The sequence below is a fragment of the Orcinus orca genome, chromosome 3, assembly GCF_937001465.1.
Source record: "Orcinus orca chromosome 3, mOrcOrc1.1, whole genome shotgun sequence".
NCBI lineage: Eukaryota > Metazoa > Chordata > Mammalia > Artiodactyla > Delphinidae > Orcinus > Orcinus orca.
In genome coordinates this window covers 119,086,481-119,663,196 of record NC_064561.1, presented here as the reverse complement: position 1 = coordinate 119,663,196, position 576,716 = coordinate 119,086,481, and the positions used below count along the sequence as shown (strand labels likewise).

General features: G+C 37.2%; 3 protein-coding genes, 2 non-coding genes and 2 pseudogenes across 9 annotated transcripts; 5 read left to right on the top strand and 2 right to left on the bottom strand.

Moving 5' to 3' along the window:
* Nucleotides 1-47,274: 47,274 nt before the first annotated feature.
* Nucleotides 47,275-47,381, top strand: LOC117197372 (U6 spliceosomal RNA). The gene has a single exon (XR_004477951.1). It is a non-coding gene; the product is annotated as a U6 spliceosomal RNA (small nuclear RNA).
* A 60,183-nt stretch (nt 47,382-107,564) lies between these two features.
* Nucleotides 107,565-107,956, top strand: LOC101289435 (cytochrome c oxidase subunit 6A1, mitochondrial-like). Its single transcript, XM_033409058.2, has one exon. The coding sequence runs from the start codon at nt 107,565-107,567 to the stop codon at nt 107,868-107,870; it is 306 nt and encodes a 101-aa protein (XP_033264949.1). The 3' UTR covers nt 107,871-107,956.
* A 69,089-nt stretch (nt 107,957-177,045) lies between these two features.
* On the bottom strand, nt 177,046-209,981 carry TMEM167A (transmembrane protein 167A). Its single transcript, XM_004281639.3, has 4 exons — nt 209,840-209,981; nt 190,469-190,578; nt 186,067-186,101; nt 177,046-178,385 (listed from the first exon to the last, which is right to left on the bottom strand). The coding sequence occupies exons 1-4, from the start codon at nt 209,840-209,842 to the stop codon at nt 178,315-178,317; spliced, it is 219 nt and encodes a 72-aa protein (XP_004281687.1). The 5' UTR covers nt 209,843-209,981; the 3' UTR covers nt 177,046-178,314.
* On the bottom strand, nt 188,703-188,837 carry LOC117197370 (small nucleolar RNA U109). The gene has a single exon (XR_004477949.1). It is a non-coding gene; the product is annotated as a small nucleolar RNA U109 (small nucleolar RNA).
* A 53-nt stretch (nt 209,982-210,034) lies between the features above and the next one.
* Nucleotides 210,035-472,068, top strand: XRCC4 (X-ray repair cross complementing 4). 5 transcript variants are annotated; one of them, XM_033409084.2, is made up of 9 exons: nt 210,128-210,245; nt 211,595-211,708; nt 237,224-237,372; nt 244,157-244,332; nt 325,784-325,950; nt 333,097-333,249; nt 334,137-334,234; nt 377,140-377,287; nt 471,432-472,068. In XM_033409084.2, exons 3-9 carry the CDS (start codon nt 237,234-237,236, stop codon nt 471,541-471,543), a joined length of 993 nt encoding a protein of 330 aa, XP_033264975.1. In that variant the 5' UTR covers nt 210,128-210,245; nt 211,595-211,708; nt 237,224-237,233; the 3' UTR covers nt 471,544-472,068. The 5 variants fall into 5 exon arrangements, with proteins under 5 accessions (XP_012392832.1, XP_033264974.1, XP_033264975.1 ...); XM_012537378.3 differs by lacking the exon at nt 211,595-211,708 and having other exon boundaries at nt 210,035-210,133; XM_033409083.2 differs by lacking the exon at nt 211,595-211,708 and having other exon boundaries at nt 210,114-210,245.
* On the top strand, nt 403,794-406,166 carry LOC117197369 (cytochrome c oxidase subunit 2-like; annotated as a pseudogene).
* On the top strand, nt 404,571-412,692 carry LOC125964067 (ATP synthase subunit a-like; annotated as a pseudogene).
* Nucleotides 472,069-576,716: the final 104,648 nt, after the last annotated feature.

Below are 576,716 nucleotides of genomic sequence, written 5' to 3'. Positions count from 1 at the left end.
TAATGGCTCCACGAAGGTTCTCAGTGAGGTCAGATGAATCAAAGTCAACAGGAGACAGCCGATAGCAGTGCTCTGCAGTCTGACAAATCCTGGTTTTAAAAATCAGGCTTCTCCTACATAGTGGAGAGGTCGGTCAGCATATTGACCAGGTGGTCACAATTAAAATATCAAGGAAGGGCAGACAGAATTTGGTGCCTCTGGGTGTCATATCCTGAGAAGCACACGACCTCATCTCGGTAGTCGTCTGAACAGGACGTGCATAAAGTTGACTCTAATCATAAGGAAACATCAGAAAAATAATTTTGGAGCACTTTATTTAAACGGGAGGAGTGAGGCTGGAGGCTTCACAAATGACAATGTGATAAAAGGCAATGAAAGGGTAACATGTGATCTTAGACTGGCTCCTGGATGGAGGGGGAAACGCTATAAAGAACACTGTTGGGCTAATTGAAACATCGAAATATTAATTAGAGATTAAAGTATCCAATGTTAAATGCCCTATTCTGGTTATGTGAGAGAACATCCTTGTTCTTAGGAGATACACACTGAAGTATTTAGAAGTAAAGAGGCATAATATATGCAATATATTCTCAAATAGTTCAGAAAAAAATGTATATATGAGAGAGAGAGAGAAGATGGGACAGAATGGAAGAGAAAGAGAGAATGAGAAAGGAAGGAAGGGAGGGAGGAAGGAAGGAATTAAGGAAGGAAGAAGAGAGAAAGGAAGGATAGGATAGGAAGAAGGGAAAAAGTGATTGGAGCAGAATATGAACAATAGGAGAATGTTGGTAAATCATATAGCGATGTTCTTTGTGCCATTCATGCCACTTTCCTATAAATTGAAATTCATTCTAAATAAATAGATTTTTAAAAAAGCTTTTAGGATGTATACAAGGGTGTCCTTTAAGAGAAGGCAGATTGGTTCCTCTATGTGTTCTAGTTTATTTCAGAATCTTCTCAGATTAAGGGTGATTAAATGATGAAGGAAGACATACATGACATCCAGGCATTAGCTAAAACCTATATGAAAGGTTAAGTGAGTCTATTTTCTGATTATGATATTTGGTTAAGAAGGTATTTGAAAGACATTTAATAATTTTTTTAAACAAATCAACAATACTATAATAGAGCATTTAGTAAACATAAATCAGTTTCTAAACTTAAAGAAAAAAAGCAGCCTCTAAAGCTTCTTGTCCAAGATACTCAACCTTTCTGGGCTGTGGTTTCCTTAGAATAACATGGAAAAAAATGCTACCTCGACTTCTTCTAAAGTTTACATGAGATAACATATGTATCGGTGTACATGTTTTACTGTAACTAAAAACATAACTCAAACTAGTTTAAATAGTAAGGGAATTTATTATCTCACAGAAGAAGGTGTTCCAGATCAGGATATTGTCTCAGAATAAATATGCTGAACTTACTCTACTCCCTCTTTTCATGTCCTGCCCGTGTTCCCGTTGGTTAGAGCCAACCAGAAGCCAGAGGACAAGACAGCCCATCCATACAGGTCCAGACAAGTCGGCCTTTCACAGCAAAGAGAAGGGTGAGAAAAGTAGATGATGGCTATGCAGGGTGAAAGGAGGATATCTGCCCAGCTCAGTCTAGGTTTGGTTGATTGATTTAATGACTGTGACATCAAGGATCTAGATCCTTCCATTAGTCTGCCACCCAGAACTTTGGCTTCTTCCCCCCAAAAATGGAAAAACTCATTCCTTTCAGTCAGATTTCCCAGATTAGGTCTCATGCCCGGCCTAAATCCAATGACCCATTAGGTGAGTGTAGTGCTCTGATGGGCTTAAACCTGGGTTTTCAGAAGCCCCTACAGGAGAGAGAATGGAATTACTATGAAGGGATTAGCCTGTTTAGAAACCATTCCTTTGTTGCTGCACAAAGGAAGGGGTTGGAAGGGAGGTCAGAGAGTTAATCTCAGCGTCTACTATAGATGTAAAGCACCCCTACAATTCCTGGCACTGACTGGGTGCTTAATCATTTTTTTTTCTTCCTGCTGGGCAAGGCCCTCTGCCAAGCACTTTTCTTGCTCCTAAACATTCTGGGCATTAGAATGTGATACATAATTTCTCTTTTTAGAGGATTGGCGATCCACACGAAGAAGATGAGGAATATGAACATAAAAAATATGTAACCGAAGAATATCAGTGCAAAGTGGTATATTAAGTGCTCGCCTGGGGGCACTGATTTGGGGCATTTAGAATAGTGGTTTCCGTGACATGGTCTCTTGTAGAGGGGTGGAAAGAGTAAAGCATTACAAGAGTTTGGGAATCCAAATGCTCATCGAGCATTAACCCTGGGTTTCAGGCTGTATGTGTTAATAGAATAAATACACACCCGAGTGCACTCACTTTTCTTGGTGGTAGAGCAGCCTTCAGCAGTCTCCCCTGCAAATGGGTTGGGTGGTCTAGCACCACCAGTCCCTTACACACCGGGGCTTCTGTTAGCCACAAGCGGAGCATGGCAGCCATGACCTCCAGCAGCTGGCTCCTGGCTACTCCTTAGACCAGTGCTGGTGCTGCCTGGATCCCCTTTCCAGTAAAAGCTCCTGCAGAAGTGACAAGTACCCTGGGGAGCCATCCCTCACCACCCAGTTCCCCCCAAGGCAGGCCCTGGTGAGCCAGCTCATTCTCCCCTCCTGGCCATGGTGTTGGAGTCCCCAGAGCTCTCAGACTCTCCCCAAGGCTCTAGTGGCGTGATCCTCTGTGAACTGCCTGGGGAAGCCAAGAGGAAGCAATTGGGTGGCTGGCAGGGCACAACTGCAGTCACCAGCCTCCGTGTCAGAGGCAACAGAGCCCTAGCTAGGCAGGCTGCAGTGAGCACAGAAGCAGTTGGGTTTCTTTTTGCATCAAAACACCAAAAATGGGGCTTCCCTGGTGGCGCAGTGGTTGAGAGTCCGCCTGCCGTTGCAGGAGACATGGGTTCGTGTCCCGTTCCGGGAAGATCCCACATGCCGTGGAGCGGCTGGGCCCGTGAGCCATGGCCGCTGAGCCTGCGCGTCCGGAGCCTGTGCTCCGCAACAGGAGAGGCCACAACAGTGAGAGGCCCGCGTACTGCAAAAAAAAAAAAAAAAAACTAATATTAAATGAACAACCATTGTTGTAACACATCCCTGAAGTGCTTTTCATGCTTTTGAGATATCAAACTGGAAAAAGTTGAGACCCCTGATTTAGGAGTTCTTAGTTGCTTTTACCTTAGTTGTTTTACCCTCCTCCTCCCAGCACACGTTCCTTGTCTTCCTCTGGGGATCATACGGGCTACTTCATTCTTGTCAAATGTTCTGTGCCCCGTGAACTTTCTGCTGGAGTTTGTATTAAAGAAAGTACTGAGGAAAGGGAGAGATGTGCCTGGCAGGAGAACCTGACCCTTTTATAAGCTTCTGCTACCAGATCCCACTCACTCTGGCCTGGGCTTCAGAGCATCCACTCTTCTTTCTGGACACAAAAGTGCTCTGTCAGAACTCTTGGGTTGGAGACCCATCTTGCCAAGGAACGATTTTCCACTGACAAATCAAGAACCACATGTGTGAATTTTCTGAGGAAGGACATCTATTTTCCCTCATTTCCCATTCTCAAGAGAGCAAGGTAATATTTTTCCTGTAGAGACAGTATTTCCTCTATTTCGTTCTCTCTAAGGGATTTGAAATTAGATAGACTTTTTCCAAATCCTAACTCTGTATTTACTAATCGCATGACCTCAAGCTGTATTTTACCCATCAGTAAAAATGGCTTATGGTGAAAGATAGGATATTCATCTTTACACCGTCAAATACATATAGGAAGAATTCAGTAAACTGTTGAGTGTATGGAAGGATAAGTAAATAAATTCCTAAACATCCCTGTCCCAGCCAAACTAGACCATGATCTTCTTTAAAGCCATAGAAATAAAACCTTAAGTGACAAGTACAGCTGGAGTGGTCTTGGGTGACCTGGAGAAGACATTCTCTTAATTGGAAACCTCCAGCTATTCCATTCTTGGTATATATCCCAAGGAGGTGCTCACACAGATCCAAAAGGACTTGTGCAAGGATGTCCACTGCAGCATTACATGTGGTGGCAGAGAGTTGGGGCAACATGGGTGTCTATCACTGGGAGTGTAACTGTCAGAAGAAATGGATTCAATATACACATGTCAACATGGATGTATCTTAAAACAATGGTGCTTAAGGACAAAAGTAAAGCACTCTACACACAGGCACACAAAACAGCAATACTCATTTTGCCAGGAAAGCATGCAAACAAAAGATTCACAATAAAAGCCATTGCCTTTCTTTCTTTCTTTTTTTTTTTTTTTACTTACTTTCATGGCAGGCAAGGTATAAAAGGGGAAAAATCAGTTTTATTAATCAGATGTTACAAAAACAATATACCATTCCTTTTCACACAAGAATAAAAAGCAAATCCAAGAAATTAGTTTGTTTAGTATTTCTTCAAATCACTTGACATTGGCAATAAAACATTAGCTGAGCTGGTATCTATTATAATTATGCATGCTGATGTATGTTATTTCTTATTCCATGGAACAAATGGCAATTCTCCAGAAACTCTTGGTCTGCTACTCTCCAGAAACTCTTGGTCTGCTATTATATTGTAATATTCTTCAATACAGAGGAAAACTTTTTAAAAAACTTTTTCCACTTTTGTTTGAAATGATTTCCCATGCCTTTCATGGACCTTGGTAATGTTCCAAAACTTTTCTAATCAATCTAACTTTGTAAGTTGTCAGAGCAGATTTTCTTCCCTAAAATTTCTATGACACTATACATTTAATATCTTTTATACATAAATCCTTCTATTGTTTTTTCTTTGTATTGTTTCCTTTGTTTCTTGAGTCATTTTTTAAAGATCTATTGAGTTATCTCCAATTTTAAAAGCTTTATTAAATAAAGTAGCTCTAGAATTCTATTTTCAGAAAAACTGAATCTGCAAAATCTTTTTGACAATTTTCTATCATGTTACTTGGGGTTTGTGACTCACTTCATTTGAAAAGTTTCTAAAAAGAGGGGCGTTAGAACTTTGAGGAGTATGAGCTGTTTTGATTGAACTAGTTGACAAATTCAGTCACATAACCAGAGAATTCTGATAAGAAGTTTGATGATTATGGGATTGTTTTGTTGTTCTTTTCATATATTGAGTGGCTGCCTTCATGAGTTTACCAAAACAGAATTTTTGTTTGTTATGTTTTTGCCTCATTCTAGTCCATAATCAAAAACTAACTATATCGGGCTTCCCTGGTGGCGCAGTGGTTGAGAGTCCGCCTGCCGATGCAGGGCACACGGGTTCGTGCCCCGGTCCGGGAAGATCCCACATGCCGCGGAGCGGCTGGGCCCGTGAGCCATGGCCGCTGAGCCTGCGCATCCGGAGCCTGTGCTCCGCAACGGGAGAGGCCACAACAGTGAGAGGCCCGCGTACCGCAAAAAAAAGTAAAGATTAAAATTAAACAATAATTGTAACTTGATAAATGAAAGTTCCTTCTTCATGTAAACAGTTTACAAATCTCCCATGTTCAGAAGTTTTCATTGTCTTCTTTGGCCATTAGCATCACTGACATAAAAATATCACACTGCACAAGCTCTTTCATCTATCCACATGATATTGGCCTCCATTCCTAAAGAAAATCCTCTCTATGGTTTCTGTGGGCCATTGGATTTGATAATGTGAATAGAAAAATAACTATTGCCTGAAACAGAACATAAGGGCTGCTTATGGTGTATTAAAATAATAGATCAGTTTATTGTTATTGGTTTGTTTTGGAGATTTTGGGTTTGTAGTCGCCGTCATCCTTTAATCTCCACCTGCAGTGCAGTGTAATTTAGGAGGCGCTGGGTGTTGGTTCCATGTGGCTCATTTATGTCCCTGCTACTCAGTGTGGTCTGGGGGCCAGCAACATCAGAATCTGCTGTTGTTTTTTGGTTGTGCAGACTCAAGCCCCAATATGCACTTGAATAGACTCTCCAGATGCTTTGCGTGCACTTGACAGCTTTGACCTTCTAACTGGCTTCTCCTTGCATTCATGTTCCTAACATGACTTCAGCTTCTGGGATGAATTACTTGTTTGTTGCTTAATGAAAATGATTATAACCCCACCAGCAATACTGTTTATTTCTGTGGACCTCTTTTTCACTGTAAGCAGTAACACAAAAGCAAACACATTGACTTTCTCCCCCAAGTTAATTAAATCAGTAGAGTCCCATTTAAATGCTCTTTACCTGAAGTTCCGTCTTTAGGAACTGACCTTCTCTAAGATGTGGCCTCACTAGCAACTCAGCTCACCTCAAACACGTCTGTTAACAGATGTTAAAGTTATAAAAACCAAACAGTAAAAGTGGGTCAAGGAAAGAACGCCTGCAGGAAGGAGGAGTGCCTCAGAATGTTCTACTCATTCCCCCTTTGGTCCAAGGGGATTTCGCAGGTATCTTAAAGGCAGAAGGATCTGGCTACTGCAATTTCTGCACAATAACTCTCCTTTGCTCCTTCCTTGAATTTAGCTCAGCAGTTCACAAACTCTAATGTGCTGAAGAATTACTGTACAGCAATCTTATGCAATAATATACATCTTGGCCTCGATGGCCTAGTGAGGAAATTTAAGGGTGGGTTTGACTTCATGAAATTTTTATCTTATGTAGTCATTTAAAACCTAATCTCCATATAAAATGGGCCTGTACTTTATTGTTTTAAACATCAGTAACTGAAGTTCCTGAAGTGTTTGTATCATGTGATTAAATATTCAGAATTACTAGATTATTTTGGCATCAATTTACCAGTCTTTTAAAGTGCATATGTTATATAGGTAAAATAACTGATAATTCAGGGAAATGCTCAAATGTTAATAATGGATTATCTGAGTGGGATGTAAAAGTGACATTATATAACAAATTAAAAGTGGAAAAACTGAGTCTGATATTCACCACATAAAATACTATCCCTCTTTATATAATGTTACCTTAGCTGTCCAACTACAGTTAAGATTTGAGTTGCATATTATATTTCAGTATTGTATTAACTTTGTGTGTTACTGATTGTTCTTTCAAGAACATACATTGGAGAATATATGCAGAATTCTATATATTGTTTGCATCTCTTAAAGATCCACCAACCATTGGGAAGATGTCAGAATGGGTATGTGCTGACCTTGGAACCACTTACCTTTGTGTTACTCCTGTACGTGCCATGTGGGGAAAAAAGGACTGAACATTAAAGAGTATGTGATTGACTGAGAACAGTAGAGACCAGCCAAGTCAGTGCTCATGAGATAGTAAAAATCTTAGTTATTTTGCAACATGAACCTTTCTGTTACTTTGGGTTTAAGGCTAAAGAAGCATTATATAAATACGTTGACATTAGACTGCTGACAAAGTAGAAATGTTTTGTTTTCTGAAAACACCACAGACTATTTCTGAAATGTTTAGACTTTGGCATTAACCAAATGTACTTTCCAAGTACCTTTCCCCTATTTATAAATATGAATACATATAGTCCATATGTTTCTGATTAACTTGCAACTAATTTATCAAAATTGGCAAGACCTATTTGCTAAGCACAAGGTCTAGGGAGTCCATGAAAAAAAAAAAGAAAGTCTTTTAAAATCTTCCTTTTGGATTCAGTTAATCCAGAGGGGATTCAAACTCTGATTATGAGAGTTTATTAAAAGTTGAGAAGCCATTGCATGTTTCTTTTCACTTTATTTTTTTTCAAACTTTAAAAAAAATTATTTATTTGCTCGCGCCAGGTCTTAGTTGTGGCAGGCAGGTTCCTTAGTTGTGGCTCATGGGCTCCTTTAGTTGTGGCTCGAGGGCTTCTTAATTGCTGCTCGTTGGCTCCTTAGTTGCAGCATGCGAACTCTTAGTTGCGGCATGCATGTGGGATCTATTTCCCTGACCAGAGATCGAACCCAGGCCCCCTGCATTGGGATCGTGGAGTCTTACCCACTGGACCACCAGGGAAGTTCCACTTTATTTTTCCTATCTTATCTCCTTTGCTATTCTAAGAGGTCCCCAATTCTCCTATTGTTTGCTTTGCTCTCAGGATAGGTGGGACATGTCCATTAACAATATTAACAATGATAAATCCCCAAAATGTGTATTATGAACATGAATGCTTTCATCCCCCTTGATTCTTATTTTCAAAAAGAAAAAGTTGTTTGAAGTCAACTGTATAGTAAATTCAGCACATGTGCTTTGAGTTTCTTCCATACTTAACTGATGGTGTGTTTCAGTCTAGATGTTCTCCACTTAAACATTCCCTAAAACCCAATACAGAAGCTAAGTGTGCATATTAGCAATTGAACAGCTGAATATCTACACATCAATCTATCTGTTAATTAATCAGTTAAGAAATATTTCATATTATCCAGTCTCCCAAATGTGCCTTATCATAGGACTTACTTGAGCACTTCCTAAACACACAGAATCCTAGGTCCCTGCTCTGGAAGCTGCGGAATGGGTATGTTTAAACAATGCCCCAGAGTGATTCTTGACAGTCTGGTCCCCACAGACACTATGCAGTTAATTATGCTGCTATGAAACAGAAGTTCTCAAAAGGCCTTGATTTGGGGTCATTTTAAACTTTTCAATGAAGATTACATTTTAAATGTACAATTATATGTGATTTAGTATTTATATATCATAAGACCTTTCCTATTACTATATTTATGAACTGGAAGATTTCCTGTATGAGACCACTTGTCTCAATTTTTCCTTTGGAAAAATGATCAACATAATGACCATAAGTATGGACAAAAAGACCATAAGTATGGTCTTTTTCTTCAAGAAGTTTGAAGAAGCTGTTTAGACAGGGGATGTAATATGATGGTGACAGCCACAAACTAGCTTTGTGATTTTGGACAAGTTACTTCATGTTTTTGAAATTTATATTTGGCCACAAAGGCAAATATCAAAATTAGAAATGGAGTTGCATATACTTTGAAAACAAAGTAGCGCTATGTCATTGTTTTTACTTTATTTGGTCAAAGTATTTATTTTTACTTTGTATTTTAGGTAACATTAAAAGAGTGGTAAATGTGTAAGTTTACTGTTATAAAATGGGGGGCATGGATTAAAACAGGTTAAGTATAGGTTTAAGCAGTGCATTTGTTTTCTATTGCTGTGTAGCAAATTATCACAAACTTAGCAGCTTCAAAAAACACATTTTATGTCCTAGCTTCTATGGATCAGAAGTCCAGATATAGCTTAGCTGGCTCTTCTGCTCAGGATCTCATCAGTCTGTAATGCTGGATTGATTTAGAGCCTTGAATAGGGAAGAATCTGTTTCTAAGCTCATTCACATTGCTGGGAGAATTTATTTTGGTTATAGAACTTTGGTTATAGGACTGAGGGCTCTTGCTTCTTACTGGTCATCAGCTGGAGGCCACCCACAATTCCCAGCCCTCTCCATTGGCCGTTTACACCATGGCCATTTGCTTTTTCAAGGCCAGCAGGAGAATTTCTCTCTCCAGTTCACTAAGATGGAGTCTCATATAACAAAACAATCAAGGAGTGACATCCAGCACCTTTGCTATATTCTACTGATTAGAAGCAAATCATAGGCTTTATCCGCTCAAGCGGAAGGAATTCTACTAGAGGCATGAATCATGTGGGTCACCATGAGTGGGTCCACTTCAGTGGTGTCAACTAGATGATCTCTTGAGTAAGTTATTTACTTAGAAAATAGTGTGGCTTGAAATATGGTCCCTAGACCTCATACGTGAGAATCTCCTGAACTGCTTTCTAAAAATGCAGATTACTAGGTCCAAAGCCATACCTGCTGAATCAGAATGTCTTGGAACAGGTTGAGGGAATCCTCGTTTTTCACAAGCTCCCAGGTTATTCTGGTGCATATTAACGTTTGGGGACATGATGATTCCTATGATTCTGTAAGTTAATTGTGGAAAAGTAACCTTTAAAAGTCAATGAGGATACCAAAGAAAAAATAAATTGGACTTCATTAAAATAAAAACTTTTATGTTTCAAAGGACACTGTCAAGAAAATGAAAAGACAATTCACAAAATGAATAATGTACCTAATAAGGATCGATTTTCCAGAATATATTCTTACAACTCAAGAAGACAAATGACCCAATAAAAAAAGGGGCAGAGAATTTGAATAGACATTTCTCCAAAGAAGATATAAGAATCTTTCCATAGGCATGTGAAGATACTCAACATTATTAGTCATTAGGAAAATGCAAGTCAGAACCTCAATGAGATACTACTTCACACTCATTAGGGTACTAAAATAAAAAAGATGAACAATAACAAGTGTTGGTGAGGACATGAAGAAATTGGAACCCTTACGTATTGTGGGTGACAGTGACTCCCTCCTTGATCAGACTTAAGTCAGGCTTCTCTGAGCCCTCATCTCCACTAGACATCATCCTTGGCCTGCACATTCTTGGATTGATGAGCCCAGTTCAGCAAGAATCCTGCCAAGACAGTTTAGCAAGAATTACCCACCTTGATACCCAACGCAGATCCTCTTAATGATTTTCCATCCACCCACTCTCTCACCCTGCCACCTGGCTGTAAATTCTCAGCTGTTCCTGTTATATCTGGAGTTGAGTTCAATCTCTCTCTCCTGTTGCAATAATTTTGAATAAGTCTTCCTTGCCTATTTAACTCCATCCAGTGCAATTTTTATATGACAATGGTGAAAATGTAAAGTGGTGCAGCTCTTTTGAAAACAGTTTGGCGGTTCCTCAAGAGGTTAAATATAGAGTTACCCAGCAATTCCATCTCTAGGTACATATCCAAGAGAACTGAAAAGGTACCTTCACAAAAATAATTTGCACACAAATGTTCATAGCATATTCATAATAGCCAAAAAAACAGAAACAACACAAATGTCTATCAACTGATGAGTGGAAAAACAAAATGTGGTATATCCATGCAATGGAATATCGGTCATCCATGAAAAGAAATGTAGTACTAATAGATGTTAAAACGTGGATGATATGAAGACATTTTGCTTAGTAAAAGAAGCCAGGTATATAAGGCTATGTATCATATAATTCCATTTATATGAATGTCCAGAAGAATCCATAGAGACAGAAAGGAGATGAATGGCTGTCAGGGCTGAGGGAGGAGGGGATTGGGGACTGACTGCTAATGGGTACGAGGTTTCTTTTCAGGATCATGTAAATTCCCTGGAGTTAGATAGTGTTAATGATTGCACAATCTTGTGAATATACTAAAGGCCACAGAATTTTACACTTTAAGAATGTGAACTTTACAGTATATGGATTATATTTCAATTTTTTGAAGTATATTTTAAAAAGCAGTGAGGAAGAATCATCTTCTAAATGAACTTGCCTCGTGTGTGTTTGTGTTGTGTGTATGTCTGAGTGTTGAAAATGAATATTCATTATGAGACTAAAATAGAAATACTGAATGTTAATATTTCAAACAAGTACACCATCAGAATCCCTTCTCTTTTCCCAGTCGCTATACCTAACCTTACATTAAGCTTTTAAGGATTTGTCATCCCTAAATAATCAATAGAAAAGACACAGGGAACTAATATCCGTGAATAAACCTTTTCTGCATCACATTATCAGAGATACACACATCTTCTCAGGTACATAGCTTATCTCACCTGTGCTTCTCTCAAGCTTTATGTTATCCAGGAAAGGGGGAAAAAAGGAGAAGGAGGGGAAGGAGGAGAATAAGCAGAGGGAGAAGGAAAAGAGATCAAAAAAGAAAAGGAGAGGAGAGAGTCATCAACGTGCATCCCCGAAACTAAGCTTTCTGGCTTCGTGCTTTGAAGCTACTGCTGGTTTTCTCCAACACCTTCTTGAGATCAGGCATTTTGGCTGCAGAGCGTGTTATAGTACCTTCCATAAAACATTCTGCAATATTCATTTGTAGCTGTTGAGTTACATAGCCAGTAGTTTGGAAGGAGAGAAATAAACCAGAGAGAAATAAACTGCTTTGCATAAGAAAGAAACAGGAAACTCATGGGTGAGAGACAAGCAATTAAAACAGCCTAAGGAGGGGTGGGAGAATCTATTTAAAAGACAGGGTCCCAATAAAATGGTGAGATGTCCAGCTCCACGGCAGGGATTAGCCATTGAGAATGCGGAGAGACTTTTTAAGAACAGGATTCTCTAATACTATTGAAAGTCACTTTCTGAGTGGTGCTATAGTAAATACCACTTGCTTTCCCTCGAAGTCTGCTGAATGCACAGCCTTGTGCACGTGGTAGTGTGAGGGGTGAATAAAAGCCAGGGGTCAGGGAGAGACTCCAGTATACAGGTGAGGCAGTGTGTGGGTTGCAAATGAACTGCACATATAATGAGGTGAGAGAGTAGGGATGTGTAAAAAGCAGGAGATAGACCTGATGAGGGGATATCTTGACTGTATCAGAAGGACCCCTGCATTTCCCAGTCTGTGTTCTGCTCATCTTTCTTCTCAGAAGAGATGGTCATAGGGCCTCCTATGAGTCAACAAAGAGTAAAACTGAAAATATTAAGCTTATATGTTTCTTACCCTATGGACCAATTGTGATTATTTCTGGTCTGATCTTGAGTAAGGACTTGTAAGAATTCAATGTGCAGCATGTCACATACAGAGAATGACCCAAGTCCCTGCCAAAAGACCGGGTTTGAACCGGTACACCCTGGCCTGCCCATCCAGCCATATTCACTGGGCAACTACAAAGTGTTCAACGCCTTGATCCATGTTTTGGCATGAAGATCAATAAAAGATGGTCTCTGCTATTAAGGAAATAGCTGATCTGTGTTTAAAATGCAAATATAGCGTTAATGGTGCTCAAGTTCAGTGCTACTCAGAGTGTGATCTGAACACCACTGCTAGTCCACAGATGTTTATTGTTTCAAGATAAGTACAGAAATTGAAAGTAAGTGTTTAAAACTTTTATTGTACATTGACAGAGTAATTTTGTATCTGTTGAATCTAATGATTAATAATTGTGATTGTATTTTACATCTTTTTATTTCATTTTTCTATGAATTTATTTGTATTGTATTTTACAAAATTATTAGTCCATGATAGATTGGAGCTAAAGAAAATACTAGTCCTTCACCACTGATACTTTGCGAAATTCTGTTCTAAAAGAGAGATGTGGGATGCACTATAAACTTTCCCTGGAGAGTCAGGGTAAACCTCCCAGAGGAGATGATTCTTCAGGAGAAACCTCAAAGATAAATAGATTTGTCAGTCAAGAAAGGGAAGAAAGGCATTGCAGGAAAGAAGAAGCGCTTATACCAAGGTAGAGAGTCATCAGACAGCAAGGTGCTCTCAGAGAACTGCAAATATTTCAGCATGGTTAGCATGGGTGCTGGGTTGGGGGGCAGGGGAAATTACCAAGATGAAATTGGAAAACGGCCTTATACCTAAGTTTGAATTTCATATTGCAGGCAATGTGTGAGGGTAGCAGGTAGGAAATATAGCTTGTCTTGGTCTGCTTGGGCTACCATAGCAAATTACTATAGGCTGGATGGCTTAAACAACAGATGTTTATTTCTCACAGTTCTGGAGGCTAGGAAGTCCAAGATCAAGGTGCTAGCAGATTTGGTTCTCGGTAATAGCTTTCTTCCTGGCTTGCAGACCACCACCTTCTCACTGTGTCTCTACATGGCAGAGAGAGGAAGCTAAGGGCACTGATCTCATTAAGGGGGGGTCCATCCTCATTATCTCATCTCCCAAAGGCCCCACCTCCTAATACAATCACATTGGGGGTCAGGACTTTACACATGAATGGGGGTGGGGGGCACAAATGTATCTCCAAACATTCAGTCCATAACATAGCTAATGAGTTGGCCATATCTTATTAGAGTAGTAATTGTACATCCAGAAGAGCTGTCCAGTAGGCAACTATGTATACCAGCAAGGTACACTGCAGAGACTCAGCTAGGTTCAAGATTCGGTTTGTAAAGTCATCAACCTAAAGGTGACAGTTAAAGCCAAGGAAGCACTATGATGCTACAGATAAGAAATATAGAGTGAATAAAGAAGAGGGTCAAAAACCACGGTAGCTCCAAGGTGCAGACAGGGAAAGAGGAGTCTGCTTAGGATTCCATAACACTCTGTCAGAGAGGGAGGAGGAGAATGGGAATGCAGAGTCAAAGAAGCAAAAGAGAATTCCAAGGATGGGGAAGGGCTATTCAGGAAGCACTAAGAAATTGATGTACCCCCTAATGCCTCCTATTGGCTGGCCTTGTTGCTTAAAATTTCATCATTGATCATCCCAAATGATGGCAACCTGGTGGTGGAAAGAGACAAGAGTATTTTGACTCGGCTTAGTTTCAGTTCAGACTTTGCTACTTATTGTGTCACCACCAGCAAATCATTTAGCCCCTCAGAACCATAGTGTGGTCATCTACAAAAATCAGGATACTATTGGGTTGGCAAAAAAGTTCATTTGGGTTTTCCCATAAGATGTTATAGAAAACCCCGAACGAACTTTTTGGCCAACCCAATATTTCTAGCCGTCTTCTCCTTCATGGAGTTGTCAGTATTGAGTGAAACCATACGTGTGATTATTAAAATGCTATATCTGCAAAGTGATAATATTTTAAAAGTCTCCTGCTAAGCTGCAACATCTTAACTGAGAAGAGTTAATCCATAATCATATTTATGGATAATTAGTCCTCATCAGCTTCCTCTCAGTGATGGAACATATGCTTAGGTGATCATAGGAAATGTCCACAGCAGGAAATACAAAGCTGGGCATCAGAGGGACACTGCGGAGATGGATGACAACTAAGGACAGGGGCTGTTGAAGAGGAAAATTGTCCTGGGCGAGAATCACTGGCAATAGAATGGGTCATGAATTCACAGCATTCCAAAGTCCCTGCAATCTGGTGAAAGGACAGGTGGTCCTTTGAACTTAAGTTTTAAAGTTACATTTAAAAGGCACATGCAGTAGAATAGGCCCTTTAAAAGAAATAATAGCTTAACTGTTGGCACAATTACCAGGAGGTTTTCTAGTGTTAAGTATACATTCTGAAAATAGAAAGGACATTTCATAAAACTTCCTCTCTAGCCAAACAATCAAAAGCAAGTGTTAAAACTCTCAGACCTTTGGATGACAGAATTACTGAACTCAGGGAGGAGATACATTTCTTACCCTGGGACCTCTAAAATTACTGGTAACATGACTATGGAAAACGTGTCAAACGAAAGCACCAACTTCAGACAACGTAAGTTCCCAATTTCCCCATGAAGAATATCAAATGTTTTAGACTTACTGGGCCAAACATATGCTCAAGTTAGGTAAAGAGAGTGTGTTATAATATTTTTCATTTCTCTTGCTATCCATTTATCGTTAATATATTACAAGGAAAATGAAGGTGATAAGTTGACAAAATACAGACTAGATGTCTTGATGGTCAAATTTAGTTCTGATTAAGGCACCTGCTATTAGGGAATTTCCCATAAAGGGACTTAAGTCTTCCAGCCTTGGGCTTAAGGAGAAAAGAAGTTATTGATGTAGAAATAAATGAAATAAAAGAATAGGGAGATGCCCTGCCAAGTGAAAGATTCTAAAGGGAGACAACTTTTCTTGAAAGCATGTATTCATTCATAAAACAAATTACACTACAATTATTAATTGAGCCCTTTTATGTGCCAGACATGTTGCCAGTGCTGGGGAGAGAGCAGGAAGAACTTGGAAGGGGCCCCTGCTCTTATGAAGTTCACAGTATTGTTGGGAAGACTTAGATCAATCAAGCAATTAAACAAAGCATCACCTAACTGGACAGACAATGCAGTGTTGGTTGGAGATGAATGAAAGGTCATTTGAGGCTGTGGATGCTGTTAATGTCTATAGCATCCCCTTTCCCTCCGATTGCTATTTGCCTCACACACTGTGACTCTGTTCCAGCCTTCCTTTGCTTTTAACAAAAAAATCTGAAAGGTTTCGGTTGCATGTCAGAAACCGAAGAAGCTCCTTGGCTCATCATAGAATCAAGTGCAGGTTCCCTCGCGGCAGCCAAAGTTAAGCTGTCAAACTAATGACATGCGTACTACCTATTGTGCTTCATAGTAATTAACCTAAATGGTTCAGGTAAATCACTTTAACTTGTATTATGCTGACAGACTCAAACTACTTTTTTTGCTATTTTTCTCTTTACCTTTTAGTTTAATCTTGTCTGTTGTTGACATCATAGATCATGCTAGGAGACATCACTGTTTCTCCAATTTGCTACTGTCTGAAATTCCTTCCAAAATGATAAGAGAAAGGAGTGGTGTCTTGTATCCCATCAGCAGGGCTGGAATGAGTGAAGTTGAAGAGTCAGAGCTCCATATGCATGGGCCCTTCCAAGCAACTTTTTGTATTTGTGTATTCTTTTTTCTTGAAGAGTGTCCCCCAAACCTGGATCCACCCTCAAACAAGATTCAAATTAAAAAACTATATGCCCCTGAGAATAAAAAGTGTTGACAAAGTATATTCCTATCATATCAACGGGGCATCACAATAAGAGACGTATTTGCAGGTGGGTCAGGACTGTCCAGGGAGGGAGGAAAAGGTATAGAAATAAACTTTACTGGTCTTCTTTACTCTTGCTTGGGACGGACACTGTTCAAACATTCAATAATTCAACAAATAGTTATTGTGTGCTCACTCTGTGCCAGGCAGTGTCCTAGAAAATTGGGATTTATCAGGAAAATGAAACAAATAATAATACCTGACTTGTAGAGCTTACGATCTAGCAAGGGAAGACAGACAATAAACAGTAAGCATAATAAGTAAACATCTATTACCTTAGAAGGTAATAAATACAACAGGGGGGAAAGGTAGAGCAGGATAAGGGAGACTGAGAGTGTAGAGTGAGAAAAAAAGTTCCACACTGATAGGAAAAGACTGGTTATTTTTGTAGCTCTAGTAACAAGACAACTTCAGTGAATCAGGGCAACTCACCTCTGTGAACACACTTTTACAAGCCAAGCAATCAGTGTCAATCCCTTTCATCTAAAAGTCAGCCAATCAGAAAGGAACTCCTTCCAAAAAAACATACCTCTGAGTGCCAACCCACCAATCAACAGCAGTCTCTTGGAGTAATCTTTCTTCTACCAATGAATCCATGCCTCTGAAATTCTGCCAATCCTTAAACTTCATGTTTCCCAAAACTTTATGGAAGATTAACATAACAGTCTGCTCTCTGCTTTGCTTGGAGAAGCTGTGGGTGATCTACATAGCTCTCTCTGACCATAGTAAGCAAAACAATTGAGCTTTGTCTTTTTAATCTCTGAGATCCTAACAAATTGATGGGTAGACAGTATCATGTGGTGGACAATTGGACAGAGTAGATCCCATTGAGAAGATGACATTTGAGCAAAGATAAGAAAGCTAGAGAGTTGGCCAAGCGAGTAACTGGAGGCAGTACTAAGAAGGGATGAAAAAGGAGTTCACTCTTCCCTAGATCAGTTCCTGAGTTCTTCTCAGCAGGAGGTTAATGTTTAAAAACATGGACTTTTTAATGACATGGTTCTTACATGCAAACTTACTACGCTACTTGGTGTTTAATCGGAGAAACAGGAATCTATTCCAATATTGAAAGAAAAATTGACAGTGTTAGACATATTGAGAGATGGGCTGTGGGTCTCCAAAAAGGTAACTTCTTGAGGATTTTCATGGAAAATTTGATTATATTTAAATATCACTTTACTTACTGATTTTCAAACCTTATCACCAAGTAACATACAATTCCATTTGTATGGAGACATAATGCTGCTAACACTATATTTCAGGTACTATTAAGTAAGTTAATTTATTTAATCCTCATAATAACTCTATAAACTTATATGCATGCATCCCTATACACATACATAAAAATCCTATAAAGATTTCATTTTACTTATGAAGGAACTGAGGAACAGAGAGGTTTAGCAACTTACCAGTGTTACGCATGTGGTAATAGCAGAGCTTGGGTTTCAGACCCAGGGAGTCTGGCTCTGGAGTCTGAACTTCCAGAAGACATATACTACATATACTACATATACTACTACATATACTACTCTCTGAATGCTTTTATGATTAAGTACTGACTTTTGCAAACTCAAAAATGGTTACTTTCTTCCAAGCAAAGGAAAAGTGTCTTCTCACCAGGCAATCTGAAGTCACTGAATTCACTGTGTAGCCAGAAAGGTGGTTAAGTGTTGAGAGAGTCAAAAGAAATGTAGAATGTACAGACCCCTGATGTTTAGATAAAACAAAACTCTCTAAGACAATAGAGAAACCTTCCTTGGCCTCCCCAGGTACATGGAGGTAGCATTTTCTGGGAATTAATAATCTGCTCATTCACCATTCTCCATGCCCCTCTGTACCTGCTGCATCCACCCTGCCCCTCCAGAATGGGGGCATCTGAGAAGGTAGAAATCTGCTGTCTTCCTCATAAAATCCTAGGTGCCTAGTACGGGGCCTGGCACAAAATAGAGTCTCAAAGTTGTTTTGAATGAAGTAATTAAATGAATGGGGAAAAAAAGGAATAAAATTGTCATTTACATGATGATTGAACTTTCTGTTCTTTTTTATATCTATGTATGAGTCAAACATGCAACCATATATTATTCAGTAACCTTGAGGCTGCTGCTTGTCACTTTCATGGAGCCCCAGGTAATTATGCTGTCCTGAAAACACCCATTACTTATGTAAAATCTTCAGATGTTTATCTCTAGGGGCAGTCAACTTTAGGTGACCTAAGGCAATTTTTGGAAGCAGTAGCTACTAAAACTAGTAGAGAGTGGTTGCTCTCTTTTATGTATATGGTAAATTTGCTGTCTTTAGTGTTGCCTTCAGAATAAGAGAAAGTATGTGCTTTTAGGCTGAAGAGTAGAGATAATTAAATGGTGAGGAAAAGGCCAAATTCTTTGCTGGCTTCTAATGATAAGCAATAAAGACAGTTAAAGTTCAAGGGTGTGCTCTCTGAGGCAGAGTCTTTCACCTCAGGGCAATCTTTGCTTCTTTGTGAAACCAAACTGCCTAATTGGTACCCTCCTCTGGGTCCCAGGAGCCCTGTAAGTATCTAGGGCTCCCAGCTATCTAGCAATAATGGGGACAAGAGGGGAATAAATTATCATTAAAGACTCATTGTCCTCCAAAGCTGGCAGTTTCAGCATTTGAAAACAAAATGTGCTAGGTCATTTAATAATTCACTTCCTGAAGTGCAATCTAATTTTAATTGAAGTGTATGTTCTAATTAGCACTTCGTGAGAAACCTAAAATAGAACCACACTTCTAAAGGTACCTCTTTGAGGAAGCCTGGCTTTCGTTTTATTGAACAGCTTTCCCTTCATCTTCATAACTTTGTAGTTCACATAGATTTTATAAAGATAACTTTATTTAAAAAAAAAAAGATAACTTTATTTTATAAAGATAAATCTAAGGTGGGAGTTTTTCCTTAGGATTTGTTCTCTCTCAGAATTCAGATGCCCGGCTCTGGAACAGAAAGTGAACATGAGTGTTTTGCAGATGATTTTTACTTATACATATGGCTATTATGTTGTACATTCTAAACATTATATTTAATGCAGTAAATGCAAGTGCTTTCCATATATTTTTTTCCCTCCAACTCCATGTGGGTTAGTTCTTCCTCTACTATTTCATAACCTTGAGGGATATATTAATAGGCCAAAGAACGACCACATACCAGCTGCAAATTGTATATAGTTAGGACTCTTTTGGCTGCAAGTAACACAAGACAGGTTAAACCATTAGGACAAATACTGTCTCATTAAATGGAAAGTCCAGAGTCAGGGCAAACTCCGAGTTTGACAAGCAGCCCAACAATGTCACCAAAGCCCTAGGTTCTTTCTTTCTCTCCTCTCTACTTAATTCAGTGTCAATGTCATCCAAAGGCTGGTTCCTCTTGTAGTACCAAGAAGGTTGACAGTGTTAATCAGGCCTTTATTCTTTCTTATTCTTGTCCAGCAGGAGAGAGAAAAGAGAATCTCTACCCACAAGCAAGGTCTCTGCTGTCAGCCTGGCTGGGCAATCTTAGGCTCCAGACGAATTATAGTTTCCAAGGAAATGTAGTCAACTTAGACCTTCAGTGACCAATATGGTGGCTGCTAGTCACATATGGCTACTGGGCACTTTGAAATGTGGCTGGTCTAAGATGATATGTGCTGTAAGTGAAAAAGATACCCTGGATTTCAAAGACTTAATATCAAAATTATATCACATATCTCAATAAGTTCTATATTGATTATATATTAAAATGATGTTAGATAAGATAAAATATATTATTAAAGTTAATTTTACCTGTTTATTTTTACTTTTTTTTTTTTTTTTTTTTTGCGGTACGCGAGCCTCTCACTGCTGCGGCCTCTCCCGTTGCGGAGCACAGGCTCCGGACACGCAGGCTCAGCGGCCATGGCCCACGGGCCCAGCCGCTCCACGGCATGTGGGATCCTCCCAGACCGGGGCAGCCCTATTTTTTAAAAAATGTGACTACTAGGGCTTCCCTGGTGGCGCAGTGGTTGGGAGTCCCCCTGCCGATGCAGGGGATGCGGGTTCGTGCCCTGGTCCGGGAGGATCCCACATACCGTGAAGCGGCTGGGCCCGTGGGCCATGGCCGCTGAGCCTGCGTGTCCGGAGCCTGTGCTCCGCAACGGGAGAGGCCGCAGCAGTGAGAGGCTCGCGTACCGCAAAAAAAAAAAAAAAAGTGACTACTAGAATATTTTAAGTTACATATATGACTCTCTGTATTTCTTTTGGACAGTGCTAACTAATCTGGATTCCGCCTGGGGGGGTGGGGAGGTGGGCAGGTATACATTAAAACAAAATTCAGGGGTTTTTTAGAAAGAGAGAGAATTGGTGTTCAGTAAACATATGGCCTACTACATCTGGAGAACTATTTCTTTAATTACTCTCACTATTTTTATTCTAATTGCTAATTGGTGGCTAGAGGATATAGGAAAATCAGTAGCCAAAGGTGGGTTTCATTTGGGACATGACAGTTTTCTCTAAGCATTCCAAACCTACAACCACTGTCCTGTCCGGGAGTTCCGAGAGAGCAGAGATTTCGAATACTCTTCCTCATTTACCTGCAAAACCACTTACACATGGGAACAAAACTGGACTGAACTCATAGGCTTGAGTTCTCTTTGACTACTGATGCCGAAAACTCGGCCTTTGTGCACCAGTGCCGAATTGAATCTCAGAGATAGAGTTTGGGGTGAAGTAGCAAAGAATATCTTTATTCTTTGCCAGGCAAATGGGGGACACAGCGGGCTTGTGCCCCTCAAAATTGGGTGTCCCAACCCAGAGGGTATTTGGTGAGGAGTTTTATCACGATGGTTCCAGGGTGGAGTTTCTGATAAGGATCAGGGTGTGAGCAGGGCCTGCACGCCTTTAATCTGGCCTCAGGTGGTCTCCGGATGAGCTTCTCTGGTTCCTTTAATCTGATCTCAGGTGATCTCCTGCTAAGCTTCTTGAAGTTATCAAACTGTGGCCTTCTCTGGAATGAAGAATGCTAACATCTTCCATTTCTTTGGGGTTTAAGTTCTGTAGAAGAGCTCAGAGATATTGTTATGTGTATCCCTTGAGGCATAACCAGGACCCTGCGGCAAGGTTGCACTATTGTTTCTTGACTGCTCCTGCCTTGTCTCTGCATCCCCTCCCTTCCCTGATTAGCAACAGTTGGAATCTGCCTTTTGGAACTCAGGGAAGGTCATGGAGGCTGGAGTCTATTCCCTACAAACAAGAAACAGGAGACAAAGAAAGGCTCCCAAGCCCAGGAGCCCCACAGGATCCTGCTCGGTTTCACTACTTAGTCCTAAACAATTTTATTTTGTTCATATGCAGTATTTATTGTTACTAAAGCTATATGTAACAGCAGCACCAAATGCATAACATTGATTAAAATGCTGTGGGGACAGGAAAATCATTGATGGGTATTGCTTCCTGCTTTTCTCCTCGGCACTATTTCTCTTTCTCCCCTTCTGTTTTCTTTCTCACACTCATAGGTAGAAGGGTTCTTTTCCACACTTACCTTATTATGAGGTTATCCTTGTCTCTCTGACAGCTAATTGCACAACTGTTCTAAGAACAAATATTCAAAAGAATTTGTAATCAGGAGAACTTTAGAAATTGGCAAAGAAAAATCAGTGTGAATTCTCAACAAATTATATGTTATGGTCAAGATTCTCAGTCATAAAGTGAAGACACTTCCTTTGAGAAATTTTCCCCTCTCTCTTCATTCAAGAAGTGCACATGGAGCAGAACAACATTCTATTTTAGAGTCAACTATACCCAGAGCTGACATTCAGCTGGTGCAGAATACAGCACAGGCTATTCCATGAGCTACAATACTGAAGTATTTGTGTAGTAATCAGTAAGTAACCATGGCCTCAAGCCCCCAGATGCCCTTTTTGCCAGCCTGACTCTCCTGGCCTCTCCCCTGCAACCGTGTTTTTTTCAAAAAACATAATTAACTTCCAAGATTAAAAGAGACCTAGTTAACCATGAGCATATGAATGCTGTAGACTCAGGTCATGAGGCCATAAGAGCTTCCTCATAGAGCAGGCAGACAGCTGTAATTAGAAGGAAAAGAATCAAGTTCTACAAGTGTGCATGCCAACCTAAGCCTGCAAAATGATGGCCAGCGTCCCAACCATACTTTAGCTTTAAAGTTGGATTGAGAATGAAGCAGCTTTTTGTTAAAGCCAAAGTAGAACAAAGCAATTTTTTTTTCAAAGCATTTTTTTTAATCATGCTTGATGTAGATAACAAAAGAAATAAATCCAAATTATAGCATTTGGTTGACCTTTTTTGGAGTGGGGGTGAGGATGGAAGTTGTTGAATGTAGACTTTCCAAATGCATGTTTGTTGCTTAGTAATATAAGGAGCAGCTTTTTACTAGAGGGGGAGGAGGATGCAGGTGGGGAAGGCTTGAATCTGCTTTCAATAGGAACAGACAGGATGTATCTTCTCTGACCTCTTGCTACTCTCCTATTTATGTCAGGCCTTCTGGGTGATTGTGCTCAGATTCTTATTTAAATCCAATTAAGTCTGAGACTTGAGTAAACACACATGTATATCATCCAGAAGATAGTATTAAAGGATTCTGCACTTAGGCCAGAGCAGCTGTATCTTTTCTTCTATTTAAGATTTGTTCTTTTTCTTGGGATCTTTGGGGGAAAAAACTTTGCAGTAAATATTGGGGGTTTTAATTTCATACAAAACCAAAGTGTTGCTCTTTTCTGGTCTTTCCCCCTTTTTGATCTAGGCCAGACTGATTATATTAAAACAGAGTCTGATTGGGTCTCCCTTTTCAGAGTCTCCCCATCACCCACAAAATAAAATCCAGCCTCCTAGGGGAACTTCAGATTCCCTTTATGTTCTAGTGTCTCCTTGCCTGTCTAGCTTTATGTCCTGCCACTTCTCACATAGAATATTCCATCAAACCCAGACTCTTGCGATTTCCCCTGCTCAGAGCTATTTCATACCTGCATGCTTTATCAGCCTTGTTTATCTTACCCACATTATTACCATGTGTGTTTGTGTGTGACTGATCCTCTTCTAGCTGGTGAGCTCTGTAAGGGATGGTCCTCCCTCCTAATTGCCTTATACTCCTCAGTGGGTAGCAGGGTAACCAGTACATACATGGTTGATGTTCTGTGAACGTCTAATGAAAGAATAAGGAATCATGTTCCTGAGGTATAGAAGCCTGTAGACACTTTCATTATTATTGGATAGTTTCTAGAAAGAAGATGATTGAGGGCTACCTGTGAAGGGCAAGACTTTGAATTTACGATACTTGCTTACTCGCTTTGTGCCAAAGTAAATGATAAAAGGTCATCAGAAACTACAGGACTTTAGCTGGCATACAACTGTTTTGCCCTTCATGGACATGGATGTGGAGGGTATCAATTAATCAAGAACTAAACAGGGAGCATAACCATCCTGAGAACCAGCTAAGTGACCTTGGGCAAGCTGCTTAATCTCAGTATCATCTAATCTGTAAACTGGGAGCAATGATAGACTATTAGCATTCCCCACCTTAGGTGGAGGTGTTAGAAAATGAGAGAATATAATTTTGGTGGACATTTCTGAAAATGTAAGTAAGGCAATTCCTAGCAAGGAGTGATCTTGCCCCACCCCCCAGAGGATCTTTGGTAACGTGTGGAGACATTTCTGGTTGTTGCAACTGTTACTGGCAGTGGTCACTGATGCTGGTAAAAAAAAAAAAAAATCCACAATTCGCAGGACAGTCCCCGGACCCTCAAGAAATAATTACCAGGCCCCAAATAACACTAGCACTAAAGTTGGGAAATCTCTGTGTAAGGGGCACTGTGACATTTCTTAACATTTGGTTCTGTTAATATTTTTTCTTACATCTTTATTAAAGACAACAAAGGATGACAATAGTACTTAAGTTCTACCACCTGTAACTTGGAGACACGCTGGATTTATTGAATTGTAGATTGTCAACATGGCATTCTCTGCCACCTTGGTTAACTAGCTGCTATCATTGAGCCAGGTGCTATTTTAAGCACTTTTCCTGTATTAACTCATTTAATCCTCACCACAACCCTATAAGGTAAATAATTTATTACCCCTCTTTGACAGATGAGGAAACTGAACCAAACTGACAAAGCCGGGTTCGAACCCAGTCTTGCTCCAGGCGTCATGACAAAGATTCAGCTACGACTAAGTCTCTCCACCCTCCACTACAAGTATCTCACTTCTGGTCTTAATTTTTTTTTTTTAAGCTTGTGTGATTTTCTTTTCATCGTCACCTTTGGCAGGGAAATTAACTCTGGTTTCTCAGGTCTTCTTAACGGAGGGGACCTACTGGTTTGAGGTGCTTGACTAACTGGAGAGGAAAACAGCAACAGCACGGAAAAGGACATAAGGAAACAAACCTCTGAAGAATCTGGGGTTTGAGCCTGGCAATCTATGGAAAAGCACTTCACAAGTGGCAGGGCAGTGGTTTTCAAACTATAGCATGTTCAAGAATTACCGGGGGAGTTTGTTAAAAATGCTGATTTCCCAGCATTACCCTAAGAGCTTCTGAATCAGAGGATCTGGGAGGCTCCCAGGAATCTGCCTTTTTAACAAGCTCCCACGTGAACCTGATGCAGGTGGTCCAAGCGCACACCTTGAGAAACACTCTGGTATATGCAGGGCTTGGGAACAAGCACTAGCTGATCCCAGAAGAAGACTTGGGTTTGCCTGCACATTAATTCAAACCACCTGCAAGGGAGCATATTCGTGCTGTTCTGGTCCTGTAATTCGCTAGCTTTAGGCCAAGGACGTTGATTGAGAGGGCAGGGATGGGGAGGACGGAAAGGAGAAGAAAGGAGTAGGGCAATTACAACCACTTCCAGGGAGGTGATTGTTTCCCTGCTGACAGGGAAGGACCTGTCACTGGAGACCCTTCTTCCTTCAGTATCCCCCTAATTGGCTGTTGTGACTATCGTTCTGCCCCAAGGGAGTTTAATAGAATCAAGAAGAGAGAAGAAAAGGATGCCAAATAACTTGGAGCAGGAACAAAAGAGGAGCAGGGCTCATTTCCACCAGCATGGAGAGAAGCCCTGATTGGTCCCTTCGCCCAAGGTCCTCTTTCACACCATCTCTGTCCAAGACCTTTCCCCTCTTTTTTCTTTTCTCCCTCCCAGGGACCAATAAATGCAGGTTGTCTGGACAAGCACAGCTTTATAATTATACAGGGAAAAATTCCGATGGCCCAGAATTCTGCCATAAAGTCATGTTGTGCTATTGCAGCAGCAAAGCCCGGGACGTTTTAACCTTCTCTCTGAATCACATTGTTTTGCAGATGAACACCAGGCAGAGGCTTTTTTATTCTGAGCATCTTTTCAAAAGATCAATTGAGTTATTTTGATTTTAATATCTGAGCAGTATATGACATGCGTTAACAATGTAGGCAACTTCCCTTTCCCTGAACTGAGTAATTTAAAGCCATTTCAGCAATATAGTGTAGCATAGTGATTAAGATTGCCTGGCTTCATTCCTAGCCCTGCAAATCCCTGGCTGTGTGACATTGAAGATTACTTTACATATCTAAGTTGCAGGTACTAATCTGTAAAACTGAGATAATAATAGGACCCCACTCCCAAAACACACAGGCGCGCGCGCGCGCGCGCACACACACACACACACACACACTTCAGTGGATTGTTGTGACCACCAGATGAGACAATATATTTAAGATATTCTTCCTCTTTCACAATAAACCCACAGTGTTTGCCTCCATCATTCAACTTGTTTTCCCTGAATTATTAATGTTTGATATTTTAATCCCATCTCTGGACAAAAATCAGCAGAAAAACATAAGGAAAAGAGAAACAATGAGAAAGGTGTTTCCACTCTCTTCGCATTGAATTTCAAATGCTCGTTACTCACTGTGAGCTGGACAACAGATGACTTCCATCCGAAGGGAAGTACACAGAACTTGAGAAGCAGACAGAGGAGAACAAGATAAATCACTCAGTTGCCTACCACACACATCGTGAGATATTCAGTGTGGATTAGAAGTTTCTTACCAACAGTTTGGCCTCCATTTCTTGAGTGGTTTTATATTTCCAGACTGCAAACAAATGATTATATGTGTGAAAAAAATATGTAATAGGCTGGAGGACAGATTCAAGTGAGCCAGAAGACCAGGGGCTCTAGAGTTGCAGCTCTCTGCACAAGAAATCCTCTGAGTGCAGTGTTGCCGCCAGGCATCTCATTCATGGGCAGCTTCCTCCGGGTGGTAGCTCTTGAGAGTAACAGCCCCCAGTCAGTGTTGGGATTAGCAAGCAACTCATTCCCACTTCGACATTCCAGGAGAGAAAGTCTTGATTTTAAAAACAAAAGAAAACCAAAAAGCCCTGCTGAGCAGACTTAATAATACACACACACACCCTTCTCCTTTAAGTAAATTAACCCTCTATATTGTACCTTTACCAGATAGCACAACCTCCCGGGGAAATCGAGTTAGAAAGCAAGCTGCAATTTTACAAAGTAACTTCAAGCACTGTCCTAAATTACTGCTAATAAATTTTATTTTAAAGTGGAACCTCTTCTAGTGAATTATATCATATGCCTCATGGGTGCCTGAATGAAAAGCAACTATCGTCTGAATAATAGTTTTAGCAAATCAATTAGCCAGTTTTTACTTTTGGACTTAAAATTGCTCTGTTTTTTTTTGTGTGTGTGTATTATCCAAGTCATACATGCTTATGGCAAAAATTATTACATTTAAAGTAGTTAATGCACAGATGATAACAATGAATAGTTGACTGGATCATGAGCTTATTTTAAGAATTATAAATAGATCTGTACATATTTGCATGTTCCCTACATACCCCCTTAGGAGGACACAATGAAACATTTTTGTGTTCTAATTCTCACTTTGATTAGCGTTTATTAAGCATTGATGTGTGCAGAGCACTGTGCTGGACTCTAGGGTTGAAGTGGGAAAAGGAAGAAGAGACACCATGTAATGACATAAGGTCCAGCCACTCTAGGAAGTGTACATTTCAATGGAACAAATAGACTCATGCATAGATAAAGCAAGAGGTGGTGGGAAGAGGAATGAGAACGCTCTTACTTATGTCATAGTAATTGAAATTCCTAGCTTCAAATAGCCAAGTGATAGCATCACTGTTCTAACCCTTCCCAGGATTGGGCAGGAGAGCAGTACAGAGGGAGTGGGAGAGAATTAGAACTCCCAAGTAGAAATGAGCCTGGGCCTGACAGCAGGCTGTACCTTCTGACCTTTTTCACATCATGGTATATTACGTAAAAAAAAACACACAAAAAAAACCACAAAAAACCATAATTTCATTTTTACAATGTATCGCGGCAAAAGGACTTGTGTTGGAGGAGAATGAGGCACCAATGACCCAGGTCTTATCCAGCTGCTTCCAGGTCACCTCTGGAGCCAGACATACCCATGGGAAGCCCTGCATATTCAAGACATGCTGCTTACATGGCTTTGCCCACTGGGGAGCCAGAATCTTCAGCATAACATGAAGGAATGTTGTCCCTACAGAGCTAACTATGGTCTGTGGGATGTAGTGTGCTTAGCAAGGCAAACTGAGCTGGGATGGAACCCCAGCCTGAACACTCACTAGTTTACATGACCTTGGGCAAGTTAGCTCACGTCTCTAAATTTAGGAAAATGTCTAAATTTAGGAAAATAATATGTAGTGCCCTGTTGAGCCATGTTGGGGCCTGAAACAAAAGGAAGAATATACCCTACTACATACACTTATCAAAATACCCTTCCATATTTTGAATCAAGTAGAAAAAGTTAGCAGAAGCTCTCCAGCGAAAAAACATGTCTTTTTATAAAGCTCTGTGTTGCCCAGTCCACTCACGCCATTACTAACTCTAATCAAGTGGCTGGTGGAGGATGTGCTGACCGGGAATGACTGTTCCTATTGCATAATAGTACAGGGTTGTGAGACACAACCTGAAATTTTTATTTAAAAAAAAATTTTTTTGAATTTTTTAAAAATTAAAATTTTTTATTTCAAATTATGTTTTATTCTTCATGGAGTTTTTGTATTAGTTTTGATTTTTAAAAAAATATTACATGAAAATATTTTGTTAAGTACTGAGTTTTTTGATGCCCCCTTAAATTTTGCTTCTGCAGTGAGTACATCACCTGCCTCATCGTGGTCCTGAAAATAGGGACTTGGAAGGACTATTATAATTCGGAGTAAAGACTGTGAAATACCTTCACAAAATCAGTACTTAAAAAGAGTAGCCATTGTGACTGTATTTCTACAAGACCTGCAGAGAGTCTTGTAGCTATCACAGGACACATTGGCTGGGAATCCCTGAAGCAGCAGTGTGAGAACCTGCAGCTTAGTCAACAGCCTTGAGAAGATGGTCAGTGAGTTCTGCGATCAGCCCCCAGACCCTGCTCATCACGGAAGTGTTGATGATTCTTAACCAGAACCTGCAGGAGACGGGGTTTGGACCAGCTGGGATTTCTCTTAGGTTCTGGGGAATCTCTTGTGGATCCCAAGCTGCATGCACACCTGTCACTTTACACCGTAATGATTACACTCAGAGAGCTCTCAGTCTTTGCACCCAAAATAGTCTTAAGTACTGAGTTTACCAGTAGACGTCTATAAAAAGCTCTGCTTCTCTCGTTCACATTCAGCAGAATGCAGACGGCCTGCTTGACTCTGCTGTAGGCCCTCTGTCTCTCCAGCTAGGGAACTCTGCTCTCTGGCCCAATATTGGGTCTCAGTGGCAGACCCGGGGATTTTAAATCCCCCTTTGGCAGGAGGAACAACTCCCTGCTAGGAGTCTGCCCCGAAGCCTTCCCTGTTGGCAGCACTGGGCCTCTTCTTCCTCAGCAGGGGCAGCAACTCAACAGCTCTCCTGTCCAACCACTTCCCTTCGGATGGCGTGAAAGCTGCAGAAAACAAACCGACGCAAAACATCACTTACCTTTGCCTCTGAGAATATATTTTGGGGGGATTTGATGGAAAGCATTGTAAAAGCACCAGTGTGCAGTTACATTCAACAAACACTGGAAAATTTGCACACTGACTGCCTCTAACTACCTCCACTTATTCTCTAACGTGGTGTCTAGCCAAACAGTTCCTGGGTAATTTTGCGATACGCTACTTCCAGCTTAAGAAGGCAAACAAATAGGTACTTTAACTTTTCATTCCCTGGGTTGTTTGCAGAGAGGGAAAAAAAAGAAAAAGTCAACCTATTCAATACTGAAAAAATTTTAAGCATCAAGAGAAAGCGCTTACCAAAGGAAGGCCTTGACAAAAAGTAATATCTAGACACAACACAGGCCTTCTCGCTTCTGATGCATTTGCAGCCTAAATAGTAAAATATGCTCTTTCCCATTTCACCTTGTTTCCTCAGAGATCAGGCGCACAAACAGCCCATCACCAACAGTTATCACACTTTGTCTGCCCCGGATGCCGAAGGCTCTGTAAGCAGAGAATGAACAAATGTGAGATAAATGTTAGCTGCTGATTTCATTCTCACTCGGAACCGTCTCTCTCTCACTTCTGAGTCACTATGGAGCTCTCAGATTTGCCTCAATCGGACTCATTTTACACTCTGGCTTTTCTGCGATCTGCTTTTTTCTCTTGGTGTGCAGTAAAGATAAAGTGCACTACAAGATGGTGCTGTGTTCTGCATTTGCTTGTTTACATTTTAATTCCAATTCCTTTATTATTTATTCTCTTTACGAAGGCAATCTATGTGCTATAAGCTATTCCAATATAGAAAGATGGAAAGAAAAAAGTGGAAAAAATCACTGATAATCTCATCATCAAAAAATAATCACAAAAGGGCTTCCCTGGTGGCGCAGTGGTTGAGAGTCCTCCTGCCGATGCAGGGGACACGGCTTCGTGCCCTGGTCCGGGAGGATCCCACATGCCGCCGAGCGGCTGGGCCCGTGAGCCATGGCCGCTGAGCCTGCGCGTCCGGAGCCTGTGCTCCGCAACGGGAGAGGCCACGAGGCCTCTCGCGGGCAGTGAGAGGCCCGCGTACCGCAAAAAAAAAAAAAAAAAAAAAAAAAACCACAAGCAACATTTTGATGTACTTTCTTCCAGATTTTTCCCTACCTCCGCTTCCTTATTTATTTATTCTCTATCCATTTTCTTCCCCTGCTTATTTGAAATGCTAATTATATTACATAGCAAATTCCCAACGATTTGTCAGTGTGTTTTCTAGACTCCGTCCCAGTGATTTTTTTGTACTGACTCAGAGTTCTGAGGGCTCTTCAGAGCCCTTGGGGTGTGGGCAGGAAGCAGATCCGTCTGCTGAGAGCTGGAGGTTCTGGGTCTCCCAGTTCCCTTTTACCAGACCGATTTTTTTTTTCCCAGACATTTGGGCTTGTGTGTGAGATTTTGTTAGAATAAACAATTACGTGGCAAAATCAAATTCAGACTTCACATATTCTGCTCCATTTTCCCATCAGGGTAGACTCTGATACTATGCTTTAGTAGCAGTCATTTTGGTGTGACTGCATTGATGTGACGATTTTGAAGTGAGGATGTTTCTCTGTGGCCTAAAAAGCAATCATTCCGTGGATAACTCATCAGTGAGTACTGTGTGAAATAGACGTCCTCACCAAATTCCTGAGCCATCCCTGGGCACGGTTGTCCTTTTCTGATGTCCCCTGTTGGTGCCTCTCTCCATCCCAGGGAAAGAAGAGTTCTCACAAGGTCTCTATTCATTCCTAGCTGCTCTCCCTTCCCATTCGTGGTGGTGTGAAAGTTGGACACACCCCATAGGACTAGAGGCCTCCACAGTGGCTGAACCTGACTTGCTATCCGGGGACTACCCACCTGATACACTAGTTTTCTTGCTGTAGTAACTGCCTCCATGCACAGATGGGACTACAGGGCCCCAGTTGCTCTTTGTCTGTCTTCATAGGCCAGGGACAGCTCACCAACCCCGTTGTCATACCCTCCCCCCTCACATTCCTGCACTCGCTAATGAAACCTCTCGATGTCTCACTTCTGACCCAAGAGTAACCGTTTCCCAGGATTACTGAGAGTAGGAAAGAACCCACTTTTATCAACCAGGATGTGGCCTTGCCTCATGACCAAGAAGGAAAATAACAGACAAGTTTTACATTGGTATATATTATATATTTAAAGTGTGGGTTATCTGTCCTACCCATGACTACTTCGTCACGTAAGCAAAGTAAGCAAAAAGTTTGTACATTTTCTGAGAATTTATTTGTATATTAAATGGTCTGCCTTTCAATACTTTCATTTCTCTATTTACTATGGTCTTATTCATGTACACTCAATTGATAAGTTATTGAACTGTTTACTAATGGCACTTATTTGAAGATCTAAAAGATATACACCTCTTTTTGTAGACTTTCTCCTTATTCTAAATCTATCTAAATCAACATAAAGTAGATACAAGAGAGTAGGTATGAGAAGGGGCGGAGGGGGACTCAGACCTAACACTAACATTTATACAATGCCTCAATGATATATGTGAATTATATGAAATTTATAAATGTGGTTAGAAGAATAGGATTAATATATTTGGGGAGGCTGGCTTACTTATAACAGGCTTTTGAAATATTTTATTGAATTGATATGACTGTAAAATTAATGCATATGTAATTTTTAAAATCCCAACAGTGTAGCACTGAGTAAAGTAAAAGTTCTCCATTTTTGGTGTAAGGGTTAGAGATAGAATAAGGGTAAAACATGTCTTTGGTACAAATTTCTTGGAAATAAAAGAAAAAAAGTAGGATCACTTTTGTAGGATCATTTTGGTGCGATTATGCAAGAATATTTCAGATTGTAGGTCTACACCAAAACCACACAGTTTTCATTACTGTAGCTTTATAATATGATTCAATATATACCAGGTCAAAGACCCACTAAATTACTCTTGCCCCCCATCCCCCCGCCCTCAGGATTTTAGTGATGACTCTTACTTGTTTATTGTTCATTTAGAATCATTTGGCTAAGAATTGAATTAAACTTTGACTTTACAGAAATAGCATTTTTAGCAGCTAAGAGAAAAGACAATAAAGTCCTAGTCTTTCAATGCAACTCTATTATAGGCTATAAGCATTTTGCTTCTGTGAGCATCACCAGAAACTATCTTGACCTTTAATGCTTAACATTTGTCCTCATGATAGATTAGAATTTGTGAACACAGTTGGTGGTTCATTCTACTTTTACACTGTTTTTTCCCCCTGGGAAGGTTTGAAAGGAGTGAGTGCATTGTCCTGATCAATTAGCACTTTATTGGCACATAAGTCGACTGCAGCTCTCTTAACAGGAATCGTTGGTTATAAACTGTTGCTGGGGAAAAGAGGAGGAAGAAACTTCACATTACAAAGTGGGAAGTGGTCTCTTGAAGGCTAATTTTGTTTTTCCTGCGGCTTGCTCTTTGTAACTTCAGAAAATTTATTCAAATGTATCTATACACACAGTAACTAGGTGGCAACACAAACGTTTCACCCATTCCCCTTCCTCTTCTCCTTTATCTTATGTTCTTGTAGGTTGCGATGATCAGAGACCCACTCAAAGTACTCAGGTTATGGGATTTTATTTTAAAGATATATGGGAAAATGAGGACTCTTTAAGCTCTTTCAGGTTACAAGGAACAGAGAACCTTGCCATGGGGGTTAAATATAAGGATGCCCACTGAAGTAAGAATAACAGGGGGAAAAAAAAAAGTTTTATATCGGCATATATGACATATTTTGAAGTGTGCATTAGCTGTCCTACCTATGAATATTTTGCTGCATAAGCAAAGCAAGCAAACAAAAGCATGAATTTTCTGAGAATTCATTTGTTTATTAAATGATCTGCCTCTCAAATACTTTGATTTCTCTCTTGATTTTACCATGGTTTTATTCATTTTTACTCAACTAATAAATTGTTTGAATGTTTACTAATATCAGCTACCCATTCAGGCCTCAAGGAGCCAGAACAGGTTCTAAAATGGCCTCAGAATATAATGCTTCCTACTCTCATATGTCCTTCTAATAGGTCTCAAGTTATCTCTGCTTTCACTTCTTCTGAGACAACTTCACCACTTCAGACCAGCGCTCTCTATTTTTTTTTTTTTTTTTTTTTATGGTGCGCGGGCCTCTCATTGTTATGGCCTCTCCTGTTGCGGAGCACAGGCTCCGGACGCGCAGGCCCAGCGGCCATGGCTCACGGGCCCAGCCGCTCCATGGCATGTGGGATCTTCCCAGACCAGGGCATAAACCCGTGTCCCCTGTATTGGCAGGCGGACTCTCAACCACTGTGCCACCAGGGAAGCCCAGTGCTCTCTACTCTTATCCTCTTTGCTTGTGAGCACCTTCTTGCTCCTGGTACATGGCATCTCCCTATTGCCTCCTTTCTCTGTCTTCCTCAACCCACGCTACTCTACACTGCCAAGTCTCTCTGGATATCTGGCGTTCAAATTCACCCAGAGGGAGAATCTGATTAGTTCAGCCTGTCACCATCCTTACTAAAAAGCTTTTGTAGTAGCCTCTAAACGGACTGCTTTTGTATCAGGCATCAGTCCCTGGCCCAGTTAACTGTGACCAGGGCAGGGTCACCTGGCAGAAAGCATGAGTCTCCATGCCCAGGGAATCCCCCTGCAGCTGCTTTTCTCTGAAAGACATCATGCGTATGACAGGCCTTCAGAGTGGAAGGGCCTGATTAGTATGGGAAAATTTTAGATTTTTATTCATGCTCACTAAAGGGGTCAACACTTATACGGCCACAAATACAGGTCTTGACATTGGTCATTGAAATGATAGAGCACCACGAATGCAGCTCAAAGTCGCACATGTTGGCAGCAAAGATTTCTTGGCCTTTACCACTCAAATACAGCAGTGAGTGATTCCAGCCAGAAAGGCGTAGCTGGTGGGGAGTATGGTATGTGATCTAGATTTCCCCAATCATATCAGCCTGGGGAAAAGACATCAATACCAGTAGCCAGATAGCATTTGTCAGAGTCCATCGTTTTGTGCTCAGAAGGAACTGTATTTTTCACCAATGGAGCTTGCATTTCCCGGAGGATTTCTCCCATGTGCTAGCAGAAATAAGCCTCTGGACTACTGTGGCGTATTTGAATTCTGTCCCTCTTTTGTCGTGACTCCTTGTGATGAAGACCCTAACTGCAGCCGATGCCAAGAGTAGCAGCTGTGCTGCCTGCCAAAAACACCATTGCAGCTGCTTCTGCTGCTGCCACTGCCTCCCAAACAGAAACTGCTCCTGCCTGCAGAAAAAGACGTCACTACATCTACACCAAATGTAACTCTGCCCACTGTAAAGTCGTGACAAACAGCCACAGCTGCAGCAAACTCCACTTCCACTAATGTTGCTGCTTTCATTGCCAGCAATGTTGTCACCACCACCAGTGCTACTCTTGGTGTCTATGGGCCAGGTGCCTTGCACTCTTAACGTCCCAGAGAGATGTAAGAAAAAATAGCTTTTTAACTTTTACTTCTTAAGTAAAAGTAACTTTTACTTTTACATTCAAATTTTATCCTCCATAAACTTGGCCATGAGTCCATAGGAGCTGGGCCAGGGCATAATCTAGGTGACAGATTGTGTCCAGAATGATCCCTCCCTTCCAGTATCAGCTCACTGGCTCCTCTCCATCTGCTCATTGCTTTGGGATGAGCTCTTTCCCACAAACTTCTTCGTGCCTCATGTGTATTGGAGTATGATCGGCCTCAGGCAGCCCACAAGCTGCAGAGTAATTAGCCACTTCAGAGGAATTAGCTATACCTTGTTATGTGATTAAGTAATTTAGAGATCACCCAGACTAAAAGATATCGTCTATAAGCATGTGTTTAAGGAGATTAGGGATATCTTAACATATATGATTGATGTGAACAAGAATTCGAATTTCATCAGCTGTATTCTTCCCAGTCTAAAGAAAGAAAGAGAAGGTAGGTGGTCTCCCTGCATTACAGAAATGGGAAGACCAAGATGCAGAATTTTTGCGTTGATTCAACATCTTTCAAAGGAAGAAGGCACTGAATCTGACAAAGATATCCCAATCATTACGAATGCGTAGTCTATTTTAGCATAAAAATATCTTCTTCTTCACCATAGCCTGAGTAAAATATCAATACTTCCTCAAGATTATTCAAGTCTTTGCTCTACTTCTGTGTTCATCAAGACATTCTTGTGGACTATTAAATACATTCACTTTGAGCATTAATAAATTTGGGACTCTGCAGGGAAATCCATCCTCATGTTTAGTGTTGGACACAGTATTAGTTTTCTGTATAATATTGAGTAAGTGTACACTATACTTACTGACGATATCATACTTTAAAGTTTTAGAAAGTTACTCAAACTAAACTCTTTACTGCGAATTACAGGCACTCTTGATTCATAAACATCGTTATCTCCCTAAATTCATGTTCTTGTATATGATACTTATTTTAAATGGGAAATTAGAGAGGCATCACTTAGTTTCTTTAAAAATAATAATTTTTCTGAAACTATAGAGAATGTGTCTTTTGTGAAAAAAAGTACTTATGCTGTCTTTTTATTTCCCCTAGGGCTATTAAACACTGTGTGCTAGTCCTTTATCAGCAGTGTTTATACTGCATGATTTTGTTTATTTAGATGCTTGTATAGAGTGTAAAATTATGGGTTTGGTGGTTTGCAGCTAAAATTTGCTTCCCCACTTCCATTCTTGCTTTTACTTGAATTTTGAAGGTTTTTTTTTTTCTTTTTTTGTTATCTTTTGTTTTCCTCTGTAAAGCAGATAAAGAGTGTGTAAACTCCCCAAGGAACTCTCTGCAGATTGATAATTGGGGAAAATTCCTCTCCATTTGGGAGGTGCACAATTTTCAAGTCCAGTGATATCAAAGGAGCATAGCTTGGGTCAGGCTGGGAATTGGCCTTGTAATGTCTGTATCTTTTCCAGACCAGGGTAGTTCTGCTTGCCCTTCACCTCTCCCAGAAGAGATCCTATTCTCTTTTTAGTTTAGGAAGCAACTTAGGAAGGCTGATTGGCTCAAAGCTGTGGAGAATATCAGTTTTCAGTTCATTTATTCTTTACATGAGTCAAATATAAGCCTACTTTGAAAGAATAATCTAGAGCTGGGTTGTTCACCTCTACTCCTTTAAATGGGTATTTGTTATGCACCCTCTGACGGGAACACCAGCCTTTGTCAACTTCTTAGATTGTTCTCAGCTCATCCTGATTTTGTGACTTCTACACTCTTAAGTCTCATGGACTCTTCGGAGCTAAAGTCAATTTGGCTTTCAGAAGTCTACATGAAGTTACAATTATTGAACCTAACTCAATCAGGCACAGCTATACAACATCAATTATATTAGTTTTTATTTTTGTCTTGTTTTGGAGGGCTGGGAAGGTCTGTTTTTGTTTTTGTTTTTGTTTTTTGGTTGCAACTAACAGAAAATCAACTTGAACTAAGCCAGACAACCATAATAGGAAAGGGGATTTATTGGTTCATGGAGACTAAAGACTGAAGAAACAGAAAGGATACAAATGCATCTGGGTCTTAAGTCAACAGGAAACCTCCATCTGGATTTTGCAAGGTCTCTCTCATTCTCATTCTCTCTCTCCCGCTTTCCCTCTCCATGACTCACCCTGGCTCTTCTCGGGGAGTTGCCTTCATTCTCTTTCATGGAAGTGTTCTCCATGGGGCAAGAAACCACTGATGGCTTTTCATTTCCCTGTGCGGTTCCTATATACCAGAGAGGGGTACTGAGTCTCTTCTTGGTGGTTAACATTGCTCAGGGAAGAGTTCGGAATGGCTTAGCTGGGAAGGTGCCCACCCCTGGACTAATCAAAGGACTAATCAACAGTATTGCTTTGTAAGAATTTGGTGGTTTCCATGGGAACCACGGGTTAGATGGGGAGGGAAGGAAGGAGGAGGAACAAGTCCCCCAGAAAGAAAGGGAGTAAGAGTGCATGGTATCCACAGAAAGGAAACAGTATATGCCCATTTGAGATATGTGGTATAGCTGTATGGACACAAGGTTATTCCTTTTCCTTATTGGAGTAAACTGACATATGTTTATTTGTCACTGCTCACATTCACTCCCAAGATTAGATTTTCCCCCTTTGCAGTATGTGGGGACAATAGGCTTATTTGTGTGTACTTAACAATAATTAAGATCTTTTTTGTATTGTGAGATAAGTTATCCGATTAAATTCAACTTTTTACTTAATGAATTTGTCAGCTGATTGGTTGATCCTGCATCCACAAAGGAGTTTGAAGTGGGTTAAAGGAAACACATTCAGACTCCTTCCATTGTGTGTGATATGCCGAAAGTAAAACAAATTTTCCACATAGCCAGTGCTGAAAATAAACTATGATTTCAATCGCAGAATCAAAGCGTCATCCAGAAAACCACCCTTTAGAAGTCTCATAAAATTGCAATTTGAGTTACTTTTTATTTTCTTCTGACTTTAAAGGTTATGTAAGCATTGTGCAGCCCATGGCTCATCCAAATATTGGACAAAGGAAAACTTCAGAAATCTCCCAGGAATTTCCTCTGGTTGTAAATTAATAGAAAGGATGGAATTTTTGACAGTCAATGGATAAATTTAACAAATGATTACTCATTAAAAACACAAACAAAAAGAAACCAAAGCCACCCTGGCTTTGAGCATTGGCCTCACTAGCAAGATATTTTTCCCATTTTTTTCCCCTTTTGCTCTTATTTAGATGGCTTTAGAGCAAAATGCACTGTTGGAAACTGAACAAACCAGTTATCTCTGCATACACTTCTTGCTTCCCTTTTCCCAGAATCCATCTTTGAATGCATACTTGCAGAAAGGGTCTGTCTTGATAGGCAGAGGGACATTTTCCACCAGAGGACAATTTGGCAATACTTCAGCCACGCAATCTACAGACACTTATTGAAAGCCTACTCGGTCCCAGCGACAGTACTAGGTGCTGGGTTACAGCCCTGAACAATCAGGATAAGGACCAATCTTCATAAAGTGCATAATATTATCCAGTTTCTCTTCTTCCTCCTGCCATCAAAGTTCTGTCCTTGAATTTCTCTTTTTACTTGATCTCCTTTGATCATCACACGTAATGTTGCAGTTGTATAACTTCCGAATCTATAGCTTTGTGTATTAAATAGAGTCCCATAGATCTAATGGCACGTAAAACTTGTCTGTGTTTCTTTTTACCACCTCACATTGAATATGTCCTGAAAAATGAATCATCGCCATCTGCCTTCAGTGTCCTCCTTCCTCCACTTCTGATCATTTCAGTCCCATTATTCCCACCCCATCACTCAGACTTAAAATCCCAAACGTCATTGCAGTGGGTTTAACAGGTCTTTTGCTCCCAATATTTCCTCTTTCTTTGATCCAGATTAAATTTTGATGTCAGAGGAAAATTCATGACTAAAAACCAATCATTAACTCTGATCACATATAGCAAAGAACTTAGTAAATTACAAAAGTGTACCGTGTTAGTTGTTTTCCATGTTCGTTATCATGTTACTACTCAGCTGAGGAATTTTCAACAACTACCTACACTTCTCAAATTCTAAACTCTTGGACTGGACATTTGAGGCCCTATAAGATCTACTCCTTGTCTATTTTTCATACTTATTTGCCTTCGATTTTTCTGTGCATTGGGCAACTGGAATTGTTCACTGTTCCTTCACAGCCACATTGAAGAGCCTCGTCACGCATGCGTTTCCTTTGTCCTGGAACACACGTCTCCCAGTCCGTCCCTTCATGTCTCTCTCCTTGTGACCAACAATTGAACTCTGCCAGGAGGAGAGGCCCTAACATGGGAGTAACGGAATTCCACAGGGCATAGGATAACTGTGGCTTCATGCACCAGTTAATATAAACCTTTGTTTGAAAATGCCAGACATGAAAAGCTACGAAGAAGTATTGTAATTCAGGGAGGGAAAACGGGCAAAAATTTTATGGGGCTTGAGGAGTAGGACGACAGTCAGCATATGCTACTTTCAGAAGTGGGAATAGAGGGACTGATCTTGGAGTCTGGGTGTTTGGACAGTCTGGAGTTTTGATATCAAGAGCTGTGGAGAAGATGAGTTAGGGGATACAGTCATTTGCGAGGGGATATAGGGGTGGGGAGGAACAGCTGCAGGGACCCAGGACATGTGAGAGCTGCCGTGGAAAATTCTCAAGCCACAGGTCCTTCCGGGTCTCTCCCAGTAGACTCATATCTACTCCACTGTGGATTTGCCCTAGATCTGAGAGCTAATACGGCCTCCTCTGAATCACATAAACTGGCTACAAAATTTTCAGTAAAGAGAAAGATGAATAAATTAAACTCTACCCTTCTTTGTGTGTGTGGTTCATTTAACTTGCACAAAGGACAACTGAAATCTGGAAACTTCCCAAGGACTTATTGTTTGTGCTTGTCAGCACACCTGAGTAAAATCAAACTCCTAAGAATTATCTAGTCTAACTTTACAGGTGGCTACAGGGAGGAATAAATATCTAAATGCTTAGGGGCAAGTCAAGTGTAAAATATGCTTTGTGAAAATGCCTGATGAATTATGACATGATATGCTTCATTATAATAATGAATGATCTGAGAGTAAAGGACCCTCGGGCTTTTGAAGCTCATTGGTGTCAATTTGGGGAACAAGGGTAAAAGATTTAATCTTCAAGCTTTGCTGTTACGCTTTATATTGGGGTCTTTTTAGAAATGTTTATAATTGTTATTCAATAAAAACAACAAAAAATAGATCTGCTATAGAATTTTTATATGAAAAATTATCAAGCTATAAATTTGTCTTGTGATATTTAGTCTATGTCAACTCAATTTTGGAAAATAAATATAGAAAAGTTAGAAGTTTATTTCTTGATTATTCATATCAACTTTCCATTTGTAGTTGTGACAGATTTCTCAAATTTGGTATTTCTTACACTGAACTCCTGATCTCCCTCCACCAGCCTGATCTACCTGAATACATACATGTCCAGCTCAGTAAATGGCGACTCCATCCTTCCAGTTGTTCAGGCCATGATCTTGGAGTCACCCCTGACTTCTCTCTTTTTTATATCCCAACATTCATGTGATCAGCATATTCCATTGATTCTATCTTCACAATAGATCCAGAATCCAATCAGTCACTCCTCATGTCCTTCATCACCACCTTCCTGGTCTAAGCAACCATCATCTACTGTTTGTTGCCGTAGCCTTATCCTTCTTTCGGCTTTCCTGCTTCACTCTTCTTCCATATAGTCTACTCTCAAAAGGGCAGCCAGAGTGATCCTCTAAAATCTCATATTCTTCTGCTTAAAACTTTTCAATATTCTCCCATTTCTCCCAAAGTAAAGATCCTTCAAAGTCTCTCAGAACCTCCAAGGCCCTGCGAAACCTACCCCCTTATCTCATATCCTGTTTACCTCTCTGACCTCACCTCCTGGGACTCTCTCCCCTGCTGAGCTTCAGCCACATTATCTTCCCCGCCCTTCTTCCATTCTCAAGGTGCTAGTGGTAGCCTCTGGGACTCTTCCCTCCAACGTGAGTTTTCTGTTCCTGACCCCATAGGAGATGCATCCCCTGCATAAGAACTCCAGCCTTGAAGCTAGCAGTGGACAGTCATCAGGAGAAAACGGTTCCTACCATACTCCTTTAAATTTCTTCTATTGAAGTCACATGTTTACTCTAAGTATGAAGAACAGCTAAATCATATGTGATGGAAAGAAAAGAAAGGGAAGATGAGGAGACCTCATGGAACTATAAATTTATGAGAATGGAGCCTTAAGCCACAGCTGAGATTAATTCCCAAAGTACTTCATATTATTTTATATTCTTACCTTTCATTAAAACCAGAAATTTCATATGAACATTTCTGTACCATTTAGAAGAGAGACATGAATATGTAAATGTGTAGACTGTGGTTCCTAGGCACCCGACTAAAGCTGCCAGAGTGGGTTCTCTTCCAGATTCTGAGAAACACTGGTCAGCTTTGGAAGATAGAAATATTTCATCATTGATACCTCTAGCCTAGGCAAACAACTGAATTAAGATTATGGATTTTAAGGTCCTAGACACTGACCGAAGAATAAAGGAAATCAAAAAGCAAAAAAAATGCATGTTCTATGAGGTCCAGATTAAGAAACATTGATGAAATTGACAAAGCAAGCCTTGCTATTTTAGCATGTATTACACATTTTCTTAATAAAATAAGACTGTCCACATGATTCATCTCAGGTTTCCAGCACTGACTGCAAATATGTTCATCCTTTGGGAAAACAGGAAAGGACATCTAATGATGCAGAAATAGTCATAGAGCAGCCAGGAAAGAAAGAGACCAGAAGGAGAAGCGTGAACTGGATGGCAAAAGCTACACCCAAAGAGCTTGAAGACAGCAATCAAACACCTCCTCAAACTATGCTTGATGATTTCAAGGGGTGGGGGAAAAAAAAGAGTAACAGACATTGAGCCTCACTCGTTTTTCAGATGTACTGTGATTTTTGCTTGACTCATCAGTAAAAGTACGCATTACCTTTTATGGTCTTTTATGGTCAATTCCTAGACTATTTTAAACTGATCAAATTTTGTCCAGAAACTGGCATTCTTTTCCTACGATTTCCATATTTTCCAAACTCCTGGAGTTTCCTGAAATTCCTACCAAGAATTCTAGATATCATAGTATTAATTTTACTTCTTGTTAAAAATATTTTGCTCCCACCATCCATCCCAAATCCCCTTCACATTCCGTTTTTTACTTGTTTGTTTTATTGAGTTTTTGGTTTTAATAGACAAAATTTTAGGATATTGAAAGGTAAAGATATTTACCTTCCTTGATTCCTGAATAGAAACACTTTTATCTATTTTTTGGTTCTTCTATTGTTTCTTCCTGTATCTCTAGATTATAAATTTACCTGCTAGCTTTTCATTTGTTCATTATAGTCATAATCTGCTATTAGCTTCCTGCTATGATGCATTATGATTTAACACATTTACATAATTATATTGCCAAATTTTATTTTTCTTTTAGTTTGCCTTTGTTGTTTATTTTTGTTTCTATCAACTACGAACAGTATTCTTGACTCTGCTTCACTACTGTTCTTCCCCACTTTCAACCATCTGTACTTATACATGTATATTGTCACATTTAATAACATTTCATTTTGTTCTGTGTCAAGAAATACTTCTATTTTTTTAATTTATGGTTTGTTATTGTTTGGCTAACACCTGTTGAGGACTTTCTATGTGTTCAGCACTGTTACAAGTGCTTTGTGTAAATTAACTCAAGCCTCACGTGACTATAAAATAGATAACTTATTATTTCTATCTTACAGAAAGGAAATTGGGTAGTATAGAAATCAAGAAAATTTCTAGATTCATATAGCCAGTAAGAAATTTAGAGATGGTGCTCGTAACAGCTGTGTAATACTATCTCTTTAGGTTGTCTGTTCAAGTTGACAGTCATTAACCACTATTTACGTTCTAGTAAGAAATCAAACGGAATCCATGGCAATGCCAAGTAGTGTGCTAGGATTATACTTAGTTTCTTATCTGGTCTGTTTTCTTAGAGTTCTTAAGTGCTTTTTTTTTTTTCTTACTTTACCTTCCTTTTCTGTCTCTTAAACTGTTTTAGGATCTCGAGAGTAGTATTAAATCTTTTTTTCCTTTGATACCTTTTCCCAAGCCTTCCATTATTCTGCTCCAAGTTGTTCTGATTTCTCTCTGGGATGGATCATCACAGCCCTCTCACAGATGACTGGATCATCTGTTTGCTAGATATCACATTTTCCTCTTTCTTGGTTTACTGTCTCATTGTGCTATAGCATATTCTCAAGTAATATCCTAAGAAATAGGATAGTATCTTTCAGGGGATGTACATTTTTGAAGGTTTTAAAAATGTGTCCTTCTTTGGACAGTTGATTTGACTGCTTTTAGGATTCTAAGTTGAAAATAATTTCCATTCAAAGCTTTGAAGGCTCCATTACCTTCTAGCATTCAAAATGGTTGACTGGATAACCAATGCCAAGCTTAAACTTATTATTTTTGTTGATATGCTGTTTCTTCTCCTTGAAAACTACTAGGATAGTCTTTCGCCATGGTATTCTGAAAATCTATGACAATATGACAATTAATCTGGGCTCTAATACGTGAGGCACTTCTGGATTCACTGGACTTATTTAGTCTGAAGACTTTTGTCTTCTACTCTAGGATATCTCTGTTTTTGTTTCCTCCCTTCTATCTTTTCTGTTCTCTTTCTAAAATTCCTATGAACAGGCTGTTGAGCTTTTGAATAATTATATATGTGAATATATATCTTAAAGCTTTTTTCTCATATTTTCTTTTTAGCCTTTTGATTTTTATTCTAGAAAGTTCACTCAATACTCTCTTTTAACCCTTCCATTTTTTTGCTTTTCTATTTTTTAGCTTCAGACAACATATTTTTAAGTATCTAGGGATGTCTTTGGTCTCTGATTTTTCTTTTTCATTGCATCCTGTTTTGTTTTATGGATGCAGAATCTTCTCTGATTTCTCTATATTAATTAGAAATGTTTTGGGGTTTTTTTCTGAATTAACTCTATCTCCTCTAGGATCATGTTTTCCTGTTTGTTAATTTTGACCTTTCTCTTTTTTTGTTGCAGGGTTTTCTCATGTTCAGTGTCCCTTGTTTTTCATTTATAGTTAAGCACGAGGCCACAGAAGACCCGGTCTCTCTGGGGTGAGTGGGGCTAGTCAACTGGCCAGCTCTCACACCAGAGGACTCTAAAATGACAGAACAGAGGCATTTGCTCCAGTGCCCTTCTTGGCTGTCCTGGTTCTCCTTAGATTGTTCATTCAATATGATGAGAAAAGATCTTCCTCCTTTTTTCATTGGTGGGTTTGTTTGTTTAAGGAGTGTGTGCCTAGCTTCCAGGAGTGCTGTGTGCAGGGGAAGGGAAGGCTGCAGCAGGGTAGTCTATATTCTGTACTTCAATTCACTCCCTATTCAGTGCCCCCTGCTTCACCCCTACTCTCCACTGTCCCTGTGATTCTACGAGCCACATTCTCTAGTGCTGTGAGAGCTGATGAGTTTCCATCTGACCTGCAGCTCTCCCTCCCCTTTCAGGCTTCAGCCTCCTCTCTTCCACATCAACAAATCCCAATCATCCTTGCCCTTCCAGGAAAGTATTGAAATGTCTGTTCCGATGATGATGGCTCCCTTCCCATTCTCTTCAATGTTGAGAGTTTATACTTTCACTATTAATGTTCAGACCCTGCAGTCTTCACTAACAGAATGTGCTGAATGTTGTGGTTTGGCTATTAAGACATTTTATGTCGGCCCTTTTTTCTCAAAATATACCTCTCTTCAGCCTTGCAGGACTGAAGATATTCCTTTCTGATTCTTCCACCACAGTGTAATGAAACCGGAAGTTCTGGAGTGAGCCTTAGTTTTGGGTGTTTTTAGGAAGCTCTGAGTGACCAGAACATGCAGCTGGGGCTGGAAGGACTGCTCTTGCTGGAAGCACAGAGAAGGCAAGCTATAGTCCATCTTAGTGCTGATAGGTGTCTCTGCGTGACCTATTTCAAATTTTCTGCTTTGGAAGACATTTTTGAAAGACTTACTTGATAATATATTAAGTCATTAACTAAAGTTGAGAGAGTGCCATATCAAGCTACTGAAGTGTTATCATCAAGTTCTGCTACTTGTCACGTGCAAGTAACTGTGTATGTAATAGTTATAGGATCAGGACGTTGCCGACTCCTACTTCTCCGTGGTGCAATGGGACAGAAAAGCCTCCTGTGTTGCACGTCCACTAGAATGCAGGTCTCTGTGGGCGCTCATGCAATAAAGTCATGTTATGTCACTTTTAAACTTCCCATAAGGAAAAGTATGTATTTCTAAGTTAAGCATCTATCCCAGTTCAATCAATCCTGCCAGTAAGTTACCAGTATGATAAGTGCCCCCCAGATACTATTAGAACTGTTCATTTTTAATGTGCAAGTTTATAAAACTTCTTGAAGCGTGATTGTGTCCCCTTGGCCAAAAAGCTCTGAGTTCCCTGCCCATGCCCCACTTTTACATTAAAGCTGCCACTCCTTGGAAGATACGTTTTCCCAATATGAAAGAATTTTGAAATTCTAGTGTGTATCACCTGATGAGTTTATTAAAAATACAAAATTCTGGGCCTTGAGCTCAGAAATACTGATTCAGTAGATGTGGCCCAGGAATCTGCATTGAATAAATTGTGCAGGTTATTCAAATGCAGGAGGTATTGAACCTTCCTTTGAGAATCACACTCTGAGGCATAGAGGAGAAAGAGGCAGATTAATTAACAAGCCAGTGTCTTTTGATAAATACTTTAAGAGGAAACAGAGCAGAGAAAATCAGTATGTAAAGGTCTGTAAAGGACCTGAGTCCCACTAGAGCTAAATAGATGGTAATTCTTCACATTATACATGTAAATGAATGAAAAAGATACGGAAATCATTATCAGGTTAATTTCATTTTTTAAAGAAAAACTCATTTACTTAAGTAAAGAACTTTTAGTTATCAAAATGCCAAACTTTGAAATGACAGTATTTTCATTCGCTTGGTGAAACCCTAATTCTACAGAATCATGCTTCTTCTGCATGCAGGATTGATGTGTGTCTCCCAAACACTGAAGACACACAACCTCAACCTGCTCTTTTAAAATAAATAGCAGTTTTCATACTTGTCTCTTCCTAAGAATATCTCTTAGTCTCTGAACCTCTATGTGTTTGCTCGTTGTGTCAGGGCAAACCTCAGACTCAAAGACAAAAGTGAACAGGTGAACATGTTGAAACTGGAGGCCTTTCTTTGCTGTCAACTATTTCACTCGGAGGAAAGATCACCAAAGGGGGCTAAATGGTTGAAGACAAGTATTCAGATGAAGTCAGTATTACATTCAGGCCGCTCTATTCTTTTTTTAAAGAACCTGAGCTATTTTTCACTATGTTATCATAAATGTAGGCAGGTAGAAACCTGCAGACTCAAACTGTGAGGGAAGTAAAAGTGACAGAAGTATTTGTTAGATACTTAAGTAGCTTGGCCCATCTTCCTCTAGTGTATATCCACCAGACAAGCAGTTATGATTGCTTTACAGATATTAAATTCTGCAGGAAAGTGACTCATTCTGATTGAAAAGCCTAGCATGATGGGGCCCAAAATAACCATGGCCAGATGCCAAGTGAAATTTCCCCTAAACATGACTGTCTTGCCCATTTCCACAATCCCAGACAAGGGTTGCTTCAAATCGATTCACCACACACCCCATCCCTCTACTGGTTAGAGCAAAAGTCCTTGACTTACCTTCCCAGTCCCCTAAATTGTCCCTTCTAGCCTGCATTTCTCATCTGGCTGTAAGTTTGTGGCCAGTATTTAGTGGCTGACCTGTGGACGGACTTAGCAAAGCTCAGATCTGCTCATCTTGCTGTTTTAAAGATATTTTGATTCCCAAAATGATTAGCTTCTTTTTATACATAGAAATGTCCTCAATTACTAGGCTTGTCACACAAGAGGGAGGAGAAAAGAGAGGAGGTAAAGGGAAAATAAAGGGGTCCCTGGAAGATGTCTGGTGTGAGCCAGCACTGGTTCTGCCTATGAACCCTTCACCCTCCTCCTTCAATAGGGTTTGGAAATTGGTACAAGTCTTTCCATTCTATTATTTACCTTGTGATTCATATTTTTTTTTTTAAAAAAGGATCAGTTTACCTATAACATATTGTGACCAAAAATAAAACTAAAATCAAGAGAATTTTGCTAGTTGACTTATATTTTATAGGGTGATGAGAATATACTATGCCTTATGCCAAGTGAGTATCAGTGTATCAACCATCTTCATTAATTAAAACTGCATGTACTGATGGCCCATTCTGTGCCAGGCACTGAGTTGAAATAAAGGTCCCACTGTGCTCGCTTTGGCAGCACATATACTAAAATTGGAAGGAAACAAAGACGATTAGCATGGCCACTGTGCAAGAATGGCATACAAATTTGTGAAGCATTCCATATTAAAAAAAAAAAAAGCGGTCCCACTGATCATTACATACATATCACCCAAACTTAAAAAAAAAAAATGCAGTCTTAATTTCTACATGCCACTTGAGTTTATTTATTTTAATTTTTATAAAAGTTTTTCATTTCTTGCCCTTTATTATCACTAAAGAATATTTTCAATGTTTTCAAAATCTTCTATGATGGTTCATATGTCATCAGACTGTGGTTGGTACACACTGGGATGGAACTGCCATCCAGGGGCTTAGAGTCTGGTTGGCGAGAGAGATTAATCAAAATATGATGATCTAACGCAGTAACCATGTCTGTGATCCTAAGTTGAGATTTCACCTAATAAGTAATAACAATAATTATTTCCTCATTTTTTTCCTGGGTATTAATGGTCAACTTTAGAGAGATGCTATATTAGTACAATAACACAAAACACTCAAAATATCTCCATTAGATTTTAATTTTTTTCTTTTAATTACAGTAGAACATAGGTTTAGCTTTCTTCATTTCACAATACTTTAAATTATAATACATCTAATGAATGAAAGCAGGTGGTTCTCCCTGGCTCTGTGATTGAGTTTTCTGGGCCCAGGAGTAGAAACAGGCTACCCTGTGCAGACAGCTGAGAGCACCACAGCAAGTGAAGCTGAGAAGAGGAATTGAGGAGATAATTAGGCCTATGAGAGTGAACCAAGTAGTGTCAAGTAAATAATTTAATTCTAGCCTTTTTTCATTAATATTAAAAAATTAGACGAAAGGAGAGTTTTGGCTGTCTCCTTCTAGTACCCATAAATTACATGTGTAGCATTAAAAATGTCTATTGCTGGTCTAGGCTTTTAAAAAGTAGCTCAGGGATTAGATTAGCTATAGGAGGTCTGAGACTAATACCTAGGATTCTGACTCCTAAGGCAATGTTTTTTCACTACCATATACAATAGCCTGATCGTCAGCAAGAGATATCTTGCTGAAAGGGACTTTCTTGTAGGACATAAAGGCAAATAATGATCTGTTCTGGAATGCCCAGCAGAATCCTTTAGCTTTAGTCTTCAAGATTCAAGTGTGGGCAGCTGTCAAAAAGAGCGAGTTCTCAGCAGAAACAAGGGCATGGGCACAGGGTGAGGCAGTGGTGGGAGGGGTAAGGATTGTCTCTTTCTTCTCCCCTGTCCTGCCCCAGGCCAAAATGTTCCCTTGACTCTCATTTCAGAATCAGAAGTCAGAGGCAGCACTTGTAGAATGGCTGGATATTCACAAAAGCACTGCTCTTCCTTTCAGTACCCATCCAATCTGAAAACCAGAATGATTGTAATCTTTGATCTCTGGATTCAGCCACGGGGTTTAGAAACAGCTGTACGTGAAGAGAGACGCTAAGCTGATCAATTATTTTTCTAAGTCATTTTCTAACAGTCATATGAGAAATCTCATGACAAAACCCGACACAATTTAAACACAACTTTAAAAATTGCTTTCAGATATTATTATAAAAACACATCAGTAATTAGTTGATAAAACTAACAATGTAATAGGGAGGTCAGAAATTGAGTTTTTACAATTAATAATAGAAATCACAGAAAACACACCATTCAAAGAAGGTAAGTGCTATTTAACACATTTTTCTCCTTTTCTGGAAATGAAGGATGACAGTCTCAGAACTTCAAGAAGTAGAGGTATTTCTGTGAAAAACAATCAATTAGATGGGTCAAATTAAGCTATCAATCATTTACATCTAGGTATTTCCATTAACATTTACAATCTGATCAAAGTTTTGGCTCTCCAGCTGGTCCCCATAAATTATATTCACAACACCCCAAATTTGTAAAGTGTTCAGTCTCAATTAAAAATAATTTGAAATTAAATTGGCAAGGGTGTGGTGGGTGAGGATTGAAATGCAAAGCAGTGCAGGCCAGAGGGTACAGTTAAATTTGAACCAAAGCCACAGCATCTTGTTATAAATATGCTTAAAATGTAAAGTCTTTGTCTTTGCCAAATGATGTGGGAAACTGAGAACATTCTGTGGGGATAATTGAAAGAAAGTAAAGAGAAATCCAAAGTTACTTTTGATTTGAGGTATTCAGAAAATGCAAAGCCAAAAAGATTTTTGATTTTGTTTTGGCTTGAATTATCTAAACATAATTGCTATAAATTTCTCCACTTCAGTTATTATGTTTCCCTTAGAATAAAAGATACAAGGATACTATTTAGAAGCATGTTTGTTGAACAACAGCTAGAGTGAATTAATAAGTATAGTCTATACAAACACGTAAATCCCCACAATATTTCCTTTCTTCTTCTCACTTCTTTCTTGAGAATATCTGGAATTTTAATTGCCAATTATTCTTTTTTAAAGTAATCAAATACTATTTACATTTAACTATAAGTTCTATAGTTTTCCTTGCTCACTTATTATTTTTTTAACTCATAGTTTTTCTTAGACTCATTTTTTTATTTTGCTGTAACCTATCCTCTAGAAATTCTTTCTGAGAAATTCTGTGGGTGGTAAACTTCATGACTTATAGGTCTTAGCATTAGTTTGCATTCTTGATTCAAAATTATTTTCCCACAGAAATCTTGAAGAAATTGTTTCACTATTTTCTTGCATTCAGTGTTGCTGATGAAAAGTCAGCAGAACATATTAATCTAGCACCAAGTAGGTAGGTTCTGGAATTTAAACAATGAAAGAGATAAAGGAGTTCAGGGTTTTTACAGTGAGTGATTAATCTGAGCAAGGAGTGAAGGGTGGACAAAAGGGGGGTGATGAGAGTTTGAAAGTGGTAGGATCAATGGATTGGACTTCTTGACAAGGTCAAACGATAGATGGAGTGGGCATACAGAGGAGGTTTGATTGTTAATTTTATGTGTCCATTTAACTGGCCCATGATACCCAGATATTTGGTCAAACGTTATTCTAGATGTTTCTGTGAGAGTGTTTTTGGATGATATTAACATTTAAATTGGTAAATTTAAGAAAAGCAGATTTGAGTAAAGCAGATTGCCCTCTGTAATGTCTGTCGGCCTCATCCAAGCAGTTGGAGGCCTTTGGACTTGAATTGCAACATCAGCTCTGCCCTGGGTCTCAAATCTGCCAGCCTACCCTGAAGATTTTAGACTTGCCAGTCTCCATAATTGCATGAGCCAGTTCCATAAAATCTCTCTCTCTCTCTCATACCTATCTATCTATCTATCTATCTATCTATCTATCTATCTATCTATGTATCCAGGTTCTGTCTATTTGGTTTCCCTGGAGAATCCTGACTAACACAATAGGTGAGCTGGAAGGAAACACAGAAAGTCATGGTCAGAAGGTAAAATTGAGGATTTCTGATTGAATTATCTGAATAAATATATGTAATCTCTGATAGATTAAAAACATTAGTGAAATTTTTCTAAAATGCTTAACCCATTCACAGGGCATTAATAAAGCAGAGGGAGTGTTTAGTTATACGCAGTATCCCATTTCCTTAGGATGTACTTAAGGTTAAGCTCTGTTCTTAAGGTTATACTTCAGATGATAAAAATAAATAATAGTAACAGTGTTAATGGTGATGACATTGGTAGCAATAGTGATATTAACAGCTAACAATAACAAGTGTTTTGTCTATGTCAGGCTCTATGTTAAGCACTCCAAGTGCATTACCGCATTTCAGCTTCACAGTAATTATGAGGTAAGCACACTAGTTAGCGTTATTTTAGAGATGAGGAAACTGAAACGTATAAAGTTGAAACAAATTATCTAAGACCATATAACAACTAAGTGGCGATGTGGTCCTGGAAACCAGATCTGCTTTATCACTCCACTTACCTCTTTGTATATTTAACTTGGACACTAAGGTAGAATAATCTAGAATCACTACCTTATTCTTCTTCCCTTCCCCTCTACCATATCTTGCTCACGTGTTATTCTGTCCTCAGTCTTCTTCCTGGACCCTAGTGAGCTCGTGTCACTAACTAGATGCTCATCCTCGGGCAATTCACATCAGCTATGCAGACCTCGCCGTCTCATTCTACAATGTGAGGCTATCTTGGCCTCTGTGCCCCTTCTTGCCCCTCATCTTGTGAGCCTGTGCATTTGCCTAACATTTATTTCAGTAGCTGTACTTGTTTTCTTTCACTGCGTAACAAATCACCACAAACATAGAGGCTTACTACAACACAAAGTTATCATCTCAGTTTCTGTGGGTCAGGAATTTTGGCAAAATGTAACTGGATGCTCTGTTCAGGGCCTTACAAGACTGAAATCAAGAGTCACCTGGGGCTGTGAGCTCATCTGAGGCTCGGGTCCTCTCCCAAGCTCACCAGTTGTTGGCAGAATTCCGTTCCTTGTGGTTGTAAAGTCCCTGTTTTCTTGCTGGCCTGTGGTCGGGGATCACACTCAGCTTCCAGAGGCCACCTGCACTTGCCTGATATGTGGCCTCTCCACAGCCACAGTTTGTGTTTTCGAATCCACCAGGAAAATCTCTCTGATGTGTCTCCCTGTCTTCTAGAACCCCTACTAATAGGGCTCATCTGACCCACCCACACTCAAGGAGAGATTTTTTTTCCCCCAAGCAATATGATTTAGAGGGCCATCCATTCTGATACATGTTGTTTTTGCTCATTTATTTTTATTTGCTATATTGAATCCCATTGTATGAACATACCAGTCATCCTTTGGATCTTAGTTCACACATTTCTTCAGGAAGGACTTTTCAGATCTGACAAACTCCCCCCAACACCTCATTGCCATGTAAATAGATAGATAGATAGATAGATACAGATCAATCAGTTCCCCTGATGAGGCACTCTCATAGCACTTGGTAGTTTTCTTTGTAATGCATTTTTACTACTCATGGTTATTTGGATTACTTGGTTAATTTCCCTCTTCCCCACCAGTTTATAAGCCCCATGAAAGAAACAATAATGTTTATTTTGTTCACTATCATGCCCTCAGTTCCTAGCATGAAGGAGTTCAAGACGTATTTGTTAAGACTGTTCTGGTGCAAACGTTTCTAACAGCGTGGTTCTGATAGAATTATATGGCCGTGGGCATTGGTGAAATGTGGAAGAGCACTTCAAAGTCAAACCCTCTGTCAGTGAGAGCAGGAAACTGGAGGTTGGTGCACACAGGGCAACAGACTTTGGAGCTGCAATAATGCTGGATTCCTGCAGTGGAGGGACAGTCATTGCTTTTCTTTTCTCCGTCAATAGAGAATTAAGTGTGTGTTTATGGGGCTCAAGGTTATTTTCTTTTGAGAGAGTTAACTGATGGAAGGTCAAATAAAGCCACAAGTTTTTACTTAAAGAAAACAGAGAAAATGAAGAATTACTTTAATTATGAACAATGTGTCAAAAGACATGTTTCCGAAATTAATCTTTTTTGGGAGTGTAAAAATTCTTCCTATAATTCATTTAACTCCTCTTAAAAAAGGAGGGGGCTACGTTCTACCCAATCCTTCTCTTGTAGACACATACACACACACACACACACACACACACACACACACACACACACACACATACAGTGTTCAGTTAGCTCCCGCTCAGATTACAACAAACAACATGAATTAATTACAGGCATTAAAGCTTTTCTTTCCAAGGTGTTTGTTTTCCAAAGATTAGTTTTTTCCGTTAGCTGCAGGAGGTACCCCTTTATGGTTAAAGAAGAGGCTCATTCTGGAAAGTGACTATAAAAGCCTTAGCACTGCTCCCCTCCTTCAAAACACCCCAAACCCAAGAGGTCAAGGGTCAGAAATGTTACACATCCAATTGTGTCTTTTAAAGACAGCTCAACTGAAATTCTCCTGGAGGAAGAGAGCAGAACAATCTTGGAATGGCTTGACTGTTAACATTTGTTCTTAATATATCAAAATTCTCCTACTCCTGTTCACAGAGTTTCTGAGTATTCTGTGAAGACTTTTCAGTTGAAAATCAGTCCGATCCCAGTAGTATTGGAGGATTTAAAAGAATGGAGAAGGTGTTCCGTTGGATTTCTTTTTTCCCTTCAATGTAGATTAGTGAGAAAACTCTGACGTTGTTTCTTACAGGTCAGGGTTTGTTTGTTTGTTGGTTTTTCCTTCTTGGTCTCCCTAAGGGGAATGTGTTGGTAGGGGAGGAATTGTAGAAAAACAGGAAGGAGGAAGCGAAGTGTGGGAAGAGAAGGATCTAAGATTGAAGATGTTAAGTGTAAAGTGAAATTGTCAGGATTTAAGTAGCTTCATCTAACTAACCTGCCATGAGCTCTGTGTGGTGACATTATAACGGTCCTGCAATCTGAAACCCAGGAAAGGCAAGGAAAAACAGGGGGAAATTTGAGGTTTCCTATACAAATTCTGGCCAAGAGCCAGAAGCTTTGAGGGTTTTGCAGTCATTTTCAGACTGGTCATGTTTCTTTTTTGTTTTAACTTTACACTCATGCAGATTTTCTGGAAGTTCAAGGAGAGAGTTCACAATATATTGGCCTTGGCTTCAATGATTTGTGATAAACAGTAACCTTCTGCAGGGTTTAACAACGGTGGGACAAAGCACACTGTAAAGAATACAGGGTAACTTCATATAGTATTAAGGAGTCATCGACATAAAAGTCCATGAAATGTTAGGTCTGTGAACAATGGCAGAGCAGAGTAGCAGAAAAACAGTTACTGAAGATAAGTGGCTAAACCTAACGCTGGATGTAAGGCAGGCAGCAGGGGATACAATGTCAAAAGAAGCAGGTCACAGATCTCTATCTCTTGTCTCAGCAGAGGAGGTCAACCAGATGTATAAAAACAACTAAGGATTTGGAAAGAGAACAGTGGGTCCTTTCCTTCTCCCCACATGCAAGGGAAATGGATGTAGTTTTAATAGAAATAAGTGAGGAATAGATATTCCCAGCTCCCCACATACCAACCCATTGTACTGACACTGATGATTTGCTCAGGGTCAGATGAATATCTTTAGAAGCTCTTAACATGGAAAATATTATGAGGTCCTTCCCACTGGCAATTTAAAACAATACCTAAAGAGTGAAACACAACTTGCAGGAATGCTGAAATTAAAATAGCCTCTTTCTAGATCTTTTTTTATAAGAAAAATAGCTTTATTGAGGTGTAACTGACATACAATAAACCAGATGTGGGTTTTTTTGTTTTTTGTTTTGTTTTGATTTTTGCGGTACGCGGGCGTCTCACTGTTGTGGCCTCTCCCGTTGCGGAGCACAGGCTCCGGACGCGCAGGCTCAGCGGCCATGGCTCACGTGCCCAGCCGCTCCGCGGCATGTGGGATTTTCCCAGACCGGGGCACGAACCCGTGTCCCCTGCATCGGCAGGCAGACTCTTAACCACTGCGCCACCAGGGAAGCCCAAACCAGATGTTTTGATTGCAGAATCTGGCTGAGTTCACTGGAGCTTGACTTCTCTTATTGGTGTGGGGCTGGCGGCTCAGCTTTGTTGGTGCCCTGGGCCCACAGTGAGTCTGCTTGTTGGTTGACCCACCCCTGGACTCCTTCCAGATCCAAACAGGGGCTGGAGAAGGCAGAGGGAGAGGACCGGGGCACAGGAACAGAGCTTACACTGGATAACTGTGGAAAGCCTTCCAGAATCATCTTCCCTCTGAAGTGGTCGCTGGTCCCAGGTCTCAGCCCTCCTGGCCAGTGAGGAGGGTGTGAAGCAGTCCTCTTCCCTACATGGGCTGGGCTGCTGCATCTGAGGTGGGGTGAGCGAGGGGAGAGCCCTGATAGTGCCATGGTGGTCACTTAGCAGTTGAACTTCCAGGCTGCAGAGTCAAGCCACTGAAGGGAAAATGTCTGTACTTGAAGTAATCATAGGCTTTCTCCTCTAATACCAGCCTGTCCTGCCAGAGTGTCAGCAGCACAAAGGGCCCCAGTATTCTTCCTCCATCACAGAGTACATGGCACATCCCCCTGCCGCTTGGCTCCCAGCTCCCTGTCTGGACAGGAACACAGCTGGGCTTTCATCTAATAAGGGGCGGATTCAAGCTGATTACTTTTGTTTGGCCTTCACTGAAGACAACAGAGCAGGAGGCATTTTACATTTGCCTTGTATTCGAAGCCCCAATGCAGGAAGACTCAAGAACATTTTCTTCTCAGAGCAAAGGCTGCTAAGAGGCTGCTAACATTAAGAAAATGCTCAGAATTTTGTACAGAAGGCATGTATTACTTGCATCATCAGAAAAATAAAACAGGATTCATTTAAAAGAGGCAAAAAGAGAAAATCATCTGAATATTTTCAGTAATTGCCCAAAAGATAAATTGCTCTCTTTTCCTTACTCTCTCCTTGGCAATATCCTCTACCCCCATGGCCCCAACATTCCCCATAGGCTGATGATTCCCCAAATCTATATCCTCAGCCCAGTCTTTCATATGAACCCCAAACTCATATGTATCCAACTGACTGTTTGTTGTCTCAATATATAAATATATCACAGCTTCCTCAAACTTCACACCTGAGACACTGAAATTCTTTATTCTTTCATGACCTTCCCCAAATCCTCACCTCCTTCTATATTCTTTCCTTATTTATCATGCACTCAATCAATAATCCAGTTGTTCAAGGTATCCTTCTCTCCTTTTTTCATTTCCCTTTATCCTAGCATTTCCTATATCCCATCAATTTTCTCCTTCTGGTAAAATCATACTTTCCTGTATAATAATACTAACACTTACTTAGCACTTGTGTTGTTCCAGGTACTATTCTAATTGCTTTGTATGTATTAATTCATTTAACCCTCACAATGACTCTAAGAAGCAAGTACTATTTTAATGCCTATTTTACAGCTGAGGAAACTGAGGTACAAAGATGTTATATAACTTGCCATATAATATCATACAACAGGTAACTAAAGGAGGAAGGGCTCAGACCCAAGTGAGTAACGCCAGGGCCTATGCTCTCAATCCCAGTGCTGTTCTGCCTTCTCAAATTATCTATTATATACATTATATACATATGTATTTACATATACACCCTCCTCTCCATCCTCACCGCTTAGATAAAGCTCTGACCATAATGTATCTGAACGATTCCTCCTTCCTAAACCACAAATGTGCCACAGTCCTGCTTAATCTCAATGGATTCTTAGGAATGATTCTCCATCATTTTCTCAACTGGTCATTCTCACAGATGTGTTGCTGAATTTGAGGCAACATGCACATATTTTGCCTTATTGGTTCACCAGGGCTAATACTGTGGCAGTGACATCTGTCACACAGAACACTGAATTGAGGTGATGATGAAATGATGGAGAAGGGATGTGCGTTGCTATGTAGCCTAGAGAAATGTTAAGTTGGGCCAAGGAAAGCACATGTCCACGGAACACGAGGGAACTTTGCCATCTTTGTATAATCAAGGCAGGATGCAGTTCTACTCAAACAGTTGACAAAAAAGATCTGCTGTAAATATGGATGCAAGTTCATTTCTCTCAGGTGCCACCAGAAATCCAGTGTACAAACAGATGTGAGAAACTCAGACCTGTTAGGAAAAGCAAGTCTAGAGGATAAAGTTTAAAGTCCTTCTCACATCGACAACGCCATTTGTCTATTCTCTGGTCCCATCTACCATCACCCCACTTCTCCCTTCACCCCAAACTCTGCTGCAGCTGTAAGGATGTTATGTCTGAGCACATATTCCTCCTTCATGCCTCCCCGCCTAAAGATTCTATCTCCTCTGCCTAGACGGCCCTTTCTTGTCTTTCTGGAAGGTGTGTTTTTGTTTTCTAGGGTTTCACTCAAAGATCATCTCCTGTGCCTCGCCTACACTTTGCACTGCATAGATAAGCTACTATTCTCCCCTATACTGTGTTCATATACTCACCTAAATCAAATTCGATTACAGTGTTCCACAGAACATCGTAATCGTTCATTCTTATGTCTCCCTCACTAGACCGGGAGCTCCTTAAAAGTAGGGTCTTTGCTCTGGTCATCTTTATATAGCAATTCCAAGCATACTGAATAACATATTGTAGATGCCCCATAAATACCGGAATGGAGGAAGATACACTGTTTCTAAACTATTTAGTGAATCAGGTCACAAATGTGTTGTTTTGGCTGAAATGACCTGTATAGCACATTCTCTTTGAATTTATCATTTTTATGCTACGAAGGAGAAAACACCAGAAAGCTTTATTTCAGCTAGTTGTCCTTTTTCCTCAAATAACATGGGAATACCTATTATAAAAAGTGCCAGTGAAGGGCCAGAGATGCTTTAATGGAATCTGAGGATGAAGGGAAGGAGTTTCCGTGTGCCAGCAACTTAAGATTTTCCTGCTTCAGCTGTCCTGCCAGAGAGTATAATTCGGGAACTGATCTCAAGCTGAGCAGAGGAAAAAATTAGTTGCTTCATGAAAATGGCCAAATGTTATCAACAGCTATTTTGTGAGAGGAGCTGTGTCAGGAGCCATCCCCAGGTAAAATGGACTTCTGCTGAATTCCAGCCATCTGCAGGCTTAGGAAGCCTCACAGTACATCTCCTGAGGGAGCCTTTTCAGTTTTGTGCTTTTTCTGATGCTAAGAAATCAGACCCTTGTGATTTACTACAGGGCAGTTATAGGGATGAAGTCAGCTATTTCCTAGGAAATCTAAAGACTGAAATGAGAAATTCAGAAAATCAAAATATTTTCTATGTTAGAAAAATATATATCAGAAAGCTTGAAAAGTAGAAAAAAAATAACTCTGCTTAATAAGATGTAGAGTAATGAGAGTCTGAAAATCCTTTTGTTTCCAGTATATTTTTGAAATATCTAAGCTGTATTAGTTTGCTTTTTTGCCTGGGGAATTACAATATTGTGACTGTGTAAAAGAGTATCATTCTAAATAAATATTGTTAATTTCATTGAATATATCTTTGAAGGTTTAGTGTTTTGATGTTTGAGGTCTCCATAGCGTATTATAGAGAAGGAGTGTAGCACAGAAGAAGTATTAAAGGGCTCCAAGTAAGAAATGCTAGAGTCTGGCTTTATCATTTACAAATTCTGTGACCTTGAGCAAGTCAGTTAGTCCCCGCAAAGTTTCAGGTACTTCATCTATAAAATAATTTTTTAATAGTGTTTTTAATTTAATTTAGTCATTTCTGGCTGCACTGGGTCTTCGTTGCTGTTCATGGGCTTTCTCTAGCTGCTGCAAGCGGGGGCTACTCTTCGCTACAGTGCACGGGCTTCTCATTGCGGTGGCTTCTCCTGTTGCGGAGCACGGGCTCTAGGCACGCAGTCTTCAGTAGTTGTGGCTCGCGGGCTCTAGAGCACAGGCTCAGTAGAAGTGGCGCACAGGCTTAGTTGCTCTGCGGCATGTGGGATCTTCCCCGACTAGGGCTCGAACCGGTGTCCCCTGAATTGGCAGGCGGATTCTCAACCACTGCGCCACCAGGGAAGCCCCTATAAAATAATTTTTAAAGATATCCCTACCATTCCACTCCCTGTGTTCCTATCTCAGCTCATAAGGTGGAAATTGACCAGTACTTCTCAACTCATAGGCAATTCTTTGAGGCCAAACACAACTATTTTCTCTGCATTTTACTTTTCCTTCCTCTGAGAGGAAGAAGAGATGTAATTGATTGATGCAATTAGGGAGAGTCTAATATCTATTAGCCTTGGTTCCTTTTTTGGAAGGGATAATGCCTTATTTTTTTCTGTTTAAATGTGGCCACTTTTTCGAGGTGGAAGGCTATTATCTTTATTTTCAATTGTTTCAGAATCAAGAAGAGGGTATGCATAATTAACTGGTAATCTCCAGGGATTCCCAACAATAATACTTGTGATGTTAGTTGCAGATCAGGAGGGCAGAACGAGCAGCAAACCTGCCATTGCTCTAAGGACTCGATGGAAATCCCAGTGATTTTAAGATATAATACAGCAGTACAAAAAAAAAATAATAATCTTATTAACAGAGAAGTTAGTGAGGGGTTAGAGGTGGTAACATCAGAACAGAGACTCTAACAAATTTTTGAAAATCTGAAAGGGTATAAAAGGCAATTGACATATGAAATAGAACACAGCAAAATGCAGGTCCAAATCTACTAATCCCAGACTGCAGTGGAGATGGAAGTGGGAGTCAGTTTTCCCATTGGAGGCCCCAGGCTGAAGGTGGCAAATAAGGAAGAGTGTGGGAGAGAGAAACAGAGGAAACAAAGATTATCTGGAGGTCTGTGAACCAAATCACTGCCCAGTGTACCTCTCATCTCTCCTTCCTCGCACCAGAAATAGAAGGTCAAGCAGCCTAAATTGCTTGAACTGCTAAGGCTTGTGTTGTGGTATACAAGTTTGAAACCTCTTTGTCCTAGCATTTAGAGAAACTGCAACCTATCAGCTGATGTCCAGATCACTCACCCTGAATCACCAAATCATTTTATTTGACACACCCTTGTCCACATACATAAAACTGTCAGTCAAATTTCAATGTAGTGGAGGGTGCTTTTTGGGAAAGAAACCTATTCACACACCAGCAGATGACACTTATACCAATCACTTAAAATAAAGAGCCTCATTCTTTTTTTTTTTTAAATAAATTTATTTATTTATTTATTTTATTTATTTTTGTCTGCATTGGGTCTTCATTGCTGCACACGAGCTTTCTCTAGTTGTGGCGAGTGGAGGCTACTCTTTGTTGTGGTGCGCAGGCTTCTCATTGCGGTGGCTTCTCTTATTGCGGAACATGGGCTCTAGGTGCACAGGCTTCAGTAGTTGTGGCATGTGGGCTCAGTAGTTGTGGCTCATGGGCTTAGTTGCTCTGAGGCATGTGGGATCTTCCTGGACCAGGGATCGAACCCGTGTCCCTGTATTGGCAGGAGGATTCTTAACCACTGCACCACCAGAGAAGTCCAAGAGCCTCATTCTTTATTCTTAAAGTGGTTGAATAACAAAAAATATAGGAAAACTAGAAGCAGAGAAGTAAAAGGACAAAATAATAAAGCAGAAAAATCAACTTGGCAGAAAACAGAAGAGAGTTTAGTAACAGCACTTGTATAGCACTTGTTTGATGTCAGGCATTGTTTTAAGGACCTTATGTATATTAACTTACGTATTCCTCACAACTACCTTGCCAAGTATGTATCATCACCATCCTCATTTTACAGATAAGGAAACTGAGGCACAGAGAAGTGCGGTGAGTTCCCCAAGGGCATCCAGCTGGTACGTGGTGGAGGCATGATTCTAACAGGGGAGCCTGGTCCCAGAGTTTGCTCTCTTAATCAGTCTGCCCATTCTAATTAATATCCTACTGTGATGTGAGAAGACATTATATTCATGTAATAACAATAGAATGCAATATTTTAAAGGAATCTCCCCAAAAGTTGTCTAAAGATACAGAGGCAATCATGAGCAAGAGATACTGCAGCTCCAATCTATTTGCCCAATTATATTCACAAAGTGAATGTACAGACATTTTAGAAAAATTATGAAGTACTCTATTTAAACCATCCTACACAGGTGGAATCCATCCTAATATGGAAAGGTTGCCACAGAAGGAAATTCCACAAATTTCCTTTGTAAACCTTTGCGATATTTAACAACCCATATTATTAAGAAATTCTTCTTTATATCTAACCTAAATCCCTCTCGCTACATTTTTAAACATTTCCTTGTTTCCTTATTTGGTGGAGATGGAGAACAGCTGGCCAGCATTTTGCATATTTCGCCTTTAGGCCAAAATAATGACAGTTGTTTTAACTCTTCCTGGAAGGCTGTGCTCTCTATCCCTTTATTCCATTTTCTTAGATCTCTTCTGAATCCCCCTTCCATCTTCTCTGCATTTTCGATTCACCTTTAGGGCCCGTCTGGGAATTGAGCAATGCGAAAAAATTAACTCAGTCCTTTTTCAGCATTATCAACACCAATTTCTAATTTGTAAACAACACTGTTAGAAGTACTTGAATTCACACTGAGTCATAGTGAGTAAGTTACATCCTGAGAACACGGATAATGAAAGAGAAATTATACTGACGCCTCCAGGACATGGGAACATTATTAAGGGGCAAAACGGACAAGAGGGCAGCAGGAAAGAGCAAACCGTGGGTGTAGAGCAAGGACGATGAGTTGTGTTGGATGGTGCTCTGCTGAAAGTGGGAGCAAAGCTACACTCCTATGTCCTGGGTGTGTGTGCTTAGGGAGGGAAGCTCTGTGTGTGGTGAGACAACTGGGTCACTTCCCTGGGGTGATAGCATCTGCTCACAGCAGATGGGAGCTGGCAGAGGTGGGATGAATGAGCCATTTGAATGGGAAACACCAGTTCTGAGGATGACTCTGTCTTCCGGCTGCCAAGGAGAGGGCTCTGCTCCTCTGTTGGGGTGAGAGCAGGTGTAGACGGTGGTGGTGTGGAGAGACTCGGATCAGCCAGGCAAGGGCCTCCGTGGAATCCAGGACCAGTAACACCTGTGTTTGCCCAGCACAGGATGGCCAACAAAGCACTTCCACATTCTTGATTTATGTCACACTTCGCCCTGTGATGTTAACAGGCCACACATATTATCACCGCTCTACTGGGAAAGAGAGGCACGCACGATCACATGACCAGAAAAAAAGTGAGGAAAGCCCCTTGCCTTTTTGCCTCCTACTCTGGTGCTGTTTGCTCCACACCACCCTACCTTTCCTGCGAGAGTTCTCAGGGCAGGTATCAGTGAGCATTTTGTTGAGATTCTTCTGTAAGGAAGAGGGTGCCGCTTAATTAGCTAAAGACTTCCGGTACCTGAACCCAAGATGTGCAAAGGGCATGCTCCATAAACACTGAAAGGAGGTAATAATTAATATGATGAAATGGCAAGGAGGAGGTAGTTGTTTCATTGGCACGTTGAATGGCAGCCTGTAGACTCCCCCCAAACAACTGATTACCCTCAGGGGACACCGTTTACTCTGGTTCAGGATTGGACGAAGCTACCTTAACCACTGTTATACTCCTTGGTGAATAAACACTGAACAGAAAGAAGACAAGTTCTTTAAATACATGTGCTCTTTAATCATTTAAAAGAATATATTCAAAGAATTATTAACGTTATTTCCTATTCACAATACCCTAAAACCAAACATTATCCCCATCAGGGTAAACTGTGTACATTGAATTGTTCATCAGTCAAGTAAGAACTGAATACTGTGTTGAAACCAAAGCAAAATTAGTGTTTTTTTTTTTCCCACGGTAAGAAAGGGCTTCTTCTTCCCACTCCCAGAGTTTCCACACAGATTAGAGAATGGTCTATTTTATTTTAACAAAGCTTTTGGCAAAATGTTAACCAGCCACAAATGTGGCCTCCAAGCCCAGGCACCAAAGAAACTGATACTGTTCCTTTGAGAAATACATAGTTTGTCCAACAGATGAGAGAAAGTAGAAAACCCTAGTTTGTAACACGTAGTAAATGAGTAAATCCAACTATCCCAATTATGGTGTGAAATTTCTCATAAAGCAGCGGCCGTTAAGTCACGTTACACAATATCTCTTTTTATTTTTACCATATTTTGTGATGCTTCCCAATGTAAATTAATGACTAGCTTAGTGTGCTCAGTTGTTTATTCATTCAGTACTCTTACAGAAACATGGAAACATTCGGCCTGTACAGGTCAATTAGACCACATGCAACCGCCAGTAAAGAGCAAGACAGATACATCTGGTCCCTGCTCCACAGGGCAGTCACATAGGTGGCCAGATCCAGCTCTTCCTGACCAATCAGAAAGAACAGCTATTAGACATCTTGGAACCAACCATGGAAGTATAACTATGAGCAATAGAATAGAAAACTCATTCTAAATCCCATGAGGCTATCCATGGAAAAGTACAGACATTTTTTGTTTTGTATTTGACTTCATAGTTCTGCCATTTTAATCAAAAATATATTCTTGGTCCTAAGAATATAACTTCTCTAAATGATATTCCTTATTCTGTACAAATGTTCTTCATGTATTCTGATTACTGTAGGCTTAAAACTTCAATCATGAGATGATGGTGTTTATGGTGGTTTGTGGACCTACGTTCTCCATCTCATATATGTCTGAAGAATATTCAGTCTTATTTGCTCAGGGCGTCAGTAGTTATAATCTGTCTACGCAGTGTATCAAGGCATTCATTTATCTTAGTTCATGGTATAAATAAGGCCAGGTAGTATGTTTGGTCCCTCTAAGAGTCATTCATGCGTTTTACACAGTGACAAACTCCTGCTTGGTCACCCTTGAACAGACCACAGAGGGAATTGGGCATCTTTGGATGGTTCATTCCAAGACCTATTGCCTGCCAATGAAAAATGAGCTCTTGGGATCCACTAAATGTGGATTTTGTTCTATTATGTTCATCTGTAACCTTCTAATCTGCTTGTGTAGCCATTGAAATGTTTGCCCATTTCACACAGCCAGTGACCTCACAAGGAAGGCCCTTGGAGGGACCAGGAAATCAGTGTGGGTCCAGAGCTTCCAGAAAGAGCCGTCTTCACTGGCTGCACCACTCCTCTGTCCTGGCCTGGACTGGGTACCCTTTTTTGAACTTAGGCTGGGATGGCAGAGTTTCTCATCCCCTGTGATTATTTTTCTACACAGCTTTTATTAACTGAGCAGAGCAGAGAAAAGCAACTTGCATTACAGCCAAACTAATATGTGGTAGAAATTCCCTGAGGGATTAAGGTGAACATGCTGTCCCCTCCCTCTGAGAGACAAAGTCAGGAGAGTGACAAATCTGAGTTCTGCTTCATTACGCAAAATATACAATCCCCAAGGGCTTTATCTGAAAGGAATCTAAAGACTAATGAAATATCTTAAAATTCCACCCTATAAATGAAGAAACTGACAAACCAAGAAGTTAGCAAAGTGATTAATGTAGGTCGGTGGTGGAATAATGTATTAGCTTCTTATTACCATGAGCTTAAAATACAAATTTATTTTCTTAGAGTTCTGGAGGTCAGAAGTCTAAACTGAGCTGGCAGCGTTGTGTGCCTTTTGGAATCTCTACAGGAACTTTTAGAGGCTACTGGCATTCTTTGGCTCATAACCCCACAGTCCCTCTTCAAAACCAGCTATGCAGCATTATCAGGTATCTTTCCTCTCTGACCTCTGCACCTCTTGTCACCTCCCCTTCTCTGAGTCATCCTCTTACAACGACCCTTAGGGTTAATAATTTCCCGACTCAAGATCTTTAACTTAATCATGAACGCAAAGTTTCTTTTACTGTGTAAGGAAGTATATTCACAGATTTTGAGTATATGGGGTGGGGATCGGGGGGGAGGCAGGATATTATTCTGCCTACCACAAATAGCAACCAAAAAGCCTAAACCTCATTAGTGACTAAGGATCTAGCAAATACATGTGTTAATTTTGTTTTAAAAAGTTTAATAATTATTTACTAGATCTAGAATACTGTGATTGACAAACATGGCAAAGCAAATAATAGACCTGAAATTCTCTTTATTTACTTTGCAAAGGTATATTTTAAATGTAATTCGCAAGTAGAGAAGCCTTCTTAAGATCCTTAGAAAGAAAAAAAAATTAAGAATAAAACTGTGCTGACATATAGGAAACAAAGACCTCATAATCCCAATATTTTAAAAAATGATCTTACAAATCAAAAAGAATGGGATGGGGCTTCCCTGGTGGCGCAGTGGTTGAGAGTCCGCCTGCCGATGCAGGGGACACGGGTTCGTGCCCCGGTCTGGGAAGATCCCACATGCCGCGGAGCGGCTGGGCCCATGAGCCACGTCCGCTGAGCCTGCGCGTCCGGAGCCTGTGCTCCGCAACAGGAGAGGCCACAACAGTTAGAGGCCCGCGTACCGCAAAAAAAAAAAGAATGGGATGAACAACACAATAGAAGACATGGATAAAATGAGCAATTTACATAATAAAACACACAAATAGAAAATGCATATATAATAAGAAATCCTGTTTTACTTCTCAGATTGGCAAGATTAAAAAGATAGGTGAAAATAATCTTTACAGTGGCCTACAAGACCCGCATGATCTGCCTCCTGTCCCTCTCTCTGATCTGATCTCCTTCTCATCTCCACCTCACTTGTTTGCTCCAACCAAAAAAAGATGCCCTTTCACACACTGTAATAAAACAACCTTGCAATATCTACTAAAACTCAAATCTATATACCATTTGACCTAGCAATGCACTTATAGGAATTTAACTTTCATAAATATTTACACAATGAGGTTATATTACAAAAGTGTAACTAAAAAAACTTGGAAACAACCTAAATGTTCCTAACTAGAGATTTGGTTAAATAAATTAATGTAGGTTCATAAAACAAAGTACTATGTGACAACGAATTTGAGTAGGTGCGTGTGTATGTGTGTGTGTGTAAAATATTTCTCAAATATACCGGCACGGGAAGATTTCTGAATTGTGTCATTTAATATAACTAGTAACATGTCTGTTTTAGTCCTTCAGGCTGCTATAACAAAATATCGTAGTCTGGGTGGCTTATAAACAACAGAAACTTATTTCTCACATTTCTGGAAACTAGAAGTCTACGGTCAGAGTACCAGCACGGTTGGGTTCTGGTGAGAACCATCTTCCAGGCTGTAGGCTGTCCGTCTTCCCATTGTCTGCTCACACAGTGGAAAGAGAGATGAGAGAGCTCACTGGCATCTCTTTAATAAGGGCACTAACCCCATCCATGAAACCTCTGCCTTCATGACCTTATTACCTCCCAAAGGCCTCTCCTCCTAATACTATGTCATTAGGGGTTAAGATTTGAAATTATGAATTTGGGAGGGGTACACAAACATTCAGTTCATAACAATGTATGTTATGTATTATATACTTATTATACTTTGTATTACTTATAAAACAACTGTATCCTAATACACGTCCTTTCCAAAATACCTGAAAATGGCTGTAAGAGGAATGAATATTGTTTTCCATTTAGCTGATTATTGACATATATAAACTGTCTTAGTCCATTCGAGTTGCTCTAACAAATTGCCACAGAATGGGTGGCTTATAGACAACAGAAATTTATTTCTTACAGTTGTGGAAGCTAGAAGTCTGAGATCAAGGAGCCAGCATGGTCAGGTGAGGGCCCCCTTCTGAGTGGCTGATTTATCATCATATCCTCACATGGCAGAAGGGGCTAGAGATTCTCTGGAACCTCTTTTATAAGACACTGCTCCTATTCATGAGGATTCCACCCTCATGACATAAGCATCTCCCAAAGGCCCCATCTGGTAATACCATCACATCACTTTTGGGGATTCGAATTTCAACATGTGAAGTTTGGGGGGACACACACATTCACACCATAGCATAAAGCCAGAGGAAACATTTCTTCAAATCATTTTTTTAAATTTTCCCTTCCAGTCAGAGAGAAAAGACCTAGCAAAAACTGGCTTTGTCAAAATATTGGAAGAACTCATTCCTTGTAGTCTCTGTTTTACTAGTCAAAGTCACCACCGTCTGTTATACACATTATACTCAAAGCCCTTTGGATGTTTTTATTACATTACGTATTACATAGAGAAGACTTAAGCATCCTTAGAATTTTTATAAGCATATGTTCTTCCTTCCTTATGAGGAAATGTAGATCTCATTAAAGTAAATTTTTCTAAAATGAAATGTTTTGATGTATAAGCTTAGCGAGACTGCATCTGAAAGCCACAACTTTTGCTACAGTCTTAAGTATGACCAAATTGACCTACAGCAGATTTTATTAAAGACAGAGCAAAAACAACTTTGTCTTATTCTTTAAGAAAACTCAAAGACAGTGGTCTTTGTGTAATTTCTTCTAGTTTTCACATGTATATTATTTTTGTTCTCACTAAAATGGTTTCTAATCATTAGTGTCACCAGTTAAAATTATTTTAAATAACCAAATTCTCTATTTTTACATTTAATGGAGTCATTTCCAAACAATAATTTTCAAGGTTGTTTTTAACTTTTTTTCCCTGCAAATCCATACATGCAATGTTATAGACAGTTTCCCTCTGGACAACATCCTCCTAGCCATGCATGTTCGGTTTGGTCTCAATGTCCTAAAACAAAAAAACCACTGTGTAAGGTCAAGTTGAAGCAGATTAAATTTGAATTAGAAGCACTTCTGTATTAACATGGAAGTGTTAGTCATATTTCCCCCCTTCTACTCTTGGAAATCAAAGAGACAAGAAATATAAAAAGAACCCACAAACTCCATTTTGGCAACACTAGGTAGCAGATTTAAATTACAGTCTCAAAAATAAATGTGAAGGCTACCAAAAGCAGCCAAGACCAGGCAGAAGCCACACATAAAACATGAGGAAAATAGCAAAGAGAGTCACGAGATGATCCAATGGCAGCAGATTTCAAAAAACACTTCCTGCAGGCGAGAGGTTCATTGAGAGGTGAGGAAGCTGTATCCATGTTGGCAGAATTGGATGTAGGACCTGTGTGAGTAGGGCTGGCAGCAGAAGTCTTCATGAACACGGTTAATTAGAGAGAAGCAGAGAAGGCAGGGTTACATAAAAAACAACCAGCTAAGCCATATTAGAAGGAAGAAGTCTGTCTCTGAGGAAGCAGAATAGGAGAGAGCACTGCATTAGGAAGCCTGAAAAGCTACAGTTGTGTTTCTTCTCCTATAGGAGCTTTCTATGAAAAGTTGCTCAGGAAAATTCAAATGGTTCATTAATAAAAGGAATTGATACAGTATTGATACAAAGGTTACATAAGAGAAGATATGGAAAATAGTACTAAAACCTTCAAGTACAAGTAACATTCACCAGAAAATGTTGCCACAAAGCAAATGAAAGTTGTAGCCAAATGCTTCGTTGTGAATTTAAAAATTTAATAAATCAGTTTTCTCTATGAAAGAAAATCATAAAGCAGAAATAAATAAGTAAATAATAAAGATATGGAAGACTGAAGTAACATGATGAATAAGACATCTCGTCAAATCAACTGATAAAGTGCTATATGCAAGAAGAAATTTCTGACTATGGTAAACAAATGACTAATCTTTCTTTATATCATTTAAACATTTTTTCAAACATCTGTTTTGTTCATTAGATTATTTAGTTTTCTCAACAAAGAGAATTATTTTTAAATAGTTAATATTTCTGTTTGGTTTACCATCACTTTGAGGAATTTGGTGCACCTAGGTCAGTGTTTCTTGAATTTCAGTAATATAACATTTTAAATGAAGAGAAAAGTTCTTGAAGCATTAATGTTAACTATAATTTTTATTATATTCTTTAATTGTACATATACCAAAAAATGAACTGTAAGCTTGTTGTCTCACAATTGTGCTACAACTGTAAAACCAAAGCAGACAAATTAATGTAAACAAAATTACAAAAATGAAAAAGTCAAAATTGAAATTAACAGATTATGTGATAAAGTACATTGTGTGGAAATGAAGTCACCATTCACAAGACCAATAGAGAGTTCACATGCCAACACCTCTGCGCGCCTTTTGAAGATTTAAGTTTCCTTCCAAGTCTTTTTCAATTTCAAATTATGCCTAATGCTGTAATTTGTTCTTTACGTAGTGGGAAGCCATCATTTCTAAATTAAGTTATCTTTTGTTCTTTTTCTAACTAGCACACAACAATGACAAGGTACTTTTTGGTGCCAATAAGAACGTTGAAAAGAATGCAACTGTAAGCACTAAAATCAGATGGTGCTATTCAACTATAATCATTCAGAATAGCAAACTAAGCTTCTACTAATTTTATTTTAGTTTTTTGTTGAATACAAAACAGAAATTTGAAAGTTATTTTTAGTGTTCTTTCAAACCCCTGTTTGAGAAACATTATTCTAAATTTTTTAGAAACCTAAAAATTCCATATAACCACCTCTAGATAACCATACTTGGTATGTTCTTGGCAATCCAAGTGTGATTTTATAACATCCCAGAATTCTTGCTGCCTGAGTCTCACATTACACACAAGAGTACTGTTTTGTGGCTTGTTATAAGACTTAACATCAGTGTGGAAATCTCAGGAACTTAATGTTTCACCTTTTCTGAGGGTAATAAAGACTCCAAAAACTCAGGGTATGATTCTTTAGATTTAAGGGGGAGTCAATTAGAAGACTTCAAGATTCCAGAATACGTAGTTAGGGGTCAGAGTCTGAACCCAGTGGACAGATGGAGAACTTTGGAGCTGGGAAAGAATGAGAACATTAAGAACTATAAAGACATATGGTTTTATCTTCAGTACATATTACATACTATAGATGTAGAAGGGGAGATATGCAAATAATCAGTGGTAGACTCAGAGTCACCCCCCAAAATAGATTGAGATTCCACCAGTCTCTTCTCCAAGCACTGAGGCTATAGAGCCTCTAAGCTTTCACAAGGTGCCCTCCACATAGAAAATTCCCCTGGATACAGGAACTCACAAATCACTTGCTGGTCACCATTAAGTTTTCAAAGATGCCTCTTTATGAGAATTATCATGCCCTCTTCTTTACCTCCCATACTTTCTCTGTCCACTTGTTCTAGAAAGAACTGTTCTGGAAATCCCTTCAAGGTACTGTCTTTTCTGAAGGAAAATGGATAGCAGCAGGTGCTTGAGAGGTGTTTTCCCCATGAGAATAGATGGGAAATATTCCAGGTCTCTCTTCAAAACTATAATAGAATTAAGTTAACATTTAAGGCGTGACTAAGAGCTATAGGCAGAATCAACTAGTTCTTGACCATATTCTACATGTGCTTGTAACTGACTATAAAAAAGAAAAAAGTGTGCTCAGGTTAAGAGTTCCAGGAACTGGTTAGTCACTGCTTTCCATGCTTTGTCATGGAGAGCACTTTTAAGCAATGAGAACAGATAAAAATACTGATCCCACACCATATTGTTTTTATCATAAAAATATGGTAAAAACAGAGCCAGTGCAGTAAAAGTGAAATAACTATACAAATGTTATCATGCGACTCTGGTTTATTGAAGGAAAACCTCAACAAAACTATCACGTCTAGATCCAGAATCTAGGTTTCCTAGTCATAATGCACTATAACTAACAGAAGTGAGGGTTTATCCCTGCATTTGCTTAAATTTGCTACACTAACTTAGCTTTTTGTTTTTTTTAATGGTGTATCAAAATAGGTTTACTCGCTTTGGGCTTTATCTCCAAATAATGGTATTTAGTTCAGTGCTATACCCAGCCTATAGTACACTAGCAATAACATGTGATGTACTGCTAATATCCTGGAGAATTCTACTGGCTGTGTTCTTGAAGCAATGTAGCAACTTAGCACCATGCATGTTGAATAGTTATGGATCACACATGGGAGCAAATATTATCCTGTTACCTTTTGTTCTACTTTAAGTTTTTTCATCATGATGTCTCAAGAAATTTTACTATGAACTGCAAGTTTTCTTCTTTTCCTATTCTAGATGAGGAGATATTGTATGACACAGGTGTTTTCAGATGCATAAGTACACACATATATTTCTCATCGCCACAATCATTTTAACTGTCTGGATGGTATACTACCCCTGCACTTTACTCTTGGAAGTGGTCCTTGCTAACTAAGAAAATAGCTTTGGTTCATGTATTAGTCTGCTAGGGCTGCCATAACAAAATACACAGACTAGGTAGCTTAAACAGCAAAAATTGACTTTCTCACAGTTCTGGGGGTTGGAAGTTTAAGATCAAGGTGTCTGCAGTATTGGGTTATCCTTTGGCCCTTTTCCTGGGCTGGCAGATCCTCCTGCTGTGTCCTCGAGTGGTCTTCTCTGTGCATCTCTGGTGTCTCTTCCTCTTTCTGTAAAGACACCAGTCCTGTTGGATTAGGGCCCCACCCTTATGACCTCATTTAACCTTAATTACCTCTTTAAAAGCTTTATCTCCAAATACAGTCACATTGAGGGTTAGGGCTTCAACATGTGAATTGCTGGGGGCATACAATTCAGTTCATAACGGTTCATAACCTTAAAGAGATAATGGGCAGGTGTCTCAGTAATAGATAAAAACAGCCACACATTTCTCCTCTAAAGTCTCCAGATCTTTTCATGATATGTATAATCTTTTTTTTTTTTTTTTGATATGTATAATCTTAACCCCAGGGTACCGCATCACGTCATGTGTCTTTCCAACCAACGTTATAATGGACACAAACACTTCCAGATGTTCACTGCTGGCTGAATCAGCCTAGAGCTGGATTCATGAGCCCTTTTCATGCCAGAGATTGGAGAAATAATTCTATTCTGTGCTCCAACTGGATCAATGCGTAAGTGGCTGGAGTTATTTCAACTGGTATCATTTGGTCTAACCAAAAATTAAAATATGGCCTCATGAAACAAACAAACAAGCAAAGAAAGTTGAAACTACTCAGGTTAGAGGCTATAGACCACTTGACAGCATGATCTCTGATGGAAGGAATGCTCAGGCAAGCAGATAGAGCATCTCTAATTATGAGGGTGTTATAATATCACTGTTATAATATCACTGTCTAATTATGAGGGTGTTATAATATCACTGTCCTAACAAGTGTCCTTTAAGTTAGAACTGGAAAGTCTCCTCTTGTGAAAATGGAAAGTTTGCTGGGATTATTAAATGTTCATAACATGGTAGAGTTAATCCACTTGTTCTAGAGGGCAGGGACTGGGTAAAACATGAAGACAAGGATGAAATCACTCAGTAGCCTGACTGAAGTCAGGAGAAGAAATCTGCGCTCTAAAATAAAAAATTTTCTCTGAGTACCAAAAAAATGTAAACTCTGTAGACTCCTTCTATCACTTATCAAAGTCCACTGGAAGATACACAGTGGACAGAACAGGTCAGGAAAACAGAAAAGAACAAAGGCAAGACTTCAGTTCCTCTTTATTAACCACCTGAGTTTCATTTTGAAGTAGAAGAGAAGAGGAACCTCCTCCAAAACAATTTCACCATTGTCGGTGACTCTTCAGATCTCAGCCTGATTCCCTCCTCAGTTCTCTGAATCAGAAAAGAGCCACATAAGACCGTGAGTGCAAATAAAATCACACAGACCAGTAGGCTGAATGTTGATTTGGTGTACTTAGGCAGTCCTGAGAGCTCTCAGTAGAAACTGCTTTGATTTTTGACTTTTAGAAAGTTGTTCTACCAAAGGATTATTATGGTAATTGAAATTAGGAATAGAATTATGGTTGGACCCTAAATAACACGATGTGCATGCTAAAGCTGCTATTTAGCTGTTACACTGAACAATTTGGAACAATGGGAGGGACAGAGTGTACTCGTCAGGGCTCTAATTTTAATTTGGGGATTGCCAATTTGTTAGCGTTTCACTGTTTCCTTAAAGGAAATGCAGGGTCTTAAGGAACTTGCTCAAGACCTATATTTAAGTAGAAAATTATGAGCTTCACTTCCTAAGGAGGAGATACTTAACTTTTTCTTTCTTTGAGGGTAGTTCACATTCACAGTTTTCAAAATCTCTGCTACAAAATGAGAGATACTCTATGATAGATCAGTTGTAAGAGCTCATTACTTTGGGAGCAATCCGTTTTACAAGTGTTTGCGTAACCCATTTTTCTGCAAGAAGGGGGTACATAGGGGTGCTACTATAAAGACATTATTTATAGGCAAATGTATGATAGAAGATCAAGACTAAAATTCGCTTGTCATAAGGCATAATTCTGACAGTTAATTTGCTCTTATCTTCACCTGCAGACATTTGAATGAATGTATATCAATGGCAAAGAGTTGTTATATATCTTCATTAGATGATAAAGAGGATTATTATGATAATTGAAATCAGGAGTCACAAAGAATCAGATTAGAAATTAGAGTCACAAGGAGCAAATCAGTGAAAAGTACGGAACATTTGTTTTGAAAAACAGAATAGGCGTGGCCTGTTATGTTTTCCCCAAATTGACAGTGCATCTCCCTTTTGTCCCTACCTTTTAAAATAATAAAAAAAAAATACATTCATATTGTGATATTCATACACAACAAAGCTAGGGGAGAAGTCCTTGTTATCTCAGCCTCTGAGAGAGAAGCACTATTAACAGTGCAGTGTGTTATTTTTTCAAATTTATTTTATGTATATACTATCATATTACTATTGCTGTAAGAATGGGAGCATATATAGTACATGTTGCTCTGCGATATTTTGTCACTAAACGTATCATGGGTGATTTTCTATGTCATTTGATGAGAGAGAAATGTACAAATCACAGACATGTGCTAATAAATACATTAAAAGTTTTTGGATGGGCTTCCCTGGTGGCGCAGCGGTCGAGAGTCCGCCTGCCGAGGCAGGGGACACGGGTTTGTGCCCCAGTCCGGGAAGATCCCACATGCCGCGGAGCGGCTGGGCCCGTGAGCCATGGCCGCTGAGCCTGTGCGTCCGGAGCCTGTGCTCCGCAACGGGAGAGGCCACAACAGTGAGAGGCCTGCGTACCGCAACAAAAGTTAAAAAAAAAAAAAAAGAAAGTTTTTGGAACAAACACAGGAAACTATAAACTGTGCTTTGCTCTACAAAGTGAAAATAGAGATGAGGACAGTGACCGCAAGACTTTTAATTCTCCATTTTGTTTTCTTTTAAATTATTAAAGTTTTATTTATAGCCATGAATTATTTTTATCATAGAAAGCTAGAAAAGCAAGTGAGCAAGAAAGAGAAAAAGAGAAAGGCTAAATTTAAAAGGATAAAATAGAAAAACAACCCAAGTTGATTGGTTGTGATTTTTGTACTAAAAAAAATAATGAAAGATCAAATATTTAATCTATTAAATCTTTGACTACTTCTAGAAAAGTCCATAAGCAGTAAAATTTTATCCAAACTCCCAGCGCAAAGCGTTAGCTTTGGTACAAACCAAATCGATACCCCTCTCGTCCTCTGAGATGTGTTTTCATCGTGAGCTGCCCGATCTTGCTTTATTCATGTACTCTCCATGACAGGGAGGGATAATTCTAATACAAAGCATTGTTTTTTTGTGGCCAACCTAACTAATGACTCTAATGAACAGAAGGCCCAGTAAATTCCCTGAGAAGTTTGATTTCTACAGCCTACTTTTGGGTTCTTTTTTATTCCAGGGTAATGCCTGGACCCAGTGGAGGGAAATCTTTGTTTATTTCCTTTGATCTTACTAAGAGCTCATTTAAAGCAAAGGTCCCAACTGGGGACCTGCATGTGAGGACATATATACTAAAAAGTATGATTTCTTGGCATTGTGCATCTTTCCGGTACATTGCACAGCGTCTCCTCTATGAAGACTCCAGGGAGAAATTTCCTTCTGGTCTCAAGAACAGTTGAAAGCACCTGAGCAATTGATTTGTTTTTACATTATGGACAATGTGGATTTTCCAATAAGGCCTGTTTCTGGTTTTTATATTATTTAAAATATGTAACCTAGATGTCCCTAGATCACACTAGCCTGGGGCACAAGTGAGTCACATTAAGATTAACTCCCAAATACTACTGGCTGATGAGCCTCAACCCATTGCAGAGAAGACCCCATGCTCCAAGCATTTCTGCGTATCCCTCAGGGGGAATCACATGTGTTTACATTCATTGATTTTTAAGTAGAAGAAACCAACTCTGTTAGTTTAAGCAAAGAAAAACAAATTTATTACAAGCATTAGGACATGACCCGTAGAACCTAAGGGCAAGAATGCATCCTTGCCTCAGAAAAGACTGGAACCAGAGATTCCAGTGTCATCAGGATGTTCCCTCATCTCTGTTTCTTGCTGCCTAATATTCTCTCTCTCTCCCTCTCGCTCTCTCTCCCTCCCCTGCCCCCAACCCCTCTCTTCCTCTCTCTCTCTCAGCTTCTCCTGCTGATCCAACTCAGTAACAGAAAATAAAGACAACTGAGGGCTCCCAGGTTTATATTATGCGCATCCAGCTACCTGGAAAGAGACTGAAAAATATTTCTGTGTCCCAATTCTGAATTTCTGGGGAAGGGATTGAGAGCTGATAGTCACAGCTTGAAGAGAGTACTCACCTTTGTTTGCTCACTGTGGCAATGGTGACAAGGACATGTGACCTTGCAATGACCTTGTGGTTAGGTGGGTGGGAGAGTAGTTCCCAGAGAAGGGGATGAGCAGAGCTATGCTGACAGCAGAAGACAGCTTCGGGGGAAAGAGACTGCCGTCTGGGTATGGCCACCCTGCCCCATGGCCCCAGAGTGAGCTGCTGGGCTCATGCAAAACTCTGCTCTGCATTGCTCATCTGATCCAATTGCTGAGCAGTTTTAAAAGAGATTTTTTTTTAAATGAAAGCAATATTTACTGAAGATGTGACCTTTGATACTGCTGATTGGTGAAAAACCTTTCTGGAAGAAAATTTGGAAATAGGTATTTAAGAGCCTTAAAATGCAAAGATCTTTCAACCCATTTCTGGAAATTTATCTAAGAAAACAGACAGATATATGTAGAGGTTTATCACATAATGAAATTGTTTATAGTGGAAAATTGATATGATGTTAAAGTGTTATAGTAGTTGGATAAATTATAGCACATTCGTATCATGGACTATAACATCCATCTAAACATACAGTATATTTATTGACCTGGAAAGATGGTTGTGTATAATAATAGATATGAAACAGAACAGAACACACAGCACAAAGTTAAATAGTCATTTCAGGTTGAGCAAGTATAGTTGATTTCTATATATTTTCTCCAGATTGGTTTATTTATGTTTTCTAATTTGTCCTCAAAAATCATGTCACTTGTATAATATTTTTTTAAGCTTTTGAAAAATCACACTAGTGATACAAGTTTTTTCAACACATAAATGTTACCCCAGCATTAGAAATAAATGTTTGTACATCCTTCTTCAAAAAACAGAAAGGGCAGCTCTCATAGTTATAGAGACTATGCTATGTAGCCCTCTGTATATTAATTTCATAGTCAGCATTCAAAAATAGGAGAAGGAGGGTGAGAATAAAGAAAAAGTGAACAGAGATCTAAGGAAAAAACTTCTCCCTTTAACACCTTTGTCAGCTCTCCATCCTTCCATGGTTCTCCAGCAGGGGTGGTACCACTCCTAGGGGCTGTTGGGAGATATTGGGCAGAGGACATTTTTGGTTGTCCAGGGACTAGTGAGAATGACTGACATTTAGTGGGTCGAGGGGAGAGAGGCTGGCTACCCTACAAGGCTCGGAAAATCCAGAACAAGAAAGACTTGTCCTGCTCAAATGTCAATCACACCCTCCACTGAGAAACCCTGCTACACTAAACCTCTCTGAATAAAATCCAAGGCCTTCACTCGCTAACCCCTGCCTATTTTTCTAATCTCCTCTCTCCCAGCTTCCCTTCCTGTTTTATACCCTGCTCTGTCCCACTTTAATTCCTTTTTCCTCTGTCCCATGCCTTAACCATATCAAATTTCTGGCAATTCTCATAGAGTGCCAAGAAGTATTATGCTTCTCAGCTTTCATTTGGTTTAGATTATTTGCTCTGCCTAGAATACTCCTTTCATAAAGTCCTACTTATTCTTGAAGATTCAGCTTAATCATCTCCTTTGTGGAGCCTTTTTTGGATCATAATTCTTCCCCTTTTTTGCCCTCATTGTTACTTCTGTGCATCGCTATTGTAACACTTAAAACACAGTACAGTATTTCATGTCCGTATTCTCCTACTAGAGGTACAAGTTCCTTGTGGGCAAGGAGGGAATACTTCTTCATGGCTTAACCCCAAACAAGAGGAAAAAATCTCATGTTGCTCAACAAATGCTTGTTAGCTGGGAGAAAAAAATGGAAATCAGCTTTTCTTTCTGTTGCCATTGAAAAAAAATAGAAAATTAATTCAATCAGTAAAAAAAAAAAAGTTTGATTTCTGCCTTCAAATTATTTTCCATTTCAATAAAAATAATGTTGACATCTGCTTCATTACCATCGCACAAAATGATTGGGGGAAAGAAAGGCAAGAAAATATATTTATTGGCTCCAAATGTGTCCAAAGGCTTAAATGCTAAGAAATCCACATTTGTGTATGGTATGTGATATATATATGTATCATTCTATTGGTAGTACAGTTTATTCTATTATAATGTAGACCTGCTGGCAAATGCAAAGCAAGTTTAGGCTAAGAAGAAATTTCAATAATCTTTATGATTGAAGTTCAAGGAACTCCGAGGAGATTCATTTTTACTGACGCCTCTTTTTGCTTACAGAACATATGCTATGTTATTGTGATCACTGAATTTAGGGAACTGAGCTATAAAAACATATTGAGCAAATTAAAATTAAGAGTCGGGGCCAAAGACAGTGATCTCACTTTTGTTTTATGTGTCTTGATCTTTAAGGTTAAATGTTTTCCTCCTTCTATTAATATAAAATGTTTAGAAATATATTAGTCATTTATTAATAGGGCATCTATTAATTATGTTCATATTTTAGGAAACAAACACAGTTCTCTATTCTTTTTTTTTTTTTTTTGCAGTACGCAGGCCACTCACTGTTGTGGCCTCTCCCGTTGCGGAGCACAGGCTCCGGACGCGCAGGCTCAGCGGCCATGGCTCACGGGCCCAGCCGCTCCACGGCATGTGGGATCTTCCCAGACCGGGGCACGAACCTGTGTCCCCTGCATCGGCAGGCGGACTCTCAACCACTGCGCCACCAGGGAAGCCCCAGGTCTCTATTCTAATTAACAACTTGAAGCAATTAAAACATCAGATTTGTGAAGGGTGTCATAACCATCTAATGTTTCAACTGGCTATTTTATTCCACATCAGACACCACTCTTCCCCCTTGAAAATGATATAACTACAATGTACTAAGCACTGTGTATATTACTGTGGCAGAAGCAAAAAATAAGAATCTGAACCCTCCCTTCTAACTGTTCAAACTTTAGTAGAAGGAAGAAAATATACACATAGATAAAGTAAAAAGAGTAATGACAAATCAGAGGAGAATCTTCTGGTTGCAGGAAACGTGAGAACATCTGAGGTAAAAATTGAAAGGTGGATAAGTTTTGGACTGCTTCATTCATGTGGATGAAGACTATGACAGATTCAAAAGAAACAGTCCTTGCAATCATAAAGATTTCACAAATAGTAAATTATTTTATTTGAAAATTAGGATGTATCTGTTCTTTATTTTAAAAATTATGAGTAGGATTTTTGCTTCAGGTCAAAATGGAATAACAAGGACTGGATCTACCCTCCTGCCTGAAACAACCAAAAATCAGAAAATACCTGAAACAATGGTGTTGAAGACACTGAACATCTATCAATAAAATACAAAGATTCCTGAGAGATGGGAAAGAAACAAAGTGAGCAAATTGCCCCAGTTTACTGCCAGGGACCACAGCACAGAGAAGGAGAACTTGGGCGGAGTACTGCAGATTCCCTGAGTTGAGGAAATAATGAGAGTCTGGGGAAATAAAAGCAGCAAGACCTTGAAGGACAGAAAAACAAAGGAGAAAATTTTACAGAAAAAGAACTCCGGAGGCTCTTCAGAGTATCTCCATTGAGTATTCAACAGAGTATTGATAAGTGCATGCATGAGGAAACCACCCGGAGCTAGGGAAAAAACTACCCCCAAAATAAAAAAGAATAGTACGTGGCACTCACACAGGGCAAGAAGTATTGTCTGTCCCACCAGTCAGACAGAAAAAACTCATAATTCAGAGGGCATCACAGAATACTTAGAATAGTCTTACTAAATGAGTGAACAGTTAGTCCTAGTTTAAACATGGATCTAGTCCTGTTAACAAATCTTAAAATCAAGACCCAAAGGGATCATACTATTTCCTAAGTAACTTAACAGCACCCCAGAACAAACTTCAAGAATATTCATAGGGGGCTTCCCTGGTGACGCAGTGGTCGAGAGTCCGCCTGCCGATGCAGGGGACACGGGTTCGTGCCCCGGTCCAGGAAGATCCCACATGCCGCAGAGCGGCTGGGCCCGTGAGCCATGGCCGCTGAGCTTGCGCGTCCGGAGCCTTTGCTCCACAACGGGAGAGGCCACAACAGTGAGTGGCCCGCGTACCGCAAAAAAAAAAAAAAAAAAAAAAAGAATATTCATAGGAATATAAAAATGTCTAACGCCAAACACCAACTTGACCTAATTAATATATGTGAGATGTTGCTAAGGAAAATATATATACTTAAATGCCTATATTAGAAAAGAAGAGAGGTCCATCTTGGAAAAAGAAAAGCAAATGAAACTGAAAGAAAATGATAAGAGAGTATGAGAGTGGAAATCAATGAAAACCCAAAGCTAGGTTTTTAAGGTGTTTTTTTGTTTGTTTGTTTGTTTGTTTGTTTTTTGCAGTACGCGGGCCTCTCACTGTTGTGGCCTCTCCCGTTGCGGAGCACAGGCTCCGGACACGCAGGCTCAGCGGCCATGGCTTACGGGCCCAGCCGCTCTGCGGCATGTGGGATCTTCCCAGACCGGGGAATGAACCCGTGTCCCCTGCATCGGCAGGCGGACTCTCAACCACTGCACCACCAGGGAAGCCCCGGTTTGTTTGTTTTTTTAGGAAGATCAAGAAAAGTGAACTTCTATCCAGACTGATTAGGGAAAAAAAGAAAATATAGATATTACTGATACAGATATTACCAATATTCTGACAAGATTTGCTCTTTTTTTCAGTGAAACTGTTACTTCTTACTTGGTAGTACATGCTAAATGATCTTTGAACACAAGTATTTTCCTACTTGTCTTGCCTCTTATTGAAAACAGAAATGTCTTTACGTTTGTGTGTACTAAAAACATTTAAAATATATAACAGATTGTCTTATCAAAGAAACTGAAATCTCCCAGCACCAGGAGATTATGTCTGAAAATGAAACTGCTTATGACTACCATCATTTCAAAAAATAATTGCTCTTCATCAAGTGACGGTAGTTGAAACCTGATTTTTCTTTGAATGTACATATGCTTTACCTCAAAAACCTATGACACGTTACTATGAATTGAAGAAAGTCTTTAAGTGCTCAGACCTCAAGTATAAAAATATGTCCACATTTTCCTCTGATCTTGAAGATTGACCTGTACATCTTCTAACTGTGCTCTAAACATTTCTATCTGTATTTGATTGCTCCAAATAAAAAAAGAAAAGAAAAGAAATCCTCTGAGATTAGTTAAATAACAGGCAATCTGTTTAGGGTTTATTTCCGTCTTTTGGGCTTTGTGAGGATGGAAGAAGCTTGTGATGTAAATTTCTCAAGTAAATATTCCTTGATTATCAAAATGAGATTTCTCACCAGCATTTTGCTTTTAACATCAGAAAGAAAGATGAAGGGAAGAAAGGCGATGTTTATACAGGGAAGCTGGGCAGTTGTTCAGGAATGAGTTCCAGATGCTATGGCCTTGAAGACCTTGGCTTCCATGGAAGGCCTTATGTCTTTCATGGTATGAGAAGCTCAGGAGGATAAATTTCCTTTCAAAACCAAATAACTCAATCTCTTCAGTAGTTGCAGCTTGATGGAAGAGGGTTTATTTACCCTGTCAGGTAATGTCAATACACCGAACAGGACCATGGTGCAGGCAGGTTATCGGAGAAATTGGAACATCTCCAAGGAATCTAGATATATATAATATCAATTATTATAGATTCTGCTGCTATTTCATTCATGATGCTAATTTATCACAATTCAAAAGAATGAGAAGTTTTCTCTAAGCTTATGTATGAAAAATGGGAAAATCCAGACTTTTTTGGATGATATAAATCTTCAAAAATTTTTTGAAGATTTTTTCCTTAAAGAAGAGTTTAATGGCTCTATAGGTGCTTGTTAAATAAAAGATTATAATAGATACAAACACATTGAAATGGCAAAGACTTAATCCTATGAGAAACTTTCTGTGAATTATATCTTGTCTACTATGAATTTTGTGTATATTATTAGGTTTAGATGAAACATTCTTTGTGTGACTCTATAATTTTGTTAAGAAGAAGGCTTTCTGTTATCAGTTTTATACTGCCAAATCATGACAAATGTACTGAGCAGTAACTGTGTGTGGAGCACTGACCCTTGAACTTGTAGCTCATCCCTCATCTCTCAGTTTCCACCACTGCTCCCTGACAATTGATTCTCCAAACAAAAACAGTCAGGGGCTTCCCTGGTGGCGCAGTGGTTGGGAGTCCGCCTGCCAATGCAGGAGACACGGGTTCGTGCCCCGGTCCGGGAAGATCCCACGTGCCGCGGAGAGGCTGGGCCCATGAGCCATGGCCGCGGAGCCTGTGCTCCGCAACGGGAGAGGCCACAACAGTAAGAGGCCCGCGTACTGCAAAAAAAAAAAAAAAAACCAAAAAAAACCAGTTTTTAAAAATTGGTTTATTTCTTATTTTATGTTATATAGATCTTTTCTCAGTGGTTTATGTCTACCTTCACAGATTGAGATTCATTCCATAGGGGGATGGAAATAAAGATTTTGAGAATCCTGGCCACATTACTCTCATATTATTTACATTCTGACTGGTTTGCATATGCTTACATATGGGGCTGGGAGAGGAAAGGGCAGTGTCAATTTGCCTTTAGGTTCATTTCTTCCAACTGCAAATATGAAAGATACCTGTCTCCACATTTGTATTTTAACATGATCTGTTTTGCTATTTTAAGTTTCCTATACATTAAACAGCAAACTTCATTTTTCAGTTCAATCTCCACCACCACTTCCAACTGTCGATTATTGGGCACTTGCTTAGAACTGGAATCTGACCTACGTGGTTTAAATGAAGCAGCTCACAAGTGTCCTGCAAGGTCAAATTGTGGTGGCCCTTTTACACTTGAGGAAACTGAGAGTTTAAGTGGTTTATCCAAATTCATGCATCCTATAAATACAACTGGACTGAACAACCAGGGAACTTTCTTTTGTCTTGGCTGGTAAAGTATTTGTGGCTGGTTAACTGGTTCCCTAACAGCTGGTTAGAGGTTAAAGTTCAGTGCTAATGAGTTGAAAGTCATAAACGGGAAGTTTAAGTGCAGGCTTTCCTGTGATTCATAACTGAAAGTTCAACATTTAACCCTAGGCAGTCAACGTATACTGTTATTCACAAGGAGGACAGAGTGAAGGGTGGGTGGCTTAGTATAATTCCATCACAAATGCAGGAAGCAGTACTCAGAAAACATGTTTCCTGATGAATAGCCAAAATCGTCCTCTTTTTCCAAAAACAACAATAAGTTACATTTAAGCTAGGAAATCATTAATAGTTTTCACTCTAGTAGCCAGGCAATGGAAAAACCAGAGAATGGTTGAGCTGGATGCTACCGGCAGATCTCTCTGGTACAATCCCTTCATTTGACAGATAAGAAAACAAATTAAAATTCAAGAGCAGGGACAGGGGCAGGGATTACTCGATTATTTCCCCAATGTCTCTAAATCAGAAGTACAGAGCGGAGAATAGAACTTGATTTCTCTGACTCTTGGTTTATGGTTCTTTCTACCAAACTAGGGAGAGGGCGTGCTGTAGCCCCAGCCTGAGCCTGAGAAAAAGTATTTTCTGGCTACCTCCTGAATGTGAAGAACACACAACTAACCTGCCTCCAGATGTAAAAGAGAGAATGGAATGCATTGTTTCCCTCAGGGAATGGCCAAATCTAGAGAACACTTTTTTTTTTTGATTCCCATCGAAAGCCTTTACTTTTCCCTTAAAGCTTATTGAAATTTACATTTCAAATTTTTCTTTCTTTGCCTCATTAGTTCCCCTTTCTTCCTCTCAGAATCCTAAACCACACCATTCTCTGTGAGCAATGATCCCAAGGTTGTCTTTCATGGATAAAACACCAACCAGCCTCTCCTAAGGTCTGTGGGCACTTCAAGAACAGTGCCTGTTCCTTGTAGATTTCTTCTCTCTCTTCACATAGAAAATAAAAGAAATTTTCTAGAAAGAGATTGACTTTCATAGAAATACTGATTTCTAGTATATGTCTCTCTGTGTAGGTAAATTCTCCTTTCACCTTTAAATTGTGTAACTTGGCAGGATGTTGACAAAATAACAAACACGGAGACCAGGAAATTGTATAGAAAGAAAAATAAAGTAAAATAGGAATCTAAATATTTAGTATACATATATGATTCACCCTGTTTTCAGCCAGAGTCAACTTTTTATTCTTTGACTAAATTGAAAACAAGTGAAAAGAAAGCAATGTGATGGTGTAATACAGTTAATAAAGTATTTTGTTTATATCACCATCACACTTTTAAATTATACTTTCTAAATTTGACTTCACATCTCCATGTTCCCTAATGAAAGCTGTAAATCAAGTAGTTGTGTAGATTTTATTCAGAATTATAACACTGTACTCTTAATATTACTCATAAGCTTAAAACAACTATGATGGAATTCTTTGTGATTTATTTAGACCAGTGGTTCTCAAATGTAGTGAGCATCAGGGTCACCAAGAGGGCTTGTTAAACACAGATTGCTGGGCCCCCATCCCCATATTTTCTGATTCAGTAGGACTATGTGATATCTGAGAATTTTCATTTGTTAAGAAGCTTCCTGGAAAGGCTAGTCCTGCACACTTTGAGAACCACTGATTTATACCAATACAAGTCTGAAATTCTTTCTTTATGTTGGTGTAAAGAGACACCTTAACACACAAGCAACCTCAGACACAGACCATTTAGCAAGAATCAGATTTGGATTTTTCAAGTGTCTGGAGAAAATGATTGTGGACAATTTCACTTTGCCTCTTTTCAGCAAAGTCTCTTCATCCAGGTGAGCCTCGAGTGACTCCCAGCCAGACTGTCAAATCTAATTCCAAATCCTAGGGTACTTGGAAAATACAATAAAATGTTTGTAAATGCAATTGATCTTGTGACTACATAGCAAGTGTCCTTAGATACTAGCAGTTCATAGCTCAAATTATGTAAATGCTGCTCAGTGTTCATAATGTGCAAATGAGAAATACTGAAAGAAAGAAGCCCCACTCAACAGTTTGGTTATTAGGAACTACCTGGGTGGCACCCTTCATTCAGCCTTGTTCTCATCCTGAATGAAGTCAGTCCCTTTGCCCAGTAGTCAAAACAAACATTAGCAAGACAAGAAAAGAAGGAAACAATGAGGAAAGACGTAAATAATTACCTTATAGCTACTTGTAACATTGCTGCAGTTTTTATGCACAATAGAAATAGTCCCAGTTTTTCTTCCATTAAAAAAAAAAAAGACCTGAATCATAAATATAAATCGTGCTCATTTACTTCCTCCGTGACAGAGTCAGCTTCAACTACACAGCTTGATGAGATTTATTGCGCTAGACAACTGTTTGAGATCCATGGAAGCCCTTTGGGGAGCAGATAAGCACAGCCTAACTAGAGAAACACTAGGTTTACTTCGGTGTGGTCTAGTTGGTTACTCATTCTTCCTGGACTATTTCCTGAATGGAAGTAATCTATTTTGCAGTGGGTCTGAGTACCTTTTGTGAGAGACACTCTATGTTCTGAACCTTAAGTGGGAACTTCAGGCTTCACTGCCATCAGGCCTCCCCTGAAAGGCCAGTAACAGCTATGAAAGTACTTGATAATTTAAGGTGAAAAGGCATGATTATGAGTCTCTAAACGCTAAGTGCCAAAAAGCATTTAAACAGAAGACTGACAGGTTTGTCAAGCAGTAATGCATCTGTATTTGCATCTGACCTGAAAGTACTTTCAACATCTGCAAAGAAAAAAAAAAAAATCAACTGAAGAAAAGTTTTTTTGGAGCAAAAGGTCACCCCAGCTCTTCAGTTGTCACCCAATATTAGACGTTGTTTGGAATAGCTCTGTCTTTAGGGTTATATATTTGTTTTCTTGAAGGATAAAGTAAGAGCAAGAGGGACAAAAAGAATGCATTTCATGTCCTTTAAACTGCAGTGGATCCACAGGCACTGGTTCAAAGATGGAGACTGAGCTGTCTGTCAACTTGGGTAGACATGTCCTCTATCAACACTTTTGTCACCAACTTCCGTCTGGTCTGCTCGTAGCATTTGTAATCATTTCCTAGTATAAGGGGTTGGAAAAAGGTCTCAGTTTCATTACATCAACCGTAGGTCAAAGTCTCCGTTGATAAAGTGTGGATATTAGAAGCCAAAAATATTTTAACCTTGGACTTTTAATTTTGTTCCAGCATAATAAACCTATGTATGAAATCAATCGAATGGGTGTAGCAAAGGCCTATGCCAATTAGAGAAAAAAAATTAAACGTTTCTCTTACTGTTATCAGCCCATTATTCTCAACTGGCATTGTGTCTGTAACATAATGTGGATTCACTGGGTTTAACTGGGAATTTGAAGGTAATCTTATTACACTGTATATTGTAAATGTTGTAAATTGATCAAATATATATGCCTTTGAGCATATATATTTCTCTTAAGAAAGAGAACCTTAGAGTAATTTTACACTATTTTCCAGATATGCTTAAGTCCATTTTCTGTTGTAATTAACATAAGGAGAGCTCTCTTGAAGCTATTTACAGAATGCAATGTCTCTAGGGGTTAGTAAATTGCATGCTTTTGAGGTAATTTCCTAAGGAAGAAGCTTTTATACCTCATGATGAAATCTCCTGGACACCTCCCGTGGAGCTACAGTCGACTTTCATATACAACATAATGACTACATGTCAAAGAAAGAGTGATAAACTGTACCTCTTCAAAGAAATAGGAGCCCATAAGCTTGCTTTCTTTCTTTCAACACATTTAACATAAAGTTAGCCCTCAAAGACATTTGAAAATGTATTTTCGTTTGCAAAGGTGGGTGATTGTTTTCAACATTACAAAGCAACTGTAGCTTCCTTGTTTAAAATGTTTTGTTTATTACTGTTTTGTTGGGGAAGAAGAAAATTCTTCAACAAAATAAGGATTTTGTAAAAATATAGACCTTAATGAAAAATCATATTATGTTTTATGAAGAAAACAAGGGAAAAAAATCTCTTGGTCAAAGTTCCCAGGAACTTAATAATTATAGGCTATTTTTTATATATATATATATATATATATATATATATATATATAATTTATATATATGAGCCCAGATCCTATATATCAGAACTTTGGAAATCTTATCATTCTTCATGTTTTCAACTAGCATCATGATGCAGCTCTGTCCTATCTTCTATCTGTCCTTTCTGCAATGATTTTTAATTTATACTCATTAGTATAAATGAGTGTCACTGCTATTCATGAAATGTTTCAATATCTGAGGGTAGCTTAGCGTAGATACATATATATATAGTTATATTACAGGTCTGAGAGTTTTGTTTTTTTAATTACTGAGCTGTTCTAAGCATAACCAAATACTGTAAAAGAAGGTTTTAAGAAATAAATTATCCTGCTAAAAGCAATTTATATAAAAATATAAAATATTTTGAATGACCTTGCTCAATAGTAAATATTTCTAGCCATAATAGAAGCCAAAGAAATAATCATATTTTCTTGGGAAATTAAGTCAAAATAGGATAGGTTTTAGCTTCCTGAAGTTTAAAAAGAAAGTTATATTTGGAAACTGGGCATCATAATAATATTAACTTTCTGTAGTGCTTTTTGAGTTTGCAAAACACTTTCAGATATATTACCTTTTCTATCTTCATAATAGCTTCATAAGACAGAGAGTGCAAGTCATCATTTTCCAGATTGGGAGATTGATGCCCAAATTAGTTACCTGTCCAGGTTTACGCAACTCTCAGCCATGCCTCTGATTCCAGCCAAGTCATGGTGAACACTTCAGTATAGATTTTGACCCACTTCCTTCTGCCAGTGCCCATCATCAGATATAAGCTCCTGAATGCTAGCTTCCTTCCAGGGGCTTCTCTGACTCATGTGGGATGTCAGTTTCAAGGGAGTCCACCCAGCATTGAGTTGAACCACCAGAAGCATGAGGGAATAAACACCAAGTGGGGCAATTCTCAACAAATGGGGGAAGGCAGACAATGGATAAAGCCTCTTCCTTTCATGCTCTGTGTGGACAATTCTGAGAAGCCTTTTAGAAGGAGTTTTGTGTGAGCCTTTATAAAGCTCCTGAGAAGACCAACGCAACATAGCATTCTCCAACACCCTTAAAATAGCATTCTCTCCTTCCATTTCCCCTCTGCCTGGTCTCCAACTTCTGTTCACATCCCCAAATAAACTACCCTGTCTCAGACTCTACTTTCCAGAGAGGATTCAAGTTAAAATAATCACCTACATAGTCAGAGTAGGTAGTGGGAAGTAGTATGGTTTTGGACCTCAAGGGAGGAATAGACATTTGAGATACGTAGTTGGAAATAATTGTTTAAAAGTAGTATGTAGGGAATTCCCTAGCTGTCCAGTGGTTAGGACTCCGTGCTTTCACTGCCGAGGGCTCGGGATCAATCCCTGGTCGGGGAACTAAGATCCCGTAAGATGCGCATCTTGTCCAAGAAAAAAAAAACAATAGTGTGTAAAGCCTTAGGAGTACATGGCAGAAGAAGAGAAAGAAGAGGGAGAATCCTGAAAAGAGAGAAGAGCTACAGACAGAACAGTAGGGAAGAGCATCAACAAGAGACATAGAGGAAAAATATCTAGCAAAAGAGAAAGAGAAAGAATAGTCAGGGAAGTAAGAAAACCAGAAGAAGGTAGTCATGGAGGCCAAGAAAAGAATTTCTACAAGGAGCCATTTTCCACCTGGTTCAGTGCTGTGTTCCAAGATGCCCAACATGAAAGATTAAAGAAAAGTAGGAAAGATACAGAAAGGGGAAACAGTGTGCTATACTGGACACATGTTTGGGTTTTGTTGCACTACAGAGTATAGCACATGAGCACACAGACGATTCCAGTGCTTCTTCCCAGTGGCTGGTAGATGAGTTTCTAATTGTGACCTCCTATAGCCTCAAGCTGAAAAACACACTTCACAGTGGGTATCTCTATGTATTTTCCTGAGTATCCTTTACAAAATAAAATGCCAGTTGTCCAGGGAGCTTATCATCCTATCTGGATAACCATAAAATGATCTAGAATACCATAGCAAAATAATTTTTTAAGATTATTAGTTTTCTTCTTAAAAGCATTTGCTGCAATCCTACGTGTGTGTGTGTGTGTGTGTGTGTGTGTGTGTGTGTGCATTTAAAAAGTTTGGAAAAACATATGCCAACATAACAGTGGCAATCATTGGGTGTTGGGATTACTGGAATTTTTTAGTTTTAGAAAATATTTTTATTTATTTTCTGAGATTTGTGGGAAGGGTATGTTTTTCTCTTAGAATTAATACAAAAACTATCAAAAAAATTTTAACCTAAATTGAATTATGTAAAAAATATTTCCTTCATAAATTGTTGGCTACTTAAACCATCTCATCTTCAATATGTTGTCAACTCTTCTATTTGCAGCCCAGATAAATGGGGTTTTCTTCCAAAGTAGTTACCTGTAGATGGAAGTTAAAGTGGTACAGAAATGTCTCCCTGCTGGCTTAGTGCAAATAGATCAAGGCAGGAAAACTGCACACTAATGCAGCTCTTGTTGTCTGTGGATTAAAAGATATTACTCTTTATTGTAAATATCTGGGACATCAACTGTGTATTAATTTTCCCCTTTAAGGAGAGGTGTGAAGGGAAACTCACAAAATTTAATCCTAAAACTACCTAGTTCTGAATCAGAGGTATTCTCCTTAGAAAGTGATGGTTGGATTTATTTTGGGTTTTTGGTTGTTTAATTTCATTTCCTTAGGCTAACAGATGTGTCAACTTTCATGCTATCATTTGAAATATTGAATGGATTCAACAGAAGCTGGTTTTTCTCTGATAGGAACCTGAAATGTTTTCTCTTTTGAGGGTTTGGAGTATATAAAATTGATTATAAGAAGGAAAATTCTTCAGCAAAAGGCTTTAATATATAAGAAACAACTTGCATCTCCAAAGACATAACTTTGAACCCTGCTAAAGATTTGGTGTTGGGTGAACCCTGAGGGCAATAAGAGTCTATCTGGTTTACTGTGCAGGGCACCAAATCCCTTCCATCAGTGGTTTCCAACTCCCCAAGGTTAAGAACTCATTCTACCAAAACTAAAAAAAAGACAAAACTCTCTGTAATAGTTGCTGATTAGGGAAATATATAATGTCAGAGAGCTATTATAAATTCATTATGTCTTTGAAATAAATGTTTTATTTTTTAAAATTCCATCAGCATCCACACACATTCGAATATATAAGTCATTTATCTGGGAGTCTAAACAAAGAAAGCATCAAAAATGGAAATTTCCAATTTTTCTTTATGACCATAATTTTTTTAAAATCTCCATTATAATAATTGAAGGACAATTTGTTATAATGCATAATATGCAAGGAAGACATCATGCTATAGGAGCAAATGAGCAATATTGACAAATGTGGTATGATTCAAACAGGTGAAATGCCCACACACTGGTCTTGCTGTTTGTATATTTTGGCAAGTAACAAATGTTTTAAAGATTTAAACTGCAATGGTTAAAATGCTTATTATTATGCATCTTCTTTCTTAACCTATATAACAGAAAGAAAACCCAAAAGAATACATCCAGAAAATTTGGGGTATACTTGTTTTGAATTGACGTATCTAAATTTTGGAAATGTCATTAATTTGAAAGTGGTTATTTACATTTAGTCTGAATAAACACCCTTCTACTGGGAAGATGTATGTGGAAGGGTAATTTTTTGAGATCTTAGCATCTGTTTTGTGTACTCTTTGATCTTTCCCTCCCCTGCATTGTGATCATGAAGCACAGTGTATCAGTAAAGACCATGAGTAAGGACTCTCAGTCACAGTGCAAAGTGAAATCACCACAAAAGCTTACAGATTGGTTTCCCTAGAAAGTCCAAGCATGGCTAGAACCAAAGCTCAGATGTTGCTACCTATCTCTGCCTATCTCTGCTCTGCTTTTCTTTGGACTGTTTCCATTGTCTTGTGAGCTCGCACCCCAGCTCTCAGCAGCTCCAGAAAAAAAGCCTCTATCCCCATAGTTTCATCTATCCTAGATTGGGTCTTACTGGCCTGGCTTGGGTCTTCTGTGCATCTCTTACCAATCACTGTAGTTAAAGAGATAAAATACTCTTATTGGTCAGGATTGGGTTATGTGTCCAGCTCAGCAAAAATTCTTCCCATATAAGCCAAACAAACTAATATTGGGGAAGAGTTGTATTCCCCAAGGAAACCAAGGTGCTGTTACCAAAATAAGGAAAAGTTAAAGGGCAGACAAACGCAAATATATTCAAATCTCCCTGTCTCAGGAATTTTTACAGAGATGAAAGCAGATATTGCTTGAAGACCACATTCCGGCAGGTCCTGAGCCCTTAGGGATCCAGGCAGCCTGGAAGCCAGAGAGCAGTAAGCCTTGCAGGGAGACCAGTGAGAAATGCAGGGGCCTCCTCAGGCTTTGGTGCTACACAAAGACTGAGGACTCTGATACAACCAAGGGGAAGGAAACCCAGTGATGATTATGACAGAATTTCCCATCAGCCTAGTATGTTGGGTGCTTGGTATTTGATGACTAAGATTTATGTGACCACCCATATTATTCAGGAAACAGAAAGTACTTAGAGCATATGGACTCATGCCATCTTTGACAAAACTATGACACTCTAGGAGCCTGTGAGCTCTGGGTTGGAAAGTAAATTCCAGATCCACTTCAGCAGTATTATGCATAAACACACTGTTGTGAAACAGATCTCCAGAACTTTTTCATTTTACAAATCTGAAACTGTACCCACTAAACAAAAACTCCTCTTTTCCTCCTCCCAGCCCCTGGTAACCACAATTTTACTTTCTAGTTTCATTCCATTTGTGATTGAAAAAAATACTTTGTGTGATTTTAATCTTCTTGAGTTTGTTAAGATTTGTTTTGTGGCCTAACATGTGGTCTATCCTCGGGGATGTTCCATGTGCACTGAAGAAGAATGTGTATCCTGTTGTTGAACGGAGTGTTCTGTATATTTGGTCTAATTGGTCTTTCCTATTGTTTAAGTCCTCTATTTCCTTACTGATCTTCTGTTTGGTTGTTCTAATTAACCTTTGTAAGTCTCAGTTCCTCATCTGTAAAATGATGAAAAAAGCAGTACCTACCTCACAGGTTGATATAAGAATTAAAAAAGCTACTCCTCATTAAGTGTTAATACTTGACATGTAGTAACTGCTCTTTAATGTCAGTTACTATTATTAATCCCAAAGAAAGCATGAAAAGGTCAGAGTATATCCATCACCATATTTCAAACATCAGTGCAAGATGCTTGGCCAAAAGACCAAAAGGTACAATTAGTTGAATTATTGAAGGACAGATTTGCCAAGCAGTGGAAAAGAGGAATATTACAAATTTCGTTTGTATTTATTGTAACCCAGTTGTCAGCTGGATGCCTTCCTACCTCCACCTGCAGCCATCTACCAATCAAGAAGTCTCCCTGCCCTCACCTATATGTTCTCATCACAAGATTTAGGAATACTTGACATAAACTCCTTATTTTCATGATCCAGAAGGGTCCAGAGCCCTCCGCATACTATCTACCAATTTGTAACAATTTGAATTCTAATATTTTCCCTGAAACTGTATAGGATGCCTTGTTTCAGCCTCTGCTGACCTAGATCCAAAATTCAATTTCTTAGCTGATGTCCACAAAAGATCAATTTGAGCTAACAATTTCATGCATTCTAAAACTTTCCTAAAGTTTCACAAGGTCATGGGAAGAGGTCACATCTCACTCTGCCATTTTGCTAGACCTACCCTGTTCATTCTCTCCTTCCTTTGCTCCAGCCTCTCTAGAGTAATAAGCAATCCTTACTCATATCCCTTGGAATGAACTTTTTACTTTCAAGTACAATTACCAAGATATATTTTCCAAGCAAATGTAGTTTTCTTATTGAGGAATTCTATTGCAAATGTTAGACAAATAATATTTTTAAGCCCATAACATTCAGTTAGGCTCCATTATATACTCCCATTCAGGAGACAGAAATTGTGCCCATTCTTCCTAAAAGTTATAGTGCAGGAGCGAGACCTTTTTTTTTTTGGCCACACCACTTGGCATGCGGGATCGAACCCGTGCCCCCTGCAGTGGAAGCGTGGAGTCCTAACCACTGGACCACCAGGGAATTCCCAGGAGTGAGACCTTGAGCAGAAATGCTACTACCTAATCTACCACAAATGAAATAACATTACATCACACTGTACCAGTAATGAACACCAGGAGTGTAATGAATCTGCAAGAATTTTAAAACGAAATATTACTATGTTTAAAACTCCAAATTATTATGACTATGTGTTTATAATTGCAGAATTACTTTTATCTCTATTTTCAATGCTGATATTTTTGTATAATTTGCATTTATTTCATTAAACTCTGGGGATTGCAACTAAGACAAAGAACGTGATTTTCTGGTCTATAAGAGATTAAGATTCCTTCAAATTATCTGTGTTTCCAAGAGAAGATAACTCTCAGATTACAGAAGTATTTACTTAGAAAGTTAATAATAGATATAAACTCCAGGAAGGCAGGAACTTTTGTTCACTAAAGTATCCCAAGCTCATAGAATAGCATCTGGCAGGAACTCACTTCACTCTGGAAAAATTAATTAACATGTAATAATTTATAGAACTTCATTTATCCAACTTACATTTATTATGTGCCTATTTTATGCATGGCTGCTTCTAGGTGAATTAGACTTTCAATTTATCCAATTTTATTTTATTTTATTTTATTTTATTTATTTATTTTGCTCTACGTGGGCCTCTCACTGTTGTGGCCTCTCCTGTTGCGGAGCACAGGCCCCGGACGCGCAGGCTCAGTGGCCATGGCTCAAGGGCCCAGCCACTCTGCAGCATGTGGGATCTTCCCGGACCGAGGCACTAACCCATGTCCCCTTCATCAGCAGGTGGACTCTCAACCACTGAGCCACCAGGGAAGCCCCAATTTTATTTTTAAGGTCCCCAAATATTGAAACTTCCATCACTTTCTTAGAGAGATTAACAGCTTTTATAGTTAGGAAGCTTTCCCTGACAATTAAATATTTTATTTTTCTTTTTATTCTTTCACACAGCTCAATCCTTCAATTTCCTTCTCAGGTGATCTTTACTGACCTGTGTGCAGCATCTTTTCTGCACTGTATGACTTGTGCTAAACAAAGCATCATGTTCCAGATGTGAACTCTTGAGTCATTTTGCAAGGAGCTATCAGTTCTCTGTTAAGCACAATAACTAAGTGTAGTTTTTTGTGGCATTCAATTTTTATATTTTTATTGATATAATTGCTACTGAGAATTACCTTTCTTTTTTTCCCTTCATTTGGAACTTTTTCAGGATGACTGTCTTTTGTGTTTTCATCAGTATATTACTAAAGCTAATATCTAAAAAACTTCTACAGCTAACTTTGAGAGTCATTTTACCTACATTTTCTCATGTAATTCTCACAATAAAATCTCAGTGACATAAATATTATGGCCACGATATAGGTGGAGGATGGGGTCACATAGCTATATTGAACTGAGATTTGAATCTGTCTGTTGTGACTCAAACTCTTAACCACTCTGCTATTGTTGTCACATGTTAGATCGAGTTTATTTACACTTAACTACTTTTGGTTTAATATTCAAACTTCTCTGCTTATTGTTGGTCTATATCTCAGGACAAAATCTTGGGATGGAAAGGTTCTTATTTTTCTCCACACTCGGTACAATAATACACGTTCAATTTGGAAGTAGATGTTTATTGGTAGCCTATCAGGTATCCATTCCTGTCTTTCCCCTTCCTAAGAGCAACCAGATTTTCCTCTTGGGGATCAATCTTCCCCCATTGTGCAGCAAGCATATGGTTTGAATGAAATTGACCCCACTTCCTGTTCTAGGTGTGGACTGTGATATCAATCCACCTGTTCATCCAATCCCTGATGGTTGAGGAAGGAACAGTCATTTAGGTTAAAGTCAATCAGAACATGACATTCATTTGACTTCAGAGACTGGTTTAGCTTGGTCCAGGGTGAAATTCAGGTGTTTATGATATGGTGGAGGGAAGAAAAGCCCTCTCTCTTGCTTTGGATAGTGTCATGAATGCCAATGAGACCTGGAATTGCTGCAACTGTTTGGTTATCATGATGGAGGCCAGTCTAGACAAACCAATGCATAGAGTGAGACTGAGCCAGGTGAACTGATGGGAATTTCAGCCAACTTCCTGGTTAAACCATGACTGAAGCCCACTCTGTACAGATGAACTAATAGTTATATATGCCAATAAATTTCTTCTGTCTTTTGTTGCTTGGAACTGACATCATCCAAACGGATAGAACTACTCTCATTTTTATTTCTTCTTAATTTTCCTTTTCTTTTACTTGACCAAGAAGTTTCTCTCAAATTTCTACTTTTGAAGGTTGTATTCTGTGTTGAACTTTGTCCTTGGAATAACATAAATTTTAAGAACTCATTTAAATTAGTTTCTAGATTTCTCTAATTTCATAGTCATTTCCTTTTTTGGTGCTTTATTCACTGGAAATTATTTCCCTGAAGCCCATTTATTAGTGTACTGAATTATCACAGTTCAAGGTCACCGTAGCAAAGTTGCCTCTTAACTTCACATTGCCAATCAATTAGTTCCTGCCAGTAAGCTGTAAATATACTATAAATATTCCTGTCAATCAGCTGTGGATACAATATGGCTTTGCATCCATTCAGACCACAAAAACCATATAATCTTAGTGGTGGAAGGAACCTTAGAAGGCATCTACTCCTGCTTAATTATTTTACAGATTGGAAAATTAGAGCCAAAAGAAATTAAATGACCTGCCTAAGGTCACACAGCTAATGGTAGGTCTCCTGTGATTCCTGGTTCTTTCCATTAAATCATGCCTCCCCATGTGCAATGAAGCCTACCAAAATTATATAAATATAACACAGTATTTCAGGAGACTAGTATAATTCCGTAATGTCTCGTGTAACCAGTGTGCCATAAACCTTGGAAGCAACATAAAAAGGGCACTGAATTGAATTGATTTTCAAGTCTCAGTGGAAATTAATTTAATTTTCTGTGGTTAAAACTCTATTTGAAATTTGACAGTCACTGACGATTGATTTTCAATACATTTTGGATTATAAAGTTGACCTCTTAATGCTAAAAAATTTCACTGAAGATACAATGTAGATTGTTTTCATAAAACAACAGAAATTTTAAATATGAAAGAACATGATTTTGGGTGGACTCTTCTTTCCCTACTTGAAGACAGCGATATTTATATATTAAAATTATTTTTCACATACTTCCCATAGAGCAGATACATTCCTCTGTTGTTCTCCTCATCTGTAGCATGGCTCTCATCAGAATCAGCCTGGGAGAGTTCTAAAATTACAGATTCTCAGATGCATCTAGAACCAGAAACTCAGAAGGAGAGCTCAGATATCTGTATTGTTTTCAAAGTTCCTCTGGTGATTCTGCTAGTTGGTCAAGTTTAGGAAGCACAGCTCTATAGCATTCTATAAAATATGTGTCTAGAAATGTTTTACTGTAAAAACAAACAAACAAAAATACTCCAGTGTACAAACACACACACTCATTCTGTGAACAGTGGATGATGACTACAGTACTTAACAAGATAAATAGTCACATCTTCTGTGTTGGTGAAAATAAGCATGCAAAACAAAGCCAAATTTCATTGACTCCAAGATACCATTGACTGCAAGATGCACCATTATTTATGTACCACTTGGGGGAAAGGAAAGTTACTAAGCTGACATGCCATCAGTTGTAACATGCCTTGTGATTTCAGAGATGATAAAAAACATGCATCTTAAAGTGGATGAAGTACAGTAAGTTCTACTCTTGTAATTGGAGTTAGAATGGTGCCTGCCAGGTTGAAAGTGAACAAAAGAGGGAGATTAACTTCTAGAATATTAGGATAAGGGGAAACCATATTAATGATCCTAGCAATGCTACTAAGAAATCTCTGTGGATCTTATATGCATCAACTTCCAAGGCTTTTCTGATAACCAGAAATCCATCCTGCTGAGATATGAGCTCGCATGACGTCTTAGGGAGCTTTGGTTAAAATTGATGGTGGGACAAGGCCCTTCATCTACAGATCTGACTCGATGCACACCACCTCCACCCACACCCTGCCCCCCACATTCTTCTCAGAGGGGCACAGAGAAGCAAAGCACTGAAAGCAGAACATGCAAAAGAAAAAGAAAGTGACTTTTCATAAGGGTGGCACTCAATTTTTATTGTTCATGGAGGTGAGAGAATCTAATTTTAAAGGGTTTCATATTATTGTTGCTTGCACCAAAATTGTAGTTGTATTTTCTGTTAGGCTGCTCAACTTGGTTCCTATAGCCAACTCTAGACATGCTTTTAGTTTGTCTCACAAAAGAAAAGCCAAGATTTATTGAAAGTTTTTGGTGTTAATAGGTGAATAGTGACTGAAAAATATGGACTGAACTTATATTCTAACCAAAGTAAACCTCTTATCCTTCTCCCTCCTTGATATTCATTGTAAAGAATGATGCATTTGGATTTATCTGTCTTCTTTGTTTCAAAACTACCTATACTAATTTCATGGACGTAATATCCTTCCTTGTTTATCATATTAATGTCATATATTTTAGCATTCCCTCTGGCTGCCCTGCTGACTCGGTTTCCTTTGGTCCCGAGAATACTGCCTCCCTTTATGCTGTTGGCTTTTCTTAAGTGTGCCTTAAGAAAGGATTTTTTTGGATTGTGCCTTTATGTTTACCATTGGGAGTCCTTATTAGATTGTCTTGACACATCTATTCATGTAGTTTCTCTGGGAGAATGTGGGCACTGCTGTTGCAGTTTGCATGCCACACTGCTTTTAGTGAGAAAGGGGGTAGGGCAAGATATGCCACTAGGCAGAAGCTGTTTTCGTGATCTGCAGTGATTCCTCCTGTAATCAGAGTGCCCGTTTTCGTTGTCCCTGACTGGAGGCAGACTTTATGTTTAGATTTTGTGGTCCAAGGTAGGAACGTGAATAGAGCTCAACATTCATTTCTACTCCTTACGACTGACTCCAAATAATGATCCTATCCAATGTCCCAACTATGCTTGGCTTCCTCTCACTCTGTCTGTGACCCACCACTAAGTGCTCCCCTGCACGCATCCTGGCCCACAATTTCTCTATTTAACTTGATGTCATCTGCTTTCTAACATTCATGGGTTCATCACAGGTTTCAGTCATCTGAGTTTTATGTCTTATTTTCATGAGCAGTTATATATTTATGCATGTTGTATGTGTAATTTTAGAGGTTTGGTAAAGGAGGGTTGAATGTTAGTTTGCCAGATTGGAAGATTGGAGGAGGGGAAAAGTCAGGGTATTTCCCTTCTGTTTCCTCTGAGTTTTTTGGGGCATCTCTAGCAATAGTTCTGTTTACTCTGTGGCTTCAATACCCATTTACCCCACGTTTAAGGATCCCAGACCAAGGCTAGACCAATAGCTATATTGTTCTACCCTCTAAGCTCTGTTCCCAGAGCTTGTAAATAGTGGTTTCCTGCTATCATATGCCTTTTATTTCTCTTGCCATCTCCTCTTTTCCTTGTCTACATTTTGATTGTGTGGTAACCAATCACCTGTATTAAATTCCTTTCATTTAAAATGCCTGGGACTTTCCTGGTGGTGCAGTGGTTAAGAATCTGCCTGCCAACACAGGGGACACGGGTTCAAACCCTGGTCTGGGAAGATCCTACATGCCACGGAGCAACTAAGCCCGTGAGCCACAACTACTGAGCCTGTGCTCTAGAGCCCACGAGCCACAACTGCTGAGCCCGCATGCCACAACTACTGAAGCCTGTGCGCCTAGAGCCCATGCTCTGCAACAAGAGAAGCCACTGCATTGAGAAGCCCGCTCACAGCAACCAAGAGTAGCCCTCGCTCACCGCAATTAGAGGAAGCCTACAAGCAGTAACGAAGACCCAACGCTGCCAAAAATCAAAAAATAAATAAATTTATTAAAAATAAATAAAATGCCTAGAATGGTTTGTTTTCTTGCTAGTCCCTAAATGATAGCGTGGAAGACCAAAGCACATTCTCAATCACCATATTAAAATAAACATTTAGAAATGTTAATAATATTTTAAGAGCACAGTTGAAATGCTATTTAAAATCATCTAGGAAACCACAGATCTATTTTCTGTACCAGGTCCACAACTCCCTAGCTGAGTAATTTGACAGAGCAGTTGGGACCATTCTGGTCATTACATAGTCCGCCATTTCCAGGCATACCTGCAACTGTGCTTTAGTGACAATGATTATTGTTTATCTAATACTGTTTACTTCCATTTTTAATTTGCAACCAGAAAAACTGTTTTCAACCTGCACTGCACCTGTTTTTATGTTCAAAAGAATTTTGATGTCAACTCCAGCCAGCTGATGCAGTTTGGTGTTGCCATGCTTGCCATGAAAGACATTTCTTCAGCCACCAAAAGCCTTTAATTGTCTACATATTTTAATTTCTTTGGCAAAGCACTTTGCCCATTTAACCCAAGAAATCAAAATTCTTGTATTTTCTTTGTCCAACGAGAATTTCCTCCCTGCATTGTCCTTGTCTCATGACAAGTGAGGAAGAGACAGTTACCAAGGAGCCACTGTATGCAACTCATATTTCTCCAAGGCCCTGTTCTTCTCAGGAGCCATCAGTAGCTCTTCTCCCAATGTACTCCTTGCTTTCAATTAAAATTTTAGGTTTAGATCAGTAACTACATATTATTTTATATAGAATGATTTAAGATTACCCATTAACAAGTTCAGCATGATGTTTTTTAACAAGAGACTTTTACAAGGCTTAACTTCTTTTTTTCTCATGAATATTTATACCTCTGAACTAAACACAAGAGCTTTAAGTCATCCAGGTGATGGTTTGTTCACAGGTAGTTGTAATTAAAGCAAATCTATTTTTTTTTTTTTTTTTTTTGTGGTACGCAGGCCTCTCACTGCTGTGGCCTCTCCCGTTGCAGAGCACAGGCTCCGGACGCGCAGGCTCAGCGGCCGTGGCTCATGGGCCCAGCCGCTCCGTGGCATGTGGGATCTTCCCGGACTGGGGCACGAACCCGTGTCCCCTGCATCGGCAGGCGGACTCTCAACCACTGCGCCACCAGGGAAGCCCTAAAGCAAATCTATTTTAAAGTGGCCTTCCATATGTGGACACATCTTGTACCTGAATTATAAACATTCATTATAATTAAATAGGACAGCTAAAATTTTCAGTTTGGATCTTCCTTCTCTAAATTTCTAAAGCAACTCAGATTTTTTTTATAGGCCCTGAGAAAATGCAGTTTGATAACCACATAGCAGCTTTTGAAAAATAGGCCTCTGACAAAGCAGATTCCAAGCACAGTTTCGCTAGAGTTTTAAGAGGACCATCATTTCTTTGTGAAATCACACACACAAAAAAAAGAAAACCTCAATCTAAAATATTTCATAAGTGTAGACCCTTTGAAGATGGATGAAGAACAGCTACAAGGCAAGAAAACAAAGTTTTCATTTCTTCTGGAACTTAGAATAGCTGCTTCTTCGTTCTGCACAAGCTCACCCGCTAGTAGTTTCACCCACTGGTCTGACTGAGGCTAAATAAGTCATAGGCTGTATCTCAGATATTTGTTCTGATGGTCAATGTCTTACTTCTCAAATAAGCTAAAATAAGGCACCATGAACTCTCTACAGAGGAAGTAGACAATATATATCACCTCTATACTGGTTTACTCACCCTTCCCCAGTTTTCCATCTGGAAGCACCATTTTCAAGCAAGCATCACAGATATGTGGAGAGCCAAATTGGCTGGCTGTGTAAGTACTTATGCCTCAGAAAACCCTTTTATTCATGGCAAGGCTGGATTCCACTGGGACAGCCAACGTGGGCACATTTAGCATTGGCTTTTAGTCCTGGCTCATTCCTTCCCGCCTGAGTTTCTGAGCCACATATACTTTAATCATTCCAGCACACTGATTCATTGAAAAATAAACACTGAGGCGATAATTCATTAGAAAGGCTGCATATTCTTCTCCTACAGCAAGTTGAGTCTCTTCCTGCCAGAAATTGTCGGGAAAGGAGGTGTGTAATATCCTTATGTTTTGGTTTACATTGGTTCATTTTTCATCAGATTCTCCAAGCTTTGATACCTGTGGCTTAATATTCATAACATTTTGCTTGGATTTTTGACTTTATTCAAAACCCATATAACTTCCACAACCAATTGAGACAAACCAGATGAAAGATTTCAACCACATCCACTCATCAAACCAATTTGTTGCTGTTTTCTTAGGTTTCTGATTCCCCCATCTGTGTGGCTTGGTTCATGTGAGGCCAAATGCAGAAATGGGTGGGAACATATTGGCTAACTAAAGGAGTGTTAATCATTTCCACTAATAGAAGGAACCTTTTTATTGCTACTTTACTGATGGAATCTTTTCCCCAAGGCAAGAAACAATAACAAAATCCCTCCTACCTTCCTGTCTCAAAAGAATTATAATCTGTCTGGGAAACAGCCATCCCCAAGAGCTGTTTACTGAATGCCCTCAGCGGGTGGTACTCCTCTGGAAATAAGCAGCAGGTCAGAAAAGATTAAGCACTGCACTTGGAGGCTCTGGGTTCCAGTTCTGGTCTGCCATTTATATCCGTTCTGACCTTGGAGAAGAACAGTCATCATTTACTGAACAGCTCAAATTTGCCAGGTATTTTCCATCCCTTTTAAAAATGTCAGTAATGCTACAATAATGATTAACCCCCCCTCCATTTTATAGACTAAAATGAAATAAGGCACAGAGAGGTTCAGTGACCTGCTCAAGTACTAATAGCTAGCTAGCAATTTGCAGAGCCAGGAGCTAGCCCTGGGTTTGATTTTTCAGACAACAAAGCCTGCTGCCGCTTCACTATACTATGGCAAGTAATTTTCCTTTGCTAGGTTTTAGTTTTGATTTATTTTAATCTGAAAAAATAAGATGATTGGACTAAAACTTAAAAACCCCTTTGAACATGGATACCATATGATCCTATAATTGAGCCTAAGCTTTAAACGTGTAGAGATTATAGTTTGGTTCAGTTCAACCCAAACAATACACATATTTATAAAATAAATTTGGGTGGCGGTGGGGAGGGGTGGTATGAGATTAAGGGTCTGGTATTAATCTGGGAAAGCTTCCGGCCTAAAGGGTTTTCATCTGGTACAGGCAGGAAGAGACACGATGTAGGATGGCAGATGGGAGGAGGTCAGCTCCAGCCTCCGAGGGTCTCTGGGTAAACACGGTCGGGGAGGATTCAAAGTAAGAGAACATTAGCAGGTCTGACTGGCTGAATGACAGAGTCTCTGGATCAAGGCATCCATGCTGAGGAAAAGGAAAATGGGTCCTTTACTCAGTATTCTTCCCTCCATGGGAATTCAATAAACATTACTGACTGACTAGCTGAGGTGAACTGAACTGCCGAATTGCTTTGAAGCCCACAGTTACAAGCTATAATTGAGAAACTGTCAAGAGATTCAAATTCATGGAAAACGAGGAAAGAATAATGTTTCCATGTTTCAGAGCTTGCCAAAATATAGTTTCCTTTCTGCTGTTCATTTCCTCCCCCGCTTCTAATTCATTTTTTAAAACTTTTCCATCAAGGAGAAGTCTATTTTGTAACTATGCATAATTAATGTTTAGCATCTTTCTTTCTTTTCAAAATGTTGGGAACGGTAACTTTTCTAGTACCCTAGGGGGAAAGGGGCACTAGTTGTAAAGACTGTTCTATTTGTTTTCCCTGATAAAGGACCCTATTAAGAAAGGAATACTAATATCCACAGGATCGCTAGCTACCAAATAACCATAAATAAATGCAGGTTGAGAACTATAGCCCAACTCTGTACAGTGAGTTCTTCCAGTCTTTTTCCTCTAACACAGTGTTAATCGTCGGCTCCTGAGTGGCTTGAAATATGCGATCTTTGAACCTATAAAACAATCATATATACTATATGCCAGGCACCTTTTGCTAGACACTTTATGTATATTACCTTTAATCTTTGAAGCAATTCTTTAAGGAAAAGGAGATGTCAGGGCAGAGTAACATGCCCATGGTGGTAAAGCCAGGTCCCAACGCTGGTCTTTTTGACGTCAATCCCTTTCTCCTTCCCCTCTGCACCTTACAGAAGACAGGTATCGACCAGCAGGTACCTGTGCTTGTCCTTCTGACAAAATCACTGATGTGATCTTTAATCATTCTTTCAGAATATCTTTGGACTAGTCCTTTACAGAATCATGTGAAATGTGCCATAAATCACAGCCACTTATACCCAGATATGTCCCACACCTTAGTCTGTAAGGAAATTTTCCATTTTGAAGTTAATGGGTGAAATTTTAAAGAAAGGGCATAGGTGTGAAGAACTGTTTACCAGAAAGTTAAAATTACTGTTTAAACAGACCTCTTCGTTAAGCAATAAAGGCAAACCTTGAGATGGGTGAGATCCTGCTACATTCTCACGCAGATTAATAATTGCCTTACAAACGGAGCACAGCACACCAACACTCAGTTGCTCCAGGTGAATTTCCTGCAAAGATAAACAATGACGTGGGCACTACTAAAATCAAATGCATCTGCTTAAACATATATGCTTATATGCCCATAAATGTGTACATATGGTATATTAGGTTGTTTTCATTCGACAATTTTTTAGTTAATAAAATTCACTCACAATTTGACTCTCTAAGGAAAACCCAATGATTGATCATCTTCTAGGTTATCTAATTAAGTAGGTCTAAATAAAAGTTTGCTTTTCTCAAAGGATCCATGTAATATAAATATTAAGCAAAGTACAGAGTGGATTTGTCAGCTAACTCATCTTAAGTGAAGGAACAAGAGGTCTCGGAAATCACAATGATGTGTTCATTTCACTTTGTTGAATAAAAATGATAGACGCCATGGCAATTTCAACAAACAAAGCTAAGGAAACACAGTGTGAGGGCAGCCCATGAGGAAATTAGTAGAACATGGAGAACAGTCTTCTTGATCTCCTGATTTTTGATCCATTGCAATTTACTATGTATCTTCATGCTCTTTGAATCTGTGATTCTCTGTGAAAGTTGTTTCTTTGTTCTTAAAGCAGAAGTTAGGTGCAAATACTAGGAATGAGACAGAAGTAAACCGATGTGGTTAGCCCATGAGCTCAGGGCTGAATCCCAAGCTATAAGTTTTTCAAGTCAAAACAAATGTGTAAACTAAGAAAAATGTCTTGGTAAGTGCCACCAACCCAGCTATTCCCACAGGCACTCAAAAAGCCTCAGCTACAAAACTACTGCGGAAGAGTTGAGTATTTGGAGACGTTAGCTAGGATAGCCTCAGTCAGCAGATAGTATTTGGATCAATAATCACTCCAAAAATAATCACTCCAAACGCAGCCAAAGGCTTCTTATTGTTTATATTAGATTTATTTGTGTATTCGCACACTTACTCTTGCCACTAAAATAGCAAGTCTTTTGTTCAAAGTAGAAAACTGCCATTATTTTATTTATTTCATGCCTTCATGATTAATACATTGTCCTCCTTCTATGGCACCACTAAGAAACTTGGTATGTTCTTTTCTGGCAAATTCTTGAAGATAAAAATTCAATAAAGACAGAAATGTTAAATTTCTTGAAATCAGTTTGGACCATTTTTCAGTTCTCTTCTCTATAATTCCTCCTTTTTCTTGCTTTTTAAAAAAACATGACGCAAAGCTTAGACTCAGAAGAATTTTATTTTCAAATTCCAAAATTTAATTAGAAAACCTTACTTATTAAACAGTAACTGGATATCAGTTTAGAACCATTTTCCCCCAAAGGGCTGGCAGTATACGTGGGAGTCTTTGAAATTTTCTGGCACATCAAACACCTAACACCTTTAGCCTTTCCTTTCAGGGGAAGAACTTGCCCATAGAACTGTTTCACTACAGTTTTATTAAGCAACTAGTGACAAATAATATTTTTATATCAACCCAGGGAGATAATCTAAATACCTTGAATTATTGGCTCACTGTTCTGAAAATGTTAAACATATATTGCCCTCATGTTTTAAAATGTATCCTAAGAAACAGACTTGCCTGGTCATTGCAGTGGACAATCTCTAGAGTGTGGGCCACATTCACAGAAGTAACTGATATAATTGTCTGATATCTAAGTTATTGGTAACCTCCACCAGTAGCATACAAATGAACTTATTTACAAAACAGAAATGGACTCACAGACATAGAAAACAAACATGGTTACCAAAGGGGATGGGGCGGGGGGAGATAAATTAGGGGTTTGGGATTAACATATACACAGTACTATATATAAGAGAGGTAGACAACAAGGACCTACTATATAGCACAGGGAACTCTACTCGGTATCTTGTAATAACCTATAATGGAAAAGAATCTGAAAAAGAATAGATAGATAGATGTGTATAACTGAATCACTTTGCTGTACACTTGAAACTAACACAACATTGTAAATTAAGTATACCTCAGTTTTAAAACTGTAATTATAAAGAAGAAAACCAAACCTTCACTTTATGTTACTGGATTAGGCACCACACAATCATGTGCAATAGACACAATCTGTTCCTGCCACTAGCTCCAGAAATAAAAATGACTGTGTCTTCATGTTATCACATATAATGTATGTTAATTCCATCGATGTGATTTGAGTCCTGATTTCTAGTCTGCCTTAGTATAAGAAAAAAAATGAAAAAAAAAAAAATTGTGTTGACCAGAATTCTTTTCAGGGAAGACACTGAAATTCTTCAGAAAAAACTTTCATAGACTCTTGGGATTAAAGGTACAAGTAAGGCTGCTCTTCAAACTGTTCTGCAAGACCAAGTGGAAGAATTTCCTAGTTATATCAGAGTGGTATGGACAGGAGTGGAAATTAAAGGAAAATGGAAGAAGAGGAGAAAAAAGAGTGCTAACAAAAGTCTGTCACTCCACAGTGAGACCCCATTCACCTAATATCTTCCATAAAGTTACAGAACCCCAAGCTGCTTCAGTTCATGTAGATGAATCAGTAAATTTATTCACTTTTTAACTTAGTTATTAAAACAGGTGACAGGAGGGCAGCTGGGACTGCAGGTTTTAACAGAGAAGTGAAGTAGACAAAGAAAGAGGAGATAAACTTTAAATCAAATTTTACTAATACCCCAAGGGGAAAATAGGCCCCAAATGGAGTATGGGTTGCATACGGTTTTTCCAGACCTTTCCAAACACTGCACATTGAACTTCCCAAGCACAATAAATAGTCTCATACTGTATATAGAAAACTATCTCCTGAAGGACACTGCCGTTTGCCCTAGTCTCATATGAACTTTTTTACTGAATATTCCTATATCATATAGACTTAACTTTTATGCCTATAATCCTGATATTCTTCAGTTAGATTACAGCAGAGTTATGGACAAATAGAGGTATTTCAGGTGTCCTTTTACACACAGATTTCAAAATAATGTACATCTTTCAAAATGTTTAGAATTTATCATGAATTACATATTTTCAAAGTATGAAGGTGAAGTAAATTAAAAATTCTCTTTATGCTATTACCATGTGGAAATCCCCACATAGGGGCTGATAAAGAGAAATGCTTGTCACCATTTTTGAATGATATGGGGAAATTAGTCTTGAATAATGCAGATTATTCAGGGTAGTTGGGAATGTTTCTTTGGCATAGAGTATGATCACCCTGCTGTTAAAGAGATTGGAAGAAGCATCAGAGAGTAGCTGGCATGAGATATGGAACTTGAATGACAGGACTATAACAGGCAGAAATGAGAAGATATCATTTAGAAAGAGGGAAGACATGGGGACAAGAAATCAGATGTGTTTGGGGGAAGAGCCTACAGTCCCATTCATCTGTAGGGTGAGGTCCAGGAGTCAGCCTTGGGAGCCAGCTCTTGGCAGGAGTGTCAGTGTTCTCATGATTGAACAGTGGTCAGCTCCTTCATTGAGCTTTTTATGAAGCAGGCGTTGACAAGACGAAAGCAGAAAGGAAGAAGTTGGAAGATGCTAAGTGTTGACTACAGCTGGAAATGGGTGTGATTGGGCTCAAAATTATTAATGTATGACTGTTGCCAGCCTTTCCCATCCACCAACTGGCTCAAGAGGAGTCTTGCTTTTCTATGCCATTTCTTCCCTTTCTCCAGCCACCTAGGAGGCCCTTGTCTTGTCAGTTTCATTCTGTAGGTTCTCACAATCAAGAATGGAAAATAGACAAAAGAGCACATAATCAGAGAGGCAGAAGAAGGCCTGTGCTATTGTTATTGGAATATAGCAATCTTCAGGAAAAGCCCATACACAAGCTGAAAACAGCTTTCTTTTTCTTTTTCTTGTTTTTTTTAAATCCAAAGCAAAGTTAGATAATAAGAACCAGAAGTTTAAGGAATATCCTCTGCAGGGGGTAGCTCAGCACCATTGTAATTTGGACATAAATATAAATTATATTCATTGGTTAGTGGGATCAGGGCTATTATGGTAGGCATAAATAACAGACTGGGGAGATTTTGCTTAATTAGACAAAGACTAGGGAGACATTGAGGGCTCCTGAACAAGGTGGTGATGTGATTAGTATTCTTCTTTAGGAAGAATTATCTAACAGCTTTATCCACATAAATGAGAGAGGAAAAAAATTGAAGACAAGTAAAATCAGATAGACTTTGCAATATGCCAGGTTAAAGGGAGTGAGGAACTAAAAGGGGAGAGTGAGGACAGAGAAGAGAAGATGGCAAGGTATTTGGAAAGCAAGCTCAACAGTACCATTATGAGAGGAAAAGGAAAAGAGATGACAATTTCAAGTTTGAGGCCACAGAAATTTAGGGAATAGAAGTGCCATTAACAAAAGTGAGGATACCAGAAGGAAAAGCTGACTTCAGGGCAGACACCATTAGGTCAATTTTACATACATTGTTTTTTATGTACATCTGGGTGAGACTGCCCCGTGGACAAATGGAAATGTAAGCTCCAAGAGGAAAGGCCTGTGTCTGTCTTGCTCCCTTTGCCCCATGGTATCTCTGAAGCCCAGCATATAACAGGTGATCAATAAACACTGCTGAATAAATGAAGAATGGCTGAAAGTCTACCCAATACTCTGAGTTCTTATGATACATGATTACAGTTTTTCATGCTTGTTTCTCTTTATTTATAGATTCTGCTTTACACACATGCGTCTTAGATCTCCATTTCTGAGTGCCCTCAACCCTTGTTTGTTGAATTAATGTTAGTAGATGCTCTTTAGTCGTAGTTTATGTACAACCCCATTCACAATTCTCATCTGCTTTTAGCATATTCAAATAAGATAAAACTCACTAAATGCCATATTAATATAAATAGAGAAATATACATATCCCTAATACTTAGTTTAAGGAAAGAGCAACACATATAAGTAACTACAGGTATAACTACGTAAATAACCATCAGCATTTCAACATTTGGTTATTCTGTTTGGTTAAGAGCCTACTTGAAGTTGTCAAATATTACATTTCCTTTCAACTACAAAAAGCCTGAAAAAGACTGTTGGGCAACAACCTGGAAAAGATTATTTAAAAGGTAAATATGGGTCCTGGTCGAAGATGGCAGCGGCAGCTGGAGCCCAGGTTTCTGGGCTACTAGGTCGTTCCTGGCTGTCGAGCCAGCCTATGTCAAGTGGTGCTCACAGTGGCGCCCACAGCGAGGAGGGCTCAGATCGCCTGTGGAAGGCTCTCACCTTCTTCGTGGCGCTCACTGGGGTGGGAGTGAGCATGCTGAATGTCTTCCTGAAGTCGCACCACGGAGAGGAGGAGAGACCCGAGTTCGTCCCCTACCCCTATATCCGCATCAGGTCCAAGCCCTTTCCCTGGGGAGATGGTAACCATACACTTTCCATAACCCTCATGTGAATCCGCTTCCAATTGGCTATGAAGACGAACAAAGAGAACCTGGACCACTACCCAGTGAAGACCACAGCACTGGTTTGAACCATTACTCTGCACACATGGACCAGAAAATTGTACGGGACCTTAAGCTCACCTCCTTGTATCCAGTGATGACCATTATACTGATCTTCCATCCCTTTGCTTATAGCAGGAGATGGCTTAAATAAATAACTTAGTCATGAGCTGAAAAAGAAAAAAAAAAAAAAAGGTAAATATGTTTTAATTTCATGAATGGCTGGAGATTTCCTATACTCAGCAGTAACATATGACTCACATTTGTCCATGGCACAAACTTGTAGAGTAAATACAGATCACAAAACTGACCGTCTCACAAGCCTCCTGTGATACAAACTTTTTCCAAGGTCCTCTCTCTCCTGCTGCAGTGTGTGAGGGCCTCCATAAGGAACATGGTGTTTCTATTTCAGAAAAACTGCACATCCCATATTCTATTTTAAAAAATTTGACAATGTATGAGCAGTGTATATATTTATATTGAAAAGGTCTCTTTGGTCATTATGGATGATTCACTGGAGATGTTCCTCATAAGCATGGTTTAATAGTAAAATATAAATTCAAAATTTTAATCTGCAGTGATTCGCCCTACCCCTTGGACTGAGATGGCTTCATGAAAGTTAGGGTTTTTTTTTCTAAAGGCAAACCTTGAAAATAACATCTGGTGTTGAGTTCAGAAATTAGAACCAGATATGCTTCCTTATCCATATTTCGGTTCACATGAGTAGGCTGCCAGAATGGTGAAAGGGAAAAGGTTTGCTAATTTAATTTTTGTCTTGTTCTTAAAGAAATAATAGAAATATTTTTATGCTCAAAGTAGTTATGGGTCTTTTTAAGTATACAGACCATCCCTGAATATACATAAAGAAATATTAGAATTAATATAAATTTTAGGTAATAGTTAGCATTGTAACAATTCACATTCAAAGGATTCGCCAAGGGTTTCCTCTAAGTAACAAGAGCTAGACAGTATAAAGGCCTCATAGATTGCTTTTAAAACCAGTTTTCCAAATAATTTATGGTATATGTGTTCCCCAAGAAAACTGAGACAGCTAATAACTATTTGATTCAGCTATATTTTGAGCATTAGTATACATCCCATTCAGAATGCCAACATGAAAGAGCAACTAGAATTTTTGTTTTCAAAAACTTCAACAATAACTAAAGGTATGCACAGAAATGTTGGGGATGGTGATTAATAGAATTCTAATTTGGTGTTTACAATTTACCAAGCACTACAGAGCCTATTTTATTTTGCATTTATAATAAGCTTAAAGTAAACCAAGCATATATTGTTATTTCCATTTAACAGATGTTAAAATTGAAATCTTCAAACATAATGTGTTACATAGTTACTTTCGTAGATCCAGTAAGTACTAGAACCTAGATCGTCTGTATCTTAGAGCTTTTTCTGTTATTTCATAATAGCTTTCTGCATGATGATAATCCAACAAACTGTATCCCTAATTGGCTGGTATTTGAAACCTAGGTTTTAACTGCACTCAATTCTAGAAAAATCAATCTGAGCGAAACATCAGCATTAAAAAACAGACATACTAACATTGCACTTGGAATATCTGTGTGGTAAGGAATCCATTAGATCCGGAACTCATTACTTTGACAGGATATCTCTATTAATGAATTGTTCTAATTGACTTTGTAAGTATGATTTTTATCTTCTACTTTTTTTAATTGTTTTACATGTAAGTTTCTCCATAATCTTTCCATTTCAAGCAATTCTACATCATGAAAATATGTCCTTTGTTCATCCAAGTGTAGAAAGGGTATAACATTGTCTAATGCATTTGCTACATCAATAAGATTTATTTTCCTTTTTTGGTGGGGTGGGGGTGAAAAGGCATCTTTTAAATTCTGCTCTACATCTTACAAATGAGAAAATTGAAATGGAATGTTTCCCTTTTTGAAAATAGGGTTTTTCTTGGTGGCATAGCCTTTTGACTATTCTGTTGAGGTCAAAGTCTTATTCCAGCACTAGATTATCGGGTTTCCCAAAATGAGCATGAACCCTGGAACATTTTGCCTTTTTCTTACTCCCTCCCCAAATAATGGATAGTCAATCCGTCTCTTTATATGTGATTAATAGCAACAACAACAACAATAATAGATGTCTTTCATTATAAAATTTAGTGTTTCCAGGTGTGGAAAAACAGTAAGAAGGGATGAGAAAATTACAAAATAATAATGATAATGCATACTTTTTTTGTACTTTACAGTTAATACAATTTGGCTGACTCCTCAAAATCTATGATGTAGACAGTGAAATTTTTATTCTCTCCATGCTCAAGAGATAAGTAGGGGCTCAGAGAAGATAAATAAGGTGTGCAAGTTGATATGCTCAGTAAATGGCAGAGGTGGATTAAGAATCCAAGCAGCTCTGCTCTGCTACTGATTTGCAGTGTTTATGCTACCAAGTTCTCTAATTCTGAAGCTACATTCACTTTGAATAGCCAGATGAGACAAGTGCAGACCGGTCTGAAATTCAGGAGCTCTGAATTCCTGTCTCCACCCCATTTGGCCTGATTTAGTATTCTCAAGTAGCATGACATCACAGTTAAGTGCATGGGCTCCAGAGGCACCCAGACCTGGCCTTACATCCCCATTCCTCCACTTAGCATCTCAAGGAAGCTTCACAAGTTAGTTTCTCCAAGATTTAATTTCCTCATCTGTAAAACAAAAATTGTTATGAAACTTAAATATAAGAAATGTAAGTCTTGGCCACAATAAGTATTGGATAAATCATTGCTACTAGCACTTCACTTTATGCTGATTTCTCTTTTCCCATTAATACATATATTTCTTGGAGGAAAGAAAGTGAAAACCCATATAGGTTTCATCACACACAAAATGCTGACCACACACAGAGAGCCCTCCCCCAGGCACTTATGTTCTACCTTGGACACCTTGGAAGTATTGCAAAGGTTCTTGAATCCAGATGTACAAGAATAATTTCTTTGAACTGAATAAGTAGTATGTCTTACAGAGCTATGTGACTCTATTTCTTTTATCTCTAGGGTTTTGATCTCATAATAAATAAACTGAAAATTTACTAAAAAGGTTTATTGAATTCCAGTATAGATTTTCTTGATCAACAGATGGTTAGAGCATTACCATAATTGTAGATGGGGTAGGAAAGCATTGCTTTGTGAAAATATCTGACATTATTCAAAAGGGATGGGAATCAATGTTAGCTTTCAAACCTCAATCAGCATGAATTCATAAGTATTTCTAAAGTCAGATGGTACAATTTGATACTGATTCCTAGAGGTGAGAGGATTCCTTTTAATTTATGGCTTGGATTTGTTTCCTTGAATGTATCCCAACGACTAAAAAAAGATCATGTTTGATGAAATAATCATAGGTAACAATGAATGCCCTGTTTTTTCCTTGTCTCCTTTTAATTCTGTTACCATTCCAAAAATGTAGGATTGGAATACAGTAGTAATAAATGTAAAGGTGAGAAACTCAATTATAATTCCAAGGGACTCATTCAAAGACACCCCAAAATCTTTACACAAATATTAGATGTTGATAACTGCATTAATATACTTATGTACATAAATTCAGAGTATTTCTATATCATTTACCATGTTCTCAGTCACAAGTAATAGGAAGCTCAAAATGGATTAAACATTAAGGAAACTATTGGCTTTCATAGCTGGAAATTCAGAGGTCAGGTGAACTTTGGAGGAGGCATTATCCAGTGGTTCTGGTTGGGTTCTCCGACAGTTTTCTCAGCTCTGTCCCACTCCTCAGGATGGAGCAGAATAGTTTCAGAAGATACAAACACCACAACAGCAAATGACCACAGCCAAGAGAAGAAAAAAGTAGCTTTCAGAACTCTCTCATAAAAGAGAGAGAACTTCTTTCTGAATCCCCCAGCAAATTCCCCCTCAAATGTGTTTGGTTGAAATTGAGTTGCATGCTCATTTTTGTTCCAGTGTTTGAGGTGGTAGAGTGATGGAATTATGGCCACTCAAGGTCAACTTTCCCTGAGGTACTTGGCTGCATAATAAAAGGGTAATGAATGAAACAAAACTGAGATTCTCTTGGGTAGGAATAAATGGAGAATATGTACCTCTACATAGGCAACGATCAGTGTCTTCTGCCTCTTTCAATATCTACCCATTCATTTTTCTAAGAGGTATTAACTGAGATAGTTAACAATATCTACCCATTCATTTTTCTAAGAGGTATTAACTGAGATAGTTAAGATCCTGAAACACAAATACTCCTTCTGATATACTCTTGGAAGAAAAGTACAAATATTTTAAGTATTAAATAAATTGGCTTGAGCTATGAAATTCTTATATTGCTGGCAAGCAACCATGTCACAAGTCATGGACAAGATTAAACTTTAAGTTTAATGGCTGGGATAAATCCAAGTATAAGAAAGGAGCACTCTGCAAATATGTTTCATGCTCATACAATGGTGCATATCACCTCTTAAAAATGTAAACCAGAAGATTTCATGCAAACTAGCATTAAAGAGGAAAAACACATTTTCTCGTAGAAAGCCCTCAGCTTTGGGATAGGCATTCAGGAGTGGGATGGTATTAAGATTCATATAATGCCAGATGCTACTATGATCCACAAATTAATTTTAACCAGTGATCTGTCCAGAACCCAGTAACAAAAATACTTCCCTGGAAATGAGATTTTACTTACAAAAAGAGTTGTATACCACTGTTTGCCAAATGTTTACCGCGATTTTTAAAAATGAAAAATGAAGATTTTCAGAGGTCTAATGAAGCCAAGAGGAAAATAAAGACTTTCTGGAAATGGTATTTTGGATAGTGTTGACTGCGTCAAAGTAGGAAATATTTTTTTTATTTTAGAATTTCTTTTTATTCATGCCCTATAATTGTTCTTAAAGCACTTACAAATCTCTTCCCCAAAGAATTTTGGGCTTTTCGTTATATATATATATATATATATTTTTAATGTGACTTTATTTGGAAATAGGGTCTTTTAATTTATTTAATTTATTTATTTTTGGCTGCACTGGGTCTTCGTTGCTGCACTCAGGCTTTCTCTAGTTGTGGCGAGCAGGGGCTACTCTTCCTTGCGGTGCACAGATTTCTCATTGCAGTGGCTTCTCTCGTTGCGGAGCATGGGCTCTAGGCACGCAGGCTTCAGTAGATGTGGTGCTTGGGCTCAGTAGTTGTGGCTCACGGGCTCTAGAGCTCAGGCTCAGTAGTTGTGGCACACATGCTTAGTTGCTCTGCAGCATGTGGGACCTTCCCAGACCAGGGCTCAAATCTGTGTCACCTGCATTGGCAGGCGGATTCTTAACCACTGCACCACCAGGGAAGCCCTGGGCTTTTCTTTAAAACTAATTTAACTTTGAAAAATTATTGTTTATATTAATTGATTAAGTATTTATAAAACGGGTACTATACCCAGAAATAATTAAAATGCATAGTCCTGCCCTCAAGAATTTAAAATCTATTTGAGGACATCAATCCAAAAATATAAGAAACAATTAATAAACAAGATATGATAGCATTTAATTAACCACTAAATTGTGAATCAAGGCATAGTCATATAGAAAAGACCAGATGAGGAAAATCATGTACTTCAGAAATATTACAGAAGCCTTATTAACATCATACTAACATCTATTGAATACTCACCATGTATCAGATATGTTTAATAACATATCATTTAATCCCACTACAACCCTATACATTCCAATCATTAGCATCAATATTTTACAGACAAAGAAATTGAGGCTTAGAGAGATTAACTTGCCCAAGTTGAAAATTTAGTAAAAAGCAGAATTGGGATTTGAGCCCATATAGTCAAATCCTACCATGTGGTTACTTAGTTACTAAGGTATTCTGCCTCCATGGAATATGACAAACTTGGTGAGCACTTTCAAGACTTAGAGGTCCTTCTAAATCAAGGAGGATAGAGAGAGGTATTTTAGGAAGGAGGACCAATACCAGTGAAGGCATAGTTGCCGGAGTGTCCATGGTATATATTAGGGCTCTTAAAAGAAACTGTGCAGACTGAGTCTAAAGTTTGAACCAAGTCAAAGAGAAGAAGAGATTGGACAAATTCAGTGGAGTTGGGTTACAGAGATTAACAGAGGCATTGATGAGTTTTACAAAACAATTTCTCAATATAAATTAACCGTTTGAAGGACTTCCCTGGTGGCGCAGTGATTAAGAATCCGCCTGCCAATGCAGGGGACACGGGTCCAAGCCCTGGTCCAGGAAGATCCCACATGCCGCAAAGCAACTAAGCCCATGCGCCACAACTACTGAGCCTGAGCGCCACATCTCCTGAAGCCCACGTGCCTAGAGCCCGTGCTCCACAACAAGAGACGCCACTGCAATGAGAAGCCCGCACACCGCAACGAAGAGTAGCCCCCGCTCGCGCAACTAGAGAAAGCCCACTCACAGCAACGAAGACCCAATGCAGCCAAAAATATAAATAAATAAATAAATTTATAAATAAAAAATAACTTTTGAACTCTTTCCTCCCCTCTCTTTCTCTTCCTCAGCTGCATCTTCAAATTCCAAAAGACTTGAAATGAATCACCAGAGACCACCCAACATCTTTCAGACATTTAGATTAAACTCAAAAGCATAGAAGTGTTCATAATAGCTAAAAGGTTAATACTTTTCAAATCCTGGGTCAGCCTACCCCAGGGAGAAAGCAAGAGACATCCTGGTGACCTGGAAAGCCCCCAGGCCCCCAGGTGACCTTCCAGGGAGCTCCTCCACATTCCACATATTTTTCAGTCTAGCCTTGCCTTGTCAGTTCGAAATGGAATGCAGACTCACACCGTGTCAGAGTGGAGGGTCTCCTAAACTGAAATGGAAATAGCTCTAAAACTGGAATAGCTTATACCTGCGTGTTTATAAATACGTGGTTAATCTCTGGGATAAAAACTGGCCATTGTGATTGCCTCAGGGAAAGATAGCTGGATGGTTGGGGAACATTCAAAGAGAAGAGACTTGCTTTCCTTTTCTCTACCAACGCCTTGGACTTTTTCAATTTTGAAGGCTATACATGTTTATGCAATATGTCTATTGCAAATGAATTAACTTTTTAGTGGCCTTCTTGCCTGTCTCACAATGCATTCAAAGCACCATTGCCAGCCAAATTCCCAAAAGCACAGTTCCCATCACATCCTGCTCCTATCCCAAACCTTCAGTTCATGCCCATTACTAATAATAACTAACTCACAAGGTTCACAAGAATTGATTTACTGACATCTTTTATGTTTCACACCACATTTTGAAGTAGGTTATGCCTCATATGACAAGTAGTAAAATGGCATGTAGTGAATTTAAAAGATTTGTTCAGAGTTACACAGCTAACCGGTAAATGCTGCTGAGACTTGAGCTTTTAATACATGCCACTTTCTGTGATATCATGCAGCCTCTCACATACAGCACAATCAGATCAAACCTCTTTAGCCTACCATTGATTTCTAACCTTCCTTAGAAGTTTTCTCATGCAAATCCCCAACACCTATCCTTTGCTCCAGGTAAACTAGTACTTAAACACTGGTTCCCCAAATAACCTCTCACTCTTCTATCACTGTATCTTTTCTCATGTTCTCTCTTTCCCCTTAGAATGTCTCCCCACTTCATTTGTCACTGAAACTCTTCCAGTTAACCACAAATGGTCCCCCTTAATGAACCTTTCCCAGATTCCCCCAGTTTTCAATTATTCTCTTCTCAATACTTTATTATATCTCCCACAAAACTACATGTTAGTCTTAAATTGTAGTTGAATTGGTGTTTGTCTTAACCTCACTACAAAACTGTAAACGTTGAGAACAAAGATCATTGCTATCCACGTTCGTTTTTCCAAATATCTAGGAAACTATTTTCACTTATTAGAGGCTCAGAAACATTTGTTGAATTCAGTTTGATAACTGATTTTTCTGGAACACCAGGGGTGCGTTTTAAGATGAACCAAACTTTGGAGAGAACCTAGAAACTGATTTTATAGTAGAGATCACGAACTGGTAGTTTGTGACACTCTGAAAGACATGTGTGTTGTTAGCACAGGGTTTGTTTCTTTGGGGGTTTAATTTTTAATTTGAATTATTTGCCAGCATTTAAAATCAGAAGATCTCATGTAAAAATCTGAATTTCTAGCTTTTCTTGAAAATGGGAAAATCTAGCAACACTGAGACTGCCCTACCACATGACAAAATTGGCTACAGTTGGTAAAACCTGCCCGTTTTCAATAAGATGCAGGCTGTCTGGTGTGCCACAGCCCACCATTCATGGTTGTCTCACACCGAGGGGGCTATACTGATTTGTGATACCTGTTGGATGCTATACATTTACGTTTGCAATTCCTACCAGAAATGTTGATCCTTTTTCCTTCAGAAAAAAGTCCCTAAGGCTCATTACCTCTACCCAGAGCTCTACACCTATTTCAACAATGGCCTGGTGAAAGCAATTTTCTCAACCGTCTTTGAAAAAGTAGCTTACCCTCCTCATGTAGGAAAACCTCAAGGAGAAGTTAAGTCAGTTGTTGCATTCAGGTGTATTAATGGAAATACAGAGAAATTCTATACACAGAAAGAAAACTGTCGTTTGAACTACAGGATGTCACACTGAGACATTGCCAGGGAAGCTATTTACTAGTGTCCCACAATCGGGGGGAGCAGAATACAATGCAGGTTATGGAATCCCATAGCAAGAAGGGATCTAAAGAAAGGCAATCCAGTGCTTTATTTTTATGATATTCCTACCAAATTGATTTTTTATATCTTCAGCTGTCTGATGAGGGCAAGCCCATTTAAATTTTCACAATTTGTACTTCATAAGCATTCTTTTTTGCATGTAAGGAAAAGATGATTTATTGTAACTTTCCCCCATTAGTCCTTCAGTTTCCCTCTGGGGTAACAATAATCACATGTGACAAATTTTTTTATATTTAAAGACAATGATCATAGTTTCCTCAAAGTCTTCCATTCTTCAGGTGAAACACATTTGGTTTCTGGTTAGTAATACTCTCTTCACCCTCTGGTTATTTCTTCTCTGGTTCGTTATATTCCATCAAAATTCTTGGCGCCCCAAACTGGCCAGAACATTACAGGTATTTTCTGGTCCAACAGAGCATAGCAGAGAATACTGAATCACTTTGTTACAATAACTTTATTTATGCAGTCTTGAAGTTTAATTAGTTGTTTTGGCAGCTACAAATCTCTGTTGACTCACATGTGGTTGCAGTCGACTGGAACCGAGTTGCACAACCAAGTTCTGTTAAAGCTCATCTTCACCATCGTGTGCTTCCACAATTAGCCTTCTGGACTTCATATTTATCCCCATTAAATCTCATCATGTCTATATTGGCCCATTATTCCAACCTCTCAAGGTTTTCTTGGATTTGATTCTAGAACTCTCTCTCCTTGATTTCTTTTTTTTTTTTTAAACATCTTTATTGGAGTATAATTGCTTTACAGTGGTGTGTTAGTTTTTGCTCTACAACAAAATGAATCAGTTATATATATATATACATATGTTTCCATATCTCTTCCCTCTTGCATCTCCCTCCCTCCCACCCTCCCTATCCCACCCCTCCAGGCGATCACAAAGCACCGAGCTGATCTCCCTGTGCTATGCCGCTGCTTCACACTAGCTATCTACCTTACGTTTGGTAGTGTATATATGTCCATGCCTCTCTCTCACTTTGTCACAGCTTGCCCTTCCCCCTCCCCATATCCTCAAGTCCATTCTCTAGTAGGTCTGTGTCTTTATTCCTGTCTTACCCCTAGGTTCTTCATGACATTTTTTTTTCTTAAATTCCATATATATGTGTTAGCATTCGGTATTTGTCTCTCTCTTTCTGACTTACTTCACTCTGTATGACAGACTCTAGGTCTATCCACCTCATTACAAATAGCTCAATTTCGTTTTTTTTATGGCTGAGTAATATTCCATTGTATATATGTGCCACATCTTCTTTATCCATTCATCTGATGATGGACACTTAGGTTGTTTCCATCTCTGGGCTATTGTAAATAGAGCTGCAATGAACATTTTGGTACATGACTCTTTTTGAATTATGGTTTTCTCAGGGTATATGCCCAGTAGTGGGATTGCTGGGTCATATGGTAGTTCTATTTGTAGTTTTTTAAGGAACCTCCATACTGTTCTCTGCAGTGGCTGTATCAATTTACATTCCCACCAACAGTGCAAGAGGGTTCCCTTTTCTCCACACCCTCTCCAACATTTATTGTTTGCAGATTTTTTGATGATGGCCATTCTGACTCGTGTGAGATGATATCTCATTGTAGTTTTGATTTGCATTTCTCTAATGATTAGTGATGTTGAGCATTCTTTCATGTGTTTGTTGGCAGTCTGTATATCTTCTTTGGAGAAATGTCTGTTTACATCTTCTGCCCATTTTTGGATTGGGTTGTTTGTTTTTTTGTTATTAAGCTGCATGAGCTGCTTATAAATTTTGGAGATTAATCCTTTGTCTGTTGCTTCATTTGCAAATATTTTCTCCCATTCTGAGGGTTGCCTTTTGGTCTTGTTTATGGTTTCCTTTGCTGTGCCAAAGCTTTGAAGTTTCATTAGGTCCCATTTGTTTATTTTTGTTTTTATTTCCATTTCTCTAGGAGGTGGGTCAAAAAGGATCTTGCTGTGATTTATGTCATAGAGTGTTCTGCCTATGTTTTCCTCTAAGAGTTTGATAGTTTCTGGCCTTATATTTAGGTCTTTAATCCATTTTGAGCTTATTTTTGTGTATGGTGTTAGGGAGTGATCTAACCTCATACTTTTACATGTACCTGTCCACTTTTCCCAGCACCACTTATTGAAGAAGCTGTCCTTTCTCCACGGTACATTCCTGCTTCCTTTATCAAAGATAAGGTGACCATATGTGCATGGGTTTATCTCTGGGCTTTCTATCCTGTTCCATTGATCTATCTTTCTGTTTTTGTGCCAGTACCATACTGTCTTGATTACTGTAGCTTTGTAGTATATTCTGAAGTCAGGGAGCCTGATTCCTCCAGCTCCATTTTTTGTTCTCAAGATTGCTTTGGCTATTCGGGGTCTTTTGTGTTTCCATACAAATTGTGAAATTTTTCGTTCTAGTTCTGTGAAAAATGCCAGTGGTAGTTTGATAGGGATTACATTGAATCTGTAGATTGCTTTGGGTAGTAGAGTCATTTTCACAATGTTGATTCTTCCAGTCCAAGAACATGGTATATCTCTCCATCTATTTGTATCATCTTTTATTTCTTTCATCAGTGTCTTATAGTTTTCTGCATACAGGTCTTTTGTCTCCTTAGGTAGGTTTATTCCTAGATATTTTATTCTTTTTGGTGCAATGGTAAATGGGAGTGTTTTCTTGATTTCACTTTCAGATTTTTTATCATTCGTGTATAGGAATGCAAGAGATTTCTGTGCATTAATTTTGTATCCTGCTACTTTACCAAATTCATTGATTAGCTCTAATAGTTCTCTGGTAGCATCTTTAGGATTCTCTATGTATAGTATCATGTCATCTGCAAACAGTGACAGCTTTACTTCTTCTTTTCCAATTTGGATTCCTTTTATTTCCTTTTCTTCTCTGATTGCTGTGGCTAAAACTTCCAAAACTATGTTGAATAAGAGTGGTGAGAGTGGGCAACCTTGTCTTGTTCCTGATCTTAGTGGAAATGCTTTCAGTTTTTCACCATTGAGGATGATGTTGGCTGTGGGTTTGTTATATATGGCTTTTATTATGTTGAGGCCTTTATTATGTTCCCTCTATGCCTACTTTCTGCAGGGTTTTTATCATAAATTGGTATTGAATTTTGTTGAAAACTTTCTCTGCATCTATTAAGATGATCATATGGTTTTTCTCCTTCAATTTGTTAATATGGTGTATCACGTTGTTTGATTTGCATATATTGAAGAATCCTTGCATTCCTGGAATAAACCCCACTTGATCATGGTGTATGATCCTTTTAATGTGCTGTTGGATTCTGTTTGCTAGTATTTTGTTGAGGATTTTTGCATCTATGTTCATCAGTAATATTGGCATGTAGTTTTCTTTCTTTGTGACATCCTTGTCTGGTTTTGGTATCAGGGTGATGGTGACCTCATAGAATGAGTTTGGGAGTGGTCCTCCATCTGCTATATTTTGGAAGAGTTTGAGAAGGGTAGGTGTTAGCTCTTCTCTAAATGTTTGATAGAATTTGCCTGTGAAGCCATCTGGTCCTGGGCTTTTGTTTGTTGGAAGATTTTTAATCACAGTTTCCATTTCAGTGCTTGTGATTGGTCTGTTCATATTTTCTATTTCTTCCTGATTCAGTCTTGGCAGGTTGTGCATTTCTAAGAATTTGTCCATTTTATTGGCATAGAGTTGCTTGCAGTAATCTCTCATGACCCTTTGTATTTCTGCAGTGTCAGTTGTTACTTCTCCTTTTTCATTTCTAATTCTATTGATTTGAGTCTTCTCCCTTTTTTTCTTGATGAGTCTGGCTAATGGTTTATCTATTTTGTTTATCTTCTCAAAGAACCAGCTTTTAGTTTTATTGATCTTTGCTATCGTTTCCTTCATTTCTTTTTCATTTATTTCTGATCTGATTTTTATGATTTCTTTCCTTCTGCTAACTTTGGGGTTTTTTTGTTCTTATTTCTCTAATTGCTTTAGGTACAAGGTTAGGTTGTTTATTCAAGATGTTTCCTGTGTCTTAAGGTGGGCTTGTATTGCTATAAACTTCCCTCTTAGAACTGCTTTTGCTGCATCCCATAGGTTTTGGGTCGTCGTGTCTCCATTGTCATTTGTTTCTAGGTATTTTTTTATTTCCTCTTTGATTTCTTCAGGAATCACTTCGTTATTAAGTAGTGTATTGTTTAGCCTCCATGTGTTTGTATTTTTTACAGATCTTTCCCTGTAATTGATAGCTAGTCTCATAGCATTGTGGTCGGAAAAGATACTTGATACAATTTCAATTTTCTTAAATTTACCAAGGCTTGATTTGTGACCCAAGATATGATCTATCCTGGAGAATGTTCCATGAGCACTAGAGAAAAATGTGTATTCTGTTGTTTTTGGATGGAATGTCCTATAAATATCAATATAGTCCATCTTGTTTAATGTATCATTTAAAGCTTGTGTTTCCTTATTTATTTTCATTTTGGATGATCTGTCCATTGGTGAAAGTGGGGTGTTAAAGTCCCCTCCTATGAATGTGTTACTGTTGATTTCCCCTTTTATGGCTTTAATATTTGCCTTATGTATTGAGGTACTCTTATGTTGAGTGCATGAATATTTACAATTGTTATATCTTCTTCTTGGATTGATCCCTTGATCATTATGTAGTGTCCTTCTTTGTCTCTTCTAATAGTCTTTATTTTTAAGTCTATTTTGTCTGATATGAGAATTGCTACTCCAGCTTTCTTTTGGTTTCCATTTGCATGAAATATCTTTTTCCATCCCCTCACTTTCAGTCTGTATGTGTCTCTAGGTCTGAAGTGGGTCTCTTGTAGACAGCAAATATATGGGTCTTGTTTTTGTATCCATTCAGCCAATCTGTGTCTTTTGGTGGGAGCATTTAGTCCATTTACATTTAAGGTAATTATCGATATGTATGTTCCTATTCCCATTTTCTTAATTGTTTTGGGTTCGTTATTGTAGTTCTTTTCCTTCTTTTGTGTTTCTCGCCTAGAGAAGTTCCTTTAGCAGTTGTTGTAGAGCTGGTTTGGTGGTGCTGAACTCTCTCATCTTTTGCTTGTCTGTAAAGGTTTTAATTTCTCCATCAAATCTGAATGAGATCCTTGCTGGGTAGAGTAATCTTGGTTGCAGGTTTTTCTCCTTCATCACTTTAAATATGTCCTGCCAGTCCCTTCTGGCTTGCAGAGTTTCTGCTGAAATATCAGCTGTTAACCTTATGGGGATTCCCTTGTGTGTTATTTGTCGTTTTTCCCTTGCTGCTTTTAATATGTTTCCTTTGTATTTAATTTTTGACAGTTTGATTAATATGTGTCTTGGTGTATTTCTCCTTGGATTTACCCTGTATGGGACTCTCTGTGCTTCCTGGACTTGATTAACTATATCCTTTCCCATATTAAGGAAGTTTTCAACTATAATCTCTTCAAATATTTTCTCAGTCCCTTTCTTTTTCTCTTCTTCTTCAGGAACCCCTATAATTCGAATGTTGGTGCATTTCATGTTGTCCCAGGGGTCTCTGAGACTGTCCTCAGTTCTTTTCATTCTTTTTTCTTTATTCTGCTCTGCAGTAGTTATCTCCACTATTTTATCTTCCAGGTCACTTATCCGTTCTTCTGCCTCAGTTATTCTGCTATTGATCCCATCTAGAGTATTTTTCATTTCATTTATTGTGTTGTTCATCGTTGTTTGTTTCATCTTTAGTTCTTCTAGGTCCTTGTTGAATGTTTCTTGCATTTTCTCTATTCTATTTCCAAGATTTTGGATCATCTTTACTCTCATTATTCTGAATTCTTTTTCCGGTAGACTGCCTATTTCCTCTTCATTTGTTAGGTCTGGTGGGTTTTTATCTTGCTCCTTCAACTGCTGTGTGTTTTTCTGTCTTCTCATTTTGCTTATCTTACTGTGTTTGGGGTCTGCTGTTTGCAGGGTGCAGGTTTGTAGTTCCCATTGTTTTTGGTGTCTGTGCCCAGTGGCTAAGGTTTGTTCAGTGGGTTGTGTAGGCTTCCTGGTGGAGGGGACTAGTGCCTGTGTTCTGGTGGATGAGGCTGGATCTTGTCTTTCTGGTGGGCAGGTCCACGTCTGGTGGTGTGTTTTGGGGTGTCTGTGGACTTATTATGATTTTAGGCAGCCTCTCTGCTAATGGGTGGGGTTGTGTTCCTGTCTTGCTAGTTGCTTGGCATAGGATGTTCAGCACTGTAGCTTGCTGGTCATTGAGTGAAGCTGGGTGCTGGTGTTGAGATGGAGATCTCTGGGAGATTTTCACCATTTGATATTATGTGGAGCTGGGAGGTCTCTTGTGGACCAGTGTCCTGAAGTTGGCTCTCCCACCTCAGAGGCACAGCACTGACTCCTGGCTGCAGCCCCAAGAGCCTTTCATCCACACGGCTCAGAATAAAAGGGAGAAAAAGTAGAAAGAAAGAATTAGTAGAAGTAGAAAGAAAGAAAGAAAGAAAGAAGGGAGGGAGGGTGGGAGGAAGGAGGGAAGGAAGGAGGGAAGGAAGGAAAAAAGAAAGAAAGAAGATAAAGTAAAATAAAATAAAGATAAAATATAATAAAGTTATTAAAATAAAATAATTATTAAGAGAAAAAAAAAAAAAACGGACAGATAGAGCCCTAGGACAAATGGTGGGAGCAAAGGTATACAGACAAAATCTCACATAGAAGCATACACATACACACTCACAAAAAGGGGAAAAGGGGAAAAAATCATAAATCTTGCTCTCGAAGTCCATCTCCTCAATTTGTGATGATTCGTTGTCTGAAGGAGGGAAGGAAGGAAAGAAAGAACGATGATAAAGTAAAATAAAAGAAACTTATTAAAATAAAAAGTAATTTTTAAGAAAAAAAAACTGATGGACAGAACCCTCGGACAAATGGTGGAAGCAAAGCTATACAGACAAAATCTCACACAGAAGCATACACATACACACTCACAAGAAAAGGAAAAGGGAAAAAAATCATAAATCTTGCTCTCAAAGACCACCTCCTTTATTTGGGATGATTCGTTGTCTATTCATGTATTCCACAGACGCAGCGTACATCAAATTGATTGTGGAGCTTTAATCTGCTGCTTCTGAGACTGCTAGGAGAGATTTCCCTTTCTCTTCTTTGTTCTCACAGCTCCCAGGGGCTCAGCTTTGGATTTGGCCCCACCTCTGCATGTAGGTCGCCGGAGGGCGTCTGTTCTTCGCTCAGACAGGACGGGGTTAAAGGAGCAGCTGATTCGGGGGCTCTGGCTCACTCAGGCCGCGGGGAGGGAGGGGCACGGAGTGCGGGGCGGGCCTGCGGCGGCAGAGTCCGGCATGACGTTGCACCAGCCTGAGGTGTACCGTGCGTTCTCCCGGGGAAGTTGTTCCCGGATCCCGGGACCCTGGCAGTGGTGGGCTGCACAGCCTCCCCGGAAGTGGGGTGTGGAGAGTGACCTGTGCTCGCACACAGGCTTCTTGGTGGCGGCGGCAGCAGCCTTAGCGTCTCATGCCTGTCTCTGGTGTCCGCGCTTGTAGCCGCGGCTCGCGCCTGTCTCTGGAGCTCCTTTAAGCAGCGCTCTGAATCCCCTCCAGGTACGTGGGGGGTTTCTTGCCTTTTGGGAGGTCTGAGGTCTTCTGCCAGCGTTCAGTAGGTGTTCTGTAGGAGTTGTTCCACGTGTAGATGTATTTCCGGTGTATCTGTGGGGAGGAAGGTGATCTCCACGTCTTACTCTTCCACCATCTTCCCGGAAGCCTCCACTTATGCTCTCTCCTTGATTTCTGTCTCTGCAAATTTCATGTGTAGTCAATTATTTCCTCCAAGTCACTAGAAAATAAGCAGAGCAGGAATGGACTTTGCTTCAGGTCCTCCTTCCTGGTTTCCAGATTCAAGCTGGTCCCTCAGTATGTTTTGAGAAGAGTCATTTACCTGTCAGTGATCCACCCAACTCTATTGTTAGTTTTTTTTAATCTGTCTTTAAGAATACTGTGGGAAAAGAAATGTTGAATCCCTCAAGTGCACATGCATACACATAAATATATACTTTTCTCGGGAGAGGATTCATAGCTTCCACTGGATCGTCAGAAAGTTTCCTGACCTAAAAAAGATTAAGAACCATTAACTTATTAATTCTCCAGATACACAATATATTAAAATAGTTCTATTTTTTAAATCTCTGATGATCTTTATTTATTGAGTGCCTACATTGTGCCAGGAAAGCTCTAAATATTGAGATATCATTGTGAACATAATAGACCAATCCTCTGCCCTCATGGAGTTTATATTCTAGTGAGGCAGAACGTTGGCCATAATGACCAAGATTAATAAGGAAGCCAATAGTATGTTTAATAGTGATTAGTGCTAAGGAACAAAAATAATATAGAGTGAGGGGATATGAAGTGTTGAGTGAGAAGGCTGCCTCACTGAGAAGATGACATTTGTGTAAATACAGCAGCAAGTGCAAGGCACCCTGTTAGCAAAGTTCTTAGTCTACCCAATGAACAGCAAAACTGCAACAGAGTAAGCCAGGGGAAATAGTAGAGATGATTTAGGAGAGGATTGTGTGTAGGGAAGCCAAAATATTTTTCCGACGTGGAGGGAGTTCCCCCTTAGGGTGCAGCTGGAAATGTGGGAGAGAGGTTTTTTTAGTTGTCACAAGGACTCCGGGACCCTACTGGCACTTAAGGAGAGCAGAGACACTCTGTAGGACTCTTTTTTATGGTGGAAAACTGTTTTGCCCATTGGCAACAATGGCCTTTACTCCGAATGAGATGGGAAGCCATTAGAGATCTCAGTGCAGGAGAGTGAGTGGTCTAACATATTTATCAAGGCTCAGCCTAGCCGTCGTGTTGGAGGTGAAGAAGACCACAGCAGAAGCACAGAGACCAGTTAAGAGGCTGTCACAATAATCCATGTAAAAGATGATGATGGCTGAACCAGGGTGGTAGAAAGGAGGAGATGACAACTGTTTGGATTCTGAATAAATACTTAAGATTGAGTCAACAGGTATGCTGATGCAGTAGAAGGGGCGTGAGAGAAAAAGAAAAGTAGAGGATGAATCCAAGATTATAGGCCTGATTAGTATCTATTGTTTGGAAGGATAGAATCGTCATTTGTGGTTGTGATGGAAAACTCAGAGGGAACACAATTTTGGTTGGAGGCGGAGGGATTAGGAAGAAAGGCCATATGGCATAGCCACTTAGACTGATGGACGAATGCAAGTATATAAGGATTTGTATTGTACGTAGATACAGTTACAGAGAGATAAAGATACAGATATGAGTACTGACACGGAAAAAATATAGAGATGGGGATGTAGGAAGAAATCTAAAAGAGACCAAAAATGTTAACACCAGCTATCTCTAGCTTTTTACTTCTTATGAAGATTTTTCTCTTACATGTTTCCTAGATTATTTACATTAAGCATGTCTTAACTTTGTGAAATGTAAAAATTTTGCATATCTACAGCACTCATTTATGAAAGCGACAGAGCTCTGATGTGATTTTTCTTTTCAGTAGACTCTACTCCTCCCTCTCCAACTGCTTAGGCATCAGTTAGCAATGGACTCCCCACTTGCGAGGCCACTTGTAGGGATTTTAAATCTCAGCCTTACTCTACTGTGGTCATTATAACCATGCAATACATTTCCAGACCCCCAGGATTTTCATTTCGGGGAGAAACGGTGGAATTGTTAGCAGCTGGATCCTCTTTGAAGGAGCAAGCCACACATATTTATAGAGCTTTGGGGGATTGTAGGAGGAGCGAAACAATTGTCACTCAGGTCCCCTTTCCTGGCAGCACCTCAAAGGTTACCAAGTGAGAACAGCAGTGCCCAGCTGCCCTGAAAATCCAGAGAGAGTGAAATTTAAAACTTGAATTGCCTCTCTCTTCTCATTATGTATTATTTGTCAATCATGGATAAAAAGTGGTTTTTGCCCTCCAGCTGCTAGCCCTGGGGTGCACATATCACTCAGTGGTGCCACTTTCTTGTGGAACATTGCAAGAAAAATCAATGATTACACCTTTCTTTGAAAGGAAATGTGGTCTTTCTTTTCCTCATTTTTTTTTTTTTCATTTTAACCTGATGGCTTAAACTAAGAAGGCAAGTCACTTGGAAAAATATAAATAAACTTTGTTGTTATGGTGCTAGACATCTTAGATATGGAAATAATGTGTATTAGAACACATGCACATTCCTTTTTCCTATTGGAGCCAACATGTCTGAAATGTACTGAATGACTACAGCCTGGTGGGAGAGGGATACTGTACTCCTTTGTACCGGACCTTGCAAATGAGCAATAAAATGCACATTATCACTCTGTATGAAATTCGGGCCTTTAAAAATAGATTCATTTTGATGCCTGCCTTTCAAGCTTGTTTTACAACATCAAAACACATCGCCCTCATTTGTACATTTCACTCATGTGACGATGGAGTGCTTTTTAAAATTTTTTAGGACTCAGTAACTTTTTATTGTACTATGCAGGGGGTGAAGATACAAAGCTCAAATACGTTTTCAGTTGATGTGATAAATACACATTAAGCCATACTGCACACAACTTTCTGTCTAATGTTCTTAAACAAAGTACCAAAGCATCATCTCAGTTATTCAGGCATATTCAAATAAGAAACATTAGCATCTGTTTGTTTCTAAAATTTGCACCTTTGGCTTGTATAAAGGAGAAAAGTCCCAATAGAGGCAATGCTGAACTTTTTTAAAGATTTATTAAGCCAGGAAAAGTACACTAAAGGCATCAGTTGTCACAGTTTTATTCTTTTGTAAGTTAAATACCACTCACCAAACAATTCAAAATTGTGGTTAAATGTACACATTTTACAGGTGAATCAAAATGCTAACATAATTGATAACCTACAGTGAAACAGATCCTGTGAAATTAAGATAAGACGATATCGTCTCCCTCTCATTCTTTTCTTTTTGTCATAATTCCACCTAGGCACAGACATTGATGCCAACTGGAAAAATCCAATAATGGAAGCCCCAGCAGGTTCAGCTTCCCCTTTCATGCTCTAATTTACATGGAAATGTGAGGTGATCACATATGTCATAAATTTTACAGAATGTAGGTTTGGGCAGTAAGGACAATCCAATAGTTTGGACCCACCTATTTCTTCAAGCTTCTTATTTTCTGTGGGCAGGATATGCACCCTGCAGTAAGCTCAGGTTCAGATGGAACACACTGAACTGACTGGGCTTCTGGCCAAAGCTGTGCATTGCCATGACATTTCATATGGTTTCCACCTGAGTACTGAAGGATGTCTGTCTGTACCTATGAATGTATGTATGCAGGCTTCCACCTCAGCTGGTTCTGATTTACACCTAATTCTCTACAGGATCCCTAGAAGTGAACTTTGGTGAACTTTGTACAAGTTCGACCTTCAGAACAGACCTGAAATCCCAGTTTTGTCTGGGATTCAATTTCAAAGTGAGGACGTCTTTCCAAGGTACGTGTTTCCAACTATTGTTGATTATTTGGCCCCAGTATCTATCATGTTTAATATTGTACATTCCTGAATATCTAGACAGTGTAAGAGAATTGGAACTTAGAGGACCAGCCCCATGGAATGGGTGGCTATAGAACACCTACAGTTTCAATGTGTGTCTCATTAAAGAAGCTTCCAAATACGTGACGATTTTGTGGTGGTCCATGACAAGTATCTACTAGTTGCTTTTAATGCTCCTCTATTTCTCTTTATACCTCTTTACTCTTCCCAACTGACCCATCAAAACTGAGATAAGTCAGCCAAACTGAATGCTTGCTCTTGCTTTGTTGATTGTCTCTGAGTTCCCAATTTTATGTCTTTGTTCTCCTGTCCTTTACATGGGCTGCCTTTCTCTTTTCGCCATGTGTTCATAACCTCACTAATCATAAGGCTACATTTACAGCCTTCTTCATCCATGAAGACTTTCCTGACCCTGTCAACTGGAAATAATCCCTCCTTTATCTGAACTTCCATAACTCGGATGGAGTGGTATCATCATCATCATGTATATACATATATTATCTCCCACACTAGACTATAAGATGCTTGAGGGCAGGACCAATTTAAAAAATGTTTTTAAATTGAAGTATAGTTGATTTACAATGCTGTGCCAATCTCTGCTGTACAGCAAAGTGATCCAGTTATACACATACACACATTCTTTTTTTTTTATTCTTTTCCATTATGGTTTATCACAGGATTTTGAGTATAGCTCCCTGTGCTATACAGTAGGACCTTGTTGTTTATCCATCCTATATATAATAGTTTGCATCTGCTAACCCCAAACTCCTAGTCCATCCCTCTCCCTCCCCCCTTCCCCTTGGCAACCACAAGTCTGTTCTCTATGTCTGTGAGACTTTCTGTTTTGTAGATAGTTTGATTTGTACATATTTTAGATTCCACATATAAGTGATATCATATGGTGTTTGTCTTTCTCTTTCTGACTTACTTCACTTAGTATGATAATCTCTCGCATCCACGTTGCTGCAAACGGCATTATTTCATTCTTTTGTATGGCTGAGTAGTATTCCATTGTATATATGTACCACATCTTCTTTATCCATTCATCTGTCGATGGACATTTAGGTTGTTTCCATGTTTTGGCTGTTGTGAACAGTGCTGCTATGAACATAGGGGCGCATGTATCTTTTTGAATTATAGTTTTGTCTGGGTATATTCCCAGGAGTGGGATTGCTGGATCATATGGTAATGCTATTTTTAGTGTTCTGAGAAATTTTCATACTGTTTTCTATAGTGGCTGTACCAACTTACATTCCCACCAACTGTGTAGGAGGGCTCCCTTATCTCCACTCCCTCTCCAGCATTTATTGTTTGTAGACTTTTTGATGATGGCCATTCTGACTGGTGTTAGGTGGTACCTCATTGTAGTTTTGATTTGCATTTCTCTAATAATTAGTGATGTTGAGCAGCTTTTCACATGCCTACTGGCCATCTGTATGTCTTCTTTGGAGAGATGTCTATTAAGGTCTTCGAGGGCAGTATTAATTCATCTTCCTATCACTCAATTGTTAGAAAGATGATAGAGTCACTCAAATGATTTGTTGAAAGAATAATGAATGGATAGATGAATATTCATTATATTCAAATATAAAGTGACAGGAGGACTTAAATACAGGCAATAAGTATCATAAGAGAAGGTTGCAGTGATAAAAAGTATTTAAAGAGGAAAGACATTTTCAGGGCCCTCACTGTTCTTGTGTAGTGTCAAGTTAGTGCCAACATCACCACCACTGTGAGCCTCAGAAGGACAAGCACCTCATGGTCCTCATTCAAAGCTACATCCCCAGTCCCTATGCCCAGTAACTGGCATATAACAGACACTCAATAAATGTTTTTTTTTGGGCTTCCCTGGTGGCGCAGTGGTTGAGAGTCCACCTGCCAATGCAGGGGACGTGGGTTCATGCCCTGGTCCGGGAAGATCCCACAGGCTGCGGAGCGGCTGGGCCCGTGAGCCATGGCCGCTGAGCCTGCGCGTCTGGAGCCTGTGCTCCGCAACGGGAGAGGCCACAATAGTGAGAAGCCCGCGTACTGCAAAAAAAAAAAATTTTTTTTCAATGAATAACATGTTGAATTTTTAAAAGCAAAGACTCTTTATATAATGAGAAATTTTAGGGACATCAGAAGGAGAAGATTTAAAAAAAAAAAAAAAAGAAAAGAAAAAACCTAAAGCATCTTAAGGCAAAAAACTAAAAATGTTTTCCCAATTTTTACCTGTCTGACCTTGTCTGAGCCTCCTTGAGCTTTCAGTTCTCCCCCTGTTCAATGTCAAGTTGATGAGACAGCCACAAATGATAATCTGTGTAAACTCAACCACTCTCTCATTAGCCCAGAAACAGATTAAAAAAACTGATACCGGCTCTTGAGAGTTCTTCTGTAGAGCACTCTCTTATTTCCAGAGTAGCTCCAAATTTGATAGGATCCAAGCCTTTGGAGGAAAGATTAGCATCAAGCCCAGTGGGGATTTTTAATCACATTAAAACAAGATAACATGTTATCTGAGAGAAAATTAATCCTCACATCTAGGCCATGTTATTTATGCAACTTGACACATGGGTATTCTTTTAAACAGTTATCTGGTCCATTTCATTTCATAGGCTTTATTGCCTTGTCACCTAAATATCTTTAATTTATGAGCATTCAAATGTTTCTTGATTAAAATAAGTAAAAATTTTATTATTTCTTGCTTCATAAAATAAGTCATATAATCAAACTCCTAAAGAGAGCATGTTGACATCATGTTTCCAGGTTTATAACATCAGGTACCCAAAACTGACAACATAAATTCATTTAGTTCTGCACTTACAATTGAATATTAGCTGGAAAAGATCTACAGAAAATTACCTGGTGGCTGGTGCTTATTCATGAAGTGATGAAGAAAGGTGTGTGAATGAACTTTGTAAAACAACTAACTGCTTATTTTGGTATCATATCCTATTTCAAAATATGCAAAACCTTTATTTATGTATTGAACTAGCTATTCAGACCTCTTTCCACAAATGACTTTATTTTTTTTTAACATCTTTATTGGAGTGTAATTGCTTTACAGTGGTGTGTTAGTGTCTGCTTTATAACAAAGTGAATAAGCTATACATATACATTTATCCCCATGTCTCCTCCCTCTTGTATCTCCCTCCCACCCTCCCTATCCCACACCTCTAGGTGGACACAAAGCACCAAGCTGATCTCCCTGTGCTATGAGGCTGCTTTCCGCTAGCTATCTATTTTACATTTGGTAGTATATATATGTCCATGCCATTCTCTCATTTCCTCCTAGCTTACCCTTCCTCCTCCCCGTGTCCTCAAGTCCATTCTCTACATCTGCATCTTTATTCCTGTTCTGCCCTATGTTCTTCAGAACCATTTTTTTTTTCAGATTCCATACATATGTGTTAGCATATGGTATATGTTTTTGTCTTTCTGACATACTTACTGTATGACAGTCTCTACTTCCATCTACCTCACTGCAAATAACTCAATTGTGTTTCTTTTTTATGGCTGAGTAATATTCCATTGTATGTATGTGCCACATCTTCTTTATCCATTCATCTGTCAATTGACACTTAGGTTGCTTCCATGTCCTGGCTATTGTAAATAGAGATGCAATGAACATTGTGGTACACGACTCTTGAATTACGGCTTTCTCAGGGTATATGCCCAGTAGTGGGATTGCTGGGTCATATGGTAGTTCTATTTTTAGTTTTTTAAGGAACCTCCCTACTGTTCTCCATACTGCATCAATTTACATTCCCACCAACAGTGCAAGAGGGTTCCCTTTTCTCCACACCTTCTCCAGCATTTATTGTTTGTAAATGTTTTGATGGTGGCCATTCTGACTGGTGTGAGGTGATACCTCATAGTAGTTTTGATTTGCATTTCTCTATTGATTCTCTAGTGATTAGTGATGATGAGTGTCCTTTCATGTGTGTGTTGGCAATCTGTACATCTTCTATGGAGAAATGTCTATTTAGGTCTTCTGCCCATTTTGGATTGCATTGTTTGTTTTTTTGATATTGAGCTGCATGAGCTGCTTCTATATTTTGGAGATTAATCCTCTTTCACTTGCTTAATATGCAAATATTTTCTCCCATTCTGAGCGTTGTCTTTTTGTCTTCTTTATGGATTCCTTTGCTGTGCAAAAGCTTTGAAGTTTCATTAGTTCCCATTTGTTTATTTTTGTTTTTATTTCCATTTCTCTAGGAGGTGGGTCAAAAGGATCTTGCTGTGATTTATGTCATAGAGAGTTCTGCCTATGTTTTCCTGTAAGAGTTTTATAGTGTCTGGCCTTACATTTAGGTCTTTAATCCATTTTGAGTTTATTTTTCTGTATGGTGTTAGGGAGTGTGCAAATTTCATTCTTTTACATGTAGCTCTCCAGTTTTCCCTGCACCACTTATTGAAGAGGCTGTCTTTTCTCCATTGTATATACTTCCCTCCTTTATCAAATATAAGGTGACCATATGTGCGGGGGGTTATCTCTGGGCTTTCTATCCTGTTCCATTGATCTATGTTTCTGTTTTTGTGCCAGTACCATACTGTCTTGATTACTGTAGCTTCATACTATAGTCTGAAGTCAGGGAGCCTGATTCCTCCACCTCTGTTTTTCGTTCTCAAGATTGCTTTGGCTATTCGGGGTCCTTTGTGTTTCCATACAAACTGAAATTTTTTGCTCTACTTCTGTGAAAAAGGCTATTGGTAGTTTGACAGGGATTGCATTGAATCTGTAGACTGCTTTGGGTAGTATAGTCATTTTCACAATGTTCATTCTTCCAGTTCAAGAACATGGAATATCTCTCCATCTGTTGGTATCATCTTTAATTTCTTTCAGCAGTGTCTTATAGTTTTCTGCATACAGGTCTTTTGTCTCCTTAGGTAGGTTTATTCCTAGGTATTTTATTCTTTTTGTTGCATTGGTAAATGGGAGTGTTTTCTTGATTTCACTTTCATATTTTTCATCATTAATGTATAGGAATGCAAGAGATTTCTCTACATTAATTTTGTATCCTGCTACTTTACCAAATTCATTGATTAGCTCTAGTAGTTTTCTGGTAGCATCTTTAGGATTCTCCATGTACAGTATCATGTCATCTGCAAACAGTGACAGTTTTACTTCTTCTTCTTTGATTTGGATTCCTTTTATTTCTTTTTCTTCTCTGATTGCTGTGGCTAAAACTTCCAAAACTATGTTGAATAGCAGTGGTGAGAGTGGGCAACCTTGTCTTCTTCTGATCATAGTGGAAATGGTTTCAGTTTTTCACCATTGAGGATAATGTTGGCTGTGGGTTTGTCATATATGGCCTTTATTATGTTGAGGTAAGTTCACTCTGTGCCTACTTTCTGGAGCGTTTTTATCATAAATGCATATTGAATTTTGTCAAAACCTTTTTCTGCATCTATTGAGATGATCATATGGTTTTATCCTTCAGTTTATTAATATGGTGTATCACGTTGATTGATTTGCATATATTGAAGAATCCTTGCATTCCTGGGATAAACCCCACTTGATCATGGTGTCTGATCCTTTTAATGTGCTGTTGGATTCTGTTTGCTAGTATTTTGTTGAGGATTTTTGCATCTATGTTAATCAGTGATATTGGCCTGTAGTTTTCTTTTTTTGTGACATCTTTGTCTGGTTTTGGTATCAGGGTGATGGTGGCCTCACAGAATGAATTTGGGAGTGGTCCTCCATGTGCTATATTTTGGAAGAGTTTGAGAAGGATAGGTGTTAGCTCTTCTCTAAATGTTTGATAGAATTCACCTGTTAAGCCATCCATTCCTGGACTTTTGTTTGTTGGAAGATTTTTAATCAGTTTCCATTTCAGTGCTTGTGATTGGTCTGTTCATATTTTCTATTTCTTCCTTGTTCAGTCTCAGAAGGTTGTGCTTTTCTAAGAATTTGTCCATTTCTTCCAGGTTGTCCATTTTATTGGCATATAGTTGCTTGTAGTAATCTCTCATGATCCTTTGTATTTCTGCAGTGTCAGTTGTTACCTCTCCTTTTTCTATTTTCTATTCTATTGATTTGAGTTTTCTCCCTTTTTTCTTAGTGAGTCTGGCTAATGGTTTATCAATTTTGTTTATCTTCTCAAAGAAACTGCTTTTAGTTTTATTGATCTTTGCTATTGTTTCCTTCATTTCTTTTCATTTATTTCTAATCTGATCTATATGATTTCCTTCCTTCTGCTAACTTTGGGGTTTTTTTGTTCTTCCTTTTCTAATTGCTTTAGGTGTAAGGTTAGGTTGTTTATTTGAGTTGTTTCTTGTTTCTTGAGGTAGGATTGTATTGCTATAAACTTCTCTCTTAGAACTGCTTTTGCTGCATCCCATAGGTTTTGGGTCGTCATGTTTTCATTGCCATTTGTTTCTAGGTATTTTTGGATTTATTCAGTGATCTCTTGGTTATTTAGTAGTGTATTGTTTAGCCTCCATGTGTTTGTATTTTTTACAGATTTTTTCCTGTAATTTATATCTAGTCTCATAGCGTAGTGGTTGGAAAAGATACTTGATACGATTTCAATTTTCTTAAATTTACCAAGACTTGATTTGTGACCAAAGCTATGATCTATTCTGGAGAATATTCCATGAGCACTTGAGAAGAAAGTGTAATCTGATGTTTTTGGATGAAATGTCCTATAAATATCAATTAAGTCCCTCTTGTTTAATCTGTCATTAAAGCTTGTGTTTCCTTATTTATTTTCATTTTGGATGATCTGTCCGTTAGTGAAAGTGGGGTGTTAAAGTTCCCTACTATGATTGTGTTACTGTCAATTTCCCCTTTTATGGCTGTTAGCATTTGCCTTATGTATTGAGGTGCTCCTATGTTGGGTGCATGTATATTTATAATTGTTATATCTTCTGCTTGGATTGATTCCTTGATCATTATGTAGTGTCCTTCTTCATCTCTTGTAACAGTCTTTATTTTAAAGTCTATTTTGTCTGGTACGAGAATTCCTCCTCCAGCTTTCCTTTGATTTCCATTTGCATGGAATATGTTTTTCCATCCCCTCACTTTCAGTCTGTATGTGTCCCTAGGTCTGAAGTGGGTCTCTCATAGACTGCTTATATACGGGTCCTGTTTCTGTATCCATTCAGCCAGTATATGTCTTTTGGTTGGAGCATTTAATCCATTTACAGTTAAGGTAGTTATTGATATGTATGTTCCTATTACCATTTTCTTAATTGTTTTGGGGTTGTCCTTGTAGGTCTTTTCCTTCCTGTGTTTCCTGCATAGAGCAGTTCCTTTAGCATTTGTTGTAAAGCTGGTTTGGTGGTGCTGAATTCTCTTAACTTTTGCTTGTCTGTAAAGGTTTTAATTTCTCCGTTGAATCTGAATGAGATGCTTGCTGGGTAGAGTAATCTTGGTTGTACGTTTTTCCCTTTCATCACTTTTAATATGTCCTGCCACTCCCTTCTGACTTGCAGAGTTTCTGCTGAATGATCAGCAATTAACCTTATGGGTGTTCCCATGTATGTTAATTGTTGTTTTTCCCTTGCCGCTTTTAATATTTTTCTTTGTATTTAATTTTTGATAGTTTGAGTAATATATGTCTTGGCATGTTTCTCCTTGTATTTATCCTGTATGGGACTCTCTGTGCTTCCTGGACTTCATTAACTATTTCCTTTCACATATTAGGGAAGTTTTCAACTACAAATCTCTTCAAATATTTTCTCAGTCCCTTTTTTATTCTCTTCTTCTTCTGGGACCCCTATTATTCGAATGTTGGTGCGTTTAATGTTGTCCCAGAGGTCTCTGAGACTGTGCTCAGTTCTTTTCATTCTTTTTTCTTTATTCTGCTCTGCAGTAGTTATTTCCACTATTTTATCTTCCAAGTCATTTATCCTTTTTTCTGCCTCAGTTATTCTGCTACTGATTCCTTCTAGAGAATTTTTAATTTCGTTTATTGTGTTGTTCCTCATTGTTTGTTTGCTCTTTAGTTATTCCAGGTCCTTGTTAAGTGTTTTGTGTATTTTCTCCATTCTATTTCCAAGATTTTGGATCATCTATACTATCATTACTCTGAATTCTTTTTCAGGTAGACTGCCTATTTCTTCTTCATTTGTTTGGTCTGGTGGGTTTTTGCCTTGCTCTTTCATCTGCTGCATATTTCTCTGTCTCCTCATTTTGCTTAACTTACTGTGTTTGGGGTCTCCTTTCCACAGGCTGCAGGTTTGTAGTTCCCATTGTTTTTGGTGTCTGCCCCCAGTGGCTAAGGTTTGTTCAGTGGGTTGTGTAGGCTTCCTGGTGGAGTAGACTGGTGCCTGTGTTCTGGTCGATGAGACTGGATCTTGTCTTTCTGCTGGGCAGGATCACGTCCGGTCGTGTGTTTTGGGGTGTCTGTGACCTTATTATGATTTTCGGTAGCCTCCCTGCTAATGGGTGGGGTTGTGTTCCTGTCTTGCTAGTTGTTTGGCATACAGTGTCCAGCACTGTAGCTTGCTGGTTGTTGAGTGGAGCTCGGTCTTAGTGTTGAGATGGAGATCTCTGGGAGAGCTTTTGCTGTTTGATATTACCTGGGGCTGGGAGGTCTCTGGTGTATCAGTGTCCTGAATTTGGCTCTCCCACCTCAGAGGCTCAGGCCTGACACCTGGCCAGAGCCCCAAGACCCTGTCAGCCACTTGGCTCAGAAGAAAAGTGAGAAAAAGAAAGAAAGAAAGAAAGAAAAAAAAACTTAATAAAATAAAATATAATAATTAAAATAAAAAATATTATTAAAAATAAAAATATATAAAAGTAATTAATAAAAGGAAGAAAGAATAACCAAACCAAAAAACCAATCCAACAATGATAACAAGCACTAAAAACTATACAAAAAAAACCCAGAAACAAAAAAATGAACAGACAGAACCCTAGGACAAATGGTAAAAGCAAAGCTATACAGACGAAATCACACAAGGAAGCATACACATACAGCCAAATCAATAAACAAATCTACCAATGATAATAAGCTCTAAATACTAAACTAAAATAAAGGTAAAACCAGGAACAAATTAGATGCAGAAAGCAAACACCAAGTCTACAGTTGCTCCCAAAATCCACCACCTCAATTTTGGGATGATTCGCTGTCTATTCAGGTATTCCACAGATACAGGGTACATCAAGGTGATTGTGGAGATTTAATCGGCTGCTCCTGAGGCTGCTGGGAGAGATTTCCCTTTCTCTTCTTTGTTCGCACAGCTCCCAGGGGCTCAGCTTTGGATTTGGCCCCGCCTCTGCATGTAGGTCACCTGAGGATGTCTGTTCCCCGCCCAGACAGTACAGGGTTAAAGTAGCAGCTGATTAGGGGGCTGTGGCTCACTCAGACTGGGGGGAGGGAGGGGTACTGTATGCAGGGCAATGCTGCAGCAGTAGAGGCCAATGTGACGTTGCAACAGCCTGAGACGTGCCACGTGTTCTCCCAGGGAAGTTGTCGCTGTATCACGGGACCCTGGCATTGGTGGGCTGCACAGGTTCCCAGGAGCGGAGATGTGGATAGTGATCTGTGCTTGCACACAGGCTTCTTGGTGGCTGCAGCAGCAGCCTTAGCATTTCTGGAGTCCTGACTGATAGCCGCGGCTCATGCCAGTCTCTGGAAATCATTTAGGTGGTGCTCTGAATCCCCTCTCTTTGTGCACCCTGAAACAATGACCTCCTGCCTCTTAGGCAGGTCCAGCCTTTTTCACGGACTCCCTCCCAGCTGGCTGTGGCACACTAGCCCCCTTCAGGCTGTGTTCATGCAGCCAACCCCAGTACCCTCCCTGGGATCTGACCTCCGAAGCCCAAACCTCAGCTCCCAGCGCCCGCCCGCCCCAGTGAGTGAGCAGACAAGCCTCTTGGGCTGGTGAGTGCTGGTTGGCACTGATCCTCTGTGTAGGAATCTCTCCTCTTTGCCCTCCGCACCCCTGTTGCTGCGCTCTCCTCCATGGCTCCAAAGCTTCCCCCCTCCACCACCCGCAGTCTCTGCCCGCAAAGCGGCTTCCTAGTGTGTGGAAACCTTTCCTCCTTCACAGCTCCCTCCCAGAGGGGCAAGTCCCATCCCTATTGTTTTGTCTCTGTTTTTCTTTTTTCTTTTGCCCTACCCAGGTACGTGGGGAGTTTCTTGCCTTCTGGGAAGTCTGAGGTCTTCTGCCAGTGTTCAGTAGGTGTTCTGTAGGAGTTGTTCCACATGTAGATGTATTTCTGATGTATTTGTGGGGAGGAAGGTGATATCCATGTCTTACTCCTCTGCCATCTTGAAGGTCCCTCCCACAAATGACTTTAAATGGATTCTTCCCTGATATGATTTCATTAGAAGTGAAAGGGAAAGTTTACTGTTATTTAACAAACTTTACCTGGTTAGTGAAAATGAAAGGTATAAATGAGATTATAAAGAAAGAGTTTAAGATATGTCAATACCTCAAATACCTTTAACAATTTAATAAATATCATTCATATATCAACTACCTAGCCAGGAAACATTTCTCAATCACTAATATTAAATGAAGCAAGTACAGCCAAAAGCTGTTTAAATCCAATAATATGAAAATTAACATTATTACATTATAACCAAATTACATCCAATGAACTACCAGTTATTCTTATTTACTTATTATAAAGAAAGCTAGTCCCAAAAGCTCTCTCTGTTACCTGGGTTGTTACTATTTATAACTGTAGCAATCAAGCTCCTATAAAGTCACTTAAAGCATATTTAATATCACATTCTCAAACTAAAATTTTACAACATCAATTACCAAAAAGGTGAGAGTACAAACAAATTTATTTAGTTTACTCACTTATTTTACTTTAAAATGTTCTGCTTTGTGTATGATATGCATTCTAGCAAGCTACTCATGGGATGCATTCTAATTTTCAGATACAAACTACAAAGGCCTGCATAATTACATTTCTGATTTGGACTAATACAGTAAAACAGTTTCAAAATTCTGATAAGGAAATCATTCACTCAATATTTTAGGTAATCATTAATTTTTCACCTGAAAACACAAAGTGACTACCTCCATGATGAGTTCAAGCTTAATCATAGGTTCCAAAGTGTTACGTTAGTTAAAACATGACAAACAACCACAAATCAGCGTTTCTTTTCTACCCTCCCTTATTCATGGAAATGCTATGACCAGGCCAAAACTACATTATCACATATTCTCTCTTTTTTGAAAATTAAAACCAATAAAGTAGGCAGAACAGGCATTCTCACTCCATTTAACATATGAGAAATTTGAGACTCGGAAGATCACACAGTTGGTAAACAGCAGACCCAGAGAGCCAGATTGCTGGGGAAAGAATTTGCCAGCAGAAATTAATGAAGCATTTTGCATTCAGGTCAGCCATAACCACTAGCTCTTCATTTCCTATATTTTTTCCAAGAACCCTTATTTGCTTTCCTATGGATCAACCTAATTTGTTTCTACTGTACTCATACAGTAGCATGTCTTCTGTATGTGATCCATTTATTCCAGTCAGATTTCTATTTTCCATTGTCCTTGGACTCAAGTGTTGGTATCCTTACACAGTTTTGGGTTTTTTTTAGGTTGTCAATAAAAGGTCTTATAAGTTTTTCTACCTTTCAAAGTACCCTGTACCTGAGAAAAATTAGAAGAGCAGAAATAAAATTCAGCCAGGTCAAAAACATATCTTAAGAAGAAATTTGCTTTGTGTACTGCCATTTACCAAGTACTTACTTGATTCCTACCATGTATCTGACAATGATTGAGGGAGTCAGTACCTAACAAGGAAGACATATAATAAGCCAAAGATGACTACATGTACCATGGTGTGTGCTCTAATAGAAGCAACGAGTTAGAGAGCTTCCAGGAGTGGATATGTAACACTGGGGGAGTTAGGGAAGGTTAATAGAGAAGGGTCATTGAAAGATGAAAAGGAATGAGCAAAGAAGGCCAATCCAGGTGAAGAAGAGAGTTGCCCAACCTGGTGTGGCACTTTTAAGAACCTGCCCCTTTCTGGCAGAATGTGATGTGTCCCACAATGTAGAATTTCCCATTGCATGCTCAATTTTACTAAACTTTTCTTCTTGAAACTCCACTTTTTGCCAGCTTTGTATGACCCATCTGCTACTATTCTGTACCTTGACCTCTACCCCGTTGGCTCGATAAAGGAGCCAATCTGTCTTACACTTTGACCCTAGCAATGGTTCATATCTCAGCATAATTGTGGAAAATTCTTGGACAACACCACCTCCATTCAACCCCAAGTCTAGCACCTTCCAATGATCCATAGCTCCTTAAATCACTTCTCTATCAAGTCTGCCTCTTCCTCCTGGGCAGGACCTGAAAAATGGTGGGAAATCACAGGATATCCTCCAGAGACAGACAAAAGTTGAATACGGCTAGAAAATGTTTGGGAAAAAACAAATACTAGAGCTAGAAAAGTAAAAACAACAACAGTAATAAAATTTTTCAAGTATTGAGCAGTAGCTATCTGTCATGTCAAGAATTTTTGTGTTATCTAATTTAATCCTCACAACAATTTCTTAAGGTAAATCCTGTTACTTTCCCTATTTTACACACGAAGTGACTGAAGTTCAGAGTGGTTCGGTAATTCCTGAAAATCACACAAATGGTAAAGGAAACAGTCAAGCTCACCCACACTCCAGAACCCACACTCTTAAGCTATATGCCTCCCAAATGTAGATCAGGTTACCTTGTAAAACCCCATTTCGTGCTTCATTAAAAATCTGAATTTGATTCTTATGCAATGAGCCATTGAAGGTTTTTAAGCAGGGGTGTGTTTAGACTTGAATTTTAGAAAAGATCATTCTGGGGACATAGGATAGGATAGAGAGAATGGAGAGAGTTCAAAGAGTGCTGCAGGACCCCATGGTGATGAAATGAGGCCCTCAACTTGTATGGTAGCCATGGCAAAAGGAAGTGACAAGAAATATTTGAGAAGTAACTTACCATGTGTGAATGGTTGAGGAAGGGGAATCAAAGAACATTCCAAAGTCTTTCATCTAGCTGGCTATTGGTGGCTGTGAACAGTATCAACAAAGAGAGAGAACACAGAAGGAACTGGTTTAAGAGACAGGATAAGGAGTTGTATTACAGCCCACCACCAGACACACTTCCCTCCATGATCAAGCTTGCTTGGTCCAGATTGTTCTTCCAAGTCAATTTTATAGCTGAAAATTTTTTTTTAAATGTAACTTTCTTGGAGATCTTTCAAAGAGTGTAAAATCCATGGAGACTAAGAATTTGTGGACAGTCTGTTCTGATGGGTCTGGCTTCACATTCCCTTCCTACTCCATTTTCTAGAATATTTGTAGGCACCACAAAGAGAATCCGCTACTATCTTCCAAATTAGCATCCAGGCCTTACAGGAAAAAGCCCACCCAGCAGGTTTTTAATTACCTCTACATCTAACCACCCAAATATCTTCCTTATCTTCTCTTTTTTTTTTTTTTTTTAAATGCCATGACTCATCAGACCACCAGGTAAAAAGCCTCAGGTCAGCAAGCCAGCAGCCAGGAAGAGCACAGAAAGGAGAGAGAATGGCTCTTAAAGTCTCTTATTTCAAAAAGCTTTTGTAGCTTATTCTTGCAGAGCAGAAAGCAACTTTTGAGTGGTCCAATTTATTGAGATACCACAAGGCTGACACAGTTGAAAATCAGTCCTTATATGAAAATATAAATTGGCTTCCCATGCTGAGAAAAACATTTCCACAGAGCCAAATATTTCATCACAAGAACTAAAGCCTCTGTCTTAGTTCTAGGTCATGTGTCAATAAGAGGGTTGCTTATTTTTTAAACCTTGTGTCATGTCACCCAACTGCACCATCTATAATAATTTTCTGGAGTGAAACAGACAACCAAGACCCTCTCTCAAACACAAATACTGAGGCCAAGTCAAATCAGCAGCTGCTCTGTTTCTGAATGAGCTGTTGTAATTTAAACGTCTCATTCCATTGGGAACTAAGGGAGGTGACATAACCCAGAAGAAGCTCGGAAGTGAGAGTGTTTGTGGGGGTGGCTGAACTATGTGACCTTTAAGGTCACCTTTAAGGTCTGCCCTCCAATTCTGTCTTCGGGAGTCAATGAAAGTACTTCAGGAGTTTTTGGTGCTCAGGACAAGCTCCTTGAGAGTTTAATTTGAAAGAAAAAGAAAAGTGAGGCTACAAATAGGTGGATATGATGAAAGGTTTTTCTTTACATCACCTTCCATGGAAAGTATTTTTAAGTAGCTAGTTAAACCATGGATGTCTGTTATGCTCTGTATTATGAGAAAACAGGAAGTTCATTTTCTTGGACCAAATCCATACTACAATGAAGAGTGCTTGAGCAGCAGTAACGGGCAGAGATCAAGTTGATTCTAGGACTTTGCTTCAACTCAGCTAAGACTATCACTAAGCACTCTCTATATTCTATTGTTTAAAAAACAAAATAGAGATAGTTAAAATGGACTTGGAACATGATACACAGACTGTCACTTCAGTACTATGGTCAAATTTTCTCATGAAAAGTGGATCTCAGTTTTTATTCTAAATTGTACACTGAGTCCGTTTTTCTGTTTACTAAGTGGTATCATTCAGTTAGCATTCAATAATGCCTAATTTAAAAGATCATATAATTAGCTCAATAGATGCAGAAAATCATCTGACAAGATGATAGGATTCAACACCCTTTCAGGATAAAAAACTTCAACAAACTAGAAATATCATGTAGTCTTAAAAAGAAGAAAATCCTTATTGTTTGCAATAATATGGTTAAAACTGGAGGACATTATGCTAAGTGAAATAAGCCAGACACCGAAAAATAAATACTGCATGATCTCACTTATATGTGGAATTTTAAGAAGTCAAACTCTTAGAAGCAGAGGATAGAATGGTAGTTACCAGAGGATGGGGGTGGGAAAAATGCAGAAATGTTGGTCAGAAGGTACAAAGCTTCAGTTATGCAGAATGAGTACATTCTGGAGATTGAATGTACAGCATGGTAACTATTGTTAACTATTGTTAACAATACTGTATTGTACGCTTAAAATCAGCTAAGGGGATAGATCTTAACCTTTCTCACCAAAAAAAAAAAAGATAACAATGTGAGGTGATAGGTATGTTAATTAGCTTGATTGAGTGTGGTGAACATTTCACAATGTATACATTTATCAAAACAGCACATCGTACCCCTTAAATACATACAATTTTAGTTTGTCAATTATACCTACATAAGGTTGAAAAAAATAACGGAAAGAATGGCTAATATACTTCCACTTAGAATTTGGCTTGTTGTATTATATTCCAGTTTGGAGAGGAGGGTACAGTATAAGATATAACTCTTCTTATTGACTAAACATTCCAAGCAGGGTTTTTACCATTTATTTTTAATATTCTTTAGAGAAAATTTATCAGCGTGATCTTTTAGTTGAGCCAAGAGCATTTTATAGATTTATATTCATTACATTGAACAGTAGTATGTACAATAAATATCTTAGAAATTTTCCAACTAGTTTAGGCCTCTTATCCTAAAGTTAAGATTGCTATCAAAGCTAACATTTATGGAAAGATCACGATGAGATTAAGAAAGTATTGAGATTCTGTCTTTGTAAAAGCATATAAGGTCCCTGGGTATAAGGGTCTAATTATCATGGTATAAGGTCATGTGCCATATCCTAGACCTTACCATGAACTCTGAATTTATGTCTCAAGTGATGTATAGTGCTAATTTCAATTCCAAAGGATCTAGAAGTTACTCATATTTAATCATTTATGTTATATATTGAACCAATTTCTCACCCTCTATGAGAACTGCCTGGGATGTTTTATGAGCCTGAAATTCCCCCATAGGCCATCTAGTGTGTATCCAAGTGTTCTGTGTTACTTGGATCAAGGTGCTCTATTTACAGCCTTTGGAATACCACACAGCTTCCAGTGATTTCTGACCTTCTGTGGAAGTTTGGATATGGGAGTGCTTGTCAAATTTGTCTAGTGGACACCCCCTAGACGTGGGGTCCAGTCCTGCTCTGTCCTTGCCCTCCCTTGACCCCCAAATCCAGGATTGCTGGCAGGGTAGTTCATACATAGCTCAGCTTGGAAGTGGAGCGCACCCATCCAAGCCTTAAGGACTGCTTTCAAAATGGCATTTTGAGAGTAAATTTGGGAATCATCTGAGGCCTTCAGCTGGGACTCTTTTCCAAACTGCTGCTGCTGCTTATTTGGTGCGCTCGAATTGGAACAATTTCTCAAGTACTCTGAGGCTGTCTTTGACCATGAGGAGAGAAGCAGAAATGAAACCACTGCCTCCACTGATCTCAAAGACAGAAGTATCCTAACCAGCAGAGATGATTCAGCCGTACCAACCTCTTCCTACCTCTTCTGGCCTCTGATTGGCTTTAGTCTTGGGTTCTGGTTTCTTTCTTGTTTGGGCTTTGTTTCTATTTCCTAGCTCTCAGCTTAGCTTGGCCCTTGTTTTTTATTGCTTAAATAGAGCTGTTTAAAGAACACTGAGTAATGGATTAATGTGAAACTGGAGGGAGCTTTTCAGAAACCTATTGTCATATTCACCTATTCCAATGGCTTGGATAAGACATTATGCTTGTCAAAATTTCAAACTCTACATGGTAGAATTGATATTAATATTCTTTATATTTATTCAGGGCTTTGCTGTTTTAAAAAGTTTCTGCATATAGTATCTCATTGGATTCTAGGAATGATGGGTGCAGACGATAAGATAAATTTCAGTTCAGTATGAAAGACAGCTTTCCATAAATTGACCTGTCCAAAAATGAAACAGCAAGCTTCACAAAGAAATGAATTCCAGGCAGTGGAAATGTTTGAGTAGATGGTAAACAGTCAACTCTCAGGGATTTTGTAAAAAGATCCTTGGTTTGGGTGAAATCTTGAATTAAATGACACTATGATGAGAAAGAGAGAAAATGAGAGGAGATACATATTAATTCAAATATATTGTCTCGGGAGAGAGAAAAAAATGAGAACACAGGCTACAGTTTTCTTAAAATCTTTGCTAGATTATAGAACTCCCAAATACAGCTTTAATATAGCACATGTAGTTGAACAATTCATCATTTTTTAGGTTTTGTTTCAAAAGTTCAATAAGAATCTGAAATAGTATAAGCTTAAATCATGGTCTCAGGATTACAACAGGGATGTGTGATTTACTTCTCCTCAGACCAAAATGACCTAAAACTGAAGAGTTAATGGGAATATCTGAAGGGTTAAGTGTAAGTGGGAGCAAGATGCATGTGAAGACTAAAGACACTGCCCGGGTACAGATAGAAGGAATGGGGGTGGGAAGGGCAGCTGGCTGTGGAAAATGCTGGGGTGGCCAAAATGAAGAGTGTAGAATTACCAGCCCAACATAGGGCAGGGCTAGAATGAGGTCACTGCCCTTTTGAATTAGAAGCAAAGGAATCAAACAAACAGCAGAACTGGTTTGCATTAGTGCTTCCATAGTTGGAAGAAATGCCTCCCTTCTTCCCTCCAAGACCAGCTCCAGTGGAATGTTTTAGTAAAATATTCACTTGGCCTAGTCCAACGTTACCTTAAGAAAAAAATCTTTTTGTAAGTTCTTAGAAAAAAGTTCTTAATGATTGTGTGGTACTGGGATGGGCAGGTAGGGCAAGGGACCAACACATTTTCCTTTCTATTTTACTGAGGTGATTTTTTGGGGGGTGTAATATAATGTAATGTAACATAAATAACATTAAATTCAAATCACTTGCTGTCTTTCATATCTGACTCACATCACACACAAAAAAAGATTATGAAAAGTGTTATTTGCTTGGCTTGGGTACATTTTCTGTCCTACACATGGATTGCCATTGACAGGAATGCCAGGCTAAAGATGCTCTTCAAATTTTACCATGTGTAAATGTGTAACTTGGAAAACGTTCAGGATAGTTGCTCACTTTTTTCAGGGGAAACTGATTATAAATTACTAACAATGCTTTATAAAATGATAAGTACCTAGCAATCAGATCTTGTTGTTTTTGTTTTGTGTTTTACCATTCTCCAATAGAAGAAACCAGGGCTTCTCGGAGGAACATCTGATTCTAGGACTAGGACAGGAAATATATAAAATGATCCTGGAACGTAGTGCCAGAAAGTAAGGAAGTTCTCAAAAACAAAACAAAACAAAACAAAAAGAATCTAAAAAGACCACAATGATGTGGGGGACGTCAAAGAAATACAGACACCAACTGAAAGCTCTCCCAATAGCCCAGCCAAAGCAGAAATGATTTGAGCAGCCAAGTAAATAAAGTTGTATTGGATAATAACCCAAAGTATAAAATAAATATTCATGAGTCCAGACAGCTATAAGAAAATAGGGTTGGTTAAAAAACAATAATAGGGGCTTCTCTGGTGGCGCAGTGGTTGAGAGTCCGCCTGCCGATGCAGGGGATGCGGGTCGTGCCCCGGTCCGGGAAGATCCCACATGCCGCGGAGCGGCTGGGCCCGTGAGCCATGGCCACAGAGCCTCCGCGTCCGGAGCCTGTGCTCCGCAACGGAGAGGCCGCAACAGTGAGAGGCCCGTGTACCGCAAAAAAAATAAAATAAAATAAAATAAAATAAAATAATAATGATAAATTGGGTAAAGAGACAAATCTTTCATGCAAAAATAATTCCAAATAATTTATGAAGCTATTCTGCCCTCAGGGAGGTGGAGCATAATTCCCTACTATTTTAGTTTGGACTACACATAGTAACTAACTTCCTGCCCAAGTGTACTGTATGGAAAAGGTAAAAAAGAGAAGCTTTAGAGTGTAGAAATCTGACAAACACCGCCTGAACCAAGTGGTCAAGGTTAACATCACAGTCATAAGTCATATGCATAGTGTGTGATGAGAAGGGCACTTTACATCTGTGCTCTTCCTCCCCCAAACTCATAACCTCAGTCTAATGATGAAAAAAAAAAAAAATCAAAGAAATCCTAGTTGAGAGCCATTCTACAAAATGCCTGACTAGTGCTCCTCTGAATTGTGAATATTTTTAGAAACAAGAAAAGCCTGAGAAACTGTCACAGCCAACAGGAGCCTAAAGAGACATGAAGTCTAAATGTAATGTGGTAGACTGGCACAGAAAAAGGACATTAGGAAAGAACTAAGGAAATCTGAATAAAGCATGGACTTCACTTCATAACAATGTATCACCATTGGTCTATTAATTATGACAAGTGTACCATACTAATATAAGGTATTAATATTTGGGGAAACTGGGTTCGAGGTGGATGGAAGCTCTCTGTACTATCTTTACAATTTTTCTATAAATCTAAAAATACACCCCAAATAGCTGGAATTGTGCTACACTAAAGCAATTTCTCTGAGATGCTCTTTGCTGCCATGAAAAACCACCTACAGAGATAAGAAGCTTTCTTGACTTTTCACGCTTATTAGCTTGAAGATTACATGTAAAAAGGGACGCTGGAGACCCACTTCTTGAAGGACTTGTCAGTGAGAAAATTTAAATGTATAATGAAATATGTGCCACTGTGTAGAGCACTTATACCAGTGCTTTTATGGGTTTACCTCTGAAGTGGAGATGTAGCTTCTTTCATATTCCACTTGCAACATTTTTAAAAGCATGAAAGTGTTCTAAGGCAGTAGTATCCATATTACAGCAAAGCAACCTGTCGAAAAATAAAATAGTGACATATCAATTGTTTGGACTGTAGCAGCTATCAGACAACCAGGGCAAACAATTAACAAGAGCCAGCTTAGTTTGCTAAATGTAAATTTCTTCTTGAAAGATGAGCGAAGAACAGGCTTCAGCTGGTATGCAAGGCAAATGTGTGTGCTTTTTCATTTTGAACAAAATTTTGGCTTTTAAATTATTCTTCCTTGAGTGCATTCTCTTGAGAAGAAAGAAATGAGAGCCACACAGAATGTTTCAGTTTTACATAGCAACATAGGTAGATCTGATCATAAAATTTCTAAATTTAATTAAAGTTTATCACTGTAAGCAAGATAAATCAGTTGCCAATAAATATGGTCACCCTCTGCTCTGAGCGGCTCTTAGAAGAAAATTATCCAAAAGGAGAGAAAGCCCTGTCTTTTTGTGGAAGAGCCTTGGGAAAAGAGGTTCAGTGAAGAATTTGTCTTACTCTGATGGGTAGAACTGAGCATGAGACGTGAGAAGGGGACAGCATAAAAACATAATTTATGTTACAATTTATAACCTGACTATTCATACAATGGCATCTACACTGGCACTGCAGGAGATTCATCTTGAAATTGTAGGCAGGACTACAAGACAGTCTTGTAACCAAGACTAGCAGTCTGTGTACCTAACACATACAGGTGAGAAAACAGGCACAGAAAGCCCAAGTTATTTGCAATCATACAGTCATGCAGGGGGTCCTGGACTGGGGCTCTGTGACCTTGGGTTCTTCCTAGGAACGATCCCTGCCTCTTTTACAAATATCAACCTCAGCAGATAGACCTAACTAGTGTTCTGGGAGACTACAGAACACCTAATGTCAGGTTAATAAAAACCTGCTCACAAAATTCAGGTTGATTGATCCTGATTCTTTTTTTTTGTTGTTGTTGAGTGCAGTGACTTTATGAGGTAGGCACTATTGTCCCTGGTTTACAGCTGGGGAGACTATTACTTTTTTTTTTTTTTTAAGAAGATGTTGGAGGTAGGAGTTTATTAGTTAATTAATTTATTTTTGCTGTGTTGGGTCTTCGTTTCTGTGTGAGGGCTTTCTCTAGTTGTGGCAAGCGGGGGCCACTCTTCATCGCAGTGCGCGGGCCTCTCACTATCGCAGCCTCTCTTGTGGAGCACAGGCTCCAGACGCGCAGGCTCAGTAGTTGTGGCTCACGGGCCTAGTCGCTCCGCAGCATGTGGGATCCTCCCAGACCAGGGCTCGAACCCGTGTCCCCTGCATTAGCAGGCAGATTCTCAACCACTGCGCCACCAGGGAAGCCCCGATCCTGATTCTTTTCTTGAAGCAGGAGGAAGAAAAGATGCTTCTACCCTTTCACTGTGTCTCTCACTGAGACCTCAGAGTTAGGAAAGCTCTGTCTGAATGGTGTCACTCTGCCTCAGAAGTTCAATTTGATCAGCTCATATACCTATGCAAACCCCACCAAGCTTCTGAAGCAATCACACGAGGGAGTCTAGGCATGTTCTGATGCACACGAAGAGCAGGAAACGTGTCCTGCGCATCTCAGCATCTGTGAGGGACGGATACGCTCACTACCTCTGGCAGAGCCAGCTCAGCGTGCCCCCTCGATTCCAGCTCTGAAACCCAAGTCCTGTGTTAAGGGCCAGAGGAGGGGGGCTCCGTGCTGCATTAGGCCAGCCCTGCCGTGCACGGCTGGAGAAGCACATCAGTAATAATTTAGCACTCAGCAGCTGCAAGAGCAGGGGTCCCTGCCAAGTGCCAGTCTTTGATTCTCCTCTCTACCAGGCAGTAGCTAGTTCATTTCCTGGGCACCCAGCCACATTTCAGAGAGAGCAGGACTGGTGATGGCTGGGACAGCACAGACGCACAGCCCCCTGAACAAGTAACGGCTATGAACCAGCCTGCACCATTAACAGTGTTGAAGAATTGAGCTATTAGCCGTAACTAAGAGGATACAGGGAATGATTCATTTAAAGAATTGTAGAGTCAGTAAAAATGTAAAAAGTTCTAAATAAACGCATTATAATAAGCAGAACATGATTTAGAGCCCCAGCTTACAGGGTGGCTTCTAAGGTAAGATCCAATTTTGTTTACATGGATTCTGGAGCTCAACTGGTTTTATAATTAAAAAATAAACAATCCACCATTTCCTGTCAGATCCCAGGGTGGTTCCTCGGAGTCAAAGGGGCATCAATCATTCCAAACATAAGATAATCAATGGATAGGAGTGTGTATGTGGGAAGTAGGGTTTATGAAACAATGGCTGCCTCGGCAGTGTGTGAAAGGCTCCTCGAATTACCACTGCCCAATGGAAAATCTCATTCATGTCTTCCCTAGTTTTTCACCGCCAATCTCATCTAGATCAGATCTGTGATTTCAACATCAAGTCCTGTTCGTGGTGGCATTATTGCAGCACTCTGTTTTTATTGGAAATGGCAGCTCTTATTTCAACAGACCCCCTGGCTTCTGTTTGTGGCAGTCTGGGTTTGTGTTCGTTGTCAGCCTAAGGGGTTAAAATTCATTTTAAATTACAGCATGATGGATGCAATCCTTCTTTCCACTTGCTTCAGGAACCATTTGGTAATTTGCATTTAAAGTCACAGACTCTATTTGGGTTTACAAGCAAATTGTATTACAATTAGACTTTTTTTTTGAAGGTACAAGGAAAAATAAAATCATTATTTAATCGACAGTGAGCTAACCTGGCGTGTTGCTGAAAAGTTTTTGAATACTAACGATAAGTTAATTCCGTAATTTAAGATAGATGACAATGCTATTGCAGTCACCATGTTTTGAACATCTGTATGCATATTTTTTCAAGAAAGAAAGAACCTTGAATCATCCTGGCCTTAACCTCTTAGAAGTCCTAAGGGATGCTTGAGCCAATTAATAAGGAGCCCCTTCACTTGAAGTATTTGGAAAGCCAGCATTTGTGGTTAACAGGGAACATCAGTTAATCACATATTAGGGATGATTCCTTTGTTCACTGTATAAAAGTGGTTTCTAGCAGATATTCTTATATTCCCATACACAATATTTATCTTCTCAAAGCCAAACAAATTCCAACAGCCAATGTGACCTTTAAATAGTATTTTTTTCTGTCTCTTAGAAAACAATTTAAGGGGTTTCACTATATTAGTGGAATTTTCCCTTTTTTTCCTAGTCTTCAAAAGATTTTACTTTCATCTTCTTTTGCTTTCTCTCCAGCTACAAAATGTGCTCATTACGGGCCTGTCTGCCAGCTACAAAAGGGAGGAGACTCCTATTTCAGCAGGTCTGAATCTCAATAGCCACTTTCATCTCCCGAGAGTTCAATTCTGCTCTATTTAATAAAACCCAACACTTCAGCTATCAGAGTCATTAGGAGGAAGCAGGATTGGAAGAAGGAAAGCCTTCATTTATTTCAGTGCCATATATAATTACACCATTTATTTCCCTAATGGGGTCTACACTTTTCCACTACCTTTTTTTTCCTTTCAGAATATTTCTAAGGAAAGCTCATCGTTTAGAAAACAAAGACTAAGCAGTAACAAAATTTAAAAAAGACACTCCTTCAGAAACCAAAGTAGTTCTAGTACCAGGCAGTTAACACCAAGTAAGTGCCAGGATGCTATTCAACCCTAAATAAACCAAATCCCCCTGAATATCATTGTCACTTTGTTTATTGTCTTTTCCCTTCAACTAAGGTGAAGTATTTTGATGAGCCAAGTTTTCCCTATGACACAGAATAAAAGGGATTTAAGTTTGATAACTCTAAAGGGCTACAAGTCTCCGTGGACTGCAGATATGACCGATAAAAGTTATAAAATGCAGCTCCTGAAGGTGCAATCAGAAATCCAGTATTACATTAGCACATGAAAACCAAGCTCAATTAATTAATTACTTCTAATCAACCATCCTTTGTTTAAGAAACTAAAAGTTACAATTAATTGAAAGTGCAAAATATCCTGAAAATTATCTGTTAGGTCTATAGGGAAGTGGTTTTCAATGGTTTTCCACCAAGGTCATCCATATCCTGACTCCCCAGAGTTCTGTGAGCTATGAGATAAGCCATCAGCTCTTCCTGATTGATATTAACTCAGATGATTTTAAAAATGAAATCACATCATCCTAGAATTTTTTAAGCAGAAAAAACCCCCAAAACCCATATAGTTTGGAAATTGCTAACCTGGAGCTCATAACCTCCTGAATATATAAGCATAATAGTTTATAGGTATGTGCATACTTTTGGGAAGAGGATCCTTGGGTTTTGTCAGCTTTCTTAAAAGATTTATGACCCAAGGAAATGTAAAAATTATTAATCTAGTTCATTCTCCATCTCTGCAAGAACTTGCTATATAATAAGGCTGTATTTTTTTCTAATGTTCTAGGCTAATCCATGATTGATGATCAATCTGCATACTGTCAGCCAGAATTGTGTAATATTCTCCACATACAGTTGTTGGTTCAGTGCATTTAATGAACAGAATCAGAAACGTTGCGACACAAAGCAAAATGTTCTCTAACTTGCCCTTGGTCTCCTAGGTCAAGAGCTTTATTATAGTCGTATAGATTAATCCGACAATTTTCTGTCTTCAGAAATCATTGCTGGTACTTATTCAATCTCTCTATAAAATACAATAAAAACTAATTTTTGTACCTTTTTCATATTTTTTCAAAGCCTTTTAAAGGTATGCCGAGCTATAATTTCTAGTCTTGATGGACTGAAACCGGAAATGTGAATTTCATTGAGGAGTGAACTGGAAACCTGTAAAGATTATGGATGACATGTGCACCATATGGAAAACATTGTTCAAAATTCAAATTGTCCCTTTCAAGTGTCTCTCACATCTCAACATGGCTTTGTTTTTCTAATATAAAAAGGTCAGATCCCTGGTATGAGGTGTCTTTTGCCTAGATTTGACATCCTGCAGCACCAAGAATCTTTTTTTGTTTTGTTTTTCTACTTCTACTTTTCCTGGTGTTAGTTTACTCCTCATCTCTTCCCCACCTTCTGCATCGCATGTATTCTCCCCTTCTTACTCAGCCTTACCGACCAGAAAAAGAAAATAAAACTTGTAATGTCATGTAAAAGTAGACCAAAATGAACTATCCTGACAATTATGTGAAAAACAACAAAATCATAAGTCATTACAATCTATATAGTAAAGTCAAAGTCAAAGACTCCCAGGCATCTGAAAATGAAAGGGAGGGAAAATCTTACTTTTTAAACTTATGTGAAATGTAGGAAGACAGAGAAATAGATTTTAGCTGGTGGTCACAAATGGTGGTGGTTTCCTCTGGATTTACTCAAGAAAAGGCTACATGTCTGGTTTAGCTGAAGCTAGTTCCCTGGCAAGAAGAGAATGGAGTTATAAGTGCCTCTACTTTGTATAAATGTATACACTGATTCCAAAACTGATGGTGTTCATGTGTCACTTTACTTTTTCAGTAACACTTCCATTTATCTAGCTTACAGAATTCAGAGTCATATCACATGAAAATGTCTAACCCTGGTGTCAAACCATCTAAGTCTCAGACTAGAGCCACCACTTACTAACACTGTAACTCATCTCTTAATCTCCTGAAGCCTTCATATATTTAGCTACAAAATGGGGATAATAATAGCAACTACTTCACAGACTTTTTGTGAGGTTTTAATAAGATCATGAATGTAAAGCAAAATGTCTGACGCACTCAAGTTTGCCATAATCATTACCATTATTAGTACTGTTATTTTTATTATTATTAAGTTCCGTGCCTTGTGCTCTTATTTCAGAAAACAAGCCACAGTGCCCTTCTCATTGGGATTCCGTCATTCAGATCATTTTCATCTTAACATCCTTCTATACCAGTGGTTCTCAAACTTCAGCCTGAATCAGAGTCACCTATCTGGCTTGTTTAAAAACACAGATTGCTGGGCTCTATTCTCATTGTTTCTAATTCAGAAAGCCTGGGTAAGCCCAAGGCTTAGCATTTCGAACAAGTTTCCAGGTGGTAATGATGCTGCTAGTCCTGAATCATACTTTAAGCACCAATGCTTCTATATCGGGGTTGGCAAACTTTTTCTATAAAGCACCAGGCAGTAAATATTTCAAAAGCAACCCTGGACAATCCATAGATAAATGAGTGTGACTGTGTTTTGGTCAAAGTTTATTTAGGCACAGTGATACCCTGCATTTTATACAAGGAACTTGAGCATCTGTGGATTTTGGGATCTTGAGGGGGGGGCGGTTTCCTGGAACTAATTCCCCCGTGGATACAAGGGATGACTGTACTTGAATTTTATATAATTTTTATTTCATGAAATATCGTTCTTTTAAAAATGTTTTAGTCATTAAAAAAATTAAAAAACATTCTTAACTTGTGGGTCATGTGGAAATAGGCTGGGGGCCATTTTTCGCCCGTGGGCCATAGTTTGTCAGTCCTTATTCTATGGAGACCCATGTGCTCTTTACCTGCCCAGTCTGAGGCAGAGTCATCGACCTTCCTCCCTGGCTCAGCCTGAGCCTGGTGGTTTACTCACTACCAGTTGGCATCTCACCAGCAGGTTGGATAAATTACTGGTGTTTTAGCCTGCTCACTACTGCCCTTCCTAGAAAGTGCTACTCCTATTACTCTAGCTTATTAGCTGCAGCTTTGGCCTCTCAGAGCCTATACTTCAGTATGTGTAGAGGAATCGGTTGTCTCTCCAGCACTGATATCCCTCGTCTTTTAACAAGTTTACACTAATGTCCTTTAGGGTGTGTGCTTAATTTCCTCCACTGGTAATGGTCCTGTGATCTGGGTAGGTTAGGCCAATCAGAGCATCTGATTTCCCCTGGTCATGGTCATTGGTTTAGGACCTCATTCTGGCCAATGAAACGTGAAAGGACTTTTGCTGGGGAATCATGGGAAAGGAGTCTATCCTCTCTTCATCAGGAGCTAAGGAAGAGGTTCTTTCTTTCGCTGTGGACTGCATGGTAAGGAAGCAAATTCTGTAATTGCTGTAGCCATTAATGTTATTATGAAAGAAATAAGGGTGAGGCAAAAGCAAAAATATGGAGGATAGAGCTGAGAAAACTATATGTAAACAACCAGAGTCTTATTCACAGTTCTAGATCACACTTCTGGATCAAACCACATCTGAATCAATTGGATTACTTATTAACTGTGATTAAGGTTTTTTTTTTTTTTTTTGCGGTACGCGGGCCTCTCACTATTGTGGCCTCTCCCGTTGCAGAGCACGGGCTCCGGACGCGCAGGCTCAGCGGCCATGGCTCACGGGCCCAGCCGCTCCGCGGCATGTGGTATCTTCCCGGACCGGAGCACGAACCCGTGTCCCCTGCATCGGCAGGCGGACTCTCAACCACTGCGCCACCAGGGAAGCCCCCTGATTAAGGTTTTTTATAAGATTCTCTGATTTAAGCAGCCATTGAAAAACTTCATCAATTTTTCCCCTCCTCTTTTCTCTTATGGGATATACTTCAATTAGGCGTTACACCCAGGGGTAAGGGATAAAAGAACAAGTAATTAAACCATTGCTATAATCTTAATTACCGCTAATTGAATGAACCCTTGGTGTGGCAGAATAAGATTGTTTCTTGCAGTCTTTTATATCAAAAGGCTATTTGATGGAGTGGATGGATAGTCAAGGCAAAGCTGGCAGGAATTATAAGTATCCTTTGATTCCTTTTCTCATTTGTTTCTCATTATAGAAAGATGACCTATGACTTATTTAGAAACACCTGGGTATCTTGAGGCATCTTCTAAGAACTCTCTTAGAAGGACTGAATATATACAAAGTGCTTGAGAAATAAGAAGCATAATTATGACTAGAGTCATAAGTAGCGTAGATACCACTTCAGTCATGTCTTATGTTTTCCAGTGTTTAAAAAGATAAGTTAGCTGTTGTTTGACTTCATCTGGGTGTCCCTGTCCTAGTTAGAAGATGGGAAGCGTTCAACCAGCCACGTATTCTGGAGGATGTTATTAGAAGGAGCACTTGACAATGAGCTCTTCCTGGATTCTTTAGTGGGTATAAAATAACACTGTGTAATTGTGAGAGTCTGTGGGTAACTTGCATGTCCTTGAACCCCAAGAGGAATGTGTTGGAATAGTTACTTTAGTTTCAAACAACAGAACAAAATATAGCTAATTTAAGCAAAAATAATAATAATATTAAAATAAAAGGAGTAGGAAAGTTACTAGAAAGCTTTTGAGGGTTTTCATGAGGATCTCACCGGAATGCTGCCATTAATGCACTTTAACTCCACTTACTCCAAGACTCACTGTTTCTCCAAACTAGATTTCAGATACCTGGGGGAAAAGAATCTGGAAGTCTCTCCTGGCCAGGTGTCATCCGTACCTGGAAAATTCAGCCCTTTGTGGAGTATTCCCAGAGAAGCAGGAAAACTAAGCTAGGCTGGCAACCAGATAGGGTCTAGCTCAGGTAACTTGTGTCAAGTACACATCACTCAAACTCACCTGATCTTCAGGAAAATGCCCGAGTTGGGGGCAAAGGTCTAAATTCCATAGAAGGAACAAGTCTATTTCTTGTCGAATTCAATCAGACTTAACATGTTTGGTTTTCTGTGGGGGTGTTTTTGTTTGTTTGTTTTTGTTTATTTTGCTAAGGAAAAATTCAGTATTAGGCATACATCTGCATTTTGATGGCCAGGCCACAGCCTGTTCCTCATTGCCTTGGTGTTCGGTACCTCATGTCCATTGAACTGGCAGAAAGATAGAAGCTGTTTAAGATGCTCCTTAGGAAGTGGGTGATGTTAATGAAAGTTTTGAGCCTATTTCCTACCTAGAGAAATCAGTATAATGTGTGGTCATCAGTAGCAATAGCAACGGCTACTTATTTACAAATTGACCTCTCCATGAGTCACTTTTGCCATACCAGTAGCACTATAATACCTGGCCCATCTCTAAGCCTAGCAGTATTTTCCAGTGAATGACCCTGTAACTCTCTCCAGCAACAAGCTAGGTGGACCTAATCCTGATGGTGGGGAAATGATCTGAACTCAACTTCCCGTGGGAACTTGGATCTGCAAAGTCTCCAGGAGCTGAGCAGCTAGTATCTCTTAGATCCTAAACAACTAATGGCTTTTTTTGCTTGGCAGCTGAGTCCAAATCATGTGATTCTCCAACCAATGTTACTTTCAAACCTGACCTATGAGAAGGAAGAGCAACAGGGGTCAAGGTCCCTTTCCTGGAGCACCCTTTATATTAGCTATGCACCAGCCCAAACATGCCCCCCTGAAGGATGTGGGGTAACTAGTTACCCATGGACCAGCTCACCTTTCTGCCTCTACATTCTTGTCTTCACCAAGTAATACCACTCGAGTTAACCCTAAACTTTTTTCCCAACACATAGATATGCCTGAAGTTACATTCAAGAAAGTTGTAGAAGTCAAGAGACTAGAGGTAAAATCAGACTAGATTTGCCCCAGATTTGTTTTCGTTTCTATAGCGATGCTATCAACCTAATGATTGTTAAAATTCTTAAGAGAAAAGTGGTGTTTGGCGTTTTTTTTAAGGAGTTTAACTTTTGCTCCTGGGATATGTGCATGTGCAGAGAATTGAACACCTTCATAAATGAGAGTGTTCCTTTCTTTCCTTTTCACATATATTTACTTCCAGTAAATCACTTGGGGTGTGAGGATGAGAGAAGAATAGCATATTGATTCAGGATTCTATGTAAAGACAGGGCAAAGGTCTTACAAGTATGATCATATATATCCCCATATCTCCACCCTCTTGAGCCTCCCTCCCACCCTCCCTATCCCATGCATCTAGGTCGTAACAGAGCATTGAATTGATCTCCTTGTGCTATGCAGCAGCTTCCCACTAGCCATCCATTTTACATTTGGTAGTGTATATATGTCAATGCTACTCTCACTTCATCCCAGCTTCCCCTCCCCCCCCATGCCCTCAATTCCTTTCTCTATGTCTACGTCTTTATTCTTGCCCTGCCACTAAGTTCATCAGTACTGCTTTTTAAAATTCCATATATATGCGTTAGCATACAATATTTGCTTTTCCCTTTCTGACTTCCTTCGCTGTGTATGACAGATTCTAGGTCCATCCACCTCACTGCAAATAACTCAATTTTGTTCCTTTTTATGGCTAATACTACATTGTATATATGTGCCAGATCTTTATCCATTCATTTTTTGGTGGACATTTATGTTCCTTCCATGTCCTGGCTATTGTAAATAGTGTTGCAGTGAACATTGTGGTATATGTATCTTTTTGAATTATGGTTTTCTCAGGGTATGTGCCCAGTAGTGGGATTGCTGGGTCATATGATACTTCTATTTTTAGTTTTTTAAGGAACCTCCATACTATTCTCCATAGTGGCTCTATCAATTTACATTCCCACCAACAGTGCAGGAGGGTTCCCTTTTCTCCACACCCTCTCCAGCATCTATGTTTGTAGATTTTTTGATGATGGCCATTCTGACTGGTGAGAGGTGATACCTCATTGTTGTTTTGATTTGCATTTCTCTAATGATCAGTGATGTTAAGCATCTTTTCATTTATTTGTTGGCCATCTGTATGTCTTCTCTGGAGAAATGTCTATTTAGGTCTTAGGTCATCTAAATATCTATTTAGATGTCCATTTTTGGATTGGGGTGTTTGTGTGATATTGAGCTGCATGAGCTGCTTGTATATTTTGGAGATTAATCCTTTGTCAGTTGCTTCAGTTGCAAATATTTTCTCCCATTCTGAGGGTTGTCTTTTTGTCTTGTCTTTGCTGTGCAAAAGCTTTTAAGTTTCATTAGGTCCCACTTGTTTATTTTTGTTTTTACTTCCCTTACTCTAGGAAGTGGGTCAAAAAGGATCTTGCTGTGAGTTACGTCATAGAGTGTTCTATGTTTTCCTCTAAGAGTTTGATAGTGTCTGGCCTTACTTTAGGTCTTTAATCCATTTTGAGTTTATTTTTGTGTATGGTGTTAGGGAGTGTTCTAATTTCATTCTTTTACATGTAGCTGCCCAGTTTCCCCCACACCACTTATTGAAGAGGCTGTCTTTTCTCCGTTGCATATTCTTGCATCCTTTGTCAAAGATAAGATGACCATATGTGTGGGGGTTTATCTCTGGGCTTTCTATCCTGTTCCATTGATCTATATTTCTGTTTTTGTGCCAGTACCATACTGTCTTGATTACTGTAGCTTTTTAGTGTAGTCTGAAATCAGGGAGCCTGATTCCTCCAGCTCTGTTTTTCTTTCTTAAGATTGCTTTGGCTATTCGGGGTCTTTTGTGTTTCCATACAAATTGTAAAATTTCTTGTTCTAGTTCTGTGAAAAATGCCATTGGTAATTTGATAGGAATTGCATTGAACTTGTAGATTGCTTTGGGTAGTACAGTCATTTTCACAATATTGATTCTTCCAATCCAGGAGCATAGTATATCTCTCCATCTGTTTATGTTATCTTTGATTTCTTTCATCACTGTTTTATAGTTTTCTGAGTACAGGTCTTTTGCCTCCTTAGGCAAGTTTATCCCTAGGTATTTTATTCTTTTTGTTGCCATAGTAAATGGTATTGTTTGCTTATTTTCTCTTTTTGATATTTTGCTTTTACTGTATAGGAATGCAAGAGATTTCTGTGCATTAATTTTGTATCCTGCAACCTTACCAATTCATTGATTCATTCTAGTAGTTTTCTGGGGGCATCTTTAGGATTTTCTACATATAGTATCATGTCATTGGCAAACAGTGACAGTTTTACTTCTTCTTTTCCAATTTCTATTCCTTTTATTTCTTTTTCTTCTCTGATCACTGTGGCTAGGACTTCCAATACTGTGTTGAATAATAGTGGTGTGAGTGGACACCCTTGTCTTGTTCCTGATCTTAGAGGAAATATTTTCAGTTTTTCACCATTGAGAATGATGTTTGCTGGGGGTTTATCATATATGGCTTTTATTATGTTGAGGTAGGTTCCCTCTATGCCCACTTTCTGGAGAGTTTTTATCACAAATGGGTGTTGAATTTTGTCAAAAGCTTTTTCTGCATCTATTGAGATGATCATATGATTTTTATTCTTTAATTTGTTAATATGGCATATAGCATTGATTGTTTTGCATATATTGAAGAATCCTTGCATCCCTGGGATAAATCCCACTTAATCACAGTGTATGATCCTTTTAATGTGTTGTTGGATTCTGCTTGCTATTATTTTGTTGAGGATTTTTGCATCTATGTTCATCAGTGATGTTGGTCTATAATTTTCTCATTTTTGTGATACCTTTGTCTGGTTTTGGTGTCAGGGTGATGGTGGCCTCATAGAATGAGTTTGAGAGTGTTCCTCCCTCTGCAATTTTTTGGAAGAGTTTGGTAAGGATAGGTGTTAACTCTTCTCTAAATGTTTGATAGAATTTGCCTGTGAAGCCATCTGGCCCTGGACTTTTGTTTGTTGGAAAATTTTAAATTTCAGTTTCAATTTCATTACCTGTGATTGGTCTGTTTATATTTTCTAATTCTTCCTGGTTCATTCTTGGAAGGGTGTACTTTTCGAAGAATTTGTCCACTTCTTCCAAGTTGTCCATTTTATTGCATATAGTTGCTTGTTATAGTCTCTTATGATCTTTTGTATTTCTGTGGTGTCTGTTGTAAGTTCTCCTTTTTCATTTCTAATTTTGTTGATTTGAGCCTTCTCTCTTTTTTTTCTTGATAAGCTGGCTAAAGGTTTATCAATTTTGTTTATCTTCTCAAGGAATCAACTTTTAGTTTTATTGATCTTTGCTATTGTTTTCTTTGTTTCTATTTCATTTATCTCCACTCTGATCTTTACGATTTCTTCCTTCTACTAACTTTGGGGTTTCTTTGTTCTTCTTTTTCTAGTTGCTTTAGGTGTAAGCTTAGATTGTTTATGTGAGATTTTTGTTGTTTCTTGAGGTGAGTTTCAATTGATATGAACTTCCCTCTTAGAACTGCCTTTGCTGCATCCCATCGGTTCTGGAGCATTGTCTTTTCGTTGTCATTTGTTTCTAGGTATTTTTTTAATTTCTTCTTTGATTTCTTCAGTGATCTCTTGGTTATTTAGCAATACATTGTCTAGGCTCCATGTATTTGTGTTTTTTACTGTTTTTTTTTACGGTAACTGATTTCTAATCTCATAGTATTGTGGTCGGAAAAGATGCTTGATACAACTTCCATTTTCTTAAATTTTCTTAAATCACAAAGGTTGATTTGTGACCCAGGATATGATCTATTCTGGAGAACATTCCATGTGCACTTGAGAAGAAAGTGTATTCTTGTGCTTTCTGGTGGAATGTCCTAAAAATATCAATTAGGTCTATCTGGTCTATTGTGTCATTTAAAGCTTGTGTTTCTTTATTTATTTTCTGTCTGGATGATCTGTCTGTTGGTGTAAGTGGGGTGCTAAAGTCCCCCACTATTATTGTGTTACTGTAGATTTCTCCTTTTATGGCTGTTATCATTTGCCTTATGTACTGAGGTGCTCCTATGTTGGGTACATAAATACTTGTAATTGTTATGTTTTCTTCTTGGATTGATCTCTTGATCATTATGTAGTGTCCTTCCTTATCTCTTGTAACATTCCTTATTTTAAAGTCTATTTTATCTGATATGACTATTGCTATTCCAGCTTTCCTGTGATTTCCATTTGCATGGAATATCTTTTTCCATCCTCGCACTTTCAGTCTGTATGTGTTCCTAGGTCTGAAGTGGGTTCCTTGTAGACAGCCTATATATGGGTCTTGTTTTTGTATCCATTCAGCCAGTCTTGTCTTTTGGTTGGAGCATTTAATCCATTTACATTCAAGGTGATTATCGATATGTGTGTTCCTATTACCATTTTCTTAATTGATTTGTGTTTGTTTTTACGGGTCTTTTTTTCTCTTCTGATTCCTGCTTAGAGAAGTTCCTTTAGTATTTGTTGTAAAGTTGGTTTGGTGGTGCTGAATTCTTATAGATTTTGCTTATCTGTAAAGCTTTTGATTTCTCCATTGAATCTGAATGAGATCCTTGCTGGGTGGAGTAATCTTGGGTGTAGGTTTTCCCCTTTCATCACTTTAAATATGTCCTGCCACTCCCTTCTGGCTCGCAGAGTTCCTACTGAAAGATCAGCTGTTAACCATATGGGGATTCCCTTGTATGTTATTTGTTGCTTTTCCCTTGCTGCTTTTAATATTTTTTTCTTTGTATTTAATTTTTGGTAGTTTGATTAACATGTGTCTCAGTGTGTTTCTCCTTGGGTTTTTCCTGTATGGGACTCTATGCTTCCTGCACTTAATTGACTATTTCCTTTCCCATGTTAGGGAAGTTTTCATCTAAAATCTCTTCAAATATTTTCTCAGGCCCTTTCTTCTTTTCTTCTTCTGGGACCCCTATAATTTGAATGTTTGTGCATTTAATGTTGTCCCAGGGGTCTCTGAGACTGTCCTCAATTATTTTCATTCTTTTTTCTTTATTCTGCTCCCTGGCAGTTATTTCCACCATTTTATCTTCCAGCTCACTTATCCATTCCTCTGCCTTAGTTATTCTGCTATTGATTCCTTCTAGAGTATTTTTAATTTCAGTTATTTTGTTGATCATCACTGTTCGCTCTTTCATTCTTCGAGATCCTTGTTAAACGTTTCTTGTATTTTCTCCATTCTGTTTCTGAGACTATGGATCATCTTTACTATCATTACTCTGAATTCTTTTTCAGATATGTTGCCTATTTTGTCTTCATTTATTTGGTCTTGTAGGTTTTTACCTTGCTTCTTTGTCTGTAACATATGTTTTTGTCGTTTCTTTTTTTTTTTTTTTTTTGATGGGTGGGGCTGTATTCCTGTCTTACTTGTTGTTTGGCCTGAGGCCTCCAGCACTGGAGTTTGAAGGCAGTTGAGTAGAGCCAGATCTTGGTGCTGAGATGAGGACCTCCAGGAGGTCTCACTCTGATTAATATTCTCTGGGGTCTGAGGTTCTCTGTTAGTCCAGTGGTTTGGACTCAGCGCTCCCACCATAGGAGCTCGGGCCTGACCTCCAGCCTGGGAACCAAGATCCCTCAAACTGGTAAGAAATGGTGTGAATAATTTTTCTCCACTGGAAGTATAGCTTATTGTCCAATATGCCAGCTACTAGCCACATGGAGCTATTCAGCATTGAAAGGTGGCTAGTTCAGATTGAGATGTCCTTCACTCTGTTCAGTGGCCACCAACTGGATCCTTAGTTTCACTTAACTTCTTGGAAAATGCATGTTGTTGCTCACAAAGAGAACAGGAAGGCGTTGAGGAAATGTATCGCTTCTTCTAACTGTGCTCCTGTCACTGGAATCCCTGCCTCACCCCGTGGGCGGCCAAGCAGGCCCCTTATCTAATTGTTAATACTTAGATGCCTTTTTGATATGCTAAGAACTCCTAATGAGGAAGGTGGAATAAATCATTAAGTGAGAAGGAAGGCTTCAATCATTAGCCACAACTTCTGTATAATAGGCTTCTTCAACATGCCATTCATTAACCTGGTTTCAGTAATTAACAGAATTATAGAAAAATGTTTTAAATGTCCAAAGCTATACATAACTGCTACAAAATCATTCATGCTCAGATTTTCTTACTAAGACTTGTCAAGTGCTTCATTTTTTCAAAAGCCTGAAAGTATACATAATTGGTGTAATAAATACTAAATTCTCTAGTATTGTATTATGTAATGTAGATGGAGATATGTTTGCCATTATTTTCATAAACCAGAGAGTCAGGAAATTTTATAAAGTTGACATCTTTGTGTCATGTAATTGCAGATAGATGCATATAATTCCATTTAAGATAAAAAAGAATTGAGTTTCATCACTTAAAAAAATAAATTCATTTACTTAGCATGAATTTTACATTCAATGCAAGGCATTTATTTCTGGAACTTGGATCACACTCACTGTGTTGTATATGTAAAACCTTCATTGACTAGTATATACATTTTAAGTTTATTATCTTTTGCCTTTACACAAAACCCTTGGCAGACTAGTCTTAATGCATACATGTTGGAGATAACTGAGTCTGTTTCTTGTCAGTTCTAAATTTAAATGATTTACTTTTCTTGATGGTTGAAAATGCTTGAAGTTGGGGCATTAGGGGGTAAATTCAGGCCATTTGTGCTTCTTCAAAGAATTTAGAATTTACATGATAGATGAAAGGTTACTAAATACTGTTCACATTCTGGATTTAGAGAGGCAAATAGGAGTGCCCATCCTTAAATACATTAAATTCATATGTAACATCTAGTTTGAGAAAATGAGCGTGGGAGGAAGTGGGAAAAAGGGAAGATTAGAGCAACAGATTTGGAGATAAAATGACAAAGACCTTTTATATTCTCATGGGAATGAAACAAAGAGGGGAAAAATATCAATAAAGCAAGTTGCAAAAAAAGTTTGATGGCCTGAAAATAAAGGCATGAAGAAAAAAAGTAGAGCATGAAATTCAAATGTACATTTGTTGTCATTTATTTTATCATGTATGTTTACCATAAAAATGCAGATTTAAAAAATAAAAGGAAAGAAAAAAACACTGTCATTCCTACCCCTAGAGAAAGTCATTCTTAGCATGTTGGTATATATATTTACAGTCTTTTCCTAAAAATGTGTGTGTGTGTGTGAGAGCACACACGCACATACACACACGTAGAGGACTTTTTACACTAAGGAATCTCATTCTGTCAAGTGTTTTGTAACATATTTCATCACTTAATATATTGTGTGCATCCTTTCATGTCAAAAATCGACTTCAATATAAATACACTTAATGGCTGCATAAATATTCCATTTTGTAGAATAAACAAATAAATGAATTCTATCAAAATATTCTGTAAATTGATCCCTCACAACTTCCATTATTAAAATGGAGCTACAGCCCCCCTACACCCTGAATGACTGAAAAACTGTGGAAGCAGAGGCATCAGTAGGCTAGAGTGCTGTTGCATCCAGGAGTGCTTTGCTTAGTCTGAAGGATCTACAGCACTCCCACAGCCTCAACTCACTGTTCAGTTTCCTGTGTCTGATGTTATTCAGTCTCTCTCACTTCCCAGATGCCTAATTTCTTTTGCCCAGCCTGGGGAACATCTCTGTTTTTCTCAGTGTCCTGCAATGTTTGATAGAACTGGATTCAAATATGGTACTTCAGTGGCTGATTCCCCCATCTAATGCATGCACGTACTTCACTGAAGACCCATGGTCTTGGGGGAGGGAATAATTTAAAATCCATCCTGTCCAACTCTAGAGAAAACTGATAAAATATGAATGTTAAGCTTTTTAACGGTGTGATTTCAGTTTGCAGGTAGAGGTGAAGTGAGGAGATATTTCCAAGTGCCCTGAAATAATCAGAAGTAAGCAGTCAACTCTTTTGCATACATGTGTCTCTTATCTTGAATAAGAGACCTGTTCATGCAGACCTAAGTGGAACTTTGGAATATCCATTTAACTTAGGTACCTGTGTAATATACATTAATCTTAGAGGACACTGATATGATTTGTGCCATGCTGTCCTTTTAAATATGTCATGACCAAAGTGGAAACAATCCAATAACAGTCTATGGGTTAGATAAATTATGTTGTATTCTATAGCAGAATACTCTCCAATTATTTTTAAATGGTATAATAGCAAAAATCTATAATTTATGTAAAGATGTTCATGATGTATTTTTTTATGTTTTAATTTTTTATTAAAATTTTTTAAATTGAATTTTCATTTTATATTATAGTTGATTTACAATGTTTTGTTAGTTTCAGGTGTACAACAAAGTAACTCAGTTATACGTATACATATATTTATTCTTTTTTTAGATTCTTTTCCTATATAGGATATTACAGAATATTGAGTAGAGTTCCCTGTGCTATATAGTAGGTCCTTGTTGTTTATCTATTTTATATATAGTAATGTGCATATGTAAATCCCAAACCCCTAATTTGTCCCTCCCCCCACCTTTTCCCTTTAGTAGCCGTAAGTTTATTTTCAAAGTCTGTGAGTCTGTTTCTGTTTTGTAAATAAGTTCATTTGTATCATTTTTTTAAGATTCCACATATAAATGATATCATATGGTATTTGTCTCTGACTTACTTCACTTTGTATGATAATCTCTAAGTCCATCCATGTTGCTGCAAATGGAATTATTTCATTCTTTTTTATGGCTGAGTAATATTCCATTATATATATGTACAACATCTTCTTTATCTATTCTTCTGTTGATTGACATTTAGGTTGCTTCCCTATCTTGGCTATAGTAAATAGTGCTGCAATGAACATTGGGTTGCATGGATCTTTTCAAATTATGGATTTCTTCAGATATATGCCCAGGAGTGGGATTGATGGATCATATGGTAGTTCTATTTTTAGTTTTTTAAGGAATCTCCATACTGTTCTCCATAGTGGTTGTACCAATTTACATTCCCCACAACAGTGTAGGAGGGTTCCCTTTTCTCCGCACCCTCTCCAGCATTCACTGTAGACTTTTTTTTTTTTGGCGGTACGTGGGCCTCTCACTGTTGTGGCCTCTCCCGTTGCGGAGCACAGGCTTCAGACGCGCAGGCTCAGCAGCCATGGCTCATGGGCCCAGCCGCTCCGCGGCATGTGGGATCTTCCTGGACCGGGGCACGAACCCGTGTCCCCTGCATTGGCAGGCGGACTCCCAACCACTGCGCCACCAGGGAAGCCCTCACTATAGACTTTTTGATGATGGCAATTTTGACCAGTGTGAGGTGATATTTCATTGCATTTTTGATTTGCATTTCTCTAATAATTAGCAATGTTGAGCATCTTTTCATGTGTTTTTTGGTCACCTGTATGTCTTCTTTGGAGAAAAATCTATTTAGGACTTCTGCCCATGTTTTGATTAGGTTTTTGTTTTTTTGACATAGAGCTGCTTGAGCCATTTGTATATTTCAGAGATTAATCCCTTGTCGGTGGCTTCATTAGCAACTATTTTCTCCCTTTCTGAGGGTTGTCTTTTGATCTTTATGGTTTCTTTGCTGTGCAGAAGCTTTTAAGTTTAATTAGATCCCATTTGTTTACTTTTGTTCTTATTTTCATTACTCCAGGAGGTGGATCAAGGAAGATGTTGCTGAGATTTATGTCAAAGAGTTTTTTGCCTAAGTTTTCTTCTAAGAGTTTTATAGTGTCTGGCCTTACATTTAGATCTTTGATCCATTTTGAGTTTATTTTTGTGTGTAGTGTAAGAAAATTGTCCTAATTTCATTCTGTTACATGTAGCTGTCCAGTTTTCCCAGCACAACTTATTAAAGAGACTGTCTTTTCTCCATTGTGTATTCTTACCTCCTTTGTCATAGATTAATTGACATAGGTGCGTGAGTTTATTTCTCGGCTTTCTGTCCTCTTCCATTGATCTATATTTCTGTTTTGGGCCAGTACCATACTGTTTTGATGACTGTAGCTTTGTAGCATAGTCTGAAGTCAGGGAGCCTCATTCCTCCAGCTCTATTTTTCTTTCTCAGAATTACTTTGGCTATTTGGGGTCTTTAGTGTTTTCATAAAAATTTAAAAATTTTTTGTTCTAGTTCTGTGAAAAATGCCATTGGTAATTTAATAGGGACTGCATTGAATTTGTAGATTGTCTTGCATAGTATAGTCATTTTGACAATATTGATTCTGCCAATTCAAGAACATGGTATATCTTTTAATTTGTTTGTGTCATCTTTGATTTCTTTCATCAGCATCTTACAGTTTTCAGAGGACAGATCTTTTGTCTCCTTAGGTAGGTTTATTCCTAGGTATTTCATTCTTTTTGATGTGATGGTAAATGGGATTGTTTCCTTAATTTCTCTTTCTGAACTTTAATTGTTAGTGTATAGGAATGCAAGAGATTTCTGTGCATTAATTTTGTATCCTGCTAACTTTACCAAATTCATTGATTAGCTCTAGTAGTTTTCTGGTAGCATCTTTTGGATTTTCTATGTATAGTATCATATCATCTGCAAACAGTAACAGTTTTACCTCTTCTTTTCCAATTTGGGTTCCTTTTATTACTTTTTCTTCTCTGATTGCTGTGGCTAGGACTTCCAAAACTATGTTGAATAAAAGTGGTGGAGGGGACATCCTTGTGTTATTCCTGATCCTAGAGGGTATGCTTTCAGCTCTTCACCATTGTGAATGATGTTAGCTGTGGGTTTGTCATATATGGCCTATATTATATTGAGGTAAATTCCCTCTATGCTCACCTTCTAGAGAGTTTTTCTCATAAATGGGTGTTGAATTTTGTCAAAAGCTTTTTCTGCATCTATTGAGATGATCGTATTGTTTTTATTCTTCAGTTTGTTAATATGGTGTATCACATTGATTGATTTGCGTATATTGAAGAATCCTTGCATTCCTGGGCTAAATCCCACTTGATCATGGTGTATGATCCTTTTAATACATTCTTGGATTTGGTTTGCTAGTTTTTGTTGAGGAGTTTTGTGTCTATGTTCATCAGTGAAATTGGCCTGTAATTTTCTTTTTTTGTGGTATCTTTGTCTGCTTTTGGTATCAGGGTGATTGTGGCCTCATAGAATCAGCTTGGGAGTGTTCCTCCTGCAATCTTTTGGAAGAGCTTCAGAAGGATAGGTCAGAAGGATAGGATAGGATAGTTTCAGAAGGATAGGGTATCAAACATTTATCTCTTCTCTAAATGTTTGATAGAATTGGCCTCTGAGCCATCTGGTCCTGGACTTTTGTTTGTTGGAAGTTTTAAAATCACTCTTCAATTTCTGGTGGGCAGGGCCATGTCAGGTAGTGAGCTGTGAGGTCAGTAAGGCTCTAGACAGCCTGTCTGCTGATGGGTGGGGCTGTGATCTTATCCTGCTAGTTGTTTGGTCTGAGGTATTCCAGCACTGGAGCCTGTAGGCTGCTGGGTAGGGCCAGGTCTTGATGCCAAAATTGCGACCTCTGGGAGAGCTTACGCCCATCAATATTCTCTGGGGCCTCTGTCACCAGTGTCCTTGCTGCCCCAGTAAGCCACAGCTGATCCCCTTGTCTCCAAGCGACCCTCCAAGACTTATAGGTAGGTCTGGCCCAGGATCCTATGGAGTGACTTCTTTTTGCTGGGTCCCAGTGCACATGAATCCTGTGTGCACCCTTCAAGAGTGTATTCTTTGTTTCCCCCAGTCCTGTGGAGCTCCTTTACTCAAGCCCTGCTGGCCTTCAAAGCCAAATGCTCTGGGGGCTCCTCCTCCTGATAGCAGATCCTTAGGCTGGGGAGCCTGACATGGGGCTTAGAACTCTCACTCCTGTGGGTCAACCTCTGTGACACAATTATTTTCCAGTGTGTGGGCCACCCACCCAGTGGGTATGGGATTTGATTATATTGCAAAAGCACCCCTCCTACCATCTCGCTGTGGCTTCTTCTGTGTCTTTCTTCGGGTGTAGAATATCATTTTTGTAGGTTCAAGCTTTTTTGTTGATGGTCGTTCAGCAGACTTTGGTGTTTTCATGAGAGGAGATGAGCTCAAATCCTTCTACTCCGACATATTGTCTAGGAATCTCCCATGATGTATTGATAAACGGGGAGGCTACAAAATAGCATGTGCTATTTTATAAAAATAAATTGCATGCTTTATCTTTACATGGCTATCTTTGCATGAATATCTTTACATGAATTGTTAATGGTGGTTGTTTTAGACTGATAGGATTATTGGAAACTTCTGTTTTTTTTCTTTTTGTGTATTTATATTTTTTAAGTTTTCTGTAATTCATAGATTTCAACTTTGTAGTGAGATAAAAAAATTTGAAGGGGCTCATTATACCATCTCTCAAGCAGATGGCTTGTCATTCAGAGGTTGCCATTCTCTTAAAAGGCAGAATCAATAGCAGAAATTATAAGTATCTCCTGCTGAGTGACTCATACTGTGCTAGGGTGATGAGAGGTAAGGGGCAGCTACATTAGCATGTTTCCTTGGATTATCATGAGTAAAAACATTTGGACAGCAGAGAGTAGGGGGAAGTGATTAGCAATTCAAGGCCTAAAAGTTATTTTCTTTCTATTTTTCTCCTCCTTTTCTTTCAAGTTGATGAGGACATTTCCCTTTGCATGGTGTAGCTAATGGGTGAGCTGATTCTTGCTGATATTCATAGATTAGGTTAATCTCAGGATTAGGTTAAAAAAAAAAAAGGAGCAACAAGCACATGCTCCTTGAATATTTCCTACTGAAATAACCACTGTTCAAATCACAGAATGTCTGCTGTAAGTCTTTAAAATGATCGAGTGAGTCTTTATAGAATTTCTGGCAAGGTGAAATTCCTGGGTACATTTCACAAAGTAGAATTTCCAACCACAGTGGGATTTCCAAGAATATGCCTAGAAGAAAACAAATGAATCTTCATTCTCTAAGAGCTCTTTTTCTTTGTTTAACCAACTGCTGAGAAATATAAGTGGGGGCCAGTGAAGAACAACTTGTACTATGAATACAGGATGGTCATCGGGTTTTAGAGCTGGACAGGCTTTTAGAGATCATCTAACTCAAATCTGAGAAAGATGAGGAGACTCGCCCCAAAGTTTTGTATCTATCATACAGATGGCGGCTCCCTTCTCACCACTTTCCCATTATATAAGTGGAAAATGAGGACTGCATTCACTTTCTTAGGCTGAAGCTCTGTTCCTTACTCATATTTTCTCATTATGCCTTTTGGCATTTGTGCCACAACTGCAACTACATATGCTTCAGTTGATGGAAGAAGTGGGAGTAGGATTTGTAACATGAGCTATACCTAGATTATGTGGACGAGAATATTAAATAGAATGTACTCAGAGATATTTGTCCCCTTTCAAAGAAAATTAAGCATAAGAATTCAGTTTCAGTTTTAAATCTCAACAGGTTTATTCTCTGACAGCCAGTTTCTCTAGATTTCCGTGACATTTTCGGATGGAGCAGAAAAAGTCCCTATGGAATAGATTAGAGAGTGTTAATATGCTTAAGTAGAAAGAAAACCTCTATAGAAGAATTAGTGTACATGACTAAGGTTCTGTGAAGTCTGCTGATTGTACCAGCACCAGCTCACCAGTACATTCCAATGACCACTTCTTTCCTTGTAACTCCATTGGGTATGATTCAGATTGACCAAGATCATCTATCATTTCGTTGGACTTCTTCACAGCCCCTCTGCTTCCTAGCTGAGTTATTTATGTAACATTATTCCACATGGGAAAGCCCAGCTGTTAAAGTTTTAGAATCGGGAATAAGAACAGATTTTTATTAGATCTTTCATCTTGTCTACAGTGTGTTTTTCTTGGTTTAAATAATGATAACAGCATGCTAGCACCTCTGCCATAACTCACTCTCCTGTACGTGTCTTTGGAGGGGAGAATGCCCTTGTACTTCTGGGGTTCCAGAATGAGGCTTTTATAAAACTGAATCTGAAATCAATGTGTGGGATGGTATAGTCACCTGGTGAGTCTGAACTCATATGCCTGGGATGGGCACTGCAGAGGTAAAAATGATAGAACTAAACTACAGATTGGCGGGAGTAAGGGAGGGATATGAGAGAGAGAAAAAAAAGGTGTTTAGGGGGTTAGAAAGTTTCTATCATAGAAGGAAAGTTGTACTGTTTACAAAAATAAGGAGATCCAGACAGAAGCAGATTTAGAAGGGATAAACAGTTTTGTTTGGCATGTTTTTGACTTGCTGGGAGGCGATCCAAGTGGGTCTTTAAGAGGATGTGAGGCCCCTGTAATGTGTCAGATTGGTTAGGCCGTCCTACATTTCCCAGAACTCCATTTCCTCTAAGGTTTGGTTAGAGTGGGCCACAGGAGAGTCTCGTGTGAAGTTTGAGGGCAGAGGTGCAGCAACCACCGTTTTGTTAGCTCACACGTGTTGTCCCAGGTGTGCTAAACTTTTTAACATGAGGCAATGGCTGGGCCTATAACTATTCCACTTTCTCCTTCAGTTTTTCTCTAACCCTTGGCCAGATGTGTGTTTAGCTCCAAGGTGAAGGGCACTGGCTTCTTTCTGCAGGACGTCTACAGCACCAAGATCAGAGCAATAATAACTGATGGGTTTCAGTCCATCCTGAAGCTTCTAGCCTTTCCTTCCCAATTACCTGCCCTGTGGATTTCAGTTCCAATACGAGATCCAAGGACAGCCTGATAGACACTATACCTGCTCCAATTTTGCAAGCAGGTATTGACTCATCCTTTGCATGAGTCTGCCAGTCTTCTCTATGGCTCAAAGCACTGCATAATTTGGCTCATTTTTCTATCCAACTTATACCATTCTTTGTCTCATTTAGTTCATGCTAGTTTCCTATCAACTTCTCCACTTGCTCCAGAGCAAGTCCCAAGCTCTTTCCCATCTCTGGGTCCTCAAGTATGCTGTTCCTTCTGCCTCCTGGCTCAGGCTCTTTTCGTCTGCAGGTCTTAGCCTAACCCATCAACTTTATGGACTGGCCATCTCAGACCACTCCATCTAAAATCATCCTTTGTTTGGTGTCTTCAAGGTCCTTACTAGAGGTTGTGTATGCCTATCTATTTTGGTTAGTTGGTCTTCATTAGAATCGAGGTTCTGTGACAGGAGGAGCTGTCTTGTTCCACATTGTATACGCTGATGCTGGCACTGTGTCTCGCACACAGCCAGTTCTCAAAGGATTCTTCTAGAAATAGAAAGGAAGATGTGGAGGAACCTACTTTGTGGGACAGCCATGTCAGAGGGATTAATTTTCCATTCCTTGGAGGCATAAAGATTATCCTGAATTCTACCCTTATTTCTGTTATTCATGGCAAGTCAAATAATTGCCTAGGGATTCAGGAACCATCTCAATAGTTTCCTATGTCCAATTTCTCTTAACAGATTCAATTACGCCTCTTTGAAAGGATGCCTGTGATGGTAATACTTAAAAATAAAAACAACTAGGATTGGAGTTGCCAGTAGTATGAATGCAGTTTTAAGTTATGGGTTTTAAATTCTGTTACTGTATGTTATTTTGGCTTTGATTCACTTAGAGCTCATAACAGTGACCCATTAATAGAGATCTGAATGAGGTTTAGATTACATACTCATAAAACTAACTTTTCTGAAAACTCATCTAACTTTATTACCCTATATTTTGTGTTCTACAGCTCTCTTAATTTCATACTGTAAACCTCTTAAACATATTTTATAAAAGTACTCTCATCACTTTCCAAGATTTAATAGAGGTTCCTCCATTTGTGAATAACATTAGCTAAAAAGCAAGCAAAGAATAAACAATACTTTTATTAAATAAAATCAAAAGGAAAATCCTATCTTGTTTTTCTAAGGCCCTAATGAAATGTTATTGAAAGAGTGTTCTATCTTCCTTTCAATCTCCAAGATCAAATCTTTTGGTGTTACCCTGAGTCTGCAGATCATTTTTCTTTAAAACTTTACTGCAAATATTCCTTCTTTGAGGCCAGCCTTCTTGAAATCCTTCATGCCTTAAATGTGTCCTTATTTCTTTTTAAGCAGTCTAATATCTTTGCACATTACTTTTCCAGCATTTAGCCTACACATACTACGTGATCAAAAGTGTTGAAGTGGCTCATAAATTAGACGTTTTTGGCAATTTGGGTACAAACCTTCAATTACTACACATTTGCTCCCAGGCTACTTCCCTTGCCAAATAAAGCTCAAACAGTAGTGGTGTCTGGGTATTTTGAAATTCCTAAGTGCTCTCATCCTCTACAGGGTATGTGTGAAGTGACATACCCTATTTCCAATATTTATGTTTCTCTCTTTTTTTTTCTCCCAGCAAATCTGTTATGGTTCAGGATATTAATGCAAACCCTCCGAATAGAAAACAGATTTTGCTTTTCTACTGTGTTAAACTAATGGTCTCAAGCAAAGCCATTTTGAATTCTTTTGATCTAAGTTAGAAATCAGAAACTTAGTAATTTTTCTCTATAGTCTCATATCAACTCGTAGTTACAATGGAGCAGTGAGGGAGGTTTATAATATACACTGAGGATACAACTAAGATACTGTTTTTCTATTCGTATATGAAGTACTTTTTGAATTCAAAACTCAACTAAAAATATAATTGTTGCAATTCACTTGGTTAAGTCAATTATTTCCGGTAACAGGTCTAACGAAGGTTTGTCTGTGTTAACTGGGTGCTGGGAAGATAACAGAAAGACCATGCTACCCAAAGCAAGGTACACAGTACATATATTTTTTTTCATATTTCTCAATAAATGGTATAAATTGGCTAAATAATCTCACTCTGATGGTCACTGCTCACAGATTTTGATAGCTACTTGCCAGAAGGCTTGGGCATCTGAAGGCTCTCAGTTGAGGACAAGTTGAAAGTCACTGTCAATAATTAATTGTCACTTTCACTCAGAATCAGATTTCCACCATCTCTGGAGGGAATTCATGACTTCACATCTAAAGCTCATTAGACTCTTGAAGGCTCACTCAAAGAAACAGCAATATAATAGATTGAACAGCTTTAAGATGCAAAACAATATAAAAATAAAACTTCCCCAAACCAACCTCGACCAGCCATGACTTAAAATGCAGGTAAAACAAATAGAAATATTTCTCTATTCCCATCTTACTCAAAACATGGCCATTTCAATACTCTAACCAACCCCTAAAAAACCTTTCACTCATCTGACAATAAGACAAAACTAGGAGGCTCTTGCAAGTTCATTTTGATTTTTATTACATACCACAGACATATGCACTAACCACAGAGTAGGATGATTTTTTGTACTCTCAAAACCACAGGAAATATATTTCCACCTACCCTTTTTTTTCTGATATTGGAGTGGCATTTCAGATTACCATTTTGGGACTGGTTGAGGGCAAAGTAAAAGAAACTGTGGAAGGCAATGTATAGATTACATAATCATGAAGCTATTTTTGGAAGCTAGTAACTTGCTGATTGAGAATAACAGGGCTGTGCAATACTCACAATGCTGATATATTACACAAGTACTTATATTTTGTACATCTACTGTTACTGGATACCAAAGAAAGTAGAGGGGTCCCTAAGAATCTTCCGTTCTTGTTTTCAGTTTCCTATGATCCAGTACTTCTCAAAGGCTTTGAAAGGAGCACATGTCCTTGTTTATTAGAAATCTTTTCTGTGCACCCAGGAAATGTAGAAATTGCAACCACCTTCGCTTCTTATGCACATGTGTGCTTTAACAATCCTGACTACTTTTGGCACTGATAGAGTATGAGCTACTCAGAGTTCCTGAAAATATTTGACCTGACTGGTAAGTTACCTTGGCTTGCCTCTGGAGAGGACAGTAATGTATTATTCTTGGTCCAAAATAAGGTTGGCATGGATATATTTAACCTTGTTTACACATACACCAAGGGAGAATTTTATTTTTATTCTTGAATTTTTTTGTCAGGCAGGAGGAAACATATTGAACTTCAATTCTGAGGTAGATAATAGACAGCAATGAGAAAAATACAAGACCCTCTAGGATCTAACCTCTCTCCACCTTTCTAGGCTTATATCGTAGTGTAGTTGACCCTTGAACAATGTGGGGGTTAGGGGCGCTGACCGTCTGCGCAGTCCACACTCCAGGGATATCCTACAGTCAGCCATCCATAAGCGAGGTTCCGTAGCCACAGATTCGACCAACTTGGGATCGTGCAGTACTGTAGCATTTACCACTGAAAAAAACCCAACATATAAGTGAAGCTGCACAGTTCAAACCTGTGTTGTTCAAGGCTCAGGGGTACTCCCCAAGTGGCTGGCACGACAAGCTAGGTACTGATGGTCCATAATATACCCCTGGTGCTTTTGCATATTGCTCTTAAATTCAGCTTAAGCCTTGCTTCTCTGGAAGGAAGTTCATATCCCTGACTGAGCTGTCACCTTTTTATTTTCTTCTAGAATCCTGGTGTTATCTCAATAATAAATGCTATCACACTGCACTTCATATAAAATAACCTAATTTCTCTCTCACCCACAATATTATGAACCACTAGAGGGAAGAAACTGTGTACTTGTGTTCAGTGATAATAGATTGAATGCACTCTCTTAATGCCTCTTTAAAATGCTGAAATATAAATATTCTATTTATAAGTGGTAGGTCTTTTTCACAAAACCAGGCAGAGATCTCTTCATTTTTGACTTTGTGAACTTGAAGAAGTTACTTCACTGAAATCTCAATTTTGTCCTAGGTTAGAACTAGACTGACCTGCATTTTACTAAGATGATGGTGTCTGTTACAAGTTACATATTACTACTTTTCCCAGCATAGGACTGTTTTGAATCTGACGATGTAAGAACATTAAGGATAGTAGTGTCTGGCACAGCAGCATAGGCATTAACAAAATACTGGACTTGAATCTAAACTTTTTTAAGCCACAGAGGGAATTCAGCAGACTATGTCTTCTTTTGATTGAACATCTTTTAAGACTGCCTGGAAAGAAGGCATGCTTCTGCCATTGGCACAGCTGAGGCCAATTAGGAACTAAACATCAGCACAAAACAAATTCCAGGCAAGATGGAATCAAAAGATTTTGGAGCCAGGAAGGAGCTTAGGGAGGGTATTTGAATCTAGCAAGCTGTGGACTTTAGTGCCCATCATCCCATCTGGCCTTGCACCAAGACTGTGTGACAGAGGCAGTCCATCTGATGTTTAAATTGATCCTTAATCCTCTTCTGCATCTTACCACCTCGCCAAGACCACAAAAGGAATATCTGAATATTCTGTGGGCTTAAAACTACCTGTGCCGCCCTTTGGGTTAGAGAATAGGATTTAGTGGTAATTCTTTGGAAAAAAAAATACATTAAAGAAAATGCTCATTGGGCTTCCCTGGTGGTGCAGTGGTTGAGAGTCCGCCTGCCGATGCAGGGGACATGGGTTCGTGAAATAAGAAATAAGCTGCTTCCTATTCTGTTCAGCATCTACACACAGTAAAATGTTTATATGTTGCCACAAATTTTCCAAAAAATTATTTCTTCCTCTACTTTCCACCTACCTCCTCTGAAATGCCAACTTAAAAGAAATGTCCTAGAACTGATTATCTAGAATAGTCCTCCCTTTTTCATATTAGATTTGTGTTAGTATATAAAAAATTAGTTGATATAGCTTTTGGAAAGTCTACTTGGCAGCAGAGTTGGACAACAGATGGCCATTCAAGAAACTAGACCCAGAAAGGTGACTTACTCTGCATGTATATTCTGATAAGAGTCCTATTTTGGGGATACCCTGAAAATCCTTGACCTAATGCAAAGCCCAAGAGACAGTGCAGAGTAGGAACAATTATAACCTGATTAACCTGTTTAAGGCAAAATATACCATTTTAAACCAGCTATAGATAAGCCAGAAATGTACAATAAACAAATATACTGACAGCCAAACAGCAGCTTTTCTCTTTTGCAAAAAAAAAGCAGGCAATGTGTAACAAGATTTTCTTACGTTTCCTAGAATTCTAAGTACTTTAAAGTGGTCCTAAAAATAGGTAACTTTCAGTTCCATACTTTGTTTCTGCAGAAACAGCTACTGGCAGGCTCATTTAAAAATAATTCTAAACAATTTTTTTTCTTAAAAAAAAAAGTTTATTCTTTTTATCTTTATGGGGAATTAACAGCCAAAAACAATATCTAATTAATACTATGTATAATGGGCAATTTTTAGTTAAGAAGTTTTCCTTCGCTTTGAAACTTTAACTGAATTTGAAATGTTAACCATAAATGTGTAATAACTGCTCTACTACAAAATTTGTGTCACATTTACAATGTTCCTCTTGCCTCAATGAAAATTACTGAAGGTCCTCCTTTATCATCAAAGCTCAAAGACATTTATGCCATGGCATATGGTAAGTAGATGTGAAAACTGTTTATCATCATGTAGTAAGTTACACAAGATTCCAGTTCAAGTTTATAGGCAAAACATAAACTAGATTTAAAGTGCTGTATTAAAAAACAAAAACACAGTTTGCATTTTGGGGTAATTAAAATGTAGAGACCTAACACTAAAAAGAATGAAAAACGTGTATAAGATTATCATTCCATTTAGCTCTTTTTTACTCTAAGCATGTAGCCTTATTCCAAAAACAACAGTTAGCTGGTCAAATTTATGCTTAAGACATTTATCCATACTTAACCAGAGGTTTCAGAGACGATAACACCAGTCAGGTATTCTGAATTCTTTTATGTTAAATAGGAACATTTTCTCAATAGCACTCTTAAGTCACTTCTCATTTATCTTCCTCCTTAAGAACTGCATAGGCTTGTTTTAAATAGTTTAAATACCTGTAATAAACTACAGTTTGCTAACAGTAGAGGTACTCTGGTTAATGCTCAAAATGATGTGGCCAGAGGAAAAGCAAGCAATATTAAATATGAATGCAGTCCTTACCAACACGAATTGAACCTTTTTTTTTTTCCAATAAAAAAGCTAGTCCAAAAAGTCTCATTCTATAAAGATTTATCGTTTCCAAATCACGGTGAAAGGAACTTAAGTAATTTACCAATTTTGTTTTCTCCTATGTGCCTTAAAGATACCTCACTAAAAACTGGTATCTGACATAATAGAATGACATATGCAGAATGTAATATTGTAGTGACAGTACTGAGGTTGATGTTACAGACATATTTAAGCTCTGAGTATTAAATGGTTACATCCTAATTATTTATATAGAACATTGGTCCAATAACAAAAATAGAGAACAGCAGCTGAAAATTTATCTCATTCAATGTTCAAAGATAAATGGGTTAACCATTCTTTCCATTATTTTCTGCAGATAAGTCCTTTTTTTCATATTTAAATCTGATTGCAACTGAATTCTGGCATTTTTCCAAGCTACTGTATGAAGAGGATGCTGAAGGCCATCACAATACAGCATACCGCAACATAAGGACTCTTCCGTTCACCTGTTGGAAAAAAGGTAGATATATTCACGTTGATTAACTGAGTGGTTAGCAGTAAGGTTATTACTTACTACAGGAGAGGGGCATATAAAAAACCAAGATAAAATTCTTGCCTATGAAGCCCATATATTTAGGGGCAGGGGTGGGCAAAACAAACTACATGCAACATAAAAGTGAGTATACTCCAGAATGAGCTAAACTATACTGATCTATTTCTAAGACCACCTCCTTTTCATGCCTTTAGAAAACCTTTCATGAGCCATTTCAGTGTCACTGCATAAACCCAGATATTAAAAAATATAACACAGAATGTAGGCTAAAGATCCAAATGAAATTATCTCAAAAACTCAATTAAAACCAAAGAAATATTGCTTGTTTTTTCCCTATAAAAAAGGGAAATTTCCACCTATAAAGAGAAATTCAACATACAGTTTCTAGCCATACTTTTTTTCTTCATTGATAGCAATTCATGACAATTATAAGGGGTAAAAAATCAGCATTCCTAGATGAAAATAAACAGGGTGTTCAATCAAACTGCATTTAAAAAATCAACATAACGTAGAATGCTTAATAAAAACATATCAGAGAAAACTAAACTATTTCTGAAATGGATTTCATATCAAATCTTTTACAGTATAATTACTCTGGGTTAGAGATGTAGAACTTAGAACAACCACTTCTGTATTAGTCAATTTTCACATGTGTTTAAGGAGTGTTTGTTTATACTTGGAGACTTTCCTTTGCATGAAGTAGATCTGGAGTTGGCTTGTGAAACTCCTATAAACAGAGATCCTGTAATTGTGAGCTAACTCAAACTCATCTTGTTCTTTCCTGTTTCTTCAGTAATTGCAAGGCTGCACAAAGCAACAGGCATTTTTATGCTGCCTTGAGGGCACATAAGAAAGGAAGAAGGAGAAAGAGTGATGTGCTACTTCTAGGAATAATCCTGGGTATGTACCTGGTTCCTTTACAGAGATGGTTTATACTCACCTCACCTGTGTTTTTCTGTGATGTTTAAAATAATCTTTTCTAGTAACTAAGTTCCATATTTCACTAGCAAGTTCAGTTAACTACTTCTGGAAAATGTCAATCTTGACCACTCTTATCAACTAAAACCTTGAAGGTCATCTTCATTTTCAGAGCTTCCTCACTGAGATCATAGTGATACAGTCAAAAAGTTTATATATTTGTTCAATGGCAATATTCACAGAAGACATTACACACATACAAATAAAATAAACATTTGGTGTTTTTCTGAAAGTTTTTTCTATCCGTAGACAGACATTTGATGGACTGCATTCCAGCTAAAGGAAAATCTAGAAAGTGAGAAAATACAGTGTTTTTACAATATTATCTCAACTGGAAAAAAAAAATCTTTTGAAACTAAAAAATACCGTGGTTCCTCATTTTTTAGCCATGCTGATTCTTTCAGGGTAAAAAACTCAAGTTATCCAACAAAACAATCAGACCAAAATTTCTGGTAGATCTCATAAGGAAGCCTGTCACTCACCACAGGGCTAGACACTCTCACTGTCTAATATAGTCTTCTTAAACACTAAAAGAAGAAACTAATATTGTCCTAAATTTTCCATCTGCTGGAAATTAATTTTTGAGGAAGTTCTTCTCTTCCTCATCCTCCAACTTAGAATGCTATAATTTACATATGGGTTTCATTTTCCCGTTTTTAATTTTCTTAAAAGAGACTGCCATGTGGTAGAGGCTAAACATCTTTGGTTGAACTTGGGTAAGAATGTTACTTCTTGTCTGGTCTTAGGTCTCTATAAGTGAATGTGAAACAGTTGCTGTAATGTGATGTGTAACATGATAAGATGATTTGGCTGGGCCTTTTCCCATTAAAACTGTTTCCTTTCTTTGTGGATATATTCTGTGTCAAGATAAGAGAGGAGCATGTGGTTGAGAAAGCAGCATATCACCATCAACATTTTCTAAACCACTTTGCCAAAATGAAAAGCTAATGCTTTCCACATAATTGGCAAAAATGAATAATTGAACCATTTAACCTATGGTATTCATATAGTCAGGACAGGAAAATGGAAATACATAGGCAAGCAAAAAAAGGCACAGTTTATAATTAGACCAAAAAATAGGTAGTACTATAGGATAACATGAAGAAAGCTATAAACTAGATGTCTGAAAACTTTAGCTATACTTTCAAGTAAAAATTGTGAACAAAAGGATCACCTGGATTGGCTACTAAATGGAGTTGTACATCGTTTTCTAATTTATTACACAAAAGATGGATTTAAAATACCTTAATATTTTATTCATGAGCTAGCAACTTTAATGTTAGTATGACTCTAATCCAGTGATATTCTCTACTTCCTCAAACTGTCTTGCTCTTCCATATGTTCTCTCTCTTTTTTTATTGAATAGTTGACCCAATGTTTCAGGTGTTCAGCAAAGCGATTCAGATAGATACACACACACATATATTTATACATATACTCTTTTTCCAGATTCTTTTCCATTACAGGTTATTACAAGATATTGAATATAGGTCCCTGTGCTATATAGTAGGTCCCTGCTATTTATCTATTTTATATATAGTAGTACATATCTGTTAATCCCAATTTCCTAATTTATCCCCTTCCCTTGCCCCTGCCTTTCCCCTTTGGTAACCATAAGTTTGCTTTCAATATCTATGAGTCTATTTGTTTTGTAAATAAATTCATTTGTATCATTTTTTTTAGATTCCACATATAAGTGAGATCATATGATATTTGTCTTTCTCTGCCTTAATCTCTAGATCCATCCATGTTGCTGCAAATGGCATTATTTTACTCTTTTTTATGGTTGAGTGATATTCTACGACTGCAATGAACATTGGGGTGCATATATCGTTTCGAATTATGGTTTTCTCTGGATATATGCCCAGGAGTGTGATTGCTGAATCATATGGTAACTCTATTTTTAGTTTTTTAAGGGTTCTCCATAGTGGCTGCACCAATTTACATTCTCAACAACAGTGTAGGAGGGTTCCCTTTTCTCCACACCCTCTCCAACATTTATTATTTGCAGACTTTTTGACGTTGGCCATTCTGACCAGAGTGAGGTGATACCTCATTGTAGTTCTGATTAGCATTTCTCTAATAATTAGCGATGTTGCGCTTCTTTTCATGTGCCTGTTGGCCATCTGTATGTCTTCTTTGAAGAAATGTCTATTTAGAGCTTCTGCCCATTTTTTGATTGGGTACAAACAGTTTGTATATTTTGGACATTAATTCCCTGTTGGTCACATCATTTGCAAATATTTTCTCCCATTCCATAGACTGTCTTTTCGTTTTGTTTATGGTTTCCTTTGCTGTGCAAAAGCATGTAAGTGTGATTAGGTCCCATTTGTTTATTTTTGTTTTTGTTTCCATTACTCTAGGAGTCGGATCCAAAAAAATTGCTGCGATTTATGTCAAAGAGTGTTCCGCCTATGTTTTCCTCTAGGAGTTTCATAGTATCCAGTCTTAAAATGGATTAAACACCTAGATGTGAGTTTATTTTTGTATGGTGTTAGAGAATCTTCTAATTTCATTCTTTTACATATAGCTGTCCAGTTTCCCCAGCGCCACTTTCTGAAGAGACTGTCTTTTCTCCATTGTATATTCTTGCCTCCACTGTCCTAGATTAATTGACCATAAGTGCGTGGGGTTTATTTCTGGGCTTTCTATCCTGTCCCACTGATCTATGTCTGTTTTTGTGCCGGTACCATACTGTTTTTGACCATACCCTTGTAATAGTCTGAAGTCAGAGGGCAAGATTGCTCCAGCTGTTCTTCCTTCTCAAGATTATTCTGGCTAATCGGAATTTTTGTGTTTCTATACAAATTTTTAAATTATCTGTTCTAGTTCTGTGAAAAACACCATTGGTAATTTGATAAGGAATGCAGCTGAATCTGTAGATTTCCTTGGATACTATGGTCATTTTAACAATATTGATTCTTCTAATCCAAGAACACAGTGTATCTTTCCATCCGTTTGTGTTATCTTCAATTTCTTTCATCAGTGTCTTCTAGTTTTCAGAGTACAGGTCTCTAACCTCCTTAGCTTTATTGCTAGGTATTCGATTCTTTTTGATGAGATGGTAAATGGGGAAACTATTAGAGCTCATCAATGAATTTGGTAAAGTCGCAGGATACAAAATTAATATACAGAAATCTGTTGCATTTCTATACACTAACAAACAATGAAATATCAGAAAGTGAAATTATGGAGACAATCCCATTATGTTCTCTCTTTGTAGTTTACGTGAGGTATTCTTACCAGCCTGTTCCTTAGCGAGATTACCTTTTTCCTTGAGTGACCTGGATCTTGAAGCAAGGAGTTTGGTGTATATATATTTACATTTACCATTAGCTATCAGCATTAGCCCTTGAGGGTGCTTTTTTGTCTCTTTCTCTCCCTCTTCTTGGTTACTTTTGAAGGGCTTAAGATTTCTTCTGTTGTTTCAGGGTTTGCGTTGGGACTCTGCAAATGTGATCTAAAAGCATCAGAAAATACTATCTCTTGGGGAGACTGGCCAAGATGGTGGAGTAGAAACACGCTGAGCTCACCTCCTCTCACAAGCACACCAAAATCACAACTATTTGCAGAACAACCATCGATGAAAAAGACTGGAACCTACCAGAAAAGATCTTCTACAACCAAAGACACAAAGAAAGAACCACAAGGAGACAGGTAGGTGGGGAAGACTAGCTGTATAGTCAAGTCCCATACCACTGGGTGGACAACCCACAAACTGGAGAATAATTACGTTGTAGAGATTCTCTCAAAGGAGTGAAAGGTCTGACCTGAACATAAGGCTCTCCAGCCTGGAGGTCCTGCACTGGGAAGACGAGCCCCCAGAGCACTGGCTTTGAAGGCCAGTGGGCCTTAATTTCAGGAGTCCCATAGGACTTCGGGGAGAGAGACTTCACTCTTAAAGGGCACCCACAAAGTTTCACACATTCCAGGACTCAGGGCAAAAGCAGTAATTTGATAGGAGCCTGGGTCAGACCTACTTGCTGGTCTTGGAGAATCTCCCGGAGGAACAGGAGGCAACTGCAACACACCCTGGGGACGTAGACACTGGTGGCAGCCATTCATAGAGCTACTTCTACCATGGGGACACTGGTGCTAGCAGGCGCCATTGTGGAATCTTCCCTCTAGCTTATTAGTGCTAGGACCCAACCGTGCCCTGGCCCAACAGTCTATATAGGTGCCAGTACTGGGACACCTCAGGCCAAGCAACTCACTCAGTGGGGACAGAGCCCCACCCATCAGCAGACAGGCTGCCTTAAGACCCCCTGAGCCCACAGCTGCCTCTGGACATGGCCCTGTCCAGCAGGGTCCCAGCACCCAGTTCCCCAACCAGTGGGCAGGCACCAGCCCCAGAAACTCCTGGAGCCCAGCCCTGCCCTCAAGGAAGCCTGTTCTAGCCTCTGGACCAGCCTCACCCATCAGGTGGCAGACACCAAATGCAAGAAAACCACAATCCTGCAATCTGCAGACCCAGCCTGCCCACACCTCCCAGTAGGCCAGACCCTGCCCTGGGACCAGTTGGGACATGGTCCTGCCCACTAGCAGGCCAACACAAGTTTCAGGACACCCTGGACTCCATACAAAACTGTGTCAGGAACCGCTCCCCACCCCTCTCAGTGATGCTGAGAAAACAGCTACAAAGAATGAAAACAGCTAAAAGAATGAAGTCAGAATAGTTTCTCATACCACATATAAAAATAATCTCAAAATGGACTGAAGACCTAAATGTAGGACCGGAAACCATAAAACTCCCAGAAGAAAACATAAATGGAACACTCTTTGACATTAAATCATATTTTTTTTGATCTGTCTCCTAAAGCAAAGGAAACAAAAGCAAAAATAAACAAATCAGACCTAATTAAACATAAAAGCTTTCGCACAGCAAAGGAAGCCATCAGCAAAACAAAAAGACAACCTACACAATGGGAGAAAATATTTGCTAATGATATGACTGATAAGGGATTAATATACAAAATCTATAAACAGCTCATACAACTCAACATCAAAAAAACAAACAACCCAATTAAAACTGGGCAGAAGACCTACATAGAAATTTTTTCAAAGAAGATATAGAGATGACCAACAGGCAGATGAAAGGATGCTCAACACTACTAATCATCAGAGAAATGCAAAAATGAGATATTATCTCACACCTGTCAGAACACCTGTCATCAGAAAGAACACAACAAATGTTGCTGAGGGTGTGGATGGTGGTGGGAATGTAAATTGGTGCAGCCACTGCGGGAAACAGGATGGAGGTTTCTCCAAACAGTAAAAATAGAGCTACCATATGACCCAGAAATCCCACTCCTGGGTACATATCCGACTAAAACAAAAACATTATTTTGAAAAGATACATGCACCGTAATGTTCAAAGTAGTATTACTTAGTATTACTTACAATTGCCATGATATGGAAGCAACCTAAGTGTCCATCAACAGGTGAATCGATAAAGATGTGGCATACACTCACTCACTCTCATTCTGTCTCTCTGGAATACTACTCAGCCATAAAAAAGAATGAAATTTTGCCATTTGCAACCACATGGATAGACTTGAAGGTTTTTATGCTAAGTGAAATAAGTCAGTCAGAGAAAGACAAACACTGTATGATATCACTTATATGTAGAATCTAAAAAATAAAACCAAGTAGTGAATATAGGAAAAAGTAAACAGATTCACAGATCTAGAGAACAAACTAGTGGTTACCAGTGGTGAGAGGGAAGGGGGGAGGGGAAAGACAGGAGTAGGGGGTTCAGAAGTACAAACTGTAATGTATAAAATAAATAAGCCACAAGAATATATAGTACAACACAGGGAATATAGCCACTATTTTATAATAACTATAAATGGAATATAACCTTTAAAAATTATGAATCACTACGTTGTACACCTGTATCTTATGTAATATTCTACATCAACTATACTGCAATAAAAAAAGAATACTAGCAAATAAAATGCATTTTAATTCATTTACTTACCAATCATTTGAGAGTCTACTATGTGCTGGGCACTGTGTTAAATGTTATTGTATATGTAGTGTTATGGGACAATGTATAGTATATACTGTTATCTAACCATAAACACACTTAAGGTGCTACTAATCTTATTATGAAAAGTTAGAAGATATCCACATTTACACAAAGCTCAAGTATGACCACATACATGGATTCAAAAGATGAAATAGTTCATGTTTTCTAAAAGCAACCAATAAGATTCTATGACCTAGCAGAGGGCAATTAGATAGTTGCTCAGCAAGCCTTTCATTAAATGGAAAAATCATCCTCAGTTATCAAAATGGTACACATTATACAGAATTGCATGCTCTATACTAAAGTATGTGTGCATAAAACTATACACATTTGTCTGAAATCTCCCCAAAGCCAAGAATGCATAGTATTTGATATCTGAATTAGAGAGACTTTTGTCATATTTTCCATCTCCCTGCTAATGAAGTATTATTAGCTATCTATGAAGTCTAGTTTTAAATAGTGTCAGGAAAAGAGTTAGGTGGAACTCTACAAACTACTGCAAAATGCACATAGTTGAGAAGGCTGCACTTTAAAAACTGACATTTGATTTGTTTGAACACAACAAGTAAATTGGCCAACAATTTACAGATGAAGAAGTGGAGAGAGATTATAGATAGATACTCACCAATTCTGGCACACTTCCAAAATATACCCAACAACCTGCATAGAATAAAAAAAAGTATCTACTGTTTACTGGGAAAGGTGAATTATTCAGAACTATATGGAGAATTTATTATATACTAGTATTTTAACTGCTGATGCTTTGCTTTAAACTGAAATGTAGTTGATGTTGAGCCACCACTTATGGAGAAAAGTAGGACACAGTAATAGCTTATCAACCATCAATGTATAGAAACTGTCAGAAACTGAACATATGTTGTCTCACAGGTTAAGCCCAAAGTAAATTAATGTGACAGTGGCAAAAATTTGCACCAGGGCTTACTATTAGAAGATTGATTCCGTCAACTTCAAGTGCTTTACCTTCAAAAGCAGAAAATACATATGCCCATTTAAATAAATGTTAACTTTGAGAAAACAGTAAATGGGAACAGTTGGTTCTGGATAAATTTTTACATTAAAAAATAAAACTCTCATACTGAATAAACTTCTTACTGAATATAGTTCTTTATTTAAATGATCTATAATCATGAACTCCAATGATAGCATTTACATAACTATAACATTAAATAAGGAGGATTACAAAAATATGAGCCTATATTTCAGTGTAATATATTCAATATATTTCAACATATATATTTCAATGTAAGTGGAAAACCCTAGTTTCATATAATTGTATATGCAATTAACTAAATATGCCATTTAAAACACATATACTCTGGAAATAAGAAAAATTAGACTAATATGTCCATTTCAATTCTATGAATGAATATAATGAATACATATTATATGGATATATCACTTATTTTGCATGCATTAAAAAATACCAGCTCAAAAAAAAGGACAAGTCATTCAATGAATAGAGATATTTGGGAAAAAACACACATTGTAGACAACTATTTTGTTGGTGTGACAAAAGAATTATAAATAGTGTTACACATGGTTACAAATCAAGATAAATTAACATTACTTATTAGGATTGGGATAAGAAAATCATAATGTTTAAATTACAGGGAAATTTATAATTTTTTTTTTTTGCCCAAAGAGATGGCTGGCAATGAATCACTGTATTTGAATGGTTAAGACTGAAAGAAAATGCTGATTCAATCAAGTTCTATACACTTTCCTCCTTTGAAGTATACAGTGAATTCCTGACATCAAAGCAAGAAGTCTCTTAGTACAGATTAAATGAAATGGGCAAAAATACAAGTTTATTGTGAGGGATGGGCATTCTGACAGGTGAAACAATTTTCTTCTTATAGGAATAAAAAGGACAAAAATCGTAAGCACTCTTGAAAGCAAAGGATCAGGGCTAGATTGTGCCTAAGTTCAATCCTACTTAATTGGTTGCATAACTGTGGGCAAGTTATTTTACCTCTTTTCTCTTTATCTCATCCTCATAGGGTTGTTACAAGGATTAAATGAGTTATTACACAGAAAGTCTTTAGAATAGTGATTAACATGCACTGTGTTCAGTATTACACAGGCTAAAGGTGTATGTGACATGACTCCAGGTATCACTTACATTGGCTTACATTTCATCAAAAAATGAAAGACAACTGGTTAGTGATCTGCAAAGCCCTGGATGCTTGATTCTAAAAGTCTATTGATTATAAAATGCATTATTGACTTAAAGCTCCTCTGGCTGAGGTACTCAGAGGCAGGACACCTGAAGTTCCTCTATGGAAAGCTTAGGGCCCCACAGAATAATCTGAAACCACATGACCATAGTCAAGGTCTTTTCAGGTCTTATAGTCTAGAAATAACTAAAAGCCTCATTAGGAAATTGGTATAACACACTTAGCATACTGAAAGCTATTTAAATGAAAAAAATTTCCCAACTTGGCAACTTAAGAGATTAATTGGTACTGCTTTGGCCTTTTTCACATATTTCCCTACCTAGACATTTCTGTAATATCCCAAATGCTAAAAGGAACTTTATTAGCTGGTAAAAACCAATGCAGATATGCTGCTTAGTTTCTAAGGATATAAGCCAATAAGTCTATCTGCTGATAAAACTATTAAGTCTATGAAAATATGAAGCAAGACAAAGTAGCAATCTTTCTTTGCTGCTTTTTAGTTCTATATTATTTGAAGCAGCAAAAAATTAATTTGTTATTTTCAACAGTGAAGTTATCAAGAACTCATTTTATCTAATTGGTCCAGATTATCTTCACTTTAGCATGGAATACTCACTATAATGAAAGGAAAGCTTTTTTTTTTTTTTTTTTTGCGGTACGCGGGCCTCTCACTGTTGTGGCCTCTCCTGCTGCGGAGCACAGGCTCCAGATGTGCAGGCCCAGCGGCCATGGCTCACGGGCCCAGCCGCTCCGCGGCATGTGGGATCCTCCCGGACCGGGGCATGAACCCGTGTCCCCCGCATCGGCAGGTGGACTCTCAATCACTGCGCCACCAGGGAAGCCTGGAAAGCTTATTTTGAGTCTCATAAAAATACGTATTACAACAGAACAATGACCAGTAAAAATTTCTTCTACAGAAAATACTTCATATGTACAAGTCAAAATAAAAGGGGCTTAACATTTATATAAATAGAAGCAAAGTTTTAAAAAAAAGCTTTGAAACGGTTGACTATATCATTATATATTTTAAAATGTGAAAATAGGCGTGTTATTTCTTTGGTTTTTATGTAGGAGAAATATACTACTACTCAACCTCTACTGTAAGGTTGGCAGCCCTGAGAACTCCTTTTTTAATGTAGCATGTTATGGATGTGTTCCTGCTTCCAAAGGAATGAGGAGCAGACATTTCCACATGCAATCTACTTTTTTTGTCGCAGCATCAGAAAAGTACAAATACACTGTTCTGCCACTATGAGATTATTCTTCAATGACATAAACACTTAAATTTCTTATTAGACATTATGTATTACATTAGAAATCTAAACTAATGATCAATGATACTGTTTACTGGATTCTACCATATGCTTTAATTATAAGTTAATCGTTGGGGGTTGCAGAAGAAGGGTAGGAGGAAATAAAACTGGCTGGCTAGAAAGGCTTCAGGCACAACTAAGCAACAAATAAGATTGTATAATTTCAACAAAGGGACAAAGTATTGAGTGCTGAGTTCAGAGAAAAAGGTGGACTGATGAGAAGATAATGTCTACAAAGGAAGTGAGGCATTGTCAGAAAAACTGATGGACAAATAACATCTATTTTCACCTTCAGTAGGTTAAATAAAATCCCTCATGCCAATAGAGACAGACAATCAGTTTATTGGAACAGGATTATAGATTTTCATTATTCAAAACTGGTTAGGGGTTCTATTTATATCTTTATAGATGTTCAAACAAACCTATGTAATAAAAAGAAAGGAATAGTAACAAAAGCCAAATGATTTAGATAATAGGATGTTTGAATAAATGTTAATTATGACCCCAAAGATATAATGGAGTTGAAGAAAAGAGAATTATTTCCTCTCATGCTTGAGTATCTACTACCTGGCCTCTTGTAGGGGCTTTTTATTAGTGGAAAAGCAGAGTTTGACCTTGCAGGATCTTAATTTGGCCCTTTTCCTTTCATCAAAAACAAAAAAGGTGCTGGAGATAATTAATTATTCCTATGTGAAGTATTCTACTATTTCATCCTATTATTTCTTAAGATGATTAAGTGAGGTACAGGATCTTACCACAAAAGAATTAAAGACAATTGTGAATTCAAGAAATTAATAAATCTGTAAGGTGAAGAAAGTCTGCATAGTTTTCACCACATGGTCTCTGTTTTTTTACATACTTGTCCTGGTTGAACTCAATATGTATTTCTGTATTAGGAACATGGCACTTAAAAATTTTAAGTCTTTGTGGTATCATATTAAGCTTAAATGTTTTTTGGGTGTGAACATATAATTAAAAGTGATGTGACATGCCCAAGACTGAATTTTCATTACTTTTTTAAGTAAGCTAAATAAATTTCTCCAAAGATGTTTGCTTTATGATACAGATGAGGAGCCTGTATGATTAGACCAGTCTGGGAATGAAGAGGCAATGTCTATATTATTATTTTTATGGACACAGTGCTTATAAGATGTTTAATGCTTTCAAAATATGATAACCAATTTTACTAATATTCTATTAAATACTAAGGCCAAACACTGTCTTTGAAAGTACTAAATTGTAGCTTCAATCTCAGAAAAAAATCTATCACATCTTTTAAAATACACTTTTTTTTTCAGTCCAACACATTTCAGGTCACTTCTGATATTTATATTTTTATTTAGTAAGCTTCTGTGAATATAAAGATTTGGATTTTTAAAAATAGGGAAAAAATAATGTAAAAAGTTATTATAAACTAAATTACATATAGGAATTAAATTACTTAATGACTTTCAGTAACTGACATTCAATATCTCTAAGAACTAATTTGGGTGATTAGACATTATTAGTGACATACCCAGTTTTATTCCTGTCCAGGAGGCTGGGTGCCAAGGATCGGATATAAGCACAGGTACATATAAGCAGCAAGATTACAGTCAACAGACTCTGAAAATTGAAAATGGCAGACTAAAAAGAGAAAAAGAAAAATTAATGTTAGAAGATAAACTGCACAGGTAAAAAATGTCAAATTCATATTAAGAATCATACTTTTTTCTTCAACAAGGCAAACAGATGTGTCTGAGAACACTTTAAAAGCAAAATCACAAGGTATTTTGAGAGCATACTTTCCTCTCCATTCTTTGGGCTAAGGAATTCAGAAGATGCAACAAAAATTCTAAATTCAAGAACTTAAAAACACTACCAAAAATGTCATGAATCCAAAACAGCTCACCAAAGCTTAACCAATAATTAATAGAGATATTCTAGGATCCCAGACTACTAGGCAGGACATGGGGTCTCCAAGCTCTGCAAGTAAGCTGGTTATATGACCTCAGTTGAATATTGGCTTCTCTAAATCTCTGTTTCACATCAGTAAAACTGGGTGGAGAATGGGGAGACAGACTCAATGCTGGCTCAAGTTTCTTTCAATTCTGAAATTCTTTTAGAATAAGAATGCTTTAAATTTAAGTAATCATGTTCCATTTGTTGACTAATACTACTAGCCTATTAGATTTTGGTGAAAGAAAAGCACTTGCTCATTCACTGCTGATTTTTTAAAAGTCATTAAAATAAAATTTAACACAGGATTCTGTTCCTGAAGAAAACTGTTACATGTTTATCACAATACTCATCCCTGAAGAGTGGACATTGTCTATCAACTCTGAATCTCCAGCACCTATGTGCCAGCCGCACAGTGGGAGCCCAATAAGAGATGATTGAATAAAATAAAACAATTTTTAAAAAGTGCAGGAATACTACTGTACGTATAAGAAAGAATAACATTTCCATTATATACAGGTAGCTAAAATATATCAGTCTCACACAGTAGCCAGCAATATGCTTATTTAGTAAATTCAGAAGTACTTCCCGAGGGGGATCACGATGGCAGAGTAGGAGGATGTGAAGCTCACCTCCCCCAACAAACACATCGAAAATACATCTACATGTGGAACAATTCTCACAGAAAACCAATAGGAAATGGGCAGAAGATCTCCTATATAACCAAAGCTGCACGAAAGACCTCCATGTAAGCAGGTAGGACAGGAAAAGAAAAAAAAAGGCATCAGGATGGGACCTGAGCCTCTGGGGGGGATGTGTAAAGGAGAAAAGGTCCACACAGGCAGGCTTAGGGAGCCCCCTTGCCTGCTGGGACAGACAGAGGGGCTAGAGAAGCCTGGACTTTACTTGAGAGGAGTGTGCGCAGACTGGCTTGCTAACAGTCACGGTGAAGGGAGACTGGTGCTGGCACCTGTACCTCACCACACTTCCCAATCAAAGTGTGAATCTGGTGGGGCTACAAATACCTACAGCAGCTAAGCAGTGAATCTTGGCAGACAAACCCTAGGGAAAGACTCCATTTAGCTGCAAGGAGCTAGTCCTGAGGGTCTGGGGTGTGGTCCAGGTCTAACAACAGAGGCACTGTTCCGATGTCAGCACTCCTAAGGTGGGGGTGGGGGGAAAGGGGGTGGGTCTGGGCTTTGTCAGCAGCACCTGGTGGAGCACAGAAAGGCATGTATCTGGTACAAAGCCTCTAGGGAGGAGTACTCAGTGCTCCAGTTCTGCCCACCCCACACCTCTGCTTGGAGTTGGATCTGGGGTGGACAGGTCCTGGGAGAGGCCTGCCACAGAGGCAGTCAAGGTCCCAGGCAGCAGCCCAACCATCTCGATTCATGCAGCCACAGCACCCTGGCCCCCAGCGCCAGCCTACTCCGTATCACTGCCTAGCACTACATCTAGGGCGAACACAATGGAAAAAGGGAAGCAACTTTGGACTGCATGGGAGGCACATAGGTTCACCGTGACCACATGAGCCTCACCTGCTTCAGTGGTCACCTCCTTTGGGACAGGACACGCACTCAAGGGCAATGGAGCCTCATCAAATCCAACCCTCAGGGCTTCTACTCCAACAACTGGGGAGGAGGCCCTGACTCCAACAGGCCACGGAGCAATGAGGGGGTTCTGCCTAACACCCAGTGCCGGCCCTGGACACCAAAACACCTATCACATCCCCATCAAGGGGATAACAGCCAGCAGACTCTGGGGAGAAGAGGTGGCTGGCATTCATACCAAAACCAGCCCTCACACCAAAAATACTGGACTCACACAGAGTACACATGATGCTCCCACGTTGAAAACACCCCCTCAAGACCACAGTAGAAAACGTTTCTCCTAAACTCAGACAGAAGAAGTTAAGCAAAATGAAAAAGGAGAGGAGCTACTCCCAATTAAAAGAATGACAGACATCCCCTAAAAGAAATGAAGCAGACCTCACCAGTCTCCTAGACCCTGAGTTCAAAAAGAAGATAAGGAAAATGCTAAAGGAATTAAGATTATCAATAGAAATGCAGATCACTGTAACAAGGAACTAGAAACTACTAAGATGAAGCAATCAAAATTAGACAACTCAAGTGCTGAGATAACAACCAATCTAGAGCAATCAACAGCAAACTAAATAACACTTAAGAACAAATAAGTGATCTGGAGAACAGAACGATGGAAATCAATCAGAACAGCTAAAGAAAAACAAAATTAAAAAATGAAAACAACTTACAAGATTTCTGGTATAACATTAACCATACCAATGTTCACATTCCAGTGGTCTCAGAAGAAGAGAGGTAAAAGGGGATTGAAAATTTATTTGAGGAAATTAGGGCTAAAAATTTCCCAAGCCAAAAGAAAGAAATAGATATCCAGGTACAGGAAGCACAGAAGGTCCCCCAAAAGATGAACCCAAACAGACCTATCCCAAGACATATCATAATTAAAATGGCAAAAGTCAAAAACAAAGAACTCTAAAGGCAGCAAGAGAAAAACAAAGAGCTATATACAAGGGAATCCCTATCAGGCTATCAGCTGGATGAATTCTCTGCAGAAAATTGCAAACCAGAAGGAAGTGGCATGATATACTAAAAGTCCTGAAAGGGAAAAACCTGCAACATACTTTACCCAGCAAGAATATCATTTAGAATAGAAGGAGAGATAAAGAATTTCTCAGACAAGTAAAAACTAAAAGAATACAGCAATACTAAACCTACCCTAAGGTCTCCTCAAAAGAGAAAAGGAGCAAGAATTTATACGAAAGTGAAAATTACAATAGGAAAGGCAAATATATAAAAGGATTGAAGATCATTTAAATAAGACATTACATTGATTAAAAACAAGAAGGGACTTCCCTGGTGGCAAAGTGGTTAAGAATCCACCTGCCAACGCAGGGGACACAGGTTTAATCCCTGATCCAGGAAGATCCTACATGCTGCGGAGCAACTAAGTCTGTGTGCCATAACTACTCAGCCTGCGCTCTAGAGCCCGCGAGGCACAACTACTGAGCCTGCATGCCACAACTACCAAAGCCCACACACCTAGAGGCTGTGCTCCGTAACAAGAGAATCCACCGCAATGAGAAGCCCATACACTGCAACAAAGAGTAGCCCCTGCTCACTGCAACTAGAGAAAGCCCATGTGCGGCAATGAAGATGCGATGCAGCAAAGACAAAAACAAAAACAACAACAACAAAAATTGTAAAAGCAAGTAGAGATAGTTATGGTCAACATACTTGAAAACCCAGTTAACCACAAAATAAAAAACATACGATAGATTCAAAAAGAAAGGAACTCAAGCATAATATGAAAGAAAACCATCAAACCACAAAAGGAAAAAGAAGAAGAAACTAACAAAGTACAAAATTAACTGGCAATAAGCACATACCCATCAATAACTACTTTAAATGTCAATAGACTAAATGACCTGATCAAAAGACACAGAGTGGCAGATTAGATAAAAAATAAGAACCTATAATATGCTACCTACAAGAGACTCACTTCAGGGCTAAGGTGACACATAGACTGAAAGTGAGGAGATGGAAAAAAATATTTCAGGCAAATGGAAATGACAGTAAAGTGGTGGTAGCAATAATCATATCAGACAAAGTAGACTTAAAGTCCATAAAGAAAAAGAAGGACATTAGACAATGATAAAGGGATCAATACTATTAGAGGATATTACACTCATTAACATATATGCACCCAGTATAAGCACCTAAATATATATCAACAGAACACTAACATAGAGAAACTGGCAGAAATACAATAATAGTAGGAGACTTTAATATCCCACTGACACCAATGGACAGATCTTCCAGACAGAAAATCAGTAAGAAAACAGATGTCCTAAATGACACAATAGACCAGTTGGACTTAATTGACATCTACAAGACACTACATCCCAGAAAACCAGAATACACATTTTTTTTCAAGCGTACATGGAACATTCTCTAGGATAGACCACATACTGGGTCACAAAACAAGCCTCAACAAATTTAAGAGCATAGTAATTATTTTAAGTATCTTTTCTGACCACAATGGTATGAAACTAGACATCAACCACAGGAAGAAAAATGGGAAAAGAACAAACATATGGAGACTAAACAACATGCTACTAAAAAAACCAATGGGTAAAGGATGAAATAAAAGAAAAAAAATCAGAAAATACCTTGAGACAAATGACAATAAAAACATAACCTTACACAATCTATGGGATGCAGCAAAAGTGGTTCTAAGAAGAAGTTCATAGCAGTACAGGTCTTCCTCAAGAAACAAGAAAAATCTCAAATAAACAACCTAACCTACTACCTAAAGGAATTAGAAAAGAACAAACAAAACCCAAAGTGAGCAGAAGGAAGGAAATAAAGATGAGAGAAGAAATAAAGATTAAAAAAAACCCAAACTAACAGAAAAGATCAGTAAAACGAAGAGCTGGTTTTCCGAAAAGATAAACAAAATCTACAAACTCTAGCCAGGCTCACCAAGAAGAAAAGAGTGGGCCCAAATAAACAAAATAAGAAATGAAAAAAGAGAAATAACAATTGATACCACAGAAATATAAAAAATCATAAGAGAATACTATGAACAATTATATGCCAAGAAATTGGACAACCCAGAAGAAATGGACTAGTTTCTAGAAACACACAGCCTGCCAAAATTGAGTCAAGAAGAAACATAATTTTAACAGAATGATCAAAGTGAAACAGAACCTGTAAGAAAATACTCCCTGCAAACAAGAGTCCATAGGACTGGATGGCTTCACTAGGAATTTCTACCTAACCTAGAAAGAACTTAAACCTATCCTTCTCAAACTGGTCCAAAAGGTTGAAGAGGAGGGAACTCTACCAAATTCATTCTATGAAGCCACTATCACCTTGTTACCAAAGCCAAAGACACTACAAAAACAGAAAACTATAGGCCAATACCTTTGATGAATATAGATACAGAAATACTCAAAATGTTAGCAAACCGAATCCAACAATACATTAAAAGGATCATACACCATGATCAAGGGGGATTTATCGCAAGGATGCAAGTATTTATCAATATCCACAAATCAGTCAATGTGATATACCACATTAGCAAATGGATGAATAAAAATCACATGATCATCTCAATACATATAGAAAAAGCAAACAAAATTCAACATCCATTCATAATAAAAACTCTTGTGAAAGTAGATACAGATGAAACATATCTCAACACAATAAAAGCCATTTATGACAAACCCACAGCCAACAATACTCAACCCTGAAAAGCTAAAAGCCTTCCCACTAAATTCAGGAACAAGACAAGGGTGCACACTCTCACCAATTCTATTCAGCACAGTACTGAAAATCTTAGCCACAGCAATCAGACAAGGAAAAGAAAAGGTATCCAAATTGAAAAGGAAGAGTAAAACTGTCTCTGTTTGCAGATGATATGATTCTCTATTCAGAGAACCCTAAAGTCTCCACACAAAAATTAGCAGAATAAATGAGGCTTCCCTGGTGGTACAGTAGTTGAGAGTCCGCCTGCCAATGCAGGTCTGGGACACAGGTTTGTGCCCCGGTCCGGGAAGATCCCACATACCGCGAAGTGGCTAGGCCTGTAAGCCATAGCTGCTGAGCGTGCACGTCCGGAGCCTGTGCTCCGCAATGGGAGAGGCCACAACAGTGAGAGGCCCGCATACCGCAAAAAAAAAAAGCAGAATAAATGAATTCAGCAAGGTAGCAGGATACAAGATTAATATACAGAAAACCGTTGCTTTTTTTTCTCTTCGTTGCTTTTCTTTACACTAACAATGAACTATCAGAAAGAGAAAGTAAAAGAACAATCTCGTTTAAAATCATCTCAAAAAGAAAAAAAAAAAGAAAACCCTAAAAATAAATTTATCCAAGGAGGTGAAAGACCTATATGCTGAAAACTATAAAACACTGATGAAGAAAACTGAAGATAACTCAAAGAAATGGAAAGATGTCCCATGCTCTTGGACTGGAAGAATTAACATTGTTAAAATGGCCATACTACCCAAAGCAATCTACAAATTTAATGCAATCCCTATCAAAACACCCATGACATTTTTCACAGAACTAGAACAAATAACCCTAAAATTTACGTAGAACCACATAATTCCCAGAATTGCCAAAGCAATACTGAGGAAAAAGGACAAAACTGGAGACATAACACTTCCAGACTTCAGACAATAGTACACAAAGCTACAGTAATCAAAACAGCATGGTACTGGCACAAAAACAAACATACAGATCAATGGATAGAACAGAGAGCCCACAAATAAAACCACACACCTATGGTCAATTAATCCAGAACAAAGGAAGCAAGAATATATAATGGAGAAAAGACAGTCTCTTCAATAAGTGTTGTTGGGAAAGCCGGACAGCTACACATAAATCAATGAAACTAGAATGTTCCCTCACACCACATACAAACTCCAAATGGATTAAAGACCTAAATACAAGACATGACACCATAACTCCAAGAAGAAAACATTGGCAAAACATTCTCAGATATAAATTGTAGCAATATTTTTTTTTATATCAGTTTCCCACGGCAAAAGAAATAAAAGCGAAACAAACAAATGGGACCTAATCAAACTTAAAAGTTATTACACAGACAAGGAAACCATCAACAAAATGAAAAGACCACTTATGGAATAGGAGAAAATATTTGCAATGGATGAGACCTACAAGGGGATAATATCCAAAATACACAAACAGCTCATACAACTCAATATGAAAAAAACAACCCAATCAAAAAATGAGCAGAAGACCTAAAACTAAATAGACATCTCTCCAAAGAAGACATTCAGATGGCCAATAGGCATATGAAAAAATGCTCAACATCACTAATTAGAAAAATGCAAATCCAAACCACAATGAGATATCACCTCACACCCATCAGAATGGCTGTCATCAAAAAGTCTACAAATAACAAATGCTGGAGAGGGTGTGGAGAAAAGGGAACCCTCCTATTCTATTTGTGGGAATGTAAATTGGTGCAGCCACTATGGAAAACAGTATGGAGGTTCCTTAAAAAAGGAAAAATAGAGCTATCATATGATCCAGCAATCCCACCCCTAGGCATATATCTGGAAAAGATGGAAACTCCAATTTGAAAAGATAGATGCACCCCAGTGTTCATAGCAGCACTATTTACAATAGCCAAGCAATGAAAACTAGTCAAGTGCCCAACAACAGTGGATTGGTTTAAGATGTCATACATACACACATACACACACACACACACACACACACAATGGAGTATCACTCAGTCACAAAAAGAATGAAATACTGCCATTTGCAGCAACATGGATGAACCTAGAGAATATCACACTAAGTGAAGTAAGTTAAAGACAAATATCATATGACATCACTTATACGTGGAATCTAAAACATAATACAAATGAATCTATATACAAAACAGAGATAGACTCAGAGACACAGAAAACAAACTTATGGTTACCAAAGGGCAAAGGGACATGGGGAGGGATAAATTAGGAGTATGGGATTAGCAGATGTAAACTATTATACATAAAAGACATAAGCGATAAGGGTTTATTGTATAGCAAAGGGAACTATATTCAATATCTTGTAATAACCTGTAATGGAAAAGAATCTGAAAAAAAATATATCTGAATCACTTTGCTGAACACCAGAAACTAACAGAATATTGTAAATCAACTATGCTTCAATTAAAAAAAAAGTATTTCTTGTAAAGTCAGGAGTTAGACAAAAAGTAAGAGTTATAAAAAAACTATTTTAAGGTGAAATTGTTACTTGCAAATATAAAGCGTTACCTGAAAAGCCAAAAAGAATCTAGTGAAAAATGATTACAGACCATAACAGAATTAAAACTGAGTAAGGTGGCTAGGCACATATTTAAAATACTTAAATCAACAATCATCAAAATTACAATATCAACCAGTTGAGAAACAAAATGGAAAAAAAGGACTCCATATATAACAGCAATTAGAACAAAACGCTAAAATATATAGGAATAATCTTAACAAGAAATCTGTAATATTGGCATCAAAGACCAATTGACAAAGCCTTAAAACATACTGAAGCATACAATAGTAGAATGGAGTGTATGCCAGGTTCTTATATTGAAAGGCAATACTGTAAAGCTAATCTATAAATTTAAAATGAACCCAACTGCAACAAGTTACTTTTGTTGAAATTGACAACTGATACTGAAATTCATATGGAAAAATAAGTAAGCAAGAATAGCCAAGAGATCCTAAAAAAAGAATTAGCTATCAGAAACTGTCATAATATTTTTTAACCTTTTACACATTTAATGATTTTTATTTACTAACTATTCAAAACATTAAAAAAATTATACATGTTATTTGCCAATATTTTAAGAACCAAAAAATGCTTCTGTACAATGCTAAGTGATGGAAAAACATAATTTCACAATCGGTATATCTGTAGCTATGTAAACCTTTATGCAAAGAGAAGACAATGAAGTGATTATCACTGGAAGGTTTTCAACCTAATTATCAACTTTTCTGGATTTCTCAAATTTTCTAAGTGTTACGATTATGGTCTGAACAAGGTAAAATTGATTTGTAATTACTATTTTAATAGCTGTTCTCTGTGAAAATCATTTCTTCATGGATATAATAAGGATAAAGTTTAATATGTCTTGTTTTTAATTGAACTGGATTTTAAACTTGCATCTGTGAAAGCAAGTAATATATATTTTTAAACTTGAAATAAATCAATAAAAGAAATGGTGATCAACTCTAGAGAGAAATCATAGTATCTCACAGTGCTTATTTTTAAAGGTCATATTTTGAACATGTATATGAATTCGTCGATGAATAGTATTTGATAATAATCTAATGAAATATAAAGCACAGGTTTCCTCCTAGCCAACATAACTAAACATGTATTTGATATCTACTTTGTCTGGAGCATGAGGGTAGACACTGGATTAAAAAAAGTATATAGCAAGACAGGAGACAAGATGGCAGAGTAGAAGGACTTGAGCTCATGTACTCTCACGAAAACACCAAAATCGCAACAAACTGCTGAACAACCATCGACAGAAAATACTCCAATCTACCAAAAAAGATATTCTATATTCAAAGATGAAGAAGCCACAACGAGACAGTAGGAGAGGTGCTTTTGGCAGGTGGGTGACCCACAAATAGGAAAATACTTATATTGCAGAGGTTCTCCCACAGGAGTGAGAGTTCTGAGCCCCACGTCAGGCTCCCCAGCCTGGGGGTCTGGCAGTGGGAAGAGCAGCCCCCAGAGCACTTGGCTCTGAAGGCCAGTGCGGCTTTAATGTAGGAGCTCCACAGGACTGGGGGACAGGACTCGACTCTTGGAGGGCAAACACAAGGTTTCACGTGCACTGAGACCCTGGACAAAGCAGTGACTCCGTAGGAGCCTGGGTCAGACCTACTTATGGGGATTGGAGGGTCTCCTGGGGAGGCAGGGAGTGGCTGTGACCCTGAATATTCAAAGCAATCTTGAGAAAGAAACAGAGCTGGAGGAATAACTTCACTCTACTACAAAGCTAGTCAACAAAACAGTATGGTACTGGCACAAAAACAGAAATATAGATTAATGGAACAGGATAGAAAGCCCAGAGATAAACTCATGCACCTATGGTCACCTAATCTATGACAAAGGAGGCAAGAATACACAATGGAGAAAAGACAGTCTCTTCAATAAGTGGTGCTGGGAAAACTGGACAACTACATGTAAAAGAATGAAATTAGAACATTCCCTAACACCATACACAAAAATAAACTCAAAATGGATTAAAGACCTAAAGGTAAGCCCAGACACTATAAAGTCTTAGAGGAAAACATAGGCAAAACACTCTGACATAAATCACAGCAATATCTTTTTGGATCCAACTCCTAGAGTAATGCAAATAAATACAAAAATAAGCAAACGGGACCTAATTAAACTCAAAAGGTTTTGCACAGCAAAGGAAACCATAAACAAAACGAAAAGACAACCCACAGAATGGCAGAAAATATTTGCAAACCAAGTGACTGACAAGGGATTAATCTCCCAACCTAAACATCCACCAACAGAAGAATGGATAAAGAAGATGTGGTACATAGATATAATGGAATATTACTCAGCCATAAAAAAGAATGAAATAATGCCATTTGCAGCAACATAGATGGGCCTAGAGATTATCATACTAAGTGAAGTAATTCAGACAGAGAAACAAAAATATTATAATATCACTTATACATGGAATCTAAAAAGATGATACAAATGAACTTATTTACAAAACAGAAACAGACTCACAGACTTTGAAAACAAACTTATGGTTACTAAAGGGGAGAGGTCGGGGGGAGGGATAAATTAGGAGTTGGGGATTAATATATACACACTACTATGTATAAAATAGATAATCAAGAAAGACCTACTGTAAAGCACTAGAAACTCTACTCAATATTCTGTAATAATCTATATGGGAAAAGAATCTGAGAAGAATGGATATATGTACATGTATAACTGAATCACTTTGCTGTACACCTGAAACTAACACAACATTGTAAATCAACTGTACCCCAATATAAAATAAATATTAAATTTAAAAAAAGGACATAGCATGATTCCTTCTTTTCAGTTTATAGCTGACAACAAAAATAACTGATATTCACGGAATTCTTTTTTTTGGTTATCTTATTTATCCTCATATTTGAGGCAGTTGTTATTAATATCCTTCTTTTATACATGGGACAACTGTAGCACACAGCAGTTATAATTGAGTTAGAATATTAAACTTTAAAAACTCAATAGCAACTCATAGCATATGTAAATGATAACTCAGCAATGCTCACAAAAAAAGAAAAAGAAAGAAAAAACGGCCATTTTCCCAAAGAAAAGTCAGGAGAATCTTCAAGGAGAAGGCAGGAACTAAGTCAAGCCTTAAAGGGCTCAATCACATGGCAAAGAATAGAGAGCAGGCTCCATAGGAGACAAAAGCATGGAAAACGTCCACACAGAATCAGGAATTAGCAAGTTCAGGGAATAATGAGCAGACTTATTGTTTTAAGCAAAGGATTCACTTAGTTAAGTGGTTGGAAAAGAAATTTGCAAAGTAGGTTTATCATCTTCCTAATGGAGTATCTAAATTCATGATTTTGCAACGTATACTTTTTTTATTCCTTGAATGTCTTGTTAAAGAAACATGCTTAAATGAAATGTCTGGGATTGGTTTCTAAATAATCCAGTGTGTATGGTGGGAGGCGTGGGGCTGATGATGAAACTCTAAGTATCTGAGACTTAGTTACACTCTTCTTTCTTCCTTTGTATGTTTGAATTTTTTCAAAATAAAAGATTTTTAAGAGGCACTTAAAAACATACTATTATTAAAGAAGTGGGGTATGTATATATACATCTATCTGTGTGTGAAACCGTTTACAACTGAAAACCATTTACAAGTATGCACTATATGATACATACAACTTTGTTCCGGGGGTTTACAGACCCTTAAATTTAAACAAATAATCTTAGGTGGTACAGTCTTTTATACTCAGTCTCTGGTCAAGAGTGTTTCAAACTCACGGACATTAGCCTACCACTGCTTAGCCTACCTAAGCATTCCTCTTAATGCTTAGCATCTGTTGCCGACTGATAAAATTTTAGTCTCAGAGTTAAAGGAAACAGATGTTACTGTTCTTTAGAAAAATAATTGAGATTTTCAATATGAAAATGTTATTAAAGGGAAGGGAGGAAGCTAAGAAGCAAGCAAACATATTCGATCACAATATAGAGGGAAAGATGATTAAAACAAAGGTGATAAGGGAAGTAAAATTCATTTACTATGTTTTTTTCTCAGATCCTTCAAATCATGCAACCTTTTTCAAGGTACTCTGTGTTTCTGTACATGCTATTTTTTTCAACCTTCTGGTCTCAACTCAAGAGTTATCTCTTCTGAAAAGTGTTCCTTGTCCCTACTCTCCACACCAAGCAGAGTCTGGATCTTTGTACACCTATGTGTTACACACATACCTGCCACCCACCAAATTGTAGTGTAATTGTCTCCTCTATTTTACTGAGGTTCTTATCAGTCCCCTGTGCCTATTAAACAAAATAGTGCACAGTAGTCACTGAAAAATGCTGAAATAACAGGAACTTGACAACAATTGCAAATAATGAGCATTTTAACAAATACAAGAGAACATTTTAACAAATTCAAAAGCACACTTAGATTACAAATTAAAAATGCATGCTATGTTTTCTTTATTTAAGAGAAACCGCCACACATTGCTTTGTATTTATATTTACTTATCAATGATATTTTGGAAAATTCAGAATGAAGAAGCAAATATATTTATGTTTATGGTAAAGGACCGGGCTGTAGGGTAAAATAAAGGTCTGAGAGAATTTCTCCTCAGCATCCAAATCTTTTATCACTAACTGGAATTCGGAGGAAGTTCAATTGAGCAGCCAGCCTCGAGGTGCCTGCATATGGGACAGTGTGTGTTTTTCTGAGTCCACTTAATTTGTAAGAGAGACATCCTCAAGAGTTCTGGATGCCTGAGTAGGCAAGCTGGCTGGCAGAAAATTCTTGGACCTCAAATAGTTCTCAAACCTAAGGTTTACCTAATTTTCATCGAGTACACCCTGTGACAATGCCCTGTGACAATGCCAGGGAGTATACAATGGCACGCTATTCAGTTTAATAAATTTAGCTAACTATTAAACATTAAATAACACACATTGGAACTAAGGAGTTATAAAACACAAGACAACTTGTTTCTTCTGGAGGCTGTAGGGAAGAATCTCTTTTCTTGCCTTTTCCAGCTTCTAAAGGCTGCCTGATTCCTTAGCTTTGTGACTTCCTGATCACTCTGACCTTGACAACTTTTGTTATGACTGTCCCGCCTCCCTCTTACAAGGATCCTTGTGAATAAACTGCCCTGTCTCCCCATAATTCAAGATAATCTTCCCATTCCAAAATTCTTAACTTAATCACATATGCAAAGTCCCTTGTGTCAAGTAAGATAACATATTCACAGTTTTTTTTTTTTTTTTTTAAACGGGGTTGGGGAGAGGGGCATTGTCTACCACACCTACATTTCCTTTTTATAAAGAGGTATCCAATAACATTCCCTAGACTCAGGGTTGCCTGTAGCAACATCTGGAGCACATCCTCAAATACGATCAGAATGGTAACCTTTGGGGTCCTGGAATACAGGAGCCCTGCCCTGACCCTAACTGGCAATGAAAATCCCAAACTTTTTTTCTCCAAAGGCCCCTTTTACTATCCCTCCATATTCCAGACCCATCATACTACTCCTAGCTGATTAGAGCTTCTGATATGCTTCAAATCATTGTACTAAACTAACTTATCCAAACCAGAGGAAATACACTTAATGACTTAGTCATTTTGTATAATCAATCTGAAGTAAATCGCAATTTGTTAGGCCACTGAAATAAAAATAATTCAGACTTTCAGTTGGTCACCACTAGATCAAACTGTTCATCAATGAAAGATAGAGACTGGTCAATGCAAAGCTTAGTTTCCAAACATGAAATAACCTCTAGTGTTGACACATCTCTTTAAAATTCTCTATTCTCAAGTCAATTTGAAAAGTTAAGAATATTTATTTCAGATTCAATTTCTATCATTTTATCTATAAAGATATAATTTCTTATTTTCAGAGTCATTCCTGAACGTTAAAACTATATTAAGTATGGATATAAGGGCAAGAATTCAATACAGAGTTTTGTTTTTAGCTGTATAAATAAAAATGCGTCTAAGTAAAAGAATACCCAAAACATTAGGAATAGAGGAAAAAACAGGGAAAAGATCCAAGCAACAGAACATAACAAAGAAGGAAACACTGAGAAAAACAGAAGAAATACACATATTGATATGCTAAACAGTGCTCTGCCCAAGAGGCTAAATTACTGGTTGCTAACTGTAGTTAATCTGCAGAAAAGACTTCGACTAAGCCTCCAGTATATTCATTAGTCCTGGATCACTTGAGCTTCACGGAGCTTATTTACTTATTTTTAGGATTAGCAACACAAATTATTTAACCAATGTATTGATTAAGGCCTGCTTTTAGGCATATGTCTGGGAGCTTCAAATGTTGACTATGTGGGAAATACATTTTTACTGACATATTAACTAATTCTTCCAGTTTAACTGAATACCAAAATTTTTTAAAACTCCAGACACTAACAATTTTACTTTTTTAAAAACCTACTGTTTTTACACAAAACTAAAGTCATTGATCCCTTTCTGGAGGTGGAAGGAAACCCAGAAATGACATTCCTGACCTAATTGTGATAGAAATTATACAGCACTGGAAATGTGGGTCAGCATTTTATCATTTACAAATCTAGGTCAGGTCAGCATTTCCCAACTAGTTTCTACTTGTAAATTCATATGCACCACTATTATCTCTTAAAATGGAGAACGTGGAAATACAGGGACAAATGTAAGGTAATATGTGAATGTGCAAAGACACCCAACACCCCGTGTGCCCAAGATAAGTGACCACAGGTGACTGAAAAGATTTCTAATAACACACAGAAATAATAACATTTTCTTTTGCACCTCAACTCTGTTCTCCACTGGCAACATCCGTGGTCATTTGTGCCTATTTTCATCTCATTGTCATGGTACCTAGAGTGCATTTGCTATATTTGTGCTGCTTAATTTGAGCTATTTTATGGACACCTCACATCTAAATATGAAGCAACAAGAGTGTCACAGGTATTAACAAGAGAAAGCATACATATAACTATGATTAACAGACTTAAGAAGATGAAGATGTAAATGCTTCACATGTCCTTGATAAATGATTGATAAGAGAAACTATTCTGAAGGAAAAGTGCAAATTCTGCTATGAAAAAAGTACTCTGATCATGCAGTCAGAAAGAAAGAATGACAAAATGGAAAAACCTGCAAAAATATCAAGTCAGGGTACTGGCTACTCATTAGAATCACCTAGAGCTTTTAAAAACAATCAATGCCCAGAAATTTGGACTGAATTGGGTGGGCATATAGTTTCTCAAAGTTCCCTGGGAGTTTTTACTTGCAGTCAAGGTTACAAGTCACTATGCTACAGAAGACCAGAATCTACTTCAGATACCTACCTAATTAGCCTGAGGTAGTAGTTTTCAAAGTGTAGTTTATGGAATGTTTTCATGGGTTTATGCAGTCAAAACTACTTTTATAATGCTAAGAAAATACCTGCCTTTCTACTGTGATGCCATTTGTATTGATGGTGCAAAAGCAATAGTAGCTACAGAATTATCATCTTAACAAACTCCCTCCACCCTCAACCACTGAGGCATACAAACGCTGCTTTTCCTCTTGAATTTCCTGTGGAATTATCAGCATTGTTGTATAATAAAAAGGGCTCAAGATTTGGTGACAAACAGAGCTGTTAAGTTTAAATTTGAGCTTCACTATTTATCAGCAGTATGGTCTTGGGCAAGACACTTAAATCATTCTGCGCCTTTTTCTTCATGTGTACACTGTGGCCAATAATGCAAGTTTTCAATAAAGCTCTGTATGTAAAACACATGGCAGAGTAGGTGCTTAATCAATATTTCCTTGCAATCCAAACAATTATCTAAACTGGAGTTGTGCTTCACCACTCCTTACTAAGCACCATCAAAATGATTTTATTTATCTTTATCTTTCAAACCTAACTACTATTGTCAAGAGTTAAGGCATTCAATCATCTACTATCACTGTATTTGTTTCTAAACTAGTCTTCCAGATTTTAATCTTCTATGTAAATAGACCCTGCATTGTTACCAGTTGGTTTTCCAAAATGCACACCATTCTTTTCCCTGCTCTAAGTCTTTATCAGGTACACAAACATCATCAAAATATAAAGGCCTTGAAATGACTTCAAGATCTGGCCCCAATCTTTCTTGTCTCATCTCTCATCATTTCACTGCTTAACTTCTATTCCTGCCAGTCCCCAAGCAACTATTCAACTTCACGCACTTTGTGTCCATAACTACCATTTCCTTTATCTGTCTGAAGGATAGAAAATGCTTTCCCAGCTCTAGCTAATGATTCCTTCCCTAATCCCTACTCACTCCTTAATATACAGGTCAGAGTGTTACCTCTTTGGGGATGTCTCCCCAGCAGTTCTGAGCCACAATTACTCTTTCCTCTGTTTCTAACATATTTCCTATGTATCTCAGCTACAAGATGAGGGAAACTATCTCACACCCTTTCTCTGATATTTGATTTAACTATAAAATGGGGGCAATAGGTCCTACTTTGCACGGTTTATGAGCATTAAATGAATATATCTGTAAGTCACGTAACACATCAACAGAGGAAGAAATGAAGACAAACTTCCTCAGGTTGATCAAGCAAAGGCTGGGCACTGGGAATGATTCTAACCCTGTTTGGCTCAGTCTAAAGCCCATGTTCTTTCCACCACACATGTAGTCTCTCTACGTCCTAGCAGCTAACACATAAAATTTACTTATTTAATACTCTCCCCCACTGTACTGTAAAATCCTTTAAGACAATGAGCACGTTTTACATGACTTTGTATCCCCAGCCTCTCATTCATTTGAGTATCAACTCTGACACTGTGATGTAGAGATTAAAAGACGTAGTTTCTACTTAAGAGCTCTGCCTAGAGAAGGGAAGAATATAGGCAACACCTTACTGCTGTTTTCTATGCAAGAGAAACACTGCGGGTATATACGTGGAGTACAGATGTCCAAATAGATACCTAAAAGGAGTAGAAGTAAACAAGGTACAGGGAAGGCCTCTTGGGAAGAGACGAAATTAAAAGTATTAATTCATAAATGATATAATTATCAGACTGTTTATGCTTTGATAGTTGTAAATTATTGCTGATAAACATTTTATGGTCTGCAAATGCATTTTAAAAAATGGATTCATTAAAATGCAGTAATTCAGATTTAAGTCATTATCACGGGGCTACCTCACAAATATACCAAGTGTAGGTACAAACTCAGAAAGAAACCTCATTGTGTAGCTCTTCCAACTACAATGTACATTTTCTGAAATGTGGACAACTTAAGCTCACAGGAACAGGGCAGGAATGAAAAATTAACCACCGGGCAGTTGTTTCTATTTTCCCCCATGTCTCATTGACATGTTATATTTGAGAGCAACAAATCATTACGACATATTTTATCCTCAGTTATGTTGTTTTTATTAACAACAGCATGAGGACTTCTGGCATCTGGACATTAAAATAAGTTTGAGTTCTGGCTTCACTACCTACTAGGTGTATAACCCCCAAGCACGTCAGTCTCCTTGTGCCTGACTTCCATTGCCTGCAAACATATATTCAGTTTCGAGCCTGAAATAAGACAATGCTTATAAACTGATTTTTCAAATGCAGCCTGGCACATAGCAAGTGCTAATAAACGAGAGCTATTATAGTTAATTTGAAAAAACAAGTATGGCCAGATGATTCAAATACTAATAATCTTAAACACACTATGTCTTGCTTCTAGATAGTACATAAGACAGTAAGGTGATGAAAAGAATAATCTATCTCTGACTGTACTATGAGCAAAATAACCCAACTTCAGCCTCGAAGAGCATATGCAAGAATTAAGAGTAACAGTCTCTCTACTCTTTTTGAATTGAAAAAGGAACTATATTTTCTAAGTTAAATAACCGCTCACTCATGACACAAGTGTATCCGTCCTATCATGTGGTAGGTGGAGAAAGAAGCTGGCCAAGGAAGGAATAACCCGGTAATAAACTGCCATCTCCTCTATAAATGGTAAACTTCTCCTGGGAAGACATTGTGACTTATGCCCCAGCTATACCCAAAGTAGCTGGCATAAAGCAAACAACAATTAATGAGTTTTCGATTAAATGTCTAAGGGTTTTGTGCTGTATGGGATTCTGCAGGAACTTCTGGGAACACAAGCTCAGCAACTTTTCACTGTAGAAGAGCTTTTTTGTCATGGTTGCTTTTGATACCATAATAAAAGGCATGCGTCTTTTCCCCATAAATATGCTCATAAACGCAAATCTGGCACATGGACCTCATACATTCACCGCAAGGCCTGGTGTAGAGGCTGTTGGCATTTACCGTAACAAAGGTGAAATGCCTGCAGACATAGCTTGGGAGCTTTTTGCTGTTACTACTGATTATTACATCTGTCCTCTGCCTATGCCGGCTTTATTTTTCTCAACCTGGAGACGTAAGCATTTTGCGAACTTTTGTGACGCATTTCAAGCTTTTCTAAAAGACCCAAACTATTAAAGGAATCTGCAATAAGACGAAGTAACACATAAAACCTTCTTAATGTGTGGAAGGGGAGGAAGGCCCGAGGCCAGACACACTCCAAGCACATTAAGCTCCTAGAAGAGAAGCCACCTCCGCAGACAACTCCAATCATTAAAATATAGCTCATAAAGTAAAGTAGCATCTCTAAAGTTGAGAGAATGGAGTTGGAGGAACCTAAAAGGCCACTAATTCAACATGTGAAAATTAAGGTGTAGCACTTGGGGTTTATTTGACAGCAGGGAAATAAAAACCTGGATCAGGCCCGCAGAGAGATAAGGCGCCGCAACCTAACAAGCGCAAACCCGGGCAGCTCTAATGCCTCAAAATGACCACAAAGAGTCTAAGTAACTGATGGGTTAAACCAACCAGCGCACTTCTTCGAAACAAGTCAGGAAAGTGGCCTCGGCTTGTGAGGAGGGGTTCCGCGGCCCCGGGGTCTTTCTTGGGCTGCCGGCCCTGGTTCTCCCTGTTTGGACGTGGAGGAGCCACATGGCTCCCGGGCCTGTGCATCCTCCGAGGCCCGGGAAAATCAAGTTAGTGACAGGGTTCCCTAGCCGGGGACCCGGGATCGCCGCCCAACCCTCCAGCCCTTGTGCGGGCCCGCAGCCCCTTCACAAAGCTCAGCCGCGACCCCGAAGCCCCAGTTCTTACCATAGTGAGGCCGGCGAAACCCCAGCCACATCACCCTTCCGGGCCCTGGGCGGAAGAGGCGTGCAGGCCCGACTTGCCTTTCTCGCTCCTTCCGCAGTCTGGTTGGGCCTGTCAGGGTACCTCCTCCGGAGTCGCACGTCTCAGACTCTACGATAGGCTCCTCTCTACAGGAAAGGGCGGGGTGTAAATGACGTCATTCAGCCCCGCGGAAGTAAATGACACTCTCATTGGCTGCTGGATGTCTGCCTGTGGAGCGGGCCTTTTGGAGGAGACCGGAAGTGGAGTTACTGACAGGTAGGGTCCGGAAGTGGCGATTGCCTCGGTAGTCCAGTTCTTTTCTTTTTTAGCTTTGTAGAACTCCGCAGCGCGCAAATTTATTCCTGCTTGGATTCCCCCCCCACGATGTGTAAGCTTTTGGCCCTTCTGTTTATGTACTCTTTGGGAACACCTGGGTCCCCTGGGCTTACACGCAGGGCGTTCATCTCCTGGGCTCCCTTTTCAGTTTCTCCCTTTGCACCTGAGAGATTCTTTGGAATGTAAAGCGCCTTTGAAATGCCCTGTAAAGTTGTGGGATTAGGAGGACACTTGAATTCGGTGGGTTGTGTTGAGAAGGTGTTGGATCATTTCTCTAACATTGGCGTTTTGTAAATGGGTTCCATCTGGGGCTGAAACGTACTAGGCCCGTTGGGGTCAGGAAAGAACTTTCTGTGGTAACAAATGGAAAGGAACTGCGTTTCCTGAGTTCAGTAGTTGATTAGGTACTCCAGAGAAGGAGTCCAGCTGCAAGATCAATAACATGCCAACTTTTTCTTTTAATCAGTAGTATTATTCTTTAGCTTTCTCTAATTTTAATAATCCCATTAGATAAGGCTTTATTCCCCCCCACCCCGAGATTCTTTTTAAAATGTTATCAGTTTTTTAATGCTTTGACTTAAAGTGGGATAGAGAAAAAGAGGAAAGGAAACTCACATGAGGTGTTGATTTATGTGCTGTTCTTGGCCAAACTATGAGACCCTTCTATATTTAGGGCAACACAGTGATTAGAACATTTGGGTTTCTCCTGTGATTACATCGTTGGCCACAGCCCAACACGTTTTCTTTTCTTGTCTTTTTTTAACCATAACTAACTTTACTTTTGAATCTATTGAATTGTGAAGAGTTGGTCCAAACACAAATTTAGCAAATATTTAACTGAGCTTTATTCAAGGGATCATGAGAGTGCAGCAGAGGAATAAAGATGGCCTGTTCCTTCCAGAAATTTAATGGGCATGGGAAAGAGGGGAATAAGAAATGTATAAAAACGTACTGTACCCTCCTCCTATCAAAAAACAAGCCATAATGCTCTGGCTTGTGATTGCTTTAGAGTATATCTTGCAAGTCTTGCCATTCAAATTAAATAACCTTGGCTTAGTTATGGAAATTATGTTGTGCAACTCATCAAGCTTGGCTTCTAAAGTAGTAACTGTGTCTGCAGACGTTTTGCTTTCATGTGAAGATTGTCTTCATCTTTAGGAACGCTTAGGGTAATATGTAATACCTGAAGTGCACCAGGAAACTGAAGTTGTTAGAGATCACAATTGATGTACTATATTTATGGATTTGAATTAATTTTAGGCCATGGGCTCTTATGTACTTCAGCTTCAAAACAGGAAAGAACAATGTCAGTTATTTTAAAGTTACCCATAGAGGAGCCCAAATAGCAATAGATAAGGTTGAACATACATAAATGTGTAGTTTGTTTTTCATGTATCACAGCAAACGAAGTTAATCTGATGTGTGGCAAGATCTCTACTGGCGGTGGTAATTGAGCTATATGGTCATTAAGCACATGAACTCCCTGCTCTTGGTTTTCACTGCCAGTGAACTAATGTAAGTACTATCTTACACTGCTGTTTCAAAAGTCTACTTTCCATAGCTGTGCTGTGGATTCTCATTTCAAACTATCTTGGATCATTTTCTTACTTACTAAAAATGAAATCTGACTCTATCATTTCCTTCTTCAAAAATTATTGTCTCTCCTGCATCCAGAAGAGTATTTTTAACTTTGGTTTCATGGGTTCGGTAGGATTGTATGCAAAAATAGTATGTATTTATGTTTTTTTGTGGAGAGAATGCATAGGCTTCCCCAGTATTGTAAGGATTAAATGAGTTATTACAAGTAAGTCATCTAGCCAGGTATTGGACATACACTAAGCACTCAGTAAGGGTTGCCTGTTGTGTGCCTGGCTTGCTTTCTTCACTAAATTAAAAACTCTTTGAAGGGAGGGATAATGGTGGAGGGCTGATTGACTTGCATGTTAGGCACTCAATAAAAGGTTTTTTAAATTAATGGTTTTTAAAATTAAATTGGTATCACTTTTATACCACCAGACCACTTTCTTCCCTCTTCTCTTTTTACTTTGTGTCTAGTATTGATAGCGTTGATTATTTCCTTTTATCTGACTTCCTTTTTTTCCCTCATTCAATGATATTCACATATATTAAAAGACAATGGTTTTACTTAACTCGTTTTCTTTGATCCTCAACTAGTCTCCGTAGACTGAGGTTGAAGTTCTTTGTTACCTAGTGTTCGTCTTTGTCCTTTTTTTCCTCCCTCTTTTTTTTTTTTTTTTTTGTGGTACGTGGGCCTCTCACTGTTGTGGCCTCTCCAGTTGTGGAGCGCAGGCTCAGCGGCCATGGCTCACGGGCCTAGCCCCTCCACGGCATGTGGGATCTTCCCAGACCGGGACACGGGTTCGTGTCCCCTGCATCGGCAGGTGAACTCTCAACCACTGCACCACCAGGAAGGCCTTCCCTCTTTTTAAATTCTCTTTCCCCATGGCTCTTAGATTAAGACCCATAAAATTTTGATTGACCTGCATGTTCTTTCTTTCACCTTAAGAAATGCTTCTTTTAACTTTTCTCTACTTCCAACCCCATTTATTTGCTCCTCTGAGCAAAAATCCTTTAAGGAGTTTCTATGCTCCAAGTCCCAATTTCCCTTCTACTGTTCTTTCTTGAGATCCCTTCAACATGGCTATTGCTCCCCCAAATGCTCTTGTTAGTGTCAGCAGTCAGTCTGAAACTGTGAATTGTTCATTTCCATATATCATTGCTATTTCTTGTCTCCAAGCCTTTGCTCGTGCAGCTTCTTCTGCCTGGAATGTGTTTCCTTATCTTTTTCCTTCCACTCCTAAACCTTTTCCACCTTTTAAGATTTACATCAGATATAACTCAAGGAAGCCTCCCCTGAAATTTCAGGCAGGTTAACGTGCTACTTTTCAGATGAGCTCCCACCCTGCCTCTGCACTTTACAAGCTTGTATAATAATTCTCTTTGGGTGTTTCTATCTCACCAGAGAGCTGGGGATATGTCTTACTCATCTTTGAGATATGAAAGCCTGGTACATAGGATGTAGTCAGTGAACATTTTAATGCATTGATGGCATGCCCAAAGTCACTCAGCTACGAAGCCCTAGAGTTTTGATTTCAATCTGAGTCTTCTGAGTATAAAATCAGTGCTTTATTTGCAATACCTTGTTTTCAAGAAAGAAGGTGGCTATCTTCAAGCTAGTTCTTTTTGTACTAGTAGGAGGTAATTAATGCATTTTATAGCCCTGGGCAGTTTGTTCCTTGTCCTTTGTGAAGCTGATGAGAAAGTGAGTTGTGTCTTTTTCTAAAACACTGGCAGAAATCAGTGAACAGAGGGTTATTATAGTCAGCAAATTTTTTTTTTTTTTTCCGCGGTACGCGGGCCTGTCACTGTTGTGGCATCTCCCGTTGCGGAGCACAGGCTCCAGACGCGCAGGCTCAGCGGCCGTGGCTCACGGGCCTAGCCGCTCCGCGGCATGTGAGGTCTTCCCGGACCGGGACACGAACCCATGTCCCCTGCATCGGCAGGCGGACTCTCAACCACTTCGCCACGAGGGAAGCCCAGCAAATTTTTAATATTGATAAAATTGGGCTCTTTCTAGAAGAAAAACACCACTGAGACTTTCGTTGCCAAAAGAAAAAATCTGTGTGAGAATTCCTAACTGTTGATGAGGCATTCATGCTTTTACTAGATGCCAGTATTGCCAATAGCTTTAAATTAAACTTTTGCTTTTGTGCTATTGGGAAATCCCAGGGTATTTACAAGGTAGTGCACAGATTTTCTCCCAATGATGGAAATTTGCTCTTAAGATTGAGTTAATGATGGTTAGTTTGTTAACATGATTTCTGATACTTGGCACAAAAGTTAGGTACACTAATTTTGCATATAAAACACTGTTTAATTCTAGATAATGAGCCAGACTTTCCAACTACCTTTTATGGCAGGCATTCTGGATTCAAACTTCTCTCTGAATCTCATCATCATTGTTGCAGTCTGTAAACCAATCTTTTATAAATTTGTCTAGCTTTTAGGACTAACAAAAAAGGAAATAATTTAATTCTATAAATTATGAAAAGGCTTCGGCAGCTTTCACCCTTAGCAATGGGGTTGAAAATGATGATTAGGCTTGGAATTGCTGCAGTCAAAAACAAGTATTACTTGGAGTACACTCCTGAATTTGTGCCTTGTTTCTTTGAGCTTTACTAACCCTGCAGAAGTGACCAAAATGTTGAAATAAGCAAGGAGTTCAATCTGGTCTTTGTGTGAGAGGATGCTATTAGCTTACTTGTAATTTTGTCTGAACAGTTAGTGAGAATTTTATTGAATAAAGAAAGATCTTGCTCAGTTGGAACAGAAACAAGTGGCTGCCAAGAAATAAGATGCAGCCATTGTTGAAGAGGCTCATCAAAGTGTCCTGACAGTATAAATATTGACATGCTGAGATATGTCAATATTTACCATAGAATTTGGAAGTTGCCAAGTTCCTGTTTAAGAAATGTGACACTAGCATTGAACACAGTATATCAATAAATAAGGAGCATGTCCAAATGAACAGCTGCTCAGAGAAAATCTCAGAGAAAATAGGATAACATCTGTCTAAACTTTAGGGCACTTCAAAAGTTAAATTTAAAAAATTTATTGATGCTTCTTTGATAATTTGTAGGTAGATACATGTATAATATAGTATATTAATATAGTTCTATATGTAGGTTTAACAAGTGTTTTTTTAAAAATTACAGCATGGTTGCAATTTATAACTTTGTAAATTAGTGGTGCTGTGATACTCATCTCTAAAATGAATAAAAAAAAATCTTGCCATAATATTGTGTTTAGGAACCAACCTCTTCATTTTAAGCATTATTCTTACAGAAATTGGCTCGTCACGCCTTAGGTATTACTTTTGGGAACAGAAAGTTTGTGCTCTGAGAATTTAGCAATAGAGAAAACATGAGCTTCTGAAGTTTAACTGTAATGAAGAAATTTGTCCTGGTTATTATCTGAAAACTATGTCTCAGAAGAAAATCTGTAGGGTAATGAGCAAGTAAAGTCAGTATGTTTGATTGAGTATCACAGGTCACTGCTGTTAATTCCCATATGAATATCACTGTAATATAACAGAGCACTCGGTGAAAGATAGATGCTTGAAACCTTTATATCAAGTCATTGGAACCACACAAACAATGTTACATCTATTTTGCAGACTTTTAGAAGGTTAAACTTAACATTCTTAGAATAATAATAGTCCAAGCAGTCCTAGAAGAGCATAAACCATGGGTATTGGAACTGGTCCTCTCATTGCTTCTCTTTTCTGATAGCAAAGATTGATGGCTTTTGTACAGTAATCTAATCATGTTACCATATTGTAATGTTATGTTTATATTGTGAACAGTGAATCCAAAGTACAATTGAGGTCATGTATTCTTGCAGAAGCTACATTTGTTTCTATAAATAACTTGATAAACATGAAGAAACAGCTTTACTTAGAGGTTCATAAAAGGCTTTTGATCTAATTTCAGTGCATTAAAGACAGAAGCAAAAACACAATTTTAAAATTTAAATTGATTGGATCCCTCTTTTGGGGAGGCTTTGCCAATATTTTGAGGTAAGATGTTGAGTTTTAAGGAGAAAACATTAGAATATTAATTAGTGATTTTTAAAACTTGGGAAACATTTTTTGCCCTGTAACCAAGACTTGAACCTTTGTTTTGAATAGACATATTATGATTTTTTTTTCTAGAATCATTAGCGCCTTATGCAAAATATTTACCAGTTGTCTTCTTGAACCACCTGTTTACTGGTTATTTCTTATGTAGTGACAACAAAGTCCCAGTGTTTTTGAAATGCCATGTGTTTTGGATTTGATAAGAATGGAAGCATATAAAGCTGAAAATGTAAAACTTCCTGTTTGGTATTGAATATTATGTTTAATAGAGTGTTTCCCAAAGTGTGTACTTATACCACTGATGGAGTATATACATTTGCTTACTTACAACTGTTTTGCACGTACTTTGAGATAATTCACATAACCAATGAATGACAATGAAGATTTGTCCTGAAATATGCCTGATTCCAAAGACTGACACAGGTAGCTTAAGGAAAAAGGAATTTCTTGGCCTCACACCTAAAACATTGACAGTTAGATCTAGATTCTGGTGATGCTGAAATCAGATCTGACCACCCCTCAGTTCTACTTTCTGCTCTCTTGGTTTTGTTCCCAACAGCTCCAGTCTTACAGCATCATAACACCAAATCCAGTAGAGAAGAGTATCTATCCTTTATATGCAAATAAAAGTCCTGAAATTGAGCCTTACTGGCCTTAGTTGTCCTAACTTGAATCACGTGCTCATCTTTGAATCAGTTACTGGGGATTAAAATGTAATGTTGGTTTAGCCCGGGTCTGTGTTCTGCTGGAACTTGGGGCCAAAAGTCAGCTTGCTCATAGCCTGTGGATAAGAATAGCAGATGTGAGGGGGGTCACTCGAAGTTTTATTGCTACCAGTAGGGAGTCTGTATTGGGTAACAAAAATCAACAAATTCTCTCTAAATGTTGGGTGAATGAACACTTTTAACCTGAATTGTGGTGGGGCATGGACCAAGACACTGATGGCATTCTCTGACCAATGTTTAGTGACAGCTAATAATACAGAACTCTTCAGTTGAGAATGGAGGAGGAAAAGTATAAACTAGAGTCATTCAAATTGGTACAGATTAAATGAATTCAGCCATTTAAGTTAGAATCGTTTATTGATTACGAGCCAGGAACTATAATAGGTATTTGACTTATATTGTTTAGATAAAAAAATCAAAGATGTCATGAGTCTAATGATGTGCCATAGGATGGGAAATTTTGGAAAGTTTCAGTACAATTATTACTTCTGGTTTCTTTATTGTGGATATTCTGTGCAATCTTGGAATATATTTATGATTCATATTGAATATTTTGTTCAATTAAAATTTTTTACACATTTTGGCCTTAAGACCAAATTACTATTTTTTAAAATATTTGTTTATTTTATTATTTATTTTCTTTTTATTTTTTGGCTGCGTTGGGTCTTAATTGCGGCACGCGGGATCTTCGTTGAGGCACGCAGGATCTTTTTCGTTGTGGCGTGCGGGCTTTCTCTCTGGTTGTGGTTCATGGGCTCCAGAGTGCATGGGCTCTGTAGTTTGCTGCACGCGGGCTCGGGCTCTAGTTGAGGCGTGCGAGCTCAGTAGTTGTGGTGTATGGCCTTAGTTACCCTGCGGCATGCGGCATCTTAGTTTCCCGACCAGGGATCGAACTCACGTCTCCTGCATTGGAAAGCAGATTCTTTACCACTGGACCACCAGGGAAGTCCAAAGACCAAATTATTAATGTATAGCCGATAAATATTGAAATAATTTAGGTATTTTTATTATCAGCTTTTCAGTTGATTATGCAAAACAGATTTTTTATCCTTAGTATCTTTGATTCATTATTGTATAATAAAATTCAACAATGCATTATGCACTAGTATCCCTAGTGTAATGTTTATCAGATAGGAGTATTTACTAGGACCAATAATGAGTTCCATACTTCTTTAGATAGGCTCCTAAATTTTGAAGTATTAAATTATATATGTAAGAATAAATTTCTAATAGATGACTTTTTCTTTTTTACAGAAGTACCCTATACAAACAATTATCCTGATGGTCAAAGAACACTTTTTTGAAAACACTTTTCTTTTTCCCTCTTTTTCTTTTATTTTATAACATCTTTATTGGAGTATAATTGCTTTACAATGGTGTGTTAGTTTCTGATTTATAAGAAAGTGAATCAATTATATATATACATATGTTCCCATATCTCTTTCCTCTTGCGTCTCCCTCCCTCCCACCCTCCCTATCCCACCCCTCTAGGTGGTCACAAAGCACCGAGCTGATCTCTTTGTGCTATGCGGCTGCTTCCTACTAGCTATCTATTTTATGTTTGGTAGTGTATATATGTCCATGCCACTCTCTCACTTTGTCCCAGCTTACCAATTTTCTTTTTATACATTTTATTATGGAAAATTTCAAACATATGTAACAGTAGAGAGAATAATGGGTTCCTATTATCTAGCACAACAATTATCAACTCATGGCCCATCTCATTTCATTTATATCTTACTCAAACTTCACTCTTCTTTTCTAAATTATTTTTAAACAATCCCTGACATCATATCACCTGTAAATATTCTAACATGTATCTTTAAAAAGTAAGGACATTGTAGAAAACATAACCACAATTCTATTAACATAGCTTAAAAAATTAACAGTAATTCCCTAGTACTACCAAGTACCTAATCTGTCTTCAAATTCCTCAAATTACTACTTCATAAATTTTAATAGTTTGTTGGTTGAGTCAAGATTTAAATAAGATCTTTAAATTGCAGTTGCTTGTGGCTTTTAAGTCTCTTTTAACTTAAATAGTCCAACCCTCCTCTCCCTTTTGCACTGAAGTTTATTTGTTGAAAAAACTGTCAGTTGCCCCATGAAGTGTCCCACTGTTTAGATTTTGCTGATTGCATCCCTTTAGTGCCATTTAACATGTTCCTTCATCCCTTGTGTTTCCTATAAATCGGAGGTTTGATCTGATTCTGTTGAATTGTTTTTTTTTTTTAGCATGAATATATCATAGGTAATCCTATGTAGAGGTTTATGGCTTTTACCAAGGCAACCAATGGGCTATGAGTTCTTTTTTGTATTGGTTAAGCCAGGGGGTTATGAATTCTTTTCTATTTATATCTCAAAATTTGGCTTTAAGACAGAATTTGTATTAGGAAATAAAAGAAGTCAGAATGTGGGGAAAGGGAAGAGGAATACTTATATATATAGATATGTTTACTGGCCATAAATTTGTCATTACCCTAGTAACTCTTCACTTCTCTAATTTTAAAACAAGTGATGTTAGGAGTTCCTGTCTTGAACCATATAGACTCAAAGAATGTTTTTCTTTAGAATTTCATGAGTTCTCATTAGTAGAAGAAGGATTGGCTCTATACTTTGAAAATTCTGTTTGTGGTTAGAATAATCTAAAATAAGGCAGTTGTTTGTAGAGAAGGTATAGTAAAGTTGTATAAAGAACTTTCCCTCTACTATTTGAAGTCTGTACCTGGGTTATTTTGGGTTATACATCGGGTCATGATTTAGATTTGTGTTAATACATTGTGATACTTTGTTCGTAGGTTAAGGAAAAGCAATTCAGTACCTTGATAGTATAAAATGAGAAAATTCAGAGAGAGGCTGAGAGCTAAGAAGTAGAGTTAAATATGAGACTCATAAAGAGGCTGTCTAGGGTTGAGACACTTTTAAGGCAGTGTGTTGGATAGACCTAGTTTTGAATACACATCTATCTTTACTACACCTGCTGAATTTCAGTTTTCTTGTTTTTAGAATGGTTCTGAAGATTAAAACAATATATGTAAAATTCTCAGCACAGTTCATGACATATGCTTAGTTCATTTTTGTTCCACTCCCTCACTGACAACCATATACCTTGAGTTTTTAGGATAAATTAATGACTTAATAAAGCACTATCTGTATCGTACATTTTAATTAGCTATATATGTACCTTCATTTTTCTGTGTTTACCTAGTTGTTTTTGTTCTCAGATTATTACCACCTTCTTTTTCATTTTGTCCTGAGTCTAAGAACCTCCTTAGATATTAAACCAGATATACCTGAACTGAATGTTTTCATCTAACTCTCTAACCATGATCTTCATGTCCTAGAATAGTCTAACTTGATTGAATCTTATTGGCCATCAGTTAAATAGATATCTCTATTACAGATAATTTCCAAACAAGGTTTAACCAAAAATTAGGCATTTCCAAATAACAGCAGTTCTGTAAAATTGGTCATGGTCATCATTTGTCTGTGTTTTCTGAGCAAGCAAGATACCATACTAAAAGACACAAAAAATTTAATATGATTTTGTTTTTGAAAATTTGATCATTTATTTTTATGTACATCTTTATTTAGTTTGGAGCTAGGTCCCTTTTTAAAAACAAAAGCATTTATATCAGTGGGCATCTTCGTGGATATTTTCTGTTATGTTTCATTGGACATTCTTGTATCTTGGCCGAAGAGGAGTATTCATGCAGGAAGAAATGAATTTACTAATATGTGTTTCACTTTTCAATTAAAGATAATTTTCAAGGCATTGGATTACATTGTTGTTGTTTTTAGTGAATCTACTAGTTTATTATTGGAATTTTATTTTATAAACATTGGATTCCTCATATGGACATATTCTTAATATCTCTTGTTTTTGTTTATTCTGGGCCTGTAATTTTTTTTTTTTACATTATAAAATGTAGCAACTTCATATATCATCTTCCATGTATTTAAGGTATCTCTTCCTTACTTTTTTATTATTACTTTAGTTCCCATCTAGCAAAATTATATATTACCTTGTATTTTAGTTATAATTTTGTAGAACTCTATTTTATCGTGTTCTTGTAACTGGATTAAAAGCTTCTGAGGGAAGGCATCATTCCTTTTTTTTTTTTTTTTTTTTTTAATCTGCTGGAGTTCTTATTTGGCTTCCTCAGTGAATGTTTGACTGGTAATGGAATGGACTTTTTTTAACTGGCTTCCCTCAAATTGATGTCAGTTCATTATTTCAATTTATGGAAAAGTTTTGGTTTTGTTCTATGTACTAAGTGACTCTGAAACTAACTTTGAATGGCTTTTCAGATCAGCTTTTTAAATTCTTCATTGCAAAATTAAACTTCTCTTCCACAAAGTAGCTTCATTTGTTACTATTTTATTAATTCTTTGGGAAAAGTGTTTGTTTAAAAAATAATTATTTCTTTTATTTTCTAAAGAATGTGATATTTCCAACTTCTTCCTAATGAGAAAAATCATCACTGATGACTCTGTAGTTTGAATTTTGTTGATGACTTTCATTATTTTATAGGATGAACATCTCTGATTCAGTGCTATTTCAGAATCTTTTTAGGATTTAGTTTCAAAATTGATGTTTTGTTGTAGTCAGAAAAAGACAATGGATTGATTAATCTTTGATTAATATGGTAATGCAAAGAGGCTCTTTCTTAGCTATGTGACCTTATTTTTTTGCTGCCTGCTACAGATATTGGCTGCCAGACACTGCCATTCCACACTGTAGGAGCACAGCCTCCAAAATTCTGATACCTTAATAACAAATGACTTTTAATCTAGGTCAACTTCATTGCTTGCTTTATTCAAATGTTGTAGAGGTCAAACCATAGGAAGTCAGCAGAGTGGTACTAGAATTCTGAAGCTATCAAAATTCCATTTCAGAGTCAGAAGCTATATACTCAACTCACTGTTGAGTGATTCAATGGGCATAATTCAGCTCAGGCCCTCTTCCATCGGGAGGAAGAGCTGGAAGAATCTCTCTGAACATGATGATCCTGATATCTTCCCTATATTAGACCTTCTTTCTTTTTTCTCCAGTTGGGGAATAAGATGATTGACAGCTGGGATCCTTGGAGGCTGATCATAACTGCTTTCAATGCTTCTGGACCTTGAAAGGATGGATAGATATTCACAGGTATAGACTAGAGGTAGATATTTTAGGAGAGGGAATAGCATAAGCAAAAGGGCAGTTGCAAGGGTGGATTCAGAATTCCTACTCAGCCTTTAGGTCTTAGATCTCATTTCCTCTAGAAAGCTTCCCATGACTGGCAGTCTGGGTGTGTCTGATCTGGGTTCCCCTGTTGCCTCTTACTACCTCTTTATGGCTCTTAACCTCAATGTTTTGTAACATGTGTTTATTTGACTTTCTATTCATGAGAGTATAAATGTTCTGAGGTCAGGGGATATGGCTATTTTATTCATAGGTCTATTCCCAGCACCTAGCATAGTACCTGTTGTCTGGCAGGATCTAAATAAATATTTATGCATGACTTGTCATATTTCAAAAGTCACTTATTTTGTGAGAGGCCAATCTGGGCCTCTTTATCCAGTGACATTAGAAAAGACCAGATTTCTCAGGTAAAGTTTCCCTATTCCAAGAGCTTGGGGACAAAAGACTTGATTTCCGATTTAGTAGAGGATATACACCAATAGCCTTAAATAAAGCTGGACTAAGGCTATTTTGTTTGGCACATTAGGGTGTTTTCCAGCACCAATAACCAATTCTCCAGTTCTCCAATACCAACTAGGTGTCCAAAAATTCAATTTAATTCTTACACTGCCTACCTGGAGTTAGTGTCAGTTTTCATAGGTTAAAGGGTTCAGTCCCACAAGACTGCCTTCACTTCAGATGCCAGTTGCAAGTCCCGGGTCATCCATACTTCTGATCTGCCATAAATTGGGGGTTCCCATGACCATCTCCTCAGGTTTGATAATTTACTAGAATGGCTTACAGAACTCAGGAAAACACTAAAACACTTTACTTTTATTTACTGGTTCAGTAAAAAAGATACGACTGAGGAACAGCTGGAAGAGATGCATAGGACAAGGTATAGGTTAGGGTGCAGAGCTTCAGTGCATTGACTGGGCAAGCTGCTCTCCCAGTACTTTGATATGTTCACCAACCCAGAAGCACCCCTCCCCCAATTTCTTTGTTCCAGAGTTTTAATAGAGCTCAATCTCCAGCTCCACACCCCTCTCTGGAGTTGAGGTGGGGGTGAGGCTGAAAGTGCCAACCCTTTAATCTTTTGGCCTTTCTGGTGACCAGCCACATCCTGAGGCTATCTAGTGACCCCACCCTAAGTCAACTCATTAGCATAAGCACTGGTATGATTGAAAGGGGCTCTTCATGAAAAACAAAAGACACTCCTGGTGTTAGGACTTGTACTCTTCTAAATTGTACAAGGCTTGATTTAAATTTTAGGGGTACAAAGTTTCAATTCAATTTGAGAATGCATCACATAAGGGGACTCAGAATTGAATCTTTTCTTTGATCTTGGAATCTCCTCCCACTAGAGTTATCCACAATATGTTCAGGGATGTGCTTGAAAATGACTCAGACTCAGCAATTACAGCATGGGAGATAAGTATGTAATTATTCGTCCAGTTAGGTATGTTAAGTAATCATGTGCCATTTATAACTTAGTATTATTTGAACCATGTGAAATTGCCATTTTTTTATAGGTTAAAAAATGTGCAATTTCATATGGTTCCTAATATTTTTGTTTGGCTGAATTAGGTAGGGTCACCAATTGAGGATATGTTGTAGGTTTTTTTTTCAGGGTTAACTCTCATTTGTACCCCAGTCTTACCATTCATCCCCTTGTTTGCCATTAGAAAATAGGCAGATAAATGGGTGTAGTTTTAAGTAAATGGTGGATTTGTGAGTGGGGGAAACGTATAGTACAAGTCTTGTTTCTTTTCCATGCAAGTGCTTTTAGTTACATTTCAGTTCTGAGCAGCACATTTTTCTAGTAGAAAAGGCTTGAATCTTTTGATCTTTTTGATCAGGCCACCCAAGATGTCTATTCTCTTGATTTGTACATCCCCTGCTTAACCAGTGCCTGCTTCACCTACACCCTCCTCACAGGACTAACCTTCTTACATACGTGCCCCTGCCCCAGCTAGTGATTGTTTACATCAAGGGGCAGTGAGGGGCCAGTGCCCCTCTGCTAGTTTCCCTGGTAGTTGAGGAGCCCACCTGATGTCAGTTTCCCCTATAACTGGGAACCTCCCCCTTCCCACCCCCCTGGAGCGAAGCCTGCCATCACATCCTACCTGCTGTCTGCCACACTTGGTGAGGTGTTGCTCCAGGATCTTGCTTCAGACATGTAAGCTCCCCTTATACATTAAACCACTCATGTCTCTGTTACTGACTCCAGGCTCTGTCTTCGGTCTTGAAGCTGGGCAAGTACAGGCCTTGCAGGCCTGCATGGTGTAGCCCAACAACTGTGTGTAAGCTTAACTGATGGTGTTTCATAGGAACCTCTTCACTCTTTCTGAAATTAAAATATGAGAGAGGGTCAAAGTTTTGAGGCTTAAATCATAATTGTTAAATTCTTAATGAAAAAATACTGTTGCTTAAGCTAATACTATATTTGAGGTACTATCTTACTTCTTCATTTCTGTTAAGTGTCTTTCTCATATGAAACTGCAATCAGAATGGAAGTATTGTTGTGAACATTTAGAAAGTTTCCAAAATGTTAAGTATACTCTCATTCTTTCTGCCAAGGTTGTTTGTAATCAAGAGTGTCCATTTGATGAATATAAAGGAAATCATAGTCTTGGAACTTTGAGTCCAATTCTAGGTGTTAGATTTTATGTGGGAAATTTATTCAGGCCATTTTATTGTTTTTTAATACTCACTTCATTGGGTAAGAGAAAAGAAAGGAGAGGAAGTGGAATTTGAAGGAATCACTGAAACTAATGATTATTAATGGTGTTTGTAAAAGATAAGCAGAGGAAATGAACAGTAATATATTTGGAATGCCAGCAGCTGGCATTCCATACTCGTAAGAGATAATTGAGAATAGTCTGTAACCATGGCAAAGATACTTTAGGTTTAGACTTATTTTATTGTTCTAATGCTTTATTCCTGAAGCATCAGATTGTTTATTTAATGTCTTCCTTGAATATCAGCTGTATATTACAAGTGTTTGAACAAGATTATACCGACAGTCTTAATTATATTTTGCTCTTACTTAGGTTAACCAACCATCCTAGTTTGCCTGGGGTTGTTGAGAGATTTCCTAGGACATGGGACTTTCAGTGTTAAAACCGGGAAAATCTCAGGCAAGCCTGGACAGATGGTCACCTTACTTTCATTTCAAATTTAATCGAATGGAGAAAATCCTGACATAATTAGAAAGGTATTTAAGAATCCTGTAAATTCTTTACCCTTAAAGTTTAGAAAATTCTAACTTGAAAACATTATTTCAGGAAAGCATTTCTTCTATAGAAGGTTAGTTTTGTTTTAATTGCTTTGGAAATTTAAAGGTAAATTGATTTTGTGGTCATTTTTCAAAAAGACCTTAATTTACCCTTTGGTCACATAGATAACAACCAGCAAATCGACATGCTATTAATAATGACAATGCTAGGAATAAATTATTAATTAAAAAATACTCAGTGTGGGAATTCTGATAAGATAAACAGGAATTGTCACTGCTTTTAAAGAAGTTCTGAACAAATAAAATAGTCTTCTTTTCTGAAATTGTTACGTGATGTTTGTCTTTAAGTAGCCCAGTCAGTGGCTGTTGTATAAACCTTTCTTTCCTTTTTATATATCCTTGAATTTTTGTAACATGATAAACTTTAAAAAAATTTATCACCACACTTTTGGTTTACAATTTATATTTTTTTCTTTTCCTCATTTTTAAAAAAAAGGAAGGTCAAACAAAATAATGTGATCAGGAATCTAATTACAGACTATTAACAGCATGTGCTGTGTGCTAATCTTTATTCTGAACTCACTTTAGTTATCAGCCTACTTTTCTCAACAAGGGGGCACTTAAGTTAATTGCTTCATTAGAAACATGCTTTTAGCCCTTTCTGATCCATAAGTAGGACTCCTTGGCAGAGCTGCAGAAGTTTGAACACCTGCAGCCCAAGCAGCTTGAAAGGAAGCCATAACTCACTATAAAGGAAAATAAAAGAAGCTCAAGTTCAAAATGGTGTTATCAATGATACAGTGTTGTCACTAACTTGAGCTGACCTAAGAGAATTGGCTTCTGCATTGCTTCTTATCAGCATCCAAAAGGGCATACAAAATTCTTTGTAAACTAATTTAAAAAGTGTCTTGTTTATTCAGAAGCAACTGTGAATGGTATTTGTTCAGAGTCTAGATCACATCAGCCAACAACTTATTTCTCTTCTAAGAGAGAAGCCAAGTATCAAAGACACAAAGTACTAAAGATAAGCTTCTCAATTCTCAACTGTTCTGAGCTCTCAATAAAGCTACTGATGTACAAATTGGGGTGGGACCCAACTGTTTCCACCTGCAGGCTTGTCTTAGATCCTTGGCTCTGGCTGGGAGAGGTGCTGATACTAGTCTGACCTTTAGTGCCCTTAGAAAACAAAACACAGGCTTTCTTATGGCCCTAATCAATCATTCCTTCTGAAAATTCCATCCCCTTTCTTCAAGTACTAGTCTTGGGGCAAAAAACCCATGGCTGACTATTCCCATTTACAGTGCTGGTGAAAGCAAAGAGATCCTTGATTCGCTCTTACGGAATCTTAAAAGACATTACAAGTCATCCTTTTTCCTGTTTCTATGGTGGAGTCTTAGATGTTTTGTATTTGATATTTAATGAGAGGGTGACCTCAGTAAGTAAAAGAATGAAGTGCTTTCAAAACTGGTTCAAATAGTATATTATCAGGAAATTAAGACTCAGTTGATATAAAAAAAACATTTATAAGGCTATTGAGGCATAAAATACTTATAGGATACTGAGTTGTCACATTTGAGCTATTAATATGTTAAGTCCCTAAGCGTGGCCCACAGGTAGCATCCAAAATTTCAAATCTGAGTTAACTAGAATAGAATCTTTAAAATAAAATCGTTTAGTTTCTGTGATGAGTATCTAGAGTTAATCAGAAAATTGGAAAATATTTGAAACATGAATAATTCAAAGATGTTAGAACTAATCTGACCCCTAAATGTCTTTTTTAACATTATTATGATTAAAGCCTTTTATATCATTGTGAAAGTAGGATTTACTGATAGGCATCTGGAATATTGAATTTCAAATTAACTTGTTTCTATAATTAGAAATTTGTCACTTGTTTCAAACATGCTAAGAAATAACAGTGAAACCAATTGCTGTTTTAGAGTAATTCTAAGTTTCATTAATGCTAAAAATAGCCAGGGTTCTTCCGCCACATTTAAGAAAAAATAATCTGTGTAAGTGTGTGTGTATCTTTGTGTGTGCATATAAATTCTATACAGGCAAAAAACTTCATCAGTAGTTTCCATTACCTTCTTCCCTCCCAGAATTGTGGTTTTGGGCCCATTAGAATTATGTAAGCCTCTAAGTATGTCTTTTTCAATGATTGGCATAGAAAAACAGTAACACATATTTTCCAGTAATTTTCGAATTTAAGAATTGCAGACCATGTGGATAATTTACTGCATGTTAAGTGTATTGACTAATTGATCTAAAGAAAATATTTACAAGTGGATGAAGCATTTCAGAATTAAGTACATCTAGGCAAAGAAGACCTCAATGTAGGAAAAATTTTTGATTAAGTGAAATATTTAAAAATAATTATATTTTTTCAGTAATTATGATGTAAAATCTACAAATTTCATATTTAAAAACTATTAATATAATTGATGTGGCTACAAGTATGGTTATTTTATAACTGTCTTTTTCTTCTGGGAAGAAGAATAATTTTCTGAGTAAACGTTAGGTAGATATTAGAATTATTGCTAACTTACCAATTTAGAGGTATCTTACACTGTTTTTTTTTTTTGGAATTTTGGAATTTTATTTTATTTATTTTTTTATACAGCAGGTTCTTATTAGTTGTCCATTTTATACATTTTAGTGTATACATGTCAGTCCCAATCTGCCAGTTCATCACACCCCCACCCCCACCCCCACCCCACGCTGCTTTCCCCCTTTCGTGTCCATACATTTGTGCTCTACATCTGTGTCTCAGTTTTTGCCCTGCAAACCCGTGCATCTGTACCATTTTTCGAGTTTCCACATATAGGCGTTAATATACGATATTTTTTTCTCTTTCTGACTTACTTCACTCTGTATGACAGTCTCTAGATTCATCCACGTCTCTACAAATAACCCAATTTCGTTCCTTTTTATGGCTGAGTAATATTCCATTGTGTATATGTACCACATCTTCTTTATCCATTCATCTGTCGATGGGCATTTAGGTTACTACCATGACCTAGCTATTGTAAATAGTGCTGCAGTGAACATTGGGATGCACGTGTCTTTTTGAATTATGGTTTTTTCTGGGTATATGCCCAGTAGCAGGATTGCTGGGTCATATGGTAATTCTATTTTTAGGTTTTTAAGGAACCTCCATACTGTTCTCCATAGTGGCTGTATCAATTTACATTCCCACCAACAGTGCAAGAGGGTTCCCTTTTCTCCACACCCTCTCCAGCATTTGTTGTCTGTAGATTTTCTGATCATGCCCATTCTAACTGGTGTGAGGTGATACCTCCTTGTAGTTTTGATTTGCATTTCTCTAATAATTAGTGATGTTGAGAAGCTTTTCATGTGCTTCCTGGCCATCTGTATGTCTTCTTTTGAGAAATGTCTATTTAGGTCTTCTGCCCATTTTTGGATTGGGTTTGTGTTTTTAATATTGAGCTGCATGAGCTGTTTATATATTTTGGAGATTAATCCTTTGTCCATTGATTCATTTGCAAATATTTTCTCCCATTCTGAGGGTTGTCTTTTCGTCTTGTTTATAGTTTCCTTTGCTGTGCAAAAGCTTTGAAGTTTCATTAGGTCCCATTTGTTTATTTTTGTTTTTATTTCCATTAGGAAGTGGGTCAAAAAAGATCTTGCTGTGATTTATGTCAAAGAGTGTTCTTCCTATCTTTTCCTCTAAGAGTTTTATAGTGTCTGGTCTTACATTTAGGTCTCGAATCCATTTCCATTTTTTTTTTTTTTTTTGGGTTACGTGGGCCTCTCACTGTTGTGGCCTCTCCTGTTGTGGAGCACAGGCTCCGGACGTGCAGGCTCAGTGGCCATGGATCATGGGCCTAGCCACTCCGCAGCATGTGGGATCTTCCCGGACCGGGGCACGAACCCGTGTCCCCTGCGTCGGCAGGCAGACTCTCAACCACTGCGCCACCAGGGAAGCCCTCGAATCCATTTTGAGTTTATTTTTGTGTATGGTGTTAGGGAGTGTTCTAATTTCATTCTTTTACATGCAGCTGTCCAGTTTTCCCAGCACCACTCATTGAAGAGACTGTCTTTTCTCCATTGTATATCCTTGCCTCCTTTGTCATAGATTAGTTGATCATGGGTGCATGGGTTTATCTCTGGGCTTTCTATCTTGTTCTATTGATCTCTATTTCTGTTTTTGTGCCAGTACCATATTGTCTTGATTACTGTAGCTTTGTAGTGTAGTCTGAAGCCAGGGAGTCTGATTCCTCCTGCTCTGTTTTTTCCCCTCAAGACTGCTTTGGCTATTCGGGGTCTTTTGTGTCTCCATACAAATTTGAAGATTTTTTTTCTAGTTCTGTAAAAATGCTATTGGTAATTTGATGGGGATTGCATTGAATCTGTAGATTGCTTTGGGCAGTATAGTCATTTTCACAATATTGATTCTTCCAATCCAAGAACATGGTATATCTCTCCATCTGTTTGTATCATCTTTAATTTCTTTCATCAGTGTCTTATAGTTTTCTGCATACAGGTCTTTTGTCTCCCTAGGTAGGTTTATTCCTAGGTATTTTATTCTTTTTGTTGCAGTGGTAAATGGGAATGTTTCCTCAATTTCTCTTTCAGATTTTTCGTCATTAGTGTATAGGAGTGCAAGAGATTTCTGTGCATTAATTTTGTATCCTGTAACTTTACCAAATTCATTGATTAGCTCTAGTAGTTTTCTGGTGGCATCTGTAGGTTTCTCTATGTATCATGTCATATGCAAACAGTGACAGTATTACTTCTTCTTTTCCAATTTTTATTCCTTTTATTTCTTTTTCTTCTCTGAATGCCATGGCTAGGACTTCCAAAACTATGTTGAATAATAGTGGCAAGAGTAGACATCCTTGTCTTGTTACTCATCTTTGAGGAAATGCTTTCAGTTTTTCACCATTGACAATGATATTTGCTGTGGGTTTGTCGTATACAACCTTTATTATGTTGAGGTAGGTTCCCTCTATTTCCACTTTCTGGAGAGTTTTTATCATAAATGGGTGTTGAATTCTTTCGAAAGCTTTTTCTGCATCTATTGAGATGATCATATGGTTTTTCTTCTTCAATTTGTTAATATGGTGTATCACTTTGATTGACTTGCGTCTGTTGAAGAATCCTTGCATCCCTGGGATAAATCCCACTTGATCATGGTGTATGATCCTTTTAATGTGTTGGTGGATTCTGTTTGCTAGTATTTTGTTGAGGATTTTTGCATCTATGTTCATCACTCATATTGGTCTATAATTTTCTCTTTTTTGTGATACCTTTGTCTGGTTTTGGTATCAGAGTGATGTTGGCCTCATAGAATGAATTTGGGAGTGTTCCTTCCTCTGCAATATTTTGGAAGAGTTTGAGAAGGATTGGTGTTAGCTCTTCTCTAAATGTTTGATAGAATTCACCTGTGAAGCCATCTGGTCCTGGACTTTTGTTTGTTGGAAGATTTTTAATCACAGTTTCAATTTCATTACTTGTGATTGGTCTGTTCATATTTTGTATTTCTTCCTGGTTCAGACTTCGAAGGTTATACCTTTCTAAGACTTTGCCCATTTCTTCCAGGTTGTCCATTTTATTGGCATAGAGTTGCTTGTAGTAGTCTCTTAGGATGCTTTGTATTTCTGTGGTGTCTATTGCAACTTCTCCTTTTTCATTTCTAATTTTATTGATTTGAGTCCTCTCCCTCTTTTTCTTGATGAGTCTGGCTAATGGCTTATCAATTTTGTTTATCTTCTCAAAGAACCAGCTTTTAATTGTATTGATATTTGCTATTGTTTCTATTTATTTATTTCTGCTCTTACCTTTATGATTTCTTTCCTTATGCTAACTGGGTTTTGTGTGTTGTTTCTCTAGTTCCTTTAGGTGTAAGGTTAGATTATTTAAGATTCTTCTTGTTTCTTGAGGTAGGCTTGTATTGCTATAAACTTCCCTCTTAGAACTGCTTTTGCTGCATCCCATAGGTTTTGGATCATCGTGTTTTCATTGTCATTTATCTCTAGGTATGTTTTAATTTCCTCTTTGATTTCTTCAGTGATCTCTTGGTTATTTAGTAACGTATTGTTTAGCCTCCATATGTTTGTGTCTTTTACGTTTTTTTTCCCCTGTAATTGATTTCTAATCTCATAGCGTTGTGGTCAGAAGAGATGCTTGATATGATTTCAGTTTTCTTAAATTTACTGAGGCTTGATTTGTGACCCAAGATGTGATCTATCCTGGAGAATGTTCTGTGTGTACTTGAGAAGAAAGTGTAATCTGTTGTTTTTGGATGGAATGTCCTATAAATATCAATGAAATCTATCTGGTCTGTTGTGTCATTTAAACCTTGTGTTTCCTTATTAATTTTCTGTTTGGGTGATCTGTCCATTGTTGTAAGTGAGGTGTTAAAGTCCCCCACTATTACTGTGTTACTGTTGATTTCCTATTTTATAGGTGTTAGCAGTTGCCTTATATATTGAGGTGCTCCTATGTTGGGTGCATATATTTTTATAATTGTTATATCTTCTTCTTGGATTGATCCCTTGATCTTTATGTAGTGTCCTTCCTTGTCTCTTGTAACATTCTTTATTTTAAAGTCTATTTTATCTGATATGAGTTTTGCTACTCCAGCTTTCTTTGATTTCCATTTGCATGGAATATCATTTTCCATCCCCTCACTTTCAGTCTGTATGTGTCCCTAGATCTGAAGTGGGTCTCTTGTAGACAGCATATAGATGGGTCTTGTTTTTGTATCCATTCAGCGAGCCTGTTTCTTTTGGTTTGAGCATTTAATCCACTCACGTTTAAGGTAATTATCGATATGTATGTTCCCATTAGCATTTTTCTTAATTGTTTTGGGTTTGTTTTTGTAGGTCCTTTTCTTCTCTTGTGTTTCCCACTTAGAGAAGTTCCTTTAGCATTTGTTGTAGAGCTGATTTGGCAGTGCTGAATTTTCTTAGCTTTTGCTTGTCTGTAAAGCTTTTGATTTCTCCATTGAATCTGAATGAGATCCTTGCCGGGTAGAGTAATCTTGGTTGTAGATTCTTCCCTTTCATCACTTTAAGTGTATCATGCCACTCCCTTCTGGCTTGTAGAGCTTCTGCTGAGAAATCAGCTCTTAACCTTATGGGAGTTCCCTTGTATGTTATTTGTCGTTTTTCCCTTGCTGCTTTTAATAATTTTTCTTTGTCTTTAATTTTTGCCAGTTTGATTACTATGTGTCTTGGCATGTTTCTCCTTGGGTTTATCCTGTATGGGACTCTATGCACTTCCTGGACTTTGGTGGCTATTTCCTTTCCCATGTTAGGGAAGTTTTCGACTATAATCTCTTCAGATATTTTCTCGGGCCCTTTCTCTCTCTCTTCTCCTTCTGGGACCCCTATAATGTGAATGTTGTTGCATTTAATGTTGTCCCAGAGGTCTCTTAGGCTGTCTTCATTTCTTTTCATTCTTCTTTCTTTATTCTATTCTGCAGCAGTGAATTCCACCATTCTGTCTTCCAGGTCACTTATCCGTTCTTCTGCCTCAGTTATTCTAATATTGATTCCTTCTAGTGTAGTTTTCATTTCAGTTATTGTATTGTTGATCTCTGTTTGTTTGTTTTTTAATTCTTCTCGATCTTTGTTAAACATTTCTTGCATCTTCTCGATCTTTGCCTCCATTCTTTTTCCGAGGTCCTGGATCATCTTCACCATCATTGTTCTGAATTCTTTTTCTGGATGGTTGCCTATCTCTACTTCATTTAGTTGTTTTTCTTGGGTTTTATATTTTTCCTTCATGCAGTACAAATCTGTCTGACTGTTCATGTTGTCTATGTTTCTGTGAATGTGGTTTTTGTTCCACATGCTGCAGGACTGTGTTTCTTCTTGCTTCTGCTCTCTGCCCTCTGGTGGATGAGGCTATCTAAGAAGCTTGTGCAAGTTTACTGATGGGAGGGACTGGTGGTAGGTAGAGCTGGCTGTTGCTCAGGTGGGCAGTGCTCAGTAAGACTTTAATCCACTTGTCTGCTGATAGGTGGGGCTGGGTTCCCTTCCTGTTGGTTGTTTGGCCTGGGGTGACCCAACACTGGAGCCTACCTGGGCTCTCTGGTGGGGCTAATGGCAGACTCTGGGAGGTCTCATGCCAAGGAGTACTTCCCAGAACTTCTGCTGCCAGTGTCCTTGTCCTCACGGTAGGACACAGCCACGCCCTGCCTCTGCAGGAGACTTTCCAACACTAGCAGGTAGGTCTGTTTCAATCTCCTGTGGGGTCACTGCTCCTTCCCCTGCACCCCGATGCGCACACTACTTTGTGTGTGCCCTCCAAGAGTGGAGTCTCTGTTTCCCCCAGTCCTGTCAAAGTCCTGCAATCAAATCCCACCTGCCTTCAAAGTCTGATTCTCTAGGAATTCCTCCTCCCATTGCTGGACCCCCAGGTTGGGAAGCCTGACATGGGGCTCAGAACCTTCATTCCAGTGGGTGGACTTCTGTGGTATAAGTGTTCTCCAGTTTGTGAGTCATCTACCCAGCAGTTATTGGATTTGATTTTATTGTGATTGTGCCCCTCCTACCTTCTCACTGTGGCTTTTCCTTTGTCTTTGGATGTGTGGTATCTTTTTTGGTGAATTCCAGTGTCTTCCTGTCGATGATTGTTCAGCATTTAGTTGTGATTCTGGTGCTCTCGCAAGAGGCAGTAAGAGCATGTCCTTCTACTCCACCATCTTGAAGCAATCTCATTCCACTGTTAATGTTAGATTTTTTTCTATCATTCTGGAAGTTTCTCTGCTTCCTTGTGCTTTTTTCTGTAAGATAGTACAGCTCTAGCCCTCTATAATTAAGCATGCCTCTCATCCCCCAGAAGATAGAGAAGTTAGTTTTGTTTTGTGAAGAGTTCTGACAGAATGAGTTGTTTTGATTTTCATATTCATTTGTTAATTGAGAAAAATATGATGCTTTATTTAGGAGAACATAATAGTTTTAAATTGAGAAAGCAAATTAAAATGATTTAAAAATTTGGCTTTTATTAAAACTTATTAGTTATCAATGAAATGTCAATTAATAATTTACCTTTGGATTGTCACAACATAGTATTTATATTGGTCATAAAAATTTGAGGCAATTTTATACTCTTACCTTTTTTAGGGTCACCTAGTAAGAGATTCATGCTATGTGATTAAAGAATAATTCTCTCTAGTTTTTCATCTTTGAAATGTGTGCTTTGTTCCTCATTTTGACTTTTTATAATGTTTTTTCTTTGCATATTTGTAATTTTTAGGGTATTCCTTTAGTTTTGTTAGCATCTATAGCTTAAGTATCTCTTAATGAAGTGTACATGGGCAAAGGATATTCCAGTATTAGAAAAAATATAGTTTTTTGCTTTGAACTAAATAGTATGTGGCATATCGTAGTCTGGTAAGTTTGAGGTCAATCTGGGCAAGATTCTAGAGTGAATTACTGGAAGAATAGTTTTCGAATTAATAGGAAAATAACTTGTAATCAGTAGAAATGAGAGTGGGATCACTAAGAAAAATGTCTTAATTTCTTTCCCCTCCCCTCCCCTCCCCTCCCTTCCCCTCCCCTCCCCTCCCCTCCCCTCCCCTCCTCTCCTCTCCCCTCCCCTCCTCTTCTTTTCTTTTCTTTTCTGTACGAGGGCCTCTCACTGTTGTGGCCTCTCCCGTTGCGGAGCACAGGCTCTGGACGCACAGGCTCAGCAGCCATGGCTTACGGGCCCAGCCGCTCCGTGGCATGTGGGATCTTCCCGCACCGGGGCACGAACCCATGTCCCCTGCATGGGCAGGTGGACTCTCAACCACTGCGCCACCAGGGAAGTCCCTTCTTTTCTTTTTTTTAATAGCACTCCTAGACTTGCAGAGTAAGTAGGTTTTACGAAGGACCATCTTGATATCCTTGTGACTTAAATGGAGGTGTCAGCAGTACACCCGCCTAGTAGTAGTGATTGATGTCTAAGAGAGGCTTGTTTCTAATGGCAAGCCACAGAAGTTTATGCTTGAGCTTGTTCTGCTCACCATTTTACATAAATGATTTTAATACTCAGAAGCAAGGTTTATTAAACTTTTAAATGGCAGGGTCAGCAAGAGATTATAAATGTGCTGGATCACAGTAACATAATCACTATTCAGTGTAACCTTGACAAGCCAAGTGTATAATATTTGAAATTGCACACCTGCAAAGAATGAACAAAACAAAAATTGAACCTTGTACACATATTCGGTCAAATGATTTATGACAAAAGTAACAGCATTGCAGTAGGAAAGGGTAGTCTTTAATAAATAATACTTGGTCAATTTGATATCCATGTGGAAAAAATATATTTTGACCCCTCCTGACAATTGATGTACAAAAATCAATTCCAGATGGATTGTAGATCTAAGTGTGAGAGGTACAATTATAAAGCTCTTAGATAAACGTAGGAGAACATCTTGGTGACCAAAGAGTTCTTAAGTAGTACAGAAAAAGTATAACTATAACACACAGATTTTGATAAATTTTAACTTCATGAAAATTAAGAACTTCTTTTCATCCAAAGTTACCATTATGAGAGTGAAAAGATAACTTACAGAATGGTAGAACTGTACATATATCTGTAAAAGGATTCATAATCCAAAAAGTAAAGAACAAAACAAAAAGAAAATAATATATCAGTAAGAACATCAATAAGAAAAATACAACTGAATAAAAACATTAGCAAGATTTAACAGATACTCCACAAAACAGGATGTTCAAATGCACAATCAAGATATGAAAAGGACTCAGCATCATTAATTATCAGGGAAATGTGAATAAACCATTGTGTAATACTACATACCCACCAAAATGGCTAAAATTAAAAAGATGAGAGTCCGCCTGTCCATGCAGGGGACACGGGTTCGTGTCCCGGTCCAGGAAGATCCCACATGCTGTGGAGCGACTGGGCCCGTGAGCCATGGCCGCTGAGCCTGCGCGTCCGGAGCCTGTGCTCTGCAACGGGAGAGGCCACAACAGTGAGAGGCCCGTGTACCGCAAAAAAAAAAAAAAAAAAAAAAAAAAAAGATGAGAAATGTTTGTAAGGATATGGAGTGATCAGAACTGACATACCAAGTGTTTAAATTGGTACAAACCTTTTAGAAAGTTTTTGGTTGTGTACTACTAAAACTGAACATATGCATATCCTCTGGTCCAGAAATTTCACTCATGGTTATGTACTCATAGGTATATGCCCAACAGAAAAGCCTGGATATTGCTAGCATATTTATGGAAGCACTATTTATGCTAGTCAAAACCTGGAAAGTACTCAAATGCCTGTCGAATGGATAAATAAATTGTACTATACCCACATAATGGAATATTATACAACTATGAGCATGATCTACAATTCTAAGAAGGATTTCTGAAACGTAATGTTCCATAAAAGAAGCCAGACACAAAATAAAATGTGCTGTATGATTATATCTACATGAAAGTACAAAGATACTCAAAATTCTAATCTGTTAGGAAAGTGGTTATTTGGGGACACAGTGACTGGAAAAGGGGTGTTGTGAGAATGAGTTCTGGGGTGGTAATGTTCTGATTCCTGATCTAGGTACTGCTTACATGGATTTGCTCAATTATAAAACTTCCAGGTTAGGTTTTAGATATCTGTACTTTTGCCTGGGTATAATACTTCAATATAAAGTTTTAAAAATGCAAAAAGTTTATTAGCCTCAGGCTGTAATAGCTTGATATAATCCATCTCCATTACAGGGTACTTCTATCTCAGTGGACAGAGTGAGTCCTGGGAGCCCCTTTCTTAGAGAAGATGTGATAGATATGGCCAACTCTTGGGTTCTGAGATTTTCTTTTCCAAATCTTTATGCTACTCTCCTTTTTCATTTACACAGTCTTTCTCCAGACAGAGACTAAGAACTTGATCCAATTTATCCTCACTAATTATAATCAGATTCCAGTCCTGCGATTATTCCCAGATCACTCACACAAGTTCTTGTGACTATTTGTCGTAGAGAAAGAGGCTTTGGGGAAAATGTGATCTTCATATTGTTGGAGGTGGTAATTTTTATTCAGCTACACAACTTGGGCAAATCATTTATGAGCCTCTGCTTTTATCTGTAAAAATTGTGAATCAGTATTGAACAGAACTGTGATTTACTGAGTTTGATGGTTGGCTATTATATACCTTTTTGTTTTACTTGTTTCCTTGGTGCTTTGTATAGCTGAGAGACCAGTACAGAAAGCATCATTATTTGATAGTCACAGTTTCTTGCAAAAATATTTTTTTTCTTTTATAACAGGTGATCAGAAATGGAGAGAAAAGTAAACAGAATCTATCTTGCTTCTGAACCTGATATAATTCATTTTCTACAAGTTGCTTGGGAAAAAACACTAGGATCTGGTTTTGTTATTACACTTACTGATGGTCAGTCAGCATGGACTGGGACAGGTAATGTTAAAAGCAAATTTTTTAAAGAAAAATTTCAATAATGTGCTATTCTTCAGTCCTCAGTGATACTTCAAATTAAAGTGTTTCTTTAATAGATATTGGTTAAAATGAACATGATTGCTTTTACTTGTTATTGCTGTCTGATTTACACACAGATTTGTAATATTAATATTATTTTCTGTAAGTAATATTAATAGAAGGATAGAGAAATAACCATTTGAGTCTTAGTTCTTGGAGTTGGTCAGAGTTTTTAAAATGATCTCTTTATACAAAACATAAATAGTACTTTTATATGTATCTTTTCTTAGGACCCCAGGGAAATACTGGGAGGCACAGGAAGGTGGATTGGCTGGGCCAAGGCTTGGGAGAGTGGGGTGGTGGTGGTGTTCTTTTTATTTCATATACTTATATTGTTGAATTATTTTCCAGTGAACATGTACTACATTTGTAACAAAATGAAGCAGAACTAATAGCCTAAAACTTTGTAAACCAAAGTTCAAACCCATTTATGGGATTTTGGCTGTTATTTTATGAAATAGACTTTTGCTTTTTTTTATCTTTGGTAATAATCTTTTTAAAGAGGTTAATGACCCTGAAATCATTTATGGAACATTGCAGGTGTAAAGTCAAAATATCTAGAATTATGTTTTACTCATATAGCAAAATTTTGTTGATAATATACTTCTAAAGTGTTTTATTGAAAGATTTAAAAAGCTATTTCTACAGTTATGAAATAGTCATTTCTAGAGTTATGTTGTAAATGATGTTTTAGGTAAAATAATTTTGTCATGTTAATTTATGTGCTATTTGTATCTTCTATCAACTTTTGAAATATTCCCCTAAAATTTATTACTGTAATAATTATTATATCACCTTTTAAAATCACAATACATTGTGAAGTTTTGTTTTCTTCTTGAGTGTTACAAATTCTGTTATACAACGTAGTCAAACTGAATTTGTATTTACAGGGTTTTGGTTTTTATTACTCATTTTTTTATGACAGAGAATGAGGAATGGTAATATAAGTATTACTGTAAAATAAAGAAATTTCAAGGATAATGTTTGTAGTACCTGTTATGGTATCTATTTAAGCTGTAAATTTCTATGTAAGAGAATTCAGTGGTTGGTTGGTTATTGCAGTGCAGGACTGGAGGAAAATTTGTCAGGTTAGCTCTATGTATGCTGGTGAAGGTATACCCAAGTGACAATAACTCTGTTTTGGGGTAAATGGTACACAGGGTTGAAGACCATGGCAGTAGTCTAATGCCAGTTTTCAGGGAGAAAAGAGCAATTCCAACAGCACAGCCCAGGAGGCAGGTCCTAGGTGATGTGGTTGGTTGTATGTAAGGAATTTATAACTTAGATATTTCCAATTAACAAATGGTTTATTCTGTATAACAAGAAGTTGTGGTCAGACGAATGACCTTGAGGTATTTTAAGAACCTTAATTATCAAAGAAAAATATTAAATTTTGATGTAGTCAGTAAACCTCATTCACCAGGACAAAGAACAATAATACGTTGTTTGAACTTTTTTTTATATCATTAAGGACTGGGAAAAGAAAAAGAATACCGTGGTTAAATCTTAATTTAACCAGAAATTTAAGTTAACTTTACATTTATGGAACATTTTGTTTATGTCATACAAAATGTGCTGGCAGTTGTTCTTAATATTGTTAACATGAATATTGTTTCACTAGCCTACATTCATTGAGAGCAAAGTACACATCTGATTTGCCAACCACTGTTCATAAGTATTTCTATCAGTACATAGGACATACATGCCTTGATGGATATTCTCTGAAAGAAAGAATGAAAGGATGCCTGAAATATATAAAATTGGTTAGGAAAAAGAAGAAAGGAAACTACTCATTTTAGAGTTAGCATATATTTTAATGAAAACTCCAGTTTCATATTTACTTGTTGGCGTTGATCATAAATGCAGTATGTTTTACCATTTGTTTTTCAGCTAATGAAATTTAGTGTGACAAAAATGTGATATCAAACTTCTGTATCCCTTGGTGGATTGTTAATCTTTTGGCTTCCTGTACTGAACAAGCTTTCAAACAGAAAATTTTATAGTGCACTGGATCTGGTCATTTATTTTCAAAGATATTGAAGTTTTAAATCTCACAAATGTTTAATGCCTTTTATTACTCACGTGTGAATTTCAGGGACAAAATACGTAATCAAATAATATAACATTGTTTCCATGTTTAGTTGTCTTATACATAAATATAATTTGGTTTGGCACTTTACAGATAGACAATAAGATAATTAAGAAATTGAAACAATTAAATAATTGAAACATGAAAATGAATTTCCTTCCTATACCTCATCCTGTTTTTTGTACAACTTTTTGATTTCTGCAACCTTCAATTTGGATAATTTTTTTTCTCTTTTCATTTGAGTGAAATTAAAAGGATGTGGGGTTCCTTTTAATCTCCCACACACTAAACTCACTGATTTCTTTTCCATTAGCAGTGTTTTATCTAATGAATGTTTTGGGGTCTAATTATCATGTGGTCTATCATCACTTCAACATTATAGAGGATTATATCACAGGGTTAAGTCACAAAGTGGGTTAATGATCGATGACTGTTATTTGACTTTCATAAGAATTGCAGTCAGCGGTAAGAAACTTATATCACCCATCTCTGGGGTAAAGTTCATTGAAGAGTAAATTAAACTTTTTAATGCATTTATTATCAAATAATTATATCCACCTATATTTGTTCTAAACACTGATATGTTTGGTGACCTATATGGAGATTATGTGACAGAGCTCAGTAGAAAAATGATTTTTAAAGAATGAAGTGGAAAAGTGGGTCTGTGATATGATGACTTATTACGTCTGTGTGTCTTCTCAGCTCTGACACAAACTTAGGATATGCAGTCTTTTGGTTCATTATACATAAGGATCCAAAGTAAAGAATTTTCTTTCCTTACTTACATCTTCACCTACCCATAAATGGTGTTAAAGTGATGCTTTCTTGGATTCTACCTGTCTGAGAACAATTCCTTGCTTTTTGGTCATGTTGGCCTGCTCACTTTTTATGCCATATTATGTTGCTCATCTGTATCCTTGCTGAATTTTATTATTTTCATGGCTTTTATCCCTGGTCACTGAAGTTTTTAAAGGAGCATTGACTGCTTACAGCTGTGCTTCCTGCAGCACAAAATTCAAAACCGGTGACCAAATTGTTTTTCTAGGATTGAAGTTCTAAATAGGCAGTCAGAATTTCACATTGACTGTTATAGGAAATGTTCAAGTAAATTTTTCTTCTTAAACTAATACCTTTTTTTTTACAAAACATATTTTTTAAAGGAGAGGCACAAATAGAAATAATTTCCTTTCACATGTTTTTTTCCTCTCAAGAATGAAATATTTTGAAACACTAACCAATGCAGCATTCACAGATGGAGTAACATACTAAGAGGGTATCTGAAAGGTTATCTAAGATGTCAGCACTTGAATCAAGGCTCCATAAGGCTGGCATTTTTGTCTAATGGTTGTATCCCTCGTGCCTAGAATAGTGCCTGGCACATAGTAAATGCGCATTAAGCATTTTTGGACTAAATGAATTGAATCAATAAATTCTATTAAATATTTTCAGACAGGCATCTTTTCATTGTAATGAAATTTAGAATACTTTTTACTAGATGTTTTATCAGTAGACATACTTTATTATTTTTTTAATATATTTATTTTATATTGGAGTATAGTTGATTTACAATGTTGTGTTAGTTTCAGGTGTACTACAAAGTGATTCAGTTATACATATACATATATCCATTCTTTTTCAGATTCTTTTCCCATATAGGTTATTACAGAATATTGAGTTCCCTGTGCCATACAGTAGGGCCTTGTTGGTTAGCTATTTTATATATAGTAGTGTGTGTATGTTAATCCCAAACTCCTAATTTATCCCCCCCATCCTACCTTTCCCCTTTGGTAACAATAAATTTGTTTTTGAAGTCTGTGAGTCTCTTTCTATTTTGTAAAGAAGTTCATTTGTATATTTATTTTTTTGCATGTTTTCTTATAAGTTTTTCTATAGTTGCATTAAAGATAGTTTCTACAGATTATTTCCTATTTCTCTGAGAAATAATTTCTCTCTCTAGGTACTTATAACTCTTCAAAATTATCCAAACACAGAATATGAAATTATTCCTCAGATAAGATGCATTTGCCTTCTTACTTTTATGTTTTTTCAGAAGAGCTAATAGGGTATTTGAAAGGTCAATAGATTTGATAGTGGTGATCATCTTAAATATGCATATGCTTCAGAGAGAGAAAAAAATATGTTGAAATATTTTAGAAGCTGTAAAATTACACAAGCATATTTTTATTCTTACCTTTTTTCAAAGGCTGTGTTGAGTCTCATATTTCAATATTAGAATTTATCAAAAACTGATCAGGAAAAATATATGGATGCATTCCTGGACTCTCTTCCTCATTGCCTGTCATGGGGCTTCCAGACCCTTGATAGCACATGGACCAACGTTATGCAAAGCTGTTATATTTTTAGGGATTCTTTAATCAAGATTTTATTGTTTCTATATTATTTCATACCAGTGTGTTTTTTTAATATTATGGAAGTAAATAATTTAGCTAATGTCCCATATCTCTGCTTCACCTCAAACCAGAACAACCAGAGAGATATAAGTATGACCCCAGTTTTACCACTTACCTACTTCATGACCCTAGACCATTACTTGATCTCTCTGAGCCTCACTTTTGTCATTTGTAAAATGAGAATATCTATCTTTCAGTGTTGTAAGGAATAAAATAGATAAATGTAACCTTTAAGTAAAAAAGTATAGAACCGTATGAGTCTTTCATCATTGTGGTATCCTGAGTTGATACAGGAAACCACCCAACCATACGTACATTCCAAATAAATATTAGATTAAATCTTGTAATTTTAAAAGCAAATAAACAGACACATTGCAGCCTTTGAATGTAAGAAAGGGAATCCCCAGGTGCCATGTGTGAAGAGGTATCTGAAAACCGAAGTGGTTAATGGGGACTAAAGAACTATAAGTTCATGGAATATCTGAACTAGATGCACATCTAAGCGACTGTGGTTGTAATACCTGAGTGGAGTGGCCTGTTGAGACTGCAGGCCTCTTAAGGAATTTCTTTATCTCTAAAGATAAAGAAAGTAACCTGGAAGTGATCCTGTTAATAAAATCTTTAAAAAAACAGACAAAAAAATTACTCTGGCTTGGAGTTGTAGAATCAGAGTAGTCACTAAGGGTTATGAGTAAATTAAAAGTCCTAACAGAAATCAGAATCCTGTCTGTGTTTTATAAGTGTGAGGGTGGGGGGTTTAAATTTGAGCTGTCTTAAATTTGCCACAAGTATAAAAACCAAGTGAAGAAATTAACTTTCAAAACTGGTCCAGAACTGGTGAAACCTGTAGGGACTACAAGAAAGGCCAACCAGCAACCTTCATTTAAAGCCTTAAATGAAGGGCTTCCCTGGTGGCACAGTGGTTAAGAATCCGCCTGCCAACGCAGGGGACACGGGTTCGATCCCTGGTGCGGGAAGATCCCACATGCCGCGGAGCAACTAAGCCCATGCGCCACAACTACTGAGCCTGCGCTCTAGAGCTCATGAGCCACAGCTACTGAGCCCACGTGCCACAACTACTGAAGCCCGCACGCCTAGAGCCTGTGCTCCACAACAAGAGAAGCCACTGCAATGAGAAGGCCACACACCACAACGAAGAGTAACCCCCACTCACCACAACCAGAGAACAGCCCGCGTGCAGTGAAGACCCAACGCAGCCAAAAATAAAATAAATAAAATAAATAAATTTATTAAAAAAAATAAATAAGTAAAGTCTTAAATGAAGACTTTCTGCTGTCCAGAGCACTTGATACTCTGGCTAGAGGAGAGTCATGTTCACACCTCACAAAGCAGGAAAGGAAAAAAGGCAGAGCAAGAATGTGTCAGCAGCTAGAAGAAATGGCATTCATACCCTAGGAACCACGCAAAGAGAGTGATCTGAATGAGATCTTGAATATATTTAAATCCTTCAAATATTGAAAAGAAGGGTGTGGCAAGAACAAGATATTATGAAAAAGAAACAGAGGATATCTAAAATTGAACATGTAATCATTGAAGTAAAAATCTCTACGGATGAGTAAAACATCAGCTTTAAACGTACCTAGATGAGAGAATTGGAAGCCAGATATATAATATAACGCAAGCCATAGAGGAGACAATAAATATTAATTCCCTTCCTTTCCTTCCTCATCGACTCCCTTCATCTACCATTTTTATTGTTGGCACATAATGAGATGAGAAGAATGAACTCCATTTTTACTTTAATTTGACTCTGCCCATGTGAGTGAGAAATAGACTATAGACTATTTAATCTCTTTAATAATTGAGGCAAGGAAGAAAGATGTTTTAAAATATTGAGCTTATTAATCATTATAGGAAATAATTGCTATGACCTAGGAGCAGGTACATAAGACGGTTGTTTCTGTGGTAACTTATAATCCATGTATTTGATCTGAGGACAGAGAAAGAACACAAGGAGTCTAATGCTTTCCAATGAGATTTGAGACTAAATTAATGTCTCAAAAATTGCTAGTTCAGTTAAAAGGTATAATTTGACTTAAAAATGTGTGGTGCAGACATTGATTTTACTTTTTGTTTAAATTTCTGTTACATAAGTAATAAATTAGTAGCAACAGGTAAATATGTTTATTCTTAGGTTTAGAATTTATTTTCAAGTAAATAAGGCTTTTATTACTGTTTCTCATAGTTTGTGAATCAGAGATTTCCCAAGAAGCTGATGACATGGCAATGGAAAAAGAGAAGTATGTTGATGAACTGAGAAAAGCACTGGTGTCAGGAGCAGGACCAACTGACACATACAAGTTTAATTTTTCGAAAGAGTCTTGTCACTTCTCCTTTGAGAAAAACTTGAAAGATGTTTCAGTAAGTAAAACTTTCCATAATGTTATAATTGGTAAAATGTTAGAGAATACTTATTGAGAAATTATTTAAGTAACTAGCATATTATTCCCAGAATAGCTCAGAAACAAAAGTTTAAAAAGTACTTGGTTTCCAAGTTGGAAAAATGCTTCAAAGTTATAGTCATTAAATGCTTTATGTTAATGAATTGTGAAAAAAACTATTGGAAAATATATTTCATTTTTAATGCTTTAAGACTAAGTATTATTGAGATAATTACACGAATGAGCAGTATGAAAAGTGGCGTCAGAAGTTTTAGACCATGAGACAAGGCTTACTGAAATGAGTTTGGGGAAATACTGATTTTTGAGAAAGAAAATAATATATTTTTCTTTGAATATTTAATAATTATAACCTATTTTCTTCTTTATTAGAATGTATTTGCAATTACAAAATTATATAGATAAGTGTAGTAAGACATTTGATTAGAAATTAAGGTATTTTATTTATATTATCAAACTTAGAAGTATTAAAATAGAAAGAAATAACTTTCAACCCAAGCTTTCTTAAATTTAGAGACAGTTATTGAACAGTTTGTGCCGGAACTAAATTGAGTTTAAAAAATTCTTTTAAAAAAAATCTTTAATTCAGAATGATTAAAGGGATTTCACCAATTAGAGAAACATTTGAAGCAACAGATGGAATCATTAATTTGAAATATATATTATCCTGTATAGAATAATACAGAGCCTGGCTTCAGTAATTGTTTCTGAAAAATTTAGAATTATTCTGAATTGTTTAGAAGATACATACTTATAGTACTTAGCTGCCAATTTATGTAAGTTTCAATAAGCTGAGGTTCTTAAGATGATAATTTAAATTAGGGTAAGGTTTGAACTGACTACTGAAATTTTGTTATTTATCGCAAAATACTCTTTCCTGTGGCTCAAGTACAATCAAATGATGTTATATACTATGGAACTGCTGACTGTTTCTTCTAATATTTTGAAGCAGATCATTGTCAAATTGGTTATAATACCATTTCCCACTCAACAAGCATATGTATGTAATGACTAACATTATTTCATGCCTCCAGTTTCTGGTTTTCATATGTGTTGTGTTACACTGGTGCATAACAAATTAAGAGTGTGAGAGTACTTTTGGGTACCTAAAAGGCTTTTGGTATCTTCTTTTTTTTTTTTTTTTTGCTTTTTTTTTTTTTATTTTTTTTGCTTTTGGTATCTTTGACATGGTGAAAAGGAGGGTTTGGATGGAGTACTTGACATGCTTAGCGATACATCGGATCTTGCTGCCTTTGTGAAGAAAGTCCTCATGACTTCAGTTGTTTACAGTTGGCTTGGCATGTATCAGACTCAAAAACCGTGACAATAATCCTGAAAGATAGCTTGCTTACTACCCTGATATTAATCAACTTTATCAGAGCCAAAGGCTTGAACCACTAGCTTTTCAACAGGTTTTCTCAAAAAAATAGAAACAGATTAAGAGATTCCTAGTAAGGCAGATGAGTGTTGGTTCCCTAACAAATATGCCCTAAAGCACTACAATGCAGTTTAGATTCCTGCCTCACTATTTATTCATTTATTAATTTGCGTATGAGAAAAAGAAAGGCTACTTTCAGAATGGTTTGTTGAGGAGGAGTTCATGACTTGGCTTACTTGAGAGATATTTTTGGATGTTTGAATGAGATAAAACTTTCAGTATGAGGTGCTACAGTCAGCCTTACGGATGCAGATGAAAATCACAAGTTTATTTGGCCAAATTTCCGTGGGAATCTTCTAGTGCTGTAGGATGTGCTTCTGCAAATTGAATTTCAGAGTGACAGTATCTTTTAAAGTCATCTGCTGGCAAAAATATGCAGACAATTGGAAACATGGCAGAATACTTTTTAAGGCTAATTTTGCTTTGGATGACCTAAAACTTTAAAAGGAGTTTGTAATCCATTCCTTGACGACACAGATGTCTGATTGTTGCCAAAAATGACCTCCTACACTTAGAAGAAAAGAATGAACATAGATTCACCTCAAAAGGTTATAGTGAATTCTGTTCTGTTGTTGACATAAGGTTACTCTCCCATGACAAAGAATATTCCATGAGTTCTAAGTACATTAGCTACCAGTTTCATACCTCTTAGAGTCAGGGTTTTTGGGCATTTGTTGTCATCAATTCAAAAAGTTTTATGTGTCTAATTCTGTGTTGAAGATCACTGCATAATTTGAACATTTTGAGTATTCAAGTCATATGACTTATTTGAAATTTACATTTCTATCAAATTTTCTCCTTTTTTTCCTATTTTTAAAAAGGAAATAACTACTAATTTTTATGTTCAAGAAGACCTGTTTTTTTTTGAAATATTACCTTGTGTTTTAATTGTCCATTTCCAAAGCAATGAAATATTTAATATGTATAATGTGTATGTTGATGTTTATATACATTCTTTTTGAGGGATGGATCCATAATTTTCATGAGATTGCTTTTGAGCTCATAATACTCAAAATTTCATTTTTGCTCTCATTGGCTTTTCCTTACAGATAACATAGACTTCTAATTTTAGCTTAATTCTCATTGGGATAAATGTTGAATGGCCAGTTGGACGCTAACTCTTTTTCTCCGTACAGTACAAACCTCTGGGACCCTTCCTGCTCCATCACCAGGACACTTCAGTTGGCAATAGATTGTTCTGGATGACAGCATACTCTAGTACAAGCATTTAGAACTCATTATCTCTTCACTATAAGTACTGTTGCCTACTCAAGAGATTATCATGTACTTTGTGTCACTCTTTTCGCTCTGCCTTTTACAGTTCATATGGATTTTGCAGTATATACTTTGTCATGCAAATAATACATCTTAATTAAAAATGTCTTCCTGGGCTTCCCTGGTGGCGCAGTGATTGAGAGTTCGCCTGCCGATGCAGGGGACACAGGTTCGTGCCCCGGTCCGGGAAGATCCCACATGCCGCGGAGCTGCTGGGCCCGTGAGCCATGGCCACTGAGCCTGCGCGTCCGGAGCCTGTGCTCAGCAACGGGAGAGGCCACAACAGTGAGAGGCCCGCGTACCGCAAAAAAAAAAAAAAAAAAAAAAAGTCTTCCTCTTCTTCTCTCATAATTTGCTCTGTTCCTTCAGAAAACATTTTCATTCATAAGCCATGTAAAAAAGACCTAATTTTTTTTTATAAGAGTAACCCTGGGGGGAGACAAAATACCTGTATGCAGAAAACTATAAGACACTGATGAAAGAAATTAAAGATGATACCAACAGATGGAGAGATATACCATGTTCTTGGATTGGAAGAATCAATATTGTGAAAATGACTATGCTATCCAAAGCAATCTACAGATTCAATGCAATCCCCATCAAATTACCAATGGCATTTTTTACAGAACTAAAACAAAAAATCTTAAAATTTGTATGGAGACAAAAAAGACCCCGAATAGCCAAACAGTCTTGAGGGAAAAACATGGAGCTGGAGGAATCGGACTCCCTGACTTCAGACTATACTACAAAGCTACAGTAATCAAGACAATATGGTACTGGTACAAAAACAGAAACATAGATCAATGGAACAAGATAGAAAGCCCAGAGATAAATCCATGCACCTATGGTCAACTAATCTATGACAAAGGAGGCAAAGATATACAATGGAGAAAAGACAGTCTCTTCAATAAGTGGTGCTGGGAAAACTGGACAGCTACATGTAAAAGCATGAAATTAGAACACTCCCTAACACCATACACAAAAATAAACTCAAAATGGATTCGAGACCTAAATGTTAAGACCAGACACTATAAAACTCTTAGAGGAAAAGATAGAAAGAACACTCTTTGACATAAATGACAGCAAGATCTTTTTTGACCCACCTCCTAGAGTAATGGAAATAAAAACAAAAATAAACAAATGGGACCTTATGAAACTTAAAAGCTTTTGCACAGCAAAGGAAACCATAAACAAGATGAAAAGGCAACCCTCAGAATGGGAGAAAATATTTGCAAACAAATCAATGGACAAGGGATTAATCTCCAAAATATATAAACAGCTCATGCAGCTCAATATTAAAGAAACAAACAACCCAATCCGAAAATGGGCAGAAGACCTAAATAGACATTTCTCAAAAGAAGACATACAGATGGCCAAGAAGCACGTGAAAAACTGCTCAACATCACTAATTATTAGAGAAATGCAAATCAAAACTACAATGAGGGGCTTCCCTGGTGGCGCGGTGGTTGAGAGTCCGCCTGCCGATGCAGGGGACATGGGTTCGTGCCGCAGTCCGGGAGGATCCCACATGCCGCGGAGCGGCTAGGCCTGTGAGCCATGGCCGCTGAACCTGCGCGTCCGGAGCCTGTGCTCCGCAACGGGAGAGGCCACAACAGTGAGAGGCCTGCGTACCGCAAAAACAAACAAACAAACAAAACTACAATGAGGTATCACCTCACACCAGTTAGAATGGGCATGATCAGAAAATCTACAGACAACAAATGCTGGAGAGGGTGTGGAGAAAAGGGAACCCTCTTGCACTGTTGGTGGGAATGTAAATTGATACAGCCACTATGGAGAACAGTATGGAGGTTCCTTAAAAAACTAAAAATAGAATTACCATCTGACCCAGCAATCCCACTACTGGGCATATACCCAGAAAAAACCATAATTCAAAAAGACACGTGCATCCCAATGTTCACTGCAGCACTATTTACAATAGCTAGGTCATGGTAGTAACCTAAATGCCCATCGACAGATGAATGGATAAAGAAGATGTGGTACATATACACAATGGAATATTACTCAGCCATAAAAAAGAATGAAATTGAGTCATTTGTTGAGACGTGGATGGATCTAGAGACTGTCATACAGAGTGAAGTAAGTCAGAAAGAGAAAAAAATATCGTATATTAACGCCTATATGTGGAAACTCGAAAAATGGTACAGATGCACGGGTTTGCAGGGCAAAAACTGAGACACAGATGTAGAGAACAAACGTATGGACACCAAGGGGGTAAGCCACGGGTCGGGTGGTGGTGGTGGTGTGCTGAATTGGGTGATTGGGATTGACATGTATACAGTGATGTGTATAAAATTGATGATTAATAAGAACCTGCTGTATAAAAAAATAAATAAAATAAAATTCAAAAATTAAAAAAAAAAAAGAGTAACCATGGGTTCATAGTTTAGCTTGCTCATACATCTGTTTTCTCATCTATAAAGTTTTGAAGTGATTTCTTGATTCATTCCAGGTCATCTAACATACTGCAGTTTTATGTTTCTAAAAATAGTCCTAATGAAGGAAAGCCATGAGGTTTGAAAGAAAATTAAACATGATAAGCACACATACACACCCTCCCCCACACACTAGAAGCATACATGAAAATTGGCTTTAGGTTTCTGTTAGAATTAAAATAAAGTCTTTTTGCATTTTCTTTCCCTTCCTCTCTCCTGCCCCACCAGCAGATATTGGCTTCGGATACAGTTAGCCTGAAAATTTGATGACTTAAAAAGCATGGAAGTTTGCTTTTCTCTGATGTAATGATCCGAATAGGCAGGCCTGGGTTAATACAATGGTTTTATGATGCAGGGGCCCAGGGAGTTTTTATCTCATTGTTACTGTTATGCTCACCTTTCAGGCAACAAGACTGAGTTAAAGAGAAAATAAAGCACACATGCATTTTCTTTGACTATCACTGTAAAATTGCAAGCATTACTTTTGCTTGCATCCCATTGTCCGGAACTGTCACGTGGGTTCACCTAGCTGCAAGGGAATCTGTGAAGTGTGATCTTCAGCTGTGTCCTATGCCCAGAAATTTTCATTACTGTGTAAAAAGGGGAAGGTGGATATTGAGGAACAAGGAGCAATCTCTGCATGTTACATTTTAGGAGAGATTGAAGTGTCATTCAGTCATTTAGAAGGATTCACTTTTATTGTTACAAGGGTCTTTCTCTAGAATTTTCATTATAAATAATTGTTTCAGTTGTTTAAAAAATGTTACAACATATAGTAAGGTATAGGTTAGTTTGTATCTTACTATATGTCATAACTTTTTTTAAGTGGAAGTTAAAAAAGTTCAAACAACCTCTCTATATTTATTTAACTTACATTTCTCAGATATATAAAAATGAAGTAAAATAAGTTAGCTCAAACATTCAAAGTTGTTTTTAAAAACAGCAGTCTAAAATCCTATATTATTGCCATGTGTCCCTGTGGTTTGGGGGACTTTGGAATCAAATGGGTATTTCCAGATGAAATATCAGAATTGGAGCATTTGTTATGGTACTCTGCCAAAGAGTTTGTCAAAAATAGTAATGATTTTCAGGTTTGTGGGAGTATGGGTTGCAAATGTGTTGCTTGAATGCCTCAAAAAGAAATTGCAGTATTCTTTATTTCTATGATAAAAATATTTGTATACGTCTGCCATTTTTGTATTAAACGCTTTATAATTCCTGACCTTTTGGAATGTGGGAACTAAATCAGTAATGTAAGTGGTGCAGAAGTCCTGCTCAAAGTATATGTTTTGTAGTTAAGCCATGGAAAAGACTTCAGAATTATTACTTTAAAAAATTAATTTTTAGTTATACAGTTTTGTATTTGAGAACTCATTTTCCTTTTCTTTTTTCATATTGCTCTGCTTTGATTTAAAGTGTTTTCTTCTTTTATAAGAAACACCTCAGTCATTGTATTTTAATTTTTTCAGTTATTCCAGGATTTTTCAGAAAATAAACAACTTAGAGCAAAAACAGAAGTAGGAAGTAGCATGTAAAAACTATGCTCTAAGAGAACTTTTGAGTATTAATATTTGCTTATTATTTTCCAGTTAATCTCCTTTTCAGTTAACATGTACTCTCACTTCATCATGTGGTGTTGGCATCGTCACTCTCTGTATGTGAGGAAACAGTTGCTAAAAGCATAAGCAAGTTCCTAAGGAAAGCACAGGTAGTAAGTCAGGTAGGGTAGAATCCAGGTCTCTGTCAAAATCAAGTAAAATTTTTCTTGTTGTTTAGGTGTAGTGTACATACAATAGAATGTACCTATGTAAAATTCAGTTTTCATTACTCTAGACAGTTCCTTTGTGCCTCTTTGAGGTCAATCCCCAATTAGCCCCTTTCTTCCTCACTCTGCTTACTCTCCAGGTTCCAGGCACCCACTAAACTTTTAAATTTATTTGGACTTATGCTGAGGCTCCAAATATGGTCTCTCTTGTTCAGTGGTCTTTGACCACTTGAAAGAAATGTTTATTCTGCTGTTGTTTGGTGGATTGTTCTATAAATGTCAGATCAAGTTGGTTGAGCTTGTTATTTAAGTTTTCTATATTTTTGCTTATTTTCTATCTACTTGTTGCACCAATGACAGAATGTATTCAAATCTGTAACTGTAATTATGGATTGGTTTATTCTCCTTGAAGCATAATCAGGTCTTGCTTCATGTATTTTTGAATCTTTGTTATAAAGTGCAAAACATTAAGGTTTGTCTTGTCCTCGTGATGATTTGATCCCTTTATCATTATGAAATGACCCTCTAACACTTAAAATTCTTTGATCTAAAATCCACTTCCAGCTTTCTTTTGATAGGAGTTAGCATGACATATCTTTTTCCATCCTTCTGCTTTTGACTATTTTTATCTTTATTTAAATTGGGTTTCTTTTAAGAAATATATAGTTGGATTTTGCTTTTTTAATCCAATCTGGCAATCTGTGTCTTTTAATTGGGGTGTTTAGGGCATTTACAGTTTATGTAATTATTGATGATGGTTTTAAAATCTGCTGTCTCTTTCTGTTTCACCTTATTTCCTTGTTTCTCTTATTGTGTCTTTTTTTGGCCTACTTTAGTATTTTTTTATGATACTATTTAATCTTTTTGGTTGGCTTATAACTCATTTTTACGCTATTTTAATGCTTGCTTTAGAGTTTATAGCATGTATCTTTACCTTATCACAGTCTACCTTGAAGTGATATACTGCTTTACAGATAGTTTAAAACTCTTATAGCAATATACATTATATATACACACACACATTATGCATCCATTTTTCCTCTCTTAGCCTTTATGTTATTTTGGTCATACATTTTACTTCTGTTGATATGTATGTTATAAACTCCACAATATATTGTAATACTTTTTGTTTTTAACAGCCAATTAACTTTTAAAATCTATTTTGAAATAATTTTAGACTCACAAAAAGTTTCAAAAATAAGACATAGAGTTCAGGATACCCTGCACCTGGGTTCCCCAATGATAACAATATATAACCATAGTACATTATTAAGAGCAGGAAATTGACATTGGCACAATATTATAAACTACAAACCTTATACAGATTTTGCTACTTTTTACAAGTAATCTGTTTTTTTGTTGTTATGCTTTTTTGTTTCATTTTTGTGTGTTTATAGTTATATGAATTTTATTACATGTATGGATTCATATAACCACTACCACAATCAGGGTGCAGAACTGTTCTATTATCACAAAGAAACCTCTTTGTTCCTTTGTGCTACCCCTTTATAGTTGTACCGGCTCTCCAATGTAACCCTCAGCAACCACTTATCTGTTCTTCATCACTGCGCTTTTGTTATTTCAAGAATATTACATTAATGAAATCATATAGTATGTAGCCTTTTGAGATTAGCTTCCCCCACCCACTGAGCATAATAATGCCCTTGAGAGACATTCAAGTTGTTGCAAATATCATAATTTATTTTTATTTATTTCTGAGTAGTCCATTGTATGACTGTATCAGTTTGTTCATCCATTAATGACTTAAGAACATTTGTGTCATTTCCACTTTTTGGCTATTACAAAGCTGCTTTAAACATTTATGCATAGGTTTCTGTGTGAATATAAGTCCTCATTTCTCTAGTGCAGAGATTGGCAAACTATATCCTGTAAATCGGCTGCCCATTTTGGTAAAGTTTTACTGGGACATAAGTGTGCCCATTTGTTTGTGTATTGTCTGTGGCTGCTTTTGTGTTATAATGGCAAAGTTGAATAGCTGCAACAGGACATTGTGGTGTGCAATGACTGAAATATTTACTTTTGGTCCTCTTAGAGTTTGCTGGTCTCTGCTTTAAGATAAATATCTAAGATTGGGAATACTGGCTTGTATGACAAGTATGTGTTTACCTTTATAAAGAAACTGCTAAACTGTTTTCCAAAGTGGGTGTACCATTTTATATTCCTACCTGAAATGTATGAAAGATCCACACTCTTTCCAGCACTTAGTGTTGTCCGTATTTTTTATTTTAGCCATTCTAATAGGCATGGTATGTATGGTATCTTATTGTGGCTTTAATTTCTATTTCCCTAATGGCTGGGGATGTTGGTTTCATGTGCTTATTTGACATCTGTATAACCATCTTGGTGAAGAGTCTTTTCAAATTTTACCCATGTTTTTAGTTGCATTGTTTGTATTTATTTATCAGATATGTGATTTGCAAATATCTTCTAGTCTATCACTGGTATGTTTACTTTTTTTTTTTTTTTAGAGAAATTGCAGAAGAAACCAGAAGTTTCTAGGAGGTTGAAATGAGTTTTTTTTTTTTTTTTCTTTTAAAATTTATTTATTTATTTATTTTTGGCTGCATTGGGTCTTCGTTACTGTGCGTGGGCCTCTCACTGAGGTAGCTTCTCCTGTTGCAGAGCATGGCCCTAGGGCGCGAAGGCTTCAGTAGTTGTGGCTCATGGGCTCTAGAGCGCAGGCTCAGTAGTTGTGGCGCACAGGCCCAGTTGCTCCACGGCATGTGGGATCTTCCCGGACCAGAACTCGAACCCATGTCCCCTGCATTGACAGGCGGATTCTTAACCGCTGCACCACCAGGGAAGCCTGGTATGTTCATTTTATTAATAGGGTCTTTTGTAGAGCAGAAGTTTTTATTTTTGATGAATGGTCCAATTTCTGGATTTTTAAAATTTTTATGGATTATTCTTTGGTGTCATGTGAAAGGACTCTTTACCTATCCCTAGGTCATGAAGATTTTCCATGATTTTCTTTAAAAAAGTTTTATAGTTTCATGTTTTACATTTAGATCTATCATCTGTTTTGAGTTACTTTTGTTTAGGTTAAGGTTCATTTTCTTGGATATGAATGTCCAGTTGAACTAAGACCATTAGTTGAAAAGACTCTCCTTTCTCCATTGAATTGCTTTTGCCCCTTTATTAAAACTCATTGGCTGTACTTGTGTGGGTCTATTTCTGGACTCTGTATTCTGTTTCATGAATCTATGTATATATCCCTCCACCAGTACCACACTGGCATAATTACTGTAGCTACATTATAAGCCTTAAAATTAGGTTGTGTAATTCCTCTAACTTTATTCTTTTTTTCAATGTTGTTTTAGATAATTTAGTTTCTTTGCCTTTCCGAATACATTTTAAAAGCAGCTTTACTCTATTTACAAAAAAACCACAGTTGAGTCTTCTTGTCCATAAACACAGTATTTTTTAGGTTTTCTTTGATATCTTTCATCAGTATTTTGTAGTGTTTATTAGCACACAGATCCTGTATGTGTTTTGTTAGATTTATTTCTAGTTATTTCAGTCTTTCTGGAATTATTATAAGTGGTTTTGTTTTTTTAAATTTGAGTTTCCAATAGTTCCATTACTCATATATAAATATAGTTTATTTTTCTGTGTTGACCTTATAATCCCCAACCTTGCTAAATTTCCTTATTTGTTCCGGAATGTTTTGTTGTTGTTGTTTTATTGTGTGTGTGTAGTTTTGTTGGTATCTTTTACTTATATAATAATGTCTGCCAGTGGGTATAGTTTTATTTCCTTTTTTCCCCCCAATCTTTATGCCTTTTATTTCCTCTCTTTGCCTTATTTCACTGGCTAGGATATGAAACTACTATGTGGAATTTTAGTGGTGAGAAAAGAAATCCTTGCCTTATGCCCCATTTTAGGGGGAAAGCATTCAGGCTTTCACCATTAAGTATGCTGTTAGCTGTAGTTTTATTTTTCAAATGCTCTTTATCAGATTATGGAAATTTCTTTCTATTCTTAGTTTGCTGATGGTTTTATTATGGATAGATATTGAATTGTCTTAAATGCTTTTTTCTGTATCAAGTCGTGGTCATATGAGTTTCCTTTTTTAGACTGTTAATATGGTGGATTACAAAGATTGAGCTTTTGCCTTGCATTCCTGGAATATACTTGATCATGGTGTATGTCTGTGGTACTGGAGAGAAGAGTGCCACCTGATTAGTGCAGGGTGAGAATGGCTGGATGTTAAGTCCCTGCCCACCATTTCCATGGCCACAGCCCCAAGTAGAGAGAGGAAGGGACTTCACCTTCTGAGTTCAGGGTGAGGGTGGTAGACGAGGCTCCACCTACAGCCTCCTGTCTTTAGTACAGGATTGGGATCAGGATGGGGATAGGCATGTTTCTTCTGGGTTCTTAGCCTGAACTGAGAGGGGAAGGGTTTTAGGCAAAAGGCTTCTGTCTTTCCTGGCTACCCTTTTCTACTTACCACGGCCAGACAGAAGTAGTTTTTCTTTTTGTTTATTTGTACCCACTGGTGTTTTCATGTTGCAGGCTTCTTTAATATCCAGGTTGGATATATGAAAGTCAACAAAACAAAACCAACCAGGGAACTTTCTGCCAAGTCTTTCCTCAAGTTCCAAGGTTCCTAGTAAATCTGCTTTCTTTTCTCTACCTTAAAGAATCTTTTAATAGTTGCTTTAAGTCTTTCAGGATTTTTGTTTGTAATTAGTGAGAGTAATAGAATGTAATGAGCTATCTCCATCTTGTCCAGAATCAGAATTCTGAGTTGTCTTTTAAAGTGATTTAAATATTTTGAAAGTCTTTTATATTTACCCACAAATTTACCTCTTCTGGAGCAATTCATTTTTCTGTGTAGATCCAGTTTTCCATGTAATATTATTTATGTTCTGTCAGAAGGACTTTGTTTAATGTTTCTTTTCATGCAGGTCTGCTTGTGATGGATTCTTTCAGGTTTTGTGAATCTGCAAAAGTCTGTATTTCACCCTTCTTTTTAAAAGATATTTTCACTGAGTAGAAAATTCTAAGTTGACAGCTTTTTCTTTCAGTACTTTAAAAATGTTGCTCTATTGTCTTCTGGCTAGTCAGTTGTCATTGTTCGTATCTAAGCAATGTGCCTTCTTTCTCCAGCTTCTTTTAAAATTTTTCTCTTTATCACTGTCTTTGAACAATTTGATTATGATATGCCTTAGTGTAGTTTTTTATCTTTATTGAGCCTCTTTGATCTGTTAGTTTATATTTTTAGTCAGTTTTGGCAAAATTTGGTCATTATCCAAATAGTTTTTCTGTTTCCCTTCCTTCCTGTTTGGAGACTCCAATTATATATATCAATACATGTATATTATGTTGCTTGAATTTGTCCTATAGCTCCTTGATCCTCTTTTCTTTCTTCCTTTCTTTTTTTTCTCCCCATTTTTATTTTTGAATAGTTTCTATTGCTCTGTCTTCATATTCACTGTTTCTTTTGCTATGTGTAATATGCTGTTAATTTCATTCAGTGTATCTTTTATCTCAGAAATTGTGATTTTCATCAAAGTTTGATTCACATCTATTTAATGTCTTTTCTAACTCTTCTTACCATGTACAATCTTTCTTTTACATTCTTGAATATATGGAATAAAATTATAGTCACTTTCAATGACCTTGTCCATTAATTTGGTAACCTGTATTATTTTGGCATAGGTATTGATAGATTTTTCTGCCCTATCATATTTTCTGTGTTATATTTTCTCTTTTTGTTGCATGCTGCTAATCTTTGATTGGATGCCAAATATTGTAAATCTTACTTGGTGCTGCATATTTTTGTATTTTTATAAACTTTTGTTTTGTTCTGGGACACAGTTTAAGTTACTTTGGAACAGTGTAATCCTTAGGGTCTTGCCTTTTAAAGCTCTGTTAAAGAGGACCAGAACATTTATTTTAGGTCCAATTTTATACCCTATTGAGGTAAAATACTTCCAACTCCCTTATCTGATTCCCATTCTTTCTACACAGGGTAATAAAATGAAGAATTTTGCGATTATGTGTAGCATGTTAGCTTTGTCTGTCAATTACAGTACCTTGAGTTAGATCACATGTAGTGATAATGTCTCTTAGATTTGTTACTTATTTTGCCCCTACAGAAACTTTTAAAATTTGAGATGGTATTTCCCTCCTGAGTAGGATGGCATGGTCTTCTAGGTATCATTGCTTCATGCCATGCACTTAAGACACTAAGGTTAGGAAGAAGATTATCAAGGCACCCGAGTTGTGATAATCTTCATTATTTAGTTACTTTTTTTGAATTTGGATTTTCTTTTAATTCTCATGATGCTCCAGCTTTAACTAAGTCATTAAGTTATCATCATTTAAAATTTGAGTCTACTAAGGATAAAGTACTTAAGGTGATTCTAGGCCTTTGACATTCTCACTTTAGAATTTTAAATTTGCAAAATATTTTTAGATCACCTACATTCTTTTTTTTAACATCTTTATTGGAGTATAATTGCTTTATAATCACCTACATTCTCAATACTGTTTTAAATTATTGCATAGAAAAAATTAAAATTAGTTATACTTTGACAACTTGATTTTCTGAAGCTATAAAGACCTACAGTCTTCTTTATCAATTTAATCAAATTACGTTCAGTTGTTTGTTTTCTTAGATAGGCATTGCTTTTTTATTTCTAGAAGAAAACTGTTTATTATGAAATTCAGTCAAGAATCAGATTTTCATTGACTGTTACTATCCTGAAATTGTAGGTAAATAACCAATTGAGAAGATTAATAGAATCTAAAATATTTGAGGAACATCTAAAATCAGATGGTGTTGATGATGATGAAGGCGGTACATACTTTTGTATTAGCAGGAAAAATTGTGGAACATAATTGCTAATTAAGTTGATATTAAAACTAGGTATTTTAAAAATGAATGCAGAACAGAAATCTTTAATGTTGATAAAAAATCATAACTAATGTAATAATTAGACCACCTAGGATATTTCAGTGGTTAAGTTTGGAAGAGATGCAGTATAGTATAGCTGTATGTACCTCTTCAAAAAATATTGAATTTAGGAAGTTTATAGAGAGAGAAATACTGTTCAAATGACATTGAAACTATTATACATTTTTTAAAGGCTATACTTTTATACTTTAAAAATTCACTACTAAAACAGTTTATAGCCTACTGCACCTGTGTAACCCATTCTGGACATGCTACTGTCCCATTGCCTGATGACTTGATTTGGATCTCAGGTGTCAGACTGTGGGCAGCTTATTCAGTTGTTTGTCCTCAGTTTTTCTCTTATAGTTCAGAAATAATACTAATACCTGACTTAGTGATTGTAAGGATTTAATGAATTAGTGTATAGGTGTGTGTGTGTGTATACTTTTTCTAGGACAGTTCTTGCTTATAATAGGCACTTTATAAATATTCGTTGTTATTAATTATTTACTTGGGTGTCTCTTCCATTATACGGTAAAATCCTTGAGGGCAGTGACCATGTCTTAGCTGAGTTTGAAATTCCAGCAAATCTGGGTGTCTTGGGAGTGACCTTTTTGTTGAGAGGAAATGTGGCATAATGGAAAGAACTTGAGATCTTGTCTTGAGTCTTGTATCTATTTCTAATTATATGGGTTTCAGCAAGTCATTTGTCTTTATTTAATGATGAAAAAACTGAGTTCAAATAGGCTAATAATGAGAACACCCAGAGTTTATGGCTGTGGGCAGTAAGATTGATGCGTGTGTGCAGATCTTTGTTAACTGTGAATTGTATGGTTTGTGACCTGTCCCAAGAGGCCATCAGGTTGATGCCTTGTATTCAGAAGGGCCTCCAGCATATACTTCTGATATTATCTATAAATGGGTTTATACATTGTCTTAGCAGACATTCTTTATGCCAGTTTAAAATTTTATCCCATTTCAAGCTATATCATTTGAAGCACACTATAAATAAAATCAGTTTAAATATGATTATATAATTTTTGTAATCTTGATTTCACTTTTAATGTGTCTGGAGATTAAAAAATTGGGAGTGACTTAGAACTCCCTTGACCTCAGAGAAGCCTTGTTAAACACATGTTATTGTTATACTGTATGCTCTATCAGATGTAAGTTTACTGGTGGATCCAGAGCTTCATTTTCTCTGTTGAATTTTCTGGTATAGTAGCATAACATACATTGATTAAAATTGGCCACATAGTAAATAATTTTATTCAAAACTGGAAGCATGCAAAAAAATAATTGTTTAAAAAGGTATACCATTATAACAATTAAAGATTAATTGCTTTATTTGTGCAACTTCTGGAGAGGATGTGATATTTCTGGCTACAAATGATCCAAAACCAGTCCAATAGTGGAGATATGCCCATGTGACTAGAACCATAATGGTGGATTATAATGATGTTTTTCCTGATTTGTTATGGTTCTTGATCAGTTTATATCTTTTGACAGCTATCTTTTTTAATACTTTAATTTTAGACTTATAGAGAAAGTGGAAAAATACTAAGGAGAATTCCTGTATATCCTTTATCCTATATTCCCTAATATTCACATTTTATGTAATCATGGTACAATTATTAACAATCAGGACATTAACATTGACACAGTAATCTACAGATCTTATTTGAATTTTCCCATTTTTACCACTCTTAGTCTGCCGTGGCTTCTGTAACAAAATACCATAGACTGGTGGCTTACATAGCAGGAATTTATTTCTTACAGTTCTGTAGGATGGGAAGTCCAAGATCAAGGAACCATCCGATTCAGTTCTTGGGAAGAACCTGCCTCCTGGCTTGCAGTCGGCTGCCTTCTTGCTGTATTCTTATGTGGTGGACAGAGAGCTAGCTCTAATCTCTTCCTCTTCTTTTTTTTTTTTTTTCGAATTTTATTTTATTTTATTTTTTTATACAGCAGGTTCTTATTAGTTATCTATTTTATACATATTAGAGTATACATGTCTTCCTCTTCTTATAAAGTTACTAATCCTATCAGGGGGGCCCTGCCCTTGTGAATTCATCTAAACCAAATTACCTCCCAAACACCCCACCTCCAAATACCATCACATTAGAAGGGGTTAGGGCCTCAATGTATGAATTTCGGGGAGAAACGAACATTTCAGTTCATTATGCTCACTAAAGTTTTTTTCCTGGTCCAGAATACAAGTGTCTCACATTGCATTTGATGGTCTCCATTATCTTTTAGTCTGTGAAAGTTCTTCAGTCTTGGTTTTCCTACCTTTGAAGAACACTGGCTGGTTATTTTGTCTTATGTTTTCTCATGGTTAGGTTGAATTTATGGATTTTTACAAGAATATCAAAGAAATGATGCTCTATCCTTCTCAGTGAAACATATTATGAGGTACATGTTATCTATCTGCATTATTACTAGTGATATTAACTTTGAATACTTGATTAAGGGAGTGTCTGCCAGGTTTCTTTCCACTGTAAACTTGCTATTTTTTCCTTTTGTTGTTAATAAGTATCTTGTGTTTAAATAATTTTGAGAGTATACAAATACCCTATTTTTCATCATAATTTTTCCCACTAATTTTAACATGCATTGATGATTTTTGTCTCCAACAGTTATTAGTCTGATATATCTAATTATGATTTTCTAGTTTCATCATTCCCTTACTTCATTAATTGGAATTCTTCATTAATTGGAATTCTACTGTAAGGAAAAGCTATTTCTTCTCTTCCATTTATTTATTCAATTATTTATTTATATGAGTGTGTACTCTTATCAGTACATTTATTTTATTCTATGGGTTAAATTGCTCTCATTATTTATTTTATTGCTCAAATTGTCCTCGATTTTGCCATTAGGAACTTCTTCAACTTTCAGGTCTTTTAGATATGTCTCCATTACCTTGAGCCCTTCCTGACTTTCTGGCACCGCAAGATGTACCAGGCTCATCTTGTCTTTCCTGACTCAGCCCTGGAATCAACCATTTATCCAAAGAGCAATAGTTCCTTTTATTTAAGATTATATTTTATAATCAACATGTGGGTACTAGGTGGGCTTCTTGCTACTGCGGTGCCATTGCTTCTGGGTCCCCTCAGTGGACTAGCAGAGCTAGCAAATACATGTGTAAACTTATAAATATATGTGCACACATCTGCATTTCTCCATTTGTATATATGATAAAAACCTTTCGTTCAACCCAGTGTCACAGAGTTTATTCTAGCCTTCCCCTCTTGCTTATTTGCCACTTCCTCTGGCAGTGAAAAGTCTGGCTTTCATTATCCACAATATGTTTACTTATTTACTCAGTCCTAGTGTAAATGTAAAGTAGTTTCAGAATTGTTTACTTGTATCCCAGTGAAAAACAAATTTTCTAAATATAGTGCACTATTTGTATATAGTTCTTTTTGTCTTTATCCTTACAATGTACATTTAAAATATGATTTTCCAGAATGTCTTAAATTAGTTTTGTTCCTTCCCATCCCTTCAGTGTTCCTATTCCATTTTGGGTTCAACTCACATTCTGATTGATATTATTTATTTGGTTTTTGGGATGTGAACAATTGCCAAGAATCAGCTATATACAAAGGTATATTCAGAAAAGGGCTACTTCTCCCTCATCCCTACTACCCTCTTCCCATTCCTATACTTTTTTCATTAAGTTCCCAGCAGCTCCTCTAGGTAACCAAGCTCATTAGTTTCTGGTTTATATGTCCCGTATTTCTTTAGTACAAATGAGCATGTATATTTTTTCACATTTTATTCTTTCTTATATGAAGTGTAGTATGCTGTAAACACTTTTTTTTTTGCATTTTTTTTATTTTTTCACATAACAGCGTGTCCTGGAAATCACTCCACATCAATTCATAAAGATTTTCCTCTTTCATCTTTACAGGCACTTCGTATTCCATAGTGTGGTAATATAAAATTTTCAACTTCTCTCCTATGTATGAGCATCTAAGTTGTTTCCAGTATTCTGCAATTCAGACAGTGCTGCAGTGAATTATCTATGTATTTTTGCATTGTTGGGGGTTTCTCTTCAGGGTAAATTCCCAGATGTGTGATTGCTAGAAAATAAATGCATATATTGTTTTCTTAGATATTGCCAAATTCCCCTCCAGAAGAGTTGGACCAGTTTGTATTACCATCAGCAACATATGAAATGTCTAATTCCCCAGAGCCTCACTAACAGAACGTACTGCTAAACTTTTTAATTTTTTCCAGTCTGATAGGTACAAAGTGGTACCTCAGTGTTAATTTGCATTTCTCTAATTTTGAATGAATTCGAACACCTTTTTATATGTTTATGGGTCATTTTTATATCTTTTTTTAATATATGGTCTGTTCATGTATTTTACATTTTTTTCTGTTGGATTTTGGTCCTTTGTACTTGAAATGTTAAGAAGTCTTTCTGCGTTAGAGGCATTAGCCCTTTGTATGGGTATTCTTTTAAAGTGTTGCAATGAGATTTATTCAGTCAGTGTGCTTCTTTGGTGTTAAACTTCCCAAAATACTAATCTGAAACAGATAAATATATTAATAGCCTTGTGCTGAAAAAATAATGCTATTTCAATCTCTTTGTGACAGAAATGAATCAGATATTTTGATCACCTCTGTAAGGCCCTTGTTATTCTCTAAATATCTCTTACATATACTATCTTATGAAAAGTGCATATTTTTGTGGGTATGTGGAAATGCCTTATTCTTCAAGAAGTTTTCACTTACCTTCTCCTTTTTTTTCAAAACTGGTGTCACCTTTCTTGTTATTCCTATAGGTCATCGAATTATTTCGTAATTCGATTTACACTGAATTGAGTTCAGTTTATAGCTGCATAAGGTCTGGGACATTGTAATTGTCATATTTCATTCTTTTACTGTGCTTAATAATGAGAATGACCTCTGTATGCCATACATTATGCCACATGCAACCCTGATGATTTTATGAAATAGGTCCTGTTATTCTCTCACTATTATGGATGAGGAAACTAACGTTCAGTGGTGTATAACTTAATTCGGAGCCAAATAGCTAGTGAGTGGCAGAGCTAGTGACTTCAAAAGCATGTGGGCTAATTACCATGCTCTATATAATGTCTCTTAATTTTGGATGTAGTTAATGTGCTCAAATTTTTATTGAATTGATTTATTAAAGTTCTAAGGCATTCACTATATTCCAGGTGTAAAGTTGGGAGGGCCTTGGCTAAAGGAGCAGCAGTAAATGGAAAGAGTCATGGCAAGACAAATTGCACATCCACATGCAGCCAGTATATACTGAGCTTATGTTGCCAAGTTTGTAAGGATCTTTGAAGTTTTGTCTGGGTAAGCTTCCTTATTTTTAAAGAAATTGTCATTAATTTTGATTACACTGGTAAAATAGCTCATTCTGTACATGGCAACTGGGTAGATGACATCCCTGAGATGCCCATTTCCCTTGTATGTTATTTCAAAATTGTTATTTAGAGATCCCAGCTGTGATTTTATTTTTATTTCTAAGTGCTAAATGTTAGACATTATTAAAATCTCCTTCAGATAAATTACTTGTTCAAATAATTTTTACAAATCCTGTTTAACGTAACTGTTTTTCAATAGGTTTGTTTGTCTATTTGGGATGCAACTTCATTTATATCATGTGATCTTTTACACTTCATGCCACTTAAATATAGAGATTCAAATAGTTATCGGTGACAGAATACTTTTTGATGAAAAGTGACAACCTTTTTTTATGTCATTTTACAGCCTCCTTATAACCCTGTGGAATAGGTATGATTATTTGTTAAGGTGATTCAGAGATTAAATGGTTTACCTATTCCAGTGCTGTTTTGAGTTTTGGAGAATCACTTTTATTAGTGTTTTTTTTTTTTTTAATTTACCATTATACTTAAGTATAGTAAAGTCTGTTGAACATTTAAATTAAATGAAAATATAGAAATGTAATGTAAAACAGCTGTTACTTAATTTTTTGGGGGGGGAATAGCTGTTACTTAATTTTAAAGATATTCAGTATAAGTTAATATTACAAGTTCACTCAACTTGATTAACTTTTCCTCTTAATTAAAAAAAAATAAGACTGCTAAAAGCAAAAATTTTAACATTATACTGTGGGATAGATATTTACCATTTCTTTTTGCTCCTTATTCCTTCCTGCTGATCTGTATTCTTATCTGGTATCATTTCCTTTTAGCCTAAAGATGTTGCTGTAGCATTTTTTGTAGTGTAGGTTTGTTGACAATGAGTTCTCTTAGTTTTATTTTATCTGCAGTTGCCTTTATTTTGCCTTCAATTTTGGAAGATCTTTTCGTTGGGCAAAGAATTCTAGATAGACTTTTGTTGTTGTTTTAGAAATTTCAGTGTGTTAATTTTCTGTTTTTCAATCTGTTGTTTCTGATGAGAATTTAGCATTCATTTGCATTATTGTTCTCCTGTTTATAATGTGTTTTTTTCCTGGCTTCTTTTAATAGTTTCTCTTTATATTTGGTTTTAAACAATTTGACCATGATATGCCTAGGAGTGGAGTTTAAAATTACTTCACAGGGGTTCCTGAGTTTCTTGAATCTGTAAATTTATGTCTTTCACTAAAATTGAGAAATTCTGGCCATTATTTCTCAAAAAAGTTTTATTTACTGTCATTCTCTTTCTTCTTTCCTTCTGAGACTTCAGTTAAAGGGTCTTGAGGCTCTATTTATTTAAAAAATCCTTTTTCTTTCTGTTCTTCAGATTCAGTCATCTATATTGATCTTTCTTCAAGTACATTGTCTCATTTTTCAACTCAATCCAGTAGTTTTTGAATTTAATATTTTTTATTTGTAATATTTCCTTTAGGTTCTTCTTTATAACTTTTATTTCTCTGCTAAGATTCTCTGCTTTTTCATTTATTATCATCATATTTTACTTTAAATCCTTGATCATAGTTATATTGGCTGACTTAAAACCCTTGTCTGCTAATTGCAACATCTGGATAAACTCATGGCAATCTTCATTGATTGTATGTATTCTATTTTTAATATGTTTTTGTTTCTTCATTTGTTGAGAACTTTCAGATTTTGTCCTGGACATTGTGAACAATATATTATAGAAAGTGGATTCTGTTAGACTCATTTGAAGAATATTGAATTTTTTTTTGCCTGTTTGTTTTTTAAGTCATTTAACTTGGCTGTACTCCAACTTCAAATTCTGTTTCCCATGTGGTGGGTGTTAGCTGAAATTTCAGGTCAGTTCTTTTAACCTTAGGAAGGCTGCTTGGAATCTTTCTCTTACATACTTGTTTTGAGGATTAGCAAGAGACTTGAACAGTTTATCCATAGAATTTAGAGCTTCCCTTCTCTGGTTCTCTCCTTTACAGAATTCTTCCCCTTACTTTCTTGCTGTGGTTTCCCTGGATTCTGTCTTCAATTCTATAGGAGAGTAAGACTACTGTTTTCTATTAAATTTTAACTGCTCTTCATGGCAGGGATTGGGGTCCTAACTCAGGCCATAAAAATGAGAATCTTATTCAGTGCAATTCCCTTTTTTTCCAGATTCAGCCTGCTTTTGTTCACTTTCCTGTGCCTTCAGTTTTGTTTTTCTTTTTCCTAAACTATTTTATTCAGAGTGTAATTGTTATCTAGGGTAGGTTTGGTTTTATGGGAACTATTTGACCATGACTAGAAGTAGAGATCTGTACTTAGCTTTTGAGCTCTCCAGTCCCTTATGGTCTTGTGGCTTTTCTCCATATTTCAAAAGAAGTATGTTTATATTGTTGAACTTTACGCTTGTTCAGAAATTGGTGCTCTGGCCTAATTTCTTAGAATCAGTCTCTCTGCTGTCCTAGTTTATGCCTTGTCTAATTAAAGTCATGCCTGTATTTGAAAAGTGGACAATTTCCAGGGAAAGTGAGCAGCTGGTATTGACACTCAAAAGAGTTATGAAATGAAAGTAAGCAAAGGGCCAGTTCGGCTGAACCTCAGGAAAAAATATCTAATGGTGAGATTTGTGAGACTAAACAATCTGGCAAGGGGACTTTCTCTGAGCTGTTTCAAACTGAATTGGAAAAGTCAGAGGAAAAACAAGTAATCAGCCCAGGTCATGTATTGGCTGATGGACAGTTTATATGATCTCATAGTTACCTTTCCTAGTGGCTATTTGACTGTGTGGTCATTATCAAGAAAGCCTTTTAGGTTTTATTTTATTAACATGCGTGTCTGCATTGGGGTGACAAAATGGATTCCTCTAAAAAGTTTATAATTGATAGTAAAAATACTCCTGGAAAGGAGGAAACACTATGATATTAATTTTATATGTTCTTTATATAATTTTTTGATATCAAGGACTTGAACTGTTTATCATTGTATTCCCAACACCCAGGATAGTGCCTGGCTCATAGAAGGAATTCAATAAGTATTAGTATCCTTTGTGTTTTTATTATGCTTACTAAAAAACAAACTAATTTCAAATGAATGTCAGTTATTGAAAGTGACAATTAAATTTGATGTTTTCTATTATTTCTCTTAGTCTTCTCTGTTTCTGTTTCCAACCCTAAGTCCAGAGGCCTGAATTTAAGATGTTTAGGTGTGCTTTGTAGTTTTGGTCACAGGAAAAAACAAACGGTTAATTTTGTTGTAACTGTGAAATGCACTGCAGGAAAACAGAAAATCAAAGTTTTTTTGCTGGAAGAGAGAGTATTAAACAAAGTGGTTAACGGTACCAGATATGAAGTCACATAGTTCTGACTTTAAATTCTGGCTACATATTACACTCGCTTGTGACCTTTGAAAACTTCCTTAACCTCTCTGAATCTCAGTTTCATTATCTTTAAAAAATGTGGATAATTAATACGTATTTCATGTGGCAGATGGGAGTTTAAGATGAGATTATTGTATAAAATTATTTAGCATCGTACTAGATACACGATAGGCACTCAGTAAAAGCTGCTATTTTGTGGCAATTCTTCTGTTCATCTTAATCTTCTTTGTAGTTTCTTCTTTCTTGCTTTTTAGGTAATTTTATATTTTAACATGGGACCACTTACTTGCTCTGTGACCTTGAACCTTTTTGGCTTACTTTTGATCCTCAGTTAAATGTTTATGAAATGAGGAATTGAATTAACTCAAAGTCTCTTCCCTTGTGCCATCTCTGATTGATGGGAGCTTCTTGGAGCTCTATTCTTCAGAATACTTCTGGAGCTACTTTCATGGTTCACTAGAGGACATCCTGTGATGATATGAATCTGAACCAGATTTGACATCACTTATCTATTCATAGCCTCAATCTTCAGCTTCCAGTAAAGGAGAATGTAAAACAAGTCCTTAAAGACATGTTTATGTAACTTTACTTTTTTTTTTTTTTTTTTTTTTTTGCGGGCCTCTCACTGTTGTGGCCTCTCCCGTTGCGGAGCACAGGCTCCGGACGCACAGGCTCAGTGGCCATGGCTCATGGGCCCACTGGCCCAGCCGCTCCGCGGCATGTGGGATCTTCCCAGACCAGGGCACGAACCCGTGTCCCCTGCATCGGCAGGCGAACTCAACCACTGTGCCACCAGGGAAGCCCGTAACTTTACATTTTTAAAAACAAATACTTATTGAGTGCCTGCTTTATATAATGCCTTGTGTTAGGTACTTACTTTGGGTCTGTGAGGGGTGAAGATATCAGTGAATAAATGACTTTCCCTGGAATAGATAGCTTAATTAGGACATTCAGTACAATAATAATAAAGAAATTGTAGTAAAGACACAAGAAAATAGCAACGAAATTGTATTAAATGTACTCTAAATAGATATGCTTTTTAACAGAATATTTAACAAGCTGTAAGAACTTTAATTCCTACCAGCAAAAACAAGAGTTTATGATATTTTATTTTTGCAGTGTTGTACAGTGAATAGCCCTATCTAAAACAAGAAATTTACTATTATCAGAATACTAAAATATAGTGCATTTTGTATTTAATTATCAGATCGTATAGTTGATACATCAATATGACCATATTGATTTATATTTTTATTTCCTAATGGTTTCTGCAGCCAGGCAGAGATTTGGATCAACCCATTGATGGTTCTTTTTAATGGATCTTGAAATGTGAGAAAAGTATCCACTTTACATAGTATTCTGGTATTCATAGAGTTTATGTTGGGCTCTTGTTCTGTTTAGTTAATCAGGGTTAGCATGTATTCTTCAAATGACTGAACCACATTGAAATGTGTTATATTACCTTATTCTTGGTCTACAATATTTTTATTTTTATTATTTTTGAGATATAGGAAACGTGTAATGAATGTGTCATTGCATGTTACATTGTGTTACATGTTATACTTTAATTAATTATTTTGTGTTGGGTCTTCGTTTCTGTGCGAGGGCTTTCTCTAGTTGTGGCAAGTTGGGGCCACTCTTCATCGCGGTGTGTGGGCCTGTCACTATCACGGCCTCTCTTGTTGCGGAGCACAGGCTCCAGATGCGCAGGCTCAGTAGCTGTGGCTCGTGGGCCTAGCTGCTCCGCGGCATGTGGGATCCTCCCGGACCAGGGCTCGAACCCATGTCCCCTGCATTAGCAGGCAGACTCCCAACCACTGCGCCACCAGGGAAGCCCCACATGTTATACTTTAATAGCAGTGTAATGATTAAAGGCGGCTTGAAAGCAAAATGAATAATTTATTCAATACAACAAGAAACTCCAAATATTTTTTAGTATTCTTGATTATAATTCTTGTTCTCCTTTTAATTTTTTGAAGCAGTGATCAAAGAAGTTTCATTTCTGTGTGATTCAGTATTTTGAAATATTTAGTCCCAACCAAAGTAATATTTCATCAAAAGAGATGTTGTTAGAACTGATTTATAAATGCACTGATATGCTAATCCTCTAAGCTGCTATCTGGCAGGTTGTAAATGTTCTATATAGCAGCACTTTTTTTGGGTTTTGAGTAGAGTGAGCAGAGGATGTTGTTATTTCTATTAATGTAACAGTTTGTTTGGTATACTGTGGCTAAACTGACGGCAGTGTCAAAATGGACCACCCACAGAGAGTCCAGTGAGGGCTTATTGAGGATTGGCTGCTTAAACTGCTGCCACTTACCCAAATAGCATTGCTGATTCTGTGACTTAGTGCTTGATCTAAGTTAGTGATTACTTAGAAATGAATCTTTCCAAGTGCCTGAGCTGCTAATATTCTATATTAAAAAATATAGGAAGAATCTTCTTTCGTATAAATCTAAAATCTGATAAGTAAATTGAATCTTCAAATTGTGGCTATTCTCTTAAATATTAGCATGGAAAACATCTTATTATTTTAAATAATGTCTAGCTTTCTATGTAATGCTATCATTCTTCATAAAATATTATATTTGTATTGTCTGTCTCTGTGTTTTGCCACTACAGTGGGATTTTTGAGAATATTAAAAAAGCAGTTGTCTCTCTGATACCAATTTTATTTGGTGTCCTTGAGTGATGCACATTCATAGCAATCTATCATAATGAAGTAAGTGTTCTACTTTGCAGGGGAATCCTCTTGGTGTTAAATCTTCCTAAGGATGATGTGGTAGGTCAGGGTTTGAGTGGTAGTATAACTGGTCTAAGGATATAGTGTTTGGAATAGCAGAGGTCACTTGGAGTTCAGAGTGTTTCTCAGGTAATTTAACTAACTGCTCAATTAAGGGAAAAAGGCATGCTCTAAGATGAACTTGTTTTCGTTAGTCACAGAAAATATAGGTACAATGAAGATATTTGTGAGTATTACTACTTACTGAGGGTTTAACATAAATACACACACACACAAGGGCTTCCCTGGTGGTGCAGTGGTTGGGAGTCCGCCTGCCGATGCAGGGGACACAGGTTCGTGCCCCGGTTCAGGAAGATCCCACGTGCCGCGGAGCAGCTGGGCCCGTGAGCCATGGCCGCTGAGCCTGCACCTCCGGAGCCTGTGCTCTGCAACGGGAGAGGCGACAACAGTGAGAGGCCCGCGTGCCGCAAAAAATCAATCAATAAATACATACATACACACACACACACACACACACACACACAAGTCCTCGCACTGATGGTATATGAACAGTGAGAAAGATTATTGGACTTGTGTGCTATGATTTTTTTCCAAAAATTATTCTGTGCTCTGTCACACAGCTATAAACTAGTGTGAAGTATTTCTAGGATTTAGTGTGGTTGGAATTGTTACTTTCATGATAAACATAAACCTAATTATTCAGGGAATTAGGTGTTTGTATAATTCATAGTCTGCTGGTCAAGAGAATTTTTTTATATTGAAATATATGTCATTATATAAATAGAGCTTGTGTGTTTTTTTAATATAGTAAGTTTTAAAATAAGATTTGTTTAAAATAAAAACAAAATTCCTACATAAACGTTCTTATGTAAACATAAGCATATAGCACTTTTTTATTTTTAAATTTTTAAAAATTAATTAATTTACTTTTGGCTGTGTTGGGTCTTCGTTTCTGTGCGAGGGCTTTCTCTAGTTGTGGCAAGTGGGGGCCACACTTTTTTTTTTTTTTTTTTTGGTGGTACACGGCCTCTCACTGTTGTGGCCTCTCCCATTGCGGAGCACAGGCTCCGGACGCACAGGCTCAGCGGCCATGGCTCACAGGCCCAGCCTCTCCACGGCATGTGGGCTCTTCCCAGACCGGGGTACGAACCCGTGTCCCCTGCATCGGCAGGTGGACTCAACCATTGTGCCACCAGGGAAGCCCGGGGGCCACTCTTCATCGCAGTGCACGGGCCTCTCGCTGTCGCGGCCTCTCTTGTTGCGGAGCACAGGCTCCAGACGCGCAGGCTCAGTAGTTGTGGCTCACGGGCCTAGTTGCTCCGCAGCATGTGGGATCTTCCCAGACCAGGGCTCGAACCCGTGTCCCCTGCATTGGCAGGAAGATTCTCAACCACGCGCCACCAGGGAAGCCCCGCATATAGCACTTTTTAAGTGGTTTGTTTGTCTATGGCCCTCAATGTAGAGAGTGGTAAGTTAAGTGAAAATGAGTTAGTGTAAATTATTGTAATTTATGTTACAATTATAGTGGAGTCTTGAATGAGGGCTAAGTTTTAAAGTCAGTTCCTAAGGTAATAATTGAATGTAGTAAAAATTACCCTCGAAAGTCCTTTAAATTCGTCTTAAGTATAACATCTATGGCACTATCTAAAATAAGTGCAGCATAGGCAGTTTTTTCCTCTAGTGATAAAAGATATTACTGCTTCTTTCACTGGCCACCAGGTAAAATAGTAAAAGCTACCTTTAGTTTAGGTGCTTTGTACCGAAAATATTTGTTTGTATTTTTTTACATAAGCACATAGAGTTGATTTTGTGTATCTTAAGTATGTGTATGATGTAACTTCACAGTATTGCTTGTGGTGATAGCCTAAGGTAAGTATTTATAAAAAGTTGCCAAGAAGAAAGGAACATAGAGGAGCTAAAAAAACAGCCAGAAAACAATTAATAAAATGGCAATAAGTACAAACCTATCACTAATTACTTTAAATATAAACGGACTAAATTCTCCAGTCAAAAGACATAGGGTAGTTGAATGGATTAAAAAAAAAAAGATCCTGCTATTTGCTGCCTACAAGGGATTTGCTTCAAACCTAAAGACACTAACAGACTGAAAGTAAAGGGATAGAAAAAGGTATTCCATAAAAACGGAAATGAAAAGAAAGCTGCTTTGCTAATACTTATATCATAGAAAATAGACTTGAAAACAAAGACTGCAAGAAAAGACATAGAAGAGCAGCATAATGATAAAGAGGTCAGTCCAACAAGAGGATATAAAATTTGTAAACATTTATACACCCAACATAGGAGCAACTAAACATATAAAGCAAGTGTGAACAGAAATAAAGGAAGAAATAGACAACAATATAATAGTAGGAAACTTCAGTACCCCTTTTACATCAATGGATAGATCATCCTGACAGAAAATCAGTACGGAAGCACTGGCCTTAATCAACACATTATAGGGGATTAACTTAATAGATATATGCAGAGCATTCCATCCAAAAGCAGCAGAATACTCATTTTTTTCCAAGTGCACGTGGAGTATTCTCCAGGATAGATCACACTTTAGGCCACACACAAAAAAAGTCTCAGTACATTTAAGAAGACTGAAATCATATCAAGCATCTTTTCCAACCACAACACTTTGAAACTAGAAATTAATTACAAGACAAAAACTGGAAAAAACACAAAATATGGAGACTAAGCAACATGCCACTGAATAGTCAATGGGTAAACAAAGATATAAAAGAGATCAAGAATACCTTGAGACAAATGAAAATGGAACCACAACTTTCCAAAATCTATGAGACACAGTAAAAGCAGTTCTAAGAAGGAAGTTCATAGTGATATTGGCCTATCCCAAGAAACAAGAAAAATCTGAAATAATCTAACTTTATATTTAAAGGAACTAGAAAAAGAAGAGCAGATAGAGCCCAAAGTTAGTAGAAGGAAGGAAATAATAAAGATCAGAGTGGAATAAGTGAAATAGAAACTAAAAGTAAAAAATAAAGAGATCAATGAAACTAAGAGCTGGTTGTCTAAAAGATAAATAAAATCGACAGACCTTTAGCCAGACTTATCAAGAAAAAAAGAGAGAGATGCAAATAAATAAAATCAGAAATGAAAGAGAAGAAATTACAGTCAGCACCACAGAAATATAAAGGGTCATAAGAGAATACTATGAACAATTATATGCCAACAAATTAGACAACCTAAAAGAAATGGATAAATTCCTAGAAACATACACGTTTCCAAGACTGAATCATGAAGACGTAAAAAATCCAAATAGACCAATTATTAGTAATGAAATTGAATCAGTAATCAATAAAACTCCAACAAAGTCCGGATTCACATGGCTTCACAGGTGAATTTTACCAAACATTGAAAGAAGAGTTAATATCTGTCCTTCTCAAATTATTTCAAAAAATTGAAGAAGGAACACTTCCAAACTCATTTTATGAGGCCAGCATTATTCCTGATACCAATACCAGACAAAGACACTACAAAAAAAGAAAATTACAGGCCAATATCCTTGATGGAAATGAATGCAAAAATCTTCAACAAAATATTAGCAGACCAAATTCAACAATATATTAAAAAGCTCATCCACCATGATCAAGTGGGATTTATTCCAGGGAGGCAAGCATGGTTCAACATCCACAAATCAGTCAACGTGATATACCACATTAACAAAACAAAGGATAAAAGTCATATCATCATCTGAATAGATGCAGAAAAAGCATTTGATAAAATTTAACATCTATTCATGGTAAAAACTCTCAACGAAGTGGATATAGAAGAAACATAACTCAAGATAATAAAGGCCATACATGACAAACCCATAGCTAATACACTCAGTGGTAAAAAGCTTTAAGGTTTTCCTCTAACATCAGGAAGAAGATGCAGATGCCCACTCTTGCCACTTTTATTCAACATAGTATTGGAAGTCCTAACCATAGCAGTTAGGCAAGTAAAAGAAGTAAAAGTCATCCAAATTGAAAAGGAAGAAGTAAAACTATTACTGTTTACAGGTGGCATGACACTGTACATAAAAACACCAAAGACTCTACCAAAGATATGATTTGAACTAATAAATTAATTTAGTAAAATTGAAGGGTTTAAAATTAAGATACAGAAAACTTGCATTTCTATATACTAACAATTATTAGAATGAGAAATGCAGAAAACAATCCCATTTATAATTGCATCAGAAAGAATAAAATGGGGCTTCCCTGGTGGCGCAGTGGTTGAGAGTCCGCCTGCCAATGCAGGGGACATGGGTTCGTGCCCCAGTCTGGGAGGATCCCACATGCCGCAGAGCGGCTAGGCCCGTGAGCCATGGCCGCTGAGCCTGTGCATCTGGAGCCTGTGCTCCGCAACGGGAGAGGCCACAACAGTGAGAGGACCGCGTACCGCAAAAAACCCACAAAAAACAAAAAACAAAAGAATAAAATGCCTAGGAATAAATTTAACCAAGAAGGTGAAAGACCTGTACCCTGATAACTATAAGACATTGATGAAAGGAATTGGAGGTGACACAGATAAATGGAAATATATACTGTGATCATGGATTGGATGAATCAATATTGTTAAAATGTTTATACTACCCAAAGCAGTCTACAGATTCAATATAGTCCCTATCAAAATACCCATAACATTTTTCACAGAACTAGAACAAATAATTCTAAAATTTGTATGGAACCACAAAAAGATCCTGAATAGCTAAAGTAATCTTCAGAAAGAACAAAGTTGAAGGTATCACATTCTGTGATTTCAAACTACACTACAAAGGTACAGTAATCAAAATGGTATGGTATGGGTACAAAAACATACATGTAGATTAAGGGAAGAGAAATGAGAACCTAGAAGTGTAAAATGTTGCCAATATGTAATCAGAAGAGCTTGGGCTTTGGTGATAGATAACTCCTGTTATCTGTCACCAAAACCAGCCCATTCACTCAGTGTGTGGCCTAGGGCATTTTCCTAAACTTCTATGCCTCAGCCTACTTATAATGGGAACAGTAATATTTCTCTGATAGTGTGTGAAAGTGGTCTAGTAATAAGTTAACAATAGCTACATTTCTGTTTTCTTTTTCTATTTCCCCATGAATGTAACTACAAACACTTTTGAAAAGTAACTAGAATTACATTGGTTATTTAAAGTGCATCTAATTTATAAAGACTTTTTAAAGCCAAATAATTTGTTATTAGTCGTAACACATTCTGTATCCCCTTCCTGCTTAAAATATTTTAACAATTCTCCAAAGTTTTCTGATAAAACTAAAGTTTTTATCATGGCATATGAGGCCCTTCATGATCTGGTGTTCTCCAGCTTTCCCTGTCCACTTTCACGAAGAAACTCTTTCTGCTGGTGCTGCTAGTTCTCTCACTATCCTTATCCTGACTAACTGCCAGCACTTTGACACTTATCAACATATGCCCCTTGGTTTCTCAAGCCATCTTACCTCCACCCCGTCTTCTCTTACAGGTCTGAATTCTATTCCTTCTGTGTATTTCCACAACACCCTGTATGTTGACATAGGTATTGTAAATATTTAACCTACCTCCTAAAATGCTGTGCTTTACTTTATTTGAGGTTGTGGACCATGTATACACAATACGTAGCATAAGTATGTGAGATCATTAACCAATCTTTGGCTCAATTAAAATGTGGAATTTTGAAAAATAGAGAAGGGTTTATTTGAGCACTGCTCTGTTCCTTTGAAATAGTTTTTGAGACCCACAGTTTTCAGTTGCACACTAAACTGTGAATTTTTTCATGGACAGTCAAGATTCCAACTATGTCATATTTTTATGTTACAAACAACATTGTTGCTTTTTGAGAACTGGTGGTTTCCCATGAACAATACAGTGGGCTTGAAAATGTCTTCTATGCTTTACTCAGAGGATTTATCACCCTTTTAATTGTATTGGCATCAGAAGATGAAATAATCATCATCAGTAGTCAGTTTTTGTCAGAGCATCTAGACATATTAGTCAGAAGCACTTGTGAGAAACCGATGCACCGCTGTAATTAACTAACTGGGTGTTGCATGGAAGCAGCTGGCAATGCCACAGTCAAGAGATTTCAACCGTGATAGATCTGCAGAGTGGTTTGCTTGTAAATATGGGTGCTATTTTAGAAAAAAAAAATTGAGAACTGCTTTTCTAAATCAATGCTCTAGGCCAGGGTGGCTAAACTAGTCTGTTGGCCAGATCCAGCCTGTCTGCTGTTTTTGTAAATAAAGTTTTATTGTAATATAGCCATGCTGATTTGTTTCCATATTGTCTATGGCTGCTTTTGTGCTACATGGCTGAGACAAATCATTGCAACAGAGAACTGCATTGTCCTCAAAGGCTAAAATATTACTATCTGACCCTTAGCTGAAAAAGTTTGCTGACCTTTGCATTAGGTATTTTGCCAGTTTTACAGTTTGACAATTGTAGAGTGAAAAATTTATATCTACGTACTCTAGCAAGGAAAGTAAACTCCCTCAGATGCAGGTTAGTAAAATGAAACCTACTTTTGGTTTTTATTACATCTATTAAAAGTATACCTTCAAAATGTAAAAATCATGACTCTCCTATAAATATAAAATGAACCCATAAAAATTTCTACTTAACTCATTAATTAATGAGGGAGCCTATGTTAAAACTATTTCAAAGGAGAATATTATATATATATGTATATTTAATCAGTAATTCTGAAATAAATTTACTAATCCACATAACACTGCATAATATTTTATAGGGCAATGTAATATTTAGATTCATATTTTCTGTGGGTGAAATGAGTGTATTTGTTCCAGACAAAATTCATTTCTGTGTACAAAATCATTAGCACTGTCAGTTTTCTATAACTTACCAAATTATAAAAGAGCCTGTCTAAGACAGTTATGTTTGTACACCTCTATAGAATCAGATAACTTGGAAGGCTCTCTAGAGAACATCCAGCATTCCATTGAAAAGACTGGGAGGTATCTCTTTGCCTATTTCAAAGTCTTTAACAATTTTCCCAATCAAATGTAAGCCAGTTAAAAAATACTTTGAAACAATAAAAATGTAGGAACTAAAATAAAAAATAATGCTATTCACTGTTGTTCCAAAGAAAATGAAATACTCAGGTATAAACTTACTAAAACATGTATAGAATCTATATCAGAAATCAAAGAAGATCTAAATCAGTGGAGAGATATATTATTTTCATGGATTGGAAGACTCTACGTAGTAAAGATTTCATTTCTCCCCAAATTGATCCATAGATTTAATTCACTTTCTATCAAATTGCAGTAAGTTTTCTATAGACACTGTCAAATTTATAAATTTTATTCAAATGGAAAGGCACAGACCCTAGAATATCTAAACAATCTTGACAAGGAAGAATAAAGTGAGAGGAATCACTCTACTTGATATGAAGGCTTGCTATAGGCTACACTAATCAATACAGTATGGTATTGGCAGAGACATAGACACAGATCAATGGAACAGAATTGAGAACCACTGAAAGACCCACACAATTATGATAATTGATGTTTTCAAGAAATGATTTTACTTTAATTCATTAAGTGTTGTAATCAAAGTAGATATAAAGTCCTGAGGCAGGAATTATCAGGGAACGGTCAACTGTGGGTCAGGGAACCAGGAAGTGCCTCAAGAGGTGAGCATAGTAATTAAGATGGCTTTGCTCCACTTTGCATCATTGTTTAAGATTTATGCTAATCTAAAATTAGCATAAATTAGACTTTTTTTTTTTGCTCTGGCTCTCCTTGAGGAAGATGGTGAAAAGAAGTGAAGTGGCAACTACTACAGCCACCTGGGACTGCTCCCCCACCTTTTTTTTTTTTTTTTCCCCAACTGATTTTGATAGAAGTGCAAAAGCACGTAAATGGAAGTAGGATAGACTTTTCAACAAATGGTGCTGGAGCATCCATAGGCAAGAAAATGAAGCCCAACCTAAACCTCATACCTTATACAAAAATTAACTCAAAATGGATCACAGGTTTAAATGTAAAACATAAGACTATATATATTTAGAAAAGGTGACATAAGGAAAAATCTTTGGGATATTTTTGGGATCTAGGTATAGGTAAAAAGCTCTTAATCTTGATGCCAAAAGCATGATTCATGAAAGGAGAAATTGATAAAATGGAACTTAAAAAAATTTAAAATACTTGCTTTGCAAAAGACCTGTGAAGAGGATGAAAAGACAAACTATAGACTGGAGAAAATATTTGCAAACCACATTTCCCACAGAGGACTAGTGTCTAGAATATATAAGGAACTCTGAAAATGCATTAGAAAAAAAACCAAATGATTAAATTATAACAATGGGTAAAAGATATGAACAGACATTTCACTGTTTTGTTCACTGAAGAAAATATTTAAGTGGTAAATAAGCACATGAAAAGATGTTCAACATCATTAGCCATTAGGGAAATGCAAATTAAAACCACAATGAAATATCACTGCACACCTATAAGAATGACTCAAATAAGAAATAGTGACAGTAGCTGATGCTGGAGAAGATGTGGAAAAACAATCAGGTGCATGGCTTGTGTGCATATAAATTGTCACAGTCACTCTGGAAAACAATTTGGCTGGTTATTATAAAACAAAACATACACTTATCACATGACCTACCAATGATACTCCTGGACATTTATCCCAGAGAGATGAAGACTTATCTTTACACAAAAACTGTTCAATAATGGTCCTAGTAGCTATGTTCTTAGCCAGAAACTGGAAACAACCCATATGTCCATCAACTGGTGAATGGTTGTACAAACTGTGGTACATCTAAAATGGAGTACTACTCAACAATAAAAGTGAATGAACTATTCCTATACACAGCAACTTGGATGAATCTAAAGGGAATTATGCTGAGTGAACAAGGCCAATTGCAAAATGATGCCATTTATATCAAATTCTTGAAATGACAAAATATAGAGATGGAGAACAGATTAGTGGTTGCCAGGGTTTAGGGACAGAGCAACATGAAGGATTCTTATAGTTGAAGAAACTGTGGTAATGGAATGTGTTCTTGATTCTGGTGATGGATACAGGAACCTACACATAAATACCAATATTTAGAACTTAATATACACACAAAAATGAATACATGTAAAACTGTAGATATCTGGATGAGTAGAGTATAGCAGTGTCAGTTTTCTGGTTGTGATGTTGCACAATGGTTTTCCAAGATGTTACCATTTGGGAAACTGGGTAAAATCTACAGAGGATCTCTTTGTACTACTCCTACAACTGCATACGAATCCACAATTCTCTCAACATTAAAAATTGAATAAGAAGAAAAGAACATGGATCTTTCCAGAACATTCTTTTAAACTTAAAACATTTAAAATAAATATGTTTGAAGCCCTAGAACAATTGTACTTCTATATACAGGTAAATATTCTTAGGTATTAAGTTTAAATTAGGAAGGGGGGGAATCTCTTAGTTCCTTGAAAATTAAACGTGGATATATATTTTTTAATTTGAATAATTAGAAATCAATATTTAACTATCATTAACAGCAGTGAAATTAACATTTTCAATCTTTTATAGTTTGGTAACAGCTAATTCATTACTTTAGTTACCAAGAACTATTATATCATATAAAAATTTCTATAAAATATTAGTTATAAGTTAGTATGTTTTGTACTATATAGGCTTAGAAAATAATAATTTTAAGCCATTCTTATGGAATTATAAGTAGTTCTGTGACTACCTGGCTAACTATAGCTCCATTTTGGAGTACTCCTTGGGATCAGTCCTAGTGTCTGTAGTGACAAAGTGCTTTAGCAAGGGAAACGATGCATATAGAAAATATTGTAGTTATGTATGGGTTTGGATAATTTCTACTGAACTGAATATGTATTATAAAGCTTTACTGTTTTTATTCCACATTAAACCACATATTCAGGTTACATTATTATGTACTGACATTTAATTTTTTCTCTGAGTGGGTTCCTGACTTTTCCTTAGTGGTGCAATTTCAGCAGAAATGTATTAATCGGAAATAACAGTGCACAGAGACCCTTGGTAATCAAAATGGAAAAATGTGTGTCACTGGTTTTAAATGAAGTTTTTTTTATTGTTGTTAATAGAAGCACAACTAAAATGAAAATAGCTTCCTTCATTTTTATATTAACTGAAGATTTTATAGCTTTCTTGGGAATAATGTCTGTTCATCAGCTTTTAGAGTTTGATAAAAAATAATATACATTTAAAAACTTTTCATTGATGAGATTTTCTGTAAACCTTCTACAAAGGAAAAGATAATTACTTTTGGATTCAGTTCAGTGACAGTTCTTGTTCTTGACATATCACTTTTTTGACAGCAGGTAAACCTGGTATACCAGGAAGAAAGCCACCTGCATGCTAAATATCATTCTGGTCTCTCATCTTATTTTCTCTAATTGTGACAGTCAGTGGCTATACTATTCTCATAAAATGCTACCTTGTGAAGAAAATACTGTCATGATTATGATATATGTTTTCCATAGAGTTCTGAATCTAATTTCAAGACACTATGTTTATTCTTAAAAGTAAAATACACATTAATGATTGTTTTAATTTTATGAAGACAATTGTTATCTTTTCCACGTTTGCCTGTGTCTAAAATTTATAGTTAGATAGGTAGATACATAGATATAGATATGTAGATATCTTCTTGCTACTTTACAGTACAGGGTTTTTGCATATAGTAGGTATTAATTTCCTATGGCTGCTGTAACAAATTACCACAAGCTGGATGGCTTAAATCAAATTTATTCTCTCACAGTTCTGGAGGCCAGAGGCCCCAAATCAAGGTGTCTGTGTAGACAGGGCCATACTCCCTCTAGAGGTTCTGGGGGAAAATCTTTCCTTGCCTCTCCCAGGGTTTTTTTGTTTGTTTGTTCGTTTTTCCAGTTGAAAAAAAACTTGTGGTGAAAAATCATGTAGCATAGTTAACCTCTAAAGTCTGTTTGACTGTACGATCAATTTTAAATGCTTCAAAGAAGTCAGATTGGGTTTGTCAGCTCTAGGACCTTGGATGAGCTACTTACCTCTATATGCCTCAGTGTCTTATAAGGTGGGGATTATAGTAGCACATATCTCTTAGGCTAATAGGGAGAATTAAATGAGTTAATTCATAATTAACTATGAGCTATTATTATAATTATTATCTGAAATGTACACAGTTCTTAGGGGTCTACCCTCCCAACTAGAACATAAATACCACGAGGACAAGAAATTTGTCTTGTTGGTACTCCAGAAGCTAGAACAAAACCTGACACACACTAGACCCTCAATAAACACACCTTGTTATGTTGTCTTTTGCCAGCAAACCTATTCTTTTAAAATCAACATTAATATTTTTGAAATTTAACTTTTATTGTATCTGCATATGAACATCTAAATACATTTACTACCTCCATCTGTGTCAGAGTTTCTCAGCCTAAGTAAGCACTGCTGACATTTTGGGCTAAACAGTTCTTTGCTGTGGGGGTGGTGGGAGCTGTTGTTGTAGGATGTTTAGCAGTATCTTTGACGTCTACTCACTAGATGCCAGTAGCAACTTCCCAGTTATGACAACCAAAAATGTCTCCAGGCATCGCTAAATGTCCCTGAGGGTCAAAATTGCTGCAGTTAAGAACAACTGACTTTAATTCAGATGTCTCTCTCTAGCTGGCATTTCCCTTCTCAAGTGTCCTGCTTGACCACAGGAAGTCTTAGTCCCACTAGCTTCCCCTCCTGCAGCTTCCTAGAGAAAGTTTCTCAAACATTGGCATGGTCCCCTGCCTTAGTTCCCTATGTGATAACCAATATGCTTTACAAGGAATTACACAGAGAAAACCACTGAGTGCTGAATATGGCTGTTCTGAATTATCACATTGCAGGAGTTAACAAAAACAACAAAAAAATGGTGAAATACATGTAACGTAAAATGTACCATCTTAACCATTTTTACATGTGCAGTTAAATGACATTCACATACATTCACATTATTTTATTTGCCTTTTCTTGCTTTTATAGCTGCTGTTCCTTGTCTTGTGGCCACATCACTGTAGTTTCTGCCTCATCTTCATATTACCTTCTTTGTGCGTGTGTGTGTGTGTGTGTGTGTATGTGTATGTGTGTAAACTCCCTCTCTCACTTATAAGGAGGATAAGCTCTTTCTCTCAAGACCTCTAACTTAATCACGTATTTTGCCATATAAATTAATATTTACAGGTTCCAGGGATCAGGAAGTGAATATATTTGGGGGAGCCCATTATTTGAGACTGTCACAGTAGATATTCATTAAATATTTAATTATAGACAAAATATGGAGTTACTTTTAGGATTATTATTATTATTATTTGCTGTACGCTGGCCTCTCACTGCTGTGGCCTCTCCTGTGCGGAGCACAGGCTCCGGACGCGCAGGCTCCGGACGCGCAGGCTCAGCGGCCATGGCTCACGGGCCTAGCCACTCCGCGGCATGTGGGATCTTCCAGGACCGGGGCACGAACCCGTGTCCCCTGCATCGGCAGGCAGACTCCCAACCACTGCGCCACCAGGGAAGCCCTAGGATTATTTTATGTAAGTGATTTCTTTACGTACCAACTTTACAAATCAACTGGATAAGTCACGAGGTAACTACAAAGTGCCTCTTGGTCCCCTACAGGATATGGCTCAAACTTCTTCACATAATCTTTAAGGTGCCTGTTACTTGGCTTGTGTCTTCATCCCCCTTCATCTCTAATCATTCCCAGTCTTATGGATTCTTATATATCCAGACAGATGCATGTGGTCTACCCAGAAACCACTCTGTTATTTTATTCTGTACTCTTGCTGATGTTCTCAACTTATCCAGAATTCTCTTTTTTAGCCCTTCATGCATTCTTTAAAACAAATAATTCTTAGCTTTAGGGCTGAGAAACAAGGAAGAAAATGGATATAATTTAAACAAGCATATCCAGTATTATAATAATCACACATTTGGAAAAGTAACAGTTTGTTTCTTTGTTTTAAATTTAAATTACCACAGTTTATTTATCCAGTCACCTACTGAAGGACATCTTGGCTGCTTCCAAGTCTTGGCAACTATAAATAAAGCTGCTATAAACTTATGTCCACACAAAGACGTGAACAGGGATGTTTATAGCAGTTTTATCTATAATTGCCAAAACTTGGAAGCAACCAAGATGTCCCTCAGTAGGTGAATAGATAAATTAGCTGTGGTACATCAGATAATTGAATATGTTGATAATGGGGGAGGCAATGCATGTGTGGGGGGGTAAATGGGAAATTTCTGTACCTTCCTCTTAATTTTGCTGTGAACCTAAAATTGCTCTAAAAAAGAAAGTCTTCAAAATTTAATTTCTAAAAACAAAGCTTGTCAGATCTTGCTTGCTAAAAGTATGCTCAAGATTTGATTCTCGATCAGACCTCCTTGGGGGAGTCCTCATTAAACTCTGAAGAGAACTTTGATGTATTTCTAAAGAGGGAAAGGATTAAAATACTTTAACAAATATTACTTTTGTCACCTTATACAGTTAACAGAATATTACTTTTGTCACCTTTCCCTCAGTTCTTATATTCAAGCAAGTAGTATACAAAACTATTCATTGCTCCATACATACCAGTCACCTGCCAGTTGTATTTACTAGCCTAGTTACTAGTTTACTAGTTTCATGTGATCTTACATGATGTGAAATTGGAAACTAATAAGTTATATGTAAAGTACAAAATAAATGTTTATTGAGTCTCTAACTCTGTCCTCAGTGGATTTCATTCCAGCAGGTGAAGATTCATTTTAAATTAGCCTATTCTAGAATTATTTAGAGTTGAAATCAGGAAGCAGCTCTTAGATGATCATAGTTTAGGCCTTTTTCTAATACATCAAAAAATGCACCTAAAAATGCTGTTGAAGCTGTAAGAATAGACATGATTAGAATATGATTAACTAATAGTAATTTAGCATGTAGAATGCTTTAAAATCATTTACACAATTTGAATGTCAATATTCATTTTGGTACCAAGAAAAACTTAAGAAAATTCGTTTTTAACACAACGATTTCTTTCAAAAATTATTTAAAAACTAGGAACTTCTAGGATATTTTGTTTGAAACTTTTAGCTGTTTTTTCTCTAGCTTTATACAGGCAATATGAACTGTAATCTTCATTTTTTTTACATGTTAATTTTACTCTCATTAGTTAAATGCTTTCTGGAAATTGGTAGCTTTAAAATGGAAGAGTAAATTAAACAAGTTATTATAACTGATAGGTCAGTTGTGAATGAAATATGTTCAGTGCCAGAGAACTGTTAACTATTTTATTTCAAAATTTTTAGAAGGGCAAACTGAAAAGGATATAACCTTTCATTCTGAAATGAGGTCTTCAAGCATCATTTATTTACAAGTATATTCTTCAGGGAATGTAACCTATCTTCTTTGCCTTTTGAATGACAAACAGTTGAAAATTTAAGACATTCATCAAAGCAATTCCCCGGCCAATAATGGTCTGGTCCAGATGGGATTTTCTCAAGTGCTTTGTCTGGGCTAGTTCTCAGATGTGATCAGGCTTAAGTGAAGGGGCGTTCATTGCATACCTAGGGAGATTATTGCATCATTTGATAGACTTCACTTTAAGAAAATGTTTTGCTTTGTTCAGATTTATATTGTTATTGTAGTCATGCCCTTTAAGCCACTTCTATTTTTTCCTTTTACTCATCCTCTTTTTTGCCCCTACTGCTATATTTACATTTGTTTCAAGGTGATTTATTCATTGTATAGAAAGCAAAAAAATGTCTTATGGAATGATTCACATAGTACCTGTGAGTCTTAGGAACTGAATTTAGGTTTCTAGAGGACGTAAATGCTAGTAATAGTAATTTGTACATATTATTGTTTTTAAATTATGTATACTTATAGTATGTTTCATAGATCTTTTTCAGCTATTTAATAAGTAAGACTTCACTTTAAGAAAATGTTTTGCTTTGTTCAGATTTATATTGTTATTGTAGTCATGCCCTTTAAGCCACTTCTATTTTTTCCTTTTACCCATCCTCTTTTTTGCCCCTACTGCTATATTTACATTTGTTTCAAGGTGATTTATTCATTGTATAGAAAGCAAAAAAATGTCTTATGGAATGATTCACATAGTACATGTGAGTCTTAGGAACTGAATTTAGGTTTCTAGAGGACCTAAATGCTAGTAATAGTAATTTGTACATATTATTGTTTTTAAATTATGTATACTTATAGTATGTTTCATAGATCTTTTTCAGCTATTTAATAAGTAAGAACTTTTATTTTTTGAATTATTTGAATGTTTTATATTTAGGAATACTCATACTTATTTTGATACATGGAATACAAACATGGAAGAGAAGGGATTACGGCAGAATTACTGAAAGTTTCCTAAACAGGCATACATAATGTTATTTAATTTTGAGTATGTATTGTGAAATCATATTATTACTATATTATATAATTATGTAATTATATTATGAGTTTGTGCTAATATCATCTAAAATAAATGAACAAATAAGTTACCGTTGTATTTTTGCTTGTGCGAAATGTACATTTTGTATAGTTGAGTAAATAATAATTACATAACAGACATCTCAGTCCTAGTTACTGTATATGTCTTTACATTATGTATTTCATGTAGTAGCTTATTTCTGGCTGAGGGTTTTATGCACTTTGATTTCTTTTTGTCTCATCTTTCTAAACGTTGTTCTTTTCGTGGATAATATGGGGTACGAGTAGTTTAAAAAAACTAACTGTGTATTCTATTATCTTAGTGTTAGTGTAATTAGAAAAACTTAATAAAAACATTAAAACTAAATGATAAAATTCTCGATGAAGACTGACTAAAGGCCTATAGCTCTGAGTGTATCCTTGGTATTCAAGAATTTACATTGTTGTGCTTCCCAAATTTGTGATGTAAAATAATTTCTTTCCCAAGGCACAAATTCAAATCCTGTATACCGCAAAGGATTTTCTGTGGAAGTTAAGTCACTAAGTGAGAGACTAAAATTGATAAATTGATAACTCAAAACAATTTTGTTTTTTTGCGACCCACAATGTTATAAACAAAAACTATTATGAAGTAATAAAACTATTTCTTTGTGAAAATGGTTATTCACAAGGAAATGAAAATGTGCTGAACTGGCATTAAGAAATAACATATAAAATGTAAAAAATAAAAGTTAGGCAAACTGAGCACCACCATGTGAACATGCCATTTATTACTTAGGCTAGGTAGTTATTCTTTAAAAGGTTACAATATTTCGTGAGCATTAAAATATTAATATATTCTCAGTGATATACTTTTTTTTAACATCTTTTTTTTTACATCTTTATTGGAGTATAATTGCTTTACAATGATGTGTTAGTTTCTGCTTTATAACAAAGTGAATCAGTTATACATATACATATGTTCCCATATCTCTTCCCTCTTGCGTCTCCCTCCCTCCCACCCTCCCTATCCCACCCCTCTAGGTGGCCACAAACGACCGAGCTGATCTCCCTGTGCTATGTGGCTGCTTCCCACTAACTATCTATTTTATGTTTGATAGTGTATATATGTCCATGCCACTCTCTCACTTTGTCACAGCTTACCCTTCCCCCTCCCCATATCCTCAAGTCCATTCTCTAGTAGGTCTGTGTCTTTATTCCCGTCTTACCCCTAGGTTCTTCATGACCTTTTTTTTTCTTAGATTCCATATATATGTGTTAGCATACCGTATTTTTCTCTCTCTTTCTGACTTACTTCACTCTGTATGCCAGACTCTAGGTCCATCCACCTCATTACAAATAAATCAATTTCGTTTCTTTTTATGGCTGAGTAATATTCCATTGTGTATATGTGCCACATCTTCTTTATCCATTCATCTGTTGATGGACACTTAGGTTGCTTCCATCTCCTGGCTATTGCAAATAGAGCTGCAATGAACATTTTGGTACATGACTCTTTTTGAATTATGATATACTTTTAAAATAATCAAAAGTCATAACTGAGAAATACTATCATATACATCAAATTAATTTCCTTAGTGAGATAATACTTTTAGGTAGTGAAAAGGTCTAAGAAATTGATGAATCTTACTTAAAAATTAGTTTTTATTAGTTGAACAAGGAAATGTTGAAACTAGGGAGTATCTCTCAGATTTATGTCTTAAACATATCTAAAATCGAAATCCTCAGTATTTATTTGGTAAAATATTAATTATTGTAAAACAACCTATTTTAAGGTAGATATAATCTTCAATATGAAATATATCACTAATCTTATGACAAAACTTTTGGTTATTTAACTAGCTGGAGATATATATACACACATATGTATTTTCTCTCTTTCTTCCTTTCTTTCTAATAAAATTTATATGCAGTGAAATGCACCGATTTTAAATGTACAGTTTGATGCCTTTTGAAGATGTATACACCTATGTAACCACCACCTCAATCAAGGTACAGAACCTTAACATCACCTCAGAATGTTTTCTTGTGCCCCTATCCAGTCAATCCCCAGCCCCTACAGGCAGCCACCCTTCTGATTTCTCTCAAGGTGGAACAATTTTGCTTGTTCTTGCACTTTACGTAAATAGAATCATACAGTATGTAACCTGATACGACCAGCTTCTTTTGCTCAGCATACCATCTGTGAGATTTATCCAATTGGTGCCTGTATCAGAAGTTCATTCCATCTCATCGTTGAACAATACTCTATTGCTTTCATATACCACAATTTGATTATCCATTAACCAGTTGTTGGACTTTTACATGGTTACAGTTACAACTAGATTTGGTTTATCTTATTTCTTTAATTGTTTATTTTTCTAATCAATATTTTTAGAGAAGCTGTAGGGTCACAGCAAAACTGAGAGGAAATTAGAGATTTTCCTTATATGTACAGCCCTATTCCCACGCATGTACAGCCTCTTCAGTGATCAACGCCATTTGTTACCATCAATGAACCTTCATTGACACATCATTTATCATCCAAAGTCCATAGTTTATGTTAGGGTTTAGTCTTGGTGTTATACATTTTGTGGGTTTGGACTAATGTATAATGACATGTATCCGTCAATTACAGTATCATGTAGAGTGTTTTCACTGCCTTAAAATCCTCTATTCCTCTGCCTACTTATCCTTCTCTCCACTTGAGTCCCTGACAACCACTGATCTTTTTATTATTTCCATGGTTTTGCTTTTTACAGAATGTCACATAGTTGGAATAATACAGTATGTAGACTTTCAGATTGGCTTTTTAAATTAAGTAATATGCATTTAAGATTCCTTCATATCTTTTACACAGCTTGATAGCTCATTTCTTTTTAGCACCAAATATTATTCCATTGTCTGGATGTACTACAGTTTGTTCATTCACCTACTGAAGGACATCTTAGTTGTTTCCAAGTTTTGGCAGTTATGAATAAAGTTGCTATACACATCTATGTGCAGGGTTTTTTTGTAGATAAAGTTTTCAAGTCCTTTGAATAAATACCAAAAAGTGCAATTGCTAGATTGTGTGGTAAGAGTATGTTTAGTTTTGTAAGAAACCCCCAAACTCTCTTCCAAGGTGACGGTACCATTTTGCAATTCCACCATTCATGAAAAAGTTTCTGTTGCTCTATGTCCTGTCAGCATTAGGTATTGTCAGTGTTCCAGATTTTGTCCTTTCTGATAAGTATGTAGCGGTACCTCATTGTTGTTTTATTTTGTGGTTGCCTGATGACATATGGTGTGGAACATCTTTTATATGCTTATTTGCCATCTGTATATCTTCTTTGGTGAGGTGTCTGTTAAGGTCTTTCCCTTATTTTTAAATTGGGTTGTTTGTTTTCTTATTACTGAGTTTTAAGGGTTCATTGTATATTTTGGTTAACAGTCTTTCATCATATTTGTCTTTGCAAATGTTTTCTCCCAGTCTGTAGCTTGTTTTTTTATTCTCTTGAAATTATCTTTTGCAGAACAGAATTTTTTGTAATGAAGTTCAGTTTATCAGTTATTTCTTTGGTGGATTGTGTCTTTGGTGTTGTATCTAAAAACTCACTGCTGTACCTAAGGTCATCTAAATTTTCTTCTATATTATCTTCTAGGAGTTTTATAGTTTTGCACTATACATATAGTTCTATGATCCACACTTTGAGTTAATTTTTCTGATGTGTATAAGGTTTGTGCCTAGGTTTTTTTTTCTTTTTTTTTTTGCATATGGACATCCAGTTATTCTAGCATGATTTGTTGAAACCAACTGTCTGTGCTCCATTGTTTTGCCTTTGCTCTTTTGCCAAAGATGTTTTTCATTAGTTTTTCAATGTCAGAGACTATGTTTATTTAACCACTGTTCCTCAAACATTTCCATTCAATTATTCTTTTTGGCTAAAGGGAGTGAACTGGGTGTATGGCCTATTAGCTAGCATAAATGCAAAATTTCCTTGAAGTGTATTGCTTTAAATATTTCATATGATGCTTTCTGTTAACATGGCAGAAACTCAGTATAAATTCACAAAGATAAGAAGAATAGCAGAGAATATCTAAGAAATAGATCAGCTCAGTGCTTTGTGACCACCTAGAGGGGTAGGGTAGGGAGGGTGGAAGGGAGATGCAAGAGGGAGGGGATATGGGGATATATGTATATGTATAGCTGATTCACTTTGTTATACAGCAGAAACTAACACAACAATGTAAAGCAATTATACTGCAATAAAGATGTTAAAAGAAAAAGAAATATCTATACAATTTTTGAAGATGGGAGACAAACGATTTGTAACTCAGTAAGTGGAATGGAAAAAGAGTCTAATTCTTTTAGGAGAGGTTGCTACAGAGGCAAACAGACTCCTAAACAGAAAGCCTCAGGAATTGGAGGTACCAGTTATATACCTCCAAAGCTAAGGGTATAGAACAGTGTTAAAACCATGATAATTTGTTTAAGGCTAATAAGGGACCCTTAGACCACCCAGGTAGCCATGCACCTAATTTTCCCTCTTCTCATTCTCAGAAGAAAAAAAAAAATCTGGGTTTACAGATACCAAACAAAGCTGAAGAAAGGTTGAGTGACTTTACTAAAAACATGAGGATTAAATGAAAGTCTCCATAATGAACAATGGGAACAGGCTCCCTTCCCATGCTTAATTGCAAGAATATAAGCAGCCAGTCTTATAACTCCTAAGGACAAGGATGAGCTGATCAAGAGTAAAGACTCTCAGATATCAGCAGGTAGGGGGGCGGTCTTTGAATACAGTGTCTCTGCATGACCACACTATACAGAGACCTCCCCATACAGAGATTTAGTTTTTCACTGTCAAATACAGATGGCTAGCAAAGATTGCCAGATATTGGGGGAAATCCTGTAATATAAAACATAGTGATCAAATCAAATAAAAAATATAAAACAACTTTGAATAAACAGAGATACTGAAGGGGAAAGAATAAATTTCTAATAACTTATAATTAATATGTTCAGATAAATAAGAGAAGTTTGCATTAGTAAGGCAAAGATAGGATATATGCTATTAAAACAGAGCTGTCAGAGAAAGGACAAAGGTCTGGGAAATTAAAACAAGTTAAAAAAAATATTAGAATAGTGGAAGATAAACAAAGGCAGTCTTCTAGGAAGTAAAATTATAAGAAAAAGAGAATGAAATGGGAGAGGAAAGAAAATTTGATCATCAATCCAGAAATTGCATTCTCTAGTAAGGGTTCCAGAAAGAAATAAAGAGGAAAATGATAAAGAAGAATTTAATTTTTAAAAGACAAAATACAAGAATATTTGTTGGATACATGGGACATATGTAACATATATGAAAGTGTCCAGCACAATGAATGTAAAAAGACCCATACCAGCTCACATATCATTGTGAAATTTCAAAGCACTGGTAATATATTGATGAACTCCCAAAAATCTGGAAAAGGAAGAAAATAGATAGAATAAATACACACTAAACATTGGGAATGAGAAAATATTTGTAATTCTCAATAGCAATACTGGAAACTAGCAAGAAGTAGACCAAATTTTGGGGGACAATAATATTTAACCGGGAATTCTTTCATAACCAACCAAACTGTCAGTTGTCAATAAGGATACTTGCAGATATTCAAGCTCTCAGAAATTTTATCCAACAAAAATTCCTTCTCATTAAGTTTCTTAAGAGTGTGTTTCACTAAAACAGGGGAGTACACCAAGGAAGAAGGAAAATACAGGTAATTACATAAATAGATATCCAAGGAGAGAAGCAAAGGGAAAGATAGGTTGATGGTGATGGGGTGAAATCCCAGGATAACTGCTTTGTTTCAGCCTTAGGGAGTAACCACCTGAGAGTTGACAAGATGATGGTGGGCTTTAGGAAGGTTTTACCCAGGGGAAAATGTATTGCCTAATTAATGGTTGTCCATGTTGAGAGACATTTATAACTCTGTTGGAGACTTTGGGGATGAATTAGTGATAAGCATGTAGAATACAGGTGCAAAAATGAGGCAATAATTAATTCAGAGAAAACAAATAAAGTTGACCCTTGAACAGTGTGGTAGTCAGGGGCACTGACCTCCTGCCCAGTCAAAAAATTTGCCCGGAATTTTACAGTTGGCCCTTTATATCCACAGTTCCTCCGTATTCCCGGTTCCTCTGTATCTGCAGCTGTGCATCCCTGGATTCAACCAATCTTGGATTGTATAGTACTATATAAGTGGACCCATGCACTTCAAACCTGTGTTGTTCATGTTAACTGTTGCTGTACAAGGAAGAAAATAATAAAACATAGTGTATTACGTAGTTCAGCCGTGAACAGTTTTATACATTGCATCATTATGTAAACACTGAAATGATTTATTGAAAAGTTTAACTGTGGTGAATGAGTGGAAGCAGAGAAAATGAATTAGGGGTGAAGAGTGGTAAAAAGAGTTAAATTCACATCTTGCATAGTGAGGAGATTGAAGAAAGACAATAAAGGAAATAATTAGTGAATGGCTAAAATTGACAAGTTGTGAAAAGTAGCTAAAAGCATGAAAAGGGATGCTTCTGTGGAGCTGGAATCTGGGTGTGGGAGTGGAATGGGGCTTTTTCAGAATAAATCTTGTAGAACTCTTTGACTTTTTAAATTACATGTGTGCATTATTTTCGTTAAAAATGGAATTAAAATATACCCATGACTTCAATATTCTCTTCCATATTGTACTTGTGATAGTTTAAATATTTTTAAAAAATTCCACCTCTCAGAATGCCTGAGTTAAGTGTTCACTTGATGTGCCAGTTGAATATGTGGATTGCTGTGCCCACTTCCTTGGACATAGCCACATACTTCTAATACGATATAAAACCTAGTCTGAGAAGTATAGATTTAAAATTTTTTTTACATAAAAGTTGTGCTGTGAACACTTAAGAACATGAATACATTTTTAATAAATAAAGTTATGATAATGGCCACTAGTGCATGAATGAAAGCTGTTAAGAAAAACACAACACCCCCAAACTTTGGATATTCTGTGATTGAAAACACCAATCTTTGTTTTGAAATTTGTTGTCCATCCAATCAGCTGTTTATCAAGAACCTACATTTAGGTAGATAGTACATTGTATGGTGAAGAGTTTGCTTATTCAAATGCAATTTGGAAGTTTTTGTAAATAAAAATATGACTGCTCTATAATAATCTCATTGTATTGAGGAAGCACTCCCTAAATCTAAATGCTTATGTGGGATTTTTATCTCTTGAAAACAAATTGAGAAAAGCTGACTATTCAATAACTTCAAATTTGTGAAACCATGGGATTTCTATCAAGTAAAGGACTAGGACATCATCTTCTGTAACGATCTGTCATGCTCCAGGGCTAGGAATAAATCCATGACAGGAGATGGATTAGATGATCTAATAGTTATTTTTCCATTTAAAAAGAATTCTTGTTTTCTTTTTAATAAATTAAGAAAAACAACCACCCCTCATATGACAGGGATTAGATCTTCTAGAATGTGAAAGAATTATTGTCTATATTCTAGAAGCAATATGAGGATTTTATATTGATAATTAATGTAAAATCATTGCCAATCTGTGAAAGAGACTTTATCTTGAATGTATTTAAAAAAATAAACCAATAAAATTTACCTAATATACACAAAATAACAGTTATTTCATGCAAAGATGATAGTAATGTCAACTACTGTAAAGTCATCATGAATTTTGAGAAACAAAAGAGGAAGGTAGGGGGAAGTAATTTATGAATGGGCAAAGACAACTAGGTGTTTGTCTTTTATGACTCATAATGAATATCACAAATTTTTTTTTCATAAGACTGGCATATTAAGCTGGAGAACTGTAATAGATTTTAATTGTAGGAGACAGAAGGGAATGTTGCCCAGTTTTGCTGAAAGAAACTGTGCTTTTTTCTTTAGTTATGAAATAGAAAATATGATAATCATAAAGAACTAATCTTGTGTGTACAACATGGAGCAAAAAGTATAAAGTATTTATTTTTTAATTCATATAGTTATGTTCATTCCTTTCATAGTTTTCTTATACCGCTCACCAAATTGCATTACTTCTCCAAGTAAAGATATATATAGTTCTCCAAGTAAAGATGTACTTCTCCAAGATATATGACACAGACATCCAAATTAAGAGAAGAAGACAAAGTATTGAGTAGAGTTCCCTGTGCTATACAGTAGGTCCTTATTAGTTATCTATTTTATATATAGTAGTGTATATATGTCACAAACTTAGATTTTTTTTTAACGTCTTTATTGGAGTATAATTGCTTTACAATGGTGTTAGTTTCTGCTCTATAACAAAGTGAATCAGCTATACATATACATACATCCCCATATTTCCTCTCTCTTGCATCTACCTTCCACCCTTCCTATCCCACCCCTCTAGGTGGTCACAAAGCACTGAGCTGATCTCCCTGTGCTATGCGGTTGCTTCCCACTAGCTATCTATTTTACATTTGGTAGTGTATATATGTCCATGCCACTCTCTCACTTCATCCCAGCTTACCCTTCCATCTCCCCGTGTCCTCAAGTCTGTTCTCTACGTCTGCGTCTTTATTCCTGTCCTGCCCCTGGGTTCTTCAGAACCATTTTTTTTTTTTTTTTTAGATTCCATATATATGTGTTAGCATATGGTATTTGTTTTTCTCTTTCTGACTGACTTCACTCTGTATGACGGTCTCTAGGTCCACTTTAGGTCCATCCACCTCACTACAAATAACTCAATTTCGTTTCTTTTTATGGCTGAGTAATATTCCATTGTGTATATGTGCCATATCTTCTTCATCCATTCATCTGTGGATGGACACTTAGGTTGCTTCCATGTCCTGGCTATTGTAAATAGAGCTGTAGTGAACATTGTGGTACATGACTCGTTTTGAATTATGGTTTTCTCAGGGTATATGCCCTGTAGTGGTATTGCTGGGTTGTATGGTAGCTCTATTTTTAGACAAACTTAGACTTTTTGATGACATTTTCAAATAAGAGTTTACCTACAGTTCCAGAGACACCCTGACAGGATAAAAAAATAATATTCTTTTAATTCTTAAAATTTGAGTCCCATTGTCAGATTATATCACCTATATTGCACTATGAATATTGCAGAGCTTCTGTTTATTATTGTAAATGCATGATTTTATTATGATTAGAAGTGCATAGAATTTTATATTAAACTGTTATAAAGGCACATAATTTTATGTTAAATCAATAATTTGTTAAATGTAAACATTTAGAAGAGTTCCTTATATTTAAGACTGTGTTTGATATTTCTCATTTTCAATATGTCATGAGCTAAAATTTTAAAAATAAAAAAGAAGTGGAAGTGGCTCTGAATCTTCCAAATTTTACCCTATTTCTGAAATTAAAGAAAAAAATTAAGCTTATTAAATAATTATATTTCTGAGAGCCCTGTAAAAGACTAACTTTTAATGATAGGCTATGCCATTTGAATTGTATCAATCAGAGAATATTAAATTATTTCAGGGAACACAAAAGAAAAAGCTCAAGGAGCCTATGCTTGTGATTGTACAGCAGTCAGCTTTCAAATTCATGATCAAATACATAAATCATATTCTATAGATCTTTGATGCATTATTATTAATTATAATTATGTATGTGCAGTGTCTATTTGGCAAGTAGTCTAATCAATTCTGTTTCATTTACTTGTATCTTCCTTGAAATGTTCTAGTAATAGCCTCTTTGTTCCAAGTTATCAAATTTTTTATAACCAAAATTAGATGTTATGTATGTGTAGTCAGCTATCACCAGTGTACCATATAGGATGATTGATAACTTTTGTTTATATTATGCTGTGAAGTTCTTTTGTTTATTATTACTTCAGATAGTGTTCTTTCAGAATTCTAATCAGATGGCATTTTCATGTAGGAAGTCAGATTGCCTGTCATTAGAGTGTTCCTGCTTTTCTTCTCAAGGTTTCTTCATGTCTTATCTTTTGGTTGTTTACAGACTGCTATCACCTCAGTGGCATAAGAGATAGTGTAGACCTCTATGTCTTTTGTCCCCCCACTTAAGAAGACCAAATATAAATTTGATTACTTGGAAACAGTTATTTTTAAAATTTGTCACATGGTAGTCTATAAGTTGTCATTTTTCAGGCACTTAATATAGCATTTATATGAGCTAGGATTGTTATAAGTGCTATGTCAGCTAATTTAAAAATAACAACAACTGTATGCAGTTGATACTGTTTATTTATTTATTTATTTGACTGCACGGGGTCTTAGTTGAGGCACATGGGATCTTTTAGCATGTGGGCTTTTAGTTGTGGCATGTGGGATCTAGTTCTCTGACCAGGGATCGAACCCGGGCCCCCTGCATTGGGGACACAGAATCTTAACCACTGGACCACCAGGGAAGTCCCTTGGTTGATACTGTTATCATCCCCATTTTACAGATGAGGAAGCTGATACACAGAGAGGCACATAGCTAGTAAATGACCATTGTGCCCTCAGTTATTTTTATTTTTATTGGATGAATAATAATAAATTTTTGACCTTAAAAAGTGTCCCTATGATTACAAATTATACCTTTTAATAGATAAGAATAAAAACAGTATCTGATTAAAGAAGTCTAGGGAATCCCTTTAATACTTATTAATATACTCAACTTCCATTTATTTTATTTCAATTCAAATCAGTTGCAATTTTTTAAACCTCAGTAGAATTATATGCTAGTAGAGCACTGGGTTGCTCCAGGTTACTCATGAAGTACTGTTCTTTCCTTCACTAAGCGTATTTGTTCATTTTTCTTTTCTATTAGAAGTATAAAGAACTTTAATAAGTAGACTATATTTTCTATATTGTCCTTGAATGTGGACTCATAATTTCATGTGAATTTGCTACTTTTGGCTTACTTATACCAGCAACTGTTTTGTACTCTTACCTTAAATTCTAGTTTGGCATATGCCTTTAAATCTTATTCAGTCTTTATGAGTAGATATTGAAGTCCAATGCTTATGTATAATTTAAGTTCATTTATTTTCTGCAGTGAGGATGCTAATTCCCTCTTATGTTGGGTTACCCTGCCTGCTGTTGTCATTTTTAACTAAATAGCTATGAACTATATGAACTTCGCTTGGCTAAGCATTAGTTAATTAGGGGAAAAAATTAAATTAAATTGCGTTTTATTTCCTGTCTTATCTTTGGATTTCTATTTTAATGACAATCAATTTGTAATAGTGGAGTTTATGGAGTTTACCAGTTTCAGTAAACTCACAACCACCTCTTCAGCTGCTTTGCTTATTGACAAAGGAAGGAAGAAATATATGGAAGGTTTTTGATTAACTCTTGGTTATATCCCTACTAAAATGTATCACACATTTTGCCACTGGGACATTTTATAGCTGTCTCCTTTTTGTTTTTAATACACTTTTTTCCCCATGTGAAGACATCTCTAAAGTTACTGGGTTTCTAGAAACATAAATAGAGAACAGATGGCCACTCACACCTTATGACGAATACAGTGGGGACAGAGGACTTTCATCACGTCATGGTCAACATGCTAGCTGTCATGTGGTGGACACCTGTGACTGTTTGAAATAGTCCGTGCTGCTGTTGTGGAGTCTCTCAGGTCTGTGTCAGTCCTTTTTATAGTAGCTTATTTTCAAGCAATTGGGTTTCTCAGTTGTTTATTAGTGTGAAAAAAAGAAAGATAACTGAATAAATAAGAGTTAGGAAGTGTCCCAAATAAAGTTATTTTTCTTTAGATTGTCCTGTAGTTGTGCAAACTGATTTGTTAATGTTGACTGATATCTCATTACTCATCAGCATTGCCAAATTTGGGATCGTTTCATTAATGAAATGATCTTAATGGACACATTGCTATACTTGTATACCTGTGGACAGAGCACTGTAAAACAAAATAAAGCATTGCAATTTAGATTAACTCAGGGAGAAGACCAAAGGTAAAAGTTAAATCATGAATTATATCAGTAGGCTTCCAATATTTATAACTTTAATATCCAAATCATGAGCAATCCCTAAGGGTCTATGACAGGACAGAAATGATCAGTAATTTTCTGTAACTATGAATTTTAATTTTGCATCACAGATTCTTAGATGGGAGAGTTGCCTACTTATCCACATATAATATGATATTTTGTTACAGTAGCCTTTGAAGTGTCCAAAACATTGTGTCTTTATGGAAAAATGGTCATCAGATCAGAAGGAAAATTTTGGTGAATATTGAAAATGCTCTTAACTTGTAACAAAACATATCTGAAACACATCTCCTGAGAGCAGTGTGGCTTTGAAAATGTTAGGAGCTATTAGAAAGGTTTATGTTTTGTAAATGTGAATTCCTAAGGTCTTAGAAAATCTAACCATCATGTCAAAGGTCTTCTTGTATGAAATTTGTAAATAAATGGTATAATAGAGGGCATTAAGGTTCTTAAACAAAACAAAGCAAAAACAGAGACAAAACCAAAAGTTACTGATGGTTAACTTAAAGGATAATTTTAAAAAATTACCTGATTCTTAGAAAGAAGTTTGAACTGTTTGGAAGTCTTATCCACTCTAGTGACCTCTATATAAGAATTTACTAAACAGAAAAAAAAAATCTCAGTTTTATACTTTCTAAAGTAGAATTTGAAATTCTAGAATATATAGTAATTAATTTTATTCTGTCAGCAGAGCCTGTGAGTGAATTTCACATATTTAAGCTGTTCTTCAGAGAAATTTTTGTTACACATGTTTTACAGTAACATTTTCAATAGATTATTCTTTGGAAAAGTCAAAAGTCATTACTTTTTAGATAGTACTGAGATTAAGGACAGGAAATTTTAAAATTTTACACTTTGGAATATATTTTGGGCATGTAACATATTATATTAAAGTATTTCCGTTAAAAAAAAATTCTTTCAATCTCTCATATCTTCTCCCAAGCTAAATAAGACTGCATCTATGAATCACATTGATTTTATTTTGTTAAAGACTGTAAGAAATTATTAGGAGTAAACTCATAATTATAGCTAGCAATATAAAACTTGTTAGGAATATGAATTTGCTTTATGGAGGACGTATAAGTTATGATAGTGTATCGTCTGATCTGTTTATTTTGATATGTTTAATTAATTTTAAATAGTAATTAAAATTGTTTTTCTCTCAATGCTCTAAATAATGTGAAATGTTAAAGAAACTATGACCTGATTAGGTAAGGGTTTAAGATAATCCTATTATACGATAAAATAACATCCTAGAGCTTTAAAACTTTGAACAAACATGCAGAATTAGTTATCATTTTTCAATTCAAAATGAAAACAAATGTGAAAGTTTCCTGATCCAGGGAATAATGAAATAACCCTCCTTTCTAAATAGGTATAACCTCTGAAAGTAAAATTAGTTTCTGTGAGGAGATATTCTTTTTGAAGTCTCTAGCATTTCTTGAGGTGATATACATGTTTATGATTAGGGCAATCTCTAGACATAATTGATTTTATTAGATTTATCTTAAAATATTATGAAGAAGACACTATGGAACTAGAGGATTTTATGTCCTGGATAGAAAAACTGGAATCGTGGTAATACTGCATGTTGAAATTGCTGAGGACAATGATGCATAATCCATAGGCCTTTTGTAAATACAAGTGGACAGAGAACATGACCTTCTTGTCATTCACATTTGTGCTGAGCTGAGCACTCAATAAAATACCGAATGATATTCATGAAAGTAATGTGAGTGATCAGAAAATTGTTATATGGATTTCTAGGACTGACCTATGATATGAGGCTCCATCCCATTCCAGGTACATAGAAATGCTGAGACATGAAAAGAGGGGTGAAATCTCCAGGGGACAGAAATGAAAAGATAACTTGAAGCTGGAGTTATGCTGCATTGGCCAGAGAGGTCATTTGGCCAGTATAGTTCTAGAGGCTTGAATTTAATGTCTACATGGTGATAGGATACTAGGAATTCACTGTGGGAGGCAGGGCAAGGGTGAAAAGGGAGGGAGCCTCTTGTGCACATGTCTGAATGGAATCAGTTTATACTGTCCCCACAGCACAGGGATCTCAGGCCAAGAGATTGTCATAAATAATTTCTCAAACTCTTGCAAAAGCAAATGCTAAGCTATATAGAAGCTAGTGCAAAGCCCATGCAGATGGGAATCTTATGAAGAGAATACCCCTTCTGAAGACAAGTTCAAAATAAAAAATTCCAGCCCACATGAATCATCTAACATGACTAACACGATACAGTCAGCAACCACAATAAAAAGGACAGTTATTACCATGAAGTATGAAATAATATAAAAAAGTAATATAAACTAAGCATATTTTAAGTGATTAAGCATATTTTAAAGGAATATGAAACATAATAAAATGGAGCAAAGGAAACGTAAAGACATAGAAAATAGAGGAACAAAGTAAGATGGTAGAAATAAATTGGTAAATCAATTATGTGAATATAAACTCTTATTGAAAGAGATTTTAGATTCTACAAAATGCAAAATCCAACTTTATGCTGTTTATAAGAAAGACATCTAAAACATAAGGATCAAAATGAGAAGAATGATAAAGTTAATACACTAGACAAATATTAATCAAAATATAATTTATGAGGGAATTTTATTATTATACCAAAAATGTGCCTGAAGCCAATAAGTGTGCTGTGAATAGGGAAGAACTAGGAAAACATAATAATTCTGAGAACCTATATTCACCAGACAACATAATCTCAAAATACATAAAGCAACAATTGACTCAGTTACAAGTTGAAATTTAAAAATCCAAAATCATATTGAAAGTTTCTAAAACATCTCTCTCAAAAATCAATATATTAAGCATATGAGAAAACAGCAAGAAAATAGAAGACGTGAACAGTGTATTTTAACAAGATTACTCGGATGGATGGATGGATGGATGGATGGATGGATGGATGGGTGGATGGGTGGATGGATAGATAAGCAGATAAGTAGATAGATAAATGGATAGATGGATAAATAGATCTATCTAAATGGGTAGATGGATAAATAGATCCCTTTATCTAACATTAGAGAATATACACTTTTTTTCTTCTTTTTTTTTTTTTTTCCGCGTTACACGGGCCTTTCACTGTTGTGGTCTCTCCCGTTGCGGAGCACAGGCTCTGGAGGCACAGGCACAGCGGCCATAGCTCACGGACCCAGCCGCTCCGCAGCATGTGGGATCTTCCCGGACCGGGGCACGAACCCGTGTCCCCTGCATCGGCAGGCGGACTCTCAACCACTGCGCCACCAGGGAAGCCCACTTTTTTTCAATCTTACTAAAGCATGACAATATTTAAGTACGTACTAGTCCACAAAGGACTCTGGTAAACTAGAGAATCAACATGCAGTTCTAGTTTTCTATAAATAGTTAATTACGAAAAGATTGTCTCTGCCACAAATATAAAGCATACACATATAAGAAAATTCATGGGCCAGAGAAGCAATTTAAAGAAAGATTATGTAATATTTAGAATTGAACAGCAGCCAAAACACTGCATATCAGAACTTGAAGCTAAAGAGTTAGCATAGTTTTTAAACGCATATTTTAGCAATGATTGAAGATTGATGAGCCAAGCTTTCAACTCATGCCACATGATCTGAGAAGCAGGGTGTACAACAAAGAGAATCCTCAAGATGATGGTGAAGGGAGATCCAGGATGACTGCACTACAGTTGACTTAGAGAGCATAGGTCCATCTTGGAGTAGGGGTTGGTCAGAGAGCCAAGAGGGATGAATCTGAGGGGGCTGGTAGTGGGTGTGATTATTTGATGTGTTGGATTGTTTTGAGTTAAGAGTTGAAATTTGCCAAACGTAAGTTGTTTTTAATATTTCCCCATTATCATTTAACATCTGTTTTATCCTTCCATTTTTTTAAAGAATATGTTTCAGATTTATGTTCTAATTTTTTGTAAAATAGTCATTTTTTCATAGTTCATTTCCTTTTTAAAATTATGGATGATTTTATGTTGTTTGGCTAAGTTTAAATGTGGTTTAGAATATATGCTGACTGGATAGCAAAGAATACCTCCTTGAAACTGTTCATATGAGGACAACTCTAAATTTTAAATACTATTTTCTCAAAGATTGATTTTCTTATATTCCTTGATTTGGAGTAGACTTTCACTTTTAATCTAGAGAGAATTGTTTTGTTCTCTTTAGGGAAAGAGAGTTGAACTTTTACAAGAGGATTATGAAACACAAAGCGAGTGCTGTACTTGCTAACATAAAATGAACAAAATGGACACATCGTGTCACAGGCTGCTTGTCTCCCTCAAGAGACAAAGACTAGGCCAATCTGGGCTATCCTTCTATGAAGTCAGAACAGCTGGAGTTTGACATTTTTCTTCTCTACATCTAAAGACTGGATAATGTTCATATTGGATCTTACTTGTCTTTCCCACTTTTGGTCTCCTGTGTTCTTTTTGGCTTGGGATCTTGGTTAGTGTGCAGGATAAGCTTGAGAAAAAAAAAATCTTTCTCATTTCAGGATGAAATATTTAAAATAAACAGGCTGTGTGTTTATTACTGTGGAAACCAGACAGTAAGTATGACTGTAAACAGAGTGATTTCAAAAGACTAAGTGATTAAATGCCAACAGGACTGCAATAATGCTATCATTCTTTCATAACTTTTATTTCTACCGTAATTATTGAAATGCTTTCTGAAATAATTTTATGAAACTTATGTTAATCTTTTGTCATACATACATGATTTTTTAAAGAGTTTTATTAGAACCGTCATTTATTTTACTGAATGGAGAAAATTGAAGGTATACTTGTTTTCAGCAAGTATGATGGCTAGACTCTTCTGAAAGTGTTAAATTCTCAGGAATCACTTGATAACATTTTTCATGTTTGTTAACCACCAGTGAAATAGTGATTTTGTATCTTGTGAGTTTGCTGCATCCATCTGCTTTCTTCTCCAGTCTTTTCATGGGAATGCATTCTGAAAACCTAGTTGTAACTGTCCAACTCCTCTGATATATAACTTAAGATTTTATATAACATAGGTTATTTCTCATTCTAGTGAATCATTTTGTGCCTGATAGGACATTTGGGTAAAGCTTAATGAAAGCAAAGTTGCTAGAAAATGAATTCAGCTTGACTCACTCATGGTAGTTGCACCAGCCTTATCTTGAAGCAGTCCCTGTTGTTTCATTCAAAAAAACTGTATTTTCTATATACTAAGTACATTAGTTTTCTATTGTTATATAACAGATTGTCACAAATTTAGCAGCTTAAAGCACCATCCATTATCTCCCAGTTTCTATAGGTCAGAAGTCCAGCCATGGCACAAGTGGGTTCTCTGCTCAGGATCTCACAAGTCTGAAATCACAGTGTCAGCCAAACTGCATTTTCACCTGGAGCTTAGATTCCTCTTCCAAGCTCACGTGGTTGATGGCAGCATTTATTTCCTTGCTGGCTGTTAGCCAAGGGTTGTTCTCAGCCCCAGGAAGCCACTCTTATGGCTCCCTCCATCTTCAAATCCAGCAACAGAGAACTTCCTTCAAGTTGACTCCTTGCTCTTCACAAAGATCCCAGTCCATTTTGAGGGCTCATGTGCTTTGCTCAGGCCCACCAGAATAATCTGTCTTTTAATTAATTTATTTTAATTTTATTTATTTATTTATTTATTTTGCGGTACGCGGGCCTCTCACCGCCGCGGCCTCTCCCGTTGCGGAGCACAGGCTCCGGACGCACAGGCTCAGCGGCCGTGGCTCACGGGCCCAGTCACTCCGCGGCACGTGGGATCTTCCCGGACCGGGGCACGAACCCGCGCCCCCTGCATCGGCAGGCAGACTCCCAACCACCGCGCCACCAGGGAAGCCCATAATCTCTCTTTTTAAAAGTCAGCTGTGCTATATAACCTAACCTAATCATGGGTGAGACTATCATTAAATTCTCGAGTTCTCACATAAAAAAGGAGAGGATTACACAGAACATGTACACCAGAGGACTGGAATCTTGAGGTGCATCTTAGAATTCTGCCTACCATTAAAATAATAGAGGCTGTTAGGTATGTATTTCTTCAGTTTCTTTTTTCCATCTTCATATGTGTCTGTATTCTTTTCTTCCTCTAGTTTCAGAAAAGGAAGACTTTTTATTTGAAGTTTAAATTCTTCCTTCCTGGTCTTTCCCACCCCTCCTTGAATTTACTCTATTAGACCTGCATGTGTTCTCACCCTCACACTCAGCTTTACTCTTGTATTTTCATTTCTCCCTGTCTATTTGCTCCTTCCCTTCAACTTATATGTTGCCTGGTCCTCAGTTCTCTTCACTCAAGTGAATCTGACTGCACTTTTCTGTGGCTCAGGTATAAGTCCACTATCTTTTTTGAAGGAACTTGTCCAAACAGCTGATTTTTCTGTCTCTCGTCCTCCCTACTCTCATCTACTACCAGAGGGACATTCTAAAATGCAAATCTAATCACACTATTCTGCTTAAAAATCAGTGGAAGTCCCACCTTGTTGCCTTTACCAGAGGACCACATATGGACTATGGACAGGTTATGTTTGGCCCTTATATGCAGAAAACACTTTAAACGAGTTTCCAAGAATTTAAATCAGGAGCTTATACCTAAAAATACGGATTTCTGGCATCTCTTGAAAAATTAGAAATCTGCGTAGTCTGGCCTACATTTCTACAAGGCAACTACTCCTTCCACTATTATTACTAGTAGCTGCCCCTGTAGGTGGGAAATGCTCTGTATAGTTTTGCCAACCCATCAACTTTATTCATTTACTTTACCTGCCTAGCCCCTGAAGACAGTGACTTTACAAGCCCTGACCTAGAGAATAAAGACTAAATGTCTTAGTATTTATCATTTTTTGTAACATCATCCCATTCATAATTTTCAAATCATGTTGAATCTTAGTTGACTGATTACGTTTCAGTTTCTCCTGCCAGATTATGATTTCCATAAGGACAGGAAGTATGCTTTGTTTATGCTTTCACTCTCAGCCCCTAACAATTTCTAACACATACCAGAAACTCAGTGAAATTGATTTAAATGGTGCTGTTTGTACTTTCACACATACTGATTTTGTGTGTCCATATAAATTGCTAAAAAGGCAATACAGACAAAAGTAGGTATCAGCTCTCTGGCACTATTGGAAAATCTTAAAGCATACCTTTATGGTCTACCAAAAGTGAATCAGTAGAGTCATTTTGATTGACAAAGAGTAATCCATTGTAATACTGTTATAGTGGCAGTGATGGTGGAAACCCTTCAACATTTTCAATGTCTTGTTCCTTTTATACTTTCATTGGAGTATAGGAATTTGGACTCCCGACGGTGTTTTATGTTCAGAACATAGAGAAAATAGGGCTTCCAGTTAGCTCTTGTTCCTTTCTCTGTAAGATACTGAAAGGCTTTCTCTTTGTTTACATCCATCAATAAATATTTATAATTTTTCGAAGTAGGTTTCTTAACCATTGCTATTCATTAAAGAGCATTTTAAACTATGATTTTTTAAGGTGTTTTGAGAATGATGGTTTTGGTTATTGGAGGTGATTAATAGAATTTCCACTGATTAAAACATGAAATGTAAATGGGATTATTGAACATACATAAATCTAGAAGGATGAAGTTTGTAGTGCTTTGTGTACTTAAATTTTCTTGTTAGAGTTTGTCTCTGCAGATTTTAGTTCTGTTTTTCAGAAATGTCATATTGAACTACTTTAAAAAAATCTTTCTCTCCAGTATCCCACAGAAGCATACTTGCATGGAATTAGAGGTAGATACTCATGTTAAAAAGAATCATAGATTGTTGTTGGCAGTGAGAGGGAAATCATATTTAATCCAAGACAGGGTGGTTCCTCTAGGTTACTCACTGATGAGACAAAAACAATGGAAAAATTTGCATCATTGCTCTTTTTCTCCCTCTCAGTAAAATTGTGAACAAATTCTTTTTGTGATCCTGTTTTTGTGTTGATCTCACAAGTTGAAAACATTCTGGACCGTTCCCTATTTCAATGGTAGTTCACAGTGATGACATGAATTGTCTACAAGAAATTGTTTTCTGCATATGTTCCAAAAACAGTCATTATTTGCGATATTCTCTGGTTTTATTTTTAGATATTGTTTCAGTATTTCTTTATTTTGTTATTTATAATGTTCAATCAACACTCATTAAAAAAAACAAAAACCTGGATAAAGGTAGTTCTTACCCACTTCACGTTTTTCTTTTTTTTAATTGAATTGGCCAAAAGATAATCAGGGCACAGTGGGGGAATTTAGGAAATGAGTTATCTTTAGGACATAACCATAGGCACTATAAGACTGAAATACTATCTATATTAGAGTTTTCCAGAGAAAAAAAATATATATCCTATATAAAGTATCTATCTATATAGATACAGATATCATAAGGTATTGGGTCACACAAGTATGGAGGCTGAAAAGTCTCACTATCTGGACACCCAGGAAAGCTGGTGGTATAGTTTAAAGGCCTGATAGCTGGAGAGCTGATATTGAATTTCCAGTCCAGGTCTGAAGCCCTAAGAACCAGGAGAATCAAGGGCAGGAAAAGATCCATGTTGCAGTTCAAGTTGTCAGGTAGAGAGTGAATTTAACTTTCCTCTGCCTTTTTGTTCTATTCTGGCCCGCAACTGTATGGATGGTGCCCGCCCACAATGGGGAGGGCAATCTATTTTACTTAGTTCAGTAATTCAAATGCTAATCTCTTCCAGAAACACCCTTAGAGACACACCCAGAAATAATGTTTAACCAGCTCTCTGGGCATCCAAATAAAATTGACACATAAAATTAACCATCACACTAGCTGTTGCCAATCTTGATATTGAGAGTCTGATTATGGTCCTATATATTGATATCATACTTAAAATTTCACGCTGCTACTATAATCCCCAAAATGTGCTCATCTATTCTGAGATTGATGAACTTGTGAAAAACATTGAATATAATGAGCATTTTAAAAAATTGAAGTATAGTTGATTTACAGTGTTGTGTTAATTTCTGTTGTACAGCAAAGTGATTCAGTTATATATATATATATATATTCTTTTTTATATTCTTTTTCATTATGGTTTATCACAGGATATTGAATATAGTTCCCTGTGCTATATAGTAGGACCTTGTTGTTTATCCATTCTATATATGATAGTTTGCATCTTAATGAGCTTTTTTTTTTTTTTTTTTTGCGGTACGCGGGCCTCTCACTGTTGTGGCCTCTCCCGTTGCTGAGCACAGGCTCCGGACCCGCAGGCTCAGCGGCCATGGCTCACGGGCCCAGCCGCTCCGCGGCATGTGGGATCTTTCCGGACCGGGGCATGAACCCGTGTCCCCTGCATCGGCAGGCAGACTCTCAACCACTGCGCCACCAGGGAAGCCCTTAATGAGCATCTTTAATAACACTTCTCATACTATATAACAGGTACCTTTTTATAAGAGTCACTTTGTGGGCAGGAGCACTGTATTATTTCTTTGTACCTTTGATATATATATTAGTATTTGGTGAAAAATTCCTTTAAACTGTTTGTTGGATTAAAAGTGTGAGAATGAACAATTCTTTGAAGTTACATAGTAGTTTTTCTTTTTCTTTTTGAATGTCACTCATAAATTACCTGGGAATTAGGGTAAACAGGTTGGATGATAGTATTATTTCAAATTTTTGAAGTTCAAAGATCAAGGTCACAGCTTGTTGGTAAAGCAACCTCATCCTAGACAGTAATATTTATATTTTGTATATCTTGTTCTGGAATTTAAGTACCAAGAATGCGGATAACATAAAGAAGAGAATTTCAAATTTTAGAGCCATTTTGTGACACATCCCGTTTTTCTTCATATTTTTAGCTTCAGCCAAAAGGAAAATATACATAGGAAGAAAGAAGTGTGTTAAGAAAAACCAGAATTCACATCTAATTGTCAATCTTTGATATCACATTTGGGTCTAAGAAATGGCTATTAAAACCAATTTAATTGTTACATTTGACAACGTCAAAATTGTAAAGTAGACTTTGAATTTATACTCAATAAAAACAGTTGCTGCTAAGATACAGAGTTGTTAAAAGTAAAAATCTCAGTTAAACAAATGCTAAACAAATAGGAATTTACATTTCAGATAGCTATTCCAGTAGCTATTCAAGTTCAGAAAATCTTTCTAGATTGCAGAGTCAAGTTGGCCAGATTACTTAAAATCATTAAGAGGAGATCTACACAGATGACCTTTGAGGGTGGAAGTATATTAGGTATATCCATATGGATGAGAGTATTTTGGTTAAGGGTAAGACAAGGACAGAATAAAAAATAGCCTTTTTTAGCCCCCCAATAATGCCTGGTTTCTATTTCCTATGAGACTAATGTACAATGAACTGAAATATTAGCTCTGTCCAGTTTAGGAAAACAACCTAACCTTATGGGAGCCATCTTCTATTTATTTGCTTAAAGTTACTACTTCCGTAGTGATTCTAAGGAACATGGAATGTGACGATTGCTGTCACTTAATATATAGAATCCCTTTGGGAAGAGTTTAGGTCAAGTCATTTCAAAAGCAGTTGGCCATCCCCATATAACTTTCTTTGGCTTATGCATTGGCCCAGATAGCAATATTTCAGTGGCAAAGTTGAGTTTATCCAAAGCATGAACTTGTAAAAGCTTGTCATGAACTTGAGAAGTGTACTTACCCAGTTTAAAAATTAAATAAACCTGTCAGAGCTCCCTTTCCAATGAGGAGCTCTGTATGTGCACACCAGGCATTATGGCCTCCTTCTTCAATTTATAACCAAACACTGATTTATAAAATTAAGTCATGATAATTTTTAAAGAGTCTACGTTCTGTGGTTTTCTGAACTGGCTTATTAAGGGGAGTGCTTTTTTTCTCCCTTAATATGTTGTAACCATGACAATAAGTGCCAAAGCATTTCTCATAGCTAAACATAAACCTTTGATCTGACCTTTTGAGTCATACAAAGAAAAATTATTCTTTAAAAATTTTATGAAATATTCATTTTGTGTCTGACATTATTTCCCCATTGGCTATGACTTTTCATGTAACCATATATCTCAGTATACACGGTATTTTCAGAATGCCACCCTCCCTTCCATTGCTCCCTCACTTGAGTTTTAGAGATTCATCCCTTAGCACCCCATTGAATGAATGGAGATTACTACATTGTCAAAATACAATAACTGCGATACCATTTGGACATTTTTGGCAATGGGTAAGTGTTCTCATTTGAGATTGCTTCATAAGAAACAGTTCACAGAAGTGGAACTACAATATGCCAAAGCAGTTGATTTCTTTTGGACTTAACTAAGTTTCTGGTTTTAATATTTGCTAACAGCTAGGTGCTATTATATGTAACATGACTTATTTACATAATTACCACAAAACACTTGGTATTTCATCTAGTAATGACATTACTTCATTGAAAACAGTAATTTTACTACTGCAGTATTTCGACATTTTTGTCTGGCTACATTTACACTTTGAGCTTTTAATGGCTGAAAATTCATGGTTGTAGTATTATAGTTTGTATCAATTTTTCTAAAATTAATCTACTAACATTGTAGGCCTTATAAAATACTACTACCCTCTTTACATTTATGTAAAGCAGATATTCTATCTGATTCATCTTTCCATAATGTAGATTGCCTTGTACATATACATGGTAGGAACTAAAGAAAGAATATTTAATTGAATTTCAAGTTTTCATGTAGAATTCTACAGAAACTTATTGACTGTATTTCATATATTCCTTGTACTACTTTAGTCTTAGATCCAGAGCTCAAAATCTGAATTTATTACAATTAGCCCAGAGAAATATAATTTGATTTATTTCATCACATTGAGTGGTGAAACATATTCTCTGAACATGTCTTTATTATTTTGAGGACATTAATTCATTGACTTCTGGTATCCAACATAGCCATGGAAATCCGGTGCCATTCTAATTCCTTATAACTCATTCACAAGTAACCTATTTTATTGCTCTGTAATCTCTTAGGATTCTCTTTTTGTCCCATATGTTCTGAAATTTGATGATGCCGTGCCTTGCTATGAGTCCTCTTTTGATTAAATGTGCTGGGACCTTAGTAGACCCTTTCCATTTGGAAATTTAAATCTTTCAGTTCATGTATTTCTTCTGCTTTTTAAATTCCTTCTCTGTTTTGTTGTCTCTTTTGGCTAATTCTATTATGTGGATGTTAACTCATCCTGTACTGTACTGATCCTCTCATTTTCTCTCCTATTTTCCATCTGTTTACTTATTTGTGTGTGTATGTGTGTGTATGTGTGTTTGTTTAGCCCAGAATTCCATCCTTTGACACCTCAAGTCAGGAAGAGAGGACTCTACTTGTTCTACATGAGCTCTAGGACTGGACAGTGCCATGTGAGGAACAGTCATACAAACATGGATCTCACCCTATTTGAGTACTTTCTAGTTGCTGCCTGCTTTCTGTCATTCTTCAGTCTTTGAAATAGAGTTTTGTTTCTTGGGTGTTCTTTTTTTTTTTTTTCCTGAAGGGTGGGGGGGCGTCAGAGTTTATAATTGTTATCTCCAGGAGGGCTTAGTCTAATACAGCTTACTTTGCTATTAGCTGAACTAGAACTATCTCAATGTTAACTTTTAATTACATTTTTCTTTGTGAGAAAATTCAATTAAATGCATGGTTACCATCCATTGTACTCTCCAGTTCTTCTCAATCTCATTAAAAATAGTTGTTAATTTTTATACTGTACAGGCAGTTTTCCTATTAGGTAATTATCACCTAAAAAAAACTACCTTGAAAAATTTAAAATGTTTTTTAGAACAATAATTTCTTTTTATCTTGTCTGTAGGTCAATAAAAATAAATCAAAGTAAATATTACTAGTTTTCTATATAAATATTTTAGATTGGAATTTGGTTTTTAGAGATCGGCCATTAAATTATAATAAGTATGCTTGTTAGGATTCTTAGTAAATATATTTGGATGAAAATTCTGACAGAAGAATTATTTTATTATTATTTTTTAAACATCTTTATTGGAGTATAATTGCTTTACAATGTTGTGTTAGTTTCTGCTGTATAACAAAATGCATCAGCTATATGCAGACATATATCCCCATATCCCCTCCCTCTTGCATCTCCCTCCCACCCTCCTTATCCCACCCCTCTAGGTGGTAGCAAAGCACGGAGCTGATCTCCCTGTACCATGCAGCTGCTTCCCACTGGCTATCTGTTTTACATTTGGTAGTGTATATATGTCCATGCCACTCTCTCACTTCGTCCCAGCTTATCCTTCCCTCTCCCCGTGTCCTCAACTCCATTATCTACGTCTGTGTCTTTATTCCTGTCTTGCCCCTAGGTTCATGAGAACCTTTTTTTTTTTTTTTTTAGATTCCATATATATGTGCTAGCGTATGGTATTTGTTTTTCTCTTTCTGACTTACTTCACTGTGTATGACAGACTCTAGGTCCATCCACCTCCCTACAAATAACTCAATTTCGTTTCCTTTTATGGCTGAGTAATATTCCATTGTATATGTATGCCAAATCTTCTTTATCCATTCAACTGTCGATGGACACTTAGGTTGCTTCCACGTCCTGGCTATTGCAAATAGTGCTGCAATGAACATTGTGGTACATGACTCTTTTTGAGTTATGGTTTTCTCAGGGTATATGCCCAGTAGTGGGATTGCTGGGTCATATGGTAGTTATATTTTTAATTTTTTAAGGAACCTCCATACTGTTTTCCATAGTGGCTGTACCAATTTACATTTCCACCAACAGTGCAAGAGGGTTCCCTTTACTCCACACCCTTTCCACAATTTATTTGTTTATTTTCTGATGATGGCCATTCTGACTGGTGTGAGGTGATACCTCATTGTAGTTTTGATTTGCATTTCTCTAATAACTGGTGATGTTGAGCATCTTTTCGTGTGTTTGTTGGCAATCTGTATATCTTCTTTGCAGAAATGTCTGTTTAGGTCTTCTGCCCATTTTTGGATTGCATTGTTGTTTTTTTTTTTTTTGATATTAAGCTGCATGAGCTGCTTGTATATTTTGGAGATTAATCCTCTGTTGGTTGCTTCATTTGCAAATATTTTCTCCCATTCTGAGGGTTGTCTTTTTGTCTTGTTTATGGTTTCCTTTGCTGTGGAAATGCTTTGAAGTTTCATTAGGTCCCATTTGTTTATTTTTTTATTACCATTTCTCTGGGAGGTGGGTCAAAAAGGATCTTGGTGTGATTTATGTCATAGAGTGTTCTGCCTGTGTTTTCCTCTAAGAGTTTTATTGTGTCTGGCCTTACATTTAGGTCTTTAATCCGTTTTGAGATTATTTTTGTGTATGATGTTAGGGAGTGTTCTAATTTCATTTACAGCATTTGCTGTAAAGCTGGTTTGGTGATGCTGAGTTCTCTTAGTTTTTGCTTATCTGTAAAGGTTTTAATTTCTCCATCAAATCTGAATGAGATGCTTGCTGGGTAGAGTAATCTTGGTTGTAGGTTTTTCCCTTTCATCACTTTTAATATGTCCTGCCAGTCGCTTCTGGCTTGCAGAGTTTCTGCTGAACGATCAGCTGTTAACATTATGGGGATTCCCTTGTATGTTATTTGTTGCTTTTCCCTTGCTGCTTTTAATATTTTTCCTTTGTATTTAATTTTTGATAGTTTGATTAATATGTGTCTTGGTGTGTTTCTGTTTGGGTTTATCCTGTATGGTACTCTCTGTGCTTCCTGGACTTGATTGACTCTTTCCTTTCCCACATTAGGGGAGTTTTCGACTATAATCTCTTCAAGTATTTTCTCAGACCCTTTGTTTTTCTCTTCTTGTTCTGGGACCCCTAGAATTTGAATGTTGGTGCATTTAATGTTGTCCCAGACGTCTCTGAGACTGACCTTAATTCTTTTCATTCTTTTTTCTTTATTCTGCTCCTTGGCAATTATTTCCACCATTTTATCTTCCAGGTCACTTATCCGTTCTTCTGGCTCAGTTATTCTGTTATTGATTCCTTCTAGAGTATTTTTAATTTTAGTAATTGTGTTGCTCATCACTGCTTGTTTGCTTTTTAGTTCTACTAGATCCTTCTTAAAAGTTTCTTGTGTTTTCTATATTGTGTTTCTGAGATTTTGGATTATCTTTACTATCATTACTCTGAATTGTTTTTCAGGCCGTTTGCCTATTTTGTCTTCATTTATTTGGTCATATAGGTTTTTATCTTGCTCCTTCGTCCTAAACAAAATTTTTTGTCGTTTCTTTCTTTTTTTTTATGGGTGGCGCTGTATTCCTGTCTTACTGGTTGTTTGGCCTGACACGTCCAGCGCTGGAGTTTGCAGACAGTTGTATAGAGCTGGCTCTTCGTGCTGAGATGCAGGCCTCCGGGAGGCCTCACTCTGATTGATATTCCCTGGGGTCTGAGGTTCTCAGTCCAGCAGTTTGGACTCGAGCTCCCACCACAGGAGCCTGGGCCCCACCTGTGGCCTGGGAACCAAGATCCCACAAGCTTCATGGCACCGTAAAAAAAAAAAAAAAAAGGAAGAAAAAAAGGATCAGTAAAATATCAAAGAATAAAAAAAAAAAATAAAATTAGAAAGATAAAAAATAAATTAGAAAAGTAAAACTATAATTGAAACAATTGCAACAAGGTAAGATAAAACCACAACAGGAAAAAGAAAAATAAGGTGGGGGGTGGGGGGCGGAGAACAAGCCAGAAGGAGAGATCACTAACAAAGTATAAAAATAAAATAAAATTAGAAAAATGAAAGGTTTATAAAAGAATCAACAACAATGAATCAATAAGGTAAAATGACCCCAATCTAAAAGAGGAAAAAAGAAAGAAAAAAAAAAAGCCTTGGCTATAGGGGCAGAGTTTAGGCAGGGGGTGGAACTTAGGCAGGGGCAGGGTTTTGGGTGGCAAAGGACCTAGGCGGGTGGAGGGGTGATGGTTGACCGTGGGGTGGGGTCTCTGCTTAGGACCTACACAGAAGGGGAGAGGTGGCGTGTTGAAAGGAGGGCCTTTGGAGTGTGGAGTTCCGAGTTCTGGAGTTTGGAGGTAGGGCCCCGGGTGGGGGTGTGTGGGTGGGGTTTAGGCCCAGCGTTGGAGGGTGTCTCCGAGTGTAGAGGTAGGGCCCTGGGTGGGTGGGTGTAGGGGCGGGGCTTGGGCTCTGTGTGGCAGGAGGGAGGCTACGAGGGCAGAGGATTAGGCCCGGGAGCCTAATAGGCTTCCCGTTGCCTAAGTGGACAGGGAAAGCACAGGCCCCATTCCCTTCCGTTCCTCCGCACCCCTCCCCCACTGTCTCCCCCAGGGTCTCCCCGTCGCCGCTGGACCCCTAACCGTGGGTGGGTCCCGCTGGGTGTAGGAACTCCTTCCCTAACCCAGCCGCCCCTCAGAGGTGCTAGTCCTAGGGGTCCGGCCTTTACTTTTGCTCCCCTTCCCCTCCCTCCCACTCCCTCAGGACCCATTCGGCTGGAAGGAGCCTAGGTGGGCAGAGGATCAGGCCCGGGATCTCAGCAGGTTCCTGGGGGTCCAAGTGGGCAGGGGAAACCTGGCCACGCTCCCTTTTGATCCTCTGACCTCCCAGTTGTTCCCCAATTTCCCCCCTTCGGGTGTGGGATCCCTTCCCTTCCCGCAGCCGACCCCCCAGGGCCTCCAGTCCCGTCCCGCCTCCACTTCTTCTCCCCCTTCACTCCCCCCACACCCCACGTCCTACCCGGGGACCTACTCTGGGAGTTCTTCCCGTCCCCTTAGATGTCTGTGGTCCCCCACTGGTGCCTGGTAGGTGCCCTAGTTGTGAGGAGGCGCGAATTCCGTGTCCTCCTAGTATGCCATCTTGATTCTGCCAAGATGGAATTTTTTAATCCATAGTTTAAAAAGACAGTTATTAAACTTTGTGAAATTTTTTTGAAAGAAATTCATATACCAAACGAAAAATGGACATATTTTTTCTGGATTCCTATATTTTATCATTTCATTTAAACTAGGATTTTAAAATACTTGGTACTTCTATGGCTTTTTAAAGATCACCCCTTTTGAGTTTACTAGTTTATGATAACTGATTTTAAGGAAATGCAGTTATAGTTAACACAATAAGTGTTTATGATTTTCTTTGTTTCCAAAAATTTCTAATGTCAATATAATGCCTTATAACCAGTCAAGCTGTTTCATCAAACATATATAGTTCAGTGCTTTGGGATTGGGAGGTTGGAGGTTGGCTTTAAGTTTCTGTAATTTTTAACTACGAAAGTCCAGGATTCATAATCAGAAAAAAATGTAAGATTCTGTTGTTTTCGTTTAATTTTCCTAGAGAATGTTAGAGAGACCTAAGCAGTTGTTACTAAACAGTGTAAACTGGTTTAAATTCAGAAATAAATAGTCCATGATATTTTGTACTATGTCCTATTAAGATATATTTCCTAAGTTTCTCATAGTAGATATTTTATCATATTGTAAGTGTTTTTTTCCCCAGTGTTGGCTTGCTTATTGTTTCTATGAGGCCTTAGGAGCTAAGCAACAGCACACAGTGATCCCAGCCCCAGTGAGATTTTTCTCTGTCATAGCCACTCTGGAATGCTACTGTGTTAAAGTAATCAACCGTTTTTAGAAGACAAGTCAATTTCAAACTGACTCGAGAGTGGAGTTTTTTGTGCCGTTTGGTATTATTTCTGTTGTGGCTTATTTTTAAAATCCTTCATGCCCAGCCCTTAGATTGTGTTCATGAATGTCTTATAGGATAAGTCATTATTTTGAATACAGTGGTTATAATTGCTTGTTCACGACCCACTTTCAAATAAATGTCAGTATTGGGATTCTAAAATAGAGATTGCTAACTTTCCCAAATACCATATAATCCTTTTGGTATGACCAAGGAATTCAAAATAACAAAAAATAAGACTACTAAGTAGGCAGTTACATTCATATTTCTACCTACACATCATTTGGGAGTCTTATCAGCTACAGTGTAGGGAGTTTGATTTAAAAATAAGCAATTGGTACAGCTACTATGGATATAAGAGTATATACATTCCTCAATAAACTAAAAATGGACCTACCATCTGATTCAGCAATTCTACTCTTGGATGTATATCCAAAGAAAACGAAAACACTAATTTGAAAAGATATATGCACCCCAGTGTTCACAGCAGCATTATTTACAATAACCAGGATATGGAAGCAATTTAAGTTTCCATCAAGAGATGAATGGGTAAAGGAGATATGGTACACACACACACACACACACACACACATACACACAGGAATATTAGTCAGCCATAAAAAGAGTGAATTTTTGCCATTTGCAACACCATGGATGGACTTGGAGGATGTTATGCTTAGTGAAGTAAATCAGACAGAGAAAAACAAATACCAAATGTGTTCACTTAAATGTGGAATTTAAGAAATAAAACAGATGAATGAATGTAACAAAACAGAAACAGACTCACAGATACAGATAACAAACTAGTGGTTGCCAGTGGAGAGAGGGATTGAGGGAAGGAGCAAGATAGGAGATGGGATTAAGAGATACAAACTACTAGGTATAAAATAAATAAGATACAAGGATATAATGTACAGCACAGGGAATACAGTCAATATTTTATAATAACTTTAAGTGGAGTATAATCTGTAAAAATATCAAATCACTATGTTATACATCTGGAACTAATATGACATTGTAAATCAACTATACTTCAATAAAATTTTTTTAAAAATGAAAACAGAAACAAAAAATTAACAATGAGAAACTTAACCAAAGGATATAAAAAAACCTCTTGATTATATAAAGAAATCCAGTGGTCCTGAATGGAGAAATTACACTGTAATTCATGTTGGAAATAAGTTAACTCCTTATAAAATAACTTGAAAATGAGTGTAATTCCAAACCAGATTCCTAGTATATTTTTTATGCTTCTTTGTTTGTTTTTAGTTTGTCTGAAATTCTGATATGTGCCACTTTTGCCATATTCTCTTGGTTAGAAGCAAGTCAGAGACCTGCCCACACTCAAGGAGAGGGAATTACATGGGGCCTGAGTACCAGGAGGTTGGGATAATTGGGGGCAATCTTAGAGGAAATGCTGAGTACTCTGTAAACACTTGTTTTCCTGCCTGTAATCTTCTGATGGCTTTTTGTTAGAGTAAGTTCTGAACTTGTTACTGTGGCCTACAAAATCCTATATGATCTACTCTCCTGTCTACCTTTCCAATCTCATCTCTGTTCTCTACCTCAGTTTTTGCAAGGACTTGTTCCCTGACCACTATATCTAAGCATACTCTGCCCTCTAATAGCTATCTTATGACTCATTTTATTTTCTTCATTGAATTTACAACTGTGTGAAATTATTATTTGATCATTTGGCATCATCAACCTCCTCTACTAAGATATAAGGTCCAAGAGAGTGTACACATTTTCTTGTTCACAACAGTATCTCCAATGCTTAACATATAGTACATACTCAGAAAGTCTGATAAATGAATACATTCTATGTTTAACCATGTAAGAATGGGAATACTAATTTGAGTAATATGTAGCCCCTATCCCTTTGCAGCTTTCAGACTAGTATGAGAAAAAAAAGTTAATATTGTAATGCTATGATAATTGTCCATGTTCACCCACTAGACTACCCAAGTGTAACTGAATGAATGTCTAATGGAAAGTACAGAGAGGAGTTAGTTTAGTAGTGAGAGGGATGGACAATGAATTCTGTCTTAGCATTTGAAGTTTCAGGTCTGTATAGGACATACTGGTGACATCACTCCAAAAATGTGTTAAATGTTTATAGAAGTCTGGACTTTAGGAGAGGTACCACCTGTAGATACACATTTGGCAGTTTTCAGCTTATCTGTAATGGAAGCTGTGATTGTGGATAACCCTAAAACTCTACAGAGAAAAAAGAGAAGTAGGTCAAGGGACCATTCCAAGAAATATTACCATTTAGGCTGTAAGTGGAAGACAGAGAAGCATACTATGAAGATATGATTAGATGAGTATTATGAGATCTAGTAGAGTGTCAGGAAATCCAAGGCAATATTTCTTTTTCTAATATCAAAATTAAAGTAACAGGCAAATAATAGGCAACCCCTGCCTTCTACCTACCCCACTACCCCCAATTCAGTTAACTGTGGGAAAAGCCTTTTAGTTGATTCTAAATCCATGTATAGTAAAAATTTTCATTGTTAATTATAACTCCTAATTAGACCAGATAAGTCTTCTAGTTTTTACTATATTTTCCATGAACCAAAAGGCTCATCATCTCTATTTCAAGACATAATGGAGAACATTTACAGTCATTCAAAGTAAAAGTAACTTCTGAGATAGTCTTATCACATGGACCTTTGGGCGTTTCATTCTCAAGGATTCTCTGACTCCCACCAATGAATTTTGCAATTATGAATACCAAATAATTCTTAGATGGTACTTAATATATTAAAGCATATAGCATGTCCTTAAAATCTAATAATTTTTAGCCCTATAATTAGAGCTCAGTGTATTTTCACTTTTAGAAGATTGCATTTTAATTGTAAGAACCTATAGGATCTACAGATCTACAACTCTGCATATGCAGAGCCTTGTTTGATCATATAATCATCTTGAGATATTTAAACATTTTTAAATAAGCTTTAAGAAATTTGGTCAAGAAAATAGTTGGAAAGGTGAGATTAATAGCCTCACAATAAAGCTCTCTTATCTGCTTAGAAAGTCCTTATCAGTATTCTTTTCTCAGTTCTAGCTACCTTGGAAGTTAAATGTGACCAGTTATCAACCTAGGTATGTCACTGTTTTAGAAGATTCATTTGTAATATTTTTTATTTAAATCTAAAATAACATTTCAGCAGGTCACAAAACCAAAGAGTTCATGATACTAAGACCTTAGTAAGAAATAGTTGATTCAGAATACTTACAGTTGATGATTAACATAACTAGGCCAAAGTAATACAGTTTACTTTCTTTTTTACTACATAACTTGACTGATTTCCTTTATTACTAGAATTTTACAACTATGTATTACAACAATGGTATATTTACAACTATGTATTTGTCTACAATAGACAAAATATCCTGTATTACACACTATAATGAATAGGCTTTACTTTTTTAGTGTATACATATCTAGGCACAGCTAAACTTTTTTTTAATACTAATAAATTTAAAAACACATACTGAAAAGAACGGAGTTCCTGTGTGACCATTATTGCCTAGGAATCACATCAAGATATCTTTATTCCTCCTTTTCCTTTACCTTTACATCTTGGTTCCCAGGACAGTAACAAATATTAATTTTGTAAGGTTATTTAGACTACTTTGATAACGTATCAAAATGCAGCTCGTTAGTTGATATATTCTAAGCAGAGTATCAACTCACACCTTGATAATCCTCCTATCCCCAGAAACATGTGGAATGGCCATAAACAATTCCCCTGGAATTAGTGTTTATTTAGTGTATTTTACCAATACTATATATTCTCTTTTATCTGTTTGGCCACTCCAAAGAACCTGATAACTGAGTACATATATAACTTTATACATTCTTTAAAAAAAAAGTATCTTTTTAGGTTTTATTAAACTTATGTATTATCACAGTATTGAGAGCTATTATGCAATATTTAAACCATGCCCTTTTGGTTGAAATTATACTATTCAATAAAATAAAATGGTTACATCCTTAAACAGATTAAAATATTTCTTAATTTGTATTCAGAGAATCACTGTCCCAATTATTTCCTTTACCCTGCCACATTATAATTGTATTCTCTTATTAATAAGGATCATTGCAATTTTAAAAAATTCAAGTCTTTATTGAGCACTTAATATATGTCTAGAACTGTATAAGACACTGTGGAGACTAAGGAAGACATAAGATAGGGTCTCTGACCTCAAAGAGCTAGAAATTTAAAGGAAAAGACTGCATTGCTGAAACAAGAGAAAAATATAGGGAGGATGAAACTGAGTGAAAAATTGTGTGAGACAAACTCTGAAGTATCAAGAACAGAGAAGCCAATGTAGGCTAAAGTAGTTTTAAGAGAATTTGTTCTGGACTTTGAAGTGATGAGTAAGGGGGTGTGGCATTTAATCTTGGATTTAAAGAATTGACAGATAGGTATCCAGAATAAAAGCCTGGCTAAAGAAAATGGATAAGTTTTCTGAAATTGAGAATTTTTAATGCAGATCAGATCAAAGATGCTATCTGTTTTGCTAGCTAAAATAATGACAGTTTAGAGTCAACTAGTGCAACCTACTATGATTACCAGTATTTAAGAAGTTAATTGTTTTCAACTTTTTTTTACATGGAAAAATAAAAACATAGCTTAAAATCTTAGATTATAGACTGAATGAGATGCTTAGTATAGGTTTGTGTACACTGAATTCTCCATACGATCTTGAGAACTAACTACAAAAGAGAAATTTATTTTTGCCCATGTCTCTAAAGAAGAGATATACTTTCAAAATGTCTTTAATTTGTGGTTTCTGACTCTGGTGTACCATTTGAAGTCCTGATTTCATATTGCAGATTATTTTGAAATTACAGAACTAATAAAGAACATCTGTGTTAATAGCCTTACATGTCCAACAAAAAACTAAAGCAAAAGATTTTTAAATTGACAAAAACATACAGTGTAACTTTTGTTGGAATTTGCTAGTTTTAAAAACAATACTTTTCTAAAGTTGCCACTTCATTTGAGGGATGGTATAAAGATGGGCTGAATATAGAGTTAGAGCACAGAAATATTTCATGCTTCTCAATTCATTAGGCCTGATTTGAGGCCCTTCTCTAAGTCCAGTTCACATGGGCGTGTGGTCCCTTGCATCTATGAGGTAGACAGGCTGGAACAGAGGTAGTGAGAGTGGAAGGGTGCTTCCTGCCTTGGCTCTGAACCATGTGTATACAGACAGGATGGTCCAGCAGACTCACTCTCTCATACATTCCAGAATTTTTCTACAAAATAAGCAGAATATCTCAAGTTAAATATTTTTCTTGGATTGAGTTTTAAATACTTCTTGATTATTTTTATTGTTTGGAATAACAGATGTTCACGCCGGTTAAAGGACCCCAAACTAGTGAATATAATTAGAAAAAATAGAAACTGAAAAATACTTGCCTACTCTTAAGAAGAAATGACATTTTAAGTTTATTCTATACTAAATAGCCAAGAAGAAATTTAAGAATTCTCCTTTGGAATTTTGGATGTAAGGATTTGTATCCATTCAGCCAATCTGTGTCTTTTGGTGGGAGCATTTAGTCCATTTACATTTAAGGTAATTATCGATATGTGTGTTCCTATTCCCATTTTCTTAATTGTTTTGGGTTCGTTATTGTAGGTCCTTTCCTTCTTTTGTGTTTCTTGCCTAGAGAAGTTCCTTTAGCAGTTGTTGTAGAGCTGGTTTGGTGGTGCTGAACTCTCTCAGCTTTTGCTTGTCTGTAAAGGTTTTAATTTCTCCATCAAATCTGAATGAGATCCTTGCTGGGTAGAGTAATCTTGGTTGCAGGTTTTTCTCCTTCAACACTTTCAATATGTCCTGCCACTCCCTTCTGGCTTGCAGAGTTTCTGCTGAAAGATCAGCTGTTAACCTTATGGGGATTCCCTTGTGTGTTATTTGTTGTTTTTCCCTTGCTGCTTTTAATATGTTTTCTTTGTATTTAATTTTTGACAGTTTGATTAATATGTGTCTTGGCGTATTTCTCCTTGGATTTATCCTGTATGGGACTCTGTGTGCTTCCTGGACTTCATTAACTATTTCCTTTCCCATATTAGGGAAGTTTTCAACTATAATCTCTTCAGATATTTTCTCAGTCCCTTTCTTTTTCTCTTCTTCTTCTGGAACCCCTATAATTCGAATGTTGGTGCGTTTAATGTTGTCCCAGAGGTCTCTGAGACTGTCCTCAGTTCTTTTCATTCTTTTTTCTTTATTCTGCTCTGCAGTAGTTATTTCCACTATTTTATCTTCCAGGTCACTTATCCGTTCTTCTGCCTCAGTTATTCTGCTATTGATCCCATCTAGAGTACTTTTAATTTCATTTATTGTGTTGTTCATCATTGCTTGTTTCATCTTTAGTTCTTCTAGGTCCTTGTTAACTGATTCTTGCAATTTGTCCATTCTATTGTCCATTCTATCTCCAAGATTTCGGATCAACCTTACTATCATTATTCTGAATTCTTTTTCAGGTAGACTGCCTATTTCCTCTTCATTTGTTAGGTCTGGTGGGTTTTTATCTTGCTCCTTCATCTGCTGTGTGTTTTTCTGTCTTTTCATTTTGCTTATCTTACTGTGTTTGGGGTCTCCTTTTTTGCAGGCTGAAGGTTCGTAGTTCCTGTTGTTTTTTGTGTCTGTCCCCAGTGGCTAAGGTTGGTTCAGTGGGTTGTGTAGGCTTCCTGGTGGAGGGTACTAGTGCCTGTGTTCTGGTGGATGAGGCTGGATCTTGTCTTTCTGGTGGGCAGGTCCACGTCTGGTGGTGTGTTTTGGGGTGTCTGTAGACTTATTATGATTTTGGGCAGCCTCTCTGCTAATGGGTGGGGTTGTGTTCCTGTCTTGCTAATTGTTTGGCATAGGATGTCCAGCACTGTAGCTTGCTGGTCGTTGAGTGAAGCTGGGTGCTGGCGTTGAGATGGAGATCTCTCGGAGATTTTTGCCGTTTGATATTATGTGCAGCTGGGAGGCCTCTTGTGGACCAGTGTCCTGAAGTTGGCTCTCCCACCTCAGAGGCACAGCACTGACTCCTGGCTGCAGCACCAAGAGCCTTTCATCCACAGGGCTCCTTAATTTGGGATGATTCGTTGTCTATTCAGGTATTCCACAGATGCAGGGTATATCAAGTTGATTGTGGAGCTTTAATCCGCTGCTTCTGAGGCTGCTGGGAGAGATTTCCCTTTCTCTTCTTTGTTCTCACAGTTCCCAGGGGCTCAGCTTTGGATTTGGCCCCGCCTGTGCGTGTAGGTCGCCGGAGGGCGTCTGTTCTTTGCTCAGACAGGACGGGGTTAAAGGAGCCGCTGATTCGGAGGCTCTGGCTCATCCAGGCCGGGAGGTAGGGAGGGTCACGGAGTGCGGGGTGGGCCTGCAGCGGCAGAGGCCGGCGTGACGTTGCAGCCTGAGGCGCGCCGTGCGTTCTCCCGGGGGAGCCGTCCCTGGATCCCGGGACCCTGGCAGTGGCGGGCTGCACAGGCTCCCTGGAAGGGCGTGTGGCTAGTGACCTGTGTTCGCACATAGGCCTCCTGGCGGCGGCAGCAGCGGCCTTAGCGTCCCATGTCCGTCTCTGGGCTCCGCACTCTTAGCCGCGGCTCGCGCCCGTCCCTGGAGCTCTCTCAAGCAGCGTTCTTAATCCCCTCTCCTCGTGCACCAGGTAACAAAGAGGGACGTAAAAGTCTCTTGCCTCTTCGGCAGGTCCAGACCCCTCCCCGGACTCTCTCCCGGCCAGCCGCGGCGCACCAACGCCCTGCAGGCTGTGTTCACGCCGCCAACCCCAGTCCCCTCCCGGCGCTCCGACAAAAGCCGGAGCCTCAGCTCCCAGTCCCGCCCGCCCTAGCGGGCGAGCAGACAAGCCTCTCGGCTGGTGAGTGCCGGTCGGCCCGATCCTCTGCGCTGGAATCTGTCCGCTTTGCCCTCCGCACCCCTGTTGCTGTGCTCTCCTCCGCGGCTCCCAAGCTCCCCCACTCCGCCTCCCGAAGTGTCCACCCGCGAAGGGGCTTCCTAGTGTGTGGACACTTTTCCTCCTTCACAGCTCTCTCCTGCTGGTGCAGGACCCGTCCCTATCCTTTTGTCTCTGTTTAGTTTTTTCTTTTGCCCTAACCAGGTACGTGGGGGGTTCCTTGCCTTTTGGGAGGTCTGAGGTCTTTTGCCAGCGTTCAGTAGGTGCTCCGTAGGAGTTGTTCCACGCGTAGATGTATTTCTGGTGTATCTGTGGAGAGGAAGGTGATCTCCGCGTCTTACTCTTCCGCCATCTTCCCGGAAGTCCGGATGTAAGGATTTGAATGATATTTTGAAAAAAAAGTTTCTTGTTATTAGTGATTTAAAATTGTTCCCTTTTTCTTTTGCCATCTAAAATAGAATGTTAGGAGGCTAGACTTGTGTTTATCTGTGCATTTGTATTTTACTGATTACTGTATTCAGGATCAGCGTGTGATCCTGAATATCACACTTTGAAATGGATAATGGATCATTATCCATTTGGCATTTTTGAAACTTCCAAGTGATGAAAAACTCTTTTCTTTCTAAAAATGTCCATCTTAGTCAAAGCTTCCTGACAATTGTGATAATGCGAGAATACAAAATCACAGTGTGGGTTTATGTTTTACTGATAATGTAATCTATTGTCTAAAAATAAAATAAGCTTAATTTTTCTTCTGCATGGACTCAAAGAAGTAATATTCTACAGCTAATCTTAATTTTTGTATGTTTGTTTGCATAAGAGGAGCTTTAAAAGGTTAGTGCTCAAATTTACTTTCAATTTATATATTCTTTACATAGATAAAACTTTCCTATTTAAACTTATATACTTGTTAAATGGACTCATTATATGCACTTATATGCAAATGTTTTTGGCCATTTGATTCTAAGTATAAGAGAAATAAATCAGATGTGACAAATAGTCTGAAATAATTTCAAAATTCTTAGAATTTTTCCAAGTCTTTTTTGGGTAAAGGTTTAATAATAATAATTATACTATTTTAAAATAATAATTTTACTATTAAAATTAGAATTAAGCTCTAATTTAGGTTTTATATATCTATCTACACAACTGGATGTACTCATTGAAATATTGAAATAAAGGACAATTTTTCTTAATCTGATTCCCATTCTTTTGTTAAGAAAGAGAAAGAGGTGAGATAAAACAGATAAAACAAATTAAAGGATTAAGAAGACATTGTGACCTCCTCGGATTTCAAAAAAAAAAAATACACAAATACATACTCAATTTCTTTGTGACTAAACCAGTACTATTCAGTCCTCTAAAGTGTGCCTATAATACAAGAATATAAATATCCTTTGTTTTCCTTTACATTTTAAGCAAGTATATATAAATGTTTTTCAACACCTAGGAATTGTCAGTGTTTAGGTATTTTCACAGGGTTTCTAAAATATTAAGTAAAATATCTACCTGTGTTTTCGATCTGAAAATTTAAAATAAATTGGTAAACATAATTCATCCAGAAAAGTTTACTCTGTGGGGTTAAACAACTAAATGATTCTAAATTATAGGAATTAATGGAAATGTTTTATAAATTGCCACTCAGATTGCAAACATTGGATTTTTACTGTAGTGACTTTTAGTTTTATTTGTAAATCGACTAACAGTGATTTGTCTCAGAATTATCAATCACTATTAAATATTTCTCAATCTGTATGTAACATATTTATAGAAATACTCCTTTACAGGCAAGACACTTTAGAAATATTCCTATTAGTGAATGCCATAATAGAAATTACTGATCCAGGAGACAAACAACAACACAAAACCAAAAAAACCCTTCTGTACCCTCAATTTTGCCACCTACTTAATGTCTTTAAAATCTCTCTTCAGAATTATGTGTAGGTTCTGAACCTAATTCTTCCTCTTACTTGTTTGTTTACCATACTCATTTATGTCAGGAAACAGTGTAACAGGATAGTATAGTAGGATCTTGATTTTATTCCTTCAGTATATTAGATAACTACTCTGAACCTCACTTTACTAATCTATAAAATGGATATAATAGTTCCATTTTGGTGATGATTAGATTAATTTGTATTTGTGCTATGCTTGAGTTATACTTCAATTGTAAGGTATGGTGGCTATATAATTATAATTGTCATTTAAAAGCTTATGTTAGTTACAATAATTCTAATTTTAATAATAAGGATATTATAGTTATTAGTAAATCATTGTGTTTCAGTATCTTTATCTACCAAATGAGGAGAGCCTGTGTTCCTTTCAGAATTCCTTAACTATAATAAAATTTTATTACACGGTTTTATTTTGTAGTGCCCTCTAACAGAGGAATTAAGATATTTTTATGTCTTACCTTTATGCAAAAGTACTCAAGTTTGACATGTGACATTATTATTTATAATTTATAGTAATAAATTGTTGGTTTTTGATAAACCTGGTAACAGTCATTACTCCTTTATCTGTTTTTTAAAACCCTATATTTTTCTTAGGTATTACAAAAATTTTTCTCTTTCTTCACAGGTAGCTTCTGTCAGTTATTTGATTTTACTGTCAGTACTAACAGAAACCAGAGTTAAGAATCTTCATGTAGGGACTTCCCTGGCAGTCCAGTGGTTAAGACTCTGCGCTTCCACTGCAGGGGGCACGGGTTTGATCCCTGGTCAGGGAACTAAGATCCTGCATGCATGCCACATGGCCAAAAAAAAAAAAAAGAGTCTTCATGTATAATTTCTTTCCTTATTCTGAGCATAGTGACTTAAATTAGGTAGTAGCAAACAGATGGTAGTATGCTTATATGGTATTTATGTTGTTTTCTTTTCTGCTAGGAGGTGGGAGAATGACTTACCACTTAAAAAGAATTATTCTTAGGTTATATGTTGATTTATCTGATAAGCTTTAGTAAGAAAGTAGGAAGTTGCCCAGTAATTTTGTTCATTGTATTTATATCTGGTAAGTGAGCTATATTTAAATCTTAAACTTTTTTCCCCTCAGAAGAAAATATGTGTATTTAAAACTGGGCCACTCAATCTTGATATTCTCCCCCAAAGCTAATCATGTTTTCCTTTCATCCTAGTTCAGACTTGGTTCCTTCAACCTAGAGAAGGTTGCAAACCCAGCTGAGGTCATTAGAGAACTTATTTGTCGTTGCCTGGACACCATTGCAGAAAACCAAGCCAAAAATGAGCACCTACAGAAAGAAAATGAAAGGCTTCTGAGAGACTGGAATGATGTCCAAGGACGGTGTGTGCATAATGTGCTTATATCATAAAAACACTAAGCTCTTTATATCATTGTAGCTATAAGTTAATGATTTATACATTTATAATATATGTAGACTAGCATATATTTAAAATGAAATCTGTCATTAATTGTACCTTTACTTAATGTGATTAAACTAAATTATTGGTCATTATTATACATTATATGAGTACATTAACACTTTTAGGTCCTTAGTATTTGGTGGCCCCGGCAAACTAATAACAATAAGGAGTAATTGGACAATGAGAATCAGAACTCATTAATATTAATCAAAGTTTAGGAAGTTGATGTCTATAAGGATTAATTGACTTCAAATTATAAGATTAATAATGAATAAAAAAGACATGAAATATAAATAAGCATAGTTGATTCCTTATTTGGAATCTTTTTATGAATGGCATCTATTTCAGGTGAAGTTTGTGTTTTGGTTCCTAATAAAGACTTATTTTTGCTGATTGATTGAAAATTCATACTATCAGCATTTTAAAAAGAAGTAATTGTTACTACTGGATAAGACATTGAAAAGCCTTTATTTTCCTGATTTTGCTCCTTATCTTTTAAACGATGAAGAAGAAAGTGACCTATCTTCTCAATTATGCATTTTTCTCAACTATATCATAACCTAGGCTGGTCCAGTGTGTAGCCTGTATTACTCTATTATGTAAAAGATGTTTGAAGGAAATAAAATATATGTTGTGAATATTTGTATCTCTATAAAGATATATTAATATAATATGCATGCATTTGTATATATATACATTGCAGCATTTGAAATAATTTTGTAGAATATATAAAATAATAATTATTATTATTACATCCAGTATGTAAAGTAGATTTTTTATCTTTCATTCAAACCAGTTGCTCTAAAACATAAGAACATTTATCCAATTTAGAATCTTTTTAGGGCACTCACTAAGATTGTTCTTTATGGACATTAGTAAGTATATGGGGGAGTGCATGAAAAACGTGAAGGGTTTTTTCATCGTCCATATATGTATGTGAAAATGAGGTTGACTAGAGGATATTGTTTCTATACATTTACTTATATTTATTAATTAGTGCAAGGCATCAACTTAACACCTATCACCTAAAACTTGGTTCTATTTGGCTCTCATTTATTATATTAATAAAATATCTTGTTTTCTTTTAGTTCTGAATTAATTTTTATCTCCAATTATATAAAGTAATTAGACCAAATCAAAATTATATAAATGTTAGGAAACCATACAGAAAAATAATTTAACGTTTCTCTTTCTCTTTAAAATTCATGTTCTTATGAATTAATACCAAATATTTGTTCTAGAAAGCATGTTTCGGGGCTCATATCAGTAGTTTGAGTGTGTTTTTCTATTTTATATACAAAATAAATCAAATGAAATGAGACATACCCTGGTCGTGATAAGCCATTATATTAAAAACTCAAAATACCCTCAGGATGATCGGAAATTTGATTCACAAATTGCCCACAAAAATGCAGACTGGGTACTTGGTACTTGAGCAAATTGCTTTAAAATGTCTGCAAGAGGTTGAAAGAGGTATTACCTCATCAGTATTCAACACCACTGCCATAGGATGGAAAGCAGCAGGGAACACAGATGCGACAGTGGAGACAAATATACCTTGTGCTGTAAAACAGCGTATGAGGGTATATATAATATGTGCCCCACGGATGCTTGATTTGCTGTTTCGGAATTACCCAGAAAATTCTTTTGTGTTATTGTGGCAAAAAGTTACCTATTTGATCAAAAGCATAGCCATGTAGCTTATCACCAGTCTTATTATGCTCTAGCTATTCTTTTTTTTTTTGTAAATACTGGATCACATATCTTCTTCAGGAATTGAAGATGTGTGCCCTTGGAGTGGCCCTTCAAACAGAGGAAACAAAGTCCACTCCAGAGAATTCTAGGCTCTTGGTTGTATTCTAGATGTTGGATTAGTAGATTTATCTATTTTCCAAATTTGGTTTTCTTTCCTATCACACAGAAAGTGGCCATTTTAAAGAGCTGTAAATACACCTTGGTCATGGTCAAGCAGTATTTCCTGAAGTGTTCCCTCTCCAGAGCCTTAGTACACTGGGAAATGAGCAAAGGATTTACAGCTCCTGCTTCCGTAAGGCAGTAGTACTGATCAAGAGTCTTTAGAGAGATTAGAAATAGGATACAAACATACTGAGTTAGGTAACTGACCACATAGATAGTAGAGTTGAGGTCTTCTCATTAGGCCTGGTCACAGTTCAGTTTCTGTGCTGCTTCTGATTAGTCTTATATCAGTGTCCATTCATGATCCAATCATTTCTTCCTTATCGTTTTTCAAGACTATGTGTGCCTGGGAGAGTGGGGGTGTGGGTCACAAAATAGGTGCTGAGAATTCCCTTAGAAGCTATGGTAGATAGGTCTGAAATATATTTAATACACACTAGGATATTATATGAGCAAAAAGCAATCATATACATGATGCTTATACCATGGAAAATGTTTATGATGTGTTGAGGCAAAATGTGAACTTCCAAAAATATGAAGAGTATCTCATTTTTTTTGGTAAAATATGTCTTCAGATAGAGAGTATCTAGAAAGAGAAAATTAAATGATAATAGTGTGTGTCTGGAATTGTGAATTAAATTTTCCTTTACTTCTTGGGAGTATTTTTTGCATGTATTTTTGTATTTAAATATGTATCATTATTATAATCAGAGCCAAATCTAAAGCTGTTTCCATTTGGGATGACAGTGGAGAATAAATAAGGTTTGAGTAAGGAGTGAGGAATTACAGTAAGAGTAAAAAGAATGAGCTTTAACGTGTAGACTTTTAACATATATATTTGCTGTTATTCTTTTATTTGCTATTTAATAATTGCAGTCTTAGCTCCATTTTAAACAAGTGACATTACTGGATTAATTTAATTCTGTATAGTTTAGATAAAGGAGAAGACATTAGAAATATTGTATGTAAATCCTTAGGTCATTAGCTATATTTATTTCACTGGTTTTTCCTATTTAGTTTCAAATAACAACTCTCAAGTTCCACGTTACTGAATAGGTCTTTTGTTTGCACTCAGACATCAAGTTAGAAATTCTCTAGCTTTACTCTGAGTTATAGTTATTAAACCTATAACTGAAGGCAGTTTTCAGCATTTTGAATTGGGTTGACACTCATGGAATCATTAGAATAGAAGAGACCTTGAAAGCTCTTCTACTTCATCTCTCTGCCTTCAAGCTAGGATCACATTATAGCCAGATGAATTTAGTCCAATTTTTAAAGACCTCAAGAGATATCTTCAACTCCTGTTGGTAGCCCATTACATTGTTTAAGAACAGTCACAGGCAGAAAATTCTTCCTTCCATCTATTGGTAATCTGAGTCCTTCATGGTGTACTGAAGGCCATTTCCTCTTGTTCTGTCATCAGAAAGGATGAGGAACAGCTGTTTACCATCTTCTTCAGCACTTAGAGGCTTATTAAATCTCTTTACCACTGCTTGCTTTTCCATTTCTTTTTAGCATTCTTTGTCCTCTGAACTCTGTGTAGATTTTCTTTTGCTGCACAACCCTGACCTGGATATAAATTTGATCAGAGCTGTAAATACAAGGATTACTGCACTGTTTCTAAGTACCACATGTTCACATTTACATATCTGTTTTATTTTGGGTTATCATTTACTCTTTTATTTTGGATGTTATTTCTCCATGAAATTACCTTATTTCTGCTCTCATTTTTGTTGTTTTTTTTTGACATTTATTCTTAAATTCTTTGTTTTCCCATCCAGAAATATTTTATTTGAATATTCAGTGTTTTCCATATTTAGTTTTTACTCTTTTAGTTTAGTTTTTTTTTTTTTTTTTAAGTACTATCATTTGGTCTGAGTTCCTAGATACCTCAGTCCTAGGCTGCTAATTAAACTTTATTGTTCTGTTGTCCCAGTCACTGTTAAAAGGATAAAGCATCATTAGGCCTTTCCTGTTTGATGTTATTTATGGTTTCATCAGGTTTGAGCTTTGCTTTAGAGATGATCCTTGGGCTAGCTGTGGTCTGATCTGGTTGTATGTGAGTTCTCCTTTAGTATTGCTAAACTTAGCAATGAATCCCGTATGTCTCACTTACTAATACCTGTTCAGTTCTTGATGTGGAGAGTTGGCAGGAGGCAAGTATCAATAATATGGAAGGCATAGTAACATCATAATGCTGTAAGGGAGGAATGGCATTACAAATGTGATGGGAGGATGGTATGTACCTGTTAGTTACTGAATATTAAATAAAAAGAGTTCTCTGAATTTGTTAATCATTAATAATCAAGAGTAAATTCATATCCTGAAACTATTCACAATAATACTATTTCCTAGCCAACCCCCACTCCGCAGCTTTGTCTAGGAAGTGTTATTCAGTTTAATGATTAGAGGTTTGGTTGTAACAAAATCCTAAAGCTTTGCTAAAACCAAGCAAGGTTAACTCACAGAATGCCATGCATTCTACTGAGTTTGCTTTCCTATCACAGAAATGTTGTTACCTTTGACAATGTAGCCGTGACACTATCTATTTAGATTAATAATATTCTTTAGACAAAAAAGATATATTTCATTTTGATATCTATTTTTAATTCATGAGTTATACCAAATGTTAATTTTAATAAAGGTTTGGAAATTTGCTTGATAGTTGATAAGTACACATAATCTTTCAAAAGAATTTTTGAAGTGATTTATATAGAAATTAAATATGCCTTTAAATCAGATAAGTTACTAATTGGTTACTATAGTTATGGATTTACATATTGAATTATTATACAAGATTTTTATTGTAAATTTTTATAACTGATTTTTACTTTGTATATGTTTATTTTATTATTGTACACTCAGGTGTATGTTCTAGTTATCTTTTTTTTTTTTTTTTTTTTTTTTTTTTTGCGGTACGCGGGCCTCTCACTGCCGTGGCCTCTCCCGCCGCGGAGCACAGGCTCCGGACGCACAGGCCCAGCGGCCACGGCCCACGGGCCCAGCCGCTCCTCGGCATGCGGGATCCTCCTGGACCGGAGCACGAACCCGCATCTCCAGCATCAACCACTGCGCCACCAGGGAAGCCCTCTAGTTATCTTTTAAACTTGTGTTACATTGGAAAATAGTACAAGAAAATAAGAATATAATGTTTATAAACACTTTGCATCTGAAATATAAATGCAGTAACATATCCCAGCTTAAAATAAGCCATCAATATTGGCAGCTTCTCCTCAACTTTGGCTCTATTTTTTTCCCCACACCTTTTGGAGTACTTCTTTCTCAGAGAGCTTTGCTTATGATAGAGGTACTGCTATATTAATATTTATCACAGTTTTTTTTGCAAGTGGATAAACAATTTTTTAAATTAAAGTTAAGCCTGTATAAAATGTTCATCAAGTACAGATGAGTATGAAATTATAGCCTACCCTTGGAGGTAATTAATTTTTAGAATTTCTATTTTCATTCTTTTGGTGATTTGCTACATATACTTATTCACTCTGCTTCTTAATGTTCTGAAATTTAAGATTTACTTGTGTGCTCCCTGCTATAAGATGAGGAATTTTGATCACTTCCCCTGGTCTTGTTTTTCTCCCCTGACCCACATCCCAGGTTTCATTTTAATTTTACTTTCATGCATCTTTTGGTCACATTTATTTATTTTTAAATCCATTAGCCTTTTAGGCAATGTAATTGATTCCCTCTTTACAAAACATAAGCATTAAGCATCCCTACGCTCTTTCATTTATTTTCTTCCTTTCTATTCCTAAACTCTTTTAGCTGTACCATTATATGCATCACTTAAATATCACAATTTTTTAGAAGCTTGAAGAAGATGAAAAATATTACTGTTACAATAGTGAATAGCTATTAAAGGAGTGAAAAATATAATATTCAGAATCACTGGTTTTACATTTCTTCATAAGATGTCCATATTAACTTGCTCACTTCATTCATTTATCTGATAAATAGCTATTCAACATCTGTTGAATGCCAAACACTATGCTAGGCACAGAGGATAAAGCAGCCAATAAAACATACATGCTCTCTGCCCTTACGGAGTTCACAGCCTTGGCAATGACTATGGTATAAGACTGCTGTAATTGGTCCCAGAAAATATAATGCCATATGTTCCCTTTCATCCCATGAGAGGCCCTAATTCTTTGCATTTCTAGCTAGGTAGTCTCTTGAAAGTATAAGGATGTGTATATCAAATTTTGACATTTTTGTTTCTATTTCACTGAAAAATATATATAGTTAAATAATATATATAATGAAAATACTAGAATACCTGTATAGAACAACAAGTATAATTAACAGTATGGTAAAGAGAAAACCAGGCAGAGCTAAACTCCTTTTAAAAGAATATATTACATGAAATAATTTATATTTGAATCTTTAAAATAGAGGTTTATTCATGGTGTGTGTGTATGCACATATCAAGTATATACAACCTCTGCTAGTTTGCCTTCTTTATTTTATATATATCTGAGAGATTAAAATTAGTACAGTCTCTTGTTAGCTCATTTGAACATTGTAGGAAGAATTTTGTCTTATATATCTAAAATTTAAAATGTATAGTGTTTCACATTTGCTGTTTCATTAATCTCCTTGGAAATTTCAAGTTGGATAAATATATGTATGTGTGTGTGTGTGTTTGCTGGGTTATAAGATACAACTGGGTATGTCATGTTGTGGAGCAGTTCATAATCTATTTGGGGAGAACTGATTAAGTAAATCACTTAATCACAAAACAAGATCATGGTTGCTATTATAGTAATATTAACAAAGTACAAGAAACATAGGCTATAGTTACTCTTGTTTGAAATTTCTCCCACAAATATGTGCTTTTGGAAATAAACCATAGATGTGAATAAGTTATTACATTTAGGCATTTAGATGTTTTAAAAGCTTTTTTGCTGTCAGTTTCCAATTTCTATCCTTTTCTCAGTATGTAAACTACAAACGCTAATGAACAATAAGTTCTAATTATTTGTTTACCTATATAAAACTTTAAATCAATGAAAACATGTTTAAATGGTTTTAATTGTATTTTTCTTGAAAAATTTTCTTGAAATTGTCTTCAGTATTAGATTGAATACTAAAACAAAACCTGCATGATTTATTTATTTGTTTGTTTATATTTTAGATTTGAAAAATGTGTGAGTGCTAAGGAAGCTTTGGAGACTGATCTTTATAAACGGTTCATTCTGGTGCTGAATGAGAAGAAAGCAAAGATCAGAAGCTTAAATAAATTGTTAAATGAAGTTCAAGAACTGGAAAAGAACATCGAGCATAAAAGGTATTTTGACCTTTCTGTTTTGGGATGGCAGATGCAGACATTTTAGTGCAATTTCTTCCCAAACTTAATGAAAGTTAGATGCCAACTTTTTAGTAATATGAGATCATTTGATAGTCTGGGGTTGGATGTTCTGGTTGTTAGATGCAGTGGACTAGAGAATACTCAACATGATCTCTCCATGCCTGCCCAACTGTCACACCTAGACTTAAATCATAAAACTGGCATGAGATTTACCTAAATAATACTAGTTTAATTCTTAGGCATCACTAAGAAATATATTAATTAAAAGCTTTCATCTTCTGCAGAACCATAGAGTTGGGCACACATTTGTAATCTCGATGTCTAAGCAATGCTTAATTTTAGAATCAGGTGACTCTAAGTGTGAATATGTACTTGATTTTTAAGGAAGAATCATAGGTGACTTATGACTGTGGTATGGCTTGGACAATCCTTAAACTCTGTGCCTTACTTGGATATCTTCGTAATAAGAATAAAGGTACCCATCTCAGAGTTTTGGGGAGACCAAATGAAAGGCAGAACTGCTTTGAGATCAGTAAAGTACTGATTACTCTGTGACCCACAGAAGGTAATTTAGAAGAATAGTATTGTGATTTGATAGATAAATAATAAATGATAATAAACTGACTCAAGAATTAATTATAGTGAGCACTAAACCACATTTATATAAGGTAAAAGAGAAACTTGTTCTTAAGAGAGTTAACATATAGTCTTTAAAGTGCTTTCATCTTAATTATATCTATTTCAATATATATTTGTTTAATTATAATGTTTTTCCAGGGATATTTTCTATAATTACTTACTGGTGAATTTGATACCTAGCCAGGAATGAACCAATAATTTATAAGTCTGCCTCTCTCTGTTTCTAGGGAAACTCCAACATGTTCTGAAATGACTACTGACAGAGATGCAATCTATGATGAAAGTACTGATGAGGAAAGTGAAATCCCACCTAATCCCAGTCCAGGTAAAGTAAATACATTTATTTCCTTTGTTGAACATCTCACTTGGGCTTATTATTTATTACTTATTATGATAATAAACCTTAAAGAAAAATGTTATAAAAATAATTTTTTCTACACACATTCTTTAGGGTTTTTAGTCTAAAACCTCAACTACGTAATGTTAAAAATTCATATTTATTATAAAATCCAGTAACTCGTTGGCAACAACAAAACAAGCAAGCATGCACATGTATATACATACACACACACATGTACATCAAGGTATACTATTCCTCATTAAACAAAGATGCATAAACGATAAGCAAGATATGTCTTCATGTCAAATATGTACCAGGAACTCTTCTGTGCAGTAGAGAGCAAAACACAAAAATTTCCTCTTTCGTGGAGTTTAAATTCTAGCCAGGGAAACAGACAATAACAAGATGAGTAAATTAAAGTATGTTAGTGATAAATGCTGAGGAGAAAAATAAACCAGGGAAGGATGATAAAAAATGTCAGGGTGGGAATAGGGATGAGGGTTGTGATTTTAGCTAAGGCACCAGAAAAGACCTCGGTGAAAAGGTGTAAGTCTACCTGTGGGAAAGCAGAAAAAGCAGTTAAGTACAAACACCCTGATGTGGAAGTTTGCCTGATGTGTTCAAGTAATAGCATGGAGAGCAGTATGCATAAAGTGGAAAGATGAAGATAGGGAGTATTAGGAGATGAGGTCAAAGAGGCCAGATAATGTATAAGGTCTTCTAGGCCATTGTATGGATTTCAGTTTTTAATTTGAGTGATACTGGAAACTGTTACAGAATTTTAACTAGTCAAGTGGCATGATGTGATTTAAGTTTTAACAGGATTAATCTGTTGTGTTGAGAATATAGGATGATAAGTGCAGAAGATAGACAGAAAGCTAGTTCAACAGTGATTGAAGGATGAGAGGGCCTTAGACGAGAGTGAAAGTAGTGAAGGTGGTAAACAAAGGGCAGATTCTAGAAATGTTTAGAGGCAGCAGGATTTGCTGATGAAGTGGGTATGGGTCATCAGAGAAAGACAGCGGTGATGGTAAGCTTTTTGGAATGAACTATTGAAAGGTGCAGTTGACCTAGCAAGGTGGGGGAGACTGCGAGGGGAAGGGCTGGAACTCAGTTTTGGAAACATTAATTCTGAGATATTGAGTAGAGAGATGGATATACAAATTGGGACTTTGGGGGAGGGCTCCTGCTGACAAATAAGATGGTATTTAGAGCTGGCTGAGATCTCAAGGGAGTTTGAGAAGACCGAAAAGAGCAGTGGTCCAGGGACTCAGCCCTGATGCACTTGAGTGCACAGAGGTCAGGAAGATGAGGAGACCAACGCAGAAGACTGAGGGAGCAGCAAATATTGTAGGTGTGGTATCCTGAAAGCCAGTCGACAAAGTGTTTCAAGGAGGAGACTGTGATCAGCTGAGTTGAATGCTGCACAATGGTCAAGGAAGATGAGGATGAGCACTGACTGCTGTATTTAGCAATATAAATGTTATTGGGGCTCTTAATAAAACATTTTCAGTGGAATGGTGGGGAATAGAATAGGAGCCTCAAAAAGAATGAGAAGAGAGAATTGGAGAAGAGATAGCAAATATAAGCAATGCTTTTAACAAGTTTTACTGTAAAAAAAAAAAAAAAAGGAAAGACCCAGGTCAAGAGCTCGATGGGGAAGTGAGGTCAAGAGGGTTTTTTTTTTCTCTTAGATGAGAGAAATACTGCCATGTTTGCATACTGATGGGAGTACATAAGGAGAGAGAGAAAAAAATGTCCAGGCAGTAGACAGAGGTAAGAATTGCTAGAATACTGTCTCTAAGTAGATAAGATGGGATCAGATGCACAAACGGCAGGATTCATTTAGCTAGGAGCATGGGCACTTCCCCTAATGACAGGAAAGAAGGTAGAATAAATGAACAAAGACACAGGAAAGTGTCTAATTACATTCATGGAAACGTTCTGTTGTTGATTAAATTAGTTGATTGATTAATCTGATTCTAATTAGATTTGAATTGGGTCAGTCATACACAGACTCTCATTTTGCACGTGAGAGTAAAATTTCCTTTGGAGGCTATGCTTGGTTTACATTTGTGGCCCATTTAAAATGAAATCCTTTTTTAAAATAATCAGATGTAATTGAAAGCTCACAAAGAAAGAGAATCTGTACTCTTTCCAATTTGAACATTCTGAATTTTTATTAAACACAATGGCCTTTGATTTTGTTCCCTATTCAGAGTATCTCACAAAACTTTGATGTAGATGAAAATTATTTTTGAAGAGAAAGTATACGGTTAAACATGGGTATATGAGAATGGGGTCCTTTATGTGTTGTCTCTTTTAAGCAAAGCTTTACGTTATAATTGTACTCTTTTAAATTTGGCAAAATTTCTCTTCAAAAATGTTTAAGTCATTGCGTATTTTTTCTATATTTTACATGGAATTTTTTCTTTAACTCATATCTAGTTCACAACATATTTGACCATAGGTCTCTGATTCTAATTTTTTTTTTTTCCATTTAACTTGCTTTTGGCAAGTTTTCTATGTCAAGAATTAAGAGCATTTTTATTAGAAGTTTTAACTATTCTTTTCTCTCTGCTTCAGCAAGAAGTGTTCATGAAACTGGTTTGCTAAAGGAAAAAAAAGTGAATCTTAGATCTAAAATGCTTAATTTTGCATTAAGCACTAGATTCCATAGATCTGAGGAAAAATATATGTTAAACAACAAAATCAGCCTCATAATTTACCAGATTCTGTAATCTATTCTTTTATGGTGACAAAATATATTCTTAGTCCATGAGATTTTTTTTTTTTTAATCACAGTTTAGTCTTTTGGTATTTTATATATTACTACTATGTGTTTGGGGTACAGCAGTGAGAATTTCTTCCTTATTCTGCTGTCTTGACAATAACTTCTTAGAGTACAAGTAAATACATGAATTTATTTTAGATACTGCGGGTTCATGTGTGCTTTCTGTACAATAAAAACTAGAGGAAAACAAATCGATGGGATTTAATACATTTATCTTTCAGAAAGCCATTTCTTTAAATGGCTAGATCTGTAACTTGATAGTAATTTTTATTATATAAATATATTTTCATCATTAATTATTAAAATCACCAGATTTCCTCATGAGTTGTTTACATTATTACCTCATTCCTGCATGATGAAGAGGTTTAGTGAGCCCAGAATCATTTAGTGGTTCCACAATATTCATTCAAGTAAAAGATTAGAATGAATATTGTGGAACCACTAAACAATTTTTATGCATATACCCAGAAGTAGGGAAGGGATATTGTAGTTTGTAGGAAACTGATAGGTAACATTTTTATGAATAAGCAATCTGTTTTATTACTTTTTCCTCCAAAGTTTTTAAATTTCCCTCATCGTTAGGATTGTTGAGGAAATAACTAATGACAAGTAGTTCAATCCAATAAGTGACATCATGTTCATATGTACATATGAACATATTCAGAGGTTTAAGAAAAACCTTTGAAGTATTCACTAACAGTTTATTAGCTAAAAGTAGATCTCTGAAGTATTCTAAAACTTGAACATCACAGTCGATACCACCCCACGACTACATTTTATGTTTTTCTCTAGTAAGATTTGCTTTCTCTATGTCTTAATTTCCAGAATTTCTAGAGAGGTAGCACTTGTTTTACAGACTTTATTTCCTAAACTGTGACTGAATACTAAAGCCCTAGAGTTCATAGATATTCACTTTGTTTCAGATTAAGATTATGATAGATAAACTAGTTGCTGTGTTCCCTATTTATAGCTCAATTCCTGGATTACAAAGGAGGATGTGTCACTTTCATTCTCATCTAGTTGGTATTAACTCCTTGTGGCTTTAAGGATTTCCTGGTTAGTCTGGACTCCTCCTACCTCCAAAGTTGTTTTTGTTTTTTAATTCAATGGAAACGTATTGGGTTATTATAGATATTATTAAACAACCTTCTCTACAGGAAATCCTCTGTTTCTTTAGTTACAATTCAAGGTAATACCTGAGGTCCATCGCTGTGGAGAAACTTCAAGTTGAGCTAGGTCCACTGAATAACAGAACCTCACCAAAATATACAGAGGTATAAGTGTAATTGGTATAGCATTTTAGTGACAAAAGGCTACTAAGCAGCAGTGCATGCAAGTGGCCTTTCATTTGCCCCAACAATAGCTGATCTAACCTAAGAAATAACTTAGGATTATGCAGATTTTTATATTGTTTCATAACCATTTTGATACTGCAATAAAAGTAGAATTATGTGAAAACAATTTTTAAATTTATCTGAATGTTCTAAGAATTTTGGCAATTATTACAAAGCACTTCTTAGTCTTAACAGAATTCAAAATGCATGTGAATATTTAGGGAAAAATTGGGTTTATTTTATAGAAATAGGATCTTTATGTGAAGCATTTTGAAAAGATATGGTTAATTGGCTCCTACTTAGCCACCACAAGAGGACTTATTTTAACGTGTCATTAATTATTTTTAATATTATTTAAAATTATTTTAACGAATAACCAGTATTTTAAAATTATAGTTATTTCTATTAGAAGTTGACAGATTTATAACATTTAGAGAACAATTAAATCAGCCTTACCAAAAGTTCAAATAAGAAATATACTTATTCTAGAATGTTTTAGCCTTCTTAGCTTCATATTAAAGGTGCACAACCACTAAAAACTGATAAAATAAGCTTTCTTACCACTTTTCTGCATAATTATTAGCCCGAGATTTAGCACATTAGTTTAATTAGTCCTCCTTCTTAACCAACAGGAAGGTCCCTGTATAACTGCTATCAGTAATTCAGGCTTCTCTTAGTTGGTAGGCTTCCTGAAAGGAAGGGTAATTATAGAATAGCCTTTTTGAATATAAATGAATGGCCATGTCAAACAGTTGATGAATACTGATATAGTAGCTTTTAAAAATAGAACAGAATCCAAAATTTCAAAGTATCAAAGAGCTCGTTGCTTTGAACACTGAATGTCTACTCACAGAGGGGATAACAGCATGTCCTGCCAAAGAGATTACTGAGAATTCAGCTTTGGAATCACAGACTATGCCCTTAATATTATCCAGCTTGTTTATCATAGGCACATTTGTTTATAAATTCTAAGTAAAAGCTTGATTTAGTAGAACCTATCACAAAACTGGAAAAGCAATTTGAGTGTATTTCCTAGCGATCATGGGCTCTTATACATAAGCAACGTTGCAGAGAAAGGATGGCATATATTTGAGAAATCTAGATCTAATATAGTTCTAGATCTTCTAGTACAAGCCCATCATTTTTCAGATGAGGAAACAGAGGCCTAGAAATGTTAAGTACATTACTGTTGGCCACACAGGAGAAAAGAATGAGAAAGTATTTGCCTTCTGTAACAGTAGATTGCCCACATTTGCACATTTCTTTTTGAGGTATTGTAAAAACCCTTGGGACTTTGCTAGCACTAAAGAGACTGCCACTGATGCAATAGAATAATGAGAACATTTTTTTCTTCTAAAGAGAAGAAAGATCCTATTTATACATAAATTTTCCATAGAGGTAGCCAATATCATTAGATTAAACAAGCTAGGCTTTATGATGTAAAGCTTGTGGAGAAAATTCCAGAATGTACATATTTCTATTGAGGTCATCCCTCTGTATATTTTTTAAAATTAAGATATAATTGACATATAACATTGTGTAAGGTATACAATGTGTTGATTTGGTACATTTATAATTGCAATGTGATTACCACTGAAGAGGTAGCTAACACCTCTATCACATCACATATTTGTCATTTCTTTTTTGTGGTGAGAACACTTAAGATCTAGTCTCTTAGCAACTTTGAAGTTTATAATACAGTATTATTGACTGTAATCACTCTGCTGTGCATTAGATCTGCAGGATTTATTGATCTACTAGTTGCAAGTTTGTACCCTTAAACAACTCCCCAATTTCCCCACCCCCAGCCCCCAGTAACCATCATTCCACTCTGTTTTTATGAGTTCGGCTTTTTTAGATTCCACATATAAGTGAGATCATACAGTATTTGTCTTTCTCTGTCTGACTTACCTCACTCCCTGTGTATATTAATTGCTTTAGATTTTGACTTAGTATTTTATTTACCTGAGAACTCTCAAATGTACCAAAGGTACTTAGCAAATTTGTGATAACTTCTCTATACCCCACTATTAAAATATAACTTTGATATAACCTCCTAGGCAACTATTTCTATATTTTTTTATGTTCTTGGAGAGACAAAAATAAATACTGTTAAGAATATTTGTCTCTGGCTATGGGTGATGAGAAGGTTGGCAGAATCTCTCCTCCAAAAGTAATTATGTATCTAAAATTGTCAAAAAAGAAATAAACATATACTTCATTGCTCTGGAAATGAGCAAAAAGCAAACAGCAATATTAGAAGTATTTATGCTTAAAAAAATTACTGAAATTTAGGTAAGAATTGGGAGTCTGTGGAGTTCTTGCCCCAGCTACTGTCGTTGCTGTTCCCCCATCCTCTGTTTCCTGAACTTGATAGGTATGGAGTTCTGTCAGGACCTGGGAGGCCATGAGGACTGGAAACTGTTATGCCTGGACCAAATCGGTCTCACTTAATTATCAGTGGAAGGTGATACCCACATCCAACAGTGTTGTTGGTGGCAGTAATGATCTTGTCGACAGTGGCTAACTGGGTTGGGCCAGTGAATCTAAATAACGTGAGGTTAGCCTGCTCTGTGGCTACATTTATACCATCTTTCTCCAAGTATGTATGACTAGGATTTTACAGAGTATGGCAACTTGACATAAGTAGTCATCTACATGATGTGTCAATGGGTAATACATATGTGAGAAAAAACTATGTGGTCACTTATTTAACTTAAACAATTTTTTTCTTTCCTGCATAATCTCTCCTAGTCTTTAATATGTTAGTGTGCATAACAATGAAGGATAGAATGTATTGTGAAACAGATCGCAAAATTATAAGACTTTAGGAACTTTTAAAATGGGCTTTATTATTCTATGGAACCCAAGTGAGAAACCCTGCTTTATATGGTTTTGACTCATATATGAATTAGGTGAGAAAAAGGGAAGTATCTAAAGAAAATAAACATTTTCCCATATTTCTGTATGTCCCAATTTTAAGAGGACATGTACTAAACATGAGCAGAAGATCACGTAAATAAGGTTATAGTCTCAAAGTGTAGCATAACCCATGAGAATCATATTAAACCTTAGGACATGCAGTGACTTGCAGGAATTCTGAGAATAGTTTAAAAATGTTATTTTACCATTCTTGTGATAAGAAGCCTGATCTGAGAATGAACTTAGGACAAATGTTGGTTGATATAATTAATGTTAATAAGTGACAGAAACACTACATAAATGCTTTTTAATTTGTTCAATCCAAAGTGAGTTCTTAACCTCTGGTTCTTGTTTGTTTTTGTTTTGTTTTTATAAATTTATTTATTTTTGGCTGTGTTGGGTCTTCGTTGCTGTGCGCAGGCTTTCTCTAGTTGCGGTGAGCGGGGGCTACTCTTCGTTGCAGTGCATGGGCTTGTCATTGTCGTGGCTTCTCTTGTTGTGGAGCACAGGCTCTAGGCACGTAGGCTTCAGTAGTTGTGGCACGTGGGCTCAGTAGTTGTGGCTCGCAGGCTCTAGAGCTCAGGCTCAGTAGTTGTGGTGCACGGGCTTAGTTGCTCCGCAGCATGTGGGATCTTCCCGGGCCAGGGCTCGAACCCATGTCCCCTGCATTGGCAGGCGGATTCTTAACCAGGGCTCCACCAGGGAAGCCCAACCTCTGGTTCTTAAAGAATGTTTAGTGGGGAGATCTTTGAGCCGTTTGGAATTATATGTAAAATTATATGTATGTATGCATGTATTAGTTTGCTAAGGCTACTGTAACAAAGTACCACAAACTAGGTAGCTTATACAATAGAAATAAATTGTCTTAAAGTTCTGGAGACTAGAAGTCTGAAATCAAGATGTCAACAGGGTTGGTTCCTTCTGAGGGCCATGAGGGAGAAGGATCTATTCCAAAATTCTCTCCTTGGCTTGTCAATGACCATCTTCTCCCTGTGTCTCTTCACATCATCTTCCCTCTATGTATACCTGTGTCCAAATTTCTTCTTTTAATAAGAACACCAATCATATTGGATTAGGACCCACACAGTTGAGCTCATGACTTTATTACCTCTAAATACTCTATCTCCAAGTGAGGTCACATTCTTAGGTACTGGGGATTAGGACTCTAAAATATCTTTCTGGGGGTGGGGATACAATTCAATTCATAACAATGGAAATGTACGTTTTTCTGGAGCAAGGACCCAAACTTTTTATCTTTTCAATGGGGACCATGTTCCAAAAAAGATTCAGAACCATTGACCTAGGAGAACGGAGTTTAAACCAGAAAAGATGGAATAAGACTCATTAAAAGGAAACTTAAGCTTAGAATAAATGAGAAATTGAGATGAAAAGAAGAGAAAATAGCAGTGTTCAGACAGAAGCTAAGTCATCATCTATTAACATTGGACTGGAGGTTTGTCTAGAGCTGCGTTGTTCAATAAAATAGCCATCAGTCACATGAAGCTTTCGAACAGTGGAAATGTGGCTAGTCCAGATTGAAATGTTCTGTAAGGATAAACCACACACTGGATTTCAAAAATTTAGTATGAAAAAAGAATGTAACATGTCTAATAAATTTTGATATTATATATTAAAATAATATTTTAGATATATTTAGTTAAATATAATATTACTTTTAACTTCATCTGTTTATTTTTTACTTTTTAAAATAAGGCTAATAAGAAATTTAAAATTCTCTATGTGACTCACATTGTATCTCTATTTTACACACGTAAGATCTATTTGATCTTAATGTTTAGAAACCTTCCATCTCAGGCTGATTCTGTGGCTCTAGAACAGATTTAGAATATTGTGAAAAAGAAGTCAGATTTTACTACCAAGTTTTTATGAAGCTCTTAATGTAAGTCATGAGACCTTTGGGTGGGTGTAGATGATTGTGGGTGTAATTGAGTATTGTAACACCTAATAAACGCAAAAGGTGTTACACTGTTCTTTGGATTCATTGTAGTAAAACAGATTTCAGAAATCTGTTTTACTACATTTATCAATTTGACCGAGAAAAATGAAGCTAAACATTTTCACTGGCGCTGTAAAACTGCAAACCCCTGTTAAGACAAATGGGTGTAATGCATCAGCAATCTCTAAATCAGCTGAATGTCTATACTGTAATATGTAGGATTCTTGTCTCTCTGTGACTGTGACAGGGATCTCTACCACAGACAGCACATCTGGTTCCTTTAGCCATTTCATCAATATCACGTATAAGCCATATTTAAGATCAAAAGGATAGAGAAGGTTACCAGTGATGAGGTTCTGGAATGTTGCCAGCCCACCAGCATTGACAATGATATTTGCTGCGACTTAACTCTGAGGGCCTGGGGATGTGTGAAGGATGGATATCAGCAGGCTTGCTAAGCAGAGTCTGAATGCATGATGCAGTGAAAGAGAACAGTTACAAGTAGGGTAGGCAAAAGAAATACTCAAACTGAGACCCTAAGTGCCAAATTCAAGCCTTGTAACGCTCAAGAATGCTGAGAAATAGTAGCTGCAAATATATACCTATTGGCACTCAGGATTTTGTGGGGAGAGGGGAAGGGTTATAACTTGGGGGATGACAGAACAAAAAAAAACTTAGGGTACTTTCAAGCACAATGACTAGCTATATTAACAACCATATTTTTAAAAAAATTTAAATGCATAACTTGGACTAAGTCAGAGGTTGTAAACTGTTGATCCTTGTTACAATCTAGGTCTCATACTTTGTTTTTCCTCGGTGATATCAGTGTTTCAAATAATAAATTTGAATTCATTTAAACAGGGCATAGGTTTCCTGTTTTCTGTAGTCCTCAACACTTCTCTTAGATCTGGCTTAGTTCATTCATTGATATCACTTGCATGATTTCTGCAAGTATTTGAGTGTGTGACCCCTGGAAGTTGGTGGTTATACTGACAATGAAGACTATCACAATAGTTCTTCTATCTATCATAACTATCATATCATTACTACTACTACTACTACTACTACTACTACTACTACTATCACCACTACCACCACCACTACCATTACTACATCTACTTCTATTACTATTACTGTTCTGTTATGGTTCCACTACCATTATTACTGGTAGCATCATCACCACCACCACAACGACTACAGACTCATAGTTATTTTACTCATAGCCCTTATAAATGGGTGCCAGAGTCTATTCTAGGTTTCTTAGATGCATTGTTTCATTTACATCTAATAACAATCCTACAAAGTGTGTACTGTGATTATGACCATTTCACAGCTGAGAGAACTGAGGCACAGAAAGATTAGAGAACTTGCCCAATGTAACAAGCCTAATAAGTTATGGAGCTGAGGTTCTAACACAGGCATCTAACCACAGAGCTCATCTCTGAGAACGCTTCCTGTGCTAAAATTCTTCATGTTCAGTAAATAGAACACTAATTAAAATCTTAGAGTTCTGTGAGTATGATTTCATATTTTCAATTCAAGTATATTTGATGCCTTCATTTTTATAAAATAATTTAAGGCTCCTAAAAATGGAAGCATGGAATATTTGGCCTCCTTCTTACTTAATAGAGTGGGCACACATTCTACTAGAAAAGCTATAGCTTGGTGACATTAATGCACCATTAAGATGAATGGGAATGTTCATGTCTCTGTTGGAAGTTGTGTTATGATTTGATGGCAAAGCAAATAAGGCAGGAGAATGGTGATTTATACTCAGTCCTTGTTTAAAAGCCTTGGGTAAAGAGGTGCTAAATAAATATTAAGTAACACTATCAAATGTCCATATGGACATTAAAAAAACATAGATTTATAGTTTTAAGTATAAACTTATTCTATATGCTGTTTATATATTATTTGGTGGATAGAAATTTTAGAATTGTTTTATCTCTCTGATGAATTGACTTTTTCTTATCATTATGAACTCTCCTTATGTCTAGTAATGTTTCTTTCCTTAAAGTTGTCTTTGTCTGATAATAGTATAGCTATAACTTTCTTTTCCTTGCTGTTTACAATGGTTTATCTTTTTCATGTTTTTCCATTTTTTTCAACCTTTCATATATTTAAAATCTGTCATTTGTTAGCAATATATAGTTGTTTTTTAAATCTACCCAGAAAATCTTTGTCTTTTAAATTGGTTTGTTTACTCCCTTTATAGTTCAAGTAGTTACTTATATATTTAGATTTAGATCTACTAAGACACTATTTGTTTATTATTTAACCTTCCCCCTTGTTAATTGTGCATTAACTTGTTAATTATGCATTCTTGTATCTTTTTTTTTTTTTTTGTATCTTTGTCTTAGTGGTTACTCTAGAGGTGGCAACATACATCTCTGACCTATTACATTCTAGTGTAAATTTAACTTTCATACTTCCTAGATAATGCTAGGACTTAGGGCACTTTGACCGCTTAGCCGCATCACTATTTTGCATTATTGTAACATGTATTTGAATTTGTCATATATTCTAGACCTCATAAAGTATTATTGTAGCTTTGAAAAGTTAATATTCATTTATGTTTATCCATATCTTTACCTTTTACTTTGTTCTTTATTCTTTTCTATGCTTTCTGTTTTCATTCCAGATTATTTTTCTTCAACTTAGAGAAATGCCTTTAATATTTCTTTTAGTGTACTTCAGATTTTGACAAATTCTCTTGGTTGTGGTTTTTGTGAAAGCCTTCAGTTTTTTAAGGAATTTTTGCTGTTATGGATTTCTAGGTTGACAGTTGATTTTCCTTCAGCACTTTGAAGATGCCGCTCCATTGTCTTCTGGCTTCTTTTGCTCCTTGTAAACGAGTCAGCTCTTAGTTATATTGACGCTCCTATGAAGTTAACGTCTTTTTTTTTATTCTTGCTGATTTTATCCTATGGCTCTGGTGTTTAGCAAGTTTCCTCCGATGTACCTAAGTGTGGTCTTCTTTTTATTTTTCCTGCTTGAAGTCGTAGAGCTTCTTGAATTGGCAGCTTGGCATCTTTTGTCAGTTTTAGAAAATTATTGGCTGGTAATTTTTCAGATATTGACCCTATCCTGTTCTTTCCCTTCTCCCTTTCTGAGAATACGATTACACTGATATTAGAGTTTTCCACATGTTAGAGTTTTCACCATGTTTCACACGTTTCTTATGTTCTTTTCCATAATTTCAATCCTTTCAGATTTCTGTGCTCCAGCCTAAATATTTTCAACTGATCCACTTTTGTTTATTAATATTTCCAATATTGACAACAAATGAAGAAAAAAAAATATTTCCAATATTTGTTAATTTGTTCTTTACTTATCTCCCTTTTATATCAGGAGTCAATTAGGGAGGTATTTTAATCTACTATGAAGATATGTTTCTCTCCATTAGGTTGTTAGCTGTTCGAAGGTGGTGGTCCCTCATGGCACCTAGTTCATTCAGTGTCTTGCAACTAAAAGAAATGTAGTAATTTAAAAAAAATAATTTGTTTAGTAAATTCAATTATGTGTGTGCCCCATATTGTTTTACTGAAGAAAGATGTATGCAATGTACTTTGAAAGTGTTTTTTCTCCGTTGATGATATAAAAGTGCCGAAACTAGTAGTAAGCATGTTGTAGTCATATACTAAATGGGTTTGTAGTAAACTGTTCATATAATTAAGAAGTAATTGTCTTAAATTATCTATATGGTTTTCTCTGGTTAATACTGTGCTCTGTGACATGCATTTTCAAGATTGTTGTCTAACAATCTAACAGATATTAGCTTGTTTTCCAGTTGGGATGATTTCAGCTGCAAGTATTACAAAGACTCAGTTTTAGGTAGCAACAAGGAGTTTATTATCTCAATAGCAAGTTTGAACATAAAGAATTTCCATGGTTGGATAATTCAGTATGTCCACACTGTCATCAAGAACTCAAGTTCTTTTTATCTTTCTACTCTATTCTCTTCAGGCTTTTTCTTTCATGTGGTAAAATACAAGACGGCTGTCATTGCTTCAGCATATCTATCATATGTTTATGTACATTTCTTCTCAGGGCTTCTTAAAGAATTGCCACAAACCCTTTTCTGAAACCATCACTTGTAGGGAGAATGACATACCTTCAATGATTGGCTTAACTAGTCAAGCCTTCATCCCTAAGGCTCCCCTGTGGAAGGTGAACAAAAAGTGTATCTGTAATCAGATAAGAAGGGATGGTGGAATGGCTGTTGGCTAGACGTGGAAAAAAGCAAAACTAAGAGTCATCCCTGAAAAAGTTACATTTTCCATGCCACTGTCAGGAATCCTTCATGCTTGGTGAAGTGGATTGGTCAAGGGATTTCCTAGGAAAGAAACTGGGTATCTATATTTTACAACTCTGCACTTTATTTATTAAAAAGTTCTTTATTTAATCTCAGTTCTGTGATCATTGAAATAATGTATAACAATTTTTGCAATGAAGTATGTCTGTTGTTCATAATTTTGAATGTATGTGGTAGACCAAACGTTGGTTTCATGTTGAATCTCATTGTGATACTACTTTTAGATATGTCATCTTGATTATAAATAACTCGAGAGCAAAAACCAGGGACTTTTCTGCTTCCAAAGTTTCTTTCTGAAGTAGGACTTGAATAAAGGTTTTAAAGAGGTAAAACTAATCTCTAGTCTAAGCCAACACTTGAAAAGCAATTATTGATAATATTTTCAAGAATAACTATAATAAAATCACCAGTGCTCAGTTGCTAAAAAGTTGAGTCCACATCTAGGGTTTTAGATGCTGGCCAATAATTAATGAGCATCCATTCATAATAGATATCTACATTTCACTATTTTAAAAAACACTATTTTGAAAGATTTTCATTGTTGTTTTATTTTTCATTTATAGCATGTAAACTTTGGTGGTTAACTTCCTTCATTAAAAAAAAGAAAAAAATGTTCAGAACTGAAGTGCCCTAGATGCTGGTTTTTCAGGTCATCAGTTTTGGCTACATTCTTTTCCATGAGGCCCTTTATGATATTCTGCTTTTTCCTTTACCTTAAACATTTACAGTCTCTTTTTTTGATTAAGATATATTTAGGCACAATACACCTTACCATCCCTATATTAGCAATATGGGATTTATGTGTGTCAATAATAGCCAAATACTGGCAATTCTGTGTGTTTCAACCAAATATTACAGCTTCCTTGGTGCAGAAAAACAGAGACCAGCTTGATTTGCAGAGGATTTGTCAAGTGCAAATTAGCACCTTAACTGAATCCCAGCAAAAGATAATTAAAATCAACAGAAACAACTCCAGAATTTAAACACTATTGTTCATCCTTTCCATGTCTCTTGATGTAATGCTCCACTCTTTCTCATTGGAGGTGGGCTTTATGGCATTGGGAGGGAACTAGGAATGGTGTTGCAATGTAAATGGGAATTTTTTAAAAATTTGGTGTGTGAGCTGGCGTTGATATGAGGCTTTGACATATACCATGATACTCTTAGGCATTATGATGGCAAATATTGTGATGACTACAAGATGCATTAACTAACATTATACAAGTCAGGCTGAACTCTTTCTTCAATATATCACTTTGGTGACTCCAAGGTTATTAAAACTGCTGAGGCCAGTAGTGTTAACAATTGGTGATAGGATTTCAGGGATAATTCTATTATTGTTGACCCAAAAGGCCAGTGACGGATTCTGAAGAATGCCTTCCTTTGAATACATTTGTAATGGTTTTTATTTGGAAGAAATGGTGCAATTGAGTACTAACAGGCAGATGAATTTGAACTAGAGAAATATCTTCTGACAAATGATCTTCATTCCCTTAAAACTATTCTAGCAAGAAATATTAACATATTTTTTGCTAAAAATGAGTTTTGTGACCAAATAAGTTTGGAAAACACTGAGTTAATAAAAATTAAACATGTTTCTTCTAAATTGTTCAGTCTTTAATATGGTAATTAGTATGCACTTTTTAATACAGCATGCACTATTTTCCACATTTTACCATTTGAATGATTAGAAAGTTAATTTATTTCCAACAGAACGTGAGATTATTGAAAATTAAATAAAGTGCATAACAATATTTGATATACTTTTTAATTTGCCTTCCTATACTGGGATTAATTTCATTGATACTAGATTAAGTTTTTAATGTGTTTACTGAAATAGAGGATCTGTACATTTATCTTTATTTACTTTTATTGGTTTTCTTTTTCATAGATATATTTGTAGCATACTTGATTTGGAAGTGCAAAACTATGAAGTTAGGTAATATTACTTTTTAAAATAAAAATTTTAATAGTATCAATTTTTGAGAGATTAAAAAATGTCAAATAGGTTTAGTTTACCTGACAAAACACTTGGCACTTTCCTTAATAAAAAAGACTAATTTCAAAGGCTAATTAATGTGACTTTCTTCTTGAAAACTCTGAAGGCTTCTTTTCATGACTTTTCAACTGCAGATCAAGACATCACAGGAGATCTTTCTCTGCTATATTATGGTATAGCTTTCCAAAGCGAAATAAAATTAGACTTTGCTACCATTAGAGTCAGAATTCACGTGAACAATATCTTTAAAACATGGTGTGCAAAGTATTTTATACTTGCTGTAATTTCCCTTACAAAGGAGATCAGCAATAATGAGTCATTTCTTTAAAAAATTTAATTGCTTTTTAAGTGACAGCCTTTCTTTTACATTTTATTTTAAACTCAAAGATAAACAAAACAAAAAAATAGCATCTGATAGTTAAATGGAGAACCTCCCATAGTCATGCTGTCAGTTGGAAAGCCTTTATTTTCAAGCCAGTTTCTTATAGCTCAAGTTACAAATAGTGTGATTGGCAGCTCAGTCACTTGGTAACTCAGAATAAGAAGTGTGTCGCTTTAAAAGCATAAGATGAAGGTGCTGCCACTTTATTAGCATCTTTGTGTTGCTTCATTCACTTCATGCTTATTTAGGACCAGAGAATTAAAAACCAAAAATTAAATACTTTAAGAACTAATCTGTGTGGCTCACTTAGAAGGAAATTTTGACATTTGAATTCTGAAAATTCACCCTCGTGTAAGAATTCTTTTTTGCCTAAGGTTGCTTGTGTATTGTTCTGTCTGCTTATTTAAATATCACATAAGTGGTAACAACCCACATGTTTTAGATGGTACCTCATTTTAGTGCTACTTCTTTATTTGATTGTCAGCATCATGTAAATAAAATACATGTTCATAAGGAGAAGCATAGCCTATTTTAATGGAAAAGATTTAGACAGTGAGCTGAGAGCTCATGTCTAATCTTCCCTTTATTATTGTGGATAAGGATACATGTCCCTTACTTCTGTATCAGGCAGGGATTCTGGAAGCCGTGTATCAATAATATATATGAAAGTGTTTGCACTCTCTAGAGCACATGGACTAGTATTATTCTTGTCAATGTTACTCTTTCATTTAGGAGATAGCGTTTTTCTTTGTTTCCCATACTCTTTGTTCTGTGTTCTAAGAGGTAGATGAGTTAATTTTCTGTTATTCCTGCATCACCTAACACAGAGCCTTGCTCAAAATAGAATTTTTAAATTTGTTTATAAAGTGGTGAATGCATCCTTTACAGTATAATTGAATATATTTGACATGAACACAATAAATGCAGTTTACATTGGATTATTATTTTTAATTCATTTTACCTGTCATGTTGTTTAAACGTCATTAGTAAAATTTCACAAATTTGGTCTTTTATTGTTGTTACCTGGCATAACATCAGGACTGCCTCAGAGTTTATTTTAGCATCGTAATATTGCTAAACAAAGCCCAGCAGTTATGACTTTTATTTGGTGCAATTTCCTACCTATTTCAGAAGGATAAAGTATGGTTTATTCAGTTGTTTTTCTCTACGCTTCATAACACTTATTTAAACATTGTGTTATATCAAATTAGCTAAAAGACTCCATTCATTTTCTGTTCTTTGGCTGGTGTGCCACTTACTCACAGATTCATTGACTATGATTGATTATAAACTGCCTGTGAGACCCACTTACATGGATTCGTCATTTGTTAGAGTTTAAATGAGTCACAATTCCCTCTGCTATTGGATTTTACAATGTGTTATAAGGTGTTTTTAATGACTTTCCCTGCAAAATACACTTCTTTCATCTGCAGGTCAGCTTGGTTTAAATCTCTATTTTGTTGGACATCACCCCAAAGAAAACTTTTATTCTTCATTATTCTTTTCTTTCCATGAAATATGTTCTTTCCTAAAATGTTTTAAAAGCCAAAGTGCAAACTAATTATGCTTCCATAAAATATTTTCACATAAAAGTTGCAATATTCTACATCAGCCTTTTACATTTTCTGCATTCCTGATCAATTTTAAAATGTTCAGCAATGCCACCAATTTAATCAGTGGTCTACTTGCCTGAACATGAGCTCCTAAAGAAAAGGGATAATACCATGGTTTACTCTTGCTTCCCAGCATCAGCATAGTGCTTTGTACCTAAGGGGTAACCAACATTTTTTTGTCACACTGAATTGTCCTAATATTTCTGTAAAAGGTCTATGAAAAATCTTACTAGGGAGAGCTCCACAAAAGTCTTTAGTAGAACTATTGCCTCAAACCAAAAATTCAAACAGTAGCTGAGCTGTTCCGTTTCTTAGGTGGCTGTGCAAAAGACTAGGCATTAGAGCATTAGGACTTTCATCTGAAACTACTCGTACAGTTTGAGGTTGAATATGTGGAGTTTTGTCCACATTCATCTAGATAACCTCTTTTATGCCCCTTTCATTCTAATATCTAAATTAGGATACCTAGGATTATTTTAATCAAATTCTGTTCAAGAGCAAGGTCAATGAGTCTGGTAAGTTTCTGGTCAAAAGAGTAATGGGAAAGTGAACTAACATTGATTTTGTGCTGCTCTGTTGGGATGCCATGCTGTGTGCTTTACGTAATTTATCTCATTTAATCTTGACCACAATCAATATTAGGCCTTAGAGCTCTCAATTCAAGAGAGGTTAAGTAATTTGTCCAAGGTCATTCACTTAGTAAGATAAACAGCTAAAATTTGAACTCACTTGTGGCTGACAACAAAGTCTATGCTTTTTAATTACTAACTCTGTTATTCAGGTTCTTTTTTTTTTTTTTTTTTTTTTGCTGTACGCGGGCCTCTCAGTGTTGTGGCCTCTCCCGTTGTGGAGCACAGGCTCCGGACGCACAGGCTCAGCGGCCATGGCTCATGGGCCCAGCCGCTCCGCGGCATGTGGGATCTTCCCGGACCGGGGCACGAACCCGTGTCCCCTGCATCGACAGGCGGACTCTCAACCACTGCGCCACCAGGGAAGCCCTCAGGTTCTTTTATTGTCAAGTAATAACTAGATTTGGTTGTTAAATCTTATTTTATATGGGTGAACTGACAAGATTTAATGTACAGAATATTGAAGTCAGAAAGCTATTTTGACATTTATTATACTGGAAAATAAACAGTTACTTAGACATTATTTATTATTTAATTTGATGCATAAAAGGATCAATCTGTAAAGAACCCTTTATAGTTGAATAATTCCATTGTCAATATAAGTCTTATTTCTCTAACTTTGACCTGCATACCCATGTGTTCTGTGTCTGTCTGTGCAATAGGCAAATGGAAGTACCCAACCGATTCAATTCTGATTTTCTCTGGACGTGAATCCAGAGAAAGAATAAAAGCCTCCTCTACTCTTCCTTAATCTTCAGCACTATTGCTGTTGTTAATAATTGACTAGAGTCCTTCCTCGGTATCTGTGGGGTATTGGTTCTAGGACCCCGGTGGATACCAAAATCCAAGGATGCTCAGTCCCTTATATAAAATGGTATAGTATTTGCGTATAACCTATGCACATCCTCCCATATACCATAAGTCATCTCTGGATTACTTACAATGCCTAATGCAGTATAAATGCTATATAAATAGTTGCCAGGGTGCAGCAAATAAGTTTTGCTTTTTGGAGCTTTCTGGGATTGTTTTGCCAAATATTTTTAATCCACAGTTGGTTGAATCTGTGAGACCAACTGTACATCACTTTTGAAACATTAATTTAGTATAGTATAATTGGTTTTTTGCTTACTGACTGCTGCATTAGGGGCAACTCATTCTTCCCCAGAAAAGCACAGATCTCTCTTGAATTTATATATTATCGAGAAACGTTTATTTCCTATAACTTCCATTAAAAAAAATTTTAGTTACCAATAATAATTATTGAGTGATTTATACCGCAATTATTTACAGCACTATGAAACCTAGGATTCCACTGTAGTGCTACCAATACCTTAGTTCTCTCATCAAGGCATTTTTTGCTAGCCTCTTGCATCTCATTTTTCTCCTCTATAAAATTTAAGGAGAAAATTAGATAATCTCTGAAGTTCAGCCAGCTCTAAATTTATGGTTTTCCAATGCATTTAAAGTCTACTGTTTGTTCTACAATATAATGAGGTCAGGGAAAGTCTGTGGTGGCCTAGGAGATAACTATGTAATGCCATTTGGTAGAAGGGTATTCCTAAGTTTTCTTCTACCTATTGCCATCCCAATAATTCTGAAAAGAATTATATAAGTGACTCACTGCTGAAATCACAGCTTTATTTCCCTCCATCTGATTTTTGGAAAGTCCTAAGGTATTTGATAATTCTTCCCATCAGAAATTATAATCTAGAAATATAATCAAGGGGTAACTTAAAATGTATAAAATTTATCAGTCTGGGCTAGAACATTTCTCCTATGTCACTAGGAAAATGTATGTTTTACCTTATTTGTATTGCTAAGTCGGGGCAGGGGATTAATGGAGACTACTATAAGTTCAAAAAGGTTTAAATTTAAACCTCTTTAAATAAATCTTTATGATTTACATATTTATATAGTATTAATTATACCTTTAATATAGTATCCATCAATACTCAATAAAAAATAGCTGAAGCTAGCATTATTATTAATATTGCTATTACTATTGGTAGTGGTCACGGTAAGATGTACCACTGTTAAATATTATATTTTATTTAAATTTTCAAAAAATATCTAAAGAAAATGTTGCCAATAGCATTCATTCTAGAAATTCAAATATTTATTAAAAATATTCTTGGAATTTAATCTTAGTAGAATTTGATAAGATTTATGAAGAGTTATAGTGGCAGTACTCAGAAAATAAGAGTTTGCCTCTTGAACAAATACTTTTGATTTTGGGAAAGGATCTGCCAGGCTTCAGAGAAATGTAAATTGTTAGGATAAACAATGAGCCTTCATCCCTGTGGGCCTTTCAGAATTTGGACAAAGCTGCTGTGTGCTAATAATCTTTTAGTGCTTATTTGTATCAGTAGATGTTATTAAATGCTCACAAAGCTCTTTCTTGAGCAAATTCTGTAATTTGCAGATTGATTTTAAATAACACAAAGATAAATATTAAAGGATGAGCTATGAAATAAAATAATATACACTAATAAATGCCAGTAGACACAAAGCATTCATCTATGTGTGTATATGAGCAAATAAGAGAGAATTGTATTTACATGAGAGATTTTGCTGATGTTGAAGTAAGTTTGATTTTTCCATGAGTCAATTTATTCTTCATAAAAGAAGCAAGCTTACATCATACCTTTTAGCTATATGGCTCCCAGGTTCATTAGTAATAAAAAAAAAATTAAACCATTTTCTTAGGAAATGTAAAATTTTTTAAGATACAGAATTTTTGAAGCACAGAAACTAGGCAAAATAGGGTTAACTTTTTCTTTCAGAAATAGTTAGTTGCTAAGAGACCACCAATAGATGTAATGATTCCAAGTTTCGGGCATCTCTTAAGTAGGCTTGTATCTCTTTATAAAAGTTGTTTAATTCCTGTTCACACTAGACTATGTCATTAATAATTAAATGCCTAATGATTCTGTTCTCAGAAAATTTTAAATTTTGTTGGGGAGAAGAAAATAATGTGTTAGAAAGCATCAAATTAATTTATTTACTTCAACATTTGTTAAAGTGCCTGTTAGGTGTTGGGCCTGATGTCTGGCTCCAGGGATGCCACATTGAACAAGATGTTGTTTCTGCCTTTTAGGAGTTTAACTTCTATTTGAGGAAAGGAACAGTTAATTACAATGTAAAGTAACAAGTGTACATCATAGAAGGTACTTAGTATATGGTAAGTGAATGAATGATTAATGAATGAATGTTTAAAATGCTATGTAGAAAGTGCCCTGAGGTAAAGAGGATGGTTTACAGAGATGGTGAGGTTTGAGCTGTATATTGAAGAGTGAGGAGTAAAACTAAAGAGTGAGAAGGTTGAGAAGGTAGTACAGGACATTCCAGGTAGAGAAAACAACATATGCAAAGGCATGAAGGTACTTTGTTTTTTGTTTGTTTGTTTTAAGAAGAATAAAAGAGTAGGACAAATTCAAGGAAGGGAGACAAGTTGTATGTGACTGGCTCCGAACATGTGTGGCAGAGTGGTGAGAGGTGAGCTGGACAGAAAGTCTGAGAGTGTTAGGATTAGACTGACATTTTAGAAAGAAAACTCTGGTTAGAGTGGTGTGGAGGATGGACCGGAAAGAGGAAACCCAGAAGGCAGAGATGAATTAAAAGGGTACTGAATAAAAACAAGAGAAAATGGTGTCCTCCAAAATAGAGGGGGGAGAGACAGCAGGCTGTCGGAGATAAAATTTGACAGAACTTGGTGATTTCTTCCATACGAATGGGAGCATCCTGACTTTTAGGTTTCCATCGTAATTTAGTAGGTAGATGGTAAAGCTAGAAATCAAAACTAATGAATTAAAATTTTCACATACTAAATTTATGTTTGGGAGACCTCATATATATATATATTTTTTGGCTGTGTTGGGTCTTCGTTGTCGCGCATGGGCTTTCTCCAGTTGTGGTGAGTGGGGGCTACTTTTCGTTGCGGTGCGGGGGCTTCTCTTTGTGGCGGCTTCTCTTATTGTGGAGCACAGGTTCTAGGCACACGGGCTTCAGTAGTTGCAGCACGCGGGCTCAGTAGTTGCGGCACACAGGCCCTAGAGCACGCAGGCTTCAGTAGTTGTGGCGCATGGGATCAGTAGTTGTGGCACGTGAGCTCTAGGCTTCAGTAATTGTGGCATGCAGGCTCAGCGGTTGTGGCTCATGGGCTCTAGAACACAGGTTCAGTAGTTGTGGCGCATGGGCTTAGTTGCTCCACGGCATGTGGGATCTTCCTGGACCAGGGATCAAACCTGTGTCCCCTGCATTGATAGGTGGATTCTTAACCACTGTGCCACCAGGGAAGTCCCGAGACCTCAGATTTTTCAAAAATATACTGGAAACAGTTGGAATCCTGTATCCAGAAAGCACACAATGGTAGATGCTTGTGCCTTTGTGTGTAGGTGGTTTCTGAAGCTGTGAAAGTGGGCAAGGTCTCTAGGGATAACCAGTACCATGAGATACTGAGAGCTCTGAAACTTACCCTCTAAGGGCACTGTCAGAAAAAACAAAGATTATTTTTGAGGGGTTTCTAAAGTAACCCAAAATAAGTAATACAGATGTGTGAAAACCAATCTTTATATTTGACATCTGGTTAATGTCCCACAGGACTTTCAAAGAGTGATTCATTCACTGTGTTAAAAATTCAGCAATAAAAAATAAAGAAAATAAAAATTTGAGTTGTAAGATTTTTAAGTTAATACATTTGTTAAATCATTGGATTCATATTATTTATTTTAAAATCCAAACAGCACAAGTCTGTTTTTCTTGTAATGAATATAATATACATGTGAATTAATTCTGTGAAATAGAGTAATACTTTCCCAGTGCCAGTTCACTGACCCTTTTTTCTTCTCACCTCAGAAGAAAAGTCTATCTCTTTCAAAGATGCCTTATGCTCTAAAATAAGTCTTTCAGCTTTTACTTATACAATAAGAATATATTTCACATTTCAACTGAGTAAACACATTTGTCTGTATGTGTGTGTAAAGCTGACACACACTTTATGAAACACTACTTACGCTTGTTATATCTTATGATCTCTGATATTCTCTAAGATATTTTGTTGTAAAAAATCTGAGTACCGGGCTTCCCTGGTGGCGCAGTGGTTGAGAGTCCGCCTGCTGATGCAAGGGACACGGGTTCGTGCCCCGGTCTGGGAAGATTCCACATGCCGCGGAGCGGCTAGGCCCGTGAGCCATGGCCGCTGAGCCTGCGCGTCCGGAGCCTGTGCTCCGCAAAGAGAGGCCACAACAGTGAGAGGCCTGCGTGCCACAAAAAAAAAAAAAAAAAAAAAAAAAAATTCAGAACACCACCCACTTAATTTATTTTATAACTTACTAATGGGTCACAACCTGCAGTTTGAAAAACTCTGCTCCAGACACACTTGCCCTCCTTAATCTCTTTCAGTGTCTTGCTTCATTCATGCTTCTCCTCTCACCTGTACTAAGTTTCTTCTGAGATTGTAAAAATGTTTGATCCTCATTTACCTGAAAATAAATTTAAAAACCCTTCAGTTGGGCTTCCCTGGTGGCGCAGTGGTTGAGAGTCCGCCTGCCGATGCAGGGGACACGGGTTCGTGCCCCGGTGCGGGAGGATCCCACATGCCGCGGAGCGGCTGGGTCCGTGAGCCATGGCCGCTGAGCCTGCGCGTCCGGAGCCTGTGCTCCGCAACGGGAGAAGCCACAACAGTGAGAAGCCCACGTACCGCAAAAAAAAAAAAAAAAAAAAAAACCCTTCAGTTTTGCTCTACTTATTTTTAAAATTATTTTTGAATCCAACCTTCATTTACCTCCAAGTGTCTCATATATATGTGAGACATTTACATATATATACATACACTATACTTACCGATATACGTGTGTAGACACACACACACACACACACACACACACACACACTACACTTAGTCCCTTAGCAGTCCCATCCAAAATCATTTCCTTTGATAATATCAAACACTTATATAACAGTTAATGTGCCAGGCTAGGTGCTTTACAAATATTAACATATTTAACTTACAACAACAGTATGAAGTAGGTACTGTTATTATCCACAGTGAGATTAAGTAGTTTGCCAAGGTTACACAGACAGTCAGCAAGGAAACTGGGTATCTTAAAGTAATTTCTGGGGCTTCCCTGGTGGCGCAGGGGTTGAGAATTCGCCTGCCGATGCAGGGGACACGGGTTCGTGCCCCGGTCTGGGAATATCTCACATGCCGTGGAGCAGCTGGGCCCGTGAGCCATGGCCGCTGGGCCTGCGTGTCCGGAGCCTGTGCTCCGCAACAGAAGAGGCCACAACAGTGAGAGGCCCCCGTACCGCAAAAAAAAAAAAAAAAAAAAAAAAAAAAGTAATTTCTGTAACACCACATGGCTGTTTGTATTTGCAAACAAGACACCTCTCTCTCCCTCCTTCTCTGTCTCTCTCTCTCTCTCTCTCTCTCTCTCTCCCCCCCGCCACCTTTGTATATTGTTTCCATTCAAAATCAAACTTATCTTTAAAGTCTGAGATGTTGTATTCGAGTAATAGTCTAGAAGTAGCAGTAGTTGGTAAGTGTTCTGGTTATACACTTGTCTTCGAGGGATAAGAATGATGTTTTAAGGGATGTAGTGTCATTAAGTTAGTTTTGCAATGATGAGAAGGTTGAGTGAATGTTCCAGCAAAAAATGAAAATATATTCAGGAGTGTATTGGTTTGCTAGGGTTGCCATAGCAAGCCTGGTGGCTTAAACAACAGAAATTTATTTTCTTACATTTCTGGAGGCTGGAAGCCCCAGATCAAGGTGTCGGCAGGTTTAGTTTCTACTCTCTTGTTTGCAGGTGGCTTCCATCTCGCTGTGTCCTCATGTGGGCTTTTTTCTATGTGTGCGCATCCCTGGTATCTCTCTTCTTGTAAGGACAACAGTCATTTTGTATTAGGGCCACTCATACAATCTCATTTAACCTTAATTACCTCTTTAAATGCTGATCTCTAAAATCAGTAGCATTCTGAGACGTATTGGGGATTAGGGCTCTAAAAATATGGATTTGGGGGGGGACACAATTCAGTACATAACAAGGAGTTTCTTATCATGAAAAAAAGGTAATCTCCTGCACATAGTTACCTGGATTGTGGATCAATTTAATGAAAATGAGAGCTAGCAAAGAGATATTGACAGATAGGGCATTGATCCTGAATACTGATGTCAGCAGGATAAAGGAAGCAATAAGTTAGGAAATTGGAAGCACATTTTAATGATGTGGAGAAAGGAAGGACAAGACAGGAGGATGTGCTAAATTTGTTAGCCTAACCAGCCTCCCTAGATGCAAGCATAAAGTTGATGTTCAGAGCTCTGCAAAGCTTACATCTTGCTTCATGCCAGACACTGAGAAAGTCTAAATTAATAGAGCAGGGAGTACGTGATAGTAGGGATGTGGCAGATGGAGGCAGGCTCTCAGAGTGTATCTTTTTGAGATAATACCTAAAGTTAAAATGTTTGGAATATGGGTGTAATTTGAAGATATTATTTTTCTAAAATTCCAAAGATTGTACTATTTTACGATGGTGAATATAGTAGAAAACTGAATATAACTCTCCTCATCATGTACTTTAAGTATTAGTTATTTCTTCCTTATTATGGATTAAATTTTCCTATTGTACATGTTTAGTAATTTTTTTTATTATATACTAGGCACTGCGATCTTTATGTTGTTGGGAGTCTAGAATCTGTTGTCTTCCTTTAAAGAGTGTTGAGTTTTGTTCTGGCAGGCAGTTAATTTTCTGGCAAACAAGTTTGACCCTTCTCTTTTCTTTTTAAGCTTTCTTAAGGTGGGTTTAAACATTTCAGGAGTATCGTTGAATGCTCAGCATTTTCAGTGTGGTGTTTTACTCTGCCTGTCAGAAGTTCTACATCTCTCAGTATATGTTTAACATCTGGAGTATCTATTCAGCTCACAGCTTTGGCTCATCAGCTATTTTCTGCTGGGCCTCAACAGTCTTGCTGTCTGCACTTGCAGCTTGTTATTCATCCAATAACTTAAGGTGACCCTTGTGGGGGCTCATTTTTGGGGCAGTTATTTCTTTTTCAGTACCCAGCCCCGCAGGTTCCAACTATTTAAATGACACCAGACTCTGATTTCTGCCTCTTCAGTTGAGTGAAATCATTATGCCCGACTTGAGTTCCATCTACCTCCCTGTGCTGCGGCCTGGAAAGTGCCACCAGTCAGAAAGACAGAGTGGTCCTGGGCTCACCTCTTGTATTTCCCTTTTTTCTGGAAGGATAGTCCTGCATTAACTACTGTCCAATATGGAAACCAATTATTTCTTTCTAAGGAATTGAAAACACCTTTAACCTGAGTTATGATAAAATTAAATTCAGCTTTGTAGAGGTTATTTTTTTGCTGAGGTCAGTTTCATATATTAATACTAATATTACTACTGTGTTGAAGAAGTTAAACATGGCTATATGTTAGCAACATATCAAAGATAAATCACACCAGTTTGAAACATTAATGTAAACCACTTTATAGGAACCCCATCCTGAGAAGGAGCAGCATGTAAAAATCACTTGTGTTGAGAGAAGTGTTCTGAGAATGGTTCTACTAAAGAAAGTTTGTTTTCTTAGCTTTTGATGTCCTTGGGTAACAAAGTCAACATTCTTCTGTATTTAAGGAAAATAGGTTTGGAAATAGCAACAGGTGTTTTGGTAATAAAAAACTATTCATGACTTAAATCATTAGGGTGCCCTGTTTTCTTTATTATAATTACTGAAACAAGAGATTTTGAAATTAAACTGTTGCCGTGTAGACTTGAAGAAGGGAGTCTAGGAAGTGACCTTATTGATCTTTGGACCTATCATGTTTAGTATAACAACTTAGAGTTAGTAGATTTTAAAATAATTTATTGTCCAAAAAACGTAAACAAAACAGAAACATGTAGCTACTAGAAACCTAAGAATATCATTTGTATTGTCATCATAGAAATAACATATTAATAAATATAAAATAAATAAGGAAAAGTTACACAAATTACTTTTTGAAAGACTGTATAAGTTTTTTTCATGAATGTCAAAATGTGCCAGTTTATTTAAATTTCCAATTTTAAAATGTTAGGTGATACCTGTATTTAAAATGAATGATTGTTTACCTTAAAATTACATGGATAGAATAAATAATTGAGAGATATTTAAAAATATTTCATGTGATCAGTGAAGAAAAACATATAAATTAATTTTAGATAGAGGTTCAATAAATATTTCCTTCTTGGTCTGTCTTCTCTCCCTCCCCATCGTTCTCCTCCATCCTCTCTTCACCCTTTGTGTTTCTCTCTCCCCCTCCCTGCTTTCTGACTTTATTTTAAAAATAAATACATAAATTTGGATCTAATATTATTGTGTGTTACCGTGATCTACTGAAAAAAAAAAGCCTTGAGGCCAGGTCTCCCAAAGTGGTGAGATAGTGATCTGGGTAATCAGGCAGAAGTTCCAGTTACTTCCCTGAGAGATAACATTTGCATTTTGCCAGTGTATCTGGATAATTGCCTCTAAAGCCTGATTTTCTGTAATTGTAGAGGCATGGCATGAGGGTGTGTTCATACCATCCTCCTTCCCAACTTTGATACTTTATGATTTAATTTCTTATTTTTCCTTGTGTTCTTTCTACTTCCCTAAATTCAGGATTCAAGGCAATTGTTTTGAGTGTCATGATGGGCTTGACATCTATGTTGTTACACTGGCAGCCAAGGTCCAGCTCTTGGCAAGGTCTTAAATCCTGAATGATTATAGTGGGAAGCAGCAGCATAGCACAGGGAGATCAGCTCATTGCTTTGCGATGACCTAGAGGGGTGGGATAGGGAGGGTGGGAGGGAGGCTCAAGAGGGAGGGGATATGGGGATATATGTATGCATATGACTGATTCACTTTGTTGTACAACAGAAACTAACGCAGTATTGTGAAGCAATTATACTCCAATAAAGATCTATTAAAAAATAATAGTAAAAAATAAAAGTTTTGATAACATACAATATGAATGCACTTTAAAAAAAAGAGAAAACTTTAAACCTTACAGAATTTCTAGTTGCTGCTTAAACCATTTAAAAAATGTACCAACTGTTAAGAAAGGAAGGTGATTTTTTTTTTTATCTCTATTTTCTATTCCATTGTTCCTAGATTATTATCCCTTATGGGTAGAGATTGTGTCTATTAATTTTTTTTAAGGGCAATTTTATAAAAGGCTGGTATCTATTTAATGCATGGTTTTCATGACATATACATTTAACTAATGATCTATATTAGTTTACCCATAAAGAACAATTACAGGAGTCTGTATACTGGCTCAGCCATTTATTAGCTTTGTGATCTTGGGTACTTAATGTCTCTTGAGTGATTTCTCATATGGAATATAAAGATGATAATAGTGCCTATCTCATAGAGTTGTTGAGATTCAATGAGTTAATCTAAATGAAACACTAGAATAATGTAGCTAGGTATTTGCCATTATTATTAAAATAACAGCTAATTTATTCATATGCTAATATGTCTTAAAGTCTACTGTTATCAGTGTTCTATGTAAGCAATCGTAGATCCTATGTGCTTCCTTATATAAACAGTAAATGCAAAGTATATGCATTCTGCTATGATCACAATGTTTGTCCCCCCCAAATTCATATGTTGAAATTCTAATGCCCAATGTTTGGAAGTGAGAGCTTTGGGAATTGATTAAGTCATGAGGGTGAAGTCTTCATGAATGGGATTAGTGCCCTTATAAAAGAGGCCCAAGAAAACTCCCTTGCCCCTTCTACCATGTGAAGAAGGAGAAAAAAGTCAGCAATATGCAACCCAGAACAGGGCCTTCACCAGAATCTGACCAATCTTGCAAAATCAGAATTTAGAGGCAATTATTCAGATACACTGGCAAAATGCAGTCTTCACCAATCTGACTAGCCTCCAGAACTGTGTGAAATAAATCTGTTGTTATGAGCTACCCAGTTTGTCATACTTCGTTATAGCAGCCCTAACAGACTAAGATACATTCCCATTTTCTTACATAATATTATTTTGTTTCTGTTTGATTAAAAACAATAATGCATTTTCATTTAATAGTCTTATTAGAATTTAGAAATGTGACCTTTCAAAGTTGGTTTTCTACTTTTGAATTTATTGCAATATATATTGCAATATATTTAAATGTTAGTACACAAAGTGACCTAGACTTAGAAATTAGATCACTTAGAACACAATGATCTAGTCTAACCCAATAATTTTTGAGCTTAGGAAATTTAGGACTAGTGGAGTTATTTTTTTAAATTTCACTATTAGATGGTGTCTTAGCTGAGGATTAAACTGTGATCTCCTAATTCACATCTAGTGTACTTTTAACTACTCTGTGCTGATATTATAGGGCTCAAAAAAGGGGGAGAAGGTCTTTGATGTCCAAATATTTGAACAGAAATATATTTCAAATTGTCTAAGACATCTGATTTGGATGATAAAGTTTGTGGGTATGTATCTTTCTCCTGCCTGGTAACTACTCTCTGTGTCACTACCCTTCTAATAGCTCACAGATTACCATACATATCTAAGAAAGAATTGTATATTGTGAGCAAAGAAACACATGCCTAATTGCTTTTGCTGTGTAAAAATGTACTCTTTTTAAGATGTGAAATATTTATGAATTGACAATAACAAATCTGCTAGAAGATTTAAAGCACCCGAACTTTGGTTCTTTGACTCTACTCTGAAGTTATCATTGGTAACTGGTATTTGAGTTACTCATCATTAGCACTATTGTGCTAATGGATTAACACCTGTTGAAACTTTTCAAAAACATAAGTAATAACCTATGACTTATTGCATCAGAATTTTTAACAGGTGAGAGCTGGGGTTTTACATTTTTTACGTGCTGAGGATTATAAAATGCACCTCCTGTTGAGAGCTACTGCTATAAAAGATAGTTTTGGTGGTTATGGGAAATGATTTAAAACAACCCACCACCTAAAGAAAGTATGGTCCCTAGGTAATATTTTATACTATTGCTACACCTGTATAGGAATCTTCCAATAATATCATTCCAAATATGTTGTAAAGAATACCAGTTTCTCAATATGTTAATAGGTTTTAGTAGGGAAGTTGGGGATGTAGTCTATAAAGTTTTAGAATTACAAGTTTCAGAAAATACAAGCTTCATATGTTTAAGATCTTCAGAATGTTAAAATAGAGTTGTTTCCCAATTCATTTATGGATTCTTTTATGGTGGACCCTTTTGTATATTCTACATACCAGAAAAACATAAAACAAAAAAGCGTGGGAATATTCAGACTTAAAACTACATTAATTCTGAGAAATATTCCCACCAGAGGGATGACTGTGGGCAGGGGGACGCATTAAGGTTACTGAATAAAAAATGTTGACATTTTCTCTCTATTAATACCAACTTAATTTGCCTACTTCTGAGTAATTATTTGACTCTTTTCAGTCATGATGAGTCAGGATGGAACTCAAAACCTTACCCTTGCCATTCCTTTTTCTGCTGAATCTGTACTCATCCTGAAAAATCATTCTTATACAATACTCTAAGATACTTTTACTAAACTATTAGAGTTGGCATTAAAGATGATATCCAAAAATAGTAAGTATTTTTTTTTATGTTTCTGTTGAATCAGTACCTGAACCAGAAGTTTAAACAACCATTTTGTGCTGAGTCCACTCTAAGACAGTAAACATCAGCTTTTACTCAAATGATTTATGAACTCATTACATTTACCTTTTTTTCCTCTGCTCTTTGAATTGGTAAAATAAATCCAATGGCAATTATTTAGACAGTGAGTTTAAACCTCTTTGTATAGTCATCTACAATAATCATATGACCAACAAGAAATGTGTTACTGTCTGTTGAATACTCATTCTTGAAAGTCTCCATTTCTTTCACCCTCGTGTTTCTATATTTTCTCTATCAAGTTATTTGTCTAAGTTTCTGCCCAGTTATTTTTTTTTTTATCTTTGGCCTTGGTTAGGCATAATACTTCTCACTTTTATTTAGGGCATTTACAGTTTTTGGTTTTCTAATTTATGTATAATCTACATGTATTTATATAGATATGGATCCATTTATCTATCTGAATAAACACCAACACAAGTACAGACTTTTTTTCTGCTTCTGTACTTTCCCGGCTGTGTTATGGTAACTTCCCTCTGTAACTGTGTTTCTTGGCTAAGATGTCTGGTAACCATTATTTACAAATAATACACTCTTTTGTACAAGGTTAGAATATTCTCCACAAGGGCATTAAATGCCAACCGTAGTTTAATGTATTAGGTTTTGAATTCAGTGTTTGCTTTATAATGAATATTACAGGCTTTTTTTTTTTAGAAGTTATGTTTATGGATAAACAAATCAGTCAAACTTTTATGTTATTTTTTTAAAATTATTTTTATTGGAGTATAGTTGATTTACAATGCTGTGTTAGTTTCAGGTGTATGGAAAAGTGAATCAGTTATGCATATATCCACTCTTTTTTAGATTCTTTTCCCATATAGCACAGAGAACTCTACTCAATATTCTGTAATGGCTTATTTTGCTATCTTTGTTTATGTTTAACTACAAAAGGTTTGCTCTCTTTTAGAGTCTATTTATAAAATCTTCAGTATTTTCCTTGGTGATATTTTCATTCAACAATGATACTTTGAGCACCTACAACATACCAGGCAACATGATGAACTATTTTCCTAAATGTCAGTTTATTTTGCATTAATTATAAACATAAAAAATGTGGGAATACACAGCATTTACATCATTGGAAAGACATTACTTATATTGGTAGTTTTATCTTTTTTTTCATTTTATACAAAATTATAATACCTAAAAATTTCTAGCTCTTCATAGTAACAGTTTGTCCATTTTCATTTTTGACTAAACATTATGGTAAGTGCATCTGTGCAAAAGCTTGTTTTATGAATTTCAGGGAGAGTAAGATGCATAACTCTGTGAGGCCCACTATGGTATGATGTCCCTACTTCCCATTTCATGATTAAAATACCTTGAAAGATTGAAATTTGGACTAGTCGTTTATGAATTATAGTGAAGTGGCATCATATATATACTTAATTTAACCTTATTTAACTAAATTTTCTAGATAAATATAGATTTTACAAATGAAGAAAATCACATTTTTAAATAGTTCTGCTGCCTGCCTGCTATTCTACTTAACAAGTATATGTCTACAGTAGTGGATATAATTAAGCCTGACAAGAGTAAATACCATTGTGAAAAACCTAGGAACAAGTATGACTAACTTTAAAATTTGGGGCTATTGACAAGGAAACCGTAATTACTGATTTAGGTAGCCAAGCAAATAAGGTGATAATGTGACCCAGGAAAGAAAACAATGAAAAATTAATTTGGAACCATAAAGAAATCTGAATAAGGAAGCATCAGAAGAATTGATACATCTTTCATAGAAGGTTAAGATAATGACATTAAACTAGAATAACTAGGAATTGAATCTTTCTGTATTGATGATGTGTTTAGATTATTGAAAACCTGGGGTAATTTTCTTTCTGAATGTAATTTCTCTATGAAACTATGTACTATGGTATTCATTAAGTAGTTTTGCATGAACATTACCATACAGAGTTATATATACTGTGTATTATTGTACTTATTGGACAATTTAAGGAATTTTCAAGGGTAGTTTTGCTTAATTGTGATTGTTTGCCTTATTCACTGACTTTACAATAAAATTTAACCCCACTTTATCTACTTCTCCTTAGGAAAACCCAAAACAGTTTTTCTCTATTTTCCTTCATCTGTGACCTTAACCACTCTTCTATACTGCAGTGATAGAAGGAGTAAAACGTACTATGAAGGCACATAGAAGGGATATCTAATTGACACTTCTAAGGCCTCCTGACAGAGTAATATCTTTACTGAGATATCAAGGATGGGTGTGAGTTAGCCAGTGGGTGGTAGATGGTGGAACACTATTCCTAGAAGAAGATCACATGTGCAGAATTCAGGAGTAGAGAGAGAGGTAGAATGGAACATCAAACAAAATTCAATAAGGCTGTAAAAGTAAGCTGAATCAGGAAAAGTAGGAGACAATAAAGTTTATTAGGAATTTTATCTTTGTCTTCAAGGCAGTAGAAGATTATATGACTTGATCAAATTTGTATTTTTAGAACAATTCTCCTAGATGTTTTGTAGGGAATGAAGTGTAACTGCTTTGGCCATTTATAAGCTATAGCAATAATCTAGGTAAGAGATTATGGACGTACTGGGGATGCAGAGAATTATTAGACAAATTTAAGAACTTTTTAGGAGGTGCTGATTGGATGTGTAAGATGAAGTTTTGGAAGGCATCAAGAATGATTGTTTGGCTATTGGCAAGTTGTAGGGATAATGGCATTATGAAGGCTTTGTCCTGAGACTGCACATTACTGAGCAACATGTTGAAAATGATTGCAAGACAAACTTCATAAACATGTGAAGAGTATACATTCTAACGTGAGGAGTATAGATTCATAATAAACTAATAAATTTCTGAAGTATTATTCTCTTTGTCAAATCAATGCCTAAAATATTTTTTGCTCTTATTTGTTTACTTTTGAGTATTAAGATGAAAGAATATACAAATTATTTGTTTAAAAATAAACACTTTACAGGGTTTTTATTGAAAAATTAAAACTCTGTAAGCATTATGAAACAGTGTAAAATGTTTGGAAATGAAATTTCTGAAGAAAAACTTTCTCATTTGGTTAAAACATTTAACCCCAAACTAACTTAAAAGTGCTTCAAAATGGTCTGAAAGCACATTTCTTTTTCTTACCAAATAATATTAAGGTAATCATTTTTAAAAAGCATCACAACTTAAATTGTAGAATCAGGGCATTTTTTTTTTCCACCGGAAATAACTATTTGGTCTAACTTCTCCACACCTGATTTTGTGGATTAAAAATTGTTACGGGATTTACACTAAATCATTAAGATGTTGATTAACAGAGTCAGGTTTAGGATCCTTGTGAAGTATTTTGCTAATTCCATGTAAACGTTATCTTAGTTATTTGACCATTTGGCACATATTTTTTCTTAATCCTTCTTAGTGAAAGTATTACTTTAATCACATTTGGTTTGAAAGATAGTTGGCACAACATGCCTAGCACCACAGATCTGGGGATCTCCCTTTTGAAAAGCATCCCACAGTTGTCAAGGGACACCTCAGAAATTTAACTTCATATTTGCTTCTTCATACAACTACTCCAAACTGGCTAAGTGATACCAGAGAGGCATTTACCTTATTGTAAAGGAGTTTAAATAAGTGCAAATATCAAAGTTATTCTAAATCTAAGATTAAGCAAATACTAGCAAAATGAAGTGGGAAAGTCTGTCATGTCACAGAACCACAGTCAAGTTCTTCTTCTTACCCCTGTGAATATTCAAAGAAAGGGTTTGTGCTGCAGGTTAATGACTCTTACCTACCCCGTTCACCAGCAGAGGAAAAAGAGGTAAATTTAATGAGTTCATAAATCATTTGAGTAAAAGCTGATGTTATTGTCTTAGAGTGGACTCAGCACAAAATGTTTGTTTAAAACTTCTGGTTCAGGTACTGATTCAATAGAAACACAAAAAAAATCCTTACTTTTTTTGGATATCAGCTTTGATGCTAACTCTAATAGTTTAGTAAAAACATCTTACGAGTATTGTATAAGAATGATTTTTCAGGATGAGTACAGATTCAGCAGAAACAGGAATGGCAAGGGTAAGGTTTTGAGTTCCATCCTGACTCATAATGACTGTAAAGAGTCAAATAATTACTCAGAAATAGGCAAATTCAGTTGGTATTAATAGAGAGAAAATGTCAACATTTTTTATTTTGACTTGCTAGTTACACTAGTGATCTTGTCCTAGTTCTAACCAGTTCACCTAGAGTCACTGAAGATAATATAATGGTAACACATTATTAAAATAGAAACAAACTGGAAGATTCCCTGTATCATTTCATTAGTTTTTGTATTTCACTTATTTTTGTCCATTTTTTTCAGTTATACTAGTTCAATAAAATCCTCTTGAAGCTATGTAAAATGTCCAGGTTTTATTAAAAGTTGGCCAACATAAAAGAGGATGAAAATTTTAAAAAGCTTTAAATCTATTAAGAAAATGCTGGAAAAAAATGTCTTAAGTTGACAGAAGTCCATACCTGACTCATGTACAACAATGAAAGCTTTATGTTGGCTCCAAACATTGCATGATGTAGGTCATAGGCAGAGACCCCTTCATAAAGCTGGTGAAAGCTGAAAAATTGTGGTTTTGTTTTCTGAAAGCTTATTAACCATTAAAATGACTTTCCAGTGTTTGTTATTTTGATTCATAAAATAATATAAATTGAAGGCTAATGTTGCTCTTTCATAAACTGCTTTTCCCTACTAATATTTTTATTTTCTTAATGTTAACTGGACTGGCAGCAGCAGGCATAGCTAATCGATAGTGTAGTATTTTATGTAGATTTAAAATAATATTTTAAAAGTTATTATTAACTCTATTCATACTTTAGAATTTATGCCTATCAACTAATATTTATTGAGGAATTATTATGTATTAGAGACCATGCTCGTCCGTCTTATACCAACAGTGAATTAGACAAGCTCAGCCCCTGCCTTCATGGAGTTTTATAAATATTAGATAAATTATTAAAAGTATGATGAAATCTACTAAGGATGTTGTGGGGACTTATGAAGGACTACCTATAAAGGTAATTTTACAGTTTCAGTTCAGATATGTTGTTCGAGTTCATTTTGGAACATCCTTAAAACTTAATTTTGAAACCCAGTCTTTTCTTATCAGGTTGCTCAGAGTGAGCTAGTCTTTTGATTTTCTCCTTTGGGAAACCTACTTCAGAGCTGGTTGATACTAACAATTATGCTTTCAAAAGAAATACCCATACAAGAAAAAAAATAATAAAACCAAAAACCTGGAATAAGAAATCAAGTTATAATTGGTGTTTCATAATGAAAAAAGAGGAATTAAAGCTTCACAGATTAATTTGGAAAAAATAGTAAAAGGCTGGAAAGTTCTGCCTACCTTAGAACTTTCAAATCCGTGCCTTTATAATTGCTTGTGTAAGTTATGGTTTTCTTGCAAAAATAGTTGTGTCTTTCTGCCTTTCAATTATACACTTTTTGAGTACATGGTGATGGTGTCTTTGGGATAGTGCCTGACACATAGAAACTACTCAATAAATATTTGTTGAATAAGTGAAAGAATAAATGAATCCTTAAGATTTCAAGAACTGAGTTCATTTGATATTAGAATTCTTAGAAATATATTTTTAAGTGGATTGTTTTGTAGATATGGAACAAAACTTAGTACATTCAACTTATATTTTTTCTACACTGTGAACACTTCTGAAGCCTGTATTTTATCTTTAGTGGCCCACCCTGCCTCTGACATTGAAAGTATTGGATTTCCAAAGATGACCTTTTGGGTTACCCTAGTGTCAGTAAGTGTTTGTCATTAAGTCTGACTCCCATCTGTGCTGACTTTTGGAAAAGTGTATGCACATGGATGTGCGCACATACATACACTTTTAAGTGTTTAGTGCGATGTTAATTATCAGTTTATTTGGTGATTGCTAATAATAGGTTAGACCATTGACCTTCCGTGTAAGATGGTCATCAGTTATTCAGGTTAGATTGTGAAAGCTGGGTAGAAACTGATTACAGATTTAGAAAAGGGCTGTTTGACGAACGGTGAGGGAAAAATAATGTTTGCTTGTTTGGTCAGATTAGAAATTTACTACCTCAAGATAAGTCACTTTAAGATACTGCTTATTGAAGTATGGTGTGACTAACCTTATCTAAGCTTTTTTTGCTTATCTTTATACCTGTCAGTAAGACAAACTACAGAGGCACATTGGTTGGTTATTTTCCTTGGTGAAAGAAAGAGTATGTTTTTTGAAGTTTCAGATTTACTTAGGGTAGTATTTTAAGGTTTGGATTTTGGTTTTTCCCCTCAATATTTTACATCTTTCAAAAGAAAACACAATGACTTATTGATTCTAACACTTAATAAACATTTATGAAATGAATAAAATAGCAAAAAACAGCCACAGCAGACTGGCTGATCTATATTCATAACAGATGATAGTTCTGTGACAGTTGGGTTATTTTGAATTTGGAAAACCATGAATTTATCTTAATTTTTTAAATTTAATTTTTATGTGCCTAAGAAGCTATAGAAGATAGCCTGAAAGTTCTTCAGATTCACCTAAATGAATCTCAGTACACAGGTGTTGAATTATAATGCTATATACCTGAAACTTATATAATAGAAAATAATAATAATAAACATTTAAAATTAAAAAAAAATGAATCTCAGTTTGATCTTTTGTAAGGACACACACATTTTGTTAATAATACTTATTGCTGATATCAAATATTTCTGAAAATATCAAATATTTCTGACAATATCAAATATTTCTGACACTATGATTTATAAAACAGTTTATATTATCCCATGTAATCATGGTTAATATACATTTTTTCACAGAGGAACTTAGAGATTCTGTAATACATCAAAGGTAAATGGCAGAAATAAAGAACCCAACCCAGGTCTTCTGATTGGATTTTTCCCTATACTTCTTTTGAGTTCCATAAGTAAATAAGTTTTGATTAAAAAAAATAAGATACACATTTCAAAATAAGAGTTCAAGTCATCACATTTCTCATGTATAACACTATTGGGTAATACATTAGGAATATAGCAAACTATAAGGCATGGCCTCTAGCTGTTGGGTGTTCATAATCTATTTGGGAAATAGGAGATATATATAAAAAGAATAACAATACAAGATAGTATGTGGAAAATGAGTGGTTCAAGCTATAAGCCCTATAGAGAAAGGAGAGATTGCTATGGATTGGAACTACTAGGGGTGACTGAAATGACTGAAATGGGCTGTGCTGATTGGAAGACATTTAAGACAAGGAAAGTAAGGAACAAAAAAGGAAGATGTAGGAAGCCTGGAGCCCTTGGAATAGTTTATATTCTATGGTAGAAGGTTTGTGGGAGGTATGGTCAGAGAGGCAGGTGAGGGTCATGTTGTAGGGAGATTTGAATGTAGGACTAGGATCTTAGGACCTTATTTTATAGGTGATGGGGAACCACTCAAAGTTTTTTGTTTGGATATGGCATGTTGTAAATAGCATACATTTATTTTCTGGTCTAAGGACCTGAAGATCAGAGCCTTCTTCTTTCAGTAATTTAAGAGCTAAGGAGCCATTGCCATAAATAACATGTCTCAGGACATTAATTTTTTTGTGTGGGAGGGAGGTGGGTTCGGGGGCTGGAGATAGGTGTATATGTTTGGCGGGGGACCAGAAGGAGAATGGTGACAATCTCCATTACAGTTCCATAGACTCTTTGTGTATGTGAAGATATGTATATTATGAAGAAGGAAAAAAAATCCATAGATATGAGATAATAAAGAATTCCTAATAAAATTAATTATAAATCTGAAAAATGATTTTTTAAAATATCAATATTTAGGTGTTTAATCATCAGAGACTTAAGTTTACCAGGTAGTTCAACTCATGGGGCTTAGGCAGTTTAGCCAACAGTGTCATTTCACTTCAACATTGAGAGCACCCAGGAAGGCCAACACTCTGCCCCTCTCATGTCTGAACTACTGCTGCCAAACTCCTACAGTTCTTCTGTCAGATGAGAAGAAGTGTGGCTTTCTGTGGAGCCTCGTTTTACAATAACAAGGCTTGTGTGAAGATTCCCCATTTTCTAGAGGCAGTGAAGCTAATTAGAACTTGAAATTCATCCCACAGCTCTGCCAATCAGTATTTCAGCTGTAGTAAGTTAATTGGCAATAGTTTTTTCTTTTCTTTCTTTTTTCTTTTCCTTTCTTTTCTTTTCTTCTCTTCTCTTTTCTTTTCTTTTTTTAATTTCCTGGAAATGGTGAAAGACACATTGTTATGACAAAGAGACTGATGATAATATTAAAAACTGAGAATTCTGGTTGTGGAATCTCAGAAAAAATCTCCCCTGTCAATATCAGATTCATACTCTTCTGCCTGGATTTGAAAGCTTGCAAATTTATTTAACATGTCTCTCTATCTTCATTTTCCTTCCTCTCTTTACCTGCTGCCCATACTTATCCAGTCTCATTTCCTGCATCTTTTTCTCTCATGAACACTCCTCCAAACAGGCCACACTCCTTCTCATTACCCTTTGAACATTTGTTATTCTTTCCAACTATATTCAAACTCTTCCTCACAGCTAAAATGAGTATGTATTACCTGGTAAACTTAATATGAATTGATTTTTTCCCTTAAAAATGGCATACAGAACTTGAAAGTGAAAACTTTGTCACCATTAAAAATATCTAGGGTTATGAATAATATAGACATTTTGGAAGTTCCATATTTGGCTTTGTGTAGATATAGTTCAGATCTCTTCTTTTGTATATAAAACAGCTTTGCTTGTTTCAAGATCCAGAATCATTGTTCAAGGTATCCAGAGTCAGAATAGAAATAAAGTATACAGCCTTGAGACCAAATAGAATGTGAGGACCAAACATCAGCAGAAGTAGTGGAGAGAGGTGGGATGGCTTGAAATTTGAGGAATGCTCAAGCTGAGCAATTTAACACGTAGGTACCAGATGTTTGGAGTAGCGCCTCATTTTCCTGGTTACTGGCATTGCAGTGTGAAGAGGACAGGATAAGATGGAATGTTTTCCTTTTTTAAAAGGCTGTATAATTATTATCAAAACTTCATGTTAAAGACATACATATTAAGTGAAGCTATTACAATATGATTCGCTATTGCATGTATGTAGTAAACTGAAGGGAAAACTGTTTCTCATGGTGCAAACACAAACCAGAAAAGATATATTTGGTTTAACCAGTAATTAAGCTTATATGGTAGTCATTTTTCCTTACGGCAGTGTTACAGAGAGCTACACTGTAACTGTAAAGAGAAAGGAATAAAAATGGTGCAGTAAACTGACGTGAAACTCTTGGTTATACAAAACTCTTAAGTTCTTTGTGGTACATAATGGTAGCCACCAAGAAGTTTAAACTGTAGGAATAATAATAAATTATCAGATTAGGTTTTCCTACATATACAATTATCAGCTAAATATTTATTAACAAGTAAAGACAAAATAATTCATGAACTTGTTCTATAAGCTTGAAGAAGTTCCAGCTGTGTGTCCTTTTAGGTGTTCCAGTCACCCCCTCATATAAAATGTTCACTTTTGACAAATATAAAGATTCCTGAGGTAGGAATGGCAATTTTTCCTGGCATCAGGCAACAGTAATCATCCAGAGTTCACAACTAGACACAGAACTACTTGAAGATTTAGCACAGGGCATCATCTCTAAGAGTAAACAAACCTCATTGGATTCTTATAGCCTGTTCATAAAATGGTGGGGAGTATCTCTAAAATACTTTAGCCAATTTTTGTATCTTAAATGCCTTTAATTTTACTCATGAGAGCTCATATGCAATATTCATCATGCACATTTTCATACCTTGTTTTCACCAATAGATACACATTTTTGTCGTTCAGTATACTAATTAGTAAATCATCAGTTATTGAGATGCAAATAAAATAAGTGCCTCTAGTAGCCCCCTCAAGTATATAGACTTTATTATTAGAATCCCAGAAAACTACTCCTGGTCCGTAATTCTTGAGTAGATGCCACACTCTTACTAATACACACCTTTAATCACATTGCATTTTAAAGTAAATTCTAGGCATTATAACAAATAATATAACCATTTGATGTATAAAATATCCTGTTGGGTGCCAATGCGTAAGTTGTTATCCGGAGTTTTGAAATGAATGGCAGAACTTTTATGTAACTTTATTTTTTAAAAGTTCACCTTACCTTTTAATTTAAACTTAACATTCTTCCCTCATAAATGTCCAACATGTCATTAAATGCAATCTTTCTCCATTTTACAAGTCTATCTACAGTTGAAGCATCCTCTAACTCTGATAATTTTGCTAGTTTTATTCATAGACAAGATTGTACTTTGTTGATTGCTTATGTGATTGAGTAAACCCCGTGTAAGAGCTGACTGGGTAAGAAATCAGAATTATCTTCCTTAGTCACCTCATAGCTTAATAAAAATCAGGGAATCATTCAGCTGGAATACGTTCAGAGAAAAAAACCCCTTTTTATTTACCTTTCTTTACTCCCAATACATTTTTAGAGGTTAATAAAATAATGTATAAGAAATCTAATGGAACTTACATGTCTTAATAACTTAAGCAGCTTTGGAAAGTAAAATATGCTTTGATGAACATTCAGTTAATATTTTATCAATAAGTAATTTGCCTACCAGGCAGAAATATTTTTTAATTGTCATAATGATAAAATATAAAAGCAAAAGCTGTGTGATTTGGGCAAGTTACTTAACCTCTCTAAAGTCTTGGTTTCCTTGTAAATAAAATGAAGTTAGTAAGTACTTCACAAGGTTAAAGATTAATAAGATAATATTTATAAAACCCATAGCAAAGTGTCTAGCACATACATTCTCAAAAATGGTAGTTATTTCCAGGGAAAAAAAATCAAAAGAAGCATTTCAAGAGAGTGATCAGTAGTGTCCAAGTAATATCAGGTCACTCAGAGAAGCCTGGACTGCACAGAATGAGAACTCAAAATGCAGACTTTTCTTCTAGAATGTGATACATGTGTGCCTGAACAACTACTCACTCTGCAAATTAGCACACTAAAATTAATAGAGCTTATGGGGAAAAAAAGTTAAGTTTTGGGCAGAGCACTTAAAGTCTATGCAGCTTTACATTGTTGTTGTTAGTTCTCCAGTTACAATCCTAATCAAAACATTAACTCCATTAAATCTCTAACAACATTTGCACCAAGCATCACAGTCGGCAACCCTTTGCATCATCATACTTCCTCTTAAACGGAGGAGATAGGAGGTATTGAATGCATTTGATTGCACTAGTTTCATCAAAATTAAACATCTGATTTGAGATACAGGGAGAAATGTCTTCACAGCTCTTTAGGTATAATTGCAGCTTCAGCAGAGAGCTTAACTTTTGAAAAGTATAGGGTTCTTGACTCCACTAAACCAGCCCCTGTTTGTGCTAACGGGATGGACTTGTATAGGATTTTTAGACACTCATCTCCACTTTTTAAGGCCTTTATACATTGCTAAGGTTTTTCTCTTTAATTGGGGTGAAAGCTTGCCCCTGATCACTTTTAAACATTAACAAGCTGGAAAAAAATCATATGAACCAACAGGACATCCAGAGTCCAAATTATACTGATATTGTTCATGATTTACCAATAGCAAAGGAGCTCTTCTCTTTTACAGAAACATGTGTTATAGAGAATATACTGTGTATTGGATGGAACAATGAATATTCTGAACTCTCCTAAAGCTCTTGGCAATTAAGTTTTTCATAGAGAATAAAGGAATATAAATCAAGCCTGTTTCTATTGTTGCTTCTGTTTCATGTATATCAAACATTTTTCAGGGTAATTTAATGGTTTAGCCACATTAGAGACATCTGATAGTATTTTCTTACATTTTTCTTGTGCTTATTCCCTACAGTTGGCTAAAAAGTTTATGAAAATTATCTCTGGATCACTAGAAGTCCCCATTCCTGCTAACAATTACTGTTTTGCTGTCAGTTTGATTCATTATTTCCATAGCAGTATCCCCCCCACCAAACACCTTTTAGAGGTGCCTCTAATTCAGTTTTATCTATGCATTTGAGAAGGTTGTTGCTCAAGATAGGCAAAGACCATTTTGATCAAGTTGTTCCGTGTGTACAATATACTTCAGATTTTATATTGGTATTAAAGTATTATATACTATCTAACTAGCTCACTTCACCAAACCTGAATAAATAAAAAAAATAATTTTGCTATATTTCAATGTTGATACTGTGCTCAAAAATTATATGCATAATTTTGTTTGGTCACATTTTTATGTGATTTTATTTTAGCTGCTGTAAGAAGAGATGATTCCATTATTTCAAGTCCTGATGTCACTGATATTGCACCAACTAGAAAGAGGAGGCAGCGGATGCAAAAAAATCTTGGGACAGAGCCTAAAATGGCTTCTCAGGAGCATCGGCTTCAAGAAAAGGAAAAGTAAGTCATTTTATTCTTTGTCAAATAGTGAGATGACATTTAAAAATCTAATATATAATCTTAAAATTATATTTTTATTTCTGAATTTACTTACAGCTATTTTTAAGAACAAAAATTATGATTTTGGAAATTGTAAAATGTTTGAATCAATTTATTCTCTGGTTTTTGGGTAATTCCTATTAATATTTCAAGCAGAAGTGCTAAAAATATAAGTAAATTTTTTTTCTTGTGGTTTTTATGGATTAATTAGAAATGGCATGTAGGATACTAAAAACATTAGAATCCAGCTTGTGTTCAGTAAAGAACTTCGATCGAATTTACTGCTTTAAAGAGACTCATAGAACATTCAACTTAGCCACTTGATTTGATTATGCTTGGTATTTTTTCAAGTAAAATATCTCTTTGTAGTAATCTATTTATTTCTATTAGATTTTGGAATTATAAACTGTATTTTCACTGTTTTTCACTTTTTGCTTCAGACTGCCCTCCTTCAGTATACATCCCAATTTAGTTGTCATATGTTGAGGTGTTGGGATAACTAACATTTCATTGCAGTAAAACAGTCTGCATTTATACGGAATATTATCAGTTGAATCCAAAATGAATGTACAAATCATTTGTACGTGTGTGTGAGATATATATATATATACCCTAAGATTTTATTTCTTTTTCTCTAAACTTTTGATTAATTTAGCAAATGGTAGTTGAACAATAGCCTTGTGACAGATGATATTACAGACCACTGGTATTCAAAGTATGGAATGAGGATCTGAGGGTTCCCAAGGCCCTTTGTGACGATCCACAGGGTCATCCCTTCTTCAGTTCCATAGCTATGTGAGGCCAGATTTTCTTCGTATATTTTAATTAAAATAATAGATCATATCTGTTTGAGTGCAGAAGCTAATGAGAATCTAACTGTTTTCATTCAAGCCAGCCATCAACAGATTTGCAAAACATTGACCTCGCAAGATTTTTTGTTTGGGAAATATAAAGATTTTTGTAAAGAATATGTTATTCATGTTATCATATACTCAGTTTATTATTATTTTTAAAATATTTAATACATATTTTAAGTTTTTTCTCAGTTTTTATTTTGAATATGGCAAATACAGTCCACATGAATAAAAGTTCTTGAGGTCCTCAAGAACTTTTGAAAGTGTAAAGGGGTCCTGAGAGCAAGAAGTTTTAGGATTCTGTTATAGACAATGAGGATGCCAAGACAGGCACAATCCATGCATTCAGGAAACTGAACCTGATAGGAGGGAGTTTTCAAGTTTCTTGCATAAAAGTTTGCATTGTACAGTTAATAGTGGCATTGTTTTGTTGTCTGTTTATCATTGGGTTTTGAGTTTATAGTTGCATTACCATGGCTTATTAACCATTATATCCCATTAAATTTAGCTAGGAAGCCTGACTTCATTACTTGTTTTCAATTCTAAGCATATGCTGGATTTCAAACATTTCTGTCAGTCGCTCACAATGGTATTTCCTCTGTATCTCCTGCAGTAGCCTCTCAGTAGAATTTACATTCATTGTATGACTACCACATGATTTCACATTGTCTAAGGAAATGCCCAGTAGTTACTGTTGTTTGTTGAGAACAAAATAATTGTAGCTATGGCTTTCCCTCATTCATTCATTCATGTATCATTCTTTTAACATATGTTTACATGCTGAGCAGACTTGACACAGTCCCTGATGTCATAAAGCTTAGTCTACGTGAGAGAAGACAAACATTACTCATACGATTACATAGATATGAGGAGTACAGTAGTGGAGTAGAGAGCAGAGATTTAGGCAGAGGAAACAGCCTGTAAACATGCGCTGAGGTGGACTGTGTGAGGGTGATGGCAGTGGAGGGAGCAAGGAAGGGAGGGCTTGCGATGAGGCTGAAGGCTGCTCAGAGGCCAGTCCAAGCTGGGCTGTGTGACCCTTGTTAAAAATTCAGCCTTTTCTCATGTATATGATAGCATTTCTGGTTCTCACATCGCAGAGGACTTTTCTTCTTGTTTTCCCTACCCTTTGATATTGCTTTTTGACTCTTCTTAAGGGTTATCAAAATATTAGATTGACTAGAAATCTCTGATATTTTAGTCATTATTGTGTCTTCTTAGATATAGTCATTTAAAATTATCTAAAACTATCGTCCTTCCTTTCTTTTTCATTTTTTAATTCTGCTTTCAAACTGCTGAATGTTGTACAGTTTTGGATTCCCAGTAGTAAAACTTTCATTCTTTTGAAATACAGGAAACTAGAAAATTGAAAACATACTGAAACTTATGTAGAGTACTCACGAGGATAATAGCCTAAATTGGCATGTGTTAGCAGTCCTGGGGTGCAGAATTGTACTGACATTTTGCCTTTTTCTTTGGTAAATATAAATTTTTTTCAGGAATATTTTTAGATCTTTGATGATCTCCCACTTTTAGTAAGACTCTGAAATCCTTGAATCTGGTACCTATTGATAAATATTCATTAAAAATTTCAGTGTGACCAATCCACACAATATGATTATACTTGGGGAACCCTCATCCTGTCTGTCAACTAGCATCAACACTAAGAGTTATCATTCAACATAACAATGTACTATACATTCCTTGCTATTTACTATCTTACATTACTTGAAATTATGATTTGTAGAGTTGTTTGGTATGTCCTTTTAATTCTACATATTAAACAAAATGAACCAGCTGACAAAGACTACAGAAACTGTGAACTTATTTTCATCCTTATATACTTTATTAATATCATCAAGTAAAATTCTGAGTGTAAACAATGTAAAATCACTTTCTATAAATATACAATGGCATGGACTTCCCTGGTGGCGCAGTGGTTAAGAATCCGCCTGCCAGGGCTTCCCTGGTGGCGCAGTGGTTGAGGGGACACGGGTTCGTGCCCCGGTCCGGGAAGATCCCACATGCCGCGGAGCAGCTAGGCCCGTGAGCCAGGGCTGCTGAGCCTGCACGTCTGGAGCCTGTGCTCTGCAACGGGAGAGGCCACAACAGTGAGAGGCCTGCGTACCGCAAAAAAAAAAAAAAAAAAAATTTGAAAAAAAAAGAATCCGCCGGCCAATGCAGGGGACACGGGTTCGAGCCCTGGTCCGGGAAGATCCCACGTGCTGTGGAGCAGCTAAGCCTGGGCGCCACAACTACTGAGCCTGCACTTTAAAGCCCGTGAGCCACAACTACTGAGCCCATGTGCCACAACTACTGAAGCCCATGTGCCTAGAGCCCATGCTCTGCAGCAAGAGAAGTCACTGCAGTGAGGAGCCTGTACACTGCAACGAAGAGTAGTCCCTGCTGGCTGCAACTAGAGAAAGCCCATGCGCAGCAATGAAGACCCAATGCAGCCAAAAATAAATAAACAAATAAAAGTAAATTAAAAAAATATATATATATATATACAATGACACAATATGTATTTAAATTAAATAACACTATATTTGGGCTTTATTAGACACCCAGCTTAAAGTTTTAATGCTTTATCATATAACATAATAATTGAGGAAGAATTTTCATTTCAATTTTTTAAATTTAAGAGCTCTTATTAATTCTTTCAACATCCTCAGAAAGCTAATATAATAAAAGTCTATTAATACCATTTTGTTGGTATGACATGAAATCATTATGGTTAGGTAGACTAGTTGGATTATTTTAACAAAATGATTAATCCAGTCATTATTCACTTATTTGTCTAAATTGAATCAACGTCCCAGTCTGTTGAAATTAGCAACCAGTTAACAAAGTCAGCCAATAAACAAAATGCTCAGTTTAAGTGATTTAATCAATACTTTAATGTCTGTTACTCCTTCAACTATTTCAGCTCATTTCTCCCTACCTGCAAATTCTGCTTTACCTTCTTTTGGCTGTTCTGTTTCTCATTTCTGTAGATTTTCTTTATCAAAAGCAAACTACTTTTTTAAGAGATACTGAAATTTGTATCTGAACAAGGGACCTATAAATGAAAACTTTCTCTTAGAATCAAGGCTCCAGACCCTGGGAGAGGTGGCCAAGAAGAGAGCCAAACCCAAGTTACAACCAAATCATGTTTGTACTGGAGACCAAGACAAGGAGCCAAACACAGGGCTACACCGTGCAGACCTAGTTACCAAAACCGGGATATGAAGTTATTATTGGAGCAGGAACAAGGGTTATCGCAAATCTCAAGCAACTCTAACTTAATTCTGAGCTCCTCCTTAAATGACTCTTGACTAGAAAAAGCATTAGCTTCTGTGGTCAAAGGAGCTGCTAAATATATAGGTGGAACAAAATGCCTCTAGCTCTGAGATTTGAATAGTGGGGGGCAAGAAAGTTCAGACGTTTATTGAAGTTAAATGATATTGAGTACAGAATTTATTCTTTATGGTAACATTCACAGACTGCATTCTACAGAATTATATAGAAGGAGATCTTAATAGGTACCCCACAGAGGATTTCATATTCAAATAAGTTTAGAAATTGCAATTTTTAAATTCAGTTGGAATTTCTAAACTTATTTGAATATGAAACCCTCTGTGGGATACCTATTAGGATCTCCTTTTACATAATTCTGTAGAATGCAGTCTGTGAATGAGAAGGAAATCCAAAAAAGAGGGAATATATGTATACGTGTAGCTGATTCACTTTGCTGTACAGTATAAACTAACACAATATTGTAAAGCAACTATACTCCAATTAAAAATAAATAAATAAAACTAAATTTCCCTCTCAAAAAAAAAAAGAAAAGAAATTGCTGCATACCACAGCTACCACGCTCCCTTATGCTCCAAACCCTAAAACTTGGAGATTTATATGTTAAAGGATCTAAAAAAATCCATAGTAAATAATTCATTTGACTTGTTTAATCATTTTTCAAAAGTACTCAAGCATAGCACTGTCATGCAGTCTGCTTTCCTCCCTCCCAAAAAGGGATTAGTGACATTCCAAGGGATAGCATTCTTTAGGGCCGTAGTTTGGGATACGAACTCTCAAAATTCTCAAACATTAGTGATTTTAAGTATATAAGATCCTTTCAACCATAATTATAGAGTTTTAGGCATTAAATGTATCTCAAGAACAAAATGTTAGTTTGTATATAGGACCTTCCTCCCCACCTCCCCATCTCCCCACAATATTACTGCTTAGAAAACCTCCTACTTGTCCGACCAACTGCCCTTCTGGGAGCAGCAGGGTCATTTTCTAAGAGAATTCTAGTGATTGGAACACATTCGTACAGCCCTAAAAGAAGGAGTTCAACATCATCTCAGCTACAGGATAAAATCATTAAAATAGTTTGGGCCAAAAGTACAAAAAAATACTTGTATAGTCTTTAGACACTTTTATGTAGTCTTTCTTTCTGCAGGGTAGCAAGTAAAAATATATAGGTTCACATCTCTTGTGTGAGGCACACAGACATGATTTAGTCTTCTTTGTGATGGATGTCTTCTGAAAACACAGAGTTCTAACACATTGTTCCAAACGACCTTAAAAATAATATCAAATTATAACTTTTCACAGATGTTGCTTCTTGAACTGTAAGGAAGAAGTTTTAACTCTGTGTTCTGAATCAACCTTTAAATGGTCCTATTAAGTAGTTGTGTAGCTGCAATATTTTAGGTGAGTGTTAGGTTGTAAATCAACACGTGAATCCGCCCACACATGTGGACTCACGCACCCCTACGTTAAGTCCACGATTTAATTAGCCAAGGTTGCACAATCTTATCATAGTCCATGTGGCTACACAGAGCAGGAAAAGGTGCAGCACATCTTAGCATAGTATTTCTTCACCTCCTTGGAGTGGGGTGAGGTACTACACAGCCACCACTGATACAATTTGTTTAAGATATAATCTTCCTCGACTCAGAAAAGCTCAGTCTTTCCTTTTTATTCTAGAAGCTTACAGCATCATCCTGGATGAAATTGCACAATCCATGCACTTTTGTTTAGAGGAATAATTATACACATCAGGCTCTCCTGGCTCTGCACCAAAGTTCTCATGTCTATCAGAGCCTTCCAGGGTCCTAGAGAGTCCACTTCCCCACTGTAGCCCAATTGCAGTCAAATAGAGTTTAAATAGAGTTTAAATCAGCTGTATGCATATGTATATCCCCATATCCCCTCCCTTTTGCGTCTCCCTCCCACCCTCCTTATCCCACCCCTCTAGGTGGTTGCAAAGCACGGAGCTGATCTCCCTGTGCTATAGCTGCTTCCTACTAGCTATCTATTTTACATTTGATAGTGTATATATGTCAGTGTTACTCTCTCACTTCATCCCAGCTTACCCTTCCCCCTCCCCGTGTCCTCAAGTCCATTCTCTTCGTCTGTGTCTTTATTCCTGTCCTGCCCCTAGGTTCATCAGAACCATTTTTTTTAGATTCCATATATATGTGTTAGCATACGGTATTTGTTTTTCTCTTTCTGACTTCAGTCTGTAGGACAGACTCTAGGTCCATCCACCTCAGTACAAATAACTCAATTTCGTTTCTTGTTATGGCTGAGTAATATTCCATTGTATGTATGTTTTAGAGTAGTTTTAGGTTCACAGCAAAATTGAGTGGAAAGTACAGAGAGTACCCATGTACCCCTGTCCCCACACATGCACAACTTCCCCACTCTCAGCAACCCCCATCAAAATAGTACATTTATTACAACTGATGAACCTACCTCGACAAATCATTATCACCCAAGGTCCGTATTTTACAGGTTCACTCTTGGTGTTGTACATTCTATGGATTTGGACATATATATAATGACAAGTATCCACCATTGTAGTATTATACTGAATTGTTTCATTACCCTAAAAGTCCTCTGTGCTCCACCGATTTATCCCTCTTTCCCCTTAACCTCTGGCAGCTACCAATCTTTGAAATATCCCCATAGTTTTGCCTTAACCAGAATGTGTTATAGTTGGAATCATACAGTATGCAGCCTTTTCAGATTGCATTCTTTCACTTAATATACACCTGGGCTTCCCTGGTGGCGCAGTGGTTGAGAGTCCACCTGCCGATCACGGGGACATGGGTTCGTGCCCCGGTCTGGGAAGATCCCACATGCCGCGGAGCGGCTGGGCCCATGAGCCATGGCCGCTGAGGCTGCGCGTCCGGAGCCTGTGCTCTGCAACGGGAGAGGCCACAGCAGTGAGAGGCCCGCGTACAGCAAAAAATAATAATAATAATAATATACACTTAAATTTCCTACATATCATTTGATGGTTTGACAGCTCATTTCTTTCTGGTGCTGAATAGTAATCCATTGTCTGGATGTACCACAGTTTATCCACTTACCTACTAAAGGAATCCATTTATTTCTCAATAAAATGAGGTTCATTTTCTTTGTTTCCCAATTGTAAAAGCACCGCATGCTTATCTCCCCCGCAAAAGCAGAAAGTATACAGAAACAAAATGGTAGCTAGGAAATGCACAATCCCACCCACACGGAGACCACCGCTATTAACACCATGGTATTCTGTATATTTGCAGATCTCTTCTCTTCCACACTTTACGTGCAAAACAAGGCTCATACTGTTTATGATGTAGCCTGCTATTTTAATATTTAAATATATATTTCTACTTTAATAGATACATTGCTTCAACATCATTTTATATTTATAGTGTCCCATTGTGTAAATGTATCATAATTTCTTTAACCATTTCCCATACTGTACATTTAGACCTTATCCACATTTGTACTATCACAAAGAATGTTGTATATACTTGTACATAAATTTGCACATATGACTGATTGTTTCCTTAGTATGAATTCCCCAAAGTGAAATTACTAGGTTAGTAATGTACTTATTAGGTATATGTACTTGTTAGTCCTTTGTTATGTTTTGACAGAGTTCCTCCAGAAAGCTATCATAGCTGGTACTCCCACAAGCAGTGTTTGCCTTTTGTTCTTTTATTTTCCAATTCATTCTGATCATTGCCAGGTCATTTTAATCGTTTAATCAGTAAATAGTATCTCATTGTTTAATTTTTGTACCTAACCTTTAGAGACATCCTTCTTCTCTGGCATTTATTGATTATTGACATTTCATCTTTTGTTTATTACCTATCCATAACCTCAGCTGATTTTCAGTGGAGGTCTTTGTCTCCTATTGCTTTATATCTAAGAGTATTAATTTTATTTTACCCAGACTATCATTTGCCTTTTAATTTTTGTTAATGATATTTTGTATTTACATAAGTTATTAGTTAATCAAATCCGTCTATCAATAATAATGATAATATTTAACATTCACTGAATACTTATGTCCTAGATACTGTGCTAAACCCTTTATATATGCCCTTTATATGTCTCACTAAACTATACCCATTTTATAGATTAGGAAGCTCAGTTCTAGAGAGATTAGATAACTTGCCCAAAGACAATGCTACATCTGTGATTTTGAATCTAGGATCATCTTATTCCAAAAACCATACTTTTTAGCTACTTTATTATACTGCTTCAATAACTAATATTTAATACGATTAGTGTGTGCCAGGGGTTGTGTTAAGCACTTAAATTCCTTTAATTCATTCATTTAATTCATTCAATTCTTACAGAAACTCAGTGAATTAAGAGCTGAGTAAATATCAGATTCAGTGACTTTCGACTGTTTGTTCAAAATTTCTACAATATCACAGTAGAGATAGAACTGCAGCTCTGTGAGTACAAGGACTGGTTTAATAATACCTCCTGCCTGCCTTTCAACATGTATGTGAGGGTCAGATGAGATCACATGAATGAAAGCACCATCGAAGTAGGAAGCTCTAAGACTGTGATACACTGTTATTTTTAAAGCACTGTTTTCCCAGGGCTTTTGGCTAAATCTTGGAAATCTCTTCCTGAAAAGGAAACTTTGTTTATGGAGTTTTTAAACCTGTAGTGTTTCCTTTCCTCATAATTCTTATGGAAATGAGGATTGCCCATACCTTTCTCAGCAAATCTTCTTTCCTTCCAATTAGCAGTCAATAAGATTATATTGAAGGAAAATAACACAATTGGAAGACCGGGTTTTAAAAGCAGTTGATAATAGGTAAGTAAATAAATAGATAGATATTTACATTATATATATGCATTTGTATTCTATCATTTTGTTTCATTTAAAATTTAATTTCAAACTCATTCAAACATTTACTTATTTTTTACAGTTTATTCATTTGCATCTGCCAATTTAGAATATGGTAGTTGACCATCCTCTTCTTTCAAAAAGAACCTATTTTCATGTTTATACCTTGATTGCTTTTTTTTTCTAATTTAAACCACAACATACTTGATGTGTGTGTGTGTGTGTGTGTGTGTGTGTGTGTCTGTGCATGTGTGTATTTAATTTTCATGGATAATATAATTTATCAGATTTAAATATCTAATTCTTGAAGGTTTTTAGTAACTGAACTTTAAACTTCTCTAGTGTCAAATTAGGGACATAAAATGTATGTGCAATTGCTATATATTTGCTTTGGTCATCATTAGCAAACCTCATTTTTTATACAACTTTAATTTTATCATAATGTTTATCTTAGTTGCAAAAGTAAACACAGTGGTGGTTTTAAAATGAGATAGGTTTTTATTAACTTCACTGTGTGTTTACCTAACTCTTCAGGCTGCGGCTCTCACTTTCCTTGCTGCATGTTTTGATTAATGGCCCCCTGGACTTGTTCCAGAATATACTGATTATGGTCAGTGCATTTCAAAGATGATTTATTAGTTGTGTTTGCAACTCAAAATAATTAAGTAAAGATTGATCATATGCATTATTATAGGTTTGCCAATAAAATCAGCAGTTACACTTTAAGATACAGGTTGCCTGAGTGGACTTTTTTAGCTATACAGAAAAGACAAAATATTAATATTTTTAAAAAACATATTCAATATCAACCACAGCTTTATGGCCTTTTAAAGCATGATTATTAAATGTGTCCAAAGTTTAGGCTTATAAGTACATGCATTTTAAGTTCTTTTTTAACATAATTTCAAAATAATGTGTTTCAATGGAGATTACATAGATGTTTAAATAGAGTATTTCCATGTTTATAGCTCACCCTGGGAACAACCTGTACTACAATTCCCTCAGGCTATTACATGCATTTAGATTTCAAATTACTGACAGACTTGGATTTCTGTTTTAAAACAATTTTAATAAGAAGCTGTTATAATCTTTCTGTGTTTTAGGTAAAGGGAATTTATCACATATTTCATATATATTATATTTCTGTCACTTGAAAGACTTTCTCACATAAAATTTTTCCAAATTTCACTTGATAATCATTATTATTTCAGGCATTTTAAGTACTCTACCAACACAGAATAATGTGTAAATATTCATTATACCTGGTCAGAGAAGTTATTAATCAAAGGAAGTGACTCCCTGTTCATAATTTATAGTTTAATATCCAAAGAAAGAAATAGAGGTGCATTTATTTTTTATTATTTGGCATACTGTATTCAAAATTTACATTTTAACAGTGAAATTCTATAACTTAAATCATCTACTATGATATATAACTAAATGTTAAATAGGTATTTGTTCTGTATTAAACATCCTGAAATGAAATAAAATGGCTGTTTCATGTTCTAAACTTGTGTGAAGGAAATCGAATATGAGGATAAAGAAACAAGAAATGAACAAACAGAAAACCTAAATAAACTAAAAGTATATAACTATTCATAAGTATTATTCAAGGATTTTGTTCAGTTTTGGTAAATCATTATGAAAGGACAAAGAATACAGACATGCTTTGTTTAAACATCATTATTAAAAGTTTTTTCAGTAAAATTTTAAGACATTGTTTACTTGAAAATCTTTTACAATAATTTTGTTTCTAAGTAATTCCTTAAATTATAATTTATCAGTGAATTGAATAAGGCAGTGTTATCATTACCAGCATTATTGAATGCTGTCTTCTGCATACACCACTTCTAGAAATACAGAATAAAGACTGTGTCTTCTACAATCTTTGTATAGGAAATAAAAGAATGAAGGAAGATTAATCAATAGTATACATTTATCTTTTCCTTTTTGGCCACATTATATTTCCTGACAGACTATCTTTAATATGTATATAGCTAAAATGTGCTAAACTCCATAATAGGTACAAGAAGTTTGAAATTTCAGAGAAGGGAGAGTTGATATTCCATTCAGAGGACAATGGAATAAGCTGATGTGATAAGATCAGAGAAGACTGGCTAGAAGAAGGTGATATTTGAGTTTAGCTTTGTAAAGTAAATGGGGGTGTCTATAGACAAAAACTGAAGAAAGATAATGCAGAAACTGATAATTGAATCCAGGCTCCCAATTCCCCTTCTTTCTTTTAGTAATAGAACCCGTTCTGCCATCCCATGCATCTGCATGTTTTAACAGGGCACATGGCTCCCAGCCTAGAGGATACATTTCCCAGCCTCCCTGGCAGTGAGTTATGGCCATGTGACACAGTCCTTGCCAATAGGATGTGAATGGGAATGATATGTACAATTTGGGGATCTTGCCCATAAAATGATTTGACATACATTCTTGACAACCCTGTCTCTTTCTCCCTTCTCAGCCCATCTTCTACCAGGCATTTAAAGAAAACATCCTAGGAGATGGTAGAGTAAAAAAAGAGGAAGAATTGTGGTCCCTGGACAATCTCATGGGGCAGGGCAGCATATCCACCACGGACTACCCACTACCTTTAGACTATTGTGTGAAAGAGAAATAAATGTCTAGCTGGATTGAGCCATGGTGCTTTTGGGGTCTGTTTGTTACAGAAATGAAATATCTCCTGACTAAGAAGGGCCTTCCTGTCAGAGGAACAGAGTGCATAAGTAAATGTGTGGAGGAAGAGTCTGGAAGATAGGGAACCAGTGACCTTATCATGAGATGCAGAGAAATGTGAATAAAACTAGCGAGGTAGATGGAATTTGGTACTTAAATGCTAAGCTGATTTATTTGGACTTCTTTTATGAAAGCAGCAAGGACCTGTTAAACATTTTTAGCCAAAGAATATCATAATGAACAGTATGTTAGGAACATTTCTTTGGAAACCATACATTTGATGGAGGGAATGTTTACAGATTGGCAGTGAAGCTAGGATATTACAGTAGTCCAGGAAGAATGATCTGAAGAAGAATAATGATTATAGGTGTGAGCGTGATTGAAAAAAAGGGAAGGGATGGATTGAGAAACACTTAAGGTTGCTATCCTCTTACTATGGAAGAACTGGGAAACCTCATCAGTTATTGAAAGCTATTTGTTAAACATTGTCTTTATAAAAGTAAGTCATCTGTCTTACTTTAGAAATCAGCCTACCGCAAAAGCTGGATAAACAAAACTTGGTGGTCATGGGCATTGACTTCCCAGAAGACTGGAAAAGTTTTCTTTGTCAGGCTGGGATATTTGTACACTCAAATATATAGACATATACTACACTAATTTTATATTATTTTACTTCTTTTTATTCAATTTTTTAAAATTAATTTTTAGCATATAGGAAAGTATTTTAATCAGTAAACTATGTCCAAGTCACATTTTAAAAAATTATTTATTTTTGCGGTTGTCCAAGTCCCATTTTAAAAAAGTTGTCATTCTGGAATGTGTACTATAGCCTCTGAAAGCCTTCCTTGATGTAGGTGGGGTTCTTGTTAGCTCCAATCCCAGGAAGTATTCCTTTTGGACATGTACTTTCATTGCAGTCTGAAGTTACGGGATTTTTCTTGCTTGGAGATATATTCTACTTATGGACTACAGAGAAAATCAACTTTTTCACTGTCACAATTTGTTATGGATATAGTGCTGATTTTATAAAGTGTTTTGCCTAGGGCCAAGATATATGACTTTGTAGGAATTTCCAGACTATAGGGGATAAAATAGGAATTGTACTCACAAGTGAATTTGGCAAACTAATGAAGTTACGAGATAATGATATAAAGCCAAACAGACCTATATATTCAGAAACCATGAAAATAATACTTTTTAATTTATTGAGGTTTATTTTTGGTTAAGCAATAAATAGCACCATATAAAGCACAGAAACCGTTAAAGAAAATATTTCATTTGTTTTCAACTGCTATGTGTGCAAGTAAGACAAATGAACATCTCCATATTCTTACTGAGTAATAAGATGGTCTTTCAGTCTAAAGTATACTTTTGGAGTCTTCCATATAAACTGTTAGGAACATACACCAGTAACTTCTAAAGGAGGAAAATAACCCAGCACAGGAAAGAAAACTGACCATTACAGATTATCATTAGATATGGTTATAGGCCTCTGTCTTTTATATCCTCCTTAATATAGGAATGGAGTACCTATTATATATCAAGCACTGTGCCTGGTGCAGGGCTACAGCACCAAACAAGATAGAACAGGTACTTCGCCTTTGGAAGGATATGATATAGTTGCAGAAACAGATCAGTAAATAATTACAATCCAGTGTGATAATGAGGCCATGTGATATGAGGTCCAGATACATTTGGAATGCCTAATTAAAATGAATACTAGAGGTAGGCACCAGTAACACAAAGGAAAAATTATTACCTTTTTTCCGTTAACCCAGGATGGACATGCAGATAAGTGACTGCAAATAAGAAAATATATTACATTTAATAGTATCATGCTCTGAATGACCTTGCCCCTGCCACTTGAACTAATTGTGTGATTCATTCATTTGTTTAACAAAGATTTGGGGGACACAGGCATATACAGTCAATTCTCATTCACAGTAGTTATGTTCTATAAAGTTGCTGGGGACACTGAATTAACAAATACTGTGTCATTGTCTCTAGGGGTAATACAGGGTTAAGTTCCTGGAGCCTCTGGTCACATTTTTGCCAACCAATCAATACATAACCTGGTTTTATGTACATTTCTGTTTAAAGACACCACATTTGATATATATTGTTGATTTATTAACATTGAACTCATGGCCAACAGCACTATAACTCATGCTTGAATGAAGCTTATCTAACACACATATTTTCTCCTATAAGGAACATCATAGCCTTCTTGTGATTGGGAACATTAGGTAGCACTCCAGTTCTGTGCTTGGGGGCCATTTAAAAAAGCAAAATCTGCAATAAAAAGCGCAAAAATGCAAAAAAAGGCACTAAATACACTGCAAAAAGGACACTTGTGTTTACAAGTATGAGCGGTGAAACTGGAAGATGCTAACCTTGTTCCACCTCAGCTGGGCACATGTACTTCAGGGACTCAAATTTTTCACTGATCCATGCATGTGCATGTCTGCAAATGACTGAGAGAACACTTTTAAGTATTGATTTGAAGGTTGGAAGTAAATTTTAGCTAGTAGGTGAATTTGGAATTCATGGATAATGAGGATTGACTGTAATTAGTATTTAAACCATGGGATCAGAGAAAATTCTGAACAAAGGATACCCATGACTGAGCCTTTAGAACGTTTGTTTCGGGATTTGGGGATTAGGTTCTACATATATCACCAATGAGAGGCCAAGCTCTGAGAAAGGGGGACTATTACGTAGGAAGAAGATGAGGTGATTATGATTTAATAGAAGCTAAAAATATGTTTCAAAAAGAAAAGATCAACTCTCAACTGCTACTGAGTAATCAATAAGGACAGAGACTCTACCAGGGTCTCAGGGGGAGTTTTGAGACAGATGACTAATTAGAGTGGAATGAGGTGAGAATTTAGACACACAGAATATGGGTAAAACTTTGAAGGAGTTTTGCTCTAAAAATGAGCAGACTAGTAGAGATGTAGCCAGAGAGGGCTGTAGGCTTGCTTGCTTGCTTATTTAATATAGGGAGTAAGAGAATGTGTTGTTATGCTTTTGTTAATGACCAAATCAAGTAGAAAATAGTGATCTTGACCAAGTTATTCAACATTTCTTGGCCTTAGTTTTTCTTTCTAAAAAATGTAGGACTTAACCAGACAAAATTATCTTGATTTACTTTATATGTAGTGAAACACCATATTATAGTGATTTAGAGTATGGATTCTGAAATCCAACTGCCTGGGTCTGTGTTTTAGCTTCACAACTTACTACCTGTCAGCTTGTGGACATCGCACTCAACCTTTATATGCTTTGATTTCCTTATCAGTAAAAAAAAGGGGTAATCATAGTGCCTACCTAGATTTGTGAGAATTTTTAGATAGTGCGTGTAAAATGCTTAGCACAGTGCCTGGCACAAATACTAGCACTCAGTACATGTTAACTCTTTTCTATTTATCATCATTTTTATCATCTATCTCTAATATGCTATCATCTGTGAATTTCATGTTTATATCACTTGTTCTTTCAACTCTCTGCACATACTCTATAGTATATACATAGTGTGGAAATGTCTTCCACCATTTTCTATAATACATTTATAAACAATGATAATTTCTATTAGTGAACCAGTAGGAAGTCCCATATTTAAAGCAGGACTCTTTGGAGGAGATAGTTTTTCTAATAAAAAAATTATTCCGCAAATATTTGAAGGCCTAATATTTGCCAGGCACTGTCTTAAGTGATATAATAGTGAACAAAACAGAGTCCTTGCTTTCATGGGGCTGAAGTCTTAGTTGAAAAAGAGAAATCTTGAACTCATCACAAATTTCAATTCCTTTTTGAAGTCCTATAGCATGTGTCTTTGAAAATTTAGAAAAGCATGTCTTAAAAAAAAAAAGGAAAGGAAAGGAAAGATTTTTGGAAAGAAACAAATGTCAGAGGAAGAAGGAGAGGGAGTAAAAGGGAAGAAAAGAAAAAGGGAGGGAAAGAATCTCAGTATGATAATATGTAAAGGTTAAAAGTTTATTTTTCTGGTTGTCTGGAGTCTTGTGTATATCTGCCAAATCCTCCTTCAGAAGTTTGCTATTAATAATTATTTTTCATGCTTTAAACATGCTGTCATTTAAAAAAAATCATCTTCTAACTCTAATCTTAAAGTTACCCGGTCAGTGGTGTTCGCTAATATGTCATATATATCTCATCTCAGAATTCAGGCCCACATTTATTGAGTACCAGGCACTGTACCATTCCTTTTTCTCAAGGAGCTAGCAGCCAAGTCATATAGTTAAAAAGATAATTTCTACATAATATAACAACTTTTAAAATACAGATATACACAGGCTACATATAGGAAAACAGAAGGAATTTTATTTAGCCCTTTATAATCAACTGCTGACTCAAATGTATTCCTGAATTATGTTTCAGAGGTAGTATTATACCTTGTCTTTTCAGTGAGCCCACCTGAAATTTTCTTTTTGTTAAAGTCACCTGAAACTTTGAAAAATCTTGTTTCTTTTGGCATTTACATTATTTTATTTCGTTTTCTACTGTCTTTTGCACTTTTCTTTAAACTTTATAGTTATTGTAATTCTGTTCTTTATTTAAAATAATTTATAACCATAAGACATCCAATCCAGTGACTCATTCAGTCTGAACTTTAGAGATATCATAGATCACTGATTTACTCTAAGATTCTTAAATTTATTACTTATTACACTCCCATTTGGATTTCAGGCAATGAAGGGGACGCTATTGTGCACGATCTAAAGTAGCAGACTGTAATTCTTTTCTTCCTACTATTTTATTTTCATTTTGCCCACTTGCTTCAGATAATTATTGTATTAGTATTGGAATAGAATTTATTATCTAATCCAAAATATATGGTCACGTAACCTTTATATAAATATTTTGTGGGACAAAAGTCTTACTGCTTTAAATGAAAGCCTGTTTCACATGCCAATGTCTACCTGTTAGCCCTACTTCTTCTGCCTTCTGTGTCATATGAGATATTCTACATTAAAGTCACTCATATAGTATAGTGGAGTTGTGTTCTCCAACTATATGACAGCTTATGCACATTCAACATACACTCTCCATTCCCCTCTCCCACCATAAAAAGGGGAGGAGGAGAGAGAGAGGAAAAAGAACAATTTAAATAGTTCGGGGCATTCTACTCAAACATGCCCAGGAGTGGATGTCAAGTGGGAAACATATCTTCTTATCCCCTGTTTTCTCATTATCCTTCCATAATATGAGGAGCACATCTAAAGAGAAACCTTTTTCATACAACTGACCACTAAACACAAGATAACTACTTCACAAAAAGCCATTTATCAAAATAGCAGGAAAACCCCGTGGTGCTGGACCAATTGAAATTGGTATATCGTGATGGAGTATAATATTTTCCGAAGAGTTTTTCAGGATAATATGATTTTCACATTAAGATACCATTAAAACCCATACCCCTAACTATCACTCCATTTAATTTGGAGACCATTTCATCTTCTGAGTTTTCTCCTCTGCACACTGGAAGAGCCTAAGTTTATCAGCACTCCCCAAGTATAGCGTGGTTTTACATGGGCAGTCTCTTGGTTGGGGTTGCCTTTCACTGAACGTGTATAGTTTGCCAGTGTTCCATTAAAGTCGTGTTCCCAGAGTCCCCTTATATTTCAGATGTGGTGTGATCTATACAGAGAAGAATGAGACACCACACTTCTGTTAATATAGGATGTTCCGTTGCTGTTACACCTTTTATTCTTCAGATGTCACTAATTTTTTTTTTGAAAACCTATTTAAAAAGATAAGTATGAATGCCTTGAATTTCCTAAACTTCAGTTGTGCATGGGCCACCATTTGGATTTGCATTGTATCTGAGTTTCACTGCCTCCTTCCACGAGTTTTGCCACTTCTTGGTAACACTTTCACTATGAGTTAATTATTGATTAAATCACTTTACTTTTTAAATTAAATAAGCTTATTTAAAGAAGAAGCTACACTTTATCTTAAATGGAGAACCAGTATCACTTGAACGTAAATGTAAAATTTCATACAATATAAAGTTAATGAATACAGTAAAATGTGATCGTTATCTGAAGGCTCTGCACCTGTCTGTGGTTCCCTCTCTATTAAAAGGTCTACCAGGGCTTCCCTGGTGGCGCAGTGGTTGAGAGTCCGCCTGCCGATGCAGGGGACACGGGTTCGTGCCCCGGTCCGGGAAGATCCCACATGCCACGGAGCGGCTGTGCCCGTGAGCCATGGCCGCTGAGCCTGCGCGTCTGGAGCCTGTTGCTCCGCAACGGGAGAGGCCACAACAGTGAGAGGCCCGCGTACCGCAAAAACAACAACAACAACAACAAAGGTCTACCAGCCATCAGCTCTTTGAGAGAGAGATCACTAATTTTACAGCTGTAGCAGCTGCTGCTCCTCAGTCAGGACTCCCCAGGCAACTGCCTTCTGAGGGCATGCCATGGAGTAAAGAATTAGAGATAGATTAATATCCTAACTCTGTTCCATGCTGTGTGATTTGGGGCAAGATACTTTATCATTCTGAGCCTTAATATTCTAATTCCTAAAGTGGGAATAGTAATACCCACCTCATTAAAATTGATGAGGGGACTAATATAATGTGCCAGTCACGTGGTAGATGCTCAGCATTGGTTACTACTGCTACTCGGTTCTTGTTCATTTTCTTTTTCCCTTTCAGTGTCTGACTGTCTAGGTTTGAATGCAAATTGTCTTCCAAGTTAACTACTTGTGATAAAATTATACTATGAAAGCATTTAATTTATGTATTAGTAGGTTTAATAATTTATAATTAATAATTTTTATCGCTGGAAATTCCAGAATAATTATAAAGTGGCCAAAGATGAATTTAGAAGTGTTATGTTATGTAACATTTGTATCTTGCTTGCTGATACCATGTACCTTGTACATACTCAAATCATAAATACCTTTTCAACAGATATTTGCTCAGTACCTAGCATGAGCCAGGCACTGGTCTCGTCACAGAGGATATGGCACAGCACAAAATAGCTGACGTTACATTCTAGTGGTGTGAAATAAGCAAACAATAAACAAACAAGGACACATCAGATAATAATCAAGAGATATGCAGGTAATTAAAAGAGGGTGACGTGGGCTTCCCTGGTGGCACAGTGGTTGAGAATCTGCCTGCTAATGCAGGGGACAGGGGTTCGAGCCCTGGTCTGGGAAGATCCCACATGCCGTGGAGCAACTGGGCCGGTGAGCCACAACTACTGAGCCTGCGCGTCTGGAGCCTGTGCTCTGCAACAAGAGAGGCCGCGATAGTGAGAGGCCCGCGCACCACGTGAAGAGTGGCCCCTGCTTGCCGCAACTAGAGAAAGCCCTCGCACAGCAACGAAGACCCAACACAGCCAAAAAAAAAAAAAAAAGTAACAAATGTTCAAGTACAATTGGTGTCTTAAAAAAAAAAGAGGGTGACGTAAAAGATAGTGATTAAATGGTTCCTCTTTATATAAAGAGGTCATGGAAGGTCTCTCTGAGGAATTGATATTTAAAACGGAACCTGAATGACAAGCAGACATTGCTGCAAAGACTGGGAGGAAACAAGTAATGCAAAGGCCCTAAGGTGAGCCAAACCTGGCATGCTGAAGAAAAGAGGGCCCATGTAGGGCGAAAGCGAGGGAGTGGTATGTATTGATAATATAACTGTGTGGTCAGTCAAATGGATTCAGTCAGATCATGCAGGGCTTTGAGGGCCGATATTCTTTAAATTTTATTCACAGTGTAATGGGAGATTTTAAGGAGGGAAATGTCATGGTCTGATGTTTGTTTAAAAGATTGCTATGACCACTATGTTGAAAACGGATGTAGAGGTGGGGGTTAGTGAAAACAGAAGATCAGCTAGGACGTTTTACAGTAGTCCAGGCGAAAGTCGGTCACGGCTCAGGCTATTTGGGGGAAGAGCGAGGCGTTCTTAGACCGCAGGTATGCTTTAGCAGTAAAGTTGCCAGGACTTGCTTCTAGGTTTGACTTAGAAGAATAAGGGATGGAGGGGAATCAGGAGGATTCCTATGCTTTTAGCTTGAGGAACTAGGTTAGTGGTGCTGTTTTCAGACACAGGAAGGACTAAGAAAGCAGATTTGCAGAGCAGAAAAATGAAAAGTTCTGTTTTGGCTAGGTTATGTTTAAAATACTTAGTAGACATCAAAGCAGAGATAGCAAGATATATGATTCTGGAGTTCCTGGAAGAAGTGAGGTCTGGAGATAAAGATTTGAGAGTCCTAAACATTTGGGATTTATGGCTATGATCTTAAAGTGAGAACACTTGGCATGAGAGAGTGTTTCTCTTCAGCAGTGCTTGAGTGGTTCCTAATGTGAAGCTTTAAACAGTAAATACAGTAAAGGTAAAGAGAGATAATATTGTAGTGTCAGAGTTCCAGGCTTTATTCTTTAATAGATTGTAACATCTGTGGAAAAATGAATTCAGTCCATTTTTGATTATCTATTTTATGATTACACCTGGCTTGCATAGCCAGGTGATTACTTTCTGGGCTTGCAATTCATCTGAATAATTTTGTTATCTATTTCTGGCAACTTTACTGTATCAGAACTGAACTTTAAAATATAGTATTGGGGGAAAAGTTCCAAAAGGACATAATTACTTTATTGAAATCACACTTTAATCAAGCTGTTCTCTTCATGTACTGGATCAAAAGAATTTGTTGGGAGCCTTTTAAGTCATAGGTTCTAACTTCACAGTCCAGCCAAGTAGAGAAAAAAAAGATACATGAAACCATAATAGACCAATTATTTGGGTGACTGTGATAGTCATTAGTTCTGTTCACTAAATATTTCCAGTTCTCTGTCATCTGGGCACATGGTAAAATTGAACTTCATAGCTATAGCTGAGTGCAGCTGTGATTCTAGTTCTCACTGGCAAGTTTTGATTAAAAGTGAGCGTCATGTGTAATTTCTGAGCCAGAGAACTTTCTTTCCTTCTGCCATGGTGACTGGCAATGCTGCTAACTGCCCTGTCATCCAAGGTCCTAGAATGAGGACAGCACAGAGTGGAGCCCCCAAGCTACCCGTGATGAACGTATGGCACTAACGAGAAATCAAAGCTTTGTTGTTTCAAGCCACTGATTTATTGGGATATTTGCTACTGTGGTGTAACCTAACCTATTCCAACCGATAGAATACAGAGTCTAGTCTACATATAGCATATTCTTAGTACCATCACAGTACTGCTTAAAAAAATAACCATAAGACAACATTGGTTGAAAGTTCAATACCACTCCCATGAAGTAAACATTGACACCCTTGCCATAAACAGAGTAGAGGGTCACAATAAGCCACTGTTTAGCTACATCATTACAAACTTAAAGATATATAACATCATTCCAGATGTTATGATTTGGAAGTTTTATTTTCTCTCTGTACCAATGTAATTGCGTAATATGGAAACTTTAGGAAACATCAAATTCTTCAACAACTTTGCAAATTAATATCTTGTTTAATAAAGAAAAATACAGCATTTTCAGCTTTTTGTCAAGCAGGTAGTAGGGGTAGATTTTATTATTCACAGAGCTATTTAACAAATGCTCTTCTATAAACTCATCTGTGCCAGTCAGACAAATGGAGTCCAGCTCCCATCCAGAAGGTTAAGAGAGAAAACACTCAGAGATTTGACATCACTTCACCCCACCTAATGACTTCACTTTCCACTTGACTTGCTTGTTGTCTGGCTCCGTTATTCATTGAACTAAAAAATGTACTAACCAAATTAAAGCTGTAGTCTTCACTTGCACTAAGTGTGCAGGGATTAACCACAATGCTGATGATCCAGAAACTCATTAATTGAGTAATTTTTAGTCATAGAATTTTTGAGGCAGGAATGCAGTAAGATAGTCCCTTCTTTTCCTTTACCAAATACTTAATAATATCTTCATCCATTGTTTAGTTGTAAACTGGCATAGAATGTTAGCCAGTGAAGCATGGTAGATGGGCTTTATTCATGGTCAGTGTCTATGCCCACTGTCTATCTCCTCGTGATTTCTCTGTATATCCTCTTTCCTGGAGTTTACTTTAGTGTAGAGTTTGCCTACACTATACTAATAGTATCTATAGGAAAAAATTCTGGTGTTTCAAGGTAATGTTTGCAAAGAATCTCCCCTGTAACTTACTAATTGCAAACCAAATAGTATTCTGCTCAAAAAGGCATCCTACAATGTTGGTATAGTTATAAGAATATCAAGCAAGGGAGTAGGAGACCTACGTTCAAGTTTCAACTGTAATTTACTAAACTGTTTGCCTTGTTTAACATCTTTCAAATCTGCCTCCTCCTTTCCGTGTCCCTGTCACCACCTTGGTTTAAGCACTTGTTACATAGCAACCTTCCAGACTTCACACAGCTGCCAGAGTGACCCTTCTAAGATGTTAATCACTTCAAGTCTTTTAATGAGTCCCTACAGTTTTCAGGATAAAGTCCAAACCCCTCAGCTTAGTACACAGAGCCTTTCATGAGCTGCTCCTGGCCTAACTCTCTAGCCCTGAGGTTGTAAACTGGCAGGCTATTAGCAAAATTCAACTCACATATGTGTTTGGTCTTGTTTGTACCATGTTTTCTTTAAAATTTGGTACCAACACTGATTTAAAAATTAAAAGATTTCTGGCTTCTCTTCAGATTATAAGATTATCCCCTCACATGGTGACAATTGGCTATACTGACATTTGCTCTTTAGAGAGGACATTAATTTACCAGAGACCTCATCCATGAAGTTTCACCCATTTATGTAACTTGTGTGCATTCAAATTTTGACCCCCTAGTGTCCTCCTCTCCAGCCACTTTTTAAGGTTTATCCTTTAGAGTACTGAATTATTCCTAGTTCTTCCAAAGTTTTATGTTTACCCTTGCCTAGAAGGCCCTACTGCCTTTCTATTTCTTTATCTCACTGGCCCATTCACTTCCTTCAAAGTACAGTAAAACTGTTGCCTTCTTCAGAAAAGTCTTCCAACCTATCCTTCTGAGGTACCTGCGTTACCTTATTCTCCCATAGTATCTATCACACAGGATAGTGTTGTTGATTTGTTTGTTGGTATTCCCGCTAGGCGGTCAACTCCTTAGGGACAGAGATAATGCATAATTTGTCTTTGTGTCATAATTTGGGCTCTAGGAAGCCACTGTGGGCCTTAGTATCATCATCTATAAAATGAAGAACATAGATAATCGCCAGGTTCTCTTCTTATTTGAAAATCTGCTTTATACTGTTCATTTTTGGGAATCTGGGGTCAGAGGCTGCTTTGAATAGATTTTAATCAAAGCTTAGATATAACAAATAAGACTTAAAGTAAGGCATGTTGTGCCCTAAGGCACCAAGTAACAAAGATATTCCCCTCCAGAGGGGTCTATATGCTTTGGTTGGTCATTCCTGTATAGAAGCTGACTGCTTGACTGATCATTGTTCGAAGAAAGCAAAAGACTAATCCATTGGGCATCTGGTGGCATTTAACAAAAACGAATTATTGGTGCTTCGAAGAGGGCACTTATTTAACCTTAACAGCAACCTGTTTGGTATCATGAGGAAGAGAGGAGGTATCATGGAAAAGAGGAACTATGTCAGAGAGAAATAGAATCTGATTCAAATGTTACACATGGGTTAGTGACTGTTAAAAGCAGAACAGAAAATGGGTACCTCCTCCTGGTGTCAACTGGTTTGGGTGTATTGCTAGCCTGAATTGGATCGAAATAAATATACTAGCCATTATCCCCATTATAATAAAAAAAAACTTTAACCCATTAGCCATTGAAACCTCCACTAAATATTTCTTAACACAAGCTACCACATCCATGCTACTTATAGTAGCAGTCATCATTAACTTACTATATTCCGGCCAATGAACTATTACAAAAATATTCAACCCAACAGCATCAACAGTAGTAACAGTAGCCCTGGCCATAAAACCAGGACTATCCCCTTTTCACTTTTGAGTGTCCAAGGTAACACAAGGCATCCCATTAATGGCAGGCCTAATTCTATTGACATGACCAAAACTTGCGCCTCTATCAGTCCTTTAGCAAATCTCACCATCAATCAACCTAAACCTAATACTATCCCTATCCATACCGTCCATTCTAATCGGAGGGTGAGGTAGATTAAATCAAACCCAACTCCGAAAAATCATGGCTTACTCATCAATTGCCCACATAGGTTGAATAACAGCTGTCTTACTATACAACCCAACTATAACAACTCTAAACCTAGAGTTGGTTGAATAACATAGGTTGAATAACAGCTGTCTTACTATACAACCCAACTATAACAACTCTAAACCTAGTAATCTACACTATAATAACCCTCACTATATTCATATTATTTATTCACAGCTCGGCCACTACTACACTGTCACTGTCACACACATGAAACAAAACACCTGTTATCACAACCCTTACCCTAGGCACTCTACTATCAATAGGGGGACTCCCACCACTATCAGGATTCATGCCTAAATGAATAATTATTCAAGAAATAACAAAAAACAATAATATTATTTTACCCACACTTATAGCCATCACAGCACTACTTAACCTGTACTTCTACATGCGACTCACATACTCCACAGTGCTGACCACGTTCCCTTCCATAAAAAACGTGAAAATAAAATGACAGTTTGACTCTACAAAACAAATAATCCTCCTACCAACTATGATCGTAATATCCACAATACTTCTGCCCCTCACACCAATACTATCAGTGTTGGAATAGGAATTTAGGTTAAAACAGACCAAGAGCCTTCAAAACCCTAAGCAAGTATAATTTACTTAATTCCTGCCTAATAAGGATTGCAAGATTATATCCTACATCAACTGAATGCAAATCAAACACTTTAATGAAGCTAATCCTCACTAGATTGGAGGGATACATCTCCCAAGAATTTTTAGTTAACAGCTAAATACCCTAGTCAACTGGCTTCAATCTACTTCTCCCGCAGCAGGAAAAAAAACAGCGGGAGAAGCCCCTGCAGGGTTGAAGCTGCTTCTTCGAATTTGCAGTTCAATATGAACAATACACCACAGGGCTTGGCAAAAAGAGGACATCACCTCTGTCTTTAGATTTACAGTCTAATGCCTACTCTGGCCATTTTACCTATGTTCAAAAACCGCTGATTATTCTCAACCAACCACAAAGACATTGGTAGTTTATATTTGCTATTTGGTGCCTGAGCTGGAATAGTAGGTATAGGCCTGAGCCTACTAATTCGTGCTGAATTAGGTCAGCCTGGAACACTGCTCGGAGACGACCAAATTTATAATGTGGTAGTAACAGCCCATGCACTCGTAATAATTTTCTTTATGGTCATACCCGTTATGATCAGTGGCTTCGGAAACTGGCTACGCCTCTAATAATTGGAGCACCTGATATGGCTTTCCCCCATATGAATAACATGAGTTTTTGACTACTCCCTCCTCCTTTCTTATTGTTGCTGGCATTGTCAATAGTTGAAGCTGGTGCAGGTACAGGCTGAACCGTATATCCGCCCTTGGCTGGAAATTTAGCACATGCAGGAGCTTCAGTTGACCTTACTATTTTTTCCCTACATTTAGCTGGTGTGTCCTCAATTCTAGGGGCTATCAATTTTATCACCACTATTATTAATATAAACCCACCACTATAAACCAATATCAAACACCATTATTGGTATGATCAGTATTAATCACAGCAGTATTACTTCTATTATCCTTACCTGTACTAGCAGCCGGAATCACTATACTGCTAATTGACCGAAACTTAAACACAACCTTTTTTGACCCTGCACGAGGGGGAGATCCCATCTTATATCAACACCTGTTTTGATTCTTTGGACACCCTGAAGTATATATTTTAATCCTGCTCGGATTTGGAATGATTTCACACATTGTAACCTATTACTCAGGAAAAAAAGAGCCTTTCAGGTACATGGGTATGGTATGAGCTATAATGTCAATTGGATACTTAGGGTTCATTGTATGAGCCCACCACATATTCACAGTGGGTATAGATGTTGACACACGAGCATAGTTTACATCAGCCACTATAATCATCGCTGTCCCAACAGGAGAGAAAGTGTTTAGTTGACTGGCAACACTCCATGGAGGTAACATTAAATGGTCCCCAGCCATGATGTGAGCCCTGGGTTTCATCTTCCTTTTCACAGTCGGTGGGCCAACAGGTATTGTCCTAGCTAACTCATCATTAGATATTGTCTTTCATGATACTTACTATGTAGTCGCATATTTTCACTATGTACTTTCAATGGGGGCTGTTTTCGCTATCACAGGAGGGTTTCTGCACTGATTCTCACTATTCTTAGGATATACATTCAACTCAACATGAGCAGAAATTCACTTTGTAATCATATTTGTGAGTGTCAACATAACTTTCTTCCCACAACATTTTTTAGGTCTATCTGGCTTACCTCGACGATACTCCGACTACCCAGATGCCTATACCACATGAAACATTATCTCATCAATAGGCTCATTCATCTTATTAACAGCTGTCATGGTGATAATTTTCATTATCTGAGAGGAATTCGTATCCAAACGAGAAGTCCTAGCAGTAGAACTTACTACTACAAACTTAGAGTGGTTAAATGGATGTCCTCCACCATATCATACATTTGAGGAGCCAACTTAACGTCAGTCTAAAATAGTCAAGAAAGGAAGGAGTCAAACCCTCTTTTATCGGTTTCAAGCCAACATCATAACCACTATGTCTTTCTCCATAATTGAGATATTAGTAAAATTTTATGTAACTTTGTCAAAGTTAAGTCACAGGTGGAAATTCTGTATATCTCTATGGCATATCCTTTCCAACTAGGGTTTCAAGACGCAACATCACCCATCATGGAAGAATTACTACACTTTCACAACCACACACTAATAATTGTCTTCTTAATTAGCTCTCTGGGTCTTTGTATCATCTCACTAGTGCTAACAGCTAAGCTAACATATACCAGCACAATAGATGCACAAGAAGTAGAAACCATCTGAACCATCTTACCGGCCATTATCTTGATTTTAATTGCCCTGCCATCGTTGCGAATCCTGTACGTGATAGATGAGATCAACAACCCGTCTCTTACTGTAAAAACTATAGGCCACGGATGATACTGAAGTTATGAGTACACTGACTACAGAGACTTAAATTTTGACTCCTATATAATCCCAGCATCAGATTTAAAACGAGGGGAGTTACAACTGCTAGAAGTAGATAACCCAGTAGTGTTGCCCATAGAAATAACAATCCGAATACTGATCTCCTCTGAAGATGTATTACACTCATGAGCCGTACCTTCCCTAGGCCTGAAAACAGACACAATCCCAGGGCGCCTAAATCAAACAACCCTAATATCAATACGACCAGGTTTGTATTACGGACAGTGTTCAGAGATTTGTGTATCAAACCTTAGCTTCATGCCAATTGTCCTTGAATTAGTACCCTTAAAATACTTCGAAAAATGATCTGCATCAATATTCTAAACTCATTAAGAAGCTAGGTAGCGTTAACCTTTTAAGTTAAAGACCGAGAGCTGAGACTCTCCTTAATGGCATGCCACAATTAGATACATCAACATGATTCCTTACCATCTCATCTATGTTTCTAACACTGTTTATTATATTTCAACTAAAAGTCACGAAGTACACTTATTACCCCAACCCAGAATCAACACGCACCAAAGTGTAAAAACAGTCTACCCCTTGAGAAACAAAATGAATGAAAATCTATTTGCCTCTTTCATAACCCCAACAATAATAGGCCTCCCTGTAGTTATTTTAATTATTATGTTTAAAAGTATTTTATTTCCAACATCAAAATGACTAATAATCACATAATTTCCCTTCAACAATGACTAGTCCAACTTACATCAAAACAAATAATAAGCACCCATAATCACAAGGGACAGGCTTGATCATTAATTCTAATATCACTCATTTTGTTTATTGGGTCAACCAACCTTCTAGGACTACTTCCCCGCTCGTTTACACCCACCACACAACTCTGAGTAAATGTAGGAGTAGCAGTTCCCCTGTGAGCGGGCACCGTGATTACAGGTTTTCATAACAGAACAAAAATATCTCTAGCTCACTTCTTGCCGCAAGGCACACCCTCCCCCCCCATCCCCATACTAGTGATTATCGAAACTGTTAGCCTGTTTATCCAACCAGTAGCACTAGTCGTGCGATTAACAGCCAATATTACAGCAGGACATTTATTAATACATCTAATTGGAGGGACAACTTTAGCACAGCATCAGCACTACCACAGCTTTTATTACATTCATCATTCTTACCCTACTTAACTATCCTCGAATTTGCCGTTGCTATAATTCAAGCCTATGTGTTTACCCTCCTAGTAAGCCTTTATCTGCATGACAATAATAATGACCCACCAGACCCACACATGCCACATAGTAAAGCCCAGTCCTTGACCCCTTACAGGAGCCCTTTCAGCCCTCCTAATAACATCGGGCCTAATCATGTGATTCCACTTCAACTCAATAATACTACTAATATTAGGCCTACTAACTAATACTCTAACAACATATCAGTGGTGGCGAGATGTTATTCGAGAGAGCACTTTCCAAGGCCACCATACACCAATTGTCCAAAAAGGGCTTCGATATGGGATAATCTTATTTATCGTCTCAGAAGTCCTCTTTTTTACCAGCTTCTTTTGAGCCTTCTATTACTCAAGCCTCGCCCCTACTCCTGAATTAGGCGGGTGCTGGCCACCAACAGGCATTTGCCCTCTAAACCCCCTAGAGGTACTGCTTCTCAACACTTCCGTGCTGCTAGCCTCTGGTGTGTCTATTACTTGAGTCCGCCACAGCCTTACGGAAGGAAATCGCAAGCACATACTCCAAGCCCTCTTTATTACAATTGCCCTGGGCGTATATTTTACACTCCTACAAGCCCTCAGAGTATTATGAAGCTCCACTTACAATCTCAGATGGAGTATATGGATCAACTTTCTTCATGGCCACAGGGTTCCATGGACTGCACGTAATCATTGGGTCCACCTTCCTTATTGTCTGTTTTCTGCGCCAATTAAAATTCCACTTCACATCCAACCACCACTTCGGCTTTGAAGCCGCTGCTTGATACTGACATTTTGTAGATGTTATGTGACTATTCCTTTACGTATCCATCTATTGATGAGGCTCATAATTCTTTTAGTATTAATTAGTACAACTGAATTCCAATCAGTTAGTTTTGGTACACTCCGAAAAAGAATAAGAAACTTAATAATAACCCTACTAACAAATACAGCACTGGCCTCGTTGCTCGTACTCATCGCCTTCTGACTCCCTCAGCTAAACACTTAAAACAGAAAATATAAGTCCCTATGAATGTGGATTTGACCCCACAGGATACGCCCACCTGCCCTTTTCTATAAAATTTTTCCTAGTAGCAATCACATTACCCCTCTTTTTTTTTTTTTGGCGGTACACGGGCCTCTCACTGTTGTGGCCTCTCCCTTTGCAGAGAGCAGGCTCAGCGGCCATGGCTCACGGGCCCAGCCGCTCCGCGGCACGTGGGATCCTCCCGAACCAGGGCACGAACCCGTGTCCCCTCCATCTGCAGGCGGATTCTCAACCACTGCGCCACCAGGGAAGCCCACATTCCCCCTCTTTGACCGAGAAATTGCCCTCCTACTGCCCCTCCCTTGGGCAACTCAAACAGATAATCTAAAAACAATACTTACCATAGCTCTACTTCTAATCTCATTATTGGCAATTAGCCCAGCCTATGAATGAACTCAAAAGGGGCTAGAATGAATTGAATATGGTATTTAGTTTAAAATAAAACAAATGATTTCGACTCATTAGATTATGACTAAACTCATAACTACCAAGTGTCTTTAGTGTACATAAATATTATTATGGCTTTCACAATATCCCTTGTAGGGCTGCTAATATATCGATCCCACTTAATGTCCTCACTGTTATGTCTAGAAGGCATAATATTATCACTATTCATCATGGCAACCCTAATAATCCTAAACTCACACTTTACCTTAGCCAGCATAATACCAACCATCCTACTGCTGCTCGCAGCCTGCGAAGCCGATTATCCTTGTTAGGAATAGTATCAAATACATACGGCACCGACTACGTACAAAACCTTAACCTCCTCCAATGCTACAATTTATTATCCCTACGATTATACTATACAATGGGTGATCCTTAGGATAAGCTGGTATGACAATAAATACCTTAAAACCAGTTGATCCAGAAATTTAGCCTCCAGGAATTATCCTAAGGAAATAACCATGACTGTGCACAAAGATCTGAATGTTATTTATAAAAGCAAAAACAAACACACAAACAAAACCACAGAAATAGTGTAAATGTCCAGCATTAGGAAATTAAGTCAATGGTTTTAAAGCAGTACTTGTTTGAGTACAGGGCTCCATAGAAGTGTGTTGACAATCACCTCAGAAAAACCCTGGCCCTTCATCACCATTTCAGAGTATTTTCACTTTTATTTCTTGTACATATTAAGGTTACATGTGAGATTTTCTTTAGAAAAAAATGATTCTGTGCATAAAAAAATTTGAAAACCACTGGATTCAATACATTACAGTAATTGATATAACAATAGATATGGAAACAGGTATGTTAACAGATCAGGTTATCTTTGGGTAGTGATTATAGGTCATTCTTTTTCTTAGTTGGGTTTGTCTCTATTTTCCACATTGCCTACAGATAACGTGTAATTATTTCTGTAGCCAGACCCCAAAAAAATGGTTTTTGAAAAAAAGAATTAGTTGACAGCAATAAATATTCCACAAGCCATTAAAATTTCCCAGGTTACCATTTTTGGCATTCAAATCATAGGTTTTATAAACCCACTACCATTATGAAATTTTTCCCATGAAATATCATAGGCTGTAGAGAACATTGAAGATATAGTCCAACCTCCTCATTTTATATTTGAAGAAACTGTGATCCAAAATGTTTTAGTATATTGAAGCTAGGGCTGGGAGCCTGTGGTCTTCTGAGATTCCATGTGCTTTTTCTGCTGTTCACCTAATTTGTAGAATGGATAGTTATAATTTTCATTTCTCTCATTTTTGTGTACCTAGTCTGAGCATCTGTCATTGTGTTATTGCTTACTTTTTCCTATGAGTGAAAATTTGAAGTACCAGTGGTCAGAATTTCTCTATTTGGAGAAATTGGCACAAACTAGAAGACATTAAAATGGGTCCTAAAACTGTCATATGACTCATTGTTCTGATTTATACAATTAGAGTTTTATAATCTACTTTATTCCACTAACTCATTAAATGTGTATGCTCACTTAGATTTATAATTTAGAGTTGGATTAAATTGACCTCAAATAATTCTTACAGTTCACCTTCACTCTTGGCATCTAAAAGGTAGACATTAGATACATGTTCCATCTGCCCCGCCTTCCTTCTCAGACATGAATGTACTTGGAAATCACTCTGACTTAGTTGTGTTTCAGGATCTTAACTCAGCTCTGAGTTATCTTGCTATGATCACATTGACACCCCCCAAAATGTTATGGCTTTATGTAATATTTTTTACATATATGTATATACGTCGGTACTTTCCCGTTCTTTTTTTTTTTTTATGACTCCGTGTGTTTGGGACTTCGTTTCTAGGGCTGCTGGAGACAATAGTGACACCTCCCATTGAGAGGTGTGTTTGCCAATTTAGTCATTTTCCAAATCAAACCAGGTCCCTCTGGGAGCCCTTTGTGATTCTTTTATTTATTATTTATTTATTTATTTATTTATTTTAACATCTTTATTAGAGTATAATTGCTTTACAATGGTATGTTAGTTTCTGCTTTATAACAAAGTGAATCAGTTATACATATACATATGTTCCCATATCTCTTCCCTCTTGTATCTCCCTCCCTCCCACCCTCCCTATCCCACCCCTCTAGGTGGTCACAAAGCACCGAGCTGATCTCCCTGTGGTATGCAGCTGTTTCCCACTAGCTATCTGTTTTACATTTGGTAGTGTATATATGTCCATGCCACTCTCTCACTTTGTCACAGCTTACCCTTCCCCCTCCCCATATCCTCAAGTCCCTTCTCTAGTAGGTCTGTGTCTTTATTCCCATCTTACCCCTAGGTTCTTCATGACCTTTTTTTTTTTTTCTTAGACTCCATATATGTGTTAGCATACAGTATTTCTTTTTCTCTTTCTGACTTACTTCACTCTGTATGACGCACACTAGGTCCATCCACCTCACTACAAATAACTCAATTTCATTTCTTTTTATGGCTGAGTAATATTCCATTGTATATATGTGCCACATCTTCTTTATCCATTGATCTGTTGATGGACACTTAGGTTGCTTCCATTGTCCTGGCTATTGTAAATAGAGCTGCAATGAACATTTTGGTACATGACTCTTTTTGAATTCTGGTTTTCTCAGGGTATATGCCCAGTAGTGAGATTGCTGGGTCATATGGTAGTTCTGTTTTTAGTTTTTTAAGGAACCTCCATACTGTTCTCCATAGTGGCTGTATCAATTTACATTTCCACCAACAGTGCAAGAGTGTTCCCTTTTCTCCACACCCTCTCCAGCATTTATTGTTTCTAGATTTTTTGATGATGGCCATTCTGACCGGTGTGAGATGATATCTCATTGTAGTTTTGATTTGCACTTCTCTAATGATTAATGATGTTGAGCCCATGGTTCTTTTTTGTTTTAATATTAAGCAGTGAAAATTAGGTAGCCCTTTGAACTTGGAGATGCTGAAGAAATAGTGTGAAGTAATGTGTTTCAAATAAAGGAAATTGGAAAGGTTGAAAAACATATCACTCCCCCAAAACCTTCTCTGAACCCCCAGCTCCCTCCTCCCCACTAAAAGTGAGTAATTCATAATGAAAAGCAAACAGAACAAATACATGGCAGTTTTCAGTTTAGGTGAAGGTGATATTGTTTGTTATTGAAAAAAACTAGAAATGAGGGGGACTTTGTAGTGCATTCTTTTTTAACTATTTCCCCCAAGAATCTTAATGTCTGAATTTGCTTAAAATGCAGACCTTCCAGGCTTATATCTTATAAAGAGTATTTTGCTAAAAAGAGTTGAAACTTAAACTGAAATAATTTACACAGTTGTTTTTACTAAAATAGTAGATTTGGGATAAATTTTAAAATATTTTTAAATGTCATAGTTTTGCAAATCTGTTTTCTGATTTAGTTATTCTGTTTTAATACATTAGGGCTGCTGTTCATTTACTCTAGGAATCAAGCACAGAAGCTCACAGAATTAAAAATTGAATCAAATTTGTAAACAGTTTAATAACTTGAGCTTACATGCAAATTTATTTTCTCATGATTAAACCTTTGATGTAATGCTTCCAATGGAGCATTCAAAGCTAGGAATGCTATGCCACTAGCTAAATGTTTCAGTATTGTGGCACTTCTTGGTTAAAATTTTGAGTTAAATACCTATAGTGTATAGTTTTAGAATAGTAGCACTACCTGATTTTATTTTCCAGATAATATTTAAGAAATCACATTTTATTTATATATAAAACTGTACAGCTTTTAAAGCACACACACATATTACTTCATTTCGTTTTTACACAAAACCTGTAAGAGAGGGAGATGGAAGATTATTCAGAAATGAGGATAGTGAAGTTAGTAACATACCCAAAATTTCATGGTTGTGCACAGGTTCTTAGAACCTGCTGTGTGTCCACCATTGTTTCCACTAATCTTTTAGCCTCCATAAACGAATATGTGTACCCTAGAATTTCTTACAACTTAATAAAAGCAAGTTGCAAGATTGTACATACCTTATAATGGCAATTGGTAAAAAACAGAACAGAAAATAGCAAGTATTTTCTATTGATGAATAAAGGTTTTGAAAGGTTACATATACACTGTTAATAATGGCTACCTCTGATGCAGATGGGGGTTGGAATTGGGGGCAGGGGTGAGTATCTAAAAGGAGATTTTAGCCTTATCTAAAGTACAGTCTAAGTACATTCGTGTATGACTTGTAGAATTTAAAATAATTTTTAAAAACTGTAAAGAATGTAGAGTTGGATTCTGGGAGTTATTGGACTATACCAGAAAAGAGAAGGGATATATTGAGAGGTAAGTGGGGGAGTTACTACGTTTTGTAAATAAAAACAGGTCATCAAGCTCTCTTTGGAATCTCTGTGTAAAACAAAGGAATGGAAAGTAACTATCTTTTCAGAATCATTCTGATTTGTTCATAGTTTTGGGAAATACTCTACAAAGAGAAACTGGCTGTGGTGCTATATTGTGCAACAAATTAATATCAATCAAAGTGAGGGGGGATGTTTGTTTCATCACAAGAGCTTTGGTAAATTGAAAGTAATAAATCCCACTGAGAACCATGAGTATGTTCTTGTAATTCTGCACTGTATAACTTTTTCTGGTCCTGTGGGTAATTCCTTTGGGCTTTATTCAGAGGGGCGGAGGCATGGACTGTGGTTACCTCCACTTCTCTCCACCCTCCTGGGATGTAGCGTCTGATTTACAAGAACTTAAAAACATGACTTTTCACAGGAGCTCGCTATTACCTTTTTCAAAGTTTGCTTGAATCAGAAGTGGGATTCATGTAAAAATATCCCCTGACCTTGTCATGGGTTCCTTTAGAAAAGGCAGCAGATCCAGCCCTTAATGCTTGGTTAGTAAGAGAATATCCATAGCTGGGTGAGGTTCTAGAATAATTTAGCACGCACCACACATCTCTGACTGAAACTTAAATGTGACTCTTGGGACCAATGGACTATGACTTGGTCTGTCTGTGTGAATTTCAGTATCCTTTCTCCACTAATCAACTTCATGCCTAAAATCTCTAAAAGAAGCTCCCTGTTACAGTTCTTCTTTGACCTTTCTGACTCACACATTCGCTTTTCTGTCTGACAGCATGTCACCTCTATTCCACGCCCAAAGCAGCCAACTGTGGTCTTCACCCTCACTTAGTGGCTCTCTGAAGTGATTCTCCAAGATCTGCTCTTTATAATACAGGCAACCCTCTACATTTATTTGTGATAACAGTAATAATGATAGCAATAATAACAGCAGCCATAATTTATTTAGCACCTACTGTGTTTTCACCATTCACTACATAGATTCTCTCTAGTCTTTACAACAGTCTTGCAAGGTAGGTCTTGTTATCCTCATTCAACTCATGAAGAAACTGAGGTACAGGGAGCTTTCCCAAGCGAACTTTCCCAAGGATATGGCAAAGTAAGGATATAGATCCATGTCTAAATAGTATACTCCAAAATAAGCTTGCCTAATAGCAGATCTCACTCTATAGTGGTAACTATGAGGTTCCAATGAACACATATTGCTATCAAAATCAGTTTTTTGCCACGTATCAGTTTCTTGTTAATTTTGATGTTTGCTATAAATTAAACAGATATGAGTTAAACTGTTGAAAGATAGTTGCTATTACCTTTTCCTGGCATTTTCTGCTTCAAAGACTATATTAAATGCTATTTTCAGATACTTATACTAATCTGATTATCTGCTAGTCACATTCCTATCCTAGAAATTGTTCAAAAGAATTGCGTACCACTGACCTCTGTTCTTCAGTAACTACAACAAAGTCAACACATAGTCAGTCACTGGTTTGGAAAGGTGGAATGAATTCTATTCATTCAAAATCATTTCTTGGTTAAATAGCAGTTAAGAACCCAGGCTTTAGAATCATGAGCTCCCAGCTTTTTTGACCTCAGGCAAATTACTTCATATCACTAAACTTTTTTCTTCTCTATTAAAGGTCATATTAAGAGGTCATAGCTTATAGTTTTTTGTTTGTTTCTTTCCTCTTGTTTTGATGTTGAATGAGATAATCCATGTAAAACACATAGCGTAGTGTATATCTTATGATAATAAATGTTTCTCTTTATTATTATGTAATTTTTATTTGAAAATAATTGTTTAACATTTGTAGCTATGTAGCATAACGACTTAACACATACTGTAAAAATTTGTTGATTTAGATCATAAAACATTGCAAGGTTTTGGTGAAAGTTTTTATTATTCTTAGCTAGACTGCAAATACATACTAATGTGTAGTATATGTCTTGGAGCCCTTATAAGAAGGCTTCCTTAAAAATTTCTTAATTGGTAGTAAAGATGGAATTATGAACAGAATTCGTTGTTTGGGACTTTTATCATGTGAAAACGTATTTTCCCATTGCTGCTTAGATCAGATGAAAATAAAAAGTTATTGAACATCATTATTCCAGGAACATGAGCCATCTTCTTGGTCCTAAATGTCAAAGACCTAAGCATTGCATCAGTGTCACTGGGAAGCTTAAGGCAGAAATGAACAAATTGAAAATTTTGTGTCAGTCAAGCTTCTCCAGAGGAACAGAACCAACTGGAGAGGGTGTGCGTGTGTGTGTGTGTGTGTGTGTATGTACACATATACATACACATATACACTTTCATTCATACATATATACACACATATGTATATGTATATATATGTATATATATGAATTGTGTGTGTATATACATAATATATGTATGTATACACACACAGTTCTAGTCAACACATTCTTAGATAGGCAATTGGAGATGAAAGGCATACATACTAGATCTGTCAGTGGATTTGGTATTTGGTCCATTCATAAGGTTTCAGGGACAATATGAGGAAGAAAAAGAAAAATCTTCAGTGCAAAATTATTGGCAGAAGCTTATCCATCTGACAAGGAAATCTGTTTTCAAACAATGTACAACTCAACATCCCAGGGTAACAGGGAGAAGATAGCACAGCTCTCTAGACCTTATTCTGCAAAAGTTAATCCAAAGGGTTGTAAAATAAAGGTGAGTTAAATTTTATTAATGTTGATGTTTGATTATTTCAGCCTGACAACTTACAACACCATTTTATAATGCAAATAGTTTTCTTTGCTAATCTTATAGATGATTCAGGATGGAAGTGCAGGCAGGTATCTAGAATCTAATCATAAAATCCTTGTGATATATCTCATCCATAAATTACGCAAAAGACTGTGGATTGCTGTCAGTGTTTTCACCATCTGTACTATGTTCAGTTTTCCCCCAAATGTCTAATTTTCTTATTTGGACATATTTTAAATTAATGAATAAATTCAGTATTATATAAAATATTTACAGTTTACAAGGTACTTCCATATACATTGTCTAATGTAATAATTTTTATTCATCTTTTCACGAAACAGCTTTTGGTTTAATTGATTTTCTCTATTGCTATTTTGTTTCCAATTTTATTGTTTTTTGCTCTAATATTTACTGTTTCTTTCTTCTGGTTGTTTTAAGCTTAAGTTAGTCTTCTGTCTCCTCAAATGGAAGCTTAGATTATTGATTTTAGATATTTCTTCTTTTCAAATATATGCATTCAAAGCTATAAATTTCCCTCTAAGTACTGCTTTTCATCCGTCCCACAAATTTTAATAAGTTGTATTTTCCTTTTCATTTACTTCAGAGTTTTAAAATTTCTCTTGAGATTTTTTATTTGACCTATGTGTTTAGAAGTATGTTGTTTGGAAGTAATTAGAAATATGTTGTTTAACCTCCAAATACTTTGGAATTTTCCAGCTGTAATGTTTCTGTTACTGGTTTCCAGTTTATTTCCATTATGGTTTAAGAACATACTTTGTATGATTTCTGTTCTTTTAAATGTGTTAGGCTATGTTTTATAGCCCAGTGGATGGTCTATCTTTGTGAATATTACTTGTGAGCTTGAGAAGAGTGTGTATCCTGCTGTTGGATGACGGATTCTATAAATGTCATTTAAATCAAGGTGATTGATAGTGCTATTCAGGCCCACTGTATCCTTACTGATTTTCTGCCTGCTTGATCTGTCAATTACTCAAATAAGGGTATTGAATCTCCAACTCTAATAGTGGATTTGTCTTTTACACCTTTCAGGTCTATCAGTTTTGCTTCTTGTATTTTGACCCTGTTATTAGCTGCATACACACTTAGGATTATTACGTTTTGTTATCTATTATATCTTTTTGATGGTTTTCTGAGAAAAGCATTATTTCTCTGATTTTGAAGGATAATTTCACTAGATATAGACTTTTAGGTTTTTGGGCTTTTTCTTCAACACTTTAAATATTTCATTCCACTTTCTTTTTGTTTGCATGGTTTCTGATGAGAAGTCCACTGTAATTCTTTACTTGTTCCTCTCTAGGTAAGATATCTTACCTGCTTTTGCCTCTTTCAAGATTTTTTCTTTGTCTTTAGTTTTCTGCAATTTGAATATGATATGCCTAGATGTATGTTTTTTGTTTTATTTTTTTTTTCTGGTGTTTGTCTAGTTTGGTATTTCCTGACCTTCCTGGATATGTGGCTTGTTTTCTGTCTTTAATTTTGAAAAATTCTCAGACGTTAGTACTTCAGATATTTCTTCTACTCTGCTTCCTCTATATGTTATACTTTTTGAAATTGTCCCATAGTTCTTGGATATCCTGTCATTTTTCATTCTTTTAATGTTTCGTATTTCGGTTTTGGTACTTTCTGCTTACCTGTTTTCAAGCTCACTGATTTTTTTTTCCCTTGGCTGTGTGCAGTCTGTTGATGAGCCCATCAAATATATTCTTCATTTCTATTATAGTGCTTTTGATTTCTAGCATTTCATTTTGATTTTTTTCTTAGAGTCTTCATCTCTCTGCTTACATTGTTCATCTGTTCTTGCAAATTGTCTACTTTTTCCATTAGCACCCTTAACATGTTCGTTGTAATTATTTTAAATTCTCTGTGTGATGATTCCAACATCCATTCCGTGTCTCAGTCAGGTTCTGATGCTTGCTTTTACTCTTAACACTGTTTTCTTTTCCTTGCTGTCTATCATGCCATGTAATTTTTTGTTGAAAGCTGAACATGTATTGAGTAATAGGAGCTGAAGAGGACTTTAATGTGAGGATTTATGTTACTGTGCTAGGAGTTGTGCAGTATCTAATGTTTATTGTCAGAAGCTTCAGATTCCCCCGGTGCCCTTGTTTTTGTCTCTCCTCTTATCTTTGGACTTCCCTGAATACTTCTCCTCAAAGAGAGTCTGCATCTTCCAGCTCTTTCGACTCTAATCAACTGTGTTTTACTGAAACCCTATTGGTGTGATGGTATGGTGTAGGAGAAAGGCATTCTACCTTTTTATGATTAAATATCAGTCTTTCAGCAGGCCTGTGTCTTGGGGCTGTGAGTTTCACAAGTGTTTATCTGGTGTTATAGCTCTTTTTTCCCCTCTCCTCTTAAGTGAAATAAGAAAGGGAGGGAGGCTGGAGCATGAGAAATATCCTTACCCCATGTGGGAAGAAACTCAGATCAGGTCTTTTTCCCTGGAGAGTAGGCCTTTGCTACAGAGAGTCTCTGGGTGTATTTCACAAAGATGACTCATTCCCTCCCCCCTGCTAGAATCAGGAGAGGATCTTTACTATGAGAACCTGGTGGGATTCCTGGAGGCAAAATCCAGGAAAGGGTGGGGATTCCCCAAAACTGTGCCCCCCCCCGCCCCCCCCACCCCCACCCCCGGAGGAGTTTCTTAATCTCCAGCTAGTCTACATTCAGCCTCCAGCAATGCATTGCCATTTAACCAGTTTATGGCTCCTGGGTCCTCAACTCCAGGGAAACAGATCTCAGCCTTGATAATCTGGATTAACCTCTCTCTCCAGATTTTGAGGTGGTGGTTTGCTCTCCAATCTCAATTATCTGATTGGTCCAACAAACTGATTTTCAGTTTGTTCAGCTTTATTTGTAAGGATAGGAGTGATGACTTCCAAGCTTGTTACATATCAGAAATGAAACTGGACATCTCCCTTATGTAATACATTAAATTTACTTAATCCAAAACAGAGAACTGAAATATTGTTGACTAAATTCAGCTTTAACAATTGAGAAATTATAAAAATGTGGTTATGTATACATTATATAAGAATGATATATAAAGTGGATACTTTTATTAATTCTGTTTAAGAAAGTCAAAACTTAAATGTCTATCTGTATTTCATTCATTTTATAAATACTTATTGCATGATAACTACATTACAAGTACTCTGATTATATTCTGTACCATATGATTTATAAGGATTCTCTGCTAAAAATAAATCTTCATTACTTGGACACTTAAAAAGCACATTATTAAGGCTCAAGCTAGCAGTTTCTTTACTGAAAAATAGTTGGGAAGAATCTGTTTCACCTTATTATTTGCATAAAAGGAAATTTTTCATTATTTGTGACTTCTTGTTTAAGAGCTCATGTAGTAATTTAGAGAGCTCAGGGATTTTCTAAATTAATACAAAGAAGTCTAAGTTCTCTACAGTTTTCTTTTCTCTAATCTAAATAAATTGAATTTTTATCCTTTTGTCAATAGTCACTATTCAGAGGTTTGTAGAATGCTACAAAATTACCACCCCTTGTGAATATTTGCCGGTAAAGATGTGCTTTTCTTTGGGCATGATAATAACAGTATCACTTTTTTGGGGGGGGGCTGTGTTGGGTCTTAGCTGCAGCACCTGTGATCTTTGATGCGGCACGCGGGATCTTTTGTTGCGGCTCCCGGGCTCTTCGTTGCGATGTGCAGGTTACTTTCTAGTTGTGGCATGCGGTTTTTCTCTCTGTAGTTGTGGCACGTAGGCTCCAGAGTGCACGGGCTCTGTAGTTTGCGGTACGCAGGCTCTCCTGTTGTGGCATGCAAGCTCAGCAGTTGTGGCATGCGGGCCTAGCTGCCCCGCAGCATGTGGGATCCTAGTTCCCCAACCAGGGATCGAACCCACGTCCCCTGCACTGGAAGGAGGATTCTTTACCACTGGACCACCAGGGAAGTCCCAATAATAGTATCACTTTTGAAGGAGAAATGTACACTCACAAAAATCATTACTTTCTCATGTTTCAGCTTAGGTAGGTTATGCATGTGTTGTCAAGACTTCAAAATCAGCAGATGAATATGAATAAATTTAGAAAGGAAATAAAATAAACATTGTTGGTAACTTTTAATATTTAGATATGTAAGTACATAGAATACAAGCACAAAATGTATTACTATATCTTATTTTTCTGCAATGTGTGAAGATTTTCAAAAGCAAAACAAAACAAAAATGTGGGAGGCACTCTGGTGAATTGGAAAGCCTAGGGGACAAAGAGTTGAAAGATTTGGGTTTTAAGCTCTGGTTAGGCCATGTGTTTGTGTGACTTTGAGTTCATTTATCACCTCTCCTTCCTTTTAAAATTTCATACATAAGTGAGACTTTTGGATCAGGTCATCAGTAAGAGTAGTTTCAGCTCATAAATTATATAATTCTACGTCACAGTTCACACTAGGATTATGCAATTATACAATTTATAAAATATGTATAAAAAAAGTTTTGGGGCTTCCCTGGTGGCGCAGTGGTTGAGAGTCCGCCTGCCGATGCAGGGGACACAGGTTCGTGCCCCAGTCCGGGAAGATCCCACGTGCTGCGGAGCGGCTAGGCCCATGAGCCACGGCTGCTGAGCCTGTGTGTCCGGAGCCTGTGCTCCTCAACGGGAGAGGCCACAACAGTGAGAGGCCCGCGTACCGCAAAAAAAAAAAAAAAAAAGTTTTGTCATTTTCCTATAAAATGTGCCTGAATTTTCTTTCTCTATTTCTTTCTTTCTCTATTTTCTGTTTCTTTCTCTGTTTTTTTCTTTTGTGTTGGGAAGGGTAGAAGAAGAACATTGAGAAATTTAAATACTTTTCCCAAAGAATAATAGCAGTGCTTTCCTTGGATAAAAATTTGTTACTGGACTTACACGTAACAAGGTGGATAGATGCTTATGTAGCATAGTTGTTGAATCAGCAGAATAGAACATCTTCCCTCTGACTTAATCCACCTTCAAACTTCATTTACTGTTTATGGTTTATTCCTTTAGGTTAAGACAGATAGCCCTATGCTTTTAAAATTTCTGTACACCAAAAAAAAAAAAAAGAAATTTCTGTACACCTGATTATTACCAACTTTATCTGCCAAATTATGTGCTCTTCTATGACACCTGATTCAGAGGCACTATGTGTTAAGACTTTTGATTTGGGAGAAAGGGAAGGAGAAAACAACTGGATCCTGGGGCATTGCTCAGAGAGGGTAAATTTTGATAGGTAGATAGATATGAAAGATACATATTTAAAATTTTGTATTTGTATAACTGCGGCATATATATTGTGTGTATGTGTGTGTATTTATATATATTTGAGGTATAAGGCAAGATGTGGGACTTGAGGACATTCTGTGAATAAGACGTAAAGAAAGGTTAAGCGAAACTACCAAAGTTTGTAGGGAAAACTGAATCCCATCATTTCTCATAAAGCAGCATCTCAGAGTTTGTTCCTTGAAATAGTAAAAAAGAACTGTCCGGCAAGTAAGAGGTTCCCTAGCCATCTGCTTTGGGGAAACTTTGCAGGCTATAGCCCTTCCCTGAGATTCACAGTGAACGTTTACGTGTTAGCTTTATTGAATCAACATTTCCCAAATGTGTTTGAATTTAAAACACCTTTTACTGGAGTGTCTCATGGGATTTTGGAAAACACTTGCAGAGAGCACTTTCTGTTTACAATTATTACCAATTCTAGTAAGTATCCTCCAGAATAATTGGGATTGACTAAATGTTTTTCTGCTGAAGAATTCAGAGTGTTTTGTGGTATTCATTAGCCACAAACTTAAGCTCTAGTATCTAATTTGAAGTAAATCTTTAAATATGTATTCGACTTTCCCACTGTTTGCCTTATGGTAATGAAGTGGCATTATTTTATTTCATATAAATGAAATTTTGAATTGTACCATATTTCCAAAATTAATGAAATTATTTATTTTTGTAGATAAAATAATTTATAGCTCTGCAAGTTAAACACAGCAGGACTCTTTCTTTATTCTCATACTTACAGGCTAGTTAACATCCCAGTGAACTTAATGGACCAGCAATTCTTTCTTTCCTCCCCCCCACCTTTTATTTTTTTGGTTTAGTTGTTTGATCAATTGCATATTAATGAAATTATTTTTTCATAAATTCACAATTTCATCAAATGTGTGTCTTTTGTTTGTTTTCTAGACTAGCTGACAAAAAGTATATTTTGGATTTTTCTTAGTTCACTAGAAAAGAGAGGAACTTAAGTCTTTATTTTATTGTAGATTTAGTGACAGGATAAAGTGATCTTTTTAAACTCAGTATGTAGTATATTATAGGAACTGGAATTAGTTCCTATTGTCATAAACAATAGAAATAATAGTGAGATTTATTACTGGCCCATTTCTTGCTCAATGTAATTTTATTTAACAGTTATAATTTAAAATGTAAATAAAGATATGGATCTCCATTTTTGTCATCTGACTAAGCTGTTCTTTCCATGGATACATTCCCACCACACCAGCGACTTTGTCTCTAGTCATGGACCCAGTAGAAGATGTTCTCCACTCCTTATTATTTGTCACCAGTCATATTTGTCTTATATATCACCATAGCTTCTTCCCTCCTCTCCCAAAGAAAATGATGTCCTTTTTCATGACCAAACCTCCACAATCTTATCTCCTAATACTACCCTATGATTTACTTATCAGTTACTGTTCTCAAATCAGACTTACTGAAATTCTGCAAATATTTCTCATCCCTTCACTTTTATGTTTTTGTTTTGCCTAAACTCTCTGCTTGAAAATTCTTATTTCCTACTTCTTTTATAGTCCTAGCCTTTAAAAGTCACCTCTTCTACCAGACTTTCCTGGAAATCCTGAGTACAATCTTTCCTCTTTGAGCTTGTAGGCTATTAAGTACATCATCTAATTTTTAATCCATTTTGCCTGGTATTTATGTATGTGAATTACCTCAATACTATGTTTTTAAGGTGCTTGAATGCTGAGGTAGTGCCCTGGCACCTTCTGTATTCCATGGCACTTAGCAAGATACTTGTACTTTGAGTGTTAGACAAACATGAGATATTTCTTGAATTAATAAATGAGTGAATGAATGTGATTTTACATCAGATTACCTAAGAAAAAGGTTAGAATATACAAGAATTTATAACTACAGAAGCTATTTTGAACAGAGTAGGTTACAAAAGTTTCTTTTAAATTAACACTGTAAAAGCAACCAATGTATAGATATTTTAAAGTTGGTTTCACTTATAAAATTGTAGATATTAATAATGTCATTAGTATCTAACTTTAACTCTTTATATCTCTTTTCCAAAATGGTCAAAGTTGTTTAACTTTTGTCTTTTTCTCTTTTTATCATAAATAGGTATAAATAATACTTTAAACACTCTGTGGACTAAAGAATAAAATATAACAACAACAAAAAAATGACCATGACTATTTACACCATCTGTTGTTAGGCTAGCAGACATACTTGTGCTTAACCAATGGCATGTATATCTACAAAAGTTCCTAACTACAGAGACGAAACTTAGAGATTTTTTTCTACTCAAATAGTATTTTGTGCCAAAGAAATAATCAAAAGATAATGGGAACAACAAAAACAAAGATTCAATATAATTGAATTCAAGGTTTAAATTTTTGGTGTTTTGAACCAAAATAGTTCAAGGAGTAATAAAAATAGCTTCACCAATGGAAATTTATCTTCACTATATTGTGCTATAAAAAGTCATGTACTCCAAGTACTTATGACTATCAGTGAAACTTCTAGTGAACTGGCTAAACAAAAATGTTTTAGGAGCAGTGGACATCCAAGTAACACTTACATTACTTCAAAGAATATGTGTGGCCTATAAAAACCATACCCAGAGATTACCAGTAGCAGCAAATTCTACCTGAATAGCTTTGTAGGAATTAATTGAGAGGACTTCTGGTTGCCTTATTGGATCACAAGAAAACAAACAAACAAACAAAAATAAATAAAATAATAAGAAGAACAATAACAATAAAACTAGCATAATTATGGTTAAAGGACCATGTTTTGAAAATAAAACACACAAAATGGAAAGTCTTGATCTAGGCCTGAATTTTAGGTATGCGTAAATTATTAGTGATTTATTACTAGTTCATCTAAATTTACTTAGCTTTAGTGATCATGCTTTTCTTCCACCTCTTGACATTGTTTTAGAACTTTTAAAGGCATTTTTAGGACATTTAAAGACATTTTTATAGAATAGGAGGGTTTGGGGGAGAACCATTTGGTGCTATGATGAAATCCTTGAATACATTTAGGTAGGTAAATAGAAAAGACGATGAACAAACTGTTCTTCCCTGGAACTCTATAGGATCATTTCTCAAAGTTTCTTATGTTGAACACTAATACCTCAAGAGGTTAATAAATGCTACTAAGTAAGAAAATGAAGAAGGAATTTGCAGAATCTACAAATACAGTAATCAATGGATTGAGTAAAACTAAAAGGATTCCTTTACTTCTCGAAGCTTTCAATATCCTAATGTGCATTGGGGACCCTCAAGAAGAACATATAGTTTGTAGCACTTGCAAAGAATTGTTTGACCTAGGACCACTTTTTCATCAAACGTCATGTATTAGTATGGAACACACTTTTTAATACACTGTGCTATTATTTCAAAGTAAAAAAAACAATGATGTGCCTTACATTAGAATAATGTAAGATTATTATAGAATAATCTACCTTACATTTCTGTAATAAAAAATTGTGCATAAAAAGATGCCATTAGAAAAGATACACACCACTCTGTCATCATAGAGCTTCTATGTTAGGAAAGTAACTTTGTAAAAAGTTGACAAATATAAAAACTAATCGTACATTATGATGTATGCTAAAAACAGGGAGTTGAGATACGTGTTCAGGAAAGACTCGAGGCAGGTAATATTTAAGCTTCATGTAATCTGTTTACATAGGCATGTAATCTGTTTACATAGGAATAGGCTTTTAGAAGTAAGGTATTCCGTGAAGAAAGAAGGGTATATGCAAATGTTCTGAGGTGGATAGAAACTCGGCACGGTTGGGTAGTAACATACACAGGAGTTTAACACACACACACACACACACACACACACACACACACACACACACACACACACACACACACACACACAGAGAGAGGTAGGCAGGCCAGATCATGCAGAGCTTAGAGCCCAAAGTAAGGGAGGTTGGATTTTATTCTTTGTGCTTTGGGAAACTTGCAGGGTTTTAAACAGTGAATTTTGTTATTTGATTTACATTGTGAGATCACTTTTTCTGCTCTATGGTAGATTGATTGAAAGTGGTCCCAAGTGGAACTCTGGAAGACCAGTTAAAAGGCTGCTCTAATCCAGATGAAAGATGAAAGGGGTGATGTATTGTCAGATTCAAGATACAGTTTGATGCTTTGCAGTGGAAGATAAGAGAGAAGTAGCAAATAAACATGACCTTGATCTCCTTTTGCCCCTCTGCTCTTCTTTCCAGATAGCAGCAGCAGTGATACTTAGCATTACTTTTTGCCAAAGTGTAAATTATATAAATTACAAATCTCTCTTGAGATTGACTTTATTCGATGTAACGTTTGGAAGAGTTCCAAAATGATTGGCAGAAACAATGTGTAAAATCGCTTGGAATCACATCTACCTCTTTGCCTGTTCCATCCATCTTATTCTGACACTTTATTTCAACACACCCTTTCATTTTGAATGAATCTCATTTTCTTTTATGACACTCTTGTATAGGACATGCAGATGAAAATTAATTTGGTACTATGAGAAATGAGAACTCTTTTAGCAAGGATATGCCACAATGGCATTCTCTGCAATAGCTGTCCATATCAGCACTATCATTTACACTAGCCAACTGTTATTCCCCCTAAATTTAAATCTTGCTTCCTACCACTTATGGCCTTTGAGTCCATGATAGAAAAAGCAAAAGCAAAACTAAGTTGGGGGGGACCTCTTCCATATAGAATGCTTATGCTACACAGACATATTATTCAGACTAATTTTAACTTCACTTACTCAAATTTAAATTACATATACTTTTATATGTTAGCCAAATTCCAAGTAAATGAAAATTATAAAGAAAATAGAGTTTTCTTTAATATTCGCTTCATTTGTGTTTACAAACTGAATGGCCTCAAAAATCTGTGCATAGAAATATTTTCTCTTGAGCTTTCTAAGATTATTTAGCAAATACATTAATAGGCAAGTATTTTAAGTATCTGTTAATAGCAGGTAACAGAAATATGCAGTGTTTGCTTTGGGGGATTGGCTGTGAAGAAATACCTAACAGTGAGGATTATTAAACTTTAGACGATATTAAAGAGTGAGATCAGAGAATACTTTAAAAATAGACTTACTTAAAAAATAAATCTATATCTGTTATCTATATAATATATGTATATACACACAAATAAAATATACCATAGCTCAGTTGCTTTTCCGTGTAGGTCATAGAGACATTTGCCTTAAAGATTGTGTCTTAAATTCTCTCTTTATAATGAATGAAAAAATTATGTGCTTTAACATTTTCAGTTATTCACCAAAGAATTTTAAAGTAATAGCTATACATTTAGTAGACCTAGTTTCTGTTAGTTCTCTTTGGCACTGAAATTGTAAACAGGAAGATAAATATCTGTGAAGATATGTCCTTTCACACGCTCTTCAAGCCCTCATTATTTCTCATCTGATGTATTATAATTTTTCCTAACATATCACCCTGCTTCTAGTTTTCCCTTTCTCTAAGCCATTCTCCATCTTGCTGCCAAAATGATCTTTCTAAAACATATCTAATCATGCCATTCCTTGTTTAAATTCATTATTTTAAAATCTAAACCATCTCTCATTGCGTGTAGGACCCGTCAGTGCATCATCTCTTTCTGTTTCTGGTTACACAGCTGACGTATACCATTGTTACCCCATTTTGAAGTTAGGAGACTGAAGCTCAGAAAGGCTAAAGAACTTCAGCAATGTCACAAAGCTAATAAGTGACAGAGTTTAGGTCACATGTTATATGGATTCAGTCCTTTGAAGTTTGTTGAAAATTTTCTTAGGCACCATAAATGTTCTATATGTGCTAGAAGAGAATATGTCTGCATTTGTTGGGTGAAGTGTTCTATATATGTTCAGTGGGTCAAACTTGTTAATCTTCTTATTAAAATCTATATCCACATCCATTTTCCTCTGGTTATTCTATGAAAAGAGATGTGTTAAAATCTTTCACTACCATAATAAGCTTGTCTATATCTTATGTAGTTGTTAATCTGAGTCTATGTTATTAGATAAAATAGTTTTATCTTCCTGAAAAATGGAATCTTTAAATTATTGTAAAATCACTCTCATTATTTCTAGTAATGCTGTTTATCTCAATAAAAGATATTAATATAACCACACGAGTTTTCTTTTTGTTAGCATTTACCTGGTATACATGTTTTTCCATCTTTGTTACTTTCTACCTTTAGATATCCTTACGTTTTGGAAATCTCTCTGGTATACTGCATTTAACTGCATTTTTTGTTTGTTTGTTTTTGTTTTGTTTTTTTAATCTCATCTGATAGTTTTTGTCTTTCAACTTTTGTCTTTTTACTGTTTTGGAGTAAATATACTGTTTCTCTTCTTTTAGTGGCTACTCTACAATTCCAACATGTTTTCTTAACTTATGAAAGTGTAGAAGTCAATCACATACCCTTTTGCTCCCATCAGAGAACACAATATTTGGAACACTTGAATTCCTTTAAACTTTAATTCCTTTAAATTCCTTTAATACCCAAATCCCACAAAGTTATATGTTATTTTAATGTATTTGAGGATAGTTAAATTCTGTCTTTTTTTTTTTAAAGACATTCTTATTATTATTTCATCTATATAGCCAGTGCTCATTTAAATTTATCTACAAATTTATAACTGTCACTGTTCTTATTTTCCTTCTTGGATTTAGAACTACTTGCATTTTAGAACTACTATCTGGGATTATTTTCCATTTATCTGAAAGACATTCTTCAGAATTGCCTTTAATGAAACTCTACTAGAGGCAAATTTTCTCAGTTTTTAGCGGGTTGAAAAATGTCTTTGACTTTTGCTCTTATGAAAATTCTACTGGAGCTAGAATTTGGGTTAGCAGTTATTTTCTTTCAACATGCTAAAGATTTAATTTCATGGGAAACTGAACATTTGCTGACAGTCTCACAATCACTCTTTGGGAGGTAATCTGCCTTTTCTCACTGGCTACTTTTAAGATTACCTCTTTGTCTTTGGTGTTCTGAAGTTTCACTCTGGTACATCCAAGTGTGAATTTCTTTTTGGTTATTTTGCTTGTGATTTGTGATTTTTAAGAATGATTGGTCACTTTCATTGGTTCCGAAAATTTCTCAGTCATTATTTCTTCTTCATTATTATCTTTTCTGCCTTATTCTCTCTGTCCCTTTCTTTTGGAACTCAAATTACACTTAGGTAAGGCCATCTTACTCTATTTTCTATGTCTCTTAACCTTTCTTTGACTTCCTATGCTGAATTCTGCATAATTCCTTCTAGTCATGTTTCAGGTTACTAATTCTCTCTTCATATCTGAAAGCCTAATCTCTGTTAAGCCTGACCATTGAATTTTGAATTTCAGGTATTATATTTTTTCTTTCTAGAAATTGTATGTGGTTCTCTTTCAAACATGCTTTATCATTGTTTATAGTTTCCTGTTACTATTCTTAAGAGTATCTTTTATTTCTTGAAATTTAGTAAGCATTGTTATTTTATTGCTGTCTGTTAGTTCTAATATTTGAAATCTTTGCAACCAGTTTCTGTTGTTCTTGTTTCTACTGTTCTTGTTCATAAGTGTTGTTTCTTTATGAGTGAAGTAATTTTTTACTGTGTGATACTCATTTTTCCGTAGAAAATTACTGGTAGGAGTTCTTTGAGACCTAGTATAAAGGTGTTTTCTCTGAAAAATATTTGTCATTGCTTCTGCCACAAAGAGGCACTAATGGTCTTCAACTACTTTAAACTACCTGGTTTGAGGTGTTTTTGTTTGTTTATTTTTCAGTTTTATTGAGGTATAATTGACAAATGAAAGTGTAATGTATTTAAAGTGTACAACATGATGATATGTGTATATTGTGAAAGAATTACCACAATCCAGCTAACACATTCACCGTTGAGGGTTTGGTTTGGTTTGTTTGTTTTTTAAACTACTCAAGTCACATTAATTTGAGCTGCAAATATACCCAAGGGTAGGTTTGTGGTTACTAAATGAATCTCGGGTGACCCACTTCTATGGGGGCGGGTCTCCTCTTTGGGCAAGCCCTAAGCTTTGTCTCTGTACCCCTGTGCCCCGCAACTGTGTGAAAACTGCAGCTTAGGGTCACAAAGTTCCAGTAAATGTCCTCAGGCAAAAAAAGGCTTTAGTGCATTTTAACCCTCTAGGGTCCTGCCTTCCTTAGATTGTATTCTAATAATTTCCCTAGTACTTTATCAGCTCTCCAATGCTATTAAGAAAAATAACAAATGTATGTATATGTGTATACACACACACACACACACACACACACACGCACACTCACACTCCAGCATGTTTAGCTCTTTTAAGCAAGAGATATTATACAAACACCTAGCCTTTCAAATATTGGAAACAATCATTCAAATTCATAAGCTAAAATTTAGCAAGATTTATACTAAAGGTATAAGCAGAATAACTTAATGGGTAAAGTTAATCAGATGGCTATAAGGCAGCTTATTGTGACACACAAATTTCATCTTTAATAGAAAACAAATTGTAGAAGACCTAATTCAAGGAGAAATAGCTCATAAGGGTTCTTGGGAGGCTGAAAAATAACACCAGCAGAAATAATAATAGCTAATACTATTAAGGACTTAAAATGTAGCAATTTTTCAAAGTGCTTTACATGCATTACCTTAGTTAATCCTTCCATTAAATCTATGACATACCTAGTATTTTTATCCCCATGTTATACATGAGAAGACTGAGATGCAGAGAATCACAGATTATAAGTGGTATAAAAGGGAGTCAAACCTGGGGAGTAACAGTCTAAAATCCATGCTTTATCTATTGATATATTGCTGCCCTAACAGTAAAGGAAAATGATGGATATATATTTTTAAATTTATGTGTGAAGAAAGGTTTCAACTATATCTCATTGTGGGTAAAATTAAAGCAAAACATGCATTTGAAAGAACAGTTATTACATAGTATAGGAGACATCACATAAATGTTGGCTGGTGACTGGATGTTCTTATAAGAAAGCTTTGATTATTATTGTGGTAGTATAATATAAAGTATAAGGAAAATAAGTAACAGCAATAATCTACTATACTTCCAAATTGTAAAAAAGAGAGATTATTTTCATGGCAAATTTTAAAGAATGGGTCAATTAAAATAACTTTAATTTTATACTGCAATAACTTGTGAAAATCAAGTATAATCTAGCAAAAAAACCTACAAATAACACAATAGAAAATTCAATTAGAGAGACAAAGAATACCACATACCCTACTTATATTTAGTTAATATTATGTGGAGTAAACTATTTAAGAATAAAGGATTTGAGGGAATGATTCAACTGAGTGCAACTTCAAGTTAAAAAATGGTTACAAATATAATTAGGGAAAACTCTGATAATATTTGCAGATGACACATGGCAAATCAGGAAACAATTTGAGAATATAGTAAAACTAATTACTTGGAACTCAACTACATTCAACCCTTGTTTAACTGGCATAAATGGGGTGACGAATAGATAGAAAGGAAACCACAGACTACCCAGAATCATGGTTAATACAAAACTGTAAAACTAATAACAATATGACATAAAACAAATTTATGAATAATCTAGTAGTTCAACACAGTCCACAGATGTTACCCAAAAGTGTAAAAGAAATACAAGTACTTGGATTCAAGACCATGTAAATTATCTGCCAAAAAAGTACTGGGCTGTTAAACAACTCTTAGTAAAGATCCTTGTATTTATGAGTCTTGAATTAAGCAGACACATGCCTCCTTTCTCTTTCATTACTACCCTTAATAAGAAGTTCAACTAAAATTCTTGCTCAGTGGTGTTAGAATACAGGCATACCTTGTTTTATTGAGCTTCACTTTATTACACTTCTCAAGTATTATGGGGTTTTTTTGTTGTTTTGTTTTGTTTTGTTTTTTACAAATCGAAGGTTTGTGCCAACCCTGTGTCAAGCAAGTCATTTTCCAATAGCATTTTCTCACTTCATGACTCTGTGTCACATTTTGGTAATTCTCAGAATATTTCAAACTTTTTCATTATCATTATATTTGTTACTGTGATCTATGATCAGTGATCTTTGATGTTACTATAGTAGTTGTTTGGGGCTGCCATGAACCACACCTATGTAAGACAGCAAACTTAATCGATAAATGTTGTGTGTGTTCTCACTGCTCCACCCACCAACCATTCCCCCATCATTCTCCTTCTCCTTGTGCCTCCCTATTCCCTGAGATACAATACAATGTTGAAATTAGGCCAATTAATAACCCTACAATGGCCTCTAAGTGTTCAAGTGAAAGAAAGAGTCTTACTCTTTCTGTAAATCAGAAGCTAGAAATGATTAAGCTTAGTGAGGAAGGCATGTCAAAAGCAGAGATAGGCTGATAGCTAGGATTCCTGTACCAAACAGTTAGCCACACTGTGAATGCAAAGGGGAAAGTTCCTGAAGGAAATTAAAATCACTATGCCAGTAAACACATGAAAGATAAGAAAGCAAAACAGCCTTACTGCTGATATGGAGAAGGTTTTTGTGGTCTGGATAGATCAAACCAGCCACAACATTCCCTTAAGCCAAAGCCTAATCCAGAGCAAGGCCCTAACTCTCTTCAATTCTGTGAAGGCCAAGAGAGGTGAAGAAGCTGCAGAAGAAAAGTTTGAAGCTAGCAGAAGTTGGTTCATGAGGTTGAAGGAAAGAAGCCACCTACATAACATAAAAGTACAAGGTGAAGCAGCAAGTGCTGATGTAGAAGCTACAACAAGTTATCCAGAAGATCTAGTTAAGATTATTAATGATGGGGGATACACTAAACAACAGATTTTTAATTGTAGACCAAATAGCCTTATACTGGAAGAATATGCTATTTGGACTTTCATAGCTAGAGAAGAGAAGTCAATGCCTGGCTTCGAAGCTTCAAAGGATTGGCTGACTCTTGTTAGGTAGAGGCTGGTGCAGCTGGTGACTAACTTGAAACCAGTGCTCATTTACCATTCCGAAAATCCTAAGGCCCTTAAGAATTATGCTAAATCTACTCTGCCTGTGCTCTGTAAATGGGACAACAAAGCCTGGATAATAGCACATCTGCTGACAATATGGTTTACTGTTTTAAGCCCACTGATGAGACCTACTGCTCAGAAAAAAATTCCTTTCAAAATATTACTGCTCGTTGACAATGCTCCTGGTCGTTCAAGAGCTCTGATGGAGATGTACAATGAGATTAATGTTGTATTCATGCCTGCTCACACAACATCCATTTTGCAGCCCATGGATCAAGGAGTCATTTTGACTTTTGAGTCTTATTATTTAAGAAATACATTTCATAAGACAATAGCTGCCATAAAGAGTAATTCCTATGATGGATCTGGGTAAAGTAAGTTGCAAACCTTCTAGAAAGGATTCACCATTCTAGATATCATTAAGCATATTTGTGTTTCATGGGAAGAGGTCAAAATATCAACATTCACAGGAGTTTGGAACAGGTTGATTCCAACCCTCATGGATGACTTTGTGGGGCAAAAGACTTCAGTGGAGGAGGAAACTGCTGGTGTAGTGGAAACAGCAAGAGAACTAGAACTAGAAGTGGAAGATGTGACTGAATTGCTGCAATCTCATGATAAAACTTGAGCAGATGAGAAATTGTTTATTATGGATGAGCAAGAAAGTATTTTGAAATAGAATCTAGTGCTAGTGATGATGCTGTGAAAATTGTTGAAATGACAACAAAGGATTTAGAATAAATATTGCACAAACTTATTTAATAAAGCAATGGCAGGGTTTGAGAGGATTGACTCCAACTTTGAAAGCAGTTCTACTCTGGGTAAAATGCTATCAAATAGCATTGCATACTACAGAAAAATTGTTCATGAAAGGAAGAGTCATTGATGTGGCAAGCTTCATTGTTGTCTTATTTTAAGAAATAGCCACAGCCACCCCAACCTTCAGTGACCACCACCCGATGAGTCAGCAGCCATCAGCATCAAGGCAAGACACTCCACAGCAAAAAGATTGTGACTCTCTGAAGGCTCAGATGATGGTTAGCATTTTTTAATAATAAAGCATTTTTAATTAAAGTATATGCATTTTTTAGACATAATGCTATTGCACACTTAATGTTGCACACTATATTGTAGTGTGCAATAGCATTACAATATAGTGTAAACATACTTTTATATGCACTGGGAAACCAAAAATTTCATGTGACTCGCTTTATTGTGATATTCGCTTTATTGCAGTGGTCTGGACCCCAGTCCACAATTATCTCTGAAGTATGCCTGTACCCCACAAATACTGCTGTATGAACTGAGGGATAGGGCCTAGTCTATCAGGCTATCTTAGATAGCTCTGTACCGTTTATTTATTACTACAAATATCTTTTGGTATATAGTTGTTTTATTCATAGTAATTTTCATTTCTTTACAAATGTACTCTTTATGATTAATTATTACTTTAGTTTATCTTCTACCAGATAATCAAGAGTTGAGTGCCCTCCCAAATATATAATCATTTAGATATTGTCTAGAGAAAATTTACCTTTGCTTTTTTGCTGTAAAAATTTCACATAAACTATAGATTTTTGCATAAATTGATATTTAGATAAAACTCTAGGAGTAATGTTTCCTTTGTTTCAGAAAACAAAAACTTTGTTTCCTTTAAAGACACACTCAGATTGGTTGGTATGATATAGCAACCTAAAAATATTTATTAAATTGAATTACTGAACTGAAGTTGAATTTCTGAATTAATAACAAACATGGAAATAAACTAATTCTAACTAATTCATATCCTGAGAACATTTTATAGTGATTGGGGAAAAAAGAAAAAAACCCAAACCTTACTAATCATTTTGCAGCTGAGAAGACCATTATACTGAGCTGACCAAGACCTCACAACAGCAACCTATTAGAACGGAATCTTCAGCTCCCAAATGAACTTTTTTTTTATGATGGACTATATTTTTTAGAATAGTTTTAATTTAGATTTACAGAAAAATTGAGAAAATAGTACAGAGTATTTCCATATATACCCCCCCTCATCTTCTATTATTCACATCTTGCTTTAGTGTGATACATTTATTACAGGTAACACACCAATACTGAAACCTTTATTGTGAACTAAGTCTATAGTTTAATTCTGAAAATCACCCTTTGGAAAATTCTGTCCTACAACATACCATGGCCTACCACATTAACTTAGACTGGTTTAATATATAAATCTAAAAGCATTAAAACTCAGTTTCATTAGAATTATCTCTGGAAGTGTAGCTAAGAAATTGATAATAGCAGTTAGTTCTTAGAGAGAGTTATTGGCTGAAGGTATAAAAATGAAGGGAAGATCTGTTTCTTGTGTACCACTGTGTACCTTTTAAAGTTTTTACCAAGTATATATATTACCTATTTAAAAATTAACAAAAATTAACAAAATGCTATAAATTTGATTACTCTGTAATTCAGTCTGTCCTGGAAAAAAGGGTTTACTGTGTAAATATGGATTTTGTTACCATAACTTTTATAATACATGTCCACAGCAATAAAACATTGTTGCTAACTAAAATCATACACATATAACCTGTTCTCAAATATAAGATGGTAAATTGTTTAACATAAAGCAATCAGTATAGGAGTATTTTAGAAAATAACTAACACACGATGTTCTTAGATAAGATAGTGAGAAATCAGAGAATTATACTCACAAGACATGCATGTCTATAATTTAATAAAATAAGTAGTATAGTATGCCTTATTGATTTTAGTTTTTAACTTAATATGAGTAATATGTTTTTAAAAGTTGGTTATTCTGGAGAAATTAACCCAAATTTGTCAAAGAAAATCAAAATAAAAGTTCATTAAACAATATGTTCTGCAAGGAGGGATTCATCATAATTTAGCCTCTATGCAAACAGCAACTTTCTCAGCCATTTCATTGGGAAATGTCTATCTAAATAAAATTGTTGTAAAATACTTGGCTAGTGGGGTCTGTACTATAGCATATTATTCTGATTTACAATAATAAAATTATAACCTACTTTCATTTATTTTCCATATATTTATACTGTTATTGTCATTATTATTATTTTACCCTTTCAATAGTCCTGGGAAGTATACTGTTGATGCCACTTTCCAAAGCAGGGGATGGACACAGCAATCAAAGGTCTTTTTTCTAGGTTACCCAGAGATCTCAGAGCATTGTCAACTCTACTTTCTTGACCCAGGTCAAGGTACCCCCTCTTTATATTATACTCCCTGACTGTAACTACAGCTTAATTATACAAAGCCTTAATAATTAGAAATTCAAGCAGAATTAATTAAAAAAGAGAAAGATGATATTAAGTATTTTTAAAATAACAGTGTCCAAGGAGCTTCAGAATAATCTCTCAGGATCACAACGCAGTGAGAACTGATTCTCAGGATCATCACATGATGGAGATATTAAACTTTAATCTGCAGGCTCTATTAATTAAATCAGGAAAGTAGGATGTATTTCAGAAAAGTTTTCAGCGAACATCTTTTGCATTAGTGCTCAGTTATCCCGAAAAAACTCAAAACTATTAACCATACCAATTTTATCCCTGAACAGTCCAGTGAATTTTCTACAGAAGACTGCAAATTCTTAGTGAGCAGAAACCATGTGGTCCTCATCAAGAGTTGTTATGATACCTATATGTGCTGTTGCATAATCAGTGCTTGTATCTATACATCAGTAAATATTCATGAGGACCAAGAAGTAGGAAAATGAGTAGTTATTAAAAACCATGGAATTTGTCATCACATTAAAATTTATTTAAGATTAATTTGTCATTCTGTGTTCATCTCATTTTAGACATGTAAAGAAAAATATTTCAGTAGACGAAATCACAGATTATTGAATTCCCATGTTAGGCTTTATAGTCACAATTTAAAGTGGAGCCAAACTTAAAAACATTCAAGTAATCAGGTAAATCTCTTAAGATTGTGGACTCTCAAGATTGACTTCGGGTGCCAAATGTTTAAGATTTTATGTTAACAAAAATAATTTTATGATCAAAAGAGTATCAGTGTCATAGAAATGGAGTGATACAGTTCCCAGCCATTGTTGTTTTAGACTTTGTATAGTTTAGAATTTTCAACAATACCTGGCACTGGTGGCGAGTGGATGATGCGTGCAAAGCCACAGCAGCAATATCCCTCCCCAACTCCTGTGAGAGGGCCGATTAGGCAACAGGAATCTGCATCACTGAAGTGCTTCAGCTCAGCCAGTGTTTCTATCACAGAGGCTGGAAATCCTGACTCATCTTTGTGCCTTCTTTTCTTCCATTGTGAGGCACAAAATAGAGAACAGAGAAGAGAGCACAACAAAAAACAGGGGAAAGGAGAAAGGGAAATTTTGTAACTCTAAAATATTTCATTGTTCAACGCTTTGGTCAGACCTTATTTCTGCAGCAGTAAGTACTCAGAATTACTTGTGTTGGGGATTCAAGGCTATTACTACACCAGAGGGAGAGCACAGTTTCCTTTATTCCCGCTCCCCCTGTTATGTATTCTAGCCTCACCCTGGCCAGATATTGAACAGAGGTACAAGACTTTTTCCCAAAGTATTTCAGTCCAGCACACTTTTTTGCTAATGGAAGAATTCGAAAAGCACTCAGGGAATTCGGATGGGATTTTTAATTTTATTAATTCAAACTAGTAATGTTTACTCACTTTTTTCTAAAAAGTGGTTATACATGGTTTCTGCCAGTTGTTTGGCATTTGGGGGCAGTGGAGGAGTTGTAGAGAATAGGTAATTTTTCTATCTATGGCCCTTCCATAAGCAATTCTGAAAGATCTCACACTATACTCAACACTGAGGGGCTACCAGCTTTCCTTAATGTAACTCCCTGGACATAGCTATAATTTAGCTGAGAGATGAACAAGTACACAAAATCTATACTTCAAGGCAAAATAGAACATATATCTTAAGAAAACTATAAGAAAATATTTTTATTTGTTAAGAGAATCATAAGCAGGGTGTCATAGACCGGGTGGAGGGCACACTGAAAGTCATGACTATCAGGAAGCTTTATACCAAAGTGTTAAAGAGCTGGGTTTGTGAATGGTGAAGGCAAGGCAGAATCCCAACAGAGAATGACAGATGTAGAAGCACAGGAATAGAAAAACAAAAACTATGCATGAGTGGCAGAAAGCAGTTAGCAGTTCTTTTTTAGTTGAAATGTAGGGCATAGCAGGAAGATTGAGAGAACTGCGTAAGGTGAAGGCCAGGAGGCATTATGTGGTTACGTATTCAGTTCTTTACTACATGTACATGCTATAAAGGATTGCCTGTCTAGAACCATGTGGAATTACAGATAGAAAATTCCAGATCAAATAACTATAAATGATTGAACCTTATATTTTAACTTTTGTGAAGAAAGCCCTTATGAAACACGCAGTATACTTTGTGTCTCACTAAAGCATGTTATATATTCCCCCCTTTCCGCCCTAAAAATTTGTCAGATATATTTTGGAGGACCAAGGGAGCTGGTGGTAAATGAGACGGTCTTCCTCCTACCTCCTCTCCCTCATTCCCAGAGCAGTTTAACTTTTTACTGTTTTTCTTGTTAGATTACTTCTACAAGATTTCATTTGAAGAAGGAGTTCCACCAATAAAATGAAGTTTGAGTCCAGTGAGAAACCCTTGTGTAGTCAGATTACTAAGAAAGCATTGACTTATTGTAAGCAGTTTTATTTCCTTTAATGTAATAGACATAAATGTCATGGATAGATGAATAGATAGAAGCATAGGCACATGGATGGAAGTAGTAGTACATGGTAGGGGATATTTGAATGAAAAAATATGTGTGTGGGAAGAAGTTAATATATTATAGAAATAGACAACTTTTTCTTTCTTTTTTTTTTTCCGGTACACGGGCCTCTCACTGTTGTGGCCTCTCCTGTTGCGGAGCAGAGGCTCCGGACGCGCAGGCTCAGCGGCCACGGCTCACGGGCCCAGCCGCTCTATGGCATGTGGGATCTTCCCGGACCGGGGCACAAACCCGTGTCCCCTGCATCGGCAGGCGGACTCTCAACCACTGCGCCACCAGGGAAGCCCTAGAAATAGACAACTTTTAACCATTTATCTTTTGGAGAACATAGAGATCTTGTTTAATATATGGATACAGGCATTTTACAGAATAATTACCTGGTTTCCTTAGAAGGGTCAGTGCCAAAAGTCCTCCACACTTTTGAACATGTTTTTTGTCCTTAATTCAAAAGTTCTCTTTGAAAATTATTTACATCCTGAGAAAATGTAAGTACTTGTAATATTTGGCATGTTTGTTACCTAATAGAAAAAGGTTCTTATTAAATAATATCTCCTAAACTTAAAATAATAGTAAATAGAATCCTAGTCGTGTTTTTTAAATGAAATGTTTCTGACTTTTACTCCTTGTATAATCCACAAGCCATTCTTTAAATTTTAACTTTCATAATCATTAAATCTTTGTGCAGCTTAGTCTTGATTCATAATTATTTCAATTAATATTTTTATCCCAATACTCAAATCTGATTTGAGTTGTCCATAGTTCCATGTTTAGGAATTCATGATATGGAAACCATCCTTTTCATTTCTTGCATAGTAAGATCAACTCTTAAGAGAGTATTATCCGTAGAAAATGTAATTTGCCCTTTTGAGATGGCTATTTATGGCGATCACATTAAATTACAAACATTGAAATATTAAAATTGAAATTTTATCCATGCTCTGTTAAGCTACTTTTGTTAATACTTAGAGGAATGTGATTTTCTGTGCTTTTTGAACAGAAAGAATTACTTTGGGTCTTTTCACAAATGGATTAAGGATTTAGGAAAAAGGAACTTTTACATTTCATCTGCTGTCATCTCTTTGCAGTTGGTGACTGGTCTAAGTACAAAGTGAAAGCACAGGAAATTAATAAGAATTTTAAAACTAATGTTTATGTAATAGGAAGTTTAGAGAACAAATACACATATTCTGTATATATAAAAATAGGAATATGCTAATAAATAAATGTATTAAACCTCCATGTTGTACACCTCAAATTTATACACTGTTACATTCAGTTATGTCTCAGTTTAAAAAAAAATCACTGTTGGGCTTCCCTGGTGGCGCAGTGGTTGACAGTCCACCTGCCGATGCAGGGGACATGGGTTTGTGCCCCGGTCCGGGAAAATCCCACATGCCACGGAGCGCCTAGGCCCGTGAGCCATGGCCGCTGAGCCTATGCATCTGGAGCCTGTGCTCCGCAATGGGAGAGGAATCACTGTTTAAAAAAGGTAAACATGTTTTTTAAGCTTAGTAGCATGAATTTCCTTTTGCTTTATTCAGGAATGACAAATAATTAACTGCCTGTGAATGCAAACTAGAGTATCTGATGTCCAGGAGCTCACATTCCTTCTGAGGATAAAGATGTGGTCATATGTGAAGATAACTGCACACAGTCATAAATCTTATGATGGTAAAGGCAATATTACAGGATCCTAAAACTCTCTCTAACTGAAGTGATGGGGGAAGATTTTAGGGAGTGGGAAAGATTTCTGCTGGTCCTGGCAATAATGAGGGAGAATTGAGCTTTAGGGAGAGGAAGGAGGAGGCCATTCCACCTCCTTCCAGAGAGGGGAAGTTCATGTGGCCACCTGTGGACGCTTGATGTGCTCTAGCAGGAGGTTTATCTAGTAGAGCAGCAGGAGTCCAAGCTAAATAGGAAGGATGGGCCAGATGTGGGGAAGGTGATAAAAGAAAAAAATTCTCCTGGCAGCATTAAAAAGTTTATTATTATTATTATTATTTTAATTAATTTATTTATTTTTGGCTGTGTTGGGCCTTCGTTTCTGTACGAGGGCTTTCTCCAGTTGTGGCAAGCGGGGGCCACTCTTCATCGCAGTGCGCGGGCCTCTCACTATCGCGGCCTCTCTTGTTGCGGAGCATAGGCTCCAGACGCGCAGGCTCAGTAATTGTGGCTCACGGGCCCAGTTGCTCCGCGGCATGTGGGATCCTCCCAGACCAGGGCTCAAACCCGTGTCCCCTGCATTGGCAGGCAGATTCTCAACCACTGCACCACCAGGGAAGCCCAAAAGTTTATTATTTTTATATCATGTTTTCACATGTGTTCTATACCTTTCTGTGGTAGGTAGGATAATGCTTTTTCCCACTCACCATCCCAAGATGTCAGCTTCCTAATGCCTGGAACCTGTGACTGTGTTATCCCATGTGGTGACATGTGAAAGAGGAAGGCGTAGTGTGGTAGGCTGAATAATAGTCCCCAAAGGCATCCAAGTCCTAATCCCTAGAACCCATGAACATTATCCTATATGACAAGTGAATTTTGCAGTTGTGATTAAATTAAGGATAATTAGATGCAGAAATTATTCTGGATTGTCCAGATGAGCCCTAAATACAATTACAAGTGTCCTTATTTAGGAGGAGGAAGAGGGATATTTCAGACAGAGGAGAAGGAGGCTATGTGACGGAAGCAGAGTCAGAGAAGATGCTAAGGTGCTGACTTTGAACACACAGGAAGCGGACATGAGCCAAGGAATACAAGAAATGTATTTCTATACACTGGAAAAGACAAGGAAATGGATTTATTCTAGAGCCTCTGGAGGAAGCTTAGTCCTGCCAACACCTTAATTTGAGCCCCGTAAGACTCCTTTCAGACTTGTGGCCTCTAAAACTGTAAGAGAATAAATTTCTCTCATGTGGGTCACCAAGTTTGTCATAACTTAGCCACAGAAAATTAATACACACAAAGTCATTGGAAAACCTGGACTGTGCTCTAGTGGACTTACAAGAATGGTCTACCTCACGCTGCCATGAGAACACAAGAAGTCATTACCATAACTCTAATCCAGTTGCCAGGAACCTCCTCTGCATGACACCCTAAAATTGGTGAATGGCCACTGGAACTTGTATTCTGACCGTCACCTCAGCCACAACTGCCTCTTGACACACAGCCGAAAAATGGGCACAGGAATCTGCTGCAGGAAAAAAACAAACAAACAAAAACGACCCCTTAACTTTCCATTAAGACTTTGCTTTTGGGGGTATGGGGGGACAGTAAAATAAGTCAAGACGGTGTCCTTTGCCGCTTTTTCACCTTCTAGATATCTCAGTAGTTTTACAAAGGAGACAGAAATACAGTTTTTAGCTTTCCAGCTCCTGCAGTAGTAAAAAGTTATCCTAGAAAGAGAATGAAGAAAGATGAGCAGAAAAATCCACAGAATTTACCACAAAGGCTTTGAGATTATTTACATGACCACTCTGGGCTCCATCATTCCCTATGCTTTTATAAAATTACAGTTGACCTTTGAACAGCATGAGTTAAAACTGCGTGGGTCCATTTAAATGTGGGGGTTTTTCCAATGGTAAATACTACGTGATCCGCAGTTGGTTGAATTTGCAGATAGAGAAAAACTGCATTTGGGGGGTGGATTTTGACTATGCAGAGGGTCTGCGCCCCTAACTCCCCATTGTTCAAGGGTCAACTGTACTTTCTAAGCAATGTGAATTAATAAAATTGCCAATTAATGCAGCAACATGAACAGAACATCTGTGTGCAGAGTATCATATGAGGTCAAGATAGGAAGATACTAAGGAAAGGAAAGACTTGGTCCCTGTTCTTTCAGAGAGTACATGCTTAATGTGAAACAGAACTGATGTGTACATATAGTTAATACAGGATAAATTGTGTTTGGAAGTTCTAAATGAATTCAGAGAGTCGTCATGTGGGAGGAGAGTTTTGAAAGAAGAGACTCTTTCTCTGAGAAGAGTAGAAAATGCACCTCTGGATGATTGAGGACTTAGCTTATCTGTAGGATGGAGGCAGGAGGGAATGTAGTCATATGTGTGATTCTAGTTGGCTGGCACACAAGTAAGCATGGAGAAGTTATGGAAATGAAAGTGCTAAGGTTGACATTGTTGCTAAGTAGCCAAGAGGAAATTGAGGAACTGATTTTTCTTAGTGAAGTTATTATGACCTGGTAAAATCATTGGAATAAGCTCTGAGAAAGGAAGTTAGGAAACAAGAACACTTGCGAAATTCATTTAAGGATGCTGAGATGGCATCCAAACTGCAAAAGGCAAAACTCTTACCTCAACTGCTGATGAGGTTTGACTGAAAAGAGACCATGCTGCAGATACACAAATAGCTCTTTTTCTTGTATTTTTAGAGTAAAAGTAATATGTAGAGATGGTTTTTTTAAAAGTACAGAAAAGTGTAAAATGAAAAGTAAAAACCTCTCATACTCCACTCCACTTCTGGATCTTCTGTCTAAAGGTTCCTGCTATTAACCGTTTCCTATGTATCCTTTTGGAAAGCATTTTTCTGACATAAAGACCACATGTAAATATACACAAATAGGATCATGGTATTATACAGTGCTTACCCTGGCCATTGAGATCTTTTAATACCAACACATTTAGATCTAACCTATTCTTGGTATGACTCTAAAAGTATCTCATTGTACAGAGTTCTCATGATACATATAATCAGTCTACTACTGCGGGATATTTATGTTGGTTTTTCCCCCAGTTTTTACCTATCTGTCCCATTTACCTCCCTGAGCTCATCTACTCTTCTCTCTAGGGCTCACTCTGCTCCAGCCACACCAGCCTCCTGCATATTCTTCAGACACATCAGTTGTAGCCTCGTTTTGCACAAGCATTCCTCTGCCTAGAATGCTCTTCCTTTATATATCGACTTGCTTCCTCCTTCACACCTTAGCTCATATCTCAACTTCATCTTTGATTGTGCTATATGATATTGTAATTCCATCACACTTCCAATCTACTTCCTTTTTAAATTTTTCTCCATAGAACATTTCACTCTCTAAAATATCATATGCTAATTTATTTTATTTGCCTCTTTTTTTCCCTAAAATTTAAGTTTCATAAGGAGAGTGATTTTTGTATGTTATTTGTTACTAATACCTTTAGGAGTTAAGAATTGCTAGACATCTTATGTCTAGACAAGAATATAATCTTAAATAAAATCTTATTCTCAATCAAATTATTTAATTATTGTTTAATCACATCTTTGCTCCATATATCTCTCTTTTGATTTTCAAATATCTCCTAACACTGTAGACTTTTCCTTTTAGTAGATGTTACTTTAATATATATTCCTTTAAAGAGGATGATCTTAGCACATAGCAGACACCAGTTTAAAAACAACAAAAAAAAAACTGTATTAGTCAAATAAATAAATCATACCCCTTGCTCTAATAAAGGGATAAAAGTAATATAGTCCCATACTCTGATAATTATCCGTTACCACCATTTTTAGGTAATATCTGACCTAGTGAAAGAAGATCATTTGATTGCACAAAAGAGTTTTAATTGCAGATAAAATTGTTATGCGTAATAGTCTGGATTCTCTGTACCCAAAATTGAAAGAGGGAGCAATTTAAATGATGTAAATGATAACAGCTTTCAATGGACACTGTTGTTCCAATATTCAGTAAACAATAGTTTTGAGCATTATGGGTGCTATAAGTTTATATCAGTTTCACTTCATTTTTTTCAAGTTGCAGAATTTGCCACAAATTTCATCAGATATTTTGGAATGACATAGCAGGGTGCATCAACAAAATACCCAAATCTTTTGAAAGTAAGTGCTTTCAGAGATTTTAGATCCTTCTCCTTCATGGAAACTTTTATATTATTAACAAAGAGAAACTTAGATTAAATTATTTTCTTGGTAGCTTGGTATGTTCTATTAAGCCACAGCAAATATTTGTTAATAAGGTTAACAATAATTAAATATTTGTTAACAATATTCACTTTTTTATGTTTCAAATTGCTGTTAATCTCAAGTACACTTTGGAGAACAAACATACAAACAACTTGATACCTCATAATATAAAGTATGTGGGTAAGTTAGATCTGTCTACCTTACAGGCACAAGTATGGAGGGCTTATTTCATGGCATTAACTGGAATTGTGGAATACAGGTAGGAACATTAATGTAATTGCAGAGATGTAGTGATCCCTGAAGAATGGCCTCTATCATGACATTTATCATCCTTGATCAAGGTGTAAAGAAACTGTAATGTGTTGTGATATTTTCCCTTATTACTCATGATTAAGTCACACCAAAATGGCACGAAGACCAGGAAACCAGTTAGATGTTCACCAGTGGCATTCATATTTACTCTCTGAGAGATCCAATTGACTTCTATGAGTTAGTTAATAGTTCATTACCTAGTATGTATGATTTTTAAATAAAACAACCCTTTTAAGGATAATAATTGCAAATATGTGAACTGTATTTTTAATTAGAAAAATAGTGAGCTTGTACTGGTAAGCTATTTCTTATCATATGTTTGGTGCTGTCACACTTAACAGTTATTTAATTATTTGTAAATTTTTCTGGTTGAAGAATTTTTTCCTATTTGATGTCAGCATAGTTTTTGAGTGTTGTTAGACATTAAATGGGAACCTAATTATAAAACAAATTCAGCTATTCAATATATATGGCCACTAATAACATTACTATTAGCCTGTGAAAGCCTCTAGTCAGTTTTTCTCAATACTGAATTCTACTGAACACTATAAACTCACAATTTTGCATGACTTTATATACAGTTAAAACCTCAGTGAAATTATGTGTTTGTTTATGCAACAATTATATAGCATTTACTCTGCACCAGGTAATATACTAAGGACTGAAGGTATCAACATGAATAAGATACCTCTCCCTCACTGAGTGTGATAGACTGAATAATTGCCCCCTAAGATGTCCATATATTAATCCCTGGAACATGTGACTGTTACCATATATAGCATGGCACAGACTTTGTGCATGTGATCAAGTTAAGGATCTTGGGATTATCCAACGATTATCCTAGAGTATTGAGGTGGACCCAAATGCAATTACACATATTCTTTTAGATAGAGGTACAGGGAGATTTGATACAGAAAGAAGGAGAGAGAGCAGTGTGACGGTGGAGGCAGAGACTGGGGTGATGTGCCTCCAAGCCAGTGGATGCTGCAATACGTATAAGCTGGAAGGAGCAAAGACCAGATTCTTCCCTAGGGAGTATGGAGGGAGCTAAGCCCTCCTGACCCCTTGATTTTGGCCCAGTGATACTGATTTTAGACTTACCGACTCCAGAACTGTGAGAGAATAAATGTGTTGTGTTTTGTTTTGTTTTTGGCTGCATTGGGTCTTCATTGCAGTGCACGGGCTTTCTCTAGTTGTGGCGAGCAGGGGCTGCTCTTCGTTGCGGTGCGCGGACTTATTGCAGTGGCTTCTCTTGTTGCAGAGCAGGGGCTCTAGGCACGTGGGATTCAGTAGTTGTGGCACGCGGGCTCGGTAGTTGCAGCTCGCGGGCTCTAGAACGCAGGCTCAGTAGTTGTGGTGCACGGGCTTAGTTGCTCCACGGCATGTGGAATTCTCCCGGACCAGGGCTCAAATCCCTGTCCCCTGCATTGGCAGGTGGATTCTTTTTTTTTTTTTTTTTTTTGGTATTTTTTGCGGTACGCGGGCCTCTCACTGCTGTGGCCTCTACCGCTGCGGAGCACAGGCTCCGGACGCGCAGGCTCAGTGGCCATGGCTCACGGGCCCAGCCGCTCCGCGGCATGTGGGATCCTCCCGGACCGGGGCACGAACCCGCGTCCCCTGCATCGGCAGGCGGACTCTCAACCACTGTGCCACCAGGGAAGCCCCGGCAGGTGGATTCTTAACCACTGTGCTACCAGGGAAGTCCCCATTGTGTATTGTTTTTAATCATCAAGTTTGTGATAATTTGTTGCAGTAATCACCAGAAATGAATATACTGAGGTACTCAACATTTAGTGAGAGACAGACACAAAAACTAGTAATTATTGTGCAGTGAGAGCGCTATGGGAGGTATGTGGGAGAAAGGAAGTGGGAGGACAGGCATGGAGCACTCACTCTGACAGATCAAGTTCTTATAAAGCTACTTAGAAGATCTGGACTGAGGCTTGAAGTAAAAATAAGAGTTTTCCAAGCAAGGAGAGGAGTGCAAAATGGCAAAGCAAAAAAAGTGCAGTGAGTTGTATATTACAAGACCGTATTTTGAATTGCATATTTTATTTCAGGAAATACTAAGCGCTAACATAATTTTCATTGACTTTTAATATTTTGATTAGTTGTCATATTTATCAAAGAAGAGCCGTAAGGCTGTATGAAGCATTCTTGGAAAGAGTAATATATATACTACTAATAAGATAAAGGAATAATCCAGTGTTACAGAAGTAAAGAATAATTTTTATTTCCTGTCATTGCTAGTAGCTGGGTGTTTTAGAGAGGTTATTAGATAGAAATTCTGATTAAAGTCATCTCAACAGTGTTGTAGTGTGATCAGTTGGAGAGAGAGATCATTTATTCTAGTTATACAAATAATCACCAGCCACTCAAATCGTAGTAAAAATAAGGCAACAATTTTAATTAAATCTTTCTCTTATCTTCTTTCATTTTATTTGGATTATTAAGTTTGCCTAGAAGTTTTGGGCCAAGTAAAAAGTAGAGAGAGGTCATTTCTTTGTATTCTCTTGTCAAAATTAAACAATAGAAGTAGTGATGATGACTGAACAAAACACCTGATACTGTGTTGCAGACCTCTAGAAATTGTGCAAACTGAACAGAATCTGCATGAGTTTTGAAATCTATTTTCAAAGTTGGATTAAGTATTAGAATGGTAACAAAAAGAGATCATAAATCAAGTGGATATTTATTATAGCGTGCATCAGGTATCAGTGATTTGGCTGTGAGAACAAGGTAAAGACAGATAAATTATAATATAAAGGACAATTAGATTATCCAGGGATGACAAGAAAAGTAAAATTTAAAAAGCAGCTGTTGGTTTTAGTTATTTTCCCAGAGCCAAGAAACTGGATTAGCTGATCACTAGATACTGAGAATTTCATTCCCACACCCTTCACAGCATTAGGCATTATCAAACTTTTTAATTCTGTAGGGAAAGAAGCCAAACACTGGCACTTCCCAAAACACTAGGGAAAACATTTTTTTAATAGTGTTTTGGCCGTATTCACTAGGTTTGCTCCCCTCCTCAGCATCTCCAGCTCACCTGAGGGCCGTGGAGCTCACAACCCCTCTGCAGACCTTCCTGGGACTCTGACCCAAACCCTAGGTAAAATGAACCATGTCTACACCCCACTCAAAAATAGATTTGTAAACTCAGCCACTCAGGGAGGTCTAATTTCACATTTCATTTTGGCAGAGGGTTTTCTGGGATAATTGCCTCCAATACAGTCTAAACAACTTTGCTATTAATGGAAATCGAAGCAGAACTGAGAAGGAGATTAGAATTCATTTAGATGGCAATATTCTGTTTTGTTTTGTTTAATCAATGGTCCAAGAGAGCTTTCCCATTGATACAACTTTAAAAATACTTTAATCATATGCACAGTAACTAGAATAATGGATGGCACTTAGTCTAGGAAATCCTCTTTCTCATTATTTCTGTGAGCATAGTTTCATTTTTTTCCTGTATATATCATTTTTTCCTCTATATCCTATAAAAATAATCAAGATAATAGTATAATAGTATGATAACCTATAGGAACAGTACATATACTAAAATTCACTTATAGAAAAAATTTATTTTAAATATTTTACAATTTCTACTTCTCATTTTACTGCAAAACAAAAGACTTCTATGATTATCCTAAAAATATACTTATCCCTTAGTTTTGTAATGAGATACCCAAGTGTTTCATGTACATTGGTAGTATCATCTGTTTACAGAGGCATATACCTTTCCATTAATTTTCAAGGATTTTTCATAAGTTATGTCTGTCAGCTACTCTGTTAACAAAAAATATAGTCTTATGCTGTCTCTATCTCTCTGGTTTCTATCCACATCAACCTAAGCCTGGAAACCAGTCATTCCAAAATTGTTTAGTCTGCTAGTCTCTAGACAACAAATTATTTCAGTTAGTTACCATTTGACAATAATAGGGAAACTAAGCTGAAAAGTAACTACCAGTTTAATCAGCCAATATACCAATGTGAATTTTACAAAAGTCACAGTTGTACTTGGGTTACTGTGTTAATTTATTTAGAATGTTAACAGGTCTTATCCTTGCCCCAGCCTAACAGATGTAAGAGAGAAACAGTAAGATGTCTGCATCAATGCTTGTTTTTTTTTCAATACGTAAGATGGGGTTGGCTTTTGCTATCCCTGCAGCTTTTTATGCAGCTGGAAGAAGGAAAATACAGTTTTTATTATTCTAGGAAGAATAAAATATGCTCTAGTAAATGGGATCTATTTGACATGAGGTAGTCACCTTAAGAAGGTAAAGATTTTGATTGACTCAAGATAATATACCTACTGTCACCATTTAAATTCAAAAACAAACCCACTCTGTAAAAACAGACTAAAAATCATTTGAAAATAGAATTATTGGGAACTCACAAGATTGATTTGGTCCCGGGTCATCAACTATAATGGGATCTCTCCCCACTTTTTGCTACTTTCACAGATAAGATGGGAGCCCTTCAGGTGATTTTTTATGAAGTTGCTTCCTAGAACAATGTAGAACAGAATAGTCTTTCTTGACATGTAGGCATTTCCTATTCTATTCCCTACTACGATCTAATTCCAAAGTCAATATTCCATTTTTGCAGTGAGGCTGGATATGTTTCTGCCTCATAATCAAACTACCACATAGTTGAGCTTATTGTACTTTTAGAAATTGTGACTTTATTTGCTTTCAGCCAGATTCTCTTGTTACTAATAGGCAGTTTTCCTCCAAATTCCATTTTATTTATTCATGATAGAATCTGTGTCTAATTTTTTAAGTATGATTGAAATAAATTAAGTAATCCTTCTAACCAGGCGTGAGCCATTTCACATTTAATATTCTTTATGGGAAAATCCGTTTTGTATCTATATATTCTATTAATACCACGTTTTCCACTCTTCCAATTTGAACTACAATATGGTTTATTTCTTGAAGTTTGGCTTTGACAAGTGTAATTTTGTCATTGCATAACATTAGTTTTTAGTACTGTACATTTCGTTTGGTCTTATAGCAAGTAATTCTTGCCAGAAAGCATCTCATAATCTATGTCTTAAAGAGTGTAGAAAGAAATAGAAAATCTTAAGAAGAAACATATTAAACATCCCTTGACAGTTTGAAACTAACAAGCCCCTTTCCTTAATCACTTTCCTCCATTACCAGAGGCTTGGTAAGGAACTCTTATTGCTATTCCATGGATATGTGTTTCACAACTAACAATACACTGTATTTTTTTAATCAGTAGATTTTTAAAATAATTAACAGCATAACTCTGTATGTTAATCAGAGATGAAAAGCTCATCGTGAATATAGCTTGAAAATGCTCTTTCAGGGGAAAGATTGCTACCTGTTTTTAATTTGTATGTTTTGCTTATTGAGGTAAAATTACCATAAAGTAAAATTCATGATTCTTAGTTGTATAGTGCTATGAATTTTGACAAACAAACAATAAAGCTAGGAAATATTTCCATCATCCCAAAAAGTGTCTTCACGCCTGTTTGTAGTCTGTACTGTCTTCCCACACTCAGCCCTGGCAACACTGATCCATCCCAATTTTTGCTTTTTCTGGAATGTCATATAAAATCATGCGGTATGTAGCCATTTTTGAGTCTGTCTTCTTTCACGTAGCATAATGCCTTTGAGATTCTTCCATGTAGAACTGTGTCAATATTTCATTGCTTTTAATAAGTAGCACTCCATATGTGGATGTATCATGATTATTTATCTATTCACCTTATAAATTCTCCCACTATTAATTATATTATTATTGTTGTTATTATTATTATTAGGCTATTATTTTAAAGTACTTATTATGTGCCAAGTACATGGCAAACTTTTTACGTAATTTGAATGATTTAATGCTTCAAATTATAGCACAGTGTTTTTTTTTGGTTTTTTTTTTTTTTTTTTTTTTTGCGATACGCGGGCCTCTCACCGTTGCGGCCTCTCCCGCTGCGGAGCACAGGCTCCGGACGCGCAGGCCCAGCGGCCATGGCTCACGGGCCCAGCCACTCCGCGGCACGTGGGATCCTCCCGGACCGGGGCACGAACCCGCGCCCCCTGCATCGGCAGGCGGACTCTCAACCACTGCGCCACCAGGGAAGCCCGCACAGTGTTTTTTTTTTAACAACAGAGTCAGACTTTAGGTTTGACTCCTATCTCCTCCACTTATTAGTTTTATGGCCTTGGGAATTTACTTAACACCCTTTAATTTTACACAACTATGCAAAGGTGATGATAATACTACTACTTCACAGCGCTGTTGTAAAGATTAAATGGGTTAATACTTATAAGTACCTGTAAGAGCGTTTGACTCTTAGTGTTCAGTAAATATCAGTTATATTTATATTTTGTAGGGGTTAGTCCCCAATTTGAAGAGGAGACAAGCTCAGAAAAGTTCAGACTTCCTCAAAATCACATGATAACTAAAGTGGAAGATCCAAGGTTTTAATCCAGCTTTATCTGACTCCAAACTAGGTACCTCTTCCATGACAAGACATTACTTATTGTCAAATTGAAATCGCTGGATCTTTCTCTGATATTATGGCAAACTAGACATTCTGAGATCCACTTAAATGTAAAATGCTGAATTATGAATATACATACTTTTTCTAGTGCACACAAAAATGAGATGAAAATTATAAGAATCTTCAAGACCAAAACAGCAAGCTGAAGCCAAAGCAGGCACCTTGCTACAAGCAGTAAACAAACTGAAAAATTGTGCTGCCCTGAGATAAACATGCTGATTGAATGCAGCCACTGAAGGACTACATTAGGCCCTGAGCACCCAGGGGTAGTACCCCCTGCTCTCATTAGAAATAAACACAAATCCTCTGTGGAGGAAGGTCCTCAGATTTTGCAAGGAACAAGTCATTTTACTATTATCAAACTTTTCTGGCAAAGTGAATGGGAGAACACTCCCAACTCATTCTATAAAGCTAACATAACCTCAGTTCTGGAACCAAAAAAAAAAAGTAACAGCTCGACACAGAAAATTACAGACCCATATTATTCCTGAATATAGGTGGAAAAGAAAAATCCTGACTGGTATTAGAAAACTAAATCTAGCAATGCATATTTTAAGCATAAAAATATATGATGAAAAAGTTGGGTTTATTTCCAGAAGGAATAATTATAATGTATCACATTAGTAGATAAAAGGAGAAAAAACATATGATCAACTCAATTGGTGCATAGAAATTTAATGAAATTCACCACCCAAGCATAACATTTCCTTGAAAATTAGGATTTATAGGAATTTCCTTACATACCTAACAAGAGCTCATGAGAAATAGAAGCATTTTTTCAGATCAAGATTCCCACGATCACTACTTCAATTCAATATTGTATTGGAGATCCTAGCCAATGCATGTAGAGCACAAAAAGAAATAAAATGTATAAATCTTGGAAAGAAAGTTTTCAATACTCATAGTTCCTATGACTGACTACATAGACAATCTAAAAGCAATCTACAATTGAATTTTATACACTAGCATCAAATAATTAGAAAAAAAATAATTAGAAAATGTAATTCAAAACATACAATGATTAGGGGCTTCCCTGGTGGCGCAGTGGTTGAGAGTCCGCCTGGCAATGCAGGGGACACGGGTTCGTGCCCGGGTCCGGGAAGATCCCACATGCCGCGAAGCGGCTAGTCCCGTGAGCCATGGCCGCTGAGCCTGCGTGTCCGGAGCCTGTGCTCCGCAACGGGAGAGGCCACAACAGTGAGAGGCCCGTGTGCCGCAAAAAAAAAAAAAAAAAAACAAGGATTAAAAGGTGGAGCAAATTTTAAACTTTGAAGGATAGGAAGATTCACTATCATAAAAATTTCAGTTCTCTCAAAATTGCCTGTAGATTCACTACATTTATAATTAATATCCCAACAAAATTTTGGCAAGTTGTTTCTGAAATTTACACAGAAGAACAAAAGGCTAAGAATAGCCAAAAGTAGTGCTGAAGAAGAATAAAATGGGGGAACTTTCTATACCAAATATCGTGACTTGTAATAGAAGAAGAGTAAGTAGTAAAGTATGGTATTGACACTGACATAGACAGTTGTGTAAACTAGAGTCTAACAGTACACTCATGCTTATATACAGATTTTGTATGCGACTAAGTAGTAATATAGTTCACTAGGGAAAAGATCAACTATTTACTAGGACAGTTGGTTTTCTCTTTGAAAAATAATGAAATTTAATTCCCTCGTCACACCTCCATGAAAATAAATTTCCAATGGATTAAAAATGTGAATATAAAGGGCAATAGTTTAAAATTTTGGAAGAAAACACAGGAGAATATTTTTAAGGTCTGGAGGAAGAGTTTCTTAAATAAGGCTGAAAGAGTGTAACCCATAGAAGAAAAGCTATATTAATTTCACCACATTAAAATAAAGAGCTTCTGTTCAAAAGATATCATAAGGAAAATGACAAACTACATACCGAGGTAAAATATTTGTAACCTATATAATTGGAAAAGAATTTGTGTTCTCCTCCTAAATCAGCAAAGTAAAAGGCAGGCAGCATTAGAAAAATGGACCAAAGACTTAAGCAAGCATTCCAGAGAAGATATGCACAAATAGCTTTCAAACATGAAAATATGGTCACCTTCATTATTGCTTCATAAAACACATTAATGACAAAGGGGGAACAAGAAACTTTATAGTAGAGAAGCCTGGCAGACACTACCTTGTGATCAAAGTGAACAGCATCAGTAATGGTACAAACTGAAATCATACACCACCTGAGCAGATGCGATAAGAAGAGCACAGCAGCACTTCTGTCATTGTCCTGCCAAAGGTCCATAACTTGAATCAAACCACGAGAAAAAAATCAGGCAAATTCAAATTGAGTACATTCTACAATATAACTGGCCAATAATTGTCAAAATTACCTCAAGAAATGACTGAGGTACTGAGAAAGGAGTCTAAAGAGATGTGATTACTAAAGTAATGTGTGATTTTGGACTGGATCCTTTTGTTAGAAAGGATATTGTTGGGACTCTTGGAACCTAAATGGAGACTGAGGATTAGGTGGCAGTAATGTGTCAGTGCTGATTTTCTGATTTTTATGGTTATATTGTGGTTAAGTAGGAAAATGTTTACAAGGACATTTGTGCTCACCAAATACTCACTAAAGTAGTGAGGTAGCAGAGGCAACACATTGGCAACTTATTTTCAAATAATACTGTTCCTTCAACTTTTTCTTTCAACCTCAAAAATAAAATTCTTTTAACATGCTACAGAGAGGTACCATTTAACATCGTTTTGGCAAAAAATTTAAAGTTCTGACGGTATCAAGTGTTGGAGAGGAATTGATCAACAGGAACTCTTAAACACTGCTAATAGGAATGAAAATGAGATCAAACACTTGGAAAAACAATTTGTTCTGTAAAAAGGTTAAAACGTTCACATACAGTATGACCTAGAAATTTAGATTCTAGACATATTACCAAAGAGAAATTCTAGTATTATGTGCTCTAAAAATTTCATATACGAATGTTCATAGCAGTGTTGTTTGTATTAGATAGATAGATAGATAGATAATGTGTGTACATACACAACTATAATATGTATACATATGTATATAAAATCACACAATATAATATACAACAGTGAAATGAATGAGATGGAGGAATCATAGTTACTTAATGTTGAGTGAAAGAAGCAAGTCACAGAAGGCTAGCAATAGTGTGATTCCATTTTTATAAAGCTCAAAAATAAGGTAGGATTTATACATTATTTAGGAATCTGTACATGTGTAATAAAACTCTCCTTTTATGGCAAAGGAATGATTAACACATAATATAGGATACAGTTATAACTCTGTGGGGAGGCCAGGGGATAAGGTTGGGGAAGGAGCATGTTGGATGTAACAATATTGGTAATTTTGTATTCTTAAATTAAGCTGTAACAATGCATTAGTTTGATTTGTTATGATGATTTTTATATGTATTTATATAGTATGTATCAAATATTACATAAAACTATTTTTAAGTTATTGAAAACACTGAGTAATTTAAGGTAACAGGTTTGAGTTTTCCCTTTTGATGCTGGAGAGAAAGGGGAAGACAAAGCAAATCAATCTGCCAGAACATTTTTGACTATGTAGTCAAACAATAAAAGAAAACCCTGGGGCTAAAGCATTAAAATACAGCTCAGTATTATGTCCCAAGGGCCCAGGTTATTTGAGAATACTTACAACTGTTTCTACCTCAGCCTTAAACTACAACAGGGATGGTTGGGTACAATATTCTAGATACCTTTGATGCTGTGTGCCCACCTCGTATATAGTTTCCTAACCAAAGTGTTCCATAGAAGTAGACTTTGGCATGCTGATTTTCTTTGTTTTAAAGTGTCTCCTCGAAAAAGAAAATTAAACTCTTAAAAGGCTTTGCTGTTAACTAGAGAGGTCCATCTCTACTTGTCAGATGGTGCTCTGACACATGAAGAAAACAAGCAATCGATTATGTAAATAGGTAGACAGCTTTATGAAACACAGACTAGTGACCCTTGGAGCTCAGAGAATCAATGTTGTAAAACATAGATGATTCCTGACAGCTTTTACATGGGTTTTGTTTATCTGCAACGAATCCATATATATTGAATCAACATTTAAACTATATGCAAAAGAAAACATTTGTAGTAGTTTAATACTGAGCTCACATTCTGAGGTACTGTACATGAATACTTACCCTAACAATCATTAATTAGATCTATAGGAGTTGTACGGCCACTAAACATTTTATTTTCTGTTGAAGTAAAATCCTTTGAAAAGGAGAGGATATAATGTAAACTTTACTGGCACAATCTTTACTAATAAAATGCAGCAATAGACATCTGTCCCAAAGATATTTGACTGAACACATATAATCATCACTTACCTCACCACAAGGATAATATAGCAAAGCAGCAGAAGAAGAGTTTATATTTTAACATCTCAAAGTACCCATTTTTGTATTTTCCACTACTTCAGGATGGATAGTACCATATGGCTTCCACATAAGTGAACCTGTTACCAATAAACTAGGACCAATGTGTAATTACATTTTCAGTGATTCATCTGTGAAACACCCTGGGTTATTTTACATGGAAGCATCTGGTTCACATGTGTACAGTGGTTATTCTGTGGTGATTGACATCTGTATTCTTCTAATAAAGTCCCAGTCTCCCAGATGTGAGCCATTGCCTTCTTTCTTATACAGACAAAACCTGCGTTTGAAAAATCCTTACCTCAACCCTGAATATGAACACTTCAGCCTTCTACACACACACACACACACACACACACACACACACACACACACACACACCCCACTTGCACTGTGACTAGAACATAATGTAAATATTTCATGCAGTGTATTTCAATTGTTGAACAGATGTATGTGAGCACCTTTATCTCTTTCTATGTTTGTTTATACCATGACATCTGTTTTAGATTTTAAGGTCAAAGAGGGCAGTGACCATGTCAATTGACTATTATGCAGACAATGTCCAGTAAAGCATAATTCACTCTCAAATGTTTATTAAGTATTTGTCCATTAAGATGGTGATGTTAAGGACTTTAAGGAAAAATAGAGCTTATAATCTGACTGTAAACACCTTTTTGCGCTTTAAGAAATATTTGCTGTAAATGGCCCTGCTTTCAATTTCACACATTATAATTAACCAGGTAACACATAAAGCTATGTTTTTTTGAGCAGAATTAGTTTACTTTATGTTAGAATAATTCTGTAGTGATGCGTGATATGAGATTCAAAGAGGCAGAGTTCAGGGCAAGTTTCATGAAGGTGTAGAATTTTAGCTGAGCCTTCAACATTAAGTAGAATGTGGGCATGTAATAATGAAGGAAAAGACATCTGAGGCAAAGGGAAAAAGGGAAAGAGGCACTGGTTAAAAGCATGGAGGAGGCCAGCAGGCCTGGGTTCAAGTCTTGCATTGGCCATTTATGAATTGTGAGAACTTGGGTGAGTTGCTCAAATATCTAAACTTTTGGTTTCCCATCTGGAAAACAGAGACCATACAGGACATAAGATTATCGTGACAATTACATGAATCAGGAGTTTAACACAGTACCTGGCATAAGGAGAACATTTAACAAGTGTTAGCTGTTCTTCTCAGTGATAGATTAGCAACTTTGAATAGACTTTCAACAGAATTTTGAATATTGAATTTGAAAAAAAACAAGACAGGGAGGGCAGCTTCAGACTGTGTTGGAAGATCTAAAACTTCCAGGTGGGATTCTTATTTGTACCAAGAAAGGTCAAGTTTCTCTTCTAAAAAAGTTATCTTTTTCTGTCTTAAATTATTCTCTTCAGTTACGTATGTGGCAGAGTGACATCAGAGCATGATTATGTATACTTGAATTAAAATATCAGTATCTCAATGAATAAAAAACTTTTCAATGAGTTGTCACCTTTGTTTTTTGTCCTTTTACTTATCCTCTGCACACGAGGCTCAGAAACATTGTAGGCTCTGACTCTCCCTGAATTCTGTGAAAAAACTCTTTGCCTTATCTCCAAATTGATAATAACCATTTATTTCATGTTTAAGAAAGAGAGTTTGGCCCACACGTCAACTAGCAGACACAAAACACTTATCTTCTGTAATAGGTCAGATGACCTAATCTAATTTCCCCAAGGAAAATAAATAAAAATAGCAGTCAGTATATAATATTTATGCGGTCCACCTCTGAAGTCCAATAGCAAAACCTTTTGACTTAGAAGCAAAGTGAGGGTGGTCTTCAATGAAAAACATAAAGAATTTCTAACTATTTTCTATGTTGGTAATATTTTATTTATTTTATTTTAATGAGTACTCTCTTCACTTTCCCAGGTTTTTTTTTTCTTTTTTTAATAAATTTATTTATTTATTTATTTTTGGCTGCATTGTGTCTTCATTGCCGCGCGCAGGCTTTCTCTAGTTGCGGTGAGCGGGGGCCACTCTTCATTGTAGTGTGAGGGGCTTCTCATTGTGGTGGCTTCTCTTGTTGCGGAGCACAGGCTTTAGGAGCATGGGCTTCAGTAGTTGTGGCTCATGGGCTCTAGAGTGCAGGCTCAGTAGTTGTGGCACATGGGCTTAGTTGCTCCGTGGCATGTGGGATCTTACCAGACCAGGGCTCGAACCCATGTTCCCTGTATCAGCAGGCGGATTCTTAACCACTGCGCCACCAGGGAAGTCCCACTTTCCCAGGTTTTAATCACTATTTTTTTCCAGGTTTATATGTGTTGTTACTGTGTTTGTTCTTAACATAGAACTTTTATCTAAAATTAATTTAATTTCCAGGTAGTTAAAATACATATATGCTACTTTCTTCGTTGTGAGCTGTACTTTTCCCCTGAGCATTCCTAAGAGTAGGAAATTTCAGGAACTATAGTCTTATAGTCAACCATTTTCAATTAGAATTAAATAGACCTGTTGTCTTAACATTACTTAGAAAGAGTATATTTAAGGATGTTCATTGAAATGTAATTTATAACAAGTATTTAAATTATTTCTAGTATTTGTCTATGGATCAAGATTAGTTATAATTTTAAGGTAGCTCAGTGTGATGGAATACTATGAGGCCATTAAAAATGATTATGTAGACCCATAATTCTTGACAAAGAGAGGTATTCCTCAATTAATTTTTAAGAAAAATATAATAAAAAGTACTTTTCATAGTATAGTTATTTTAAAAAGACTTTGTATATATAATATCATGTATATAAATTCAAAAAAGATATACACTAAAATATCAACAGGTGAATAGACAGAGGATAATATTTATTTTATTCTATTTTGATGAAATTTTTGAAGTCTTTGTAATAGGCATATATATTACTTTATATACCCCCAAATAAATAATTTTTTGTTGCTTGCATCTACTAGGATTGTTAACAGGATTTTAGAATTTCTATATTTGAAGTCTAAGTCTTCTTAAGAAATGATTAGGAAACTTCATTATTTCTTTTTACCAAATGTTTAAGAAGTAACAATTTCATGCTAAGGAATTTTTTTTTATTATGATTCAACACCCAAAATAAGTTAGGGAGAGAAGGTTATACAGAAAATTTAGATTCATAACTTTGGATGAAACCTAAAAGTTACACTAGTCTCTTCTATCCTGAAAATACAATACTAGAATTTTGGACCTATAAGGGAAATTCAGATGTGGAAATAGCCTTTTAACCCCATCCGACCTAAATGTTGGCTATTTGGATTGGGTTTGTCTGGATAGTGTCTATCATTATTTTAATAAAATTCTCATGAGTATAAATAAATGTTTCCCTTAAATATTCAGTGTTCTGGGCTTCCCTGGTGGCGCAGTAGTTGAGAGTTCGCCTGCCGATTCAGGGGACACGGGTTCGTGCCCCGGTCCGGGAAGATCCCACATGCCGCAGAGCGGCTGGGCCCGTGAGCCATGGCCGCTGGGCCTGTGCGTCTGGAGCCTGTGCTCTGCAACGGGAGAGGCCACAACAGTGAGAGGCCCGCGTACTGCAAAAAACAAAACAAAAAAGAAAAAAAAAAAATATTCAGTGTTCTGATACAGCAATCAATTCCATTTTCTTTATGAGAAAAGTTGCTTAAGGAAAGAAAACAGTTATTGCTATTGTGAGTAAAAATTACTTTTAATCGTTAATAATCAAGTATCTCTTCAAGAGTTATGGGAAATTACCATGTAGTAAACATCAAAATGTGTAACATGTTAATTTTTATGTGTACAACTGCAAATACAAATAAACCTTCCATAAGCACAGATGTGTTCCTGACATCTACATTTGGAAAGTAAAATATTTTTTTAATCTTATAAATCAATACTTTGTACATACTTCATCACACATGTTATATTTAATTATTCAAATACATTTTTGTTCAACTGGACTGTGAGATTTTCAAAGTCTGGGATTATGTTTTATTTGTTCATCTCAGAAGCTGGCACAGTGCCTTATACTGAGAAAATATTGCTTGAAGTAAGGAATGTATGAAAAACAGATTCTTATAATTATGTTGACCACTAGTTCTCATCATTAATACTTTCTAATAGTTTGTCTATATCATAGGCTAAATAGTCTAAGTGGAACGATCTGAGAAAATCTATTATGTATAACATTTCTAAAAAATGTATCCTGAGTTTGTTTAAAAACAAACTCTATTAAGAACAATTCTTTCCTAAGTTGTAAATCTCCTATATGTGGTTAAACTATACAAAGATAAGCATGGTTCCTGCCTTCTGGAAACTTAATACTCTTAAAAATGGAATTTTTAGGTGGTCCTTCTAGTCACTTCCAAATTTCTTAGTTATAGAAAAGTGTCCAGTGATAGATTAGGAAATGTCAAATATCTTTCTTCTTTTGCAGTATGATAAGCGGGCCTATTTTTACAGAAAGCAGTAAAAGAATGCACTGTAGACAGCAATTTAAATGAATTAAGATTTAAGATTTTCTCTGATTACCCATCCGCAGAGGCCTAGTAACATTTTGAGGGGACTTTGGAGGTTATATATATTTTAAGGGAAATTATGATCAGACTGTAGAATCTAGCTGAATATTTTCCATGCATGGTTATAGCCTGTTCAATTTTCATGGTTGTCTTTTGGGGCTGCATGTGAATTTATGGGTGACAGCTTTCCTAATTCCAAACAAGTGTTAGAATTTCTTGGTTTAACATTTAATTTCTGTTTATGGTTTCTGATTTTTGAAATCTGATTCTTTTTCTTCATTGGTCATTGAAGGTGAGATTGTTGGTGGTAATTCCGTGTTGCTAACAGGGGTCACGTTTCTTCTCAGAATAAAGGATGTTTGGAGATGAAGATTTTATTTCACTTCTGACTTTTACTTGCATTAGTAATGAAAGTGTGATTGCTTCTTACTGTTGTTGTTTCTCAATAACCAGATAGAAGAGGTTTAAATTAACTAACACTCCTAAAGCTTAAGTAATAATAATAATAACTTAATGAAACTTAAGTTAATAGAAAATCCAACTACCTAGATCCTTCTAGTAGTTGGATTCTGAGTGCGTGTTTATTTAGAAGTTGACCAGCATTTGCTAGTGAGGCTTTTAGCCATGAGGATTGAAACACCATTCATTTAACCATAGATCTCCCTTCCCAAACATTCCAGTGAAGTGGAGTATAACTAAACTAATGGTATTGTGTGAACTTGTAAGCATATAAATTTATAAACATCCAAAACTACTTGGAAAAGTAAATAAGTTACTTCATGATGGAAAGTGAGCTAACTAGTGGCCAGCAAAAGTTGTCAGAAATTAAAATTTCCTTGCTGAAGTATAAATTTTATGTGATTGTATTTCTAAAAATCTATATAGTTGCCCTTCTGATCTGGAATGGTTTTTATTCTGTGTAAATTGTATATGAAACTAGCTATAGCTTTTTCATACTCAGCTCTTAGAGAAAAAAGGCAAACACCCTCAATAAGACACTTCTTAGTCAGTTTCAGTGCACATAGTTCATTATTCTAGGAATTGTGCCAGATTCTGAAAGAAACGGTAATTCTAAATCATAGTCCTTGTTCTCTGATTGCTTACAATATAAGTGACAAAGATGTGCAGAATTAAAGTCTGAGGTTGATATTCCTTCCTTTGAGAAGTGGTTTCTATATCCCCTCCCCTTGTATCTAGGTGGGCTTTTGACTCTTTTGTAAACAGTAGAATGCAGGAGAAGTGATGCTCTGTGATTTGCAGAGAGGCTAAGTCAACAAAGGCACCTCATGCTTACAGCCCTAAGCTTTCATGTAAAAAGTCTGACTATCCTAGGCTGCCAGGCTGTAAGGAAGCCAAGCCACTGAAGAGTCTCCAGGAGCCAGTCCTACTCTTTCAAGGTTCCCAGCCAAGCACCAGATATGAGTGAATGAGCTTTTCAGAGGATTCCAGCTCCCAGCCATCATGTCAGCCCCAGTTTTTCTGGTATCCCCAGTTAAGGCCCGGATACCATGGCACAATGACAAACCATCCTCACTGTGCCCTGTGAGATTCATGGAAAGTATGAACATAATAAAATTGTCATTGTTTTGTGCCACTAAGTTTAGGGTCGTTTATTACACAGCAATAGGTATAGGAACAAAGAGCTGCTTGATTTAAGATGTACTATGGGAGAATAGGAGATAATTAATTCCTCTGCCTAGGAAGGTTTCCCAGAAGCAGTGACATCTGAACTTGGCTTTTAATGATGAGTAGGAGCCTGCTAAGTAAAGAAGGCAGGAGAAAGAGTCCTCAAGCTGAGGGAACTGTATGGAAAAGAATGGCAATGAAGACAGAATGATGCATTTGGTGGATGACAAGAAGTTTGGTGTGGAAGAGCATTGGATAGCTAGAACCAGAAAGGCAGACATGAAGCTAGAAATTTTGTGATTTTTTTTTTTTTTTTTTTTTTTTTGCTATGCCAAGGGAGTTTCAACTACAGCCTTGTAGGAGTACAAAGTAATAATCAGACTTGTGTTGTAGAAAGCATTTGCAGCAGTTGGAAGATGGGCTGAAGGAGAAAACAATAAAAGGCAAGGAGAAATGTCAATAATTGTACAGTTCAGATGGCAGATGATCAAAGCTGAGATATATAGCCTTCTTATAGTAGCAAAATAAGATCAGTTAGGTAACAGTGGTTATTTAAATTGCTGATCAGTTATTTACTGAATGTGTCTGTTCCAGCCTTAATAATTAAGTGCTACAGCCAGTCCTGCATTTTGGCAAATCAAACCAATGCCTTTACAAGACACTGATCTCATTACATTTGTTAATTATAGTTCAGTGCCATGTAAAAGCTTCCTCCACTATGAATTTTGGAGAATTATGACTAAATAATATTATTTTTAAGACATAGATTGCAATGAGACATTTAAACGAATGAGAACAAACTGTACCAGTTAATACACTAATGGAACCATATGTAGCACTTACTCTACTTCCTCAAAATAAACATTAGTTCAGTAAAAAATCTTGAAAAAAATGGTAATTTATGTAATCATAAAGATATCACAATGAGAAAGGTATATAGTGCACTTAGTAAAGATAGTTATCTAGACATAACACACAACTGCAGTCAACATCTTTTTGTTTAGATTGGATTGCAGTTTAGCAGTGACATTTGAACTTTTATTGAAATCATAAAACCATACATGTAATAAACTTTTCCAGGGCAAAAAGGTTAGATAGGTCTTTCTCCAGTCATTCTGAGCATATAGACTGAATCCTCCATGGCTTATACTGCCTTATCTCACAGTGACTTGCCACCAGTTGTGAGGTATAGTGATTTGTTTTAAAAACATTCTATACAACTTGGTTTTACTTTACACTTTGGTTATATTTTTAAAGTCAACTGAAAAACGTAATCTTTTTAATTCAAAATCAAAATCCACAGAATTTTGTAGATTGTTTCCATCTGCCTTCTTTCAGTGATCTGACTCCTTTCTGGCATGTTTCTTTAAGACAGAACATCTCCCAGAATTTGAGCAGAGACTGTCTTTACATTTGCCAATAATACCACATTGAGTTAGTATGCTTTGTGAAGAGATGTTTTTTGTTTGTTCATTTTATGTATCAGTTATATGATACTCATTTTATCTAAAAGTTCTGTGATGTTGGTGGTGTTACAAAGTAGTCTGTCTTCTTTAAAATGTCTGACTGCCACATGATCCTTGGTCACCCATTCCATGAAAAGCTAGGAAAATATTCAGGAAGGATTTGGGGCAGACTGATACTCAACAAATCAAAAGGGAAAGAGATAGGTAGGCCACAGCACAGGATGGCACTGATGAGAGGTTTGCTGCTTTGCGAGCCAAGGAATTAATTAGAGTGGGTAGTTTTGAGAACACTAAGAATCAAGTCCACTAGCAAGGACTAAAATAATGGAAAAATCTGTTAATTAAAATAGAAACTGAATTCTCTTACTATAAAACAAAAGACAGTGAGCTTTAAGAGAGAGAGAGAGAGAGAGAGAAGGCAAGGGAGGAGAAGGAGAAGCCTCACAAAGCAGAGTATTTATTTGCCGGGAAACTACATTCATTCTTATTTATTTACAGGTCAAAAAAAAAATTACCAGTGAAAAAATTCACCAAGTATTTCCCTGAAGAGAAAAAGCAAGTGCTTTTCAAGTGTTAAGAAGGAGGTTTACTGGTGGTTAGGCTAATTAAGGATCAAAACTCCATTCTGAATAGGACAGAATGAGTCCATACATCAGTACATAATTAGTTTAAAAAAAAATCCCATTGTTTATTGGTCCAGAATAAGTGTGAGCAATTGAGCAATTGTTTAGGTTCAGTTTGGGTCTGGTGTATGAAGGTCACTGAAAGTGCGTGGTCTGGACACACTACAATAATTTGCAGGACCAGTGTAAAATGAAAATGCAGAGCCCTTTTGTTCAAAATTATTAAGAATTTCAAGACAGTGACAACAGAACATTAAAGCAGGGATGAGGCCCCTCTAAGCTTGTGGCCTTGGGTGACTGACAGCACAGTAACACACCCATGAAGGTAGCATTGTCTGTGGAGCCTCACTCGTTAGAGCTGTCATAGTGAAACAGTCTCTGTGTTATCCCCTAGACAAGGGTTGTAGTTAGTGTATGTTCAGGGGAGCTCAGCCGCTCAGGGTTACCTCTGCCTTGGACCGTTTGTTTGTTCACTTTATATCCCAAGCATCTTGCACAGTCTCTGACCCTCGGTAAGCACTCAGTAAATAGTAGACACGGTAGGTGATGGATGATGTAGTTGACAGCCTATCTCAATGATTCTGGTTCAGTTCTTCTCTAGATAAGAAGCCCCAGTGTGGATTCTTTTGAGTTTCAGGTCATATTGCACAGACTTTGCAGATGCCTCCTCCAGCCAGCTTGAAGGTTTCTTTTAACTCTCGGCCTTGTGGGTCCTGCTCTTACTCAAAGCCTGTTTCTCTGTTAAGTGATCCTGAAACATTTAAACTGATAGATTACAGTTGAGCCCTAACCAAGTTAAGCCTGGAGCAGTAGGCAGAATACTGCGTTCCCCACCCCCTGCCACCAAAAAAAGGATGTCAAAGTCTTAATTCCTGGAACCTGAGACTATGTTAGAGCACATGGCAAAAGGACATTAAGGTTGCAGATGGATTAAAGTTGCTAATTAGCTGACCATAAAAGTAGCTAAATTATCCTAGATTATCCGGGTGGGTGCATTGTATCACAAAGGAAGAGAGAGGCAGAAGGAGAGTCAGAGAAAGATGTGACAAAGGAAGCCGGCTCAGAGTGATGTGATGTGAGAAGGTGTCCACCTGCCATTGCTGGCTTTGAAGATAGAGGATGGGAGTAGCCTCTGGAAGCTTCTCCGCTAGAGCTTCCAGAGAGGAGCACAGCTCTGCCAACACCTGCATTTTAGCCCAGTGAGATGTGGGTCAGATTGCCGACCTCCAGAACTGTAAGATAATGAATTTGTGTTGTTTTAAGCTGCTATGTTATGGTAATTTGTTACAGCAGCAGCAGGAAACCAACAGCTGGTTCCACATTGTGGTGAAACTATCACTCCTGGTTCCTGGTTCATTAGAAGTCACTAACCTCCATGGCTGGGTATTATTTTCTGCCCATGTTTTTTACACTTCTCTTGGTAGCCTGAAGTAGAGTTCTTTTTTTTTTTTTTTTTTCTGTGTTTTTATTTTCCTTCATTGGACCACTACATTTTTGGGTGCAGGCTAGTAGGTATTATATTCTCAGGAAAGCAAGCAATGCAGGCTGTTCTAGAAACACTTGTTTCTTGGGATATTAGTAATTGAGAGATAGTGAGAAAAGAGGCTTTGACTGCCAAATTCATTTGTAAAACTGAGGATAAACAAGCTATTTTTTTCTTAAAGCACTTTAAAAAGATATAATCTGTGTATAAATTGTTTTTTTAATCTCAACAGTTTAAGAGACTATCCAGCAAAAATTATCCCTGGCCTTCAGCCAAAACTCCTCTCTCCAGAGTCGGCCATTGCTGGTTTCTTGTGAATCCTTCCAGAGATATTCTGATATTCTATATACATATAAATGCACACATACACACATATAAATTTGTACATATATTTATGTGTGTGTGTGTGTGTGTGTGTGTGTGTGTGTGTGTGTATATATATATATATATATATACACTCTAATTTTCTACACACACTCTCCTGCACCTTGCTTTTGTTTTACTTAATAATTTAACAAGTTTATGGAATGACTTTAATAGCTTTAAATGTATAATATGCACATGAAACACTTAGAGGACTTAATGGAGAAAAATAAATACTTTCCAAACATTTTAGACTGCAGATTTTATTTTTTAGAGTGCCTCATGGAATTACTTTTTCAGACACACTGCACAGCACCAAGTTACCTTTCTCTGCAGTAGAAATAAGAATTAGTGACTCCCATATACTGCTATAGTAAGAAGGGTATGGATTTCGGAGTGAGGGAAACCTAGGCTAATACCCTGGCTTCACTGTTGACTTGCCTGCCTGCTCACGTTCATGTTTACTGGCTGTGTGGCTTTGGGCAGGTTGCTTAACTTTATTGAGGCTTCTTGTTAATACTGTCTACTTCATTCATTCAATCATTTGTTCATTAATTAATACATGCAATCATTGGAACGTTTATGAGCCAGGTCGTATAAAGCAGAGTCATTCTACTTGAGAAGCTTCTAATCTAGTGAGGGAGGCTTCATTTGTAGCACACCAAGTAGCAAAGAGCAATGGCCTATCTTAAAAATAAAGTTGTGGAAAATAATTTTTTATTAAGATGACAGTTTTCTGCTTTTATGCGCACAGATCACCAGTAGCAAATGTCACCTATACCGTTTCAAAACTTGTAAGGGATGCGGGAAGTTTAACATAGGGTTTTTCAGGTATTGAGTTTTTAAAGCATGTATGGGCTTTGATATTGCTGATCTAATGAATTACCACAGTAATGTTATTTATCTAAATAAAGTAGAGTAAGAATGACAAAATTTATTATTATGAAATTCCTACATAAATTCTGGCATCCTTGTGGATTATGGACATATTGATCCTAATGTTTGTAACTTTAAATGTTAACTTGGATAGAACTAGAGAATCTTATTTTCAAACCCATAATATGAATATTTTACAGGGAAATTTTATAATTATTCTTTCCCAATATCTATAAAGCATGTAAGTGCATTTTAACATTGTATATTTACTCTTCATAATTCTCTATTCTATGTTTTATTCAAAATTACTTATTTCAAAAGCCTATTTCTATTTTATTCTTGTTCTTGATAAAGTTAAACAGCAAAAGAGTAGTCATTAAAAAAAATTTAGGAATTTAGTTGAAAATAACTAACACAATTTATTTATTTGCCATTTTGGTTACCAGAAAGAAAGTTTCAACTTCTTTTCATTTTCTCAGACTAGTGAAATGCTGTCTAGGCCTGTTGAATTCCAGACAATGTTTAGAATTCACTTGTTTACTGAATCCTGATGACTTCAGCCTGTTAATTTATTTAGGAGATGCTTTTGGTTTTTATATGGTCAACTAGAAATGTGTAGCTATTTTCCCATTTATTCAAAGTTCAAATATTTTTTTAAATACTAAAATTTAATTTGAAAATACAATGGTAATGTTGGTGATGTCAAATCTTTAGGCCCATTATTTATAGCTTTTCCATTTAAAAGGTGTTTCTCTAATTGAGTTTGTTCCATAATGAGAACTCTGTTAAGGCCAGTTCGATAGCTGTCTAGTTATTTAATAGTAACAAGCACATAATACTCTGACTTGGCTGTTTTTGTGGTCATTTTGATGAAGGTTTGATTTGTTACATCCTAAAAAACAAACCATTAGATATTTGGCTTTTATTATTACCAAATAATGTATGTCTCAACCAATGTTCAGGTCTGTTTCTCTCCTAATACATTGCCCTTACCTCATCTCTCATCTTCATCTCTTGCCACACGTCTGACCTCTACCCCAGTCCCAGGGGAAAGTCAGAGGTGAGGTGGATAGATGCCAGGGAAGTTGCTAGTAAAACAAAGCTCTCTTTCTCTCTCTCTTTTTGTCTCATCTGTCTCTGTCTCTCTCTCCCACTCTGTCTCTCTCTCTATCTATCTATATACATATATATATATAAAATATATTTTATCCTAATGTGAGAGAAAGAGCTACTTAAAAATGCTCTGCTTTGGTGGCCAGGCAGGAGTTGACCATTGACCATTTTGCTAGATTTTTGCTCTGACGGCTGCAGTCCAAGGGTTTAAGACTTTCTTCCTCCCAAAGAAAACATTCCCTGTTCTTGTCTGTAACGAATCACAAGCATAGCAGCATCCTTCCAGCTTATTCTTCTCAGCTCCAGATAATTCTTAGTGGGTGAAAATAATTTACCTAACATGCGTTTACAGATTCAGCAGTCAAAGTTGTATAGAAAGCCAGCATTTGGGTGGCAAATGGGAGTAGCACAAGCTGTGGGCACACAAAATAAACTTGGTTCTTGGCTGCCACAACAACTCTCTTCCCTGGTTCTCCCCATATCTCTTGAATCGTTCTATTTCAGTCTCCTTTTATTCATTTCTCTCTCTTTCCATCTGCCCCTGTAATTTTAACATTTCCCAGGATTCTATATTAAACGTTTTTTCTCTGGTAGACTCTCTCTGGGAGTTTCTTCAACTCATTTGAAGATCTCTTCAACTCATTTGTCTTTAGTGGCCAGTAGTAATGGTAGTGACTGCTATCTCTGTACATGTAGTCCAGTCATCTCTCCTGAGCTCTACATCTATACAAGCATTTACCTACTCAACATCTATCTCCATTTAGATATCCTGCGGTCACTTCAGAGTCACCCGTTATATCTGAAATGGAACCCTTTATGCATAGTACTCAACCTGCCCCTTCTGTAAAACCATCTTCACAGTTGCCAAAGTTACAAGACTCAGAAATCTGAGAGCATTGTCTTGGAAGAGCAAATAAGATCCAGAACTATTATGTACATACACAGATACACACACACACACACACACATCAGTGTTCAAAGAGTAATATTATATAGTTTTGCATGTTTTTGACTTTAAGTAAATAGAATCATATTGTGTATTATTTTGTGCCTTGCTTTTTTGTTTGTTTGTTTGTGTTTTTGTTTTTTGTGGTACGTGGGCCTGTCACTGCTGTGGTCTCTCCCGTTGCGGGGCACAGGCTCCGGACGTGCAGGCTCAGTGGCCATGGCTCACGGGCCCAGCCGCTCTGCGGCATGTGGGATCTTCCCGGACCAGGGCACGAACCCGTGTCCCCTGCATCGGCAGGCGGACTCTCAGCCACTGTGCCACCAGGGAAGCCCTGTGCCTTGCTTTTTTGCTCACCATCATGTTTGAGATTCGTGCGTGTGTGTAGCTGCATCATAGTCCATGGTGTGAAAATTCCATAATTTACTTGCCCATCCTGTGGAGAGACATTTGGGTAGTTTTCAGTTTTTCACTATTATAAATAATGCACCTGTGAACATTTGTGCACATATCTCCTGACACACATATGCAAATATTTCCTGGAGTATGTAACTAGAAGTGGAATTCCTAGTTATAAGTACATAAATCTTCATGTACATGGACAGTTATTGCCAAATTGTTATCTAAAGTAGTTTCAAATGTTTATACTCCAGCCAGTAGTAATTCATCTTGTCATTTCATGTTCTCTGTGATCTTTGCTATTGTTGGACATTTTCATTTTTGCTAATCTGGTATAAAATACTTCATACTGGTTTTTATTTGCACTTTCTTGGTTTCTAATGAAGTTGAGCTAATTATCATATGCTTATTTGCCCTCACTGTTCCCTCTTCTTGGAAGTTCCTGAAGTCTTTGGCATATATTTTTTAATAATGTTGGGGTTTTAAAAATCGTTTGTAGGAATTCTTTAGATAATCCTTTGTTAGTAGCATATGTTGCAGTATTTCCTCTCAGTTTGGGACTTGTCTTTTCACTGTCTTTAAGATGTCTATTGATGAATAGGAGTACTTACTTCTAATCCTTCTAATGTAATTGAATTTATCTATCTTTACCTTTATGGTTTCACTTTCCGCCTTAAAAAAACTTTCTATCCTAAGATCCTAAAGAAATTCTCCTCCATTTTCTTCTAAATGCTTTAAAATTTTGCCTTTTCTCATTTAAATGTTTAATTCACCTGGAATTGAATTGTATGTGTAGGTAGAGATATAGTTAAGCCACATACAAATTGACTTTTGGTTTTTGACTTTAGAACCATTGTTTGTGTCATAGTCAAAGGAAAATGATTTTTCAAGTGTCACAGTGCCATCAATCATTACACCTTTTCCTGGACCTCTCAGTCTGCTCAGACTGGCACCTTGACATTTTTCAGAAATATTATTTTCAGAATATGTTATAAAATGCAAGTAATTCACTCCAAACAATACTAATGATTCTCATTTAAATAAGAAAAGGTTGATACTCCAGCCATGGTAATACCAATATTAAACGTGGCTGAGAAAATGTCTTTACAAAATGAGCCAATAACTGGAAATAATCATTTTAAAAGATGCTGATAATTTAACTCTCAGTAAGTTAGAAGTCAATCATTCATTCTAACATTTTAGAGAAACTTTCCCAGGGTGAGATATTTCTTTTGACAAATCTAACTTCTGATCTACACTATTTACTGTTAATTAGATGGTGGTAATGCAATTTTGATTCAAGTTATAGAGTGTGAGTGTGTGTGTGTGTGTGTGTGTGTGTGTGTGTGTGTGTGTTTTAATGCAGTGTGAAATCAAGTAATAAAACATAAAACTCTCTGCAAATTATCGAGACTATAAGCCATTTTTTAATAAGGCTGTCATCTGGAGAAGTTTCATTTATTCACTTTATTTGAAAAATCCTTATACTTTAGCCTTTAACTCTACAAAGACAATTTCTTATTCTCTCATTAACCTTTCCTTTTTAATTCACCTTTTTTCATTTATTCCACAGGTATTTATTGAGAGCCTGTATTTTGCAAAGTAGTCTATTTGAGTATAACTGTCTCAGAATTTAGGGACTGAAAGAACTTCCAAGATCATTTATAGTAACCTTAACTTTCTACAGCTTAAATCAAGACAGAGATCCAGAAAGGTGCTGCCACCTGACCAAAATCTTAATGTTGTGAAGCATAAATAAAGGTTGCCTAACCTTGGATTCAGGATTCTTCCTTTTGAACCATGTTGTCCATAAAAACTATCTAAAAGTCTACTTGAATCCTATAAACTGATGTAATATTTATAGAAATTCCTAAAGGGATATATCACTGTGAACAAATTATATTACACAGTCATTGCCTTAAAGCTACTTATAAAATGTTTAGGGTGAAAAAACATATTTGAAAAAAATTAGAGAAAGTAAAAAGCTTAGCTGAAAGATTCCTTAGGGCAGAAATTATGTGTTACCTTTATCACATTTGTTATATTTCCCTAACACAATGACCTGATCATAGTACATACTTAAATATTGATTAAAGGCAAAACTAGTATTGAAATATTGGGTGCAGACATTCGGTACTTTAAATGATTAGAGAAAATGAAAATCAGCTTCAATGTGGAAAGTTTAAAAAAAATGGAAAAAAAAAAGTCTTCATGGAAGATTTAGAATTTATAGTGGTCCATAACTAGTGGTTGTAACTTAGTTAGAAAGAGAGGAACTCCCAAGTTTCAAGTTGCTTCTTTAGCTCACTTTCTATTAAGACTTCAGGTACAGGTTTCTGAGTTATTTGCTTTCAAATTTCACCTCTAAGCGTGAATGCTTGGAATAAGCATGCTCGTGAAAAAATAATATGATAAATATACTAAGATATAGGTATAAGGTTATTGATCATTGTGCTGTTTATAAGAGCATTAAGAAATGGAACCAACCCAAATAGTCATCAGTGTATTCTTAGTATAAACAAATTAAAATTAATGAGTATAGATCTAAATATATTTTTCAACATGCAAAGACATTTCTAATATATTTTAGAGTAAAGACATCAAGCTGCAAAATTATATATATAATCTCATATTTGTAAAAAATAAGACATGAAAATACAAATGATATAAAGTAGGATGATGGACATTTTAACTTTCTTCATGTTTTTCAGGAGTTTTATAAAGTCTTACAATAAACATTTATTACTTATAAAAATGATTAAACTATTTTTTTGGTTGTGGGGAGAGTTTTAAATTTACTCTGTTGACTTACCACAGATATGAAAGCTGTAGAACAATGATCTCCATTCATGGAACAGCTTTCATTGAACACCTATTATGTACTAGACACTAAGAACAAAAGAGTCAAAATCTATATCTTAGGCTCCCCATGACTTTAGAAAAAGATGGGAATCTTAAATGGAGAACCAGGGATCTATTCCCTTCAGACTTGTCACTTCAGAGTGGTCCTTTTGTCATATGCTGATTTTTTTTTAACTAAATTTATCACTCTTTGTGTTCTGGTTGTACAGTGTCTAGATGACGAATGAAATTACAGAGGTTTTTCCATATCTGGCTTTTTAATTGAAATAATTCAATTCTGTCTTTTGCTAGGAGGAGAAAAAGCAATTCTAAGATGTATAATGTGTTTTGAGTTGACATTGAAAACTTATACATGTAATAATTATACTTCTGTACTGTATCATTTTCTCCTTCTATGGAATATATTTTTAGATATTTAATTACATGTTACAGTAATTATGTCAGTATTTATTGTTAATTTTAGCATTGAAACTCCCAGAGGGTAGTACTTGTCATCTTGACAATGCATTAATGCATAGCACCTCCGCATTCCTGTGAGGGTTATGTTATCTGAACTTGGCTTGCTCAGGATAAGACAGAACATGTCCCAGGCCTAGTAGCAGCCAACCATGGTTAATTGTATGCAGTCATGAGGCCAAGGAGGACCCTGTGGTGGATTCATTTTTAATAATCTGTGCAACTAAGTATGGGTGCAGGCTTTTGGAAGTACTCATAATCTAAACATAACATTTGGGGATCTTTAGTTGATTAGTCTTTTAAATTAAAGAAACTATTAGCAGGAGCTCTTTTGTAATTTATGCAATATTAGGAGCTAATAATAATATTTTCCAAATGTTTTGTGGGAATTTACAAGCACTTTCATTTATAACATCTCATTTAATCTTTAGACCACCTCTGAGGTGAGAGAACAGAAGTCCGGTTAGGTTAAATGACTTGCCTAAAGTCACATGGCTAATAAGAAATAGACCTAGATTTAAACCCTATGTGTCCTGACTTCAAGTCCTATTCTTTTTGTGTGTGTGTGTGGCTGTGTTGGGTCTTCATCCCTGCGCGCAGGCTTTCTCTAGTTGCGTCGAGCAGAGACTACTCTTCGTTGTGGTGCACAGGCGGTGCATTGAGGTGGCTTCTCTTGTTGCGGAGCATGGGCTCTAGGCGCATGGGCTTCAGTAGTTGTGGCATGCGGGCTCAGTAGTTGTGGCTCACGGACTCTAGAGCACAGGCTCAGTAGTTGTGGCACACGGGCTTAGTCATTCCACGGCATGTGGGGTCTTCCCAGACCAGGGATCAAACCCGTGTCCCCTGCATTGGCAGGTGGTTTCTTAACCACTGACCCACCAGGGAGGTCCCTCAAGTCCTATTCTTTTTTAGCTGTACCAAACTGCTATGATGCTTCTGCCTTTGTAGTTGGAAATATGGGCATTTTACTGAGTATTACTGGGTTGATTCAGACCAGGTTTATACAAGGGTATAAATATACATTCCTAGGGTCTTCTTCTGACTGAGCTCTGTTACCCTCCAGCTCACCAGTTTTGAAACACCAATTATCCGTTAGTGATCATGCCTTTTATCCTAGGACTCAGAGAACATTTACATAAATATAGAGATCAGTCCATTGATGTAGTAACTACAGTACTGAAACTGAATAAATTTACTTACTAAATGAAGATATGTAGATTCAGTAAAAGAATGGGCCAACAGCATTTCATCAGCAACTGCTAAAAACGTGAAGTCATTATATACACACTTACAATCAAATGACCACTAAAAGTAATTTATGTGATAGAACTTCCCGCTGTTGAGATTCAAATGAATGTTAATAGTTAGAACTTAAGGGAGCCGAAGGAAAGTGTAAATTGTGATGGAATTATTAAAGAAATGGCTTGAGAAATCTTCAGTATCTTGGCATAAAAGTACAGCACAGAGGATATTTTATTTCTTGACCTTAATTATGAATATTGTTGTAGGCCCTTGAATTTTCGTTAGCTCAGAATAGAGGCAGATTAATTCCAAAGCAGTTAAAGAAATTAAATGCCTTTCATCTCTCTTTATGTTAATGCAGCAGTTTGGAAGCAGGGTTTAACTTTTATTTCACTTATGTATCTCTTAATTTTCTTTTACTCTGTATGTAGTTTTTCAGAATAAAATTGTCTTGATTTTTCTTTTTACTCCAGGCTTGATCCTCCACTACCTGAGATGCTGAAAAAGGATCACAGCCCAGCTGAAAACATGTCTTTAGAAACTCTAAGAAACAGTAGTCCAGGAGACCTCTTTGATGAGATTTAATTGTCTCAAAAAGTACTTTGATGTTCACAAGACTGTGTTTTCTATTCATTTCCTTAAATGACAAAAGAAAAATTTCAACTCAGCAGCAGCTCTTAGTGTGCTTTACAATGTAATTACATACACACTGAGCTGAAACCATTATGCAAAATGGATTACACATGTATATGAAGATATGATTTGATGACAGTAGTGCATTATTCTAAACTATTCATTCAGCATGCCTAGAATTAGATAAAATCTCAGACCTTTTTGTTGCAAAGGTCACATTTACCTTATTCAGTTCACACATATTATATGTAGTAGCTATCTATTCTGTCTCAGAAGATTTTGAAAATAGGACAAAGAAAATGTCTACAAATTCTTTTTTGAATAGTCATATTCTGAACACTGATGTTTGAGCATTTTAATTTGTGGAATGATGTGTAAAATCTATTTTTAGTTTGTACACAAACAACCTGAAAATCTGATGATAAAACTTTTGATTGAAGATTTTGTGTCCTTAATAAAAGATGTTATTTAGTTAAACCTTTTCCTGCAATATAGTAACAGGTCTTTATAGAGTATATATTAATATAAATGTAACCCTGTTTTGTATCAAAGAGTGTTTTTCAGAGATTGTTGATAAAAGGTTTATCTTATAGGTACAAGGGCCCTCTTTGAAGACAAGGACCTTTTCATATCCACTTATCTATCCCCATTTACATCTGGCACAGATTTGTTTTTTAAATATTCATCGTTTCTACTTCCTGACCTCTCATTCACTTCTATCCAGCTGAACATCCATTCCCTCCATGCCACTCAAGTTAACAGTGACCACCATGTTGCTAGTTGGTCCTTTCTCAGTCCTCATTTTACTAAGCCTCTCAGGGAAACATTTGACAGCCAATCACTTCTCCTTAAGAAACATTTTCTTCACTTGACTTTTGCAGTAACATATGCTGTTTGTATTTCTCTTCCATTCTGGCCACTAATTTTTTAGACTTCTTGGCTGAGTCCTTCTCCTTGTCCAACAGTTAAAAGTTTCAGTGTCCTGGGCTTAATCTTTAGACTTTTCTTTTCATTACTTACATTGTCTCCCTAGATTATCTGTGGTTTTAAATACCATCTATATGCTAATATCTCCAAACTTTAAATACTTCCCTTTCTTCTCTTCCCTTCCCTCCTCTCCCTCTCTCTCTTTCTTTCTCTCTCTCTCCCCAACTCCCCCCTCCCCCCACCCCCGTTTCTCTGTCTCCCTATAGAAAGTAAGCCCCATCATAGCAGAGGCATGGCCCTCTGGTTTATCTCTCTACCTTCCAGTACCTAGGACAGGGCTGGATTCATAGAGACTTAGTAAGTGTTTGTTGAAGGAATAAATGCATGTCTATCACGTAGTAGCCCCTCAAATCATCTAGTTTCTTTAAGTTACTAGATCACTTTGAAAAGAAACTCATTAAAAGATTGAAATTTAGCTTGATGATTTGATACAAAGAAATAGTTGTTCAGAAAGCTCAACTACCTTTTGTGATTAATTATAAATAAATATACATAATGTTTACACATAGGCTTGACTACAGAGAGAGAATGAGGAGGAAATTATACATTATTGTTTATATCAGAAATAGGATTTTATTAAGTCAATAGAACAACAAAATATTTTAAATAGAAATTTTACTGCATTTTTATTTCTATACTAGCTTCCATTTAAGAGGAAAAATTTTAATTAAATGTAAATATAAATATGTGAAATATAATTATAAAATTCTACTCAGTCACCTAGGAAATGCACTATAATAATGAATTAATATAATCCAAGATTTACCTTGGATCTTTCCAAGGAGATTGTGTACATAAAGTACCAGAATCTCAAGATAATGCTACCACATATGAATAGATCACAAATGACTAACCAAAATTAGCATACATCAGTGTATATATGTATGTATATATGTATATGTTATATATATGTATATATATATATTTTTTTTTAAGTGAAAGAGAAGAAGAAGAAAACAGAATTTTGGCTGTTAACTCACTAGTGGTGAGAAAGGGATACATGGAAAGTGTTTCCTAAGTAATCATAACAAGAGAATCTATAAAGTTCATGGTACAGTTGATCCTTGAACAGCATAGGTTTGAACTATGCAGGTCCACTTATAAGCGGATTTTTTCCAATAGTAAATAATATTGTACTACACAATCTGCAGTTGGTTGAGTCTTCAGATGCAGAATTACAGATATGGAGGATCTGAAGATATGGAGGAGCCACAGATAAGAAGAGCTGACTATAAATTACACTCAGATTTTCGACTATCTGAAGGGTCAGCACCCCTATCCCCCATGTTGTTCAGGGGTCAGTTGTATTTTTTCAGGGCAGTGGATCTTTTCAACCACTGCTATGTGTCAGATTAATTCAGCTGGTTAGAACAGAACAGAATAAGCCCATAATCGTAGTTTCCTCTTTTCTATCTCTTGTGGTTTTAAAGTTCTTGTCCTCTATAGACAGATATCTATAGATTTGGTTAAGATGTCCAGATTCTATCATTCCATGCCATGATTTTTTTCCCACATTTTTCCATTGTCTATAGTCTAAAATAGATTGTTGTGGAAGACACTGAAATGGAAGGCACAAGAATTGAGTTATAATGCAGCATGGCTTTTTTTTTTTTAACATATATACAATTTTATTTGCCAGTTATACCTTGGTAAAGTGGGAAAATTACCAAAGGATTTGAATAGTTATGTTTACAAAGAAGATAAAAAAATTGTAAGAAACACATGAAAAGAAGCACAACTTCATCACTCATTAGGGAAATGCAAATCAAAACTATATTGAAACCCGCATACATAAAATAGATAACTAATAAAGATCTACCCATAGCACAGGGAACTCTACTAAATACTCTGTAATGACCTACATGGGAACAGAATCTAAAAAAGAGTGGATATATGTATACATATAACTGACTCATTTTGTTGCACAGCATAAACCAACACACATTTTAAATCAACCATACTCCAATTTAAAAAAAACTATATTGAAACCAGATCACACATACTAGGATGGCATAAAGACTATGCCATATTGTCCTTATGCTGGCATAAGGACTCCTGTACAACCAAGGCTATAAGATGGATATGCACATAATTGGGAAAAATGGAAAGAAAAGCAATTGGGTCAGGACTTGTGCTCCTGTGAGGGGATTCAGAGAAAAAGGGAGATTGTTTGGGTGGGCACCCTCTCTGGGTAGTGGGTGGGTTGAGAGCCACAGACCCGGTGTGTCAGTTCCTGGGTCCTAGGTAGGAGACCAGCACCCTTGGCTGGTTGAAGAACCTCTGGAACAGATAGAAAGGCTGGAGAAGCCTGGACTCCTTATTAAGGACTGCACACATGCTGGCTTGCCACCAGACAGGTGCTTCTTGTATTTCAAACATTTGTTCAGTTAAGATACCTTTGACATCTTCAGCATTATTATTTCTGGAAATGTATTTTGTTTTGAAATTGATTTTATTTGATGTTAATATAAAGACTCTAGCCTTATTATTATTATTACTATTTGAATTGTACATCTTTTTCTGTCAATTTAGTTTTAACCTATATTTTATGTTCTATTGTGGTAAGCATAAAGTTAAGTTTTTTTTTAAAACACATTCTGTTAATCTCTATCCGTAGATGGTGTTTAGGCCATTAGCAATTAGTTTGATGTGATGGTTATGATTTTGTTTCAGTCTACCAATTCATTTTTTGTTTTCTAAATTATTTTCTTGATGATGATAATGATTATGAATATGATTTTATTCTCATTTATTTAATACCTTCATTGGAATATAATTGCTTCACAATATTCTGTTAGTTTCCGCTGCACAACAAAGTGAATCAGCCATACGTACACATATATCCCCATATCCCCTCCCTCTTGAGCCTCCCTCCCACCCTCCCTATCCCACTCCTCTAGGTCATCACAGAGCATCGAGCTGATCTCCCTGTGCTACGCAGCAGCTTCCCACTAGCAGCATGGCTTTTTTGATCTTGGTGCCCTCACTTCTAAAACAAGGTGATTGCATTTCTGAAGGTTTTTTCAGCTTAAGATTTATAATGATTGACCCTGGCATCAGATGGTATGCGTCAGGCTTCATTAGGGAAGTTCATGGAAGAAAAAAATCCCATCCCAGGAAGAGACATCTTTATTATGTAGTTTTAAAAAAGGTCAAGAAACTATTTAAAACTTTTTTCTTTGTGGTGCATAACTCAAATTTATAAAATACTAGATCCCATGTTTTGGAGCCAAGCAGCTCTTGGGTAAGTTTGTTTCAACAAATGTTTTTAAGGGATTAGTTATGCACAGAATACAGAACTGAGCCATGTGGAGAATTTAAGGATAAATCCATCCATTCACCAGATATTTGTTAAGCGCTTGCGTCAATCTCTGTTCTGGGCACTAGATGAGGCAATGAATAGTACAACTACTCTGTTACTGTGGAGTTTATAGTAACGTGAAATTTGGGGTCTGCTCTCCAAGAGTGGAGTATATGAGTGAGTATATGAGAGTGGCGTTGAGATTGGGGCTCGAAACCGCTGTATGGTGAACTATAATATCAAGGAGTAGTAGGATAAGTGGCTTAAAGAGAAGGAGAAAACATTTAAAGTTGTAGGTGAGGATCCATAGAAGATAAAGGATCCACTTGGGGGCTTAAGAGAAATGGGTAGGGGTTGGGGGAAAGTCAGCTGAGGGTGAAGCTGTCTTCCAGGTCAGAGGAGAGTACAGAGGGTCCTGGGGGATCAGGTGTGAGGTTAATTTCCAAGTTTGTAATTGTGAATCATCTGAATGAAGAAGACAAGTTAAAAGGTATCCCAGGAGGAATGTTGGCCCGGAGCATTTAGGAGTGTGAAACTAAGTTATATAATAGAGATACGGAGAGAATTGAGCTCCACAGTTCTAACTGGCACCTCCTTGGGAAGGTATGGGCTTCCAGAAAACTTCAGGTCATGGAACCCTTCCTGGGCATCTGGGAATGGGAAAGGAAGGCCAGTCAGTAGGCCCCTTAGCAGACATTTCCCAGAGGTGCAGCCAACCCTCATTCTTTTGTGTCTCTCTCATTCTTTTACTCAGTTATATTTGTATAGAATCCTTTTTTAATAAAATGAAATTAAATAGCTGACATCTAAATTCATGAAAGCCCTCATGAACTTACCTATAAATCAGGAAATTTAAAAAAATAGGTAGTTAACACATTTTGTAAGGGAGAATGATATAGTCACAAAAGAACTATTCATGCATCCATGTGTAGCTATTGTCTGAATTAAAACTTTTCACTGCTGATCTGACAGCTTCTAGTAAATGCTTCTCAGGAGGGCAGATTTCATTTGCAAGTGTTCTGTGCTCAAACCTGAAATAATTTCCTCTATTTTAATAACTGGAAAAGGATACCTTGGAAAATACATGACAGGCAAGCACCATCTCCTGTCCTGTCTCCCAGCTCTCTTCTACCTACTCAACCTAAAACACTCTCCAGCCTCCCTTTTACTCATTTTCTCCCTTTCAAATATACACATACCCTCTCATTTACCAGCTATGATCCTCACTTTTTGATTTTCCTCTCCTCTATTTGAATAAAATTCAATATGAATTTTATTGTTCATATGTTGGTTTTTCTTCTCCCTTTTGGAGGCCCTTCATCCTAAACTCTCATCTCACAATCTCACTGAGAACTATGCTTTCTGAGTAAGGGTCTCTTTGTCCCTAAAGGCTCTTGGTTCTACAGAAAAAAGAGAGAGATTTCCTTCTTGACAGTAGATGTTCCTGTTAATGGCAGGAGCAATTTTGGTGGCCACTGTTCCAGTAAATAGAATGTAGGTTAGTCCTGAAACACTTACTTTTTTCAAAATTTATTTTTTATTGAAGTATAGTTGATTTACAATGTTGTGTTAGTTTCTGGTGTACAGCAAAGTGGCTTCTCCCTCTCTCTCCCTCTCTCCCTCTCCCTCCCCCCCCCTTTCTCTTTCTCTTTCTCTCTTTCTCTCTCTCTCTCCCTCCCTCCCTCCCGGCCTCTCCTAAATTAAGTGATCCGATTGAAAACCTCATGAGACTTCTAGAATCCCTACTGGGACAAAATGGTGGTAGAGATGATGAGAGAAGTAGGCTTGAAAGAGATGGTTTTGTCCTTATGCTTTGCAAACATTTAGGGAATTCAAGCATGTGAAAATTTCCAGAGCCCCTAGTAAATAATATTGGAAACAATCTTGTTCCACTCCCCTAAGAGATATAATGTATCTCTCTGAGGAACTAAGTTTACAGAGGAGTAATTAGATTACTATGAAAGGTTAAAATATTGTCAATAAATTTTTGCTCTTCACCACCACCACTCAGTTGACTTGCTTTCGCTGATAAAATGTGGATGAAATAACAATATACACGTTTTTGAGCCTAGGAGTTAAGAGGCATTACATTGTTTCTGCTTTTCGCTTTGGGAGATGCTGATCTCCGCCATGAGACAGACACGCCCCGGGTAGCTGCCACCCTTCCTGCCTGGGCCCCTCATGAGATACAGAGTGGAATTGAACTCATTGCCAAGCTGGAGCCAAGCTCACTACCCTGAAACCTAGAGAAGAGCCTTCCATCTGAGCCCAATCTAGATAAACTGAACTATAGTCAACCGTGCTGATTGTGAGCATGAGAATAATTGCTTTCTACTCAAAGCCACTGAGATTTGGGATAGTTTGTTATATAACTGTATTTTGATAAGCGCTGACTAAAACAGCTAATCACATAGAATAACAAAGACAATTTTGCATTTGTAATAGCTTTCAGTATATACATGGAACAAAAATCTGGTGTCTTCTGGCTAGAACCTGATAATAGAATAAATAGGAATTAGTAATGTGAATTTGGGGACTTGAGCCAGGTTTCTACTCTGTGTCTGCCAGCTGTTAACTGTCTAACCTTGGGCAAATTCTCTGAACTTGAGCTTTCTTATCCATACATTGAGAATTAAGTAAGATAATGCAGATAAAGCATTTAGCACAGTGCCTGCTTCACAGTAAGTGAAGCACATATGGAAGATCGTATGATTGTTACTGTTGTTCTGTCTTATGATGGTTGTGTTGCACATAATGAATCAGCACAGTTATGCACCACCAGATTATCAGTTACACTGACCCTCTCTTTGAAATTTATTAGCTCAAGCTCCTTGTCCCTGATCCGTTCTAAAGTCTGATGCTCTTCCCAAGAATTTTGTGAATTCCTGCGGGATTTATTTTCATGGCTACCTCTGCTCTGAATTCTGTGGGGCTGAGCCTCATGTTTTATCAACCCCAATTTTCTTTTTTCTCCCATCCATGCCAACTCAGCCATGGAACTCACTTCATTTCCTTTGATTTACATGACAAAAGGACTGAGAAATCTCTGTGTATAGCAGAATTTATTGAAGGTGTGGGTCAGAGAGAGGCAGTTTACCTCAAAATGAGCACTTATATTTGATTTTACCATAACTCTATTCTTTAAAGTCTTCTGGCTTTCCCACTCATGAATCTCCCATTGGCAACTTGTCTCCATTGGATCCAGCCTCCTGCCACGTTGTCCATCCATCCCTTCCCTCTCTCCTCCCTCCTCTCCTCTCCTCTCAGCTTTCCCCCAATTCCTCTTATTTTCTCATGCAGAACCACTCAGCTATTATCTCTTTCTTTTAATTGTTCCTTGTTTTTATCAGTCGGGGAACATGTTTTCATATTACATTTTCCCTAGTGTTAAATGTTAAAATAATACTGTGTACCATACCTGCAATGTCATTTTTAAAAGATGGCATGACTTCTAGGCAAAGCAAGACCTGATTGAAGGTATTGACCTATCTAAAGAAATAATGTAACTGTCAGAAGGGAGGTGGAGTGGCCACTGAAATATAAAAAATGAAGAACTCCAGAGGAAAACACTTTAGGTGTCTGTACAAGTGCTTTCTAGGGAAGAGAAAATCTATCCCAGAGCTTTAAGTATGTTCATGTATTCACTCATTAATTCATTTATTCATACTCTCCCTCAAAAGATAAAATTGCAGTTCTTCTGTATCGGCCATAACTGGTTATCTTTCCTTATGATTAGAATGTCAAAATTCTGACTTGGAGACAGATTTTCATACTTAACAATATATCATCTGAAGGCCATGTTTGTTTAATAAGAATTTTATATTCTGTAAGAATTATGGCATTTGAGGAAGGTGAGAGAGAAAAAAAAGTATATAATAAAACAAATACTAGTATTTTCTTGAGAAATTTTATATAAAATATTGACATTTCTGAAGGGCATTTCTTTTTTTAAAATTTATTTATTTAATTTATTTATTTTTGGCTGCATTGGGTCTTCATTGCTGTGCGCGGGCTTTCTCTAGTTGCGGCGAGCAGGGGCTACTCTGTTGTGGTGCGCGGGTTTCTCATTGCGGTGGCTTCTCTTGTTGTGGAGCACAGGCTCTAGGCACGCGGGCTTCAGTAGTTGTGGCACATGGACTAAGTAGTTGTGGCTCGCATGCTCTAGAGCGCAGGCTCAGTAGTTGTGGCGCATGGGCTTAGTTGCTCTGAGGCATGTGGGATCCTCCTGGACCAGGGCTCGAACCCATGTCCCCTGCATTGGCAGGTGGATTCTTAACCACTGTGCCACCAGGGAAGTCCCTGAAAGGCATTTCTTTGTTTTTCCTATTACAGCTCTAACCTGTCATACATGACATCAGTAACTTTCATAATTTAAAAAAAATTTTTATTGGAGTATAGTTGATTTACAATGTTTGTTACTTTTTGCTGTACAGCAAAGTGAATCAGTTATACATATATATATATATATATATATATATATATATATATATACACACTCTTTTTTAGATTCTTTTCCCATATAGATCATTACAGAGTACTGAGTAGAGTTCCCTGTGCTATACAGTACGTCCTTACTAGTTATGTTTTATATATAGTAGTGTGTATATGTCAATCCCAGTCTCCCAATTTATCCCTCCCTCCCCTTTCCCCCCGGGTAACCTTAAGATTGTTTTCTACATCTGTAATTCTATTTCTGTTTTGTAAATAAGTTCATTTCTACCATTTAGTAACTTTCTAACTGCCTACAATCAGCCAGTGTTGAATTTCTTTTGCTGATAGTAACCCAGTGGTACTTTCACTTTTACTATCCTTTGTATCAGTCATCTTATTAAACTCAAGAATTTGAAATTTGGATTCTGAACAAGGATATGGTACCTTAAGTTTACACACAGTTCTCACTTATAGTTAGAACACAAGTCCTAACGTGTTATGTGTTCATTCACTCATCAAATGTCTACTCAACACTTTGTGCCAAGCACTCTGCCAGGTACTGGGGCTAGAAAAATAAATAAGACATCACTTTTGTCTCTCAGTGTCTGGAAGGCAAGACTAAGAAAAGGGGCAGAGCTGTACACAGACAATCAGGGTGTGGTAAGTGCTGTGAAAGAGCTGTGCCCCGTGTGCTCAGTGCACAGGGAGAATCAGCCTGATCTTATTTTGTTGGGAGAGTACAGGGAGAAGAGGCTGTAGCCAAGGGAAACTTGAAAGAGGAGACAGAAGAAGTTTGAGCTGAATTCTGGGATGACTCTGGCCTTGCCAGTTGGCTGAGGGATCCAGAGGCTGAGGCATCTTCTGTGCCTTGAGACTTCAGTGAAGGGAGAGAGAAAAAATGAAGCACGAGGCTGAGAGGGTAGTGCAGGCTACCTATTGATTTTGACTTGAGTGAACGGCTATAGAAGGATCTTAAGGGAAGTAAGGGATGATCTGATTAGATTTGTACTTTGAAAGGGAGCACATAAGGGCATAACCACAGGCACCCAGAGGTCTCCCATCTCTTTGCGGTTTGTATAACTCCATGATGCTATTCCCAGTCTGTCTGGAAAATTGTCAAAACCCACTGCATACCGCCACAGATTAAACCTTTCCGATAATCTTTGGAAGTTGCGAGTCTCCTGTTAGAGCGACACGACGCGCTCACAACAGAGTGAACCCCTTTCTAGTGCCTGGGCCCAGGCCTTTGGTACAAGCAGAAATGGTTTCATCATTTCCTCTCAGAGTGATTTGAGGATATTTTTAAGCCTCTTGTGCAACTAGCCTCTTTCTTGAACATTCCCAGCCCTGCTTTGACATCCCCATTTCCTGCAGAATGCGGCTCGTATACAACTTTGGAGGAGCTGCCGTCGCTGTCCTCATTAATTCACTTCTTGCACCTCTTCCTGGAGGCTGTAGGTGTAACCACGCTATTGGAAGCAATATTCGCATTTATTTCCTGAGGCTTCAGCACTTTGTACCTGTTCTGGATCCAAACCTCACTGGGGGAAGGAGGGCGTGGATTTCAATACACTGGTGCCATTCAATGGATGTTAAATAACATAAAGCATCATGAAAGAGGGGCTTAAATCCTGGAAGGAGACATTGTGAACTAACCCTTTATTCCCTGGGATTCTGATCTCAGGACAGTGAAGAGCTATAGAGTACCTTTTCCCTAAATATAAAGTGGCAGAAATAACACTTTTTGAAAAATCAAATTATATTTAGTTTTCAAGTTTCAACAGAAAACTTGAGACAATATTTCTCACTGTCTTTCTAGTAGATACATATTTTGGCCACTATTTCTCCACAGATTTCAGTGGGCAAGTGCGTGAAGAGGTACTTTTTCCACCTCACTGATGATTTTCTCAGTAACTGAACTCTATAAGAATATAGAAAATCTTCACAAGTCAATCTTCCAGTGCACTTGAAAATAATGAGGTGTTCTATCACTTTCCTTTATCACCTTATCAGAGAAGCATTTGCAACCAGGCCTTCTATGAATGTGGCTAAATCATACCATAGAATCATTGAGAATGTCTTAAATATTAAAGCAAGTATCAGCATCCCCACATCAGTCCTGCTAATGGAACAACCCAGCAGCCTGTTATAAAGAAATGTGAGGCTTAGTCCTTATTTTATTCCATTTAATTAGAGAACAGCTGAAAATCCTGTCTTGCATTTTCAACACATGTTTCCAATTAGTGTAGCCGAGCAGGACCCTGAATGTGATAAAAGCACTGATGTGTACCTTTGGTGCCTGTACAATGTACTCTTTCATTTTACAAGGTGGCTGAAGTGCAGTTTTAAATATCTTTTTTTAAATGTTAACAAAAACCCAGGGGTATAAACTTAGAAAAAAGTGAAGAGAGGCAAACACAATTTTGTTTGAATTGCTTGCCTAGACTTTTAGAACCCTGTACGCAGAAGGAAGCTTATTTGGTAAAATCTGCACTGGGCATTTACAGGCTTGTGTGCAAAAAGCATTATGGTTTATGCGAATTGTGCTCAGAGGCCATTAGACGGGAGATCCATCACCTCAGGAAATACCACTTACCGTACTGTAAAGTTGCTTCATGTGACCGATCTGCTTAAAAGGCAATGGAAATCCCATTCAAATAAATTGTTTCAGACCATGCTATAACTGATAGGACATTTGCCTTCGGTGAAACTCTTTCTGGGTAACTTTTGGAAGTTCATATATCTTTAAGTAGGAAAGTAAAACTGGTGTCCAAGAATCTGGGAATTAGATGTGGAAAAGCCTAATTTAGGTCATCACATCCCACCTCCTGCCAAAATAAAGGGAACTAGCAAGAGGAAAAACTAAGATAAAACAAGTAAAATATTTTATGACTCCTTCACATGGTGTGTGTTCCAAGCTGTGCCAGGAACAGTGGAATGATTTTCCATTTTGTGTCATGGGAAAGCATGATGTCTTTAGTCCAAGAAGGTAGAGACACTTATACTGTTATAGGGTCCTACATGAAGATTAAAAACAAACTTCTTTGTGCCTGAATTTTATTTTCAGAGCTACCATTCCATTTTTGGTCCATAATTCACAAACTAGAGAAATGTGCCCATCAAAAACAATAAACTCCATCTCCTAGACTCATTACCAATTGCTTTATTCAGAAATAACCCAAAGTGCCAAGATAATAACAAAAATCTGAATAGAATAAAACTGAGTAACTAGATTCCTTATAACTAACTTAAACTTAAGAAAAAATAACTCAAGTGAGAACACTTAAGATCTACTCTCAGCAAATTTCAAATATATAAAACATTATTATTAACCATAGTCACCAAGCTGTATATTAGGTCTCTAGAACTATGTATCTTATAAACTGAAAGTTTGTGCCCTTTGATCAATATCTTCCATGCCCCCCACCAGCCTATTATAACCACCATCGTACTCTCTGTTACTGTGACTTTGGCTTTTTTTTTAGATTGCACATATAAATAAGATCATATGATATTTATCTTTCTGTGTCTGGCTTATTTCACTTAGCATAATGCCCTCCAGTTTCATCCATATTGTTGCAAATGGCAGCATTTCCTTCTTTTTAAAAGCTGAATAATAGTCCATTCTATATATATATATGTGTATATATATATATATATATATATATACACCACATTTTCTTTATTCATTCATCTTTTGACAGACACTTTATTTCCATATTTTGGCTACTGTGACTAATAATGCTTCAATGAACTAATTTTCAACAAAGATGCCAAGAATACACAATGGGGAAAAGATAGTCTCTTCAATAAATGGTGTTGGGAAAACTGGATTACCACATGCAAAAGAATGAAAGGAGTCTTATCTTGCACCATACACAAAAATCAACTCAAAATGGATTAAAGACTTAAATGTATGCCCTGAGACCATAAAACTCCTAGAAGAAAACAGGGGGTAAGCTCCTTGATGTTGGACTTGGAAATGAATTTTTTTTTTGGAATTGACATCAAAGCACAGACAGCAAAAATAAACAAGTGGAACTGCATCAAACTAAAAAGTTTCTGCACAGCAAAGGGAACCATCAACAAAATGAAAAGGCGACCTGTGGAATGGGAGAAAGTATTTGCAAGTCATACATCTGATAAGGGATTAATATCCAAAATATATAAGGAATTTCTACAACTCAATAGCAAAAACAACAAATAACCATATTTTAAAATGGGCAAAGGTCTTGAATAGACATTTTTCCAAACAAGAAGTAAGACGCCCAACAGGTATAAGAAGAGATGCTCAACAACACTAATGATCAGAGAAAGGCAAATCAAAACCGTAATGAGATGTCACCTCACACCTGTTACAATGACTGTCATCAAAAAGTAAAAGAGAGGGACTTCCCTGGTGGTCCAGTGGCTAAGAGTCCATCCTCCCAATGCAGGGGGCCGGGGTTCAATCCCTGGTCAGGGAACTAGATCCCACATGCCGCAACTAAAAATCCTGCATGCAGCAATGAAGATCCCACGTGCCTCAACTAAGACCCAGTGCAGCCAAATAAATAAATATTTCTTTTTTAAAAAAGTAAAAGATAACAAGTATTGGTGAGCATGTGGAAAAAAGGAAACTTTTGTGCACTGTTGGTGAGAATGTAAACTGGTTCGGCCATTATGGAAAACAGTATGGAGGTTCTTCAAAACATTATAAATACAACTGCCATACGATCCAGGAATCCCACTTCTGTATGTATCCAAAGAAAATGAAATCATTATCTAGAAGAGATATTTGCACTGCCATGTTCATATTAACTTTAAATATCCAAAGTAAAGATCTGAGCCTTCACCTTATGTGACTGTTGGGCTCTTCTCTCTACAGGTTCTCCCTGGTCATCATTTATCATTTCAGCCAACTATCTGGCTCATGCTTTAGGTCCCACTTCCTTCTGTGGGCCACTGATCATTCCTTTATCTCCCTAGAATGAGTTTCCTTAAGCTGCCACTGCCCCACCATATTGCTTCATCCCCAAAAGGGGCATCAAGCCTTCTTTGATTCCCCACAGTGCAGCAGAGACCAGGCTGTTACTTTAAATAAGTCTTTATCAAGGACCCCAGTGAATTCCATATTGGTAAATTGGGTGGTCATTCCATGCTACAACCCTGATTACTTGAAAACCTAAAAAGTTGGCAACTATGCAAGGGAAGTACACCACACTGACTAATTTAATTACCATAGCCAGACCTATAGGGAGTCACCAGTGACATGCGGCCATGTTGCAAGAACCAGCTTATCATCACATACCCTCCAGCACACACATATGCACCCCCCTCAATGGGAGTCTCCTCTAACATGTCTCCCCTCCTGGCCCAATTACCTTGAGGCCCCAAAGGAAAAAGAAGTGCCTAGTCTTATCTCGTCATCTTATGTCAGCTTCCTGGCCCATCACTGCATATCCCAGGATCTGTCTCTTTCCAGGATGATTGTGTTAATTCTCCAAGGGAAGCTCCATACTCTACCCAAACCAGCCTTAATCTATATACTTTAGCAGACAAATTTTTCAATATCAGTATATTTCTCCCAAACTGTGACTATTGAGTCGTTTATTACACCAAGTATGGACATCTGTAACCCAATCAAAAATCTTTTATAAAATGTCACTTTCAGACATACCCAACTTCCCTGCAGTCTTCAGATTCTCTGATACAAGATCTTGTATGGGAACAGTAACGCATAAACACATGCATTTATGTACACAAACACACACACACACACACACACACGCCTGCATGCTCTGAGAGGGTCTTCTTAACAATAAACTATATGCTATTGTAAAGCAGCATAAATCTATATAAAGAAAAAGAAAAGTTTTCTGCCCTGGATTCTGCCCTCCTCCACCACAAAAAGTATCTTCAGAGAAAGAGAAGTCTGTTAGATTATATTTGATTTATGTGACTAAATGGACCTCTGGGTTTAAGTGTCTGAGTCCAGGTTATTATTTCTCCCCCAAGAAGAACAGAGGGTAGTTACTTCCTTTATTTTTCAGAACTGAAAGCCATATTGGATCGCTTTTCACAGAATCAAAAATCTGTCTGCTCTAGGTCTCACTTCTTGGGATATAAAAAATTACTTGCAGCATCAAAGTGGCAGATTCCTCAGCTTCTGCCTTTTGGTGTACAAGAACTTTGAAGTACAGACATACAGGAAATCCCATTGCATTTGATTTGCTGAGTGTTTGTGGTTTATACACATTACTTCTCTATAATCTGGACTTCCTTTATCTATTAGATAATAGTGGTGCTTTGCTTCCAAAAAGTTTTCATGCCATGCAATAAATTCTCACAACATCTTTTCTGAACTGGGAAATGATAGCTGTCTCTAGAAGGAAGACAATAATGTTTTTCTAATTGTAGAACTGTCATTAGGAAAAATTACAAAGAGACTTGCCATGTAGTTTCTTAGAGTGGCCACTAAGAAATTAAATCTGATTAATTGCCTTTCAAATAAACTGCAATGCATCAGAGCCATCTCTCTTTTTTTTTTTTTTTTTTAATTTCTGCTATGTGGGACTAGCCCATTATGGAGAAAAAAAAAAAAAGCTTTTCCCTCATTTGTCCCACTTGATCTCTCACGAGCTTTTCAGTGGGTCCCCACTGTTGTAACTGTCTCTGGCCTTCCCACTAACAAAATATACCGGCCCATGTCTCCTGTCCTGGGACATTCCTGAATGACAAGGTGGCTAATAAATTGATGCCAAAGATAGATGGGAGTTAATTTGTACTGGGCTACCCTTTGTCTTGTCATATGATCAGTTTGACAGGCCTTCGTTGATCTAACCCAGAGTCACTGACATAAGATTTTAGGCTTTGTAGCCAATCAGTAGGGTTTTTCTTTTCATCAATCATTTAGTGGCCCTCAAGTGCACAATGCGGGCACTTCTGGGTTCCATGTGCAGTAGAACTGCTTCAAATGCTGCCCAGAGACAACAGAGCCAATGCAGGCCCTTCAAACTGTTTTTAAAACATGGCTGTGGACCCTTATTTCAATAAGCTCTACATTGAACTTCAGTATATAAAACAACAAAAGAAGAGTTGCTTGGTTGGCATAGGATCCTGGAGCTCTGCCCCTTCATCCTTTGGGAACAAATTTGCAAGCCATTGGTCCAGTGATTAAGGGGACAGATTCAAGAGTCAAACAGTTGAGTTCAAACCCCAGTTCTGGATGACCCTTGGGAAATGTCTTCCTCTCCCTGAACTTCAGTTTTGTCATTTCTAAAATGCAGCTAATAATCCCACATTGCAGGTGGTTCTAAGGATTAAACGAGATCATGTAAAACAGCGTTTAGAACAGCGCCTGGTGCACAAGAATAGGTGCATTAGGGGTACAGGTTATTGGTGTTAAAATGCCACTTCCATTGCAGCCAAAACTGTTACAGAGGAAGGATGGAGACTGTATGATGTGGGACCAACAAAAGCTGATGCTGGTGACTAACTAAACACTGAGCATAGTGGAACAGTCTTATAAACTGAGTTAAATCACTCTCTGGTGTGGCTGACAATGAGTAATTCAGCAGAAGGGAGTTGGCCACCCTTGTCAGGAAGTTGACCGGACTCTGTGTATAGAAATTCAGGTCACCGATGAGCCCATATCCCGTAGCTCCTGCCACAGTTCTTAACTTAGAAGAAATTTGCTCATTTGTAGAAGAAATTTCAACTCTTAACATACGCTAAATAGAATTTTTCTGGGCGTTCCTAACAGACTTCCAAGAGTGAAATACACTCAATTAATGGTGTATTGATAGCCTGTTGACGAGGCAGGTTATGTTGGAAATATTTTATGTGTAAAAATTATAAATATTTATATTTATATTATTAAAATATTTATATTTATTTTATAAAATTACAAATATTTATTTATAAAATATTTTATATTTATATAAATATTTATAATTATAAATAAACATTTTATGTGTAAAATATTAGCATGGAGAGAGACAGAGGATGTGATAGATGATAAGTAATGGGAACATGAACTGGAAAACTCATGTTGAAAACAGAAAAATGGTCCCCTTGCATCACAATATTTGAATTCTTTCACTTTCGTCCTGCTAACAGCACAGAAAAGCACAGTATTTCAACTATGTGTGTTAGAAAGGTATTGGCATTAAACAAATATCTAGCAATTTGAATGATTTCTTCAAAGTGACTGAAATACATTTCCTCATTTTTTCTTTCACTTCTACATATTGCTCCAGATAGGATTGCACAAGCGATGATCTTGCAAGAAATAAGACCTCCACTGCAAATGGTTTGTGCCATTAAAATACAAAAGAAAATTCACAAGCCAACAAAGCTAAGATGAGAAAAGTTAATATTTTTCTTCCCATACATCCAATCTGTCTAGACTCATTTCACCTTGGTCTGATTTGCTGATCCCAAACCTGGATATATTGCTTAGACCTTGCCAGGATCCTGAGAAAGGACAAGAGCCCCCACTCAGGTTATAGCTATTTCAGGGCTGCTTCTACTTCCCCAAACTCCTTACCCTCTATGACCACTGAAGCCTATTAAAGCATATTGCTGAGAACTTGGCAATGAGGTCATGTGAGCTTTGGCACTAAGTATCTGATTCTCGTTGCAGAGTCCTGATACCCCAATTCTCAAAGCCATGGCTCTTGAGCGGTGGCTTCTGTCTGACTGTCATGGGAAGTGTCCTCCCACTTAGAAGAAAGGTAGATTCCCCCTAGAAGCATGTCATGCCCACTCTCCACGTCATGCATCATGGGTCCCTCAGATGTACTCCCTGAGATGGGTCCCAGGAACAGAGACATCATCATTATTTCCTCCTTCCTTTACTTATACTTGAAAGAGACAGAGGAGAGCCAGTATCTTTCAGGGTCCCCACTGCCTGTCTGTGTCTCTGCTTGTGAAGAGTGTCAACGGAACTCATAATCTCCCTTCTGCCTTTAGCCACATCTTGTTCCTACTTGGGTGTTTTCCAGATGGGTGAAAGGCACCAACCTTATCAGGATTATTATTGACTCTTACATCTCCCTGACCAGATGTTGTTCCCTATCCTAGGCCCCAGCCAATCACCAGATTTTGCTGTTTCTTCCTTTGTAATGTTTTTTCTGTTCCATGAATACTACCACCATCTGTTGCCTGGATCAATGCGACAGACTCCTAACAAGTCTTCCTTCCTCTAACCTTGTCGCGTTCTAATCCTTTCTTCCACTTCAGTCATTTTCCAGCTCAACATTCTTCAGTGTCTCCCCACTGCCTTAAATGAAAGAGTCCAGTCTTCTTAAATTGTCTTACAAGGGCTGTCATATGATTCCTCTTCCCTCTGGTGACATTTTTATCATTCTGCCTTTGTTACCCTTTCCCCCCAAATACCCTACATTTGACTGGCACTAAACTACTCCATCTCTCCACAATCTCTCTTCACCTCCAAGCCCCTTCATCTGCTCTTTTGTTTGTCTTGGGTCCCCTTTCTCACTTCGCTTTCTCCATTCTCTTCCCCTCCTGTTCATCTTTCAAGTCCTGAATTAGATTTCACTTCCTCAGGAAAGTTTCCATGCCCATCTACATCCTGATTAGGCATTCCTCATAAGTCCTTTCTTTTTTTATTTTTATTTTTTTTGCGGTACGTGGGCCTCTCACCGTTGTGGCCTCTCCCGTTGCGGAGCACAGGCTCCGGACGCACAGGCTCAGCGGCCATGGCTCATGGGCCCAGTCGCTCCGCGGCATGTGGGATCTTCCCAGATCGGGGCACAAACCCGTGAGCCCTGCATCGGCAGGCGGACTCTCAACCACTGCGCCACCAGGGAAGCCCATAAGTCCTTTCTTAACGCAGTGTTTTCCCCACCCTAATATTAATATCTAGCACACTTTATTGTAACTGTGTATTTCCCTCTCTGTCTCTCTCACATTGTCATTCATAAAGACAAGAACCCACTCCTTCTTTCTCACTGTTCTATTCTTTGTACTTAGAACAAGTCTTCCTAAATGAATGAGTATAGTTGATACAAACTTAAGTATTCAAAAGAGTGTCAACATGTCAGATGAGTCTTAGAAAGCAAGTGAGCTGAGAACCAAAAAGTGACCTTTGGGCTCATATGGAAGTGTCTTGTGATCATGACAAGGGCACTTTCAGTGGGACAACAGGGACAGAAGTCAGAGTAGAATGGGTTGAAACCAGCTAGGATGTGAATTCATGTAGACAGCAAATATAGACAAGTTTATTGGAAAGTCGTGCCGTGGTAAGGAGACACTGTTGATGCAGGAGGGAGAGGGGGCACCTGCAGGAAGATACCCATGAAAGACTGGATAAACTGCCTGTGAGAAAGTCAGAACTGTCCTTAGGGTCACACACAAGGCAGCCACAAAAGAATGGAAGCACAACTGAGCTAAAGTCTACAAGCACATTTTGAATCCCAAGTTCTGATGCCATTTGCTAAGACAAATGAGTTGAAATTCCATAAAGCACTCAGAAAGAGGTTTACAGTGTTGCTTAGCTCTGCTTTGTATAGCAAGTAAGAACGTTATTGGTAGACTTTGTTGGCCTGTGGTGATAATATATATATTTATTTATTTATTTTATTAATTTATTCTTGGCTGCGTTGGGTCTTCGTTGCCGCGCGGGCTTTCTCTGGTTGCGGCGAGCGGGGGCTACTCTTTGTTGTGGTGCGCGGGCTTCTCATTGCAATGGCTTCTCTTGCTACGGAGCACAGGCTGTAGGCGCACGGGCTTCAGTAGTTGTGGCATGCAGGCTCAGTAGTTGTGGCTCACGGGATCCAGAGCGCAGGCTCAGTAGCTGTGGTGCACGGGCTTAGTTGCTTCGCGGCATGTGGGATCTTCCCAGAGCAAGGCTGGAACTGTGTCTCCTGCATTGGCAGGCAGATTCTTAACCACTGCGCCACCAGGGAAGCCCTTTTTTTTCTTTTTTTTTTAACTGAGATGCAGGAAATCCTTGTGCTTTCATTTATTATTAAATACAGATGCTACAAAGGTATGGAAAGTCGTGCAGCAAACAACCGTGTATCACCACCTGCCTTAAGGAAGAACATATCGTTAAATGCAGTAGTGGACTGGTACATCTTGAATTTAAAACAACTTTTCTCCTAGTTGTTCAAGTCTCTATTCAAAGCGCAATTCATTTTTTAGCATGAAAGAAAAAAGTTTCCACTGCGAAAGTCATAACCAACTTGTTGAAGTTTATACAAAAAATATTTTCAGTAAACAAATCCAAGTACAGGGTTTCAGGAAGAAAGTGTGGGGGTCATGATGATAAAACCAATGGAAGTCCAGCAGATGTGCCCCAGGCTTTCCTCATTGTCATCAGTCATAAGCCTGTCCTACCCTGTGGTTCCCAACCAGTAGGTCTTGGGCCCCTGGTGTAGCAGAATTTATTGTAAGGGGCCTATATATCCATATGCACAGTTAGTATAGTAGACTAAATAAATAATATGTCATATACACACACACTACTATTTTTTTAGATGTCTATAGATGAAATTTTGAATAAAATACCAATTTGCTTACTTGCTTTGCTGAATTAATAGCAGCCTTTGATCACTGTGTGTTTTCTCAAATCGTAGACATTGAAAATATAATGTATAGCATGATACAGTTCTCATACTCAAAAAGGTTGGCCTCTTGATATAGTTATTTGCTAGAAAGCCACTGGATGATGATTTAAACAGGAGGCAAAACGTGTTCTTTAATATTTTAAAAATTGTTGGCCTTATAAAAATCTGTTCTTCAAAATACTTTACACTATGTTTCAACACACAAACTTGTTTTATTCACAAACGTATGGACACCAAGGGGGGAAAGTGGCAGGGCGGAGTGGTGGTGGTGGGATGAATTGGGAGATTGGGATTGACATACATACACTAATATGTATAAAATAGATAACTAATAAGAACCGCTGTATATAAAAAAAATAAATAAAATAAAATTAAAAAAAAATTGTTTTATTCAGTCTTTGCTTCTGCAGGATGCTTTTGTGCTAAAGCCCACCTTAGTCCATACTCAACACAGCAAACACCATCAGATCTTGCACCATCAGAGCATCCAAAGGCCAATTCTTTAGGAGTCTGAGTAGGGTTTCTCTCCTTCTTTGACCACAGATAGTACTTCCAGGGGCAGAAAAGTAGGATCAGAAATCCCACCTTCCTTTTACTAGCCTTCTGCTTGCCGTGCCCTGGGTCCCACTGGCTGCTTCTATCAGACATGACTCATTTCTGATTTGCCCAGAAGAAGCACTGTTTTGTGTATTATTCATGCAGAGGAGCCCAGGGACTTCTTATGTGCTTTCATCTGGCCAGATACTTGGATAAGAACCCTTCATTGCGCGTTGATTTGTTTAGTCATTATTTGTTTCAAATATATTTGCCCCTCCTCACCAAGAGAACAAGCTACTCGAATAGCTGAGCACATAATTCATATTGTGTGTCAAGTGGCATTGACTGTGGAGGAAAAGCAACACCCAACGTTGTCTCAAGTTCTCTTCCTCATGAGCATCTAATTGAGCAGCAGAAATGCTCTTTCAATAAGGCAAGTTTTACGAAAACTCTTCCCTACAGTATTTCCCAAGTTGAGAGAGCACACAAGATGGCACAGTGACCCAGCATCATTACTCTGAATCCTATAATGAAAAACTGATTTCTTTATCAATTTTCTCTCAATCCTCTGATCACACAAAAGAGATCTTAAGTTAGTGCTGGCATGTGTTTGACTTTCCTTACAGTGTCCCCTGCCCTCTCTCCACTTGTCTTTTCTTTTCTTTCTTTTTCTTTCTTTCTCTTTCTTTCTTTTTCTTTCTTTCTTTCTTTCTTTCTTTCTTTCTTTCTTTCTTTTTGACAGAGAGAGTATCTAGGGCTCACATTCAGCATTTTTAGCATGAAGTAACAATATTTACCTAAACTTTAAAGCATTGTTTTATATTCATTATATATTTTATAGCTACCTCCTATTTAAGGCAAATAATATACTCTAACCATTTACAGTAGTGATGTAATCTTTTAAAATAGTAGAAAAAGTGGGTCAATTTAAAGAAAAGTATTATATAGATATTGGTGGTTTCACAGTACAGCAAAAACCATGTGAGTTATTCAAGAGCAAAGTTTGTGAGATCCTGTCCTATCACAAAGCAAATAGATTACTAGGAGACACAGAACACTAACCTGTGAGCACGAAGCAGTTTAACAAGGTAGAAAATCCACTCATCACCCAGCATCCTTAATAAGAGGACCCAGAATAAGTCAGTGTTATGGCCATAAGGCTGTGAGTTCTGACTTGACCCTTTCTGCCACATTAGCAGACGCTGTTACCACTTGCATTGGCCCCAGCATCTCTGAAAGTGACGAAGAATGATAAAAGCAGTTTTTCATCATGTTTTTAACCTGGCATTGTATCATTTTTCCCATGCCACAGTGTCACAGGCTCCATTAATATAAGGGGTTAAAGATTATGATCTGAGTGGCTGGCAAAACAGTTCTCAAGTGCATTACTCAGCTCAAGGCAGACGTCACAAGGGGAACTGGCTATCGTTTTCAAGCCAGTGGGTGTAAAACTTACTGTTCCTTTCTATTTGTCTGTGAGATAATTCTGGCTCTCCCTTTCCCTCCAGGATATGGCTGCCAAAACGAATTAATCCCATACCCCATTCGTGATGACCTCCACAGCAGAAGTAAATGTTTCTTACTGCTAACTGGGAACATTTCCCCCAAATGATCGCAAATAGCGTGAGTGCCTGTTCCATAATTCCAGCAACAATTTTTTTTCAGCAGAGTGGAGGTAGCGTCACAGTGGGATCAAATGGGCTGGAGCCACTAACTTTGACGTTCCAATCCTGGCTCTCCCGCTTCCTAGCTCTCTCCTCTCCAGCCAGCCACTTAACCTCTTTTTGGAAGGCAGCTTCCTCCAGAATGAGACCTGCTCATATGTACTTCTTGTCTGAGCATGGATAAGGCAGATGCTGTACAGAGGCAGTAGTCACAGCCTAATCCACAGTGCAAAAGTGCTTTCCAGAAGTTTTTATTTTCTAAGTGATTTCTTAGATCACTTAATTTCAAATACTCCCCACCAGTGTCCAAGACTCCAGCCAGACAGAAAACCCTTGCTTGTACTGAAGAGCATCCCTTTGCCTGGTTGTGGGCTCATTAACCACATAGCATGATACACTTATAGAAAGAGTGGACTTGCTTTTCTTACTATCTCTATGTTGGTGGATATCATCTAAGTGGAAAATTTTTCAGTTTTTTTGTTGTTGTTTGTTGTGTTTTTTGTCTTTGCTTTTGTTTGTGCTTTGAGACTCTGAATTTCCAGATATCTGCAGAAACCGGAAAAAATATGCCTTACTTCCCAGAGAAATAGTTTTTATAAAACAGAGATGTCTAGGACTTCCCTGGCGGTCCAGTGGTTAAGACTTCGTTTTTCCACTACAGGGGGCGCAGTTTCCATCCATGGTCGGGGAACTAAGATCCCACATGCCACACACCATGGCCAAAAACAAACAAACAAACAGAGATGTCATTTGTTATCCACGAAACATGCTTTGCCTTTTGACATCACCTGGAACGTTGAGAAGATGTACTCATGTGTCTACTTGGGCTGAGAATAGATAGCCAAAGTTGATCTTGGAAATACATAAAGATGTCACTGTTATCTTTCACCTCAGCCATTACCAAAGAATTGGATTGGGTTGGGATAGGTATTTGCTGAGCAGTAAGGAACACTGAGAGAACAGATTTTATTTAAAAGTGGCAAGCTAGAAGTGGTGTCTTGCATGGACAAATTAGTTTGCATGCTTGAGCCAAATAGTTAGCAGAGAGCAAGAGGTACCCAGTTTTTCAGAACCCTGCCCCATAGGCTGTTGACTCCTGGTAGCTATTTCCTACATGATACTCTAGTGGACTGAAAAAGCCAAGTGACTTCCAAAATTTACCCTATGTTTGCATAAAAGCACAACATACATGGAATGTTTTAGTCACACTAAATGCTTTGGTGTCTCATCTTTAATAAGGAGCTAACTGGATTAAATTTAAATCTCTCAGGTATAAAGTAAAACATACATTTAGAGCATTTTTACAACTTTTGTGACTATAGAAAGCAATAAATGGTTATTTTGTAAACCAATTTGTGAACCTAACTTTGATGCCCAGGGTTCAAAAGAACAGGTTATAATGGACAAGACTGATGAGAAACCACATGTGTAGAAGATCTTGGTGAAATGAAATAAAAGAGGCCTCAGAGACATTTTTTGTACCTGATTTGGCCCAATCGATTGACCACTTTGGCTTTTCATCTGTCTCACTGGAAATAGTTTTCAACAAATATGTCCATTAGGCAAATTACAAATGGTGTGTTAATGTGTTTGATGAGGTTTTTCATTTTTCTTTCTTCGAAGCTCTGAAAACAACTTTCTGGTGATTATTATCATTGAAGTCCACTTGCACACTGGATTCCCTTTATTTCTCATTAACCATGATTTTGGGCTGAATTTCCACCAAGGGAAAGTAGCACTGGTGCTAATCCCAACTTGGCAGAATTACTGGGATCCACCCAGCAGTCACCAGAACATTTGAGTTTAGTCAGAACACCAATTCATCACTTCCTAAAACCAAATCTCTTCTCCATCCTTCAGTAACCTGTTCATAGACCATAGGGAGAGTGAGAGAGATGTGAATAGACTCATTGAATAATAGGGCCCAGGCCTCTGAGGCGTCAAGAGAGATCTGAGCCACTTTCATTTTTTTGAGTCTCCTGGAATATTAAAAAAGAAGAAGAAGAAATGCCAGAACAGGATAGCAGAAATTGTATCACATTTTAAGTACTTAAAAGCATGCTTTAAACACATAAAAAATAAACTAACCTTTTTTGGAATGCAGATCAAAAGGCCAGATTTGAGGCCCTTTGTGAATATAAGGCCCTGGCTGAATGGCTCGCCTGAAGACACCTATTTCCCAGCCATCATGGCTCCTGCTCTGATCTGGATAGAAGTTACAGGATCATTTAGCCTCATTTGATAAGAAAACTGAGGCCAAAGAGTGTAAGTTATGTGCTTTGCAGCACAGTTAGTTGATGACATCATATCTCGGTGTGCTCTGTATGTAGACGGGAGGCACAAGAGGAGGTCTTGCTTGGGTGGAGTGACTACCAGCAACTGATCAGGTGACGCGTATTGAGAGCATTACTGCAGGGAAGATAAAAATATTCCTCAAAGGCACTATAAAATGGACTGAGTCATGGCCAGATGTGGCTAATCAAGACTCCAGATTTAAATATCCACACAATTTCGGTGAGTGCTGTAGTTGTAATGCTACTCCGTGAGTGGAACCCAGAAGTCCCTTATTTCTAATACTCTTACTCTGTTTTTAGTCCTCTGGTTGGGAATCTATGTGAGATCCCTGTGTGGAGAGGAGACAGCTTTTTCCAGTAAATGTCTAAGCTAGGAAGCAGGAACATTAGGAGTTGATTTTGACTCAGTCTTTTGTGAGACACTCTCTTCTCTGAGTCATGCATTGATAATTTGGATCTCAGCAATGATTTTATTTATTTAGGGGAATTTTACTTTGCTAGACAGCCAGAATAATTCCTCCCTTGTAGATATAAGAAGCAGACATTGGAAAAGCTGCTTTCTGTGTCTTTCTCATAGTGCAGGGATTCTGGGCTCCTTGATAACTTGGCCAGCCATCTTGAATCAAATGTTAGACAAGTATTATTGGCTCTATCTACTCAGAGATCATTTCCAGCTGTTAGCACAACACGAATATGAGATCTTCTAAGCCAAGTAAACTTGAAATTTTTATTGGATCCCCCATACAAAGGTTGGATGCAATGATTAAAAGGAAGTGTCAATCCCCTGTGTTTTGAGGGTGACAGGATACAGGTGTCATAACACTGTTAGTGGAAATGTAACTTGATGCATACACTTTAGTAGGCAGATTAGCAATATGTATCAAAAACCTCAAAATGCGTATATTTTCCAATTCAAGGTGGCAGACTGAACACATGCATTGGTCTCCCATTTCTTCAAAGACCTCATTGAATTAAAAGTATGGAAATATAGAATAGAATATCCCCTTTATATCTGTATCTCTCAGAATTCAGCCAGAAAACGTTGAGCCAAAGAGTTCAATAGAGAGAACTCACCATGGGGAACTATTTATGAAGGTGTAGGAACATGTTTAAAAAAACAGATAAATTAGCAACATTGGGTGCTACTATCAGCACCAGGACTAGAAAGACCAGAGAAGAAGTTATTACCCCTGGAGCCCAGGAGCCAGGACTATGTGGCAGGAGCTAGAACCATGCGAAAAGGGGCTGCTTGGGGTCAGGACATATTGGACAAGATGGAAAAATGTAGCCACTTCTAGAGATATTGCCCAAGGCAGAAAGAGAAGAGAGAAATATCCTGCCTTCTCTCTTCTTCCTCCTCTCCAATATCCATCCCATCAGTCTCCCGCTGGCTGAACCTAGGTGGAAGCCAGTTGGCATGGACACGTCATTTGCAGGAGTCACTTCCCTGTGATGGAGAGCAGAGCAGAGGAGTGGTGAATAATGGCTGAAAGCAAAGCAAAAAGGCAGCTGCCTGGCACAACAGACAGGAGAGCATGTGGGTGTGTCTGTGTTACTAAAGGGTGAGATATTTAATAACTTCAGGACTACAAAATATACACAGGGGCCATTAGAAGAAAAGGGCAGAGAAATCATCAGCTTGGAGGAGACTCTGTCAGCTCTGTACGTAGAGGAAGAAAGCTAATCTGCGCCGTGGAACCCCAGATGCCTTTGGTACAGAGTCAGCAGACATAACAGAAGGAGAGAGTGAAAGATGGAGCTAAAAAGAGAGAGATTACTTAAAGGTCTGAATATGTTCTGAATTCTTCCAGTCAGCACCCCATCTCCAACATGTACACCATGAGCAGGCGGCCAGCATTTTACCCCCAGGCAAAACATGATTACTCCTCTCTAAAATTAAACAAACTGGGTAAGATAACATTTCTAAATTTGTTGGTGCCTCAAAGGGAAGCCATTATCATTGGGGCATTTTGCAGGCACTCAGCCTGACAGCCAGTTCTCACTCCATTGATCCTCAATCAGAGTTCACCAGTCAACACTGCCTGACCCATCCTAGGAAGAAATTTCAGAAGGGAAGACACCCATTAGGAAAACAGTGTTATTCACACAGAAGCAGAAACATCTATTCCATCTACCCAAGCCTCCTTTTTTAATGATGGAGAGGAATCACTAGAATGTAAGGAGAACTAGCAATATAAAAAGAGAAATACCAAATTCTATAAAACACAAAAGCAAAAAAGAACTTTAAATATCATCCTTATGTCCTCAAAAAGATTCAAGGAAGCATTACATCTACAAAACAAGAAATAGAACAATGAGGGAACGAGAAGAGGTATTAGCAATTTAAAATGTAATTGCCAAAATTAAAAATTTAGTAGAGATACTAGAAAAATAAAAATCAAAGAATTCTTCCAAAATATTAAACAACAAGCAAAAGAGGGAGAACATGAGGAACAAATTGAGAGGACCTATGTTCAACCAATAAACACCTGGAAAGAGAGAGAGAGGCAAAGAAGTGTTGAAATGATCCAAGCAAATGATAAAAAAGATACGTACCAGAGCCAAAGAAGGATAGAATCTTTAGTTTGAAATGGCCCACTGAATGTTTAACCCAATGAATGAAAAAAGACCCCCACCTAGCCACATTGTGGTGAAATTTCAGAACAATATACTTAAAAAGAAGAATCTAAAAGCTTCTAGGAAGAAAAAGGTCATGAGTTATTACAAAGCTGCTTGAGAGTGCTTCAGCAGAACAGATCAGCAACCTAGGAAGGGGGCAACAATAGATCTGACCCAGGAAAGGAGTAAAGGGATGTCCCAGGTTGCCACAGGGAGTGAGACCATAGCCCAGGGATAGGCTTCTGGGACGATCCATGGAATAGTGAATATGACTTAGAGTGTGGAAAAACTAAAGGACAAATAACAAAAGGGATGGGGTCGGGGTGGAAATAATAGGAATTCCAGGGGAAAAATTGTACTTGATCAAAGTAGGAAGTAACCTAAATGCTGTGATTTTAAGGAATCAGTGGACCTTCATGCTAGGAACAGTATTCTTTGGGTGGCCTAGATTCCTGAACGAGGACCCGTGGAGAAGGCATTGGAAGCCTAGTGCATCACTTGACATGGCGTAGATCTGTTTTTGCATTAAAGCCTGACACCAGCAAATCTGTTTGTTGGTTTTCTGCTTTAAGAAACAAGCTAAGGACATAAAACTGCAGATTTATCTGTGGTTCCAGGAGAGAACAGAATAGTAACTACCTGGATTATTTATATGTCAAAGCAAAGCTAACAAAAGATGGAACAAAATTTTTCTGAGAGGAAAGATGGAAGGAAAGATAGGATTCTAATCATCTCGTCTTTTAATGGGGGGTTGAGTATCAAGAAATACTGTCAATATAGGAGAAAGAAATTGGAATTTAGTTATATTATCTAATAAAATTACAAAAGTAATCAATAGTAGAAGTAGAAGTAATAATATAACAAACATTGAAAGAAGGAGGTGAGAGGGGAGAATGAAAAGAAGCAAACTCTGTCTTTAACTCAGGGAGTCACTGCCTATTGTCGAAAGGAGTTAAATAGAAGAACATCCGTATTATCTAGCTCCTCAATACACGGAAGTGTGGTCTGCAGACTAGAGGTATTTTTTTGTGTGCTTTTTTTTTTGCGGTACGCGGGCCTCTCACTGTTGTGGCCTCTCCCGTTGCGGAGCGCAGGCTCAGCGGCCATGGTTCACGGGCCCAGCCGCTCCGCAGCATGTGGGATCTTCCCGGACCGGGGCACGAACCCGTGTCCCCTGTATCGGCAGGCGGACTCTCAACCACTGTGCCACCAGGGAAGCTCAGACCCAAGCTTTTGACATCACCTATTAGAAAAGCCGAACTTCAGCTCCTCCCACCCCCGACCTCCTGCAGAACTACTGAAATGGAATCTGCATTTTAACAAGTTCCATCAGTGTTTCATATGCACGTTAGAGTTTGAATAGCACTCCTCCAAAACAGTGAGTCTCAGGTTTGGCAATGCATTATTAGAATCACCTAGGAAGATTTTTAAAATATTATTTAAGGGCTTCCCTGGTGGTGCAGTGGTTGAGAGTCCACCTGCCGGTGCAGGGGACACGGGTTCATGTCCCGGTCCGGGAAGATCCCACATGCCGCGGAGCGGCTAGGCCTGTGAGCCATGGCCGCTGAGCCTGCGGGTCCGGAGCCTGTGCTCCGCAACGGGAGAGGCCACAACAGTGAGAGGCCTGCGTACCACAAAAAAAATTAAAAAATAAATAAAATAAAATAAAAATATTATTTAATAAGGGGCAAAGCCCAGACCCCACGTTAGGAGATTATGCTTTAAATGGTCTGGGATAGAGTCCAGAAATAAATAATTTTTTAACAGCCTCTAAGGTGGCTGTAATGTATAGTTATGGTTGAGAACTAGTGATCTAGAATGACTGTGGTAACTGACCAAGAGAATGGAAAAAAAACAATTTCGAAAATTTGCTTCTGGATCTATCTGGTCAATGGGCTGAGCATGGGGAAGCATGGGAAAGAGCACGATTATTTTGATTGTAAGAAATTTTGTAATGTTTGATCTGTACCTTGTGAATGTATTACTTTGAAATATACATTAATTTTCCATGCATATACCCTTTGACTCAGCAATTCTACTTCTAGGAATTTTCTTAAGAAAATAATTCACCAATTATACAATTATTTATGTTCACAGAAGTTCATTATAATGTTCATAATTTTAATAATTTTAAACTATAAATACTGCACACCCATATTTATAGCAGCACTATTCATGATAGCTGAGAGGCAGAAGCAACCCAAGTGTCCATCAGTGGGTAAATGGATAAACATAAAGTGGTACATACATACAATGGAATAAATTCAGCCTTATAAAGGAAGGAAATTCCTTTACATGCTGTAACATGGATGAACCTGAAGACATTAAGCTAAGTGAAATAAGCCATTCACAAAAAGACAAACACTGTATGATTGCATTTATATGAGGTATCTAAAATAGTCAGATTCATAGAAACAGGGAGTGGTACTTACCAGGGGCTGGGGGGAGAGCTGATGATTCATGGATATAGAGTTTTAGTTCTGCAAGATGAAAAAGTCCTGGAGATCTGTTTCAAAACGATGTGAGTAAACTGTACACTTAAAATGGTTAAGATTGTAAATTTTGTGTTATGTGTTTTTCATCACAATATATAGGATGTATTTTGGTAAACAACTCTGTGTGTTTGAATGCATATTAAAAATTACAGAAGGGTATGCAACAAAATGGTTGTAATGCCTAGCACAGCTACAGTTAAGACCTCGTCTTACCTTTCTAGATTCTCTAATATTTACAGAGTAAGCACAAAATATTGTTGTAATTATGAGGAAAAGACAGAGTTCTTTTGATTTGAAAATATAAAACAAAACTTCCGTTGGGGCTTACTATGAGTGAATGACTCATGTACTGCAATCAAATCCCTTATTTTCCAAGGGAGCAATTCCGTTCTCCTGAGAAACTCAAGGCTTCACAACCCTGTAGGAGATCTTTGAATAGTGTGTGGATCTTCTGAGACTTCTGCAGTTCTGTCCAGTCTTGGGAAAAAGAAGCAAAAGCTAGTTAGCCCTTTTTAACGTGAAGTAGTAAAACTCATTATCTTCAAAGAACAAATCGTGTTTCATAAATTGCTTTAACTTCAAGGAACCAGGAAGCAGAGGTAGACATTGGGGAAAATAAGAGGTGGGGGGCCTAGGGAGGACATTAATTGCTTTGGACAAAATGGCCCAGCCCAAGTATAAGTTGACATTTTAGCTTTGTGTTAACAGCTGTTTTATCTTGACCCCACCTGTGTATCCTGAGCCACAGTGACAAACAAGTGGGTCATTACATCACAATTGTTTTACTACTATTTGTGTATTTGCGCTTTTGGCGCTTGCGGCTGTGGTCCTTTGCTACATTATATTGTGCCGAAAGGGGATTGTTAATCATTTTTCTTTTATTTTAAAAGATTGGCCAGATGAAGTATCTATGAAAGTATAAGAAAGAGTTAAAGATTTAAAGCAAGTTAAAAAGTTCAAGTTTATTAAAACCAAATGTTCAGAAAAGGAGTTTCCTGTGAATGTCAAAGTCTCTCTGTGGCTCTGTAGTGCTTTTATATTCTACCAGATATTAAAGTTCATCAATAAGACAATGTATATCTCAGTCAGCAAAATCCATGGATCATACCTGTGTGGGACTTCTCTTGTGGTGTTTTAAGCATTCTAATACAATGGCTCCAGACACCAACACTGAGTGCTTTTCAACCTTATAAAAATCAGATGGTATGCAATAATCTTGGCAATCAAGAGTTTAAAAAAATTGATAAAGGTATCATAGAATGAATAGAGCAGTTAGATATATTTGAATCAAAGAATTTAACAAATCTTATCTTCAATCTAACATTAGAATTGTGATCCTAGACGACTTCTATCCTTGTTATTAGGCCTGAATATACAGCTTTGGTTTGTCATTCTCATTTTTTTCTCACTTTTATTTTTAAGGAATAACCCTGAAATATCACATTTCTGGTTCATCTTTTCCTTCCTATAATCCATTACTCAGTTTAGAATACAGCTTCCATTTTTTGAAGAGAATGAATGTAGTTGCTGAAGGTAAAATAGTTTCAATAATTCAGTAATGATTTTTGCAGTATAAGTGACCCAAGTTTTTATATACTTAGTGATCTTTCATGATATTGGTTGTTGATATTTTAGTCATGAAAAAAGAAGGGGAGGGGGGATAAAAGTAAATGAGAGAGAACAGAAGTAAAGAAAGGAGGGAAATGGGGAAAAAAAGCAAAATAAGAAAGAAAGAAGGAAGGAGAGAGGGAGGGAGGAAAGAAGGCAAACAATCAGAGCTGACTTTTCAGGTATGTGTTTCTTCCGATACTGGTCCTAGTCCGGAGTAATCAATTGAATTTCCGCACTAAGTCCAATTTGAATAAATGTTCAGATCTGTAGAATAAAAGCAAAACACATACAAAAATAGCCCCAAGTTGTTTTATTGAATCTAAGAGAATTCTTTTTTAATCTTAGAGGTAAAATGTTGCTACAGTTTTTCAAAACAACATTATAATTTTTAAATAATGTCATGCAAAGGGAAAATAAATTTTCTTATTGCCTCCAGGATAATTTGGGTAGCAAGCCACACAAAATTTTTGAGTGGATTTGTGCTGACTTAGAAAACATTCTCAATATCTGGGTCTTAAAAAAATTGTGCTAAGCTTGCAAGTCCTTAGCAGATCAAGAATAAGAACTGTCTTAAGACATTTGTTGGTTTTTCTTTAGTTTATATGTAGCCAGCTGGTTTCTGACCTCCTTGTGTAAATATCCAGCTTTTCACATAATCAGACTCCATATTACCTTGTTATGACATCATTCGGGGCAGACTTTGATCCCTTACTAACTTTTCCAAGCTGTACACAGAGACTTAAATAACAATAAGAGGATTGCTGCTTATCCACTAAATACCACTGCTGGTGGTGTAAAAAAATGTATGTATGTATACATACACATACTGAAAAGTATATCCTATTTGATACTGAATTACTGAATTTTCAAAAATGTGTATCTCTAGTGAAATATACATTTAAGTTCCCACTTTCTGCAATAGTAACTGATATTTTTGTTAAACTGATATTTTTAAAGCAGGTGAATTGAAATATAGGATTCAGAAACCCTATCACATATTATTTTTCTACATGGATGGATGAAAGTAAAGGTTAAGCTGTATTCTTTGGTGATCCAGGAACCATGGTATAAAACAATGATCTTGTTAAATTATCAAAAAAAATGGCTTATTTAGTGTCTGATCAAGATAAATGACACAAGGCAGGTGTAAAAAGGATTCCCACTAGCCACTGACTGGGTTCAATCCCAGCTCATGCCCACTTACCAGATGTGTGACCCAAAGCAATTATTTAACCTTTGTAAGCCTCATTTCTTTCGTCTGTAAAATGTGGATGCTAATAGTATCTACCACATGGAGTTGTAAATGGCACTGGGGAAGAAGGTGTGGGGGGTTGTGGGAGGAAGTTTAAATGCTGATCCAGCATATATTTTTCTGTCTCCATGCTGCATTATTTGAAGGATCTGGATCAATATCACTAGATAATTACCAACGGCAATCATAGGGAAAGATGACCAAATTGCTGGCCAGAGTTACAACATTCTCAAATTCCTTTTTATTTTTATTTATTTTTTTAAACATCTTTATTGCAGTATAATTGCTTTACAATGGTCTGTTAGTTTCTGCTTTATAACAAAGTGAATCAGCTATACATATACATATATCCCCATATCCCCTCCCTCTTGCATCTCCCTCACACCCTCCCTATCCCACCCCTCTAGGTGGTCACAAAGCACCAAGCTGATCTCCCTGTGCTATGCGGCTGCTTCTCACTAGCTATCTATTTTACGTTCGGTAGTATATATAAGTCCATGCCACTCTCTCACTTTGTCACAGCTTACCCTTCCTCCTCCCCGTGTGCTCAAATCCATTCTCTACATCTGCGTCTTTATTCCTGTCCTGCCCCGAAGTTCTTCAGAACCTTTTTTATTTATTTCAGATTCCATATATATCTGTTAACATATGGTATTTGCTTTTCTCTTTCTGACTTACTTCACCCTGTATGACAGACTCTAGGTCCATCCACCTCACTACATTTCCTTTTATGGCTGAGTAATATTCCATTGTCTATATGTGCCACATCTTCTTTATCCATTCATCTCTTGATAGACCCTTAGGTTGCTTCCATGTCTTGGCTATTGTAAATAGAGCTGTAATGAACATTGTGGTACATGACTCTTTTTGAATTATGGTTTTCTCAGGGTATATGTCCAGTAGTGGGTTTGCTGGGTCATGTGGTAGTTGTATTTTTAGTTTTTTAAGGAACCTCCATACAATTTACATTCCCACCAACAGTGCAAGAGGGTCCCCTTTTCTCCACACCCTCTCCAGCATTTATTGTTTGTAGATTTGTGGATGATGGCCTTTCTGACTGGTGTGAGGTGATACCTCATTGTAGTTTTGATTTGCATTTCTCTAATAATTAGTGGTGTAGAGCATCCTTTCATGTGTTTGTTGGCAATCTGTATATCTTCTTTGGAGAAATGTCTACTTAGGTCTTCTGCCCATTTTTGGATTGGGTTGTTTGTTTTTTTGATATTGAACTGCATGCACTGCTTGTAAATTTTGGAGATTAATCCTTTGTCAGTTGCTTCCTTTGCAAGTATTTTCTCCCATTCTTAGTGTTGTCTTTTTGTCTTGTTTATGGTTTCCTTTTCTGTGCAAAAGCTGTGAAGTTTCATTAGGTCCCATTTGTTTATTTACTTTTTAAAATTTCCGCTTCTCTAAGACGTGGGGCAAAAAGGATCTTGCTGTAATTTATGTCATAAAGTGTTCTGCCTATGTTTTCCTCTAAGAAAACATAGTTTTCTTATATAGTCTTTATGATTTATGTCATAGAATGTACTGCCTATGTTTCCTTATAGTATTTGCCCTTACACTTAGGTCTTTAATCCATTTTGAGTTTATTTTTCTGTATGGTGTTAGGCAGTGTTCTAATTTCATCCTTTTACATGTAGCTATCCAGTTTTCCCAGCACCACTTACTGAAGAAGCTGTCTTTTCTCCATTACAAATTCTTGCCTCCTTTATCAAAAATAAGGTGACCATATGTGCATGGGTTTATCTCTGGGCTTTCTATCCTGTTCCATTAATCTATGTTTCTGTTTTTGTGCCAGTACCATACTGTCTTGATTTCTGTAGCTTTGTAGTATAGTCTAAAGTCCGGGAGCCTGATTTCTCCAGCTCCGTTTTCCTTTCTCAAGATTGCTTTGGCTATTTGGTGTCTTTTGTGTTTCCATACAAATTGTGCAATTTTTTTTTCTAGGTCTGTGAAAAATGCCATTGGGAGTTTGATAGGGATTGCATTGAATCTGTAGATTGCTTTGGGTAGTATAGTCATTTTCACAATGTTGATTCTTCCAATCCAAGAACATGGTTTATCTCTCCATCTGTTTGTATCATCTTTAATTTCTTTCATCAGTGTCTTATAGTTTTTTGCATACAGGTCTTTTGTCTCCTTAGGTAGGTTTATTCCTAGGTATTTTATCCTTTTTGTTGCAGCGGTAAATGAGAGTGTTTCCTTAATTTCTCTTTCAGATTTTTCATCATTAGTGTATAGGAATGCAAGAGATTTCTGTGCACTAATTTTGTATCCTGCTACTTTACCAAATTCATTAATTAGCTCTAGTAGTTTTCTGATAGAGTCTTTAGGATTCTCTATGTATAGTACATGTCATCTGCAAAGAGTAGCAGCTTTACTTCTTCTTTTCCAATTTGAATTCCTTTTTTTTCTTTTTCTTCTCTGATTACTATGGCTAAAACTTCCAAAACTATGCTGAATAATAGTCGTGAGAGTGGACAACCTTGTCTTGTTCCTGATCTTAGAGGAAATGATTTCAGTTTCCCCACCACTGAGAACAATGTTGACTGTGGGTTTATCATATATGGCCTTTGATATGTTGAGGTAAGTTCCCTCTATGCCTACTATCTGGGGTGTTTTTATCATAAATGGGTGTTGAATTTTGTTGAAAGCTTTTTCTGCATCTATTGAGATGATCATATGGTTTTTCTCCTTCAATTTGTTAATATGGTTTATCACATTGGTTGATTTGCATATATTAAAGAATCCTTGCATTCCTGGGATAAACACCACTTGATCGTATGGGGTTTAATGCTTCTAATTTGCTGTTAGATTCTGTTTGCTAGTGTTTTGTTGAGGATTTTTTCATCTATGTTCATCAGTGATATTGGCCTGTAGTTTTCTTTCTTTGTGACATCTTTGTCTGGTTTTGGTATTAGGGTGATGGTGGCCTAATAGAATGAGTTTGGGAATGTTCCTCCCTCTGCTATATTTTGGAAGAGTTTCAGAAGGATAGATGTTAGATCTTCTCTAAATGTTTGATAGAATTCGCCTGTGAAGCCTTCTGGTCCTGGGCTTTTGTTTGTTGGAAGATTTTTAAGCACAGTCTCAATTTCAGTGCTTGTGATTGGTCTGCTTATACTTTCTGTTTCATCCTGGTTCAGTCTTGGAAGGTTGTGCTTTTCTAAGAATTTGTCCATTTCTTCCAGGTTGTCCATTTTATTGGCATATAGATGCTTGTAGTAATCTCTCATGATTCTTTGTATTTCTGCAGTGTAGTTGTTACTTCTTTTGCATTTCTAATTCTATTGATTTGAGTCTTCTTCCTTTTTTTCTTGATGAGTCTGGCTAATGGTTTATCAATTTATTTTGTCTTCTCAAAGAACCAGCTTTTGGTTTTATAGATCTTTGCTATTGTTTCCTTCATTTCTTTTTCATTTATTTCTGATCTGATCTTTATGATTTCTTTCCTTCTGCTAACTTTGGGGGTTTTTTGTTCTTTTTTCTCTAATTGCTTTAGGTGTAAGGTTAGGTTGTTTATTTGAGTTGTTTCTTGTTTCTTGAGGTAGGATTTTATTGCTATAAACTTCCCTCTTAGAACTGCTTTTGCTCCATCCCATAGGTTTTGGGTCATCATGTTTTCATTGTCATTTGTTTTTAAGAATTGTTTGATTTCCTCTTTGATTTCTTCAGTGATCTCTTGGTTATTTAGTAGTGTGTTGTTTAGCCTCCATGTTTTTGTATTTCTTACAGGTGTTTTCCTGTAATTGATATCTAGTCTCATAGCATTGTGGTCGGAAAAGATATTTGAAACAATTTCAGTTTTCTTAAATTTACCAAGGCTTGATTTGTGACCCAAGATATGATCTATCCTGGAGAATGTTCCATGAGCACTTGTGAAGAAAGTGTATTCTGTTGTTTTGGATGGAATGCCCTATAAATATCAATTAAGTCCATCTTGTTTAATGTATCATTTAAATCTTGTGTTTCCTTATTTATTTTCATTATGGATGATCTGTCCATTGGTGGAAGTGGGGTGTTAAAGTTCCCTACTATGATTGTATTACTGTCGATTTCCCCTTTTATGGCTGTTAGCATTTGTCTTATGTATTGAGGTGCTCCTATGTTGGGTTCATAAATATTTACTATTGTTATAACTTCTTGGATTGATCCCTTGATCATTATGTAGTGTCCTTCTTTGTCTCTTGCAATAGTCTTTATTTTAAAGTCTATTTTGTCTTACATGAGAATTGCTACTCCAGCTTGCTTGTGATTTCCATTTGCATGGAATATCTTTTTCTACCCTCTCAGTTTCAGCCTGTATGTGTCCCTAGGTCTAAAGTGGATCTCTTGTAGACAGCATATATACGGGTCTTGTTTTTGTATCCATTCAGCCAGTCTACGTCTCTTGGTTGGAGCACTTAATCCAGTTACATTTAAGGTAGTTATCGATATGTGTGTTCCTATTCCCATTTTCTTAATTGTTTTGGGTTTCTTATTGTAGGTCTTTTCCTTCTCTTGTGTTTCCTGCCTAGAGAAGTTTCTGTAGCATTTGTGGTAAAGCTGGTTTGGTGGTGCTGAATTCCCTTAGCTTTTGCTTGTCTGTAAAGGTTTTAATTTCTCCATCAAATCTGAATGAGATCCTTGCTGGGTAGAGTAATCTTGGTTGTAGGTTTTTCCCTTTCATCACTTTAAATATGTCCTGCCACTCCCTTCTGGCTTGCAGAGTTTCTGCTGAAAGATCAGCTGTTGACCTTATGGGGATTCCCTTGTATATTATTTGTTGTTCCTCCCTTGCTGCTTTTAATATTTTTTCTTTGTATTTAATTTTTGATAATTTGATTAATATGTGTTTTGGCATGTTTTTCCTTTGATTATCCTGTGTGAGACTCTCTGTGCTTCCTGGACTTGATTGACTATTTCCTTTCCCATATCAGGGAAGTTTTCAACTATAATCTCTTCAAATATTTTCTCAGTCCCTTTCTTTTTCTCTTCTTCTTCTGGGACCCCTATAATTTGAATGTTGGTGCGTTTAACATTGTCCCAGAGGTCTCTGAGACTGTCCTCAATTCTTTTCATTCTTTTTTCTTTATTCTGCTCTGCAGTAGTTATTTCCACTATTTTATCGTCCAGGTCACTTGTCCATTCTTCTGCCTCAGTTATTCTGCTATTGAGTCCTTCTAGAGAATTTTTTTTTTTTTTTTTTTGCGGTACACGGGCCTCTCACTGTTGTGGCCTCCCCCGCTGTGAAGCACAGGCTCCGGATGCGCAGGCTCAGCAGCCATGGCCCACGGGCCCAGCCACTCCGCGGCATGTGGGATCTACCCAGACCAGGGCTCCAACTCATGTCCCCTGCATCGGCAGGCAGACTCTCAACCACTGCACCACCAGGGAAGCCCTAGAGAATTTTAAATTTCATTTATTGTGTTGTTCATCATCATTTGTTTGCTCTTTTGTTCTTCTAGGTCCTTGTTAAAGGTTTCTTGTATTTTCTCCATTCTATTTCCAAGATTTTGAATCATCTTTACTATCATTACTCTGAATTCTTTTTGAAAAAGTCTACCTGAGGTAGACTGCCTATTTCCTCATTTGTTTGGTCTGGCGGGTTTTTACCTTGCTCCTTCATCTGCTGCGTATTTCTTTGTCTTCTCATTTTGCTTAACTTACTGTGTTTTGGGTCTCCTTTTCGCAGCCTGCAGGTTCATAGTTCCCATTGTTTTTTGTGTCTGTCCCCAGTGGTTAAGGTTGGTTCAGTGGGTTGTGTAGGCTTCCTGGTGGAGGGGACTGGTGCCTGTCTTCTGGTGGATGAGGCTGGATCTTGTCTTTCTGGTGGGCAGGTCCATGTCTGGTGGTGTGTTTTGGGGGGTCTGTGACCTTATTATGATTTTAGGCAGCCTCTCTGCTAGTGGGTGGGGTTGTGTTCCTGTCTTGCTAGTTGTTTTGCATGGGGTGTTCAGCATTGGAGCTTGCTCGTTGTTGAGTAGAGCTGGAGATCCCTGGGAGAGCTTTCACCGTTTGATATTTCATGGAGCCGGGAGGTCTCTGGTGGACCAATGTCCTGAACTCGGACATTGGTCCACCACTTGGCTCTCCCACCTCATAGTCACAGGCCTGACACCTGGATAGAGGACCAAGACCCTGTCAGCCACATGGCTCAGAAGAAAAGGGAGAAAGGAAGGAAGGGAGGGAGGGAGGGAGGGAGGAAGGAAGGAAAGAAAGAAAGAAAGAAAGAAAGAAAGAAAGAAGGAAGGAAGGAAGGAAGGAAGGAAGGAAGGAAGAAAGGAAGGATGATTAAAAGTAAAAAGATTAAAATGTAATTAAATGAAAGGAAAAAAAAAAAAAAACACGAAGAGGAGAGCAACGAAACCAAAACACAAATCTACCAATGATAACAAGCGTTAAAAAGTGTACTAAGAAAAAAAAAAAACGATAGAACCCTAGGACAAATGGTAAAAGCAAAGCTATACTGACAAAATCATACAAAGAAGCATACACACACACTCACAAAAAGAGAGAAAGGAAAACAAATATATATATGCCTATATATTAAGAAAAAAAAGAAGAGAGCAACCCAATGAAAAAACAAATCTACCAGTGATAATAAACTCTAAGTACTAAGGTAAACATAATACCAGGAACAAATTAGATGCAGAACGCAAACTCCAAGTCTACGGTTGCTCCCAAATTCCCCTGCCTCAACTTTGGGATGATTCATTGTCTACTCAGGTATTCCACAGATGCAGGGTACATCAAGTTGATTGTGGAGATTTAATCCACTGCTCCTGAGGCTGCTGGGAGAAATTTCCCTTTCTCTTTGTTCGCACAGCTCCTGGGGTTCAGCTTTGGATTTGGCCCCACCTCTGCGTGTAGATTGCCTGAGGGCGTCTGTTCTTCACTCAGACAGGACGGGGTTAAAGTAGCCACTGATTAGGGGGCTCTGGCTCACTCAGGCTGGGGGGCGGGAGGGGTACGGATGCGGGGTGAGCCTGCGGTGGCAGAGGCTGGCATGACGTTGCACCAGCCTGAGGCACACTGTGCGTTTTCCCGGGGAAGTTGTCCCTGGATCACAGGACCCTGGCAGTGGCAGGATGCACAGGGTCCCGGGAGGGGAGGTGTGGATAGTGACCTGTGTTTGCTCAAAGGCTTCTTGGTGGCAGTAGCAGCAGCTTAGCGTCTCATGCCCATCTCTGGGGTCTGCGCTGATAGCCGCAGCTCGCTCCCAACTCTGGAGGTCATTTAGGCGGTGCTCTGAATCCCCTCTCCTCGCGCACTCTGAAACAATGGTCTCTTGCCTCTTTGGCAGGTCCAGACTTCTTCCTGGACTCCCTCCCATATAGCTGTGGCACACTAGCCCCCTTCAGGCTGTGTTCACGCCACCAACCCCAGTCCTCTCCCTGGGATCTAAGCTCCGAAGCCCAAGCCTCAGCTCCCAGCCCCCACCCGCTCTGGCCGGGGAGCAGACAAGCCTCTCGGGCTGATGAGTGTCGGTCGGCACCGATCCTCTGTGCGGGAATCTCTCCGCTTTGCCCTCCGCACTCCTGTGGCTGTGCTGTCCTCCGTGGCTCCGAAGCTTCCCCGCTCCACCACCCGCAGTCTCCGCCTGCGAAGGGGCTCCTAGTGTGTGGAAACCTTTCCTCCTTCACGGCTCCCTCCCACTGGTGCAGGTCCCGTCCCTATCCTTTTGTCTCTGTTTATTCTATTTTCTTTTGCCCTACCCAGGTACGTGGGGACTTTCTTGCCTTTTGGGAGGTCTGAGGTCTTCTGCCAGCGTTCAGTAGGTGTTCCGTAGGAGCTGCTCCACGTGTAGATGTATTTCTGATGTATTTGTGGGGAGGAAGGTGATCTCCATGTCTCACTCCTCCATCATCTTGAAGGTTTCCTCCTCAGATTCTTTTTTAAAAGACTATTTCTGGTAGAAATTTTAAATTTTACTAACAACTGTATGTTTTTTACTTACCAGTCCAAGTGCTTCTTTATATGGCATAGTCAATGGACCTCCAATCAGATTCTTTTACTGAATGAGGAAAATGTTCATGAAATACCTTTTTCAAGGGAGGAAGAGCTGTCTGACAATGCCTTTTTTTTTCCTTTTAAATCATTAATACTGTTAATTACATGTCAGTAAACAAAAGAAGAGAGACAAACATTTCAAGCACAAGAAGATCAACTCTCTACATCCAATACTTAAACTCCATTTTCAGTTGCAGCTCTCTGCCTATCAGTGTACAGTGAAAACATTCAGACTTTGGCCATAGAACTGGCTTCAGAAAAAAAAAAAAATCTAAATAAGTCAGCTCTCCGAGCCAATCTTATTATCAGAAGCACAATGAACTCATTAATCTTATTCAGAGTTTTACCTTTTGTCATCATGTTTTTTGTTTACTTTCCTTCCCGAAGAAAAACATGTTTTCAGTTCTGAATCCAAACTCTTGATCATCTCCTCCCTTAGGACAAGCGAGTCTGCATCTGTATAAGGAAAGCAGAGCTTCAAAGGAACTTCCTAAGTTCACTTCAACCTCAAAATAGGAAAATTAAAATTACTACATTTCCAAAGTTTACTATTTCCCTGTGGTTCACACTAAAAAATTGGGAGATAAATGGAGGTAAGATTGGGAGCAGGTGAGACAAAAGCTGCTGGGACTCCCAGGCCTTATTGTAGGCAGTTTACCTGAGGACAAAGTCCACAAACTTTAACGTGGCATACACAGCTATTCCTGATGGGCCCCTGACACTTCATTCTAATTTCAGGTTTTGACTTTTCTGAACATACTTCATTTCCTCACATGTTTTATAGGCCTTTCAAAGTGCAATCCCTATTGCCTGGAACTATTTGCACCCTTACCTGTTCTGTGTGACTTCTCCTCTTAACTCCTACTTATTATTGTTTCTTTATCCTTCAGCCAAGATGTCACTTCCTTCGTGAAATCTGCTGGGGCCGTGACTGGCTGAGGTAGCTCTTCAGTATGCTTCCATGGCTCTGCATAGTTTTGCTGTCTTGATACAGTTATCACAATATATCATAGTCCTTCCTGTTCACTGATGAATTCCCAGGTCTTAGCATAGTGTGCTGAGCCCAAAGGAGGAGTTTAACAAGTAGATGAATGAATACTGCATTTTCTAATACTGAGCAAATAAAATATGTCTCTACTCCAGACCTGCAGAAGAAAGCATAAGACAGGTCGCTGTTGAAAAATAGAATTCTTATGCAAACTATTGATTCACACAACAGCATGTATGAATCTTAATTGCATTTTGTTAAGTGAAAGAAGCCATACATAAAAGGCTGCATATAGTGTCAATATGATTTCACTTATATGTCATTCTGGGAAAAGCAAAACTATAGGATCAGGAGATAGATCAGCCATCTCCAGGGGTTCTGGGTGGACGGATGGGGAAACTGTAAAGTGGCAGCCCAGGGAAATTTAGGGTCATGGAGTCGGTCGGTGTGGCACTGTGGAGCTGGATGCATGACTCCATGCATTTGTCAAAAATCATAGACCTGTACACTGTGCAACCTGTATGCAAGTGTAAAAGGATTAATCAGGATGTTGAGAGAACCCAGGATGGGATGCAGAGTGTGACAAATGAATCTAACCATTAGAACACCACAGTACCTGCACTGCAGGCAGGATCCAGTGACAAATGCCGAAATTAGTGGGTGGAAACTTTAAGGAGGAATGAAATGTTTGCATCACTTTAAAGTATCTCCTTTATTTATTAATTACTGTGGTGGTTTTAACATATGTCCATAAATTCAAGAAGTTGAAACTTAATATCCTCCTCTGGCTAAACATGGTGACTTGCTTCTAACAAACAGAATATAGAAAGGGAAAAATAGTAACTTCACATTGGAGATATGTAACAAACACTAGGTTAACCTGCATGTCACAGTCAACAACATCGCCAGTGATAAGACCTATCAAAATCCTGTACCTCGTTTTTTTTTTTTTTTTTTTTTTTTAAGGCTCCGGACGCACAGGCTCAGCGGCCATGGCTCACGGGCCCAGCCGCTCCGCAGCATGTGGGATCTTCCCAGACCGGGGCACAAACCCTTGTCCCCTGCATCAGCAGGCGGACTCTCAACCACTGCGCCACCAGGGAAGCCCCTACCTCGTTTTTTTTAAAAATATTTTCTTGGCCGCGCCACGCGGCATGTGGGATCTTGGTTCCCCAACCAGGGATTGAACCCACGCCCTTTGCATTGGAAGCACGGAGTCTTAACCACTGGACTGCCAGGGAAGTCCCCAAATCCTGTACCTCTTGACGTGATGTATTGAGAAGGCACATCACTTCTGTGGACTCCTCTTCCAGGATCCATAAGCTCAGTCTAATCATGAGAGAAAAACACCAGACAAAGCCAGATTGAGGGGCATATTGCAAAATACCTGACCACAAATGTGTCACAGCCATAAGAGATGAGGAAAGACCAAGAAACCGTGACAGACTGGAGGAGACTGAGGAGACAGAATGAGTGCATGTAGTGTGGTGTCATGAATTGTATCCTGAAACAGAAAAAGTCGCTAGTGGAAAAACGGAGGCAACCTGAATAGAGGTTAGTTAATAGTATTGCACCATTGTTAATGTTGATAGATGTACCATTGTTATGTAAGACGTTAATATTAGAGGAAGCTGAGTGAAGGGTATATGGAAGCTCTGTTTACTGTTTTTGCAACTCTTTTGTAAATCTAAGATAATTCCAAGGAAAAAGATTTAAAAAGGATACCAGATAGTTCATTGATTTGCTGAGATCATAGGAGTAGCAGGCTCAAAGGCCACACAACCAGAAGCACTGTCCCAAATGGTGCGGTGAAACTGACCTCCCCAGCATATGGCTCTCTCTGCTGTTTGAACTGCCAACACCACTGGCACTGATTCACCCAGAGGGAGCCATGGTCCCTGCTGCCCTGGGAGTGGAGTCTTGTTGCGATAGTCACTGACTCTAGAAAGAATTCCCTGAGCTCCTGCTTTGTATCAATAGCCTTCTATTCAAAATATGGCATATGTATGTGATTAGTGGATGTCAGGTCTTATGCCTATATCTTGCTTAGAGAAACTGGGAAAGTGAGAGTCTGGCCTTTTTTCAGTTTGTCTAATGATGAATAGATAATAGATGAATATAGGAAGGGAGTTCAGATACTTGGCAGCCAAGGATAATGAAAAAAACCTGCTATATTTTGTGAATATAATGTTGGTACAATTAGAACATTCAAGCTATTATAAAAGAAGTCTAAGAGCAATTCGATTCAGCATGTCTAATTGTATAAAACAGAAAACTAGGTAGAAAGACAAGGTAAACAGAAGTGTTTTGTTTAAGCTTTGAAAGATATGTATTTTGATTTAACTTCCTAGTATTCAGTCTCCTACAACTCATCATTTTTCTTTATTGGCAATCCTGCCCCTTCACTTTAAAAAAAAAGGTTGGGGGGGGGGAAGTGCAAACAAAAAGCTCTGCATCGTCTGTTTCCAAGTGAAAATATTTATTCCTCTCTCATTGAAGACAAGTTTTTTTTCACAAAAGTTCTTAATTTTAAAATATGCATCACTTATAAATCACTAATAAAATATTTCAGGGATTTAATTTATGAAACAAACCAAATAGATAATGATTTGTACTCAAGCTTTAAAAATCAAGTGAGCATCTATGCTTTCTTTTTTCTTTTCCTTTTCTTTTTTTCTTTTTCTTTCTTTTTTTTTTTAATCTTCTGTGAGCAATGGACTCAGTGCAGACAGTGTGGGCAAGTCTGAGCAATTATCATCATCCCAATATCGACAAGGTTCCCTTTGTTGTTACCACGTACCTTTGGTCACATTCATGGTCTCTGCTTCTACCCCATCTGTTCTGTTTTTAAACTTATGGACAGTTAACTGACTTTTGAAATGGAGAGAAATGGAACTGAAACACTCTGGCCAATAATTACTTTTTAACCTTCATAAGCGAGTCTGGCTGCCTCCATGATAAAGTGTCCAATGAAAGAGAAAGGGCAGCAATGTCCTTTCAAGGATTAATCATTACCTATTGCCAGGGATTTGGAAAAAAAAATTAAGAATGTCTTAATATGTGAAAATTCATTATAAATTCCACTCCCCTCAACCAAAATCTTGGCTCATGATGGAGCTACCCATTCCTTACAACCATGATAGGAAAACTGGCCTTGAACTTCCCACTGTAACTAGGCACACTGAAAAATGTGGCAAAGACTGGGTAGGCTTGGGCAACAGAAATCTGAACTCAGACTCAGGGCCTTGTAAAAATGCCCTTTCAGCAGCAGGAAGGGGACAGACACATCCACCTGGACCCAGATCTCACCTCCAAGTTATTGTTGCCTGTGAGTGTCTTAAGCCAATTCAAATTTAAAAGTTTTCTTGGGATTTCCTTGGTGGCACAGTGGTTAAGAATCCACCTGCCAATGCAGGGGACACGGGTTCGATCCCTGGTCCGGGAAGATCCCACATGCCGTGGAGCAACTAAGCCTGTGCGCCACAACTACTGAAGCCTGTGCGCCTAGAGCCCGTGCTCCACAAGAGAAGCCACTGCAATGAGAAGCCCACATACCGCAATGAAGAGTAGCCCCTGCTTGCCACAACTAGAGACAGCCCACACGTAGCAACGAAGACCCAAAGCAGCCAAAAATAAATTTTAAAAAATAATAAAAAGGTTTCTTTTTTAGAAGTCTGAAAGTAAAAAAACCAAAAGATTCTTCCCTTCTGACTGTGTGAGAACATAGAAGAGTGAACTCAAAGAATAGAATTATAGTAAAAGAAAAACTTTATTACTGCCTCCCAGCATCCCTAGACATGGAGAGAAGAAGAAAAGGTGAGAGAAGGTCCTTTGCCTAGAAAAGATGTAAGAGTTATAAGGCTTAATATTCCAAGCAGGAGGGGAAGAATGACTCAAGTATTATGATAAAAACGATAACAGTAATAACTAACATTGATTGAGTGCATACCATGTGCCAGATACTCTTTTAAATGCTTTATATTGTTTAACTTGTTTAGTCCTCAAAACAACTCTATGATATAGGTATTATTATTTTAATGACTTAACAGATAAGAAAGATGAGCACAGAGATGTTAATCAAATTGCCAAGTGACACAGCCACTAAGAGGTGAAAGCAGGATTGAACTGAGGTAGTTTACCCAGACTCCACCGCGTGAGTCTTTAAGGAGTCACAGGTCCATGGGACTTGAGAGGAGGGCAGCAGGTCCCTCAGCAGGTTCCAGCAGATTTAGTGGAGAGAGAACCAATCTGACTACTACTGGGCCAGAGTGGTTGCTGGGAGCAGTCATGACTCTTAACAGGATCAACCAGCCCTTTGCAGGTGAGGCCACGTGTACAAATAACACACCCATTTTCCCCAACACACATCACTAAATACCAATCATTATCTTTATTTAAAATGCAGCATTCGCCCCAGTGTGCATACTCCAGGACTGTTTTAGTTCGGAAAAATAATGTTAGGTGCTGTTAAAATCCCAGTGACCTAATAAAGTAAAAGCTTATTCTCACTCTCGCCATTCTCTGATGCAGGATGTCAGGGAGCCCCTGCCCCACCCACTTGATCAGGGACCTAATTTGCTTCCTTCCTCAACACAAGCTTGCCTAGTGTCATCTAGCAGGTGGATGAGGAAAGAGAATGAGAATGGAGGATCCCAAGAGAGGTTGTTAGAGACCAGGCACATGGCTTCTACTCATGTTTCATTGGTCAGAATGTCAAGAGGCCAGGAAGTATGGTTTAGTGTTGGTTCCAGGTAGAAGAGGAAAGTTGTGTGTATGTATAGGCACTGGCATTCTGTGCTACAAAATTTCTAACCGATTTTACCACTGTGTTTATGTGGTAGGGTGCACAGGCTTCAACTAATTTAGGAGATTATCTGGGAACCAAAGGGAGAAACTCTCATTGCAAAATAGCTTGAAGGATCTGCAGTGCACACTTGTCTTCTGACCACTCTTCTTTGCTATGTTCTCTTGTTTGCTCATGGGATCAGCTTATGACCTGGCTTCTGGCTTTACAATGGTTTGTTCTTCAAGCTCATATTAATTCCTTAAATTCTGTCAATGAAATGTCCCACCATAGATTTCTCCACCAGTAAAGTACCCATGATTATATTTGAGACTGTGTGTTTTTGTCTCCCCAACACTGTCTTAGAGTGAATTGCTATTAACTACACAAATATTTCTTATTTTGATTTTATTAAAAATAAAATATGACTGATTCCTTAAAAGGTATATTTTATCACTAACTTTATAAAATACCAATACATGACAATATAAGATATTCTGAAATCATAATTTTTAATATTTGTGCTGAGTGATATGGGCCATATCCAAACCTTCAGAAAAATTCTCTAAAATTAAGAAATCATGAATATGTTAGGAGAGCAGAATGACTCATAATGGATGGGTCACTCCATTAAGCATTTAGCATTTCTTGTTATATTTGCTTTGGAAAGTATCAACCTTGCTTTCGCGATGAAAGAACTTAGCTGATCTCCAGTGATTACAGGAGGGAGTAAAGGTTAAGAGCTTAGACTCTGGTGACAGACTTCTTGAGTTTTATTAGCTCGTGTTCTGGGGCAAGTCACTAACCTTTCTGTGCCTCAGTCTCCTCAGCTATAAAACAGAGATAAGAATAGTACTTACCCCATAGGGTTGATGTAAGAATTAAATAAATTCAATCCTCATAACAACCTACTGGGGTGGCTACTATTATTTTATACCAACATGTGAAAGCACTTAGAGTAGTGCTTGGCCCATACTAAGTAACCAATAAATGTTAGCCACAATCATCATCAGTATTATCATTATTATTATTTATTATTACCCCTCCCAATCAAGAAATAATTTTTGCATTTTTAGATAAAAGCTTTATTTTTATTTTGAGATAGTTGAGAGCCAAAGTATTAGACTGTGGTCCAGAAGAAATATTGCACTGAGGATTAGTTGTTAATACACCCAATGGTCAATAGTCAGCCAGCTTGAGCCCTCATTCTCAACCATAATTTATTCATTCGTTTATTCATTCAATCAATACTTATTGCATTTCTACAATGTGTCAATATTATAGCTCTGCCACTTAGCAGCTATGTGAACTGGAGCAACTTTCATTACCTCTCTGAGCTTGATTTTTTTCATCTGAGAAGTAGAATAATAATATCTACTTTTATCTCTGTTGTGGAGAGTAAATTAAGTAAGAAATTTTATGAAGCACTGGCATAGTGCCTGGCCTGTAATAAGCACTCAAAAAATAAATTATTATTTTTACAAAAATTAATATGAAAAGGTCTTTTGTCCTGAGATATGGTTCTTTCATACAGTTTTTCAAAGTGAAGATCTTGATCCATTGGTAGGTGGTAAAATCAATTTTTAACATAAAATCAGCACTTTTAAAAAAACAAAATTGGGGGCAGAGTCAAGATGGCGTACTAGGAGGACACAGAATTCACATCTCCTCACAACTAGGGCACATACCAGGCACCGGTGGGGGACCATGGACACCTAAGGGGATGGGAGGAACCCCCAGAGCCCGGGTAGGACGTGGGGCGTGGGGGGAGTGAAGGGGGAGGAGAAGTGGAGGTGGGACGGGACTGGAGCCCCTGAGGGGCGGCTGGGAGAGGAGAAGGGATCCCACACCCGAAGGGGGAAACTGGGGAACCATTGGGAGGGCAGAGGATCAAAAGGGAGCGTGGCCAGGTTTCCCCTGCCCACTTGGACCCCCAGGAACCTGCTGAGATCCCGGGCCTGATCCTCTGCCCCGCTAGGCCCCCTCCAGCCGAACAGGTCCTGAGGGAGTGGGAGAGAGGGGAAGGGGAGCAAAAGTAAAGGCCGGACCCCTAGGACTGGCACCCCTGAGGGGCGGCTGGGTTAGGGAAGGAGTTCCTACACCCAGCGGGACCCACCCACGGTTAGGGGTCCAGCGGCGACGGGGAGACCCTGGGGGAGACAGTGGGGGAGGGGTGCGGAGGAACGGAAGGGAATGGGGCCTGTGCTTTCCCTGTCCACTTAGGCAACGGGAAGCCTATTAGGCTCCCGGGCCTAATCCTCTGCCCTCGGAGCCTCCCTCCTGCCACACAGAGCCCAAGCCCCGCCCCTACACCCACCCACCCAGGGCCCTACCTCTACACTGGGAGACACCCTCCAACGCTGGGACTAAACCCCACCCACACACCCTCACTCAGGGCCCTACCTCCAAACTCCGGAACTCCACACTCCAGAGGTCCTTCTTTCAACACGCGACCTCTCCCCTTCTGTGTAGGTCCTAAGCAGAGGCCCTGCCCCATGCTTGAACGTCACGCCCCCACCTGCCTAGGTCCCATCCCTCCCAAATCCCCGCCCCTGCCTAAGTTCCACCCCCTGCCTAAACTCTGCCCCCATAGCCAAAGCTTTTTTTTTTTTCTTTTCTTTTTTCCTCTTTTAGATTGGGGATCTGTTTTACCTTGTTGATTCATTGTTGTTGATTCTTTAATATTTTTATTTTTCCTAATAAATCTTTCATTTTTCTAATTTTATTTTATTTTTATACTTTGTTAGTGATCTCTCCTCTGGCTTGTTCCACACACCCACCCCCTTTTTTTTTCTTTTTCCTGTTGTGGTTTTATTTTACCTTGTTGCAATTGTTTCAATTATAGTTTTATATTTCCTAATATATTTTTTATCTTTCTAATTTTATTTTGTTTTTTATTCTTTAATATTGTACTGCTCCTTTTTTTCTCTCTTCCTTTTTTTTTTCTTTTACGGTGCCATGAAGGTTGCGGGATCTTTGTTCCCAGGCCAGAGGTCAGGCCCAAGCTCCTGTGGTGGGAGCTTGAGTCCAAACTGCTAGACTGAGAACCTCAGGCCCCAGGGAATATCAATCAGAGTGAGGCCTCCCAGAGATCTTCATCTCAGCACCAAGACCAACTGCCTATCCAACTGCCTGCAAACTCCAGTGCTGGACATCTCAGGCCAAACAACCAGTAAGACAGGAATACAGCACCACCCATCAAAAAAAAAAACAATGAAACGACAAAAAAAAAATTGTTATGGACAAAGGAGCAAGGTAAAAACCTACAAGACCAAATAAATGAAGATGAAATAGGCAATCTACCTGAAAAACAATTCAGAGTAATGATAGTAAAGATGACAAAAGACCTGTATGTGGAAAAATATAAGACACTGATGAAAGAAATTAAAGATGATACAAACAGATGGAGAGATATACCATGTTCTTGGATTGGAAGAATCAAATTGTGAAAATGACTCTACTACCCAAAGCAATCTACAGATTCAATGCAATCCCTGTCAAACTACCAATGACATTTTTCACAGAACTAGAACAAAAAATTGCACAATTTGTATGGAAACACAAAAGGCCCTGAATAGCCAAAACAATCTTGAGAAAGAAAAACGGAGCTGGAGGAATCAGGCTCCTGGACTTCAGACTATACTACAAAGCTATAGTAATCAAGACAGTATGGTACTGGCACAAAAACAGAAATACAGATCAATGGAACAGGAAAGAAAGCTCAGAGATAAACCCATGCACCTATGGTCACCTTATTTTTGATAAAGGAGGCAAGAATATACAGTGGAGAAAAGACAGTCTCTTCAATAAGTGGTTCTGGGAAAACTGGACAGGTACATGTAAAAGGATGAAATTAGAACACTCCCTAACACCATATAGAAAAATAAACTCAAAATGGATTAAAGACCTAAATATAAGGCCAGACACTATAAAACTCTTAGAGGAAAATATAGGCCGAACACTCTATGACATAAATCACAGCAAGATCCTTTTTGACCCACCTCCTAGAGAAATGGAAATAAAAACAAAAATAAACAAATGGGACCTAGTGAAACTTAAAAGCTTTTGCACAGTAAAGGAAACCATAAACAAGACGAAAAGACAATGCTAAGAATAGGAGAAAATACTTGCAAACGAAGCAACTGACAAAGGATTAATCTTCAAAATTTATAAGCAGTGCATGCAGCTCAATATCAAAAAAACAAACAGCCCAATCCAAAAATGGGCAGAAGACCTAAATAGACATTTCTCCAAAGAAGACATACAGATGGCCAACAAACATATGAAAGGATGCTCAACATCGCTAATTATTAGAGAAATGCAAATCAAAACTACAATGAGGTATCACCTCACACCAGTCAGAATGGCCATCATCCAAAAATCCACAAACAGTAAATTCTGGAGGGTGTGAAGAAAAGGGAACCCTCTTGCACTGTTGGTGGGAATGTAAATTGATACAGTCACTATGGAGAACAGTATGGAGGTTCCTTAAAAAACTAAAAATAGAAGTACCATATGACCCAGCAATCCCACTACTGGGCATATACCCTAAGAAAACCATAATTCAAAAAGAGTCATGTACCACAATGTTCATTGCAGCTCTATTTACAATAACCAGGACATAGAAGCAACCTAAGTGTCCATTGACAGATGAATGGATAAAGAACATGTGGCACAATATATACAATGGAATATTGCTCAGCTCTAAAAAGAAACGAAATTGAGTTATTTGTAGTGAGGTGGATGGACCTAGAGTCTGTCATACAGAGTGAAGTAAGTCAGAAAGAGAAAAACAAATGCCATATACTAACACATATAAATGGAATCTAAAAAAAAATTTGGTTCTGAATAACCTAGGCGCAGGACAGGAATAAAGACACAGACGTAGAGAATGGACTTGAGGACACCGGGAGGGGGAAGGGTAAGCTGGCACAAACTAAGAGAGTAACATTGACATATATACACTACCAAATGTAAAATAGGTAGCTAGTGGGAAGCAGCTGCATGGCACAGGGAGATCAGCTCAGTGCTTTTTGACCAACTAGAGGGGTGGGATAAGGAGAGTGGGAGGGAGACGCGATGGAGGGGATATGGGGATATACATATGCACATAGCTGATTCACTTTGTTATACAGCAGAAACTGACACAACACTGTAAAGCAATTATACTCCAATAAAGATGTTAAAAACAAAAACAATATTTAAAAAAATAGGCTAGGCTACTATAGAATAGTATACATGAAAGGAAGAGGTTCATATAGAGCAATACAGATAACAGTTTATCACATGTACTGAAACATTAATTTTACCTATGCAATGCCTACATGTATATGGATGTTGATTGTGTGCAAAACGTATTTCTTACTATGGGTTGCAGTCAAGAAACTTTGAAAGCTTTTTAACAATATATGACAGTGCTATGTTGGTACCTTTAATTGCCCAGAAGTCAGAAGATTGTGTTTGTTATGAAGCTAGTTCGAAGAAATATCTTTAGCAGCATGTGGCAGAAACTGCACATATAGAATTTTTAACTCAGTCAGTGCCAAGCTTGCTTGGTTTGGTGGAAAGGATTAAAACCATTACCTAAAAAGGAAAAATCAGGATTATTGATAAATTGCATTTTTATGTGCTACTTCTGCCCACTGTCATTCTGTAAAATTTAAAAAGTCATTTATCATGGAGATAAGTCATATGAATGTATGATACCTTTGAAACATTCTGCATTAAACCTGCCTTCTCAGATGCGAGGGGAAATCCAGCAGTCCTCTGTTGTTCCTCGTGTTTAGCCACGTAGACTACAGGGAAGAGAGCTGTCACCAATCGCCTGAAAAACTAGGTGAATAACTGCCACCTTCTCAGGAGTGTCCTTTGCCCTAAAAGCCTTCAATTCCAGATCATCCGTCTTTAGTTTCTTGGCCACAGAGGCTTCCTGTCTCTCTTTCCAAATTAAGGGCACTCAACAGAGCTGCCACACTGGGCACTAATGAATTCTCTGAGACTAATCTACACAGTAATGAGAACTGGTATCTGTCACTCACTCTCCCAGGAGGTAACAGTTCACACGCCATTACATCACCCTATTAAAATAACTTATTAGCTGTGTTGCTTGTCCGCTACTATTCATTAAGAAGGTGCGACCAAAGAGACATGTATTTGCACAAATGATGAGATTTAATTTGATTTGTTCTCCATTTTGTTTTTATGGCTGAGTGCACACATGCTGTAAGTAAATGTAAGCATTTTATACAGATCATCTGTACCTTAGGGAAGCATCAACACAATTATGACTTTTCACCAATTAGATGAAAAACAAGTTAGATGAGACTCTGCATCCCATTCAAAATGTGTGAGGAACTCGTATACTCCATTCCCTGCATGTTTGTATCCCAGGAAGTATTTATATTTTCTCAGAGGCTTTCGTTATAGGCATAATACCATGAAAGCATTGATAAATGATTCTGAGAGCTAAATTAGGGAGGGTAATTTTGGATGGAGTAATAGAGAGTTGGTACAATTTTTATCACAAACTCGCCAAATTATGTAAGCATTTCTTTGCTGTTTATTTTTGTCATTGTAATATCTCAGTAAGAGCATGGGCTTTTGTCCTTATATGGAGGTTACTTAAGTCCTGGCTTTTCCTTTTGGTGGTTCGTTGTGTGATCTTAGAGGAAATTACTTAGCTTTTTTATCCTCATTTACTTCATCTGTAAGATGAGAGTAAAATAATATCTATCTCATACCTGAGGTCATTAAGAGGATTAAATGTGTTTAAACAGTGCTTGACCCAAAGTAAGTACTGAATAATACCAATTATTATTATCATTATCCAGTCTTCCTCCTTAAAGAAAAAATCAGAGATTTTTTTGCATTTTTGCTATATTTAAAATTTTTCTTTTGATGCAGTTGTCTGAAAACTATCGAGTGTAGTTAAAAAAATATTGGAAAGCAACATCAATGCTTTAGTAAGCTCAGTGGCCCCAGCAGTTGCCCTGCAGGTCCATCCTCCAACATCGTTCTCTGAAGAAAAGCATTTCTTCCATGTATTGCTATGGCTCTGCCAGTTATTAGCTGTGTGATTATGAGCAAGCTTCTTTAAATCTCCAAGCTTCATGTTCTTCTTCTTTGGAAAGGGGATAATAATACCTCCTTCATTGTATTGCTATGAAGATTAAATCAAATTAAACACACTTTGTAAAACATCTATCACTGTGTCTAGCAGGTGTAAGTATTCAATAACCTGCAATTGTAATGATTATTATTACTCATAATGCCACTCACTGACCCATCATCTGTAAGAACAGTTCTGAATTACTTTCTAACAGTTGCATAGATTCAGGCTCTAGCGTCCCCACCCTTGCCTAGTCTCTCTTGTGTCCTCAAAAGCCAGCAGTCCCAGGAGGCTGCCTGGAAGTGCACTTATTATAGAACAGAGCTTTTCAAACTAGACCATGTCATACTTAAATAGAATCGATAATTTTGGCCTCATTTGCTCAACATTAGAGCAAACTATACAAAGTAGCCTATGTTAGTGTCCTAGTTGTTTTATTATTATATCATTAATTGGATTAAGTACTATTTTTAAATGTTTTAGAATAACATTTGTATTCATATAATCGGTGAACAACATAAATCACTCACAGGCTTTCAAAACTACTGGAATTAAAAGGATATTCCAAAAATATCAATCACATAAGGACAATTATTCTATAACATAATAGGTTGAAGAAGAGATTTGATAATTTTGTATTTTTCAGAGTCAAGCTAAATTCATGAACAACTGGCAATTAAAATTGTACTCAAATGCTATTTAAAACAAACCAGATTCTTTCCTGCACTTTGGGACTTGGCATGAGAATGTTCTGGGGAGTTTTATAGCCGCATGGTGCATACAAAATGAGGTGCTGAGTTTCCGTCATTCTGCATGAAATATGTCTTTCCAGATTTGTGTTTCCCACAAATCTTATCATAGTTTTCTAAAATGCAGTATAGTTTGGTTAAAAGCAAATTCTTCATAACAATCTTGAAAATACATATAAAGAGTTATCTCCACTTTTATTTTTCTTGTCTAGACTAAAACATCCTTAATAGATAGCTCACCATCTTAAATTAGAATAATAATAATAATAGTAATATGGTAATAATAGCAAATACTTCTTCCCTACTTCTACATCCTGCATAAGCCGCTTACACATATTAAGTCATTTAATCCTCATAGCAACCCTATGAGGTAGGTACTATTTTTGACTCCATTTTACATTGCAGGAAAGTGAGCCCAGAGGAGTAAAGTAACTTGCTGAAGGTCACACAGAAAGTGGAAGAACCATGACTCAGATATCAGATTTTTACCCTAAAATATCATCTGGCTAAAATTGTTATGTGGTCAAAACTTACTCATCAATGTCACTTGTGGCACATCAGTTGGTGATGAAGAGCCCTGTCTTGGAATGCAGTACTCGTATATAATTCCTAACTAGGAAGAAAAATTCCTTCTTTTCTATGGCCTGGTTTCTCTCAAACTAAGCTAAATTTCTTTCCTGTTTGCATGATCTGGGCTAATTTACATGACTAGTTTAGATAAAGCAAGTAAGAGAAGATACTGTTAAAAATCACATTAGTATAAATTTCTAACTCAAAATTGAATCGTTTATTGGCATTTGAAAGCAGCATGGTGACTGTATCAAGCTAATCAAAAAACGATATAGGTCTTTTAGAAAAAGCTGGTTACAGGGATAGTGTAATTGACCCTCTTACATGCAGCAGCCATGTGGTTTGGGAGCTGACCCTAATTCTGGAGGCAGGTTCTGATTTGACTAAGCCAATTATAATAATCCCATCTTCCTTGCCAGCATTTCTTGAGGAACCAGTGCTTAAACCAATCAGAATACAGCATTCCCCTGGCTGTCATTTGCTGAAGAATGAGTGACCTAAGTTGGCCCAGTCAGACTCAATGGAGGGACTTACAGTTGAGAGGAGCTGCCTTTACTCCCACTGGAGAAAGAGATGTGGGATGAAGTTAATACTGTGGACAAGATAGAAGAACGAGAAAGAACCTGGATGTTTGATGACATTCTTTTTTTTTTTTTTTTTGCGGTATGCGGGCCTCTTACTGTAGTGGCCTCTCCCGTTGCGGAGCACAGGCTCCGGACGCGCAGGCTCAGCGGCCATGGCTCACGGGCCCAGCCGCTCCGCGGCATGTGGGATCTTCCCGGACCGGGGCACGAACCCGTGTCCCATGCATCAGCAGGCAGACTCTCAACCACTGCGCCACCAGGGAAGCGCTGATGACATTCTTAAGTTGCTAAATCCACCAGCCCTGAAGGCCACACTACCTTGAACTTCATCTTGAAGGAAAAAATACATTTTTTATTACAGTTTAAGTTTGTTTTAAGTCTGGCTTTCTGTTAATTTTTGCAGCTCAAGCACAGCTAGGAAACACATTTTCACCCCTTAGCACCTGCCCGATAGTCTTGGTTTGAAAGGGGAAGTTGGATCTGTGCATTTTACATCATTGATAATTTGGTTCAAACATATGAACTGACCCAGATTCATATCTATATTTATTAAGCACATAATGTAACACATGCCAATAAAACAATGTGGACACTTCCGTATACATTATCTAGAAGTACCTTCGCAACAGGCTCAGGGAGAGAGAGATCATTATCTGCATTTTTAGGTGAATAAGTAGAATTCAGAGTGGTTATGTTACTTTCCTCCCATCACACTATTACTTGTTGGAAAATTCTTACTTGAGTTCAGGTCTTTCAAATCCAGTTTCCATTACCCTGGCACTTTGATTCAGTGCAGGAAAGATTGGGATGCATGAAGAACTCCACATTGTATCATTTGGAGGCAATTTCTTTTCATGGGATAGACCCCTACTTACTACCATGAACCTTATACTCTAACACGTTTTTTCCCCTGTTGTATCTTGTGGAAAATTACCAAAATCATCGTGTGTGTAACATTCTATAATTCTATGAAAATTGAAGTAGAAATATCTATTCTGGCATAACTAACACATTTCTGAAGTTTCTTTGCAGTCACATAATAAAATTATGTGTATATATATGTATGAATATATATATATAATATATATATAGAGAGAGATGGTATATCTGAAGCATATTTAATTTAGCTTTAAATTTCTTTATTGTCTCACAATTCTCCCTTTCTTGGATTTGCTAACTTAAAACATTCTAATGCCATTCTAAATGGGAAATATTCCTTACGCATTCTAGGGCCGCATGCTGAATTAGGTTTGAATAACATGGTAAATAAAGATGATTATCACACAGGAGAGTGAAACAACCCAGTGTCAATCTCAGATGACAAGATCTCTGTAGAGCTCTGCTTTTAAAAGCCTGAAGTTCTTCAGAAAGTGCTACTGCAGATTCTCTTGATTCTTATAAAATAATTTGTCTGGAAAGATAAAAATTCAAATAATCAAAAATTTTCCTCTTCCTCTCCCATCCAGCACTTTCTCTTGAGTGTTTCTTTTAAAGCCAAGATAACTTGCATTTGTTGCAGTTTTGGACTTTAGCATGAAATTAATTTTTACCATAGCCAACAACTGGTGTTCAAGCCCAAGTGCGGCATGCAAATTGTCCAGAGATGTTGTAAACCTGGATCTCAACCATAAGGCTGGGGAAACATAGAACTTGGGGAAGCAGGATAAGTTCAGACTTTGACCAGTCATACTAGCAATGATTTAACTCAGCGGTCCCTAACCTTTTTGGAACCAGAGACCGGTTTCCTGGAAGACAATTTTTCCACGGATGGGGGAGGGGGATGGTTCAGGCAGTAACGCGAGCGATGGGGAGAGATGGGGAGCCATGGGGAGCGGCAGATGAAGCTTCCCTTGCTTGCCGCCACTCGCCTCCTGCTGCACAGCCCCATTCCAACAGGCCACGGACCAGTACCAGTCCATGGCCCGGGGGTTGGGGAATCCCTGACTTAACTTCAAGGAGCTCAGTACGAACTAAGAGGCATTGTAAGGCTGCCCAGAGTGTGCTGGGCTGAATAGAAATTCCACTGGATATTGATAGGTAATATGTATTCCATGGATAGTAAATACTCTATGGATAATAAGTATTCCATGGACACAGGATGTAGGATTGCCTAAATTTATTTATCCGAAGAACCTATGTGCGTGTGTGTGTGTGTGTGTGTGTGTGTGTCTGTGTGTAGCATCTTAGCAGACCAGTGCTCTGTAAAACACACGTGGGGATGTGTAAAACACACCGTACAAAAGGGCTCCATTTGAAATAGGTCAACTACATGAAAATAAAGAGGATACAATGGAGAAAACTTATTTCTTTTTAACTATTTTTGTTTGGAAGTTTTACTTTGAATCTTTTCATTGAAATAATAGCATTTTGTATAGTGTAAATACTGCTTTTTTCTAAATAAACCCCTCTCCATTTCTTCTTTTTACTCTTAAGGAAACTCTGAGAGGATAATTAGGACAGTTGTATTCTATTTTACAGTTGAAGAAACTGATGCAGAGAGAAGTAAATGCCTTTTACACTTAACATAGGCTAGGTAAGGGCATTGGAAAACTAGGGCCAAATCTGGTTTGCAGCTTATTTTTGTGTAGTCTGGAACTAAGAATTGTTTTAAAGGCTTGTTAAGAAAAATAAAAAGTGGAATATTTGCTATCTGGCCTTTTACCAAAAAAGTATGCCAACCTCTGGACTAAGTTATGCTGTGGTAACAAACAATACTTATATCTCAGTGGTTTTGTCAGGCAAAAATGTATTTCTTGCTGACACTGCATGTCCAACACAGGCTGCTGGGAGTCTCTGCTTCCAGATCACTCAGGAAGCCAGACTGACAGAGACCTTGTGTCATTATATGCTTCTACGGCTGCCACAGCCGCTGGAAGGGAATATGATGAGGTGAACACTGGCTCTCAAAATTTCCACCTGGGCGTGAAACATACCACTTCTGCTCACGTTTCACCGGCCAAGCAAGTCACATGGTGTCATCTCACTTCAAAGGGACAGGGAAATGCTGTCCTACCTTGTGTGTACAAGAAGGAAATCTAAAAATATTTGGTGAACAATCGCACTAATACAGGGTACACATACTCGCACACACACATATGTGTGTAGAAAGCTAATTCAAGAAACTATATCCTGTGAAACTTGATTTATTGATCATCTCTCTCTCTCTCTCTGTCTCTCTCTCTCTCTCTATATATATATACATACATACATATATGTATGTGTGTAGCTATCTCTATTATATATATAGAAATCTCTATTATATATAATTCTTATCCTATGTATAATTCCATATATATATCTCAACATATAATAGTTATCTCTTTATATAGGTAGACCTATGTATCTCTCTGTTGACATATTAACATTAGAAGGAAACCTACAGCTGATTCTAAGGAAACTTTTTATTTTATAAAGACAGGTGAGGTTAATAGTGACAGATCCAAAGTGCAAGATTCTTATCAATTTTTAGGTTCCCGATAATCTCTTGAGTACTTCTTCCTGTACATTAAACTTCTTCTTTTCTAAGTAAAACCTTATATCATTTTGAAATCATGCTAGATAGATTTTTATATGGTCTCATGTTGGAAGTATTTGCTCTGTGTGACAAAGAGAAGTCTGCCTACCCCCAACCCCCGCCCTCCCCACACACACAGCGAAGAACAATCTTGGTTTCCAAGAGTCATTGTGAATTGACAGTGTCCTTACTACATGCCTGCATGCACAAGGTCAAACTGTGCTCTGAAATAATCCCACACCTGAGAGCACAGTGGCCACACCCTTCCTGGCTCAGTGGCAAAGCAAGAAAATTTGGGGTGATAAAGAAGTGAAGGAATCATTTTTTTCCTCTTCATGTATGTGTCCTTCCTTCAACCAGAGATTATTGGTGGGTTTGTCTCCTTCCATCTTCAGCCCTTTCTCTTTACTCAGGAGATGCCAAATGAGAGAAACATCAATTGTGATGTTTCTTAACCATACACTTGGCCATTCCATCCTTGTACACTTTGTCCCCAGAGAGCTATTACTTCCAAAATAGCAAGTTACAAATAACCAATTCCTGGTGAGGGGGAAAACCGCTGAAAGGGACAATTTCTTTTCAGGAGAATAAATCATAATATTTAAAAAGGGGAGATCTTGGAAAAAGCCATCAGTGGAAGAGTCCAAACAGGTCTTCCATCTGTGTTTGGGGAACAGTTAACAGCAATATGTGGGAAGTCAAACAAAAATGGAGAGCAGAGATTTTCTTTGCTTATTTTTTTTTTTTAAAGGATGTTTGTTTAAGGAAAGTATGCGTGGGGGCAGGAAGGGGGAGAGCCATGGCTCCAGTGAAAGAGATGAGTCTTGGTGAGACAAATACCAGCAGTAGTTCAAAGGACTTCTTGGCATGAAGATAGTAAATAAACTAAAAAGGCAATTTTTGTAAAAAATATTTGCCCAGTCATAGAGGGAAGACAGTGAAATTGTAAGGTTGCTGCTGAATAATTAAATCCATCATGTAGGGCTCAACTCGTGAACATCACTGATATCCATCTCAGTTGGTCTCTGGCTTTTTCCGTTTTTTTCTCTGAAAGTCTCCATATTTCCATTGAATTTCTTCTGGAATTAACCTGTACCTCTGAGAAATGTGATTAAGCTGCTTTTAAAAGCCCCTGGTTTCCATCAGGAAAGAGAAAATATAAATGCAAAGAGAGTGCAATAGCTCCTAGCTCTATTTCCAAGGCATTTGGATGTCAGCAAGTTGGAGAATAAAGTAAGGAAGGCATTTTATCAGACACTATGGAAAGTGATGCAGAAATCCCAGAGAAGATGGCAACTTTTTTTTTTTAAAGGAGCACGAACATCCAGTTATAAAGGCTACATTTTGGTTAAAGATTATGTCTGCTGAAATGAAAAGAGTTGGAAGAATCATTTTACATGACTTTGTTGGCTCATGAATATAAACAACTTAAATATATTGTAAGCTTTTACTTTGAAAGGAACCAGTAATACTTTTATTATTTGTCTTCAAAGAGAAACAAGTTTAAGATTCTCAGTTTTTCACTGATAAAATTACAGGCTATCCGGTTCTCTATGAAGATGATAAAGGAACTTATATAAAATTTTATCCCCACATATTTAAACCTTTCTTATTGTTGTAAATTCAAGTCAATATATGAAAGTTAAAACATAGCTCATATTTGGACTGAAATTAAACTTATTTCAAAGAAAATATTCAAATATATAATGTATCATTCAATTTCAGAAAATAGAAAGTCTTCAGACTTTACATATTGCAGGCTTTATATGTTAGTGGATCATACTTAATCACTGAAGGGTTAATATTCTATGCATACTGTAATTAAAAATAAATAGATTTCTAAGCCACCTTGTTCTCAAATGTGCCAGATGAGGCAAACATTTCACTTCTGTAAAAATAACTTTCTAATTTTGAAGCATTAGTTGAGCCTCCCATCAAGAAATTCTGTGGTGTTTGTTCATTTATCTAAGGTACTTTTTTTCAGACTCATGAATATTTATGAACTACTGGGTTCAACTGAGTGTTACAAGAAGTGAGAGGTAGTGTCTTCCAGATGTAAAGTGTGCTTTTAATTCTATTGCTTCTCCAGATATTCACTGGCATCTTGTCATGCTTGAATGAGCCATTCAAAGTAGAGCTGCCATCTAATCGAAGTACCTGAAGTGCAAAGACGAGAGGAGAATTTAATGAAGCATAAATTGTCTGTTCGCTTGGAGATACAGACTCCTTTACCATAGCACAATTAAATAAAGCATAGTGAAGGCTTCCATTAATCAACCCCAGCCACCTTCTGTTTTGCAGACACGAAACCTACAAGATCAATTAATGTCTTTATTATGAAGTGTGATGCATGGACAGTAAATGTATTCTCTGTGTGTGTGTGTGTGTGTGCGTGCGTGTGTGCATGTGTGTGTGTGTGTGTGTGTGTGTGTTTATAATCAAGAGTGTACTTTGGGCTTCCCTGGTGGCGCAGTGGTTAAGAATCTGCCTGCCAATGCAGGGGACACGGGTTCGATCCCTGGCCTGGGAAGATGCCACGGAGCAACTAAGCCTGTGTGTCACAACTACTGAGCCTGCGCTCTAGAGCCCGTGAGCCACAACTACTGAAGCCCGCGTGCCTAGAGCCCATGCTCCCCAACAAGAGAAGCCACTGCAATGAGGAGCCCATGCACCACAAGGAAGAGTAGCCCCCGCTCACCGCAACTAGAGAAAGCCCACAAGCAACAACGAAGACCCAACACAGCCAAAAATAAATTAATTAATTCAAAAAAAATAAAAAAGAGTGTACCATGACAAAATGTACCACTCTGGTGGGGGATATGCGGGAGGATAGTGGGGGGAGGTTGAACATGTAAGTTCAGGGGATAAAAAGGAATTCTTTGTATATTCCACTCAATTTTGTTGTGAACATATGACTGCTCTAAAAATGAAGTCTATTTTAAAATATGAAAAAATAAATAAATAAAAGAGCCTACCATGTATAAGACACTCTGTTCAGTGCTGGTAGAGGATACTAAGATTAATCAAAATGGTCCCACCAGCTATAGGAAACAGTAGCCCTTATCAGGTACCAACAAACTGACTTATTGTTTAACAACAAAAAAGTCAATTATGCAGCTCTTCAGGCTAAGGCTGTGAAAAGTGCAGGCATTGGAATTTGGAGGAATGGCAACTCGAGTGGCTCAATGGAAAAAACCTCAGCTATTTTTGGGATAATGAACTTTCTTCTGGTTGTGAACTGTATTGAATTTCTTAGTCTTATGGGTGTGTCCATGGGTGACTATGAGCAAGAAAGTCAGAAGCTTAGTCATTAGGGGGAGAGAAAGCAGAGGGCTGTGGGAGGAGTAGCAGTGGTCAAGTACACACTCTCCCCACTTGTAATTCTACGGGAACCAAGCAGCTCAAGACATGGAAATGACAACTGGCTGAGAGACCAACCAAGTTCAGAAAATGGGAATGGCAACCAAGAGATCTAAAAATCTGCCAATAACATGCTATTCATTCATATATTCTTTATTTTAGAAACTATTTCTTGAGGACCTATACATATATGTAAAGCATTTGGGGTGCTAGTCACCAGGTATATAGTAGTGAACAAGATTGACATGTTTCCTGCCTTTTTGTCATTGATAATCTAGTGGTGAATGGTTGGCTCTTTGTGCCAGGAGGCTGTATCACCTGCCACTTTTCCTTTTACCATCACAGAGCTCCAGGATCCAGTTCAGGATCATTCATTGCATTTAGTTGTTATATCTCTTTATAGACTTCTTCCATCTCGAATAGTTCTTCACTCTTCCTTTCATTTTCTTGACCTTGACTCTTTGAAAAATACAGGCATGTTATTTCATAGAATGTCCCTTAATTTTGGTTGTCTCATGTTTCCTTACAATTAGAATCTTGTTTTCCTTCCATGGCTCTATAGATTGGTCCTCAGCCTAAGACTCAAGGGGACCCTTCTGCAGATCCAGAGCTTTCTCTCTGTGCAGTTCCTTCCTCTACTAACTCTGTCGCATGAATTCTAACTCCTTGGCTTTCCTAAACTCTGATCTCTATCTCCTGAACTCAGTGAAACCAACATGCTTTGCACATTGCACATTGTACTGTGCTGTAACCTGTAAACTACCTCCAGGAAATAAGCTCTCCCCTTTCTTGCCCTTCTCTGGGATAATGGTATGTTGATTCCTGTTGTCCAATGTCTTAAAATTATTGTTTCACATGTTTTGTCATGTTCTCTGATTGTTTAAGAAGAAAGGATTTATTTGGTTCTTGTACCCTATCATGACCAGAAGACGAAGTCTATTATTGTCTTCTGACAATTGAAACTACAGCATAAAAATTTAGTGAGTTGACAGATGCTAAACGCCTAGGATGACTGTAGTTTCCTTCTTCAAGTATATGTGTCTGGAACCTAGATCTTGCTCCTGATCAGCTACTCCAAGCCATGCTCCCATTTTACCACTACATTCTCTGCAAATTGCCCCAAGGGCCCACACCTCCCAGATTAAGCAGCAGCCACCTCTTCTCAGTTACCTGCCATTGTGACCACATCCTCCTTGCAGGTGCCCTAAAGCACCACAGGACTGCAGAACCAAAAAGGTGGACACATTTGCCTCAAGATATCAATAAAGCCAGCCCTGATGATGGGAGAGCAGGTTGATCACAATGGACTGTGCATAACACCCAGACAATGTGTGAATCTATTATTGCTGGAACTACAAAACTGGCTACAGACAAGAGTGACACCCATTTGTTTGACTTCCTTGAGACTCATTTCAAGCAGATGAAATCCATTTTAAAAATGAATGATTATATAATAAACTTGTGTAAGACAGGGGTTCAGGAATCTGGCATCACAGTATGTACCTTTGACAAGCACACCCTGGGAGACAGTGACAATAAGCATGAAGCCTCAGGCTGGCTTCCTACGGCTAATGGGGATGACTTTCCATGGTGAATAATGCCATGCATTCACATGTGTGCCATCTTTACACTTTCTGTGAACTTTACCAAAGGGACCACCTCTGCTTTCTTCCCATGTTGGAAGAAATTGGAAAAATTAGATGAGTCTTTTCAATAAAGAATTATGGTACAAAAAAAATGTCCTGATGGGTCCCAACTGTGTGGCAGGGGACGATCCCCCATTCCAACACCTGCGGGTACATGCACAGAATGCCCGTGGTGCCAGGGAGCTCCTGAAGGGACTGCAGCAGCCACAACCACAGGACAAACTCTAACCATGTGGCTGACAGGGTCTTGGTGCTCCAGCTGGCTGTCAGGCCTGAGCCTCTGAGGTGGGAGAGGCAAGTTCAGGACATGGGACCACCAGAGATTTCCGAGCCCCATGTAATATCAATTGGTGAGAGTGCTCCCAGAGATCTCCAACTCAACACTAGGACCCAGCTCCATTCAATGACCAGCAAGCTCCAGTGCTAGACACCCCATACCAAACAACTAACAAGACAGGAACACAACCCCACCCATTAACAGAGAGGCTGCCTAAAAGCATGATAAGTCCACAGACACCCCAAAACACACCACCAGATGTGGTCCCACCCACCAGAAAGACAAGATCCAACCTCATCCACCAGAACACAGGCACCAGTCCCCTCCACCGGGAAGCCTACACAACCCACTGAACCAACCTTAACCACTGGGGGCAGACACAAAAAACAATGGGAACTACGAACTTACAGCCTGCGAAAAGGAGACCCCAAAGACAGTAAGTTATGCAAAATGAGAAGACAGAGACATACACAGCAGATGAAGGAGCAAGTTAAAGACCCACCAGACCAAACAAATGAAGAGGAAATAGGCAGTCTACCTGAAAAAGAATTCAGAATAATGATAGTAAAGATGATCCAAAATCTTGGAAATAGAATGATGAAAATACAAGAAATATTTAACAAGGACCTAGAAGAACTAAAGAACAAACAAACAATGGTGAACAACACAATAAGTGAAATTGAAAATTCTCTAGAAAGAATCAATAGCAGAATAACTGAGGCAGAAGAACGGATAAGTGACCCGAAACATAAAATAATGGAAATAACTACCACAGAGCAGAATAAAGAAAAAGGAATGAAAAGAATTGAAGACAGTCTCAGAGACCTCTAGGACAACATTAAATGCCTCAGCATTTGAATTATAGGGGTCCCAGAAGAAGAAGACAAAAAGAAAGGGAATGAGAAAATATTTGAAGAGATTATAGTTGAAAACTTCCCTAATATGAGAAAGGAAATAATCAAGTTCAGGAATGACAGAGAGTCCCATACAGGATAAATCCAAGGAAAAACACACAAGACACATATTAATCAAACTATCAAAAATTAGATACAAAGAAAAAATATTGAAAACAACAAGGGAAAAGCAACAAATAACATACAAGGGCATCCCCATAAGGTTAACAGGTGATCTTTCAGCAGAAACTCTGCAAGCCAAAAGGGAGTGGCAGGACATATTTAAAGTGATGAAAGGGAAAAACCTACAACGAAGTTTACTCTACTCAGCAAGGATCTCATTCAGATTTGACACAGAAATTTAAAACTTTACAGTCAAGCAAAAGCTAAGAGAATTCAGCACCACCAAACCAGCTTTACAACAAATGCTAATGGAACGTCTCTAGGCAGGAAGCACAAGGGAAGGAAAAGACCTACAATGACAAACCCAAAACAATTAAGAAAATGGTAATAGGAACATACATATCGATAATTACCTCAAATGTAAATGGATTAAATGCTCCAACCAAGAGACATAGACTGGCTGAATGGATACAAAAACAAGACCTGTATATATGCTGTCTACAAGAGACCCACATCAGACCTAGGGACACATACAGACTGAAAGTGAGGGGGTGGAAAACGATACTCCATGCAAATGGAAATCAAAAGAAAGCTGGAGTAGCAATTCTCATATCAGACAAAATAGATTTAAAATAAAGGCTACTGCAAGAGACAAAGAAGGACCCTACATAATGATCAAGGAATCAATCCAAGAAGATGATATAACAATAGTAAATATTTATGCACCCAACATAGGAGCACCTCAATACATAAGGCAAATGCTAACAGCCATAAAAGAGGAAATCGACAGTAACACAGTCATAGTAGGGGACTTTAACACCCCACTTTCACCAATGGACAGATCAACCAAAATGAAAATAAATAAGGAAACACAAGCTTTAAATGACACATTAAACAAGATGGATTTAACTGATATTTATATGACATTCCATCCAAAAACAACAGAATACACTTTCTTCTCAAGTGCTCATGGAACATTCTCCAGGATAGATCATACCTTGGGTCACAAGTCAAGCCTTGGTAAATTTAAGAAAACTGAAATCATATCAAGTATCTTTTCTGACCACAACGCTATGAGAGTACATATCAATTACAGGAAAATAACTGTAAAAAATACAAACACATGGAGGCTAAACAATACGCTACTAAATAACCAAGAGGTCACTGAAGAAATCAAAGAGGAAGTAAAGAAATACCTAGAAACAAATGACAATTACAACACGATGACCCAAAACCTATGGGATGCAGCAAAAGCAGTTCTAAGAGGGAAGTTTATAGCAATAAAATCCTACCTCAAGAAACAAGAAAACTCTCAGATAAACAACCTAATCTACCCCTAAAGCAATTAGAGAAAGAAGAACAAAAAACCCCAAAGTTAGCAGAAGGAAAGAAATCATAAAGATCAGATCAGAAATAAATGAAAAGGAAATGAAAGAAATGATTGCAAAGAGAATAAAACTAAAAGATGGTTCTTTGAGAAGATAAAAAAAATGATAAACGATTAGCCAGACTCATCAAGAAAAAAGGGAGAAGACAAATCAACAATTAGAAAAGAAAAAGGATAAGTAACAACTGACACTGCAGAAATACAGAGGATCATGAGAGATTACTACAAACAACTATATGCCAATAAAATGGACAACCTGGAAGAAATGGACAAATTCTTAGAAAAGCACAACTTTCCGAGACTGAACCAGGAAGAAATAGAAAATATAAACAGACCAATCACAAGCACTGAAATTGGAATGGTGATTAAAAATCTCTCAACAAACAAAAGCCCAGAACCAGATGACTTAACAGGCGAATTCTTTCAAACATTTACAGAAGAGCTAACAGCTATCCTTCTCAAACTCTTCCAAAATATAGCAGAGGGAGGAACACTCCCAAACTCATTCTATGAGGCCACCATCACCCTGATACCAAAACCAGACAAAGATGTCACAAAGAAGGAAAATTACAGGCCAATATCACTGATGAACATAGATGCAAACAAAATACTAGCAAACAGAATCCAACAGCAACTTACAAGGATAGTACACCATGATCAAGTGGGGTTTATCCCAGGAATGCAAGGATTCTTTACACAAATCAATCAATGTGATAAATCACATTAACAAATTGAAGGAGAAAAACCATATGATCATCTCAATAGATGCAGAAAATCTTTTGACAAATTCAACACTCATTTATGATAAAAATGCTCCAGAAAGTAGGCATAGAGGGAACTTACTCCAACATAATAAAGGCCGTATATGATAAACCCACAGTCTACATTGTTCTCAATGGTGAAAAACTGAAACCGTTTCCTCTAAGATCAGGAACAAGACAAGATTCCCACTCTCACCACTTTTATTCAACATAGTTTTGGAAGTTTTAGCCACAGCAATCAGAGAAGAAAAAGAAATAAAAGGAATCCAAATCGGAAAAGAAGAAGTAAAGCTGCCACTGTTTGCAGATGACATGATACTATACATAGAGAATCCTAAAGACTCTACCAGAAAACTACTTGAGCTAATCAATGATTTTGGTAAAGTATCAGGATACAAAATTAATGCACAGAAATCTCTTGCATTCCTATACACGAATGATAAAAAATCTGGAAGAGAAATTAAGGAAACACTCCCATTTACCATTGCAGCAAAAAGAATAAAATACCTAGGAATAAACCTACCTAAGGGGACAAAAGACCTGTATGCAAAAAACTATAAGACACTGATGAAAGAAATTAAATATGATACAAACAGATGGCTAGATATACCACGTTCTTGGATTGGAAAAATCAATATTGTGAAAATGACTATACTACCGAAAGCAATCTACAGATTCAATGCAATCCCTATCAAACTACCAGTGTCATTTCTCATAGAACTAGAAGAAGAAATTTTACAATTTGTATGGAAACACAAAGACCCCAAATAGCCAAAGCAATATTGAGGGAAAAAAACGGAGCCGGAGGAATCAGGCTCCCAGACTTCAGACTATACTACAAAGCTACAGTAATCAAGACTGTATGGTACTGGCACAAAAATGGAAATATAGATGAATGGAAAAGGATAGAAAGCCCAGAGATAAATCCATGCACATATTGTCACCTTATTTTTGATAAAGGAGGCAGGAATATACAATGGAGACAAGGCCGCCTGTTCAATAAGTGGTTCTTATTGTCCAGTGGAAAACTGGACAGCTACATGTAGAAGAATGAAATAGAACACTCCCTAACACCATACACAAAAATAAACTCAAAATGGATTAAAGACCTAAATGTAAGGTCAGGCACTATAAATCTCTTAGAGGAAAACATAGGCAGAACACTCTATGACATAAATCACAGCAAGATCCTTTTTCATCCACCTCCTAGAGAAATGGAAGTAAAAATAAAAATTAAAAAATGGGACCTAATGAAACTTAAAAGCTTTTGCACAGCAGAGGAAACCATAAACAAGACAAAAAGACAACTCTCAGAATGGGAGAAAATATTTGCAAATGAAGCAACTGACAAAGGATTCATCTCCAAAATATACAAGCAGCTCATAAAGCTCAATATCAAAAAAAAAAAAAACAAAAAACAATCCAAAACAATCAGTTAAGAAATGTGCAGAAGACCTAAGTAGACATTTCTCCAAAGAAGATATACAGATTGCCAGCAAACTCATGAAAGGATGCTCAACAATACTAATCAGTGGAGAAATGCAAATCAAAACTACAGTGAGGTATCACCTCACACCAGTCAGAATGGCCATCATCAAAAAATCTACAAACAATAAATGCTGGAGAGGGTGTGGAGAAAAGGGAACCCTCTTGCACTGTTGGTGGAAATGTAAGTTGATACAGCCACTATGGAGAACAGTATGGAGGTTCCTTAAAAAACTAAAACTAGAACTACCATATGACCCAGCAATCCCACTACTGGCCATATACCCTGAGAAAACCATAATTCTAAAAGAGTCATGTACCACAATGTTCATTGCAGCACTATTTACAATAGCCAGGACATGGAAGCAACCTAAGTGTCCATCGAGAGATGAATGGATAAAGAAGATGTGGCACATATATACAATGGAATATTGCTCAGCTCTAAAAAGAAACGAAATTGATTTATTTGTAGTGAGGTGGATGGACCTAGAGTCTGTCATACAGTGAAGTAAGTTGGAAAGAGAAAAACAAATACCGTATGCTAACAGATATATATGGAATCTAAAAAAATTAAAAATAAAAAAAAATGGTTCTGAAGAACCTAGGGGCAGGACAGGAATAAAGATGCAGAGGTAGAGAATGGACTTGAGGACATGGGAAGGGGGAAGGGTAAGCTGGGACAAAGTGAGGGAGTGACATGGACACATATACACTACCAAATGTAAAATAGATAGCTAGTGGGAAGCAGCCGCATAGCACAGGGAGATCAGCTCAGTGCTTTGTGACCACCTAGAGAGGTGGGATAGGGAGGGTGGGAGGGAGATGTAAGAGAGAGGAGATATGAGGATATAAATATACGTATAGCTGATTTACTTTGTTATACAGCAGAAACTAACACAACAATGTAAAGCAATTATACTCCAATAAAGATGTTAAATAAGTAACTAAATAAGTGCAAATAAAAAAAAATGTACTAACTTACTGTACAAAAAATGTTAAACAAATTTGTAGCAGAGGTTAACAAATTTTACATAGTAGTTGACTATTGGCAGAAGAAAATTTGATCTATGTATCCTGATTTCCAGCCTGAGCTTTTTTATATAAACTAAATAAAAGTTATTTCATAAAGTTTTATGACAGTGAAACACTTTATAAGTAAGTATTAGGGACTAGGGTTTTCTCTAGTATTTTAAGTATGTAAAATTATAAACTATTTTTGAGTGTTTTAGACTTTTGTTAAATACAAGTGATTTTTGTCAAGTACATTTTCTTTGTGTTTCTTTTTGGATTCTTCCAGGCTGTATTTCCTTAAAATGAATGTTTAACCTACTAGATTCAGTCACACAATGACAATTGGCTTTCTAAGAACTATTAGATGGGCAAGAAGCCTTTGAGCCTAATAATAGTTCATTCTTAGAAACAGGAAACAAAACTTTGCCAAGATTAAACAAGACCAAACACCAAAGGTTCCAGGTCAGTTTGAAACAGAAACCACAAATTTTGATTGGATCTAAACATGGCAGTGTAAGACTCGCAAGGATTGTTTCCAGTATTATATAGAGGAGATATATATACACAGTCTAACAAAGGGAGACAGGAAGGCCAGTTTAATCTAGCAGAACGTTCAGGGAAGGATTGAAAACTCAAGTGTGTTGTAATGAACATACACCTGAGCCCCAAGTCTCATGTTCTGTCACTAACACACCTGGAGTAAGTTAACAGAAGGACAAATGCTTTTGGAGACGTCAGCTAACTTTTCTGAGGTGAATGAATGACATGCAGCACTATGCCAGGTACACCCTCCTCCTCAGAGAGAAAGCAAAGCTAAGAAATGAGAGTTCAAAGGATAGAGTTTAAACATGAAAAAATTAATTTCAGAATTCTCATTTTCTTAATTTATATGATGTAGTTAACTGGGCCAGCATCCCCTCATCTGGTTACCAGGAGGCCAAGAAAAGCAAAAAGATATTCGTGAAGTGTTTTTGAGTCACTAAAAAGAAAGTGGAAATATACATTAAAATGCTTTACTTTTAAAGTGCAACTATAAAAGAAATTGTTATTATACAGCTGGAAGCCAGTTTTTCATTGTCAGTGGTTCTCAGTGAATAAGACTATTGGGTTCGTTAGCACTTCTCTGTGTTTCTTAAAGGGCCTCACAGATTCAAAAACAGAGCATAACAGTTTTTAAGCTTTTTTTTTACTATGAAATATAATACACATAAAGAAAAGTATAATATATAAAATAACATTATTATAAAACAAACAAAATAACATGGAACCACCACATACGTCAAGAAATAGAACAATGTCAGCAACCTACCGGCCCTTCCCAAGGTTTGTGACACATTGAGTTGTTCGTTAAAATAATCCCGTAATGTTTTCAGAGGATAAAAACATCATAAATCATGTCTTCAAAAATTCACATCCCAGATAAGAGGCATATTCCAGACTCACTTGAACACGGTAAATTCAAACCAACAATAAGCCCAGATTTGTATTTGGTTTGAGTGAAACATGTCAAGTTAGGAGTTAGAGATAATGAATACAGTCAGCGTCCAACAGAAAACTCAGCTCTACCCTCCTGGTACTTTGCTTCACGATGAAATTATGCTGTTAGGACCTGAGACCCACCTACGGCTTTTGGGGGGGAGGGGCGCCTGAGAAAACAGGTAAATATCATAAGGCCTGGAGGCAAAATTTGTGTAGGAGTAGGTTAATATTGGCCTGATCTGGCATTCACTTTCTAGAGTAAAGGAAGAACTTGTCTTTCTCACAGACAATTTACTTGGTGTTCTTGCTTCCATCTTTCCCAGACCCAATGCTTCCTCTCAATTGGAAATTGTTTCTGGCAGCAGGTATGTGGTCACGCACAGCTAGAGATTCTTCACAAATGCATTCCAAGATAGCTTCTCTTCAAAAGAGGCCATGTGCCTACTATAACATCTTTTCCTCACGTCTTCTTCACCAGATCTTCTCCTGTATGTTTTGAGATGAGCATAGATTTCTGAAATTTTGCATACCAAGTTTGTTAAATTTTGATAAGGATAACTCCGTAGCTGGGTGCAATTGTTAGGTGAGTAAACTCAATCTCTCTCTGTATATGTTGCTTCATCAAGAACAACAGAAAGAATAAATGAATAAGTGAATGAATGAATGAATTAATGGAGTCCTACTTGTGTGTGCTTTCCAGCAGATTCTGGGCTGCTCACGTCTTGGAACTATTTCTTGTCCCAGCAGAAGGCATATTAGAAGCTTCCTGACTAGGACAAAATTGATTTGCACACCAGATTCTTGTATCCTTACTGGTTACCTGATCAACTGCTGCCCGTCTTCGTTGTCCAGGTGTTTTCCTCATCGCCTTGCCTAACCTCTGGCTTCCCTCATGATTGCCTCATGCCATCTTCCTGGTCTCTACTCACTTGCCTGGGCTTTGGCTTATGTGACGTCTGACTCCCACATGGATCCTACAGCTAACCTGGTTACGGCACAGCCTTGCTGTTAACCCCTGGCACTTATGTTTTACATTTCTAACCAAACTGCCTTACCTTTGCCTTTGTTTGAGTCCTTGACCAACTTCTGAACTCACCTCCTCTCCCACACCCTCAGCCTTGCCTCACTTTTCTCAAGGCCTGCCTTTGCCTTGTCACATGACACATTCTGTTCGGAGCACCAGGCACTGGTCATTGTTTAACACACTCTCTGTATTTTTATGGCCATGAGATTATTTGTTTCTCCAGCTATACTATAAGGGCTGATTTAAGACAGGTGCCATTTCTGCACCCTCAGCATCTAGCTTTGTGCCTAGAGCTTAATGTGCCTATATGTAGATTTGTTGACGAAAGCTTTTAACCGGGACCAGGATGATGCAAGTGACATGGAGCCTAATCCCTATCTAATACTATAACCTTAGGCAAGAGATTTGATATCCTTGGTTCTCAGTGTCTTCACTTGCAAAACGAGGATGATGATCGGGATGTCCAGCTTCAAAATTCTTCAACTGTGCTTGATACTCAGAACCTTAATTATGAAATCTTCCATAATGATAGTACTCAATTTTCATCCTAAAAGGGGGAACTGCATTGTTCTCACCATTCTTCAAAACTGATTTTCATAGAAAAGTGATTTTTAAGGCAAACAATCCATATTTACCTTTCTCACGCCCATCACAGTGCTTAGCAGACAGGTTCTTCCATCCTAGGACTAATGTAAGAGATGAATCGCCACCTAGTGGACATGTCCCTCGCCTGTGCACTCCCCACCAGAACAAGAGGGAGCTTTGTTCTCTGTGGCTGATGGATCCTACCCATAGCTTCTCCTTCCTCCACCTGACATGCATCTCAACCTTGTAACTGCTTTTGCTTTCTAAAAATAAAAAGTAAAAGACACGTTCATTTTGGTAAGAAAAATGTATTTATTTTGACCATATTTGATTTAATTTTTACCTATTTGTGTTTCACAGTTACAGTGTGGTAGGCATTTTAGGGAAAAAAGATAATGTCCAGCAAGCTCAGACTGAATCTTTTTAGTCTCTTATCAGTTTGGTTTGAAAACAGTCCTTGAGCATTCAAAGACACCTTGGCTAGACACGCAGAAAAGGGGTAGTAGAATTCACACGTCTCCCAAGCAGAAGGACTATATAGGTAGCCCAAATTTTCATCCAGTTCATCACCAAAGCCTCAGAGTTTTACAGGCTTTTTTGTTTAAAGGAAGACCATTCAGAGGCTAATTTAGGGCTTTGGATTAGTAGTTATTTCCGTGTGGAGTGGAATCTTCACCTGGATAATGTTTTCACTGAGCTTAAGGAAATCTAAGTGACCACTGCTTAGAATGAACAAAAGGATATAACTGCACTAGTTTTTCTTTCTCCATCTAGGAAAAATTAGCCATGAGCTCTGTCAGTGGAGGTTCAAAGAAGCTTAGGAGAGGGTGGTCTGAGTTAATTAATGCAATAGCAAGAGAATTGCTACAGATCTTCAACACAGCTTCTGATGCCTCTAAGGTACTTAATTATTTTAGCAACAGAAACATATTCATTTAGCCAGCGCTAATGATTTCCTCCAGCAGCCCCAGATTGTCCAGCTATTCATACTGTAATTGCAGCACAAGGCTCTACATTTCTCCAGCCTTCTCCACAAACACATTTTCCCCCTTTTCATTAGTTTTTCTTTGCCACTAAGTACCTCCAGCCAGCTCATGACCTTCTTCACTTCTCCACAGACTTTTGTTTAATTTCTCTCTCTCTTATCTCTTACTATGTCTCAAAAATACCTTGGAAGTTCTTTGAACCTAAAAATAACTTATCTATTGATCCTAATGTCTATTCAAACTAAAGTTCTCTCCACCCTCCCTCCTTACCCACTTCCTTCCTTCCTTTCAAGATAATCGTTCCAAACAGTTCTAACCAAGGTATTAATACAGTCTCCCTGAGTTCTGCAGACATATTGCCCAGTGGCAATCCTGTAGAGCCTCAGTCCTAACTAAATCAATCAAAGGATTTTGTCAAAATTTCTAAGCCATGATCTTGTAACTTGCTCTTGAACAGACTTTACAGGCTTGCTCTTTTTACCTGTATTTTCTAGAAGCAGGTATGTAAGTCAATCTAAATAACCAAATAGAAAGGACTCAATAGGGGGTGGAGGGAGGAATGAAGAAATTATCAGCCTAGAGCTAGTCTTGGTCATGCTTTCACACCCGACCCCCGAAGGAAAATATACTGTCCTACAAAAGCTATTCTTGTTCCTCTGCTACATTCATACTCTTAGCAAAATCTCTACAGAGATCAGGGAAAAAGGCTGATTTCAAAATGAATATACTAATTGAAAAGCAATCAATAAATATCTGTCAATGTGTGTTAGGCTGTCTTAGGTGTTGAGTAGAAAAGAGGAATAAATATAAAGCACTGTGCTTGGATTCTCAGAGCTTACAATATTATTTGAATGTTGAACTAACATTTAAATATTCATGGAAGACAGATAAGCAGCCATGTCATAAATCACATCTAATTTTTTCTATGGAAATCATGGCAGAATTAAGCCTTGTGTTGTTGACCAAGGACTTGATGCTCAGCCCTTCATGGAATTTAAAATGAGAGCCACATTAAGTATAAATAGTATATCTGTATGGTATAAATGTTTCTAAGAGGTGTATCAGGAGATCAAACAGTGAAATGTGGTATATTCTGTCAGAGGGTGGACTGACAAAAAAAAATATGTTCTCATCTTAACCCCCGGAACCTGGAAATGTGACCTTATTTGGAAAAAAGGGTCTTTGCACGTGTAATTAACTTAAGGATCTTAAAGTGAGATTACCCTGGATTACCCTGGTGGGCCTTAAATCCTATGACAAGTATCCTTATAAGAGAAAGAAGAGAAGACACAGACACAGAGGAAAAGGTTATATGAACACAGAAGTAGATATTCAAATTTTACAGCCACAAACCAAGGAACCCCTGGTACCACAAGAAGCTAGAAGAGGCAAGGAAGGTCCCTTCCTAGAGCCTTCAGAGGGAGAGATGCCTGGCTAACAACTTGGTTGCAGACTTGTAGTCCATAGTTGTGAGAAAATAAATTTCTACTATTTTAAGCCACTAAGTTTGTAGTAATTTGTTGTGACAGACACAAGATTTTAATACACATGGTAACCAAGTACATAAAACCTTTCGATGGTCTTATTTTACTTACCATAAATTCTGCCTGACCTTTACAGTAATTAGTCAGAAATTAAAGGTATAGCCATATAGGATTAACGAAATTCAGTAGATTTTCTCTGGGGAGTGTGATAGCATCTTTGAAGAGACGTGTGGGGATGATAAAAAAGATTTACAGAAACTTATCCATGTGTATCTGCTTTGTTCTCACCTTTTCTTTTTTTCTAAGTTCTGGGTAACACCTAAAGGAATTAGGGAGTAAGCTTTGGCTCATCTGTCACTCTCAAACCCAAGTGTGCCTGGCTTCTTGAGGCAAACCTAATTTTAAAAATTGTATTGTTTTTATTATCTGTAACACAGTTGAGAAAACCAGATCACAAATCTTTAAAATATTCGAACCAATCCTTTAATTTACCACAGAATTACTTCATTATTTTGGAATCCTTAAAGCTATGCTTGGATTTGATGACCAAATCGTTGTCGAAATTTAATCCTGAATGTGTATAATTAAAAGCGTTTGTATCCTAGTCATAAGACTAACTCTTTATCAGATACCGTTTGTAATCATAATCATTAGTCAATTTAGGGGAAATCCAAGATATAATCCTGAAGTAATGACATTGAATCCTAAACAATGCCAGGTATATAGTAGGCACTCAATAAATATTTGTTCAGTGAATGGATTTATTCCGCTAAAAAAGAGTTTGACTTCAGGTAGTCCTCTGGTTAGAATTGCATAATTAAAATAAACCCATTAAAGCTGAGGATACCTATAGAAAGTCAGAGACAGTGATAAGATAATACAATATAGAAGAAACAGCTGCAAATCCCTGAAGAGGCTGGAAGAGTGACGCTGCCTGGAGTGAGATAAGAGAGGGGTTGGGACTGGGGTAGCTAGAGGGCACACACACTGTCTTGAGGCAGCAGCCACTACTCAGCTGTAGCCAGTTGTCACCATGCAGAAATTTGAAACTAATTAGCCATTCGTCTGTATTTTCAAGAGAAGCCAGAAATATAGATGAGAACACTTGCCATTTTAAAAGTTGGCAATGAATTCACTTTTTAAAAAAATGCTCTGTGACGACCAAGCAAAACATCTGCTGGCCAGATAGGGCTAGAGTCCTCCAGTCTGGGTCTCTGCTTCCCAGCATCTTTCCCTTTCTCTACCTCCCTCGGGTTTCTCTCTATTTCCTCTTTCTTTCGCTTTCTCTCCTCAGCCTCTTGAACCACTAATTGTCTAGAAACTAATGTCTCCGATAAAAGTTGTGCAGGGCAAAAAGACCGGAGCGCTGCATGGGTTCTGAATGTCAGAACAAGGCTTACCTTGTGCAAGTCAGAAAACAGACCAGGAAGCAAGTAAATGGGCTTTAGATGTCATAAATGCTGGGGTTTAGTCCATAATCTAATGAATATCTAATCACTGGAACATTAATTCTTTGGTTCTTAGTTTCTCCATCAGTAAAATGGGGATAATTGCACCCATGTCAACTGCACCATTATTGTGAAACCAAATGAGATAATAGTTTTAAATGAGCCACATCAATATAAAGGGCTGTACAGCTAGTAATCATACAGTAGTTACTAGTAATGAGAGGCATATTTATGTGCTGCATGTTCGTTATCATATGATGGTTATATTCACAGAGCACCAGAAATGTGGGTAGCCAGAAGTCAGATAGTCATAAATCAAACATGCCGTAGTGAATTCTACAAGACAGTGTATAATTCAGTGCTAAATTATGTGGTAGAGACTAAAAGTGCTATAAAATTTCAGAGAAGATTGATGACAACTAGAGTAATAGGAGAAAGAGTCCTCAAGGAAGCCAGACTTATACTAGACTTTGAAGGCTGCAAAGGATACTCATAATATTATTGGGTTGTTTCAGATGTCAAAACAAATTTTACTTTAGAATTATGTTTTTATGAATATATCCTATGTAGAGCACCAAACAAATTTAGTTGTTGGTTTCCCAAACTTCATTCATTTGTTCATCCATCCATCCATCCATTCATTCATTCCGCTGATACTTATTGACATCTATATGTGCCAGGAACTTTGATAGGTGCTAGGAACACATTGTCTGTGTCCTTGGGGAGCTTACCATCAAGAAGTTTGGAAAATGCTAGGTTAATCAAGATAAAACCTTTTTGGGTGAGGTTACTGTGTGTATGTGTATGCATATATATATGTATGTGTTTAACTGAAGAATTTTCAGATCTTTTGATATCCTTGAGTCTGAAAATATATAGAAAATGGTGCATTGAGAGTTATTTTACAGATAGCAATTGGACCCAGCGTTTAGCCACCTGAAAAATTGTCTAGAGGTTGAAGAAAAATATTGTGAGTATCATTTGAAAACATAATATTAGACTCTTCAAACATAAATTGATCTTCTGTTTCCTGCATGTATAATAATAGCCAATTTGTAGATTACAGAGATATTTGAAGTTATCCAGGAACTCATCTATAGTGAGGTATCTAGGAACTCATCTAGTGTTGCTGGTTAATAGGGCTTGTACATATGTATGACCACTGTGATCAGCAAAATACAAAACCATTTAAAATTGTTCAGTCATATTGTTATTATGTACTTTGTCAATTTTTAGGATGTCTATCATGGAGTTGCGCTCAATTTTTAAATTTTATTTTAGAATAGGATTCTCTGACATACATTACCACCAGTCTTACAGACACATTACAATACTTGTGTAGTTTATTTTGCTCTACTGTTTTCTTACTAAAATAAAACCTCAACTTTAGGAGCTTCAAAATTTATTTGAAAAAATATTGGTCTCATATAAAGCTGACTACAGTGGCAGGTCTATATCTTACCAATAACTTAAATTTTGAAACATGGAATTTCTGTGAGAGATTTTGAATGAAACTATTGTTTCATTCTTCTCTAAATCCATAATTCATTCATTATCCCATGCAATCACCAATAAACAAGCACCTAGTATGCGCAAAGAGTACCAAGCTTCAAGGTAGCTTTATTTCAATAATGACCATGCATTTTAAAATAAGCTTTCTACTTGTTTGCTCTAATTTCAACTTCATGACTTTGTTTTTTATAAAAAATGCCAAGTATCTCTCCATTTTCGAGGGATTAAATAAAGAAGCATTTAAGTGATAGTGTTTTTAAAGTCGAAAAGTAAGTTAGATTTAAGAAAAACAGACCCTAAGGAAAAATACAGAGAAAAAATAGGCATAAAACATAAGCAGCCTGAACGAATGATTTGCAAGCAAAATTGTTTTCCAAAAAAAGAATTTGCGAAGTTTTTCAAAAGGCATCTAGGTTTCTTGAAGATAAATTATATATTATAACATTTAAGGTAAAATTCAGCTGCCTTTTTTTACATTAACCTTTATCCATTAACACAAGTACTAATTGAATTTAGTTTACTAAACTCTAACATTTTTTGAAAATTAAAAAAAAATTTTTAATTAATTTTAAATAATAGAAAGCTTTATAATTTCTTCAGTAATTTAAGCTACTTTGAAGCATAGTAGTATTCTCTTTAAATTCCTTTAAGAAACTATCTTGTTTGAAAGCAGAATGCAGGAATGCAGTAATTTTTGTCTCTACTTTTCCTATAACTGCAAACTCTTTGCTCTAGCTATCTCCATATCAATGATGTAGGTTTCTAGTAAGGCAGCCAGCAGGTTTTTATTCCCACTTAACAAATGTTAGTAGTAAAAATGGTAATTGCCAATACATAAATAAATACATAAAACAAACAAATCCACAAATCAAACCAAACCTAAACAACAACAGTAACAAATAAAGTTTTCACCTGTTGAGCCTAAAGGTGAAGTATGAGACTAGTAATCAAAGATGTGCTTATTAAAAGGAGAATAAACATTATTTATCACCTGACAGATTAGTGTCGATTAAAAGTAATATTTTATCTGATGTTTCTGAGGGCACAGAGAAACAGTTGCACTAAGTAAGTAAACTTCTGGAGGGAAATGTAAAATGTGTGCATCTTTGCTACCTGGTACTGAAATGTCCATCCCAGCTTTGGTTTCAGCAGACACCAGTTGGAACTATGCAAATAACCAATAGCAGAGGACTTGAGTACTAAATCACTGTACATCCAGACAGAAGCTTAAAGCATTTTTAAAAATGTTCAGTGAAATTGGTTTTGCATGAAAAATAAGTTCTTTTCAAATTATTTTAGTTATTTAGTATTACTAAATATTATTATATTAATGATGTTAGTATTTAAATAATTTTACTCGGTGAAAACTGAGTAAAACATACTACAGAATACTTAGGGTGTTTAAGATGCTAAAGTACATTACGGATTTTCAAAAGGAAGGTTAGTATTTAATGTTTATGGGATCAGAGAATCCTTTTTCCAAGACACAGGTAACGGAATTAGTGCTCTAGGAAACTATATTCTCTGCTTTCTACCATATAACCTCTTCTTTTAATTCTATATACCTGTTATTTCAACATTTTAAAAATTATAATATTTTTGAAGGTAAAAAAAAATCATAAAACATTGTATAAGGTGTAGTATTATTGTTATTTAATGCACTTAAAATATATGAAGTACATATGAAAAAATATGTATATATACATATATATGAAAATATGTAAATAAAAATGTCTAGAAAGCTATGCATCAAAGAATTTGCAGTGCTTATCTCTGAAGAGTGGCATAACTAGTAATATTTCTTTTCTTAATTATATTAATATTTTCCTGTAAAGTATATGTATTGAGATAATAATTTATTTTTTATGTTCTTTAAATGATTGTTTCAAGAGTATAGCATATAAAGATTAGGAAGGTGAGGAGTATGGGCTTAAACTTGAGATTTATAGCAGAGCATTAGGAGACCCATAAGAACAAGATAGGGGGCATTAGGAAGGCAGGTGCCTTAACAGGAGCGTGTCAGAGGGGAAAGCTGTATCTCTTGCAGAAAATGTATAACTTATTCACATTGGAACAGTGGTTCAGTTGTATCCATTTGTGAGCTGGATCTGGCTTGTACCATCATCACAGGGCCAATTGTGTGCACCTCTTCCCAGGAACTCATTCAGTGATACCACACTGATAACTCAAAATTGGCCACAGTGAGAGTATTTAAGCCATGAAAATTGGGAAACACTATAAATCAGGGATCCTGCACCTCTGCAGAGAGCCAATTGTTAAACACTTACCATCACAGTACTGGTTAGATGCAAGTTGTTCATGCACCTAAAGTATGCTTTTCTTTTTAATAAATTTATTAATTTTATTTATTTACTTTTGGGTGTATCTTCATTGCTGTGCACAGGCTTTCACTAGCTGCAGCGAGTAGGGGCTACTCTTTGTTGTGGTGCGTAAGCTTCTCATTCCAGTGGCTTCTCTTGTTGCAGAGCATGGGCTCTAGGTGTGTGGGCTTCAGTAGTTGTGGCATGCGGGCTCAGTAGTTGTGGCTTGCAGGCTGTAGAGCACAGGAGCAGTAGTTGTGGTGCACAGGCTTAGTTGCTCCATGGCATGTGGAATCTTCCCGGACCAGGGGTTGAACCAGTATCCCCTGCATTGGCAGGCAGATTCTTAACCATTGCACCACCAGGGAAGTCCCCACAAGTATGCTTTTCTTACTGCTACCTACCACACATGTATCTCTTATGGTGAACCACCTCTGCTTACACGACTTAAAATCTTTAGAGGAAATGATTAGGTTAGTTTGGTCAATTTCAAGTTGATAAAACAGGCTTAGGAAAAAAACTTTGAAGAGTGCTATCTACTAAATATAGAGATATTTTTTCCTCCATCCAACCATTCATCCAGCCAGCCATCATTATAACCCTCAGAAGTAAAGAAAGAAGGGGGCACTCAACACAGAGACTAATCACCTTGGATTATTTCCACCTGGAATACCTGAGGATCTAAGGGTGTTTTCTTTTACTTGGCTCTGTGAATTGACTCTTATTTTAGATTCAAGTTATTTCTGTGGCCAGAGATACTTATTTTATTTCTATATTTGGTGTTAATATTGGTATCTAAACTAACAACAGTCCTAGAAAAATTAAGAAAGCAATTCTATTTACAATAGCATCAAAAAGAATAAAATACTGAAGAATTAATTTAACCAAGGAGGTGAAGGACTCGTATGATGAAATCTACAAAACATTACTGAAATAAAGGAAAGATAGATAAATGGAAAGACATCCCATGTTCATAGATTGGAAAACTTAATATTGTTAAGATGTCAATGGTACTCAAAGAAACCTACAGATTTAATGCAATCCCTATCAAAATCCCAATGCCTTTTTCTGCAAAAATAGAAAAACCCATCGTAAAATTCATACAGAATCTCAAGGACTCCAAGAAGCCAAAAAATCTTGAAAAGGAAGAACAAAGCTAGAGGAATCATATTTCCTGTTTTCAAAACATACTACAAAGCTACAGTAATCAAAATAGTGTGGAGTTGGCATAAAGACAGACATTCACTTATGTGAAATACACAGAATAGTCAAATTCATAGAGACAGAAAGTAAAGTGGTGATTCCAGGGGCGGGAGGGCAGGGGGGAGGGGGAAGGTGGACAGAAGAATGAGAAGTTACTGTTTAATAGGTATAGTGTTTCGGTTTTGGAAGATGAAAAGAGCTTTAGGGATGGATGGTGGTGATGGTTGCACAATAATGTGAACGTACTTGATGCCACTGAACTGTACACTTAAAATGGTTATTTAAAATAGTAAATTTTATGTTATGTGTATCTTACCACAATACAAAAATTGGGGGAAAATAGTAAATTGATTTTTCAATAATTATGATAAAACATTGACTTTGTAGTTTTTAAAGACTTCAGCCTACACCACTTGAGCTTTCTCTTCTTTCTCACTCTTCACTATTGTTTTTGTTTTGCTTCACTTCAGGGCCTTTGTATCCAAAAAGTTCATGTTCGAAACTCTTGAAACGTGGGCACATTTATTTACAGGCCTTTTACACACAGTGAGGGTGTTTCACTTGCCCAGTTCCATCACCAGTCTGAACCTGCACTAGAGGGATTTATTACAAATGAACACCTTGTAGTCAGGGCCTCCTCTTTGCCTCAGGACACTCACCATCTTGAGAGGCTCCCCCAGAGGTTGCTCAGCCTCTGGGAACAATTTTACTTGCCCCAGAAGGCTGCCACTTTCAATGCCACCACCTCCGATATGTGCATGTCAGTGGTTTCACCCAAAGGCTAGAATAATTTTCTCCTCTGAATTGGCTTTCACTTGAAACAATATAAAGATGGAAGAATAACATGAGGGGAATGGATACTTAAAATGTGCACTAACGAGAACCCTCAGATCCACAAGTCCGTGAACTCTCCACTCTGTGACTTCCCAGAAAATGATAGCCAGTGACTCAGATTAGAGCGTCTCAGGGCTGACCTTCCTTTTGAGTTGTCAGAGAGTGGCATTTAACTTGCCCTAACTCCCCAAAGCTAGGAAATCTACTCTTCACAGACAAAACACCCTGCTGACACCAGAAAAGTCACGAAGCATAATGTGATCTGTTAATCAGCCACCAGAGTACCTAGGGCAAGAAGGTTCTTTACAACCCCTATTTAATGAGAGTTGCTTGATAAACTGCATCAGATGTAAAGTATAATAAAGTGAAAAGGTCCTTAGAGGTCTCTCTTGCAGTTTAGCTGATGTGTAACTGGGTTTCTAAGCTACCCATCTTCATTTAGTAAGTTCTTACAGTTGACTGGGTGCAGCACTTTTTCAATTCTGGACACATTAATATGTTTGTCACTCATATTTCAATAAAGCTGTTGGAGGAGGGGGAGGAGAAGGAGGGGGAGAGAAGGGAGAGGGGAGTCGCCACAAAGCAGGGATTTTCTTCTTAGATTTTAAAAATGAAAATAGATTGTTAGACACTAGCCTGATAATTGGTCATTGTTCCCATGTTCTGGGCCTTGGGCAAAGTCCTTTGTGTACGTTATATCCTCCAATACCCACAAGAACCCTATGAGGTAAGTAGGGTTATAATCCTTATTTTACAGATGAATACATTGAAGACTTCTCTTTTGGGGAGACGGTAGAATTAATTTACTTTTCCAGGTTTATTTGGCTAGTAAAGTGGTGAAGTCACATTTCAAACCCAGGCAGTCTATTGCTGTTTCAACCTTTATATGTCTATGAATAATTTTTTAATGACAACAAAATAGGTGCACTAAGGAATTTATTTCATTTTGAGAACTGAGAAGGAAACAAAAGAATCTCTGAAATAGAAATCAGATGTTCTTTCTCATCATTCATTTTTTTCACCAAATAATTTTTCAGGTTATCTAGATGTCAAACGCTGCTCCAGAAATCTGGGACACAGGTATAAAACAAAATAAAATAAAACAAACAAACAAAAAAACCATGATCCTTGCTTTATAGTTATGTAACCCATGAATTTTAGCCTTCTGGGATAAATGTAATAATGGAAGTACATACAATTTATAGTAGCAGATTCCCTGGTTAATAATCCGCCTGCCAATGCAGGGGACACAGGTTCGAACCCTGGTCCGGGAAGATCCCACATGCCGCGGAGCAACTAAGCCCGTGCACCACAACTACTGAGCCTGCGCTCTAGAGCTCGCATGCCACAACTACTGAGCCCCCGTGCCACAACTACTGAAGCCTGTGCTCCTAGAGCCCGTGCTCCACAACAAGAGATGCCACCGCAATTAGAAGCCCGCGCACTGCAACAAAGAGTAGCTCTCGCTCGCTGCAACTAGAGAAAGCCTGCACACAGCAACGAAGACCCAACGCAGCCGAAAATAAATAAATAAATAAATAAAATTTATAGTAGCTACCTCTTCTGAGAGGCAGCAGGGGTGAGGTAGGGGTAAGCGTGGGACTACCTCAGAAAAACTTCATGGAGCACTATAAACTTAATCTAGGTCTTGAAATTTTGGTCAGTTTTTTCCAGATAAACCAAGGTGGGAAGCAGAAAAAGAAGTTTACAGGCTATAGAAACAACATATGAGGCAGGCAGGATGGTATAAAAGAGCAGATGTTTTCAAAGGTAGAAGCCACAAGGAAATTAATTTTTAAGTCAATTTGTTGTAAGAAAAATCATCCATATTAGAGTTGGAAATTTCTGGAACATGAAGAGTGTCCATTAGGCTATAGTAATTTCCAGAAATAAACATGAAACCCATTGTGCTTTGTGGCCAAGATGTGAAAAAAAAAAAAAAGATGAACTTGAGGAGTTTAGCTGTGATAGACACTTCAGGTCACAATGTGTGACCTAGGATTGCTCAGTGCGTGGTATCTCTAAGTGGTATATCAGTAAAATGAAAATAATTTGGGTCTGGACTAAACTTTTTCTGGTAAACTAAATTTTACATGGCAACAAGACCACCTCAAAGATATTTTAATAAATGAACTAATGTTTATTAAACCTGCTCTACAAACATTACACTTTTATGAAAATGTCATAAACTACTTTTCTAAATCCCACTTTCTCTTTAGGAAAATGGAGCACTTGAAATGCTCAAACTTTTAATGCTCATTTTCCCCTTACAGAGTCTTATTCTTATGAAGTTGCTGTCTTACTTTTGTTGGAAAATTTTAAGTCTATCATTTTTAGTACCATATAAACGGACGTCTCTTAGTTATCTTCTTAAAGAATTTCTGGTTTTATTTTTATAGATTATTGACTTAATTTGTAAACATTGCATTAACTTTAAAGAAACCTCCAAAGACAGTTTTTTTATTTTTGTTTTTTTTTAAGGCCAGAATTTCCTGAAGATTTTGAAACTTCAGTTCATGTTTATTATGACTACCTCAGGGACTGATAGGAGTCTGAGAACACGGATAAGTTATTACAGAAAGTCCTATTGAGCTTATTTCAAGAACATTTCTATCTGTGAGGGCTAATACCCAAGGCTGATGCTATCACGTCATGTTACTTTGAAGCTTGGTAGGGAGAAAAAAAAAAGGTAAAAAGAAGCATTTAATTGACTAAAAGCAATGGAACAAAACACCAATTGATTTTTCTGTGTTCTTGCGTAAAACTGAATGAGGCAGAAGACAAATTATCAAAATCAAAATAATATGTCCCCAGAATAGAGTTTATCATTACGTCCGGGATGGTAAGGATTTACAGAGCACTTAACTAAGTCTGAGGCCACTTAAATGTGATAAGCAGTTTTGCCACACACTTCCCTCCCTTTTTCTCTTTTTTCTTTCTCTTTTTTTTTTTTTTTTTTAAGAGGGTGGGAATAGGGCAGTCCCTGTTCTGTTCAGCTTCAGTTTAGAAAAGAAAAAGGGGAAAAAAGTGGCCCTCTATCTAGACTGTAAGAGCTTCCTGGGAAAGTTAAAGAATACTTATTCTTTGGAAATTCAGTTGTAACCTTTTCCTAGATTAAGTTTTGCTTTGGACCTGATGGTATCTCAGGTCTGAGAATAAAAAAAAAATTTGTCACAATAAATCCACACTGTCATGCTCTCATAAGACATATATGAGCTTGCTTGCTGTAATCTCACTCTTTCTCTCTCTGCCCTCAGTCCCTTTCTCTATCTCCTCCAAAAACTGTATAGAGACATATATGGTATGTTGTACATGGACATAGCAGGGGGGGATCAGTCGTATCTTGACTGCTTGAGGTAGTGTCTTTTTCCTCTGAACTTCAGGTTTCCCTTCTGTAAAGCTAGAGTAATCATATCTACTCTTCAAGATTATTACGAAGATATGCTTGGCTTATATTAAATACTCAGCAGTTGGTAGTCATTATTACTGTTATTTTTATTATTGTCATTATTATTCTTTATCACTACCATAATCATGTTTGGAGAATGAATGAAAGAAATTTAGAGCTCATCTGAGATTGTAGTACCTATTGTTCTTTTAGCCAAACACTTTCCTGGAAACAAAATATTTTGGTTTCCATAACAGGAAGATAGTATAATGATTAGACTTATCACCAAAACAGAAGTAAGAAATCAATGCCAGCCTTGTACATTTACCTTAACCAAGAAGAACATCCTTTTTCAAACTTAATGGTGGTTGCCCCATTCAGTTTAAAAACTACTTCTGGCTGCAAACTTTTTGAATGTAACTTTAGCCAGCATTTTAGGTTAAAATTGTTCTAAAATCATTATTTCAAGATGGCTAACAGTACTGCCCCATGCCAGCCACATGAAGCCAGCACTCCCAGGGGACTTCACCTCAGGCCACAGGCCCTCCTGCTTCGCTTCTTGCTCTCAGGAAGAACTGGAGACCATGTCAGCCATACAAAACGCAAAGCTAATTTTCAAGTAATATGAGAGTATATGAAAGCACTTCTACTAATTACAACTTATGACATAGGAGATATAGTAGTATTTTGCTTATAGTAATACAGAACTAGTTAGAGTAGGAAATGTTCTGAATCAATAAAGAATGCTTGCTTTTAAGACTATTTCATTTCCTATGAAACGTACTTGAACAAGAGGGAAAAAAATATGACTTTTCAAGGAAGGGGAAAACTTGTAAATTAAACTATGAATTTTAGGGTGTTTTTAGAAAAGTATCTCTTAGGTCTGTGGAGGCGAAATTCAGTTTGTTTCTTTGTTTGTTTGTTTGTTTTGCGGTACGCGGACCTCTCACTCTTGTGGCCTCTCCCATTGCGGAGCACAGGCTCCAGACGCACAGGCCCAGCGGCCATGGCTCACAGGCCCAGCCGCTCTGCGGCATGAGGGATCTTCGCGGACCGGGACACGAACCCATGTCCTTTGCATCGGGAGGCGGACTCTCAACCACTGCGCCACCAGGGAAGCCCCAAAATTCAGTTTTGTAATTGCTACTATTATACACGTGTGTTTTAGAGCAACTGGCAGATAATTGCAGAATATTGTTACAGTGCATATAAAATTTTGACACTATTTTTCTTACAGCTGCAGAGTTGATATGATATATCCTACTGATGAAAATATTTTATACTTGTTTTCTTGTTACAAATTAATTATTTCAATCATCACTTAACTACATCTCCCAATTAAAGCACAATTTTAAGTACTGAAAATCAAATTGAACCCTTCAAATAAATGAATCCCCAAATATCACATGTTCTAAATAAACTAAATTTGAATCCAACATCTAATCTTTCTTTCATAAAAAAGTCTCTAGTCATTTATGTCAAAATTGGACCTCCCCAATGGAGTTCCTATGTACCTATTTCCATCCTCAAACTACTCATTTGGTTCACAAATCACGTAATTATGAGTACAAAGGGATCTTGGGAAGTGCAATCACTTTACTGGCACATGTAAGTAAAATATGGCTGCTCAATTTCCATCTTAAGGCATGCAAATGATAGACCCACACATCCAGGCATCGTAACTGCCCCCGTGCACAGCCGGTCATGTTGGCTGTCGAATTTAAGGAGATAACCCTGCTCCTCTGAACATGCTGAACAACATTCAGCAGAATTGTCTCCAACTCTATTTTTGTTTAAATGTCTTACTTTTATTTCTAAGTAGGTAAATGTTGAATTCTAGTACTTAACATATTTTTATCTTTTGACTAAGAAAGTTGATGTGTTACTATATTTTATTTTATAATGAAAGTACCACATTGTCCTCTGTCAATTCTATAATCCTTGTAGGGCTTTGGCTCTAAGATTTGCTAATGGTGTGCCCTAACCTCCTTGAGCTTTGCTGTCCTCATTGGAGAAATGGAACTGTATTTAGAGTGCCATGTGCAGCACAGAGGCTGTATGCTGTGCAGTGTGAAAGATGCTTGCACAACTGGACACCACAGCTCAACTATCTATGTTAGGATACAGGTTTAATCTTTGTAACAGAGGCTCAAAATTAATGACTTAACAAGCTATCAGTTGATTTCTCTCTCATGGGTCAATCTGATTAACTGAATGTAAGCAGATCAACACTGTCACAGCAGAGTCACAGGTCCTAGGCTCCTTCTCCATTGCTTCTCTGCCATCCCTAGGCTGTTGTCCTATACACATGATCCAAGAAGGCTAACGGCAACATCTGCATTTCAGGCGGCAGGATGAAGGGAGGAGGGAAGAGGGGCCATGTTGCCATCCTTGAAGGACATATCCTAGAATTTGCTCACATCATTTCCCCTCCTGTCACATTGGCCAGAATTTGGTCATGCGGTCCTTTGTGATTGCAAGAGATTCTGGGAAATGTTGTCATTTTCCCAGTAGTGATAATCCAAGTATGCTATGCAAGAAGGAGTGACTTATTGGACAGTTAGATGGGGAGGAAGTACACCGACTATATTTCCTTGTTTTCTATGTTCTTGACACTCTGGTATTTGGGGCCTTGATCCTGGAGGGACTGCTCCTCCTGGAGCTAGCTAATTCCTAAAGAAGAGCACGCCTCCCATTCAGAAGCCAACCAATCCAGAGCCCATATCCTCAACCATCTCTTTTATCAAATGCTCACACACCAAGCTAACACAATCCCTACATCTTCCCGGAGCCAGGGGCTGGACAATTAGGGACCACCTCTACAGCCCAGGGCCTGCCAAACTATTCAAACCATCCAACCCCAAAGTTACTCAGTGAACCTACCCCATCTTGTCCATACCTCCCACAAAATAATGATAATAATGATAATAATTATAATCATAATAATAATAAAAGGCTCTGGATCATGTTCTGCTCTCGCTTCTCTTCTGGCTTTTGACCATCCCTGGTCCTTCTCCAGGTGACCCTGTGGGGCATGCCGTTCATCTATTTCTAGGGATTTGTGAGTACAAACTTCTTTCTTCATGACAATCATTTCCACGTCTGCAGTCTTACCATACCTGACTAAAACTAATTCTGGGTATATATTTTTTTAACAGCTTTATTAGAGTATAATTGCTTTACAATGGTGTGTTAGTTTCTGCTTTATAACAAAGTGAATCAGTTATACATATACATATGTTCCCATATGTCCTCCCTCTTGCGTCTCCCTCCCTCCCACCCTCCCTATCCCACCCCTCTAGGTGGTCACAAAGCACCAAGCTGATCTCCCTGTGCTATGCAGCTACTTCCCACTAGCTATCTATTTTACGTTTGGTAGTGTATATATGTCCATGCCACTCTCTCACTTTGTCCCAGCTTACCCTTCCCCCTCCCCGTACCCTCAAGTGCATTCTCTAGTAGGTCTGCATCTTTATTCCCGTCTTGCCCCTAGGTTCTTCTGACCATTTTCTTCTCTTTTTTTAATTCTTTTTTTTTTATTCTGGGTACATTTTTAACATAGAGAGCAACTAGGAGTCTCTGCCAGAGGGCCTGTTACTATCTTTCATATATACTACACAGGGATAGATCAAGGATTAAGTCACTAGTGAACACTAACTTTGTAACTTTGTAAATACTAACATTCTATACAAATATAAAGGCAGTTATACAATCCAAGAGTAAAAGATCTTTAATATGAAAATTTTTAATATTAATATTTATTGTGTCATGCAGTTGAAACTAACATCCCTCACCACTAACTTTTATTCTGATTTGGCAAACACTGTGAAAAGAATGGCCAGATTTGCGATGTGGGAGATGAAATCTCATCCCAGTGCTTGATGGTGAAGGGGCAAGTAGAAGCTAGATCCCCCAAGCTTTAGACACCTTCTATAGAGCCTTCTTGTCTTTATTTTGGTTGATTGTGGGGACAATGGTAATAGAAATTTCTTCCATGAATTACTGAAATTTTCCTTGGTTTTCCTTGTATTACCTTTAATTTTTATCACTGCGCACACTAATAAGAAAACTAGAAAGACAGAATCTTCCATTTAGTCGCCTTTAACTATTAACACTGAGAAAAGAGGTTTATTTTGTCCAAACTATTTCTCAACTGTTGGACTTCAGATGTATGTGTATTGCAAGGAAAAATCTCCCAGCAAAAGCTGCAACACAGATATAATACAATTCATTTGTAGGACAAACTTTTTGTGTGGTGGACAAACTTGATACAAATGAGAATGACCCAGTGTACTTGTTTATATTGGACATTCCTGAATTTCACTCACAGAAATTCCAATTTAGTGCGTTTGAAGAAGGGCTCAGGCACCTGCAATTTTACAAGCATCACAAGTAATTTTTTAATATACATTTTTGTTAATACCTTTTGAGATATAATTCATATACCATACAACTCACCCATTTAAAGTGTACAATTAAATGCTTTTTATTGTATTCACAGAGTTATGCATCCATCAGTGCTAACATAATCCATAACATTTTCATTACCACAAGAAACACCATACCCATTAGCAGTCAACCCCATTTCCCCGTACTCCCCAGCCCTAGGCAAAGCACTAGTCTATATTCTCTCTATATACATTTGCCTATTCTGGACATTTCATGTAAGTGGAATCATACATTACGTGATCTTTTGTGTCTGGCTTGTTTCCCTTAGAGTAATGTTTTCAAAGTTCATCCATGTTGTAACATGCATATATCAGTACTTCAGTCCTTTTTATTTTTGAATACTATTCTTTTATATGGATATACCATATTTTATTTATTCATTCGTCAGCTGATGGGCATGTAGGTTGTTTCCACTTCCGGCTACTGTGAATAATGCTTCTACGAACATTTGATTATAAGTTTCTGTGTGGACATACGTTTTCATTTCTCTCAGATATATACCTAGGAGTGAAGTTTCTGGGGCAAATGAGTAACTTTATGTTGAACCTTCCGAGGAATAGTCAGACCATTTCCCAAAGTGGCTGCACCATCTCACATTCCCAGTGCCGGAATGTGAGGGTTCTGAATTTCAGCACATATCACCAACATTTGTTATGTGACATTTTTTTTTTCTTTTTTTCTTTTTTTTTTTTTGCGGTACGCGGGCCTCTCCACCACTGTGGCCTCTCCCGTTGCGGAGCACAGGCTCCGGACGCGCAGGCTCAGCGGCCATGGCTCACGGGCCCAGCCGCTCCGCGGCATGTGGGATCTTCCCGAACCAGGGCACGAACCCATGTTCCCTTCATCGGCAGGCGGACTTTCAACCACTGCGCCACCAGGGAAGGCCTGTTACCTGACATTTTGATTCCAGCCATCTTAGTGGGTGTGAAGTAGTATCTCATTGTGGTTTTGAATAATATTTTCCTGATAGTTAATCAGCATCTTTTCATGTGTTTGCTGGTTATTTGTATATCTTCTTTGGAGAAATACCCATTCAGAAACTCTGCTCATTTTTAAAAATTAGGTTCTTCGTCTTTTTCTTATTGAGTTGTAAAAGTACTTTATAGACTCTAGATACAAGTTCCCTAAGACAGATGATTTGCAAAAATCGTCTCCTATTTGTGGATTGTCTTTTCACTTTCTTTAAGCACAATTGTCGTGCAGCTCCATGTTTTCATCTTCCTGCTATTGCTTGTGATTTTGGTGTCAGAGCTATAAATTCCAAATGATTTTTTTCAGTGACACAAGATATATCTTGAGAAACGCTGACCTAGCTGCAGATGGTCCTTAACTAGTTCATTCTTTTTTTAAAATAATTAATTAATTAATTAATTTTGGCTGCATTGGGTCTTCGTTGCTGCGTGTGGGCTTTCTCTAGTTGTGGCGAGCGGGGGCTACTCTTCGTTGTGGTGCGTGGGCTTCTCATCGCGGTGGCTTCTCTTGTTGCGGAGCACGGGCTCTAAGTGTGCAGCCTTCAGTAGCTGCAGCACACAGGCGCAGTAGTTGTGGCGCATGGGCTTAGTTGCTCCGCGGCATGTGGGATCTTCCCGGACCAGGGCTCGAACCCGTGTCCCCTGTATTGGCAGGCGGATTCTTAACCACTGCGCCACCACAGAAGTCCTAATTTATTCTTTTGGAGCCTGCTCTTGTGGATGTATTGAGAGCTATTCTCAAGGAGGGCTGGGAAGATTAGCCTAAGCACCCCCGTTACAAGACAGTTTTCCATTTAGTCATTCATCTAGTAGCTATTAAAGTATTACAGACATTATGAAAATTAGAAAGAGGTACCAGCTGTGGGAAGATAGAATCTTTGGTACAAGTCTCAGTGGTAGGCTTGTGTCAGATGTGGAAGACAGTTTGCCCCTTTCTCCTGTCCTATGTAGCCCTGTGCTGGGTCAGTGGCTTAACTAACAGACCTTGGGAGCTATTTCAAGCCCTGCTTATTCGCTTGGCTGGACGCTTGTATAGTGCACAGCTGTACGTGGTGGCTTGGCCACTTTGTTGGGTGCTTTATTTTGTTATCTCATCAAATCTTTGTGTTAACACCTCTGTTGTATAGATATTGTTACCCCATATGGCCAGTGAAAATACTCGGGCAGGTCAATTGGCTTCCTTAAGTTTACAAAACTTGTATGTAGTAGTAGAACTGAGATGTACGCCCCCATCTGGTGACTTCGATTCTAATGGTCTTTCCATTATGCAACTTTCTTGTATTCTATGTGTCACTCAACTTTTAAGACCTTAAAGCTTAGTAAATTCCTCTATCTGAAACAGATCAGAAACTACTTGACATGTCGGGAACCTATTTACCTTGCCTGAGTCTGAACTGAGATCACTACTACCTTCCCGTTGCTTCCCTACATCAAACACCCGCCCTTTGAATTCAGGAGCTTGGCAGTGTTCCTCTTCCTGTACTGCTGAACCAGAGGAAGAGCTCTTCTACTTTCATGGAGTTGCCAAAATGCTGTGAATCAGAAGAAATTCTGGAATTTGGTATGGGATTACCTAATCCCTGGAATGCCTGGAAGGTTTTTATTCAAATGAGACATAAAGGTCTGGGATATGAAGCTCATGAACACACACAGGTACACAAGGGCACAGAAAGAAAACCAAGGGGCTATGGCAGAGGAGACTGGAGGAAAGGCTTTTATAATTCCTTTCTTTGCAGGCAAATCTTTTTTTCACCCATGAGATACATATGGCTGCATCTCTGGACAACCTGACAACTTGTTGTTCACCTCACTGATATCTCTCACACTGCTTTCCACCTATATTATGTTTCACTGTGTGTATGTGTGTGTGTGTGTGTGTGTGTGTGTGTGTGTGTGTGTGTGTGTGTGTGTGTAGAGGGCTGTCTATTTTCTCTCTTCTCCTCAAGGGAGAAATAAAAAGGAGGCTACAAGAGAATAATTCACAGAAATTCAGGATGTCTGTAGGAAGTGGAACTCAGCATAGGAAGTGGATTTGTTGCTCATCCTTGTACCTACCTGAACAGGAGCAAAGATATTTGGAGAGAAGTGATTGGAAGGACAGAGGGCATGGGTAGCCTGTGTTCCCACTATGTGGTCTGGGAAGAACCAGGGTTTGGAGTATTTTGATGGGCTAAGTAACAGAGCAGAAAGTAGCTGCACTAAGCTGCCTTGCTGGTGTCCCAAGGGTGGCCTGTCAGACTAGGGGACCACCGCACCAGGGGATATGGGGCATATCAACTGAGATCAAGTGGAGGAGGGTGAAAGAAGCACAGCTGCATCTCCTAGGGCAGGGAATTGCACAGGGGGATGTCCCTTAGAGACTCTTGGAAAGTACACATGTGTCCTCGGTGGCCAGAGTTGAGATACCTGCCACACCAAGGGCATCAGCTGTCAGTCACTGTTATCCAAGAAAGCTTTCATGATTCCAAAGAGGATTATAACAGCAGCCACTTAAGTCAGAGGGTCTTGTTCCTTTCCTTCACCCTCTCTTCTGCCATTTCATAACAAAGATGCTGAAACCAGGAAAAGACCAAAAGCAGGGTCTCAGAGCAGCCTGCTGGGTCACATCCTCCCCTCCCCGATTCCTGTCCCTCGAGCCACAGAAATAGAAGCTTTGGTAGAAAGAAAACCTTAATTCAAATATGAGGTTAGCATTTTAAACTCTGTAAAAACAGGCATATATTAATGAAAAGTGTACAGATTGTTATGAAATCTGCCCAAGATTCAAGAACTTTATTCTCAATGTGAAGGGGACATTTGATATAGTAGTTTGGGTAATGACTGGAAAAATAAAACCCAATAACTTCCAGGTTTTTATTTTTTCACCTCACTGAGTAGTCTGCCAAATAACCTGGTCTTAAGCAACCTAATTTTGTTCTCACCTTTGCTCTTTACTACTCTCCCACTGTTCTCCAAACATCATCTACTCATCTGTTCCCAAGTTAACACTGTCCTCCCTCAGGATATTCTATTTGTGATCAGTCCCTTCTGTCTTCGTTAGGCATCTCTGAGTCATCTTAGGAAATAATTCCCAATTACAATCGCGTTTCTGGCTTATTGCTCAGGTGTGGGCATTCTTGATCTCTACTTCTCCACTTCCTCCGCTTCTAAGGACACAATTATCATTCCCACAGGAGGTATCCTTTCCTATTTTGTTTACAGTCTGACGTGCCAGTCTCTACTTATGAATAAGGTAAAATTGTTCTTTCAGATCTCAGAATACATTGTCTCAAAGATTTTAAGTCATGTGGCGCCTACTCATTGAGAGTATACATTGAGGAGGGCAGAATTAATGGTATTATTGTTTACAATTCCCTTACGAAAATGAAGCCACTGTTTCCACTTGGTTTGCTGGGGATTTGGATTCCTCAACTGCAAGAGGAAAAGGGGCTCTCTTGGCCCCTGGAACTGGGGCCCAGGTGGAGTCAGGGCTGCTGATGGCACATGGTGAGGACAGATGGCCCAAAAAAAGGGGAGCTGGGTAGGTATGGGGAATCTTCCCTGCCTGCTACATTTTGGCCCCAACCTTCCTTATTTCTCAGGGCATAGAACACACTCAGCAGAGTGTTCATTCCACATCTATTCAACACATATATGCTGAGCACCTACTATGGGCCAGGCACTGTATGTACAGTGTGAACCTAACATATAAAGGCCCTGTTCTCACAGAACTTCCACCAGCGACTACACGTCTGAAGTAAGAGGACTCTGCAGAAAGTGAATTTATAGTCCTTCTAGACTGTAACTTCCATGAATTTAAGATTCATTTACGATTTCCAGGACAGCAATTTTTGGGCCTCATCTGGCTAGTTCTTCCTGGGGGTTGAGTTGTATGAGGGAGTCAAACTAGATCTGTGGGCGGGAGAAGAGGCACTGAGATTCAGGCTGGGGATCCTGTTAAGACAGCGCTGGGTGTGGGAAAGGTAGCAGTAGGGATGATGCTGGTGTGGGTGGAAAGTGGCCTAAGAAGGAGGAGCTTCTGGATGGATTCACACTCCTCCCTGATATCCTAAGACTGTCATCTCATCTTACCCCAACCCAGGTAGAAAACCTGTTGTTGTCAGCCCTGCAGTCCTAGCCAGTGCAGGTGGTGATTAGAATATGGAGAATTACAGCAGCAGTAATTGGTACCCCACCTGTATCCACTTACTGTTATCATTTCTGTGCATGCTGGACCAACTTCTCATTGCAGACCCAGCATCATTTAACCTGAGAGCTTTCTCTGGCCACCAGAGCCCAGTCTGCCTGCACCCATGCAGAAGTGGCAGACTTACCCCCTTGGAAAAGCCCTCAACCAATGACAGGTGTATAAATATTCCAGCTCCCTCTCTCTCAGATGGGATACCACTGAGGTTCATGTTCTGCATGGTTTCTCAGCATCCCCTGGTGGGACCAAGCTCCAGTTGCCCGTAGTGACAATCTACTTGAAATGTACCCTTCATTAGCTTCCTTCCCTGCTCTGTCTCCTTCCCTACTTCTCTATAGACATTTCTTGGCCTTGCCTCCCAAATAAACTACTTGCATTCAAATCCTTGTTTCAGGGCTTGTCTCAATGAGAGCCCAAGCTAAGATAGATATTGTGTTTTTCCTGTTTCTAAAAAATGTCACTGAGGTTTTGATAGGGATCCCATTGAATCTATATATATCTTTGGGTAGTATGAACAATATTAACTTTTCTAACCATGAACACAAGCCATCTTTCCATTTATTCGTGGCTTCTTCAATTTCTTTCCTTAATGTCATTTAGTTTACACTGCATAGAGCTTTCACATCCACAGTTAAATTTATTCTTAACTAAATATTTTATTGTTTTTGATGCTATTATTTTCTTTATTTCTTTTTCAGATAGTGGTTACTGTGTGGAAATGCAACTGATTTTTGTGCATTGATTTTGCATTCTGCAACTTTACTAGTTTATTAATGCAACAGTTTTTTGATGAAGTCTTTAGAATTTTCTATAAACAAGATTGTATCATCAATAAACTGAAACAATTTTACCTCTTCTTTTCTGATTTGGATACATTTTTTTTTCTTTTTCTTGCCTAATTGTCATGGCTAGAACTTCTAGTACTATTTTGAATAGGAGTGGTGAGAGTGGGCAAACCACTCTCACTTTGTCTTGTTCCCAATCTTAGTGGGAAAGCTTTCAACCTTTCACTTTTGAGTATGATGTTAGCTCTTGGATTATCATATATGGCCTTTTATGTTGAGAGTAGGTTGGTTGTTGCCAGTGGATGAGAGGTGGGGGAAATGGGGAGAGATTGGTCAAAGGGTACAAACTTTCAGTTATAAGATGAGTAAGTACCAGGGATCTAATGTACAGCATGGTGACTATAGTTAACAACACTGTGCTGTATACTTGAAAGTTGCTGTTAGAGTAGAGTGTTAATATTCTCACCATAACAACAAAAAAAAATGTAATTATGTGAGTTAAAGGATGTGTTAACCAAGCTTATTGTGGTAAACCTTTCACAATATATGCATGTATCAAATCAGCACATTTTACACCTTAAACTTATACAATGTTGTGTGTTAATTATATCTCAATAAAACTAGGGGAAAAAAATAAGTATTTTGTGAAATGGTATGGGAAGGAGGAGGTAGTCACAGGCAGCTACCAACAGAGAGAAAAAGAGATAAAAATTCCCCAAAGGAGTTGCAGAAATAGGGCATGGGAAGGGCCATTATACATTCACAACTGCAGTTTTGAGTGAAACTAAATTTGATACTATATTTAAAATAAAATTATTTCAACTTTCTGAGGACTAAGAAGAATAATAGTTCTTAGCACAATGTTCTTTTTTCTAGTTTTTTAATGTCTACATTTGATACTCATGTTCAACAGCCAAGGGCCCTAGTGTCCTTGGAGTGAGCAATTTCCTTGAATTCTTTTCTTGTTAGAATGACATTTAATGCTTTCCTTCCACCTTTTAACTTGTTTTTTAAACATCTTTATTGGAGTATAATTGCTTTACAATGGTGAGTTATTTTCTGCTCTATAACAAAGTAAATCAGCTATACATAAACATATATCCCCATATATCTCCTCCCTCTTGCATCTCCCTCCCACCCTCCCTATCGCACCCCTCTAGGTGGTCACAAAGCACCAAGCTGATGTCCCTGTGCTATGCAGCTGCTTCCCACTAGCTATCTATTTCACATTTGGTAGTGTATATATGTCCATGCCACTCACTCACTTCGTCCCAGCATACCCGTCCCCCCACCCCACTGTGTCCTCAAGTCCATTCTCTCCATCTGCATTTTTATTCTTGTCCTGCCCCTAGGTTCTCCAGAACCTCTTTTTTTTTTTTTTTGGATTCCATATATATGAATTAGCATATGATATTTGTTTTTCTCTTTCTGACTTACTTCATTCTGTATGAAGGTCCATCCACTTCACTACAAATAACTCAATTTCGTTTCTTTTTATGGCTGAGTAATATTCCATTGTATATATGTGCCACATCTTCTTTATCCATTCATCTCTCGATGGACACTTAGATTGCTTCCATGTCCAGGCTATTGTAAATAGAGCTGCAATGAACATTACATGAATCTTCTTGAATTATAGTTTTCTCACTGTATATGCCCAGTAGTCGGATTGCTGGGTCGTATGGTAGTTCTATTTTTAGTTTTTTAAGGAACCTCCATACTGTTCTCCATAGTGGCTGTATCAATTTACATTTCCACCAACAGTGCAAGAGGGTTGCCTTTTCTTCACACCTCTCCAGCATTTATTGTTTGTAGATTTTTGGATTATGGCCATTCTGACTGGTGTGAGGTGATACCTCATTGTAGTTTTGATTTGCGTTTCTCTAATGGTTAGTGATGTTGAGCATCCTTTCATGTGTTTGTTGGCAATCTGTGTATCTTCTTTGGAGAAATATCTATTTAGGTCTTCTGCACATTTTTGGATTGGGTTGTTTGGGTTTTTTTTGATATTGAGCTTCATGAGCTGCTTGTATATTTCGGAGATTAATCCTTTTCAGTTGCTTCATTTACAAGTATTTTCTCCCATTCTGAGGGTTGTCTTTTTGTCTTGTTTATGGTTTCCTCTGCTGTGCAAAAGCTTTTAAGTTTCATTAGGTCCCACTTGTTTATTTTTGTTTTTATTTCCATTTCTCTAGGAGGTGGGTCAAAAGAATCTTGCTGTGATTTATGTCATAGAGTGTTCTGCCTATGTTTTCCTCTAAGAGTTTGATAGTGTCTGGCCTTACATTTAGGTCTTTAATCCATTTTGAGTTTATTTTTCTATATGGTGTTAGGGAGTGTTCTAATTTCATTCTTTTACATGTAGCTGTCCAGTTTTCCCAGCACCATTTATTGAAGAGGCTGTCTTTTCTCCACTGTATATTCTTGCCTCCTTTATCAAAAATAAGGTGACCATAGGTGTGTGGGTTTATCTCTGGGCTTTGTATCCTGTTCCATTGATCTATATTTCTGTTTTTGTGCCAGTACCATATTGTCTTGATTACTGTAGCTTTGTAGTATAGTCTGAAGTCCAGGAGCCTGATTCCTCCAGCTCCATTTTTCTTTCTCAAGATTGCTTTGGCTATTTGGTGCCTTTTGTGTTTCCATACAAATTGTGCAATTTTCTGTTCTAGTTCTGTGAAATATGCCATTGGTAGTTTGATAGGGATTGCATTGAATCTATAGATTGCTTTGGGTAGTATAGTCATTTTCACAATGTTGATTCTTCCAATCCAAGAACATGGTATATCTCTCCATCTGTTTGTATCATCTTTAATTTCTTTCATCAGTGTCTTATAGTTTTCTGCATACAGGTCTTTTGTCTCCTTAGGTAGGTTTATTCCTAGGTACTTTATTCTTTTTGTTGTGGTGGTAAATGGGAGCATTTTCTTAATTTCACTTTCAGATTTTTCATCATTAGTGTATAGGAATGCAAGAGATTTCTGTGCACTAATTTTGTATCCTGCTACTTTACCAAATTCATTGATTAGCTCTAATAGTTTTCTGGTAGAGTCTTTAGGATTCTCTATGTATAGTATGATGTCATCTGCAAACAGTGACAGCTTTACTTCTTCTTTTCTGATTTGGAGTCCTTTTATTTCTTTTTCTCCTCTGATTGCTGTGGCTAAAACTTCCAAAACTGTGTTGAATAATAGTGGTGAGAGTGGACAATCTTGTCTTGTTCCTGTTCTTAGAGGAAATGTTTTCAGTTTTTCACCATTGAGAACGATGTTAGCTGTGGGTTTGTCATATATGGCCTTTGTTATGTTGAGGTTAGTTCCCTCTGTGCCTACTTTCCGGAGGGTTTTTATCATAAATTGGTGTTGAATTTTGTCAATAGCTTTTTCTGCATCTATTGAGATGGTCATATGGTTTTCCTCCTTCAGTTTGTTAATATGGTTTAACACATTGATTGATTTGTGATTATTGAAGAATCCTTGTATTCCTGGGATAAACCCCACTTGATCATCCACTTTTTAACTTTGGTTTGATTTATCAACTCTGGAAGACTTTCAGAAACTTAAAATGAATTCTGAGTACATATCATCGAGCCAACTGTTTTTATTATGGAAAAGTAAGAAACAGTTTCTTCATCTATAACTAGATTAATGCCCAGGATTCAATGTCAGTAGAATGTGTGTGTGAAGAGATTTTCTAGTAAAGGAAATAGATTTGTTGGGCTACCATTCTTCCCTAATCTATTTGTAGTCAGTGGCGTGGTTTTTTTTGTTTTTGATTTTGGTTTTTTTTGCGGTACGTGGGCCTTTCACTGTTGTGGCCTCTCCCGTTGCGGAGCACAGGCTCTGGACGCTCAGGCTCAGTGGCCACGGCTCACGGGCCCAGCCGCTCCGCGGCATGTGGGATCTTCCCGAACCGGGGCCCGAACCCATGTCCCCTGCATCGACAGGCGGACTCTCAACCACTGTGCCACCAGCGAAGCCCCCAGTGGCGTATTTTTAAATGATGGCTGAGTGAACCAGCCAAAGGACACACACACACAAATACTTTTTTCCCCCTCTAAGTTCATTTGTCATTATGTAGGTCATAAGCTTGACTACTCTAATAAATTAATTTTTTTCTATAGAAATTATAAGCTTCTTTAGGATGGGAAGCAATTCTTACCTTCTGAATTATTCCTGAATACCTAAGGTCTAAAACAGTGCACATAGAAGGTGCTCAGTAAATGTTTGTGGACTTGAGCAAAGAAAATAGAAGCAAAATTGAGAGCAGTCTGTTTGTGACAAGTATTTGCTGAGTCTATAGATGTTCTTCTCTTCTTTTTTTCTTGATGAGTTATAGCAAATACTTAATCTCGTTTGTATCACAGGGTTAAAATGTGATCACTCATATTTTGTGACAAGAGCCTAAAGTCCCTGACATTCATCTCGTCCTTCAATTCTTTTTACTGATAGAATAAAAATAACTGCTGTTGCTTCTACTCCCTGTTCTGATACCTGTACTAGAGTCCTCCAAACATTCTTCTCACTCTGCAGAACGTCCTTTGTTTTCTGTCTTACTTCCACCTTTGCTCACAGGAGATAGTAATGATGCTATGTTGGCTTTTTGCCCCAGCCATGGTGCTTTCATTAAGTTTCTTGTCCTCTGGGTCCCATTGTCCTCTAATTAAATACATGGAGCCTGGTACTCACTGAAAATACACAGCAACTGCTAAAGTTTTGCCTCTTAAGAAAACCTCTGCGTTGCTCTCTGCCCTGCCGCATAGATTCTAAGATCTCTACCGCTTCCTTGTGTTCAGAAACAAGATTCTTCTGTTTGCCTTGGTTCAGTCAGACAGATGCTTTATAAAAATAAATTAAAAAAAAAACACACCTTATACTTGTCAGTCTGTGGGGAGGAAAAGAAAAGAGATTGAGAAAGTGACTAAGGTTACTATCTTTGACTCAATTTAGTTGGACTGCTTTATTTATGCCTTGATCTTTCCCTTTACAAAAACGATGGCATTTTTGATACTCTCCTCCAGGCAGCCTCCCCAGGGCAAGTGCAGATGTGCTGAGCCATTTGGCTGCAGCGTGGACCTACTCAGAGAGCCTCCCTTCTCCCCAATGAAGTCATCTCCTCTCAGCAGCCCAGCCTTTCCCATCACTCCATGTTGGAACTTGGCTTTGGCCTGCATAGTTCTGTCATGATGTAGATGGTCTTCCAGTTAAGTTCTGGAGAAATCTACCCAACCATGAACAGGACATTTACAGCAAAAAAAAAAAAAGAACTCTCTTATTGAAAGAAACATTTTACTGTAACATTTTGATTTGGAGGTTGGGGAGCAAAAGCTTGGTATCTGATTTCTGGGGGAAAAAATCGCATTCTTCATGGCTTTCTAAGGATATTTGTCTGTATTTAATTTCTCTGAGTAATTTATATACTTCAGGCTAAAGTGTAATGAGCTTGTCACCATCACTTTGCCTTTTGTAGGCTTTCTTTTATTTTTTAAAGAAAGCAACAAAGACCTTATATTATTGAATAGTTCTGCATTTCCTAGAAACCAAAGAAGATTTGAAGTGTTGGGTAAAATGTCTTTCCCTAATCTGTAAATTTTTTTTTTTAAAGCAATCTTAAAGGGTTGACTTCCTTTTTCTAGGGTCTTTGGAATTCATTAAAGGTGCATTTTTAATCTTTCACATTCTTTCACCACCCAGAGAGGATATTTACTTCATTGTGCCTAGGATCAGCCAGATCAGGGACTTGAAATGTGAACTCTGTTTTCGGAGTGTGGATGGGACTGGAACCTTGTCATTCCTAGTGCAGCAACAGATAATACGATGTCTAAGAACACTTCACCTGATCAATAAAAAAGGAGAAGACTGAAATGTGATCCTAAAGGACCTCAGAAGGAGGTTTAGATAAAGATAATGAAATTCTCTGGAGACCCACCTGACATCTACACCTTTCTTCTCTAAGTCTTTGGCTGGCTGCCCTCTGACCTCAGCCAAGTTCCTAAAGACAAGATCAAGGCAATGAAGCAAGGCACGTAGCTTCTGGCCTCTGGTTTCTTGTAGACACCAGCGCTGGGAATGAAGAGCTTGTTTTATCTACACCTGGGACCATGGAGTTTACATACAGAACATCCCCAGTACAAGGACATGATTTAAAGGGGGATGCACAGAATGATATTTTAATTACTGTTTAATTCAGACAAGTGTATTGGGCAAATATAGTTTTAGTTATAAAAGCTGCAAATATATATTTTCTCGTTCAAGAACTTTTGATGATTTTTCAGACATAGGAGAATAAGAAATAACTTTCTCTCATTCTCTTTTTCTTTATTAAAGAAAGAGAGAAAGGAAGGAAGGAAGGAAAAAGAAAAGAGAGGAAAGGAAAGGAAAGGAAAGAAAGGGAAGGGAAGGAAAGAAAAAACAAAGAAAGAAAGATAAAGATGTCCTCAAGGAGAGTTACATAGAAATAATACAGCTGTAGACTCTATCCTGGATGTACCAGGTATGCTTTCCTTTTTGTTCTTTCTCTATCATACATAGCTAGAGGGCGAAATCTGCCTTAGAGAAAGAAAGCAGATATTCAGGGGTGTCATTTCATTCTGGTTATTTGACAGCTTGAAGAAGCATTTAATTTTCTAAATAATAATGTTACAAGCCAAGGTAAAGAAAAGGCATGCAGTTTAAAGCTTTTCAACTTTGTCCAAGTTCTGACTAGTTATGTCTGCCTGAGAAAGTGCCTTTGCCCCATAGAACTACTCAATCAAGAGTTGTAATGTCTATGGACACTACAAGGAACCAAAACGTTGGAGGGCTTTGGCAAGATAAAGGAAAATATCTCAGTATATAAGGAGTAGCTGACCCATAATTTTAATTATGTTCCATTATGTACAGATGGTATTATTTGTAGTGAATGTTAACCATTAACATTTGCTTGAAAATGGATATTAATCTGCTATTAGTTTCTTGTTTCTGCTCTAGGTCTCCTTTGTAGAAAAGTTTTACTTAACTGTATTATGAAGGGAGAACAGGGTAATGGGGAGATAATAAGCTTTTCAGATTGGGAGATCTACCACTTATAAAGTGGCTGTGGGCAGGACAGTTAAATTCTTTGGAACTCAACTAGGTTCACTCAAATTTAAAAATGAGAATAATAATATATACCTTGAAGTGTTTCAGAGAAAGATCTAACCTAATGCCTGGGTATAAACTTCAATAAAGACTCTTTTATTTCATTTTTCTCCCTTTCTGAGTGAGCTCATCTCGGTCATAAAGTTGCTATGAGGAGCACTGAAAAGACCACTGGACCAGGAGTCAAGAGTTGTGTGCTGGTAACAGCTTTGCTATTAATCGTGTAATTTTAGGAAAGTCACTTTCTGGGCCTTGGTTTGCTTATCTGTTAAACGTAAAGGTTGAACTCCAATTCTGTTCTATGACTCTGTTATTCTAAATATATTTTAATGGACTAGAATCTCAATATTGGAAATGGTCGTATAATAACTGTACTAAGAATAAATAAATCATTTTGAAAACAAATAAGTTGATTTCCAAATCCTAGAATTAATAGTTACATCATTCACTGTAGTGAGCTCATAGATAGATAGGTAGATAGATAGATAGATAGATAGACAGATAAATAAATAATGCACATTTTGAGGACTGAAGTTCTCCTAACAAATCTTCTACCTGTTTATTAATTAAAATCTATGATCATGCAGAACACATACAACTTTCAAAAGAAACATTACAACAAGAGTCTAGGCTGCTACAAGTTTTAAAGTATGAGCTTAAGCCAACCTACTCAAAGAAATTCAGAGTGAAAATGGACTTTCTCCTTTAATCATCACTCTGTGAGGTGTTGTGTTTGATATAATTTTATAAGTAGGGACTTCAGAGAGAAGAATTATCTCATTTTCCATATTTGGAATACTTCCATATTTGTGTAGAAAGAAAAGTTTGCTCTCCACTCCAGTATCCCCAGTGTTAAACTGATATGCACCTTGGATTTATTTTGTTTCCATTGTATAAACTCAATACTTGACTTCAAAGAAAAGTAAGATACAAAGTCCCTCTTTTCTAAGGGGCAGAAATCCTTTGTGTCAACTGGTTGACCCTTGCTCTGTCAGCTCCTATTGGAAGTCTTTTGTAACACAATGCAGGGGACTCTTCCATGTGTTGATGCTGTTTACATAGTCGGGTGGACCTGGCTAGATATAAAAATCACATAAACTCATGAAAGATTATGGTCCTGTTTCCTGACCACAAGGATGGTGATTGATATATCCAAGGAACCTCTGTTACTCAGAAAAATTGCTAAATGTTCTACCATGAGGGGCACTTTGAAACACTGAGGGAAAGAAAGAAAGAAGAAAGCTGAATCTAGACTTCTGTAGGTTTGTGGCAGGGGAAGAGGATCTGTTTGAATCCGACAAGGGATTTGCTTCGGGGAATTTCCTGTCCGGCCCATTATTACCGGGGTCTT

Excerpts from the sequence above, each read along its gene's own strand:
- LOC101289435 (XM_033409058.2), top strand. The coding sequence starts at position 107,565 with ATGGCAGCGGCAGCTGGAGCCCAGGTTTCTGGGCTACTAGGTCGTTCC.
- TMEM167A (XM_004281639.3), bottom strand. Across the intron at positions 186,102-190,468 it reads CTGGACAGGAATAAAACTGG|GTTGTTGGGTATATTTTGGA; the intron begins GTATGTCACTAA and ends TATTCTATGCAG. Across the intron at positions 178,386-186,066 it reads TTGGAAGTGTGCCAGAATTG|GTGAACGGAAGAGTCCTTAT; the intron begins GTGAGTATCTAT and ends TTTTTCCAACAG.
- XRCC4 (XM_012537378.3), top strand. The coding sequence starts at position 237,234 with ATGGAGAGAAAAGTAAACAGAATCTATCTTGCTTCTGAACCTGATATA. Across the intron at positions 325,951-333,096 it reads TGGAATGATGTCCAAGGACG|ATTTGAAAAATGTGTGAGTG; the intron begins GTGTGTGCATAA and ends TTTATATTTTAG. Across the intron at positions 334,235-377,139 it reads CCCACCTAATCCCAGTCCAG|CTGCTGTAAGAAGAGATGAT; the intron begins GTAAAGTAAATA and ends ATTTTATTTTAG.